The sequence below is a fragment of the Lynx canadensis genome, chromosome C2 (assembly GCF_007474595.2).
Source record: "Lynx canadensis isolate LIC74 chromosome C2, mLynCan4.pri.v2, whole genome shotgun sequence".
NCBI classification, from domain to species: Eukaryota; Metazoa; Chordata; class Mammalia; order Carnivora; family Felidae; genus Lynx; species Lynx canadensis.
The window spans coordinates 54,537,387-55,060,381 of record NC_044311.2 but is presented as its reverse complement, the minus strand read 5'-3'; the positions used below and the strand labels follow the sequence as shown (position 1 = coordinate 55,060,381).

Below are 522,995 nucleotides of genomic sequence, written 5' to 3'. Positions count from 1 at the left end.
TTACAAGATAAAATATTTGGCTTAGCTTCTCAAACTAAACATCTCCATTCTGGTAGCCTCAGTTTCCCTCAAGAATTATACTTTTGTGCGTCTAGATGTTAAGAGCACTACAAAACAATACACAAAAAAGCGAAGGAACTCTCCTCTTCCACTGAAGATTACTGTTGAAGATCTTGTAAAAGAACTTCTCCCATTCCTGGGCTACTGCAAGTTTTAAAGATTAGGGTACAATCTCAATACATTGTTTTGTGTGTGTGTGTGTGTGTGTGTGTGTGTGTGTGTACTATATTGTAATTAATAAATAATCTGTGGGGTGATACATGATAATATGTGAATAACCCATTCCCCAATATCCTCAAAACTCTTTCACCCAATAATTTTAGCATCCTTTGATGATCCTTGCCTGAATTATTTCAATAGTGGTTGCAAATGGTGATTTTTCGAATTCTATATTTTTTCTACATTTATTAGCTAGCAGTCTTTGGAAGAAGAAAGCTTACCTCCACCGCCACCTTTATTTTGAGTGTCACTATGGACTAATGGGTTCCTTTCTGACTCAAGATGATATAATACACTATCATCATTATTCTTTTTGATGTTTAATTTATCACAAATTTGCACAGCAGGAAAAACTTTAAGGTAATTCCTGTATCTTTTTGACATGTCCCCATTAATTTCCAGCACTTCTTCATTCTTGTGCACAAGATGTTTCCAACTTACTGTGTATTTCCTGTATCCCAGACTTAAAATCAGCCATTTCCCCAAAAAACCTGGGTTCCTTTCAGTGGAGAACAGTATTTAGAAATCAGCATCTGTGTACAAGTTATGCCCAATGCTACTGGACTGTTATTGCTTCTAGGCCTTTTTAGGAGACAGGGCTAGGAAATACATTTTTTTTTATTTTAGAGAGAAAGTGAGAGCAGGGGAGGAGAGCAGAGGAAAGAAAGGAGGGAGGGAGAGGGAGAGAGAGCAAGAGACAGAGAGAGAGAGAGAGAGAGAGAGAGAGAAAGAGAGAGAAGATCTCAAGCAGTCTCCACACTCAGCACAGAACCCAATATGGGGCTCCATCCCATGACCCTGGGATCATGACCTGAGCCGAAATGGAAATGGACACAACCAACTGAACCACCCAGGCACCCCAGAAATAAAAATTTTTAAAGAAGCATGAGTTAATACTGATACTTGCAATTCAAATCAAATCTAATTTCAAAAAAAAAAAAAAAAAAAGCCAGGATTCTTCCTAACCTCCAATTGGTATCTCCCTTCTCCCATAGTGAGGAAAAATCTTCTGATTTCCAACAGTTTTCTTAACACATACAAAATAACTTGAGAATTTCTTCACTGATAGCACTATAAAAAACAAACCTAAAAAGAAAATGTCATTATTTATTCACAATTCTTTCTGTACTTAAAATACATTCTGTTAAGAGAGTAACTGTGCTCAAAAGCAAGTTGAATGAACTTTTTTTCCTGAGTTACAGTACCTAGATGATAGTTTCATTTGGGAGCTTCGTTTGTAGCTGTGTTCAGTCTTAGGGTTTGCTTTTTAAATTTTTATTGATTTAATATGCAAAATATTTACAGTTTCAAAAGTCAAAACTACATAAAGAAGGAAGCTCAGAGAAGTTATACTCCTTTTCCAACATTTTCAGTAGTTTCTGGTTTATCCTTCTTACATTACTTTTTAAAATAATATGCAAATATATGTCATCTTATTCCCCCCATAAGTCCGTGAATACAGAGTATCTTTCCACTTCTTTATGTCTTCTTTGATTTCTTTGAGCAATGTTTTATAGTTTCCAGTGTATGAGTCTTTCACCTCCTTGGTTAATTCTAAGTGTTTTATTCTTCCTGATGCTATTGTAAATGGAATTGTTTTTAATTTCCTATTTAGATTGTTCATTGTTAAATATTTCCCTTATTATAGGAAGGTTGACCATCTTTTCATACATTTAGGGGCTATTTGTATTTCTTCTTTGGTGGAACTCTCTGTTTTCATCTTCTACTAATTTTTCTGTTGTGTTGTTGGTGTTTGCCTTCTCAGTTTTTAGGAGCTCTTTAAATATTACTAACATCATCCCTCTGGAGAGGGGCTTGAATTACACAGGTGTATGCATTTGTCAAAAATCAGCGAATGTACACTTAAGTTTTGTGCGTTCATTGTATTTAAATTTTATATCAGAAGAAAGTCAGACTTGGGTGACTGATAAATGGAGCTGCTTTTGACCAAATCAGGTATCTGGAGAATAAAAAGATTTTATGAGGTTAACTTGGACATGTTAAATTTGAGGTACTCTGGGACGTCTGCTCCCCAGTTTCCTCACCTGCCAAATGCAGACAGTGATAGTTTCCATCCCACTGATATATTAACAATCAACTCATACAGTATGTGTGAATACATTTTGTTAATGTTTAAGTGTCATATTCATGTCACATTATATCAGCCCTGCATGTATCCATAGCCTGATGAAAGGACACAGAGGAGAGACTGAAATATTGTCTGCGTTTGCACAAAAGCAGCACCATCCATCTAGTTCAGTAAGACAGGAGACGCTGGAGGAAGATGCTGAAGAGAATGAAAAATGTGGATAGTCAAGTAAGAAATATAAGATAACAAATCATCAATTAGAAATAGACCCCAGCTGCTTCTAAACATAATAAACTGTCAAAGCTTTCCATCAAGTAGAAGAAGACAGAGTTACAATGAGATTTGGGAGAAAACACATATTAAAAAATTCAACTGAGCAATTAGTAGCAGCATTTACTGTAGATTAGAAACCCTCTACAGAATCACTTCTGCCTTAGAACATACATAACTAACGTATATTACAAACTGTTGCTACTGTTCAATTTTCATCTGCAAATTTAAAGTTAAAATATAATATGTCTTTAAAGGTGATTGCTAGTTCAAACTTACCATTAAGGAGACTGCTTCCTAACTCTTGATTATGTTTGGAAAGCATCTGGGAAGTTTAAACATCTGATTGGTTAGACAGTATTTGGGTGTGAAATGCAATTCTTTGATGCATGCTGTTCTTCTAGAATTTATAGGTAGTGCTGCATTCTTAAATTTGTTTTGCTTTTGTGAAGTAAGCAAATTACTTGACTTTAAACCTAGTAAAACTATTCAATTAAATGCAAAACACAGCTATTGAAGATATATCACAGCCAGGTGGGGGCGGGGGGAGGGTGTCGTCACTTCCCTCAGGGAGCGGATAATCTGGAGGCTGAGACACCTCTAAACAAGTACTGAGGAAAGTGAGTGAGTGCCCACAGAATCAGAAACCAGCTGGCAAGTATAAAAGCATAGTATATATATATAAAAAAAAAAAAAAAAGTGTAAAAGTGTGAGATGTCAATCTAATGTCAAGGTCATCACTGCCCTTGATCTCCCTTGGTGGGGCACACAGTACAAGTCTGCCAATTAGTTCAGCTAGCTGTAGTCACAGGATCTGCAGCAACTCCCATAGAGAGCGAGAGACTATTTGCCCAACTCTTGAATCTGAGTTGGTCCCTGGGTTTCCTTTGATCAACAGAATATGGCATATGTGACCTTGCTTGACTCCCAAGGCTATGCCTTAACAAGGCTGCCAGCTTCCACCCCCACTATCTTAGTTGCTGCCCAAAGATGGACAATGTAGCCTGTGAAGGAGAGGCCACACCCTCCTCTCTATAAAAGAATCCTCCGGAAGAATTGTGGCCCTCAATGGATAGCATCACCAACAGGCACTTTGTACCTTCAGCTCAGCTTACTCTCTAGCTCAGGGTTTGGAAAACTACAGTTTTTATGTTGGGCCCTTGAGCTAAGACTAGCTTTTGCTTTTCAAAGGTGTGTAAAGAATGAAATAAATAAGTACCAATGAATAATATGCAACAGAGACAAAGCCTAAAATATGCGTTACTGGCCCTTTACAGAAAGTGTTGCTAATCCCTGCTACAGCTGAACATAACTGTATAAACCCAAACAAAACCACAAAGGAACCATTCAAGCAACTCTCAGAATTGTGAGAAATATTAAAGGGATATTTGTAATACATGGGATAGTTTGCTCTACTGCAATGGATAAATGAATCACAAGAAGCTAAATGCTACACAGTGAACAAGGAGACTGCCTCAAAGGAAATACTCTTAAAGGTTTTGGACTTTTTCTTCTCACTAATTTAGGATTTCTTGTCCCAATCTGCTGTCCATGGCTCTGTTTTGCATTCTAGAGAGGTTTTGGCAGTACACATACATACTATTCATGGGACATTCAAAACAGTTTTTTAATTTTTATTTTTTAGAGAGAGAGAGTGTGCATGACTTGGGGAGAGAGGAAGAGGGAGAGAGAGAATCTTAAGCATGCTCCACACTCACAATGGAGCGTGACAGGGGGGCTCAGTCCCACAACCCTGGGATCATGACCTGAACCCAAATCAAGAGTGCGACGCTCAGCCAACTAAGCCACCCAGGTGCCCCCAGAACATTTATTTTTAAAAAAATTTTTAAAGTTTATTTATTGGGGTGGGGGGGGAGGACAGAGAGAGAATCCCAAGCAGGCTCCATGATGTCAGCACAGAGCCCAACGCCGGGCTCAGTCTCACGAACCAGGAGATCATGACCTGAGCATCAAGAGTAGGATGCTTAACTGACTGAGCCACCCAGGCTCCCCCTGGTGCACCCCAAAACATTTTAAAAACAAGTATTGGACTACAACTTTTCTAAAATAAAAACATAGTTTTTGTAAGATGTAATATCCACGTCCTAATACATCCTTCCAGATACAAAGGTCTTTTTTTTTCCTCCATAGATTAACCTGTTTGCAATGGAGCCTGCCTAGTTGTGTTATCAATGGACCTCCTTTACTTAGTGAGGTAAATTGTCAGCCAAGGTGGGGTGAAGAATGGCTGTGATAAAGGCATCAGCAAGCAGCAATCACTTTACCCTTTGCAAAGGGCACGGTTACCTCCCAGAGCCGGAACCAGGAAAAGAATCACAACAATGATTTAGATCTGAATATGCATTAAGCCTAAATATTCATTCATTCCCCTACTACTATCTAAATACAATTTTATTGTGCACCCATTTTTTGTACACCCATTTTTGTCTCCTATATTCACCTATGTTATTTTCAGAGAACCTTCAAATTACCACAAATGATTTTTAAATGCATATTTCACTCCTCTATTCTTTCCCGTTAGCCCACAAAAGGCTAACAGCAGCAGTTGAACCAAGGAATCTGTAAACTAAAAGAAATGGTGGGCCATATTTATAGTCAGAGCAAATTGGGGATGGGGAGTTATGACTAGAGTCAAAGTAAAACAGATGACCCAGCCCTACCAGATTTTGAGCAAAGGACTAATATGATCAATACTACACATCTGAATTTGCATTTGGCTTAGATCAGTGTGGTAGCTCCTTTCCAAATATGTCCCTCCTCCCCGACACTGATCCTCATCTCCTGGTAATCGTGACCTGTCTGATCTCCTCCCCTCGAATCTTGAATAGTCCTATACTTGCTTTTGACCAACAGCATGTGGCAAAAATGATGCTACATAACTTACAAGGCTCATTTTTGCCTTCCAGCTTCTGTCTTGGGACTCTTAGTATGCTGATGAAATTCCGATCAACTGTCAGGGGTAAGAGCAGACACTAACTTGCTGATACAACTGAAAATCACTGACACAACTCACTGACTTAGACTAACTTACTAAAAATTGTCCTCTTTTGACAAGTGGGGATATAGGCCGTCTGTTTAAAACTCTCCGTTTGTCTGTGGAATAGATGATGCCCTTTGGGACTTCTCTTGTGGAAGCTGAAGTGGTCATTGTTATATAGCGCAAACTGGACATAGCTCTTGCCCAGCTCAGCTTATGAACTTAAAATGGATGAGCTCACACCCTCAGATATTTATATGAGCCGGAGACCAGAGCACAACAGGCAGAGATTACACAGTGCATTACATACCCTTGATCCATTTCTATTATTAGAACAGAGCTGGTAGGACAGATAAGGCATGCCCAGGTAAATATAGGAAATGCCTACCAGATTTTATAAAATCTTAAAACATACATCACAAGACCTGTAGGAAGCATCAGTGTTTTTACCAGAATTATCCACAGGAACTCTAAAGTGGCCCAAACTCTAAAGAGACCAGAATTTTACTATTCTTTGAATAAAGCTAGTATTTCATTCAATGAAGGTGATCTGAGGTAGCAAGAACCAGAATGAACCAGATGATTACTCTACCCACCCAGGCAATGGATTTCTAACCAGTGTTCTCCTTGCAGGAATCTAAGACTTTCTCCTACAAAGAGTTTCAAAGCCTCTACCCTCTCAGATTACCTATTAACCACAAAAGGGAAAGTAGACTTTGTAATGGACCATACAAAGAAATCTAAGGACAATTCAGATTTCAGTTATTGATACTGGAACAACCTATTATATATTTAAAAATTAATGTGTTTAATATTTAATACTATGTTCTTCTTGATAAGGAGCAGTATGAATAGCACCTCCTAAAGTCCGGATTCTTGACATCTAATCAAACCTCTTGATCCTCCTTCTAGGGAGTTAGAGAAAAGGTTAAAGGACATCAGAAGGGAAAAAAAAGGTCTAACAAATGGAGAACGTAGAACTCTCTACAAGGTAACTGGCCTAGACTCTCCAAAAAGTTAATGCCAAGAAAACAAAAAACGTGAGGGGGATTGTTCTGCACTAAAAGAGACACATATAACAAATGCAATGTATACATGTTCATTGTACTATCTTTCTACAAAACCAATATACAACACATCTTTTGACAACTGGAGAAATTTGTATACGGGCTAGATATTAGGTTATATTATCAAATTGTTAAGGTTTTTTAGATGTGATTAAATTTCTCATGTGGTTGCATGAAAGAAGGTCTGTCTTTATTCTTAGGAAATGCAGGCTGAAGTATTTAGGAGAGAAAAAAAGCAATTGTGGCAAAATGTTAACACTTACTCAACCTTGGAGTTAAGCACTTGGGGTGCTCACTGAACTGTTCTTTCAACTTTCCACGTGGGGATGCCGAAGCCACACTGTTCACAGTCCCACAGCCAAGCGGCCAGAATGGGGAACGGTTTTCAAATGGCACTATGCCAGGGGTGCCGGGAGGGTAGAGGAAATATTATTTCTGGATTAATTCAACCACCTCCACCCAAAGACCGGTATGACCAGAACCCATACAGCAACACCCAGGTACCACGCCTAAAAGCCTCGCCACTTCTTCCAGGGAGCACTAGTTAGTGACAAGTCTGGGTAAGACAGACTTTCTCTGAATTCTCCAGACCAAAAGACTTTCAAGATAAGATGCCCGAAAGCAATCGACTTCACGGGACTCGTATGCATACACCAGACCATTGTAACCCCGTGGTGTCCCCACCCTTCATTCTCCATCGATTCTAGAAGGAGAACACACTTTTCTTCTGAGATTAAAGAACTCCCCAAGGTTTCTTCTTTTCCTTAATAGCGCTGTGCGGACTTGAACAAGTAAATCCCTCCAGAACTGCTTGAGGCTGGGAATTTATGCCGCTCGTAAACAAGGCAAAATCCTTGCCAGAGATCCGCCGCGGCCCACCCCCTGCCCGCGTCCAATGTAAAAGGCATACCTAACAGCGGCGTGCTCGGAACGCAGCGTGATGGCTAGGTGCGACAGAGCCCACACCCAGGGAGTGCGTAGAGCTGCAGGCCGGGTGGGGCCCAGCTCGCTGGGGCTCAGGGCCCGCGCGTGCGTGCGAGCGAGCGAGCGAGCGAGTGAGCAACGGACTCCCGGGCCTCGGCGCGTGGTCTGCGCGCGCCCGGCCGTGCGTGCGGCTGCGGGAGGCTGCGTGTGCGCGCGGGGCGGCAGCATCGGCCGCCCGCCCGCCCGTGTCGGAGCAGGGTTAGCGCCGCGCGCGGGAGGTGAGTGCCTGGCCGGGTCCCGGGGGGCGATCGGAAGCCTTGCAGACCCCAGTGCTGGGTGGCGGGCTCGGTCCTGGGACTCGCTTCTCCTGGAACGGCAGTTGCGGGCCCCGCGAGGCCAGGAGACGGGCAGGGCGGTGCCGCCCACTCCGGCCCTCTCGCGGAGCGCGGCCGGGGTTGCGCGGGAGCAGCGGCGTCCTGGGGCTCCGGCCACTGCGAAGAGCGGCTGCCGGATCCCGTTCGCCTGGGGGAGAAGGGGCCTGGCGGGGCCGTGGGCGACACTGAGGGGCGGTGGGACGTGTAGCGGGCCCAGGCCGCGGCCGCAAGGAGCACTCTGCCCTGCCTGCTGTGCCCTAGGGCGCAGCCCCCGGATCTCCGTCGCTCTGGGCCTCTCTGGCGACCAAGTCGGGGAGCAGCCCGGGGAGCGTTGGCCGCGGCGGCGAGGGACAGGACGCGGAGGCGCCGACTGGTGTCTCAGTGTCGGTGGATTTCCCGGCAGGCCCGGGACGAACGCATTCCCAAGGCGCTGGGGAAGGGCCTGGGAATCGAATTCTGAAATGCGGGAGCGTTCTTCTTCATGGGGAGGGTTTGCGAGGAATCTGGACCTAAGGAGGAGAATGGGCGAATTGGGCAGAGAGAAAAGGAAATCCCGAGGAGCTAGGGCACGCGATTTATAGGAGGCGATCTTAACGGGCATACAGGCATTTTAAAAGAAATCTGAGAGATGCAATGGAGTCTCACTTTTCCAAGCAGTAAGGAATGATGCCAGCAGCAAGCACGCGTTGCATTCCTATTTCCTTCTCTTCCACTCCTCACTGCTGGACTAGGAGGGAGATTTGCAAGGCCGAGATGGTTTTCTTTTACTCTGTGTTTTGCAAATAGTACCAGCGTTTACAAGGTGGCTGCCTCGTTAGGGAAAGCTACATCCAAGGAATAAATTACCAAACCGTATCTTTTTTTTTTTTTTTTTTCCTGTTTTCAGAGGGAAGCAAGATTTGATTTGAGTTGGCAGTCTTCAAGTGGGGACAAGTTTGTATTTTAGCTTTCCCCAGGCGTCTTAGAAGGATGTAGGGAGCCGATTTTGTGCTCTCAGAATGTGTTGATGTCTGATAAAAGCACATCTGAATTTGTATCAATCTAGAGAAGGCAGCTGTTTATTAAGAGATAAGAGTCTAAGACGTTTTTTTCTCCTAGACTAGAAGGTTCATTCAAATGAATGGTCAGTGAGTAATTCCGGTCGTGAAAGTAAAGCCTGTTATCAAAACAGTGGCCAAATATTATTCCAGATTGGATGCATGAAGTGATTTGAGAGCAAGGAAGAAGAGAGGATCAAAGCTTTTCCAAAAAGGAAGAGAATGCCAAAACAGTATATGATAATTTGCTCCTGTAATAGTTTGCTAGGTATAGAACACTGATTTTAGATGTTGAATTGCCCAGTGTTGTTGAATTATGACTTAGATATATTCCTTTTCTGTTCTTTTGCTCAGTAGTTCACAGCAAATGTTTTAATTAAAGCATGGAATATGGAAATCAGCAGAAAAACTAAAAAAGCTAGTGCTTTAGTCTCATCTGAAATTCTGTGGGTAAGTTCATCTTACTTTAATTTAGAAATTATCCTAATTGGTTAAAATTGACTGTAATAGTCTCCTTTACAACATTTCAAGGGTCATTTACACAGCTACAAATTCTTTTGTATATTCCAGTGTATTTTTTCCCCTGAATGATTTGAGGAATTGTAAGAGTTAAACTTTACTAAACCATTTTGGATGATTCATATATTTCTAAAAAATTGGATTATTATTAAAATACTTGATATGTCAGGAAAATTTAACTATATAAACCTAAATTGGTGGCCATATTCAAGTTCAGACTCAACTCTTTATTCCTAAAAAAATACTCCAGTGGATACTTTTTCTTTTTATCTGTTAAAATGATTTGCCTTCTGTCTGTGCCCAGTCCGCAAGTCTGTTCTTTCCACTGTTGGGTGATATGAGTAGAATCCCATTTGAGGAAGTGCCTTTATCCCATTCACAGCTGTATAACGTCCAGGCCAAATATGCTTTCCTCTTGCAGTTCTAACAGTTATTGCTCATCCCTGCTCACTGTGTGGTAACCACACTATATACAGCTTCATATATGAGGTCAAATGTGGGGGGTCAAACAGCATGCTTTTAAATGGCCTTGCACAGCAGATGCATTCAAAAGTTGCAGTTCATTTAACAGCCTGTCTTTGGTAAATATCTCTTATGGGACTATGAACAATGGTTTTGTTTCAGTAAAAAGTTGGCCATTATAAATACTGATTTGCTTTTGGCACTAGAGCTTTTGGTACATTGTGAATTAGATGAGAGGGGAAGGTGAGGATATGCACAGGAGACCTGGTGATTGGTAGGAGGCTCCTCTAGGTGAGGGGGGAGATAAAGCCACAGAACATCTTAAGGATGAGGCCCTGAAAGGCTGCAGGATGGAAGATTTGGCTAGGGAGATAACTTGGACCCCTTGAAGCTCTGAGAAATTAAGGAATAAAACTCAGAAAGCTAGAATACATTATTAATTTTTCATTCTATGTGTTTCTGACCTGGAATTAGCCAGGAAACCAAGCCTTTTGGTGTCTCTGTATAGCATCCATAGCCTAGAGTAGTACTTCTCAGCCCTGCCTACCCCTCTGGGAATTGTGTCATGTGGGGAATATGTTACCAGCACTAGGACCCCTTTTAAGTTGCGAGACCCTTTGGGGTAATGAGGAAACATAGAGACGAAGGATCTTAGGAGACTGAGATTTTCTTGATGTTCTAAGGTATGCCAGTTCATGCCAAGAACACTTCCAGACCAACAGCCTGATTGGTAAATAAAGTTTTAATGAAGCACAGCCACACCTATTTGTTTAATATTGTCTGTGGCACCATTTTTGCTAGAAAGGCAGAGTCAAGTGTCTGGGATAGAGACCATATGGCCCATGAAGAAAATATTTGCTATCTGGCCTTTTATTAAAAAAAAAAAAAATTGCCCACTCTTGGGCTAGAACATAGATGTCTGCTAAACTCCCAGGCTGTGCATTTTGAACAGCTTTTTAAAGTTAGCATAAAGAAGCACTATATTTGGCTCCTATTTTGGTAACAGACTTTGTTTTCAAGGATGGAGATAGCCACTTTCTGAGAGGAAAAATTATATTATAATTTTTCTATATATTAGAATTCTCTCTCAATTCTTATCTCTAATGTTAAATAGTTCCTTTCTCTAAACTGATGTAGGGTCTATAATTTGTGCTCTTCTCGAGCATCTGCACATTCTGAGAGTGCAAATTCAGCTCTCTGCCCTGGACCCTGACCACACATTTGGAGACATTTCAGCTGGGAGGTCACCCTCCCATCTTCTCAAGGTGGGCTTTACTGATAATGTTCATTCTGAAACTTGGAGTCACAAACCTTCCTCCCTGCTCTGCATTGTGTCAGCAACCTGAAGGCAAGACAGGTGTCTTCCCCATTGCATCCCCAACCTTTAAAACAGATCTGGCATACCGACTGACTGACTGACTGAATGAATGAATGAATGCATGAAAGAAGAAACAAATGAACGAAGGACATTCAGATAACTAAGGGAAAGGTAATGAGTGACTTAGCCTGACAGACAAGAATGACAAAGGTATGTAATATTCTTAATCTGGGGCAACAATGAGAAGAAATATTAACTAGAGCAGCTTCCCCTATCCCCTTCCTCCAATGGGTAAAGCTGTTTATATCAAAACAGAGCCAGGAAGCCCAGCTTTCAAGTCAGCCTTCCTGCTGTTCTGCCTCACTTGTGTGATCTTTGTTCTGCTCCAGTTTTCCTAGGTTCTCTCCAGACCAAGTCATCTTGTTGCCTCTTTTCACGAGCTCTGTCACGTGGCTCTTTCAGACTGCCCACCCCTGGGTGCAGAGGTACGTCCATTTTTGCTCTGTTTGGCTCTTTGGGTCAGTACTGTATTCTCACTGCCCAGCATGAGCCAAAGAAGTATATGTTGAACAAATGACTGCCTGTGGAAAACACACTAGCCATGATGGATCAGCCAATTTTGAAACTGACTAGGCACTGTCATTGGGCTCACGTTTCCTTTTTTTTTTTCTTCCAGAAAGACCTTTCAGTGCCCTGCCCACTTGAGAGAAACTTCATTCTTGCATGCTATGTAAGGCTTCCCTTGATCTTCGAGTGGAGGAACCCTTTTGGGTTCCAGTGTTTACCAAAGCTAATGTTTACCAAAGCTCAGCAATTTATTCAGGGTTATTTGGAGTATAAACTTATTAACATTCTTGCCAGAAGTTCCTTCATTTCTGAAAAGTATAGTTGAAGAGAAGACTAGTTGGAAATTTATAAGTTCATGTGTTAGCTTTGACAGCTCTTTATCCGTGACAAAGATCAGAGATGCTGCACTACGTGGAAGAAAGTATGAAGATGCCAGGCCAGCGAGATGAAAATAAATTAGGAAGGATGCATTGTGGTGTAGTGGTTTCGGAGCCCACTTAGGGGATGAGGACACCCGCATTCCCAGCCCTGCTTGCTGGCTGTGAGACCCTGACTAACCATCAGGTCTCCAAATCACAGTCTCCTCAACTGGAAAAGAAGTGTTGCAGTAGTAGGGCCTACGTCCTAGATAGTTTTAATCAATAAACGGTGGAAATATGGAAAGTACTTAGTCCAGTACCAGGACCAAGCAGGGGGTGTTGCTAAAATTATGGAGAGAGGGCAATGTGAAGAAAATGGATAAAGTAGAAAGCAAGTTTTTTTTCTTTTTTTTTTAATATTTATTTATTTATTTATTGTTAATATATGAAATTTATTGTCAAATTGGTTTCCATACAACACCCAGTGCTCATCCTAAACGTTGCCCTCTTCAATACCCATCTCCCACCCCCCATCAACCGCCATCAGCAAATAAAATTTGACTCTCTACTATATGCCCAGCTGTGCTTTGGAGTGAGAGGGAGAAATGTAAGCTTTATCAAATATGCATAATCCTTAAAGTAGATCGATGCCACTTGAATATTTCACACCTCAGTTTGAAAACGTTAATGAGTTTTGTAGTTCTCCTCCAGCTGCCAGAAGTACCTGTTGTAGGACTTCTGACAGTTCCAATCATTCCCAGGTATAGGAAGATCAGGGGGCAAGAGGAAGGCCACGGGAGAGGGGAGCATGTGTGGAAGAGGAACCAAAAAAGTTTGCATTTGGCGTGTGGATCGCTACTGCTAGTTCCTGTGGGCTTATATGCTCATGGGAGCAAAACATTGGGAACTTTAAGATGTTAGAGGAAACCTCATCTTTGGACTCTAAAAGGAAGCTTACTGGGGCTCCTGGCTGGCTCAGTCGGTAGAGCATGTGACTCTTGATCTCAGGGTTGTGCATTCAAGCCCCACATTGGGTGTGGAGCCTACTAAAAAAGAAAAAAAAGAAAGCTTACTGATCTGAAGGGAGAATGTGGATAAACTAGGATTTATTTGCATGTTTACATGTGCTAGAGACCATGTGGTGTTACATAAGAGACACTGGGAGCTAGCTGCATGGTTTGTAAATGGAACAAATGTAAGTAAGCAAATAAGTTAGAGGAGCACATAGTGGACCTTAATGATAACAGTGGTACTCTCTACTTAGTTCTTACTGTGTCCCAGCCCGGTCCTAAATGTTCAACATGTATTATTTCAAGAAACGGAGTTTCTGATTCGCTGGAATCAGATGGGGTGGGGCCCGAGGCTAACAAGCTCCTAGGCAGTGCCCGGGCACTATAGTCTGAATAGTGAGGTCTAGAGCAGCAACATTGGAATCACCTGGAAAAGGTTTCAAAATACTGCCACCTAAACCTCACCACCCTTTGTAACTCTCATTTAGTTATTAGTTCGGGGTATATACCCTGGCTTCCAGAGCTTTTCAGGTTCTCCAAGAGATTATAATATGCAGCAAAGTTTAAGAATCACTGGATTCAGAAAGAAAAGGGAAGAGAGAGGTAATGGTCAGACAGCACCGCTTGTGTTTGTTTCTAATGATAATCAGAGGAGGTCAGAATGGTAGAGTTTTATATTGCTTTGTTTATGAATTAATATGTTCAGTTTGAGTGGGTACTAGAAGGGAAATTTTCCTCACGATGTGTATTGATGTGTGTGTCTCCCTCTTTATTTTTAATTTAAAAATTTTTTGTTTAAGTTTATTTATTTTGAGAGAGAGAGAAACAGAGCACATGAGCAGGGGAGGGACAGAGAGAGGGAGAGAGAGAGAGACTTCCAAGCAGGCTCCGTGCTGAACTTGAACTCATGAACTATTAAAATCATGACCTGATGGGGAGCCTGAGTGGCTCAGTCGGCTGGGCATTGGACTTGGGCTCAGGTTATGATCTCACAGTCTGTGAGTTCGAGCCCTGCATTGGGCTCTGTGTTGACAGCTCAGAGCCTAGAGCCTGCTTCAGATTCTGTCTTCCTGTCTCTCTATCCCTCCCCCACTTGCGCTCTGTTTCTCTCCAAAATAAATAAACATTAAAAAAAAAACAAAAAAAAAAACGTGACCTGAGCTGAAGTCAAGAGCTGAATGCTTAACTGACTGAGCCACCCAGGCGCCCCGTGGTTCTCTCTCTTTATAAGAAATAGGACATGAGTGATGTGTGTAATTATGATTTGTATTAAACTCAATGTGCACAGGACCTTGTTTAGGCTACCAGGATTTCCACCTTTTGTAGTACTGTTTTGTATGTGGAAAAAGAGTCATAATGTTGCCCGATTGGCAGTAATTGTAATTATCTTTAATGATAGCACATATTTTCTCCTTGGATGACCCTAAATCTAGTATGCATGGGCTTAGAATTTTATTGAAATGTGGTTTTTTGGTGATTTTGTTTGTTTTTGCATGTCTGGACCTGTTTTTTGTTTTTTGTTTTTAATGTTTATTCATTTTGAGAGTGAGAGATAGAGAGCAAGTGGGGGAGGGCAGAGAGAGAAGGAGACAGAATCCCAAGCAGGCTCTGCATCTATCAGCACAGAGCCTGATGCAGGGCTTGAACTCATAAACCGTGAGTGAGATCATGACCTGAGCCGAAACCAAGAGTCAGATGCTTAACCACTTAACCAATGCCCCTCATGTCTGTACCTTTAAAAAAAAAATTTTTTTTAACATTTATTCATTTCTGAGAGACAGAGACGGAGCATGAGTGGGAGTGGGGCAGAGAGAGAGGGAGACACAGAATCTGAAGCAGGCTCCAGGCTCTGAGCTGTCAGCACAGAGTCCAACACGAGGCTCGAACCCACCAACCGTGAGGTCATAACCTGAGCCGAAGTCGGGCACTTAACCAACCAAGCCACCCAGGCGCCCCATGTCTGTACCTTTTTAAATGAACATGATCAGAATCAGTGCAGCCTATTAGAAGAAGGCTTTGTTTCAGAAGAAAGCCAAAGAAAAGTAAGCATACTCTAACAGATTCAGGAGTTTACTTTTGGATTCAATTTATTCTTGGGGATATTTTGTTAATAAAGAAAGGGGTAAAAGCACATTATTAGACCATTTGCACAGCATTCAGATACCCGCCTAGTACCTACTGTGTGCTAAGCTCCAGGGATGTGGCAGTGAACAAGATGTGCAAGGCCTTTCCCCTCACAAACCTCAGATTCTTGAAGGGAAGACAATAAACAAATAATAGACAGAAAATCTCAGGTGGTTTGATTGCCTACAGGAGAATAATGAGGGGTGTGATAGAAAGTAGGGGCAGGGGAACCACTTGAGATAAGGGGTCAGGGAAGGACTCTCCTAAGTGACATTTTGCTAGGATCCAAAGCAGGAGAAGGAGCCAGACTTTTCAAGAACCAGCTTTTGTGTTAGAGAAACAGCAAGTGAAGACTCTCCGAGGGAGGGAAAATTTGAAAGTGTCAGGGCTCAGAACCGAAGCCACTTTGACTGAAATAGAGATAGGAGGAGGCATGGCCACAGACGAGATATATTCCTGAGAGACAGACTGGATAGATAGATCTTCTTCAAAAAATATGAACCTTGTTGTCCTTAAGCTCTCACTGTCTTTGTGCTTTGTTTTTGTATTGGCAGCTCTCTAATGAACATATACTTGCAATTAGAAATTTTTTTTTTTTTATTATTTTTTTTCAACGTTTATTTATTTTTGGGACAGAGAGAGACAGAGCATGAACGGGGGAGGGGCAGAGAGAGAGGGAGACACAGAATCGGAAACAGGCTCCAGGCTCCGAGCCATCAGCCCAGAGCCTGACGCGGGGCTCGAACTCACGGACCGCGAGATCGTGACCTGGCTGAAGTCGGACGCTTAACCGACTGCGCCACCCAGGCGCCCCTAGAAATGTTTTTTTAAAAAATTGAATTTGCTTTCCCTTTGTAGAATATAACCAACATTTTTGTACCCCAGGAAAGAATTTCAGGTTATTTTGGCTTAAATAATGGTACCATTGCAGTAATTCTTTGTTCTGTTTCTCTGGAGTCCTTGCATTTGGACTGATCCCTCCACCCACCCTGTCAGCCCCCCAGTTTATTTTCTAGTGCCCAGCATATTTGTGATGCCAAATAAGAATGTCCGTATCTGCATGAATTATTAGTTGCCATTTGTTACTATTGTTAATAACTCATATTTCAGGTTTTGAGGGTGAGAATCCTGAGTCTTTCTGTGTAAAGATGGTAAGGTTGTGATGCTGCTTTACTGTGTTTAATCAAGGTTTGGTGGTAGTGAGAAATTAAAACCATTCAGAGTGATTCCGGTCAATAGAGATGTAGCAGACTCCCTGGCATAGGAAGGGTGGTGCCAAGAACATGATATCTGGGGGCGCCTGGGTGGCTCAGTCAGTTGAGCGTCCGACTTCGGTTCAGGTTATGGCCTCACGGTTCATGAGTTCGAGCCCCACGTTGGGCTTTGTGCTGACAGCTCAAAGCCTGGAGCCTGCTTCGGATTCTGTGTCTCCCTGTCTCTCTGCCCCTCCCTTGCTTGCTCTCTCTCTCTCTCTCTCTCTCTCTCTCTCAAAAATAAATCTACACTAAAAATTAAAAATAAAAGAATGTGAGATTTGGAGTCCTGCTTGATTTTGTCCCTACCACCTACGAGCCTGTGACTTTGGGCAAGTTATTGACTCTCCCCGAGCCTCAGTTTCCTCACGTATTCAATGCAAACAGTAAAGGTTTCAGAGCACCTTTATTTGTGGACTGTCTTGAAGGTCCCGTGAGTTAGTGCCTGAGAACAGTTCCTGGTGCTCTCACCACGGCTGGGCACCTAGGGCCAGCATGTCTTGTAGACATGATTGCACACAGTCACTAAATAGACAGAATGATTGGATTGCCAAGCTGTTTTAACTTCTTTTTTTTTTTTTTAAGTATAACATGCAAAAAGAAAGTGTACTAATTAGGAGATGAATTATCACAGTGAACACACCTGTAAGCACCATCTAGGTCAAGAAATAGAACATGGCTGGAACCCCAGAAAGTCCCCCCAGGGCCCTACCAATTATACTTCCTTCCTGTCTCCAGAGGTTATCAGTGCCCTAATTCTGACACCTTAGATTGCTCTTGCCTGCTTTTCAGTTTTGTGTAAATGGAATCATAGTATCTATTCTTTATGTATCTGGCTTCTTTAACTCTACATTATATTTGAGAGACTCTAAAATGTCACATGAAGTTATAGTTTGTTCATTTCTGTTTTGTGGAAGGTGCTGTTACATAAATTTGTTTCTTCCACCATGGTTGTTTCCAGGTTGGAGTTATCATGGATGGTGTGCTGTTATGAATTTTCTGGAACATATTTTGGTGTCCCAATGTACTTGTTGTTGAGTGTTCTTCCTAGGACTGGAGTTGCTACATCATAGGATACATGTATATTCAGCTTCAGTGAATGACACTAAAAAGTTTTCCAAAAACACTCAACCATTTTGTAGAATTTTTTTAACTCCAAACTACTGCTCAATTCACCAAAATTAGTTTATTAATTCAGTGAATACAAAGATGGGCTAGGACAAGATTTTTCCAAAAGGTAGAGTTCAATCCTGCCAGAGACTGAAAATGAAAATAGGTTCTTCAGATAGATTTGAGAAACATTGCATGATATATCCTCTTCTCAGAGAATGTATATTAGCATATTAAAACCTGAGAAGCCCTCCATTAAAAAATACCAGTTTACATTCATTTGAATTATTTTGGCAGGGCGGGGAGGGGTGGATTTCCACAGAGCTCTTTTGAGGGCTCTGTAACACTTGGGGGTAAGACATAGATGCATCCATCTTTGGTGCCAGAAAGTTCTGGTATTAATAACTGAGGAGAAGAAATCTGCATCTCAGTTCTTCTGCTCTCTTCTAAAACATTGGATGCAACCAACCTCTTATTTATTTCTGGAAGTTTTCTGGGCTTTTCTATTATTTGCAATGTTTCTTCAGCTTTTATGTATCAACCACCAAATTGACCCGTAAATTATTTGTGGTCACTGGTGCAGCAGCATCGTGCTGGGCTTGTGGGATAGAGAAGATGGTTTGCTTGGGGTAAATTATTTAAAATCTAGTTGGTGAATGCATGTTTACTTAATATGATCACAAGTTTATCTTTTATCAAATGGAAATTATTTTAGAATTATAAATGTAAGTTCTTTACAGTGATATATGATATTATTTAAGAAGTCAGTAATAAAATAATAGTGTATTTCCTTGTTGGGCCTTTTTATATTTTTCTGCTCATCGGTGTTTTAGATTCTTTCTGCCCCTCTCCTGGGACATGGGATTTAGAACAGTGTCAGAGCTCACAAAACTCATTCCTGTGCTAGGAGAGCGGCTGCCCTGTGCTCCCACTGTCTGGTTATGAGCCAGACCTAAGTCTCAGACCAGGCCAGCTTGATTTCTGTGACATCATAGTGTGTCCACATTTATCCACATACCCGAGTGTCACTTTAACTTCAGAAACCACTGACTTTGCTGACTGAATAGTCCATATTGTCCACGTAAACCTCATAGTAACTGAATCGGTATTGTGGTGCTTGGTTTTAGCTGGAAAAAAAAAAAAAAAAAAAGACTTTTTTGAAAAGTTAAGTAACTTCCTTAAAGTCACACACAACCATTAAGTATTATAGCCAAGATTTAGGGTAAGCCATTTAAGTCCAGGCATTTTTGTTATGCTTTTTTCCTGTTTTGATAGGTTTAAAATACAAAGAAAACTAAAAATAGAAGAGAATACTTGTATTTCAATCATCCTGAATTAACAAATGCTAATTAATCCTTTACAGTATTTGTGGCAAGTCTTCTCTTTCCCCTTTTCACCACACACCCCTTTTATTCTTCCACAGTGACACCCACACTGCTGAGTGTGGAAGCTTTTCCTGCAGTTTCTTTAAAAAATAGTTTTAGGGGCACCTGGGCTGACAGTTTGTGGGATCGAGCCCCTGCATCGGGCCCCATGCTAACAGTGCAGAGCCTGCTTGGGATTCTCTCTTTTCATTTCTCTTTGCCCCGCCCCTGCTCGTTTTCTCACTCTTAAAATAAATAAACTTAAAAAAATAGTTTTGTGCGCATAGCTGCTTTTTAAAGCTCTCTTGCTCTTGTGCGGTTTAAAACTATATAAATTGTATTATCTATGCATTTAATTTTTCAACTTGTATATTTTACTCAACATTTTATTTTTTAATACTCTCAAAATTGATATTCTGTATATAAATCCGATTCACTTCTTTTTAACTGTCTTCTAGGATTCCATTGGAAGACAGTAGCAGGTTTTATTTACTTATTATCTTACGGATAGAGATTTAAGTTGCTTCAGATTATCTGTTTTCATAACCCCATAGTAAGCATGCTTGTACAGGTCTCCACGCATGTACACATATGAGAGTTTTTCAAGGATGTAGTCCCAGGAAAGGAAAGTCTGGTTTTCAGTTCTCTAGATGCAACCATGTTGCTTATCTACCACAGTGGGCTTGTACTTCAACCCTCAGTGTATGACAAATATCATTCACTCCAATACCTGATTAATAATAAACTTTTTTATGTTTTCAGATGGGTTAAAAACTTGGTATCTGACTTTAATTTGCCTTTCCCTGGTCACTAGTGAGACTGACCCCTCTTTTCATGTTTATCGGCATGTAATTGGAAGTTCTGAATTCCCCTTCTGTGAACTTATTCACACGTTACCCATTTTCCTTTTGATTTGTAAGCTTTATATAAACTTTATACAAGTGAAAATTAATAACAGATTATAAAAGTATATACTATCTAACAAATATAGTGCAAGGATTCTGGATACCAGCCCTTTGTTTTATTTGTTGTAAATATCTTCTCTGAGTCTGTGGCTCACATTTTAACTTGTCTTGTCCTATAAACTTTATATTCTAATGTTACCCAGTGTATTTCTCCTGTCTTTTATGGGATATGCTTTTTGTAACTTGTTCACAAAGGCCTTTGCCACACAGAGGTTCACAAATATATTCTGTATTTTTCTGTAATCATTTTAGTTTTGCTTTTTAAAATTCTTTTACCCACCTGGAACTTTATTTTGAAAATAAATATGAATAAATTTTTTTTTTCCCACATTTATTCTGAAACCATTTGTTGAATCTTTTCCCCACTGGTTTGTGAGGCAGCCTCTGCCATTTTTCAAGTCCCTGTGTATGGGTACGTCTGCTAAGTCCCTGCGTATGGATACATCAGCTTCTGGCCTTAGTGCTGCTCAGCTGTTTCATCTGTTGGTCTGCCATTCTGTTTTCATAACTATAACTCTGCGATAGGATTTAATAACAGCCAACCCACCACCATCCCACCTTCATTCTTTGTTTTCAAAATTGTATTGGTTATTCCAAATCAAGAAGTTTTCATCATAATGTTATGTATTTATTGATTAATTTGGAGAAGTGGAATCTTTTGAGTCTTTTGAATCTTCTTATCCTTGAACACATTATCTGTCTCATTTACTCACATCTTTTTGTGTTTTTTTTTGTATTCTTCAGAAAAGTATTTTACTTTTCTACATTAGGGTCCTGCAGATTTTTTGTTAGCTTTATTTGACACTGTAGTTTTTGTTGCTGTTGTGATTTTCCTTAGACTTTTTTTTAAATGATAGAAATCTTTTTTAAACTTTTTTTTATCTTATAGAGATAGCACCAGCAGGGAAGAGGGGCGGGGAGGGAGAGAGAGAGAGAGAGAGAGAGAGAGAGAGAGAGAATCTCAAGCAGGCTCCACACTAAGTGGGATATGGGCTGGATCCCACAAACCCAGGATCATGACCTGAGCTGAAATCAAGAGTCAGGTGCTTAACCAACTGAGCCACCCACGCGCCCCTAGATTTTTGTTTTTTTTCAGTGTTCTTGGTATATATGTGAGCTCATATCCAACATTTTGGTACACCTGTCAGTTCTTACAAGTTGTCTTTTTCCTCTTGAGTTTTCTTTGTAGATGATTACATAATAATGAAAATAATGGCAGGTTTCTTTTTTCTCTTAACAGTTTTTACATCTTCCTCTTGTTTTAGTGGACACTAACACACACTCAAAATACACTGTTTTCCTGACTTTGGTAGAAATATTTCTAAAGTTTATCCTTAAGTTTGCTACAGTTTCTCTAACAGGTTAGACTCTTCCCTTCTATTCCTAATTTTTTTTAATAATTGTTTTTTTTGGGTTTTTGTTTTTCATTGTTTTCTGCTTTATCTTTATTATCCCTTCTGTTTTCTTGTTTATGTAATAACATTGGAATTATTTTTTTTAACTTCTTGAGCTAAGTACTCAGCTTATTTATTTTTAATCTTTTTAAAAAAATATATTACCTATTATGCTTAAAAGTCTTCATACTGTATCTAGTTATGTGACATATTCTGGTAAGGCAAAGGTATTGGGATGAAAAACAGATCAGTGGTTGCCTGGGAGTTCAGGGAAGGCTTGATTAAGGGACACTAGTAGAATTTTGGTTATGATGGAATTGTTTCATATCTTGATTGTGCTGGTGGTTACGTGTACAGAAGAGTAAAATAAAAAGGGTAAATTTTACTGTATGTGAGTTATATATCAGTTAAAAAATCAAGTGGATACAAAACAATGTATATAAAGTAATTCTACTTTTAAAAATGTATATTATTTTAAAAGGTTGTTAGTTTTCTGTAAGGACTACTTTAGTTACATCCAGTGTGTTTTTATACGTAGCACTGTGTTTAAAAATTTTTTTTTAATTTTTTTTTTAATCTTTATTTATTTTTGAGAGAGAGACAGAGTATGAGCAGGGGAGGAGCAGAATTGGAAGCAGGCTCTAGGCCCCGAGCTGTCAGCACAGAACCCAACACAGGGCTTGAACTCCTGAACCGTGAGATCATGACCTGAGCCAAAGTCAGATATTCAACCGACTGAGCCACCCAGGCGCCCCTAAAAATTTTTCTTAATGTTTTATTCTATTTTTTGAGAGACAGAGAGAGACAGATTGTGAGCAGGGGAGGGGCAGAGAGAGAGGGAGACACAGAATCCAAAGCAGGCTCCAGGCTCTGAGCTGTCAACACAGAGCCTGACGTGAGGCCCAAACCCACAGATGTGGAATCATGACCTGAGCTGAAGTCGGATGCTCAACCAACTGAGCCACCCAGGTGCCCCTTATCTGTGGCACTTTAAAATGGGGAGGAAATTTTTTTTATTTTCATTTTTTTGAATTTTAATGTATTCATGTGTTTTAAAAATCAAAATAATATAAAAACTATGTAACTTACAAAGTAATTATACTGAGTAATATTTTTTAAGTAATACACCAAAGTAATATAAAAAAGGGATGCTCTCACTCCTTCTCTCATCCACCCCATTTCTCCCTGCCCACTGTGTCTTTTCATTGTTTTTCTCATACACATACAAATACATATTTTTTATTTCCTCTTCCTTTTGACACAAAAGTTGGCACATTGTAGACATTGTTCTATATCTTCTCCACTTAATATATTGTACAAATCTTTAACGTCAGTAACATCTGTATAGCATTCCGTTATGTGGATGTTTCATTGTTTATGTAAGTAATCCCTCATTAATGATCCCTTGGGTTATTTCCAAATATTTGCTATTATAATGTCGTAGCTAATAACAATAAAATGCCTTAACATTTTAGACATAGACAGCTGTGTGTAAAATAAATTCCAGGAACAAAATTACTGAGAAAAGAGTAAATGTATTTGTCATTTGTATAAGTATGTCCAAATTGCACTCCATTGAGATGTTATGGTTTTCTACTCCACCATACATGAATGAGAGAATGTGTTTTCCTCTCTTTAGTTTTTATTACTAAAATATTTTATTTCTTTATTTTTTTAGTATTATTATTTTTTAATTCTTTTTCAAGTTTATTTATTTTGAGAGAAAAAGAAAGAGGCAGAGAGAGGAAGAGAGAGAATCAGAGAGGCAGGCTCTGTGCCATCAGTGCAGAGCCCGATGAAGGGCTCAAACCCACGAACCATGAGATCACAACCCAAGCTGAAATCAAGACTTGGATGCTCAACCGACTCAGCCGCCCAGGAGCCCCATTATTGAAATATTTTAAAGTGAATACAGCTATCTTGGCTTTCTACTCCTAAATATATACTCTTAAAAATAGGAAAAGGTTTTTTAATTTTAAATTATTTTTAACAGCTTTATTGGGATATGACTTACATACCCATAAATTATTTAACTGTACAATTCAGTGATTTTTACTAAATTCACAGAGTTCTGCAACCATGACCCAATCAAATTTTAAAATATTTCCTTTACCCCAAAATGATTCTTTATCTCCATTTGCAACCAGTTGCTGGTGCCACCGCCGGGCAACCACTAACCTGTCTGTAGATGTGCCTTTCATGTTTCATATTAATGGAGTCATATATATATATGGTCTTTGTGTTGATCTTCTTTTACTTAAGACTCATGTTTTTCAGGTTCATCCACATCCTGAATTCTTTTTTTTTTTAATTTTTTTTTAAATGTTTTATTTATTTTTGGGACAGAGAGAGACAGAGCATGAACGGGGGAGGGTCAGAGAGAGAGGGAGACACAGAATCTGAAGCAGGCTCCAGGCTCTGAGCTGTCAGCACAGAGCCTGACGCGGGGCTTGAACTCACGGCCGTGAGATCATGACCTGAGCCGAAGTCGGCCGCTTAACCGACTGAGCCACCCAGGCGCCCCTACATCCTCAATTCTTAAAACTGGTATTTGTTACAGCCTGTATCAGTGCTTTGTTTCTTTTTGTAGCTGAGTAGCATCATTGTGTAGAAATACCACATTTGTTTATCCAGGAACATTTTCTTTTGTAGCCAGCTAACATTATCACACCTAAATAGATTAATAATCCTCCTGGCATCACCTGATATCTATGTTGTATTCAGATTTCTCCAGGATCCGGTCCAGGACCATACATTTGCAATTGGTGTGTCCTTAAGCCTCTTTTAACCTACAGCCATCCCCTTTTTCATGGTTCTGACTGGCTGAAGACACCATGCTGGTTGACAGTCCCAGTTCCTTGATTTCTTTGAGTGCTTCCTGTGGTGTTCCTTAGCTTGTTCTTCTATCCTGTATTTCATGTAAATTTTGATTAGATTCCAGTTAAACATTTTTGGTTAGGATTCATCGGAGACAATATTGTGACTTTACAGTGTAGCTCACAAGGAGATAAATAGCATGAAATTGTGCCATCATTCTGCTAAGATTGATGATTAGTACTCTGATTCCTCCAATGTAAATTTTATATTGTTTTAGTCCTTGTAAGTAAAAGGCAGTCTTTGGAGGGTTACTTGGGTGCCTTATTAATCTTTCATTTGATGATTAAAACGCTGATTGATCATCATTGCCCGAATCAATAGTTTCATGAGAGGTTGCAAAATGATAGCTTTCTTCTGTCATTCTACCTACAGTTATAACTGGCATTTTTCTATAAAGAGGACTTTTTCCTCTTCAGTTGTAACACTTGTCCCCCTGAACTATAGATCATTGTTTAAAGCAGAAAAAAATTGCTTGGCTTCTTCCCCCGTACCCCTGCAAACCAATAGATTTCAGTTAAGTGGTTGATGTAATAGTGCCTTTACAATTTCCAATATGATATTCTCTTTAAATTTATGGATTAAACAGAAACTGTATGTAAGGGTGTTGAGTTTCCAAACAGGTTTTTTTTGTTTATGTGTTTTTCAAGTTGTGTTTTTGTCATAATTATATTGTGGTTAGATAATGTGGCCTCCGTTAAGTTGAGGTTTGTTTTGTGTTGTTTATTTTTCCTCTGTAAGTAATCTCTACACCCAGTGTGGGGCCTGAACTCATGACCCTGAGATCAAGAGTCTCATGCTCGGGGCGCCTGGGTGGCGCAGTTGGCTAAGCGTCCGACTTCAGCCAGGTCACGATCTCGCGGTCCGTGAGTTCGAGCCCCGCGTCAGGCTCTGGGCTGATGGCTCGGAGCCTGGAGCCTGTTTCCGATTCTGTGTCTCCCTCTCTCTCTGCCCCTCCCCCGTTCATGCTCTGTCTCTCTCTGTCCCAAAAATAAAATAAACGTTGAAAAAAAAAATTAAAAAAAAAAAAAAAAAAAAAGTCTCATGCTCAACAACTGAGGCAGCCAGGCGCCCCTGTTGAATTGAGTTTTGAAAGTTCTTGAGATGACTTATATAACCTAACATGAACAGTTTCTTAATGAATATTTCACGTGTTCTTGAAACAAATATTCCATTCTCTTAGATAAAGATTATTAATATTATTTGAAACACTTATATCCTTATTTTTTGCCTGCTTGATTTAGACAGATTTGTTCAAAATCTCCCATTAGGATTATATATGGGTGCCTGGGTGGCTCAGCCAGTTAAGCGTCCAACTTTGGCCCAGGTCATGATCTCATGGTTTGTAGATTTGAGCCCATGTCAGGCTCTGTGCTGACAGCTCAGAGCCTGGAGCCTGCTTCAGATTTTGTCTCCCTCTCTCTGCCCCTCCCCCACTCATGGTCTGTCTCTGTCTCTCAAAAACAAACATTAAAAAAAATTTTTTTTTTAAATCTCCCATTAGGATTATAGATTTTTTCCATTTGTACTTATGCTTTTCCAAGTTTGCTTTATATATTTTTGAGGCTATGTTTTTATGTTGATATAGTTTCATAACTGTTACATTATCTTGTTGCATGGCTCCTTTTATCAGTAACAAAATCTTATCCCTTTTAAATGCTGTTCATTTAAAATATGTGACATGAGGGGGCCTGGAAGCTCAATTGGTTAATCGTCCAACTTCGGCTCAGGTTATGATCTCATGATTCATAAGTTCAAGCCCCACATCAGGCTCTCTGCTGTCAGTGCAGAGCCTGCTTCAGGTCTTCTGCCCCCTTGCTTTGCCCCTCCCCCCTCTCCAAAATGAATATTTAAAAATGAATAAATATAATATGTGACATTAATAATTAACTACAGCAGCCTTCTGATTGACATTGTCATGATACGGTTTTTATTTACTAATTTTAAAACTTTTATGTTGTTTTGTTTTAGGCATGCGTCTTATAAGCAGTATAATGGCAGAATTTTAAGCCACGTTGAGAATCTCTTTTAGGAGGTAGGTTTATATTTACTCTGACAGTACATTTATATTTACTTCTGATATCTTTTGTGTTTTCTATTTGCCTTGCATTTTCTCTGCTTTTTTCTTCTTCTCTATTGGTAGCTTGCTTTGTTTCTTTTATTTCTCAGTGTGGAAGATACATATTCCATATCTGTTCTTTCAGTAGTCACTCTCAAGGTTAATAATGTACATTCTTAAATGATTTTTTTTGTAAAATGTTAAAGTTTATCACTCCTTGTTCCTCTTGAATTAGGTAAGAATATTAACATATTTTAATTTTTCACATATTTTAAGTCTTTTTACAGCAACCATGTCATTTTTGTATAGTATTTCAGTTTCACTTTTGCTGACCACATTAAAAAAAATTGTATTCTTGTTCTTCTCTCATTTTGTTTTACAGTATCTGTACTTACTAGTTTTCACGGTCTTTTAATGGCCTCCTGGTTTACATCTGTTCCTTTCATGCCATTCCTTCCTCCTGAGTTCACTTTTCTCCATACTAAAACATATTCTGTTGATACTTCTCCCAGCTAGAGTTTGTGGACTTTGTAAGTCCTAGTCTGTTTGAAAGTGTCTTTATTTCACTTTCAGTTCACTTGAAATCTCTAAAATTCATCTATAAAATAGGTACAGTAAAACCAGCTGGCCCACTGTATAGAGTTACTGGGGGAATACTAATAATACTTGCAAACACTTCATCAACTGTTTAAATATGTGTGTGTATACATAACATGATTATATGTAAAGTGCTATTATTGTAAGCTAATGTAAGTCCTGGTAGATTTATATTTAGAATTACTATATACTTAATCTTTTAAAATAATTCCTCACTATGTTGAGATAATATTTACTGAAATAAGAGAGGATAATACCTAATAGACATATCATGAATTGTACGTGGCTACACTTTGGGAGAAGAACCTGGGGTAAGATGAAACTCAGAATCCTGCTTGCTCATTTAGGGTTACTACCATTCAGTTGAACTTTGAGATATGCAAGCATAAAACTAAAAAAAATGTTTGGCTTTGTTTTTATCTATGTACAAAGACTACACAAATGGCATGGAAAATCTAAATGATACAAAAAGAAAAACAAAAGAAAGAAGAAGTCTTCCAGAAATCCCGCAGAATAGAAGCCATTGACATACTGAGACATATCCTTCTAGAAAATCTTGCTTAGCATATGTGAATATATGGGTTTAAGGACTTATACCACATAAGCAGTTTTGCGATTTTCATTTGCTATATATCAAGGGAAGATATAGGTAAGCTTCATCGCATATAATAAATAAATATATGCTGTTGTATGAATAGATCATAATTTTGTTTAACCAGTTCCCAATTGTGAGGCATTTAAAATTAAATTTTTCCATATTATAAATTACACACAGTTGCCTGCTTACTTCTTTAGGATAAATTGCTAGCAGTGGTAATTGCTTGGTTAAAGAGTATACACATTTAAAATTTTGATACGTGTTTTCAAATTTTCCTCCAGAGTGCATGAGAATACCTTTTCCCCCACACATACTGACTATTGTCATGTGGGTTTTTTTTTTTCCTTTAATTTGCTGATTTGAGATTTTTGTCAATATTTCTGCTTCCTTGTAAGTTTGAACATCTGTTCTTATTGATCATTTGTAGTTCTCTTGAGAATTTCTCTTTCCGCCATTTATTCTCTTGTAGTGTTCATCTTGTACTTAATTTGTATGAACTCTTTTTTTTCTTTGGGTTTACAAATCTTTGTCATAAATCTCAGGTTGTTTTTTTTTTCTCTCCGGTTTGTTTTTTAATCTTTCATCCTTGTTTGTGTTTTTTATTGTTGTTTGTTTTTTTAGTTTTCTGTTTTTTATTTTGTTTTTGTTTTTGTTTTGCTTTTTAACCTTGTTCAAGAAATTTTTGAAATCTTTATTTGATCAAAATTTCCTTTATGGGTTCTAGATTGTTTCCCTATAGTTGAGTAATTGAAAAGTCTTCCCCATTTCAAAATTACTAAAATGTTCATCCATATTTTCTTTTAGTGTTTTTAAAGGCTCATTTTTCTTCCATTTGATCTTTAATTCATTGGAAAAAATTGTATATAAGGAAAAAATTTGTATATATATACAAAAAATTGTATACAATTGTATATAATTGTATATAAAAATTGTATAATTGTATATATAGATACAATTGTATAAAATTTGTATATATAATTGTATATGTCAGTGACTCCCTGTCTTTTATATCCTGCTCTCGTTTTCAAACTTGACTAGTAAAAGCCAGGATATGAGCCACTGAATCATGGCAGGAAGTGAGATGTGTCACACTATTTCTCTTCTCACTGTTTATTAATGTGCCTTGGGTTATTTGTCAGTAGAGATGGAGGTTCAGAGGGGAAAGATGAATTTGGGAAGGGTTGCCTCCTGTGAATGCATACATGGAACACAGAATTAAAGAGAGGATACCAGCAGAGTGTCTCTTAGAAGTTTTATGTTTCACCTATTTTAGTGACCCCTGAGTTCTTTATCCAGGGAAGTAAAACTGGTATGGTGACCTACGACACCAGCTGACCTGAGAATTTAGATTATGTTTTAAGCCTTGAATACCAAGTGCTGTTTTCCATGATAAAGCCATGAACTCTTGAGTTCTGTGGACTAATGGTAACTTTTTTAACTTTTTGTTTCAATATATGTTCCTAGTTCAGAAAGAAATTGAAGGAGGTGGGAGTGCTTCATTTACCGTCTTTGATTTCTAATTCCCTGACCCATAAGTAAATGCGGTTACATTTTTTATATGTCTTACAGAAATTTCAAGCATTATTTTTGACTACTACATACTACTGACTGTTCGGTTGGTGAAATTGAAGATCTTTCACTCAGAAGAAATAAATCAAGAAGGAGGTAAGAAATAGAAATATATTTATGGCTTCAAAACATATTTTTCTTTAAATAGTAAGAACTCATAGAGATTATTTTTCCAGGATAACCCATTTGACAATAAAAATCAATTTAGAGAACACAGGACGCAAAGGCTGCCAAGGGTGGAACACAGCTGGGGACCAGACTCTATTTATTGAACACTTAATGGCCAGTGAAATGCTTTGCACATGTTGTCCCCCTCCACTGTATTTGACATCTTTAGTGCAGAGATGTGGAAACTGAGGCTCCAAAAGGAAGAACATACCTGCTTGCCCTGTTTGTTAAAGGACAGAGCTGGGTTGTAGACTCTGGTCTCTCTGCCCTTAGAACCACCTGTGTTGTGGGTCCTTGAAAGACTTTTCCCTCTTTTTGGACTAGAGAATTCCTCTTCTCCTTGCTGCTGTTTTATTTTCTTTGTGGGCCCATAGCAGTAGACATCACAGCCACAGTCACATTGTCACATTTAAAAAACATGGCTTATAGGAGCGCCTGCATGGCTCCGTCAGTTAGGCGTCCGACTCTTGGTTTTGGCTCACAGTTCATTGGTTTGAGCCCCATGTCAGGCTCTGTGCTGACAGTATGGAGCCTGCTTGGGATTCTGTCTCTCTCCCTCTTTCTGCACCTCTGCTTCTTGTTCTCTCTCTCTCTCTCTCTCTCAGAATAATAAACATATTTTTTTAAAAATACAGGGGCGCCTGGGTGGCTTAGTCGGTTAAGCGTCCGACTTCAGCTCAGGTCATGATCTCGCGGTTCGTGAGTTCAAGCCCCGCATCAGGCTCTGTGCTGACGGCTCAGAGCCTGGAGCCTGTTTCAGATTCTGTGTCTTCCTCTCTCTCTGACCCTCCCCCGTTCATGCTCTGTCTCTCTCTGTCTCAAAAATAAATAAACGTTAAAAAAAAAAATTTTTTTTTAAATACGAAAAAAAAAAAGAAACATGGCCTATTGAATGCATGTGAGATAACTTTTGTAATAAGATTTGCTGCTTTGAGTTCTTCCCATTATTGAAGAGTAATGGAGCCTTCATTGCCTATATATGATTGTAAATGCTGATCCTTACGCAGTATACTTTCCTTTTGTTAGTCTGAAATTTATTCCAGTGTGCTGATTTGTTAGAATGAGATGTAAAACTGCCACCTGACAAGTGTTGTAATAAACGTAAAAGTTGTCATTGGCTGAGGTGTAAATCAAGACCCCTAGGGTTGTGCATGCAGTGTCTAGTCACAGATGAGGAGACAGTGTAGGAAGAAGTTCATTACTTCTATTATTCTTATTCTAGGTCTCTTCTGTTTCAGGTTTTTCCAGGAGCTGGCTGTGCAAGGCTAGTAAGGGGGAGAGAGGAAGACTGGGGTGGGATGGACAGACCTACCTTTTATCCTTTACACAAATGGAAATAGCATAACAAGTCCGTGTGCATTGCTCTCCTGCTGTAGGTCTGTGTCTGTCTTGCACTTTGACTATGGTGAGAAACACTTCGCCAACAAGGTCATAGACTACAAATGGAGGGGCAAGACACATATACATGAAACTGAACTGGAGAGTTTGTATTGTGTGACTTAAAATATAGAAAGCTCTAGAGAAAGGAGAGATTACTGACTGTGACCAGAACTAATCAGGGCAGATAGGATATGGCCAAATAGGACAAGGAGTCTTGAGGTCCTGTCATTTTCATAGTATTAAGAGGCAGAAGAGCTGTGCATCCAAAGACCTAAGACTGACCCAAGGTAGAACCCTTGGGGGGCCAGCCTTCCCATATAATGACATTAACATATGCCCTTCATAACAGATTCTGGGTTCCCAGGACCCCTCTTCCCAGAGGATGGGGGGTGAAAGGGCACCATTGGAACCTCCTCAGCCTGCCCCTCATGTTGTTCATCCATCCCTTACTCTGAAGTCCCTTAGCATTGATATAAACAGTCAGTGCCACCCTGTCCTTCCATGTTTACCTGTTGCCTAGGGATCCCCTTCTCCCATCTCCTTCCTTTGGTCTTGGTGCCTGGTGTTGTCTGTGGGTGTGGAATGTCTAGGAAACACTTAGCACATGTTTGTCTTGATATCATGGTGCCCAGAAAGCCCTGTGGGATCCTGAATTGTGAACCAACCTCATCCTTGGGGCCTAGCACAGAACTGAGGTGACACTGTCACTCCAGTCTGAATGCTGTAACATTACCGCTCTTCTCATCTCAGCTGGAGGGTCCATCCCATGATTCTGATCTGGCACAGGATTTCTGAATAGATTAGAATGGGAAACACATGAAAACTCAATTCTATGGACAGGCCTTTAATTTAAGCACTTGTTGTGCAGACTGAGCATGGAGTTCAGCCAGTGAGGTAAAAGGGGAGCTGGGATCTGTTTGGGGCAAGGAAAAATCTATTTCACAGTCTTGACCATTTAAAAACTCTGGAGATGCTTACCCTGTTTGTGTCTAGAGGACTTGCCTTTCAGGTGAAGAGTCTCTGCTCCCATCTCATTTCACATGAGTAATTGTTGCCACTGGGTTTTCCTTATTCCAGATTTGCTAGAATCCACATCTGGTCACACAGCTGAGAAAGACCCTTGGTTTATTTGGACATGTTGCTGGTAATATCTCCTTGCATTAAATCCTTCACTTCTCTTTCCATAGTGGTGAAGAAGAAATGCGGCTTTTTTTTTAAATTGCAGATTTATTTTTTAACCCCCCTATTACTCATCTTTTTCTGTCCCTCTGGACATCCGGGACAAAATCATATTTCAACAGTTATTTAAATCAAACAGGAAGTATTAATTTTCCCGAAGTAATGAAGGATATGTTTTTAATCTTGGTCTGGATGTAAAAAGCTAAAATGCCCTCTTGGTTTTTGGTGTCCATTTGCTTATAGTTAAATGAAATGAACTAGGTTGGGGTCAGGATTCTTGGTTTTGCTTGGGAGCTTTTGTTGTTCCAACTCTTTAAGTAGATAATCAGATATCATTTAATACTGTGTCTTGTGTGGTGGAGTACTAACCAGGTCTTTGATAAATCTTCCAGAACCTCAGGCTCGTGTGCTTCTGAGCTGCTGTGGATGGCCCTGGCTCTCTTGACCACTCTTCCGAGTAGGATGTCACTGAGATCCCTCAAATGGAGCCTCCTGCTGCTATCCCTCCTGAGTTTTCTTGTGATGTGGTACCTCAGCCTGCCCCACTACAATGTGATAGAACGTGTAAACTGGATGTACTTCTATGAGTATGAGCCAATTTACAGACAAGACTTTCGCTTCACACTTCGAGAGCATTCAAACTGCTCTCATCAAAACCCTTTTCTTGTCATCCTGGTGACCTCACACCCTTCAGATGTGAAAGCCAGACAGGCCATTAGAGTTACTTGGGGTGAAAAAAAATCTTGGTGGGGATATGAGGTTCTTACATTTTTCTTACTAGGCCAGCCGGCCGAAAAGGAAGACAAAGTGTTAGCATTGTCCTTAGAGGATGAGCACATTCTTTATGGTGACATAATACGACAAGATTTTTTAGACACATATAATAATCTGACCTTGAAAACAATTATGGCATTCAGGTGGGTAACAGAGTTTTGCCCCAATGCCAAGTACATCATGAAGACAGACACTGATGTTTTCATCAATACTGGCAACTTAGTGAAGTATCTTTTAAATGTAAACCATTCAGAGAAGTTTTTCACAGGTTATCCTCTAATCGATAATTATTCCTATAGAGGATTTTACCAAAAAGCCCATATTTCGTACCAAGAGTATCCCTTCAAGGTGTTTCCTCCCTACTGCAGTGGGTTGGGTTATATAATGTCCAGAGATTTGGTGCCAAGAATCTATGAAATGATGAGTCACGTAAAACCCATCAAGTTTGAAGATGTTTATGTTGGGATCTGTTTGAATTTATTAAACGTGGACATCCATATTCCAGAAGACACAAACCTTTTCTTTTTATATAGGATCCATTTGGATGTCTGTCAACTCAGACGTGTGATTGCAGCTCATGGCTTTTCTTCCAAGGAGATTATCACATTTTGGCAGGTTATGCTAAGGAATACCACATGCCATTATTAATTTGACAAAAGCCTAGAGAAAGGATACTCTGTGGAAAGTATTAATATTACTGTAAAATGTCCAATGGAAAACTCATGGGAAGGTCACTGTGTTGAGTTACACTGAACTGAGACTCATGAAGAACGCACAGACTGGGGACTGGAGGGTCACACTTTGGTTTACCTAGACCAAAACCAAGTCAGGCCCTTTAAAGGTGATTGTAAGAGGAATTAAACACCTTATAAAGGAATCGGGGATTTTTGTTAATAAAACGAATAGGACCAAACTATTTGAACGTGCCATTCTGTAGGCTAGAACTTGTTAAAAGGGTTTCATTGAATTATAAGCTCATTAGTCCATAACATCGAAGCAATGGGGAGCTCTACTCATTGAGCAGTCTAGTCCGTTAAGGGTTTTGTGTATATCTGACATGGATTACCAGTTTTTAAAAATACATAGTTCTGTGTAAAAAACTGAAGTTACACTGAACAAAATTTCATCCGTTTTGGTCATTCAGAAGGTACTTCAAGATGTTACAGCATTTCACAGTTATGAATTACTATTTAATATTACTTAGGACTTCCTGGTGTTTGAATGTTATGGTTGTTTCAGTACTGTATAAAGCAAATAGTGATGCACCCTTATCCATTTGAACTTTTTCCCAGTTACCTCACTGATGAGCTTATTATTTCATAGCTCCATTAATGTAAAGACATTGGTAATTATCACATATCAGTAATCTCTTGGACTTTGATAAATATTTTACTGTGGTAATACAGAGAAGAATAAAAGCAAGAAGATCTGAATTTTTGTCTTGTTTTTAAAACTACAATCCCCCGTGTTTTTATGTCATTCCATCTGTCTCATTTTTCCACCTGGAAATTGGGAATAATATAGAATGCCAGGGAGCATGTTTCCTTTTTGGAAAGGACTCTGAAGGCAAAAAAGAAAAGAAGGACCCTGATGGCCAGAATACTATGAATATTATTCTTATCTGCTCCACATGCGTTCTCATTAACAATCAATTTGAAAATAAAGAGGGAAAAAAGAAAAAAAAGTGCTGCTGCTTTTGTTACTAGTTTCACATCAAAAGGAAAGCCCCAAAATACGGCCTGAGATCCTATCTGATTTCCATGTCGTGTAGAAGCACATTTCTTCATAGGAGTGTTGATGTTGGTCACCTCTGACCTACCGGTAAGTCAAAGAGGAAGACTCCTTGGCCCCAGATTTTGGGGATTGTGCAATTTCCCATGGAGGCTGATATGGGACAAGTGATTCCTTTTTTCCAGATGACATGTTGGCAAAAGATAAAATCCCTTGGCATAAAATATAAACTTGAAAATATGTAGTCAGCTTAGTACTAATACTGAAATATTTACGATTCTCCAGAAAGAGAGGCTTAATTTCAATTAGAACTGTTATGTGATTCTCTATAAAACAGTTATTTCCATTTCCCTGATCTCAGACCTGATACCAGTCACAATAAAATCCATTAAATGAACTATTCTATGGAATCAATCTATGTCCTTGCTAATCCCCATTCATAAGGAGTCACTTTCTTTAAGACAGATGGTGGGTATTTTTGTAGTGTGATTAGATTGGTTTTGCAGAAGTCTACATTGATGTTGTAAGCCAAATCAAAAAATTTCTTAAGAGAGAACTTTTAAAACAAAATTAAAAAAAAATCACAAGTAAACTGTGAATAGTGGCCAAATTTCAGAAGATTGTTTCTTTTCAACTAGAGATTGGAGCCTAAAAGATCTCTAAAGAGTTAAATGGTTACAAAAAATAAGAAGTTGGGTCATTATTTTTAACTGTGTGTTTCTTAATAGTCTAAACTTTCAAGTAGTAAATATCAGCTGTGTTATTAAAACTTTGTCCTTTGATGTTTAACCAAATAGCATTTTTTATTTTGACTCATAGCAAAGTTTAGTGCTGGGCTGATTCTCTCCCATCTGCCATAGCCCCGCCATCCCCATGGCATTACACGCTCTGCCTCACTCATTTACTCTGCTTGCCCACAGCATTGAGTTTGTGACCCCTAGCACATTAGCTTTTGCCGATTAGGCTGCAAGAGCAACTCTCAAATCTCAGGTTAACAATAGACATTTTCTTCCCCCATCCACATTGCGTGTCACTGGTTGCACGCGGTGGCCACGACCTGCTGCCTGTACGTTCTCATCTCACAACATCCACTGCAGGTCACACTCTGTCTGGAACATGCCATTCTTATAGAGGGAAGGGAAAAAGGGCTGGCAAAACACATTGACATCCACTGGCCAAAGCAAATCCCATGCCAAGGCCAGTGTCAGCGGCAGGCGGTGTAGTGTATTCTGACAGGAAGTTGTGCAAGTCACGTGGTGGCAGGCAGGGATGTGTTGTTCTAGAGGATAGGGAGTGAATAGTTGGGTACAGTAATCTAATCCGCCATACCTAGTGTGTGAAGGGGAGGGGAGGCTCAGGATCTGCAGTTCTTAGGCTGGCCTGAGTGGATCAGAAGTTTTCTGGCTCACTGGCTGCTGGTGCTTTGATCCCTCTCCTGAGAAGGCTACCCTTTCACCCCTGTTAATCTTTCCCTAGCTCCACCCTAAATGTGCTGGGCATTATCGTGTTCCTAGCAACTCACCCCATGCAGGGCAGCCGGAGCTGAGCTATTTATAACAATATAACAATTTCTGATCACTAGGTTGGGGACAACCTTCTCTTAGAGTCTGGTAGGCACTTATTGCAGGCTGGAAGGGAGAGAGAGGAGTTGGAAAAGGGCCAGACTTCATGGGGAGGGTGACTATGTAGCAGGTCCATCCTGCCATCTTTGGTATTGTTCTATCCTTTAATCCACTGGGAATTAATCTTTATGTTAAGCCAACTTCTCTGGATTTGTGTGATCTGAAGACTAACTCTAATTGGGATCCCCCCCCACTCTCCATCAGCTCTTTGTTGCAATGTAGTTACTATGGGAGCAAACCTTCAAGGATCCCATCAAAATAGATGGCACATGTTGATCTGAAAGCCAAGGGGAGGAGATTTGAGTGGGCAGTCCCTTGACAGAATTTGTGCCCAAAGGAAGGGCTATCTCATGGGGCTTGTAAGGACAAAGGAGGGCCCAAGAAGGATAGATATCACTCTGTATTTAAAGTGGGTGATGGAGGCCCAAAACTTGGATTTAGTCTTTGAGTCCTGTGTATTGTCAACACAGCCAGGGGTTTTAGTTAATGGAGTCTGCACAATTTTCAGAATCCCCAAAACTGAGAGGATTCCATACATTTACCCAAGATAGGGTTGCCTAAGTTAAGGAAAAGGTTTCCACGGCTAGAATTTAATAAGCTAAGACAACAGCCATGATTAGCTTATAAACAGAAGCTTAATTGGGGGTTAATTTTTATTTGATTAATAACATGGAGAAACTGTTCTAATTTAGTATGTGCGGAGTCACTGATGATGGTTCACCGAGGGCAAAGGGATCTTTGCCAAGAAAAGACTTGGGAACTCTTGTTCTTTGATATGAAGGCATGTAACTTGTCCAAGCTCGTTTTCAAGCCAGGACTAGAATATTCCAGGACCAGCTACACTGCACTTCCCTTGGTAACCTCGAGTTTGGTTAGAGCACATTCTTCAATGGAAATGCAGAAATCTCCAGAAAGGATTAGCCTTGACTCGGGTGGGGGGAACTTTGAGGTGCCAGTGTATAGTCTCCAATGGATTTAAGGAAATGTGCAGCCACCAGGCATCTTGGGGAAGTTAGGTGGACAGAGTGTAGAGTAAGATGCCAGTGGGCAGTGGCAAATGGAGCACAGAGTAGCAACTCCCTAGCCGACAAGTGCTGTCCCCAGCAGTATGACAAGATCCTATAGCCAGCAAGAAGAGAAGACTAGGGTCCTGATGACATCACACAAAGTTTGCTGCACATGCATTTCAAAATAAATGTGTCCTCCATGCATATGGTCAGGGTGTTTGTGTGTGGAAATGCCTTGGGCTATGTAGGAGGCAAGAATGTCAATTTCAGGTTTCCAGAAGGGGATGAGGGTCAAGACCAGTGAGACAGTTCCAAATAGGATCTGGGTCTTTGTTACAGGATTGTAGGTTTTTTACAATTTCAGTGAAAAGGTGTCAGTTACCCAGGAGAAGACAATGCAGCAAAATGACTGTTGCAATCCTCAAGTCACCTCCAGTAGGGAATATATTTATTTGAAGTTTCAGACCCCAGGGCCGGAAACACTAAAATGGGTTCTCCTGTTCTTCTTCTTTTTTCTTTTAATGTTTATTTACTTTTGAGAGAGAGAGGGTGTGAGCAGGGGAGGGGCAGAGAGAGAGGGAGACATAGAATCGGAAGCAGGTTACAGGCTCAGAGCTGTCAGCACGGAGCCCGAACTCACAAACCACGAGATCAAGACCTGAGCTGAAGTCAGATACTTAACTGACTGAACCACCCAGGTGCCCTGGATTCTCCTGTTCTTTAGGAACCCTGAGCCAGTTTGCTTGGGTTTGAATTAAGGCTTCTCTGATTACTGGCTCTGTGCCCGCTGGCAAGTCACTTTGCCTTTTTTGTGCCTCAGTTTCTTTACCTACAAAAAGAGAGGAAATGACCTACCTCACGGGGCTTTTGGCACACAGTAAATGCTATATGATTATTAGGTATTTTTTGTGTTGTTGATGAGACACTGCATTTGGACTTCTAAAATAGTACTTCAGATTTGTCATGGAGTACCTACACTTTGTGCTGGTTAGAGAAGTAATTTTAGACCAACTGAACCTGACAGAAGAGATGCATGTCCTCCGAGACTAGGTCAAAAAAGGCCTTACAACGTTTGCCATGGTCTTTTGGAATGGACACTTCCGTTAGAAGTCCAACCACTCTGAGCCCAGCACACAGAGAAAAGCCAAGATAGCCATGTGCAAAGCCATGTGGAGAGAGAAGCGATATCTGGCCAGATCCCGTGCTCCCGCCAAGCCAGCCGAAGTACCAGACACGTGAGTAAAGAAATTGTTTTGGAGTTGAGCCTTCAGACAACTCCAGCCCCAGCTGTATAAGACCCCAAACGAGGACCTCCCAACCAGTCCCCATCAACCCACAGAACCATGAGAAATCCTAAATTTTGCTTTCAGCTATTGCAGTCGTCTGTCTTGCATAGATAATTAAAACATCTCTCCTCAAGGAAAATTCCCCCTCAACTTGGACTCTGTCGTGGACTGAATGTTTGTGTCCCTCCAAAATTCATATGTTGAACTCTAATCCCCGTTGTGATTGTATTAGGAAGTGGGGCCTTTGGGAGGTCAGGAGAGCAGTCTTCATGGATGCAGTTAGTGCCCTTAGAAGAAGTCAGAGAGTTGGTCTCCCTTTTTCCACCATATGAGGATGCAACAAATTTGTAGTCTGTAACCCTAAGGTGGCCTCACCAGAACCCGACCCCCTAATCTGGGACTTAGCAGCCTCCACAACTGTGACAAATACCTTTCCGTTGCTTATAAGCCACCCAGTCTGTGGTACTTTGCTACAGCATCCCTAACAGACCTGCCCCAGGCCCCAGGCCCCAGGCCTAGCCTTCTCTCCCCACCTCTGGCCCTTTTCCCACAGTTGCAAGCCCTCATGCCTGTTTGAGGTCACCAACAAATAATTTACAAAATGTCTTTTAATTCAGTCCTTGTTATGTTTTACTGTTGCCTTTCAGACTGTGTGGGAGACAGGGTGGAGGAAGCCCATTCGAGAGATTTCCCGGATAAAAAGAAATCAACTTCCCTCAAGATAAATTAGGGCATTCTCTTGAAGTCTGCAGCAGCTGCAGTGATGGTTTTATTTTTTTATTTATTTATTTATTTTTTTTTATTTTTTTTTTTTAATTTTTTTTTCAACGTTTATTTATTTTTGGGACAGAGAGAGACAGAGCATGAACGGGGGAGGGGCAGAGAGAGAGGGAGACACAGAATCGGAAACAGGCTCCAGGCTCTGAGCCATCAGCCCAGAGCCCGACGCGGGGCTTGAACTCACGGACCGCGAGATCGTGACCTGGCTGAAGTCGGACGCTTAACCGACTGCGCCACCCAGGCGCCCCTGCAGTGATGGTTTTAAATGCCACGTTTCCCCCTTGCTGCAGATGTAGAAACTCTAGAGAAACAGGCGGGATGAGCTCATACCAAAATGTTAACAGGAAGTGCCTCTCAGTGACTTTTTCTTGTTTAAAGTACCTTTTATTACTCGTTGTTATTTTCAACAACGAGGACAAATTACTTTTATAAATGTTTTAACAAATATATCAAGAAATTTGGGCAAAGGTAAAAAGCAGGGTCAGAAACTGTCATGGGGAAAGGCTACTGGGCTGGGGGTGGGGTGGGGGGAGATCAAATGCTATGCCTGCTGCTGGGCCACCAGCCCACCTTCCCGCCTTCTGGCCTTCTCCTGTGCAGGCAAAGGCTATCCCCACCACAGAGGCCACAGTGTGCAAACCAGTCCCAGTCAGTGGGACCCAAGGGGACGTCTGCTGGTGGGCTTCTGGGAGGCTTCCTCCCTAATTAAAAAAAAAAAAAAAAAAAAAAGCAAAGCAGACAAAGGAGAAAGGCTCTTTTTCTTTGATCAGATGTTCTGTCTACAGTGCCAGGATCCACAGCTTCCGTGTTGATCCCAAGAAGTGACAAGCCTAAAGATCAGGGCAGTGGGCTGAGGTGATAAGCCGGGTCCACCCTGAGACCGTTTACTTTTAGAACTTTTGTAGTGGTGAGGCCAGTAATCTGCTCCTCACAGCTGAGGGCATCCTGACTGTGGGGCCACAAGAACAGTGTCCCTGCCCAGGACAGGTTGTGCCCAGGGTGAGTGGGGAGATGTGAGGAAATCAGTCACACTCTCCTCTGGTTTATGGCCTGGAGCTCTGAGGGTGTGGGACAGATCTTGCTGGAGAATGGTGCCCTGCCTGTGAGCAGCCCACATTGCTCAGTGGAGAGTGGAGCAGATAGGAAATGCCTTCTCTCTGCCTGGCAGTGCCTGCCTTCCATTTAAGGCAGCGGTTGTCTGTGATTCCTCTGTTGGAAGGAGAGACAGAAGAGCAAGAGGCCAAGGGTTGTAGCCCCGAACAGTCTGTACATCTCTCACCAGGGGGACCACAGCTTCTTATCTGGATGAGAAGAAAGGCCAGGGCCACATTTGTTTGCCTTTTAAGGTCTACTCCCTGACTATCATCATATCAGAAATTTGTTTTATGAACTTGGCACCAAAGTAGTTTCAGGGCCTGCTGGTAACAACACTCACTATGTCCTCTTCATAAATGAGAAACTGGAAAATCTCAGCCTTTTGGTAAGTCCACAATGAAATGACCAGTGCCCGGGACACAGGTCTTAACCGTTCTTCCTGCCTCAAGGCCGCTGTCATTACTTTATTCCAAATGAAGTGTCTCAAGGTTTTAGGACAGTCTAATATCTATAAATAATGATTCATTTGAGATTCAAAGGTCAAGTGATAATTAACCCTATCTCTTAGCTCAATGACTAGTAGGAAACCTCACTTTTGTTATTGAAACTCATGTTACTGAAAATCATATTTAGTGCAATGTGACCCAAGCCATGAGGACTCCCCCATCTTAAGATCCCAGCACCCTGGAGACAGTCCATTGGTCTACTTGATACTATCAGGGCAACGACAGTCCCTCTCAAAAATTTGAGAATGAGGGCAAAGCAACTTAAGCTAAAATCTGAAGGTTATCTCCAACTAAGGAAATCTGGGAAATTTTGGTATGAGCTGGTTTTTTTCTTTCAAAATTAGATTTCATTTTTTAGAGCAGTTTTAAATTTACAGCAAAATTGAGAGGAAGGGACAATATGTGCTCCCTTGCCCCCCAACATGCACAGCCTGTACTACTAAAACACTGCTCACCAGAGTGGTGCATTTATTACAGTGGCTGACATATCATTATCACCCAAAGTCCATAGTTCACATTGGATTCTTGGTGGACTCTCAGTGAGACTGAGATTGTGATCTCTGGCCAGAGCTTCAAAGCTGGGGTCTAAGGCTTATCGACGGGCAGTAGCTTACAGAAACAGAGAAAATGCCCACATTCAAATAGACCCTTAGCTGGGGCCAGTGCCCTTTTTCCATGGCTGGTCTAGGGCCAGACTGGTAGGCCTGAGACTCTGTAGGCTTCTCCATTCAGAACTTGCAGGAGACAGCAACGATTCCCATGGAAGCCAACCCCAGACCGGCCTCCTTACCAGGCAGGCTGGATAGAGGCCAAGAGGGTAAAGGGTTGACATCTGGAGTCAAAAGGTTTTGATGGGGGACCCAGCACCTTCAGGAGGTTTATGGTTCCAGACCAGAAATGTGTCAGTATATTCTTATTGTTGAGAATTTTTCTGTTATATGAGTAAACAACAATTTGTTTATCCATTTGGGTTGTTTCCAGTTTGGGGCTATTATGAATAAGACTGCCATGAAGATCCTTGTAATGGCTTTTTTGTGTGTTATTTGTTTTCTTTTCTCTTGCGTAAATGCACACGAATGGAATTGCTGGGGCTTTGGGTAGATGTATATATAACTTTATTATAAAATGCCAAATAGTTCTCAAAAGTCTGTCATTGTACATTCCTACACATTTTTTCTTTTATGGCTCATGCTTTTGGTGCCCCAACCAAGAAATCTTTACCTAGACCAAGGTCAGGGAGAATTTTTTTCTTATATTTTCTCCTAGAAGTTTTATGAGTTTTAAGCTTTAGATTTAGGTCTATGATCCATCTCCAATTTAAATTTTTAATCAGAGTGAGAACGGGTTTGAAGTTCATTTTTTCCCATACAAATACCCAGTTGTCTCAGCAACGTTAAAAAAAAGAAAAAAAAGACTTGCCCTATTAGGGAGTGCTTAGTCTATTTATGTTTAACATAATTATTGAAATGATTGGGTTTGGGGCGCCTGGGTGGCGCAGTCGGTTAAGCGTCCGACTTCAGCCAGGTCACGATCTCGCGGTCCCTGAGTTCGAGCCCCGCGTCGGGCTCTGGGCTGATGGCTCAGAGCCTGGAGCCTGTTTCCGATTCTGTGTCTCCCTCTCTCTCTGCCCCTACCCCGTTCATGCTCTGTCTCTCTCTGTCCCAAAAATAAATAAACGTTGAAATGATTGGGTTTAAGTGTACCATTCTGTTATTTACTTTCCGTTTTGCACCTTTATGGCCCCTTCCTTCCCCTTTTGAGTTAACTAAGCACTAATATCCCACAACTTCCTCAAATGCCTTCTTAGCTACTTCTCTTTGCTTTTTAAAATTATTTTTCAGGGGTGCCTGGGTGGCTCAGTCGGTTCAGCGGCCGACTTCGGCTCAGGTCATGATCTCGCGGTCCCTGAGTTCGAGCCCCGCGTCAGGCTCTGTGCTGACAGCTCAGAGCCTGGAGCCTGTTTCAGATTCTGTGTCTCCCTCTCTCTCTGACCCTCCCCTATTAATGCTCTCTGTCTCAAAAATAAATAAACGTTAAAAAAATAATAAAAAAATTATTTTTCAAATCGATTGTTTTAGAGAACTTCTTTAAAAAAATTTTTTTTAATGTTTTGATTTATTTCTGAGACAGAGAGACAGAGCATGAGCAGGGGAGGGGCAGAGAGAGAGGGAGACAGAGAATCCGAAGCAGGCTCCAGGCTCAGAGCTCAAACTCATGGACTGTGAGATCATGACCTGAGCCAAAGTCAGATGCTTAACCGACTGAGCCACCCAGGCACCCCTTAGAGGAAGACTTCTTAACCGTGTTGCTATTGACACTTTGCATCAGGTAATTCTTTATGGAGTGTGCTTTCTTCATATTTAGCTTCCCTGTGGTTGATCTTCCTGGTTCTATATATTGACATTTTCCATAATATTTGAGAAATCTGTGGCCATTATTTCCTCAAATATTCTTCTGCCCCACTCTTCTTGTCTCTTTCTGGCATTTGACTAACTTGTACCTTATACTGTTTTATAGTGTCCTACATATCCCTGAAGTTCCATTAATTTTCCTTCAATTTTTTCTCACCTTTTCCTCAAACTGGGCAATCTGTATAATCAAGTTCACTGATTCCTTTTGCCATCTCTAAGTTCTGTTAAGCGAATCCAGTGAATTTTTCATTCCATTTATTTACTTTTCTGTTCTAGAATTTTTAGTTTCCATTTCTCTGTTGAGATGCCATATCTATTTTCTCTTTAAGACCATAGTTGCCTTTAATTCATTGAATATATTTATTATAGCTGCTGTAAAATATGCTAAGATCAATTATCTAGGCCTCTCAGAATTGGTTGCTATTGACTGCTGTTTCTTCTTGACTAGTGGTCACATCTTCCTGTTTCTTTGGGTGTCTGGTGACTTCTTGATTTTATATTGTACTAGACAATGGGAGCAATGTTATAAATATGTAAATATTCTGGATTCCATTATCTTCTTCTGAAGAGTTTTGGGTTTTTATTTTTGTTCTAGTAAGTGGTTCAGTTATTAGCTGATCATCTTGACCTTGTATTTTGGTGGGACTTGGGGAGGGATGGATGGAGGAAGGAGTACATATTATGGTTTGTTTCAGCCTGTCTATAAAAGGCTGAAGTGTCCTCAAGCCCCTCCAACTTGTTAGAATTCAACTTCTCACCTTAGGTTCTCTTGTGGATCTTATTAGCACTTGGTTTTAGGCTCAATTAGGCTAGGTCTGAAGTAGGCCTTAATTTAGATAATGGTCTTTACCCTTAAGGCACAGGTTGGATGTCTGGGTTGTTAACAGTATTAAGGAGGTCTCCCCACTCTGCTTGGGTCAGAACTTGATATTCCCCAGCAATGCTCAAGATGTAGTGTTTCTATTTCACTCTCAACACAGTAGCAGCCACTTTCTGTTAAGCCTCAATGTTTCACCCTGCACACACTCAGTAAAGCCCGTGGCTAAGAACTCATGGAGGGCCCACACATAGACTTCTTGAAACTCCCCCCTGTACAGCCCTCCACAGATTCTAGTCACATCACTTGCCCCAAACCCTGATTTCTGTAGATTTGGTTTGGTCCAGCTCTGCTTGGACTCCAGCATGCTGTGCCACAATCAGAAAACTGTCCCTTTACACACAGAGTTGATCATGGGATAATTTGTGATCCCTTCTCTCAGAGATTGCTATCTTACACTGGCTATTGTCTAATGCTTGAAAACAGCTGCTTAATATAGTTACGTCCAGTTTTATAGTTGTTTATGGTAGATGGGCTAGTTCAATACCAGTCAGTCTGTGAGAGCTAGAAGAGGAAGCCCTGTAGCATCCTTGATAGCTTTTGAGTCTTAGGTGTGCACTGTTCCCAAGACTGTATTTAAATACTTACTGACCTTGAATTCCATGAGGCACCACTTATATTAAAATCCTTAAATTCCCGGGGGGTGGGAGGGAGGGGAGGGTGGGTGATGGGTATTGAGGAGGGCACCTTTTGGGATGAGCACTGGGTGTTGTATGGAAACCAATTTGTCAATAAATTTCATAAAAAAAATAAAAAAAAAATCCTTAAATTCCCATTCTGCTTATGCTACCAGGATCTGCTGTTGTTACCGCAAAAAAAAAAACCACACACACAAAAAAAAACAAACTGATAAATTGCCACTACTATATTTCTAAAACAAAATAGAAGGAAGGAAACAGAGAGCAGATATATAACCCATTGCTGTAAGTGAAGATGGGGTGTTTGTGGATCTTCATTCCTATTTCTTTGGCTCTGTGGCTAGTATTGGAAAAGTCCATAGTTCTTACTCTAACTCAGATGGCAAACATCCATCCTGAAATCTTGAATCACATTTCTCATTCTATGTTAGAAATTTTCTACCTAGAAAAAGGGGTAGAAGACTAGAATTTGGGGGCTGCTTTTTCTACTCTGGCTATCAAATATTATTTGTAATGAAAAGGAGAAAACTAATCCAAGACCATATTTTTTTGCTTTGTCACACCCAATTTCAAATTTGGCAATCTGCTGATTAACTTTTATCGTTCTTCATCTAGGTTTTAGGTACTGGTCATGCTTGAGCATTTCACCTTTAGAATACCTAAAAGTAGTACTACATGTGCGTGTGTGTGTGTGTTTATTTCACTGTCTCCAGATTCCATGGTGTTTTCTCCTGCATCTGTGAGAACCTTTGTACATGGCTATTTTCTTCTGAACACTTTTCTGAGAGGTGTGCCATACCATGTTGCTAGAGTTTGCATGTATGTATAGCTACTCTAACTGTCATCACCTAATACTAGTTATATTATATAAACTTGGTTGATGAGGTATCAAGCTGGATAAAAGTTGTGTTAACAATAAAAAATTTTTGTTGCATCCATTTTTTAAAATTTACCTTGTTTTGAACCATAGCCAGGCTTATTCCTGTTCCAAATGATAGCACTCGAAGGTTCAGTATCTCCTATCTCTCGCTTCTGTTGTGCTTTGGTCTTGGCCCATGAATTGTTTTGCTGTTTCCTACATGGCATCTCCACTCAACAGCTACTTTAACTGAAAAGCACTGAGAAACTGTAAAACCCCAGAGCAGAGATTAGAATGGAAAACGAGTTGAACCAAAAGAACAGAACAGCAGCGATCCCATGTATAAAGTCCAATAACTTTAATGTGTTTATTTTTGCTTTAATCTTGTCATCAAGGGTGAACTTTTAGCTGTTCATTTTGTATACAACAACACAGAATCAGTGATTGCATGAACACATTAGTCTCCACAAGGCTAAATCTACCCCTAGCACACATCAAAGGGACCTGAACGACACACCATGCATCTTGAGTGACCGTGAACCGTCATCTACTCTGAGCTCTACACAAAACTAACATCTGACATTGTTTCAAATGTCTCTTAGAGACAAATATAGAATAGTAGGTATACAAACCTCTAAAGAGTACCAAGAGTAATGAGGTTTTGTGAAGATTTTGTTACATTTATCATGGATAATTTTCAGGGACTAACTTATCAGAAAGCCTGTTTGATTTGAGCAATCGTTTGGCCTGTGATTTAATGATTAAATATAATCTGAAGATTCCTAAAAAAAAAGCATTGTCTAATAATTTATGGATCCTGGTTATCTTTTTATAAACAACTTCTTATAATTTTTAAAATAGCAAGAAAGTACTAATGGAAAAATTTCATGATGTTGAAATTGGTTCAGTCAAACCTTATACAAAGTCACTGTTTTAAAATCCAGCAAGGAATGAGATCAGAGCTTTGGAGCTATACCATTCATAAAAAACATTACTCAATTATGTGGTTTTTTTTTCTCTTCCTCTCTCCAACTCTCCTTTACTTCCTTAATAATGGGGCTCCACCTCTGGTTTTAATCTTACCAAATCATAAATTGTTTTGCCTTAATTTGAATTTTCTTTTATATGTTCTCATGCTTAAAAACAAAACAGCAACAAAACTCCCCACTTCTGATCACTATGAGATATTCCCAATCTCTTATCATTCACCTTCTATTATTCTAATTCAGTAGGATTCTAATGTCATTTGGCAGTAGCTAACGTTCCTTGGATAAAGAAGCAATTGCCATAAACAGAAAAAGATATCTAGGTAAGACGACCAGGCAAAGACTTAGAAGTGGTGGCTTCTGTGGTTAAAAATAAAAGTCTGGTATTTAGTTTTGTTTTGCCATACAGAAAATAGATGTTGCTATTTTTGTTCAAAATATAAAACTTAAATTCCGTGCCAAAAGTTACTATGGATACCAAATTTATGATTAAAAAACAACCTGGCATTTAGTCTTCTCTTCATTTTTAAAACCAAGAAATTATTATATTCCTGAGACATGTCAATTTTCTATATAATGAGTTCACTTATTTATATATTTAGGAACACTGTTGATAAACACCCTCAGTTCTGGGTTCTCTTTTGGGGCATAAGATTGTTACACTATATAGCTTCTTGGGAACAAAAATTAAAATATGCCATGGAGAGATGTTGTCATTATTCCTTATTCTCCTTTTCTGTAATTCTTTCCTCCAGGAGAGGATCCTGGAGGGAGAGACACCTTGGCTTTGACTATACTACTGCTGAGCCCTTGTATGGCTGTTGTCTGACTTGGGTGGAGGCCTCAATGATGGCCTCCTCTGGGACAGCCTAACCCCTGCCCTGGTCTACAGGGGCTCTCTGTCTCACTTCCTCACTTCCTAAGAAAAGTGATCTAACATGGAATAATTATCTGATGCAATTTGCTTGGATGTGAGCAAGATATCCCTAATCTTTTATCATGCACTCTCTTATGTGTAGGAAAGAATTATTATAATTCTGCCCTGTCTTCACAAATCTAAGCCTATTGGAGGAAATCATGATAGATGCCAATTTTCAACCCATTCAGCCAAAAGTGAGCATTAGAATATCTACGAAACCTCCCGTGGGCTGTAAATGCCAAGAAGGCAGGGATGGTGCCTGAGTGCTCACCATTAGAGACATTCAGACTATCTCTGCTTGGCACATGTCAGGTAATCTGAAAAAAAAGAAAAATTAGTAAAGGAAAGAATAAAACATACAAGCAGATGTACTTACAGCAAAAATAGTGTCTTTTCTAATGAAATCTGTTCATAAGGTAGATCAATCTGTTATAAATGCAATAACGCTTATATTTAAAAATATACCTTGTACATTTGGCATATAGAAATTACGTACGTTCACACTGGAGCGTTTAACTTCATTACTATTTTCCAGGCTTGTCAGAATAACCATTCTCTGACCTTATTAAAATTTCTTCTTCTTCCTTTTATTTTCCTTTTCCTGGCTCACCATGGGAACACTGAGGCATTGCAAAGTAAATTTCAGCTGGACAACCTGCACTGAAATTGTGTACGTGCTATACCTCAAAGCCATTTGCTTTAGTAATTGAAGGGTAAACTGAAGACAATGTTGTAGGTGTTAATGTTTCAATATGAACAAGTATTTCAGACGAATTAACCAGGGCAAACACTGCTTTCTAATTTCTTTAAAGTAATCTCTGTGCCCAGTGTGAAGCTTGAACTCACGACCCCGAGATTAGGAGTTAAATGCTGTACCGACTGAGCCAGCTAGGCACCCCTGCATTCTAAAATAGAAGCAAAAGTTATTGGATTTTCTCCATTTTTGTATTTATTACTCTATTTTCTGAATATATGCCTGAGATAAAAGGGCAATCAAAATAACCAATACATGAAGCCTGTTTGGTTATAGTCTTAGAGCCTAAATGTGGAGAGTAGTCTTGCTTAATGTCCCATGTTTCTAGTTTTTTCCCAAATAGCAGGATTTGTACCTTTTCATTAGTACACTAAGCAGTCATTGTTTATTCTTACATATACTCAGACAGAAATTTAAAATTTGCACAAAAGACCTCATTCTCTTGGGCTAAAGATGTCTGAAACATCATTTCTACATGATTGGTGTTTTTTTTTTAATTATATGAGCAAATATGGCCCTTTGCATTATATGGATTAGAAAACCTCCCACAGGTGAGAACACGGAATTACCCTGTTGTTTGTTTTTGTAATTGTGTTTTATTTATTTATTTTTAAAATTGGTTTATTTAAATTCAAGTTAGTAAATATACAGTGTAGTCTTGGTTTCAGGAGTAAAACCCAGTTGAGTGATTCATAATTGTTTTGAATTGAATACTCACTGGTATTCATGTTGGCATTTGAAAAATTATGTCTTCTAAAATTCGCTCTCTGTTGTAGCTAAGATTTGGAAAGTAAACAGAACCTAGAACAGTGAAGGTGTTTAGAGCAGCAATAAATAAGACCACATGTATTCATTTTCATTGGGAAAGAATGGAACAGGGACTGTAATTTTACTAACTTTACAAATAACTCAATTTTCACTTTCTTATTTCAATGTTATCTCCTTAACTTCAGAAAAACCACAAGTATCAGAAAGCATGATTCATAATGTAATAAAATATGCCTTCTTTTCTTAAAATATTTCGTTTTATATTATTCTCCTTTAATTTTGTCTTTTATGTGTTCTTAAAAATGCTTTTCTTTTCATTCTGACTTTGACCATACTGGAAATTAATTTTACCTTTTTTTAAATTAAAAAAATTTCAAATTATTTTTCTTAGATGTCATTCTGCTTGTTCTAGCAGTCCTATAAAAGGAGCTCTAGAATTCTGTCTTTCTTAACCCATAAAAAAAGCATTAGCCAATACTCTAAGTAGGAAGCCACTTGTCTGAGTAGGTAAGATGTGGGAACAATTGCCTTCTACTGATCTGTGTGCACGTGTCAGCAATTGCTATTAAATATGACCCATGTATGGCAGAAGACTGATAATACAAATTTTGGAAAACCTACTTTTTACAGTTTTAGTGTCTGGGTACCCTTAAGATATTCTCCCCCAGTTCCTTGATTACTACTTCTACCATTGTTTCTGTGCAAACATAGGTTAAGTTATGCATTGTCAGATATATACAGAAGCAAGTGGAGATAATGCATGATATCATATTTAACCTCTGGAATTTCCTCATGACAGAAGGTGATGGGAGAGTGTGGCCGATAATCCCTCTCCTACAGAGGTAATGAGTGACTCATGCATGTGGTCCTGCCCTCAATGCTCACCCACCACAATCTGCTGCCAGACCCTTCACGGCAATCTGCTGGTGCTCAGAGCCAAGGACTCAGGTACTTGGAGGCTCTGAGCTTAATTCAAATTTGGCAAATGTCAGGGGGAATTTTGTAGTTAAATAATACCAGATTATAGGACTTCTAGAATAAATGGAACCACATCTCTAAATATAACCTACACCTTTGCTGCTTGCTTGCTGGCTGGCAGAGTTTTGAATTGTGAAAATGCCTATGATGATTTGTTAAAATGCACAGCTACTACATGCTCTCTACAAAGTCCTTAGTTTGGATTAATAAAGTGATTATACAGGTGCTGTTGTGGTCATTACTAAGCACATCAAAATTAGTATAAGCATCTCTTAGTTAAACAGTCTGCAGCTTAACAGTGGTAACAAAAAAGTAATGGACAAAGCATAAAAATCATGAATTAGCAAAAAATTTACATATTAGAAAACGTGTCTAGACGCACATATCTGACGGAAGCCATGTAGTGTTAACCATCACTTGCCCTCCACCATCTGCCACTTGGCCTGAATAATTTCACTTTCAGTTTTTTACTAGTTTGGATAATGTCCACAGGGTGGGTATAATTCCTGAACAGTGGAGGTAATTCTGAGTTAATGAAGTTACCCTAAATTCCCTGTGCACCACGTTTTGGACTAAATTTATTTCATCTGTTATTTTGGGATTGCCTCTCAGAGCTTCCCAGCACTGCCCAGGCTGAGTGAGGAGTATGGAGCTATATAGTCAAGCCCTACATCTGATGCAAGAGATGACTTACCAAACTATCTTATACATAAAATGTGAAAGGTGGGAAAATATGGGAAAGGGATTTTAGAATGAATGAGCTTTGATTGATTCAGATTATATCATTGAATCTAGAAAGAATGAGAGAGGAAAGAGAGTAAAGAAGTGTTATTAGTTTACATTTCCATTATTACACAATGGATACATAATTTTAAAAATTGAGTTAAAAATTTAAAATGAATTAAAACCAAGTCTTTTCCCCCTTTTCTATTATTTTAAATATGTATATTTAAACTCTCACGTTGTGATGAAATATAAATCTATTTGTTTTGATTCAATCTGGAAAGCCAAGAGGTAACTTCGAAACAGAACGGAAAGCTCTTGGAATGAATCTAAGAAATCCCTAGCTACGGCAAGGCTCCTACTTATTATTCACATAGAAGAAGAGAGAAGTTTAGAGCTTCAGGTAGGACTGCTGGGCTTCTGTTATCAACGGGAGGCTGCTGATGGGCTTATTAAGTCAGACTGCTTCTTAACACTGCTTTCACTGACAAATCAGCCTCCTATGTGAAAGGACTTGTTTCAAAATTGCGAACTGTACTGCTACTACTAAGAGTCACAGTGAATGAGAAAACAGTAATATTTCCATATACCAGAATTTCCAATGTGGGTCCTATGGAACACAAGCTCCTTGGAATGTTACTAGGTGTTACTCAAAAAAGTTTCTCTGTCCAAATTAATCTGAAAAACACTGAGCTAACTTAAATTACATTTGTGGTATATTCCCCCCCCATCCCCCGCCCCACCATAGGACATTTAAATTAAAACCTTCTGTGTGCTTATAAGCACACAGTATGATAAGATAGTATGTTTCCCAAACTCATTTGACCATGGAACCTTATATTTGGAAGAGCACCTCCATTTGGAACTTAGGTTCTATAGAACACACTCTGGGGAACACTGGATTCTATTACTCCTGCCATGTTCAGCTAAGTAGCTCAAAAGTCTAGATACCAACAATTTAATCTAGACGCAATTAAATAGACCCCAGTGTGGTATCTAACACTCATGTCATTTCTGCAGAGCTGGTTCAGGAATGCTGGTGTGACAAGCTAAGGCAATCTGGGGAGAATATTATGGGAGGATCAGTCTAATGATGATGAGTCAAAGGGAAAACAATTTTTTCTGAAATCATTAAAGAATAAAGCTTTATCCACAGCATGTATTCTTAGACTTTCAAATGCACTACAAAATGTTGCCCTTTCTAAACCTTCTTCATTGACACAGTTGTAAGAGCATTCGATCTGGCAATAACTCGGGGAGAAAAAAAATCCAGAAAATCAAGGTATACCGGGCAAAGGAAAAAAGTGATCACTCCCTTGTGTATCTCGCATGTACTGCCGGAAATCCCAGTGATCCAATTCAATAATGTAATCAATTTCCTAGAATTAGTTCAGTTGGATTGAAATGATGATGCTGTCACTCTAACGCAATCCCGTATGCACAAAATGTATGTGGGTTGAAATCATTACAGTTGCCTGAAATAAGCCCTGTGTTAAATTATCCAGATTGCCTGTGCTCCTTTACTCTACAAAAAAAATACTCTTCGTAATACCTTTATCACATAGACAAGATTCAAGAGGCCAATACCTTTTATCTACCGCAAGGAATAGAATGTAGCCATTGGTTACCAGTAATGTGTACATCTGTGCACAGTCATGTTGTATTACAATAGTGACTTCAGAGTTAAGTGCCTTGGACAAGTTGGTCACATAAAATGAATGCAGATCTTAGGAACTAGCTTTGGAGTTTTTAATGTAAGTATTGTTTATTCCTTTGATTAAAGAATTGCAAATACAATGAATTTTTTAAAAAGTTTTCCTATCTTGTCCTACCCTTGCCCCTAATCCCAACCCATGTTAAGAGTATAAATTGCCAGTGGAGCAGAAGCAGAGCAGTGCATTAATGAGGATCTGGGCCTGGCACCTTGCTGGGGGCTCATAAGCATGTGGTCATTCATTCCCAACTTCATTTTTAAAAGACCGCAAAATCATCCCAAAATTTGGCACCATGGGGCTATTGGCAATGCGAACTCGGGCTAGGGAGTCTGGGCGGCCTCGTGTGGTAATTCCAAAGCTTTGGCAGTGCTGTTTAGGGAAGTTTCACATGCAAACTCCTCAAATCAATTTCCCTAAAGGCTAGATTCAACTTCCCTTGTCCCTAGAAAATGAGCCACAGGGCACCCCAGGGGTGATGTCTGTAGACCCCAAACAGCTAGACGGAGGGTCAGAGAGAGCTCCAGGACAGGGGAAGGAAGCAAAATTCTCTAAGTTTAGACACAGCTATTAATAAAACTGCTACTATTTTGCCTAAAATGTCTATCTTTGAAAAATCTACAAGCCAAAGTGGGAGGAAAAGAGGCAGAAAGAAAGGGAGTAGGAAATACACACACACTATGTGGTTAAATTCAGAAAGGAGTTAATTCTACAAAGCAAAAGTTGGAAGCCACCTTGTGAACCTCAGCTGGGGGCTTCCCCAGGCATACAGTCCTGCCCTCGGTGCCGCCTAGGAAGACATCGCGCAGGGTAAACAAACAGGACTCCACTGTGGCTTTGCTTTTTTGTCTTCACCAAAACATTACTATTTTCATTTTAGACAATAACAATGATCATGGAATTTAATAATTTCTTTCTCTTGTTATGATGAATTTTAGGGTTAAGTTAAAAATAAAAAAGGAAAACGGACTGTGTAGCACAACATGCTGAAACTGCCTGTTCCTGGTGGGCTTTGGTAACTCTCTAGAGTCACAATGTCCTAGATCTCCAAGCAAACATGGGCCACCTGGCTTGACTGTCCCATCACTGAGCACAACCAGCATGACTCCTACATTCCTCTCCTGACCCCCACCCAGATACACACATCCAAATGCTCACTCTCAATATGCAAACACTTCAATCTAAAATGGTGGCAGATATTTTGTACTAGAACATTCTATAGCTGAAAAAAAATCAGGGTTCTGATTCTAATGTTGGAAATTCTAATGTTACAGTTTACCAAAGTGAGCCAAATCTCTTGGGAAACCATTATTAATTCTCACTGCAGTCAAAGAAAGGTAAGTGCTTGGAGGAATCAAGACAGGGTATGCAGTCCTTGGCAGCCGTAAGGGAATCTTTTCATCCTCCCAGGTCCTCCCTGGGAACCTGCTTCTGGAAAGCTGCATAGTTGAATAAGGGTGGGGCGGGGAGGCGAGGAGCACTGTGGACCAGAGGTGGCCAAGCAATGGGGCCTTTGAGAAGCTCTAACGACAAGTGCCCACTTGAGAAGGACAAAACCAGGCGGACACCTTGACATTTCAGACACAGAGGGGCGGAGACACAACAAAAATCTTGTTTGGTTGCTTGAGCCACGTCAGCCAGGCAAACAGGATGACCCAGCATTTTCCGTCAATTAATTTATACAATACTGATATTGGAAACATGACTTTGGATGGAGATAGGAAATGAAGAGCAGCAAGCTTTGCACAGAAATAACTCTGAGCCACTTAACAATACAGGTTTGAGCTTGAATTCCCAGCCAGCCGGGTTGCCTCAAAACACAGGGCGGGGCGGTGTGGGACGGATTGTATTTCTTTGGGGAAAGCTACCTAGTGTGGACGGTGATCTGCAACCAAATGTTACCGGCTGCTGCCTTTCCACTGTCAAGGAGAAGCACATGCCAGCATTTTATCACCAAATGCCAAACCGCACTGGGAACTGTGTACTGGGCTTCAGGGAACACACAAGCAGTTCGAGGCTGCTGCTTCTCTGAACACTGCTTGAAAGATACATGAAAGCTAATAGGATAGCTGAGGAAAAAAAACCCGCACAAAAACTGGCCGCTGGAGCTCAGTTCAGGGTGGTGACCTCACCAGGTTTCTCTCCTAATGCAAACAGTAGATTTCCCAAGAGGCACTGTGACTTATTTGGCCACTATTTTCCTCTACCCTTAAAGACTGAAGGAATTATGGTATTGTAATTTGCGTTACTCATTTCCCCGAACAGGTTTCTTGGTAAGACAAAAAATCGTGGTGTCTGGTGGTGAAGTTTCACAGCTGCCTATTACATAAGGTAAGGTAGAAGCAAAAGGTTAAGGTCATGCACAATTAGGATAAACGCACAAAGACTGGTCAGGTGGTACACAGAGTCTATTTAACTAATAAAGGAAGCCAGGGGAAAAGGTTATGTCTGCTGTGCAGGCAGCTCTCATCCTCCCCACTTCCCTCAGTCTCTAAGAGCGGCCACGGAATAATAAACCATCCCAAATCTGTGTCTGGGCTGCTGCTGGGCAGAAAAACCTGGGCTCAGAAGGACAAAGCACTCTCAGGATAGCTCTGCCTCTCAGCAACGGGCATTGACACATCAGCCCTGACTCACAGGGGACGCTGAAGCCTGTCTCCTGCAGCTCTGGAGGCCTGCTCTGTTCACGGCTCCGAAGAGAGGACAAAGTCTGATGCCTGGAGAACCCTGTAAGAGATCTTGAAAAGAATCTCAAATGGGAGAATATATGGCACATATGCCATTCACTTCATACGTGTGAATCTACAGCTATATATTTATATATTTTCAACATCGGATGAAAGACTTGGAAAAACATGAAGAAACCATTTTCCAGCTTCTTGGCTACATTGGCTGAGAGCACCCTCTGTTCATTACTGCATATAGACCTATGGCCACCAGGGAGGGGGAATCCCATGTCTAGGTAGATGATCCTAATTGTAACTCCCACGCCTTTCACTACATTAAAAGAGACCAGTGTGTTGAAAGTCCTTTAGTCTAAGGCAGACGAAACCCTGAGGGGTTCACTGCTCTTCTGTTTTGCTGCTATTCCTGAACTTCACCACCATGACTGTTATATTGTCAGGGCAGCCTCTGTAAAATGACTGTAAAACTATGCTCTTAGCCCCAAAATGAGGTTCATCCAAGCGCTCCTTGATGAATCGAACAGCTTCTTCATTGCTGAAAGCATCCCAGAGGCCATCTGATGCCAAGATCATGAACTCGGGCTGGAGCTTGTCCAGGTCAAAGGTCAGGATATCTGGGTCTGGGATGACCACATTGAGATTTTTCAGCGGATAATCCCCCAGGGATCGAGACATGGCCAGGATTCCCTGGACCCTCCAGGAGCCATTGAAACTGATAAAACCACCTGTAAAGACAGAAGGAGCCCATTAGCTTGACCAGCCATTATCTCACACACACGGCAGAGTCTGGGTGCATGTACAAAAGGCTCATCTATTGCATGTGCCCCCCTCAGCTCCCCTGGCACTGCCAGGAGAGTATTCCTGCCACATGACTTGAGGTTTCACACTCTACCAGTAGATCCTCACGTCCTCATCTTTAGCATCTTAAAGGCTCTGAAGACTATATCAATATAAATATTGAGGGTAGGAAGATACATATAGGTGAGGGCATTGGTTTTAACTCAACAACACCTTGATGGACAGTAGGGAGCACCAGGGTAGGGATCAATGACAATGGCAAAAGAGTGCTGAAAGGCATAAGAACGGGAACCAGAGACCCCCACTGGGCTACTTCATTTAGCTCAAGGCCACCCTTGGGTGCATCTAGATCTCAAAACAACTCCCCAGATAGGATCAGGATTAAAGAAAGGTGTATTTTAGCACAGTGGTTAAAAGCTTAGGCTCTCGGGTTGACTGCTTAGATTTGATTCTTGGCTCTGTCACTTGTAGCTATGTGTGACTTCAGACGAGAAGCTCTATCTCTCTGATTCTAGGTTTCCCTGACTACAAAGCGTGGGCAATAATACCACCTATTCTATTGACTTGTGAGAAATAAAGGAATTATTCCATATAAATCATTTAGCACAGTGCCTGAATATAACATGCACTCAATATTATCTATTATTATTTTTTCTTGAAGGAAGCTAGAACATTATTCATTCACATATTATTTGTCAGATATTTATTAAATGTATACTCCATGCAATGCAATTTACAGGCTATAAAGCTATATAAGATCCAGACCTTTCTCAAAAGAAGTAGAGTCTAGCAGAAAGGAAAAGCCACATGTATTGACAACTGTAAGCACAAAGCAAAGATTTCCTTGAAATCTTGCCATTTGCACAACGTGGATGGAACTAAAGTGTATTAAGTCAGTCAGAGAAAGATAAATATCACATAATTTCACTCATACATGGAATTTAAGAAACAAGACAGATGAACATAAGTGAAGAGAAGCAAAAATAAGATAAAAACAGAGAGGGAGACAAACCATAAGAGATTCTTAAATACAGAGAACAAACTGAGGGTTCCTGGCAGGGTGTTGGTTGGGGGTGGGGGGGATGGGCTAAATGGGTGATGGACATTAAGGAGGGCACTTGTTGGCATGAGCACAGAGTGTTATATATAAGTGATGAATCACTAAATTCTATTCCTGAAATCATTATTACACTATGTCAACTAACTTGGATTTAAATAAATTAAAAAAAAAAAAGAAGTATTCTTTTAGGGAGAAACTAGTACCTGCTAAATGCTATAATCAGATGGAGAAGGAGCAATGATATCTTTGTGATAGTCAGGGAGGAGTGAGCAGTAAAGCTGGGCTTTGAATGACAGGTAGGACTTCTATGGGCAGGAATATATGAGAACATTCCAGGAAGTGTGGTCTAGTGGGCAAGAGCATGGGCTCCAGAGTCCACGTCCTGGGTCTCAATTCTCATCTCACCATTCACTAGTTGTGTGTCCTTGGGCACACATGTCTCTATGAGGTCCCACTTCCTTGGTTGTAAAATGAGGATAACATCATCAATCTCATAAGGTAAGTAAAAAGAAAGCATATGTAAAGAACCAGTCTTGGCTCCCAGCACAGTGAGCAAACAATAATAAATGTCAGCTGATACCATTGCTGTTGTTGGAAACAACAAAAGGAATGAAGACAGACGGACCAACATGTATTTGGCCCAGACTGGTCGCAGTGTATTGTTATGCTAAGTAGGACAGGGAAAGATGTCTTGAAAGGAAGGCTGAGGTCAGAGAAAACACACATAAAGGTAATAAAACCAATCACTGTCCCTTAAGCCTTGGTATAAAATACACCCTTGACACAGCCGGTTCGATTAACTTCCTTGGAGACTGTGTCCAAATTGGCTTCTATAAAGCATCCCTGCAGGGTGGGGGTGCAGGTGGTGGGTCTGGCAGGGACGAGGAGGAAGGATAAAATGGGAATGCCATTTCAGGAGGGCACGCTGGATGCTATGATGACATTTCAAGGTATCGTGCATTGCACACACACCCTTGCCTGTGTTTACACGAGCACAGACTAACTGTGTCATAAGTCCAGGGTTGCAGTGGACTCACAGGGAAATGGTGTCTTTGTAAGTAAGGAAGCCAGCAATTTTGCTCATATTACTTGCAGCTGGACAGATGCTCCTAAAACATCATCTGTTCCATCCCACCAACAAAAAACCTGACCAAAGCTTTCATTAAAAATTATTCTGCATCTCAAGCAGTCACTGAAGCAGAAGGTTGTAATAAAATTCAACACTTTTTGACTCAACAGTACAGCTTCCTACTGTGAAAACTCAAATGTTGATTAGGTTCTGGGCAGAAGCTGACCTGTAGAGACTGAGAGTCAACTGCAATTACCCTGGGCAGCAGGGGCCCATTCTGGTTAGAGACCCAGGGTACGTGAGCTCCCCTTGGACAGCTGGGTCTGCCGCCTGGCATACTGCACAGAGCCTACATGCCTCACTTGTCAGTCTGCAGAGGGAGGGACTCCTCCTTTCCACAGCTAGAAAAGAATCCCTCCAAAGTGAATTATGAAAATATAATCATCAACTGATCTTCTTCCTTCAAGTCTCTGTCCTAATGTCACCTTGGTGAGGCCTATAGTGACCACCCCTGACACTCCCCATTCCCTTGCCTGCTTTGTGTCTCCTCATAATGTTTATCACTTTGTAATATACTAGACAATTTACCTATTTTTACTTATTTATTGTTAATGTCTGTCTACTCCATTCCCCACCCCATCCCAATTCCAGAATGTAAGTTTGTATCCCCAGCCTCTAGATATAGAAAGAAATTAATAAAAAAGGGACACCCCCAGCCCCACCCCAGAATATTTACTTGTGCCGAGCACTCACTGAGTTAGGTGCTGGGAGCAGAGAGAGGAACAAGACCAAATTCCTGCCCTCAGAGAGTTCACAATCAGGAAGACAGGACAGATAGGAGAGCCAAGTATGTCCATACATTGTGAAAGGTAACCCGATAGGTTACCCACATAGGATGCTGGGAAAGATGAAGGGGCACCTAATCCAGACTGGGGGAGCCTTTGGCGCAGTGACAGGGAAGACTTCCAAAAGGATGCCTTTAAACTGAATCTTAAAGGACAAGTAATCGTTATCCAATGGATGGTGGGGATGGCACGTGCAAAGGCACAGAGCTACCAGAGACATGGTTCATTTGGGGAATGGTTAGTAGTTTGGGGTGGCTGGAGGAAACAGAGTATGGCAAGCAGGTGCCCAAAGATCTCATTAGCCTTTAAACAGGTAAAGGGCTTTGGGGGGGCCCTTTTGGAATCTTTGGCCTTGCAGAAGGGCAAGTTCCGTGGTCATTTGACAAGAAATGTCCCAAAGTTAAGTCTTAGCTACCTCAGCACCAGCCTCTGAGTTCATCTACTAATCACTGGGTAACTGAACATCTCATCCCCCACAGGCAATCCAAGCAAGCCACCTTGTTCACCGAACAGGATGGCAGACAGTCCTTGGAGGTATTCACAAGCTCACCAGCTCTCTTTATCCTCTTTCTTTCTTTCAGTTGGTAAGGCTTATGATCATGAGACAAAGGAATGGCGTTCCCATCCTTGTCACACAGGACCCCTCTTGAGTCACCCACGTTGGCCACGGTGAGGTCCTTATCTGATAGCAGAGCAATCAAACACGTTGTACCTGAAAAACAGAAGAGACAGGGGCAACGTGAGAGGTCAGCAGTGCATTGAGATTCAGCTATTTCTCCATGTTACTGGATTCTTCAGTCATTAAAACTGCTCCTGCTGGGTGAGAATTTAACTCCAGACACTCTGAGAATGATGGCTGTTCACTTCAACAACACTGATCAAATCTGACAGTCCATTTTCTTAACCATGTTAGAATGTTACTGAAATAAGCTAGGATAACATTATCATTTTCCCAAATCATTTTTGTTTCTGCTCCTCTTAATTTAAACACGTATCACATTTAAAAGGATTAGGAGAGAGTCCAAATCAATTTGAAGCTTCAGACAATTGATACATATTTTTTGCTTCTCATTGGTGCCTAATCTCTGTGAAGTCCCAGAAGGTGGGGAGGATAGGGGTTGTGTGGGCTCCTCAGCTAGAGGGGCTGGAAGAGGCAATAAATGACAGATGCTAACAGCCTGATCTTATGGCGTCATGGGGAGCCATGAAGGAGCTGCCTATACAAACTTGCCTATACAAAGTCTGATGGCGAAGACTGGTAGCCAAAAACAGATCAGCTCCAGGGTGTGATGGGGACAGACTATAAAGGGAGAAGCAGAAAACACCTACAGTGATGATAGAGATGAGATCGAGGTAGATGGGAGGTGGGGGGTTGGGGTGGTCAGAGTCAGAAGGGAAGCAAGACTGATGACCTGCTTGCCTATACAAGACACAAAAGGACAAGCTCTTCTCAAACCATTCTTGAAATGAGAACGGGTAAGAGCAAATAAGAGTTGGACAGTCCTAGTCTACTTGGAGATTGCCCTTATTTCCCGCCTGGTGTCCTCTGCCCAGCTCTTTCCATTCTCCCTCCTCCCTTCTGACAATGTCACTGAGTATGCAAATACCCACTGAAATGCACAACCCATTAAGCTGTTGCTTCAAACTGTTAACGCCTTTCCTTGTTAAAATTATCCATCAATGTCTTCATTAATATTTCCCTCCTCGTTTAGAAGGTTATATTCTAGAACAGAATGTAAACTGCATCTAAACGGCTCTTTCGTCTTTACAGAAGAAGAAACAAGACTGAATTCTTAAATGGACGTAAAGAATAAATGCAGCTCAATATCAAGAGCAGGGAGAATAATTAGCATATTTAGCATATTCGGGTATTATAGTTCAGTTTGAAATTCCATTCTCAAGCCTATTTAACTCAAAACTGGGTTTTAATCAAAAATGGAAATACACGAAATATTGGTTAACTCAGGATTTCTGATATGAGAAGCTTTGTAAAAGAGAAAAAAAGATTAATCTTAGGGATTATCCAGGCAAATTGCAAATCTTCTACCTTTTTTTAAAAAAAATTTTTTTTTTTTAACGTTTATTTATTTTTGAGACAGAGAGAGACAGAGCATGAACAGGGGAGGGGCAGAGAGAGAGGGAGACACAGAATCTGAAACGGGCTCCAGGCTCTGAGCTGTCAGCACAGAGCCCGACGCGGGGCTCGAACTCACGGATCGTGAGATCGTGACCTGAGCGGAAGTCGGCCGCTTGACCGACTGAGCCACCCAGGCGCCCCACTTTTACCTTTAAAAAACACTATAAAAATGAAAATGTAAACACAAAAATAATTCATCAATTAGAAATTGTTATTCTCAGTTTTTGATATTAGTTGCCTTTTGGTCTTGAACAATCCTCACCTCACTTTCTCCTCAAGAATCTGATTGGGTTAACATGTCTAACACAATCAGAGAATATAAGGCACATTCTTAAAGTATGAAAGGTAAAGTAGAAACCTTACTTTAAAGGCGCCCAGTGGCTCAGTCAGTTAAGCATCTGACTCTTGACTTCGGTTTAGGTCTTGATCCCATAGTTCATGAGATTGAGCCCTGCATCGGGCTCTGTGCTGACAGTGCAGAGACTGCTTGGGAGTCTCTCTCTCACTCTCTGTCTCTCTCTGCCCCTCCCCACTCTCTCAAAATAAATAAATAAACTAAAAAAAAAAAAAGAAATATTACTTCATTGGATATTGCATGGCTTGAAGGCAGTGCATTCTCTTTGGCCCTCTTCCCTTCTCACTCTGCACACTCTGAGAGAGCATGTTTTTGACCTCGGCCTCCACTACCATCTAAGCCTGTGCCACTAGCATGGCTGACACTCCTGAGGTCCATACCAATTGGCCTGTAGGTGTTTCCACTTGCCTGTACTGCAGGGGGTCTAGGGAAGGGCTTTGGGCCTTCCTGTGAGGGAAGCAGGTGGATCCACCTGTCTATGGGCCCTTTCCCCACCCCATTTCAGCACAGCAGCTCTACACCCATCTGCTAGCTGTCCTGAGCTGCCAGGTAAGTCTTTTTTTTAATAAAAGAGGAAGGGAGAGGTCAATCCTCCAGCTAGAAAAAAAAAAATTGATATTTAATCGTATATGTGATTAAGAATCACAGAAGGATTTTAAGCAGGATAGTGTCATGATGAGATATGTGTTCTAAAAGATCATTTCAGTGGCGATATGGAAGATAAACTGGATCCAGGGAGAGAGAAAGAGATAATGAGCATCTGAATTAATGTAGATAGAGGGTAGGAAACAGATTATATAAAACCTAGAGAGGTCATAGAGAGTGAGGGAAATAAAGGAGAGGGGGAAACATCTAGGATAATGTCCTACTATCTGCATGGGGGGAGCTGGGTGCTCCATGGATAAGGATTTAAGGGGAGGTCTGCTTAGGGCTTCTGCGAAAGGCTTTCTCTCTCACTAATGGAGACACAACAAAGAAAATGACCCACTTCTTTGGTCCTGTGTTGGCTCATGTGTTTCCCAGAACTGTGGCAGCCATCTTGAGCCTCAGGGTCAAGGCACTCTGCTGAGGAGGGTAGAGCAGAGAGGTAAAGAGCCTGAGTCCCTAAGACATCACAGAACTGCTGAACCAGACTGAAATTGACTTGTCCTGTGAGACATTAAATATCTTTACTGCTCATGGCTTTTTAAGTTGGATTTTTCTGTTCCTTGTAGCATCCTAACTGATTCAGGGGTTTATAGTCCAAAAAAGGGGGTCTAGGGATAGATTTAGAGTGGTTGCTTTTCTTTATTCACTTGCTGTTGGATATACTTAAGATTCATGGCCTGCCAATTCCTTTGTCAAGAACACAATTCCACTGTTTCTATGGGTAAAAAAGATGTACCTCATGAGCTGGAGTTCAGCAATTTACTGCTTTGAGACAGTGGGGGCTGCTAATGTGAGCAATGGAATCTCAGACCTGGCCAAAATGGGCGGGCCCCAGATGGTGGAATTAGAGCTGCCGGCTGTTTTTCAGATCACTGAAATGACACCCCTCCCCTCTCTGTAGAAACCTGCCTGTATCTGGGTGGAGGCCCAAGCATAATCTAAAAACTCTGCTTCCCTGGGCCACCTGGGTGGCTCAATAGGTCCGATTTTGGCTCAGGTCAGGACCTAATGATTCGTGAGTTTGAGCCCTGCATTGGGCTCTGTGCTGACAGTGCAGAGCCTGGAGCCTGCTTCAGATTCTGTGTCTCCCCCTCTCCCTGTCCCTCCCCTGCTTGTGCTCTGTCTCTGTCTCTCTCTCTCTCTCAAAAATAAATAAATAAACGTTGACGAATAATATTAAAAAAACTGCTTCCCTGTAAGCAATTTATCGATTGGGCTTTGCAGTCTTAGTTTGGGATTACAACAGACAATTTATAATGTAATCTTCCTTTACAGTACAACCTACCTCGTTGCTGAAAGACTCCCAAAAAACACTGTGTCTAAGAGAAAATGGACAAATCATTGTTTCTTTTGTTTGTGTGAGAAAATAACACTTCTCAAATTTTGGCTACAAGTTTTGATATAAAAGATTTATTCCACCATAGCACTATATCAGATACCAGATTCTGGCAATATTACTAAATACCTCAGGATGTTTCTACCTCTGATGTTTCTCATCTAGATGAGAACTTAATTGCAAATCTGGAAGATATCTTGGAAATTTAACCTCACTTCACTCACTTCACAGATTAAAACAATGAAAAAAGTGAATTCACACAGACTAGACTTTAATGTCCTAATTGAATGAGGTCTGGCAAGGTATTTAACTTTTAAGCCTCAGAAAATGGCATCTAATGTAGTTACTTTAAGCTAGGTGTAATCCTTGTTTTTCTAGTCCTCATTCCTGACATTCAATCCATCATTAAGTTCTGTCACTCTTACCTCTAAGATACATCTTAAACCCTTCCAGCTCTCCTGTTCTCATTGTGTTGACTCTAGTCCAGGCCACCGTCATTTCTAAGTACTGCTATTTCAGCAGTCAGGTGAAAAACAATGATGGCCATATCCTGCATGGTCTGGCCCCCACCTAAACTATCCAATGTCATGTCATACTACTCTTGCCCTTGCTTTCCCTCCCTTCTGTTGCCCAAACATGCCAACCCTTTTGTTGTCCTTAGACCTTTGTACTCACTGTTCCCTCTGCCTCGTATATTTCCCCATCTTTGACACTGGCTGACTAATGCATACAGTGATGTCTTAGTTCAAGTGTGACATCATCCGAGAAGACTTCTCTGATGGGGTGATCTCCCCTTTATTTCCCTTATTGCCCTCACAACACACACTTATGTAAATATCTTGTATATTTATTTAAACTAATTAATACCAATCTTCCCCTGTACGATGTAAACTTCACAAGGGTAAAGACACTGTCCGCTTGTTTTCCCTACTATAATGCTGATGTCTAGCACAGCAGCCACTCAATATTTGCTGAATAAACGAATTAGTAGATGAATGAATAAATAATCACACGCTATCTCTTTGATCCTGAACTGATGTATGCTAAGCTTCTGCAGACTTGCTCTGAGCATGTCCACCTCATTCAATAATACAATTTACACCATCTTCTGGATACCACCACAGCAGGGAGACTTAGCGGTAGCAAAATATATATTACACATTGATCAAAACATGTGGGCCCTCCTATACATGTATAACCATGCACACAGGCACACTGCCAATAACTAGAGAGAGCTTCCAGCCCAGGACCGTCCCGAGCTCTTCCCTCCAGTCCAGGCTCCTGGTCCAATGTAAATGAAACATGGGTAGGGTTTCTATCCTCACCATGCCTTCCAGAGCCTTGGGAAGTGATAAAAGTGCCTCACGGTGGTCATTACATGAGCATTCTGTGTCTGCTTCTGACCTCAGTTTCTAGTTGAGCAGAACAGACATGTTTTCATGTTGTCCTGTGAATTTTCATTTTCTTTAGGGAAAACCCACAAATGCTAATTATTCATTAGTCTATTCTTCTAAACCAGCATTCTCTCCTTTGATTTAATTTCTGGTAGGCAAAGTAAAGGTACATGAGAAAACCTCTTCTGGACTTACCTAATTATTACAGTTGGATAATATTAGGGACTTACTTCACTTGGTGAGTTGAGCTTGAGAAAAATGTAAATCCTAACGAAGGTTAAGTAACGGGTTAGTTCAGGTACCTCTGAAGACCCTGGTCATCAATGTTTTTAAACTCAATTTAGTTAATAGCAAAGTAGTAATGACAATTTATTTAGCACTCTAAATGCCATTAAGTGGCTCACAAACACACGTGTAGTTGATTTCCTAACTCTTCAGTGGGGGTGAGACAGACTTTATTCCTCCCTTTGAGCAGATAGGAAAATGAGACACAGAGGCTTCAAGTGTCTTACCCATGGTTACACTGCTCGATGCATATGCACTGTGGGACTAAGTGCCTAAAAAACCTGAGAGTCCAGAATTACTACTCTAGTAATGATAACAATAATAGACCCCAATGATAACTTTTCATTATAATGCTAAACATTTACTTCCATTGTATAACTTAATCTGCCTGAGATAAGGCATAATTATCCCCATTTAACAGATGGGAAACTAGGTCTCAGGTAGGATAACCCCCTGTCCTGGTCACATGGTCACATACCAGGACCGACTCCACCAGGCCACACCTTTGAACAATCAGCACTTCTTCCTGTTCTAAGCTGGTCTCTTCCTACTCCCAGAAGTAAAGATTTCTGTGACCTGTTTCTACACTTCTGTGTCAACTTGTCCCCTTTCGCAGTATATGTTGGTACAAGTCACAAAAAAGTTTGTAGATCAGGAAAAAATTTAATCACGTGACACAAGCTTCATTTAATATAACTGTGACTGTATGAACTTAAACAAAGCTGGTACACTGAAAATGCTCAATAATGAGCAATCAGAAGGCAGCCTCACCTCTCTGAAATAAAAAACCAGCGGCTGGGATTAGTTGACCTATAGGCTCTTTTCAATTTTCATATTCTGCTGATCTTGATTTGGAACTGCAAATTCCAATGCCTTTAGAAAAGTAGGACAGGTAGAAGAAAAAGCCCGTGGCCCTCTTGGAGCAGCTTTATCCCCCTACTTTTGACAGGGCCATGGGTTCTGAAATATCTTCTGCTCTAAGGGCAGGCGTGAGGATAAGTAACAACTGAAATCAGATTTAAGTGTCAGGCCCACAACAGGGAATGTGGGTGGGGCTTTTGGCAAACTGGAGAACACACGCTAAGGGGCAGCAGATCCTTAGCAATTAAGGCCATTGCCATGTTGGAATGTAGGCCCCTTGTGAATAGTTCTACAAATTAAAAAAAAAAAAAATTTAATATTTGAGAGAGGGGGTGCAAGCAGGGTAGGGGCAGAGTGAGAGAGGATGAGAGAGACACAGAGAGAGAATCCCAAGCAGGCTCTGTGGCTGGCAGCGCAGATCCTGATTTGGGGTTCGATCCCACAAACCATGAGATGATGACCTGAGCTAAAATCAAGAGTCAGATGCTTAAGCGACTGAGCTACCCCGGTGCCCCTGAACTCTCCTGATTTTTAAATGTTGGCAACATTAAAAAAAAAAAAAACAAAACAAAACAAAAAAACCCATGCAAAGAAACAAAAGACACCGTGGGTCAAATGATTCTTTGACCCATTAGACTAATAGCCTCTTTTTGGGCCAGGGTGACCCTTTCTTATTCACTGCTCTTGTGTGTATATATTTTAATTATAAAGTCCTTTATCAAAAATTTTTAAAATGTTTATTTATTTTTGTGAGAGAGAGACAGAGACAGAGAAAAAGAGTGAGTGTGAGCGGGGGAGGGGCAGACAGAGAGGGAGACACAGAACCTGAAGCAGGCTCCAGGCTCTGAGCTGTCAGCACAGAGCCCGACGCGGGGCTCAAACTCATGAACTGAGAGATCATGACCTGAGCCGAAATCAGACACTTAACCGAATGAGCCACCCAGATGCCCCGATTATAAAGTCTTTTAAAAGAAAATGCTTCTTACAATACTCATCGCTCTATTCCATGATAGTGCTTTGTACACTGCACAGACTCCTAGCACTAGGAGCGGTGTTAAGTATTTAGGTAACATGAGGTGCTTTTATAACATGTACTAATGGTAGCATTTGTACAATTCACACTTTGTGCTTTGTAAATACATATATTCTAACCATGTAAATATTCACACTCTTATTTAAAAAATATATTAACAGAGTATCTAGGTGTTGAGATTTTAGACCACTTCATTTTCGTTATACCTTTCTGTATTAAGATGAATGTAATGTCATTTAAAACCCAAATGTATTCAAAACACTTCAGGAGCATATCCACTGCATAAAGCCAAGTACACAAGACATGAAGGAGGAAAAGCAGAACTGACAATCTCGTACAGGGGGAAACAAAGCCCAGGAGAACAGCAGTGACAACAGTGACAGCACTACTGCCAGCAGATAGTTCAAATTCAGATTCAGATTCTACCATCAGTGACACACAAGCTAGCCTCAGCTGCCTTTAGGCCTCCCCCTCCCCCACCCACTGCTGAATAGCCTCACCTCATCTCTGAGCAGAGCCACCTTCAACTTCTGCTCAGAGCAGAACTCCCTGCCCTGGTGCCAATCAAAGCACACTACCCTCAATCCCTGGCGCTCCCCACCCCTGCTTTCTATATGCACACAGCTATGATTTAAAAATCGGAGTCATGAGAATCCTTATTTTCTGAAAGTTCACCTTACCACATCATTTTTCTTATGCAAGTGACACTGCAGTTTGATTTTTTTCTGGCAGTGGGAGAGGGAGGCTGGGCAGAGATGGGAGAACTGGGTGGAATTAAGTTGGTTTAGGAGCCACATAGTGACTCCCCTCTGTGGCATCAAGTCTTTTGTAAGAGAATAAGGAAAAGTGCCAAAAGGGAGCAAAAAATTGGGGGTGGGGTGGAGAAGAGGTAGGGGAAGCGGATGGGGAGAAGGGGACATACACACGCATACATTTGTGGGTGAGGGAGAGGATTTCACTGAAGGTGTTAACAGTCTCAAGACCATTCAGTATATGCAGCATGGGAAGATCAACACATTTATAGGATGAGGAGAAATAGGTTTATCTTGTAAAGTTTTGACAATGAATGTTAGCTCAAGAACACAATTTCAGGGCCTAGACGACATCAGGGCCCGGTGACTGACAGAAATTATATTGGTGAGCAGCAACATATTGGAAAAAGAGCAGGTGAAGCCAGTCATTAATGAAAGTATCATGGGGAATGATAAGATCACTGTCAGCAGGGACTTCCAGTCTCCACCTCCCACAGCCAAAGCTGTGAGGAGCCTTGAAACACAGATAAAGTGCCAGGTAGTTTGTAGATAAGACTCCCCGGTCTCCAGCCCCTGTCTGCATAATCTTTAAGTCCGCCAAAGTTTGACCTGCTCAGAGTTTGTTCACTAGTCTTTCTTGTAATAATTAATGCCATGGCAGAGACAGACCTGTCGGGGACAACCTGTTGTCTGGAAAACTAAAGAGTGAGCTCTAATCTTTCCTTCTTCATTCCTTTTCTCTTAGACAAGAGACTAAGATTCTGACTAAGGACTGCCTGAGTCCTTGCACCCCCTGCTCTAAATTCTCTCAGGGGCAGGCCCTCGTCAGCATTATACTAATATGTGTCACTGTCCTGGGAGAATCACCACTCATTAGTCTACCTCAGTGCAGAGAATTACTGAATTAATACTAATTAATGATTCATACTAAAAATCAATAATTCTACTATAATGAGTCTTGTAGTAATGCGTCTGACAGTTATTTTATGCTCTGAGAGCCTTGAGTGGAAAGTGACTGGAAAGAGATCTGTGTGTGTAGAGAGGCTTGTGCTGACCAAGTGATGAGAACTATCACATACTGACCACCTACTATGTGTCAGGCCCTAAGCCCAGTCCTTGGCATATATAATTTCTTTCATTTTAACAGCCTATAAAGTCTATTATCCCCATTTTGCAGATGATAAGACTGGGATTCAGGGATTAGCCCAAGGCCACACAGCCAAGTGAGAAGCGGAACTCACCCACTGTTTGCCAGAGTGTTCCAACCTTGAGGCAGGCCGTTACTAGCTCATATTTAATGTTTTTGTGCAAACCAGAGAAAGGTATTTCTTCCTTAAGACAGTTTACCACCAACTCCATAAAATAGTTAAAGTACACATTCAAACTGATAATAACCACAGTGTGAACGGTGCCTTCTAGCACTCATGTAGTCAAACCTGCACAATGATACAGGGACCCTGCTTCTAGGCTGTATCCTGCCCTGCCCACCCAGGAAGAAACCTACCATGGAAGAAGGTCACTTGAGGAATTCCAGCAGAAGAGCATATCAGAGGGTTTCTACTTCACACAGAGTCTGATAGCAGCCCCAAAGCAACCTGAAGAGTGAAATATTGGTAGCAACATCTCTAAGGCCACATCTGAGTGTTACTGAGAACACATTAAGGCCTTCTTTACTCAAGAAGGCAGAGTATCTCTGTGGGCTTACAAAGAGAGAAAGCAGTGATGGGACATGCCCATACACACCTCCCACAGCTTCTGTGAGTCCCTGGGCTGGGCACAGATAGGAAGCTCTCCCAGATGGCACATTTTGGGTGCTCCCTTGCAACCCAAAGCTGCCTCAACTCCCCCTCATCACATTCCAGAGGACAGAGTGGCAGAAATAACATTTTGTGAGAAAAAGGTCTATTACAGATCACGAATTTTTATTTCCTAGGTGAGATTTTTGCATAAGCAAAAATTTCATCCATGGACTGTGACACTGGCTGAACGTGAGCCAGTCAACTTGATGACAAATTCTATTATTTTAAACCCTAGTGCTAATTCTAAAAAATTTCTTTTAATGTTTATTTATTTTTGAGAGAGAGAGAGAGAGAGAGAGAGAGAGAGAGAGAGAGAGAGAGAGAGAGAGAGAGAGAGAGAGAGAGAGAGAGAGAGAGAGAGAGTGTGAACGGTGGAGGGGCAAAGAGAGAGGGAGACACAGAATCCGAAGCAGGCTCTAGGCTCTGAGCTGTCAGCACAGAGCCCAATGCAGGGCTCAAACTCACACACCGTGAGATCATGACCTGAGCTGAAGTCAGACTCTCAACGGACTGAGCGACTCAGTCACCCCAAACCCTAGTGCTAATTCTAGATGTAGGTATACTTGGGCTTTTCCTTGGCAAACACATAGTAATTAATAAGATGACCAGTAGAAATAAGAAACAGTGTATGAGTGCCAGAAAGGTTTTTTCCACAAATGAGGTGTCCCACCCTAAATAGGAAAAATAATCTATTTAATGGGGCAGAGGAAGTCATAATTCAAACTTTTAGAGTCCGATGGAGTATTCATTTAATTTTCATACCTCCCCAGAGTTAAAATATAGATATGTCGTCTGATGCTCTTAAACCCTGTTTTGAAATTGAAATCTTCTTCAACTTTACTTTCAACTGCTATAATAGTAAAGTTTGTTTCACCCTTGAGTGTGGCCTGGACACCCTTCTCATCCTTCCTTTTCAGTTAAGTATGAACATGATAAAGTGAGTTGGTTCCCATTAAATGGATCACGTGCACTGGAGAGTCTTAGAAAAACCCAGAAGGTCCTCTTGCTATGGGAGTTTTCATCTATACTCTCTGAGCATGACTATTTTAAGGTATAAGTAAGCAGGCAAGCTTTTGTGATGCTCACTGATATACTTCTCATAACTACTGCTGACATTTAGTTCAGATGATAGTATGTTACTGAAATTAATTTAATTACATTATCACATACTGGATCCTAAGTCCAGTATCTTTTAATAATAAATAAAATTAATTTCATGGTTCTTTGATTCTTCTTACATAAGCCAGAGAAGCACTGGCTACATTTTTTCATGTCTTCATGTTATTTGAGGATTCTTCAGTGAGATATCTCACTTTTCTCTAGGGTTCCCAGCAAATTACAAGTAGTCTCTGCTTCTTTATGAATGTTGGAAGAGTGGGCATAATAGGAACTTTGGAAATTAAACTTTATAAAAGGGGCATTTGCTTTTTAATAAAAGGCAGAGAGGAGAATGGCAGAAAGAGAAGAGGGAAGAGGAAGGCTGGAAACTGAGAGGTGCAGCCTGATTCATCTGGTGCTTAACAAAGAATTACATTTTCTTTAGCTTTTTTTTCTGTTAGCATAGAATCAACCCCCTTCCCTTTGGTTTCAGTTCAAAACAAACCTGGTCTTGGGGCGCCTGGGTGGCTCAGTCAGGTAAATGTCTGATCCTTGACTTTGGCTCAGGTCATGACCTCAGGGTCATGAGATCCAGCCCGAGTCAGGCTCTGCACTGGGTATGCAGCTGGCTTAAGATTTTTCTCTCTCTCTCTCTCCCTGTCCCTCCCTCTCTCTCTCTCCCTCTGCCCCTCCCCTGCTCATTCTCTCTCTAAAAACAAACAAATCTGGCCTTTGAGTTTATTCAGTTATTTAAATTACTGTATAGCTATAAACCTATTTACATATTCATGTGCTGGAAGAATGACATTTGGAGATATCAACTGAAGTTCCTGCCCCTTCACATGTACATGAGTCTCCTTCCTTCAATGTGAGGCACTCATCGTCCCAGGGAAGATTAGGATTGCCGTGGCTGAAGTGTAAAGAGAAAAGAAACAAGCATGCTTAGTTTTTGAGCTTCAGATAGGCTATGGAAACTCACAAAAAAAACAGTATTCTCAGGAGAAAAATCTTTTTGAGCATCCATCAGCCCAGGTTCTGGACTGAACCCCAGGCATATGAAGATGGAGCAAATAGCGAGTTTTCCTGCCCACGAGTGCTCTCTTCCTGACCACTACAGCTGCCCAGGTGGGAGAGGCGGGGATGAAGGGGAGACACAAAGGAAAACCGGGAGGGAGTCTTTGATGTGTGGGTCTCCAAGAATCATGTGAAGCTTGAAGCAGAAAAGACTCAGACCTAGGTTTCCAGGGCAGAGCCCGATAAATCACAAACCTTTGTCCCAGTGCGGAGAGGTAAAGGTTGAATGAGCTCACTTACACAGCCCAGTGCACAGCAGACAGAATAACTGAGAACTGCCAGGCTGTCCCTGCAAGAGGAATGGCAACTCTCAGATGCTTCAGAGATGGGATGAGGAAGGCCCTGGGTCATCCTAGCAGGTACCAGGACATTAACAACAGCCAGATACTCAGATCACTCAGATCACTTCTGGGGAAGAGGGGGATGCAAACACGAACTTAACATAGGAACTTGAGAAAAATCAAGAAATAATGGGATATACCTGGAAATGAATAGAGTAGGATTTTAGTATCAGATCCAATATGGACTCAAAATCTAAGTTCCAGTCAGTTCTAGGGAGATAAATAGGTTACATTTTTACATGTTTATTTTGTAACTGCATAATGCGTGTGGACGGATGGATGGATAGACAGGTGATAAGATATCTCATGTCTGTTGCACATTACACATCTTAAATTTTATCGTGGCCTAGAAATTAGTAAATTAAATTTAAGGGGTGCCTGGGTGGCTCAGTTGGTTAAGTGGCTCTTGATCTTGGCTCAGGTCATGATATCACAGTTCTCACAGTTGGGATTCTGCCTCTCCTTCTCTTTGCCCCTCCCTTGCTTGTTCTCTCTCTCTCTCTCTCTCTCTCTGTCTCTGTCTCTCTCTCAAAATAAATAAACTTAAAAACATTTTTTTTTAAATAGCCAGTACCAACAATGTTCGATAACCAAACGTGACTTCCCTGGCTGCTGAGTCAGTTAGCACACATCTATTACTGAGAAATTCTAGCTCGTAGGAGAAACAGTCTCCAAAGCCAAGTTTGCCTTTGTGAAGCATGCCATTGGCAGGCTCTGCAGTTACATAAATTATTTCTAGATGACATTTTGCATCCAAACGAGCACAGTCAGTGATATCCCCATTTAAAGGGACAAAATAAAGGCTGTACAATTATGTTCATTTAGGACAAATAAATAAAGCCAAATCATATTTGGGGCCAATTTGATCTGATGATTATTAACTCTCTAGCTTGCTTTGGGTTCAGTGGACTATGAAACTGACCCTAAAGCTGTGTCCCCAGGCAAGCTGCTGTCCCAAAGATCCGGTAAAATCCTTATGTTAAATCCCATCTGGCCCATCTGGGCACACACCAAAAAGTGATATTCCCCCTATGCATCAACAACTGGGAAAATACAACCATATTAGTCCATGAAAATGATTCTCTTTTTTCTCTTTCTCATACCTCTATCTCCTGCATCTAATAATATAAGATTGTGTGTGTGCGCACATGCATATTAAATCGTTTTATGTTCTTTGTTCCCTCATTCAGTGCCTACTGCATGCAAATTACTAGTCTTGATTTTGGAACAATAAAGATGAACAAGATACAGTCCTCAATTCCAAGGCATTTACTGCCTAATGACAAGATGGAAGCAGACCCTAGACTCCAGAGTGGAAAATGCTATGACAGTGCCATGAGAGCCTGGGTGTGTGGACAGGAGTGATGGCAGAGAGGGAGCTTGGTTCAGTCTGGTTAGATGGTAGGTGGTGGGGAGAAATGGAAGATGATGGGGATGAAGTGAGACCTTAGCTCCCTCTTGAAGATGTAGCAGGGTAATGAATTCACATACATAGCCCAATATGGTTCTTAGCATAAAGAAAGAGGTTAAAAAAAAAAAAAGAATTTGTAGAATAAAAATGAATGAAAGGAACAGCTTTCTAATGGGGATTTCTTCACATTTCACTTTCAAAACAAAGAACAGTATAAACACTTATTTATACTCTTTGATTTAATAAGGTCAATTCTTGGGGCGCCTGGGTGGCGCAGTCGGTTAAGCGTCTGACTTCAGCCAGGTCACGATCTCGCGGTCCGTGAGTTCGAGCCCCGCGTCAGGCTCTGGGCTGATGGCTCAGAGCCTGGAGCCTGTTTCCAATTCTATGTCTCCCTCTCTCTCTGCCCCTCCCCCGTTCATGCTCTGTCTCTCTCTGTCCCAAAAATAAATAAACGTTGAAAAAAAAATTAAAAAAAAAAAATAAGGTCAATTCTTGAATTTTATTCTAAGAAAATAATCAGAGATGTGAACAGAGCCTCAAGTACAAGGACTGACCTCATAGAATTATTTAAAACAACAAGGCAATAGAAATAATGAAAATAAGTAGACATATGTTTATTATGAAATATCCAAATAATAAGGCATAGTATAAACATTAAATCTAATGTTTCTAAAGAACATGTACTGTCATGGGAAAGTACTCATAAGTGAAAAATGAAATAAAACTGTAAATAAAATTTCTTTTTTTTAATGTTTATTTATTTTTGAGAGAGAGAGAGAGAGAGAGAACGTGTGCAAGCACAAGCAGGGGAGGGGCAGAGAGAGAGAGAGGAAGACACAGAATCTGAAGCAGGCTCCAGTCTCTGAGCTGTCAGCATAGAGCCTGACATGGGGCTCGAACCCACAAGCTGTGAGATCATGACCTGAGCTGAAGTTGGACGCTTAACCAACTGAGCCATCCAGGCATCCCTAAAATTTCTTTTTTTTTTTTTTTTAATGTTTATTTTAGTTTTGAGACAGAGAGAGACAGAGAGCTGGGGAGGAGCAGAGAGAGAGAGAGAGACAGAATCCTAAGCAGGCTCCGGGCTCTGAGCTGTCAGCACAGAGCCTGATGCAGGGCTTGAACCTATGAACAGTGAGATCATGACCTGAGCCGAAGTCGGACACTCAACCAACTGAGCTACCTAGTTGCCCCACCCCTAAAATTTCTTTTTTTTTTTATTTCTTAAAAAATATACTACGTTAGCATTTTTACTTGAAAAAACCTGTACATAAATTATTCCAATTTTCATTTACCTCAATAAGTACATATATAAATAAACACAGAAGAATATTAGATGGAAACAAAAAGAAAATATTGGTTATTAAAGTTGGTTTAAAAGTTGTTTTGAAAAATTTTCTGAAATCTCTACATTTAATGTAACTCATTTACAGGAATTATCTCACTTTTACCAAATTCAGTGCTTTTTACTTTTGTGCTCTCAATGTTGGGCACTTCCCTCCCTTCCTACTACTGAGGGTCTTCTGCCATGGTCTACAATGATATGACTGGATTTTTTGTTTAGTTGTTCAATTTTCCTTGCTGAACTAACCAGCCATTTCAGTCAACAAGACTGAGCCTATCCAACTGAAATACTGATTAGTCTTCCTGCCTTCCCTCTATCCGTTTTGGTCAATGTAGTTCCAGGGAGAGAAGAAATAGCATCTGGAGGAATGCCAGGCCCAAGACTTATCACGGGTAGTATTTCAAAAGCTCTGGGTTTGCTGACACCACTCTGACACCACCACATGACACGATTAGATGCTGCTGCCCTGAAAGGGACAGGGATGACCACAGAGGGTGGAGGGCAGCAGGAAGAAGCCAATTGTGACACACCTGTACAGGAAGCCTTGACCAGTGACAGCTAGTTCCCCAAGGCAGCCAGGTGGTTCCTGCTACAGGCCCTTGCTGACTGGGTGTCATATTATAGGAGGTGAAGCTCAAGGAGGGTGAGGGGAGAGAGCGGGAGACAAAAGAGGAGTTCCAGGATGCCAGCATTTCAAGTCACAAAAGAAAATGAACTGTCATTAACTAAACAGGCTACAATGGGCCAGGCACTCTGCTTGCTGCTCACACATACCTGACCTCACTCAGTTTCACAAAAACCCTGCAAGGTATATATCCTCCTCCTCCTCCTCCTCCTCATCATCATCCCCTCCTTGTACAGATATGGAACAAGAATTCTTTAAAGTTTGTATGTGTTTCTACTAAAGAGTGATACAGGACAATATACAAACTAGATATTTAAAGAAAACTTTTTGGTCAAGTATACTAATGTTGTATAAAAAAGTTTTAAAAATTGTTCTTCAAAACACGGCTGAGCTGGAAAATAAGGATGTAGTTTTCTTGGGGGGCGGAAACAATTATAAAGTGAAAAGCCCAAGGAGTAAGTGAGGGTGAGGGGCTGATCAGTTTGGAAATGCCATCGGACACACACCGTCTCCCAGATCCCTGAGACTGTCATTCCGGAAGGGGCTCTGAGGTATTTAGAATGTCATGTTTTTTCCACTGCCTCAGATGGAGGGTTGGATAGTATTCAGGGTTTGTGAGGTGATAAGAAATACTTCTTCCAATGATCCTGAGCGATATATTATTCATTTCCATTTATTAAATGAGGCATCAGGCTCAGGAACTAAAATTGGTGACTGCTTTGCAAGGGCTCCAGAACTTAGGCCGCATTTCAGCTGCTCCGTCTAGTACTCTGGGCACCTCCCCAGACCTGGGGCATATTCCAGGCTGCTGGCATGAGCCTCTGCTGAGTAGAACCTACGATCTCATCTTTTCCAAGTATGAAAAGAAAGCCTCAGCAATTATGGGCCCAAAAGTTAAAACTGACAAGGCACGAGTCACAAGAGCATAACTGATAAAGGAGCTGGTCAGGTCAGGTAAGAAGGAGGAAATTCTTTAATTAAACACTAAATCTTAAACACTTAGGTCTAAATCCCCCTTTGACCCCCCAGCTTCTTACTATGTGAGCTGCAGGAGACATGTTTTTGAACTGACCACAAGAACACTTCAAGGTGCACAACATCCGTTTATCTAAACACGACTCTCGTGGTCCCTGGGAAGTCCTCCCTCTGCTCGACAGCCAGAAGTAAAACTTCTCACATTGCCATTGCCCCCTTGGATCCACCCTAAGTGGATGGTAGTTTCTTCACTTGTCACCAGTCTACTTTCCAGGCAAGTGTAATTAAGTCAACCTCTGACTCAAACCGAAAACAAGGTTTTTAAAACATTAAGTATGAGTCACATAATTGAATTTTGTCTACCCCCCCCCCCACCTCCCATCCCCAGCCAGGGAATGTTTCTCCCCACCTATTTCATTTCTTGGAGTTCCTGAATATGCAAAATGTTTGCAGGAGCCTCGCTCACACAGAGCTGGGCCTGGCCCACAGACAGTGCAAAACTGCCAGGCTGCAGGGATGTGGGGTAGGAGGGCACCCCAGCATGTGGTTTGTCATGTTAGTCTGGCCTCATACAGCCCCTGAAGGAGCTATAAACCCCAGGGTGGCATTGTCTCTGACTTGCTGAGTTTCTGCCACTCTGGCTGCAATAAGATTCTGGCTGAGCTTATAAATGATGCATATATAGCCTCTGAACTCATCTGCTAGCTAGCCTGGAGGCTAGAGTTATTCATTCATTTAGCAGCTTTTAACCAGACTTTCTGGTTATAAATAGCTTCAGATGAACTGTCACTCCATTCCAGGCATTCTGATAGGAACTGGGGACTCAGAAATAAAAGATGCAGTCTCTAGGTAAAGAAGTTACAGTTAAGTGGGGTGCCAGAGGAGAGAGAATAGAAAAACAATTCTGTTTCAGTCAAGAAAGGCAAACACAAAAACCTGCTTGCAGTGGTACGAGAAGAAGATATTTGAGCTGAGTTTTGACTCATGAATAGGATGTAGCTGAACAAATGTATGCGTATACGTATATGTATGTGCGTGTACGTGGGGGCGGTGGTTAAGGAAATGAATGAAAGGGGATCTTTCTTCCTCTTCCATACTTGAGAAAGATTTTTCAAATAGTCTTTTAACATGATGATGAGTAGGACATCTGATTTAACATGAGTCCAAATATATGTCAAATCTTAATATGGAAATTAGTCACATTAAGACGTGTCAAAGCTCTTAAACATCACCTAGTTGCAAATATGAATACAGACCTACATGCTGTTTAGGAAAGTTGTGTTTAGAAAGGAAACATGATAAAGAAGCAAATTCCCAGCCCAACTTCAGAATGTTCACAAATCATCCATATGGAATTTTCTGTGATTACTTAATTAATAGTAAAGGCTTTGACCATATGCTGTAGTGCCCAATTTCAGCACTGGAGACAGTAAATACCACACTTGATTTTCTCATGCTCTATTTTCAGATTACATGTTTAACCTTATAGAGAGGGAACATGTTCTTGCTTGCTTGCAAATTTGAACTAATGTACAGTGGAAAATTCCCAGCTTTCAGGATCTTAAATTAAGAACACATGTTACATCAGTCCTTTGTTATGATGGCTGACTGACATCCAGCTGGGGAGTTTTAACAAAGGAGAGGAGGAGTGTCTCAGCACTATTTAAGAATTAAATCTCTAAGGCTATAATTTAGAAATAATTATAAAACTATGTATTGTACTGAAAGTTTCTGATTACAAAACACTGAACTGTCACTCCACAAAAGAAATATCTTAATGGAAAGAAGAAAGTAAAGGATTATCTAGTGATAAAAGAATGTATTTCACAAAGCATCAAGCAATTGGCCAGCCAATAACTTTCAAAATATAATCATGAACTCTAGCAAATTCTTGTGGCCTTAGAGAGGGTACACAAATGGAATAATCCATCTTAGACCCAAACCTGGTAGATTTATACCTAGTTTCCAAAGGGAGTATATGTTGCCTGAGATCCAGGACCACCTTTCTAGAAGTCAATTTTTAAAGATCCAAAGGCTTACAGAAACCAGATTTTAGCATTTATATTGAAGAAGTTTATTTAATTCAGACTCCATTTGATCAGCAGATGGAAAGCAGTTTTATTCAATGCCTTCTACCTAAATTTGCCAAATGACAGAAGTTATGTATTATAGTTTAAAATATGATGAGATAAGGGGAGCCTGGGTGGCTTAGTCAGTTAAGGGTCCAGCTCTTGGTTTCAGCTTGGGTCATGGTTTCACGGTTCATAGGTTCGAGCCCCAAGTCAGGCTCTGCATTGACAATGCGAAGCCTGCTAGCAATTCCCTCTCTCTCTCTCTCTCTCTCTCTCTCTCTCTCTCTCTCTCTCAAAATAAACAAATAAACTTAAAAAAAAATAAAGCTGAACTATCATGAGATATGAGTTTCACAAAATTTCAAGAGAAACTGAGCCTAGGAAGTTCCAATACTAAGATAGCTTCAGATGAAAAAAATACATGCTTCCTCCTTACTGCTTCCCCATTCAGTTGCCCTGCTTTCCAACAGGGCAGAGCAGCAAGAACCTGGATCGTTTTTCCAGAGGGAGAGAGAGTCCTTGGGGCTGCCTCTTCCTTGCCTGGGAAGAGGCAGAACCATTGAAGAAAATGGAAGAATTTTCACATGATTGTCAAAGTAATAATTCATAAAGAGGAGAGACTGAATTATAATACACACCAAAAAGATGTGCTTATAATAAAAAATGAAAAGGTGTCAGGACAATTTTGCTTTTTTTTTTTTTTTTTTTTTTTTTAACGTTTATTTATTTGTGGGACAGAGAGAGACAGAGCATGAACGGGGGAGGGGCAGAGAGAGAGGGAGACACAGAATCCGAAACAGGCTCCAGGCTGTGAGCCATCAGCCCAGAGCCCGACGCGGGGCTCGAACTCACGGACCGCGAGATCGTGACCTGGCTGAAGTCGGACGCTTAACCGACTGCGCCACCCAGGCGCCCCCTTTTTTTTTTTTTTTAATAAAACTCTTGGGGTGCCTGGGTGGCTCAGTTGGTTAAATGTCCGACTTCAGCTCAGGTCGGGATCTCACGGTTTGTGGATTCAAGCCCCGCATCAGGCTCTGTGTGCAGAGCCTGGAGACACAGATTCTGTGTCTCCCTCTCTTTCTGCCCCTCTCCCACTATCACTCTGTCTCTCTCAAAAATAAATAAAACATTAAAAAAAAAAAAAACCTCTTGACCACACTTATTGTTAAATACAACCAGCCCTCTGCTATAAATTATGTGAGGCAATGTGAGTTAGCTTATTGCTGAAGAAATAGATATAAGACTTATCATAATTGCAGATTAAAACTTTTATCATTTCACATAGCTTTGGAAGGAATCCTGGAATGGTTTAGCTGGGTGGTTGTGACTCAGGGTCTCTCATGAAGTTGCAGTCTCAGGCTCAACTAGGGAAGGGTATGCTTAAGCTCATTCACATGGCTTTTGGCAGGCCTGTTCCTCACCTTGTGGGTCTCTCCACTGACTACCGAAGTATCCTTATGATATGGCAGCTGCCTTCCTACTTCTCAGGGCTGCCTCAGGATGACAGCTGACTTCCATCAGAGCAAGTGATTTAAGAAACAAAGGGAGAGCAAGAGAGCCAACCAATAGGGAAGCTGCAGTCTTTTTATAACCTACTATCAGACATGACGTCAGGTCGTTCCACCATCATCAGTCACTAGAAGGGACTTACTAAGTCCAGCCCACACTCAAGAGGAGACAAATCAAGCTCCACCTCTTGAGGGAAGTAGCAGCAAAGAATATGTGGGCATATCTTTTTTTTTTTTTTTACTTTTTTTTTTAACGTTTATTTATTTTTGAGACAGAGAGAGACAGAGCGTGAACAGGAGAGGGGCAGAGAGAGAGGGAGACACAGAATCTGAAACAGGCTGCAGGTTCTGAGTGGTCAGCACAGAGCCCGACGCGGGGCTCGAACTCACGAACCGTGAGATCATGACCTGAGCCGAAGTCGGACGCTTAACCGACCAAGCCACCCAGGCGCCCCTGTGGGCATATCTTTAAAACCATCATAGTAAATGTTTGCTAATGGTTACCATAATCAGAAAAAAAAAAATCTGAACTTCCAAAGCATAATTCAGAATATGAAGAATTTTTTAAAAGGATTTTTACTTTGAATACTGCCTTCTTTTAGGATTAAAAAAAATGAAGGGCTTCCTAGAGAACTAATCCTCCTCAGATCAAGAAATATAGTCAGATGGGATTTCATGCAAGCTACTTACATTCTTGGCAGGAAAAATGGACTTGTCACATCTCTGCTCTGAAAGCACCCTGGAATCTGCAGCATTAAACACAAGGAATGCCCTGAGTGGTGACCACAGGTTGACCCTGACTAGTGACCACAGGTTAACAGTGATGAGCAAAGAGACTGATGGTAACATTAATACCGAGGAAAAACAACAACAACAACAACAACAACAACAACCAGATTAACATGAAGGAATGTATACTGAGCAACAAGAACTCCCCCGCAGCTCTGTAATGTTTCGAATAGCACTTGGCTTGGCTTGACCAAACTCTACAACTATCTATGTCAAATTCACCATTTGCTGAAAGAGAATAACAACAGTTTATGTTTATTGAGCACCTATTCTGTACCAAGCATTGCTCTAAGTGATTTACACATATTGATTCACATAATTCTCATAGCAATTCTACTAATGATACTTTCGGAATTCCCTTTTTGCAGACGGAGGAACTAAGACACAAAGGTGTTAAGGGAGAAGATGGGACTTGAACCCACATACCCTGGAACCACTGTCTTCGATATATACGCTTATGATCAGCCATTTCCCAGGAGTGAACAAATTGTCAATGATGATATGTCAAATAAGTATATTGTATGAAGAATATGATTAGGGAAGATGTGCTATACTCACACACAAACTCAGATATTAATTAATGTTGCCCCAAAATGGTTCTGAATTTAAGACTGAAGAGGTCAAAGTAGATTCTGATCTCCTCTTTCTTAGGAAATCTGAGTCATAGCTTGATTCAGACTTCCTGGTATAGTGTTTCCCCTTTATTTCTGTGGTTTCTGGTGATAAAAATAAAAGAGGATATCACATGGACAGCCTATTAACTAGAGACAACAAAGAAATGTTCAAATCATCTGGCTGGGATACTGTGACCCTTTCTGAGTATGTTAGGCTATAAATTGAAAAATATTGCAAAAAAGACGTAATATGTTCAAACCTGAAGAAGGTCCTAAAGACAGCAAAATCATCGGTTAGGAATTTCCTGGAACTTGGAAGACTGGAACAATCTGTAGAGTCACTTTAGCCCTGGTGTTTGCAGCTTATACTCTCACGTGTCATGATTTTCTTTAGTTGGGAAATAAGCCAATCATTCTGACGTAGGGTTTTAACTCTGTATTTCTCCCATTTATATCATTTTAATCTTGTATCTCCTATTTTTATTCATTTATTTATATTTTTATTCATCTATTTATTCATTTATTCATTAGCAAGTATTTCTAATATCAACAAAAAAAAGGAACTGTAAGTATCTTCCCTGCAAACAATGAGACAAAGCCCTCAGCATTTCTGAAGACAAGTCAAAATCACTTTCTAGACACTCAAGAACAATGGCTACTTCTCTCAAAATTAGCTCTTTCCTCTTTTAACCAAGGGGCCCTGTACCACATAAACCATGAAAACTCTACATGTTTCACATCAGGTTTGAGAGCTTCCTGCATTGCCTTCCACTTCCTTTTGCTTAGGTTACTTACCTATTCAGTAAGCAGAACCAAACTCAAGCAAAACTGTGAGATGGTCTAATTTTATCTCAAAAGATCTCATACTTTATCTGCTCTCTGAGGGTGGTGGTGGGGCCCCAACCCCATCCCCTGGCACCTAGGGTCTATTGAGGCACTCTACTTGTGTCTGGTCTTCACAGGTAATGCTTCAAGCCTCCAAAATCTCCTACTTCTACCCATTCCCTCTCTACCTCTATTCCCTCCATTAGGATTCTTATGACTTTGGTTTGAGAATCCTAGGTGTTAGGTGAAGACCAAATAACAGCAACTTGATCTAGTAACATGAAGTCAGGAATCGGTAATGACAAGATTTCAGGGAATGTCATATGCTACAAGGAGATATATATTTGGGTAAGGAAGTTTTTCTTGTGCTTTTTTTTTTTAATTTTTTTTTTTTTAATGTTTATTTATTTTTGAGACAGAGAGAGACAGAGCATGAACAGGGGAGGGGCAGAGAGAGAGGGAGACACAGAATCTGAAACAGGCTCCAGGCTCTAATCTGTCAGCACACAGCCCGACACGGGGATTGAACTCACGGACCATGAGATCATGACCTGAGCCAAAGTCGGACGCTTAACCGACCAAGCCATCCAGGCGCCCCTTCTTGTGCTTTTCAAAGTATATCAGGTAGGTGATGCTCTGATACACTCTATATATGTGTAAGGATAGCCCTTGTAATAAATTTTTAAGTCACTTTGGATGTCCATAAGTTACTCAGGGGTGACCTATTAGGTGATGGAAAAATGAACCAAGGTGAGGGTAGGATCTCTCTTCGAAACACTGAAATGAACGCACAATCCTAACAGGATAGAATGGAGGCAATTTCATTACTTATAGGAAAAGGAACTCACTCCACTTAAGCCATTGAATTAAATCTATTGATATTATTAAAAGAAAGTACTTTTTTTAAAAGTTTATTTTGAGAGAGAGAGAGAGAGAGAGAAAGAGAGAGAGAATGTATGTGTAGGGGAGGGGCAGACAGATAGGGAGAGACAGAGAATCCCAAGCAGGCTCTGTGCTGTCAGCACAGAGCCTGACTTGGGGCTTGATCCCATGAACTGTGAGAATGTGACCTGAACCAAAATCAGACAATGCTTGATTGTGAATGCTCAACCGATTGAGCCACCCAGCTGCCCCTAAAAGGATATACTATTACATTTGGCCTCTTGTGTTCAAGCCCTGAAATAAAATGAGTTGGGGAAAAATGGGAGGTGAGGGGGAGACAAAAATGTAGAAAAGTCAGCTCTATTAGACTGTGATTTCTCTTCTGCTTTTTTTTCCCAGGCAGAGGAAGATGGCAATAATATACCTTTGTTGCCCTATTTCACACTCCTGTGGCCTCTACAGAAAAGCTGTTTGGGATTCAACAGGAAATGAAAGAATGTGAGCTTTAGGTCATACAACCTGGCTTCATGGTCTAGCTAGATGACCTCAGAAAAATGACCTAATGTCTCTTGGTTTCTGCAATGTATAACAAGACCCATGAAATTTTCTGGTACATAGTTGTTGCTCAATGATTGTTTGTTCTCTGTGGTTTTCTGTCCAGGTCACTATAAGGCCGCCACAATCCCTACTACCAGCTTGCATCTGTGGTGTCTTCCTGAACTTTCTGCCTTAACTGCACCTGACTTCTTGCCTGCTCAGACAGATAAAGGACATTTGATTCTCCTTTGTTCTTCTCAGAAATACAAACTTCTGACCTGTCTGGATTTCTGCTGGACATTAGCCATCATCTGGTCTTGGTGGCAGCTTGCAAAAGTAATGAAACAGAAGGAGGGTGAATCATTTCAAGTCCCTATTTCAGGAAGGAGGATGGGGAGTAGTCTTTAGGGTGAAGCTTACTTGACTAAGATTTCTTTCTCCTTGTGTTCTCTTACTTCGAAGTCTTGTCTGACACGCAATGCCTCTTCTAAGGTCTGGTGGATTATACCAAAGGAAGGACCTCTGTAAATTGTCCTTTTTGGCTCAGGGGTGGTTGTTTCTATAATCTGTGTTGTGATTAGAATATAGTAGGTACACTAGGGACCACCTCTCTCTTATTTCATGCAACTTAGGATTTTGAATTATGGATACTGTACACAGGGAAAACTTTGAAAATCACTTTTGGAAGCAAAAGTGTTGGAAGTTTAACCCCACATCTAGAAGCCTAGAAGTGGTTCTCTAAATACTCAAATTCCCCCTTCTGCCTCCCTTGATAATAGATGTGACTGTTGTGATGACAGGAGACTGCTGCCTGGGAAATGACAGACAGGTTACTATAAAACGGAAAACAGGAGAGAACCTGTAGGATTTTGTCTGAGCTCACGGTGTGCTCCCATGGTACGGGCAAGCATGGGGTCAAGAAAAATTCCCTGCATGCACCCGGCTGTGGAGTGTGGCATGTTAAGGAGCAGCCTTCCGTGGTCTCCTCTGCAAATGAGCCCCGTGGCCTAGCATCCCCGTCCCCACCAACTGTGATCGTGCACCCAGGTTTCCACCAGCCCACAAGCGACAGCCTGGAAGCTATCCCCTCCAGCGGCTCATTCGTGGCCACCCATGACTATGACCGGTGCGCCTGGGTTCAACTTCCAGTCATGCTCCTGAGGAAGTGCACAGTAACCTGGGGAAGCCATCCCTCACCACCCTGGTCTCCCCAAGGCCAACCCCGGTCACTGGTGGGCAAACTTCCTTTCCGGCAAGTCCACTCTCCCATTCATGGCTGGAATTGGAGTTGGACTGGAGTCCCCAGAACACTTAGGCTCTCCCCAGGCCTCCAGCGGCATCATCACCTGTGACTTGGCTGGCTACCTTCAAGGAAGCAGCCCAGTGGTCAGCCTGGCAAAGCCAACACCGGGCCCCAATCCTGAGTGGCCACCACCAGGCTTCAGTAAGTGCTAGGCTATCAGGGGTGGCCTGTCCCCTCCCTTCCCAGAGACTAAGCAGACTGCTGCAAACAGCAGATACCTATATATCAAAACAGCAAAAGGCCAAAAAGGAAGTTGAGAGAACACCGTTCTTTACTATCCAAGCAATGTGCCAGCCTTCCTAATACCCTGTAACCGTGTGCCTTGATCCAAGTGGAAAATAAACAACAAGCAGCCAGAGCCCTGAAAAAAAAGAAAAAAAAGAAAATGTCCCCAGCTTCCATGGGCTAGCCTTTTCTCTATGTTTTTTTCAGGATCTCAGGGAGACCATAGGGTACGTGGAAGTGAGGCCAGGGAAAAGATCCCGATATCAGGAATATAATCAAATTATATCTTTTATAAAACAGCCACCTACCAGAGAGATTAATGGCTTGCTCTCTTTAGTTCCTCCTGCCAGCACTGTTCTATGTCCTAGCAGAATCGCAAGGAAAGGAAGCATTTCCATGGGGTATGTGTATTAAGGATGAGGGGAGAGGAGAAGATGGCTACCACAAAGTGGTGTGTATAAAAGTGATCTCCTGGGGCGCCTGGGTGGCGCAGTCGGTTAAGCGTCCGACTTCAGCCAGGTCACGATCTCACCCTCGGTGAGTTCGAGCCCCGCGTCGGGCTCTGGGCTGACGGCTCGGAGCCTGGAGCCTGTTTCCGATTCTGTGTCTCCCTCTCTCTCTGCCCCTCCCCCGTTCATGCTCTGTCTCTCTCTGTCCCCAAAATAAATAAAACACGTTGAAAAAAAAATTTTTTTAAAAAAATAAAAGTGATCTCCTGGGGGCACCTGGGTAGCTCAGTCAGATAAGCATTGGACTTCAGCTCAGGTCATGATCCTGCTGTTAGTGAGTTTGAGCCCTGCGTCAGGCTCTGTGCTGACAGCTCAGAGCCTGGAGCCTGCTTCAGAATCTGTGACCCCCCCTCTCTCTCTGCCCCTCCCCTGCTCATGCTCTGTCTCTCTCTGTCTCGCAAAAAATAAATACATGTTAAAAAAAAAAAAAAGTTCCTAGAGCCGAGAGAAACAGCAAAGTTAAGAAAAAATGGTAATATATTAAAATTCTCTTTTGGGAGGGGGAGGACTAATAAGAATGTAGTTTTAGAGATTATTTAGAGGCATCTTTTATACCCTCAGATACTACTTCTAAGGTTAATCGTCAAAATTAAAAATATCCTGCCTGCGTATAGCTTTCTTCCCAAAGTTTACAAGTGCTTTCACATATAGCTTATTTAAGCTTTAGGACATGCTTATAAGGCATGTAGGTCAATTTAATAGGATTCCATTTTGACATCACTAATGGAAATACTATGAGCTCTGGCGTGAGATGGGCAAGGGTTTCAAGTCTTAGCTCCATACTTATTAGTTGTATGACTCAACTTCCTCATTTGTTCACTAATTGCGGCTCTTTCCCACAGGTACCTCAGAGGGGACTCGAGAGGGTAAAATGAGGCAACCTATGACATATTGGGCATAATGAGACTCGGTAAGTGCTATTTCCCTATGTGTGTGACTTCAAATCCACATCTGCCCTTTCACATACAAGCTGCCCTCGGACTACATAGTTAGGGTTTTTGTTTGTGTATGTGCCAGCTCTGACAAGAGAGTTGAGATGAGAAAACCAATAAGCATTATGATCACTGTAAGTGTTTAATAGCACCAAGAGTGTAATATAAAACCACATATCCACCAAGTGTGATGAATTAGACCTATTAGTACCTATGACCTCCCTGAACCCAAACTGAACAGAGTTCATCAAGATTACTGCCATTACATGGACTTGTGTGTTAAGGAGTACAGTCTCACCAATTAAAATTTTAAAGGCCTGCACACTGGCATTCTGTCAGCATCCTGGTAAATTTCTATTAATGACTGCCTCAGGGCTAGGGTATCCTCTCCTAACTGCCCTCTCCTCTCTGCCATCTGGAAGGACCTTTTTGTCTTTGATGTCATGTAGCCCTGTTTACTGATCTGGGAAGGATGGTAGGAAAAGGAATGGTTATCACATTCTGCTTTGCAGTGTGGCTGCAAACAGCAACAGATGATGCTAATCCAGCCCCTCTCTGAACTGACTTGGAGCTGAATTTCTCTTGGATTTCTGAGCCCCTCCTCTTCCCATTTCTCCTTTATCTCCGTTCAGTGCCTTTTTACAGACTACTTTGTAGAAATTTCTTCCTCCACTTGCTCCCCAGGGTTCTGTCCTTGGTGCCCTGTCTTCTGCTCTACTTGCTAGGATCCCCTTACCCACATCCACACCTTCTGTCTGCCAAATCTGTCCATACCACCCCATCTGTATACTTCTGTCTGACAAATCTGTACTGCTAGCCTGAGTGTCCAGCCTATCAGGACTTTGCATTCTGTTATCCCATAGGGACCTCAAACTCAATAAACATATAAAAACATTTCAGGGTGCCTAGGTGACTCAGTAGGTGAAGCGTCCGACTTTGGCTCAGGTCATGATCTCACACGGTTTGTGGGTTCGAGACCTGCATTGGGCTCTGTGCTAATAGCTTAGAGCCTGGAGCCTGCTTCAGATTCTGTGTTTCTCTTTCTCTCTGTCCCTACCCTGCTCATGCTCTGTCTCTTTTTCTCTCTCAAAAATGAATAAACATTTAAAAAATACACACACACACACACACACACACACACACACACACACACATTTCTTTGTTTTAACTTGCTTCTTTATTCATGTGGCCTAAATCAGAGAATGGCATCAACATTAATCCAAATCCAGAGACCTGGGAGTCAACATTGACACCTCCCTCTATGCCCACAGCCCTGAAGTTAATATAACACTGTATAGTAACTATACTGAAATTTTAAAAAAGAATTAAAGTATGAAAATGGTATCTCACTGATAAAGAATATCAATAAAGAGATAGAGGGGCACCTGGGTGGCTTGGTCGGTTAAGCGTCCGACTTCGGCTCAGGTCATGATCTCACGGTCCATGAGTTTGAACCCCACGTCGGGCTCTGTGCTGACAGCTCAGAGCCTGGAGCCTGTTTCAGATTCTGTGTCTCCCTCTCTCTCTGCCCCTCCCCTGTTCATACTCTGTCTCTCTCTGTCTCAAAAATAAATAAACGTTAAAAAAAAAATTTAAAGAGATAGAAATATGTGTATATATGTATATATGGAGACAGAGAGAGGCAGAGAGAATTTCTTGAGTGGTAAGTACAGTGAATGAACTGAAACTTGCGAATAGGTCAATTGGGATTATCCAGTCTAAAAAACAGAAAGAAAAAAGTTTGATGAAAAAGTTAATAGAGCCTCAGAGACCTGTGGAACATTACATGTAACAAAATATGCATAATATGAGTCCCTGAAGCAGAGAAAGGATAAAAAGACAGAAAGAATACTGGAAGAAATAATGGCCAAAAACTTATCAAATTTTATTTAAAACATTAACGTACACATCCTAAAAGCCCAACAAAATATAAACAGGATAAAATAAAAGTGATCACGACACATGATCAAATTGTGGAAAGCCAAAGAGCAAAGAAAATCTTGACAGCAGTAAGAGAAAAATGACTCATCCTGTACAAAAGGTTTTCAAAGAGACTAACAACTGATTTCTCATCTGAAACCATGGGGGTCAGAAGGCAGTGGGATGACATGCTCAAAATGCTGGAAGAAAAAGACTGTCACCAAGAATTCTACAATCATCAAAACCATCCTTCAAAATGAAGAAGGAATTAAGATATTCCCAGATAAAGAAAAACCGAGAAAATCTGTCATTTGAAACCCTTAACAAACAAGAAATACTAAAGGAAACCCTTTAGGCTGAAATGAAAGGATAGAAGATAGTAATTTGAATCCACACAAATAAATGGAAAACACTAAAAAAAGATAACTAAATAGGTAAATATAATACACTTGATCTTAGCCAAAAGGCCAAGAAACCTATATTTATAGGTAAATATAATGGACAATATAAATGTATTTCTGTTTGTAACTTTTTTCTCCTTTAATTTAAAAGACAGCTGCATAAAGCAATATTGATAAAACTGTGTTGATGGGGTTATAATGTATAAGCATGTAATTTGACAACAATAGCATAGAGAATAGGGGAGGGAATGGAGCTTTATTAAAGCAAAGTTTTTGTATAAAGTTGAAATTAAGTTGTAATTAAAATAGACTAGATACTTTTAAGATATTAATACTAATCTCCAAAGGAATTACTAACAAAGTAACTCAGAAAATTTAGTAAAAGAAACAAGAATGGAATTAAAAGAGCAAATATCCAATTAATGTGAAAGAACACAATAATGAAAAATATGGAGGGACAAAAGGACATGACACACAGAAGACAAATACCAAATGGCAAACATAAATTCTGCCTTATCAGAAATTACATTAAACATAATGACTCTAATCAAAAGGCATGGATTGGTAGAATGGATTTGAAAAATGATCCAACTATATGCTATACCATACAGAGAACCAAAAGAGAAGTGAAGTAGCAATACTAATATTAGACAAAATAGACTTCACACAAAAATTATTACTAGAGACATAAAGGATTATTTCAGTATAATAAAAGGGTGAATCCATCAGGGAGATACAATTATAAACATATATGCATGTAACAACAGAGCTCTTCAAAGCATAAAGCAAAACTGACACAACTGAAGGGAGAAATAGACAATAATAACAGATGGAGACTTCAAAACCTCACTTTCAATGATGAATAGACCAACTAGGCAGAAGATAAACAGGGAAACAGAAAGAATTGAACAACACTATAAATCACAAGATCTAACAGACATCTATAGAATAGGCCACCCAACAACAGCACAATGAACATTCTCATCAACTGTATATAGAACATTCTCCAGGATAGACCATATGTTAGATCATAAAACGAATGTCAATAAATTTAGGAGTGGGATCATACAAAGTATGTTCTTTGACCACAAAGGAATGAAATTAGATCTATAGCAGGTATAAATTTGGGAAATTCAACAATATATAAAAAGTAATGAACATAATGCTAAATAACCCATGGATCAAAGAAGAAATCTCAAGGGAAATTAGAACATACTTTGAGACAAATGAAAATGAAACACCTGTTTCTACTCTGAGAAACTGTAAAGAGAGGTACAGACTAAACGCAAAAGAAAGAAAATAATAAAGATTAGAGCAAAAATAGAGAATAAAAAACTAATAGAGAAAAATCAACAAAAACTAATGTTGATTCTTTGAAAAGATCACCAAAATTGATAGAACTTTAGCCAGATAAATGAAGAAAATAAAAGACTCAAATTACTATAACCAGGAATGAAAAAAGGGATAAATAACAACCTTACAGAAATAAAAAGAATTCTAAGGGAATACTATGAACAACTGTATGTCAAAAGTTACCCTGGTACCAGATACCCTGGATGGAATGAATATACTTCTATAAAAACACAAACTACCTAAACTAACTGGAGAAGAAATAGGACTTTGAGTAGACCTAGAGCAAATAAAGAGATGGAATTGGTAATCAAAAAATTCTCACAAAGAAACCCCAAGTTCAGATGGATTCACTGGTAAATTCTACCAAACACAAAAAGAAGAATTAATACCAATCCTTCACAAACTCTTCCAAAAAACAGAAGAAGAGGGAACACTTGCAATTCATTCTATGAGACTATTGTTACCCTGATAACAAAACCAGACAAAGACATCACAAGAAAACCACAGACCAGTATCTCGTATCTCTTATGAAAATAGTACAGAAACCCTTAAAAAATACTAGCAAACTGGGGCGCCTGGGTGGCTCAGTTGGTTAAGCGTCCGACTTCGGCTCAGGTCATGATCTCGCGGTCCGTGAGTTCAAGCCCCGCGTCGGGCTCTGTGCTGACTGCTCAGAGCCTGGAGCCTGCTTCAGATTCTGTGTCTCCCTCTCTCTCTGACCCTCCCCCATTCATGCTCTGTCTCTCTCTGTCTCAAAAATAAATAAACGTTAAAAAAAAATACTAGCAAACAAAATCCAGGAACATAGAAATAGTATTATACACCATGCTCAAGAGTAATTCATCCCAGGAATGCAAGATTGATTCATCATATGAAAATCAATGTAACACACCATCTTAAGAGAATAAAAGACAAAACCACATGATCATCTCAATAGACTCACAAAAAGTATTTGACAAAATCCAGTACCTATTCATATAAAAACACCCACAAACTATGAATACAAGAGAATTTGCTCAACCAGGTAAAGAACATCTACCAAAAATAGAGCTAACATCATATTTAATGTTCAGAGACTGAATGCTTCCTCTCTAATTAAAGAATCAGACAAAGATGTCCACTCCTGCTACTTCTATTCAGCATTGTACTGAAGCTTCTAGCCAGGGTAATTAGGCAAGAAAACAAAATAAAAGGCATCCAGAGAGGAAAGGCAACATAAATAAAATGATTTTGCATAAAGAAAATCCAAAAGAAACCACACACATACAACAGAACAACTATTAGAATAAATGAGCTGCACAGATTGCAAGAACATACTACTTTTAAACACTACAATGAACAACCTGAAAATTAAATTAAGAAAATAATTCCACATATAATATCATTAAAAAGGTAAAACACAGAGGTGCCTGTCGAGCATGTGACTCTTGATCTTGGGGTCATCAGTTCAAGCCCCACATTGGGCACAGAGCTTACTTAAATTTTTTTTTCAAAAAAGGTAAAATATGAAGCAATATATTGAACAAAAGAAGTATAAGCCTTGTGCACTGAAAGCTACAAAACTCTGTTAAAAGAAATTTTAAAACATCTTAAATAAATGCAAGGAATTCTGTGTTCATGGATTAGAAAACTTAACATTGTTAAGATGGCAATATTCCCCAAACTGATCTATAGATTCAACCCAATCCCTGTCAAAATCATAACTGTTTGGGGGGGGGGGGGGAAGAAATTAACAAGCTGCTCTTAAAATTCATATGGTAATGCAAAGTATTCAGAATAGCCAATGCCATCTTAAAAAATAGGTAAGGTGGAAAACTTGGACTTCCCAATTTCAAAACTTATTACAAAGCTTTGTATAAAAACAATGTGATATTGCCATAAAGATGGAACTACCAATGGAATATAAATTAGAATAAAAATCAAACCCTTACATCTATGGTCAATTAATTTTTGACAAGGGTGCCAAGATAATTTAATGGGGCAAGAACAGTCTGTTCAACAAATGATGGTGGGACAACTGGATAACCACAGGCAAAAGGGATGAATCCACATGGATCCTTACCTCACACAATATACAAAAATTAATTTAAAATGGATCATAGACCTAAATGTAAGAACTAAGGCTATGAAACTCTTAGAAGAAAACATAGAGCTAAAGCTTTGTGACCCTGTGTTATGCAATGGTTCTTAGATATAACACTGAGAGCAAAACCAATGAATAAATCAGACTTCGTTAAAATTACAAACTGTTGTGCTTCAAAGGACATCATCAAAAAAGGAAAAGACCACCCACAGAATGGGAGAAAAATATTTGCAAATTGTAGATCTGATAAGGATTTGTACCTTAAATACATAAAGCATACTTACAACTCAACAATAAAAAGATAAACCCAACTTCAAAAAAGGCAAAGGGTACAGACATTTCTCCAAGGATGTACAAGTGGTCAATAAACATAGAATGATGCCCAACATCATTAGTCATTTGGGAAATGCAGTGAGATACCACTTCACAGCTAGTATGATGGCTAAAATTAAATAGATAATAACACCTTTTGGCAAGGATGTGAAGAAACTGGAACCCTCATACATTGCTGGTGGAATATGAAATGATGAAGCCACTTTGGAAAACAACTTGGCAGTTCCTGAAAAAGCTATACACAGAGTTATAAGGCTCAGCAATTACACTCCTAGGTATATACCCAAGAGAAATGAACAACATATCTACACAAAAACTTGTACATACTATATATTTGTCACAATAGCCAAAAAATGGAAACAGTCTAAAGGTCCATCAATTGATGTATGGATAAACAAAATGTGGCATATCTGTATAATGGAATATTATTCAGCTATGAGAAGGAATGTAGTAGTGATAGATGCTATGACACGGATAAACCTTGAGAACATGCTGAATGAAAGAAACTGGCCACAAGAGATCACATATTGTATGATTCCATTTACATGAAATGTCCAGAATAAGCAAACCTATACTGATAGAAAGTAGTTTCGTGGTTACTTAGGGCTGGAGGGTATGGAGGTGGAGGAATAGGGAATGACTGTTAAAGGGTATGAGGTTTCTTCTGTGGGCGATGAAAATATTCTAAACGTAAGTAGTGGTGATGGTTACATAACTCTGAATAGAACACAAACCACTGAACTGCATTCTTCAAAGGCATAAATTTTATGGCCTGTGAATTATTTTATCAGTAAAGCTGTTTCAGAGATATATTGAAAAACAAGCAGGTATACTTCAAGGCATCTCCTGAGGCCCTGAATAATCCTGGCGAAGAAGCAAAAGTCAGACACTGTATTTGTTCCTTTAGAAAACGAAATCCAGTAGAAGCAATAATTGCATGAGAATCTAAGCACCCCTGCTGTGAGTCTGTGATGAGTTATCTTTCATTACTGCATCTTTCTGTGGCTGTTTACATTGACCACTTGGACTGTATGTCTTGTGCAGGGGCTACCTCTCTCTCTCTCCCCTCCATTCTAGTTTCTGCGTGTATGGTAGAACATGACCCCATTTACCCAATTTAAGTCAAACAGAGAAGAAGAATGCAGAGGATTGCAACATTAGTAACAGTGTCTATAATTAAAGCTTGGATAGCAGTATGATCACTGTGAAATGAAATGAAAGGCTCCACAGAAGTGGAACTTTCATATGAGATCTTACATAGCACGGTCAGGAAAACTAATTCCCAGATAATAGAATGCCTTTGGGGGCCTCTTCATCTTCTGAATGTTCACCCCACAGAGACATCAAGCAATTTATTTCTGAACATTGGTAAAAGGACAGCAATAAAAACCAGTCCTTGAGCCAAAAGCCCAAACTAAGCTCTCTTCTATAGCTGTTTTTATATATTTTTAAAAAGGCTCTTTAGAAATGCTACCTATAAGCAATTGAACATGGGTTTGGTATTTAGAAGAGTAGAAGAAATGTTTAAGTTTGCTTAGCTCCGGGCTTGCTGTTCCTCAACTGGGACCCAGGGATTTTGATAGCACCCTATTTTCTCTTAAAAAAACCTAAGCATGTTTTTGGTGGTAACGTATTTTCATCATATTCATCTAATTTTGTCTCTGGTTAAAATCGCCTAGGTACAGGGCAGACATCTAGAGAACCTGTTATAAAAGCTGATTATCAACATCCTGTTTAACACGGCCACTTCTAGGTAGAAGTAGTGCAAGTGTAAAACTCCGAAAGTGTCCGCCACAGAAGCTGCTACAAGCATTGCTGACAAATGGTTATTTTGTAGTCTTGCCACTTTTAATGTTTCAGGATGACATTTCTGAAATCATATTCAACTGACTATTAGGACAAACTCCACACTTTGACAAAGCACAGAAGATCTCCATGGCCCGGCTCAAACTTCTAGGGGAATGGAGGCCTAAAATCCAAATCCACTTCCTCTACTTCCTGCCTTCCTTCCATGTAATGGTTCACAAATCAGTTTAAAAGCACCTACCATTTCTGGACACGAATGTAGTGATTTAAACAGAGACTCAATCTCTACTGAGACCAAAGACTTTATTTATACAGGCTGCTAATAAGTGCGTATGAGAGGAAGGAGACAGTGGGCGTTGTGACAACAGGGAAAGAGGAGATTCCAGCATAATTACCTTCTTCTCCCTCCCACTCTTTGGCTGCTTGTCCAAGAGCAGAGAAAGCAGAGCAATCACCGTGGGCTCATTTGTCTCTACCATTAAATAGTGAACTCCTTAAAGAAAAAGATGATATTTTCTTTATTTCTGCAAGCATGGGAGGGAAACAGCACAGCTGATGCTCAAAAAATGTTTGTGAAGGGAAGGAAGGGAAAGAAAGGAAAGAAAGGGAGGGAGGGAGGATGGAAGGAGGGAAGGAAGGAAGGAAGGAAGGAAGGAAGGAAGGAAGGAAGGAAGGAGGAAGGAAGGAAGGAAGGAAGGAAGGAAGGAAAGGACGAGGAAGGAAGGAAGAAAGGAAGGAGGACGGAGAAGTGAGGGAAGGAGGCAGTGGAGGAAGAAGTGAGGCGAATGGGAGAGAAGATTGAAGGAAGGAACGGAATCCAGATTAAGAGGAGTAAGAAAGAGAGGATGAGGCATACAGTGAGGGAAGGGAAGACTTAGACCTTCCTTCACTTCCTCCTGCCTTCCCGGGTTTCCTTCCTTCCTTCCTTCTCTTCCTTCGCCCTTCCTTACTTCCCCCGTTCCATTCCTCTTCCTCCTTGTCCTAGGGAAGGAGGAAGGAGCCCTGGAAGGAAAGAAGGAAGGGGAAGGAGGAAGGGAGGAAGGGAGGAAGGAAGGAAGGAAGGAAGGAAGGAAGGAAGGGAGGGAGGAAGGAAGGGAGGGAGGGAGGGAGGGAGGAAGGAAGGAAGGAAGGAAGGAAGGAAGGAAGGAAGGAAGAAGAAGGAAGGAAGGAAGGAAGGAAGGAGGAAGGAAGGAAGGAAGGAAGGGAAGGAAGGAAGGGAAGGAGGAAGGAAGGAAGGAAGGAAGGAAGGAAGGAAGGAAGGAAGGAAGAAGGGAAGGAGGAAGAAAGGAAGAAGGGAAGGAGGAAGGAAAGGAGGGAAGGAGGAAGGAAGGAAGGAAGGAAGGAAGGAAGGAAGGAAGGAAGGAAGGAAGGAAGGAAGGAAGGGAGGGAAGGGAGGCCGGGGCGGGGGGGGGGGGTTGGGAGGAAGGAAGCTTGACTTGTGTTGTCTAGTGACAGTGTCACACTCTTGGCAGCCTGTTGCTGGCACGTGGTGAGGGTGTATCTTGGGAAGAAGTTGGAGGGAGGACTGTCTGGAATGCAGGCTTTAAACTGTGGCACTCTTCTTTCTTCTTCATGATGAAAGAGGAGGATATCGGCATTGGCCTGCCCCCAGAAATTGATAGCTTTATGAAAATGTGAGGGAAAGGAAAGAAAGGAGGGCCAGACCAGGTTGACAGCTCAGACTTTTTGGCAGTTAGAAACAAGAATAGGGAGTGTAGTCATTTTCTGTTGCTGTGTCACAACCTGTGCAAATTCGGCAGCTTAAAACAACACAAATCTATCATTGCATAATTTCTTTGGGTCCCAAGGGTCTGCGCACAGCTTTACTGGGTCCTCTGCCCAGTAAAGGGCAATCAAGAGTGCAATCAAGGTGTCAGCAGAGCTGCGGTTCTCATCTGGACCAAGCTCATTCAGGTTGGTGACAGAATTCAGTTCCTTGAGGTTGTAGGGCTGATGCCATTTTCTTGCTGTCTGTTGGCAGGAGGTCCCTCTCCTTATAACACAGCAGCTTTAAAGCCAGCAGGGGCAATAATCTCGTATAACAATATCATGGGATGACTGCCCCATCAACGTGATCATATAACAACCCAATCCAACCACAAGCCCAGCATATTCCCTGGTCCCTCCACACTTAACAAGAAAGGATCATGGGAGGGGCGCCTGGGTGGCGCAGTCGGTTAAGCGTCCGACTTCAGCCAGGTCACGATCTCGCGGTCCGTGAGTTCGAGCCCCGCGTCGGGCTCTGGGCTGATGGCTCAGAGCCTGGAGCCTGCTTCCGATTCTGTATCTCCCTCTCTCTCTGCGCCTCCCCCGTTCATGCTCTGTCTCTCTCTGTCCCAAAAATAAATAAACGTTGAAAAAAAAAATTAAAAAAAAAAAAAAAGAAAGGATCATGGGGTGCATTGGGGTCTCAGTCAGTTAAGCAGGTTAAGCATCAGACTCTTGATTTCAACTCAGGTCATGATCTCATGGTTTGTGAGTTTGAGTCCTGTATTGGGCTCTGTGCTGTCAGCACAGAGCCCACTCAGGATTCTGTCTCCTTCTCTCCCTGTCCCTCCCCCCGGCTCACGCACTCTCTCTCAAAAATAAATAAATAAACATTTTTTTTTTAAAGAGAAAGAAGAGTGAAGCAAAGAGGGTGTGTTTACCAAGAGGCTGGAATCTTGGGGGCCATCTTAGAGCTCTGACTGCCACAGGAGGCAAGTGTCAGAGGAGGGCTGACTCATTCATCACTTTGATAGGAAAAGGTACAGATTATCCCCCTGTGGTTGGTCCTGAATTTTATTATTAGTCATTAGAAGAGGTTTTCTCTGACTTCTGTGGGTGAGGAATCCACAAAGTTATTTATGAAAGAACTCCGGGTAAATGGGAAACTAGAGTCATGGGATTCTGGGCAGTTGTGGGGCTTGAAACTCCTCTCTCCACATCAACAAAAGAAAACCCCTTTTAATCTTATCAAGGATACCCAGATCTAATAAAAACACCAATTAAGCACCAAAATAGTGAAAGGCAACCTGAATACTATGCAAAACCAGTACAGTATGTGGATTACGGCTAAGGTGGCATGTCAGGATGAGTAGGAAGCCTTCAGTATTCTCTTTTCTGACCTTACCCTGCTCCTTTCCACCCCGAACAGACATTTATCAGTCCCTTGCTTTTCTTTATTGTTTAATCACATATGGATGGTTCTCTAAGCAGTGTATTGTTTCATTTTGTCATGTTTTAACTTTACAAAATTGTGTGTATTCTTCAACTTACTCTTTTCATCTAGTATATTCTTGATATGTATCTATGTTGACATATATGGCTGTAATTCATTCACCTTTCACTGATGTATAGTATTCCATTCTTTGTATATACCATGTTTTTTTATTTACCCATTTTCCTGGTGATCAATATTTTTATTTCCAATTTTTTTTGAATTATAAGCAAGTGATTATGAATATTGATGCACATGTTTTCTGATACAAATAAATATATACACTTCTCTAAGAAATATACTTAGGGATGAATCTGTTGAGTCATGGCATATGCAGTTTCAACTTTACTAGATTATGCCAAATTGTTTTCCAAAGTGATTCTGTCAGTCCACACCCTCAGCAATATTTACAATTGCTGACTTTTTAATTTTTGCTAATCTGATGTGGATAAGATGGTGTCTCATGGTGATTTTAATTTGCATTTGCCTGACTAGTAGTGAGGTTGAACATTTTTTTAAGGTATATTCCTATTTCCTCTTCTCTGAAATGCCAGCTCATGTTAAAGTCAGGTTCCTCAATCAGCTCTATCAAAATAAAGCTGTTATTTTGGCGCGCCCGTGCGACTCAGTCGGTTAAATGTTTGATTCTCAGTTTTGGCTCAGGTCATGATCTCACGGTTCTGGAGCTCAAGCCCTGTGTTGGTCTCCACGATGTCAGCAGAGCCTGCTTGGGATCGATCTCTCTCTCTCTCTCTCTCTCTCTCTCTCTCTCTCAACATAAATAAACTTTAAAGAAAAAATAAAGCTGTTATTTTGATTGCTACTTGACTATTTCCTATGTCTTATTTTTCAATTATGATTATTGAAATCATAATTGATTAAAATCATAATCATTGAAATCATTGAAGGCAGTATTATCTTAGATGTCCTCCTGAAGCAATAAATAAAGAGCAAATCTGACTACATGAGAGTTCAGGACTTAAGTACATGTTCAAATATTTTTAAGGGCTAGAATATATTAGAGTAAAAAACTGAGTCATGAAATGGCTTGTTTTTTGTTTGTTTGTTTCTTATGGTTAGTTTTTTTTAACATTTTAGAGGATAAGGTCAATGTACTCTCTGAGACATCATCTTGCTAACGTGTCACTGTGGTCCTAGTGGATGTATGTCACACAGCAGACACTCAGCAAGTATGAGCAGACTGATGATACAGCAATGGCAGAAAATACAAACCTATTCAAATTTACTTACTCATGAATTTGTTCTATATACAAATCTCTTACCACTAAATGGTGCTTTGATTCTGTTTTACTTCTAAATCAATTTCCATATGTTTGTAATATTTAAAAACTAGCTATTTACTTCACCAAAAAGTATCTAGAACTTAGTAGTTAAAAAAACAAACCAGAATTATCAAAAATGTTTGATTTTGGATTGAGATTTTCAGCATCATATATAGTATTATCTAAAACTGATACTCAATGACTGAGTTCATCAAATAATTGTATCTTCTACTTCAGAGTTTCCTAAAGTGGTTTCCATGGAGTACCGATTTAGCTGGGGTTACTCAGTAAAAGGGTTCATGCTTTAGTAAGTATGGGAAATACCAAGTTATCAAAGTTAAACCAGTTAAACTATTGGTCTTTATAGATCCTTTAACGTATTGTCAAATGGTAGATCCCAAGAAGAGCTATGGTGTGAAACATACCCCAAATGTTTTTTAGCCTAGAATACCTGGAATACCTGAGTCCCAAGAAACATACATTGGAGAATGTGCAGCTTTGCTTTGTCTTGTCACCAGCTTCTTACAATAATAAGAATCTTTGTTTTCTTAATTTTTTTCTATTGTTGTATATTTTGGAAATATTATTCTTGGATTTAAATTTTATATCAGTTTTATAATAGACAGTGTGTAATAAATATTTTCAATACTAGAAAAATATTCACACTCCTAAAACTCTACAAAATTCCTTTTTAAAAAGATACAATTCAAGTTCATTAAAATGCTAATTAAAACTACTCCTAAACTAATGAAACGTTGTCATCAAATGTAGCTTGACATCTTACATAATATGGTACCTTAAATCCAAATTTTTAAAAAAGCCCAGAGCAATAATATTTGAGTTTCATTTATAAAAATATCTATGCTACCTTTCATGTTAAAAGAAAAATAACACAAGATAGGCAAACCACTTGATATTATTACTATTGAATAAACAAAATATATTTGAAAATTTCTACTTGAAAAATTCTTGTTTAGAGCCAATTTACTTGTAAAATGAAAAGAGCACTCTTAAAAATTGACTCGTCATGGTCTTTTGTGTGTCACTGCAAATCCTGTATTTGTGATGTACCATGGAGCATTCTTCTATAAAGATGGCCCTTCCTGATGAACTGCTACAGAAAATGGGGTTGCCAGTACTTAATGTATATGAGGAGACAAACACATTGACACACAGTCTGCATGCAAATTTGATTTGGTTTATAATCTGCTCAGTTTCTTTTAAGATTGATAGCTGAATTAAATAATGCCAGGCTATATGCCCCATTTATTCTTAAAAAGACAGGCTGGCACCTTTGCTCCAAGGACAGAATGGAACATGGAAGAGGATTTAAATGAGCTAATTACCCTCTCTCTTTGACCACTGAAATGTTTTCAACCTCCCATGACAATTCTGGGCTTAGTAAAATTGTAATACAATAAGCATAATGGGCACTTACTTCTGAGATTGGCATTTACTTATGAAGATGGAATCCAATGGACCTTCAATAGAACACCAAAATGCAGGCAGGCCATTAAACAATGTGCTAGACCCCTGAAGGTCTTTGGAGAATAGGAAAATTGGCGAAGAAATGAAACTGCTAGTGAAGAGCCAATCAGCATAATCAGTTGACTCAAGATGCTCAGATTCCATAATTGGGCTAAAAAGAAAAATGCAGCACTGTTCTATATCTAATCTCCCTTAAAACTACTTATAGTTCCGACAACTTGCAGTTTATTGTATTCTGTGACATTCCCTTTCCTCTTCAGTTTTCACCATGACAATGATTCAAAAAATGTTCTTTAACTTGGGATCACTGAGGGAAGAATTTGACCCTGTTCCTTAAGATAACCCGACTCACACCCTCAACTCCCTCTTTCTAAGGAGTCACATGCAAAAACGAAGGCTGTGAATCACCTCCACTCACAGTTCTACTTTAAAAATAATGACACATTCTATAAATCTATTCATTTCTAGCTAGAAATTCCGGTTGAAATATCTCAAACAAGCTCTTTTATGATCTGGCAAGACCAGCATAAATAAAAAGAAAAAAAAGTGAATTGTGTTTGGTTCAGACAACATTCCAAATATCATCTTCTAAGAAATTAGAAAACAGAATCTTCCCCTCCAAATGAATACCCAATCCATGAGCATATGCTGTTCTCTTAAAGACTCATTGACTAGATAACCTCTCAGAAAGTTTCCAAATCATGGACATATTATAAATAGGGACCATTCTAAATAAAATTGAGAATTACTAAAGCTGCTCTTCACAAGCTTACTAGTGGCCTCGCATGTGTCCTCTACTCAACCTTTTATTTCTCTCTCCTATCACAAACTATTTGTACTATGCCTTACTTCTCTGACAGGGACATGATAAAGTAATAGTTTTCCTTCATGAAGCAGTTCCTCATCTGTTCTCAGGAACACGCAGGTCACATCTCTCCTTTCCACAGGATTCCCCAAAGACTGGAAGACTCTTTTCAAATGGGGATATACTTTCATAAGGGCATGCAATTACAATGCAAACACTGGGGTCAGATTGGCTGGGGGTAATTCACAATGCCCATCTGTTCTAATGAATAAAAATGGCACTCCAATTCTGTGCAGGGCAGTATTTGGCTTGGAGGCTGCCCGCACTCACACTGAGCAGGTTTTAATTAGTCAGTCTAAACAGCAGCTAGTCTGGTAAACTGATTCTTGCTGAAGAAATAAAGCAGACCAACCAGAAAATGCCTGAATCCAGTTGGACAAAAAGAATCAGAGCTAAAATATATATTCTGACATGGAACAGAAGGGTCCAGACCTGGCTCAGCTGTGTGCCACAAGAAAGCCTTTGTCTGGAGACTGGTCCCAGGTGGTTGGTGTCAGAGATAACTCAAGGGATTTAATTAGTGAAAGAAGCTAAAGGATATAAATAATGACCAGTTTTGAGATGCAGCTCGCATCTTATGATCAACTCGGTCAGCACCAGTATTAACAGAACACATCTGCTGGAAAATCCCCTTTAGGATTTCAGATCACACTTGACAAATTGTTTTTCTACAACTGCATTATCTCCAGGCTCCGGCAGTGATGTTTTATGAAGAACTTGCACATAACCGTGGCACAGCCATATTTCAGTCCACTGTTAATTTCACTGCGGTACCCTGTAAATAACTACATAGCTTTCCAGCTAGTCTGGAAGCACTGACATGAAAGCAGGATATCACCAGCATTATCTCACAAGTGAGACCAGGTCTGCAATGGGATTCTAGGGCCAAAATGCCAAACTATGGAAAATGGAACCCAATATAGTGCATGATTTCTTTTTTTCTTTTAAATTTAGAGAGAGAGCCTGCAAGCAAGCAGGGATGAACAAAGGGAGGGAGGGAGAGAAAGAGAGGGAGAAGAGAGTCTTAGGCAGTCCCCATGCTCAGTGTAGAGCCTGACATGGGGCTCAATCCCATGACTCTAGGATCGTGACCTGAGCTGAAATCCAGAGTCATTTGCTCAACCGACAGAGCCACCCAGGCACCCCATAGTGCATGATTAATTAAAAAATAGAATATATCCAAATAAAACACATATTATGATGCTCTTGTGTGTGTCAGGGTGGGGGAAGAGTTAGAGAATTTATTAACAATTTTCTCCATTTCTCCCTTACACCTCTCCTACCAACTACCCTCCTCCCACACGCACTTAGACTCAGTGCTCCTTGATTTACAACTGTGACCTTTTCCTGGATAGCAGCTCTCTTGTTTGCCAGCTCCTTAAATACGGAAGTGGAGATGCCAGCACAAAACTCAGGCATACTCATTTTGCTCCATGAGCAGAAGTCGGTGGCTTGGAGATTATATAATGTAACCCCCAAACATCCTCAACCAAAAGATGAAGGCAAGGAGGGAGACATCTAAAAAGTTACTGCTTATGCTACTTTCTACTACTGTACAATTAAAACTCTTGCCTTGGAAAAAGAAAGTGATATTGTTTGGCTTTATGAGCTGATAGTGTCAATTCCTTGTTCCTTAATTTAGACAACAGGGACATAAAAACAACATGAATATTTTACGTTTTGGAGTCAGTGTTAGAAACAGTTACTTCTGTTAAGTGACACACTGAATTTTAGTATCTTTTACAATGTACTTTGAGGAACAGGTAAATCATAGCAAGTATTGCTTCCTGTGTTTAACTAATTGGGTATAGCAGGCCACAGTGTTTGCTTTTAAAGTATAAAGGACTTCGAGTGACTGTAGGATACACAGCTTGCAGCTGGTTTTGAGCTTGGCTTTTGTCACCTTCTAGTTAAAAAAAAAAAGGTTTTGGAAAGAATAGAAAAGGACAGACTATATATAGCCTTTTTATCTCACCACCTTTTCTGACTCATACTAATTCGTGGCCAGAGGCAAGGGAGGGAGGTAGAATAGTAAGTGAAATCAATAGGTTCTTACACTGCATTTTAACAGGGTGCCCTGAAGGGTGGGGGATGAATGAGAACAGAGGTTAGGTTACAAATCTAGTTGGATTGGGATCTCAAAACATTATTTTCAGTGTGATGATGGAGGGAGTTGATTTGCATCCTATTACGAAAAAACAAAACGCCAAATACTGTATCTCTAAATAGTATGGGTAATATGTAGTCCTGTATTTTTTTTTTTAACTTCTGGATAAAGTTTTCTTAACTTTCCGTACACGTGCTTACACAATAGTAAATGTTCCATTCCAAAAGGAAAGAGAAACAAAAAAGGACCTATGGGGAAAACACTGGGCCATTGAAGACTAATCCAAGATCAACACCATCTATGTAACCGGAAGTACAGATCATGCTGGTAACTGATAAAGTACTGTAGTACTTTGTAGGTATTTATATTTTTAATAATATTTATAGGTATTATATATATGTGTGTGTGTGTGTGGGTATATATATATATATATATATATATATATATAGGTATTAATCAGAGTCCCTTGCAAAGGGATTTTTTTTTTTTTTTTGGAGATAGCAGCCTCCCGCCACCCTGGCTGCTCTTCATCCTCTGAAGCTTCTTCCTCATTTGTCCCACCCTGAGTAGGGCACCCTAGGGCTCAGTCCACAGAACTCTTCCTCAAATACATACTCCCTTAGTTGGTCTCATGCAGTCTAATGGCTTGAAATATCAACTCTCTGCTGGTTATTTCTAGACTTTTATTTTCAACCCTGATCTTTCCACTGAACTGTAGACTCAAGTATTCAATTACCTACTTGACCTAATTTAGCATCTCAGACTTCACATGTCCCAAACTAATATCCTGATATTATCCCAGCAGACATGTTCCTCTTGTAGTATTCCCTCAGAATACAGTAACTCCATCCTGATAGCAGCTTGGGCCAAAAAACTTGGAGTCGTCCTTGATTGTTCTTTCTCTCACACTTTACATGCAAACCATTAGAATTCCCACTGGCTCTACCTTCACAATATACCCAATATACTTCTCACACCTCTGCTACTACTGCTATTACTGTTTGGTCTCATTGGTCTCACCACCACCGTTTTTCTCCTGATTTGCCTCTCTGCTTCCCTCTTCTCCCTCCTACAGTCTTATCTACCCAGGTGTCAAAGAGACCATCTAACTAAGAGCATCCCTCCTCTGGTCAGCATCCTCCAATGGTTCCCATCTCACAGTAAAAATGAAGTCTATATAATGGCCCACAAAGTTAATGCCCTGTCCCCAACTTCTCTGATCTAATCTCTATTCCTCCCTCCTTGCTCACTCTCCTCAAGCTCCACTGGATTTCTTGCTCTTCCCCAAACTCAACAAGCTATTCCTGCCTCTGGGCCTTTGCCTTCAATGGTCCCTCTACATGGAACAGTCTTACCTCAGATATGTAACATTCATATTCCTTCATTTACTTCAGATATACTTGCTCAATTGTCACCTTCTATGTGAGGCTTCCCTTGATTACATTGTATGTAGTAGCATTCCTCTTATGCCCTGGCATTCCTTTCCAGCTCACTCTATTTTCTCTAAAGCCCTTAACACCATCTGACATACTATATATTTACTTGTTGTTTATTATCTGTCTCCCCCATTAGAAGTCTAGGGCTGTAAGGATTCTGTTTTCTTCACTGCTAAATCTCTACTACTGAAACAACACCTAGCACATCATATATGCTCAATAAATATTAAATGAATGAATAACTGGGATGGTAAGAGAAATTATTAGAAGGGGCACATTTTCCTAATGGCAAAAGCAAAGGAGTAACAGTGGAGATGGTGGGATTTCAGAACATGTTATATGGCATAAAAGCTTCAAAACCAGAGCGAAGGGGAAAAAAAATAGGATTTTGGAGAAAGCTGATCATTTAAAAAAAATGTTTTTTCCACTTTGTCTTCAGAATTACTCAAAGTTTACTTAAATTTTTAAAAAATTTTAATTGTGGTAAACATACACTCTAAAATTTACCATCTTAATCATTTTTAAGTGTACCTTTCAGTAGTGTTTACTATATTCAAATTGTTGTGTAACAGATCTCTAGAATGTTTCATTTGCAAAACTGAAACTCTATACCCATCAAACAACTGTCCATTTCCCCCATCCCTAGCCTCTTACAACCACCATTCTACTTTTTCTTCCCCCACAAATTTGACCATTATAGATAGATATCTCATGTAGTGGAATCATACTGTATTTTTCCTTTTGTGACTGGTTTATTTCACTCAGCATAATGTCTTCAAGGTTCATCCATATTACAGCATGTGATGGGAATTCCTTCTTTTTAAAGGCTGAATATTGTATGTTTATGCCATATTTTCTTTATACATTCATCTGCCGATGGACATCTGGGCTACTGCTACCTCCAGGTTACTGTAAATAATGCTGTAATGGACCTGGTTGTGCAAATACGTCCTTGAGAGGCTGCTTTCAGTTCTTTGGGATACAGATCCAGAAATGGGATTACTGGAGCCACTGGGTAACTGCATTTTTTAAAGTTTATTTTTTTGAGAGACAGAGAGAAAGTGCAAGCAGGGGAGGGGCAGAGAGAGAGAGAGAAAGGGAGAGAAAATCCCCAGCAGGCTCCATTCTGTCAGGGCAGAGCCCAACGTGGGTCTCAAACTCACAAACCAGGAGATCATGACCTGAGCAGAAACCAAGAGTCAGACACTTAACCAACTGAGCTACCCAGGTACCCCTGTATTTTTTGTTTTTTTGAGGAACTTCCATTCTGTTTTCCCTAATAGCTACACCATTTTACATTGCACAAGAGGTCCAACAATATACAAGAGTTCCAATTTTTCTACATCTTCACAAACACTTGTTATTTTCTGGGTTTTTGTTTATTTATTGTTGTTTATAGTGGCTATCCTAATGTATGTGAGATGATATTATTGCTTTGATTTGTACTTCCCTAATGACTAGTGATACTAAACATCTTTTCATTTGCTTTTTCACCACTTACATATCTTCTTTGGAGAAATGTCTATTTAGGTCTCTTGCACATTTTAAAATCAGGTGTTGTTGTTATTAGAATCGGTCTTTGTGGGGCGCCTGGGTGGCTCAGTCAGTTAAGCGTCCGACTTCAGCTCAGGTCATGATCTCACGTTCCGTGAGTTCGAGCCCCGCGTCGGGCTCTGGGCTGATGGCTCAGGGCCTGGAGCCTGATTCCGGTTCTGTGTCTCCCTCTCTCTCTGCCCCTCCCCCGTTCATGCTCTGTCTCTCTCTGTCTCAAAAATAAATAAACGTTAAAAAAAAAAATTAAAAAAAAAAAGAATCCGTCTTTGTATATTGGATATTAATTCCTTATTAGATATATGATTTGCAATTGTCTTCTCCCATTCTGTAGGTTGCCTTCTCTTTCTATTTGTTGTTCCCTTTGATGTGTGGAAGTTTTTAAGTTTGATGTAGTGCCATTTGTCTGTTTTTGCTTTTGCTGCCTATGCTTTTGGTGTCATATCCAAGAAATTATTTCCAAATCCATTGTCAAGAAGATTTCCCCTTATGTTTCCTTCTAGGAGATTTACAGTTTTTTGTTCAAAGTTTACTTTTTAAAAATAATCACATAAGCAGTTAGTTAATACTTAAGTTTATCTTTGTTGGTCAACTGTATTCGATTGTATAAAACACTGGTGTTATTTATGGTATTTTTTACGCAGTTTTTTATTTTAATGGTTAACCTATTAACTCTTTAATTTATAGCTTCTAGATCTGGAGTCATACCTAGGAAGGCCTTCCCTACCCTGAGATTATAAGTAAAAATTGTTCATATTTCTTTTAAGACTTCTTCTATGGTTTAATTTTTTACACTTTCATCTTTGCTCCTTCCAAAATTCATTTTATTCTGACTCATTTTTGCATGTCTAAATCCTATGTATCCTATCTTTCAAGGACCAGTTTAAAGAATCATAGCTAATAAATCCTTTGTTGAAGACTTATATTCTAAGTGCTTTACATGTTATCACTCAATGCTCAAAAGAGATCCATAGATAAATACTATAATTTACTATGATTTTCATTTCATAGATGAGGAAATGGAGTCATAGACAGCTAACTGAGTAACTTGCCGAAGGTCATTCCATAAGTGACAGGTAGGATCTAGAACAGGCAAGGCTGGTTCCAGATCCTGTTTTTAATCATTATCCTTTGTCAACCTGTCAACCACCACTCTTTTCATAACACTTTCTCACTCTGAGCATAAGATGGCCCTCTCTTTTCCCTAAACTCTAGATAATCTGTATTACTCACTATTTTTTATCTTAGATCATAGTTAATTGCACACATTTCATGCTATTTTAAAAGGTAGCTTTCATATCTAATTCACCTTTGATTTCTCACAGAAACTAGTATCACACAGAAAGCTCAATAAATATTTATTGGGTGAATAATACATAAATACATAAATTAGAAAAAATGCTTAAAATGTAAATACCTTGAAAGGGTTCATATTAACTTCATCATTATGAATGGTTGATAAAAAATCTTTTTCCAATTCCAAATTCTAATAGTAGGGAGAAGAAAGTGAGCTTGAGGGCACTGACACCTCATAATATTTGATGCGAAGGAAAAAAAAAGGCCTGGGGGTGTATAAGTAAGATTTTTTTACGGCTGGGCCTGATATATAAACATATAGTATAGAGTTTTATATATTTTCCTATCATTGGGAAAAGCTGATTTTATTTGCTTTAAAACTATAGCCTTTTAGTTCTTGGGTGTTTTCTTGCAGTCTAGTCTATAGAATGCTCTAGAATTGGTAAAATAATTGGTCTGTGATTCTTAGAAAGATGACAACTGAGGGGAACAAATAACTGTTGTTATGAGACTTAATGAGAAATTACAATTACTTATAGACAAACTTAAATCTTAATAGTTTGAAGTAGACTCAAGCCATGTTCCTAAAATTAAATTCCTAGAAAGAGTTTAAAATACACCTGATCCTTAGGAAGTAAAATTAATTCTTCAATAATCTTATCATGGTGGTATTATTGCCTGCAAGAACCCCCCAGCATAGCCTTTAACATCATCACTGATGGGTTAAAGAGGTTTTAATCAGATGTATCTGAGCTGTGCAAAGTGTTTGCAGAAAAAGAAAAATCCAGTGACCTATTAAAGAATAGACTCTTGTGGGTACCCAGTTGGCTCAATTGGTAGAGCATGCAACTCTTGATCTTGGAGTCATGAGTTTAAGCCCCGTGTGTGACGTAGAGTTTATTTAAAATTAAAAAAAAAAAAAAAAAAAAAAAGAATGTACTCTCTATATAGTGTTCATGGGGAAAAATTTCTAGAATTATTCCAGTGAACCTGATATCAACCCAAATGATTATTTCTAACTGATTTCTCCAGTATATCTTTAAAAAATCTTATGAAAATGACAAAAAAGGTTACATATTGAGAAATCACTTTTGTTAAAAATCGATGCAATCAATATAAATAAGTCAGAAATGTGAAAAAACAAACTATTCCACTGGAAATGTACTTTCAAAGAACTCTAATACCTTGTTTGTTGTTGCCAAATTCACTGGCCTTCTGTCCCTTGCTTTTTTCAACTTGCCTTATATATCTGACCCGGCTCACTGGTCATCTGTGTCATATGTTTGTTTTTACTGGTCACTTTTTGAAACTCACTTCTTTTTTAGTTTCTGAGGCGTGCACATTCTTGACTTGCTTCGAGCCCCTCTGAATAATACTTCTCTAGCTCCTTTGTTAGATCACATTCGCCCATACTTTACTTGTGTTCCTTCACGCTCACTCTTGCTTCCCCATCCTTCACTGCTTCTCTCTTTCAGACCCACCTTGAATTACAGCTTCACCTTTGAATTTTTTATTGGAAATCTGAGTGTCTGCATGTATAGCTCCCACCTATTTTCCAAGTTCTGGCCTCTAACCTCTAATTACTCAAAGCACATGTATATTTGAATGTTTCACTATCAATTTGCTGTACCAAAGAGCTGTTCCTCTCTATGGCCTATTTATTCAATCATCTGTTCACACAGCAAACATTTACTAAATGTCTATTATGTGCTAGATTCTGTGGATACAAAGGTGCTCTGGAGTACCTCAGAGTCTTGGGAAGGAAAAATACCTGCAAATAACTATATAAATACAAACACACAAAAGATCTTGAATCCATAAAACTCCAATTTTAAGGGCTGCAGTTAGAATTGGGCTGCACATCCCCTCTTGATTCTGGAAAGGACACTTCTAGGAAGTGAAAGATAAGAGACTTTGCTTTGTCCTTGGTGAAGTCCTGAACAAAGCAAAATGACCCAGATTATAGAAGCTTCAGACTGAGATAATGGCTTCGTGTACTGGGCATGTGAGCAGGACTTTGAAAATCACTGGGTGATTTCAACTGAACTCTGAGGAACTGATGAAAGCTGAGTCCTTCCTGAGGTCAGAGTTAGGGGATCACAACAGTTGCATCCACAAAATGATCATGCCTGGCATAGCAGCAATCTCCTAACAGTGTAGCAGAAGCATGGTAGCAAGGTGAGAGGCTGGAAAGAAAACACTGAGCACATGGGAAGGAGTACCCCAGGAAGCAGAGCTGGGGCTTGAGACATTATTTCCCTCAGGCCAGCCAGAGCCTATGGCACAATAATCTGGATTCAAAATGTATATTTTGAGTCATAGACTAGGATAGTGAAATATGGCTTAACTAAATGCAACACAGTATGGCATAAAGCTGTGTGTCTAGACTCTAGGCCCTGGAATGAGACTGTCCTCAGGAGGAGCCCTGCTTGGCCATTTATAAGTAATGTAGTCTTGAGCAAGTTACTTTACCTTTCTATGTGCCTCGGTCTCTTCATCAATAAAAATGGACATATTAATTATTCCTTCCTTCCTCATAGGATGGCGATCAGGATTAAATGAGTTACTGTATCTAGAATGCATAAATGAATGTAGGCACATAGAAGGTGCTAAAAAAAAAATCAAAGCTATTATTAGGTTTTTACCTTTTGCTCCATGTTCCACCAAAACTGCATGTGTTTTGCCATGAAATTAGCAAACATGTCATATTTTGAGTGGCTTTACTGAGAAAACATGGCTCCTTTCACAAGTGGCGCTTTTTCTTTTTTTTAATTTTTTTAATGGAGTCATAAAAACTGAAACCCATTCTCTTACCAGGTCAAGTTCTTTACTGAAAAGACCATGTACCTTTGTAACTCAGTATTAATAAATGCAATTATGAAATAACTTTCAGGTAGACCAGGCTTATAGGGATCATATCACTTTCCAGTCACAGTGCTTTACAAATGATCACCTTTCTAGTTATATAACTCAACGGTCACTATTTATTCTTGCTTTATAAAAATTTATACTAAAGAAAAGACTTCTCATACTCTTGCTAATACTTCCAGAACATTTATTCATTCTTGCTCAATTTCCTAAAATGTCATTCAGGGGTTCCAAGTCTCCCCAGACACCTCTTCAAAGATGCCTGTCAAAAATCTCCCTCAAGAAAGTGCTTTAGAATTCTGTGACTCTAATGAAGGTGACAACAAAGTCACCTCTATGATTTCCTTTTTTAAAAAAAGGGGGAGGGAAGGGGAGAAAAGCATAAGAATAACAGTAAGAGCCACATCAGATTAAACAATATTTACGATTTGTTCCTGTTTTATTAATTTGCATATACTTTTCGCTAGTTGGCACATAAATACATACTCTAGCAGGGGAGAAAACAAAAACATTAACAACCAGCAAGGCACAGATGCTAAACAATTAGAACAGATGCTGGTTGTAAACAACTGGAATAGTGAGTCCCAGGTGACAATCAATCCTGTTATGCCTAAGTATGGTGTTTGTGGTCATTTGAATACAATTTGGGGCACTTTCGTTAAGCTGTTTTAATGTAGAATGCGGAAATGTCTTCCAACAGAGAGAAATTTTTCCAGTAATGTTATTTGTCTTGAATGCAAAAGCTACTTGTATTTTCAAAGTAATTTGTATGATTGGAGCTCTTAGTTACATATCACTTTTCTTCTATTATATTTTCCAAATAGGTTCTGTGATAAACTCTTCTCAAGTTTCTCATCAAGATGGGAAGAATTAAGATGGCAGAGTAGTAGGGGGACCCTATGCTTGCCTCACCCTTTGAACACAGCTAGACAAATATCAAATCATTCTGAATACCCAAGAAATCAATCTGAGGACTGAGAGAAACTGTATAATCAGAGGGAGAAAAGAGGCCACATCGTGGCTGGTAGAGGTGCAGAGACATAATTTGGGAGAGAAAAGAATCACAGGTGCTGTGGAGGGGAGAGAGCTCTGACCATGGAGAGAGAACAGAGAGAGAAAGGGAGAGAGAGAGCAGCACACAAGGGACTGCCCAAGAAAAACACTTCCCCCAAACCATTGAAAACCACTGACTAAGAAAACGAGAGGGGCTGATTATCCCAAGCTATTACAAGCAGTGGAGCTGAAAGTGAAGTTTTGTCAGTCGGTGCCATTGACGGAGTGGAGACTTGTTGGTGCAGCAGTGCTTCTGTGGAGAAGGGTAGAGGCCTGGGCTGGACAAGCGTGCTCTGAGGATCTCCTCCGTTGCAATGGAAGTGAGTTTCCCTTCTTGGAGTTCATTTGGGAGTTGAGGCACTGCCTCTCAGGAGACAAAAGAGCCGGTGAGTGCCACTGCACTGCCCCATACATTAGCATATGACCAGGGAGGCCTGCTGAGGGTAGCTAATCTAGACACCTGCTTTTTGCTTTACTTTACCATGAACTCCAAGCCCCTGCTTGTTCCTGTGACTGCCCTTCTGGGACAAACTGGCACCAGCTACAAGACCCTCCCACAGAGGATCAGTGTGGGTCTGCGCCATACCGGGTCCCTAAAATTTGGAGTTCTGAAACCCAGCTGGGGGCCTGAAATAAAACACAGGAGCTCTGTATCTCTGGGTGGGCAGACAGCTTGGACACAGGATGAAGGCAGGGATCTGAGGGGTGCCTGGAACACACGAAGGGAGATTGTTCACTCTTCTGTGAGGGCTTTGTGAACAGCACCAGAGGTGAACCCCCCTCTGTGGGGACAAGAGAGCCAGCTGATGCCACTTTTACCCTCACTCATCAACACAGATGGACTTCAGTGGGCACAGTAAGGCTTCAGCTGCTTATACCAAGCCCCACCCCCTTGCACTATGCAGGCATTTTTTTTACTAGGGCAAGTGTGCCTGAGAGTCAGAGCAGCAGCAGGCCCCTCCCTCAGAAGACCGGCACAGCATCCCCCAACCCCACCCCCACCCCCCCACCTTCATGCACCAAGTCTACTGACGATAAAGTGTTTCAAAGCTTCAGGTCTAGTGGGTCTAGTGGAAATAGGATCAGGCCTCTTTTAACAAGCAGACCAGAGCACACTTAGTTAAAACTTGCCACACACTGGACAAGGTCCAAACACTCCCCACTGCAGGCAAGGAGAAACTCTGCAGAGGGCTGACCTAAGGGAAAGAGCAGCCAAAACACAACAGGGTGCACACAGCATACACCAGAAACACTTATTAAAGTGCCTGGCCCTGGACAGTATATGACTTTTTCTTAATATAGCCATTACTCTCAGGGGAAGGAAACATAATAACATGCTTTCCTAATACACAAAAGAAAACAGAGACCTAGACAAAATACCAAGACAGAGGAATTCATCCCAAAAGAAATCTAATCAACACAGATGTAAGAAATATGCCTGAACCAGAATTTATCTTATCTTATCTTATCTTATCCATTTTATTTTTTGGAGAGAGGGAGCACCAGCAGGGGTGAGGGGCAGAGGGAGAGAAAGAGAAAGAGAGAGAGTGAGAGAGAGAGAGAGAGAGAGAGGGAGAATCTTAAGCAGGCTCCATGCTCAGCACAAAACATGACACAGGGCTCAATCCCATGACCCTGGGATCATAACCTGAGTCAAAATCAAGAGTCAGATGCTCAACTGACTAAGCCACCCAGGTGCCCCTGCCTGAAGCAGAATTTAAAACAACAATCATAAGGACACTAGCTGGGCTTGAGAAAAGCAAAGAAGACACCAGGGAGTCCCTTCCCACAGAAATAAAAGACCTACAAACTAGTCAGGCTGAAATAAAAAATGCTATAACCAAGATGTGAAAGTGACTGGATGTAATGACCATAAGGATGGAAGAGGCAGTGGAATGAATTAATGATCCAGAAGATAAAATTATGGAAAATAATGAAGCTGAAAAGAAGAGGGAAAGAAAAATACTGGACCATAAATGTAAACTTAGGGAACTCAGTGACTCCATAAAGCATAACAACATTCATATCATAGCAGTCCCAGAGGCAGAAGAGAGGGAAAAAGGGGCAGAAGGTTTATTTGACCAAATGATAGCTTTAAACTTCCCTAATGGGGAAGGAAACAAACATCCAAATCTAGGAGGCACATAGAACTCCCATCAATATCAACGAAAGCAGGCCAACTCCAAGATATATCATAGTAAAATTTGCAAAATACAGAGATAAGGAACAAAATCTTGAAAGCAGTGAGGAAAAAGAAATCCCTAACCTAGAAGACAAAGAAGACAAATAAGATTAACAGTAGATCTATTCACAGAAACTTGGCAGGTCAGAAGAGAGTGCCATGATATATTCAATGCACTGATTGGGAAAAATATTCAGCCAAGAATACTTTATCCAGAAAGGCTGCATTTCAGAATAGAAGGAGAGATAAAGAGTTTCCCAGACAAACAAAAACTAAAAAAGTTCATAGCCACTAAACCAGCCCTGCAAGAAATATTAAAGGGTACTCTTTGAGAAAGAAGGAAAGACCAAAAGCAGTGAAGACTAGAAAGGAACAGAGAAAACAGAGTTTTCTATTCTCCAGAAACAGTGACTTTATAGGTAATAAAATGGAACTAAATCCATATCTATCAATAATCATTCTGAATATAAATGGACTAAATGCCCCAATCAAAAGACATAGTGTATCTGAATGGATAAAAAAAATAAGATTCATTTATACGCTTCCTACAAAAGACTCATTTTAAACCTAAAGACATCAGCAGATTCAAAGTGAGGGCCATTTATGATGCTATTGGATATCAAAAGAAAACCAGAGTAGCCATACTTATATCAGAAAACTAGATTTTAAATTTTTTTTTAACGTTTATTTATTTTTGAGACAGAGACAGAGCATGAACGGGGGAGGGTCAGAGAGAGGGAGACACAGAATCGGAAGCAGGCTCCAGGCTCTGAGCCATCAGCCCAGAGCCCGACGTGGGGCTCGAACTCACGGACCGTGAGATCGTGACCTGAGCCGAAGTCAGACGCTCAACCGACTGAGCCACCCAGGCGCCCCCAGAAAACTAGATTTTAAACCAAAGACTGTAATAAGAGATGAAGAAGGGAACTATATCATAACAAAGAGTTCTATCCAACAACATCTAACAATTGTAAATATTTATGCCCCCAACTTGAAACACCAAAATATACAAATCAGTTAATAATAAAGATAAAGAAACTCATTGATAATAATACAATAATAGTTGGAGACTTTAACATCCCAACATAGCAATGGATCATCTAAGCAGAAATCAACAAGGAAACAATGGCTTTGAATGACACATTGGACCAGATGGACTTAACAGATATATTCAGAACATTTCATCCTAAAGCAACAGAATACACATTCTCTTCAAGAGCACATGAAACATTCTCCAGAGTAGATCACATACTGGGTACAAATCAGGTCTCAACAACGACAAAAAGATTGAGATCACACCGTGCATATTTTCTGACCACAATGCTATGAAACTTGAAGTCAACCACAAGAAAAAATTTGGAAAGACCTCTAATACATGAAGGTTAAACACATCCTGCTAAAGAATGAATGGGTTAACCAGGAAATTAAAGAAAAAATAAAAAATACATGGAAGCAAATGAAAATGAAAACATGACAGTCCAAAACCTTAGGGATGCAGCAAAAGCTGTCATAGAAGGAAATATGTAGAAATACAGGCCTACTTCAAGAAGCAAGAAAAGTCTCAACTACACAAACTAACCTTACACCTAAAGGAGCTAGAAGAAATGGCAAATGAAGCCTAAAGCCAGCAGAAGGAGGAAAATAATAAAGATTAGAGCAGAAATAAATGATTTAGAAACAAACAAACAAAAACCAGTAGAATGGGTCAATGAAACTAGCAGTTGGTTCTTTGAAGGAATTAATAAAATTGATGTACCCTTAGCCAGATTTATCAAGAAGAAAAGAGAAAGAACATGAACAAATAAGATCACAAGTGAGAAAAAAGAAATATCAACCAACACCACAGAAATACAAACAATTATGAGAATTATGAAAATTAAATGCCAACAAACTGAACAATCTGGAAGAAATGGATAAATTCCTCGAAACATATAAACTGTCAAAACTGAAACAGGAAGAAATAGAAAATTTGAACAGACGCATAACCAGCAAAGAAATTGAATCAGTAATCAAAAATCTTCCAACAAACAAAAGTCCAGGGCCAGATGGCTTCACAGGGGAATTCTACCAAACATTTAAAGAAGAGTTATCACCTATTCTTCTCAACTGTTCCAAAAAAATATAAATGGAAGGAAAACTTCCAAACTCATTCTACAAGGCCAGCATTACCTTGATTTCAAAACCAGACAAAGATCCCAATAAAAAGGAGAATTATACACCAATATCCCTGATGAACATGGATGCAAAAGTTCTCAAGTAGATACTGGCAAATCAAATCCAACAGTACATTAAAAAAGAATTATTCACCACAATCAGGGGGATTTATTCCTGGACTGCAAGTGTGGTTCATTATTCACAAATCAATCAATGTGATACACCATATTAATAAAAGAAAGGATAAGAACCATATGATCCTCTCAATAGATGCAGAAAAAGCATCTGACAAAATACAGCAGCCATTCTTAATAAAAACCTTCAACAAAGGGATAGAAGAAACATACCTCAACATCATAAAGGCCATATATGAAAGACCCACAGCTTATATCATCCTCAGTGGGGAAAAGCCGAGAGCATTCCTCAATGGTCAGGAACAAGAAAGGGATGTCTGTTTTCACCATTCTTATTTAACATAGTATTGAAAGTGCTAGCCTCAGCAAGGAGACAAGAAAAAGAAATAAAAGGCATCCAAATAAGCAAGGAAGAAGTAAAATTTTCACTATTTGCAGACGACATGATACTCTAAAAAGCCTGAAAGACTCCACCAAAAAATTGCTAGAACTGATACAAGAATTCAGTAAAGTTGCAGGATACAAAATCAAGAGACAAAAATGTGTTGCATTTCTATACACTAATAATGATACAACAGAAAGAGAAATCAAGGAACTGATCCCATTTACAATTGCACCAAAAAACGTACAATACTTAGGAACAAACCTAACCAAAGAGGTAAAAGATTTGTGCTCTGAAAGCTACAGAACACTTATGAAAGAAATTGAAGAAGATACAAAGAAATGGAAAAATATTACATGCTCATGGATTGGAAGAAAAAATATTGCTAAAATGTCTATACTATCCAAAGAAATCTATACATTTAATGCAATCCCTATCAAAATACCGCCAGCATTTTTCACAGAGCTAGAACAAACAACCTTTTTTTTTTTAAGGCTTATTTATTTTTGAGAGAGAGAGAGAGTGAACAGGGAAGGGACAGAAAGAAAGGGGGACACAGAATCTGAAGCAGGCTCTACGTTCACAGGAGTGAGCTCAATGTAGGGCTTGAACTCATGAACCATGAGATCATGACCTGAACTGAAGTCAGATGCTCAACTGACTGAGGCAGTCAGGTGCCTGGTAGAACAAAGAATCTTAAAATTTGTATGGAACCAAAAAAGACCCTGAATAGCCAAAGAAACATTATTATTATTATTATTATTATTATTATTATTATTATTATCATTCATTTTGAGACAGAGAGGGGGTGAAAAAGAGAATCCCGAGCAGGTTCCTTGCTGCCAGCGCAGAAGCCTGATGTGGGGCTTGAACTCACAAAAGGTGAGATCATGATCTGAGTCGAAATCAAGAGTTGGATGCTTGACTACGTAGGTACCCTGCCAAAGCAATCTTGAAAAAGAAAAGAAAACCGGAGGTATCACTATTCTGGACTTCAACCTATATTACCCAGTTATAGTCATCAAGACAGTATGGTTCTGGCACAAAAGCAGGCACATAGATCAATAAAACAGAATACAAAACCCAGAAATGGACCCACAACTACATGGTCAACTAATCTTCAACAAAGCAGGAAAGCATATCCAATGGAAAAAACAGTCTCTTCAACAAATGGTTTTGGGAACACTGGATGGTGACATGCAGAAGAATTAAACTAGACTCCTTTCTTACATCATACACAAAAATAAATTCAAAATGGAAAAGACCTAAATGTGAGATAGGAAACCATCAAAATCCTAGAGGAGAACATAGGCAGCAACCTCTAACCTCAGCTACAGCAACTTCTTACTAGACACATCTCCAGAGGCAAGGGAAACAAAAGCAAAAATGAACTATTGGGACTTCATCAAGATAAAAGGCTTATGCACAGCAAAGGAAACAATCAACAAAACTAAAAGGCAACCTACAGAACAGAAGATATTCGCAAATGACGTATCTGATAAAGGGTTACTACCTAAAATCTGTAAAGAACTTGTCAAACTCAACTCACCCTAAAAACAAATAATCCAATTAAGAAATGGGCAGAAGACATGAATAGACATTTTTTCAAAGAAGACAGACAAATGAAAAGATGCTCAACATTACTCATAATCAGGGGAAATCAAAACCACAATGAGATATCACCTCACACCTTTCAGAGCAACTAATATTAACAACACAGGAAATAACAGATGTTGACGAGCATGTGGAGAAAGACGAACCTTCTTCCACTGTTGGTGGGAATACAAATTGGTGCAGCCAGTCTGAAAAACAGTATGGAGGTTCCTCAAAAAGTTAAAAACAGAACAACCTTACAATCCAGCAACTGCATTACAAGGTATTTACCCAAAATATAAAAAAGTACAGATTTGAAGGGGCACATGCACCCCAATGTTTATAGCAGCATTACCAACAATAGCTAACTTATGGAAAGACCCAAATGTCCATCCCATCGACTGATGAACAGATAAAGAAGATGTGGTGTATATATACAATGGAATATTAGTCATAAAAGAGGATGAAATCTTACCACTTGCAATGAAGTGGATGGAACTAGAGTGTATTATGCTATGTAAAATAAGTCAGTCAGAGAAAGACAAATACCATATGATTTTACTCATATGTGGAATTTAAAAAACAAAACAGATGAACATAGGGGAAAGGCAAACAAAAGGAGAGGGAAGCAATCCATAAGAGACTCTTAACCACAGAGATCAAACAGGGTTGTTGGAAGGGTGGGTGGGTGGGGGAATGGGCTAAATGGGTGATGGATATTAAGAAGGGCACCTGTGATGAGCACTGGCTGTTATATGTAAATGATGAATCAATGAGACCAATATTACACTATATGTTAACTAGAATTTAAGTAAAATCTTGAAATGAAAAAAAAAAGTGTCTCATCAAACCTATTTCCTTGTGTATGAGACTAGGATCCTGCTTTCTGTGTTCTTAGCTGTTCTAATTCCTGGTGAAGTCTTTAGGACATGCACAATTTTATTTGGAGATTGTTAGTAATAGGCTGTCCTTATTTAATCTGGAAGAGAAAAAGCAATCTATACTAGAAAAACAAAACTGCAAAATATATCAGCTTTTTTGCTTCCTGCCTGTCCATCTGACTTTTTAAAAATCCCATCAAGAGAATTTTAGATCTAGAATAAGACCAGCTATAAAGGCTTGGAGTTGGTCTTGTTCAAGCTTGACCTAATGTTGTCCTTCAGATGATGAGTTACTCATCAAACCAGCCCATTTGGCATCTGACAACATGACTGCTTAGAAGTGCCCAGATTTTCTATGATGTACCTAAACAGCCATAACCAACATGTATAAAAGAATACAACAAATAGTTTTTCCCAATCTGGTTTCTCCTGTTGGCATCCATATTTCTGCCAACAGCATTATCATTCTCCCTTTCAGTCAAGGTCAAAAATTCAGAAATCATCTCCAGTGGATATCTAACATATTTGGGAATATACTCATCTTTTGAATAAAAGGGAAGACAGAGTCCTATTCCTGTTACAGAAACTGAAAAGCCCAGACACTCACTCTTGCAGTCTCCCTTGCCAGCCAGGATGCTGCACACGAGCAAGGCTTAGCCGATCACGTCTCCTGGACTGGATTCTGAATCCAAAGCCAAGCATAAAAAATTGCAGGGATGGGCAAGAATTCTTTTAGGTAATGGTAGTATCAGTCAGTTTTCAGGAGAAACAATGGCAGTGATCGTGTCTAGCACGACACGATATAAACTGTGGATATATAAACTGTGGAAAATAGAGACCTTACTGGATTACTTCAGTGATGATATTTTAGCTGTTGTTCTGATACGCCACCTCCTTTATTCCTGCATATTTTTAAAGCCTGGTTCCCCAACCTGATCAAATTCTAAGTACAACAGAACTTAGAATTTAACTTCCTTCCAGCACCAGTTTGCCTGATACCCAAGTTCAGAATTATCTTTTTGCATAAACCACATCCATTAGGTATGATCTGGAACAGTTCTTCTCAAAATGTGGACTCTGGACCAGCAGCAGCAGCAGCAGCAGCAGCAGCAGCATTTGGGAACTTGACAGAAATACAGATTTTCAGAGCCTACTCCAGACTTATTGAATCAGAAATCCCAAGGAAGGGCCCAGACCTCTAGGGGATTCTGATGTGTGCTAAAGTTTGAGAACCACTGACCTCAGATATCCAATTTCAGGTTCTCTAAGCAGAACAAAATGTCATCCTTTTAAAGACAAGTACAAAAAAACCCTGCGAGCAGAACCTTCTTAATTTTTACATATTTCTCCTTATTTGTTCATTCAGTCAGTCATGCAATAAATGCCAAGCAGTTCTAAAGCACTTGGGATATACCATTAAATAAAACACATAAAACTTCTAGCCCTGGTGGAGCTGACATTCCAGCAAAGTATATGCTGGGGAGCAGCTGTCTTCCGTGATGGTTCGGCTTCCATGGGCGTCAGTCAGCATCCGTTTTACATGGGGACAGAAACTTGTCAGTTAATCTGACAAGTCAATTAAGTGGAGGTTGGTTAGGAGAAGCTCCTAAATAGACTTACAGTTTTTTGTATTGGTTTATTTATTGCTGTTCTCTCATTCCTAATTCATGTTTGACCAATTACACCTGCTGTTGCCAACAGTGAAAAGTTATAGCAGCCTAAATGTCTAACAATAAATGAGTAATTAGTCAGAACAAATTAAAGGCCCACAATAGATAGGGATTAGTTGGAATAACTGAAATATCCAAAATTAGTGCGTGGCTTGAATAGATTATGGTAAGTTACAAAACAGCATGTACAGAATGATTTCCATTTTACAGAAAATAATAACCTATAATTATGTATGTATAGAAAAGGGATTCTGGCAAAAAATACATACCATGGTGGAAGTAGGATTTGTCTCTTAAATAGCATTATGGATTTTTAATATATTTTTGGTTATCTGTATTTTCTGATTTCTCTACAATAAACATCCATTGCTTTTATAATAAATAAGACATTAAAAAGTAAAGCATGGGGTTTGTGGTATGTTTTCTATTTTAAATGGTTTTGTAATTCATTTTAAGGCAATTATGTTTGCTTACCCTTATTAATTAATTTATTATTATTATTATTAATATTATTATTTTAGAAGGAGAGAGAGGGGGGCAGAGAGAGAAGGAGAGAATTCTAAGTGGGGCTCTATCCCATGAATCTGAGATCATGACCTGAGCCGAAATCAAGAGTCAAATATTCAACCGACTGAGCCACCCAGGTGCCCCTACATTTTCAATTTTTATGTATAAGGCTGGAGTAAATTCAGGTCATTCTAATTATTAGACATTTCATTTTTCCATCTAATCCCCTATTTTGAAGCACCAGAGTTGTTCTAACTAATCCTCAATGGGTGGATATTACAGGTTATTTTGAACTTTAGCTTACTCCAATTATCCCAATTGTTGGGGATGTAGACTGTTTGACTTTATGCTATTGCAAATCGCCCAGCTCTCTGTTTCTCAGCCCCATTGACAGCTAGCAACTGGCACATATCCCAGGCCTGGCAATCAGGTACACCCGCCCTAGACTCTGAATCCAAGCCATCATGCAAAGTCCTACAAGGCCCCATTTGGCTACAAGGAAGGCTGGGGGAATACTGTTTTATTCTAGACAGCAATGTCCAAATAAAAATCGGAGGTTCTATGATATTAGGGTGGGCAGTCAGCAGTCTCTAGCCCAGACAGCAATCCCTAAAAGGAGGTTACCCTCATGTCCCTCTAAAAGATCATTACTCACCCTTTTGCATGTCCTGTTTATGCTGTCACCATGGAAAGTCCAAGCCTCATTACCAGTACTCATTCCAATTTACCTTTATACATTCGCTAAAGTGTCCCCCATTTCCTGTTTCTCCCTTTTGCTATTCCCCTCCAACTTTTCCAATATGTCTACCAGAACTGCTTATCAGAAAAATCTCCTGATGCTCAAAACTCTTTTTTGACCATTGCCTTCACCTCTTGCTTCACCTGAAGCCTGGTTCTAAGCCAAGGGCACTGCTTCTTGAGCATCCTTCTGAAGTGGTATCTGTCTTCTCTCACACCCCTAATACCAAAAGATCCAAGGCAGGGCAGATCTCTTTGTTCTTCAGTGCTGTGTCCACACCGCTTCCTGTCCCGTAAACATCCAGCACCTCTCAAGCATCTGCAGAGGAGATCTGCTCTACTGTTCTCCTGGTGGACGGAAGGACTAGCACCACTCTCTCTACCACTGCCATTGTCACCATCCACACAGACCAGCCACTGGAAGCCTTGCCACTTAGTTCCTTGAACTACTTCAGAGATCTTTACTTGAAGCATCTTTTTCTCCAATCACTACTTCCTAACTTTCCACAGCACTCTCACGAGCACTTGGACTCCAAGAATTCTTCAGCCCAAGAGAATGGATGACCCATTAGCTCTACCACTTTTTTACTGTCCCTCACCCCCCTTAAATCCTCGTATGATCTCTCTTACGCAGTACATCACTGAAATTCCTCCCTTGCTCTTCCTTCTGTTGCCTTGCATGGAAAATATCCAAATCTGGTTAAATCCTCTTTTGACTTCAGGTATGCACTCTATAAACACAATCTTCCTGATTATTCTCACCTTAAATTTCTGACCATCAATCTTGCAACATTCACCATTGCACTTTTTAATTCTTTTTTCCTAGTGAATTTCATCTCTCAGTGTCTGAGTTGACTGTTTTGTATATTTCTACATTTTCTCTAATCCCCCAAACCACTTCCCCTATCCTCGCTCTTCAACCTATGACCTCCACTATTTTCCTTAGAAAAGAGATGCAATCAGAGAAAACTGAGGTGTTTTCCCATGATCAATTTATTCACCCACAGAACCAAAAATGTCTTGCCTTCTTTCCTCCCTGTTCCTGGCTCCCTCACCTACTCAAGAGCTTTCCTCTTAGTCTTCTCTCTCCTACACCAGCTGTTTTCACCATTCTAGAGGATTATTCATTAGATTATCAGTATGTTGTTATTTCTCTCACCTTAAAAAATCTCGACCTAAATACCACAAACCTCCTGGCTCCAGGCACATTTCTTTGCTTATCTTCATAGCAAATTGCAAGCAAAATTTGTCTTTACTTGAAATTTCCACTTCTTCACCTTCCACAATTTTTGCTTACCTCACTTCAAAGAGGATTTTGTTCTCACAGTGCCAACAAAGCTGCTTTTGTGGAGGGCACCGACAATTATATTTTGCCAAATCCAATCGTCAACCTTTGTTGTTCATCTTATACCACCATTTAATAGCATTTGAAGTAAGTCTCATGAATCTCCTCATCTCTCTCATTTTATACCCTACCTCCATTGCCTTGTTCATTCTGTTATTCCTTGAATAGGCCAAACATTCCTGCCTCAGTGTCTCCTGGTTACTTGGCCTGAGGCTCTTCCTGAGATCTTAGAAGGGCTCACTTCACTTCATTCAGGCCTGTGTTCAGAAGCTTTGCTTGCTCACTCACTTCAGTCCCTCTTATGCCCCATCAATCAAGCTCTAGTTTCTTATTCTGTTTTATTTTTCTCCATAGCACTTATCACCATTTGGCATCCTATCAGTCAGTCACTTGTTCATCATTTTGTCTCTGTCACTACCCTATAATCTTCATGAGGGCAGGGAACTTGTCTGGCTTATTCACAGTTTAATTCCTACTACCCAGAACCATGCCTGGTACAAAGTAGGTACACGATAACTATTTTTTGAATAAATGAATATAATTTATTAACTGTATTTAAGGTTGTGATTATTCATGAATAAACAGAATAATATTTTCCTCCCAAAATAAATCTTGAGTAAGATTTGCAAAAGAGACCAGAAAATGTGTCAGAATGAATTTGCCTATATGCATGAGAAAGAAACTGTTCAAAGTGAAATTAACTGAGCAGTGAAAGAAAAAGGGGAAAATGGGAGGGTGGGGAAGACATGAATGGAGGAGGAAAGAACAGGTTTTGTGTATCAGTCCTTGATGGGAGAAAAATGAGGAGCTAAGCAGGACCTGTTAGCTGTGCTAAGAGTCCAGAATGGCTCTGTCATCAAAAAGAGGGGCAGATGTGAACACCTGTATGTTCACAGACACCACTTGAAGGTTCAGTTCTTGTAGCTTGGGTGTGCCCAAACTGTTGCTCTGTGTTCTTACTATAGCATATACTTCCCTATAAATTACAGGGGTTAATTATTGCAGTTCTCATGTTTAGCTGCCCACTAGACTTACTCTAGGAATCTGTGCCCCTCCCCACTTACCAAATCAGTCTTCAGGGTTAAGGCCTGTGGGCTATAGTTTTGCAAAGCTCCCCCAAGTTACCCAATGTGGGCAGAGTGATGCTAATGGTTTAGAATCAGGAGGACAATGTTTTCCGATTGGTGGACCTAGGGCAGGCAAGAGACAATTTTTTGCCACCTTGTGACCATTTCATTCTGACCCTCATAAAAAAAATTTTTTTAATGTTTATTTATTTTTGAGACAGAGAGAGACAGAGTGTGAGTGGGAGAGGGGCAGAGAAAGAAAGAGACACAGAATCTGAAACAGGCTCCAGGCTCCAAGCTGTCCGCACAGAGCCTGATGCTGGGCTCGAACTCAGAAACCATGAGATCGTGACATGAGTTGAAGTCAGACACTTAACTGACTGAGCCACCCAGGCACCCCTCCATTTTGACCCTCTTTAGCATGAAAGTTTTACTTCAGTTCCCATATTTTCTTATCTGACTTCCTTTTCCCCTCCTCAACTCTGTTGCAGAAGATTAAATAATTTATCAAACTCAAGAGCAATCTAGATTAGAAAGTCTTGCTCTATAATTCATGTAGTTGCTGATAAGCATCACCTGAGACCAGTATACATTATAATAAGCTTTTTTGTCAGACATTCATTATTGAGGCAATAGCAACAATATCATTTTTACTTATGAGCATATAACATCAGCTAGCAATTAGTGAACTATTACCCTCTGCCAGGTACTGTTTACAATTCTACATCTTCATATACAAAACAAAACAAAAAGCAAAACAAAGCAAAAACAAAAACAGTGTACATGGATCAACAACTTAGTTACAAGTTGGGAGATGCAACGGCCTGGCAATGCAGAAATAGTAGCAGTCAGTTTCTGGTTCTTTGGATCCTTGGGTCCTTGAAGCAGTGACCTGTCATTTTTAAATGTCCAGCATTGCTTTCCCCCGGGGAGCCACCTATCTTCCACGCTGTGAGGTCCCCAGTTCCTGCCCACCCTCCTGCTGAGGGATTAGGCAAATAAGCATATGGCTCAGGCTGGCCAATTAGAATTCTTCTTCCTTGGCCCAGTTCTTGGGTCAAAGATGAGCATGTGACCCACACTGGCCAATCAATATCTTCCCTGTGGATACCAGGAAAAGAGTCCCTCTCTTCCTCTGGAATTGCGAACAACAAACATCTTTTGTGGCTTCTAGGAGGAAACTATTTGCAGTGGACAAGAGTAAGGTTAACAGCAAAGAAAAGCAGAGCACAAGGAGTGAGAGTTATAGCTTTGATATCGTTTGAGACTTGGATCAAGCCATTTTTAAATTGAGTGTATATACTGGACTTTTCACTTACAGACCCAGTAAATTTCACATTCCATTTTGTTTTGTTTTGTTTTGTTTTGTTTTTGCTTAATAGAGTCAGAATTGAGCGTCTGTCTGTCAGTTGGAATGGAGAGTCCTGGGCCCAAATTTTAATGAACTGAGTGAAGGTTACACTAGTCGTTTCTGTTTTAGAGACACTGCTGTTCATGTGCTCTGGTTACACTGGAATACACACAGGGAGTTTCCTGTAGACACTTAGGGAATAAAGCTGTAACAGCACTACCAGTTTTTTCTAACCATCATCACCTCCAAACATTTAGCTTGATGAGGACTGGGAGCAGGATGTTATTTAAAGAAGTACCACTTTGTGTATTATGAATTGTCAACCTACATCCTTTATTAAAACGTGTAGCATAATGGCGAAGAGGATGGGTTCTAGAAACACAGACTGCCTGGGTTCAAATTCTGGCTTTGCTACTTACCAGTTATAGAACCTTAGGCGAGTCCCTTAACATCTTTGTACCTCAGTGTCCCCATGTGAAAAATAATATCTCCCATTTATGGCTCTTGAGACAATGGAACATATGAAATGCATGTAATAGCATCTAGCACATAGAAGTGCTCAATAATTATTAGTTGTCATTATTAGTTATTATTATATTACTTAGGGGAAACTGGAGATTAAGCTCTCTTCATAAATCTATTATAAAGGCACATGTGTATGTGTAACTACATATACAGAATGTGACGTAATGAGATAAGTGGTATAGACTTATAGATATTAGGCTGCTCATCAATTTCTAGTTAAGCACTTTGGATTCTCTTTATTACATGAGTGGTTCAGGCACTTCCTGTGGGTCTACACATTAGGCCCAGGTTTCCAGGACTCCTCAGAAAATGAGACAGTGTGACCTTCAGGAGATTCTAATTCACTTACCATAGATCTAGATTGGTCCTATAAAGAAGGACATTTTTAAAATTTCCTAAGACAGTTACACTATTGCTCAAAACATAACTGACCCTATTTCTAGGTTCCTCAAGATGTCACTTAGGCTTGAACCATTTCTGCAGTTGGAGTCTTCTTTCCCTGACCAAACCCTTCTTAGGGATTCAAATGAAGCTCTAATGGTTTTGTGAAAGCTATAAACTGAGCATGCCATCTTAACCATCACAACCCTTCTTTTTCCTGAGAAGATCCTAGGATCTTAAGGTTCTAATATTTGAAAATGAAACAGTGGCTCTCAGCATCCTAAACTCCCCCTAAATTAATCAAAGACATTACAAATGGACTCAGGAAGACTCACATCACTCACCTAAACTTAATTCTTCACCTCTGTTCCAGACTCTACAACATTGGTTCCAAATGGGGATATTGTGAATATTTGTGGGGGCATTTTTTGTTGTCATAGGGATAGTGGGTTCCACACACACACACACACACACACACACAAAGGTCAGTGACACTAGATGTTCTATAACACAATGGCCAGTCCTACAAAACAAAGACTTTCCAACACTGCACACAACTTTCAAATAACAGAAGTGAAAAACCTGTTAATGACCACACGAGCCGGGGTCTTCTGCTTTGCATGTTAACAAAAAATATTTTTGGAATGGCTTTGCTATACACTGAATTTTCTAGGAATGTAACTGCTGTGAAAACGAAGAGGAGCTTGCACTTTGTTCTGTTTAGAACTTTACAAAGAGTTAGTCCATCTTGGAAAAATCAGTTCACCACAACAGAACCACTTATTGTATTTGAGTTGTCCAAACAATCCAACCACAATCCAACCAATGCAGCTGTCTGTATTCACAGCTGTTGTACTTACGGAAGTGCCACAAGCATCTAAGTTTTGGCATCTGACCAGTATGACTTCTTGTGTATTAGTACCTGAGTATTTACAGATTGAAATACATATAATTTTATTATATATTACTTTCCCTTTGTCTCCCCCTTTATGTCATCAGGGCATCTCACTAAATTTTAACATTATGCATATGAATTTCTGAATTTCATTTCAAGATGATAGACTGAGTGTTACAAAATATTTGTTATAAAAAGAAAGTGTAGGTTCTGCAAGGATGAGAATTACTATTGTAGCATATTAACTAAGAGGAAAGAAATACTTAAATTGTTTTTCTCTAAGACTTCCCACTCTAGAGGAACTTATTACAGGGCAATCATCATGTTGGTCTACAGGAGTTGGTGCTATAAAAATTAAAGGGAAAAAAAGGAAAACTGAGTGGCAAACAGATAAGAATTAAATGGATTAAGAAATGTTGATAGGAAAAGCAGGACTTCAACATGAGGCCCTGAAGTCCTCATACTCTTCAGATGACAGACTTTCCTCAGCAATGGTTCAGTTTGTTTCAGTCTATCTCCTCCTTTCTTCTTCTTCACACAAGTAACAACATTCCCTTTAATCGACACATTGGGTTTTATATCAGCCAAGTCTGGTTTGCTCTTTTCTACAAAAGAACCATGCCTTCTTCATTTCCATAACAAATATTTTTTCTAGTAAAGGTTCTGATTATCCTTAAAATCTGCTGCTCATGAGAGCCACAGAGCTAATTTATGAAATCACAGATATTCCTTGCCCTCTTCTCAAGCATAAAGAATCATACGGACATCTTCAGCTAACTGCACTACCACTATAAACTCTATCTGAACAGAGGAAGCAGGTTGGTAGAGCATAAAATTGTGGCTCTCAGGAAAGCTTTGGTAGTTAAAGACTGGCTATTCTATTCTACTAAGTTGTTCTGAGACCCTGAGAAAGTCACTTAACTTCCCCATGAATTAGTTCTCCCGGGCTGAAAGGAAGATGAAAAAACATTTTAATTCTTTTCAGTGGCTGCTCTAGTAACACACACACCAAAACTGGAACCATATTTTCCCTTTGCTTACTACCCCAGGATGCTCAGCTAAGCTAGGCTGATCAGTTAAGCAGCTTGAGAATCTCAACAAAATGTTTCATTCAGTGTTGTTAATTACTGACTGGGACTGACACACTAAAAGCCAAGAAAATCTGATATTTAACGTCTGCTTCTAAAAGTCGGAAATCTGTAGCAGCTGTGAAGTGGTTCTATCATTCTTTGATTTTGCTCAAGGTCAAATCTGTTCTCCTTTCAAGAACAAGGTTTATTTTCTAGTATTATTCACTTCTGGCTTAGCCTGAATGCTTCCGGACCTCACTTTCTTATAGATGTCAATAAACACAAATAATTTAAGTGTCATGCTCTTGACAGAATCTGTGCCCCCATGAGCTTCAGTCACCTCATAAGCTTGCTCTTCTCTCTGGCCCAGGTTCCCTCTATTCCCCAAACCGCTTGTGGAAAGCAGTAAGATGGTTACCACTCCTGATAGCGTCCACGCTAGAGATCTCATTATTTCCTTCTCAATCACGAACTCTTCTTAGAGAGCCTTTTCAGAGGCAGGGAAGAAAAGTTCTACTAAATATATAAGCCTACCCTTTTTGCCAGAGCTGACAGGACCAGAGGAACTGATCCACAGAATGAGCTAAGCCAATCAGATTCCCTAGTTCAAGAATTTCACCAAGGAACAAAGTGAAGTTGGTAGCCCAGTGTAACAATTTAGAAAAAAATGGCCTTACCATGAAGAGGTAGAGTCTCTGTTCCCTCATTGAATCTGAGTGACCTTTGACTACTTGGCCAATAGCATTTGTCAGAAGTGACTTCCAGGCTAGGTAAAAAAAGGCATGTAGGGCACCTGGGTGGCTCATGGGTTTAAGCATCTGACTCTTGATTTCAGCTCGGTCACAATCTCACAGTTCGTGAGATCGAGCTACATGATGGACTCTGTGCTGATAGTGTGGAATCTGCTTGGGATATTCTCTCTCTCTCTCTCTCTCTCTCTCCTTCCCTCCCCTGCTTCCACGCATACATGTGCACACACTCTCTCTCAAAATAAACATTTAAAAAATTAAGTAAATAATAAGACAATAATAACAAATCTTTTCTTAAAAAAATAAGGCATGCAACTTCTACCTGGATATTCTGGAATGACCATTCTTTGGACATCCCCTCTTAGGATGCTTCCTCCCAAAACATTGCATTGTCATATAAAAAGTCTGATTATCTTTTGGCCTGGATGCTAATGAGCCCATGTGTAGGCACTCTGGCCAATAGTACCCATGAAGCCCATTCCTACATCAAGGTACTAGAAGTATGAATATGAAGAAGCTATCTTGAAAGTGGCTCCTCTAGCACCCAGCCATGCAAGTCTTTCCAGCTGAGGCCCCACACATGAAGAGTCAAGGACAAGTGACTCCCCTTATGCGTGGACTCCTAGAATCCATAAGCACAATAAAATGTTGTGGAGTTCCCACCCCTACACAGCTTGGGGTAGTTTGTTACACAGCAGTAGTAACCCAACCACATGAATGACAGTGCCACAGAATGAAGATCTACATACTTCTGTAAGAGTTTCCAGAGCTGCCCTTGTTACATCTTGCTCTAGTTCTGCCTATTCAGCTCTTCCTTAAGCCCCTCCCAAAGATTCTATTCTTCCAATAAACCTTCCTTTTTTCTTGAGATTATCTCGATAGGTTTCTTTCTTTTTTTTTTTTTTTTTAATTTTTTTTTTTCTTCAACGTTTTTATTTATTTTTGGGACAGACAGAGACAGAGCATGAACGGGGGAGGGGCAGAGAGAGAGGGAGACACAGAATCGGAAGCAGGCTCCAGGCTCCGAGCCATCAGCCCAGAGCCTGACGCGGGGCTCGAACTCACGGACCGCGAGATCGTGACCTGGCTGAAGTCGGACGCTTAACCGACTGCGCCACCCAGGCGCCCCTCGATAGGTTTCTTTCTTATAATACAATGTGCTGTAAGGGAATGCCCATCATGAGGCTGTCCATGACAAAGTTGCTATCTCCTGTTGCAACCAAAACTGCCAATTCTCAAGGAGCTTATGGTTTATCAGGACAGTCCCATGCAGTGGGGTAAAACTGGTCTTCTATTATAATGCACCTTGACCTCTTAGTCCTAAAGCAGCACTATGCCCAGAGTTTCCCACAAGAGAGAGACTTTAAATTCCTTGAAGTTTCTTTCCCAAATCTTTGTTCCCATTGGAGTTCAGATCCAGACTAGGAGTTAAGCAGAGAGCAGATGATACCTGTGATTTCAGGAGCAGCACTGTCCAAAAGCGATACTGAGGGCTCACTGATTGCCTGGATGAGCTACTTAGGACTAAGGATTCTCTCACCAGGAAGAGTTGACCCCAGCTCAGCTTCCCATGGTATCTGGAGTTTCCTCCTGCAGCCAGACGGGCTCCAACTTCCCATGGCCCAAGGTTTCTAGGCACTGGGAAGCTGGTATTCCCAGACAATAACTGTAAAAAACTGGCACCTAAATCTATATTGCTTGAGACATTTGTGTCCCATTACTGAGAAGGATCTCTCACATTTGCTTATAGAAAAAGGAAAATAAAGTGGGGTGTGAAGCTGTGGTTTTTCTTTGTAATATAGACACTAGGAAGTATCCAGTAGAGGGCCCTGGCCAGGGACACAACTTTCTGTGGGGTGCTGGAATATAGGGAACCTAGACCTTCTCTTGCTAATCTTGAGCTTATAATTTCTCTCTTTCCCTAATAAAGTCTACCTATTACTCTAAGCTTTGAGAAACTTCTCTTGAGTTCTAGGATGTGCCAGGTGGTGAATCAGAAGGCATTTTCTAGCATGACATTATCACAACCTCTCCATGTTCTCAGGTGCATGTCCATCCCATATATTAGGAATCAAATTTAAAAAGAAACTCACTCCTTCTCTTAAGCAAACAAACAAATAAATAAATCCCATGCATGTAACCCTTCCTTGCACACTGCTTTACATGTATCATGCCATTTAATCTTAACAGCAGTCCTATATTGAAGATACCATTCTTTATTAGTCCCATTTTACAGATGAGAAAACCATTAATTGGAAAAATTAAGTAATTATCCCAAAGTTATACAGCTGATAACTGGTTGGGCTGGGATTCAAAGCCAGTTTGGATCAAGTAGGAACCCTTATTCCAATAGTCGAACTAGACTTTGAATATTACCCAACAGATTATAATATGAGAGCCTAGTTACCACTATCAGTTTCTGCATAAATTTCTTCCCAAAGTGAGAAATGTATCAAAACATATTTATCTAGGTAGTCTCCCTCTAGATGTCTCTGACTCTGATGTTCAGGCAAGTAAAAAAATTATGGTTTTTTTTGTCTTTAATTTTACCTTTAGTAATACATAAAAACTTCCCAGAAGACATGTGTACACTGAGTTTTAATGAAATCAATTTTCAGATCCCATTCCCAGATCTTTCTTTCGTAACTTAGGTTGTCTTGACATGGTTCTCCTTTCCCATCTTTCCTTCATAATTACCCTCTTCCCACATTACAAAAGAGCACAGTATCTCCCACATTCATCAAAAATCTTACAACATAACATTGCCCGGAGTATGAAAACTTATTGGGGGTGAAAGGAAGAATCTGAAAGTGCATTCTTTCTCCTAGTCAACATACTTAGGGCAAGGTGTAACCTAGATAATGATCTGTCCATCCATCTTCCTCCCTGCCCCCAACCATCCTTTCTTTGCTTCTATGCATCCATCCATTCATCCATCATCTAGCTATCCATCTTAGAATGAGAACTCAGAAACAGGATGATTTTTATAGGGAACTGTTTTTATACCTTTGAGTTGAAAAAATGACAACAGGCATTTTCTGATAGCAAGTAAGTCTAATTTGGCCCTTTTGTTTGACAGTAAGGACTGAGTTTAACAACTAAGCTAAAAAGCAGCCATTTCCTCAAAATTTAATGATCTAAATTTGTAGCTCAAGATTTGGATTAAAATAGTTAAAGTTCATATGTAAAATGCCGGAAATTATATCCTTTGTTACTACTCAAACTTATGATGAAAGGTTTGATATGTCAACTTATAAATGTGCAAGAGGAGTCTGTAGTTTTCAAAAATTTTTTAGAAAATATGCAAGCGTTGTATTTTTTATTGAAGGCCACTGTTTTAAAATACTAATCAGTGCCTCTTCCTAGCTTCTGCTTCCCACAGCTAAACAGGCCTCTGGGGCAGGGGTCACACCTGTGTGATTCAGGACAAAATGTAACCGCCCAGAATCCTGGTTGCTATGGGCCTCCTATTGCTACAACTCTGTTTTTCTTCTAGATACCTTAAGATCAACTACTGCTTAAATTATGAGGCACTTGTTGCACCCTATAGACTTTTTCTTGTCATTAACTCTCACTTTTGGATGAAGGGGGTGGCTGACCATGTTTTGACTGGGGTTAGATCCTGCCCTGCCCTGAATAATCATCCCACCTTCTGTCTGAGTGTTGATATCAGACATTTATGTTCCTTTGCTTGGGTTTTATGATCTAGTCTAAAATGTAATCAGAGTATACCTTCCCTACATGACTGTCAAAAATGATAGTAACTGCCTAAATAATTGCATTAAAAATCATCTGTCTTGGGATGCCTGGGTGGTTCAGTAGGTTAAGTGTCCGACTCTTGATTTTGGCCCAGGTCATGATGTCATTGTTCATGGAATCGAGCCCCAAGTTGGGCTCTGTGCTGACAGCACAGAGACTGCTCGGGATTCTCTCTCTCCCTCTCTTTCTGCCCCTCCCTCTCATGTGCATGCTGGTGCGCACATACTCTCTCTCTCTCTCCTCTCTCTTTCTCAAAATAAATAAATAAACTTAAAAAATAATCTCTGATTCTGAAGCCATAGAGGAGGGAAAGAGTAAGTCCTGAGCAGAGAAGATTTACCTGAAGCTATTGCAGCTTAAATGTGAGGGCCCCTCCCTGCACAAGTTCTCTTTCTTGGCTCATGTTTTTGGAAAATTTGGAGAACATATGTGGAGAAGTAAGAAGTAATCAGGTAAAACCACCGTCTCTTTTTACTCTGACATCCCCTTGGTTATATTTTCCTTGTATAGAGTGAGCTTATATTGGCCTCCACTGGGGGTCTAACTAAGGGGCACTCGAGGATATATCAAGTTTAAGCATAGTGAAATATTTACGTTGCTTGCAGTTACTTTCACATATAGTTTTTGACAGCAAGGTCTCACAGGTCTGCCAGGGGAAGAGCTAGGATTCAAATCAGAATTTGGCAGGGTCTGAGGGTAATGGTACTACTATTACACCATGCTGTTTTCACATACTCAGTAGTCCACCAACGGCCCTAGACTTCTTAAATTAAAAGTACACCAGCTAGTCTATCTTGAGGCACCTGCCAAATTTTGACACTTTCCCACTTTCCTGGCTGCCTCCAGCACACCCTCCTACTCCTGTTGACCACTGCTGCCCTACTTGGACACAGCACTGTGCCCAAACTGGACAGCACGCTTTTGCCAGATCACACCATCGCTCTCCTTTGACCTGAAATGGCCTCGTCCATTACATCTTGACAGGTTCTTATTGATCATTTGACATTCAGTGAGGATAAACAAAACTCAAAATGAACCATTACAATAAGGACAATAATAATGAACTGGTTTACGAGTATTATAAATTCACGGAGTATTTATGATTAGCTACTGCATCAGAAAACTTCAAATGACCTAAAATCTTTCATCTCAGGTATGCAAGAAACTTTGATAGAGGTTTTCCCAGGTTTGGCAGCAATGCTCATAATTGACATGACATCACTAACAAGTCGAAAAGCTGAAAGAGACTTTCTACAGCATCAGTTAAAAAACAAAACGAAATAAAATCCCACAAATTTCATTCAACTATTCTAAAGGGGAGACTGAGTTGTCTTCCTAGTCCCTCTAGAGGAAATAATGTTACAAACTCATCACTACAGGAAAAGGCAAACAAAGAGTATGCTGCCAAAAACATGGGAAAAATTAAGCATGTGTCAGACTAAACAGCCTGTATCAGACAATTAATGAAAATACTGTTATTTTCTAGGTTCTGTAATATTTGGGTATTTGTTACCTCTCTGAATGTGCAATTCATTGTGATTTCTCATCCTAAATAAATCTGCATTTTGTACCTAATGTTTATTCTTTTTTTCCTAAAGAGGTTCTCCAAATTTGTAAACCTCAGGGCCCTGGAAACCTGGACCTCTCCCTGTCCTGCCTGAGAAACCTAACAAACCTACAGAACTGTGGGCAGCCGCTGGGCTTTGCGGCCACCACCACTTTCTTCCTTATTCCCATTCCCTGTGGTTACTGTCCAGCATCTACTGACAGGCTTGGGGGGTGCAGGGAGAAGAGCATGTTAATGACCCAAGTTTCAGATGGCTCTCCATAAGTTACACCACACTCTACTCCTTCAAGGGATCTGCAGATGGACAATCTGATCTCCGCTGAGGCTCTGGGGCAAATGTGGACAGGGACAGTTTTATTGTCCACTAGGCAAGTATGTCCCGATGTTTACAAATGGAAGTCTTTCTACCATGTAATACATCATTAAGAATTGTTCAATCTACCTGTCAAAAGGTTTGAGACACATTTGTGTTTTTTTGGGGAGAGGGTTGGGAGGGGGTCCCTGAGAAGCTGTGCCATCAACAGAGGCTTCTAAAATAAAATAAAAAGTTAAATGTTAACAATACTTAGAGAATACTTGTTTGTCTAGAGCTTAGAGTGACTGTCCACGCATTTTAAGATTTGGGGTTTTGTGAGAGAAAATGGTTAGGAAAGGGATGCAAAAGGGAAAATATTCAAATAAAATGTTTTTAGACAGGATACTTTAGCTCCTTTGCATAGCACATGGATTCAGATAGATACAAATGATGAGACTTGTTCATCAAGTCACAAAAATACATCAGAAACCTTCAAGGAAAAGAAATCTCCAATGCTCCAAATACCCCAAATGTTATCTGAGAGAAATTCACTGACTAAAGCTACCAGTAAATACTTGTTATCTCCACTCACCAGCAGGAAAAAAGAACATATTTTATTACATAGAACCAAGAGAAAATGAACTTCCAATATGGTAATGAGAATAGAAGTTCCTCAAGTTTTTAAGTGCTGGCTTTAGAGAATATAAAAAGTTATTAAAAACTCATTTGAACCTCACAGTAATACTATAATGGGACACTGCCCATATGTCAAGCCACATTTCAATGAGGCCCTTTCAGGTACTTTAGAAAGGAAACTATCTGGGATGATGCCTATGCTAGTCTTGCCCTCTAAAATTGTTTGCTCTAAAGTAGCAGCTCTCAACCCTGGCTGTGTACTGGAACCACCTGGGGAGATTTAAAAAATCATGGAGGCCTGGGTACTTTGTTCAGAGATCTGGTTTAATTGGTCCGGGTGCATTCAGGGTATAAGCTCCCCAAAATGATTCTAATATGCTACAAAGGTTGAGAATGATTGCTCTAAAGCAGTTCTCAACCTTATCACTATCCACATTTTGGACCAGATAATTCTTTGCTATGAGGGCTGCCCTGTGCCTTCCAGCATAGTTCACCAGCATCCTTGACTTCTACCCACCAGATACCACTACGCATCTCCCTCCCCTCCACCCCCCATTCCTCCTCCTCAGTTGTGACACTAAAAATGCCTCCAGACATTGCCAAATGTCAGGAGGTGGGGTAGATGGGTTAAAAATTGCCCCTGGTCGAGAACCACCTGCTGTAGAGTATTACAGTAAACCAATTTTTATTATTCAGGGCTGCTGGAAAAGAATTCCTGACAAATAAAAGCAGGGCAAAACAGAACCTCCTTTGAGACTCTGGTAAGTAGGACCCAATGGACACCAGTGAATAGTGTGCACTGATCACCGAAGCACAGAATACAGCCAGTACCCCCAAATGCTTAGAGATATAGAAAAATGCTGAGAATGTCATAAATCCAGCACAACTTCAAAATATCCATTTTAAAATTAACACAACTGCAGCTGGTCAGGGATTTACAGATTAGAAGTGGATTTGACCACATCTGTCACATTTGACCTCATTCCATTTGGCAAAGCTTTCATATTAAAAAAAAAAAAATCTGCTAAAATCTTGTCAACAGGCGACTATTTTTAGACAAGCTCATTTTCTTTGGTGGTTCTGGAATACTGATTTCCCCTACAGGGTAAGGTTACAAGGAAGTACAGTCAAGTGAAGAAGCTTGAAGTTCTGACATTGGAGCCAAAAGGGAAAATTAACACATCTAATTGTACTCTGAGCACTAGACCTTCCTGTATTTTTATTTGCAAATGCAATTACACTAGGCCTATAACACTTACAGGTATGATTTTAAAACACATGTAGGCCTGTAGACAAGTAGGCAAATTTGGCTGAGTTTATTTCCTTCTATTTATGTGGGCCAATACTTTCTACAAGCTGGGTCTAAGTGCAAAAATCAAATGCATCTCTCATTTCGTGAGGGCATTTCTATTTTTCCTAGCTCTTCAATGCTTAATCTCAGATTGAATTTCGTGTAGATCAGAAAGCAATTTTAAGAGTGGTAGATAAAAAAAATATATATGTGTTCTCTCAAAAGAGCTTTTCTCAAAACATTTTTTAAAAATGTAACCACAATGAAGCAGTCTCTAGGAAATGGGGGAAGTAACTTGTTAGTTCCATCTGCATTCTGCACTAAAGCTGACATGATGAGAGACTCACTTGTTTACTGTTGTTTTCTCTAGAAACAAAGAAACTGAGGTGGAATTTGGTAGGAAAGGAGAAGCCTACAAGCAAGAGAAATTATGGAATAATAAAAAGTAGAAAATACAAGATATTCAGTGACTTTTTCATTTGAAGAGGCAGCCAAGAAGCAATTTTTTTCCACTTAATGTTTATTTATTTTTGAGAGAGAAACCAAGAGAGACAATGCAGGTGAGAGGCAGAGAGAGGGAGATAGGGGATAGGAAGCAGACTGTACTGAGAGTGGAGAGCCCGATGTGAGGCTTGAACCCATGAACCGTGAGATCATGACCTGAGCTGAAGTCGGACACTTAACTGACAGAGCCACCCAGGCACCCGGACAGGAAACTCTTTTACTGCTGGATCAAATATAAAAATAATTTCTCTAGTTACTCTATTCATCTATTTTAAAAATTAAAAACAGAACAGGTCATCAAATTATTTAATAAATATAAAAAATTTAAATGCGATAAATTTTAGAACATAGCCAGCTAAAGGAAAAAACAAAGAAAGAAAAATAAAGTAAGGGGTGGGGAGTGAGGGAATGATGAGAGAAGAGACAGAGAGACGGGGAGACAGAGAGACAGAAAACTGTAACTATCCAGAGAGCAATGCTTTCATCTCAAAGCAGTTAGGATACCGTTGTGAAAAACTAAGCTGCAGTTTGGCAACTACAGAGAATACCTGAGAACTACTGTCCAGATGTTTGCCTCCCCCACAAAATTCTCATGTTGAAATCCTAACGCCTGATATGATGGTATTTGGAGGTGGGGCCTTGGGGAAGTGATTAGATCATGACGACAGTACCCTCTGGAATGGGATTAGTACCCTTATAAAAAAAAAGGCCAGAGAGAGCTCCCTAGCCCTTTCCACCGCAATGAGGAGTCAGAAGTCTGTGACCCGGAAGAAGGCCCTTACCAGATCATGCTGACATCCTAATCTCAGACTCTAGTCTGCAAAAGCGTGAGAAATATATTTCTGCTGTTTATAAGCCACCCAGTCTGTGGTATTTGTGACAGCAGCCTGAATGGACTAAGATACTGGGTATTGTGTTAGGAAGCTCTAGAAGGAAAGGTCTTCACAAATTAGAGGAGTCAGAAGTCAAATTCAAAATATTTAGCAACTGATACAGTGAGGGCATTGGCAATGGCCTAATGAAACACAATCTGCAGCTATGGGAAAGGACGCTAAGTCTAAAGAATCCTAAGGCCATCCCAGGGTTGGGGACAGGGCCAAACACTCTGGCTTTGGACGTAATGGAAGCAGGATGAAGGCACCTATGAGAAAATGAGTGAAAGGGTGATCATAATAGACAGCGGAGGTGAAGGAGTTGGCAGAGTTAAGAGCAGGTATTTTTACAACTCACACTGTGGTGGCTAGCCTTCAAGATGCCCCCAATGATCCCCACATCCTGGTATTCATACTTTCATGCAGTCCCCTCCCACATTGAGTTAGGGTTGGTCTATGGGACCAACAGCAAATGGCAGAAACCATGGTGTGTCCCTTTCAATATTACGTTATAAAAGACTGCCATTTCAATCTTGGGTACTCCCTTGCTCTCTCTTAGATCTCTGAGGGAAGCTGTGTAGCAAACAACCTTATGGAGAGGCCATGTGGAAAGAATTGAAGCCTCCTGCCAAGAGCCACATGAATAAGCCTGAAAGTAGTACTTCCAGCCCCAGTATTCAAAGACTGCTGCCCTGGTTGACAACTTGACTGCAACCTCACTAGAGAACCAACCAGGGTTCTGGACTTTCAGAAACTGTGTGAGATGATAAACAGTTATTGTCTAAAGCTGCTAAGTTTTGGGGTGATTTGTTATGCAGCAAGCGATAACAAAGACACAGCATTAGGAAAGAAAAACCAAAAACAGAGTACCAACGCAGTAGAGAAATTGCTTTTCCATTCAGGACAGCACAAAGAAGAAAGAGGAGGTTGACAGAGCCAGAATTTTGATGGTTTCTGTTGTGCTCGTGCAGGAAATCAGTCTATGCACAGTTTAAGATAGGAAATCTTCTCAACCATGAAGGGGTTGGGAAAATGCCCCTGTATAACAAACTAAAAATATGACAACCTAGGTAACAGCAAAGATAATAGCAGAAAGGCGAACACTGTTACCCTCATCGTCTACCCTATGTCTGTCATTTTCCATACGCTATCTTTAATCCTCATAAAAAGCTGTATAAGGCATGATAAGTAATAAATTTGAAGCCAGTTTGGCTTCAAAGCCTAGGCTCTTTCCAGTGTGCTAAACTTTCTTGCAAGAAAATTAGTAGAGGTTTGGCTATAGTTCAGGAAAGAGAATCAGACTAAAAGGCCAAGTAAAGCAGCAAGTCAGGTAACTTGTCAGACACAGGAAGATCAAGGTAGGGTAGACCAGAGGCAACCACCAGGAAGTAAGATCAGAAAATGCTGAATCCACATCAGCTCACTGGCCATGAGTCCTATTCTCTTTCAGAGGAACTTTTCTCTCTCTCCTTTTTTTTTTTTACCCCCCAATAAGGCTAGCCTTCCTGGGACTCTGGGACCAGTGCTGACATAGGGCATAAAGACCACCAAGAACCCTATGGCAGAAGCATCCCTGGAGTTCAGGTGTTCACTGGCACAGTAGTAAGCCTGTCTCACTACTGACCTTCTCTGACCTTGACATTGCAGTTCCATGATGGCTGACCCTGTTGCTGAGTTCTTTTCTTGACTTATTCCATGGATATACATGAAAAGCTTTACTGAAAACAAGGAGAATGGTTTTCAGTCTTATTATATTCTATTTCCAGCATTGAAGATAAGGGGAAATGTACTAACAAGGTTTATTTAGTTTTATTTATTTATTGAAAATTTTTAAAAAAATAGAAAATGTATGGACAAAGTTAAAAATTCAAATAATACAATAAGAGGATAAAAATGTACTCTCCTCTCCAGAGTAACCACTATTGTGACTTATCTATGGAAGGTAATTAATTTTTACACATATGAAAAGCTGGATTTCACTGTGCCACTCAGGTTGAAGAGCCTAGGTACTTGAATTCATTAGCCATAAAAATGAGGATTAGTCAATTATTTTGGTTTAAGCTGGAAAGCTGCCAATATTACACCAAACAAAAATACCCTTTCCTTTTGTCTCCTGTTATATGTAAGATATTTTTCTATAAATGCATTTAAACACTCTCTGCATTGAACAGAGCCACATGCTATACCAGAGCTTTGAAAAATATGAATAATGTATCTTTGGCTTTTATAGATGGCTGTTATGCAAGAAATGACAGTAAGACAAACTCACATGCAATTCTTATTAAGTTGTTATAAGGTTTCATTTGTTGTACTCGTATGGGACATCTCCTGTGTACCATTTTGCCCTCTCTTGGTCCCACCTCTTAACCCAGTTCAGTCCAGATATAGCCTTGCCTGAGCCATTGGTCATTTGCTTCCTTCCTGGGAGCTTCCCTGACGCTAAGGTATGGGACGCCCGCCAAACCCACTTGGCACTCAGGCAAATGTAAACCAGAAGTGTGAAGTTCATGTCTGTGGAGTGACCCTTGACAAGTGAGGAGTGGGACTAGTAGCTAAATGCTTCCCCTTTCACCTCCTGGTGGATGCTTCCAGCATGCTGTTCACAAGCTTCCTTTGTGGACCTAGGCAGCAGTCAGTCACCCTCAGGGGAGGCCAACCCCATAATGTGTCCTCATATTAGCTTCCCATGTTTCTCTTTTCCCTTGCTTCCTTTTCCACTCCCCATGCCCCTCACTCCTGTTCTTTGGGATTGCATTCCTAAATTAACTATCTGCACTCAAGGCTTTTGTTCTAGACTGTACTTTTATTTATTTATTTATTTAATTTTCTTTTAACGTTTATTTATTTTTGAGACAGAGAGAGACAGAGCATGAATGGGGGAGGGTCAGAGAGAGGGAGACACAGAATCTGAAACAGGCTCCAGGCTCTGAGCTGTCAGCACAGAGCCCAATGCAGGGCTTGAACTCACTGACCGCAAGATCGTGACCTGAGCCGAAGTCGGCCGCCTAACCGACTGAGCCACCCAGGCGCCCCTAGACTCTGCTTTTAGGGAACCCAAGCTGAGATAATGCTGTTCAATGGCCTGTTTACAAGGTGCCTTTTGAAAAAGTCCACAGACACTTTAGTACCAGAAGAGAAGCTGTCCCCATTGGAAAACGTTTTCATTTTGTCCATTTTTCATGGTTAGTACATTTGCTTCCTTCTCCTTTTTGGCCTTGCTTTCCTATTTTTATTGCACCATCATTCTTGTATGCGTGTAAATAGTGACTGTATGTAAATCAAACTTTGAGGAAGCAAGTAGAATAATAAACAACAAAAGGATAATGTGTTACCTCCTTGGATGAGAAGGGCTGAGGTCAGAGTAACGGAAAGCCCTGACTCAGGTAAGGAAGAAGCCAGTTAAGGTGTCATTTTGAGGCAGGTCTTAGAAGATGGATTTATAGAGACATTAGTCAGCATTAGCAATAAATTCAAAGGGAAAGACTTCTAAGTCCACTGTCCTTCCCCATTTCTTAGACTCTCAGCACCTAGCCAGAACCCGGTACACAACAAATGTTTGCGTTGAATGAACAGTGTACGTCCTAGTGATTTCTCCATAGTTGATTTACAGTTCCCTTGGACTGATGACAAAACTACAAGAGCACATTCAGGTGCTTCTTGAGGGCAGGCACTACAGAAATTCTTCATCAGACCAGCCTCACCAGAAAGGGCCTAAGCCACACAGCCTTGAGATGGGGACATTAACTAAAGAAAGAAACACAAAGAGAATTCCTCTGGGTGAGAGAGGGTGGCTTGAAAACAGTGCCTTTCAGAAGGCAATTTAGCAAATGAAACTTTGGAGTGTGTCTAGTAGCTCCCGAAGATTAAATTTAACATTCTTGCAAAATGACATTAAACAGTAGTCCAGCTGCCTATGATTACAGATCTTCCCAGTCTGAAAGTCAGCCAGAGGATGCATTTTGCTTACATCTCACTACTGCAAATGGACAGTCACGGTACATTAGAAATTCTGGCACTTTAAAAACTATCCTATTTTTCCCTACAGACTGAAGGTCTTACAATTAACTTGGATCTCATTAAAATTTATTACAAGCATTCCAACAAAGTCTATAGAATCTTGGTTAGAAAATTCCGATAGTGCTGAAAGGAAGAGATACTGAGAGCATCGGCATCCTGTCTCTGCCTGGCCAATGCAGTCTAAATTGTGACCACCTGGTACAATTATTTTCTTTGAAGTGTACACATTTTCTTCAGTACTTGTAATCAAATACTACTTTAGAACAGGTAATAACATTACTTCCCTTGTGGCAAACAATGACAACTTGATTAGAAAGATAAACACAGCCCCATTCAAATGTTTTAATCACTAGAGGTGGCACTTCCTGATTCTAAATCCCAGTGTTAGCTTGTGGTTTCCAATATTCTCAGCAAATTCTTCAAAATTTAAAATTTTATTCTGCACACCACAAAACTTGGAGCAATGTATTCTCAGAGTGGATATGAAGCTTTCTGTTAAAAATCAAGAGGAAGCTGGGGAATGTGACTTTTTAAAAAAATAATTCCCCATCATATCACTTTTACAAAATTCAGTCTGAATTATCTTTTTTTTTTTTTTTTAATTTTGGACATCTCATAAGAAAACAGGCAATGCTGATAACATATTGATGTAAACTAATTTTTTTAAGTTTATTAATTTTTTAGAGAGAGATAGAGCATGAGTAGGGGAGGGGCAGGGAGAGAGGGAGAGAGAAGATCCCAAGCGGGCTCAACACTGCCAGCACAGAGTTCAACGCAGGGCTTGAACTCTCGAATGTGAGAGCATGACCTGAGCCAAAATCAAGAGTCAGACGCCCAATCGACGGAGCTGCCCACGCGCCCCTGATGTAAACTAATTAATATACGCTAATTAATATTAGTTGGAGAACAACATTTAAACTGTGGAAGGTGATACTATGGCAGAGGGCAAGAACATGTCTGTATGAGGCTTTGGCACATCATCACAGGAAGCAAAGGAGAAATAAAGCATTAGTCACACTAAGCCTGCCTTTAAAAATGCAACTGACATTACATTTCCAGATTAACAGTTTCTAAGAGGCTTAGGGATTCTCTTATGATTTTCTGATTTACTTAAGAATACTTTTCATCCCAAATGTAATTCTTGCCTCTTCTACACATTTACTGTCCTCTGAACATACCCTCTAGAGCACTGATTCCACTCTACTCCAGTTATATGTTTCTACTTCTGTCCCTCTGGCCTCCTACCACTGGGCACACGTGTATACACACATTATGCATCCACACACACCTGCAGTGAAGGGCCACATGGTCATCTGGGCATTCCCAGTGGCAGGCACTATGCCCTCCTCACAGGTGCTCAATTTTTAGAGTGAATAAATGAATAAACCAATAAATGTTAAATGAACTAACGACAGAATCACACATTGGTAAAGCTGAAAAAACTTAACAAAATACCTAATGCAATGTCCTTTTTTAAAAATGGAAGAAACCAAGCAGAGAGGTGCTATGTTCTGCCATAGACATGGAAACCAGCCCCAGGGCTTGCGAATCCCATGTTTGGATACTTTCCAAAGGCTGTGGCACAGAGTTTTCTAGTTTATAATTGACAAAGTCACTTTGTTACTACTCCCTGAACGCTTATCTTTTGGCTTTTGAAATCCATGATAAAAAGGGGGAAATATAAGAATTATAACTGAAACTTAAATTAGCATGGTTAAAAAGACTGCTATTATTGGCCAGAAAGAAGTTCTCAGATTATAAGTGGATTTTGACTACCTATTTTCATCTTCTGCTTCCACTGTTGTATGACTAATAATTGGCTGTGTTACAAAAGTCCTCATTATGTTTTTGTTAATAATACTACCTATTTTCACCTTTTCACAGGTTAGAAGCAGACCTTCAAATTCAGGGATTCTATATGGTAATGAGAACGTGGATAAAAAAGGTAGGGACCATGCTGGAAATATTAAAAGGTTATGTGAATGGTAACTATGGCATATCCACTCAATAGGTTATTATGCAACCATGAACAATTACTTTTCTGAGTAGTTTAAAAGAACACAGAAAAATAGGACATTTCAGTCTTAAATGAAAAAACATATATAATTGGGTAAAAAGAACTAAAACCCAACAGAAAAATGAGAGGCAGTAATTATACCAAAGATGGTGGCTATGTGTAAGTGCTGGAATTAGAGATATCTTTTCATCTTCTATCTTGCCATTTAAAAAAAATGTGCTAAAATGTATTTATATTGCTCTTATAATGGAAAAATAAAACAGATTTAAATTTTTTACAGAAATTCAGAAGTTGGTGTCAGAGGTTACACACCAGGACTTAATTTCCCTTTTTAAGTTTCTTTTGGGTCCCTGTTTTTCCCTTCTTCCGAAAACCTGTCAGCAACGCTCTGGCAAGTGTATCTTTTCAGCCTGGAAACGAGGTCGTGATTGAAGATATACAGTAAGGAAACCTTAGTGTTACTTCTTCCCTCAGGACGTGTTTGAGAAACATACTGAGAAATTCACTCTATTTGTTAGAGTGAAGAACTTCCTGCAAATGCCTTTTACTGCATTTTTTATGTTCGTAGAAAACTTGAAAGGTCCCTAAATAATTCACAGTCTTTTTCCTGGGTTTGGTTTCCCGATGTGTGTTCAATTTTTACCCCATGACAGTAAATGGCTTTCTTTTTGAGATCACTGATTACGCTGACACTAATGGCTCAATTAAATCGTAGGTGTAACTTTTAGGTACCGTCTATTTTAAGAATAAAATAAGCTCGATAGGAAGTAACCCTCCGGCTACTTCCTAAACTGCTCAGAGCTCATTCGCCACCCTTTTAAAAAGCTATTTCTCCAAAACATCCATTATAGTACTTGGTGTGTCTTCACCACAGGTAGCTTTGCTTGGGCTCAGCTCTCGGAAATTTCTAATGCAGAGCAACATCAGGGAATCACAAATGAAAGGCTGAAAAATTAAAGCTGTTCTTTCTTTCTCACCTCCTTTGGGAAAGTTGTATGTGACTGCCTGACACTTGTAAGTGGATCTTCAGGTCCTCAGCTTTAAGTGATGCGTAAATGAACGCAATAAACAGCCAGCTGGGTTCTCCCCTTCCCTCATCGGCACTATCTGGTTCACTTTCTACTTGTAAGTGCTCTTTCTATGAGGTGGAAACCCGTGCTCGTTGGAAAGCTATATGGGTTTCTAGTGAACTGTAAGAATAAAAATAAAACTCTGACTGGTCTTTGGTTTAACTCTGAGAAGAAGCTCTAATCAGGCAACTGTCTCTGAAGCCTGCAGCAAGATGGCACCACTGGACAGACCTACACTTGGCTTTTCCCAAAAGGGGAGGTAGGGCAGCTCTTTACTCCCATTTCCCATGTCTTAGGGTTCCTGTATGTGAGGCAGAGAATATCGGCCTACTCTCCTCAGAATTCCCTCAAACACAAAGCATTACAAGCCATACTCCTTTATCCTTAACAAGAGAATATGTAGGCTATTTATTCATGCCCCAACTCAAAAAACAAAAACAAAAACCTTAGAAACAATTTGAGATTATATAAAGAAATATGAAGAATATACTAGCCTAAAAATAAACACTGCAAAGAAAGATTCCCTTTCCTGCTCTTTCAGCCCTTCAACTTTTGCCCACTATGACAAATTAAGAAAATTTACATAATGGTAGTCAGTGAGACAATGTAAAATGCTATTTTGATCTCTTCTCAAATCATGCCACTGCTTTCTTTGGAAATTTCTGTATTGCTAAACCCAACCTATTGAAATATGTATGAACTTGTACTTCAATTCAAGTAAAAACATTAATAGATCAAATGTAAAACTTCCTACTCTGAATTTTGCTTAGCATTAACAAATGCTAATAAAAATATCTAAGTTAAGGTGTCTTAATGAGGATCCATGAATGATGGCTCAGAAACTCTCCTTCCAAAATCTAATGTTGCTGGACTCTTATCGTCTCACTTCCCATCCCACGAACAAAAGTGTGCCTAGGCATTTTCATATGCAGATGCCAGGAAAGTTAAGTAATGTTTTTCTTTTAGTCATATATTACATACAAATTACATGGGATGTGTGAGGAGACAAGAGGGAGGCAATAGAGCAAGCAGAAGATTCAAGATGAAGCTACATGCAACCTTGCAGAAACTATGGCTACCTACATTTTCCAGTGTCAAGAGACCAGAATTACAGTTTTAGAAATGGAAGACATCTATGAGATCCTGTCCATGCCTTTGATTGATGGGAAAATGGGCTTTAGGAAGATTTGGTGACTCACTCAAGATCATAAACCTGGTTGGCAGTAGAGTTAGAATACAGTCTGGGTCTTTTAGTTCCAAAACCTCTTTCAATTATACCATAAAACATCTTCATTCCTGTCAAAACTTAAAAATAAATCACTTGGATGAAAATACTTCTAAACTGGTTTACACAATTACTATTTTTACATACAAAATATAATTAACATTCTCTGTGAATCAAGGTCACTACTGTGAAGATCAATGATGTCAACCCTATAATATAGAGTCTATGGATGCTGATTTCACAGAGTGTAGTGCAATGCTGGGAATACGAATAACTTTTTTATAGGTGTCTGTGGATTTACTCCTTACTCGTATTCCTCGCTGCCCTCAGGGTCTGTGCTCCAATTATCATCCCCTTCCCCACCTTCTAATCCTAATCTTAAACTCAGGTTTTCCAAAGTCTATTCTCTAAAGTAATATGAAATGCAGACAAATGCCCACCATATTCATTGCAGCATGATTCATTATAGCAGAAACAAAAACAAAAACCGTAAGTGTCAGCATAGGAGAATGTTTAGTTAGCTAGCAGTACTTTCAAAGAACAAGATATTGTGCAGCCATTAAAATTATCTTCACTTAAAGAGGTTTTAATGAAATGAGGAAGTACTTACGTACTAATGCTAAGTGAAGAAAGCGAATATAAAACTGCAGAATTATCAACCATATTTCAAAAATGCTTTGAGTGAGGGAAATGCACCAAAATGTTCACAATGGTAGGATTATTATAATTACTAGTCTCTTACACCATTCTACTTATTTCTATTTCTGCAATAAAAATGTAACACTCATGGTCAGAAAAAGAATTTTATAAAAGAAAACATCACATTGGAAAATATAACCTAACTGCTCAGAATAATATAAAATAAAAATATATAGATTCTAGGTGAGAATCTAAAGCCTCTGTTGTATGGGTTTGTCCACAAATTCTGTGACATGGTATGGTTGCATGTGGTGTTTCCTTACTTTCCATTTCTTTGCTAAATTTCAGGTATGTCAGATTGCCAGATACTTGAATTATAGGTGAGTAAAGCATTAAGGTATGTATATACTTAAAGGAAAAGAGAGGATGCTAAGAAGGAAAGACTAACAAAGAGGAGGGAGGGAGAAAAGGCTCTGAGCCACTGGTTTTAGACAAGCATCTAAGGAATTTTTTCATTAATTGGTATTTAGAAGTTTAGAGGCCACAGATGGTGGCAACTGTCATTAAGTCACTCAGGCTGATTTATCCGTGGATGAGCATTAAAAACAAATTAACCTCTCTAGAGACCAGGCTAGTGTCTAATTTACAACTACTTCTTAAAACTAGGAGAGCTGAATTAAAAATGTGAGAACATCAGGGGCGCCTGGGCGGCTCAGTCGGTTAAGCGTCTGACTCTTGATCTCAGCTCAGGTCATGATCTCACAGTTCATGGGATTGAGCTCTGCATGGGGCTCTGTGCTGACAGAGCAGAGTCTGCTTGGGATTCTCTCTCTGCCCCTCACCCGTGTTCTCGTTCTCTGTCTCTCTGTCTCTCTCTCAAAATAAATAAATAAACTTAAAAAAAAAAAAAAAGAACGTGAGGACATCAAACCTAGGATAGCATAAGAAGTTCAGTAGTTGGGGTACCTGGGTGGCTCAGTTGGTTAAGCATCCAACTTCGGCTCAGGTGATGATCTCACAGTTCGTGAGTTCGAGCCCCATGTCCGGCTCTGTGCTGACAGCTCAGAGCCTGGAGCCTGCTTCAGACTCTGTGTCTCCCTCTTTCTCTGCCCCTCCCCAGCTTGCACTCTGTCTCTCTCTCAAAAATAAATAAAAAATTAGAAAAAAAAAAGAAGTTCAATACTTGAAGCAAATGAGTATTTTAGTATAGGATGTTTATATCTGAAGGTATTGGCTATTTTTTTTTTTTTTTTTTTTACTGATTTTCTATCCTGATTCTTTTGTACTATGATGAAATATTTTTCTATTAAATAACAGTATTTTTGTATTTTCTCTTCTTTCTTTAAATGAAATATTAAATATATGGGTAGTGGAGGAGAAGGCAGTGAATGATCTTTTGATTTTATAACACACAGTGACATTCACCTATTCATATACATATACGCAGTCCCCACAAAATGTGTCACCTCATGCAGGAATGACCAAGGGCAAACTGATCCCAGAGTGGGGAATTTAACAGATAGATGTGGTTTGACTTTGAGAAGCATCTGAAGATCATTTTTAAAAATTTCCCTCTCCCTCCCCAAACTTTATATGCCAAGAAAACCCTCTTAAGAGTATTTTAAACTGGTCTGAGAGACAGACAAGATCCAAATCTGTTCTCATTCAACATTAGCAGCATTTGCAATATGATTTCTAAGGACTTCCCCAAACATGCTATCTTTTATTATAATAACCCTGTGAGATACTACTAGCCCAACTTTGTAGATGCAGAAAGAGGCTCTAAGAGATTAATTTGCTAAAGATCACACCACTGTTAAGCCAGAGGAAAGTCCCAGAATTCAGTTCTCCAGCAATCAATCCTGTCTTCATTCCACTGCTTCAAGTTGATAAATCCTTCATACTGATAAATTCCATGCCAGAGTATCTGCCCCTAACGTCCACATACAAGGGCACCTCTGCAGATGAGTAGTTACTCAACAAGAGTGCAGGTGAGTGGAAAATTTTTCCTGAAGAAGTTAAAACTGAGTGGTAGGAGGCTGAGGCTGATGTTCATTGCCAGCTTGGTGTCCACCTGGGCCCTTTCATGCATGCAGACTAAAACCATGTTCATAAAACCATGTTCTCTTCATAAAACCATGTTCATCATTTGTCCTTCAGGGTTTAAACTAATGCTGTCCCCAAAAGAGTCCCACTGAAAATCTGAGCCGCTTTCACTATTCCTTTACTCCCTTCAGCTTAACTTTGATAGCTTGTAGCTATTCCAGAGTGTGCCTATTCCCAAACTCCTCAGGAATTTTTCTCCAGAAGTCATACACAGATGTGTTAGTTCGCCAGCTAGATTTCAAGCAAGATCTGTGTTTTCTATATCTCAGATTCCTCCCTGCCTTTTTTGATACCTTTCCTCTTTCTTCCAATGGCCTAGAAATCTGCTATGCACTCAACAAATGCCTACTGAGGGGATGAGAACCTGCAGGAGTGTGGTGAAAGCCCAGCTTGATTAGTAATTAGGAGGTGTGTGATTTTAGGCAGGTCTGTGGGTCCTGGTTTTCTCACCATAAAATGGTTATGGGAACAGCAAGTGGGTGGACTACATGAGGTCTATAATCTCTAAGATTCTATAAATATTCATAGTATTTTCATTGGGCTAAATCATAGCTTTACTTTATTTCATTGGGGATGGGAGAGGAGATAAATGCGAATTCCAAAGAAAAGAATGTTAAAAACAAGATAAATATGGAGATCAAATAACTAACACTCACCAGGCAGAAGAAAGCCAATGTGTTTGGAAAATTAATAAAGCAAAGGAGACTGAGAGAGAGTAGTAATGTCTTGGGCAAATGTCTTGGGCAAGGGTAGAGATATGGATCCTTTCTGACAGGGGTGTAAAGGGATTAGAGGATGGAATGTAAATGGGAACAGATTGGTAACCAGAAAACTGCTTTAGTGGTTAGACATATGTAGTATATAATATATGCTTTTTAGATTTTTTTAAAAAAATTTATTTTAGAGAGAGAGAGCAAGCAGGGTAGAGGGGCAGAGAGAGAAAATATTAAGTAGGCTCCATGCTCTAACACAGGGCTTGATCTCATGACCTTGAGACTATGACCTGAGTTGAAATCAAGAACTGACTAAGCCACCCAGCTGCCCCTAATGTTTGCTTTTTAAATTTGCTCTTCTGTTTGCTATTCAAGCTTGAAATCAAATGTTAAGAATGTCAGCATTGAGACTGCTTAGATCATGAGAAAGAAAATAAGATGCAAACTAACAACTTCCTTGTGAAAATACAGACAGAAGTTCCTGGTATTAAAATGGGGATCAATATTACCAACATTTGTCCATTAGCAACCTATTTTCCTAAATCTGGGAGGGGAGAATAAGGGGTAAGTAATGACAATTTTATCCAAGATATTTCTCCCAAGTTTAATTTTATTAAAGATTTTAAAATTCCAAGTAATACTGTACTGGCTTTGTTAAAATTGAGTTCTAGCTGACAGACCTTGTAATATTTTAAAATGGTTTTATAAGGAGGCCTGTCCATGCCTTCATTAAGAAACTCCCTTAGATGGGTGAATTATGGCAGGCAGTGAACCCAAGTCTACAATGTGGTATTAGGGGTGAGAATTCATCTGAGGAGCTAAAGGAAAAGAAAGTTAAGTTCAGCTTGAAACTTGAAGGAAAAAAAAATGGTACCTCTTTAGAAAAGAAAGTCTCTGAAATTAAAAAGTAATGCTTGAAGCAAATAACAATCCTTGGATTGTCGGATGTAAAAGGTTTTAGCTGGTATCCAAAATTGAAGTGACACTTTAAATGATTAAATCAACAGGAGTGCATGGTGGATAAGAGGCCAGAAAAATTCCATTTAAAAAAAAAAAGCAAAAAATTTAAAGGGATTTGATATTTAAGAGCCATTTTTAGGAATCTCTTGATGAAATTTTTGATACTAAAACTGCAGAGCAGAAATTTATTGTTAATCCATGTTATGTAACTTTGAATCCAGTCTGCCCTTCATCTTCTACCTCAGAAAAGGGCCTAAATTTAACCAAAGTCTATAAAGACATTTCTGCAGGGAAAAAAATTGTGTGTGTGTGTGTGTGTGTGTGTGTGTGTGTGTGTGTGTGCGCGCGCGCGTGCGTGTTAAAGACAAACATACCTGCTTCATCGTAGGATACAGTCAATTTTTCTAGCATTTCTCTGTCAATTGACAGAATCTGCTGTTCAAGGATGGTCTGGTACGACAAAACACTATTTTCTTTGTCCTTCTCGTAGTCCTGAAGATGCTGTTTGAGGGCCTCTGGGAGTCGCGATTTTACATATTCTGCTGCAGTCTGCAGTTAAAACAGGTAGAGAACCCTATTAGTAGCCATCTTAGGCTGTTCCCTTCCCCTCAAGTGCTGTAGTGAAACCGAAAGCACTGTGACACAAACCCTTTAGACAAGCACATTCTTGTCATTGTCATTGTTAGACTCCACTCTACGAAGTACGGTGGGCCTTCAAATAGACTCACAGACCTCTAGGAATTTTCTACCAGGTTTAAAGGTACAAAAGATGATGGATTTGGTTTGGCATACAAAGAGTTATCACCCGGAGTTCCAACTATTCCGCTGAACTCTGAGGACCCAGTGATAGTAATTTTACTGGCTATAAATCTGACTTGCCCTTGTCTAGAATGCAGAAGCTAGTCACTCATCCCAGCAGTGAGCTCACCTATGCCACGGCATCCACTTCTCTGCTTTGATGTTCTCTGCTCATTAATGCTTACGCAGGAACTCCTGTGAAGTGAATAGAGAGTCCTCTGCTGGGGCTGATAATGGAATAATGGCATAAACAGAATGAAGAGACCTAAGGCAATGATGCCCTTAACCTGAAAAAAGAACTGTTTACCACTCAATGTCTTGGCCTATATATATACATATATATTTCTGATATATAGATACAGATATAGATATATAGACATAGAAATAGATCGTTCTTAGCTTATTTTCTTTTTCTCAGCTACACAATCTGCACGAAGCACTCCTAACTAGTAACACCTGAAATCGCATGCAGTGATTTTTCAACCAGGTAAGCAAGCTTCCATTTGAGGTAGGAAGGAAGGCATGCATACTTTGAAAAAAACCTCCCCAAAGATTCTGGTATGTTCTGCTGCTGGGCTGGAGATAGCATACTCTTCTCCCTCCCAGCTGAGAATCACAATTAAAGTTAAACAGAACTTTAAGGGAGAAATTAAGTGATACAGCAGCATGTATGAATCAGGGGAATTGTGAAATTCTTAAAACACATCGCTTAAGAAAATCAAGAGTTTGGGGGCGCCTGGGTGGCGCAGTCGGTTAAGCGTCCGACTTCAGCCAGGTCACGATCTCGCGGTCCGTGAGTTCGAGCCCCGCGTCAGGCTCTGGGCTGATGGCTCAGAGCCTGGAGCCTGTTTCCGATTCTGTGTCTCCCTCTCTCTCTGCCCTTCCCCCGTTCATGCTCTGTCTCTCTCTGTCCCAAAAATAAATAAACGTTGAAGAAAACCAAGAGTTTGGCATCTCCTGGCGGTCCAGTTCTGCCTCACATGCATGGGGACTGAAGGTGATAAAATAAACAAATGCAGGGGCGCCTGGGTGGCGCAGTCGGTTAAAGCGTCCGACTTCAGCCAGGTCACGATCTCGCGGTCCGTGAGTTCGAGCCCCGCGTCGGGCTCTGGGCTGATGGCTCAGAGCCTGGAGCCTGTTTCCGTTTCTGTGTCTCCCTCTCTCTCTGCCCCTCCCCTGTTCATGCTCTGTCTCTCTCTGTCCCAAAAATAAATAAAAAAAAACGTTGAAAAAAAAATTTAAAAATAAAAAAAAATAAACAAATGCATATATATACTGCTTAAAATTATACTCACAACCACTAATAAATTTAAATAAAAGAAACTGTTAAAAAGAATTGTCTCTGGGATATGTCCCTAAAAGACCCATCCACATAGTTTAATATATATATATTTTTTTAATTCTGATACAGCTATTCATTGCATAATTTAAGACAAGTGTGAGTTAAACACACACACAAACACATATATAGTACATGCTCATCAACAGGGTTTTGTTTTGTTTTTTCGTTTATAGAACAGTATGCTCTATAGCCTTTGGAAATAATGAGCTAGGTCTATATGACCTGACAAGGAAGAACATCATGATATTACCTTTAACATTAAAAAACAAAGTTACAGAATACCAGTGACAATATATCCTTTTTATGGAAAGCATACATATATGTATGTATATAATTAATCTGTAATATCATATGTGCCTGGGAGAAGGTAGGGAGGGCTATACTCCAATTGTAGAGAACATACTCACTTTTTACTCTCCACATTTCTGAATTGTTTCACTGTTCTTACTATTATAATTTTTATCTTTAAAATGTTTTTTTGTAACCTTCAGAGTTTTCCTTTTAAATGTTAGCACAGTTTAAGAGGAAGAGAAACTTGCCAGAACAATGACAATTAATTTCCCAGGAAAAGTCTACTGGGAAATGATGGGGAAAAGTTATAGATCAGTCCTCAGAATGGCAAAATATAGCACCCAACACTTTTTATTTCCACATTTACATTTAGAGTTCCTAGGTCAGTTGTTGATGAAATTACAATTTTAAAATATCACCAAACATTGCTCAATTTCTCTGCCAGCCATCTAGTGCAGAACAAATAAAATTATTCCATAAAATGTAAATGGACTCAGCATATTAGCACAACATATTTAATTCTAGAGTTTAATAACAATTTTCTCTTGACACTGGAAAACAAACATACTGCAGAATAACTATTTTTAGACTCATACTACCTTGCTATTCAGTGTAATATCTGTCTTTAATGTTTTTCCTTGGAGATAATCTATGAGGTACCAGCAGTAATTTAAAATGCACATTTTACAAATACTGGTGTACTCTCTATTATTGAAAGCATACACATTTCCTTCCAATTGTACTACTGATTTACTTTTCTAATTAAAATCATGATACAGGTCTTTGAACAGGGCCTATTTTTTTTTTTTTACTATGTTGTTGTTATACTTTGGCATTTCATTTCTAAAACAGTAGAACTGCATGTGCATGTATAGAGTTCTTCCCGTGGGAAAGATTCTTAAGAGGAACAGAAAGAAAGCAATTCTGGCAAAATACTAGATTCTGTCAAGATATTTCAAGAAATCACCTTCATACTGAGGCAATGCTCTAAATGTATTCAAATGGCAGTTAAAACCTTATGTTCAAGCGTGAATCTATGTTAAAAAAGAGGCTGTCATACAAATACCATATGATCTCACTTATATGTAGAATCTTAAACAAAACAAAAGAAAACTGAACTCGTAGATGCTGAGAACAGATTGGTGGGATGGGGGTGGTCAAAATGGGTGAAGGTGGTCAAAAGGTACAAACTTTCAGTTATAAAATAAATAGGTCTTGGGCGTATAATGTTTGGCATGATGGCTACAGTTGAAAATACTGTATTGTATATTTGAAAGTTGCTAAGAGAGTAGATCTTAAAGATTCTTATCACAAGAAAAAATTGTAACTATGTGTGGTGATAGATGTTAATTAGACTTAATGCGGTAATCGTTCCTAATATATACAAATACCAAATCATTATGTTGTACACCTGAAACAATTGTCAGTTATATCTCAATAAAAAAACAGGCTATTATCTTATTAACTGAGATTATAATTATTCCACAGGTAACAGATAATACAAAGAAAAATTTAAATTTAAAAATTTCATTGGAATTCTAAAAAAGTGAAAAACAAAATTAAAATTTAAGATTACTTATCTATTGTTTCATCAATGAGAAATGCTACTGGAAGTTTAAATCCTAAATTACATGCTCTTACAATCAACCATTCCAGAAACGATAATGTTAGTTAGCAATATCAGTATCTCGCATTCGTGTGGTACTTTACACTTTCCCCAGCAATTTATGCTGTTACCATTCTGTATGTTCACAATAACTTTGAATGAAAGTAGACAAATTACTGGTTTGGGCCAGTCCGTCACATCCTTCAAAGTTTGGCTAAAATGCTACAAATTCTTTTAGTGAACACACCTAATAGTAGCCAACAGTCTTTCAAGTGTTTGTGTAGGTATTTGTATAGGTGTAAGTATTTTCCTCAGTGTGGCTGAGGTAAGAATTGTATCTTACATACATACCCTTGGGTTCCCCCAGCAACCAGTTCAGTGCTTGGCACCAAGAAGTTTAACACCTTGGCTCTAGCCAAGAATTAGATAGCCTTTAGAGAAAACCTTCTGACAGTTCATAATTCTTTGCTTGCAATCTTAACTTGCTTTCACGATTCTAGATAGAGCCTAGGAGTCATTTTCCACTGGAAAATGCTACTACACTTAGTCTTTAATTATCACTGATGTCATTACTGTAGGAAAGTAAACAGCTTAAACCCAAAATAGCAAATTATGTACTTCACATACAAAGCTGTATAGGAAGCTTTATTTAATGTGTTCCTCTCTCCATAATTGTTCCATCTTCTCCATTCTTGCTTTTATTTCTTCATTTGGCAATGGGCTTGAATCTGCTAGGGACCCTCTGAAGAGTCATGTGGAATGCAGCTCAAAACTGGGCTTCTCAGTTAATGGTTGCCCTGTGGAGGTTAACTCTGCCTACATGTTCAAGTTTGTGCTTGTTCAGGTGGTAGCAGAGAAGCCTCAGGGCAGAAACTGGAAGACACACAGTTCACAGGTTCTCCAGATTACACCTGAGAAGATGGTCAACAGCTGGAAAGATGAGCTAAAAACTGGTGAGGCAGGGCACAAAAGGTGCCCTGCCAATGCACCCTCTTACAGAATTTGCATACATAGCAACTTTGGTCTGGAGGACAGTAAAGGGCTAGAGCAGACCTTGTAAAAAAATACTCAAAAGGATAAAAGAAAAGCAGCAGAATGACTAAGTGTCTAAATTCAGGAACCTACTAGGTAGAAGGCTGTTACTGGTCATTCGGCTAAAAAGCTCTTTACTATTACAGTGGTATATGTTCTTTAGGAAATAATATATATGAAAGAATGGGCGGGGGTGCAAAGTATTTTAAAAGCTGCTAACTGCTTCACAATTCATCTTAAAAACCTGTCAGCCAGCCAATTCCAACTTCTTGAATGCCTGCTGAGTAAAGTGCATTAGACCCAACACCACTTGGAGAACAAACGTCTGATATAAAGGAATCTGCAAGTTTAACGTCCAAACAACACGCACACATGAAATACTGGGAAAACACACTTCACAAAGAAATAAAAAACAGGCATGAATCTTGGGATAAATTAACATATTTATGTAATATATGAGCCATATTAAGTGCTGAATGGCCTCCAGGGAGAAAAATTAAGGAGTGGGAACAAGAAAAGAACCAGACAAATCACTGGAGTTTAAAGATCAGTTTTGAAGAAGCATTTACTGGAGGAAAGAAAAGCAATCTAGAAAGTAGTGAATGCGAGTTCATAAGAAGAAATATTAAGAAATGAAGAAGATGAAAACTAGAAGTAAGAAAGAGCTTGGCAGTTGGAGAAGTTTTAACTCCCCGTTAAACCACAGTCTTTGGATCTGTACCAGCAGTAACAGGAAATACTAACCATCTCAAGGAGAGAAATAAATAATCACATCTTGTTTTGAGAAAAAATGTGCTTGGAGCTGAGTTTCAGAAGCACTTGAATAAAATTAAAGCACGGAGACAAGTAAAAAGTCTGAAGGACAGGAAAACTGGCCTTCCATACTATGGTTGGAGTATAAATGGGACAATTTATTTGGACAGAATATGAAAAAATGTAACCACTTTAAAACAGTGTGTAGCTTTTACCTAGTAATGGCCTTTCTAGGAACTTATTTTAAGAAAAAGTTAAATATGAGGTTAAAGATTTGGGTGTAATGTTTTTGAATGTAAATCCTTCTCATTTACGTAGGTTCTCTAAGGCTGGGGCAGACTGTTATGGTGGTATGTTCAAGATGGAGTTTATTCTTCACACAGGAACTCCTGGGATTGTGGTTAGCGGTCTGGAAGAACTGCCATTTATTCTGTGACATCACTGCTTGAATAAAAGTTTACATTCTCTTCCAGGGGGGAAAAAGATTTGGGTGTAAACATGTTTACTGAAGTATTATTCATGGAAATTGGTTGATTCAATTATGCGGCATCCATGCAATGGAATACAATGTGGCTATTAAAAATCATATTATGAAAGAACACTAAATTATGTGGGGAAATGTTCAAAATGAAAAGCAGATTACAAAACAGTTTGTACACTACACGTGGGAGGAGAAAATTGGCTGAATTATATCAATATGGATCACAGTTATCTCAGAGTACCAAGAGTTCAGGTGATACTAATTTTTTTTCTCTATGCTGTTTTCTGCATTTTCCCAATTTTCTAAAATAAAAACAGTAGGAAATGATTGACCATTTTCTATATGCCAGGCACCATGCTGAATGCTTTATGTGTATTCACTTATTTAATCCTCACTGTGACCCTAAGAAGTTTCTACAGATGAGGACACTGACTCAGACAGGCTAAGTCATTTATCCCTGGCTACACAGTGAGTGCTGGAGCCGGAAACACCAACTGTTTGCAAGCCAAAAGAGAAAAAAAGTTTTTTTTTAAAAAAGAGGGAAGGGGCGCCTGGGTGGCGCAGTCGGTTAAGCCTCCGACTTCAGCCAGGTCATGATCTCGCGGTCCGTGAGTTCAAGCCCCGCGTCAGGCTCTGGGCTGATGGCTCAGAGCCTGGAGCCTGGTTCCGATTCTGTGTCTCCCTCTCTCTCTGCCCCTCCCCCGTTCATGCTCTGTCTCTCTCTGTCCCAAAAATAAATAAACGTTGAAAAAAAAATTTTTTAAAAAGAGGGCGATGCCTACTGTGGTCATTCCTTTACAAGGTAAAGCAGCCCTAGGCTGGGAAAAGGGCCCTGAGAAGAGGACAAAGGAGCACTTGATCCAAGTTTGGTGACAGATGGGGAAGAAAAATGTGTAAAATGGCTTCGATGTTGCAAAACTGGAAGCTAAACATGAGGTGGTGCTATTAAGAGTAAATGGGAAAACTGAGTAAAGTGAAGCATAATAAACTTACTTTTAAACATTTAACTGTAAGCCTGGAGAATATCCACCTCTCCATAACCTATGGAATATACACCACCTCCCCTCAAAAAGGAAAAACCTCCACAAGGAGAAAGTATTAGACTTATTTTATAGAACTTGAAAGAAGAATACCAGACAAATGACTTTGGTTACAAGTTCTAGGGAGGCGAAAGCTATTTCCAAGAAAAGATATTAAGTGATACTGCATTAACTTCTACTAGAGCCACCATTTGAGAAAGATCACAAGCAAATTAGACCTATGTTCAAATTACTTTTAGTATTTTTCTCTGAGAATTAGCAGAGGTCAAGTTAATATCCATTTTGACCTTTGACAGGCTTAAAATAAAAACAGGCTTTTGATGTCATTAATGAAAATATGCTTTACATTTTTTATTTAATACTGTATATTTCATGGCTGTGGGAGTTTTTAATATTTTGCCCCCTACTTTCTAATCAAATAGTCTATCTTATTACCAAGTCTAAGACTTAGTCTATCATATGCAATTTTATATTTACAAATTTTAGGTATGATATTCAAAAAAAAAAGAAAGAAACAAAGATCCTTCTAAACTCAATAAATTCTTACTTAGAAGATATTTTTAAAACCAAAGAATGATTTTTTTAAACATTTTATTTTTTAAGTAATCTCTATACCCAACATATGGAGACCAAACTCACAACCCTGAGATCAAGAGCCATGAGCTTCACAGCCTGAGCCAGGCAGGCAGCCCCCAAGGAATGGGTTTTAACACTAAGTTTGTAATGAGCTGTGTTATAAATGCTAGTCCTGCTGTAAAGACCCAATTTCAAAGCAACTTAGAAAAACTAACAAATGAGATTCTAAGATTACAAAATCTGAGAAAAGTACCTTAAAAACACACACTCACTTTTGCCTCAATGATGGTCTTGAGCCTTCTTTGCCAAGTAAAAAAAGAAGTTTCAGAATTTTAATAACTCTCAAATTTCAAATTATCTGATTTTATAAATTACCCCACCCCCCTTCATTTTACCTAATGTGTACACACACACACACACACACAACTGTAATTTGGCGAAAAGAAATGCTCCATTGACGTGAATGGGACAAATAATTGATGGCAGCCCCATTCAGTTTATATTTATACCATATATATGCCTGACTTGGAACACAGTGTGCTACTGCTTCAAATAAGTGTTGATTATAAATGAACACAGGTTTCTAAAACTGGTTCAAAAGAAGACTAATGGGCTGATCTTTGGATCCATATTACCCACAGCTAACAGCGATCTCATCACACACAATATGGTGCTGGATCTGGCCCTAAGGGCATCTGATCAGCGACCCTTCAGCTGAGAGGTAGACTTTGGTGCTGAAGATGACATACAAGAAAGCCCAGATGGGAAATCAATTCTGCAAATACTGAGTAGGAAGAAAAGCTGAATTTTGGGAAATGGTGACCCAGGAATGATAGCTAGGTACTCACAAGATAAAGGAGAGACCATAAAGGAGATCCTTCAAAATCTGTGCCACAGGAAGACAGAAGGGAGAAGGGAGTAATATTTTTATTGCAGACAAGGATTGCCTGCCCTTGAAGGGAAGTGAATGTGCATGGGCTGATTTGGCAGCAGCCAGCACACAGATCACACGTTAATTTACTTAGGTCCATCGTGGAATCCATCTTTCTTATGGTTACATATCATTAACTTTTGACAACTGCTCTATGGCCCCAGGCACTTTAAAACAAAGTCAGAGTGAGTGCCCTTGCCCACCAGAAAGAGGACATAAGGCAAGGGAGCTGTTCCTCTCTCACACCTGCCAAAAGCCTCATTTCTTGCCATTTTTAGTCTCTGCCACTTCTAACCTGGAGGGGGTTATTTAAATAAGAAAGACATCTCTGAGAGGACCATCTTGCACTCCTGAATTCATAATCCTGGCTCAAGAAGGCGAATGTGATTCCTCCAAGAGAGACAGCATCAGGAAAAAGTTCCTGGCTTAAACCTGAAGTATATAAATGAAATCCTACACTTATTATGGAGATTTGAGATTGCTCTGGAGAGCCAGAGCTGTGGATGTGCAAATGTTAGTCAGTCTGTGATGGAATGACCACCACAGAGGGCATAACACTCAGCAAGTGAGGGACCTGAAATCATATTACCTACTTAATATGGAGATTGAAGTTTTCATTTAGTTTAATCATAAAGGTGCTGACTGCTAAGTTATAGATTATTCAGGATAATTCACCTGGGATTCTTCAAGTGACAAATCTTTAATAATTTTATCAGTCATCTGATCCATATTTGATCTGAGGCCATTTTCACGTGGTAGCACCAAGCATGTCAGAGTGTGAAAATATAACTCAAATTCCACTCCCTAAGTGATAGCTTCCCAGACTGCAGATGGATATATATACATATATACCAAATTACTTTCCTTTTCTATTTTTTTTTTAAAGTTTATGTATTTATTTTGAGAGAGACAGAGACAGTGTGAGTTGGGGAGGGGCAGAGAGAAAGGGAGAGAGAGAGAATACCAAGCAGGCTCCACGAGGCCAGCGCAGAGCCCGACATGGGGTTCGAACTCATGAAGCAGCAAGATCATGAACTTAGCCGAAAACCAAGAATCAGACGCTTAATCAGCTGAGCCACCCAGGTGCCCTTACTTTCCTTTTCTAGATCCCCGTTCTCTAGTCCAGTAAGATATTATTAGCCAAGGAATCTAACACTGTCTAGCCATGTGATTTATTTTCCTAATCTTACTGCTTTGATAATAAAAATCTACACTCAAACTCTAAGGAATTAAAAAGGTTCATCTATTTACAGTCTGAAGAAAAGTTGAAGTTATCTTCTACTATCAAAGTGATGATTAATGAAGCCTTTGCCCCTCAGTTACCACACACATTCTAGAGAATCAGGGGAGAATAGACTATACAATTTCCATGGTCCTTTTAATTTTTTTCTTAAAGCACACATACACACATCTAAGTTCTCCTGAGAGATGGCAACATAAAAACAGTCTGCTGGTGAACTGTCTTGTAAATCTGTTGAGAAAACAAGCAGCACTCAGCCAAAGCAGTCTTGTTCAATTTTTTGAGAGGTGAGTTCCTATCATTTCAGCAGTTATGGAAAGAAGTAAGAAATCGTTTCACATTCTATACACTTGACATCTATAGAAGAAAAAAGCCAGGTAATGTTTGTTTACAGAGAGGAAAACATGGTATATTTCAAAGAAAATTATGGTTAATTACTGATAAAATTCCCTTCCATTTCTGAATCTTAGGCTTGGGTAAATACTAATTTCCCTAGATGCTCTCCAAATGTGTTCTAGAAAGTTCCATGCAGAATGCTAACTGAAAATGCCCTTGGTAATTCAGAAAGCCAATGGGACCAACTGTTATAAATGAATTATAAAACACTCATGAGTTAATTAATCAAAAAGAACTCTATAACAATAGAGCAGTCTCTCAGGGAGGCAGCCAGAACATAGTCAGACAAAATGTTCCTTGTCGGGCAATAGGGCCAGAGAACTCCTCTTGGGCCTCATTTGGCTTCTGCTCCACAGCTACCATCAGGCTCTTCAGGGAGCACCTCCAAAGAACAGATGTGGCCAGGTGGCAGAGAAGTTCAAGGCCAATGCCAATCGAGCTGATGTCCCCAGACTGATAGGACTTTAAAAAGTGCCTTCAAAATCAGTATTACATTTAGGCTCCTTGTATGTGCAGTGGTGGTGTGGAGAAGGGTCCATCCTTCTGTCCAGGAAGCTGGTAACTGTCTTATTCTGCCATTCCAATTTCTGCATGGAACTTTCAATCTCTGGTTTATGCTAGTTCTTCCCCTATCAAAAGGCAAATATTTTAAGGAGTAATACACTAAGAAATGTCCAGTCTTGGGGCGCCTGGGTGGCGCAGTCGGTTAAGCGTCCGACTTCAGCCAGGTCACGATCTCGCGGTCCGTGAGTTCGAGCCCCGCGTCAGGCTCTGGGCTGATGGCTCAGAGCCTGGAGCCTGTTTCCGATTCTGTGTCTCCCTCTCTCTCTGCCCCTCCCCCGTTCATGCTCTGTCTCTCTCTGTCCCAAAAATAAATAAACGTTGGAAAAAAAAATAAAAAAAAAAAAAGAAATGTTCAGTCTTAGTGTGGACAAGTTGAACAGGTTTTTATATATAGGGAGGTAAAATAAGAAGCAATAAAGCACTGAGAGAAATTCCTAGGAATGAGGCATAAAGTGGGAAAGTGAAGGTCAGGACAGACAGACATTGTGTACTCTGAGATTTAACTCTGCGTGGAGGAAAACACAAAACTCTGAACTACTTTAAGGTTTAATTTACTCTTCTCCATCTCTGGCTTCACCTGCAAGACCTACCATCAAAACTTTTTTGAGGACAACCTAACAAAAAAACCACCTTAATTTGTTCCATCTCACACATAGGGAAGGAAAGAATGCATTCAGTAGCATCTATTGCATGCCCATAGTTTTAAAACTTCTGTAGAGACAGGAGTCATTACTTAGGTTGCAAAAGGAGTGTTCCAGAACAAAAGCTATGGTTTCCCTCCCCTGTACTGCCACAGCACCGTCTTTTGTTTGGACCTCTCTACAGCTCTCAACCACTCACATGGTCTGCATCCAGCCACCTATTTGCCACCTCACTAATTTATGAGCAACTAACAGGTGGGACAAAAGTGTTTTCACACATAACACTGAACCCAGTGTAGGCATACCAGGAGAAAAGGGTGGAGAGGGGGGTACTTGAAAACTAAGCTTAATGCTCTATGAATGTTAATTTTTTTGATCACAAACATAAAAGGACAGGGCCCATTGTGTTTCTTTCTATTACTCCGACATTTGCCACTCTTCTGCCATTTACACAAATGTCATACTATTTTACACTTAAGCACCAAATCTTGTTTAATACCACAGGAAACAGGACTGTTAGTTTTGCTAGTTTGGACAGAGCCAGCCCTTGCTGTATCTCAAACTAAGAAACTGTTTCTTATTGCTTTTGTATCATTTTGAACCTAAATGAAAATCTGAGGAGAGCAATGGATCCCCTTGTGTGCATGTGTGTGTGGATACACACACACACACACACACACACACACACACACACACACACACACAATGTATATCTCGTGTCCCATTTTAGGAACCCAAGTATGAAGTTCATGAACGAGGTCTCAGAGAAGCCTTATTAGATCCACTCATGGAAAGGACACTTAGGACAGGGCTTTAGTTTTTTCTACAGATTTGGTGGTTGGACTTGATCAGTGTTTCTCAGGGATGTTACTGCTTCTGAATCACCTGGGACAGGGGTAGGGGATGTCTTCTTAAAAATGTAGACTATGGGTTCTATTCCCTACTTGATAAATCAAGATATTTCAGGTGGGACACTAGAATCTGCTTTTTAAACTTGTACTATATTTTAACGAGGTAGGGAGAAACCTACCAGTTTCTACCCCTTAGAGTTCTGTTTTTTATAAGGTGTAGGCACGTGTATTTTTGCAAAGCTATACAACAAATTCTGATGTATATCCAGAGCTATACCAGAGCCTCCACAATAAAGCCCTCCTGCATCCCCCAGGAGTCAGTTTGGTGCGTAAATATTTTTAATTCTTATAAAAACCTTACTGTATGCAGTGATATTCCCACATGGCCTGTCTACCCTCCGTGCCACAGGCTTTTTTTATTGTATAAAATTGCCAATCTGTTCGGCCTCTGAAAGGCTGAGCCCTCCCTAAAGCAAGCTAACTGACCTTGAGTACTTCTGATGCCAGGAGCACCTGGAACCCTTTCCCAACAGCTTGTGCGCAATCAAGCAAGTCTCAGCAAGCTGTGTGAAACAGGCCACAAAATGACCTGTGGCAAAGCACCTTGAAAACATAGTGATATCCTCTTGACCATGCCCAGGCATGGTCAGAACACTGGCTTGACCTCTGCCTGGAACTGCCAGTGGAATTTTGAAGCCTGAAGAGTGGCAGCAAAATGTAGCAGAAAGGAAAGCAAATCAGCATCACCAGCGGTGTTGCATAACTTTGCATACAGAGTTTGAAAGGGTATCTTATTTTAGCAAGAGGAAAATGGGATACCTAGTTGCATGGCACAGCTATAATTTAGTAGTGAATACACCTGCTTATGTAAATATAAAATGACACATTTTAAAATCTGAATGGGCAGGGGCACCTGGCTGGTTCAGTCAGAAGAGTGAGTGACTTTTGATCTCGAGGTCGTGAGTTTGAGCCCCACGTGGGGTGTAGAGATTACTTAAATTTTTTTTTTAAAAAACTAAAATAAATTTGAGTAGGCGAATAGTTCATGGACCCTACAGAGAAAAATATATCCTTTCCCAAGTCCTGCTTCAACTCCGAACAAGAGCTGGATGAGCAGGCATGCAGTCACAGGCTAGAATTATATCCTTTACATCCTTCCAATTACTACTTGTCTACTATGTGCCAGGCAGTGTGCTAGTTGCTAGGAATAATGGTGGGCAAAAGTAGACATGTCTCTGCTCTCATGGGGCTTAAGGTCTAGTGAGGAGACAAAAATTAACGAAATATGTAGTCTCTTAAGTAAGTGTATAAATATAAACAGAAGTGCTCTAAGGAAAGGAATAAGGTTCTTTGAGGGGATATAACAAACAAACCTAAACAACCTGGTGGGGGAAAAGGGATGCTTCCCTGAGAGAATGATGCTTGAGCCAAGATCTAAAAATTAGGAGGTTCACAGGTAAAGGAGTAAAGAGTAAGGAAATAAGAAGAGGTCAATACAGAGGTGCCTGGGTAGCTCAGCTGATTAAGTATCTGACTCTTGATTTCAGCTCAGGTCATAATCTCAAGGTTCATGAGATCGAGGCCAACACTGGGCTCTGTACTGACAGCATGGAGCCTGCCTGTGATTCTCTCTCTCTCTCTCTCTCTCTCTCTCTCTCTCTCTCTCTTTACCCCTTCCCTGCTGTCTCTCCCTCTCTTAAAATAAAAATAAAAAAAAAAATAATAATAAAGATAACAAAAAAAGAAGAGGTCAATACAGGCAGCAAAAAGAGCATATTTTATTGATATGGAATTTCTAAAATGTGCATCAATGAGAGCTATGAGTGAATAGAAGCTGCAATTTTATAGGAGGGAAGGCTTCACGATGGACCTGTACTCTGAGGTGTTAGATACAGGTCACTGAGTCTGTTGAGGAACATATGGAAGGGAGCAATACACACTACACTTGCCCAAATAAAACCAGTAATAATTTTCTGTGTTGGGGCAAGGGATGGGGAGGGGGGGTTAGTTTCTGAATTTCTTTTCATTAACATGACTTTCTCATAAAGAAGCTGAGTTAAGAATGACAATCAGGCCCCAACAAGCTCTTGACCTCCCAGTTAATAATGCCTCATGTATTTTTTTTAATGTTTATTTTTGAGAAAGAGACAGAGTGTGAGCACGGGGAGGGGACAGAGAGAGAGAGGGGGAGACACAGAATCTGAAGCAGGCTTCAGGCTCTGAGCTGTCAGCACAGAGGCCGACGCGGGGCTCAGACCCACGGACCTCAAGATCATGATCTGAGATGAAGTCAGACGCTTAACCAACTGAGCCACCCAGGTGCCCCAATATCTTGTGTATTTTTAATTTTTTCTTTCTCACCTAGTCCTCACACTGTTGCCTGTCTTTGTTTAGTACAGGCAACTGGTAGAGTCTTTGCTCTCCTTCCACATTAATCTCAAGTGTTAAATTTACACCAAGTTTTGACCTTTTTACAATAACACACAGAATCATAATACTTCTGGGTATCTTCTACTATTTTTTTTTCTTTAAGTCACAGAAAATATGTTTCCAAAAGGAACTGTGTGAGCTAAAACAGCATCAACTAATAAGCCTAAAGTACCTTAGAATCATTTGTCCTCAGTTGTAAAATTCTTGCCCAAAAAGTCAGAGGAATAAAACTAAAACAAAGTAAAATGAAATACATAAAATTAAACTTTTTTAAAGAAATGTATGCAAGTTGCCTCAGCAGGGTAAGAAAGAAGGCCAGTGGTCCCCCCATGTCATGTTCCCTCTATGTGGATACATGGTCCTATTTCATGTGGAAAGTTCCCCACAAACAAAAGAATAGAAAAAAAGACTTGAATGTATATTATAGCTTAGTATTTCTCACTGGCAGAGACTTAATTCAGAATGATACAATCTGAGTAATTAAGATTCACATCTTCAGAGTTTTTTCCACCTACCTGGGAAGATGGCTAGAGAATCGTAAGTAACATAATTTACCCATCTAGGTGGGCTGACCCAGCTCTTTAGTAGGCATATATTTGACGGCTACCATTTATTGAGTTCTTACTGTGTGCTAGGCACTATACTTGGTACTTTCTATAAATTACTTCATTTAATCCTCACAACAGCCCTGAAAGGTGGGTCTGACTGTCAGTGTTTTGCAGATGTGCCCTTGCACCTCTCATAGTCCTTTGTTCTTCAACAAAATCTATAGTTTCATAAATATTTCATGTGGGCAAGTTTTAGGAATTTGCGGCTAAGAAAAATAATATAGTAAAATTGAGATGAAGCCAGGGATAAAGCTGAGACATAAAATACATGCCTTAAGATTCCATCTTAAGATGTTAAGATGAATTAACATCTTTAACAATAATATTATTAAAGACTTTAACAATAATAATAATGTTTTATTATTCGGTCAAAGATTTGTCACTGAGCTTAGACCCACACTGAGAATCCCCCTCAATACTGTACTCCAGGCAGCCACCAATCAATCAAAGTTAGCACAAGAGATGAAACCTGTTCATGTGTCTTAGTCTAAATCCAGGGCGGCAAACTACAGCCCAAACACCTGCCTTTGTACATAAAGTTTTACTGGGACACAACCCCAAACAATTGTTTGTATACTGTCTATGGCTGCTTCTAACTTCATTGGCAGAGTTGAGCAGTTGAGACAGAGTACATATGATATACAAAGCCTAAAGTATTTATTATATGGCTCTTTACAGAAAAAGTTTGCCAAACCCTGGTATATATTAATGGCCAAGCTAAAGAAAATCAGCAGATATGTGTGTGTGTGTGTGTGTGTGTGTGTGTATACACATTACGTATATGTATATGTATATATATTACTGATTATGTATATGTATATATATTACTGATATTGTTTAACTCACATTTATTATTTGCCTTCATGTACTTAATCATGTGTTGGCTCTAGGTGTGTAAAAATAAGTTGTACAGAGTCATCACCTAGAAACAGGTCACAATCTAGCTACAGAATTGACTAAAGAGATAATCACAAAACAATCTGATCAGCTCTAAAATGTAAGTACATGCAAATTTACTATGTGAACCCAATAAAGTTGGTTGTAACACTCCAGAGAGATTTCTTAAACATTCTATAGCTTTCCACTTGACCACATAACCTAAAAAGTCAGAGGCAACTGCAGCTCAGTAGCAATCCTCAGAGGAAATGGGTAGATAAAAATGCAGCCAGGCATTATAAAGAGTAGCTGCTGTAACATGATGTAATGTTAAAAATGAAAAGGTCATTAGACATTCTAGAAACAATGGGCAACTGGCAATGCATCATAAAAAACTAACTTAAGCAACTATGGATTCTCAAAACTGTCATATGTCAGAACCACATTATCACAAGAAAATTAACAAGGTTCCAAAGAGACATGTAAAGTTTGAATTAGGATTCATCGTAGATTGGCAGGGACATAATAAATTCATAATTATAGTAATCCACAGCTGCTTCAACCTTAGAAAATAATGAATTGCTTAGTAAGGGCTGGTGTCTATGAAATGGCAAGCAAAAACCATTTACTATGGAGCAGGGTCCTATCTTTATGTCCTATATCCAGAGAGTCCATATCCAAGGGAAATTCACCTAAAGATTTATTGTTGCAACAAGCAATTTCCAAATGTCATAAATTAGTATGGAAGTAATCAGACTATAAAAAGTATAATCTTTGCCATCTACACCCTCCTTTTATTCTACAAGATAGTACCTATGAGTCTTCTTCAAAACATATTATGTTGATCTAAGTGCTCTAGGATGAAGAGGTCATTAAATAAGTCTACGTGGCTTACAAGATGCACTCAACAAACCAAGCTTTCTGTTCTAATACCAATCATGTGTCTTCATTTAGATAATTAAATAGAAGGTTAATAGAATTTTAGAAGACAGGTAGCTGGCCATTTTAGCTTTGAATAGCTATTTATAAGTGAGTTGCCAGTTTGGTTTGAAATGACCTGTACAAAACAAAATTTTATATATAACACATTTTAATGTAACATTTTAATGGTATCCTTCCCAAGAACTAGGTAAATTCTCAGGGTCCATTCCAGTTCTTTAAAGAGAAAATGAGATTTGGGTGTATGTGTGTCCTATGTAATTTTTCAAATGAAAGTTCTATAAATGATAGCTCAATTCTGTAATACCTCATTTAACAAGTGTCATCAGGGAATGAAGAGTTCCACATAAGTGAATGTCCCATTTAACTCTACTACTCTAAATGATGAAAAATTATTTTAACCTCCTTTGATGGATATATTTCTGAAGTGAAACACATACTTCCACAGTTTTTCAGCGAGAATACACAGAAGAAAATCTAGCATTTTTTGTTAAGACCATATTTAGAACACAAAAGGTGGAAACATTCATTTCTCCTATACATGAAGTTGGTTCCCACATCCAAGCACTCTGATTGCTGTGGGAAGCTCTTCATGGACTTTATGATTATCATTTTCTCCTTAGTCCTTTTTTGTTTACTGCCTGGTTCATTATAGTGCTCCAGATAGTTGAAACAGGGGGTGGGGGGATGAGAGTCTATCCTTCAGATAGGTAGAATGTAATTTTAAAATGTGAATATTGAATGCATATCTACTTTTTATTAAATATCATAAAGAACTTCCCTTTAGATTCATATACTCTAAGAAAATCCATCAAAATAGCAAGAATAAAACTGGTAACTTTATACCCATGATGCTTATGATTCACATAGATGGGTCAATAAATATAAGGAATTCATGAAAATCTAAATGGAGTTGGTATGATTTGTCTTATGAAAAGTTATTTAGCTTTACGCTTACCTAAATATTCATTATTTGGGCCAAAATTAGAACTATGACTTTCATCTCTGGTTCTTTAGTACTTTGTACAATATCAGGCATTAGGTACATGCTCACTGCTTGAGGAATGAATGAATCAAAAGACCTCATTATCACAGAAGCATTTTTAAAATTCACTATCTAAATTTTAGATAATCAGTTGACCTTAACTCACTTAAGTTCTTACACTAGATTTTTCTCAATTTTATTAAAAAAATTCATATGCAATATAGGAAGTTAGAGTTGTATACAATGGATGGCCCATTTACTCTAGGATCTCTGCCACTCTTTTTTGCTATTCTCTATATGAGCTAAAGCAATTAGAAATAGGGTCTGGGAAGTTCCTAAATTCATAGAGTTTAAATCTTTTTATAAACATGCATTATAAGACTTTCCAGTTTTGTTCTATCACATACTGGAACAGATGAACAATACTTAGTCATATAATCTTATTAGCCAAAGTAATGTTTTCAAACATTACTTGTAAATGAACAACTTCTTCAAATATTAAGAAAACAAATGCACAAGAATTAAAGAACAAACCAGGGAGTTATTCCTGACTAGGCTTCTAGTAACCACTGTAAAACTGTGGAAACTTCCATATTAATGAACAGTACTCATGTGCACTTCCACATGGTTTTGGTTACGCACACACCTGTAGTTACTCTTTCCTCCACCAGATGGCATCCATGAATCAAGCGAAATGCCCAACTTCCATGATCCTCAAGAGGGAAACTGAATAAATGTACTAAGGTGTGGTTGTCATCCTGTCTACTGGATGAACAACTGTCAAAATTCAGTTATGAAAGGCAGATGGCTGCCTGTACTGGGTTACAAAACAGGCCTAGTAATTCGTTCGAGTATGCATTCTTTCAACACTTATTGAGTGTTAACGATTCTCCTAGTATTATGCTGAACAGAGAGAGCAAAAAGAAGAATCCTTGCCCTCAAAAAGCTTATGATTTAAGGAAGCAGATGAGTGGTAAAGAAACAACTACAAAAGAGTACGATAAGCTCTCTAGGTGGGAAGTCTTGGAAACACCATGACACATGACATATGTGAGCTGAGCCTTGAGGGATGTAAGGTTAGAGCAGAACAATAAGCAGAGTAGCAACGCAGGCAAAGAACACAGGGCACACACAAAGGCATGAAAAACACGGTATGTTTGAGGTTAAATTGGGTTTAAGGGCTGGAGTGAAGAGTCTATATGTATGTTTCAAGGGAGAGGAAAACGTGGAACAAAAGGCAGAATCATGTATGTATACTTGGAACCATGTATGTATACTTACGAATTTAAATTCTATAATAATAGGGGCACTTGAGTGGCTGAGTCGGTTAAGCTTCCAATTCTGGATTTCAGATCAATTGGTGATATCAAGGTTGTGAGATTGAGCCCTGCATTGGGGTCTGCACTGGGCATGGAGCCTGCTTAGGATTCTCTCTCCCTCCCCCTCTACCCCTCCCCCTTTGAACATGCACGCATGCTCTCTCTCTCTCTCATAAATTAAATAAGTAAATAAATTCTATAATAATAATAAACAGCAATAGCTAATATTTATTGAAACGTTTGTATATGCTGAATGCTAAGCCAAGCATTCAAATTCATTATCTTATTTACTTTTCATTATGACTCTAAAAAATATGTACTATTTTTATACCCATTTTCACATAAGGTCCAAAAAAGTTAATTAACTTGCTTAGCTTAGTAAATGATAAAGTTGAGTTCTGAACCCAACTCACTATTTGGTTCTGAGATCAAATTATTAAATCTGTCATTTGTAATGGATTTTCTTGTAAAGTCTACAATATATACAATTCCTTGAAGTGTGTGAAACAAAAGAATGGACCACCAGGTTTGTGATTTAAAACACAAAGTGGGGCAGCAGTGTGAAAGATGAATTGATAAGGGGAAAGTCTGGCAGAAGAAAGACCTGAAATAGATATATAAGTTCATTAAATTAAATCACATGGAAACAGATAAATTATTTTCAAACACAATTACTTAACAGGGCCCTTAAACGGACTTTATCATATTGAGATTAAAAGTTTTTTTAGAGACAAATTCCAGGCTGCATAGTTAATTATGCTTTGGGGTTTTATAAACTAAATACTTCCCAGAGAAATTCCAAGGTATTATTGAATCAAATTTCAGTTCCTTTTTTCAGCTTTATTGAAGTATAGTTGACATATAAATTTGTAAGATATTTAAAGTAGCATATTTCATGGTGAATTGATATGTGAATACATTGTGAAAGGATTCCCCCCATCTAGTTCATTAACACATCCATCACTTCACATTTTTCTTCCTTCTTCTTTTTTTTTTTTTTTGTGGTAACAATTAAGTTCTACTCTCTTAGCAAATTTCAACCGTAGAATCCACTTGCTCTTTAAGTACAGAATAATCAAGGAAGAAATGACTTAAAACAACCTATATGATAACATTTTTCTAATATACTCAGTGGAAAAAGGAAGAAATATAACATTCTTGTTGAGCTATTTCATAGACTTGTGAATTAAATGGATCAAAGCTTGAGAGTATATAAAAAACGGAGTTATTATTCTCTAACTTTAAAAAAAGAGTTGAACCAATTTACAGATAGATGTTTTTTTAAGACATAAATTGCTCAGCTAATTCGCAGAACTCATCCTAAACAATACGGTGGAGCAGTGAGTGCTGTTGTCGGTCTTTGGGTTCTTTCCCAGTAGGGACCCATTCTAGCCATAGTCTCTCCCCACCACCCACCTACTTTAAAAACCTTTGAAAGTAGGCTAGGCATTCTTTCCTTGGGCAATTCATTCTATTCCACAGTAAAATGTGGGACAATGAAGTGTTCCATTTCCCAGCTTCTTCTGGAAGGAGTCCCCAACAAGATAGGAAAGCTAGGTTCGAGGTCACACTGCAATTGGCCCACTCTGCAGCTGTGTGCTCTTGAACATCTCTGGCCTTCAGTATCCTCATTGGTAAAACAGAGGAGTGGGCTGAAGGGAAAATGCTGAGTCGGAGGATCTTCAAAATCCTTTTGTGTCTTAAATTTTATTCTATGAATTCTGAAATTTTATCAATCATCTATTATTTCCTTTTATCATACCATCCTATTCTGGAGGTGCTAGTGAGTAATATAAGTCAGGATACAAAGAATGTGTAAGATCTATATAACATAGAAAGCCTGAGAGTTCATTATAATTTGGTAGAAAATAGCAGAAGAAAAATAATAGTTCATAGGTTCCTAATATCTGTTTTGCAAACTTTCTCTTTTGCAGGTATCATATTAAGTAGTAATCTCTCCAGGTTAAATTATATAAGCCTAACCAACAGAAGGTATATTGATCATCCAGATGGTTAAAAATATGCTCATATTTTCATGTATCATTGGAAGAGAAGTTTCTCACAAACCTCTGTGTTAGCTTTAGTGACTTAGAAGCCATCAATTGGCAGTATGAAGCCATTACTGAATTAACAGAACCAGCTAAGAAATCAGATGGCTTCAAATTCCTTCTGTCACATAAGCAGCAATGAACAAATCCATTTCTTAAAGAGCAGCAATTCTCTTGTCTTAACTAAGGCAGCAAAAATGAGACCTAGTGTGACTGGCTTTCAACAATACAAGAGTATGATGTTAATAAGCAGTCAGGATTTAAGAGTAGAGCAGAAGAAATACTTGTAAAAATTTAAAAAAACAACATTTAGGGTAAACACTCTTGATGCTAGCCTTTTTTTAAAAAATTGAAATCATCAAACTTAAAAACCACACACTTTCAATTTTTTTTAAAAAATTTTTTTTTTCAACGTTTATTTATTTTTGGGACAGAGAGAGACAGAGCATGAACGGGGGAGGGGCAGAGAGAGAGGGAGACACAGAATCGGAAACAGGCTCCAGGCTCTGAGCCATCAGCCCAGAGCCTGACGCGGGGCTCGAACTCACGGACCGCGAGATCGTGACCTGGCTGAAGTCAGACGCTTAACCGACTGCGCCACCCAGGCGCCCCCACACACTTTCAATTTTATGTAGATCTCTACCTGTAAGAAATGATATTCAACAATATTTTAAATATTGAATTACACACACTTAGAAGGATAACCTGAATGTGTGGCATAACAGTTTGTACCATTCAATGACTCATGCTAATTTATTGCACTTTTGGGCATAAAACATCTGGGAGCTAAATGAATATAGAATTTTTAAAATAGTACAAAGTGTTGAAATGTTTTAACGAGACAATAGACATTTTATTCCAGTTATGTCAAAGATTTCCCTTACGTGGTTTTGCATTCTTTTATCATCAAATGAAATGGATGATAAATGAGAAGAGTTATAATTCAGAGATGACTCTGAAATGAATTTAAATTATTTTGCTAGCTCCTGGGAAACATATTTTATTAAAATTTATTGAGAGTTTACTTTTCTTTTAATTCTGTGAGACTATGTAAATACTCAGAAATTTAATTATTTCAAACAAAAACACACGAGCTGCCACTAGAGGTAAAAAAATGAACTGAAATATTTTGGTGACTATAATGAAAATGCTCACAACTGCTAACATTTATTGAGCACTTACTATGGGCCAGGCACCGAGCTAAGAACCACACATGTATTATTGCAATGAAGGTAAACAAAAATTGGGAGGGAAAAATATCCACTTAGCACAAAAATTCCGCAAGTGAAATTCTCTCTACTTCAGAGTTATTCTGTCAAACATTGTATAATTATTAATACATATGGGGCTCCGGCTATGCAAAATGATAAAAAATATAAGAAAGTAATTTAAAAGGTCATGACCAATAAAATAATTATGGTGCAAATTAATTAAACTCTCCTAAAAAAGAAATATGCCATTATTAGGCAGGAATTATTAAGCCCATCTGGGAAACATAAATCTCACAACTATTTCTAGTGCTTCATATTTTAGATTGTTTTACATTATAATGTTTGTGCCATTAGCTATCTGGTATAATTACACAAAGTAAAATACCTAGTATGTTAAAAAACAATTGATACTGAAATCATTTTTCAAAACACGAAACCAAACACACCCTTGGGAATACTAAAAATCTCTTCAGACTCTGTTCACTTAAAGCTGTGTAGAGAAGATACTGCAAAAGTTCTTCATGTGTTATGAGACTGATATACCCAGGATTGAATGAATATGGGCCATTAAAGTAACGTCAAGAAATTCAGTTAAAAATTCTCCCCCAATTCCCTGCACAAGACAGTTGTAATAGAGGAGAGGAACAGACCGACAAAATGCCTAGATCAAGGATCCGCCTCAAATTTGACCAGGGTGAGTCTTAGGTTATTGCCAAATCTTCGAATTTCTTCTGCATGGCCTTGCAAGCCATTAGAGGCAGGCCTGGGAGAGCAATGGCGGCTCGGGACACAGCAGCTGGCACCTCCAGCTTTACCGGATTGTCAAAATGTTTTTCTGATCTTTCTACAGTACAATAAAACATGAACCATTCAAAGGGAGAACACATTCTTTAGGAGCTGATTTAGTACAAGGGCCTGATGACATTTTCCAGCAGTGGAGCAGCCAGTAATTAAATATCAAGGAGTTAATGACCTGGCTGACTCAATGAGCTTTGATTTGGTGCAATTAGGACTCCTTTACTGAGGCCCATTCTCCTCTTGGTTCCTGAGGTGCACAGCGCCAGGCCCCGGGACAAGGCAGCATCCGCTATTTATACAACGCTACTTCAGCACTGCCTGAGCACATGCTATCTTCACATTTTCCAGTGTCTCTGCTGCAGTGCAGCATTTCTGCACCGGCAAACTGTAACTGACGGATCACTATTCTTTTGACTACAAGAAACCAAATACAGGAAAGAGGCGTTGATATACACATATGGATGTACGCAGCCAGGCATTCCCTTAGCCTCCTCCCCACCAGAAGGGTTATCCTGGCTGTTGCAAAATTACCCAATCCTTTAAAGATAGAGCTGGAGCAGAGATTAGATTAATAGATTAGAATCTAAACTACATCCTGCAGAATGACAGAATTAAATGACTATCAGTAGCAGGTTCACAGGAGTCATTATTTATAATTAAAAGGAGTTGAACGGTCCCTGCAGAGTACACATTCTCAGGGCTTTAAGGCGGAAAAAAAATTGTATATAAATTATCTCGCTCACTCTAAGCAATGATACCTGAGAAACCCTCTCCCCAGGGTTTTTTCAGCCACTAAGGAAGTAAGGCACCAAGCATAAGAAAACAGGGATGGAACAATGCAGTCCCTTGTTAAAGTCCGATGACTCCTCTGGGCCGCCCCAGCAGCCCAGCCTTCAGCAACTCATGCACAGGTCCTCACTAGTGCCCAAATTAAATGGCTTGTGACTTACCTTCGGGGTTCAGGACAGGAAGGCTTTTGTCTTCAGATAGATATGTTTGGTCCATATTTAGATACATCGAAATGACAGAATACCATATAGCCGTCAAAAATGGTGATGGAGAAGAAGTTTCAACAACGTGAAATATTTACAGTATATTGCTAGTTGAAAAAGATAGTTTACCAAACTGCCCTATGGTGTGAACTCACAGACACATAAAACAAGGATGTATATACCACTACACAGAATCACGATCAATGGCAGTTCTCTCCGGGTGGAGGAATTACAAGTGATTTTTTTTTTCCTTCAAGTTTTCTGTACTTTTTAGGATCTCTGCACTGAGTACATATTACTTTTGTAATAAAAGAATCTCGGGTAAAAAGAAGAGAAGAAGAAAAAAAAGCCAGTAAGACCCATACTACCTCCTTCTCCCAAAGAGTGAGCAAAGGAACAGCGAATGTATAATCTCTTAAATGTACCCCTTAAATGTTAGCTTTCCCTCATTTACAGTCATTTGACTTTGGTCGCAGCAGGAAACCTACCAAAAAAGTATTCGGGGTGGGGAAGAGCAGAGCTGGCACAGAAGCAACCTACAGAAAATCAAAGTCTAAAAATAGAAGATGCAGCTAGAAGTTGTTTTACATTTACATTAATACCAGCACGGGGGAAGGGTGCTGTGAGGCATTCTTTGTAACACAGTTTAATGGTTTCCACTTTTTAAAAAACTGATCATCTTGACTTCTTGTTTTTCATATCCTCAACTTGTCAAATTACATTTAAAATGAATTATGTGCTAAAGTTGAAAATATTTGCTCTTGTTACCCTCTAGCTTTGGAAAAAAAAAAAAGGAGAAGACAAATTCCCTGTAGGAATAGGATTAATGACATATGGTAATTACACCATTAGGTTGAAATATCCATAAGAGCATAAACCTCCATTAAACACATGCCTCAAGAGGCACTTCTATAAAAGAGAAATTCAGTCATTTTAAGTTCATAAACAAAAAGCTATGTATCAAAGTCCTTTCTTTTTTTTTTGTAATCGGATTGTCTGAAGTCATCTGTTTCACCACTCTTGGCCCAGAAACATTTCAGATAAAGAAAGTTCGGTTATATCCCAGGCAAGAGACAATACACATGCAGATGCAATATGTGAAGCTCTCAATTCAGGAAAAAGTGTCAAGGCAACAAAAAGAATGTACACTTTTCTATTTGTGTGCTGCAAATTCTTGGTCAGCTCTGGCTCATTTCCCACCGACCTCAAGAGCTCCGGGCCCCCTTTCCCACAAATAGTGAAGAGGCAGGGCAGGGAAGGAGGTGGGGCACACTCCGAGGAGGACAATGCAAACTGCCCGCACAAGACACGCGAAAAACAAGGGCTCTCGTTGTCTTCTTCCCTTGGAGGTACTTTTTGTGGCTTGTCATCAGGCCTCTGAGGATAGCTAGCCACTTATCTTGTTTTTTTTCCAATTACATTTTTAATTGCTTTGTTTTCTGTTGGGCTTCATTTTGTAAACAATTTTCAAACTTTTCTGAAAAATGGTAAGAGATAAACCCAGTTAAAAAAAAATTAATTTACTCAAGTGGTAAAATTTCAAATTGTAGTAACATAAAAATAAATGGCCTCTTCTGATATTTCTATTAAAAAAACAGCTATTCTCAGTTCCATATTAATAATAAGTATATAATACTAAAATATTTTAAAATATGATTTTATCAGAAAGCTAGTACAGAAGTGCTTCGTTTTCTTGGCTACAGCACCATTTGAAAAGAAACTGAATTTGTATTCATCATAACCCCTCATGGATGGAACCTTTTATTTAAGAAAAACCTGTTTTGCAAATCCTGGGTTCCACACTGTTTGTTTTAAAGAAGAGAGCTAGCATTTCTGAAAAGCCTATCCTAACACCAGGCAGTGTGGTAAGTGTTTTCATAATTTGTACCATTTCATTCCTCACAGCCATTTCACAGATTGAGGAAACTGAAGCACAGAAAGAGTAATTCCCCCACCCCCAGGGTCACTTAGCAGTAAATAACGGGGCTGAGATTCAAACCCAGTTCTCTTGTGCTTCAAAAGGTATACTTTGTCATATACACCATGAGGGATCCCTGCATGAGTGGCAGCCATGTCAGAAAACTTTTACCCAGCCAGGTACACAGGTAAGATGTCAGAAATCTCAGCCTCAAGGTAAATGAACTTGGGGAGAATGGTTTTATAGGCTAAGATCAGTCATGAACAGAAAACTCAAAAACAGACAGATGGTATGGGGCACCTGGGTGGCTCAGTCAGTTGGGCGGCCGACTTCGGCTCAGGTCATGCTCTATCAGGTCATGGATTCAGGACCCACATAGGGCTCTGTGCTGGCAGCTCAGAGCCTGGAGCCTGCTTCTGATAATGTGTCTCCCCTCTCTCTCTGCCCCAACCCATTCGCATTCTGTCTCTGTCTCTCTCAAAAATAAATAAACATTAAAAAAAATCCTCTCCAGCCTGTGGAAAATCCTAAACACATAACACTTAGAAGTTATCTTTACTAAAGGGATAGTTTGCTTAATTTATGCAATAGTCTAAGTGATTAGAAGCCAAGCGACTTTTTGATTTGAAAAACAGCATAAAAGAAGTTAGAACAAATGATTAAATATTAGTTCTTCTTGGGAGATATGAAGTATTGTGGGTAAGCTGTGATTATCAGAATAGAGTAGTAAATTTCCACATTTACATACTCTAAATAATCTGTCTTGCTAATTAAAATCAACTAAGGATTTGTTTAACTGATTGTTTCCTGATGTTTTTATTTTGCATCTTTGTCATACATTTGACTTTGGTTTTGAGTATGTAGTACCTAGGCAAAAAGAGTAAGTATACAGGGATCAGAGGAAAAGACAGAAAGAAAACTGATATAGGTTGTCAATCCAGAGAGAAAGGGGTGTGTGTGTGTGTGTGTGTCTGTGTGTGTGTGTGTGTGTGTGTGTGTGTATCACAGATACTAAAATGAGCAGGTATGTGTGATTAAGGTAAAGATATAACATTTAATTAAGGCTTATGTACCAACCACTGGGCAAGACTTGTCACACTCATCATCTCGTTAATCTTCGCAGTTCTTTGAAAGGCAAAGAATCAGTATTTTTTAAATGAGGAAAAGGAGTGCCAGAAAAATTGACCCAGGTGATTGCCTAAAAAATTAAGCTGTCATTAGAACTTTTTTTTTAATGTTTGTTTATTTTTGAGAGAGACAGAGACAGAATGCAAGTGAGTTAGGGGCAGAGAGAGAGGGAGACATAGAATCCGAAGCAGGCTCCAGGCTCCAAGCTGTCAGCACAGAGCCCGACATGGGGCTCGAACTCACAAGCTGCAAGATCATGACCTGAGCCTAAGTCGGACGCTCAACCGACTGAGCCACCCAGGCGCCCCTGTCATTAGAACTTTCAGTTGTCTGCTGCTATTTTACTCCAGATTCCATATTGTGCCCCCCACTGTACCAGAGCAGTGAATAAACCCTGGATTAGAACTTCTGGGGCTCACCCTGATACTAGCGTCCCTCTTTTGTCACTGGGGATACAAGGAAACAAAGAAATGATAAAGTAAAAAAACAGAACAGGTTGTGTGTGAGAATGGAGGAAGATTATAGCACTATGAATAAAAAACAAGAAAATAAATTAAGTGCTGAGTAAATGAGAAATTAAAGAAATTGAGGGGCGCCTGGGTGGCGCAGTCGGTTAAGCGTCCGACTTCAGCCAGGTCACGATCTCACCGTCCGTGAGTTCGAGCCCCGCGTCAGGCTCTGGGCTGATGGCTCAGAGCCTGGAGCCTGTTTCCCATTCTGTGTCTCCCTCTCTCTCTGCCCCTCCCCCGTTCATGCTCTGTCTCTCTCTGTCCCAAAAATAAATAAACGTTGAAACAAAATTAAAAAAAAAAAAAAAAAAAGAAATTGAACAAAGAAGTGTCAACTTAAAATTGCATCCAATAGACAATAATAAATGAGTATAGGATAAAGAAGTAGAACAGGGGCGCCTGGGTGGCTCAGTTGGTTAAGTGTCAGACTCTCAATTTCAGCTCAGGTCATGATCTCAGGGTCGAGGGACTGAGCCCTGCATCAGGCTCTGTGCTGAGCGTGGAACCTGCTTGAGATTCTCTCCCCTTCTGCCCCTCCCCCACCCATGTATGCACACTCTGTCTTTAAAACAAAACAAAATAAAGTAGCACAATAAAGCAATGGAATGGAATAAAAACGCATATTAGTCAAAAGAAGAAATTAAAAAATAGAAAAAGTAAAGCAATAACTAGAAGCCACAGAATTATAAAACCAAGTGGTTCAACCAAGAAATGTTATTTCCAGCCCCTTAAACTTGACCTATTCCTATGGAAAGGACCCATTTTCCATTCTGTTGCTACTCATTATCATATGCCACTTTCTCCACCACCCTCTTTAAATGCAGTGACCAAAACTGAATTCTGTCTTCAAGTAAGGGTGATATCCACCCACTGAATAGAAACAGAATGTTAGCCAGGTCCCACGGCATTATTTCCACTGATCATTGACAACTTTAGAATTCATCAGTTTGTCGTTCTCTATGATCTTCAGGGCTTTTGCCAGACCTGCCAATATTTGTGTTGCTTTGGATTTGTTCTTATTTTTTTGATGTTTACTTATATTTGAGAAGGAGACAGAGCGCAAGCAGGGGAGGGGCAGAGAGAGAGGGAGACACAGAATCTGAAGCAGGCTCCCCAACTTTGGGTTTGTTCTTAATGATACTCTTCTGAATTTGAACAAGAAAAATCACGGAAGGCATCCTAGAAAGATCCCCTAGCCCAACATAAATGGCAGACAACTGCTCTAGCATCTTAACAACTAATATACATCAGAGCCAAAGTAATACCAACCATGGATCCTTATCTTCATGGACTCACATGTGGCTTTATAAATAAATATATTCTAAATTTTACTTGTGTCAAAAGAGAAAGGAAATAAGAAAACTAAGGCAAGGAAGGTTAGAAACTAAAAGGAGGACTTTGTGGAAGACTGATCACAACCAGTATAAGACTGAGTGCCCAGGGAGCACCTGTGTGACTCAGTCGGTTAAGCGTCCGACTTCAGTTCAGGTCATGATCTCGTGGTTTGTGGTTTTGAGCTCCTCATCAGGCTCTGTCCTGACAGCTCAGAGCCTGGAGCCTGCTTCGGATTCTGTGTCTCTCTCTCTGCCCCCACCCCCCCCCCCAACCTCACGCTCTGTCTCTCTCTCCTTCAAAAATAAACATTAAAAAAATTTAAAAACAGACAGATGGTAATGATAATGATTTATCCAGTGTGAAAGTATTTATTATCAAAAACATGTTAAGGTTACTGCACTTATTCTCCACAACAAACCTGAGAGGTAGTGTGGCAGGTATTACCACTACCCTCATCTTGTAGCTAAGGACGTGGAGATAGATACCACCAAGTGATGACCAAGGACAACCACTAGTCAGTGGCAAGACAGAAGTCATAAACCAAGTTTCTTTTTTTTTTTTAAGTTTAATTATTTATTTTGAGAGAGTCTCAGAGGGGCAGAGAGAGATGGGGACAGAGGATCCAAAGTGGGGTCTGTGTTGACAGCAGAAAGCCTAATGCAGGGCTTGAACCCACAAACCGTGAGATCATGACCTGAGCTGAAGTCAGATGCACAATTGACTGAGCCAGCCAGGCGCCCCTATAAACCAAGTTTCTTAATGTACTTCCCAGTGCTACTTCTCCCATGTCAGAGAGCATTCAAGAAATCATTTTATCAAATAATACTGATAATTGATAGCTTGGGCAGGTATCATCCACACATCAAGCAGACATCGTACCTCACATTTCTGTCTAGCCGAATTGCTCTGTGTTCACAATATGTTCGTAACCATATTCACTTTCTTGCTTTCTTGAAGAAAACGTTAAGTGATTTGTTTTTGGAGAAGACATTCTTATTAGTAAACCATTCATGGTCAAAATGGCTTTCCTCACTCTTCCTTCCGTCCCCTCCCCTTCCCTGAGTTCCCTGCTTTGAAATGGAATAAACAAGAGGGATTAACTACACAGAATGAGAAAGTGGAAAACAAAAGAATAACTCCTCTGGGACAGCTCTTCAGATTTCTGATAACAAGAAGCTCTGAGAGGGCAGATTTGACCACTTAGAGAAAATATTATACACAAACTTCTATTCCAATAAACAACAATCTCTCCCAGAGTAGTCTTTTTAAACAAATTCTAAGCTCTGTGTGGGAAAAGGGTAGAGCACCAACTGAAGAAAATAACATTTGGAAGAAAGGCCTGAGTGGTACCCTTAAAAAACACATGTCCTAATCAAATGTAATATTTCATTTAGAATTACTGGCTACTACTATTTAATTAGTAATACATGGGAACCACAGGCTTGGACAGATAGTGGGACCCACCCTTCATACTTCCTCTGCCAAGAATGCCTCCCCCACCTAAACCCCAAATGAAGGCAGGAGATCCCTGCCCTCCCCTGTCCTGGCATTATTCTTCTTGTCACTTAGCACAGTTTGCCACTGTACAGTTAAGTGTTTGTCTGTTTCCCCTATTAGACTGCAAGCCCTGCGGGTTTAACTGACCACTACAGATTGAGTGGCTAGCATAAACACCTGGGAAAAGCAGGTGTCCAGTAAATAACTACATGGATGAGCTAAATGGATGAATGAGGATTTGTGGATTCCGAGTGATCAGTGCAGTTTCCCACGGGCTCTCTACTTTTCTGACAATTTCTCCAACCCTTCAGTGAAGAAAGTGCTCCTTTGAGTGAAGTATTAGATGTTCAGTCTATACGCTTTTGCAAAGCACCATAACCACCAAAACACACTGAATGGGTGGACATGGTGTGTGTTTGTGCAAAGTGCAGTGCAAAGAGAGAAATGCTGGCTCCACGGGTGACTCTCATCTTTCATTCAAATGTTTGTCCCCTACCGTCTTGATTACTGCCATTCGCACATGAAGTCAGGAGAGCAGTGTGCGTATTATTAACAATTCTACCTTAACTAAGTAGTGAGGTATGTATTAACTAGACACAAAGTGAAGTCGCCCAGACCAACCTATATAAATCTCTTGGAGATGTTTGCTTCTTCAAGAAGTACAGCCACATTTTATTCTCTGTTCTATCTTATTGAGTACCTCCTCAAGGCAAAGGGAGTTAATTCCCTACATTTTTGTAGCACTTCACAGTTTACACAGTTTTTGTTTTTGTTTTTTGTTTTTGTTTAACATCTGTTAAATTGGAAGTTGCAACCGAGATACAAAGACATAGTGGTCAAGACATTCCAACTTGAAGTCCAGGCCCACATCCACATTTGTCAGAGCAGCATTTAACAACCCGCCCTGTGATTCTAAAAAGCCCTAACCCACATACAAAATGAGAGGGTCAAGAGAATGAAAATGAAGGGTTTCTGAGGGTGATTTCGTGGGAAAGTGCCGTGTTATGTGTCCGTTCTCACACATAACCCAGAAGGAAGGATGCATCTCCACTCGCTTCAGGTCAGGACAGAGGGGCTTTGAGAGGGCCACTGAGAAAGCCTAGCACGTGCCCCAGTTAGGAGTATATGGGGGAAGTAGGTCTGACTCCTGCCTGGAAAAGGGATGGGAGCAAGAGCTGAAGGTGGGTGACATGACCATGCCAGACAGGCCTATTCTATCAGTCTGTCCAGGAAACAGATGACCTCCTGGGACAGATGTGGGCCACATGGGGGAGAGAGCTAGTCTGAAGCCACTTAGGTCCTGCTCAAGAGGGCTGCCTCGAAGGGTAAAAGGACCCCACAGTGGCACCTGTATGGACCAGACCTGCTAAAAACCAGGAGGTAAGGAAAATGCACCACTTGCATTACAAATAAGTAAAACATAGGGGCATTTACTGCTGTGGCTGAAAAACTCACAAAGAAACCAGGGGAGAAAGCACTTATGAGACACTGAGAGCATAAAGCCATTTTGTGTCACTAACCCATCAAGAAGCACTTCCTTGCCCCTCTCTCCTTCTTTTCCTTCCTTTTCCAGCTTACACCCTAGTGAGATCAGAAACTTAAGGCAGGATTCCCAATTGTCAAAAGCCTTAGTGGGGGGACAGAAGCAAAGAGAAGATTTAATTTCAAATCAAGTTTGAAGTTTTGTTTACCTCATCAAACTGGCCTTTCTACTCTCTGATCTGAGCTTGTATTTATAACTTAAAAGTCACTGTAATCAAGTGCATTCCTTATAAATTATCAGAAAAGTCATGCGACTGCCCAAGTTTTCATCCACGGGCAGGGAAAGAACTTCCTCTATTGAACAGATTCTAATGGGCAGTGGGAAACAAAAGATGCTTTCTGACTAGATCCCATGAATCTTGTTTATTCAATTTATGGTTACCAGATTAACTGACACTCTTTCAGTAGGAAGTCATAGAAATCCAACAAAATGCCTGTTATGAGCTGAGTTGTATTCCCTAAAATTCATATGTTGTAGTCCTAACCCTCAGTACCCCAGAGTGTGACTGTATTCGGAGACGGGGCTTTTGAAGAGGTAATAAAGTTAAAATGAGGTTCTTAAGGCGGATTCTAATCCATTATGACTGGTGCCCTTATAAGAAGAGGTGATTAAGACATAGGCACCCACAGAGGGAAGACCCTGTGAACACACAGAGAAAAGTCAGACATCTACGAGCCAAAGAGAGAGGCCTCAGAAGAAACTGACCCTGCCAATACCTCGATTTTGGCCTCCAGCATCTGGAACTGTGAGAAAATAAATTTCTGCTCTTTAGCCGTCAGTCTGTGCTACTTTATTTTGGCAGTCTTAGTAAACTAACACCCTACACCTTACATCCTAAATAGGAATTTTGAGGTTAGCAAGGAGGGAAACTGCAGCAAAAACAAGAGGCTTCCTCAGGGCCAAGGAACTTAAGCCTCCCCTCCCCTTTATCTCTATTACTCTGTCCTCTTACTCTCTCCAACAGTGGGAGTAGGAAAGTTGGGGCTGACCACTAGCGGTTCCAAGCTCAAGTCCTTACTGCAACAGAGGACTAAAAGAATGGGCCTTGTCAGGTTTTGTTTGAAGAATCCCACAGAAAGACTAACTGGTGTTAAAAAGAAAACCACAGGTCCAAAATGGTGTCACTCTGGCAGTCTCCAAACTGGGGCTTAATACATAATCCAATTTGTTTCAACCTCCCCCAGAAATGTAGTCTTAACTGGTCAGTCAGGAATTTCTTGATCAGCACCAAAGAGTCTGCCTCCTGAGCCCTCTCCATCCCCCAAAAGAGATGAGGTAAGCTGTGTGATAAGATCCCTTGCTTTTTCCCCTAAGGGAAAGCTAGCTGCCCTTGCCTGGAACAATCCTTTTTCCGCTACTGACTTTCTTGACTCACCCTCCTTCTACGGAAAAGCTTACACTCTGAAGAACTCCTCAAGAGTTCCCAACCTACTTACTAGATGGGATGCTGCCCAATTCATGAATCGTTAACAAAGCCAACTCAACCTTCAAATATACTTGGTTGAATTTTGTTTTTTAACACTGGTCCTGCTTCAATCATGTTTCCAGCTCCTAGACCAATAGTTGTGTTCAGTTGAGGTGAGGTACCAGGCCCTGTGCCCAGTGTTCAGGATGGGTGTGTCATTTGTTGCTAAAAGTGCAAAAGGGTAGGAGGGAGATGAAATAGATGAACCCTACAATTTGCATCCATTGTCTCATTTTATCCTTAAGAGGGTAAACACTGAGTAGTATCTCCAGGGTCATGCAAAAAAGCAAGTGGTTAGCTGGCATGGCGCCTAGATCATCTAGCTGTCTGTAAACTTAGAATCCTTTCCAATACTCCAAATCTCTTTAAAAAGATTTTCTAGAGCAAGAGTGCCTGGGTAACTCAGTCGGTTAAGTGTCCAACTTTGGCTCAGGTCATGATCTCACGGCTTCTGAGCTTGAGCCTCACAGGGGCTCTGTGCTGACAGCTCAGAGCCTGTAGTCTGCTTCATATTCTGTGTCTCCCCCTCTCTCTCTGCCCCTCCCCCACTCATTCTCTCTCTCTCCCTCCCTCTATCTCTCAAAATTAAATTAATATTTAAAAAAAAAAAAGCTTTTCTACAGCAAACAGATCTAGTTCATTTGATATCTCCTAACAGGAAACTAGATTAAGTGACCTCTAATGTCACTTCCTGCTATAGCATTCTATGATTCTAAAATAGGTCATTAACTGATGTATTCCATATTTTGTGATTGGCTCTGGAGTTATTCATTCTGCAGTTTATTTAGTTCATTCAATGTACATTTACTGAGCACCTATTACCTGCTACATGCCAGGCACTCTTCTCTTGCTGTATTGCTCGTGTAGGAACCCCCAAATAGAACTAAACCATTGAACTGCCCAGTAGTGGCCTGACAAAAGAACAGAAAAATTAGTATAATAAACTCATATAGTTACCAATTAAAATGAGCCATGAGTGGCAAGATTCATTTGACCAGCCACAGGAGAAGACTGAAGCAAATAGATTTTCTTATAGACATGTTAATCACTAACACACTCACACACATACACACACGTGCAAAGGAAATGATAGATCTCATAAAAATGAGAAACTTCATGGTATAAAAATCACATAATGTGTAACAGTTTCACTACCAGCATGTATAAGTCTCTAATTTAAAAAGAAAATTCCCCAGCATCAGAATACAGACACAGCTGCAAAGTAAAGGAGGAAAATAAAATTTTATGTAGGTTACTTTTTAGGCCTCAGATGTAGTTGTTCAAACAGTTCCTCTATTTATCACCTTATAATTTCTCCCTATTTTAAAAATATCCACAGTAGGTATTAAAAACCCATGATAACACACCAGACAACTTCAAAGACACAACTGGAAATTATTTTGCTTTTCCAACTGTACTTTCCTGAGAGAGCTTCTGGTTAGAAGAGATAACACAGCCAGCTTTGATTCTGGGCCTTTGCTGATGTTGGTGTATTAAAGTGACACAGGTTAGGGTTTTCTATCTTCCCTTCAGGCATGGGATGTTCCTTGTATGCACATCTGGCAAAGGCAAAGATGCAGAGAAAGGCCTCCTGCCCCATCGTCCTTCAGAGTATCTATCTGCTTGCACAGCATCAACCCATTTGCCTTAGGTAGAAAACCTAACAACTCTCACTTTCTTGATTCATCTGCAAAACATAAACACTTGCTGTGAGGCATCCTGGAAGGATCAATGATTATTTATAGGGCTATAACAAGCTCCTTGGAATACACTTGAAATGGAACAAGCATGAGTGCCTTGCCTCTTAAAGAAGTCCCTCTATCAATCCATGCTCTACACACCCAGTACTACAAACAAGGAGGCTCAGGAGAATATTTTCATGATGACCATCTATTTAGGAAAGAGTGCAGTCCTGTGAAATTAGTACTTGACTTTGTATCCATCACCCACAGCCACCATTGCTATAGCACATTCACAGCAGAGCCAGAAAAGGACTTGTCAAACTGAGACAAATATCTCCCCCCTTCCCCCCCACAAGCACTTGGTTGGAGGGAGCCAGAGCCAGCACAACTAGCAGAATTCTTTTGCTCCGAAATCAATTCAGTATGCACTTCCATGACCTTGGGAATGTATTCAGCACTGTGGAATGGTCATGGGGAGATCTAAGAAGTCCCTGTCCTCCAAAAGCTTAAATTCTTGGTGTGGAGTCTGGCTTATCGAAATGAAACTACAGAGAACAATTCATGTGGTGGAAAGAGATAGGATAGAGGAGTTCTGGTTCCAGGCCTACTATTTATTAGCTGCTTCATTTCAAACACAGCAGCTTCTTCACTCCACTCATTTGAACAAAGGCCTTGGCTAGATGATCTAAGCTTTTGTTCCCCAATTCTAGAATTCTAATCAAGTACCAAAATGCATGGTGCAACCTGTTAAGGTTCAGAAAGCATAAAGGAGGGTGCTGCTGCAGCCCTCCAGCAAGAGAGGAATTCATTAGACTTAAAATTGGCAGAGAAGCAGACACAACCATCTACCCCCATCAACTCTGTCAAGACCGTCCTGTAAAGAATGCTAGCACCCTGTAAGAGCAGAAGGAGCAGGGTTTCTGGCTGGCTGGCTCTAGTCTTAACTAATTCTTCAAACCTGGACCAGTCATTTACTCTCTAGACTTCAATTCCCTCCTTCAAAATATCTGCTTTAGCTGTATCACCAATTTTATGTGAAGAAACTACATGATATAATAACGATGACTAGGGGTGCTGGGCTGGCTAAGTCACTGGAGCACGTGACTCTTGATATCAGGGTTGTGAGTTCAAGCCCCATGTTGGGTGTAAAAAAAAAAACAACACTAAGTATGACTAAATCTTAAGCTCTCTAAAAATATAAGGTAGTTCTTTTTATCCTTATTAATAATGATACAGATGTAAAAAATTATTGAGATAAAGAATGAAAAGAGTCTGGTATTTCACTTCCAGCAATAGTGGACTAGTTTACAACAAAACAGCTCCCTGAGGACCCAAGGACAACTGCTATAAAAATTCAAAACCACAAATTTTGTTAATAATAACAAAATCAGAATAATATGCCAAACTCAACTCAACCGTTGTTTTCATCACCAAATGGCTAGCTTAAAGTACAACTATATTGTATTTCCATCTATGTGCTCCATAACATATGGATACTAAATAAAATAAAAAGCCTCTCAAAAATCTCATGATTCCTCCTTCCAAAATTCACTGGCAGCATGAATTGGAATGAGCAGTTCAATTTTATGCATGCAAATGTGACACTTATAAATAGGGGTTTTAGTGAACTGGTATATCAGATTTGCAGAACAGCGGCTGTTGCAAACGGTCACGACTGCTTCTCATTTGATAATAACACGTAGTTTCCATATTTAAAATTCTAAGAGCTGATTTCAATGATTAGGAATAGCTTCCTGATTTTCTGATTTTTTACAAGTTGAATTTGTTTGGACAGATGCAGTTTATTCTTAAAGGGAATATAAAACAAACAGGAGAAAATAGTCATTTTATACATTGTTGCTGAGCTAGGTAAAAATGAACCTCTAGCATTTCTACAATGAGGTTTCATGTCAGTAAAGAGCTGACAGAAGGATAACATATCTGTGAGGAAATCTAAATGTGAATTATTTCCTATCATCAGACATAAGTCAGAATTTAGCTTGTAATTTTAGGTTCATTTTGCAAAAATATAACTGACCTATCTTGGTCCCATATGGAGAAGTCAGCCTTACTATTATATAACTGTTCCCTCTGCTCTAGAGATTTTTCTTTATGATATGCCATGAAGTGCTATATATTACATTTAGATTAAGGAGGACATATGTCAGTACCTCTGTCAAGCCTTGAAACAGCAAATGTTTTTCCAGGCATCAACTATATGGAGAATGCTGCATTTTTCTAACACTTAAGCTCTGTGACTTACTAAACTATTTTATATTGTCCTAGAGAACAATATAGGTAGGTAGGTGCGTGCTGAATTCCACCATCTGGAAGTTGCCCCATTCATTATCAGGCTAGACTTGGCTGGCTAGATTTGCTTCTCTCATTCACTATGATAGAACATGCCAAAACTACAGATGATTTCCTCTCTGGGCTATACCTTCCTTTGATTCTGGAAGATTCAGGATATAAAAAGACAGAGAAAAAACAAAAGTTTTAAATATCCCTCTCAAATACAATCTTTTGTTATTACCCACACTGCTTCTAACCTTCTGCAAAAGATTGGATTCTTCAATGTATCCAATCTTTCTAGGCTTCAAGCTGATGTGGCTGGGTTTTACTCATAGCCCATAGCCAAGCACTTCGGGAGCAACCGACTATTTCAAAGAGGATAATTATTTTCCTTGGGGCAGAAGTTGTGGCTCACTGACAACATCCAATCACATCCTCTTTCATCATTTGGGAGAGTAGGTAAATCTTATACTCTTTTTAAAAGAAACAGAAACAGTGATTATAATTTCTAAAGAGAGACTTTTAACTGCATTTGCAGAAAAATTTATACCTTTTTTTGCTAAAGTATCTCATCCTCTTGGGAAAGGGGAGCACAAATCGTGGTTTAGCTTGCCTAAGAATAGCAGATAATGGAGTCAGTTAATTCCATCTGCTTCCCCTGAGAAGAAAAAAAAACATCTTGTGAAGGTGTCAGGACTTCCAGAGTTCCAGGAAAAGATCATCCTGAGACCTTATTATTCTCCAAGGTTCAAATGCACCCTGACATGCTTTGTTGAAAAAGACTATTTTGCCTAGCAGAGAATCATTCTTGGGTCCTATCAAACACAGGTAGCATCTGATTCTCCTCAATATTCATTTAAAAATGATAATGACTGAAGAGGAAACTGATATTCCTAATGGCTAACCACTTTTCTGTTTAATCTTCTAGGACCTATTTCCATATCCTTTGATGCTATGTCACTTGAGAGCAGTAGTGAGAGAAGAATAAAGCTATTTCCCAAGTGTTGCCATGAGTTGAACCCACTTAGAAACCCATTTGCATATACTATTTAATGACCTAAAACTTGTGAAAATAAGGCCACATTTTTTAAGTCATCTTGACTGATTAGAATAACTTCTAAATTCTTAAATGCTAAATAAATTCTTGAGAATCAGGAAGTAAAACATGGAGTTTTCACATGAAGTTCTTTCAGAATGATAAATGTTCCATTCAAAAAATTTTCCAAGTAGAAATACGGCAGGAATTGGCCTAAATGGTTCTGTACTGTGTGACTTGTTCCAATATCCAATGAGCAAGCTTTATTGTGATATCTAATAGTAAGATCTTAAAAGGCAAAGTAGCATCATTTTAACATAAAGCTCATTAGTGAATAGGGAATAAACTGATTGCTTTCAGAAGTGAACTTTTTTCTTTGTTCCATGAGGTTACTCTTGATGTAACCAAACACAAATTCTAGTTGTTTGCTAGTAATTATCTCCAAGTTAATTTTATAGCAACTCCAACAGAACAGGCATTAGTTTCACTCCAGAGAAGGAGAAAATTAGTACCTTGAGGTAGTTTATTCATTGGCAGAAATCAGCCCCAATATATAAATACTTGCCCGATAGTCCCCAATTTTACTATTAGGATATGGTCAACCCAACTTTATCATATGCTTTAAGAAGAGAGAATCCATGTTTGCCTCAACAATGATTACATTCCTTTTGCCTAGCACAGTGCCTGGCACAGAGGTGGTTCGAAAGAAAAGAAAGAAAAGAAAAGAAAAGAAAAGAAAAGAAAAGAAAAGAAAAGAAAAGAAAAGAAAAGAAAAGAAAAGGAAAGAAAAGGAAAGAAAACTAAAGAAAAGGAAAGAAAAGCAAGCAAAGTGAGAAAGAGAGAAAGAGAAAAAAAAGAAAAGAAAAGAAAAGTTGATACATAAGTTTGCTTACTGGCAAATGCCAAAAATGCATAAATATTTTCAGTTTTTACTACTGTAGAAACTATGACTTCATGAGAGTTGACTTTAAGGTAGACACTGAAATATTCCAATTCAATATAGATCATTTTAAGTTAGAGTGTATGTGGTCCTAGGAACATGTGAAAAGATTATATCTAGGGGCACCTGGGTGGCTCATTAGTTAAACGTCTGACTCAGCTCAGGTCATGTTCTCTCAGTTCATGGGTTCGGGACCCACATAGGCTCTGTGCTGACAGCTCGGAGCCTGGAGCCTGCTTTGGATTCTGTCGTCTCCCTCTCTCTCTGCCCCTCTGCTCACGCTCTGTGTGTGTGTGTTTCTCTCTCTCAAAAGTAAACAAACATTAAAAAAAAATCACATCTAGCTCAAAAGTCTTCAGACTTAAATGGAAGTCTTTTATATAACTTAGGAACCAAAAGGATGCAAACAGTGGCCCTGGCATATGATAGAACTTGTGCCAGCAATCAGAACTTGGTAAGGTGTATGTAATCTAAACCATGGACATATGAATATGCAAGACTATGAAATCTATGAGAGAACAATTATAAAGTAATTTCTATGTGTGCCTTCTAGGCTGACTAGAATCTAATCAACGTCCAGATGGAAATCCGTGGTTATTAGTAATTTCAGTATACTGAGAAATAGCCCTGAATTGTTTGGCATTTGGTGGTTTTCCTAGCTGGTGATGAGAGGTGCTCTGGGTCTTTGCAAGTCTAGGACTTGTACTGACCGAAATCTCTGGTCATAAGTAACCTTAGCTAACTGAGATGTCACCTGCCTTCCTTAAAAGGGATTTTGTCTTTTATGCCCCAGAAGTTTCAAAAGTTAAATGTAAGCATAGAAGACGTTTTAAAATAAAAAAATTTCCTATCCAAAAATCTATTCTTTCTTGTAATATTATGTATTTAGAACATTTAAGAGAACTTGAAGACCAAAGTAGTATTTACCACCCACCAACATTTTGTTTAACTCAATTTAATTACCTAAAAAGAAAACAGTAAAGATCTTAAATTTATAAGCAGCTTAAATGTTTAATTAATCAATTTTGTAAATGGGACCAAACAAAGGCCCCTTAAAATTATTGCTAAATGTAGTCTGATTTATGCAAAAAAAAGAAGAAATCAGTTAGAAACTGAACTGAAATGCCTACAGAACTAGGCTTTTTGATTTTCAATTAAAAAAAATTCTTAAAACCAAAATGAAACCCTCTGTATAGTCCTTTTGGTCACACACACAAAATCCCCCTTGAGAATTTCAACCAACACATATCACCCACAACCTCTGTCTCCCTCGGCCTAATATTCAGCCTACTGATAGGCCAAGTACTAAAGCTAGGCTTCACAACGTTGATTTCAAAGGGTGACTGCAGGCTCTACAGTAATAATACAGAGGAGGGAAGATTAAATACAGGTATTTCTTAAGATACTGCTGATCCAGTTACAGACCACTGCAATAAAAGCAAATATCACAATAAAGCAGGTCAAAGAAAAATTTTTTTTTGTTTCTCAGTGCATATAAAATTGTGTGTATACTTTACTGTAGTCTATTAAGTGTGCAACAGCATTATGTCTAAAAAAATGTATATGCCTTAATTTAAAAATACTTTGTTGCTAAAAAGTGCTAATCATCATCTGAGCTTCCAGCTAGTCTTAATCTTTTTGCCGGTGGAGGGTCTTGCCTGGATGTTGACAGCTGCTGATTGACCAGGATGGTAGTTGCTGAAGGTTGGGGTGGTTGTGGCAACTTCTTTTTTTTTTTTTTAATTTTTTTTTTTCTTTCAACGTTTTTTATTTATTTTTGGGACAGAGAGAGACAGAGCATGAACGGGGGAGGGGCAGAGAGAGGGAGACACAGAATCAGAAACAGGCTCCAGGCTCCGAGCCATCAGCCCAGAGCCCGACGCGGGGCTCGAACTCACAGACCGCGAGATCGTGACCTGGCTGAAGTCGGACGCTTAACCGACTGCGCCACCCAGGCGCCCCATGTGGCAACTTCTTAAAATAAGACAGCAATGAAGTTTGCCTCATTGATTGGCTCTTTCTTTCATCAACAATTTCTCTGTAGAATGTGATGCTGTTTGATAGCATGTTACCCAGAGAAGAACTTCTTTCACAATTGGAGTCAATCCTTTCAAATCCTGCCACTGCTTCACCAACTAAATCTATGCAATATTCTAAAAACTCCTTTATTGTCATTTCAACAATCTTTACAGCATCTTCACCAGGAGTATATTCCAGCTCAAGAAACCACTTTCTTTGCTCATTCATAAGAAGTAACTCCTCATCTGTGTTAACATTTTATCATGAGATTGCAGTCATTCATTCACATCTTCAGCCTCCACTTCTAGTTTTCTAGCTATTTCCACCACATCTGCTGTTATTCCTTCCACTCATCTTGAACCTCTCAAAGTCATCCATGAGGGTTGGTATCAACTTCTTCCAAACTCCTGTTCATGTTGATACTTTGACCTCTTCCCATGGACCGTGAATGTTCTTTTTTATTTTACTTTTTTAAGAGAGAGAGAGAGAGGGAACGAGTGGGGTAGGGACAGAGAGAGGGGGAGAGAGAGAATCCCAAGCAGGCTCTGCACTGTTAGTACAGAGCTCAACACCAGGCTCGATGATTCCACAAACTGTTAGATCATGACCTGAGCCAAAATCAAGAGTTGGACGCTTAACTGACTGAGCCACACACATGCCTCTGAAGAGTGAATGTTCTGAATGGCATCTAGAATAGTGAATCCTTTCCAGAAAGTTTTCCATTTACTTTGCCTAGATCCATCAGAGGAATCATTATCTATGGCAGCTATAATCTTATGAAGTGTATTTTTCTTAAATAATAAAACTTAAAGTTTAAATTACTTCTTAATCCATGGTCTACATATTGTGTTAGCAGGCATGAAAACACCATTAACCTCTTTTTACACATCCATAAGAGTTCTTGGGTGGCCAGGTACATTGTCAATGAGCAGTTATATTTTGAAAAAAAAACTTTCATTCTGAGCAGTAGGTCTCAACAGTGAGCTTAAAATATTCAGGAAACCATGTTGCAACAGATGTGCTGTCATCCAGGCTTTGTTGTTCTATTTATAGAGCACAAATAGATTTATAACTGCTGAGGACCCTAGGATTTTCAAAATGATCAGTGAGCACTGGCTTTAACTTAAAATAACCAGCTGCATTAGCCCCTAATAAGAGAGTCAGCCTGTCCTCTGAAGCTTTGAAGCCAAGTATTGATTTCTCCTCTCTAGCTATGAAAGTCCTTAGATGGCATCTTCTTCCAATGCTGTTTAATCTATATTGAAAATTTGCTGTGTAGTGTGGCCACCTGCATTACTGATCTTAGCTGGATCTCCTGGATAACTTGCTGCAGCTTCTACATCAGCACTTGCTGCTTCACCTTGCACTTGTATGTTACCGAGATGGTTTCTTTCCTTAAATCGCATGATTCAAACTCTGCTAACATCAAACTTTTCTTCTGCAGCTTCCTCACCTCTCTTGGACTTCACAAAACTTAAGAGAGTTAGGATCTTGCTCTGGATTAGGCTCTGGCTTAAGGTAATGTTGTGGCTGGTTTGATTTTCTACCCAGACCACTCAAACTTTCTCCATGTCACTAGTAAGACTGTTTCACTTCCTTATCATCTGTGTGTTCCCTGGGGTAGCACTTTTAATTTCCTTTAAGAACTTTTCCCATGCATTCATAACTTGGCTATTTGGTATAAGAGGCCTAGCTTGCAGCCTGTCTTGGCTTTCAACATGCCTTCCTCACTAAGCTTAATCATTTCTAGATTTTAAATTTTTTTTTAATTTTTTTTAACGTTTATTTATTTTTGAGACAGAGAGAGACAGAGCATGAACGGGGGAGGGGCAGAGAGAGAGGGAGGCATAGAATCAGAAGCAGGCTCCAGGCTCTGAGCCATCAGCCCAGAGCCCAACGCGGGGCTCGAACTCGCGGACCGCGAGATCGTGACCTGAGCTGCAGTCGGACGCTTAACCGAGTGAGCCACCCAGGCGCCCCAATCATTTCTAGATTTTAATGTGAAGTGAGAGACATGTGACTTTTCCTTTCACTTGAACACTTAGAGGTCATTATAGGGTTATTAATTGGCTTAAGTTCAATATTGTTGTGTCTCTATTCTCTATAGGAAGGCCTCAGAAGAGGAAGAGAGACGGGGAATGGCCAGTCAGTGGAGCAGTCGGAACACACACAACATTTATCGATTAAGTGCACCATCTTATATGGGCATGGTTCATGGCAATCCAAAATAATTACAATAGTAACATCAAAGATCATTGATCACAGATCACCATAACAAATATAATAGTAAGAAAAAATTCTGAATGATTGCAAAAATTACCAAAATGTGACATAAGAGACACAAAGTGAGCAAATGCTGTTGGAAAAATGGTGCCCATAAACTTGTTGGATGCAGCTCCACAAACTTCCAATATGTAAAAATGTAAAATGTGCAGGTCACAATAAAGTGAAGTGCAACAGAATTAGGTATACTTATATTAATTTTTTGTTGTCTTTGTTTTCTATATCCTTTATAGGAACATACTACAGAGAAGAACAGGGATTGTCTAAACTAAATTTCAGGAGTTTAAATGGCTTTTGACTGGCAAAATCTGATCAGACTTGTATATCTTTGGCAAAATCAGGGTTTAAAAAGGGATTTATAAATTTCTGATTTAAGCTAAGCAAGATAGGCTAAATAAAAATAGGATTGCAAGGCTAAATAAAAATAGAAGGAGGGACACTTGGGTGGCTTAGTCGGTTAAGCATCCAACTTTGGCTCAGGTCATGGTCTCATGGTTCATGGGTTTGAGCCCTGCATCAGGCTCTGTGCTGACAGCTCAGAGCCTGGAGTCTGCTTTGGATTCCGTGTCTCCCTCTTGCTCTGCTCCTCCTCCACTCGCACTCTGTCTCTCTGTCTTAAATAAAAAAAAAATAAAAAAATAAAAAAAATGTTTTAATAGAAGGAAAGCCTGCCATAGTCACTTCTATGCACTGTCTCACACATGTGGCCATGTTATAAGGACTACCCAGTAACTATGCCTTCTTAGCTGCCAAGGGCACCTGGGTATGCTAAATTCCATACTACAATTGGATAATGTTATAGTAAGTTTCTAATATATGGAGAAAGTTTGGGGGATGAGTAAAATAATTACAATTTAGCATTACGAGACAAAAATTCCCTCGCCACCATTCTTTGATTGCTAAGAGATTTGTTTTGGAACAAAACAAATATTCTCAGATCTTTAACAGTATGTGTGTATGTGTGTGTGTGTGTGTGTGTGTGAGAGAGAGAGAGAAAGAGAGAGAGAGAGAGGGAGAGGGTGGGGAGAGGGGGGAGAGAGAGAGAGAGAGAGAGATAAAGAGAGAGAGAGAGAGAGAAAGGCAGAGACAAAAACAGAGAAAGATGAAAGAAAGAGAAATAGACCAGTCTTTAAGATTGTGATAGTCATACACTTGCAAGGAATATAAGATCCTAAATCCTTAACCTTTAGAACATGCCATGATTAAACTTGCAAAACCTGGGGTGGGGGAGGAATGTGGGTGATTGAGAATTCAATGCGGAAGGATATGAAAGCTAAATGTATAAATGCAACTGCTGGTTTCCACCTGCTAAAGTAAATAATAGAGTCTATCCTTGGGAGATGGCAGGCCATATTATTGCATTCCTAAAAATTAAAACCCTTTTATGTGCAGGAAAGGTAAATAGGCTTTTGTGGTCATAAAGTTTTGTCCGTTTAGGGCTTCCAGATGGGTCATTAAACCTCACTGTGAAAGAGGAGGCCAAGAAAAGCCCTTCCAGAGCTGAGGTACTAAGGGGCTGGGAAGGGAAGGGGCAGGCTGGGGGTGCAGTGAATCCAGTCTGGGGGCCTCAGCCCTTATTCCCATAGAGTACCCAGAGGTGGCAGATATCTGAGAAGGGCGCCCACAAATAGGTGGCTTTGGAGCATGCTGCCCTTGACTGGCACTTGTGGAGCCTGCCTGCAGGGACAAGGAGCATGGGTGGGCACTTCTGGGAGCTCACCATGCCCATTTCCCACTTGGCAAAGTGAATAGAAGGAGCCATGGTGACCATGACGATGGCTCAGGACCAGGCCTCTCCCAATGTACCCAGGACCAAATGAGCCCTGGGAGACCAAGGCCAGGACGATACAGTGTGTGCGTGTATGTGGCAGGGGTGGGGGTGAGGGGTGGGGTGGGGAAAGAACCCAAATAATGGCTGACATCAGATTCCTCACCAGCCCTGGCAAGAAACACTCAGAAAGTGATTTGAGTGATAAAAATAGACAAGTAATGTTTTCTTGAGCTCAAGTTTCATAGAGCAATTCACACCAGCTACTCTCTTATTAACTTTCTAACGCAAAACAGGAAAGGAAAAAGCAGACATTTTGATGCAGCTATTTCTGACAGGAGGCAATTTTTATGCCATCCAAAAACAAACTATTAAACTTTTAGCTTTTGTACAACAAATCATACAGTATGTTCAACAGACATCCTCTTCCTTTCCAAGAGCCTTACTCTATCCTGAGCCTATGGGGGTACCTACCACAGTGGCAGGAGGATGAGGTCTGTGCATACTTAGTATATTCAATGTTTTTGTTTTTGTTTTTTAGTGTGCCTTTTTATTTTTAAGGCAACACTGTTAAATGGCCACAGCCAAATATCTATTTTGGAAGAAAGCCCAGTTCTTATGGGGTCCAATTATGATCTCAGATAATGAAAAAGCAGAGTTGACACAGGCCAGATGAAGGGGGGAAAGGAAGGAAAGAAAAGACCTCAGAAAAGGCTCCTGGGGCAGTCAGCCTGCTAAGTCAGAGGGTTCACAGAAGCCCTAAAATATCCAGTCTAATCCTACTCTTCCTGTATTAGTGGGTTTCACCAATTTTATTCTAACACTAAGTAATACTAATAGCTATGATTCTCACTCAGACAAATAAAAGGAATTTCAAAGCCATTATCCTAGTATGAAAAAATTTCATAATCTTTTTCACCAACCATCCAGGGTTTAATAACCCTTCTCTTTAATCTCTGTTTTATTCCTGGCGCTGTACTTTAAACCCTGTGCCTTCTTCATTCATATGTATCATTGTACTTCCAAGTCTGATGACTTGAATGTGGCATTTTGAAATTTAATGCTATCACCTAATGTTTTTTACTGCCATCTAATTTTTGGTCATTAGTAAACTTGTCAGTAATAAGCTTTTCTTTTTTCTGAATTTAAATTATTCCATATAACAGCATTTTTTCTTAATTACTAGATCCATGAAATAACATGTTTCCTATTGTTCTCTTTCAGCCAAGTCAATGATGAACTATTAATGGTTCTTAAAGTAGTATTTTCCAAAATAATTCTTTAAATTATAGGAGTGCAGTCTATTCAATTGTGTGATTTGATGTGGATAATTTAATATCAAACAAGAACTCTTAAGGAACAATACATTTATTCCATAATGTCTCTATTATATTAGAATATTTATACATAGTACCCATTTTTAGATTCAATTTTGTTTCTTATTCACTGTGATGCTTTGTGACAGAAATTCCCAAACAGATTAGAAGACAAATTTTCAAAAGATTTGGGCAGGCTACTTTTCTAAACTACTATACAAACGAACGTTGGCTACCCAAAAGTTGTTTTGGATTCACTCACATTTATTCAGCCATCCATTTATTCAAGAAGTATCTATAAGCATCTATTATTTGCCAGGTGGTATTGTGCAAAGTAGTAAGCATACATATTAGTAAATAGACTTTGGTTTGCTAGGAAAGATGAACAAGTAAACAGGCAATTACCATACAGGGTTGTGAAAGTCATGAGAGTACAAGTAAAGGGCACCCAAAGGAGGGGCAGCTAAACCACTCTTTCCTAAGGGAAATGCCCTCAGCAGGTGAGTCTGGGATGAGGAGTTTGCGTGTATGTTGTACATGTGCAGAGGAGTGGAGGGAGAGCACAGAGGAATCAGGACAGGGAACAGGAAATAGTTTTCCCGATGGTCAAGACCTTAAATCTTGAGGCACAGCAACTTATATTTAATCATTTTGGTTTGAAATCAGTCTAGAATTTTATTACAAACAAAGGACAAAAAGAACACTGATGATAATTTAATATTTTGTTTGTAATACAGGGCCATCACATCATATAACACAGAAATGCCCTCAGGCTCCGCTGGGATTTGCTACAACCGTATTAAATAGCTCTACATTGCCTTGGCTTCAAATCATGCCCTTTATTTTATTTTATTTTATTTTTAATTCCAATATAGTTAATATACAGTGTTATATTAGTTTCAGGTGTACAATATAGAGATTCAACAATTCTACACATTACTCAGTGCTCATCATGTTAAGTGCACTCTTAATCCCCTCACCTATTTCACCCTTCCCTCCATCCACCTCCCCTCTAGTAAACATCAGTTTGTTAGCTCCATCCATGTCATTGCAAATGGCAAGACTTCATTCTTTTTTATGGCTGAGTAATATTCTATTATAGAGATAGATAGGTAGATAGATAGATAGATAGATAGATAGATAGATAAGGCGCATCTTCTTTAACCATTCATCTATCAATGGACACTTGGGTTGCTTCTATAACTTGGCTATTGTAAATAATGCTGCAATAAACACAGGGGTGCATGTACACTTTTCAATTGTGTTTTTGTATTTTTTGGGTAAATACCCAGTAATGCAGTTACTGAATGGTAGGGTAATTCTATTTTCAACTTTTTGAGGAATCCTCACACTGTTTTCCACAGTGGCTGCACCAGTTTGCATTCCCATCAAGAGTGCATCAGTGTTCCTTTTTCTCCACATTCTCACCAACACTTATTGGTCTTTTTGTGTTTTTTATTTTAGCCATTCTGACAGGTGTGAGGTGATATCTCATTGTAGTTTGATTTGCATACCCTGATGATGAGTGATGTTAAGCATCTTTTCATGTGTCTGTTATGTCCTGTTTTTTATATGGTGGTCTCTTCCTCTGATCTGCTATCAGTGTTTCTGCATATAAGAGTCCCTCTCCATTCCACCTGCCTTTTTGCTTTTAATAGCAGTGCGTGTGGAAACCAGATAACCAAGCTTATGAAAATCGTGTCTAATATAAGAATACATAAGCTATGCACAAGGCTGAAGGATTTCTGCTAGGCCTAAAGTATATGAGATAGGAAGGAAAGACCTTATGATATCTATTTTAGTCATCCAGAGATCACTTTGTTTACTGTCCATTGATTAGTTATATTTAAAATAATCGAGCCCATGGGGCGCCTGGGTGGCGCAGTCGGTTAAGCGTCCGACTTCAGCCAGGTCACGATCTCGCGGTCCGTGAGTTCGAGCCCCGCGTCGGGCTCTGGGCTGATGGCTCAGAGCCTGGAGCCTGTTTCCGGTTCTGTGTCTCCCTCTCTCTCTGCCCCTCCCCCATTCGTGCTCTGTCTCTCTCTGTCCCAAAAATAAATAAACGTTGAAAAAAAAAATTTTTTTAAATAATCGAGCCCAAAAATTCAAGTTCAAGAAAGGTCCACAATTTCTATAAGTAGAAACACTTTCACTGGCCCATCACTCTATAGTTTACATAACAATACAAGCTTAGATGAATCTAGCTAGAACAGACTATTTATAATGCCAGGGATTGGGAGATTTCTTTAATACTTTTAAGCATTAGTGGGATTGTGAGACCAAATTTGTCCCACTAGCATTTGCAGAATGTCTACTCAATGTCTCTGAACCAAATACTGTCATGTAAAGCCTCTAAGTCAATGAGAGCAGATGATAACATGCAGTTGTAGAGGAACAGAAATGAATGGCATTGGAAGCATCTGAGAATTCAAACTCCCTCTCTTGTCCTCAGCACCCGTTCTCTAAGCTCTTGAGAGCAGTGTCTGTCTGTGTTCTGTCCCATGAAGTTAAGCTTAGAACAATGCACAGAAATGGAGCAAGAAAGAGCTGACAAACAAGTGTTCCTATAGCTTAAAAATTAAAGTCACTGGCAGAAAAGGGCTTGGTATTATATGTTTCTGAAGTTTGGTCGTGGTCAGATTTTCTTTTCTCTCACATTTGGAAAGCCTGACTCCACCAGTAAGCTCCTTGATCTTAATCATGCACATATTCAACCCAAATGCCTTTCTGATACCTAGAAATGGAACAAGAAGCATATGGAGCAAAAAGCAGTAGCTGAAGTTGGAAGCATATGTTTCTTAAAGGTGCTGCCAGGAAAAAACTCAAATATAAAACTGGCACTCAACTGGCAGCTGTCTAAAAAAATATATTTTAAAAAAAGGTGGATTTAAGAGTGTACTGAAAAGAGAGATATGTAGGCAGGCATCTTGGTTGAAATCTGAGATCATTAAAGTTGAATATGACAAAGAGTATTTTTAATCTGTATTTTTCTATTATACACAAATGAATGACATTACAGCAGAAGTGTTACATTTTAGCTTACAGACCATTATTTTTCCTTCAATTACGCACTGAACCCACTACTATGGCAAGATTTTCAGTAATTTCTAGTGGCCAAAAATTAGTTTCAACATTCACAGCACATATATCTGACAAAAAATTTCTATCCAGAATACATAAAGAAATCTTACAATTCAATAATAAGAAGGCAAACAGAACAATTTTTTAAAAACTGACCAAAGACTTGGATAGACACTTCACGAAGAAGATATATACGACTTAGAAATTCCACTTCTAGTAATTGAAGAAGATTTAAAGAAATGGAAAGACATTCCCTGCTCATGGATTGGAAAAATAAATATTGTCAAAATGTCAATACTACCCAAAGCTATCTACACATTCAATGCAATCCCAATCAAAATTGCACCAGCATTCTTCTCGAAACTAGAACAAGCAATCCTAAAATTCATATGGAACCACAAAAGGCCCCGAATAGCCAAAGGAATTCTGAAGAAGAAGACCAAAGCAGGAGGCATCACAATCCCAGACTTCAGCCTCTACTACAAAGCTGTAATCATCAAGACAGCATGGTATTGGCACAAAAACAGACACACAGACCAATGGAATAGAATAGAAACCCCAGAACTAGACCCACAAACGTATGGCCAACTCATCTTTGACAAAGGAGGAAAGAACATCCAATGGAAAAAAGACAGCCTCTTTAACAAATGGTGCTGGGAGAACTGGACAGCAACATGCAGAAGGTTGAAACTAGACCACTTTCTCACACCATTTACAAAAATAAACTCAAAATGGATAAAGGACCTAAATGTGAGACAGGAAACCATCAAAACCTTAGAGGAGAAAGCAGGAAAAGACCTCTCTGACCTCAGCCGTAGCAATCTCTTACTCGACACATCCCCAAAGGCAAGGGAATTAAAAGCAAAAGTGAATTACTGGGACCTTATGAAGATAAAAAGCTTCTGCACAGCAAAGGAAACAACCAACAAAACTAAAAGGCAACCAACGGAATGGGAAAAGATATTTGCAAATGACATATCGGACAAAGGGCTAGTATCTAAAATCTATAAAGAGCTCACCAAACTCCACACTTGAAAAACAAATAACCCAGTGAAGAAATGGGCAGAAAACATGAATAGACACTTCTCTAAAGAAGACATCCAGATGGCCAACAGGCACATGAGAAGATGTTCAGTGTCGCTCCTTATCAGGGAAATACAAATCAAAACCACACTCAGGTATCACCTCACGCCAGTCAGAGTGGCCAAAATGAACAAATCAGGAGACTATAGATGCTGGAGAGGATGTGGAGAAACGGGAACCCTCTTGCACTGTTGGTGGGAATGCAAATTGGTGCAGCCGCTCTGGAAAGCAGTGTGGAGGTTCCTCAGAAAATTAAAAATAGACCTACCCTATGACCCAGCAATAGCACTGCTAGGAATTTATCCAAGGGATACAGGAGTACTGATGCATAGGGGCACTTGTACCCCAATGTTCATAGCAGCACTCTCAACAATAGCCAAATTATGGAAAGAGCCTAAATGTCCATCAACTGATGAATGGATAAAGAAATTGTGGTTTATATACACGATGGAATACTACGTGGCAATGAGAAAAAATGAAATATGGCCTTTTGTAGCAACGTGGATGGAACTGGAGAGTGTGATGCTAAGTGAAATAAGCCATACAGACAAAGACAGATACCATATGGTTTCACTCTTATGTGGATCCTGAGAAACTTAACAGGAACCCATGGGGGAGGGGAAGGAAAAAAAAAAAAAAGAGGTTAGAGTGGGAGAGAGCCAAAGCATAAGAGACTGTTAAAAACTGAGAACAAACTGAGGGTTGATGGGGGGTGGGAGGGAGGGGAGGGTGGGTGATGGGTATAGAGGAGGGCACCTTTTGGGATGAGCACTGGGTGTTGTATGGAAACCAATTTGTCAATAAATTTCATATATATATAAAAAAAATAAATAATATAAAAAAAAAAAAGAAATTCCACTTCTAGGTATTCACCCAAGAAAAATGAAAACATATTTCTTTTCAAAGATTTGTACATGAATATTCACAGCAATTTTATTGATGGTAGTCAAAAAGTAGAAAGAACCCAAATATCCATTAATAGCTGAATGGGTACGTATTACAAAGAAATGAAAAGAAAGGAACTATTGATATATACAACAACATAGATGAATCTCAGATACATGCTGAGCAAAAACAAGCCAGACACAAAAGAAGATGTATTGTACGAGTTCATTCAGATGAAACTCTAGAAAAGACAAATTTAAATCTATAGTGACAGAAAGCATACCAGTTGTTGCCTGGGACCAAAGGTCGAGGTAGACGGTAACTGAGAAGGGGCACAAGGGAACTTTCTGGAATGACGAAATGTTCTGTTATCTCGGCTATGGTGATCACAGCTATATACATTTATCAAAACTTGCTGAAATGTACCTAAAATGATTTGTTATAGATAAATTATACCTCAATAAGTTGATTTAGGAGTTAGTTGCATGCAGGGATGCCAGGGTGGCTCAGTCGGTTAAGCTTCCAACTCTTGATTTCAGCTCAGGTCTTGATCTCACAGTTGGTGAGTTTGAGCCCCACTTTGGGCTCTTTGCTGACAGGACAAAGCCTGCTTGGGATTCTCTCTATCCCTCTCTCTCTGTCCCTCTTCCTCCTCTCTCCCTTTCAAAATAAATAAATAAACTTAAAAAAAATTTTTTTTAAAGAATTAGTGGCATTTTGGGGCACCTGGGTGGCTCAGTTGGTTGAGCACTGACTCCTGATTTCGGCTCAGGTCATGATTTCAGGGTCATGAGTTCGATCCCCAAGTCAAGCTCCGTGCTAAGTGTGGAGCCTTCTTAGGTTTCTCTCTCTCCCTCTGCCTCTCTCCCATGCTTGCACTCTCCCTCTCAAAATAAACTAAAATAAGTAGTTTCATGTTAACAAAAGTCAAAAAATCAGATTTTCTTCAGCCTCTGACATCAGAGTCCACTGTCTACTCCTTGAGAGCCTAGGTTCCCCACACTTGTTCAAAATATAGCATTTACCTATTTTGCAACTTCATAATTTAATTTTTTCTACATTATCTCCTTCAAACTCATTAATCCAGCTATTGAGAGACCCAGGACTCTCTGTGCTGTTCTTTGAGTGTGCTCTCCTTCCTTTTAAATACAGCCCCAGGACAGCTCATTTATTTCAAAAATTCATATATCATCTGCATGGAACACTCATGTGTTATTCACAGAACATCTTAGTTATAGGACATCCCACTAAGCATCTCATCCACCCTCTTGGAACCTGCCTCATATTCAACTTACCCCATCACACTATATAATGCCACTAAATAAACCTCTTAAATTGGTCACCAAATCCAACTTTCACAAAAGGAAACAGGGTTATTTATATCACTATTCGTCACTTCCCACAGCTACTCTGTTTCCAAAATCTCCCCCGTTCCCACTGAAGGATCTCTTACTACATTGTAAAATCTTTGGGAAAGGGATCACTTATTATTCCACAGTTCAGTGCTCTGAACTTCACAATTTCTTAATAACTGTTTGCCACATGCATTTGTACATCAAACTACCAACCAATCTGCTATAATTACTACTTCTTCAACAATTTCAATGTGACACACTTCAATTTAAGCAAATAACTCTCTTGCATGGATAGTCACATTCTTACAGAAGGTTTAGAAGACTTAGGGAAGTAAATTGTTAGAATTGATGGAATTTAAGGTCTTAGTAGGGGAAAGGGAAAGCGTTCAGAATCTCTCAGACAACTGCCTCTTAGTATGCTTTTCCCTGTATTTAAGGGCTTGCTGTCCCAACACAGAATCCTATGAAAAGAAGGGAGCTCTGTGGCGTTTTAAAGACCATCAACCCTAGACAGAGGCTTTCCACTAAGAGTGCCTCAATTTCTTCTTCTGTGATTAATGCACTGGGTTAAATGTTAATATATGGAAAGCCCTTTGAAAATGCAATACTAAACAAATATGAAGGATCATTTCCTAACCTATAAGAGGTGGGGAGGCATGGATTTGCAAAGGGATGGCAAGTAGACCCCACCCTGCATAAGAATTTGCCTGAGACACTACTTTAGGAAAGGGTGAAAGGTCTGCCCTGGGCTCAGGAGGAGTTTTGAAAATTAAACATCCCAGGTATTCTCTAATTTCTGTTCAACTTTCAGGGTGTGTGATTCTAGCCTTGTCAAAACTATGCATCTTGTGGCTTTGCACACAACATTATTCAGGTCTTCCCAAACCTTTTAAAACTCAACTCTCTTCTGCCCCTGATTTAACACAGATTAATCTCATAAAGTGAAAACCCTTTTTACCATCTTCTATGTTTTCCATCTTAAATGCAGAAATACAAACTACCCTCAGGATTTCAAGACTCCCCTTCTGTCACTGTAAGAAACAGAAGAATTGAGGAGGGTGGGGGGTGCCTGGGTGGCTCAGTCTGTTAAGCATCTGACTTTTGATTTCAGCTCAGATCACGATATCACAGTCATGAGATCAAGCCCTGAGTCAGGCTCCATGCCAGGCAGGGAGCCTGCTTAGGATTCTCTGTCTCCCTCTTCCTCTGTCTCTTCCCCATGTGTGTGCTCTCTCTCTCTCTCTCTAAAAAAAAGAAAAAAGAAAAAAAAGAAACAGAAGAATTGGTATTGGTGTGAGATCAATGCCAAATGATCCACATTAGAAAGTGGGACAGTCCAAAGTTCTTGGGCATGCTCCTTTTGGGTTAGAGTCAATAGAGTCAATAGAGGTTATTAGAGTCAATAGAGGTTATTGACTCTATTAGATCAGAATCAATACAGGTTACTGTCCTTCCTTTGAATGCCTCTTTCCATGTGTAATAAGCTGCCTCGTGCTTGGTAGGCAGACTAGGAAGTAATGCTAGTGAACTCTTTTTTCTGCTCCTGGGGTTTATTTTTCCCATACCATCGGGATGACAGGAACCAAGGATAAAAAGAAGGTTGGACCTAGTGAAAGGAGTCTCCTTTCAGTCTAAGTCATAGATCAGAGGGATAAAATGAGTACCCGCTCATGAGTGGTTGAGGTCAGCCCACCAGAGCTAGGGCTTCCACAGAGGGCTTTGGGGTCAAAGCCCAGCAACAATGAGCAAGAGTGCATTTGCTAGGAGGGGCTGCACTACAGAGCTCTCTGCAGAACCTATGACAGTGTTAGATGGCTATGGCTGAGCTTTGGGGTCCTGCCTAGCCACCCCTCGAACTCACTCCATCAGAGACAATACAATACAATCTCACTCTAAATCTCCTCACTTCTGACAGTGATGTGCACTCCCACCAAGAACACTGAACATTAATCGTTATTGATATTTCTTACTTATATTCTGTCATAGCTAATACAGAGGTAAAGGATGAAGCTATTATTATCAGAACAGTACTGCTGTGATAGAAAAAATACCAATAAAAATCTTACTTGTCCACAAAGCTATAGATGCATATCCCTGATATGCAAACCATCACACATTAACAGCTAATTTTGCTGGTCCTAATTGAATGCTAATCTGTCTTGTTTGCTCTTGCTCTTTCATCTTCAAACTATGTATAAAAATGCTGTATTGCTGAAGTAGTTTATAGAGTACAGTATATTTAAATTTTAGTTCCTAAATCACTGAGTTCAAGAAATGTCTTTGAGTCCCAAAAGAAATGGCTTACCATGGTGTATATCATCTTGGTTACCTACTGCAGGCTCCAACCATGATAACATTTAAAAAGTTATTTCAGGGCACCTGGGTGGCTCAGTCAGTTAGGTGTCTGACTCTTGACATTGGCTCAGGTCATGATCTCACAGTTCGTGAGTTCAAGCCCCACGTTGGGCTCTGTGCTAACAGTGTGGAGTCTGCTTGGGATTCTCTCTCTCTCTGCCCCTCCCCTGCTCTCTCTTTCTCTCTCTCTGTCTCTCTCTCTCAAAATAAATAAACTTTAAAACATTTTTTTAAGTTATTTCAATTTCTTTGAAAAAACAGAAACACAAAAACCAAAAGAAATACTTAACCAGATCTCACTTAGCATATGTAATTGTTAAGAAAATTTTAAACATACACACATTAACAAAAGGTTTAGGAGGGGCACCTGGGTGGCTCAGTTGGTTAACCATCTGACTTCAGCTCAGGTCATGATCTCACAGTTCATGGGTTTAAGCCCCACATTGGGCTCTGTGCCGACAGCTCAGAACCTGGAGCCTGCTTCAGATTCTGTGTCTCCCTCTCTCTCTGTCCCTCCCCTGCTCGTGCTCTGTCTCTCTCTGTCTCTCAAAAATGAATACACATTAGAAATAAGTAAATAAGGGGCACCTGGGTGGCTCAGCCAGTTGAGCATCCAACTTCGGCTCAGGTCATGATCTCGCAGTCTGTGAGTTCGAGCCCTGCGTCAGGCTCTGTGCTGAGAGCTCGGAGCCTGGAGCCTGCTTCCAGTTCTATGTCTCCCTCTCTCTCTGCCCCTCCCCCGCTCATGCTCTGTCTCTCTCTCTCTCTGTCAAAAATAAACATTTAAAAAAATAAGTAAATAAATAAAAAACAAAAAAAAAAGGTTTAGGAAACAACTGATAAGAAAGAAGGAAAAAAGGGAAAGAAAGAAAGAAAGAAAGAAAGAAAGAAAGAAAGAAAGAAAGAAAGAAAGAAAGAAAGAAAGGAAAAGAAAAGAAAGAGCCATGAAGTTAACTGACAAAACCTTGAAATATTTCAAGTTCTGATTATATTTGAAGATTGAGAATCCATAATAGAAAGCATTATTGTTCTTCCTATGTGCTAAATGTTTTAACAGAATAGCCAGTTTCTTCTTTTACTTGTGGCTTGAAGGGAAAATGGTTAATATCCATGACCAGATTCAGACACAACAGAACCTAACATGACAAGAAATGGATTCTGTTGCCACACCCCATTCCTTTGCAGAACTAAAGGGTATGAACTAGGCCAAAGTACCACGTCAGCTTTAGGGACCACCTTAATTTTTTAGACATCCAAAGTTACTCTTGTAAATGCTTCAGACCCCTCAACTCACCATATGGGCAGAATTTAGAGTTCCTGGGGAAAAGGGGGGCAAATCTACAAGTTGCTATAAACACTCACTCTTAATGTCGCATTGTTAACTTCTAAAAACTCCTTCCCCTTAACTTCTACGATAACTGCAGTCCTCTGATTTTCCTCCTCTTTGATTTCTCCTTCTCAGTCTTTTTTATGGCCTTTTGTTCAACCTCTCCTTAAACAGTTCTCTCTTTGGCCCACTCTGAATTCTGAACTCTCTCCATGGGGGAGGGCTCATTTATTCTCAGGGCTTTAAAAATATCGCCAGGCTGATGTTCCCAGATTTCTATTCTGAGCCCAGGCGACTCCTGAGCTTCTGACTAAAATTTCCAATGGGTCTAGTGGACACCTATATTAGACCATTGTTCCAAAACCTCAAACTTAACCAGTCTAAAATTGAACCTGTTAACATGCTTCCTAGGCCAACTCTTTCTCTTCTATTGCCTGTCAGGTAACAGCATCACCTTCTGCCAATCATCCCAAATGAAAATCAAGAAACCCCCTCACACATCTATTATCAGCACCTAAGATGTCTTATGTCTGTGGTCTCCATTTTATCCCCATGTCATGGCCTTCATGCAAATTCATCCTCATCACTCTTGCACTATTGCCAGCAGCCTCTGTGTACCATTCTCTTACATCTCCAGATGACCCCTTCCTTTATCACTAGTTGTCTCCCTTTTTTCAAAAAAAATCCTTAGAGGCCAGATAGAAAATGTAAACTTCTTAGTAAAGCATTCAAGCATCTTGATGATCCAGCCCTGTTATCTCTTGCTGGCCTAATCTTCTACCAAATGCTTCTGAAAACCCTTCAGTATTTTCATTGCATGTACATATACGAGTTCACCCGCCTTCACATTTGTATTTTTTATTCAGCTGTGCCTTATTCATGCCATTCCCTGAGCCCAAAATGAATTCCCCCTCCTCTACTGTAATATTGTACTCACAATTCAATGCTCAGTCCAAATACTAATCCCTTTGTGATCACTCTGCATTCTTCTAAAGGAGTGGAGAGAGCCTATACCTCCAACAGAGTATACAGGACTCTGCCCATCATTACTGTCAGTTGTTTACACATTTTTTTTTTTAGTTGTTTACACATTTAATTGCTCTACTTGGTGGTGAACTGCTTGAGAGCAAAGACTATCTTGGTAACCACCATATTCCTATACCACTTATCTCCACGCATTCACACTAAGTAGACAGGCCTCTATAAATATTTAGTGAATAAATTTAATCGATCCTCTTTGCTTCTGTGTAATGATTACTGTTTCTAAATATAAAATAATGCTTTTAAAAATGGAGAATAGTGATAACTATATCACATCTAGTCTCAACTTATGTCAAACAGACTTTCTTCTTCAAGTTTATCGATATTTATAAAATAGTGCTACAGAAACTGATAAACAACTCTTCAACAAAAATTATTTATTTGCATAAACAACAGGGCATCCATTTCTTATTGTTCCAAATTTCACAAGGATCCATATTTCTTCCATACAAGTCATTTCAAGGTCAAACATCCACAGTAAAAGCAACTCTTAGGCCATGACTTGGATCATAAATAGAATCTAATATAAACATGATCTAATACTTAAAGCCTGAGACCAAGTGTCTTGAGTTTGTTGTAACCATTACAGGGTCATTCAAGTTTGAAGACTTGCAAAAACTCAAAACTTTTTAGAGTAGATAGTGGGTACACCCGAAGAAGCTCATATTTCAAACAAGGGCAATATAAAGAAATAGAAAGACTTTTCTTTATTTGCTAAGCATTCTCCTTTCACCCCTCCAGAATCATTCTCCATCTTCTACCATGCTCTGCCCTGAGAAACTGATCTATATAGCCAGCATCAATTGGACGCATCAGTTGGACTCCCTTGCCTCATGGCTTCTCACTGGGTCTGGCCAACGGAAAGCAGGAGATCAGAAGATGAGAAGAGAATGAAGTTAAGACATTCATCTCCTTGGATTCCTCCCTGCCAGACTATAGGCTGGCAGTAGCTCTGTCCCTGCTCCTGTTGAACAGTTCCTCTCTCATATTTTCATATCTCTTATCTTCAGCTTCAATGGTTTCCAATGACATGATACCCCTTGCTCTAAGGCTTAAGGATAATAACAGCTTCCCACTGTTGCTGGCCCAAGGGTGTTTTGATTTCCCATAACTCTAACTTTTGTAAATAGTCCTTTCATTAATATAGGGGCAAAACTTGGAAAGGAATTTGGCAAGATAGTTTATGATGAAAACTGATTTACTGATTGAATCTCAGCAATAAATAAAACAAACAAATAAAAAAACATAATATAAACCTAAGAGGGAAAACACTAAATTGTCAATCAAGAAAAATGAAGAAATGAAGAACAAATAAAAAATATAAACTTGAGAGAAAAAGAGAAAAGCATGTATAAGTTTTTTTTATTATTTTATGATAATTTACTAAACATAAATTTCTTAATGATTCTGTTTTTGATGTGATTTTTTTTCTAAGTAGACTGGAAATACTAATGATAAAAAAAGCTTTCTTTACTTTTTATCCTAAACTACTTCCTATTATCTATATTTTTACAAAGTCATGCCACTGTTACAGTGTTGTAACTCAGGGTATTTATCTCAACTTTGTATTTCTACTGCCCTCCATGTTCCATGGAAGTGGTGCTTTTGCTGCATCCAAGTATGTGTTACGTTTTGTTCTTTTTTTTTTTTTTTAAGTTTATTTATCTATTTTGAGAGAGACAGAGATAACACAAGAGAGGGAGGGGCAGAGACAGAAGGAGACAGAGAATCCCAAGCAGGCTCCACACTGTCAGCATGGAGCCCAACATGGGGCTCAAACTCAGGAAACCGTGAGGTCATGACCTGTGCCAAAACCAAGAGTTGGATGCTTAACCAACTGAGCCACCAAGACACTTCCATATTATGTTTTGTTCTTTTTTTTATTAAAAAAAAATTTTTTTAACGTTTATTTATTTTTGAGACAAAGAGAGACAGAGCATGAACGGGGGAGGGTCAGAGAGAGAGGGAGACACAGAATCTGAAACAGGCTCCAGGCTCTGAGCAGTCAGCACAGAGCCTGACACGGGGCTTGAACCTACGGACCGCGAGATCATGACCTGAGCCGAAGTCGGACGCTCAACCGACTGAGCCACCCAGGCGCCCCACATTATGTGTTGTTCTTAACACACATTCAGTGACATATGACTCCTAAGATGGCCTCCAATAATCACTGCTGTCTGGTATTTATGCCCTTCTGTAATCCCTCACCTTGAATGTGTGCTGGACCAAGGAACTTGTTTGAAATGAAAACAATAAGGCAATGATGATGATTCTGGAGTTAGAAAAAGCTTATGGTTTCCATCTTGGGTGCTCCATCTTGTGTTACATATCTGTGGCATTTTTAAAAGGTTTTTTTAAAATTTATTTGTTTTGAGAGACACAGAGAGAAGAAAGGAGGGCAGAGAGAGACAGAGACAGAGAGAGAGAGATAATATGAGTGGGGGAGGAGCAGAGATAGAGGGAGACAGAGAATCCCAAGCCGGCTCCACACTGGCAGCACAGAGCCAGATGCAGGGCTCGAACTCACTGACTGTGAGATCATGACCTGAGCCAAAACCAAGAGTTGGACACTTAACTGACTGAGTCACCCAGGCGCCCCCAAAAGGTTTAAGAAAAAAAAAATTTTTTTAATGTTTTAATTTATTTTTGAGAGAGAGTGTGCGAGCAAGCAGGGGAGGGGCAGAGAGAGAGGGAGACACAGAATCCAAAGCAGGCTCCAGGCTCCGAGCTGTCAGCACAGAGCCTGACGCGGGGCTGGAACCCATGAAACGTGGGATCATGACCCAAGCCGAAGTCGGTCGCTTAACCAACTGAACCACCCAGGCGCTCTAAAAGGTTTTAAAATATGTCTTCTCTAGTTCTACTTTTCCCATCAAAAAGAAAATGAGGAAACGGTTAACCGTTACTGGAGTTTCACCAATACTGGAGTTAACCAATACTGGAGTTTCAACAACAGAAAACTATTCTTAAAGGGAACAAGGCCCAAGGAAGGAAAAGAATGAGTGAAAGATGATATAAAAAGCTACACAGACTTGATTCTGCAGATGTGATGACTTTTGCTCTTAGATACTAAAAGAAATTGCTTAAGTCTCTTGATGATCACTTGTCCTAATTATCTAAGAGTATCTGTAATGTATAAAAATTATAAATACATTATGATTTTGATAAGGACTATTTAAAAGAAGACAGTCCTAGAAGTTACTGTTTTCTAAGCTTAACATCAATGATTGGGGGAGGGAGAGAAGAAACCAAAAAATGAGAAAAATAAAACCCAGTTCTCAGAACAACTAGATGGCCATTCAAGTGACTAGAAGGTCAATATTCCACACGTATCAATGAAACAGTTTCAACCACAGGATTCAGTTGGGATATAATGAGATTAAGAATGACCGACTGACAGAACATGCTCTTTATAATGGAGAGTGGTATCAAAGGAGGGCCACAATGGGAAGAGAACACTTATTCTGAAAGACAATATTATATATTAGAACTGGAGAGAAGATGCAAAAAGAAATTCAGGAGAGTAACTTTACATGAAGTTAGGTTAGCAAACCACACAGTCAGAATCACCCTTAAAGATCCCTTAGAAAGGGTCATGGGAATACAGATTGTAACATCTTTCAGCCAGTCCTTCCTCCAGCACTGAATCAGGCCTTTATTTCTCTGCTGTAAACCAGATGAAGTTGGAGAATGCTGTACAAAATCACATATCTGTCAACACCAAAATAGCACCAAGAATGGCAAGAGGTTCACAACGTGAGAGGCACAAAGCAGCCAAGATGACTGAGGCACAGCAGATTCACATCTCACACTGCACACTTGCTCCAGGAACAGCACAGGGAATCACTCATATCATGAAAGATGTTATATTCTCTCTCTCCCCCTCCCTCCTTTCCTTTGCCTTCTGCTTTCCCTTTCTACTCCCATAACATGATGTGCATATGACAATAAGCCACTATAGTGGAACAGGGTAGAAAATATCTAGTTATAAGGGCAACTGACAGCAATGTAGCACTGATACTTTTAAAAATCAAGGTCAATAAGATTTTTGGCCCATTGATTTGAGCTCAACTTTTAAACACAATAGGCCATAGCCATACCATTACCATTTGTTCCTTTTCTATACTGGGATTACACTAAGTACTCCCCTACCTCAGAAGGCAGACACATGGAGGAAGAGAGGTAGTGGGAAGAACACCACTCTAAAAGTCAAGAGACCTGGGCTCTACACTAGCTGTGTGAACATGAACTGTCCCGTGACTTTTCTAGACCTCAACTTTTCCCTTTTTAGAAACATAAGCATTATCGTAGACAGTAATTGCTCCAAGATCATTTCTGGCTTTACATTATGCCTCTATTTCCCACTATATCATTTTTTGAAATCTTTTTTTCTGATACTATAAAGAATCTCTTGTGAAGTATTACAGCCTAATGCTTACGAGCTGGGGCTCTGGAGTCCAATAAATCTGAGTTCATAGCCCAGTGCTGCCATTTTCTAACTGAGACAATGAGCAAGTTGCTAAACTCTGTGAGCTTCTCTTTTCCCATCTAAAATGGAGATAATAATATCCATTTTGCAATAGGACTGCTATGAAGATAAAGCAGATAGCATATATAAATACCCAGTATAGTGTTTAGCACATTGTAAACTTTAAATAAATGTTATCATTGATGAAGAAGAAGAAGAAGAAGAAGAAGAAGAAGAAGAAGAAGAAGAAGAAGAAGAAGAAGAAGAAGAAGATGTTGCTGCTGTTACTGGAATAAAATGTATTAAATATCTCGTTAGGGTGAAGCCCCAGGACTTACTTATAATGAACAGGAAGCAAATGACTCCCAGGATATCAAACCAACACCTTTCCCTCATTAGCTCCTTGTGCCAATCCACAAAACTTTTCAAATCAAATCCTGTCCAAAGTATCATATCTATTCTGGCTTCACAGTCTATGACAGGCTTTTGTCCACAAAGTATGGACAGTGGCCTTTGCCTACACAGAAACGGGAAACTGGTTTAAAGCTGAGATTATTTGCTTATATGAAGAAATCAAAGAAGTTTATCTGAGATTTTATTCTGCTATAAAAATCAAACACCCCCTTCTTATCAATTTTTTAAGTTTAAAAGGTAGATTTAAAAAGGAAGAGAGAGAAAAAGAGACAAAAATGCCTAGTTAAAATTCTACTAATAGAAAGGCTGAAGAACTTATATGCCATACAAGAGAGTTAATTAAAAACGAATTATTTGAATAGGCATTATGACAACAGAAAACATAATTAGCATGTTTATTTCAGTTAGCCTCTATCCATCAATGAGCAATTTAATCCCAAAACACAGAACCAATTCAAATCTAGAAAATACAACAGAGACAGTAAAATGAGTATTTCTTTTTTAAAAAGAGCCTGTTCTTCTAATGGATATTAACCTAAGAAAACCTTGCTCTTATATGGTATATACTATATATCCATTTTGTGCATGAAAATGGATTCATTTGGCTGATAACTTGCTTTAGCTGATGGGTTTTCCATTCATGCCAGCTCCTGGAACACTGAGTTTTGACTGTTCTATTTTACCTGTTTGCTCTAGGTGGCATGTATTTCAGTATATTTTATCCACACCGTGTACTGCTCTAAATATCAACTGATCTTTATCCTTAAATACTTGTTCTTCATTTTTTTTTTTTTTTTTGCTGATTTTCACTTCACCAAAGCTATTGGAAAATAAATATAATTCAAAAGAAAATAAATATGGAATCAAATAAACATCTTAAAGTACTGGTCTTTATTTGTCTTACCTTTGAAAATAAAACAGGGCTCAGTTGAAAAGTAACCACTAGAAAGCCTTGGTTCTCTAGTGTCACCCTAAGGGCCCAAAATGGTTTTCTTAGCCAGTACAAGATACCTAGAACTAATAAACAGCAAGGCGGTATGATAATACAGAGAGCAAAAAACAGCAACCAAATAATTTTTAACTAATAATTTTTAATTAAAATCAATTAATATTTGGATAATTAAAAGCAAAAGAAAACAAAACCATCAACAAAAAAGTCTTGTAACTGGGGTGTCTGGGTGGCTCATTTGGTTAAGCATCCGACCCTCGATTTCGGCTCAGGTCATGATCTCACAGTTGTGGGATCAAGCCCCACATTGGGCTCCATGCTGAGCACAGAGCCTGCTTAAGATTCTCTCTCCCTTTCTCTCTGCCCCTTTCCCCTGCTAGCACTCTCTCTCTCTCTCTCTCTCTCTCTCTCTCTCTCTCTCTCTCAAAATAAACAAATAGACATTTTTAAAAAAATCTTACAATTGGGGCACCTGGGTGGCTCAGTCGGTTGGTTAAGCATCTAACTTTGGCCCAGGTCATGATGGCAGTTCATGAGTTCGAGCCCCACATCAGGCTCTGTGCTAACAGCTCCGAACCTGAAGCCTGCTTCAGATTCTGTGTCTCCCTCTCTCTCTGCCCCTCCCCTACTCACACACTCTCTCTGTCTCTCTCAAAAATAAATAAAAACATTACAAAATTTTTTTAAATCTTATGATTAATTTTTACAATTTGTTAATCTGTCAATAGGAAAATCTGAGCATGTATGTTCCTGTGGACAGAGTTCCGAATCTGAAGACTTGAGTCTATTCCTAACACTGCCTCAATAGCCTTTGAATATTTATTTAAGTTCTATACCTCAGATTCCTTGCAACCTCATCCAGATGTTGCAAGGATCAATTACACAGAGTAAAAAGATATGAGATATCCCCTTCCTGTAATACATACATAGAAAAAAAATGTTCAAACAGAGCACAGGATAGAGAGGAATAGTGTAGATATTAAACTTCAAGTTAAGGACCCTTCCTACAGAACAACGGGTTCTCAAATTTCAGCACACATCAGAATCATCTGGAGGACTTCTTAAATGAAGAAGACTCTCCCCAAGTAGAATTTGCCTTTCTAACAAGTTGCCCAGTGATGCTGATATTGATGCTGATGTGGCTGGTCAGGGCCACACTTCATTTTTTATTTTTGTTTTTGTTTTGAGAGTGAGAGAGAGAGAGAGAGAGAGTATGTGTGTGCAAGAGAGAGAGAGAGAGTGAGCTCGCAGGGGAGGGGCAGAGGGAGAGGGAGACAGGGAATCTTAAGCAGGCTCCATGCCCAGCACAGAGCCAGATGCAGGGCTTGATCTCACAACCAACCATGAGATCATGATCTGAGCTGAAATCAAGAATCGGACACTTAACCAACTGAGCCACCCAGGCACCCGAGGACCACACTTTGAAAACATTGTCTTAGAATGCTGGATAGTATGCCACATCCACTATCCACGCCACCTCCATACCCAGAAGAGTTGGGGTAGGTAACCAGCAAACAAATTCTTGTCCATCCACACAATGCCCAGTTCTCTCTTTCCTTGGCATCCATTCATTCACTAGAAAACAATTTTATAATACCCTCAATATTATTTCATTATAAAGTGAAAAATGGATGCTTTCATTATCCAAAAAAGAGAGAAAGGGGCAGAGAGAACGCTTGAGAAAATAATGGCTGAAAACTTCTCAAATTTGATAAAAAACATGAATATAAACACCTAAGAAACCCAAGGAATCCCAAACAAAATGAACTCAAAGAGATGCATACTAAGACACAGTATAATCAAACTTTCAAAAGACAAAGAGAGAATTTTGAAAGCAGCAAAAGTGAATCATCACATACAAGGGATTTTACCACAATTTTAAAAAAGTAATAAAGATTTATATTAGAAAACTTAAGAAAAACAGAAACACATAAAGCATACAATCCAAACCAGCTATAATCCCTTTATCCCAAAACAGCTACTGTGAACTTTTTGGCATATTCTCTTCCAGTCATTTTTAATACATATAAATATTATACTAAGTAATATTTTATATGAATTTTCCCCTACCTAAAATTTTTTTTAATGTCAAATACTCTTTTAGAATGATGTAATAACTTCATACTATTTTATCATATAGGTGAATCATTATTTAACAGTACACATTATCTAGAGCAACATTACAAAACCTATAGGTGAGTAGAGCTTTAGCCTTGGTCCACACCGGAAAAGTATTTCATTCATGCACTCCTTCTGAAAAAGGTCTCTGCAACACCTTTTTAAACAACAGAGCTGCCTGACCCACTACAATCATCAACCAATGCTTATCCAGAGCAGGTTCATCCAAGACTTTTTTTTTTCCCTCCTCAATTCAGTGAAAAAATGGAAACAAGCCTCCACTGATTGGATGTATGGATGGATGGATGGATACAAAGAGAACTTGGTAAAGATAAATGTAAGTGTAGATATAAATATATACCAATAACATACATACATATTTTACAATGTTATTTATCCATAATTCCTAATATAATATCCCCCCATTAGAGTATAAACTCCTAGAGAATAAGTGGCTTATGTTACACATCTTTATCTTCTTCATAAACACACCTAACACATGCCCAATATATGGTATACCCTTAATAAATGTTTACTGGATAAATATGATAGTCAAATAGAAAATATCATCCTTAAAAATAATTGCTACCATTTATTAAATATCTTCTCCCCAAAAGATTCTTAAAAATTGGTCTGATCAGAGTTCTAAGAAAAAAGGATTAGGATGTAAAATTTTATGCCCAGTCTTGATTAAAACATTTTTCAACTATGCACAGACATCAACAAATGTTTATTGAGGAATTACAACATGTGAGGCACATTCCAAGCACTGGAGATAAGGGATAAGGCAGCCTATGAGCAGAGACCTGAAGGAAGTGAAGGAGAGGGCCCAGTTGAAATGTGAGGGAAAGCATTCACACTAAAGGAACAGCGAATGCAAAGGCCTTGAAATAAACACTTGTTATGAAGGAGGAACAACAAAGCGATAGATGTGGCTAGAGAAGAGTAGGTGAGGAGGAGAGTGTTAAGGGAAGATGAGCTCAGAGTGGGGGGTGGGTACAGATCTTATAGACCATCATATGGATATGGACTTTTACTCTTAGTGAAATAGATGCTGGCTGGCTGCTGTGTGGAGAATGGGCTGTAGGGAGCCAAAGGCAGAAGTAGAGAAACAAGCTAGGAAACTATGCAATAACAGAAATAAACACTAGTAGCTTGGACAAGGGTAGTAACCAGGATGATGGCAAGAAATGGTCCAATTCTGGAGATGCCTGGGTGGCTCAGTCAGTTAAGCGTCCGACTCTTGATTTCAGCTCAGGTCATGATCTCACGGTTCATGGGATAGAGCCCACATTGGGTTCTGCACTGACAGCACGGACCCAACTTGGGGCTCTCTCTCCCTCTCTCTCTGCTCCTTCCCCACTCATTCTGTCTCTCTGTCTCTCTAAAAAAATAAATAAATAAACTTATAAAAAGAAAGAAAGAAATGGTCCAATTCTGGATATATCTTGTAAGATACAGCTTACAAGATTTTTCAGTGAATTTGACAACCCAAAGTTTTATTTTGCTTGATGAACTGCAAGACTCCAATGTTTTTGGCTTAAGCAAGTAGAATGCTAGATTTGACACTTAATAAGAGGAGTAATACTTAGGAAAGTTCAGGTTTGGGTAGGGAAAATGAGAGTTCAGTTTGGGGCATGTTAATTTCAAGATATCAAGTATTCATTCACAGGAGATGTGAAAGCAAAAGATGTAACTTTGGCTATATATAGATGGCATTTAAAGCCACAGACCTGAATGAGATCACCTAGGGAATGAAAGAAAACAGAAGAAAATGGAGTTGAAAAACAAGCGCTAAGACATTTCAACATAAAGAGACTAGGGAGATAAAGAACCAGCCAAGAAATAGTGTCCAATGAGCTAAAAGGAGAATTAATTTTTTTTTTAATTCCAGTGTAGTTAACATAACAATGTTATATAGTTTCAGGTGTACAATATAGTGATTCAACAGTTCCATATATTACTCAGTGCTTATCAAGATAAGTGTACTCTTAACCCCCTTCACCTGTTTCACCCATCCCCCACCCCACCCCACCCATCTCCCCTCTGGTAACCATCTGATTGTTCTCTATAGTTAAGACAAAAGAATTTTTAAAAAGTGGCATCTTAAAAACCAAATGAAGACAAGAGAAAGTGATTGTCAGTTGCTATAGAAAGCTTAGGTAAGATGAGGGCAAAGAACTGATTAGTAGGTACAATGCTATGAAAGTCACTGATGGTACCAATAATATTGTCCACTCATTTACTCTTTCTGTAACAACTACTTGAGGGAGAAAACTTACGCCAGCCAAGTGACAAATGGTAATCCAATAAAAAACTCAAGAAATGGTGAGATAGCAGGCACAAAATGGGAGCAATGAACCCAGTAAAACAAAGTTAAATTACTTCACTGTGGCTGTAAATGTTCACATAATTATCAAGAAAATGTGAGGGGGGGGTTGGGTTTTTTTTAATGTTTATTTATTATTTTTGAGAGACAGAGTGTGAGTGGGGGTGGAACAGAGAGAGAGGGAGACACAGAATCCAAAGCAGGCTCCAGGCTCTGAGCTGTCAGCACAGAGCCCGACACGGGGCTCAAACCCATGAACCATGAGACCATGACCTGAGCCAAAGTCAGATGCTTAACCAACTGAGTCACCCAAGCACCCCTGAAAAATGTTTTTTTTTTTAAGACAAAACATATAGGTAAAATATACCTACATGGATGGTGATGTGAAAATAAATTTTCAGGTTATGTCTATAAAATATTTGAAGTATTAAGGAAGAGGTAAATGTAAGAAAGGATAAATTAAAGCATGCTAAATATGTCTTCTTATTTGTTTAGAGGTTATAGATATTTTTATTTTTTATATTGATTAAGTATATATGTATTGATTAAAGGACCATCACTAGTAGAAAAGAAAATGAATAATGATTTTCAAGAATTTTTAAAAGAAATCAGTGAAGTGAAAGAAAGAAAAAGCTAAAATAAAACACCCCCCAAAAGTATCAGAACATACAAAATTAAATGACAGGCATAGGACCATATGAGCAATCAAAATATATATTAATAGGCTACATTTTTTAAAGGAGTAAAAAACTGTGAATATAAAAAATCATCCTAAAATAATATGACACAAAAGGGTGGTGAGTACAATGCATCTCGTATATAAACAGATTAGCTATGACCACATTTGTTTGACAGTAAGTTTTTAATCTTTTGTTTTTTAATTTGAGTATAGTTGACACACAATGGTACATTAGTTTCAGGCATACTTGTCATAGTGATTTGACAAGTTATGCATTATGCTGTGTTTACCGCAAGTATAGCTACCACCTTCCCCCTTACATCACTATTACAATGATCACTGACTGTATTCCTTTGCTGCATCTTTTATTCCCATGACTTACTCATTCCATAACCAGAAGCCTGAATCTCCCAGGCTCCTGTTTTACAATAAATTTAGTTCACAAAAGTTAAATGAAACAAGATAGATACTTTAAAAAAATTTTTATGTTTATTTATTTTTGACAGAGAGAGAGAGACAGAGTACAAGCAGGAGAGGGGCAGAGAGAGACAGAGACACAAAATCTGAAGCAGGCTCCAGGCTCTGAGCTGTCAGCACAGAGCCTGACACGGGGTTTGAACTCACGAACCGCGAGATCATGACCTGAGCCAAAGTCAGATGCTTCACTGACTGGGCCATCCAGATGCCCTAAGATAGATATTTTATACTGATTAGCAAGTATAATCTAAGAAGACATAATAATCCCACATTTTTATACACCAAAACACATAGCATCTAATTACATGAATTAAAAACTGAGAAATATAGAATTTATTCAATCCAAAATACCAGTGAGAAACTCTCATCTCAGGATTTATTTCCTCAAAGAAAAAATATGTGAGGATTAGAATAATCCAATCCAATTAGAATAATTCAATCCAATCCTTTGACTCTTTAGAAAATGTATCTATATTTGCATATTCATTTCAAATATCCATGGAACATTTATAAAAGTTGATCATTTAATAGAGCACACAAAAAACCTCAATGAATTCCTAAACCAAGAAGAGTTCAGTAATTTTCTCTGACCCAAAACAATACAAATAAAACAACTTAATAAACAAAAAAATCTAACCAGTTATAGACTCTGACAATAGAAATTGAGTCATGAACCAGTGAGAAAATTAAAACTAAGTTACAAACTATTTGAAATTAATAACAAAAACACTACGCATTCAAATGTAGGAAATACGGCCAAAGTTGTACTCTAGGGGAAACTAGTTCCTTGGCCTGAAGTGTGTTTCCTTGCATTCTCTGTATTCTGCAATCTGATTCATTAAATGCCTCCATATTGGCAAAACCATTCTGTACCTTTTATCTGGCATTAATTTTCTTGCCTCTGTGCTTCCCCAGCACCTTTTAAACATCACTTCATTTCACATCTACATCATTCTGCTTGGTTTTATAGACACTTGAGTTTGTGTCCATCTGAACCCAGTGGACTTCTTGCTACTTACTAGAGTATAGAGAACTGGCTTTGTCACCTTTCTACCAACCCAGGACACAGCACTATTAGTCACAGCTCTCTAACAGTAAGAATGTAGGTTGGGAAGAGGTTAGAATCCTAGCCTCATTATTTTGGAGTTGTCTGAATTGGGGCAAGCTGCTTAACCCTCCAGCCCTCCTTCTTCACTCATAAGTGGGGCCAGTGTCATCTCTTCCAGAGGTTTACATAATAAAACACCAAGCACAATGTCTGAAACATACCTTTGCTAGATAAATGGAAGCTGTTATGAACTTTGAAACATTCCATGAGTAAAGGAAAAACCCAAGAAATAGGGGAGGAGTGAAAAACCATGGAATTTGAAAGCCAAACAGACTTCTCAAATCCTGTTTCTGCCAATCACTTAACAGTATGATCCTGGGCAAGCAAACTTAACATCTTTGAATCCTTATCTCCTCCTCTGTAATTCTGTGAAGTTACAGATTAGAAATTGGCCATATAAAACGCTTAGTAGGGCACCTGGAACACAATAAGTGTTTATAAACAGTAGCCCTTGCTGTCACTCCCACATTGCCTCAGTTAGAGGTCTTCATGAATGCCTGCTGAATTGAAGTAGAACTTTACTGTCAGAATCTCACTTGGATTGGCATGGTCCCCTAAGAACCCAAAAAGGGTCAGAAGTGACAGCAAGTTATCAATTTAGTGAGGCAAGAAGCCCCCATGTGTGACTGTGGTTCAGCAGGGGTCAGAGTAGCTGAGGCCTCACAATTAAAAAGTAATCTCATATGAGGTTGTCTTGCTGAATAATTTGGTAAAAATCCTTTTCATGAAGTTAGATCATTAAAATTGACACCAGAGCAATCTCTGAGACAGCCCTAGGCAGGTTTCACTCCTCATTAATATAAATTAAATTTCTCAGGAGATGCTGTGAATCTCCCCACCTGACAAACAGTGTTGACATTTACTGGATTTCCCTCTGACCTTTCTAGACTTAAGAAATACTTCCAAATATTGACTATGAATAAGCTATTATTTTTGGTTTTCACTTCACAACTATTCTTGAGAGTAAAGTGATTTTGTCTACTTTATTTTTCAGAAAGACCCTTCATTTAATGTGTCACCTTCCATTTTATGCTTAAGAACACATGAGGTTCTGCATGCCTAAAGAGGAGCAAGTGTGAAGTGAATGACAATTCTGGGGCATTATTCTTTATTGGAGATCTTTTTTCCTCCATTAAATAAAGACAGGCGATTTTTTTCTTCCTTAGAAGTGAAAGCTAAAAGTCTTTCAATTGGTTTCTCAAATACAAGGAATGATAATAAAGGTATATTAAAATATCACTGTTACTCCTTTTGTTGGTACTAATGAATTTCATTAAATTACATAGTTGTAAAATGTTAAGAGGGACAAAGCTTCTTGCTAAGTAAGTGATTGGGTAGAGGTGGGATGCCGAGAATACTGTTATTAAAATATGCAAACATGAATGTTCACCAGGGATAGTGTAGACTGAAGCTTCTGGCTCTGTCATTTCCCTGCATCCAGCTGTCAGTCTACCTAATTATTACAGTGCCATTCTGGCAGATGAATTTTGATGAATTACAGAATCTCAGAGCCAGAGGCATCTTTAAAATTACCTAATGCAACCTACATATTACTGATCAGAAATCATTTGCTCAAAGCTTTAAAGCTCATTAGTGGTCAGAGCCAATGCTAGCATTGAGCTTTCTGTTCTCTTTGCCCCATTCCACATTCCTTCACGTTAGGATTAGAGGTAAGGACCACCACCACTATAGAGATTCATGCAGGGGTGATGGTAGAAGGCTAAGAAAAGCAAAAAGTGACTACCTAGCTAGAGACTTCAGAAGCATTGTCATCAATTGATAATGAACCTTTATGAAAGTCAGTAATAACAGAAATGTCAGCTAGTCACAGTGACTAGACTAGTAATCATTGTAAGAGGTGTTAACAGTCAAAGGAAAGATACACACTAACACTACACTTGGTGGGAGCACCCAAAGGTTAAAACACAAAAGATAAAGCACTATTTCTACTTGGTCATAGAACCATCTTATTATCTAAAGTTTCCAAATGACCTTCTAATAAGGCTAGACAATATCATAATGGAAGCAATTCCCATTAATGTCAACTTGGTTTATGATTCTGTAAAATTTCCATCATAATTCCAAAGATTTAGAAACACAAGCCTCTCAGCCAATAAATACCTTTTCTTTTTGATCATAATATTGTAAACGATGATTTTTATCACGTCGGAACACTCTAGTAGTAGAAAATAAAATGTGATGCATCATTGTTCACATGGCACTTACACCTACTTTTGAAAGAAGGTAGGAATGCTCTGGTCACCAGCTTGAATATGTCATCAATCTTTAAGACAACACACTTTTCTTCTAAAAATTGATTTGCCATGAGTAAATTGAAATAAACTTCCTTTTAAAAAATAAATATAATTTTGGGGTGCCTGGGTGGTTCAGTTGGTTGAGTGTCCAACTTCATCTCAGGTCATGATCTCACAGTCCATGAGTTCAAGCCCCATGTCAGGCTCTGTGCTGATAGCTCAGAGCCTGGAGCCTGCTTTGGATTCTGTGTCTCCCTCTCTCTCTGCCCCTCCCTGTTCAGGCTCTGTCTCTGTCTCAAAAATAAATAAAAACATTAAAAAAAAATTTTTTTAAATAAATATAATTTTGGGGGCACCTGGGTGGCTCAGTTGGAAAAGCATCTGACTTCGGCTCAGGCCGTGATCTCATGGTTCATGGGTTCAAGCCCCACATTGGGCTCTATGCTGACAGCTCAGAGCCTGGATTCTGCTTCCGCTTCTGTGTATCCCTCTCTGTCTCTCTGTCCCTTTCCTGCTTGTACTCTGTCTCTCTCTGTCTCAAAAAAAAATACACATTAAAAAATATAAAAATAAATAAATATAATTTTTTGAGGAATCATTTGCCCAAAACTCAGTTCTTAACTTTGAATATTTAAATATGATCACTAGAAAAAATATGAATGGAAAATAAGATTTAAAAATCAAGATGTGCAGCTGAGCTGATTTATAAAATAAGCTACAACTTTTAAAATACCACTTTTTTTTCAACTGCTCTGATTCCAATTAATAAAAAATATATGTACTGAAAGACATTTGAAGTTAAAGACTTTTTTCCCCACACTATTGTTTCAACTCTAGGTAAATAACTCAAAGTAAAATTATAAGGAAGGAATTGAGAAACAATACTAAAAAAAAAAAAAATGCATTGCACCCAATATCAACTTAACAAATATTACTGAGCAACTACAATGTGCAAGGCCTTCTCCTAAAAGTTTCATCATGACAACCTCTGAAGAAGCTTTCATTCTAGTTATAGAATAAGCACAAAAAAACCACTATGATACCCAACCTAATGTGAGAGGGGAATCAGAAAAGCTTAAAGAAGCAGCAGCATTTGAGAGGGGACTTTTGGGAAGAGTAAGATTTTGCAAAATAGGACAGGACAGCAAATAGAAGAGTAGAGCAATTTCCTGGTCCTAAGGTATCAATTAAAAAACTTTTGAAGGAGGGGGAGTTGTTTCCTGCTAACAATATTAGAGCACTTTATACTGTCTTTAGACTGCATTTTTCAATTTATAAAACATTTTCTCCTTTCCCTTCCCCTCCTTCTTCTTCTTCAGGAACAGATATTAGGGGTTTGAGGTGCCTCCTTGATGTCCCTATTGAGAGAAAATACCCAAAGGATCAAGGGCTTCCAAACAAAATAAAGCACTCTTTTATAAATTTCTCAGAAATGGTATGAGCATCACATTCTAAGACACAGATGGACAAGTATTATTCCCATTGTATCCATCACAAAACAGGTTCAGAGGGGATAGTGATGACCCAAATGAAAACAGTGGGTGAAAAGGAGAGCTTGCAGGAATTCAGCCAGGTCTTCCAAAGTTAAGAGCTTTTCACAGTAGTTCACCAATGTGAGGATGAAATTCAGAGTCAGGCTATACCACCGTAAAGTCCCAAGTGACATCTAACCCCTATTTTAGGCAATAATGTGAACGTAACATCAAATACAAACTATGATAACTTCCTTTTCTTCCCCCAAGACACTGTGTGATAAAAGGCCCAGGAGAAAAAAAGTGGAAGACCTGTATTTTAGCAAAAATAAAAACAGATAACAATAAGTTAACAAGTTCCTATGAAGTGAATTAAAATATCATATAAAATCTAGAATTTCAAGATCGTTAGATCCACATTTATAAATTGATCATGATGCCTGATTATAGGTAAATCAAATCTGCTGAAAGCAAGTTTATTATTGAGTATGTTTTTTATGCAAAAAAAAAAACCAAAGTATGCTAAAAATATGGGCAAGGCCAACAAGCTTTGTGGTTGTTGATGTTGTTGGTAAACAAGATTCCATATCTACTGAGGTATGAATAATAAACTGGGGATCTGACTATAGAGCCAGACAGCTTCTAACTCAGAGCTGCTACTAACTGGCTTGGTCAAGGTACCTCATCTCTCTAGACCTTAGTTTCTAATCTGAAAAATGAAACAACTCAACTAGGTATTATTTATGAGTTCTTCTTTTCTAGAATTGAGTCTATTAATACCCAAACTTTTGGACATATGAGAGGCAATTGAAAAGACTACATGAGCCATTTTCCCCTAATGGAATATAATAAAACTTGCACATCTGAAAACCTAAAATGCACACAAAACAGATAAGTCAAGCTTCATGAAACCACTATAATACCCGTACTTACACAGCACTTTGGTGTTTCACAGTGCATTTTCGCTTCATGTTTCCTCCACACCTTGAAGCCACACTCATAAGTACTTGCAAGAGAAACAGAAACCAATAGTCTATCTCTTTCTTGCAATGCTGGAGATATTAAGTAGCAATAGAGTTTCAGTGTAGTATTTATAAAGGTCCTACAAGCATGTTTTACAATGATTATCCCAGGCTCATGATAATTTTACTCTGGCAGAATTTATAACAGCAGATTATACAACTCAGCTAAAATGGTCTCCAAGTATAGTATATTGTTTTAAACTACAATGAAGGTTAAAGATGGTTTAGAATTTCATAGGGTCATGGTGGCAGGAGATAATCCTGGTTTGATTTAGGTAAATAAAAACAATTTCACTCACTTTCACCTTTATATTTTGACATCTGGAGACTGGTTTGTGGAATCAGGAAAATGACAGATGAGACTGAACAGGAAATGCTATTCGGTTCATGTCCCAGGGATATTATTTAACAAAAGTGCTGAGTGAGCTATTTCAAAAGCTCAGCTGGAGGGAAGGCATTCACTATATGCTATTTATGATGCTCTTAGAAACATCTCAGGAGGTATAAATTTTGGCAACTTATACACATTCCTTTAGGCACTTTCCTATATTGGTTCCCTGCATTCTATATACAGAAAATTCTTATCCATCATAAAAAGGAGAGATATTATCATTTCCAATAGGAAGCATATGCATTTTGATGATGTAAGGAAAGCAAGTTCAGTATATTCTGAGGTACTTGATCAAGAAGTAAAGACATCTTGCTTCCGAGAATCACTGAGGACAGTCTTTATGGGTTTACTACATGATACTACATTATGTATACAATTTTGTACACACACACACACACACACACACTTCTACCTGAGAACTATTAAGAAAAAATTATCATGCAGATCTTTGTCAAAAAGCTAAACACATAGATTAAAAAAATAAATAGTTATGCAGCCAAAAGAATAATGACTTTTACTGAAATGACTGATCCCTACCATCAATGAATTACAGGAATCTAATAAGCAATTATAAACTCCCTCCAATTTCCACAAATGATAACATATAGCAAAAATCTGAATTTTAACTTTTTTCTGACCTCTTACAAAAGTGCTAAGAATCTAAGAATCAAAAGAAATGTGCTGCAGTGCCTGGGTGGCTCAGTCGGTTAAGCATCTGACTCTTGGCTCTGGCTCAGGTCATGATCTCGCAGTTCGTGAGCTGGAGCCCCACATCAGGCTCAGTGCAGCCAGCGCAGAGCCAACTTGGGATTCTCTCTCCCTCTCTCTCTGCCCTTCTCTGGCTCTCTCTCTCAAAATAAATAATGAACTTAAAAAAAAAAAAGAAAGAAATGTACAAAGAGAAGTAGTATCAGTTGCACAGCACATCCTTGATAATTCTGAGCCAAATTATGTGTTTGTTTTATTGAATTTTCAAAATATCAAACCTCAATCTTTAGCAGAAAGTTTCCTATATATTGTATTGTTTGAAGATATATTAATGTGGGTTTAAAATATTCATATAGGGGCGCCTGGGTGGCGCAGTCGGTTAAGCGTCCGACTTCAGCCAGGTCACGATCTCGCGGTCCGTGAGTTCGAGCCCCGCGTCGGGCTCTGGGCTGATGGCTCAGAGCCTGGAGCCTGTTTCCGATTCTGTGTCTCCCTCTCTCTCTGCCCCTCCCCGTTCATGCTCTGTCTCTCTCTGTCCCAAAAATAAATAAAACGTTAAAAAAAAAATTTTAAATATTCATATAAAAGTAAATTAGGCTTAGAAATAAACTTGTAAATTCTAAAATGTACTCCCTTTGCATGATAATAGTCCTGGTACATTATCTGCTGCTATTCTAGAGGTGATCTATAACCTATTTAGCCTTTGCTTACATGTTCATGTTCATATTTATACTTTTCTTCATGACTTTTTAATTAGGTTTCTCTTGCAAAAGTTTAGCAATTAGGGCTTGAGACTTAACTGTTCACGCCACTGACAGAATAATTTATACCTTAGGTCAAGACAAAGATGGGGTGGAGACAGGAAGTAGGAGGTTGGAAGAATGGACGTGAGATATCAGAATCATCAAGGAGCCCACATTGTTCCTAACCTTCTGAGCACCTGTCCCAGTCCTGCCCCACTGCAAATCTGTTACACTGGAAAAGGGCATGAGTAAGGAAAAGGATAAGTATGTTTGCCTTTGAAAAAGCTCAACAGGTGTAAGAATACTGACCCTGATGACTGAAAGACAACATCTTTGGGGAGATATTAATATTAAGTCAAGGAACAAAGGATTCGGAGGTCCAATAAGCTCGGGAAGTGACACACACTAAATCTCCCTTCATGGGGCTCACGCTGCACATTAGCACAATAAACTCTGAGAAGTTTAGGAATAAAGAAACCTGTTAAACCTTATTCAATGATATTAAAATCTTATTCATCTATGAAGCTTTCCCTCAACACTAACTTGGGAAAATAATTTAGAAATCCTGAAATATTTATGAAAATGTCCCTATTCCATTGTATGGGGGCTCTGTGTCAGAAGATGTGTGTACTGGCACTTTAGTACAGTGACCAGATTTTTAAGAACATCCAGTAAAAGCTAAATCTTATTCAAGTACAAGGTTATTTATTTGGTAATGGTGTCATAGTAGTTATTAAATGCATTAGTCTGCTCAAAAGCCACCATTAGCACTACTAAAACCATCTGTACCACTGGGTCCCTGACAGCACAGAGGGCACAAAGTTATGATGTCTGTTTAATCTCAACTGTCTCTAAAGAAATAAGACCACTTGTTATATTTCAAAGGCCTTTCCTTCCCCATCTCCACACTGTTGCTTTTGTTTTTGCTCTGCCTGGAATGCTCCCCCTACTAGGTCTTCAAATGTTAGTCTTACTAAACCAGGTACATCTACCTACCTAAACACCAGCTCCCCCATGAAGCCTTTTCTGGTTTTCCAACTGTCCGGCTTCTACCTCCTTTTAAACCCCCCAACCACTGTGAGTATCTCTTAAAGCAAGAATCAAATTCTTATTATATAACCACAGGTCTTCTAACCTCACCCTCCAATTAGATGGTAAATTCATTAGGGATGGGAACTGTGTTTTTCTCCCCATATACATGAAGAAATTTAGGCCTAGAAAAATGTAGCAACTTGCCAAAGGTCACTTAACTAGTAAGTAGCAGTAGTGAGATTTACACCAGATCTGTCTAACCCCCAAACCCAGGGTTTTGCTGTTATCCTCCATTCCCTCCAACTCTCAGACAGCAAGTCAATGGTTCCCATGGCAACAAAAAGACCATAAGTCACAATCTATTGGAGAGAGGACACATAAAAGTTCTACCTATCTGCCCTGCCTCATTGCTTGGCTTCTGACTCCATGTGTTAACTCTACCTTCTGCATGTAGACCTTCATTCCTCCAAATATATTCTTGGAAACAATAGTAATGAGAGATGTAAATCATGTTTTAGAAAGAGCTTTATGGGAAACTGTATGCTAAACAAAGTTAAAAATATTGGCTACTTACTGCACGACTTTGCACATCATTTAATATGCTACTATGCAGCATTATATACAGTTTTTGTATATATATTTCATATTTTTAGAGGCATAAGATATTGGCACTTATTTTAAGTATCAAAGAACAGAACTATCCTTCATAGGTTTCATCTAACTCAATAGAGCAGTGCCTCAAAGAGTTTTATTTTAATAACATCATTTTCACAATATAATATATACATAACAACAAATTCATTTCAAAACACTTAATAATATGCATCTAAATAAGAACTATCATAACCAAATACTATAGGATTTAATGTTACTAGGATTTAAAACTAGCAACAGTCTACTTTGTGCCAGCAAGTGAGTGATTAAGTGCTACCCACACAATGTCTGACATTTAATGAGGGAGTCACATGGATACAGAATATGTTTCACTCAATGATTAATATAGGTTCACTATATTTAGTTTCTACTTGAACATTTCACCTTTTTTCCCCATCCCTGAACTCAGCCAAGGACATGGGATAAATGTGATGACTAAAAATCACAAAGTTTTGATGAATGAAAAAGATGAGAATAAGACTGATTCTTCTAGGAGAAAATGAGACTTTCCTCCATTAAGTCATTTTTAGACTAGTTGCAGTTATTTAAAATAAACTCAAATAATATGTGCCTCTCAGGAGTGCAACTAGGTGACTTGGGGATACAGGTGAGAAATTTTTCATTTACACACTTTTATATCTGTAGTAGGTAGAACTGTGTCCCCAAGAAGAAATCTATTCAAGTTGCAACACCTCTCTCCCCATACTTATAAAATGTGACTTTATTTGGAAATTGGGTCTTTGCAAATATAACCAAGTAGAAAAGAGGTCATGGTAGGTTAGGGTGGGCCATATTCCAATAACTAATGTCCTTAAAAGAAGAGAGAAAATTGGATGCAGACATAGAGGGGCACACGGAGAACCCCAATGATGACAGAAGCAGACAGAGAGAGAAATGGAGTTGCAAACCAGAATTTCCCCTAACCAACAGAAGCTAGAAGAGGCAAGGAAGGATTCTTTCCTAGAGCCTTGAGAGAGACCATGGCCCTACCAACAACCTTGTTTGCAGACTTGTAGCGTCCAGGACTTAAGAGAATGAGTTCCTGTTGTTTAAAACCACCTACAGCGGTACTTTGTTATGGCAACCTTAGGAAACAAACACAACACTTTTAAAATTTTCTACATTGCAACTATATCCCATATTCAAAAATCAATCAGATTAAAATAAGTAAGTTCAAGGAAATGAAAACACAAGCCACAGACTGGAAGAAAATATTAGCAAAGATATATCTGATAAAGGAAACTGCCATTTAAAATACACACACACACACGCACACACACACACAAACTCTCACAGCTCAATAGTAAAATAGACGAGTAAATAAACAGAAAACAGAAACAACTCAATTGAAAATGGGCTAAAGCTCTAAAAGACACCTCACTAAAGAAGATATACAGATGGCAAGTAAGAATATAAAAACATGCTCTAATCATATCATATGTCATCAGGGAAATGCCAATGAAAACAACGAGATACCACTACCTACCTATTAAAATGGTCATAATCTAGAACGCTGACACCACCAAATAAATGCTGGCCAGCAGCAAGCAGGAACTCTCACTCATTGCTGGGAGGAATGCAAAATGGTACAGCCACTTTGAAAGACAATTTGACAGTTTCTTACCAAACTCAACATATTCTTACCACACAATCCAACAATCACACTCCTTGGTATTATACCCAAAGAAGTTGAAAACTATGTCCACACAAAAATCTGCATACAAATGCTTATAGCAGCTTATTTATAAATCCAAACTTGGAAAAACCAAGATGTCCTTCAGTAAGTGAATGAAGAAATAAACAGTGGTACATCCAGACAACGGAATATTATTCAGTGCTAACAAGAAATGAACTAAGACATGGAAGAAACTTCAATGTATATAACTATGTTCAGAAGCTAATCTGAAAAGATTACACGTTATACGATTCCAACCAAATGACATTCTGGAAAAGGTAAAACTATGAAGCCAATAAAAAGATTAGCAATTGCCAGGGGTTACGTTGGTGGGAGGGACGAATAGGCAGACCACAGAGGATTTTTAGGGCAGTGAGACTATTCTATATGAAATTATAATGGTGGATGCATGTCATTATATAGTTGTCCAAATGATCAAATGTACAACACCAAGTGAACTCTAATGTAAAATGCGGGCTTTGGGTGATAATGATGCATCAACACAGGTTCATCAACTGTGAGAAATGTACCACTCTGGTGCAGGATGTTGATAATTAAGGAGGTCATCCATGTGTGGGATAGGGGGTATACAGGAAATCTCTGTACTTTCCACTCAAGTTTGCTGTGAATTTAAAACTGCTCTCAAAAACAAAGTCTAGGGATACCTGGGTGGTTCAGTCGGTTAAATCTCTGACTGAACTTCAGCTCAGGTCATGATCTCTTGGTTCATGAGTGACATCAAGCCCTGTGTCCAGCTCTACGCTGACAGTATGGATCCTGCTTGGGATTCTCTTTCTCCCTCTCTCTCTCTTTGCTCCTCCCTTGCTTGCATGCACTCTCTCTCTCTCTCTCTCTCTCTCTCAAAATAAACAAACTTTTAAAAAAGTCTAATAAAAAATATTTTTAAATCACAAAGTAAGCCAAAAGTTGTTGTGTTTTTTGTTTTTGTTTTTGTTTTTGTTTTTTTCTACAGTAAACTCTACTCCCAATGTGGGGCTTGAATTCATGACCCTGAGATCAAGGTCACATGCTCTACTGAGTGAGCCAGGCAGGTACTCCAAATTCTGCTCTTTTTTATATTATAATTTATTAACCATCTTGAACCCATGACTAAAATATGCTACTTTTCCTCAAAGCTTTACACATTCCTTTGTTCATTTCATTCATTTATTCAAACTTCAGCTAAAGTCCTAATTCTGTGCTAGATGTGGTAGCCTGGGAAAGGTTCTAGAGAATCCAGAAACCAGATACTTCCTGGCCTTTAAGATGATGTCTACTCTAATAAGTAATTAGAGAGGAAATAGATTATATCAACTCATAGTAAAAGCATTATTCATGTATCTTGGAGAATTAAGATTAAGATCAAGTTTTTAAGTGCTAGTCAACCATGTACAAGAGACAGATGATCTTTCTCCTTCCCTCTATTCAAAGATTAATGATATCAAATATATATTAATTACTTAACTGTTTCAAGAAAGATCTTGGGAGATAAGATGCAAACTGCAAGAGAGTGAGGTCACTGGATATGTGCCATGGCATGAAAACCCTAATAAGAATTCTGAAAAGGAAGAATAAGTATAAAAATTTTAAAAACATACTTGAGGGGCAGCTGGGTGGCACGGTCAGATGAGCATCTGACTTCAGCTCAAGTCATGATCTCACAATTCATGAGTTTGAGCACCGCATCAGGCTTGCTGCTGTCAGTACAGAGCCCACTTTGGATCCTCTGTCCCCCTCTCTCTGCCCCTCCCCCTCTCATGCTCGCTCGCTCTCTCTCTCTCTCTCAAAAATGAATAAACATTTAAATAAATAAATAAATAAAAGAAACACATGAGAGAATAGTTGAAAATGGAAGCAGATTCTGAAATCATTAAAACTTTAGTGTTGAGAATGAAAATTAGAAACTAATTGTTGGAGGATTCTTTCATCTTGAAAAAGAAGGGGAAGAGTGTCTTGAATTTATTCTGAGAAGACACTGATCAAAAACAAAATTATGTACAAATCAGGCTCAACAAACTTCTTCACACTATTCTCTCTCCTAACCTTCTGTTTCTACGCTATTGCCAAATTAAGAAAAAATTGTTAACTCAGTTTCCAGAAATTGACAGCATAATTTCGTGTTTTATCAGCATGAAAAAAAAATTGGAAGAAAACATTTAAGAGAAATGGTGCCCTCTCTTGGAACCAGGTCCTCAATCTTCGTAGAAGTAAAAATACAGCAGAAGTATCAGACACCATGTTAACATGCATCTTCAATTCACATCCAAAGGATTGTTGTGTAAACCTATAGTTAAAATCTTTGCAAAAAAAAAATAATAATAATACAGTCCTCCTTAGTGCCTAATTATATGTATGCATTGGTATGCTTCAAAATAAAAGAACATTACTTTACAGAGTGGTGTTTTTAAAATGCTGCTGAAAAAGTAAGAAAAAATAACAAGCTGCTCTCTATATTAGGAATCACATGCAACCAAGCATTTAAAAAATTACCATAAAGTAAAACAAAGAACTACTATCCTATGAAATACACACTGAGTTTCACTATATCCCCAAATCCTAATACCACTGTATTTGGGGAGTTGAATGTATCCAATGGAAGAAAATGGAGTAAAGGGATAAAGCTGCAAAATCTGGGTTGGAGGGGAGAAGGACTTGTGGTAACTTGTTCTTGCTCAAAATGCCCCAAATCAACCTGATTAGATCAACCTTAAGTTCTTGACAGGTTAGGAGCTGGTTTCCCCAGAGGACTAGAGATACTTCAGCACAACTTTTTATTCTGCTTGTACTGGTATTTGGTAGCAACTTCAACGTTTATTTATTTTTGGGACAGAGAGAGACAGAGCATGAACAGGGGAGGGGCAGAGAGAGAGGGAGACACAGAATCGGAAACAGGCTCCAGGCTCTGAGCCATCAGCCCAGAGCCCGACGCGGGGCTCGAACCCACAGACCGCGAGATCGTGACCTGAGCTGATGTCGGACGCTTAACCGACTGCGCCACCCAGGCGCCCCGGTAGCAACTTCAAATGTAATAAAGCAAGGATTCAAATGCATTTAAAGTAAGGATTCCTTGCTTTAAAAAAAAAACTGCATAATGCTATTTCCTCAGTAATACGAAGTAATAGGAACACATATTTGAGAGTAGAATCATTTGGATTGCTACTAACTTAATAGCAATGAAATCTTCCACTTTACTGCAGTAAAACATTATGACAAACCCCCATCTAGAGGATGTGAAAATGTTATTGCATTTCTTTTCCAGAAATGTATATACTCAATCAGCGAGTGTTCTTCCCCAAGCACCAAATAACTCCTTCCAAGGAAGCTTGTTTTCTGAACTCTTCACCCTACATTCTTTCTAAATTTTACTCTTCTCCATTTACCCAATTTTAACTTAACTGATTGTGAATCCAAAGACACATGTTTCCTATTTTCATTTGGCTGCTGAAAAAAAAAAAAAAAAAACTTAATGTACATTAGGGAATGCATGGGTGAATGTGGGAGGTAGGAGAATGGTGAAAGAAAATAATAATGGTCAAAGCAAAAACAAGAATATTGTTTTCTTCCTATTGTTGCCCGGAAGATGACAGAAATTTCCTCTCCTTGTAAAGAATTACCTAATTATAGGAAAGAGTATGCTGTCTGCTTATATCCATCAAAAGTGGATATTTTAAAGAGTACTACAAGCTGTCCTCTTAAAATGGGGCCAGAAAAGCGAAGCGTGGGTAACTGCATCAAATGAGTGACAGCAAGAAGCACCATCTCAACACCTGTCAATCATACGTTTGCCATCATCTGTCTGTTCCCTGATCTCCTAGAGCAGCAGTTAGCAAATGGTTGTCTCCAGATCAGTGGCATCAGCACCAGCTGGGAAATTAAAAATCCAAATTACTGGACCCCACTCTAGACCTACAGCATCAGAAACTCTAGGGATAGGGCATATGAATTTGTTTCAACAAGCATTGGATGGGATTCTGACTTGATTAACCATGTCCTACAGCAACTTACGATCAGCCAATTCATTCTGGCTTTTAATCATATGCTACTGGAATTGTTACTAAACATTTTCATGTGTATATATTCTCCAACTAATTTATAAAATCCTTGGGGCAAAAATTCTCTCTTGTCCCCTTAGCTTTCTCTTACCCACCAGCACCTTTCCTAGAGCTAATAAGCAAAGGTAATATAATGAGCATTCCTAAGGACAGGAACCAGGGAGGAGAACCTTGGAAAGAGTTCTTTTTTGAACAGAATATTCTAGTCCACCTGAGATATCTATTTTCCTTAATTAAAATCTAGGAATAAAAGGCCTGAGTTCTCCAATTTACAATCTAGAGAGGACTCACTCATTCTTAAGATAGAACTGCTCAGCATCAGAATTTGGATAATCCAACTGAAAAACAAATTAAAAGTTATATAAAATATTTCCCTCAAAGGCTTGGCAACCTTGAATAGAGCAGAGAAGAAGAGGTAGCATTTCTTTCTCAAAAGCACACAGTAGGAGTCACATACAGGGGAACGTTCATTAGTTACCCCTCTGGCAAGATCTCGCCTTCCAACCTCTTTTAATATGAAAGTGCTGTTTTGTTTGCCTTCTCTTTCTTCGCTACATTCACAACATAAAAGGTAAATACCTCCCCTCACACACAGGGTGTCCTCTATATCCTTGGGCAAAGTGGAACTAGTTGCTCAGTTGCTAATGATTCAGGTTATGAGTTTAAAAAATGTTGGGAACTTAGTGGTGGTTCCTGGGGAGGACTTCTTCCATCTGGCACAAATAGATGAAATTTGTTCAGACGGGTTCTGTTAGCATTGAGTATGTATCCTGCTAAGCTGAATGTTTAGAGATGTTCCACATTATGATGGCAAGGATCACCTGTACCTCCCTTGTCCTAAACCCCGTATTTCTTAAGTGTCTGCACACTTGAGAGTAAGGCTTCTCTTGGGTTCCTCCACTCCTCCAGTGAATACATCCGGCAGGTTCTTCAACCAGATCTGAAAAGGGGCCTTCTTTGGGACTGAATGTTTATAAGCCCCCAAAATTTATGTTGAAACTCTAACTCCCATGGTATTTAGAGATGGAGCCTTTGGAAGGTAATTAGGTTTGGATGACGTCATGAAGGTGGGTCCTCATGATGGGATTAGTGCACTCCTAAGATATCAGAGAGTTCATGCATGAGCTTGCTCTCTCTCCCTGCCATGTGAGAACAAACCAAGAAGGCAGCTATCTATAAGCCTGGAAGAGAGCTCTCACCAGGAGTCAAATCTGTCATACCTTGATCTTGGACTTCCCAGAACTGTAAGAAATAAATGTTTATTGTTTAAGCCACCAGTCTATCATATTTTGTTACAGCAGCCTCAGCAGACTAATGTAGGCCCCAACCCTGAGCTTCTTTCTCTTCCATGGCTTCTCACTATACCTCTCTCCCCAAATTCTTAGTAAAGATAAGAAAACATTTTATCTGTATATGCCAATGCAGGTATGAGCTAAATTATCTGTATACAGTCCAACTGGGCCAATATAAGTGGTGCCCTATGGGGAGGAGATAGAAGGAACCAGCTGCCCAGCCTCCAAAAAAACAAAATGGTTTCTAGGAACCAGGCACAATCAGAAAGCAAGAGAGCTGTCAGACCTCAAGAGGAGATGAATACTAAGGCAAGAGGCATCTCAGTAGAAACAACTGCCATCCCCAGCTTGCCATGAACCAAGACTTGGGAAGAACTTTAAAGATGGCAAAGACCAAATTTCTCTCCAGCCTGGTGGGAATGCACAAAGTCCTCTGCTGAAAATTCAGCTATCCAGAAAGAATTTTAAAACTGAATATTTCTTACAAACCTCAATTCGAAGTCAGATATATACCTGTGACACACACAGCTCATAATAAATAGCACTTAGAGGAGAATTCAAGTTAAATCCAGGTCTCTGCAGTGAAACACCTGAGAAAATATCAGACTTTAAAAAAATGCAAACCTTTGTCCTAGGCTGGATTCTTGCAAACCTACATGCTCTAGAATGTGGCAATATCCGTTTCTCTTGGCTAATTAGCAAAACTGCCCTTTTCCTCCATAGTTAGGGGTCCACAGCCTATGATTGGTTACCTAGGTGCAGAAGTCATTCTCAAAGGATATAAAAAGACCAAAGGCTTTTTGTCACATGCTAGGCTCAGGTTGTTGTGTGCAAGACTCAAAAAGAACATGAAATCTTTTTTTACTCCCTCTGTGTCATTAGGGAAAATGGGACATGCCCATCTCCCAATAAGGCACTTCAACCATTGTAGTTGTGCCCTCACAGAGCCTCTGCATTAAAAAGATCTCTGGTAACCCAGTGCAGGGTATATGAGAGTTCTGAATTTCCAGGGCCCTGTTGTTCACTAGGAAATCAATTCCTCTAAATATAAAATTTAGTGGTGCTGTCATATGGAGTAGTACAGTATCTGCAGTAGCATACAGGAGCACATTCAGAGAAGAGATTTGAATTTTGGTTGGGAACACAGAGATGGATTTTTTCTAACATCCTGTTTGCAAATTTTCTCCTACAAGTCATCTCTGCTGAAGAAGCTAGGCATGATATACACATTTAAAAAAAAACAAACCGGAGCGCCTGGTGGCTCAGTCAGTTGGCTGTCCAACTCTTGGTTTTGGCTCAGGTCATGATCTCATGGTTTGTGGGTTTGAGCCCTGCGTTGGGCTCTGAGCTGCTGATGCAGAGCCTGTTTGCAATTCTCTCTCTCTCTCTGCTCGTCTCCTACTCTCTCTCTCTCTCTGTCAAAAATAAATAAACTTAAAAAAAAAAAAAAAAACTAAAGTAATCAGGATCTCATCCAACATCAGTATCATTTTCCTTGTTCTCCTTCAACTCGAGGTCTGCAGTTTGCCATAATCCCAGGCTAGCAATGTGGCAGCATGGTCTCCAAGTTCTTCCCTCAGAAGCCGTCAATCCCTTACATTACTGTCACAAGTGACTCAAATTTCAAGTATTAGAGATGAAAATCTTCTACTTTAAACACTTACCAATTAGTGTCATCATGAAGGATAGATTACTTTGCATCATTCGTATACAAGTTGTATACTTCCTACAAAAAGTAGATTTGCTTCAAAGAATTGGTCAAAACAGGTGCCACTGAGACCATCAAGATCCCCGTAAAGCTTCTGTTCTCATGCTTTTCCTAAAAGAGTAAGGGGAGCCTTTTTAAACATTTAAAGACTAGGGCTTAGAGCAAATGGGAGAAGGTGTGAAAAGTATCTCTTTGTCTGACTCTGAGAGTGAAATCTGCAAAAAACCTAGGGTTTGTGTGTGTTGTCACTGAACGTTAGGGGCCCCAAAGGCAATCCAGGGGCCTAAATGTTCAAGTATCATTCACAACCATTCTGGATGTACAGCATGGCATATATGGTCCTGAAGACACATAGAGTCTTGGGTTCAAATTCCAGCTGCTAGCTATGTGATCTGGACAAGTTTTATTTACCCTAAATGTGTTTCCTCACACATTTATCTTCCTATAAAATAGGGAGAGTAATAGAATCTACTTCATAAGATTGTTTAAATGATCATTGAATGAGAAGATATGCAAGCACTTAGCATAGTACCTGACACGTAGTTAAATCCTCAACAACTCTGAGCTATTTTTTCCTAATTTTTAAAACTCCCTCTAAATCTCCCTGTTAAGTGGGACATCCAACCCAGAAGAAAATTAGGATTTTCATTTTGCTTTTTGAAAGATGTGCTAGAGTCTTTTTTTTTTTTAATTTTTTTTCAACATTTATTTATTTTTGGGACAGAGAGAGACAGAGCATGAACGGGGGAGGGGCAGAGAGAGAGGGAGACACAGAATCGGAAGCAGGCTCCAGGCTCTGAGCCATCAGCCCAGAGCCTGACGCGGGGCTCGAACTCACGGACCGCGAGATCGTGACCTGGCTGAAGTCGGACGCTTAACCGACTGCGCCACCCAGGCGCCCCTGTGCTAGAGTCTTAATAGAGGGAATGAATTCACATTTAGAGACTTATTTACACAGGGGATGCCCAAGCAATATTTTATCCCGGCCACAATGGAATCAGATGCAAAGCTGCTGTAAATATCCAGAAAACTAGTATTTTTAACAGCTCAATATTGAAGATAGCCTTGATATTTTGTAATTCCAACATCAATAAAGCTCTTTAATATTATTCCAGCTAAGTAATTCTATAATAGACCAAATAAACTCTCTTAATCTATAAGATGCAAAAAGGGGGAAACTAGATCAGTGAGTTTATTTTATATCAATAATCCTGTCTTTTAAAAATCTAAAGACATGATTCTATACTACTAGTTACAACTAGGTGTTCTGGTTTAAATATGTATAATAGTCATAGTTCTGGACATATAATGCTGTATAATAAACCCAAAGTATCTTTTTTTTTTTTGAGAGAGAGAGAGAGAGAGAGAGCACAAGCAGGGGAGAGGGGCAGATGGAGAGGAAGAGAGAAAATCTCAAGCAGGCTGCATGTCTAGCACAGAGCCCCGACGCAGGGTTTGATCTCAGGACCATGAGATCATGACCCGAGCCAAAATCAAGAGTCTGATGCTTAACTGACTAAGCCAATGTCCCCAAAAGTATTTTAAAACAATAGCAATGCCTATTTTGTTCATGAATCTTCAATGCAAGCTCAATGGAGATAGTTTATTTCTGCTCCAATCAGCATCTGCTGGGCCAGCTCAAAGGCTGGGGGCTGAAATCATCTGAAAGCTTACTCACTCACATATCTGTATGTCATCTAAATGGGGAAAACTCATCAGTTGGGAACTGGAACAGCTGGGACTCCTCTGGCATCCCTTCTCACTCGATGTAATTGTCTTTCCACGTGATCTCTCTAGCATGGTAGATTCAGGGTACCTGGACTCAGGCTCATGGGAACAGGTCCCAAAAAAAGTGGGGTCGGGAGGGAGAACCAGGAAGAAACTGTACTGCCTTTTATGGCTTCACCTTGGAAGTCACCCATCATCAGCTCCACCACAATCTAGTGATCTGCCCAGGTTTAAGGAGTGGGAACGCACACCGCCTGTAGGTCTGTGAAACCGCACTGTAAAAAGGGCATCTAGGATAGGATATATGTTAGTGGGACCATTTTTTGGAAGATATACTCAGCAGCAGTTAGCTTTCACACAATAAATCAGTCAAGGTTCTTGGTTATAAACAACAGAAACCAACTTTGGCAGACTTAAAGAAGAAAAAAAAGGAGTTAATTCGAAGGTTATTGAAAATTCTAAGACTCAAAGATAAAGCTGGATGCCTGGCCTGGAAATGAGCCAGAGCTAAGGGAGGCTGGGAAACAGAAGTCTCAGCCTCAGAAGAATCCCATTAACATACCTTTCTCACCCTCACTGCCTTGACTGGACAGTGGTGGTGCCTGACTCTCAACACTACCACTGCCAACAATAAACTGCCCATGCTTCTTTGAGTCACGCTTTCAAGATTCAAAGATCTGAGTAATTCCGACTGGCTTAGCCTATCACATGTCTGAGACCTAACAACAGGGACAAGAAGAGGGGAGATCTGATCCCCTGCCCCCCCCAAAGGCCCATACAGCAAATAATTCACCCAAACAAGAATAGAAGTTCAGGTGCCAGGTAGCCAAAATCCCAGCAAATATCTGGTAAACAAAACGAACAGTCCTCTACAACTTTGAAATTAAAGATCATACCATTTTCTGGCAGCAAAGAGGAAGAATAGAGGCTAATTAATAATCAAGTTTTAGCATGGAATAAAGACCAAATCCTCAATCCATGATGCAATCCATAAGAATAAGAAAATTCCTCACAATGAAATGTATTAACTAAGATAATAATTCTACTGTAGCATAGTGAATTCTAACACTATGGACATCCCACAAATAGAAATGTGCTTGTTTTCTTCACAGAAGATGGCCTTGTATACCCAGTGCAAGGGTAGGTAATATTCCAACATCCACCTATAGGTCAGCTGTTCTGAATTTAAAACAAAATTTTCCAAACAACAATTAGGTTGCTAGGTTGACACATAAGCATCTAATTAATCTGAAAAAACTGTATGTGGTAGACTACAGACAATAAAATTGCCTATAGAACATAAGGAGTAGTACTTAAAGTTTATTTATTTGTTTTTGAGAGAGAGAGAGAGAGGGAGGGAGGGAGACAGAGAAAAAACGGGGGAGGGGCAGAGAAAAGGAGAGACAGAATCCCAAGCAGGCTCTGCACCATCAATGCAGAGCCCAGCGCAGGGTCTGAACTCACAAACAGATCATAACCTGAGCGGAGATCAAGAGCTGGACGCGTAACTGACTGCGCCACCCAGGTGCCCCCATAAGCAGTATTTAGAACATAGCTTTAATGAGGGAGAATACCCACATGCTCATCAGAACCTTGAACACTCTTGCCTTAGTCTTGGCAACAGACCCTCCTTGCCTCATCTTTAGTGGCGGCAAAGGAAGTGCACTGATACGGTGGGAAGAAAAGACTCCGTGGCAAGGGGATTCTCTGTATGGAAGGAAATTTTGCACCTTGACTTTTTAAAAATCATCTCAGACACCACCTAAATATTAGGACAAAGGATCTACCTCAATCTTTCACAAACTTTTGAACGCAAATTGTTGCCAGACAAGTAACTCTCCCCAAATCCTAAACAGTACATTTAATATCTTTATATAAGTTTTGAATGTAATAAAACTAGTAGTACGTTGTTTTTCCTATATTACTTTAACAATAAATTAAAATATAATTGAGATGTCTACTATGTGCTACATCTCAGACACTAATTCTAGTTCCTTATCATGTGAGCACAAAATAATGGAGTAAAATCTAAACTCCATGAGGCCAGGAACCTGCCCTGCCTTGTCTTGTTCAGTGCTATATCCCCAGTTCCTAGCATGGGGTATATGGCAGGTGCTTGACAAAAATTAATGGCTGTTGTTGAAGCTTCAAATGGATGGGAAAGAGAGAGGATTAAAAAAAAACAGTTTTGAAAAGAAAGTAATAATGAGTTATTTTAGAAAAAATATTTAGGCCAGTGATATCTTCTATAAGTGTGGTTCATTCATTTCTTCTGGACAGCTGGATGCTATTAATAACCTCTAAACCCTTCTCCTCCAAAATTCAGATGTTTCACCTCTTTGCCCCCATCCCCCGAATGACCAACATATATTTCTTAAACTGCTGAGTGACCGCCAGCCGTCAGCTTCAGTGCACACTAAAAGCCCAGATCACCTTTCAACACGATAGGAGTGTCTCACTTGGGGCAAAGATTTAGTTCTCTGGAATTACTGTTCCGAGTAAGATGGAGAAAAGATCTGTGTTGCATATAACATAGCTTCAGTGTTCAGGAACTGCTTTTAAAAATAAATAATATATTAAAAGGATGCTTTAATTGGAACACAAAAGTGGCCTTTTTCAGCTTAATAAAAATATTCAGATTATGCTGTCTGAATATACAATATGAACCACAGTCAAAGGGGAGACTTCAATATAAATATAAACCTTTTAAATGATACCTATGTAAACTAGTCTTCAATATTACACAAAATAAGAAAAAAAGGGAGGGGGAAGGAAGGAGAGGAGGGAGAGAAACATGCACATAATTTAGCTACAGAGCCTGCTGGAATAAATCACTAAATTTTAGGATTGGAAATAAACCGTGAGACATACCTAATCATCTCATGTCAGTTTAAAAGCTATCTAGGAGGGCACCTAGGTGGCTCAATCAGTTAAGTGTCTGACTAGATTTTGGCTCAGGTCATGACCTCACAGTTCGTAAGATCAAGCCAAACCCTGTGTCCATCTCTACGCAGGGCATGGAGCCTGCTTGAGATATTCTCTCTCTCTCTCTCTCTCTCTCTCTCTCTCTCTCTCTCTCTCTCTCTCTGCCCTTCCCTGCTCTCTCACTCTCTCTCTCTCAAAATAAATAAGCTTAAAAAAATAAATAAATAAAAGCTATCTAGGGAAGACTCAAGAGTCTACAACCTAATCAAACTAATAGGGTAGAATTATTGATACACTTAGTCTTGTTTAAGATGGTTCAGGTACTTAGTTCAACAAACAAGTATTTCTAAATGCTTCCTTGTTTCATGTTAGCCTCTTCATGTTTCAGTCTTAAAACCACTTCCTTTTATTTTGCCCTTAGCAGAGATGGAGAACAGCTAATCCCCAAAGTCTAAAATCAAACAGTTCATGTGCATTAAGGCCTTTATGATAATATACCACCTACCCACTCTTGCTCCTCTGGAATAAATCAGATCTGTCCCTTCAACCTCTTCTTGTTTTGGTTTTTAGATCCCACTATTATATACTTCTTGATTCTTCCAAACCATCTTCTCTTCCAACTCAAGTTTAAATCTTATTCTGAAAAGGATTGAACAGTGCCAATTATAAAAAAAATAGTTTAGAGGAAGTATAACAGCAGACTTTGAAGCCTTGACGTGTGCGTGTGTGTGTACACATATATATTTAAGGCTGGGGTGAAAAGGAAATAAAAATTTCTAAAGTATCCCAGAATAGATCCTTGGATTTCAAGCCAATTACTTTGAAGTCACCTATTTAAATTTCCAGCTTTGGATTCAATCAAAGGGTCATGCTATTTAATTTCTGAGAAATCACAAAGGTGTGCTCAATAGATAAGTGAGCAGGTCCCACTTGTCTACTGAGATTTAAAAATAACTATTCTTTTCCACGGCTGCTTTCACATTATTATTATTACTGTATTATTATTACTACTATTATTATTATTATTGTCAGGATTTGCCAAGAGCTAAAACCTTACTACAATATTTATTTAAATGAAATATTACAGAAGACAAATTTAAATAATTCTCTATCAATTATTCCATTTTCATAAATTGGGTGTAAACCCCTGTCTTATGTGGGAGGACCTCAGCAAGTCTAATATTGGCTACAGAACAACAAATTACAATTTTAAGGCTTTAGATTCGATAGCTTTAAAGCCACTGTTACCTGCCAAAACACAGGAATGACAAAGAACTGTTGCAGTTCGTGAATTGCCACGGAGACACAATAATGTTCTGCTGAATGTTCACCACCCTGTCTGCATTGTGGGTCTTGGGCCACTGTGACGTCATCAACTACTGATTCACAGATGATTACCATGCTCTGCACCAGAGCAAGTGGCTCTTAATTATTACAGTGTCATGATTTTTTTTTAATGGGCAATAAATGCAAAATCCTTTTTGAACTATTCCTGGTGTCTTGACTCCCAAATAAGCAATCTTCCATTATATTCTTAGATTCTTGTGTTACTTTAGGAGAACAGTTGCTTCTTGGCCTTAGACCAACCTTGACTCTTTTTTGGAGAAAAGGCCAGGATGACTTTCTTACAGCGATGAAGAGGTAGTTATAAGCACTCTGCCCTGAGAGCTTTTACCTGGTACTTTAGCCTTCTACTTTGTGGCCTGCTTTACAGGATTTGTCTTCCTCCTCCCCTCTTTCTTTCATAGTTAGGGTCCGGCAGGTGCAGGCAAGAAATACTAACCCAGGGCCAATTCTGCATTGTTGCCACCACAGATAGATATAAGGAGGGATCAAGTTACAGTGACAGCTGAACAGGAGCATCAGCCAGGGCAGCACATCATTCAGGTAATGGATAAGCCTATAGCAATACCTGAAGTACATACTAGGGTTTCTGAGCTCTGTCCAACTACATTCTTTCTAGAACTGTCTTAGCTGGTCATGTTCGCATTATCTCTGAGAACTGAAAATAAGCACAATTTACATGGAACCTTCCTCCACTTAATGATGAGGTCACGTCCTGATAAACCCATCGTAAGTTGAAAACATCATAAATCAAAAATGCATTTAATACACCTCATCCACTGAACATCAAAGCTTAGCCTAGCCTACCTTAAACATGCTCAGAACGCTTACATTAGCCTACAGCTGGGTAAAATCATTTAACACAAAGCCTATATTATAATAAAGTGTTAAATATCTCATGAAATTTATTGACTACTATACTGAAAGTGAAAAACAGAATGGCTGTATGGGTACAGAATGGTTGTCAGTATATCAGTTGTTTACCCTCATGACTGACTGGCTGACTGGGAGCTGTGGCTTGCTGCCACTTGATGCCCAGCATCACAAGAAAGGATCATACGGCATATTACTAGCCCAGGAAAGATCAAAATTGAAAATTCAAAGTATGGTTTCTACTGAGCATGTATCACTTTCACAGCATCCTAAAGTCAAAAAATCCTAGGTAATCATTGTAATTTAAGGACTGTCTGTACATGCAAACACTTGTACACACACACACACACACACACACATACACACACACACACTACCACCACCACCACCACCACCAAACACAAGAACTGTAACAGAAAAAATTGATATTCTATTTTAATGAAACTAAGACTTTCTTTTTTCACATTTTGACATCCATAAAATCAATATATGTCATATTATCAATGGTTCATATATTCAAAGAGAAACAATAGATCTCACGACATGAAAACAAAACTTTAAATTTCTACGTGGCAGAAAACACCACATATAGTATTAAAAGACAAAACAGTAAAAAACATTCACAACATGCCTAACATAAGATTTATATCTATAATAGCTAGGAGCTTTTACAAATCAAACCAAAGTTGAACAAACAATAGGGAAATGGGCAAAGTATGTGAATAGGAAATTCACAAAAGAACAGGCAGAAAATTTTTTACATAAATAGTTGTACTATTACTATTAGATAATGGTAGTTTTATAGCTCTACCTCCACCCTAATGTTCCTAAATGTCCAGTTATTAATGTAGGCTACGGAAAAGGGAAAGAAGAAGGAATATTTTTGTCCCCAGAACTGAACTACTAGATTTCACAAACATGAGCTCATTAAAACCTTATAGTAACCTAGAGAGCTAGATATCATTGTACAGTTGGAAGAATTAAGGTTTAGAGAAGCCGAGTGATTTAAGCAAATTCTCTGCACAGGTATGACAAAGACCAGATTTCCAGTTCAGAGCTCTGATACAGCTTCTGCGCACTGCACAGTCCTAGAAACTCTATTCAGATAAAAGATGTCCCCTGAGAACAAAGGCTAGACCTCAGAGTTTTAAATCCAAACAGCAACTGAAGGCCAGAAGCATCACATTTCATGAATCTGAAATGTTTGTATCTAGCTACATAGGAAATTTCTTCAAGTTCTGATTGTAATTTTCTCATTTTGGAAAAGGCAAAGTTAAGAGTCATATTAAATATTTTTAGATTCAAAGATTAAGTGTTTGATTTAAAATACAGATAACTTTGTACTCCTAGTGAAACCCTGACTTGAAAAAAAACTTAATTCTTAAGTGTCACTAAACTCTGTCTACCTCAGTAAAATAAAGCAGCTGCATCAAGAGTAATTAGATCTCTGTTCCTCAGATTGGGTTTTAGGTGGAAAACAACCAGTGAAAAATAAACCTCACACTTTTATTGAAACCCATCCAAGGAAAAGGGACCAGTTACAAGTAGGCCCTGCTCTGGTGGCCAGGAGGGAAGGAGTGCTATATAAATGGTCTGACACATCAGGGCTACTGGAGTTAATATTATGGCCATGTTGCACAGGTGAGGCCCTGAAACCTGACTCTAATCCTCCAGCTCCCCCCACATTGAAGTCTTGGCAGGACGCCTTGCAGACAAGTCACAGTCCAGGGAGTCACCAACGTTGCATATGCTGTCAGCTACCTACACTTTCAGGTGACAAATGGCAAGGCTCTCCTTCTCTCAGACCAGATATGGGAGAATAGGGAGGACAGGCAATAGACGCCACTTTCGAATTTGTCACTATACGTGGAAAAACAGGTCTCTTACCCTTTTAAAAAATATCAGGTATTAACAGCACTCAGTGTGACGCATGTGGCTGGGTTACAGGGGATTAAAACAGGATGCCTCCAATTCCTCAGTCTTAGAAGCCTAAGGCTTCTATAATACGTCTCAGTTTCATCAAAGACTGATATTTCTTCATAGCCTTTTTGCAGACCAGCCTGCTCTTTTAAAAAACTAACCTTATTTTCTTTATATAACTAAAATGTAATCCAGTAGGAAGTCAAGTGGTTGAGGTTATTAGGCTGAATTCTGATTATTTTTGAGAATATGTTAAATATGTTAAAGTGTCATAGACATTCTGTCCTGGAACTCAGCCTCCAAAACAGTTCCCAATTAAAAGGACTAAACCAAAACGACTTTTTCCAGCACAGCTGTTTAACCTTTAGAATGACAGCATGCCACCAACTGCGCTGTGCCAGCTGCATTTCACCAGCCATTCGTCAACACATTATCTCAAGTTTTTAACCAAAACAACAAAGGAGAAAATGAATCCTATTTTCATACACTTCATCTACAGAGATGAAGTTTACAATCATCCGTCTGCAATACTGACTAAAAAATATTTTTTTCAGGATAAAAATTTCTTCTAGATTTAAACATCTAAAGGAAAGAGTGGGAAGTGAAGAAGGCTAGAAAATGTGAAATATCAAGGGAAGTTACCTACAACTAACATAATTTTAATGACATATTAACAGTACAAGGTGTGTGTCAGGGGAAGGAGAGAAGAAGAGGGAGACGGGGAACCCAAAGTGACACTCAGGTATATGTACTTAAAATTGGAAATAAAAGGATAGAACTACAAACAGCAAGTCTGTTTGCCCTACTGCAAGAAATAGAATATGGAAATGACTTTAGGCCAAAATAATATAAAGAGGAGTCCGATTGTAAGATTCTTGCTCAATCAAGTAAAGCTTCAGGTGCTTTTAAGAATTCATTAAAAATTCAAAAACAGTCAAGTAATTTACAGTAACTCATATTATTTGCTCATCGTCTTTTCACTCAGTTCTTTTAAAAGTTATAAAATCAATTGATTCTAACTATAAAAAGACATTTTTAAAAAGTATAAAAAGGCAATGAAAAAAAGTTTTTGTTTAGTCTAACAATTAGTCTGAGAGATTATGAATTAGAAAAAAGAGAGGTAATCAGATGTCATATTAGATGCCAAAATACCTCAAGAATAAAGATAAAGCACATAAAATATAAAAGAGAATAAGTTCTTTATTTTGGGATAGATGGTTTACCATGATCACACCTTTGTGCAGTACCATGGATATCACAATCAACTTTTTTTTTAAGAGATCTATTAAAGTGATTTTGAGCTGAAAATCTTAAAATTCAAAGATATTCAATGCTTATATTATGTGGTGATACCTTTCATTATTTCAGTATCATTATTCTCATCATGAACACATCATCATCTAAAATAGTAAGAATTCGGGCGCCTGGGTGGCGCAGTCGGTTAAGCGTCCGACTTCAGCCAGGTCACGATCTCGCCGTCCGTGAGTTCGAGCCCCGCGTCAGGCTCTGGGCTGATGGCTCAGAGCCTGGAGCCTGTTTCCGATTCTGTGTCTCCCTCTCTCTCTGCCCCTCCCCCGTTCATGCTCTGTCTCTCTCTGTCCCAAAAATAAATAAATTTAAAAAAAAATAATAATAAAATAGTAAGAATTCAGCACTCAGTGTTCAATATTTCTAAAGAAAATGTGAGCAAGTCATAAAGTGTACATGGACATGGACCTTTCCAAAAAGCAAGATGAAATCGTAAAGGTGTGTCATGTTTCCATAGATAAAGGTCTCTCTCCCTTGGGCCTATGGTAAAATGTAGCAAACAGCTCTAATGGCCTTTATAATTTATAAAACTAATGAAGTAAAACCATCCCATTAACATTAAAATCCCAAAAGAGTGCCTGCATGACCATTCTGCATAGTACTAAATACAAAGCAGATATTTTGTAAGTAGAAGGCTTTACTCTCTTGATATTCAAAAAAGCTTGAGCCAATAGTACCTTTCTGGACATAGAGAGGAAAAAACTTCCTTGAGTATGTCTAACAGGTGTTGGGGGGGTGGGGGGGGGCAGGGAGGCAGTTAGGGGAGCCACAGCAGCTGTAATAGTTCTGGATAACACAAGAGATGCCTTACTAAATGACTAATTGTTGACTTGGTATTTGGTCTCTGACAGAAATATCAAAACACATTTTAAGAAAAAAATACATTTGCTCTCCATGACAACTTCTGATGCTAAGAGATACACATTTGACATTGTCTATTTCTTTAATAATCCACTATGAATCTACCATCCACTAATTAACAAGTATTAATTTAGTAAGTCTTTATCACTCAACTGAAATAATTTCTACTTACATCTGAAAATCTGCTAAAAGACCCATTTGCCTTATAAGTATAAAATAAAAAATAAAAAAAAGAACAATTTTGAAACTAATCCAAGGGAGGATAATTACTACAACAGCAAAAGATAGTCTTCTTAAAGTAGTTTCACATTAGGCAATCTTACAGCTTAGACCTTAAGGTCAACAATAAAATACAATTCCTGTGACCTTCCATCTACCCTAAAATTACTTTTTCAAAGCTTTAAAACATTTCTTGAATTGGATGAACAAGTTCATATTTGCCCTATTCACATACTTCATGATTTCAGAAAACCTGGATCATGTCTTCTCTGAGACTTTGTCTTTCTGAAAAGTCAGTCTGCCTGGTTAGTCATTATAGCGAAGCTCTTTAGAGCCTCAATTACTGACTTTCCCATAAACATCTCAGCTGTCTGCTTTCTGATATTTGACATCAAAACTGGATACATTAAAAACAAACTATAACTAGGACAGAGATACTAGAATTTTTAAAATTTGGTTTGCTTTTCAAAAAACCCTTTCTTGTTTGGCTGGTTTTTACTGACCTGCACAAACTGCTATGATGGGTTGTCTTCATCTCCAGACAACACTTGGTAGATTGAAGTAAATTGGTAGATTAAACACGTGGTAGATTAAACTTTCACCTGAAGCTTGGACACTTGATAGATTCAAATCCATCTGTTTAGAAATAGCATTGGATTTTTTAGTGTATAAATTTCTTTAAACTTGCAACTCTGAATTCGTTACCAATTTTTCTGCTCACGCATAAGATATAAACTCCTAGGCATGCCTGAGTGGCTAAGTAGTCTGAGTGTCTGACTTCAGCTCAGGTCATGATCTCACAGTTTGTGAGTTCGAGCCCCACATCAGGCTCACTACTGTCAGCCTGTCAGCCCAGAGCCCCTTCAGATCCTCTGTCCCCCTCTCTCTGCCCCTCCTCTGCTTGTGTTCTCAAAAAAAAAAAAAAAAAAAAAAAAAAAAAAAGACATAAACTCCTAGAAAAATCTTGGTTAATGCTTTATCCAGAAATTTCTGCAACCTTCATTTCCCACTGAGAAGAAAGCACTATCACTCCCCAAGGAACAAGGACATCAGGCTTTTTCCCTGGGGATAGGAAGGATCTCTTGTGGAAACAGCACCATGTCAGTGGTGGTGGTTATCCATAAGGACAAGACTCATGTCTTAATCATCCATTTAAGCCTAGCACCTGGCAAATAGTAGCTGCTCAAAAAAAATATTTGCTGGGGCACCTGAGTGGCCCAGTAGGTTAAGCGTCCAACTCTTGAGCTCACCTCAGGCATGATCTCACAGTTTGTGAGTTCGAGTCCCCTGTCGGACTCCGCACTGAAGGTGAGGAGCCTGCTTGGGATTCTGTTTTTCGTTCTCTCTGCCTTCCCCCACTTGTGCTCTCTCTCTCTCTCTCTCAAAATAAACAAATAAAACTTAAAAAAAAATATTTGCTGAAACAGTTGATTAAGATTTGAAAGCAACTACACAGAGATAAATGGATTACTCTGGAATTTTAATGTTCTAATTTCTAATTTTCATTTACGTATCCTTTCACATCTTCCTTCTGGAACAGCAGTAGATGGTGGTCAAGAAAGACAGGGAGAATGAGGTTCAAAGATCTCCTTGGGACATGATTTTTTAAAAATTTTTTTTTCAACGTTTATTTATTTTTGGGACAGAGAGAGACAGAGCATGAACGGGGGAGGGGCAGAGAGAGAGGGAGACACAGAATCGGAAACAGGCTCCAGGCTCTGAGCCATCAGCCCAGAGCCCGACGCGGGGCTCGAACTCACGGACCGCGAGATCGTGACCTGGCTGAAGTCGGACGCTTAACCGACTGCGCCACCCAGGCGCCCTGGGACATGATTTTTTAAAAAGAGTCAGAGGGACCTACAGTTCAATATAGGATGGTAGCAAATCTAATAGAATTCTGAGTGATCAAGGTAGAGATTCTGAGACGGTTTGTCAGAAGACTTTCAGGCACTGCTGAAATCAGCCTCTTTATCTACCCAGGCTTCCTTCATATAACTACACCCATTCAGCTGGTTTTTCTAGTCCAAATACTTCAATTATATTAGTTAACTTCCTCACAGAATGAACATTCTCACCCTGAGCTCTCCATGGGAGCTTTTAGGGGACTATCAAGTCCTTGGAATTGCACCTTTGACACTTGGAAGAAAAGACTGTTCAAGAGAAAAGTGGGGCATGAGGGTTGCAGATAGAAGGAACAGCTTACTTGAAGAATTAGAGGTATTTGTGCAACCCAGGGGCCAACTACTAATTATAAACTGTGAACGTTCAAACTGTAGCAACATACTTGAAAACTGCCCCATCTAGAAAGTGGCCTTCACTGTCTAATAACTTCAGAGTCACACTTTAGGCAGGTACTGGACACTTTTCACAACAGCATATGGATTAAACCAGGGCCACAATCAGGGGTTGGAGCTTTAATGAAAAATGACAACCTGTTTCATCACTGGGTGATGAGAGCCAAGCTTTTTCCAGATACCAATAATGATGGTATAAATGGTATAAATGATGGTATATACCAATAATGATGGTATAAATAAATTTCTGTAGGAAATAATAATTTAATACCAAAAGACAGTTAGTGGGGTGAAGGGAAACTGATAAGTGCCAAGCAGGAAAGAGTGACTTTAGCTGGCTGGTATATAGCATTGGGGACCCCAGGAGGTGGGAATGAGGCTAGAAAGCTATGGTCAGATGGGATAACTGAGGCCTCCGGTTCACTATAGATTGTTCTGAACGTGGTCTCCAGATCTGCATTTTTTACATTCTACAGACTTTAGTTTTTAAAATCACTATTTTAATCTGTAGCATTTTATTTGGGGAAAAAATATTCTAATTTATGCTTGTTATAAATTAACAAAAACACCCAATATGTGAAAATGTATTGCGGGAAATAATCTGGAAAAAATAAAAGCTACAGGGGTACTGTGTCTGAGAAAGGCTAGTACGTGAACACATTAAGTGGATGTCAAAATTAGTGGAATATCCTCATGCTGTGTAACAATTTGTCTGATTTGTTTTTAAAGGACGTGACAACCTGTTCTTTATTTTTCTCCTCAGCAGACCTATAACATAATAAATTAGAAGGAAAATTAAAGCAAGACTTTAATTAAAGCAAGACACTACTGATTTTAAAAAACTAATCATCATTTATTCTACTGCCACTTCACTCAAGCTTTTTTTTTTTTCTTTTACTACTTTCCGGAACATGGTGTCTGAAAACTAAGACTCATTTGGGAATTTGGTTTCAGAACTCTGAGTGTGTGCATGTGTGTGTGGTGGGGGAGGGGGGGGATCAGAGATGAGACTAAAACTTTCTGTGCGTCTTCTGTGTAAAGACTGTCCGTCCCCTCACCAAATTTCAGCCAAATTGTTCAATATTTCAAATATGAAAACCGACTTTCTGCTATGATCAATTCCTTTACCTCATTCTAAATCAAAACTCACCTGTCTTGTTTCACATCTCCTCAGTGCCTCACTTGACTTTCCTAATAGTCACTTGTGCTAGGCTGACAATTGGTTTCTCTCCAGAACACATAATTGTATTTTGCTAGCATTTCAATGCTTGAATCAAAAGGATGACTAATGTAAACATTCCAGGGGTTTCCAGGCAGCTCTGTGAAAGAAGCCATTTTTAACTGCAGTGTAAAGAAACGTTTATCAAATCAGCTCAATCCCTTTATTCGGCCAGCCTTGCTGTTCATATATGTTTTGGGATGAAAGAGTTTGTTTTCTCTGACAAAATTATTAGAAGTAATTTGGGGAGCAGGTGAAATATTAATAGTAGCTACTATTCCTCATTATCTTCATTAGTATAATCTTTACCATCAGTATGGTAGGCAAAACAATGATCCCCAAAGATGTCCACATCCTAATCCCTGACATGACAGAAATTATCTTACGTGGCAGATGGGACTTGGCAGATATGATGATGTTAAGAATCTTGAGATGAGAAGCTTATCCTGGATTATATAAGTGGGCCAAATGTCATCACAAAGATCCTTACAAGAAGGAAGCAGGACCATCACAGTCAGAGGAAACATGACATTGGAACCAGAAGTCACAGTGATGCCACTGCTGGAAGGGGGCTGTGAGCCAAGGAATGTGGCGGGTCTCTAACAGCGATAAGAGGCAAGGGGCAAATTTTCCCCAGAGCCTGTAAAAGAAACGCAGGGGGCACCTGGGTGGCTCAGCTGGTTAAACATCTTGACTTCGGCTCAGGTCATGATCTCATGGTTCATGAGTCCAAGCCCTGCATCAGGCTCTGTGCTGGACAGCTCAGAGCCTGAAGCCTGCTTTGGATTCTGTGTCCCCCTCTCACCATCTGCCTCTCTCTCTCTCTCTCTCTCTCAAAAATAAACATTAAAAAATACATTTTTTAAATAAAATAAAATAAAATATAAAATAAAATAAAAGGAACATGGCCTTGTTGGCACCTTGGCTAGCCCCATAAGACCCATTTTCAGAAGTCTGACCTCCAGACTGTAATAATAAACTCATGTGGTTTTAAGCCACTAAATAATGAGGTGCAGACATCAGTACACAGCTGATCCTCATTATATTCCTAACTCTATCATTATAGCTTCCATTGTAATCTCTGGGTGGATATCACAGGCAGGCTATATGGTGGAGAAGAAAGAACAGTGGCCTTGGAGTCAGCAAATAAAAATCTATTTCTAGCTATGTTACTAACAATATACACTATGTGACTTTTCACTTTGATTCAACCTCTTATCTGAAAAAAATCAAAGCCAAATGACACTGCAAGACCCTGCTGTGGACTGAATTCCTCCTCCCAACCCCCAATTTATATGCTGAAGCCATAATCCACAACGTGATAGTATCTGGAGGTAGAGTCTTGAGGAGATAATTAGGTCCTATGGGTGGAGCCCTCATGAATGGGATTAGGGCCCTCAAAAGAGTCACAAGAAAGCTTGCTTCCTTTCCCTCTCTTTCCACCATGCGAAGATACAGCAAGAAGGCAGCTGTCAGCAAACCAGGAAGAGGGCCTCAGCCAGACACTGAACCTGCCAGCACCTTGATCTTGGACGTCACAGCCTTCAGAACTGTGAGAAATAAATGTTTACTGCTTAAGCCACCCAGTCCGTTGTATTTTCTTATAACAGCCTCATCTAAGATAGGACCCTTTAAAATATAAAGTTCAATGACTTATAACTTCCAAATCTATACAGGGACTCCACTTCCTAACTGCTTGTCCCAAACCTGCAACTTCCTACACAATGATTCCAGTTGGATGTCTTATCACCTCATCATGGGCTTGTTACCAACCTGCCTCCTTCTGTTAATAATACCACGATTGTCCTATCTCTCAGATATATATTTACTCTATCCTCAATCCTATCTTCCAATCTCTATGTTCTATCAGTTACCACATCCAGCTGCCTACTTCATGTAATTAGAGTGTATTACTTTTGAGGAAGAGAAATGTGGCAACAGGATGTTGGATATGGAACAGACTGGCACCCACCAGGTGAGTCAGGAGTTTTTACTGGTTGTGGGAATGAAGAGACAAGAACAAAGGTTAAGATATGATCTGAAGGAAGGTACCTGGAAGTGGTAGCTAACATTCACTTCTTTAAACAAGTTAAAACTTCTCAGGCTGGATTTCAAAATCTGAAACTGTCTTCATATCTAATCTTATCTCCCAATGTTTCCCAATCTGTTGCTTCTGTCACAAATTCATCAATGAAACTCATTGAATAATAAGCTAGGCTCATTCGTTCCCAAATGATTTCAACCATCAACAAGTGGTATATGGAAACTGCTTTCACAAAATTTATACCACATCATCCTCACCACAACGCAAACATTAAAGTAGATGAAAGTAGTTTACAGACTTAGTCAAGGTTACAGCTAAATAAGGGGTGGATCCAGGACCCTTACCTGGGGCTTCTGCATCCACAATACTTCATTACCACATACCAGTTACCATGTTACTGCATCCGTTCTACTTTGCCATCTCATGGACACTCACAAACACATAGTTTTTCAGGCACTGCACAGTTGCTTTCTTTTTTCTCTACCTTCATGTACTATCCTTAAAAAGTCATCATCACAAAATACACATATTAACCCAGCAGTGGGGTGGCTCAGAAAGGGACCATTTGTCCCTGTGATTCAGAAAGGGACATTTCTGAATCATGTCCCTGTGATTCATTTCTAGTGTCGAGCAGAGTTGTGGGGTTTTTTTTTTTTCTTTTTTTGCTGTTGTTATATTTTGTGGGCTCTAGTGAATACAATTGGATCAAAGGTGTGTAAAAGTTACAGAAGATGAAGCATGCTATAAAATAAAGATAAATGAGCTCAAAATGTAAAACAGCTACTCTTGCTCCTTCCACTGCTATTTCTGAGATGAAGAAGTTACTCCTCCAGAAAATATCCAGTTACTATTTGTCTAACCTTGTTCGATCAGAGTAATCTAACTTGCATGTGATACAAGAAGGTAGAGAATCAGAGAATATGGAAAACGGAACGGTGTGGAGGTTAACTAACCCAAATGAATTAGCCTATACTTTGCCATTTTCATGAGACAGAAGAAAGGACAACTCAAACTGACTTAAGAAAAACAACAAATATTTTTGGGCAAATCTCTGAAAAGGTAGTTAGTCGATCTGCTTTCCTCTGTATAGGCCCCATCTCTAGCTCCCCATGTAGATCTTCCCTACAATTCCAGCTTTCCATCCTGCTTAACTTAGGAACCTTATGAAAAGTAACTTCTCAGTAGTTCCAGACAAAGGCCAGCAGTTGATTTCTGATTCATCCACCTGAGGTTGCCCACCAACCATAACCAACCACAAAGACCAGAGGAAGCAGCAATGAATGACCTGTGCTGGGTCACATGCACACCTCTGGATAAAAGGGACTGGACCGGGTTGGACCCACCTAAACAATGAAGACCAAATATGGGAAAGCAGCAACTCTTCCAAGAATAACAAGGAATGGAAGCTGAGCAGAAAAACAAATATCTTCCACATCAACCCCTTATTACAGATGGAAAACCCAAATTATCCGAGCTCAGAGAGTTAAGACTCTATCTCAAGCTTTCAGTAATTCATTCAGAATTTAAACAGATAAATTAATACCACCTATACCAATAATCTTGGATTTTACTTACCTGTGCTTCCTTGTTTAACAAACACTCTTAAGCCTCGTATTTTCACTCAAAATATTATAAAATAGAGAAATTTCCCTTTAAGGGTAATATATTCTCTTTCATTATAAAAACAAATAAGAAGATAAGTCTCTACTGTGATTCATCACATTTAAAGCTGCTTTGAAAGTTATTTGTCCTAAAATGTTCTAAAATGCTTTACTTACTGCATATATACGTATATGTATGTATGTATGTATGTATACACACACACACACACACATATGGTTCTATATTCTCTAACTAGGTCATATTATATAATATGGATAATTTTCCTTTTGGGACAATAGGCTCTGCCATTTTTCATATCAACTGCAACACCTTAAATGTTTCACAAATGAGACACATTATTTTTCTCTCTGTTGACATTTAAAGGGAATGCCAGAATATTGGAGAGGGCTACCAAAACATCCAGGAAAGCAAGCAGTCATAAGAAAAAGTTTTCACACCTAAAATGGGGAAAACTAAAAGTAGAAAAGAGTAAGTAAGCAATATATACATGTGTATATCTGAAAAAGAAATTGAGGGACAAAGACAAAAGACCCACAGAAGAAAATAATCAGTTGGGGAATATGGGTAAAGAGTTTAAGCCACAAGGAGGACTTTGTCTTACCACTATAATAGCATTTATTATTTTAGGCCATTATTATTTGTTTATATGCCTGCCTCTCTCACAGCCTGTAACTTCCTCAGCATAGGGATCCTGCCTTGCATTTCTGTATTCACAGGACTAGTATAGAATAGATACTCAATATGAAAGGATGAATCAATAAACAGTAGAATATAAATGAATGGAGTCCACAGGAAAAAAAAAAGAATATTATATATATGAAATTCAGAAAATGATACGGTCCCAAAAGACAAGAGATGACTGATTGGCTTTTGCATTATACTTTTAACACAACCATCTTAACCACACCACTTAGTCCCAGAGCTAACCTTGACGATCCAACCAGAAACACAACCAAAACAATTTTAGTTGTGTATCAAAACAGGAGTTCTGTTTTGTTTTTTAATTCTAAACTTCTAATTTTTATGAATAATGGTTAAAGTCCTAAGAACTGTAAGGGCTAAAAATGAAATGTGTTGAATGTTATGGAAAGTATATCTAAGAGTTATGGTAGTATAATTTGCAGGACCCACACTGTCAGAACTTTAAAGAATATAATTAGAAAAGAGGAGACCATGACCTTCTGGAAGCAAAATTTCCATATTTTCTCTGGAAACCAAAGACATTTTTTAAAGAGAAGTGTAACACAAATAATATTAACTTCTTTTTTTTAAGTGGAAAAACTTTAAAAATTCAAAATTCAGGTTTTTTGCTTTGGCGAAGTAAAGGATAGGAAATTTAGAATCAAACCTCAAAACGCTTTTGGAAAGGAGTTTCAGAAATTTGTTTAAAATTATTAGAAAGGTGGGGCGCCTGGGTGGCGCAGTCGGTTAAACGTCCAACTTCAGCTAGGTCACGATCTCGCGGTCCGTGAGTTCAAGCCCCGCGTCAGGCTCTGGGCTGATGGCTCGGAGCCTGGAGCCTGTTTCCGATTCTGTGTCTCCCTCTCTCTCTGCCCCTCCCCCGTTCATGCTGTAACTCTCTCTGTCCCAAAAATAAATAAAAAACGTTGAAAAAAATTTAAAAAAAAATAATAAAATTATTAGAAAGGAAAATATTACTGATCAACACACACACAAAATTTAAGCAGGTTCACTGCCATCTAGGATGAAATAAATGTGGAGAAGGAGATTAAATAAGAAGAAAAGGATCAAAGGAAGTAGAAAATCCAAATTTCTAAGCCTAGTATTCAAGGCCTTCTGTAATCAGGATTCAATGAATAGCTCTACTCTTATCTTTCACTGTTCCCTATTTACCCTCTGTGACACCCAGACAGGTATATTCTAAAAAGACCTCACCTTGTATGTTCCACCACTTTTACCACTGTATGGAAGGAGGAGGAAAATGCCATCCAGAGAAGAGTCTAAGGACAGTCCCCAGAGATAGACCAAGTGGCTCTGGCTCTTTCAAAATGAGTTCCCTGAATTTCAGGTACACATGAGCAAACAGGAGTAAATGTTTCCCAGACCCCAGTCTTCACTTTTAAACTAGCTGAACCACATAATGGTCAAGATATCTATCTGGTTTACACACAAAAGACACTTCTAAGGTCTGAAAGAAAGATCTCTCTAAATAACTTGGCATTGCCTGCTTAGCATTCCAAGACCACCTAAAAATCCAGTAACCTTACTAATTGGGTGCACGCTAACTTGACACTGCTATCAGTAACTGATGTATGTGGATTCATAATTATAAACATCTATTTCTGTAAGGAAAGTCCAGGTACAGGCAGAGAAAGTTTAATTAAAGTTTGACATTACATGTCTCTTTATTCTGAATACTATAAAAAGAAGAAACATTTTGTTATCATCTGTCAAAATGAATTAAATTGGAAACAAACCCAGTGCTAACTATCTTTAGTTTCACAAATACTTTATATCAAAATACTCTTGCTAATGCTCACAATGTATGCACCTTACAGGTTATTTCACTGACAAAATTTCAACCTCAAATAAATTATTTTCAATACCCATTCAGCATAACCCAAATGTATCTCTTATTGCTCAATACTTCCCAGCTGTACAAATGATGGTAAAAATGATTTTGAATATTTTAACGATTTTAATATTTTTCTACATTACAGTTGGCCAAGGTCAAATATAACTGATACTGGGATTATCTTTGCTTTCATATTTTCTATTATCTATTCCACTAGTGCAGTCTATAACATGAATAATTAAATCTAGGTTGATTATTGGGAAAGGCAAAAGTTCATATTTTCACCTCTATCTAGATCTATTCAGAATTTTAGAAAGATCATGATGATATATTCTTACTGCAGGCAGAATAGATAGAACATTCTAAATCTTATAGATGAAGAAGAAAGGACAAAGTGGGCTGGATGATGGCCTCCAAAAAGAGAGGTCCACACCCTAATACCTGGAATCTGTGAATACTGCCTCGTATGACAAAATATGTGATTGCATCAAAGATCTTGAGGAATTTAGTGGGTCCTAAATGTAGTTAGAAGGAGTTTTCAGACAAGAAGTTGATATGACCACAGAGGCAGAAATTGGGAGTTGATGCAGCCACAAGCCAAAAAAATGCCAGGAGCCACAGAAGCTGGAAGAGTCAAGGAACAGATGTTTTCCTAGAGCCTTGATAAGGAGCACAGCCTTGCCATCACCTTGATTTCAGACATCCAGGCTCCAGAACTGTGAGAGAATAAATTTCTACTGTTTAAAGCCACCAACTTTATAGTGATTTGTAACAGCAGCAACAAGAAATTTATACAGTATCATAAAGAGTATCTGTTTTCAGTTAATTGGGGAAAAGACGCTGCTTTGGGTGAACTCCAAAGAAAATAAAACACAGGTATCATTGTATTATAAACAGAAATTCTACAATAAACCTTTAGAGATGACTGTGCACGGAATACAGTTGGGAAACTACAACATTAAAAGCATAGTTGCTGACTGACAGTGAAAAATTGGGAACCTTCCCACCAGTTTGTTTAAAGAGGATGAATTGGTTTTTGCAGCATAAGGGTTTGACTTTTTACATTAGGGTCACATCCTTCTTTGGATGATCAAGATAAAATTACCAACCCAGTGTATCCTAAATCAATAGATTATCCAACTATAACGATTTTATCTGCAGGGAGGGAACAAAGACAAGAATGGGAGAAGATCTTTCTTGGTATCCTTTTTCACAAAACTCTGTCAGGAATTAACACACTCCATTAAAAGAGAGTTTTACTTTTAAAGAGTAAATATTTTCCTTAATTGCTCTGGAGGGAAGAGACTACATAAATATGTGATTTTTTTGTAAGACATAATACTACACAAGAAATCTCAGATGCCCCAGTTGCCCTGATTGTCCTGGATGCTCAGCTGCCCCAGCTTCTCTAGCTTCTGATGTTGACATAAATTCTACTACTCAAAATGGTTTCTTATCAACAATTTCCTTCTGACGAAGGATAATAGAGAGCATCTTCCTTTATGAAACACTTGTCATGAACATTAAACTCACAGAGTTTAATACATCCTAACTAATCTTCATTTGCTCTGAAGATTAAAGCTGAATTTCACTTGACGGTTCACAAAATGATTATCTATAAAACAGAGAGGACCTTTTCTTCATCAGAGAGTTCTAATTATCTATCCCACAGGGGGGAAATCGACACGACATCAAAAACAACAATGAACTCATTTTCTACCGAGAGCAAAACGAGGACTGACACTTGAAAGAGTGGAAGATCTTGGCTCACAGGAGACAGGCACCGGCAGGGGCCACTCTAAGGAAGAAGGGCAGTGTGTGTCTAGGTACCTTATCACAATCCTCTTTTCCTTTGCATTTCCTGGCTTGCCTCTCCCCATTCCCTGAATATCTGATCTCTCCCCCTAGCTAACCAATGTTCCTACAAGGCACTTTACCCAAGACATCCCCTTATAAAAAGTCTTGTTCTCAAAAATTTATCTCTTTTCTTCCTCCATCAAAGTTTCATGTTAGATGTTCCAACAAATCCTTTCAATATTTTGATAAGCTCTTCTTCTCAAAGATGAAGTGTTTACTTCTCCCAGGAAGATCTAACTTCCTAAAAGGAATAATTTACCTCAACTTAGAAAGCATTGTGCTGAACCAAATTACCCTTGCTAAGCAACCATGGAACCTACTAGCAGAGGTAAATTACTTCTAAGAAAAAAAAGGCATTTGAATTGCCCTTTTTCACATAGGTTGGTCTCAAGTTTGGATATAGTCCTCAGTTTTCCAAAGGAAAAAAATAAAGTCACTGTTTTAATGCTTTTTTAAAACCTTAGATGACAGACAATCAAAAACACACCTACTTTGGGGTGCATGGCAGGTTCAGTGGGTTAAGTGTCTGACTTTGGCTCAGGTCACGATCTCGTGGTTCATGGGTTCATGCCCTGTGTCAGGCTCTGTGCTGACAGCTCAGAGCCTGGAGCCTGCTTCAAATTCTGTATCTCCCTCTCTCTCTGACCTTCTCCCCTCTCAAAAATAATACGTAAACATTAAAAAAAATTTAATAAACAATACACCTGCTTAAGTAAATACAGATTAACAAGAGGCAGGTATTGTCTTTAATTTGTAACCATCTCTGATGGCAGAGGCTCTCCCTGTGGTTTTCTAAACAAGACCTCATCACACCACTCCCATATTTAAAATAAATCCTGCCTACAAGATGAGTGAAATTTAACATCTGTCAGCTCTTACAGCTGTATAATACTTCAAATCCTTTGTGACAGAAGGAAGAGAATAATAATAGATGTGTAGATTGACAATCTTTACAAGGATGGCTTTAGAAAGGGTTGGGCACTGGGAATGGAAGGGACATAGAAACCCTTGCAGGAATGACTATAGAAAGTAATTAGTCTCTGACAAGTGTAGGGAAGGACAGAGAGAGAATAAAGACAACTATGACAAAAAAGCAGACTTCCTTAAAGTGAAGTAAGCTCCCTCCTCCCATGAAATCAGCAGTGTAACCATGACATGGAGTGAGCTAAGCAGCCCAGAAAATATTAAAACTGCCCTTGATTCCAGCCCAAGCTCTGTGGCAAACAGGAGAACACAGGTCTCCTGGAAATAGCAGAAGCCTGTGTCTGCCACTCAAATATGGGGTATGCTGGATGTGAGAGAAGGTCTAAAGAACATTCCTTAATGGGCATGCCATGTGGCTCTGTTAAAGACCCAAGTCTTTCTAGGTCTCGGGCAGTCCAGAGAATTCTAAAGCAGTCCATACCAGCAGAGAAATAAAGAAATAGTACATGTGTAGGTCAGGAGGAAAAAGACAGATTTCTGGTCCAGAAATGTCAGGACCAGAAAACAACACAAATATTTAATGTTTGATATATACCCATATGCTAGTCTGATGTTCAAAATGAAATCACTGGGCTGGACAATGTCAATCTCTCTACCCTCCCACATGAACTCTCCACTCTGCAGCATTACCGGAGGGAGAAGGCAATAGCTTTGGAATATCAAAATTAATTTGCAAAATATCTGGGAATAAAACTGAGAGGTCTTCTTGGTTAATTTGAAAGGGATATGTGAGGAAGAAGGATTGTAGAGAACTGCTAGGTTGCTAGCTTCAGTAATTGAGTAGATGGTGGTTTCAGCAAATGAGAGACAGAAAATGAGAACACAGGAGAAGAATTAATTCAGCAGGAAAGAAGGGAAATTTCATTTTAGACATGTAGAGTTTGTGAGGCTTTGAACTATCCTGGCAGCAATGCCAAGGAGGCAACCACAGAGATGAGAAGGATGCTCACTCAAAAGGACTGAATTAAGGACCCCAATCTGGGGATTATGGTCAGAAAACAGAAATAGGGAGAGTGGCTGAGATGCTCCAGTGCGGTGTAGAGATGGATGGGAGCCAAAGACACAACCTGGGGACACCAACTTAAGATGCAGTCAGAGGAAGAGGAGCCTGTAAAAGTGTGATGGTTGACATGAGAAAATGTGAGAGGGCACTGTTCCAGAAATAAGAGCGTAAAGAGCTTCAAAAGTAGAGATGTATAACAGTGTCACATCAGCGGAGAGCTCCAAAAAGATAGCACTGGGGTTAAAAAAGTACATTGGATTTGGACCTAGGTCATTGTTGACTTGCCAAGAGCAATTTCAGTACTCTGATGGATGCTAGAAGCCTAACTGAAATGCATTGAAGAGGGAATAAGAAGTACCAAAAGCTCAATTTATCCTGATATTAAAAAAAAACTACAATGCTTCAAAAAACAAAATTATCTGCACTACTATAGTTCACAAATTTGTATCATCCAAAGTTCATTCATTAACTCAAGAAAACATTTATTAAATATCCACTATGTGTTACAATCCATATGATGTACCAGAATACAAAAATGAATAAAAGATGAGCCCTGCCTTTGAAGCATCTACAGTTACAAAGAGACGTACATCCATTACCACCTCGCTCTACCTAACCAGACCTCCTGTGATTCTATAATAATACACCATGGCAATTACAGCAACAGAGACGGGAAGAATGTACCTGGGCAGCATAATAATAGGGAACACATGGACAGAAATTATGTGAGCCAGGAATGGAGGAAGGGGAGGGAATCTGATAGTACAGGGCAGATCGGGTTGATAGTAGGGACATTCCAGGAAAAGAATATGAAAAGGGTTAGATATTGAACCAGATCTGTGAGACGTTTAGTACAGTGTGAAGCGACTTCATACCAATCTAAGGATTGAGGAGTAGGGCTCTGGAGTTTGTTGGGTTGTTTGGTTCTGTATTTGTTTGTTTGGGTATGCCAGAACTCCACAGTTAGTTTTTAGGCAGAATTGCTAGTGGCAAAAGAGAACATGTGTTAAGAAGGGTTCCTGGTATCATATCTCTTATCAACTGAGATCAAGCACAACATTTATTTGATGTCTAATGTATTTCATACAAATTTTGCATTCTACCCATTAGGTATTTTTTATATTAATCAATATCTTCAAGTTAATATAAAATATCGGTGCTTCTCTAAAATGTTTAGGTAGAACTGATGGTACAAAAAGATGTGCAAAGTTACCCACACACACAAACCCCTATCCACCCAGCAAGGTTATATTCATAACTTTGAATGAGTCTCATCCATTAACTTGAAAGATGACCTCTGGCTGTCGAAACCAAGAGGGCGTTTTAAAGAGGGAAGCAAAGTGATATCTGTTTTTAGGAATACAAGTTTGGATCCACGATAGAAGATGAAGCACTATCACACTGAAAGTTTTAGATTTACATGCTTTGCTTAAAAGTATATTACATTACCTTCAGTTAAAACTTTTGGTATATTTATTCCTCCCTTCCAACTAGTGTTTTTGAAATCTTAAATCATACTGTTATAATAAGTATCCTATTATAAACCACCTCTAATCTGTTTTTGACATGTAAAATTAGCAAAAATAAATCAAAAGGGATTGACAAATAATCAACACAACATTCTAGGATTAGTGGTGATCATTGCACAACTTTGTGAAATACTAAAAAACACTACTTGTCCACTTTAAAAAGGTAAATTTTATATGTGAATTATATAATTGCATGCCAATAAAAAATCTTTTAAAAAGAATAGCAAAAGCACTATACACATTGTCAAAATATACTTTATAACTAACCACTGATTTCGCTGATAACCCACCTCTAGTATATATAATTCTCAGTTATTCAGCTATTCTAAATAAAAGGAGATTGTTGTACTTTTAAAGCCTTATCTTATGTGCCAAAATCTTTTTTGAAATATGTCTTTCAAATTGAGCAACCTAATGATACAAATTGTTAAAGTAACACAATGAATTATACAGTATCTAATGCATGACTGCAAAACTTAAGAGAAGATGGGTAATTTAATGGGGCGCCTGGGTGGCTCAGTCGGTTAATTAAGCATCTGACCTCAGCTCAGGTCATGATCTCATGGTCTGTGAGTTCGAACCCCGTGTTGGGCTCTGTGATGACAGCTCAGAACCTGGAGCCTGCTTCAAATTCTATGTCTCCCTCTCTCTCTCTGCCCCTCCCCTGCTAATGTCCTCTCTCTCTCTCTTTCTCTCTCTCTCTCTCTCTCTCTCCTTTCTCTCTCTCAAAAATACATAAACATTAAAAAAAAATTTTTTTTAAGATGAGTAATTTCAAACAAACATAAAGTGTCTGCAGAGATTTCCTAAGACAGAAAGGCCAAACTTTCATGAAACAGAAATTTGTCTTAAAGCAAAATAACTGCAAAGAAAGAGGCAACAAAACCACATGGAAAATTTATTTTCTATTAATGAGGTGTAACTGTACCATATGTGCACCAACTATTCACAAACAACCTAATAAAAAGCCGTGGATGAACAAAGTTCCAGGCAAAAAGACCTGAAATGTGAAAAGCCAATTCTTTTCTTCTTTTTATTCTAGTTCATTATTTTAGCTTGAGGTCTTTAGAACTGTTAAAATAATACATATGTTTTCATCTTCAAGGAGAAACTTCCTTTCCATTTTCTTTATTGGGAGGTAACTTACCAAATGTTATTCCATTTGTAAGTCTTTTAAGTGACATTATCAAGTACCTTTATGACAAGAAATTGGTATTTCTGATTTTAATCCTTATATTTTTATTTTGGCAAGAAGTATTATCTTCCTTTTGCAGGTAGAAAACTGAGGTGGTACAGCCACTTATTAGATTCTTGATATCCCCACTTCATCTCAGATATACTTCTTTCTCAGAAGAAAAACCAGCTTGAAGTCTGACTGCATATGGGACAGTTAGATTTTAACCAAAAATTGTATTTGAGTTCAACAAATAGTACTGGCACAACTGGACATAACTTTTACAAAAATAACTGAAATGGATCACAGATTTACATGTAAAATATAAAGTTATAAAACTTTAAAGCATAAGATATATGATGAATAAGTTCTGGGATGTAATGTATAGCATGGTGACTATATTTAACAATACTGTATAATGTGAAATTTGCTAAGAGAGTAGATCTTAAACGTTATCACTCCAAAAATAAAGGTAATTATGTGAGCTGACAGAGGTGTTAACCCAACCTTACCATGGTAATCATTTCACAATACATTTGTGTAGCAAATCTTTGTCCTTGTACACCTTAAACTTACACAATGTTGTATGTCAATTATATTTCAATAAAGCTGAAAAAATTTAAAGCATAAGAAATATTTACACCATACATAAAAATTAATTCCAAATGGACCACCAGCCTAAATTATGAGTTAAGACTATAAAACTCTTAAAACATTGGGGTAATTTTGTGACTCTGGGTCAGGCAGTGGATTCCTACATACAACACCAAAAGCACACAAATGAACAAAAAAAAAAGATAAATTGGATTTCAGTGGAATTAAAAACCTTTGTGCTACAAATGACACCATTAAGAAAGTGAAAAGACAACCCAAAGAATGTCCAAAAATATTGGTAGATCATCTATCTGATAAGAGATTTATCTCCAGAGTATATAAAGAACTCTTACAACTCAACAATAAAAAAATAATTAACTCAATTTTGAAATGGGCAAAGGATCCAAATAGATATTACTCTGAAAAAAAATATATATGTATAAAATGTGCACATGTATATATATATATATATATATATATATATGTATATATATATATGTGTGTGTGTGTGTGTCTGTGTGCATGTGTATACGTGTGTGTGGGTGTACATATATTTTCCCATTAGAGAAATGCTAATTAAAATCACAATGAAATATCACTACATACTTATCAGATAAGCTAACGTAAAAACAAAAAAACAGTGATAATACTAATTCTGGCGAGGATCCAAGAATGCAGAGAAACTGGATCGCTCATACTTTGCTTATAGAAATGTAAAATTCTACAGCCATTGTAGGAAGGAGTATGGCTGCTTATAAAACAAAATGTGTCTCTTATAAGACCTAGCAATTGCACTCTTGAGCATTTATCTTGCATACAAGAAAACTGACATCCACACAAACAAAAAGCTGTACACAAATGTTTATAACAGCTTTAAAAGTATTAGCCAAAACCTGACAACAATCCAAATGTCCTTGCAGTGGGTGAGTGGTTAATCAAACCATAGTACATCCATACCAAAGAATAGTTCTCAACATTAAAAAGGAATGAACTGTTCGGGGCGCCTGGGTGGCGCAGTCGGTTAAGCGTCCGACTTCAGCCAGGTCACGATCTCGCGGTCCGTGAGTTCGAGCCCCGCGTCAGGCTCCGGGCTGATGGCTCGGAGCCTGGAGCCTGTTTCCGATTCTGTGTCTCCCTCTCACTCTGCCCCTCCCCCGTTCATGCTCTGTCTCTCTCTGTCCCAAAAATAAATAAACATTGAAAAAAAAAAAAAAATTTAAAAAGGAATGAACTGTTGATACATACAACTTGGATGGATCTCAAAGGAATCAGGTGGAGTGAAAAAAAAAAGCCAATTTCAAAAGCTCACATATGCAATTACCTCAGTTAATAAAAAAAAAAAAAAATCCTGCACATCAGATTTATGTATTTTCATAAACATCTCTGTGAAATAGGACAGGTACCTAGAGCCTGGGGGATTAGCTGTTCTTTGTCCTCCTCTGGTAAATGACTAAGACTTAGTCTAGGTGCAGAATGTTTGCCCAAAAAAAAAAGAAACATACTGCATGATTCCATTTATACAGTATTCCTGAAATGGCGAAGATGGAGAACAAATTAGTGATTGTCAGGAGTTAGGGAAGGAGAGTGGTGGTTAGGGCTAAAAGGGTAACACAAAGGAGTCTTGTGTTGATAAAGCTGTGCTGTATCTTGACTGTGATGTGATCACATGAATCTATACATGTGATAAAACTGCACAGGACCACACACACATACATATACACACTCACATGGGGACATGTGAAACCAGTGAAATCTAAATAAGCACTGTGAAAAGTGGTTGTATTGTTGTACTACAGTCATGCAAGATGCTACTCCTGGGGAAAAATGAGTGAAAAGTGTGTAGGATATCTCTATTATTTCTTACAACCGCATGTGAATCTATGATTATCTCAAAATTAAAAATAATAATAATAATAATCCAGTTTAAAGACCCAAATAGATAGATGATGAAAAACAGACAAAAGTTTTTACAATGGCAGATCTGAGTACACAAAAGGATATTTTCAGATACGTGACAATTGTTTTTATATGTTTGTTGTTATGTGATTATGGCATACATTTTAGTGAGCCTGACCCTCAGAATTCTAGCAGTGATGACCAGTATAGGTATCTGTGACTGCAAAGCAGAAACTGACACAAAGTGTATGTCAATGGAGGCTGTGAGGTGAGACTCTGTTGAGATCAAACCCCAAATTCCAAGACCTCATAACTACAAAAAAGAATAATAATGCTGGACTGAATAATTACAAACAAAATCTTAACCTTTTTAATTAGAAAGTCAAAGTGCTTTATAGTACATTAAAAACTGAGGATAAAATATTCTATCTTAAGAGTACTGGTCAAATGGTAACACATTTATGGAATATTTAAAATGTTTACATACCATCATAATTGGTTTTGTTTCCATGGGGACACTGGAAACACTCAGGTCATAAAAGCACACTGAATACCTTGGCAGAAACTGTTGGTTAGCCATCAAAATTTCATCTTCCCCTCTTCCATGTAAAGATCGCCCAGGGAAGACTACATTTCCCAGCCTCCACTCCAGCCAGGTATGGTGCTGTGACTAAGTTTTGGCCAATGGAATGAAAGTATAAGTATCACATGATAGTGTCTTAGCATGTTCCTTGAAAGACTCCTTTGATCACTAAGGATTTTTTCTTTCTCCTAGCTCAAGATCCTAGGCTCTGAACACATCCACATCTTCTAGGATGGTAGAAAAGGAAATAAAATACAGGGGAAAAAATGGTAGAGCTGAAAAAGAAGTCAAACCCACCCAAATCCCACCACCAACAATAATAATAGCTACTGTTTTACTGAGTGCCTAGTATTGCTCTAAGTTATCTATTTTTATCTTCATAACAACCCTGTAAGTATTATTCTCCATTTCAAAGATGAAGCAGCTAAGGCTCAGAGAGGATAAAGGCCTGGAATCTGAGGTGACACAACCATCAATTTCCCTTTATGCCCACAGACTCTCTCCACATCCTCTACTCTGTATCTCAGCAGGTCTCAGAAGGTCTCTAAGCTGAGATACCCTTAAAAGTCTATGTGTGTTTTTATCCATTTTCTGTCACTGTGAGTTTCCAAATAAATTCCACTTTATATATAGAGAGAAAAGAACCTGCTTTGAATTCTACCCAAGGAACTTAGAAAATGATGTGTAATCATAGTAATACACTCAGGTCACCCAGTTTGAATGGCAGAGGGGGGCACTGACACCAGGTTTCTCTGGCTCCAAAGCATGTATACTATGATCTGTTCCCCTGTATCACAATTGCTACCAATGTGGTCACTGTCATTTAGAACTTAATTTTAGGGGACACCTGGGTAGCCCATTTGGTTAAGTGTTGACTCTTGATTTCAGTTCAGGTCATCATTTCACGATACGTGAGATGGATTCCTGCATTGCGCTCTGCTCTGACAGCTCGAAGCCCACTTAGGATTCTCTCTCTCCTCTTCTCTCTGCCCCTCCCCCTCGCGAGTGCGTGCTCTCTCTCTCTCTCTCTCTCTCTCTCTCTCTCTCTCAAAATAAAAATAAGCAGGGGCACCTGGGTGGCTCAGTCGGTTGAGCGGTCGACTTTGGCTCAGGTCATGATCTCACAGCTCCTGGGTTTGAACCCTGCATCGGGCTCTGTGCTGATGGGTCGGAGCCTGGAGCCTGCATCAGATTCTGTGTCTCCCCTCTCTCTCTGCCCCTAACCCACTCACATTCTGTCTCTGTCTCTCTCAAAAATAAACATTAAAAAATGAATAAATAAATAAATAAAAATAAACATTACAAAAAGAACTTAATTTTAAATATTTAAAAGTCTAACTTCTACCAATGGCTCATATTTCAAAAAAATTTTTAATCCTGTTTCAATAATTTGTGAGGTATGAAATAGGAGGACTAGGAATAAAAAAAATTTTTAAGAATTATTACCCAATATTTGGAGAAATTCCTTTATAAGTATCACTTTTTATAGTGGAAGCCAAAAAATACTCTGGAAAAAAGGAAGGAAGAGGAATCTAAATATTCTTAGCTCTGAGTTATATGCCTTTTGAGTCTGAAAGAGCCAGACAAATATTTAAGCAGAGAAGAAAAAACACATATACTTTCAGTCAAATGCTGAGTTAGAAGTAGGCCACATCTCATTTTTCTATCCCAAAGTGCTTAATTTAGAATCAGATTTTAAAAACAATCCTCCACAGGCCAGGTTTGGCCCTTCCAGTTGGCACCTGGACATCAAACTCTTATGACAATCTGGAACAACTGAAAATAGCTTTGGGCATTCAAACTATCATGCAGTAAGGAAGGTCAAATTTGAATTAATGTATTTTAAGACTGAAAAAAAAAAAGGTTTTATACAGGCCTTAAAAGAGAACAGGAAAAATAAAGGGAAGAATGAAAATGAAACAGCTAACCCAACTTATATTCCCATCAGAAATGAAGACAGAAATGCTCACACTTCTCTTTACCACTGTCTTCCATCATAAGGCAGCTCAGTTCAGAGCTGTGCACTGTTTCTACTCTAACTACAAAGCCATGTCTTGCATTTTCTACTTCTTTTTATTCAGGAACCTTTACTATTTATCCATTTTCTACAGAATAAAGTCCTAATTCCTTTGCCTGGTGTTCAAAGCCCTTTCCGATTTGAATTCAACCTACCTCTCCAGTTTTATTTTCCATTATTCACCTTCATGAGTCCTCTATTAGAGCCAAATAGATCCACTCACTGCTGAAAAGGCAGACACATTCTGGCTTAGCTGCCTTTGGTACCGCCACCAGCATCCCGTCTAATCTCCTCCACCTGGCTGAATCCTTTCTGTCCCCAGGGACCAGCTCAAGGCCCAGCTCCTGCAGGAGTGCTCCCCAACTACCTCAGGAGGCAGAAAACATCTCTCTCCTGTGAAATACTATACCAGTTATGTAATATTCTAAACCACTCATTTGGGACTCATCATAAACTCTCTCATTCTAATATTTATTTATCTTAATTCTATGTCTTACCTCCTCAAGTAGATCTTAAGTTCCCTGAGGGAAAGAACTTCAGTCTTCTTTATCCCTATATTTTACGTAACACCTAATCAGGAATAAGTTAATGTTATGTGACCTTCAGCTAATAGGATTTTAAAGCACTCATGCAAGCATGCTAAGCAAATTGCTATTTATAAGTCAAAGGGAGGAATATATATCACCAGAAAACTTCAATACTTCATTGTTTGCACATTTCATAACATAGTACAATAGTTCCTATAATCTCTTTAATCAAAATAAAACTACAGAAGTCCTGATGTGTTATCAAGCCAGGAAAAGTGTAACTACTGAAGACAAAGTTATTTTTGCACCTGGTGAAAAAGCAGCAATAAGTTTAATCGCATCAAGTAGGTTTCTCTGCTTGACTCCACATAAAATATGACTGTGCTGCACCCTGCAGTCTATGGAAGAAAAGGATTGTAAGAAAGCCTATTCAAAGACTAATCAATGTTTGGGCAGGAAATAATTTTCCTGCTGTTTTAAAACTACTAATCAATTTTCCTCTCAATATTGTCATTACACACTAAGAATACACAATTGAGTTGTACCTGCAATCACCATTTCATATTTGGAAATAGAGTTCTGCAATCACTTTCCTCATTTGAGAATTAAAGAAAATAATGTATCTATAAAACTATATTACTCTATAAGCTGATCTCTGATTTTCTGAAAATAATCTTTATTTGGCTAACCATCATGTTCATTGAGTCCTAGCTGTGAGAATATGGCTGAGTTCTAAAATAGGTCTTAAGAAGCAAATTCCCAACCTCTTTTTTAAGATGTGAACTATCAGGAGAAGAAACATACTAATAAAGGAAGTCTTGGACTCCAGGAATTCCAGGTTGACTCATAATATGATCCAAATTCCAAAATCCAGATTGCCAAGTTCCATTTCTGCCCAGGTCAATGCTGGGACAATTCCAGGTTCAAATAGCTAGTAAGCAAACACTCCAGAACACTCAGGTAGATCTTATGGAACCCAATGTAAACTGTGATTCAACAAAAATTCTGAAAACTGATTAGATACATCTTTTCCCCCAGGAGAATTCCAGAAATACCTCAATTTCAGCGCAATCTTAAGGCCATGCTTTGCAAATATTTCATGATGTTTTCCAAAGGCACTGGTTGCCAAAGGAAACATTTTAAAGGAGCCATTAGCAAATGAAGTTGGGAAACACTACTTACAATGTATTTCTACTGGAGATCACTGGCTAGATAAAATGTTTTAGAAAAGTACTCTTAAAAAGAAATCAATTTTTTAAAAAAGAAATCAATTTACCTTCACTTGAGCCAGCATCTCTCAAACATCTGAAATCCTCGTAAGACTTCCATGGGGCTATCCCACTTTACCCCATGATTTTTATGTACTATATATCGTGTCTCTATCGCTAAAGAAATTCAAATAGGAAAGTTGCATACATTTAAGGTATATTTTAGGTGTCACTTAAGGAAAGGCCCCCCAGAGGGTCTCCCAAAGTGGCATTCATTATTTTGGCAAATTTGCCATAGTATAAGGTCTGGCCTTGAGCTGTGCAAGTTCAAAATTGAGTCTGTCAGCATATCAAAGAGATTCTACATTTCACTGGAAGATCCACAGTACCATAGTCATAACACACAACACATAACACAACACCAGAATGTCAATTGATTAGATTATAATTAACAATAAGTAGCTATAAAAACACCTATATTCTAAATTGTAGAACGCATTCATTCTCTCCCTCTGGTAGATTCACTTGGGAGGCAAATCATATTCAGAAGGTAAGCACAGAATCGGGGGGAAATGGTTAGATGAACTGCATTTTTAATGGCATCAGACTAATGGACACATTAGGCTAATGTGTCCATCTCATAATATCTTCTTTTAACAATAAACCATAACAGTAATGGACAAAAGATTGGTCTGGGGAGTTGAGAAGCTTGTATTCCTCCTTAATCGCTAGCAGCCCTAAAACTCCTCGGTCCATTCCTGAAAATGACCAGTTGCTGTCGTTTCAATCTTACCTGAAGTGTGGGAAAAAATGTACTAGAGAGCTAGCTGGCTTCTTATGATCTATGTCATATTATCTAAAACAATGAGTTTGTTATACAAACACAGCTAAAAATAGGTCCCCGTAAACCAATATCCCTTGTAACCCCTAAGCCCCTCCAATATAGAAAATCTGGGGGCACCTGGTGACTCAGCTCAATCTGACTCTTGATTTCTGCTCAGGTCATGACCTCATAGTCCATGGGATCAAGCTCTGAATCCTTGAGGGGCCTGCTTGGGATCCTCTCTCTCTCTCTCTCTCTCTCTCTCTCTCTGACCCTCCCTCACTCAGGCTCACACTTGCTCTCTCTCTCTCAAAATAAACAAAATAAACTTTAAAAAAAAAGAAAGAAAAGAGAAGGCAAAAGAAAAGAAAAGAAAAGAAAAGAAAAGAGAAAAGAAAAGAAAGAGAATCTAGAGCTTATTCTGTACCATAATCCTCAACATCCACTGGCAGCTCTCTCCCTAACCCCATCTCTGTATTAGGGATGTCTTCACCAAAGATATCAAAATTAGGTCCATTGTCCATTAGATTCATAGATCCCTCCCCTAAAATATTAATTTAGTCACTTTCCATGTTTACCTATAGAAAATAAGTTGTTTAAGAACGTCTGCTTAGGGGCACCTGGGTGGCTTACTCAGTTAAGCGTCTGACTTTGGCTCAGGTCATGATCTCATGGTTCATGGGTTCGAGCCCCACATCAGGCTCTGTGCTGACAGCTCAGAGTCTGAAGTCTGCTTTGTGGATTCTATCTCCCTCTCTCTCTGCCCCTGCCCAGCTCATACTTTGTCTCTCTCTCTCAAAAATAAATAAAACATTAAAATAAATAAATAAATATAAAAAAATAAAAATGTCTGCTTAAAGACTGAAATGAATTCAATTACACATGTTTTATTTAGTCCACACAGCACATTTTTTTTTTTAATTGGAAACCGTCACAGCTAAAAAATCCACATTTCTAGCTCCTAAAGAACCAGCAGGGTTCAGCCACTCTGGACAATGACATGGCTGAACATCAAGTGGCAAATACAGGCTGAAGCAGAATACAGACCATGTTCCCCTCATGCCCACGCCCCTGCCGACCACTCCCTGTTGTTTTAGAGCTGCTCTTGGTGGGCATTTCCATTTGCCAGCCCCCACTTGATCCACCATAACTTGACTCTGCAAGGTAATTCACAGAGAACAACTTACTGCACAATGTTTTCCAGTGCTTAAGGAGTTTAAGGCACAAGAAATCCTTGTTGGATCTCTTAACCTATGAGCCACGGTCAATCAGAAGAGACCCATCAGGTAAGACCTGAAACCTCCTTTTCACAACTCATTTCTAGTTTTCACTCTTCCATTTCTACCCCATGAACCTAAACCTTGAATAAAGCCTTCTATAAATATCTCCCTACCCTAACCCAAGAACTGGCTACATTTCTAGGGCCCAGTGCAAAATAAAAATGTAGGTCCCTTTTTCAAAAATTATTAAGACTTTTAAGATGATGACAGCAGAACATTAAATTCGAGTACAGGGCCTTTCTAAATGTGGAAACCTGTACAACCACAGAGGTCATATGCCTGTGAAGCCAGCCCTACCTACCCCCTTTCTTTTAAACTCACTCTCCAATCTGTTTTTCTGGATTCCAAGGGTCCTGCCCTAGGCTTGACAAGCTGAATCTGATCTCATTTGCTTCTGACTCTGTTTTACCTTGCCACAATAAGAACAAGAATTCCTTTCCCTGGCACAGACATTACCCTTCTTGACAAGATATACAGCATAGCATTTATATCTATATGGTCGCATGACCCTAGTGCTACTGAGTGAAACAAGAATCATAAAAAAGATGTGCAAATATTTAAGGCCCAAAAAGGAATGTCATTTTGTTCAACTTCCTTCTTTACATGCACAATTTACCTTGACAATAACAGGGGCTTGAAATCAAGCAAACTTACTTGTCTGTCTCCTATAAACTCTTGTTTCCATTTTTTTAAATCATTCATATAACGTATACACTTAAAATAGTATCATTTTTATTTATCTTTTTTATTCCTCCCTTCTTTCACCATTCAACCAATAAACCCAGATAGTCTTAAATTTTTCCAAAGCATAGTACATACACATGGTTTTACTATGTGTAGGAAGGTTTTAGATGGCACAAGGTGCTTTATTATATTAAAGTGAATAGAAAACAATATAATGAAACATAATAAACAATATAAAATATATAATAAACAAACATATATAGTAAACAAATATAATGAAGAATATAATAGGGCTGCCTGCGTTGCTCAGTCAGTTAAGCGTCTGACTCTTGATTTCAGCTCAGGTCATGATCTCGCTGTTCACGGGATCAAGCCCCATGTCAGGCTCTGTGCTGACAGCATGGAGCCTGCTTGGGATTCTCCCCCCCCCCCGCCCCCTGGTCCTCTCCTGCTCGAGCTGTCTCTCTCTCTCTCTCTCTCAAAAGAAATAAACATTTTTTAAAAAGAATATAATAATATCAACCTGTGAGTTCAAAGTTATTACATTTTTAAAATGTATTTAAATAAAATAAAGTGCATCATTTTAATGAAAAATATTAAAGAAATAACAACAGGGGTGGCACCTAGAAAGGAAAAATATCGAAGTGGAACTCAAATAATTTAATGCAGAAAATATGCTTTAGATTATAAGGCAAGAGAACTCTGATTCTTAAGATAAAATAAGCTTTTGTGTTTTTTTACCTCCACTGTAGTTAATATCTTTTTAGGAAGAGAGTGGAGGGGTTCCTGGGTGGCTCAGTTGGTGAAGTGTCAGACTTTGGCTCAGGTCATGCTCTCATGGTTCATGGGTTCAAGCCCACATCAGGTTCTATGCTAAAAGCTCAGAGCTCAGAGCCTGGAGTCTGTTTCGCATTCTGTGTCTCCCTCCCTCTCTGCCCCTCTCCTGCTCGCTCTCTCTCTCTCTCTCTCTCTCTCTCAAAAATAAATAAACATTAAAAAGAATTTAATAGAGAGAGAAGTAGAATATGAATTTGCATTAAGAGAACAATTTTTAGGGCTCCTACAGTCCTTATCAAATGAGAGTGATAAAGATCCACTGAGAGGCCAAAAGGATACCCACCAATCAAAGGAACCTAAAAATGTTTGGAATGTACATGGTAATAACCAAGACTGCTCAGCTGACTAAAGGAGTTCCTTTAGAAAGCATAGAAGCCTCCACCCTGCTAAATGACTATCCATGTACAAAGCAGATCCTACATGGACTGAGATGAGGGAGGAGAGCGAAATGTAACAGTGACATTGGAGTTCCAGTGTTGGCCCTCCCATGGGTGAATCATGTGACCCTCAGTGCTATGGACAGATATTTGTGTCTGCCCCAAAATTTGTATCTAAAGCCCCAGTCTCCAATGTGATGGTATTGGGCAGTGAAGTCTTTGGGAGGCAATTAGTGTTAGATGAGGTCATGAGGGTGAAGTCCCTATGATGGGATTAGTGCTGTTGTAAGACAAGGAGGAGACCAGAGCCTTCTCTCTCTCTCTCTCTCTCTCTCTCTCTCTCTCTCTCTGTCTCTCTCTCCCACCACCCCATATGAGGATACAGCAAGAAGACAGTCATTTGCAAACCAGGAAGAGAGCCCTCCCTCTCCAGACACCAAATCTGCTGGCACCTTGATCTAGGGCTTCCTATCTTCTAGAACTGTGAGAAATATTTGTTGCTTAGCCATCCAGTCTAAGGTGTCTTGTGGCAGCAGCCTAAACTGACTAAAACATTACATGACTCATTTAGCTTCTCTGCATCTCCTGATCACAGATACCAAATTTTAGAGTTAAAAAACCTCACTTGAGCCCCCATATTTTACAAATTAGGTTAAACGACTCTCTCAAAGGCACACATCTTCTTGCTAGAGAGCTACAAGATCAGAACTACAGGAGAAGGCTCCTGAGTCTCCTGGCCAGCATTCCATGCCTCTCTCAGGCTGTCTCCTCCTGCTGGAATGCCCTTCCACGTCACCCCTTCTGTGTCTCTCTGAACTCCATTATATCTCAAGACCCAGTTCAATGGCATATCTGGAAAGCACTGCCTGGTCTGAGCTCCCCCACCCAACAAGGCAGAGTTCAGATTGTTCTCCGCCATCCCCATAATCCACAGCAGTGCATCCATTCAGAGAGTAAAACACGTCCCCACATTGTACTCTGGTTAGTGAACTTTGCATTCCTTTTCCCCATATACTGTGAATTCTTTGAGTAAAAGGAAGTCTTACTCATCTTTATACTTCTAATGTTCCAAAATGCCTGCTGCATAAAAGGTATGTAATAAGTAAATATAAATTTACACATAATTTATAATGAAAACATGATATTCCAAACTGCAATCAGTGTAAGAACGAGTTATAGGACAATATAAAACTATCATTAGCTACATAAATATTGCTTGTAGAACAATCTGGGATATCTGCCCCAGCACCATTTCCCAGTTGGAAATCACTAGGAGTTGAAGAGACTGCCAGCACTGGTCTTAAACATGTCAGGCATTGTGCTGGGTGCTTTGGACTTAATCTTCATAACAACCTGTGAGTAAGTACCATTATATCCATTTTGCTGATAAGAAAACCAAATTTCAGAGAGCTCAAGCTTCATTAAGATAACATAGGTGGCATATAAGAAGGAGCTGGGACTCAAATCTAGATTTCTTATGCCTCTGCTCATTGCTTCACATGGATCCTGAGCTTCTCACACACAGCCTGTCTGACCCTAGAAGGTAGCCTAGGATTATTTAGCTGAAAAATCCAAAACACTGAATCAGTCCCATGAACTAGCAATGCAGAAGAGCCTAGCTACCTGCCTCTCATCCTCTCTATACCCGTCTTTGTATAACAGGGGTCATGCTAGCTGGCTGAGATTAACTCAGAAGAGTACTTAAAACATAATGTCTTAGTTATATAATTCTGAGCAGTTTAAGCTTAATTCCACTCAAATTACAGAATGATACTGAGCATCACAAAGGATTGCTGACTAAAAGAAAATATATATGAGCAAAGCCTCTGTTGCCATCAACTCATATTCAAACCATACCTAATACTCCCTCCTTACCCCCAACTCATCACTGATTTTTATTAAAAAGTTAACTCAGACCACACATAGGTTGATTTTTAATCATGTGGCCGGTAATGAAAAACTCGGGTTCTCCCTGGTAACATATGAAACATGTTTAAACAAGTGCATTCCAATGCATCCAACACTAAACCCTCTTGGGTGCTGTCCAAGGTAGGTGGAGGCTATAGCTGGTACTGTTCAACTGAATTCCATCCCCAACACCCAACATAGTTCCTGGCATAGAACAGGAATTTGGAAAATGTTGTGTTGATTTATAATCTGTGCTCAAGTGGGCAATTAGAAAGCTTCTTTAAATAGTTCTTAAATACTCTTAAATCTACTACTGCTGAAATCTTATGCACACTTACAAATAGCAGACTTAAGGATATTTTTAAACTATTTAAAGTTTTGAAATTGCATGAGAAAATACAATAACAAGATTCACCAGGAGAAAAAAAAAAAAGCTTTGAGTATAACTTTTAGGTCTTAATTTTCCCCCATTGCAGAATGTGCAATTGTAGACTAAGGATCGAATCTGACCTATCAATATCATGTAATCTTGAGACCAAAAAATTCAGCAATAAATGAAAATTTATTTTCAGAGCCACAAAGTGTAATTATGATTTGACTTGTCTCTCTTCCATGTAAATCTAAATTTCCCTAAACCATTTAGAAAACTAAATATTAAACTTTTAGGGTGGGGTAGGAATAATATAAAGTACTCTCATTCCCAGGAAAAAGTTTATAAATGACTTCCCTTCATGGCTTTACCCTACCTCAAACTAATGCCTCCAAAGGAAAATGTATGTGCTTCTTCCTTCTGATCTAGTACTAGATTATTATAGGTCAGGGTCAATTTTTCCTTGGGAAGGTTATTGGGAGATTAAACGAGTTAATCCATGTAAAGCATAAGGACCATGGCTGGTTCAGGGTTGACATTCAATAATAGCAGCTATGACGGGGGTGCCTGGGTGGCTCAGTTGGTTAAGGGTCCGACTTCAGCTCAGGTCATAATCTCGTGGTTTGTGAGTTCAAGCCCTAAGTCTGGCTCTGTGCTGACAGCTCAGAGCCTGGAGCCTGCTTTGGATTCTGTGTCTCCCTCTCTCTCTCTGCCCCTCCCCCACTTGTGCTCTGTCTCTCTCTGCCTATCAAAAATAAATAAATGTAAAAAAAATTTTTTTATGTAAAAAAAATTTTTTTATTTAAAAAAAATAATAATAGCAGCTATGACAATTACCAAAAGCATAATGAGGATGAGAATGATGATAACAAAAGAAAACTTCACATTTTGTTTTAAGTTAAGCTAAAAACCACTGTACTCAAAGAAATGCCCAAACAAAGAGCAAGGTCAGCTCATAAAGCCAAGATTCATCATCAGGTTTCTGAAATTCTTTCTTGTTTTCTCAACTACCCTAAGAATTTCAGTCCTGTTTATGTGATAGGCCAATCCACTTGAGTTTTCCAGGACTGAGAAGCAGCTGCCAGGCTACAGTTTTGTAGGCTGAGGTGCAGCATGTGTGAAGGACACCCTAATGTGTCGAGGAACAGGCCAGGAAAGGTAGGACATTGGGACCAAAGCTTGAGATTTTTGCCCTCTTTAATGAACTGGAAAGTATCTGTGTATTCATCCCACACCTCCCACCCCCCTGATAAACCAAGCTGCTGCTCCCTTAATAACCCTACCTCCCAGGACCCTCCTAATGCTCAACCGTATCTCTGCCAGTTGACAAGTAGAGCTGACAGGTTACAAATGAAACCCTGTTCCAGCCTGTCTACCTGCAGGATGTGAATGGACTTAGTGAGGCAAGAAGGGAACAGAAGGCCCCCAATAAGGGAAAATCAGCCATTTTTTTAAAGGTGGATGAAAAAACAGTAAAGTGTATCTGATGTATTTACAGATACAAAGCAGAAGAGCATCCCTCTCTGGTAGCTGAGTGAGTTGTCTGGCAGCCTCCTTAGCCAGTTTTGCTTTGTTTTAATGAGAAGAATGTGAAAGGAAGGAGAGTGTAAGACAAATCAGAGATGGGACATAGTCTTGAAAAGCTGCTTCTAACAACTATTTGTGGGCTGAGAAGTGAGGTAGGCAAATGCCAGCTGTGCTTCCCTCTTTCCTTCCGTTCACCTGTTCACATATTACACATTTATTGACCACTTGCTGGTGCCAGATACCACAGGGGCTGTTAAGGATACTGAGACAAAGGTTTGGGTCCCTTTCTTCCAGGAGATGGGTGGAGTTTTGATAAATAAAAACGAAGAGGGAGGGCATTCCAGGTCAAAGAAACCCACTTAACTGGTAGGGGAAACAACCTGTGCAGAGAGGCAAACAAGCACAGAGCATGTTCTGGAATACCGAGGAGACCAGAGTCTTCTACCACATGCTCTTCCTTGGGCCAGTAAATGACAACATGTATCATGTTCTCGCTGTGTGACTTCCCTGCCCTGGAATTACTGCTTCCTTCTAATAACTGGTCTCCTTAACTAAGCTAAGAATGACCGTGCTATTGGAGGTACACAGATTCAGACACAAATGCTTCAGTTAAGAGCAAGTGTTTTGTTTTGTTTTTTTTTTTTTAATTATGCATCTCTCTCAGGTTATCTGGGTATTTGTTACTAAGCCATTTTAGTTGATTTTGGTAATCTATTATAAATAAAAGGTGTTTGGGGTGCTGTGCTTTTGTTTAGTTTTTCTAAAGATACTTAAGCACCATATTTATATAGCATCAAGGAGCACTAACCCACTAATCCACATGGTTTCTACACACATTAACCTACACTAATAACATTACGCCATCACTCAATTGGATGGAGCAGAGAAGCCTGTGTGAAAACAGTCTAAGAGCTATCCCTTTGTTAGGCATTGTGATTTGGCCATTCTTTTATACTTTCTGTCCTACCTTTCCAAGGGTCTTCTTTAAAAGTAGAAGTCTTTCTGGATGATAGAGTATGCACACAATTTCCCCAGTTCTGCCAGTCCTACCCTTGGAATTTCCCCTCTAGAAGGGGGAAAAGGGAGAGAACAACAAAAAGGAATCTTATTTCTCTATCAAAGAAACCTCTTTAGACATAATGATTTTTTTTTAATCAGCTAGTAAAAATGTATCTCAGAGGATAACAAGATTTCTGCTGGAAGCGAACCCTTGCAGAGGCTGACCACATTTGCAAATGCAAAATGCCATTACTTCCCCCAACAACCTCAGCAACATTAGTCTCTGGTCAAAGGACCAGAGGAAGAGGGAGGGGGACTGTCCTCCTTCTAAATGGGGAGGGAATGCAGCCAAGCAAAAAGAGTTCGAGAAAGAACAATGGCCTCCCAGTGAGAAAGTGTGTTAAGTAGGTCGGTATTGGAACCGCATTTTGTTGCACACAAATCCACCATTGTTCCTTTATATTTTCTTTCCCTTTTCTTTCCTACTTCTTTTCTTTCTTCTGCCCTATTCACTATTACTGTCATCTCATGTGAGTTTTTTTTTTTAAACCATGATATATTTGTTCAATTAGCTGTAGACCTAGAGCTTCTTCATCAAATTAGCTGATCTCTATTTATAGCTGATAATACTGTACAGGGGATCTAATAAAAATTCCTGAGGGTGATAAAACTAAGTCAGATTGTGATTGCTGTTTTTGACCCAAGGATTGTTGCCATTACCCAATAAATTTGCTTCAATAAACGTTGTAAATATGTATTTTCTTTTAAAGGTATTACTTTTCAATAAGAAACACTAGGATGCATAGTATCAGGAGATAACATTTTCACAATTTGCTGCAAGCCCTACTCCAAGATCACATTATCTTAAAAAAAAAATGAGCTTTAAGAGACATAAAGATGAAATAAACCTAAATAGACTTTATATAATGATTCTATCAGGAACAGAATTCATCTGTACCTGGTAAGTATAATCACATAAAATATGCTGATACATTTTTTTTTAATTTTTTTTCCACGTTTTTATTTATTTTTGGGACAGAGAGAGACAGAGCATGAACGGGGGAGGGGCAGAGAGAGAGGGAGGCACAGAATCGGAAACAGGCTCCAGGCTCTGAGCCATCAGCCCAGAGCCTGACGCGGGGCTCGAACTCACGGACCGCGAGATCGTGACCTGGCTGAAGTCGGACGCTTAACCGACTGCGCCACCCAGGCGCCCCTATGCTGATACATTTTTAACAATTAATACGTAAAACTGCCAAAGAAACTCCGTAATACTCAATACTCAAGTGTGACTTTTGTTGTTGCTATGAATATATCTCCATATCTATTAATTTCACAAGACATTCTCTTTCATTTACTATGCTCAATTTACCAATTGTTCTAATGGCTTCTGATGATATTTAAAAGTATAATGAAGAAAAAAAACAAAAGCAAACGGCATCATTAAGCCAGGGTCTAACAAAGACCCCAAACCAGAGTCTGAGGCATGGATCAAAATCCATCTTAAAACCCAAGCTGCAGTTCATCATATCCTTTCAACAGTTAAGGCTGAAACACCTAAATGTCAATACATTTCTATGTCTATCATAAGACTAATCTCGGAGGCAAGACTATCTTTCACCTACAGTGAGGTTATGTCTAAAAACAATGAAATCCTGACAAGGTAACTGAAACCTCAGAAAGCAAAACCACAGATAAGGGGGGACTACTGCATATAATTTTTTTTTCCACTGAGGCTTTCAGTGACAGAACTTGGATTTGTGGCCATCGCCCTAGTGATGGAGGTGCACTGAGCTATCCACATCCTCACATCTGACACCCATATGCCCAAATGCCCACTTATAAAAAAAATTTTTTTTAACTTTATTCATTTACTTTGAGAGAGAGAGTATGAGCAGGGGAGGGGCAGGGAGAGAGAGAAAGAATCCCAAAAAGGCTCCGTGCAGCAAGTACAGAGCCCAATGAGGGTCCTGAACTCACAAACCAGGAGATCGTAAACTGAACCGAAACCAGGAGCCCGACACTTAACCGACTAAGCCACCCAGGCACCCCTCCTCCAAATGTCCACTTTTGTCAGATGGGCAGCTAGGGTTCAAAGGACAGACTTTGACCACACAGAATGAACGAGCTAACAGACACCCACAGGATTCCAGCCCATGACTTTTCCCTCATAAGAACTTCCTGCCCTAATCACACACTAACAGTGCTAAAACATGTATTCAAAATACCACCAAGTTCATGATTCAGTAGATTAACAAGCACTCATAAATAACCAGTTTTGAAATTCAGTAAGAACTTTATGTCTAGATATGAACTGCATAACAAAAGCAAGAGTTCTTTTGGTCGCTGGATATTATATCCAGAGTAATTCAAAGAAACCAACTTGAGATTAAATCAGACTTAGTCAATTAAAAAAAGGGGGTGGGGGGCATGCTTGGGTGGCTCAGTTGGTTGAACATCCAACTCTTGATTTTGGCTCAGGTCATGATCCCAGGGTAGTGGGATTGAGCCCTGCATCAGGCTCCACACTGAGAGTGGAGCCTGCTTAAGATTCTCTCTCCTTCCCTCTCTGCCCCCTACCCCACTCATGCTTGCTCTCTCTCTCTCTCTCTCTCTCTCTCTCAAATTAAAAAAAAAAAAAAAAAAAAAAAAAAACAGGCCTGGTCATCTATACTGAATAGCATAATTGTTGTCAACAGCTCCAATGTCAGACACCTGGATTTAAATCCCAGGTTTGGGAACTATAGGAACTTAAATTATTTAACACCTCTGTGCCTCACTTTCATCATCTGTAAATGAGGGGTACTAATATACCTACCTCATAGGGTTCTTGTGAGAATTAAATAAGTTAATATATAAAAAGTACTTAGCAGGGTACCTAGCACATAGTAAATACTGAAAAAACTGTAGCAGTTATGTAGTATTATTGTTATACTAACTACCTCTGGTCATATCTATACTAATACTGATTTTACAAATAGAGAAAATGAATGACAAACATTATAAAGATAAATCATTATATATGAAGATCAAAAGTATGATCACTTATACGTTTGCACAACAGATTGAGTCTTAACATTACTTCATATTAATATATGATACATCAACCATTTTTTAAAACTCCCTCACTACTCTAACCATCTGTAATCAAGAAGAGCATTAAGAAAAATCAAAGGCAGGAAACAACCAGATAAAGAACAGAGAACATTAACTGGTTCCTTGTAAATTAGAACTCCCCTGAACTTTGTCTCACCAAAGGCTATGCTGGCAATCTTCCAGGCATCCAGAGCTTGTACAAATGATGAATACTAATTTATGTAAATTGGACTTTTTTTTTCTCTTGAGATAACAGCAGACAGTTCCAATCTTATTGTTATGAGTAGTGACTTTTTTTTACTTTCTTTGTCTTCTAAGACTCACTTTTTATATTCTATTTGTCTCATAGTTTTTGTTCATATGTTTTCCCCTTTTGAACTCATGTGCTCTTTTTTTACCTCCAAATTTTTATTTAAATTCCTATTAGTTAACATACAGTGTAATACTAGTTTCAGGTGTAGAATTTACATACGACATCCAGTGCTTATCACAGTAAGTGCCCTCCTTAATACCCATCACCCATTTAGCCCATCCCCCTACCCACCTCCCCTCCAGCAACCCTCAGTTTATTCTCTATAGTTAAGAGTCTGTTTTATGGTTTTTCTCTCTCTCTCTCTTTTTCCTTTGCTTGTCTTTTTGTTTCTCACATTCCACATATGAGTGAAATCATATGGTATTTTTGTCTTTAACTTATTTAGCTTAACATAATACACTCTAGTTCCATCCACATCATCTCAACATGCAAAAAAATGAAACAACTACTTTCTTATACCATATACAAAAATAAATTAAAAATGGATGAAAGACCTAATGTGAGACAGGAAGCCATCAAAATCCTAGAGGAGAACACAGGCAGTAACCTTTTTGACCTTGGCCATAGCAACTTCTTACTAGATATGTCTCCTGATGCAAGGGACACAAAAGCAAAAAATAAACTATTGGGATGTCACTAAAATAAAAAGTTTTTGCACAAAAGGAAACAATCAACAAAACTAAAAGGCGACCTATGGAATGGGAGAAGATATTTGCAAATGACATATCTGATAAAGGGTTAGTATCCAAAATCTCTAAAACACTTATCAAACTGAACACCAAAAAACCATAAATAATCCAGGTAAAAATGGGCAGAAGACATCAATAGACATGTTTCCAAAGAAGACATATGCATGGCTAGCAGACACATGAAAAGATACTCAACATCACTCACCATCAAGGAAATAAAAATCAATTACAATGAGATATCACCTCATACCTGTCAAAATGGCTAAAATTAACACAGGAAACAACAGGTTTTGATGAAGATGTGGAGAAAGGGGAACAAACACTCTTATACTGTTGGTGGGAATGCAAACTGCTGTAGTCACTCTGGAAAATAGTATGGAGATTTCTCAAAAAGTTAAAAATAAAACTGCCCTATGATCCAGTAATTGTACTAGTAGGTATTTACCCAAAGGATACAAAAATACAGATTCAAAGGAGTACATGCACCCCAATGTTTATAGAGGCACTATCCCTATGATCCAGCAACTGCACTACTAGGTATTTACCCAAAGGATACAGAAGTACTGATTCAAAAGGGATACATGTGCCATGATGCTTATAGCAGCATTATCAACAATAGCCAAACTATGGAAAGAGTCCAAATACACATTGACTTATGAATGGATAAAAAAGAGATATATATATATATACACACACACACACACACACACACACACACAATGGAAAATTACTCAGCCATAAAAAACTAATGAAATCATGTTCTCTTTCTTAAACACAATCCTTTTTTGAAAATTGTTCCTTTTAGATATTCTAATTCAACTTTTCTTAATTTAACATTCAATTTTGTGCACTAGGGCCTGGGATGGTACCTTAAACATAATAGAAACTTCAACTATTTGTTCACTAATTGTAGTATAGTATCTGTGGATAGCTCAGCTATTTCAACATTCTTAGATCTGGTGCATGTTAGTTTTCATTACTACTAATACTTTTCACCATCGTGGAACTACATAAATTATCACTTACATTTGGGTAATTTCTTTTTTAATTTTTTTAATATTTATTTATTTTTGAGGGAGACAGAGACAGAGAGAGACAGAGGGTGAGCAGGGAAGAGGCAGAGAGAGAAGGAGACACAGAGTCCAAAGCAGGCTCCAGGCTCCGAGCTGTCAGCACAGAGCCTCACACAAGGCTCAAACCCACAAACTATGAGATCATGACCTAAGCCGAAGTTGGATGCTTAACTGACTGAGCCACCCAGACACCCCTTGGTAATTTCTATTTGACAACATTTCAAATTGAAATATGCCTTCCAATCTATATTGCTAATGAATAATTACTATCATGATGCTCAATAAAATTAGGAAAAAAGCTTACTTATAGAAAATAAGCAGGCAATTTTTATAAAAGAGACTTTTAAAGAATCTAAAGACAACAGTATTACATTAAATACCAAATGCACAAAAAATTTTGGACCCAGTAACACTTTTGTTATACATAAACATACCCATAAATTATATATGTATAAATGTGTGTATATGTATACACACACACACACACACACACACACACACACATATTCTAACAGATATAAAGTATCCCTAGGAACATTTTGCTTTGAGAGGACCTTAACCATGGCAGGTGTCCTGTAACAAATAACAATTACTATAGAAGAAAAGATGAGAAATGGTAAGAACTATTTTAGTTCATTTAAATGATAGAGTTCTGAGTCCTTTGGAACCAGAATCCTGGGATGACTTTATTATGTTCATTAAAAGAACACTAATTTCTTCATACAAGGAATAACCATTTGATGATCTGCCAAGAGGTCAACTTTTATAAAGAAAAGCTAAGGTGAAAATATTTTAGGGGCACCTGGGTGGCTCAGTTGGTTAAGCATCCAACTTCAGCTCAGGTCATGATCTCACGGTTTGTGGGTTTGAGCCCTGAGCCTGAAGCCTGCTTCAGATTCTGTGTGTGTGTCTCTCTCTCTGCCCCTCCCCTGCTCAAGCTCTCTCTCTCTCTCTCTCAAAAATAAGTAAACATTAAAAAAAAGAATATATTTTAAAAGAATGACAATTATGTTGGATGATCTTAAATAGCATAAAATTAACACTGTTACAAAAAAGTACAAAAAAGTACACACCATATTGTAAATGTTTTTCAAAGTATATTTTAAAAAAAGTCTCGGGGCTATGTGGCATGGTGGGAAGAACGCAGTCTTGGCCACCAAAAGACCTCAGTTCTGATTCACCTTTGCCTCTTTACTTCTAAAGCTATCAAGAAAGAGAATTAAAATAAAATTAGATAGGTAATATATTCAGTGCAGTGCCTAACACATAGTAAGAGCTCCATAAATAATAGTATCACTACCATTAAGAGAAGGCATATTGAATACATATTTAGTTTTGTACTCTTTCAAAATTCTACTAGAATGTAATGAGATTCAAAATAAAGAAATAAACAAATATAATGAAAAGAGAAGAGAAGACAATAACAACAAAATTTGGGGAGGTGGGAAACAGAGGGATGAATCATAACTAACCTAGCAGAGTTGACAAGGCTGAATCCTAGACCTCTTGCAGGGCTCTTAGCTGTACTGTTTTAAACTAAAACTTATCAAAGAAACCCAATTATCTATTATGGTTTTATTATACTAAAACATTCCTATCTAAGGGTTACTGCCTGGCTCAGTCAGTAAAGCATGCTACTCCTAATCTCAGGATTGTGAGTTCAGACCCCACATTCAGTGTAGAGCTTACTTTAAAAAAACAAAAACAGGGGCACCTGGTGACTCAGTTAAGCATCCAACTTCAGCTCAGGTCATGATCACACAGCTTGTGAGTCTGAGCCCCACGCTGAGCTCTGCACTAAAGGCTTGGATCCTACTTCAGATCCTCTGTCACTCTCTCTTTCTGCCCCTCCCTGGCTCTCTCTTTCTCTCCCTCAAAAATGAATAAACATTAAAGAAGAAGAAGAAGAAGAAGAAGCAGCAGCAGCAGCAGCAGCAGCAGCAACACTTGCCTACAAAATACAGGCTCACTTCCTAGCTGTCAAGTTCAAGAACACTCTCTGCAAGGCACTACTGATGAAAGTGTAAATTGGTGCAACCCATTTGGAGAAGAATTTAGTAATATCTAGTAAAGTATAAAGTGTGCATATCTTATCACCTAGCAATTGCACTCCTACAAATATATCCTAAAAATTCCTATATAAAAAGAAACATGTACAAAAATGTTCATAGCAGCATTGCTTATACTACCAAAACATGGAAATCATTGAAATGTTCATTAACAGAAAAAGACAAAAATGAATCACAATATGGCCACACAATGAACAGCAGTGAAAATAAGTGAACTAATATTACATGCACCTACCTGAATGAATCTCATAAACAACTCAGCTAAATAGAGCTGCAGAAAAATATATACAGCATAATACCATACATATAAAGTTTAAGATCACACAAAATGATACTATAAATTTCTTAGAGATACACACATAAGTAGTTCGGGGGGGGGGGTGGTTTAAAAGGGAATGATAAACAGCCAATTTAAATAGTGGAGTTATTACTAAGGCTCAAGAGAAAGAAATGAAATCAAGGAGCAGAATACAAGAAATAATATATTTAATTTCTTATACTAGGAATTGTGAATATGGGAGTCTAATGCATTAAATTTTAGGTCCTTTTGCGTATCTTTTTATCTCTTAAATATTTTATAATAAAAATTTAAATCTCATATAAAAATGCTGAGACTCTCTAGCTTTGTATCACCAAATGCTAAAAGTACAAAAGCAAACAAAAGCAGTGGTGATTTCATCATCATGCACCCTATCTAAACACATGTGAACACTTAGCAAATAACAACTCTGTGCCACAATGGCAATGCAATAATGCATTCTCTCTTAAATCCAACCTCAAGCAGTTCTTCATTCCACCATCACTGCTTAGGTTATGCCTCGCATCCCTCACCTTGAACTGGTCATCTCATTTCATTCTCCACCCACCTTCTGTCTGGACTCCATATTGTCCCCACTGCCTGCTTTAAAAAATCACACCAACATATAGAAGCCAACACACATGAAAAGATGCTCAACGTCAGTCACCATCAGGGAAATGCAATTCAAAACCACCTGTCAGAATGGTTAAAAGCAAAAACACAAGAAACAAGTGCTGGCGAGAATATGGGGAAAAAGGAACTCTGATGCACCACTGATGGGAATGCAAACTAGTACAACCACTGTGGAAAACACTATGGAGGTTCCTCAAAAAATTAAAAATATAATTACCATATGATCCAGTAATTCCACTACTGGGTATTTACCCAAAGAATACAAAAACACTAACTCAAAAAATATATGCACCCCTATGTTTACTACAGCATTATTCACAGTAGCAAAATTATGGAAGCAACCCAAGTGTCCATCAATTGATAAATGGATAAAGAAGATGTGGTGTATACATACAATGGAATATCACTCAGCCATAGAAAAGAATGACAGGAACCCGTGGGGGAGGGGAAGGAAAAAAAAAAAAAAAGAGGTTAGAGTGGGAGAGAGCCAAAGCATAAGAGACTGTTAAAAACTGAGAACAAACTGAGGGTTGATGGGGGGTGGGAGGGAGGAGAGGGTGGGTGATGGGTATTGAGGAGGGCACCTTTTGGGATGAGCACTGGGTGTTGTATGGAAACCAATTTGTCAATAAATTTCATATATATATATATAAAAAAAAAAAGAAAGAAAAGAATGAAATCTTGGGGTGCCTGGGTGGCTCCATTGGTTAAGCGTCCAACTTCGGCTCAGGTCATGATCTTGCGGTTTGTGAGTTCGAGCCCCGTGTCGGGCTCTGCGCTGACAGCTCAGAACCTGGAGCCTGCTTCAGGTTCTGTGTGTCTCCATCTCTCGGCCCCTCCCCTGTTCATGCTCTGTGTCTCTCTGTCTCTCAATAATAAACATTAAAAAAGATTTTTTTTAAAAGAAAAGAATGAAATCTTGCCATTTGCAGTAACATGGATGGATCTAGAGGGTATAATGCTAACTGAAATAAGTCAGTCAGAGAAAGACAAATACCATGTGATTTCACTCATATGTGGAATTTAAGAAAAACAAACAAACAAAGAAAAAAAGAGCAAACCAAGAAACAGACTCTTAATTTTAGAGAACAAACTGATGGTTAACAGAGAGGGGATGGGTGGGGGGATGGGTGAAAAAGCTGAAGAGGATTAAGAATACACTTATCATGATGACCACCAAGTAATGTATAGAATTGGATCAGCACATGGTACACCTGAAACTAATATACACTGTATGTTAACCATACTGGAATTAATTTTTTTAAGTAATAATAATGAGAGATAAAGTCCTTTAAAAATCACTTCAAAATAATATGGCCTTTTGTAGCAACGTGGATGGAACTGGAGAGTGTTATGCTAAGTGAAATAAGTCATACAGAGAAAGACAGATACCATATGTTTTCACTCTTATGTGGATCCTGAGAAACTTAACAGAAGACCATGTGGGAGGGGAAAAAAAAAATAAGAGGTTAGAGAGGGAGGGAGCCAAAACATAAGAGACTCTTAAAACTTGAGAACAAACAGAGGGTTGATGGTAGGTGGGAGGGAGGTGAGGGTGGGTGAGGGGTATTGAGGAGGGCACCCATTGGGATGAGCACTGGGTGTTGTATGGAAACCAATTTGACAATAAATTTCATATTAAAATAAAGAAAGAAAGAAAAGAAAAAATAAAAGAAAATTTTAAAAAATCACTTCAAAATAAAGCATGAACAGAACTTACTTAGTAGGTCAAAGTTCTTGTCGATGTTCTAGTTCTTGGCATTGGTGATGGGTGCCTAGGTATTCTTTATATTATTAGTACATTAAAAAAAAAACTAACAATAAAATGACCAATGCTCCAGTTTGTCATGAAGCAAAGATAATAATCGATCTAATTCTATATACCTGAGGTGCATTTTTAAAAAATAATAATAGCTCTCCTGGCTAATCTACGTTCCCTCATGGATCTTACATGCTAGTGGATAAAGAAAGACAACCAACAAGCAATACATAAAATTTACAGTATGTTAGGCAGTGAAATTTTATTTACTGATCAGTTAGTTACTTTTTCTACAGTATAAACTCTAAGAAGGCAAGAATTTTTTCATTACTATACCCCCAGTACTCAGAATACCACCTGACACATAGTAGGTAATCAATAAATACTTGTTGAAGGAATGATCAATACATGGCAAAATAAATGTTCAGCTAATGTTAACTGCTGCTGTCATTATTACTGTGTCTGTAGTATGGCCTTTCCTACTACATGTTCAACGATAATGGGAAGTAAATTTTGGAAAGACAAAACATCTTGCCTTCAACAATGCTGGAATCTGAATAAAAACTTACAGTTACAGTCTAGACCTCCACTAAGTGATTCTTATGACTGGAACTACTCCGTTTCTTAAGCTATATTAAATGAAACCATGTAATGTCATGAATCCACATATCTCAGCATACCTTACACTTTTTTTTTTAATTTCGAAAAAAGCTTTTGTTATAATGTAAAAGAAGAAATTTAGACCAACTGACATGAAGCAATTTGCCCAAAGTCAGACCTGTTACAGGCTGGTTTAGAATTCTTGGACTCACAATATCATTTAGACCCAGTGCTACCATCTACCATAATTATAGTGCTCAGTTTATACTCCTGAATTTCTTTTCATCTGCTGGCCAATCTTGTCACCAAGATAGTTAAACAGCAATATATCTATCACTTTTGATCAAACTATAAATATCAAGGCAAGACTTCTAGCAGCACACAAAAAGAGAGCAACAGAAGTTAGAAGTTACCATGCACAAGTAAAACAAAGGGAGGCTTGTTTTTGCTCGTCCCAAAACATATCAGAAGACACTCTAAAATGATGGCAGAAGACAAGCAGTCTGAAAAAACCAATGGCCATTGAAAGACAAGGAGAATCACATTTTTAAGAGTATAACTGCCACATTTTTCTGTGGGCTATATAATTTTTCAGAGTTCAAAACCTATCAATTGATTATTTTAGTCAATATTTTGATGTACTAGGAATGCTACTAAATGAGATAAGAAATTAAAAAAAAATGGAGGGCAGTGAGCTCAATAACTCAGTTGGATATCAGATCAAAGGCATTCCGGTTTACTTGAACTGTGTCGCAAATACTAGACAAAGGCTTTTAAATAAATACACTGTCCAAGCAATCTTGAGTAAGGCACTAATTTCATACAAAACATGTCCTATTCTTATTAAGGCTATACTAGTCTCAATTTCACCACCAACCTTTCTCAAGTTGCAGTTTTGTCTTTGTTCTATAACCTTTCTTTTGTGTTTGATACTGCTCTTAAAGATTTCCAAACTTTTTGACAAAGCCAGTGTGCTGAGTTCACTTTGATATCTTTGCAGCATCTGGCAATTTTAAACTTTTTCTTCAAACTCTCTCCTCCTTGAGCTTCCCTGACTTAGATGTTTCTGGTTTTCTCATACTATGATTCTACCTCTCTTTAAATTATGCTTTTTCCTCCATCTGCTAACTATCCCTTGATGAACAGAGTGCATTCCACAGTTTTAACCAATAGCTCCACATAATTGATTCTCAAATCTCTAGTTCCGGTCACTGTCCCCACTATCCATTCAGTCCAAAGCCAATAACAGATACTCATTTGGACAACAGTCTCCTGAATCTAAGTATGTCCAAAACTGGGGACACCCATGTGGCTCAGTCGGTTAAGCGTCTAACTCTTGATTTCAGCTCAGGTCATGATCTCGTGGTTTGTGAGATCCAGCCCCATGTCAGGTTCTGTGCTGACAGCACAGAACCTGCTTGGGATTCTCTCTCTCCTTCTCTCCCTGCCCGTCCCCTGCTCTCCCTCTCCCTCTCTCTCTCTCTCAAAAATAAATATATTTTTAATCATAAAAAAATTTTAAAATAATAAATACGTCCAAAGCTGAACACAGCCTCTTCCAAACCACTCCTTCCTAATCAAACCAGCTCCCATCCTCAACTTCTCTGTCTTCATCAATGACACCACAGCTCTCTCAATTGCTCAGATATAGACCTTCAGAGTCACCTTTGCCTCTCTGTCTCCTTCAGCCCACTAAGGTTCTGAAATATTTACTTATGGAGACAAAATCAGGAGATGATCTACAAAACTGAAAGAAAAAAAAAGTGCCACCACAAAAGCAAAGCAATTAAAGAAACAATAGTTTGAATATTGGGATTTGTCAAATATCACTACAGTTTGAGGACAGATATTTAAAAGTACGGGCTATGTAAAAATCCAGATGTGTGGCTATCATACACACCCAACTACTGTCACCCCCATCTTAGCATTTCTTGTCTTCACAGCTATCCCCCCACTCCTCTCTACTCACCAACACCATTGATCTAGTTCAGGCTTTCCACGCCCCACATCTTAACAGATCTGGCCCCTCTTCCCATCCACTTTGCCCATCAACCTTTGACATCAATTGGTACCTCAAAGTTTTTATACCATTCACTTAACCAAAGACCTTCAGTGACTCTTCAAACTCCTTAGTCTGATATATAATCTTATATTCTAGTCCTGGCTTTGTGACTGGAAGACCTTCTACTTCAGATACACCCTCACAGCTCACAGACTCGAAGTACACAAGCAGGTGTGAGATCAAGAAATTACTCATAGATCCAACTCACACTACAGCTTCCTTTTCATTCTTTTTCTCTCCTCCTAGTTTCCTCTTCATAACTTTTCTTCTTTTCTGCCACTTTCTTATACTTAATCTCTTTTTTACCTTCTTCTCTATGCCAATGGCACCAACAGGAATTTCTAATACGAAGTAACTCTAAGAACTAAAAACATTGATCACTGTTCTAGTCAGTAGTTACAACAAGAAAGACTCAGATATGGGGCACTTGGTTGGCTCCACTGAAGAGCATGTAACTCTTGACCTGAGGGCTGTGAATTCAAGCTCCATGTTGGGTGTAGACATTACTTAAATAAATAATTAAAAGATTGAAAGAAAAAAAAAAAAGGAAACAAAGACTCAGACATAACAGAATGGAAAATGGAAGGAAGGAGATCTTAGCTGTGTAATAACCATGTATCCAAGGTTCTCATTGCCATCCTAAGATAAAGTCAGGAGTGAAGCCATACAAGCTCCCATATCTGATAATGGAGGCCTCACTGAGGATGAAGAGTTTGCCTTGCTGCCCATTTATTCAGGAATACAGAAGTAGCATGAACATAGTATCTCTCAGTATAGTTTCCTAGACATGCCCCTATATCTCATCAGAAGCTAAACAGAGCCCTGGGTTTTCCTCCAGTATAGATAAATACCACATAGAAAAGAACTCAATATAAAACTAAGGAATTTGGGGACATTTTTAATATTATCTCCCACTCCCCCCAACAAACCAAGGATATTTTGTCTTTACAGAGCCTGTAATTTGTTGGGTTAAAAAACAAACAAACAAACAAACAAACAAACAAACACTTTGTCTTCCTTTCATAAATTTCACATTTCAACTGCATTTTCTTCTTAGGCCAGATTTACATCTTCAAAGGAAAATGATTTTTCTTTCCCATTTCATAAATATTCTGTTTTTCACAGAAATGAAATATAACCAACAATTCTCACTGTACTCACAGATATTTAAAGCCCCAATCTTAGGTCTGTGGGTTTCACCTAAAAATGAAATTGCTGTTGATAGCACACATATCATACACATACACACAATTCACTCCTTTCTCCTTAGCCCTGATACTTTTTACTCCTAAGAAGGAAGAATCAGGGGCGCCTGGGTGGCGCAGTCGGTTAAGCGTCCGACTTCAGCCAGGTCACGATCTCGCGGTCCGTGAGTTCGAGCCCCGCGTCAGGCTCTGGGCTGATGGCTCAGAGCCTGGAGCCTGTTTCTGATTCTGTGTCTCCCTCTCTCTGCCCCTCCCCCGTTCATGCTCTGTCTCTCTCTGTCCCAAAAATAAATAAACGTTGAAAAAAAAAAAATTAAAAAAAAAAAAAAAAAAAAGAAGGAAGAATCAGTTTAATTGATATCCAGGTATTTTCAACCTTCCAGATATTTTCTTCTGTCTCTTCCTTAGCTGAAGGAAAAATTGGGTGCTCTGTGCAAAAGGCAAGACCATATGTATTCTGACAGTGTATCTCTGAGAGAATGCAAAATGCAGAGGAGAGAAAGATGACTTCCAGGTAACTGAGGAGTGGCATTTACATTTAGGATTTCTCTTCCTTTCAACTTTTGGCATCTAAGTTAAACACACTAACCTTCTTAGAGAAAAAAGGACGTAGAACATTTATAACCTTTCATTGCTCCCATATCTGTCCACAGGATTGAATGTGAATCTACTTCAGATTCACATTCAGAGCCCTGTCCTCATTCAGAGCCCTGCCCTAGGCAATATGTAAAATGTTTGGTTTGTTTTAGCAAAAACTCTTTCTGCATTCTTTACCCTTCCCCTTCTCTTTGATTGTAACTGTATATCTCAGAAATCTGGTGCTCCCTGCACAGCCCCTGGGAATAATTTCTAACAGAATATCAAATGTTATACTATGAGGATATAAGGACACTCATTCATTGGAAGAACACTTATTACTAAGCATCAACTGTGGACCATTCGGGCCTTCCTCAAAATGTCAATCATTGTTCCTGGAAACGAAAAATTCTATAATCAAAAGTTTTTGTTTTCTTTTTCTTTTTAAGTACTGGATTAAACAGGTTTTTCGAACATTTAGCATGTTAATGAGCACTCAGGACTCTACAAGAAGCAGTTCTGGCATGCAGGGAATCCCAGACTTGTTTGACCAGTGCTATTTTCAGTGAGTATCTATTTGCTGCTCTGCCAAAGGAACTGGAAGAAGTTGTGCTTGGAGAATTCACAGAAAGCAGACAGCACCTATGCTGGAGTGAAAAAATCAGAAATAGCCTCACGGGAGAACATGTGAGCCAGGTCCTTAGAATGGATAAAACATGACTGTGCAGAAATGGGAAGAAAGGCACAGAGACACCGAGTGTGGGACAGTCCTGGGCAGCTCCTCTTAAATCTCTCTCTTTGCGCCATCTGCCCTTCCCTATGTTCTGGGGCAGATCTACTGCTCAGATCCCACCAGGCCCCAGACAGGTATGAAAACACAGCTCCAAAGAGGAGGGGGAGTAATGAGACACTAGGTGAGAGAGGAGAGGCAACTTCCTAGAGTTAGAAGGTTGTAAGCTAAATTCCCATCCCTAACACCCACTTCCTTCCAAATATTTCCTTATTTAACTCTCTTTGGTCCAAGCAAGTTAATATATCTTGCCAGTCCCTGTTTTTAAATGATAAAATCCTTGAGAATAAAAAAATCTCTACTTTTCTATGTATCTACAAAGTTTCTAAAATGTGTAAACTAGGCTACTGCCCCACTTTGTTTCAGATGTAGGCATCTGTATGTCAAGTTGTCAAAAATTATTGTTTTCTAGAACAAAGGACATGTACACTGTGTGCAGATAGTTCCAGTGAATCAAAATCTTTCCCTTCATTTCTGAATTTCTCAGGCAGGAGTTATTAAAAATATATATTTTTTTAATTTCAAAATAAAAATTTGTCCTAAATGCATGCATGAAGCTAAACCAATGAGCTAAATTTGGTATTAAAGTATGAGGTGATAGGGAGTACTTGTTAGAATTTATAGAACAGTGCTTAAAAAACAACAAAAACGTCAATGCACATTTATTGAAAACAACAACAACAACAAGAAACTTGGAAAATATAAAAAAGAGAAAGAAGAAAATTAAAACTACCAACAGATAACTGCTATTTATTAATTTCTTTAAAACCAAATTTTGATAACTTAAAATAGATTTTTAAAAATTGTGGTAAAATACACGTAACATGAAATTTGCTCTCAACTATTTTTGAGAATACAGCTCAGTGGCATTAAGTATATAAAATCAATTTGAGGGGCGCCTGGGTGGCTCAGTTGGTTAAGCGTCCGACTTCAGCTCTGGTCATGATCTCGCAGTCTGTGAGTTCAAGCCCCAAGTCAGGCTCTGTGCTGACAGCTTTGCTCAGAGCCTGGAGGCTGCTCCAGATTCTGTCTCCCTTTCTCTCTGCCCCTCTCTCACTCACACTCTGTCTCTGTCTCTCTCAAAAATAAATAAACATTAAAAAAAAACATCAAATCAATTTGACATCCAGAAAACTTGGGTTTCTCAAAACAGTTCAGAAGAGCCATTTGGCCCTTACACAACAACAAAAAACTATTGATAATACATAAAAGGACAAAAGAAATATCTTTCCAGAATATTTAAGTAACATTGTAATAAAGCCTTCTATCCTGGGGCACCTGGGTGCCTCAGTCAGTTAAGCGCCCAACTTCGGCTCAGGTCACGATTTTGGGGTTTGTGAGTTTGAGCCCAACATTGGGCTCTGTGCTGACAGGTCAGAGCCTGGAGCCTGGAGCCTGCTTTGGATTCTGTATCTCCTTCTCTCTCTGCCCCCCACCCCAATCACTCTCTGTCTCTGTCTCTCTCTCAAAAAAAAATAAACATTAAAAAAAAAAAAAAAGCCTTCTGTCCTTAAAAGGAAAATGCTACATAAATAAGAGGCATTATAAACATCATCTACTTTATTACAAGGTTCGCAGGGACTTTCTCACATTCAGGTTTCTTCGTTTCCTGCTAAATACAGCCACGTGCTAGACATGCAGAGCCCTAATCTAGCATCTGCTACCTGCAATGGGTGTTAGAAATCCTGGCAAGCAGCCCATCCCTGAGGTCACATACTAAGCACTGCTCTAAGGCCAAGCTGGCCCAGCAGCCTTACCCTTCCAGGAAAAGGAGAACAGCCTGATCTCTACAAACACCTCTCAGAATCTCATAGATTGAGCATGGAGCTCCATAGGAATAATCTATCAAACTTGTCCTTGGAAAATCAAGCAGTGTATAATTCCATAGCCAGAGAACTTCTCAGCCCTGATCGTTTCAAAACAGCAAGTATAAAGGAGACTTTTTCGAGAGCCACACCCACAACTTCAGCCCAGGTGCACTCATCACCAAATGTAATGCTTCTGAGTCCTCCTGGTGTAAAGCAGAGATGTTATTGTTTTGTTTTATTTTAAAAGAAAAAGAAACAACAGTTTCAATCCTTCGCCTGAAGTCACTTGGAAATCACAGTACAACTTAGGAAAGAGACAATTAAGAAGGATCAAATTCTTTTTGACTCTGTTAATACACACACTGTCTTTAAGGAAAAAGAAAAGAGGGGGGGGGAAGCATAGTTCTTGGCAGCAAATCAAAGGCCCAAGTGTTCACATAGATTTGGAAAAATGCCCAGCACTTACCCTCAAAGGGATGACCATCTTCAGGCATCTGAGGAGCACCGAAAGCACCACAACAGTGAGCTAGAGAAAAGTGCCCTCATCAAGGTCAGAAGCAAGGGCCAGCTTTGGAGGAGCAACAGCACTACCACGGCCCGGGGGAACCTGCTCAGGGACTGAAGTGATAAGATGATGCCTGCTTGGTGCCAACCAAGTGCCTGCCATGTCCTCTTTGCCCATTGGCAGGCAAGCCTGCTGCAAGCCTTTTACAGCCCTCTACAGGCTTTACAAATGATCAAGAATTATCATTTGCGCGGCACTTGGCTGGCTCAGTCAGTGGAGCTTGTGACCCTTGATCTCGGAGTTGTGAGTTCGAGCCTCACAATGGGCGTAGAGATCACTTAAAAATAAAATCTTTAAAAAAGAAGAATTATCATTTGCTATGATCCTATATGTGCAAGGCACAGAGTTACAACCCTGAGGAAGCTGAGGCTGAGAGGAGCAAAGTAACTCTCCTGAGGTTCTCAGGTACAAGCCACACAACCAGGATTTAGAACGAGGTCTATCTAGCTCTGCAGTCCACACCTTTTCCACTCTCACACTGTGCTGACATCCAGGAGGGCACAGTTTAAAAAGTCCAATTTAGGGGCACCTGGGTGGCGCAGTGGGTTAAGCATCCGACTTCAGCTCAGTTCATGATCTTGGTGTTTGTGACTTTGAGACCTGCATCGGGCTCTGTGCTGACACTCAGAGCCTGGAGCCTGCTTCGGATTCTGTGTCTCCCTCTCTCTGCCCCTTCCCAGCTCACTCTCTGTCTCTCTCACAAACAAAAATAGATAAACATTTTTTTTAAAAAAGTCCAATTTAAGCTCATAAAGAGAAAGATTTTATATTAAAACGAGAGTTGGCAAACTTTTCCTGTAAAGAGGCAGTGACTATTTTAGGCTTTGCAAGCCACATCGAATATCCATTTTTGTTTTCTCTTACAACCTTTTAAAAACATAAAAACCATTCTTAGCTCATGAGGCTATACAAAAACTGGCCATGGGCCAGTTTGCCGACCCCTGTGTTAGAACACATGGTCCAAGCAAAGCTCAATGATTCTGATGGATGTGAACTGTGGCATTGACTCAATGTCTTAATTTGCCAAGGCGCTTTTCATTTCGAGATGGGGACAAAAGAGGAAGCTAGAAGAGAATCAGTACCCAGTCTGGTCCCTTCATATACATTCCATTATTAAGTGTAAGGAATAGAGATGCCTTACCTAGACTCATTAGAGTAGTTTTAGAGGCTACCTTGCATTTATTTCATCTATTTCTTCATTCTATATCCATGCCTTTTCATATTCCAAGTTAGGCCTTAATATGTCACTGAAAATCAATTCTTTCTGCAGTCTAATTAAAACTGACTATTTCAGAGGGCCAAAACATAAATGAACAGAAACACAGGTAGATTTGAGCTGACCATGGGCTCTTTCAATATGATCAAAGGCCTCTGGGGTTCTGTTATTTGAAATTATAGAAAATATTTTCCATTTACTTTATGACACTTGTAAAACAGGCTTATGAACACTCCCTGCAACTTACAATAACAATCAAGTCAACCTAACAGATGTTGCAAACTGGATCCAGTTCATCAACACTACAGCACATAATGAAATGAATTTCAAATGACATTCAGATTTTGCTATGCAAGGTAAAATAATGTACAATTTATAACCTCCTTAATTGTCTTAGATACTGAACCTGGATCCAGGATTTGCTGTCAGGCCATCCATAAAGAACATACTAGCCATGTGCCCTGTCACTTGGATGGCTGACCTCTGCCTTGATCCAGGCAATACAACCTTATTGCCAGGTCCAAGTATTTCTGGTTTAAGTATTTTCAACTCTGCTGATTCATGCCCAGCTGCTTGGTAGCCACAGAGTGGAAACACAAGATGGCCACTAGGGACCAACTTAATAGCAACAAAGGTTATTTCACTGTTGAGCTAAACAAGTTGGAAGCCAGAAGACCACAGATTCCAAAGACTGGTGCCTTATTTCATAAGCCTGCGTGTAGAACAACATAGCCCATTCTACAGGTAAATACATACAGGCCAATTTTAATCACAGGAACAGCTAGCAAACTGGAACAAGAGTGAAGCAATTAAAGTGCTCCCTTCTTGGATTTTGCTCCCTTTGTTCAACTGCATAATCCCCTCTTGTGAAATCCAGGACAGTCAGAAAAAAGAGCTGGCCTAAGACCTACTAACACACATAAACAAAGACTGGCAAAAGTGACCAACTGAAAAAGCCAATAACATGGTGCAGTCAAGCAAAGGAAGTGCTTCTTTGTGTACAAAGGGCATGGCAATTACAGTCATGATGAAGACACCAAGCAGAGAAAGGAAAGAAACTCGATGGGAGTTCCCCCTAAGGACTTGTAAACGTGCTAGGCATGTTACATACAGTAAATGATATAATCACCATTAACTTGTAAGACAGGAATTAGCACCTCCATTTTGCAGATGGAAGAACTCAGCCTCAATCACACAAGTAGTAAATGCCAGGCCTGGCATTTGAATTGGGTATGTCTGGGATCAAACCTGCCCTTTTATTCCATCAGATTTTGTCATCCACAAGAAAATTACCAAAACAGAGTGTGGAGTAGACAACATTCAGGAGGAGTCAGACAGGCAGAGAGTATTGGTAAGCAGCAGGTCTCCAAGCTCAGGCCAGGAAACTACCATCCCATGAGAGAGATGGCAAGAACAAGTCAGGACACAAGTGCCACAGGACCAAACGACATCATACTTGGCACCAACAATCTTCCCAAAGTTAGTTGCCAAGGCCCAGCGCTGTCAACATGAGGCTAGAGACAAGGGCAGGGAGGAAACTGATACTTGGTTGGCACCATGGGAGTCCAGAGGGGTCACCTGTCATGAAAGGTAACCTGAACTCCACTGACTAAGAGGCTGAAGCTGTTTAAATACTGTCCATCTTGGCTCCAAATTGGTCCAGGAACTAAAGTTGAGTCTTCAGATGAGAAACTTGATGTGGTGACAAAGAGGGAGTAGAGGCAGGGGTTAGGCAATTTTTTACTTCAATAGAAGTAAAAGGCAATAGAACTGGCAATTTTTTACTTCAGGGCCATGGCAAATACAGTCAACTCTCCTTTCCATTTTATCACATTGATAACCTTCACAGAAGGCCAAATCTCCACAATCAATGGAACAGAAGGAATCAAGATAATAATGTAAGCTAATTCAAGAAAAAAAAGAAGCATTCTTGCCAGAATTAGATCAGAATTTTGTATTTCCAAACACAGCAGCCTCATGCTGGCAGAGCTGGGTCTCAGGAGCAGATTCGGGGAAGAACACTGGTGCCAGGCACAACGACATTAGCAGCTGGCATCCCTCCCCTGCCCTCGGTGCCAGCACTCTCACCCTTCTGTGGGCTACTGCCTACCATTTCTTTACCCAAGTCATCCAAGCAAATGTTCCAAAGCCAGTCCTGGATTGTGGCAGGCAGAAGGGAAGGCAGCTGGCAGCAGAAGCAGTCAGCAGAAGGACAGGTGTCCAGGAAGCAGAAAATGCCTCCAATGATGACCTTCCTCTCCTCTCCAGAAAGAAAGAACTGCTCTACAAATGTGGGGGTAGGGGGGTGGGGAGGTAGGAGTTCAAAATTCAACCCCTGATTCAGTAGGCTATGACTGAAGAGAGATCCAGCTAAGTGTGCCAGGCTGACTAGGTGATTAATCAGTCCCCTTCTCTGCTCTGTGATGGAAGACACTGTGTCAAGACATGAAATTACATCCCAGGTGTCCTCAGGTATCTGAAGGTGACACCCAGGCTGGGCAGAGCTTTGGGTCTGGGCTGGCTGCCTCTCTCTCCAGGTCAAGTAATGCTATTGTTCCGGGCCTCAGAATGAGCCAGCTGGGGTTAAGGGGTAGGGCTGGAAAATGATGCCAGAGCTCCTGGCCAGAGCTTGGCTGGTAGCCACTAACCTGACTCTAACAGGTTAGTAGATTCCTGCATCCCTCCAGAAGCCCAGCATCTCCCCACCCTCCTCCCATGAGGAGGAGAATCACTGTGAAGAGAGGTCAGAACAACCAGGCCCCTCCCCACTAGCCTCCGTTAGCCCAAAGGGAAAAACAGAGTTGAGCAAACAGAAAATTTTTAGAAAAGTTAAAATACTACAGCAAGAAGGTACTATTTATTGCTGGAGTCAATCTAGATAAATCAGCTTTCCCAGTGAGATAAATGGGAAGTTTCAGAAAGATATTTGCTTCAGATACAAAAGATTAATTGGAAGAGATTTTCTAATCATAGAGATGAAAAAAATCTCAAGAAGTTACCCAGTCAGATAGTAGTCAATCTTCATAAAGCTCTCCTAAAAGAGATCACACAGTTAATTCCACTAACAGTCTTTATAAACAAGAAATGATCCTTCAGACACAAATCCCTAAAACTTCCTTAATTTTAAGCCCAATGCCTACTACCTCATTCTCAGTGGAAACAAAAGTTACCATCCACAAAAAAAAAAAAAGAAGAAAAAAGAAAAATTGTTTTGCCTCAGTCTATTCTTCTCCAACCTAAGGACAACCCCACGTCACAAATGTCTCCTCAATTCTTCTACTATTTTCTTTCTTTTCTTTTCTTTCCTTCTTTTTCTGAACCCTCTCCAAACTAATCATGAGCTTAGGACTGATCATTTAATTACTAGATAATGCAGCTGGTGATAGCCTTCACTAAGTCAAAACGGCTTTCATCCCAAGTGTGTTTTCCACACGATACCAATAATGTTTTGGATTTTGTCTATTTTCCAACTAGCAGTCCCAATACAAAACAAAAAAGAATATGCAGAAGCAGTTGGTACTGGAAACTCAACAAATTCCTGAGTGAATTTATAGAGTGACTGAAAAATAATTCACTTGAATTTTAAATCAAAAAGCAGCAAGGTGGAAAATGGCACATGGTTACACAACATAAACTACCAAAATTATGAAAAGCTGTTAATGTACTGCACATGACATTGCTGATTAGCTATCTGTCACCACTATAGCTTGCAAAATTGTTTGACTGTTGCAAGAGAAACTGATTTCTTTTTTTTTTTTTTTTCAACGTTTATTTATTTTTGGGACAGAGAGAGACAGAGCATGAACGGGGGAGGGGCAGAGAGAGAGGGAGACACAGAATCGGAAACAGGCTCCAGGCTCTGAGCCATGAGCCCAGAGCCCGACGCGGGGCTCGAACTCACGGACCGCGAGATCGTGACCCGGCTGAAGTCGGACACTTAACCGACTGCGCCACCCAGGCGCCCCGAGAAACTGATTTCTTAAAGATAGGCCCCTACTTATTTAAATGCCCACGTACTGCCAAAGTAACTAGACTCTCAAAATCATAATAAAATATTCTAATCCCAAACTAAAATCATAGCAAATTTCTTTAGATTACCTTAGTCAAACATCTTAGATCAGTGGCTCCCAACTTTGGCTGTAGGATAGAATCACATAGGAACCGTTAAAAACCATGGGTTCCTGGGCACCTGAGTGGCTCAGTCGTTAATTGTCTGACTCCTGATTTGGGCTCTGGTCATGATCTCAGGTTCATGAGATCAAGCCCTGGGCTCTGTGCTGACAGCGAGAAGCCTGCTTGGGATTCTCTCTCTCTGTCCTTCCTCCACCCATTCTCTGTCTCTCTCCCCTTCTCTCTCTCTTTAATGTTTATAAGTAACCATTAAAAAAAAAAAAAAAAAAACCACTACTGATTCCTAGGCCCCACTCAGATTCTGATGTAATTGGTCTGGGGTGAAGCTTGGATCCTGGGATTTTTTTAGAGCTATCCAGGTGATTTTAACGTACAGCTAAGGTAGAGAAGCCTCACACAATGTTAAACCTATCAATTAATAATACTGTATTGTGAATTTATGATGAGCCAAGAATTGTGATTTACTGAGTAAAACGAAAGGTATAAAAGAGACCCTGCCCTCAAGGCCCTCAGTCTAAGGGAGAGAAAGACACATAAGTCAACAGTTACCATATGGTGTGCTAAGTGCTATGACTGAGGCACAGAGAACAGTAAAGGGAGCCTAGGGGTGGGGTATGTAACACAAACAAGCAGAGAGGGAGTGGCAGCTTCTCAAATACAGTGAGGAAGATGGGTTTTGAATGCTAAGTAAAGTCGATCAGGAGGAGATGGTAGGGAAAGGTGTCTCAATAAGAGAGACTAGAATGTGCAAAAGCCCAGAAGCTGGTGAGGATGACCCTCTCCTTAGAATTCTGCCAGTTGTTCTTTACAGGTAAAGCAGAAGGAGATGTGAATACAAAAGGGAAATGAGGCTGGAGGTGCCCTCCTTTCCAGGGTGCCTAGAGGGCCCAGATGGGTAATGTAAATGGACCAAGTAGTCACAGCATAAGGCAACAGTTGGTATGGCAGACTGCCCAACCCAATGGGGTGGGGGGGGGCTGTTTCTTCTTAGCTCCAGCCAATGTGAGAATAAAGGCTCAATATTGACACATCTTCCAGATTTTCAAGGGATGCTGAGAATCTGCTCCTTATGTGAAACTTACAGGTTTTTAAATGCTGAGCAAGACAATAAACAGTCTACAGGCCAACTACTGCCAATAGGCTGCAGGTATGGGCTATACTTTTTCATTACATTATGAACAATTACTGAAGGATTTTTTTTTCTTAAGATTTTATTTGCAAGCAATCACTATACCCAATGTGGAACTCGAACTTACAACTCTGAGATCACGAGTTGCATGCTCCACGCCAGCCAGGCACCCCTTACTGAAGGATCTTAAAGGGAAGAAGGGGGTAGTGTCCAATTTAGATTTCAATACGGTTTTAAATGTGAAATTGAACTGCAGTGTTGCAGATAGCAACAGACAAGTCCAACAGCACAAAGCTTTCCCCCCAGAGTAATGCTAGTCAAGATACCACTGTTCTGAAATTCAGCCCCTACTTTTTCATTTCTCAGACTTAATATAAGAGCTTCTTACTTTTAACTGTAGGGAGAAAAAACAATTTCGCAAATATTAAGACGCAGGTAAAGACTACACTTATTAGGCTTCCAGGTGATGTAAATTACAGTCAGATTTGAATTACACATGCCGCTGGAGTAAAGAGGTAGTAATAAAAAAAATCACAGATGATCTGCCAAGCTGGGCTAGGGCTCTCGGCCCTGGGTAGGGATCTTCTGTAGGCTGGGCACACAGCCAGCTGCCCAAGCAGGGCGGCTTGACAGGACAGGGTAGAAAAGCCAGATGCCAGAAGAAGGTCACCCAATCCCCAGAGAGGACTCTGCTTCTTCCATTTGGTCCCTTCCTCAATCTCCTCCCCAAGGTCAATTTTCCAAATGCAAGGGAAAAGCAGATTACTTACACATGATGATCAGCTGTCAAATAATGTAGGGGCCAACTGCAAATGAGAATTCTCTGCACTCTCTACTAGTATCTATTTAAAGTCACAAGGCAAAGCCCCATGCATGGCAAACAGAGCACGTCCAGAAGATTCTCCAAAATACCTATAACACTAGGCTTAAATCTGGCAAAGGTGCATTTCACAAATACAGTTGTCCCTAAACAAAATACGGTAGCAAGAACATTTGTGTGACCCTACAGATATGATTAAGAGAAAAAAAAAATCCTAAATCAATAACTGAGCAGTGGTAAGAAATAGATCATAGCTATACAGCTACAACTGATTCTCAAATCAAATAAATGGACAGAAAAGTACTGTCCAAAGAAAGATAGACTACTTATTTAGTAGAGAGCTACCTGGTTGATTTTTTCCTTCAGGTTTTAACAAAAAGAGAAAACATATCATTACTATGTCTGGTAAAACGCCTGAGTCTCTGCATGCCATTTCTAATTTTAGATATGAAAATGGGATTCTCTCAGGCATTCTGACTTTCAAAGAGGAGTTGTTGAACTCCAAGACATTAAAATCTCTGAAAGCTTGAAATTATACAATAACATTCATAATTCAGCAAAAACAATTGTCCTCTCTTTCATAAGGAAGAGGTTATTTAAATTACATTTAAAAATCCCTATGCTGAGTCTCTCAAATATTTTTAAAGATGAAATATTACATAAACTCAAAAAAGATCTCTAAAGGCAGAGAAGGGAAAATACCTTTGAATACAAAGGCTCAGAGCTTAATTTGAAAAACTGTTCTCCATCCATCAATTGTCATGTATAATTAAATCACTAAATAAAGAAATAATAGCAGCGAAATCATTAGAAGAGGTTTTTCTTTTCAGTGAGAAAATAGTCACCTTAGTGAACCCATAAAGCATGTATTACAAAGTATTGCAAATTAGAATGTATCTTATCTAAACTTGTCTACCTTACTATTTTAATTTTCTCTTGATGCAGAAATTAATATTTGTGCAAAAATTACCAGTGGTTTCTTTAAAGTATGGGACAAGTTTTTTATTTTCTGAGGTTTTTATTGAAAGACAATGTAACTCTGATTAAACAAACCACCAGATGCTGGAACAGGTTGGTCCTGCCAAGGAATGAGGCCTAGATTAATGACGCCACACAGGGAAGAAGGAAAAGAAGTATATGCCTGCCTGGTGAGGGGAAAAACAAACAAACAAACAAACAAAAAGCCCAACTGCTTGTACTATTCCTGGATTAGCTTTTGAGTAACACCCTAAATTTCCCCTATGCATATTTTACACTGAGTGTTGAGGTATCCCCAGGGTTTGCTTTAATGCTGCAGCCAGACCAGCTGGCCAGCCCTGTTTCTTCCCTTCACCTGTGTGGGCTTTCTGAAAAATCTAGGCATCGTGCAGTTAATCCATGGAGGGAATTTTGCCATTCTCTTTCTTAACAGAGTCCATGTCCTACCTCCAAGGAACCCGTACAACCATACCACTGCTATGAGTAGTAAGATATTTTTAATTTTTTTTTAAATGTTAAATTATACTTTTTTTTAACCAAAACTCTGTGTTTGTTTTCTTTTAAAAACTGGGTGGCTTTTCTTTTAAAAACTGGCGCCTGGGTGGCTCAGTCAGTTAAGTGTCTGACTTCAGCTCAGGTCACGATCTCGCAGTCCGTGAGTTTGAGCCCTGCGTCGGGCTCTGGGCTGATAGCTCAGAGCCTGGAGCCTGCTTCAGATTCTGTGCCTCCCTCTCTCTCTGCCCCTCCCCCATTCATGTTCTGTCTCTCTCTGTCTCAAAAATAAATAAACGTTAAAAAAAATTTTTTTAAATAAAAATAAAAAATAAAAAAATAAAAAATAAAAATTAACTTTTAAAAAGTACATTGCCCCAGGAGAACTACTGCTTTTGTTGGGATAAAAGTGAGATTTAAACTCAGGTCTCTGTGACTTTCCAAAACCATCCCATACCATGCTGTCTTCTAGCGTGACTTTATTAGGCACATTTGTAATTTACAGTAAAATAATGTGTGCACCTTCTTGTATCTATACGCATGTTTTTTTACATGCATCTGCCACCCACTTGCACCTCCACAGAAATGCTGTGAGGGCTCAACAAACATTAGTGCCTTTCCTATCTTTTAAGACCCAACTGCCCACCTTTTTAAAATGAAGGAATTCCAACAGAGTTGAATCTGCATAGGATCACAATGACATCTTTAAACTCTGATTCTGAACTCTGGTTTGCAGGCTTCTAGCCACTTGCTTATACGGCATACCACAGCCTAGCCACATGATGAATACAGCCTTTCACTTAATCACATGACCGAGCCCTGTCACAGATCCCAGAGAATGCCTGGAGTGGGCCTGGGGGACTCCGGGTAAGAGAAAGTAGAGGGGCACCTGGGTGGCTCAGTCGGTTAAGCATCCAACTTCTGCTCAGGTCATGATCTCACAGTTCATGACTTCAAGCACCGTGTTGGGCTCTGTGCTGACAGCTCAGAGCCTGGAGCCTGCTTTGGATTCTGTGTCTCCCTCTCTCTCTGCCCCTCCCCGACTTGCACTCTGTCTCTCTGTCTCTGTCTCTGTCTCTCTCTCAACAATAAATAAACATTTAAAACAAGAGAGAAAAAGTAGAGCAAAACCATGAGGGCAGACTTGCAAGAAAGCTACAGCTTTTGGAAACACTGTCGAATCAAAAAGACAAAGATGAGCCTTTCCAGTGTAAGCAATCATCAGATCAGGAAGGAAGAGTCTATAGAGTCAATTCCTAAGATAAAACATCTAAGTAGGGTCTTGCTGGGCAGGCCCCTGATTAGCCACCAAGATGCCTTCTGTGAAGTTACAAAAAAATATCTCTGAAGCTAACTGGGGCGGGGTGGAAGCTGGAGCTTGCTTTCCCAGTGACCAAGCCGATGGATAGAAATAGCTCTAGCCCAGATTAGACAGTGGCTGAAAGTAGGAGAAAGTGGAAGGGGAGCTAGGAATGGCTGTATAAACACAAACTCCGTGTGACACTGAGCTAACCAGGACTGAGCAATGGGACTCTATATAACATCCTACTCTGTAGGTAATATAAGTCCCCAAATTCCCATACACTACAGAGAGTTAAATTATCTCAGGATAAGACACTGAGAGAGGAAAAATACTAAAAGAAAAATGCACTGGAGGAAGTGGACACCGTTTGGGGAATAAAAACAAACAAACCTGCAGAAGTCCCCTGAGTACAGTAAAGAGAGTACAAGTTACCTTGGCACAGCCGGGTACTGCTCTGGTGGAGGGCTGTGCTGTGCCAAGCTGCATCACAACAACGCAAGAAGCCCTTGGCACACGGGAACAAACACAGTTTGAATTATTTGCTGATGTACATAAAACAGAAAATGTAGATAGTTCTGCTTTAAACACTCCTCACTGTGTGAATGGCCGTGGACTGGCAATCTTAAATCGGACAGTGTTATCCATCCCAGGGTGCCAGAAAGAAAATACTACTCCTTCTCTAGCCCCACAGGATACAAGATCCATTTACTTAACAAATTTTGCTTTGCTCCAAGTGTAAAATGTCCTTCAAAGCAAAGGCTTTATTTTCATATTCAGAAAAGACTGGCCCTAAACCGCCTGGATAGAAATCACAAATGTTTGGGATGGTCTCAGCAGGTACGGTAAAAAATGTGGTAAATACTTTTGCTTTTTCTCTTATCATTACTAAAAGGACCAAGAAAACCCCTCTGCCATATGAATATTAGTAAACATTTAATAAATCTCATCATTTCCACATTAAAAGGATTAATTTATAGGTCTATGTTTTCTCAAGTAAATTATAAAAACAAAGTATAACATTTTCTAAATAGGCAGTAATAAATAAACAATGAAATTCTTTATACAGTTTAAAAAAAAAAGGCCAGAACTCATGAACTAGCTCACAAAAAAAATCTCTTATCAAAGTTTGTTTAAAAATATATTTGAACTGTTTATCATTGTTCCCTCCCTGAAACAAAAAGACAGAAAATATGTGAAAGTCATAGAATTCATAAGGATACCAGATACTCCTGTTCTTAGAATGCTTTATTAATCCAAAGCCGTCTAGGTACAGAATCAGAGGTAAAGCTCAAATACAGCTGAACTGAAACAGCATCTTAGGTGAGAGTTTTAAAGATACATGGCAAATCATCTGGATGACAAGTATAATTATCATTAGAATTGCTAAAATTAAAATGACCACAACTCCAGTTGTTTAAATATTGCATGCTATTTAATATTTAATTTTTAATTTTCTTTTTAATTTTAATTTTCTTTTAACTTCAATTTTTAAAATTTAATTTAATTTTCAATATTTAATTTTTAAAGAGCAATTCCAATTTTTCCCCATAATAGCCAACTGGTTTTTGATCACAAAATACCTCTTGATGCTAATTTAGGTTATTAAGAAAATCTACCTCAAAATATCATGTGTTTTTCAACTTCTCCATAAAAAGAAAAAAGTACTGGGATTTTGACAATCAGCTGAAGGTCACAAAAAACTGATGTAAGTGGAACATGGGACTCTCCCTGTTTTCCCAATCCACCACACAACAGTGACCTACAGACAGGAATGTTAATGATACAATTAAAAGTTCTCTAAAATTAAAACTGTATAAAGGGAAAAAAGCCTCAGAAGAAATCGTATTTTAATACAAAACAGTGAAGGCTAAAAATGGTCACCTCTAAGTCGAATAATATTTGGAGGCAATAACAATAAGAGAAAATTCAAATATTTTAACTATTTTTAAAAATCAACCCACACGTTTTTCTTGAAAAACTCAAAAATGTAGCATGAATAAAAGATACGTATTTAGCCATGCATCTAACAAATATTGACTGAGTACCAAAAGCAGGCCAAATATTGTCCTAGGCACTGAGCATATAGCAATTAGCAAACAAGCCCCCCTGTCCTTATGAAGCTTATATTCTAGCAGGGAGAGACAGACAGTACAGAAAAATATGCCAACAGATGATGAGTGGCATGGAGAAAAAAATAAGCAGGACTAGGTAGATGGGAAGTACCAGGAAACTGAGAAGTCTTATTTCACAGAGAGTGATCAAAGAAGGTTGTTCTTATAAGTGATATGAATAGGGACCAGAAGGAAGTGAAGAAGCAAGTCCCATGGGTATCTGGGAAGCATGTTCCAAGCAAAGAGAAAGTAAATGCAAAGGCCCTGAGGCAGGAACACACTTGGGATGTCGAGGATTATAAAAGATAGGCAGAAGGGGCACCTGGGTGGCTCAGTCAGTTGGGCATCTGACTTCAGCTCAGGTGGTGATCCCATGTTTCATGAGTTCCAGCCCCACATCAGGCTCTCTGCTGTCAGTGCAAAGCCTGCTTCAGATCCTCTGTCCCCCTTTCTCAGCCCCTGCCCCACCTGCACTCTCTCAAAAATAAATTAAAAACATTAAAGAAACAAAATCAAAAGAAGAGGAAAGGAAAGGAAAGGAAAGGAAAGGAAAGGAAAGGAAAGGAAAGGAAAGGAAAGGAAAGGAAAGGAAAAGAAAAGAAAGGATAGGCAGAGTGAGCATGGTGTGGGGGGATGGTGGAAAAGGAAGTCCCTTTTCTTATTCTGGATTATCCAAAGTATATGGAATTAAATGGTGTCAGCAAGTGAAAGATAGGAAAAGAGAGTGAAAAGACAGGAAGCACATGTCACTGAGCTCCTGCTAAGAACCTGAGAAAAGACATTATCTCATTTAATCCACACTCCTATCCTATGAAACTAGTGTTGTTACACCTGTTTTACAGATAAGGCACAGAGAAGTTAGGAGACAGGGCTAGGAATGGGCACAACCAAGTTTAAATGCAGATCCTTCCATCTCCACAGTTGAAACCCTTAATCATTATGGTCCTCTGCTTCCCTGGGATGACCAAAGGTACCAGCTGTAAAAGGGAGAACATTCACATTAAATAAGGTCTGACAAAGGGAAAAATAAAGTTACACAGCTGATACCCATGCAATTCTTCTATGTGCACATTCTACTCAGGGTTTCTTATTTTTTCAAATAACCCAAAAGAAGACACTTAGTGTGCTAACTGATGTGAAAAATACTTCCAAACATTGAGAATGAAGGGTAGATCAGGAAGCAAAGTAGCAGAGATGCAGCCCAAAAATACCTTCCACAGAGTCTAGGCAGCTCATTCTACCCCCTTCACCCATCCCCACTCCTAACTCCAGCCCCTGGTCAGAAGCAACCTCTCAATACAATGTATACATATATCCAAACGGAAAAGATTATGGGGGCAAGAGATGCTTGCAGGTTTTTTCTGCTTTCCTCCATTTTTACATTAAGCGCAGCTAAGCAAATAGCATGTATCTTTATTTACGAGATGCACAAGATGTTCAAACAGAGTAGTAGACATTTATCCCTTTAGGTATTCCCAGGCCAGGGTTTTCCTAAGCTCTGGGCTTTGAATTAGGAGGAGGTTGAGAGAAGGAAATTTGCGGTGTCTAGTTGGTTCCCTGATTGAAAAGAAAGTATTCCCTTTCTCGGCATTAAGTTCAGATTTAAGGAAAAGTAGTAAAATAGGGAAGGGATGTCTGAGATCCACTCCATCAAGTATTTAGGGAAACAACTAGCTGAAATCACTAGCACTGAGCACTGGGTAGCAAAACCACTCTGAGATCAAAGACCTGCAGACAAAAACTGCTGGGGAGCCCTGGGAAGCTTTACGAAGAGGTAAATGAGGGAATATTTGCAGTTTTCCTAGAAGAAAAAGCTATGAATACAATTAAGCGGTGACGGAAGATAGTTTAAATTCACCTGGGGAAATGTACTTAACTTGTAAATATAATTTGGATTACTTTAAAACTGTTCAACACTATGTCAAGATAAATTTGCTATACAAAGTTATTCATTAGTGTTTTATCTTCTAAACCAAATCCTGAAACACCATAAACAGGCATAAATAATGGTCCTGATGTTACAGTTGGAGAAAAGGAGGCTGGTGGTGATGCATGACACTGCCTGGTTACACAGCACAGTCAAAACGGGGTCTGAAGGTCGCTTTGCTAATTTTAGAGCAGTGGTTCCCATGTAGGGATGATTTTTGCCTCCTGAAGTATATTTGGTAATGTCTGAAAACAGTTTTGTTTGTCACACTCTGAGATAGGGGTGGGGTTTGAGCAGGAGTCAAGGATGTAGCTAAACACCCTACAATGACCAGGACAGCCTCCACAAATGAAGAATTATCTGGCCTGAAATGCCAACAGTATCCAGGTTGACAAACCCTGGTCTAAAGTTAATGAGAGAAAGAGTATGTTTGTGATAGACGATAGATAGATCGATAGATAGATAGATAGATAGATAGATGATAGAAAAAAATTACTGGGGAAAACAATACTTATTGATGGATCAACATTTTGAAAATGAAAAGGTACAGCAATACATTATATCATCTGTCTGTGCGGTACTTTCCCATTTTCCAGTCATCAAGTAACGTTGTTTCCTAGAAGTGTTATTCCTTATACGATGGGGTGAAGTTCACCAGCTAACATAGAACAAGCAGTTTTTCTTTTCAGTTAGATATGGACCCAGTCAAAGCGACCAAAACTAATCTCCCAGGTTCAGCCACTGCCTCAAATCTGATCACTTCACCATCACCCCCTGGGTTTCTTCTTTCCATAAAGTGGAGATAACACTCTTGCTCTCAGAGGGTTTTGTTTGGATTAATCAGCCCATTAAGAAGAACTGCATGTTTTATAATGAGGACAAAAGGGGCTGAGTGTTTTTAGATGTTACAAATGATGCTCTCTGCTTGGAGCACTTGAAGGAATAATATTAAAAAGATGCAAATCAAACTACAAGGTGAACAACATTTCTCCCTCCTTCCCCCATCCCAGACCAAATGCTTTTCAATGAATATTCCAACTTAAAATTTCATATTATTTGCATATGGCTGGAAGCTAGAGTTTTATCCTGAGGAGAGCTATTTGCATGAAGACACCTGTCACAGTAGGGTTCTCAAATACTTCAGCCAACTCAGAATGTACTTTTCCCATTCACCAACTATCAGATTTAATATAGTGATCATCTTTTCTCCAAACAGTCCTATAAGTAATTTGACATCCCAGACCACAGAACCTGAACACATATAATACATTAAAACAATTGTCCCATAAGCCAGAGGTTGAAACTTTCCAAAGAGAAACAACAATAACAAAATCAAAATCCAACTTCCTTTTTTAAGTTTATTTATTTACTTTTATGAGAGACAGCACAAGTGGGGGAGGGGCAGAGAGGGGGTACAGAGGATCCAAAGCAGGCTCTGCGCTGACAGCAGAGAGACTGATGCAGGTCTCAAACTCACAAACTCTGAGACCATAACCATAACCTTAACTGACCAAGCCACCCAGGTGCCCCTCAAAATTCAATTTCTAAAAGTTAACCTATGGAAGAATTAAATTTCATGGAAAGTAACACATATACTACTTTAATGAGCTGAAATTAAGTAACGTGCACACCACCTTACACATGGAAAGAAGCATAAAATACATTTGAGAGGTAGAGGCAAGGGTTGGGAGGAGACCAGTGGCTTTTTATTCAACAGGGTTCCCTTCCCACAGGTCACCTCACATTCCACAGATAACAACTTGAGACAGAAATGTGTACATGCAGTATTTGGGTTATTATGGTCCCTCACTCCAGCAGAGGATTCTATTGGTCTCAAACTCAATGGCCCCTCAAGGTCCCATCCAGCTCTAAGATTTCACTTTTCTAATACTTGAAAAGGTTAACAGATTCTTAATGACCTACACATTTCAAATCTTTTCTCTGTCAAAAATCTCTTTATCTTACTCCATGCTCAAGGAGGAAGAGCTGAATTCCCCACTCCAAAGCATGGACTGAACACAGTAACCTCTCCAAAGAGCACAATATGAAGAGGGGGAAGTGGGGGAAGGGTAACTTTGCAGCGGAGAAACCTGATAAACATTATCACAGTCACATAATTAAGGTCAACATCAACTATCATAAGTCATGTTGATTATGTTCCCTTGACATGGTGTGGTAAGAATGGCACTTTACCCTTATGGTTGTCTTCCCCAAAAACCATAACCCCAATTTAATCATGAGAAAAACATCTGACAAACCTAAATTAAGAGACATTCTACAGTGAGCTTTCCTGGTTGGTGATCATGGATCAGTGTGCCTCAGGGTGATGCATTCTGAGGCCATGGAAGCTTCCCATTTGGGACCTCCCATGCCTTGCCCTATGCATCACTTCACTGGATAGTCCTGATTTGTATTCTTTATAAAAAGTGTAATCATAAATATAGCACTTTCCTAAGTTCTGAGTCATTCACCTGAGAAGTAGGTAGTGGAAATCCCTGAATTTATATAACTACTTGGTCAGAAACACAGGTGGTCTAGCAACCCGGAAGCCTCCCGCTGATGTCTGAAATGAGAAGCAGCTTGTGGAGAACTGTGACCCCAACCTGTGAGTGTGCACTACCTCCAGGTAGTTAGCATCAGAATCGCTTTGCAAGTAGGGGCGCCTGGATGGCTCAGTTGGTTAAGCACCCAACTTCAGCTCAGGTCATGATCTCGCAGTTTGTGAGTCTGAACCTCACATTGGGCTCTGTGCTGACAGCTCAGAGCCTGGAGCCTGCTTCAGATTCAGTCTCCCTCTCTCTCTACCCCTCCTCCATTCGTGTTCTGTCTCTCTCTCTCTTTCTCTCTCTCTCTCAGAAACAAACATTAAAAATTTTTTTAAAAAGGGATTTGCTTTGCAAGTAAAAATTTATGCATTTATCAATATCGGTTCCTTAATTTTGACTAATGTACCATACTAACGGAAGATGTTAATAAGAGCAGAACTGGATGTGCAATATATGGGAACCCTCTGTACTCTTTATAACTTTTCTGCAAGCCTAAACTATTCTAAAAAGTTTATTTTAAAATACATACTTTTAGGAGCACCTGGGTGGCTCAGTCGGTTAATGATCTGACTCTTCAACTTGGCTCAGGTCATGATCTCATGATTCATGGGATGGAGCCCTTTGTCAGTACAGAGCCTGCTTAGGATTCTCTCTCTCCCTCTCGCTTTGCCCCTCCCCCTGTTCTCTCTCTCTCTCAAAATAAATAAATAAACATTAAAAAAAAAAAATATATATATATATATATACACACACACACACCTAGGAGCCCCTGGGTGGCTCAGTTGGTTGAGCATCCACTTTTGGCTCAGGTCATGATCTCACAGTTTGTGAGTTCGAGCCCCACATATGCCTTGTCTGTCAGTGCAGAGCCCTTTTCTAATCCTCTGTTCCCCTCTCTCTGCCCCTCCTCCACTTGCGCTCTCTAAAAAAAATAAAACATTTAAAGTATATATATATATATACACATACCTGTATCTTAATTCTTTTTTTTAATGTTTATTTATGAGAGTGGGGGGGTGGGGGCAGGCAGAGATAGAGGTACACACAGAATCTGAAGCAGGGCTCGAATTCATGCACTATGAGATCATGACCTGAGCCAAAGTTGGACACTCAAAGATTAAGCCACCCAGGCGCCCCATAACTTTATCTTAATTCTAAGTTATCATTAAATGAGTGATGTTCATAACAAATTTGTTACCTCAGTGGTTGTGACTTTTCGTATTATGCCACAATTTCCCAAGAAGAATGATCATAAACTAAATGTCACTAGGAAAAATAATTAAAAGTTAATTATATGAGCATATTACTTTAATCATTTCTCATTAGCTAACATAAAAATTAGTTATGTGTATTAGGACTCACTTTGATTTTTAATCCACTTATTTCACCATATTAAGATAAGGCTCTCATTCTCATTTTCCCCAAAGGATAATATTATGTATATTATCTGGGTGCATGCTGAGATTAGACTATTACCACAACAGTTCAACCATGATAATTAACACACATCCATAGATCTTAGGTTTATGAGAAACTCCACAAACTCCCCTCACACGAAATTCCACACGCTGGCCTATGAGGTCCCTCAATACCTGGCCCTTGTCTGAACAGCTCCAGCCTTCTATTCCTGCAGTATAACAGGCTCACAACCACCTTTGCACTACCTGGTGCCACTGCCTGGAATGTTCTTCTTCCAGATCTTAACACTGCTGGCTCCTTCTTGTTATTCAGGTCTCGGTAAAATGTCACTTTATCCAACAGTCCTTATCCCTCTTTACCATTTACAGATGAAGGCTGGGAGAAGTCTAATAAGTAGTTCAATGGCAAAAGTAACATGATTGCACATCTGATTGACTCTAAGCCTGTGTGCTCTTTCCACTCATTCTTTAATGTATAAACTCAATTCTTCATTTTATGACCCTCTTTAAAAAATGGCCTCCTGACAACTGGCAGTCTAGTAAAATGCTGATGGCAGCGACTGTGTTATGACCCCAGCCTGATGAAACTAGTGAGTGAGACCAGAAAACAGAGTAGCACTTACAGAGCTGGGCACAATGAATGAAAATACTGTGAGCTGTGTGAGATGTTTACAAGTCGAAGACCTGCTAAATCTCTCTATTGGCCAAAACACCTAGTTCAAATTCAACTGAAAGATGACTTCAAGAAACCTTCTGGCACCTAGAATACTCTACGAACACTGTGCAACCTGAAAATAACCCTACCAGATCAACTTAACCCTTAACAATTTCCTTTCCCAAGTCAAACATACATACTTTGACTAGCATGAATGAGAAAATATGAAGTTGTTCCATATATAAATGTAAATGCCAAGCCTTCGATGGTCGTCCCATGGCAGGCCCTGCCATGATCCCCTGAAACTTGACTTTGTCACTCTGTCCTGTCTCCACAAAGAAGATCCAACAGCACAGAGCACTAACAAGTAACATAATCCTCTGCAAGACTTCATGACAGTGATAGATCTTACCCTCAGAGCATTTCCACTATATCACAGGCTCCCATTCATATCCCTCTGCCTTCCAGAGTCTATGTTCCCAAATGTGATCTTCCCCAATAGGCAGAACTCCCATTAAAAAAAAAAAAAAAAAAGTGTTCAGCGCCCTAGATTTCACTGCTTCTCTAGAAGGCCAATCTGCCTTCCTCCACTTAGTTTATCATGTTATATATTTACATACAACATATTTGCAAAGAAGTGTGCCACATTTTTACACTGAAAAATTCTTCTACACCTTGTTATTAAAGAAGCATGCCTGGGAGCTCCTGAGTGGCTCAGTCAGTTGAACATCCAACTCTTGATTTCAGTTCAGGTCATGATCCCAGGGTCATGGGATCCAGACCCATGCCAGGCTCCACACTAAGTGTGGAGCCTGCTTGGAACTCTTTCTCCCTCTCCCTCTGACTATCTGTACTGTTCATGGTCTCTGTCTCTCTGAAGAAGGAGAAGGAGAAGGAGGAGGGGGAAGAGGAGGGGGGAGGAGGAGGGGGAGGAGGAGAAGGAGGAGGAGGAGAAGAAGAATGTCTAATTTCTAAGGTATTATAGGAGAAGGAGAATATAGTAAAACTTTAAATGCTAAAAATGACACTCTAAAGTCTCACAAATAGTTAAGTGTCAAATATATAAACATGTCATTAATTAGCATTAGACTCCATCAAAACAGGTTAATAACTGTTTATGTAACTATGAAATGTATCAAAGCTCTACCTCACAAAGCACCAAACCCAATTCGTACACAGACAAATTCTACCAAATTTTCAAAGGAATGGATAATTCTAAATATATTTAAATGTGTGGGAGTAGGTAGAAAGATTCAAAATTCTTTGTATACTGCTAGAAAAACACTGATACAAACACCTTTTAAAAAAGATAAAAACCCATAGAGCCATCTCATTTATGATTCATAATGATAGTCATGTAAATATCAATATAGAAATCCTGATGAAAATATCAATAAACAAATCCATCAATCCTTTAAAAGAATAATACATGGATGATCATGTGAGTCTCTTACTAGTAAGACAAAGATGGTTCAATATTAGGAGATTACCAGATCTCATTAGCAGGTCAAAGGAGAAAAAAAATGATAACATTTATAAATTTTGAAATATGTTTGATAAAATTACCACAAATTCCTAATTTTAAAAATTCTTAATAGGGGCCACCTGGGTGGCTCAGTCTGTTAAGTGTCCAGCTCTTGATTTCGGCTCAGGTCATGATCTCACAGTTAGTGGGATCAAGCCCCGCATTGGGGCTGTCAGCTGTCAGTGCAGAGCCTGTTGGGATTCTCTCTCTCTGTCCCTCCCCCCACCCTCTCTCAAAATAAATGAACATTTTTAAAAAAGAATATATTTTTCATCTTACTTATAAATCACCAATTTTTCTTTTAAATAAATGCTTTTCTTTTTATATAAATAACCATTTACTATTTCTTTCACAAAGCTTAAAATTACATAGAACATTCACAATGTTCCAGGAAGTGAACTTTTAAAGTTCTTTCCTATAAAGAGCCCAAAGTCCATCAACTGATGAATGAACTAAGAAGATGTAGTGTATACACACACACACACACACACACACACACACACACACACACACAATGGAATACTACTTGGTGATGAAAAAGAACGAAATCTTGCCATTTGCAACAACATGAATGGAACTGGAGGGTATTATGCTAAGCAAAATAAGTCAGAGAAAGACAGATACCATATGATTTCACTCATGTGGAATTTGATGAACATAGGGAAAGGGAAGGAAAAATTACATAAAAACAGAGGGTCGATGGGGGTAGGAGGGTGGGCTAAGTGGGTGATGGGAATTAAGGAGGGCCCTTTTCTGGATGAGCACGGCTGTCACATGTAAGAGATGAATCACTGGGTTCTACTCCTGAAGCCAAAACTATGCTGTATGTTAACTAACTTGAGAATTAAAAAAATTTTATTTTATTTTATTTTTTTTTTTAATTTTTTTTTAACGTTTATTTATTTTTGAGGCAGAGACAGAGCATGAATGGGGGAAGGTCAGAGAGAGAGAGACACAGAATCTGAAACAGGCTCCAGGCTCTGAGCTGTCAGCACAGAGCCCGACGCGGGGCTTGAACTCATGGGCGAGATCATGACCTGAGCCGAAGTCGGACACTTAACAGACTGAGCCACCCAGGTGCCCCGAGAATTAAAAAAATTTTAAAGTAATAAAGCTCTTTTCTATAAAAATACAGATACTAAGACCCTTAAACTTAACCACTGGTTTTAAATACATAGCACGCTGGTTAACAAAAAGTAAGCAAATACTTTATAAATGCTTGTTGGATGAGATAAAAAATGAATTGGGTAAAACAAAACATACTCCCCAATACTAGTCTTCAAATATGAGAAATCACTTCCTTGTGTCAAAGGCTTACAAAGTGTTTAGTCACCCTCAGAACCACCACAGAGCCAGACATACTGGTTAGAGTGGTTTCTTGATAATAATCTTTCCCAAACAATCCCTACTTCTGTCTTCCTGATCCTAGCTTGTTGATCAAGATACCTGTTCCTCAATCTCCCAATTCTTCCTCTGGTAAGGTTTATCTGAGACAAGTAGAAGAACTACTCTCCTTTCAACTAACCCAACTGACCACTGATCTATCCAAAATTCAGTACTTATCCAAAATTCGGTGCTTACTACATAGTAGGAGATATTAAGGATTTGCTGAAATAAATTAATGCTTGACAGGAAAAGAATTTTTACCTTTGGATGAGAAAGCATGCAGGGAAAAAAACAAAAACAATCTTTTTAAGTACTATTTAATAAGTATAAAGCCAACCTTTTGTGGACTGTTGAACACACCAGGTAAACTTCAGAGCCTACAAATTCTTCTCTGTTTTATGAGGAAAACGGAGTATGTGTAACCTGACCTCATTTTACACTGTGTAGCATTTTTTTCTCCGTTTTCTCTTTCAACAGTAAGTGCTATATAATATCCATTAAAGCTCCAGCATTTTCTGCAAGATACTCTTATTGCTGATTAACTATTCATATAGTAGAAAATGGTTTGCTTGGCTCTTTACAACTTTTTCCATTCCATTATCAACATCAAGTCACAGTCCAACAGCCACATAACTCCAGTATATGATACTATGTATATGAATGAAACAGTGTGGCAGATGAGAACAGTATTAAACCATTTTAAAAATACAGTGCAGATACAGATATATATATATATATATATATATATATATATACCCTAAAATTAATTTGCTACAAGTTACCCTAATAGAATGAAAACATTACTGCACATTCAAAGATATTAAAGATGTTAGATCCATTATTAGGTAGTTGTTCAGGCAATAGCTGAATCCAACTTGTTTATTTTGAGTAGTAGTTCACATCCATTCTGCAGCCTTCCTAGATACTTGTGACCTAAAACAAATTTAGGATTCTCTTCCAAATTCCTCTTCAGTACTTCAAAAAGCTTACTGCTAGAGACACCTCTTCTATCTCTAACGCATTTCTTCAGTCCAATAACTGATTCCCAAGAATGCAGTTCTAATCAACCATCCCTACATAATTACAAAGAGTCTTTGGGAAACTCCAGAAGAAAATGCAAAATACCAGGATTTAAGAGTGAAAAAAAAGAGGCATTTAATGGACGGGGGGGGGGGGGGGGGGGGCTTTTTTTTGGTGAATCCAGTTAACCACAGACTTTTGATGCCTCCTATTTAATGTCTATACATAGTACATGATAAATGCCATTCTATTCCTGAGAATAACTGAAAAGTACACATGTTCAACTGTATCACCATGATGAAATATTTGTGCCTGTTAAGATTCACATGAGATAGAAGTCATTTGGTCCAAAAGTCTTTGGATAAAAGCTGCTCTGAGGGAGGAGGACTTTTTAAGAGTTTTGGACTCACAGCCTTCTTTGATGACAAACAGACCCAGCTTTGTAAGTATGTACATTTCCACAGTTGCTCAGAAGCTCCACTAGACCAGGAAAAGACAACAGTAATTTTTTTTATGCCTTTTCTTCATCATCATCATCATCATCATCATCATCATCATCATTTTTTTTAATTCCAGTATAGTTAACATACAAAGTTATATTAATTTCAGGTGTACAATATAGTGATTCAACAATTCCAAACACCACCCGATTCTCATCACAAGTGCCCTCCTTATTCCACATCACCTATTTCACCCGTCCTCCCCATGCCCCTCCCCTCTGGTAACCATCAGATTGTTCTCTATAATTAGGAATCTGTTTCTTGGTTTGTCTTTCTCTCTTTTTTTTCCCCTTTGCTATAAGTTACCCTAATAGAATTAGGTTTGTTCTTAAATTCCACAAACGAGTAAATTCATATGGTATTTGTCTTTCTCTGACTTATTTGCTTCACATTATACTCTCTAGCTCCATCCATGTCATTGCAAATGAAAAGATTTCATTCTTTTTATGACTAATATTCCTTTGTATATATAATACCACATCTTCTTTATCCATTCATCAGTCAATGGACACGTGGACTCTTCCCATGATTCGGCTATTATAGACAACGCTGCTATAAACATCAGGGTGTATATATCCCTTTGAATTGTTTTTCAACGTTTATTTTTTTTGGGACAGAGAGAGACAGAGAATGAACGGGGGAGGGGCAGAGAGAGAGGGAGACACAGAATCGGAAACAGGCTCCAGGCTCTGAGCCATCAGCCCAGAGCCTGACGCGGGGCTCGAACTCACGGACCGCGAGATCGTGACCTGGCTGAAGTCGGACGCTTAACCGACTGCGCCACCCAGGCGCCCCTATATCCCTTTGAATTGTATCCTTTGGGTAAATACCTAGTATTGCAATTGTTGGATCATACAGTAGTTCTATTTTTAACTTTTTGAGGAACCTCCATACTATTTTCCGGAATGGCTGCACCAGTTTGCATTCCCTCCAACAGTACAAGAGGGTTCCCCTTTCCCCACATCCTTGCCAACACCTGGTGTTTGTGTTGTTGATTTTAGCCATTCTGACAGGTATGAGGTGATACCTTATTGTAGTTTTGATTTGCATTTCCCTGATGAATAGTGATGTTGAGTATATTTTCATGTGTCTGTTGGCCATCTGTAGGTCTTCTTTGGAAAAATGTCTATACATGCTTTCTGCCCATTCTTTAATTGGATTATTCATTTTTTGGGTGTTTTTGTAAGTGACTGTAAGTAAACATACTGTCATTTTATGTCCTAAAACAATTTCAATCAACATGGGGTTGGTGGTAGTGCTGAAAATGCACCCCCAATTCAACTTTACAACGGATGTTAGATGGGGCACACCCCTATGTAAAAGGTCACACAACTGTCATGACATCCTATAGAGGAAACATTTCTATGAAATAAAGATAGCAATGACACTTACTTGGCAAAACTAAGTAAATAGGATGGAGAGAGTGACTGCTAATGGGCAGGGGTTTCTTCTCAGGGGAGAAGAAAATGTTCTGGAATGAGATAGTGATGATAAATATCCATACTAAAATCCATTGACCTGGATGCTTTAAAGGGGTAGATTTTATGGTATGTGAATTAGATCTCAATGTTTTTAAATTAACAAATAAATATTAAGAAATAAAGCAATAGGGGCGCCTGGGTGGCGCAGTCGGTTAAGCGTCCGACTTCAGCCAGGTCACGATCTCGCGGTCCGTGAGTTCGAGCCCCGCGTCGGGCTCTGGGCTGATGGCTCGGAGCCTGGAGCCTGTTTCTGATTCTGTGTCTCCCTCTCTCTCTGCCCCTCCCCCGTTCATGCTCTGTCTCTCTCTGTCCCAAAAATAAATAAACGTTGAAAAAAAAAAATTAAAAAAAAAAAAAAAAAAAGAAATAAAGCAATGGCCAAAATGACTAATAATATTCTGAAATGCATACACAATATTTTAGCAGAGTCATTAGCTGGGCCCACAAAGTTAAACAAGTCATGCAAAGCAAGGCTAATGCCCTGGTGATTCCAGAGTGAATGTTTCAGTACTGTGAAGAGCCTCAAACTCAACCCCCACAGTTTTATTCTTCCTCTGAGAAGCTGCCTTCTGAAAAATTCTCCATGGTTTTCTAACTATGCCCAGACAAAAGCACAGGAAACTAACTGAGGTCCATTACTTCCAAAAGTAGCCAGTCCTTCAGCCTTATCACCTTGTTCGATGGCAGAAGATGAGAGCCCCCAAAGTGCACCCAGCATTGTGTAGTCTTCCTCCACCATAGGATTTCTTTCATGTGCCTTGAGCTCTTTTCAATGTGGAATGCTTTTAGAGAAGACATCTAAGAGGTCTGTGCAGCTGAGTCAATTTCCTTTTCTTTTTGTACAATGGACAACTTTTGGGTTTTAATGGACTTCTATAATATGGACAAATAAAAGCAAAAAACACATCACCTATTTGCAGAGGATGATCTACGAGATCACTCAGCCTATTCATGTCCAAAGGTAACAGTCTACAGGACTAAAACCCTTTCCAGGAGAAGTGCTTTTTAAAGCGTAAGAAAATAAAAGGGTGTAATAAGGCCAGCTATAACTGTCAGCCATAGCTATTAAGAGTTTACATAAAGCCATGCATGAGTAGCTTTGAATGTCACTAAAGAGAAAAACAATTTTTTTCCTGAAAACTGAAGGATAATGGCAAGAAGGGACCATGAGTGGGACTTCTAGGACACTAGTGAGTATGTTCCTTGAGTGTTGAAGGCATGAGTGTGTTTAGTTTGTGAAAATTCATCAAGCTGTAAAATTATGACATGCACTCCTTTGAATGTGTGTATGCCCTAAGAAGTAAAAAATTAAAAGGGGGAAGTAGAATTGCTGAATAACTATTAAAGACTTCATTAGCGTCTTAACTAAACTAAAACATAAAGTTTAAGCGTAAGGACAGTGATGATGATGATGATGATGATGATGATGACAGCTAACTCTTAATAAAGCACAATGCCAGGCTAACCCCTTTACATACACTTTATCTTACCATGAGATAATATATTCTCATATTCTAAGAAAAGGCTGGCCCATGTGTGTGCTATAAATATGTCTACAACCCAATATCTAACAGGGACAGGTATAACTGGGTATTTGATTCCACTGTAAATTACCTTTGAGTGAGTCTAAATCCCCTATACCATCAAGAAGGATGGGACCTCTTCACCTGACACACACCCACACCCCAAGGATAAGCAGGGAGTTCAAAAACAAGCAAACTTTTCCTGCTATTTCTCTACTTCCTCTCTGCCCAGGGGGCTTTCATGAAACCCGGACTAGAGAAACAACTATTTCCAACCCAAACATCCCTCACCACTCCATGCACTCAGGCGGCTGTTCTAGTTGCCTCTTATAATTCCACAGAAGACTGGCTAGGCCTGCAATTCTTTAAGCACATTTTGAACATAGATCCAAAGGAGTCTTGGCCAGGAACAAGTAAGAAGCAAAAGAATGAGCAGTTTCCTTTTTGTATCCTGAAGACTTAAGACCAAATCCCCACTAATTTAACTTCAGGGGCTAATGATTTTCTTATAATGGCATTATATTTTAATAAACTGTCAGCTACTAAAATTTAAATTTTGAAAAACCAGTTATCAAGCACCTTCTTTTTCTAGACACTACAGTGTTCTTTACATCCTTTATCTCAAATTAATCTCCAAAATAGCTGACATTTCCTGTGCCTACTATTTGTCCAGCACCACTTTTTAAGTGTTTTACATTTATTAATTCATTTAATGTCCTAACAGCCCTATGAGGTAAATACTGATACAATTATTCTCATTTTTCAAATGAAGAAATGGAGGTCTAGAAAAGGTTGAGAAACTTACCAAAGGGCACAGAACTAGAAGTAGCTGAGTGAAGATCTGAAGCCAGGCAATTAGGTGTGAGAGTCCACAGCCTTACCCACTGTACTCTACTGCCCTTCACCACTCAGTGAAGCAGATATTACCCCCTGGCAGAGAAGTACTCTGTACTGAGTTCAGAGTACACAAGTAAATTATATACTTGCCCAAGGTCAGACAGCTAGTATAGAATGGGCCTGGATTCAAATCCAGGTCTACAGGATATCAAAGCCCATGCTACTTTCATTCTCCTCCTGGCTTACTGGACTTAGTGATAAAACAGAACTGACACCTCGCTTCTCTGCAGGGAACAGAGGATTGAAAGGAAGCCTTCTAAAGCACATTCTCCCAACACCTCTGCTGGCTTCCTCTAAGCTTCAGGATCTTTCGTATAATACTGTTTGCTTTTTTCAGAGTTTACATGGTTTTGGGGTTTTTTTTTGTTTGTTTGTTTGGGGTTTTTTTTGTTTTGTTTTGTTTTACAGCAGAAAGTGGCAAAAAAAAAAAAAAGAATGCAATAACAAGAATACGTTAGCTATAAGAAACTGCAATACAAAATAAAACCAGGGAAAGCATTTTTTGCCAGTTTACTGCAGAAAATTCATAGTAAGCAGAGAGCAACTAAGCCCTCTTATTATGGGTTATGCACCAAAAAAGAGAAGAAAATATTTTTTCATACCTTATTATCTTACCAGGCAGAGCCTTCACTGTGTTATTCAAGTGTTTTGGATGTGTTTGAGAGAATTTCCAGGCCCAAAGCCCTTAAAGTCCTCAAGACAGGTTTTCTGCAAAGTCTGCTTCCCCAGGATAGGGCATGGTTTCTCTGCCTTGGCACTACAGACATTTGGACTGGATAATTCTTTGCTGTATGGGGCTGTCCTGTGCATTGTAGGATGTTTAGCAGTAGCTTTGGTTTCTACACCAGTATTACAACTTCTCCCATGCCAGCTGCAGTTGTGACAATCAGTTTGTCTCCAAACATTACAAAAAGTCCTCTAGGAGAGAAAAATCATCCCATGTTGAGAAACATTGGGACAGGTCTCCAATTCTAATAACTCAAATTATTCTTACTTTTGGCCCCCTCTCACTTTTGTTCTTATTTGTATGATTCTCATCTGTACTGGTTGCTTTATAAACATCTTTATTTGTTTTACATATTCAAACAGGGACCATGTTTATACTTTTACATCTCCCACAGCTGCAACTAATTCATTCTGTTTAGAGGGCTCAACAAAGTGTCAAGAAATCCAGGTGTTCCTGAAAAAAAAAAACACAATAACTCTGAACAAAGGGTATATGGGAGTTTCTCGTACTAGTTTTGCAACTTTTCTGTAAGTCTGAAATTATATCAATATAAAAGTTACGAAAATATTTTTAGAAATGCAAGAAAATTATCTGCAAATCCTAACATCTGTTAAGGGGTTAATATCTAGAATATGAAGAACTGCCAAACCTCAACAACAGCAACAGAAACAAAAAACCTGGCTAAAAAAAATGGGCAAAAGACTTGAATAGACATCTCCATGAAGATGATACACAAATGGCCAACAAGTACATGAAAATATACTCAACTTCCTTAATCATTACAGAAATTCAAATCAGAATCACAAGATGTTACTTCACACCGATTAGGATGGCTACTATTTAAAAAACAGAAAATAATAAGTTTTGGCAAGTATGTAGAGAAAAAGGAACCCTTATGCACTGTTGCTGAGTGTAAAATAGGGCAACCACTAAGGAAAATAGCATGGTACTTCCTCAAAAAGTTAAAAATAGAACTATCATATGATCCAGCCATCTCACTTCTAGGTATGTATCCCAAAGAACTGAAAGCAAGATCACAAAGAGGTCTTTACACACCTGTGTTCATAGCAGCAGTATTCATGATAGCCAAGAGATGGAAGCCACCCAAACATCCACTGACAGATAACTGGATAAACAAAATGTGGTACATAACACACAACAGAATATTACTCAGCCTTAAAAGGGTAGGAAATCTGGGACATCTGGGTGGCTCAGTCAGTTGGGCATCCAACTTCGGCCAACTTAGGTCATGATCTCACGGTCGGTGGGTTCCAGACCTGCGTCAGGCTCTGTGCTGATGGCTCAGAGCCTGGAGCCTGTTTCAGATTCTGTGTCTCCCTCTCTCTCTGCCCCTCCCATGCTTGCACTCTGTCTCTCTCTCTCATAAACAAATAAACATTGGGGCGCCTGGGTGGCTCAGTCGGTTGAGTGTCTGACTTCAGCTCAGGCCATGATCTCGCGGTTCGTGAGTTCAAGCCCCACATCAGGCTCTGTGCTGACAGCATGGAGCCTGGGGCCTGCTTCGGATTCTGTGTCTCCCTCTCTCTCTGCCCTTACCCCCATTCATGGTCTGCCCCTCTCTCTCAAAAATAAACATTTAAAAAATTTTTAATAAAAATAAATTTTTTTTTAAAAAGGGAAGGAAATCTTATTGCATTCTACAACATGGATGAATCTTGAGAACATTTTTCTAAGTGAAATAAGCTAGTCACAAAAGACAAATAAATACTCAATGATTAATTTAAGAAACATTTATGGGGTACCCACTCTGGATAAAACACTGAGGTAATATAGTATATCTGAAAATAGGCATACAAGAACTGAAGAGTCAAGATAGGCATAATGCTAGCCTAAACATTCATAGCCATAACTTTTACCCAATTTCAAGAAAGTAAAAATGTTTTTCCACTCAGATTCAATACTGCCAGTGGGGAATTTAATCTAATGCTTGAGGAAATATGTTTTCATCCTGAGACCTCAACTTTCTCTGAAATGATGATTAGTGATAACTGCATGAGTGGGGGGGGGGGAACCCACAAAGCAGCTTCTGTTTCCCAAGGTTGGAGGAGCTGAGCCAGAGGTAGCTAATGGTGTTAACTGTTAAGAACTGAGTTACTATGGCTTTCAATATGATCCATAAAGCTCCCCAAAGTAGAAAATGTCCATTTTGTACATGAGAACTCTATAAACTCCACATGTTGTATATTTTCTAAATATGCCATTTAACTCAATAATTAGTATAATAGAGGAAACAAATATATTTTGATGACATTACAAAAAATAAAATAAGGTTGATGATTTCCTTTCGTTTCTAAAGTATTCACATACTACCAGTAAACTGTTTTCTGTTCATAAAACTTATTGATGCTGCTCTTCATTGAGTACAAACCAAGAATATTTGAGTTCTAAATCTTAAGTCTATGAATCACTGTTTCCACCCCCAGGCAGCTGAAATTGTTCATTTATATCTCCCCACTCTTTGATACTCACTAAATACTATGTACAATATTATTCTGCATGATGCTTTTGGGAGGGAAGCTATAGATGGAATTTTTTTTCAAGTGAGCTCTAGGAAGTGTTCTTTGGTACTTGCATTTGAAAACTGAGGCATGACTAAAATCCTATAATCCATAACACCACTAACCAAATAAGTGAACTACCTTCTGAAGGTCACACTGAGTTAAATCTGAAAATGTTGCCTACTTTCCTTGAGAGCAGCCTACTTTCCCAAAATTCCTGCCTTACAATCAGAAATAGAGTTGCCTGTCAAACAGATGAAAACCACTTGCCTAGGCTATCCTGCAGAATTCTATATACTTAATTTGTGTTTCCCTTGGTCTTTATTCAAAGGGCTTCTGGACAGACTCTATACCTCATAAGCCATGAAAGTTGATAAAAGAAACAAAGAGAGTAAATGCAAGTGAGTGGTATAAATAAATTACTTTATCTCCTCAACTTGATTCCATTCCCATGTACTTGAAACATTTATTACAGATAATCTAAAGTGTTAGATACCTCAGAGATGACCCCCATAGGAATGCCTTGCCAAACCAGCCCCACAAAAGGCAGTGTGCTACAGAGAAGAAGAGGGCTTTGGAATCAGGCAGACATGGGAAATATTTTAATCCCAGCTCTGCCACTTAGCAGTTGTGTAACCCTGGGCACACAATAGTCTGAGCTTCAGTTTCCCCAACTGTAAAATGGGATGACAACTGCCTCAAAAAATCATGAGGATTCAGTGACAGAGAATCAATGAAAGCATCTGACATGTTGCATGCACTCAAAAGCCAGAATGAGCAGAGCCCTTTGGTTTCCAACACACATAAGAGATCAAAAATGCAATCATACAACTTGATGTTTTAGGCATCATTCTTCACAGAAATACTGATAGGCATTGTTATTATTAAGATGCAAGCATCTGGGACAGTTCAAGCACACCACAGGAACTCATCAGAGGTATGAAACTCAAGGAAGCTGAACTCTGGTTGGAGAGAAGTACCTTGAAAATGAACAATAACACAAAATGTTCAATTGCCTGTCACAGACGATAAGTTCAAAGGAAGGAATGATTACTTAAAGTTGACACGACCAAGCAAGAATTCATGGAAGAGCTGGAAATTGAGGGGAGCCTTGAAATTAGGACAAGACAACAGGTATGGAAAGAAGAATGAGAAATCTCTCCGAGAATGGAATAGAGTGGACAATGTAGCAGCAGTGGGTATATGTATCCATTGGGTATTCAGGGAATAATAGACCATTTTTGCTGTATCTCAGAGTTTTGTGTACAGGAACCACAGAAAATAAGGATGAGTAAGATAAAGTAGTCAGGGATACCATTAGGGGAACCAAAACAACAAACAAACAAAGTTCAAAGAAATAAATCATGGTTGGTATAAATCACGGACTTTTTAAAAAAGAAACAATGTACAACCCAGTGAGTTGAGAAGATTCATCTATCAGAGACATCAGTGAGTAGGGTGGACAGAAGAGGGACTAGAGACTAAGTGATCAGTTCAGAAGCCACCGTCACAATCCCAGCAGGAAGTGATGAAAGGCTGAATTAACATGGTGGCCGTAAGACTATGAAGATGGAAACAGGATGACAGGTATTATATAAAGTCTCACAGACTTAATGAGGAGGGAAGAAGCAAAGATGATAAAGTAGTTTCAAGAGTGGGAGACTGGGAGAATGACAGCACCATGAGAGGAAGGTACAAATCTGGAGAGGAAATTAATCTAAGGACACAAAAGGCAAATATGGTTTCAGACAGGTTATTTATTGAGGTAACATCCTGAAAGAAAATATTAAGTCAGCCTGGAAAGACATGATCTCAACATGGGAAGGAAAGCCCTACGCTCAGGTTGGATGGCTGACTTCATGGAAGCTGCTGGTGCAAACAAAAAAAAACCAGCATGGAGCAAAAAATGCAAGTGTTGTCACCAAGGTCAAGAAGATGAGTCTTGACCTGGGTGGCTCAGTAGGTTGAGCATCCAACTTCAGCTCAGGTCATGATCTCACAGTTCGTGAGTTCAGGCCCCACGTCAGGCTCTGTGCTGGCAGCTCAGAGCCTGGAGCCTGCTTCAGATTCTGTGTCCCCCTCTCTGTCTGCCCCTCCCCTGCTTGTTCTCTGTCTCTCTCTCTCTCTCAAAAATAAACATTAAAAAATTTTTTTAATTAAAAAAAAAAAAACATGAGTCTCAAGAAGACAGAGGTGAAGAAAGCAAGAACCTACAGAAAACTCTAAGGGCTGAAAACAGGTCATCATACATGGTTATGAGAGCCCTGCAGACCTTAAAAAATAAAAACAAAAACACATTCAAAATAGGTGTCAGAAGTTAAAAGGAAATGAGTGAGTCAGAAGAAAGCAGAAGAAGGGTCTACAGTCCATGCTTTCAAATGCACTTTTCTTTTTTTTTTTTAATTTTTTTAACGTTTATTTATTTTTGAGACAGAGAGAGACAGAGCATGAACAGGGGAGGGTCAGAGAGAGAGGGAGACACAGAATGTGAAACAGGCTCCAGGCTCTGAGCAGTCAGCACAGAGCCTGACGCGGGGCTCGAACTCACGTACCGTGAGATCGTGACCTGAGCCGAAGTCAGACACTTAACTGACTGAGCCACCCAGGCGCCCCTCAAATGCACTTTTCTAAGAGAAGTCTCATTCAGATTTTTTTATCTGGAATACCAGAAAATTAAAGACTCTGATAATACAAACTGTCTTTAGTGGTGACAGGCCCTAACCCTTCTCTTCTGCTCTCCTTGTTTCACTTGATTTATTGGTTACTTTGCAACCTCTCAATACCTCTCATTTCTAGGCTGTACTTATGAGCCTCTCTCCTTTCAGTAAGAAAGTATCTCATCACTCCTATACCTCTTGCCTCTCTTTTTCGTTCGCTTACATCATACAGGGAAAGACAAAACTCAGATTTTACTGGAAAACCAAGATTTGACAGCCATTCTTCTTCAATATTTTTAAAAGAAGGCCGTCTTCCAAAAAGTACATAAAAAAGATATTCAGCGTCATTAGTCATTAGTAAAATGCAAACTAAAACCACAGAAAGAAACCACTTCACATCTACTAGAATGATTAAAATTAAAAAGACTGGCAAGGATATGGAGCAACTAGAACTCTCATACATCACTGATGGAAATGTAAAATAACACAACCACTTTGGAAAGTGGTTTAGCAGTTTTGGGTTTTGTTTTTTTTTTTTAAGTTAACACACACCTACCATACTATCCAGCATTTCTACTCCTAGGTTATTTACCCAAGACACATGAAAGCATATGTCCATACAAAGACTTGTACATGAATTTTCACAGTCAAAAACTGAAAGCAACTCAAATGTCCAACAATAAGTGAACAGATAAACAAGCTTTGGTATATACATACAATACAATATCAAGTGATAAAAATGAATGAACCATTGATAGATGCAACAACATAGATGGATTTCAAAATGATTATGCTGAGTGGGGAAAAAAGCCAGAAAACAAAAAAGGAGTACATGCTCTACATTTCCATTTATGTAAAATTTACAAAATGCAAACTAAGTCTATAGTGACAGAAAGCAGATTAATGGTTGCCTAGGGATGGAGGGAGAGACTAGAGAAAGACAGAAGGAAGGTATTACCAAAGGGCATAAAGAAACCTTGGACAGTGTTGGCTGTGTTCATTATCTTGATAGTGGTGATGGTTTCACAAATATATACAGAACTGATCAAATTATATGTATATTAAATACATGCAGCTTATTTTATGCCAATCAAAGCTCAGTTATTTTTAAAAACAGTTGAAACATCTGGCAAAATCTGAATATGGACTGTGTATCAGATAATAATATTGTAACAATGATCAATTTTTAACACTGAAGAAAGTAGATGTCCTAATCCCCATAACATAAAGTCACCATGAAGGCGGGGGATGAGGGCTTCTCTCTGGTAAAGTGGGTATATCATCTGGGCACATCTACTGTTATCCTATTTTTTACTAGATGTTCTCTTCATCACAGAATTCCCTCTTAAGCAGTATTTCCAAAGTACATGCCTGCCTGTATTCTTTCACGTCTAAAACTGTTTGCATTACATAATCCTTTGGGGATAAACAACTCCATCTGTATGTGGCTCTAATAGGAAGGTACAGAGAACTTCTCTGGCCACCGTCAGCTTCTCAGTTCTCTACCCATGTAATTTCTTCAGCAACAGCCACTTGGATCTCGTAGATAGTATTAAAAATACAAGCTTCCTTTCCAAGAATTCTTTGCTGCTCAAAGACTCTCACTCTTAGACAAACCTATGACCAGACATTTATCAAAAACAGTTTAGACCTACAGGCACCTTATCAGGTACACAGGAGGGATGCCAGGAAAATAGGAAACATCAGAATCCCCGATTGGTCTCTCTTCTGAAATCACTGGAATATAAAATCCCCCAGGGTCTCAAGCCACAGGCAAGAAAGAAACAGCAAGTGTAAACTTTTTGTATGTATTTATGAGCATAAATTACCGGGCTGAGTGCCCATCTCCATATTCCCATCTGGTGTCAAAGATATGGCTGGCACTTAGATTAAAAATAAAGCTCTCAATATGGCATTATAATTATCTTTCTAAAATTGACTTTAAAAATAATCACGATAAATTAATCTTACTCCTAACTCCAAAAGCCACGTTTATTCTGTTTTGTAGCTTTAAAACTTTAACAAACTAAATTTTTCAAAGTGATCACATACAGAAATATACAAAATGCTCTTTAAAAGAAATAAAAAGTTCCTGTCATCAGCTGAAAATGTCAAAATATTCTTCAATAGAATTCTATTATCTTTCAGAAGGTACAGTGAAACAGCACCATTCACAAATTTACACAAACTCAAGAAACTCTTTTCTTTTAATATTTATTTTTTTTGACATTTTTAATTTAAATGTTTTTTAATTTACATCCAAATTAGTTAGCATACAGTGCAACAATGATTTCAGGAGGAGATTCCTTAATGCCCCTTACCCATTTGGCCCATCCCCCCTCCCACAACCCCTCCAGTAACACTCTGTTTGTTCTCCATATTCATGAGTCTCTTATGCTTTGTCCCCCTCCTTGTTTTTATACTATTTTTATTTCCCTTCCCTTATGTTCATCTGTTTTGTCTCTTAAAGTCCTCATATGTGAAGTCATATGGTATTTATCTTTCTCTGACTAATTTCACTTAGCATAACACCCTCTAGTTCCATCCACGTAGTTGCAAATGACAAGATTTCATTCTTTTTGATTGCCGAGTAATACTCCATTGTATATATACACCACACCTTCTTTATCCATTCACCCATCGATGAACATTTGGGCTCTTTCCATACTTTGGCTATTGTTGATAGTGCTGCTATAAACACTGGGGTGCATGTGTCCCTTTGAAACAGCACACCTGTATCCCTTGGATAAATACCTGGTAGTGCAATTGCTGGGTTGTAGGGTAGTTGTATTTTTAGTTTTTTGAGGAATCTCCATACTGTTTTCCAGTATGCACCAGCTGACATTCCCAGAAACTCTTTTCTTATTTAAAACACTATAAGGGTGGCTGGGTGGCTCAGCTGGTTAAGCATCCAACTCCTGATTTTGTCTCAGGTCATGATCTCAAGGTTTGTGAGATCAAGCCCCATGTCAGGCTCTGCACTGACAGCATGGAGCCTGCTTGGGACTCTCTCTCTCCCTATCTCTCTGCCCCTCTCCCACTCATGCTCACTCTCTCTCTCTCAAAATAAATAAATAAATTTTTATAAATAAATAAATAAATAAAATAAAACACTATAAAACTATATTTCATATGCACACACTTTATTCTGTACTATACATTATTTGCGATATGTGGTTACATATTTATAACTATACATTCCTATATTTTACATGCACACACTTTTTCTGTACTATTAATTACTTTGGATATGTAGTTATACATTTATAATTACATATATCTCTACAGAATAAGAGGTAAAAATCACAAACACTCTTCTTTATGGGCAATTTGAGGGATCTTACATTAAGATTTTGTCTCTGTACACTAATACAACCTAACCCCACTCAGTATGAAAATCTGTAAGCAGCTGCAGTTTCCTTACAAGACAGATAATAGAAACAGGGCAAGGATTTTCTGCACAGGAAATCCCAGATAAAATAAGGACAACCTTCACCAAAACCAGCAGAATTACAAGGGCAAGATGCCTCCAGACTTCCCACTACTCTAGAACCAGGGGAAGAGATTCCTGTGTGTATCTTGCTAGGTCTTCACAACCTGCACAATCAGTATCTTGTACAATAGATATTGTGCTTATCGTTCAGACTAATGCTTTCTGGGACATTCCCATGAGATGGATCTAGTGATGATAATTTTTACCCAAAGAAGAAAAGACAGGGCTCTCCCCTGCATGTACTCAATGCACGTTAGTTTTCAGCAACACATCTATACCAAGTTCTAGTCCATCCTCGTGATCATGAATTCTCTTGATTACCATACCTTGAATATCCTTTCTTCTTTGGCTCTTACTTTACCTTTGGATTTCATCTTTCAGTAAAGAAACTTTAGCCCTATTATCCATAAACTGAAGCCATTTCACATTTCCCTGATCTCAAACTTTTTAAATAATCTCAAATATAGGAACATAAGAACACTCACTATCATGAGTATTACAGAACATTGTTCTGTTCTAGTTAATGCAATGAGGCAGGAAACAAACAAACAAAAAAAAGTATAACTATTTAGGAAGCAGGAGACAAAATTATATTATTTGTGGACAATATGATTGCATATCTTTTAAAAGAAAAAAAACAAAGTAGAGAGAATGAATCACCAGAAAAGCTACTAAAACTAAATAGGAAGTTTAGTCAGTCAGCATTTCTATAGACTGGTAATAAACAGTCAGGAAGACATAATGAAAAGATGGCCTCATCGTAATCAATTTATAGCAGCAGCAGCAGCAGGATGAGCACTTCATCCTCACACACAGAATTTACTCCAAATGCATTCATTTTGGCCTCCAGAAACATCAGAAGACTTTAACACCCTCCCCTCTCACTGGAGACCAGACCACTGCCAGGCTGTCCCCCTGCAAAATTTGTACACAAATTTCGGCCCTCCCAGGAATCTCTTCTCTCTGGCCTGGAGTAGATCAGAATATTTTTAAATATAATAACAAAACTTATGATTCCTAATAATTAAGAGACAAAAATCCTACTGCATTTGAAGAAATTCATTGTCTAAAACAGGAAGACAGTAGAAGAGAAATGGGTAGCCAACAAAAGAACTGCTGTGATATTTCCACACTCATCAGTAGCCTTACCTGTACTGAACACACAGTCATGTATCACAGCAAAAAGCACCTTGTTGTTCTCCAAACACTCAAGCCCTTCTTTGTTGCCAGTATATACAGAACAGACAGAAAATCTGAATTAAAAAAAACTACCTACTAATAGTTTCCTAAAACTTGTTGGGGCCCTAAAATACCAAATTTATACCTCAGCTCCCAGGTAAAGTCACCTCTAAGCCAATCCAAAAATAAGATGGCTTACCCTTTTATAAAGTCTTCTAAAGCTTTCTTTTTTCCCTCTTGTCAATGTTATATACTTTACAGCAACATTTTCCAATGAGTCTGCTAATGTGCAGACAAGAAATGTTCCAAGGCTGAACCCCCTCCCCAAGGCTACCCAACAACGATTCCCATTCCCCTTCTTCCTAGCTAACAAAATTTACTCCACCTATAGCCTAAGCCTCTGACAATGGACATAAAAAGACAAAACTAACCAATCTGTAAAAATAAAGGGAAAGGACATTTCCTTTATTGCCAAAACAGCTCCTTACAAAGAGGAGATATTATTGATCATTTGGAAACTATTCTGTCTTTGGTAGAAATTACCTTATGTCTCCTTTCTTTGTGATGAGTGTTTCTCCTATAATTTGATGTACTTATTTAACATGAGGGGAAGAAGATTTTTGATTATCATAATCTTATTGACTTACAAATGGCAACAACTGACTTCTACTATATCTCTGTTAAGGGCAGACTAAGAAGTAAGTTTAAACCAAAGGGAATTAGTTCATATAAAACGAATTTCCTCTGAGAAAGGACTATAGAAAAAAAAAAAAAAAATTCTCCAGGGACAGTATGGAATCTCCTTGATGAAAGTGTTTAAAAATAGATTATTCATGTAGCTGTGAAGCCTTAGGCACTATATTTGGATTATATGACAATTCAAGATCCCTGCCAGGCCTATCTAAAGAGAAAATGTATCTTCTTTCTAAACAGAATGTAGGAAACCTCTAAGTTTAAATAAAAGGGAAGCTGAAACTTCTTAATCCCAAATTCTGGGTCAGTCATATTTATCATATACCTATGCAAACCAGTTGTTACAGCAAATTCACCTTATTATTCTAGGCAGCAAAAAGGTAAATAGTATGACCAAAAATTCTACTATGTCTCAATTTCTAGAAAATACAAGGGTCAGTAAGAGACTTATTTGGCCAGAAAATGTCCAGTGACTAATTAAACTGAAAGTTAAGTTATTTAATTAAAAAGAAATTTGAAAGCACTTACTAGGTTAGAAAGAAATGGTATATACTTATCAGAATAAAACAGTTTTTGCCATATGGCAATTCTATAACTAAAAGAATATTTTTTTAAATGTTTTTAGATGAAAAACCTTATTGTCCAAGAGTAGTGCTGAATATAGACTGTTCTATTAAAAATACAATTTGAAATATTTAAGATGTATTGCTACAGGCCATTAAATCCCTACTCACATTTACAATGACTAAAGCCTGGAATATTCATCTTGAAAAGCAAATGCAAATAAGTGTGCACTTCTCCAGGGAAGTCATAAGGTTTGATGACATGATGTGAAATGGATAACTGGTCTTTGGTTTAGCAACTAAGACCAATAGATTATCTGTCAGCTGCTCAATACTGGAGCAGAACAAGGAGTGCAATAATGATGGATGGTATGGTAAAGAATGTGAGTCTCAGAAATACAGACTATTGCTATGGTAACTTTCACTTCTGTACAAATTAGAAAAAGGCACCCTTACCAAGTGATTGTGCCTAGCTTGGGAGCAGACAGTTCTTTTCTACATTAGAAATAGTGTGTCTCTATCTGGTATCATTGTACAATGAACATTTTATGTAATTATTTGCAGTAGCCCAGACTTACCTTCAGGGGCTCTGTGCCCAGTAGCAGACAAGAACTCCCTTGTCTTCTAGGAATGGAGGAAAGTAAGTAAGTCTCATTTTTAACAGACTCAACTACCAGAACCTTCCCTCATTCTAGACAAGCTGGAGGCAGCTAAGGTTCCATTAAATTGGGTCCTATTCTCATTAAACAGAGAAAGGGAAAAAAATATTCTCCAGAAAGACCAAGTGATCAAAATTTTCAGATTTGCTTCTCAGATGTAAATTATTATACCTTCACTTTTTAAGCACAGCTTTTCCTAGCACAGATTTCAAGTTTATTGAAAGTATATCAATGTATCAATATGCACAATTTTCTCTACACAAATATTTACTTAAAGTGCTTTGTAGAGAGGCCTATAATTATAAAAGAAAGCTACAAATGGTACTATAATGCCATCAACTATTTTTTTAAATGATGGCTTCCTTTGTTTTAAACTTTACCTTTGAAGATTCTTATTAAAAACAGATTATAACTAGCCATCACCAAAGCTTGGGCTTAACTTAACGTTGGCTAAAAGTTAACGTTGGCTAATGTATTAGGTAGCCTTCTAGAATGGAAACACATGACTATCATCTATTCAAACTAAACATACCAACACAATATTGTAAACAAATGAAAAAATAATATTTTGCTATTTAAAATTAAATAACTGTTAATTTAGCAGTTGTCAAATCTGGCTGGCTCAGTCGGTAAAGCATACAACTCTTGATCTCAGGGTTATGAGTTCAAGCCCCATGTCAGATGCAGAGATTACTTAAAAAATAAAATCCTGGGGCGCCTGGGTGGCTCAGTCGGTTAAGCGTCCGACTTCAGCTCAGATCATGATCTCGCAGTCTGTGAGTTCAAGCCCCGCATCGGGCTCTGGGCTGATGGCTCAGAGCCTGGAGCCTGCTTCCGAATCTGTATCTCCCTCTCTCTCTTCACTCCCCCGTTCATGCTCTGTCTCTCTGTCTCAAAAATAAATAAACGTTAAAAAAAAATTTTTTTTTAATAAAATCTTAACAAGAATTAAATTGGGGCACCTAGTAGCTCAGTCGGTTAAGCACCCAACTTCAGCTCAGGTCATGATTTCACTGTTCCTGAGTTCACACCCTTTATCGGGCTCTCTGCTGTCAGTGCAGAGACCGCTTCAGATCTTCTGTCCCCCTCTCTCTCTGCCCCTCCCCATTCCTGCTTTTTTTTTCCCTCTCTCTCTCAAAAATAAGTTTTAAAAACTTTTTAATTAAATTAACAATTGTTTACAAATTAGGAAATTATTTTAGTTATAAAAAAAAAAAAACACCACATTTATTCTAAAGTCAAGTCTTTAGTACTTTAAAGTAAAATAAAACCTAAACCATTTTTGCAAATGGCTATGTTGATGCCACCATAACTTCTACGCAAGCCTTTCATGAGCTAACAGGCAGAAGTGTTAGAGATTCTCTGCAGTGGGACAGAGATTCTGCCAGCAAAGAAGGGGAGTGGATGAGAATGGCTGCTTGAGAGTCAGCATCTGCTCTAACTTCTAAGCCCAATTCTTTTTTAACTGCAAGACTTCCTTAGGTAAATAGATCTACCTACTGAGATTTCCAGCATAGAGTTTCCAAGAACAATACCACATGTCACAGGGACACAACTGTCAGAATCAAATGAGAAACTCCAAGTCCTACTGAGCGACCTGAGAAGACCAGGCAATGTCCATCTAACAATGCTATCCTTGGGGCGCCTGGGTGGCGCAGTCGGTTGAGCGTCCGACTTCAGCCAGGTCACGATCTCACGGTCCGTGAGTTCGAGCCCCGCGTCAGGCTCTGGGCTGATGGCTCGGAGCCTGGAGCCTGTTTCCGATTCTGTGTCTCCCTCTCTCTCTGCCCCTCCCCCGTTCATGCTCTGTCTCTGTCTGTCCCAAAAATAAATAAAAACGTTGAAAAAAAATTAAAAAAAAAAAAACAAACAAAAAACAAAACAATGCTATCCACACTTCACTGTTGAAATTATGAGATTTGTGGAATTTAAAACAGAAGCTGAAAGCATAGGGTTTGGAGACAGATAGCTCCAAATCTGAATCCCACTTTCAAATTCTAGTTTCACCACCCATGAGCTACAAGAGACTGTGGGTAAATTACTTAACTTCTCAGTACCTTAATTTCTACATATATAAATGGAGATATATAGTACCTACCTCAAACACTGTTATGACAATTAAAATCAGATAATATATATAAAGTACCTTAAACACTGCCTGGCATATTAAACATATTCAATAAATGTCAGCCATTGTTATTATTATTATTATTATCATTATTATTACCAATAACGGTGGTTTCTTTATTTCTCCTCTGATCCAGAAACTCTACTTCTGGAAATCCACCTACAGTAGATTTCTACAGTAGAAACACCTGCACAAACTACAGTAGAAGCACAAAATTATTATAGTTATAAAAATATACAAAAATTATTATTATTATTATTATTATTATTATTATTATTATTACTACAATGTTATTTACAAAGGTGAAAAGTTAGAGGAACCTAAATGTATACCAGGAAGAAAGCTATTGAGTGATTTATCAAACAGCCAGCCATTCAGTATAATATTAATGTATTGCTAAGAAACACATTAGGAATATAATAAAGAATTATGGAGGGGTGCCTGGGTGGCTCAGTTGGTTAAGGATCCGACTTCGGCTCAGGTCATGATCTCATGGGTCATGAGTCTGAGCCTGCATCAGGCTCTGTGCTGACAGCTCAGAGCCTGGAGCCTGCTTGGGATTTTGTATCTCCCTCTCTCTCTGTCCCTTTCCCACTCACACTCTGTCTCTGTCTCTCTCAAAAATAAATAAACATTAAAAAAATTAAAAAAATAAAAAAGAAAGAAATAGGGGCACCTGGGTGGCTCAGTCGGTTAAACGTCCGACTTCAGCTCAGGTCATGATCTCACAGTCTGTGGGTTCAGGCCCCGCGTCAGGCTCTGTGCTGACAGCTCAGAGCCTGGAGCCTGCTTCGGATTCTGTGTCTCACTCTCTCTCTGCCCCTCCCCTGCTCATGCTCTGTCTCTCTCTCTGTCTCAAAAATAAATAAAAACATTTTAAAAATTTTAAAAAAAAAGAAATATGGAGGAAAATGACTTTGTGTTTATAGGCTTATAAAAAGTGGGGAAAAAAGCCAAGATTTAAAAACCAAATGTACATCATTATAACAATGTAAAATTATATTTAAAATGCATATAAAAAAAGATAAGCAAGTAATACACCAAAATCCTAATAGTGGATGTGACAAGAGAATGGGGTTTTGAATGACTTTTTTTCTTTTCCATACTATCTATCACGTAGTCACATTACTTTTATAATTTTAAAGTTAATTTATTTTTAAATATGTTTAACTTGCTAAGACATATCTACTAAATAGGATTATTCAAATGATAATAAAAGTTAAACCACAAAAATTCATTACTGAAGTGGTTAAAGTTCAAAACAGAAATTATGAACAATCAAATACTAGGGGCACCTGGTTGGCTCAGTTGGTTGAGTGTCCAACCTTTGATTTTGGCTCAGGTCATGGTCCCAGGGTTGTGGGATGCATCCCTATGTCAGGCTCCATGCTGGGCACTGGCATGGAGGCTACCTGAGATTCTCTTTCCTTCTCCCTCTACCCCTCCCCTGTGCATGCTCGCTCTAGCGCTCTCTCTCTCTCTCTCTCTCAAATAAAAGTTTTAAAAAATGTTGTTTTCATTTCAAATATTAGCACTCAAAATAAAAATATTACTTTTTTTAGTTTTTGCAAGTATTTTTGTTACTGAGGTACAGTTGACATACAACATTATGTTACTTTCAGGTATCCAACATAAGGACTCAAAATTTGTCTGTATTGAGAAATGATCACCACAATAAGCCTAGTTAACATCCATTACCACACATGGTTAAAGAATTTTTTTTCTTGTGATGAAAACTTTTAAGGCTTACTCTCTTAGCAACTTTCAAATATGCAACACAATAGCATTAACTCTAGTCACCATGCTGTACATTACATCGCCATCACTTATTTTTATTTTACAACTAGAATTTTATACTTTTGACTCTTTTCATCCATTTTGCCCATGCCTCACTCCTGCCTCTGGCAATCACCAATCTGTTCTCTGTGTCTTTGAGCTTGCTTTTGTGACCAATAATGACTCAAGTATCAAAACTTGTGAATTATTTACTTTTTAAACTAAACTAGAAAGGATTCAAATTTATTACTCTAATGTCTTCTCATTCACCTGCATCAGAAAGCGGGGTGGGATTTCTGCTACACCACTGGGAACTGACCATAAGTCTGGGTTCCCCATGAATGTATGTTACACATGAAATCTTATCTGTCACATAAGTCACAGTGGAAAGCAGTTCCAAACCAGAATTCTTTGAGGAGTGGCATCACTAGAGATACCTTCCACCTGGGAAGGGAGTAAGCAGCCTGCCTTTCTTCTTCCTATGGCTAACAATTAAATTTTAAAAGCCACCTTTCTGCTTATAAAAAGCAAGGAGAGGGGGATAGAGGGAATCTAGAGGCAACCAGAGACTAGGAGAAGAACCATCTAAAAATCATTCCACTTCATCACAATGGAGACAGCTTCTTAGCAGATTGGAGGCTAAGAACTTCATTTAATGATTTTCTACTCAACAGTGCTAATAGGAAGTTTATTTTTTAAATAAATTTACTTGACTAAAAAAAAAGTCAATCTAAAAAATAATATTGACTATATAAAAACACAGAAAGTACTCAAAAATGAAAAAAATAATGAATAGGCTTATAGAATGATAGCAGTTGGGGAAATCCTGCTCTAAACACATGGGCTACCTGCCTTTTTTCCAACTGTGCCTGCTTTTTACTTCCTCTGTGTCATTTTATTTTTTCTTCAACCTGTAAAGTCATCTTCTCATCCTCCCTCCTAATCTCTGTCTAATGAAATGCAAGGATATAATCAAATGTCAACTTCTCTTCAAAATTACCCAAGACTCCTCACGCTCCCTTAGTCAGGCCATCACCTCTTATAGGTAGCCCAACTGTACCTTGTAGCTCTGCTGCGAAGAAGCTCATCTCTCCAAGTAGATGGAATGTTCCCTGAGGGCAGAGAATGCACTGATTCATCTTTAGGCAACACAGAGAACATAACATTGTTTTCCACATATGTCAGACTATATAGAAAATGTCGGTTTAATTGAACTGAATTTCTAAACAATCTGTTCAGAAGATGTTCAGTCATGATCTTGCATGCACCTACACAGAGGCCCCTAGGCACAAGAGAGAGGCTGACTAAGAAGGAAACTACCCCTCCTTTTTTGGCAGAAATGGCAATGTGTCATTTTAAACCAAAGTAATCTGAATTTTCTCTTAAATCATAAGGCATTTGTCCACACTAAATCCACAGGCCTCCTGTACCTCACTAATGTGGGAACTCAACATTTACTAAGAGCAGTTATAATGTCTGAAAAGCAGATCATTCATCATGCCACTCCTAATTCAATAATTCAGAGCTATATCTTATTTCAGAAAGGATCCAATGAAACTTACATAAATATATATACCACAACAAGATAAAATGACATATCTGAGAGGAGAAAGAAAAAAATAAAACAAAGGAAAACTGAATGTAGGAAAGATAAGCTGTCCTGGGAGTGAGGTTCATATGCCAAATTAATGTCTTCTATAAAATTCTGTATATTTGTTAGAGGCAGGTCAAAGGTTCATATCTAACATTTCTAGTAGCCAACAAACACAGGGAGAGCCAGTCACATGACTCAATACCCTTAAGATAAAAACAAAAAGCTGTCAGAGAACTGTCTTTCCCTTGGTCCTCATAATGTACAAAGTCCTCAAGGACATATTTGCAGTTGATTTGTTGGAGAACTTTGGACAACCATTCCTCAAAACAACCCTCACAGGCAAATGACAGCACACAAGTCAATAAATGCAAATAATGGAAAAAACAACAATCAGGCCAAGGAAGGGGTCCAGGTATACAGCTCCCTGCAGGTCTAGATTTATTAGAAATAGATTTTATTCTATCTAGACTAACCTAAAATCCAGAGGCTTCATGCATTCGCTTATCTTTAAAATTATAAACAAAACCTGATGCACGTGTCCATTCTTCTTGGGGATATGTCTGTAGTTTTACAACATCCACAAAGCATAACTCAAGAAAAGTTAAGAACCATTGGTCTAAAGAACTAGACTATATATATCCTGCAGGCAACCTTCTATAAGCAGTTTCTCCTCCTCACTTCTGAGAAGTGAGGAGCCTGAAGACTACTGCCCCAGAAAAGCATCTCAAGTACAGCTTCTCTGATGTGAAGTGTGGTGCTCTAAGCTTAACCACTGGCCAAGCTGTGTGTCAACTGTATGATACAATGATATATCACCTTTAATACAGTAATGATGGAACACATAACAATCTGTTTTTCCAGAGAGGTTTCAGCCATGAACAGCTGCCTCAAAGGATTGGTGCTATTTCTTCTGCATAATGTAAAAAGTAAAACGAGTCAACAAAAAAAAACAAAAACAAAAACAAAAACAAAAACACCTTTTGCCTATAGATAAAAAATACAGATAAGCACACACATACACACACACACAAAAAAAAACATTTTTTCTTGATAAACATTATTTTTTTAATTTTAAAAACAACCTTTCCATATCAGGGCACCTGGGTGGTTCAGTTAGTTAAGTCTCCAACTCTTGGTTTTGGGTCAGGTCATGATCTCACAGTTCATGAGATCAAGCCCCGCATCTGGCTCTGAGCTGACAGCATGATGGAGCCTGCTTAGAATTCTCTCTCTCCTCTCTTTGCCCCTCCCCCCTTGTGCTCCCCCCAACCCTTAAAATAAACGAGCTTTAAAAAAATCTATAAAAATAACCTTTCCACATCAGTTGGTATAAGTTGAGCTATTTTTTTTACCTTTTCAATGTTTTAATCTTTGTAAATAGTTTGTTATACAGAAAAACAATCACTGCCATAGCTTTAGACACACACACACGCACACACATACACACACACACACACACACACACACTCAGAACCAACCATCCACCCACAGTATCATGGTTAGAATGTTTCAAGGGCACAATGGCATCAAGTGAGGAAGCTGGCCTGTATAACCACTGAGACAGGCTCTCTAAGATGTCATCCATGTAGAAGTCATAGCTCTCCAGAGTCTGGTCCTCAGCATAAGTCCAGAGATATATCTTTGTCAAAAATACACAATTGAGTAGACTCCAGAGAACCAACACATGCTAAGAGGCTGAAGTGTAAATCAGAATACCAACTTACTAATTAATCACAGGGAATATTCCTTTTCATTAATCAGAAAATTTGCCCTGGAAACCTGGATGCTGCTTTCCCAATGCTAAGATACCTGAACTTCTGAATTAATAACCAGTTTACCACAAGTTAGAACAAAGAGAGAGTTTGGGGGATACCTAATAAATTATCCATATCTAACATATGCCTTTCTAGTGATCAAAATTGTGACTTTCATAGGAAGACTCTCTCTTCTTAAAATATTGTTGCCCTAACAATGCAGACTTCTTGGTCTCTAAGCTTTCTTTTTCCACATCATTTTCTCCATTCAGTATTTCTCTAGACAGGGTATAATACAACTGATGGAGTTGTACCTTACATGTATTATTATCCCTATTTTTCAGATTAAAAACTCCCAGATAAAGTTGACTAAGCAACTTGTCCATGATCACAGCCGGTATAAGGCAGAGCAGAGATTCAAAGCAAGATCTCAAACAAAAGCCTGTGCTTTTAACTTACAGTAAATAATGCCTTCAAAGTGTCTTTCCCTGGGCCTCCCACCTCCCAGTCTGATTTAAATGCTTTTCCTCAGTGTTCCCATAATACCCTAAGCATGCTCCAGCTGTAATTTTTGGTTACAGATCTATCTCTCTACACTGAAACCTTGTGAGGATAGGAATCATGTGTCATTCACCTTTGTATCCCTAGTGTGCTATCTATCTAGGCAAATATGCAAACTAATTTGTCCAGCAGTTTAATATAAAAATCACCAAAATGAAGGCCTTGAACTTGCCTTACAAAGGTCACATCTTAAGCCCATCAACAAACATCTCATCTAAAAAATGGGATGAAATGTACATATACAAGGTGACTTAGGTCTTTTCTATGAAATTTAAAAAGCAGTATCATTACAGATGGGCCCTCATTTTTTATAGCCCATCTTATTAGTTTGAATTATTAGAAATAAAATTAAAGTCCTCATTTATCTTCTCACACACATATATAAATAATAGGGAGTTCAGAAAAATCTTCCTCTTTTCTGAAAGGAGACAACTATCATCTATACCAAAATCAAACAGTGGCACCCTCCTCTGGTGAATGTTAAAGGAGCTAAACAACACAAAAGATGACAATTAGATGGGACTTTCCTTGAATGAAAAAAAGCAAGAGAGAAATCACCTAATATTATTTGTTATTATCACATTCCAACAACTAAATAACTACCTTTTATATCACTTTTCTTATTTTGCCCTAAAAAGAAGTCAAAATGAATGAACTGGCTACATACTATAAGAGGTTATAGATAGAATGATTACCCTATTTTTTAAGGAGAGTACCTATACATGTAAAATACTTCTATTTAAATAAAAACATTTATCATGTCCCTTTTCTGGATGATGCGTTTACCGGAAGATAGTACTGGAAATTTTTCAACCTGAAATCTGTTTAGGTCTGCGATTTTCAGATTTTAGAATATCAACTTAACAGAAAATTTTAAATACTCATTCACTTGCACGTGCAGGATCAAAACATGCCAATACAGCACACTCAGGCAAGCACAACCCAAAGTTTCACAACACTAATATTACATCCAGAACTTTAAATTAAAAATAAAACTGTGCTTTTAAGACCAGAAGCAGATTATCAGCTGCCAATTTTAATTTAAAAATACATAATAAATATAAGCTTTATTAAATGATTTATAATGGTCTAGGCATATACAATAAAAACATAGGCATTCTGATCAAACCAAGAAAACAATTCAGTCATTATATTGGCAACATTATCATTCAGGTATGTCTTTCCAGGCACACAGCACCTGTTCCCTCAATTAATTTCATATTTTTCACCTATTATGTGACCAAGGGGAAAAGAACCCCACACTACACGAGAAGCTACAAAATTACAACCAGTAAGAATCCTTCATTTTGAAAGACAGAACACAGGGCTAGGGTGGATGGAAAATAGCAAAATCTGATCTCAGTTCTACCAAAGAAATTTTCCCACTAAGTTTGTCTTTCCTGGCAAAGTTGGTTTAAGGTAGATGGGTACACTATCTCGGAAAGATTAACAGAGTGTGGTGGGTGAAATGACTTTGTATCAAAGACAGAATGCAAATTAGATAACCAATTGAGCAAAACAAAGGCCAAAACACAAGCAATTCGTGAAACAGAATGACATCCAGACTTCCCCTACAGCTCACCAGAGACCAGAAGGACCAAGAAGAGAGTTGGAGGGAAAGTTGGATGCCAGCACAGAGCACGGGAGGTGGGGTGGGGTGTTAATGAAATAAGGGTGGCGATGGGGACTGGGGGAATGAATATGAGTAAGAAAGTATGCTGCAAAAAAATTAAAAACTACAGCATTGAAACTCTTACAAACTGCCAATTGAGAGAGATGGTGTGGCTGGCCTGGTGCGCTTGAGAGAACGGCGCTGGAGCCACATTTGCCACTCACTTCCCCTGAGCAGATGCCCCAGGACCAGAGCCAACCCTCGCCCGACCGACCTCCAGGAAATATGAGCCCCGGCGCGCAATCAAGGTGCCGCAGAAATGCGGCAGAGGGACCTGAACCGGCCTCCAACATCATCTCTTGCTCCCAGATGAACACCAAATAAAGGAGTTTAGAAGGAGGGAGACGTCTGCGCGCCCACGCTGACCAGGACTCAGGGGCGAGATCTGGGCACCCGCCGCCTCTGCAGGCATTGCCACCTCTGCAAAGGCCAGAGGCATCTCGGTCCCGCGCCACGATCCAGCTAAAAGCAGACGACCAGCGAGGCGCTGCTGTCAACTGGCCCGATTGCACGTGCAAAGTTAATGGAGTTGGGAAGAAGCGCAGAGGTGCCCCTCGGGTTCCTCCTCTAGGAGAATGCAATGGGAAGGAGTCAAGGCTTCCTTCATCTTCACTGAGCCCTCACTGACTCGGCTCTGCAGATTTGGTCTCTTTTCCCTAAGAGAATCAAAGATATTTTCTTCCTTCTTTATGCCTAAGCTTGGCCTCAAACCCTAGAACAGGGGCGCTGAGGCCCTGGGCCAAAGTTCCCTGTAGAAACCATAAATTCTCCCCCCCCAAAACTAGCACAGTCATTTGCTGGGTTCTGATCCTGGGAAACCTCATAAATTATGAGGCACAAAATAGGTTATGGGTGACCCTCCGTCCCCCAAATTGGCCACTGAATCCCAAGAGGTCTGGAGCCAGCACTATTTTTTAGCAACTTGAGCCACATTTGGATCTAATGTCTTTGTCCAGCCCGGCACCAGGTCATCACCACGCCCCTCGCACCCAGTTCTTACCCTGCTACGCACACATCCTGTTTACACACACCCACTCAAACAAAACCCCAGAGAACTCCTACCTCGCCCCCATGTCCGTCAAAGATCCCGAAGATGGACGGGTGCGTCTTGTTGGCTAGGTCCGTAAGAACTTCGAATCGGTCCTCCATGTGGTCTCTCCGGCCCTGGATGGAATACACGGCCACGTTGTGGCTCTTAAACTCCCAGGTCTTGGAAAACTCGGCCTCCAGCACGTCGAGCCCCCCGAGCCGATCATTCTGCATGATCTCCGCCACCTTGCCCTTCACCATCTTCACCGCGTCCCGGCTGGACTTGACGATGGTCTTCACCTCGTCCGTGTGGAAGAAGTAACTCCACAGTGCCAAGCTGATGCACAGCAGGAAGAGCGTCTCGGGTCTCAGCAAGAAGTAGCGCATGATGCGACCCAGCAGAGACAGCAAAGTCATTGTATCCTCTATCATTTATTATCGCTACAGCCCCAACCACCAGCAGCGACGCGCGCCCCGAAGGCTCGCCGGGTCCCGAAGCACTGCGGGGACAGCCCGCGGGGAGGGAGGCGGAGCAGCAGCCGGGGGTGGGGGGAGGAGGCTCGCGGAGCCGGGCAGGAGGCGGACGAGCTGGCTGCTCCCAGCCCGCACGGCGAACAGAGGCAGTTTCCCTTTTGTCTCCCGGCCTCGGCGGCACGGAGGCCCGCGCCTTGCGCACCGGCGCCTGTGCCCGCGGACCGCGCCGCCTCCCTTCCCGCGCCCCTTTGTGAGGCGGCGGCCGAGACGGCGGCGGTGGCAGCAAAGCAGCAGCAGCGGGTGCCCGGGCTGGGCTAGAGGAATCAAGTTAAAGTTGCGCCGGGCGAGTCCACCGCGGTGGGCGGGAGAATTCGGGGGCGCTGGCGCCCGCGCGGCCTCTCCGCGGGTGCCCCCTCGCCGCTCTGAGGAGCGGATCAGCAGCAGGTGAGGCGCGGGGCACGAGAGCCCAGCGGGCAAGGGATGCACGTCCCCTCAGTCGCCACGACAGGGGAGCGTAGAGCCGGCCGAGCGCTCCGATTCCTTCAGACACCCCGGGGAGCCCCAGAGAATAAAAGTTTTGCGGAAGCCTGGGCAGAGGCGGGGGTACGCTGAGCCGGGCGACGCAGCACAATCCGCGCTGAGCCGCAGGCGGCCGGCGGGCTCTGCCTGCCTCTCCCCAGAACCTCCCTTCTCCGCTCGGCACCACTCGGCTCCGCTCGCGCGCTCCCTCCTCTGGCCCCGACTCGCGCTCGCCCCGCCCCTCGCGCTCTCGCCCCGCCCCGTCCCGCCCCTGGAGCTGGGACTCCAGGCCCGTGGTGCTCGCGCGGAGCTGTCAAAGGCTGAGGAAGCTCCGCCGCGACTGGCGCGCTTGCAGCTCCAGGCGGTTCAGGCGAACCGAGGGGGAGAAGAGGGGCGCGTCCACTGCCCAACTCGAGTAGCTGTTCTTTCCGCCCTCCTGTGCGGGCTCCCAGGACAAAATAATACTGATTCGGGTAGTCTGAACGTTGGTTTTCTCGGGAGCTACTGTCACCGGCTAGAAAGCAGAGTGCCGCACGTGAGCGTTCCCCCCTCCGGCAGGCAGCACGGTAGTGTGGTCCCCGCCTCGCCAGGCATAAGGCAAGCGAGAAGGGACGCACTTCTCCAGGCTCGCAAAGCGGGGCGGAAAGGATCCGACCATTGGGTTCTGTGACAGAGGCCTGCCCGGATCTCACGACAGGCAGAGAGCGAGCCTGAGGCCTACAAGCCTCCTCAAGATGGGAAAAGACCCTCCCGAGAACAGCGGGATGTGAGGACTCAGAGACACATGGAAGTGCTCTCTGAGAGTAACCTCGGGAGGGGCGAGGATGGGCTGGCGTCCCTGAGGACTGCGGCCGCCCCTGGAGCAGAGGACGTAACCGCGAAGGCCTTCCGTGGTCGCAACCCTTCCACTGAGAGACACGAAGCCTACTAGTGGAGCCCCGGGGCGCTCCTGACCCCGCCGCGGGGCGAGGGCTGTGACTCGGCTGTTGGGAGTTTCAGGATCCCTTTGAAGCTCCAAACTTGAGACTTCCTACCACCTCTTCAACTATCGCGGGAGAAAGTGAAGTTAGGGCGGGAGTCTTTCGATGAGCAGAAGTGAAGGGTCGAACGGGCTTCCAGAAGCCGTCAAGGATAACTTTTTGAAATACGGGCAAGTGTCGATAGCTTTGAAGATTTGGGGGGAGGGGGGAATCTATGTACAAATACAGCTTAAAACACAGAAAGAAGTGAGCTTTAAAGGAAAATATTCACTCTCACTACCCCTGTCCAGGAAGAAAAGTGCTGATCTGCAGCTTCCAATCCGCTAAACTGGAGAGTAGAGGCTGCCTGATCCAAGCCCAGCCAGTGTTGGTCTCCCCAAGCATTCCTACCTTGGTACGATCTCAGCTACGGTTTTTATTTTTATTTTTTTTTTTAATTTTTTTTTTAAATTTTTTTTTTCAACGTTTATTTATTTTTGGGACAGAGAGAGACAGAGCATGAACGGGGGAGGGGCAGAGAGAGAGGGAGACACAGAATCGGAAACAGGCTCCAGGCTCTGAGCAGTCAGCACAGAGCCTGACGCGGGGCTCGAACTCACGAACCGCGAGATCGTGACCTGGCTGAAGTCGGACGCTTAACCGACTGCGCCACCCAGGCGCCCCTCAGCTACGGTTTTTAAAAAACAAAAAAATAAAAAGGAAAAAAAATACTGAGAGGAAATACACCAAATTTTTCATTGTGGTTAACTACAGTAGTAGGTTATATGAGATTTTCATGTTCTGCTTTGGACTTTTGTCTGCTTTCTACAACTTTTCCAAAATATTTACAAAAGTATAGATTGCCATCATAACCAGACAAAAAAAAACTTTGACATTTAAATGGCATATACAATATATTCTCAATTATATAAACATGCATAGAAAAGGAAGGAAATATGAAGAACTGTTAACTATGTTATTCTTGACAACTAAGATATGGTCCCCTGTTCTGCTTTGAGCTTTTTTGATATATTCCACCTGATAAACAATTTTGAAATAAATTAAGTCACTGTGTTCAAAAGTCATAAGTCATGAGGTTCCAAAATGAGATCATGAATTCAAAAGTCTTTAGGAACTATAAAGCAAAAGTAATACATTAGCGTTGTCATGAAGACATGAGTTTACAATATTTCTTACTGTAAATTAGCAAATGAGTTTTGGGTGTATTATCAGTTTCTCAGTACATGAATCTTTCTCTAATAGCAAAGGCAACTTCCAGATAAGCTGATTAAGGTTCTGGAACTACAAGTCGAACTAGTCCCTGGAGCAGAAGTAAAATTCCAAACCTACGGTCCCATCCAGCCTGTCCACAAAATTACTATATTGATGATAGCAGCAGATACTCATGAGAGGTATGACTTGTGTTTCCTCCATACCTAAATAAAAAAGAGAAAGGACCATTCTGGTTTCTCTGGAGATTAAATAGCAAAAGGAGGGCTTGATTTGATTAATAAATCTAGATATCCTATGGATTTTGTAGTGATATGCTTTGACATTTATATCTAAGTAGTTCATTTTTGCGAAAAATCAATAAAATGGTTTTTCAAGCAGACCCTGTAGGCATTTTCTTTTTTCTATTAAGCAATTCATATTGTTTACATAATAACTTTTAAAGGCCTAAAAAGGCATTTTGTTATAGTTGACTATGAATTTTAATATATTTGAGAAAAAGGCTTTCCTCTAGTGACTTTTACATATTCTTTGAAACTATAAAGATTTTTCACATATACCAATTTATTCCATTCTCATAATAATCCTATGAGGCAGATAAAGGAGCTATTATGTCTGTTTATAAATAGAAGGCAAATGAGGTACAAAGATGTTAAGGAATACCACAATTCATTGTAGGAAGTTGGAAAATCAAACTCAGTTCTTCTGACCACCAATTCAATACTCTAACATCCATTGATTGTCCAGTGATACTGCAATGATTAGTCTAATTTTTATGCTTCTCTAGTAACATTTCAGTGGTTCTTTGTTAGAGAGATCTCAAAAAGAATACACAGCTTCTTATTCCACGATTCTGACTTTAGCCTTTGATTTCAGCCTTGTCAGCACTGCACTGTAAGTATTCACCTCATTCACTAAGAATATGTGCTGGGCAGAGTACAAGTACAAGTAAACTGTCCTTCATTTCTATGTAAAAGTCTGAAAGATTTATTGCTAAGGTAAAATATCTGAAGAAAAGAGTACCATAGAATATGTCTTATGAAAATAATTTGCCATTACGCTTTACCATTTACCAAAATCCCTATATGCTTTTTTTTAGTTTTGCTTGGTTTTAAGCCTTTTATAAAAAGAGTTATCTTACTGTGTGTGATCCTCTGGTCATTTAATCTCTAAATGATTAACCATGATCGTGAACTATTAACCCATATTTAATGTTCAGTGCTTCTTATAAAACTTTCTTAGATGCAAAATTTAATCTTCAGTTTTAAATGCACTTTAAGAAGAAATGAATCTGTTTTAGTAGTATAGCTAAGAAAAAAAATTCATCCTTTTAAGTAAGCACAATATATCAATCTGGACTTGTAATTTTAATATCTCAATTGTTATGTCAAATGGAGAACTAATCTGACAGATACCAATCATGTTAGGATGTAATATGATTTTATTTCACTGGACTCCAAAAACACAAGGTCCTTTTCTATAACCCAAGTTTTTATATTCATTACAGAGATATATGAAGGATACTTATTTTCTGGGGCACCTGAGTAGCTCAGTTGTTGAGTGTCTGACTTCAGTTCAGGTCATAATCTCACAGTTCGTGTGTTCAAGCCCCGCATGGGCTCTGTGCTAATAGCTCAGAGCCTGGAGCCGGCTTTGGATTCTGTGTCTCCCTCTCTCTCTCTCTGCCCCTCCCCTAGTCATGCTCTGTGTCTCTCTCTCAAAAATAAATAAACACTGAAAAATTTTTAAAAAAAGATACCAGTTTTCTGAATAAGATGTTTCTATCATTACACCAAGTCTGTGCACATAAACCATACTACTCCTAAGAATCCTTCATCTAATTGTCCTAGGCTTCTCTACAATAATCTTCAAACAAGCTTCCTAAATTATAAAGTTAATCTGAAGCATTACCTAAAATTGTTATCCTAATTAACCCACATCAACATTCTAGCTAATTTATAATATGAAACATTATGAATAGTTGGATAATCTTGCCTAAAACCCCTAAATAACTTATCAGCACTCTTAGAATAAAGGCACAAGTCAGGGTGCCTGGGTGGCTCAATCAGTTTGGCATCCAACTCTTAGTTTTGGCTTGAGTCATGATCTCCTATTTCATGAAATGGAGCCACACATCAGGCTCTGTGTTGACAGCTCAGAATCTGCTTGGGATTCCCTCTCGTTCCAACCCTCTCCTGCTTGCTTTCTCTGTCTGTCTATCTCTCTAAAAGAAGGAAAGGGAAGGGAAGGGAAGGGAAGGGAAGGGAAGGGAAGGGAAGGGAAGGGAAGGGAAGGGAAGGGAAGGGAAGGGAGAAATAAATAAATTTAAAAAAAAACAACCCACAAATCTTAGCTATGGCCTTCCTGTCCTTATCGGTCTATGCCATGGCACCTACTCCCTCAGCCCATCCACTTCAGCCCCATTTGACTTCTTTCAGTTCCTGTAAAGTGTCAAGCTCCCTTTTGACTCAGGACCTTTGTTCAAGCAGTTCCATTTAGCTGGAATGCTCACCTTTCCCAAACTTGTTCTTCCATCCACACTTCCTGGTTAACTATAATCCCTCTAATCTCAGTTCATTTATCATTCTCTCAAGAGCCCTTTCTGACTCAACAGTCCAAGTGTGGTCCCTCTTGCTCTCTCTCATGGCAACCTGTACTTTTACTTCAGAGTGCTCATCAAAGTCGTACATATATATTTTGTGCGTTTTTTGTAAGTTCATGTCTGCTCCCCACCCCCACCCCCCACTCACTATAGTTTATATGTTCCTTTTTATTTTACTCTCCAGTATAACCCCAACACCTAACATAATGCCTGGCACATAGTTAGCATACTACAAATATTTGTTCATGAATGAATGAAGGTAATTACTCTAAAATAATTATTTCAGCCCCACTCAAATTCTCTCTACTATTGCTGGTAATAAGTGAAACTAATCAATGTGCCTCTGAATCCTGGGTAGCAATAGAAAAGTCAAAGAATAACTCACCCATGGATAGTTGAAAATTGATTTTACTAACAGACAAAACGTTAAAGACCATTCAGTTTTTTTACTTCCTTTTTTTTTTTTTTTTTACATTGTTGCTCATCTTAAGATCATATTTTCATTTATAGACACAGGGAAATTCTTTGCAAGAACAAACATTTTTACAAAATGAGTGTCCTTTGTCCATTTTTCTACTGGGGTATTTATCTTTTTTCTTTTGAAGTGTCAAAATTTTTCATATTTTAAGGCTGTTATTCAAGCTGTAAATATTTTTCCCATCTTATCTTTTACTTTTCCATTGTTTATGATGCTTTGAAATATAAGGATTTTTTTAAGGTGATTTATCTATTTTGAGAGAGAAAGAGCACAAGTGAGGAGAAACAGAGAGAAGGAGAGAGAGAGAATTCCAAGTAGGCTCTGCACTGTCAGCACAGAACCCAATTCAGGCTCTAACAAGAACAGTGAGATCATGACCTGAGCTGAAATCAAGAGTCCAATGCTCAACTGACTGAGCCACCCAGGGGCCCCAAGGGGCTTCATTTCTGGTTTTGTGGTTTATATTTTATTTTTATAAAATTAATTCTACTTTTTTCTTTATAATTTTTATCTTTTATATTATGCTTAGAGTGGGCAAGTAAGCTTTTTATTCCTCCATGGACAGCAGAATCTGCAACGCACTCAGGGTACATTTCTCCAGCTGTTTCTCCCACCATTCCCAATACGGTGCAGAGTATAACTCATTCATTTAGTCATTCATCTATTTATAAGTTTATCATTTATTCAGCACCTATTATGTATTAGGCACTGTACTAGGAACCAGGCAAAACTGACATGTTTCCTATCTTCATGGAGCTTATAGTGAGAAGGACAGTTCTTTAACATATAATCACTCATAAATATACTACAAATTGACAAATGTCCTTAACAAAAACATAAGCACGTGGTATATATTTCCTGTGGTGAACATGCTGATTGTAAAGTCAGGCAAAGGGGCTGGCAGCCCTTCTGTAATTGAATAAATTGCCATTCTTGGATTGGCGCTCTCACAACTACTACTCCCACCACTCTGATCTCTTGTCATTTCCACTCCAAAACCACAAGCCCATCTCGTCCACTCAAAACACACTATGTGGCTAGAGATGTTTAACCTGTTTGTACCTCCATTTTCTCATCAGCAAAATAATTATCATACCTATTCCATAGGTCATTTTAACCATTACAGAAACTAATATACATGAAGTGCTTAGAACATTGCCTGGTACATAGTGAACGCCCAATAGAAGCGAATAATTATTAATCGAAGGGGGTGAGTAGAGACAGTAAGTTTATGGGCAACTCATAAATACAGACCACAAATACATCTGCCACCAGACATTGTGGGGACTTTTAGGAGAAAGAAATCATATCTGACTGGAGGGATCAGGAAGGCTTCATGAAGAAGGGGATAGGAGGATTTGGACATGTAGGAAAAGTGGGGTTGGATACAGGGGATAAACTTCCAAAAAGACAAAATGGCACTATTCTGTTTGCTCACAGTGTTTCAAAAAGAGGAAAGCTTAGAGGAGTAGCAGGAGATAAATCAGGATTCATCACTTCACATGTATTTTGGAGAGTTTTGAATAATAAGTTTATATTATTTCATTAGTTATATATACGGAGAGGCTGGAAGTTTTTGAAAGAACAACAAAATCAGAAATATAGTTACTATAATGTGACTATATCCACTCAGATCCATCATCAGAGTAGGAAAATATGCTTCAAACCTTATACCTTGTATTTGTACACCCATGTTCATAGCAACACTATTCATGATAGCCAAGAAGTGGAAGCAACCAAAATGTCCATTGAGAAATGAATGGACAAATAAAATATGGTATGTACATGCAATGAAGTATTCAGCTTTAAAAAGGAAGAAAATCCTGTCACATGCTACAATGTGGATGAACTTCGAGGACATTATGCTAAATGAAATAAGTCAGTCACAGAAACACAAATATTTTATGATTCTACTTATATGAGGTATCTAGAATAATCAAATTCATAGGAACATAAAGTAGGGGTTGTTGGGTGGGGTTAGTGGGGAGCTGTTTTTTTAGTGGGTATGGAGTTTCACTTTTGCAAGATGAGAAAGTTTTGGAGATTTTTTTAAGCTTATTCATTTTGAGAGAGAGCACACAGGGGAGGGGCAGAGAGAGAGAATCCCAAGCAGGCTCTACACTGTCAGCACAGAGCCAGATGCAGGGCTGAAACTCACAAACCATGAGATCATGACCAGAGCTGAAGTCAGGAGCCAAATGCCCAACTGACTGAGTCACCCAGGTGTCCCAAAAGTTTTGGAGATTTTTTTTTGCACAATGATGTAACATACTTAACTTCCTGAACTGTATACTTAAAATGGTTAAGATGGTAGGTGGTAGGGGTGCCTGGGTGATTCAGTCAGTTAAGCATCCAACTCTTTGTTTGTTTGTTTGTTTGTTTTATTGTCCCAATTCACACTTCAATGTTTTTTTAATTGTCCAATTCACACTTTAATGGTGGTTGTTTGTTTTGTTTTTTTTTTTTTCAATTTATATCCAAGTTAGTTAGCATATAGTGCAACAATGGTTTCAGGAGTAGATTCCTTAGTGCCCCTTACCCATTTAGCCCATCCCCCCCTCCCACAACCCCTCCAGTAACACTCTGTTCTCCATATTTAAATGTCTGTTATGTTTTGTCCCCCTCCCTGTTTTCGTATTGTTTTTGCTTCCCTTCCCTTATGTTCATCTGTTCTGTGTCTTAAAGTCCTCATATGAGTGAAGTCATATGATATTTGTCTTTCTCTGACTGACTAATTTCATTTAGCATATTCTCTAGTTCCATCCACGTAGTTGCAAATGGCAAGATTTCATTCTTTTTGATTGCTGAGTAACACTCGATCGTGTATATATACCACATCTTTATCTATTCATCCATTGATGAACATTTGGACTCTTTCCATAATTTGGCTATTATTGATAGTGCTGCTATAAACATTGGGGTGCATGTGCCCCTTCAAAACAGCATACCTATATCCCTTGTATAAATACCTAGTAGTGCAATTTCTGTTTAAATGATCTGTCCATTGCTGTGAGAGGGGTGTTGAAGTTTCCTACTATTATGGTATTCTTATCAATGAGTTTCTTTATGTTTGTGATTAATTAATTTATATATTTGGGTGGTTTCACATTTGGAGCATGAATGTTTACAATTGTTAGGTCTTCTTGGTGGTAGACCCCTTAATTATAATATAATGCCCTTCTTCATCTCTTGTTACAGTCTTTATTTTAAAGTCTAGATTGTCTGATATAAGTATGGCTACTCTGGCTTTCTTTTGTCGACAATTAGCATGATACATGGTTCTCCATCTCCTTCCTTTCAGTGTGAAGGTGTCTTTAGGTCTAAAGTGGGTCTCTTTTAAACAGTATATAGATGGATCTTGTTTTCTTATCCATTCTGTTACCCTGTGTCTTTTGATTGGAACATTTAGTTCATTGACATTTAGAGTGAGTACTGAAAGATATGAATTTATTGCCATTATGATGCTTGTAGAGTTGGAGTTTCTTATGGAGTTATCTGGTCCTTTCTAGTCTTTGTTGCTTTTGGTATTTATTTATTTATTTAGTCATCTTTTCTCCCCTCAGAGAGTCCCCCTTAAAATTTCTTGCAGGACTGGTTTAGTGGTCACAAACTCCTTTAATTTTTGTTTGTTGGGAAACTTTTAATCTCTCCTTCTAATTTTGAATGACAGCCTTGCTGGATAAAGAATTCTTTGGCTGCATATTTTTCCAGTTCAGCACATTGAATATATCCTGCCACTCCTTCCTGGCCTGCCAAGTTTCTGTGGATAGGTCTGCTGCAAACCTGATCTGTCTTGCCTTGTAGGTTAAGGATTTTTTCCCCTTGCTGCTTTCATGATTCTTTCCTTGCCTGAGTATTTTGTGAATTTGACTATGATGTGCCTTGTTGATGGTCGGTTTTTTTGAATCTAATGGGAGTCCTCTGTGCTTCCTGGATTTTGATGTCTGTGTCTTTCCCCAGGTTAGGAAAGTTTTCCACTATGATTTGCTCACGTAACCCTTTTACCCCTTTTTCTCTCTCTTCATCTTCTGGGACCCCAATGATTCTGATGTTGTTCCTTTTTAGTGAGTCACTGATTTCTCTAATTCTTAAATTGTGCTCTTTTGCCTTGTCTCTCTCTTTTTTTCTTTTTCTTTTTTTTTTAATTTTTGTTAACGTTTATTTATTTTTTTATTTTATTTTAAATTTTTTTTCAACGTTTATTTATTTTTGGGACAGAGAGAGACAGAGCATGAATGAGGGAGGGGCAGAGAGAGAGAGAGACACAGAATCGGAAACAGGCTCCAGGCTCTGAGCCATCAGCCCAGAGCCCGACGTGGGGCTCGAACTCACAGACCGCGAGATCGTGACCTGGCTGAAGTCGGACGCTTAACCGACTGCGCCACCCAGGCGCCCCGACGTTTATTTATTTTTGAGACAGAGAGAGGCAGAGCATGAACGGGGGAGGGTCAGAGAGAGAGGGAGACACAGAATCGGAAGCAGCCTCCAGGCTCTGGGCCATCATCAGCCCAGAGCCCAACGCGGTGCTCGAACTCACGGACCGTGAGATCGTGACCTGAGCTGAAGTCAGACGCTTAACCGACTGAGCCACCCAGGCGCCCCACCCCCCTCTTTTTTTCTGTTTCATTATTCTCCTTAAGTTTGTCCTCTATATCACTGATTCTCTGCTCTATCTCATCCATGGCAGACATTCGAGATTGCAGCTCAGTTATAGCATTTTTTATTTCATCCTGACTAACTTTTACTTCCTTTATATCTGCAGAAAGGGATTCTAATATATTTTCTACTCCAGCTAGTATTCTTTTTACTGTGATTCTAAATTCTGGTTCACGGGGCGCCTGGGTGGCGCAGTCGGTTAAACGCCCGACTTCAGCCAGGTCACGATCTCGCGGTCCGTGAGTTCGAGCCCCGCGTCGGGCTCTGGGCTGATGGCTCAGAGGCTGGAGCCTGTTTCCGATTCTGTGTCTCCCTCTCTCTCTGCCCCTCCCCCGTTCATGCTCTGTCTCTCTCTGTCCCAAAATAAATAAACGTTGAAAGAAAAAAAAAAAAATTAAAAAAAAAAAATAAATTCTGGTTCAGACATCTTGCTTGTACCTGTGTTGGTTAAGTCCCTAGCTGTCGTTTCTTCCTGCTCTTTCTTTTGGGGTGAATTCCTTCATATCATCATTTTGAAGGGAGAAAAGGAACTAATGATGTAAAAAAAATTAAAATTTAAAAAATCAAAATTTAAAAATTTAAAACAACACACACACACACAAAAAGCAAATAAATGATGCTAGATCCTAAGTGTGTTTTGGTCTGGGTGTTGAAAGGGGCTTGACAGATTAGAGAAAAAGGGGAAAGAAAAAAAAAAGGAAATCATTTGAAAATTTGAAAAAAATGAATACACTGAGATAGAATAAAATAAAATGATGGAAATAAAGTTGAATTTGAAAAAATTTACACAAAAGTAAAAAATGTGGTAGAAAAAAATAAGGAAAAATATTTTTAATAAAAACTGAAAATTAAAATAAATTTTTTCTCTTTCTGTATTCAAGAAAAAGAAAAGAAAAAGGGGGGGGGAGGAAAATTGAATACATGGACCAGCAAACAGACTGAAATACGATTGAAATTATTTTGTTTTCCCCTAGAAATCAAACTATGAAGCGCTTTATAGTCCATAAACTAAGCAGGCAGAGAGATTTGTGTTCCTGAAGAGCAAGGTTGGCCCAGTTGGGCGGGACTTAGTGTAACAGCTCCATTTTCCACTAGATGGCGCTGCTTAGCTTACTGGGGTGGATTGTTGTGGTGCTTGTAGGTGTGTATGCGCAAGTGCGGGAGTGGTGAAAATGGCGTCACCTAGCTACCCAGTCTCTAGCATCAGAACTCTCTTCTCCCAGATCAGCAATTGCGCACCTGTCCTTTGTCTTCAGCTTCCGTCCACACCCTGCTTTTACACTGTCCATGACCAAGCCCCAGGCAGCACCTCCCTCCTGAGTTTTATCTCAGATGTGGCTGTTTTTCCTGACCCCTCACTTCTGAGGGACTGCGGCTTTGACCCGTTCTGCCCCTGCAGGAGGGTCTCACCAAGCAATGGCCAGGTGCCGGCCTCACCTAGGAATGTTCTCAGGACCATGCTTCTGCCGATGCCCAGAGACTGCAGCTAGGTGCCAGCCTGCCCCAGAAAGGGACATGATCATGTAGCAGCAGCATTTCAGGGATTATGGAAAATCACAACATACATCTGTCATCAGGCTTCCCCTTTAACAAACTTGTTCCAGCACCAATGAATGTAGTTGTTCTCCCAGGTCCACTGGGGCCTTTGTCATGGGGGACCCACACAGTCTTTACCAGATGTCCTCCCAGGGGGGGAACGACCTCTCCCCATCTGGCCACAATGAAGTCCCCCTGGACTTCACTCTGCTTCTAGGGATTCACTCTTCTCACCAGAGCACTGCCAGGTATCAAGGTGTGGAGTTTCAGACTCTGCACTCCCCCTGTTTATAGAGTCTTAATGGAATTTAAACCCTCTCCTTTCTCCTTTCTCCCTTTTTAGTTTAGTCCCTGAGGCTGTTTCCACTTTTCTCTTTCACTCTCTCTTTTCACTTTCTCTCCAGCTGTTTTTTGGGGGGTGCTTTTCCCGAACTCTCCCCTTTTCTCTCCCCCAGTTCACATCTCCGCACCATGTACCTGCTGAGTTCCGTGGCTCAGGTTGTGCAGATTGTTGTGTTAATCCTCAAACTAGTTTTCTAGGTGTGCATGATGGTTTAGTGTTAATCTGGCTGTATTTCATGGACTCGAGACAAAAAAACTTGCATGCTATTCCGCCATCCTGGCTCCTCCCCAAGCATCCGACTCTTGATCTTGGCTCACGTCATGATCTCATGGTTTGTGAGTTTGAGCCCACATTGGGCTCTGCCTGCTTGGGATTCTCTGTCCCTCTCTCCCTGCCCCTACCCCACTCACATTGTCTCTCTTTTCCAAAATAAATAAACTTAAAAAAAATGGTTGGGGTGCCTGGCTGACTCAGTCAATTAAGTGGCCAAATTCAGCTCAGGTCATGCTCTCACACTTTGTGAGTTCAAGCCCCACACCAGGCTTTGTGCTGACAGCTCAGAGCCTGGAGCCTGCTTTGGATTCTGTGTCCTCCTCTGTTTCTGTCCATCCCCCACTTGTGCTCTATCTCTATCTCTCTCTCAAAAAAAAAAACAAAAAAAAAACATTAAAAAAATTTTTTTAATGGTTAAGATGGTAAACTTATGTTATGTGTTTTTTGCCCACAATAATAATAGTAAGAATAATTTTAGACCATGATGCTGGCAACTTTAGTATTTACCACCAGTAAACTGATTTTAAATCCTTTTGGAAAGAAGACTTAGCCTGGTTAACATTTATTTATGTGCTAACAGTGTCAGGTCTATCTTTTATGCAAATTCTTCCTTTAAGCAGGCTGATCACATTTGGACTTAGTACCTCCACAGATACAACCCTCTGGACATCAAGCTCAAACCAATGCAACTTTAGTATCACAATATCTAGAAGCACATTAAGAAACAGTAAGTCTTAAATACTGTGCATTTAAGACAGATATTGAAATCATGGTTACACTTTTAGGAAGAGAAAGTTGTGAGTGGACATAAAGCATAAAATATCACTCCATTGTGATTGTAGACACTTATTATTCAATGAAAATATCTTTCAAAAAGAATCCATGCTTGCTGAATGAGATTTAGTCAGAAGTTGAAGAGGAGGCTTGACTGATGTCATTATATGTCTGAATCTCATTTTGAAATACCTATAACCTTACAACAGAAATAGCCTGTGATTTTAGAGCTTAAGAGGGGAGTCCATTTTTATTTGGGATTCATCCCAAAGATTAAGTTAGTGAACATTAAAGACTCATCATTCCCACAGGTAACTCTCATTAGGTATAAGGGGAGAAGAGGAGAGAAAAGAGTATACAGGAGAATTAGATGGGAAGAGGCATGAAGTATATTTTGACAAAGTATATTTTTAAAGCTTCCTTTAAAAAAAAATAAAGAGGGGTGGCTGGGTGGCTCAGTCGGTTAAGTGTCTGACTTCAGCTCAGGTCATGATCTCATGGTCCATGAGTTCAAGCCCCGCTTCAGGCTCTGTGCTGACAGCTCAGAGCCTGGAGCCTGCTTAGGATGCTGTGTCTCCCTCTCTCTCTGCCCTTCCCTGCTTGCACTCTGTGTGTGTATGTGTCTCTCTCTCTCTCTCAAAAATAAATAAAGATTTAAAAAAAAATTTTTAATAAAGAATTACAAACATAATGTTGAGTTTAAAATAAATCAGTTCTTGGAGCACCTGGGTGGCTCAGTCAGTTGAGCATCTGACTTTTGGCTTTGGCTCAGGTCATGATCTCACAGTTCATTTGTTCAAGCCCCACATCAGCCTCTGTGCTGACAGCTCAGAGGCTGCTTGAGATTCTCTCTCTCTCTCTCTCTCTCTCTCTCCCTCCCCCACTCATGCTTTTTCTCTCAAAATAAATAAACATTTGGAAAAAATAACTTAAAATAAATCCATTCTTTTTTATTAATTTTTAATTTTTTATGTTTTGTCCTTAAAGCGTTGGGAGAAAAAAAAAGAAGTAAGTTATTTCCCTCTTCCTCTCTGAGGAAGAACCTCCAGACCTTTAGCTCTAGATACCTGGGTTCCCTTAACCCAGGAGGGCACAAGCATTTTATTCACTGGTATTGAGGTTGTTCAGCAGCCCACTCACATTGGTTTGGAAGGTCTAAAACTGTGGTTGGGACAGAGTTTTTAAAGAAGAGGAGCACCAAAGGGTAGGGCCATAGCACCCTGGGGATGCTGAGTGACCTTATAGAACTGGTGCTCAGTCCAGAGTCAGAGATCCAAGCTTGGGACAGGAAAAATGGATGCCACCATCCATCAAATGGATGCTGCCTCAAGATGCAGCCAAGAGCAAGCTGACCTGGGCACAGAGCCAGGTAAGCAAAACCTGCTTCAGATGGGCAAGGCCGCTGGATGGGCTTGAAGAGAGGTTTCTTTTCCAGTCACAATTGCCTAAGACCCTGGTTGATGGGGCTGTTTTAAAGCTGCTGTAATCCCCAAGCACTTAATTTCAGAGACCCCACCTTATCTCATATGAACTATATTGAAATGCACCTATGTCCCACATTTAGTAAAATTTCTTTGGCAGAAAAAGCTTTCTGAGTTTCTGTAATTTTGCTTCTGAGATTATTTTTCTATGCCTAAGTTATTTAATTATGTTTGGCTCTAATTTTTGAGGAAAATATTGAGCATATTCTCAAAAAATTTTAACCACTTTCAAATGTGATGGTGTTTTTTATACTAAATTTAATTATTAATAAATATGATGCAATAATAGAACATTTTATAAAAATTTAACTAAGCATGCATTCATTTTTATTTGGCTAGCATTTTTTTAATGAGTTAACTTTTTAAATCTTCAGATCTTAAATATTATCATAAACCCTTGAAAAGCTCATGGGTCCTAGCACTCCGACTCTAAGGTCTCATGGATAAAATATCCCTGGATGTGTCCTAAGAAAAAGGAAGGCACTAGAAGGATGACCAATAATATTTGGAAATATATTACCAACCTTGTTGAGTAGGAAGCTCAAACCAGGTTTAATTTAGGAGATTAAAGAAATGCATTTCTTATCTTATCATGGAAATATTCATGACTGAGACAGACACTGAAGACAGTTAATGGAGTGGTTACAGGCTTCAAAAATTTGAGAAGCCCTGAGAAGATGTGAATAGTCACTTTTCCAAAGAAGACATCCAGGTAGCTAACAAACACATGAAAAGATACTCAACATCACTCACCATCAGGGAAATACAAATCAAAACCATGGTGAGATACCACCTCATACCTGTCAGAATGGCTAAAATTAACAACACAAGAAACAACAGGTGTTGGGGAGGATGAGAGACAGGGGAACCTTCTTGCACTTTTGGTGGGAATGCAAACTGGCACAGTCACTCTGAAGAACGATATTGAAGTTCCTCAAAAGTTAAAAATACAACTACCCTACAATCCAGCAATTGCATTATAAGGTATATGCCCAAAGGATACAAAAATACAGATTTGAAGGGGTACATGCACCACAATGTTTATAGCAGCATTATCAACAATAGTGAAGCTATGGAAAGAGCCCAAATGTCCGATTGATGAATGGATAAAGAAGATGTTGTGTATAGATAGATAGATAGATAGGTACACACACACACACACACACACACACACACACACACTGGAATACTACTCAGCCATCAAAAATGAAATCTTGCCATTTGCAATGACTTGGATGGAGCTAGAGTATATTATGCTAAGCGAAATAAGTCAGAGAAAGACAAATATCACATGATTTCAGTCATATGTGGAATTTAAGAAACAAAATAGATGAACATATGGGAGAGGGAGAGAAAGAGAGAGGGAAACAAACCATGAGAGACTCTTAAAGATAGAGAACAAACTGAAGGTTTGGTGGAGGGAGGTAGGGGGATGGGCTCAATTGGTGATGGGTATTAAGGAGGGCACTTGTTTTGATGAGCACTGAGTGTTGTATGTAATTGATGAAACACTGAATTCTACTCCTGAAACCAGTATTGCACTGTATGCTAACTAGAATTTAATAAAAATTTGGAAAACAAAATTTTTTTCTTTAAAATGTTTTAAAAAAATAAAAGTTTGAGAAGCCATGATCTACTCAGTTCTTGTTCCAAGGGTCTTTAGCACCAAACAAAGGTGCTTATCTAAAGGTGCTAATTAAGAAGGAAGGCTAAGGTGTCTGGCAGGCTCATTTGGAAGAGCATGCAACTCTGGATCATGGGATCATGAGTTCACGCCCCATGTTAGGTGTAGAAATTACTAAATAAATAAATAGGCAGGGTATATAGGATAGCTGATGTGGAGTGCCCATACACCAAATGTAGACTACTAGTTTCCAAACTTTTTAGAATAATTGCACAAATTTTGAAGCGACTCATCTCCAAAAGTAAATATTTTTAAGGGTAGTATGCCTCTTGATTTCAGTGATTTTCAGTATGTATACAAGGCTGTGCAACCATCACCACTATCTAATTCCAGAATGTCTTTATCACCCCCAAGAGAAAGCCTGAACACATTAGCAGTCACTCTCGTTTGCCCTTCCTCCAGCCCCTGTCAACTGCTAATCTATTTTCTGTCTCTTGATTTGCCTATTCAGGACATCCATTTAATTGGAGTCATACAATTAGTGGCCATTTGTACGTGGTTCCTTTCACTTAGCATATTTTCAATGTTTTAACATGTATCAGTACTTCATTCCTTTTCATGACTATATAATATTCTATTGTTTGTGTATACCCCATCTGATTTATCCAGTCATCAATCAATGGACATTTTAGGTTTTTCCACATTTTTATACTTCTTGATTTTTTTAAGTTTATTTATTTTGAGAGAGAGAGAGAAAGCACGTGCACATAAGTGAGGGAGGGGCAGGGAGAGAGGGGTAGAAAGAGAATCCCAAGCAGGCTTTGCACTGTCAGCACAGAGCCCATCACAGGGCTCAGTCCCACAAACTGAACCATGAGATCCTAACCTGAGGTGAAATCAAGAGTCGGACGCTTAACAGACTGAGTCACCCAGGCGTCCTGTACTTCTTTTTTTTAACACTCAAGTTCCATACAATGTCATATCCCTTGAAATGCTGTTTTACATCATATTTATATAGTAAAAATTGTATTTTCATCCTCAAAACTTAAAGACATTTTAAACAAAATTATGTAAGAGGAAAGTAATGGTTTATATTCTAAATAAAATTGATAGAATGTCAGAATCAGAGATATTTTGAAAAATGTGCAGACTGTCAATGAAAAGGATGTCCCTCTGGGATATTGCTGGAGTTAAGAAATAGATTGAAATATCATAGTCATCTCTAGTGCATAAAGTTTATGGTAAAAAGTCTTGGGTTAGGTCCCTCAAAAACAGAAACCTGAGACAAGTATTTGAGTGCAAATACCTATTTGGTTAATGATCTGGGAAACACCAGTAAGGAAGTCAGTATAGAATACACACCTCAGAGTTATTCCACTTGAGGGGTAAGGGAGCAACAGCCTTTATCCACCCATTCCCATCAGTTATTGGGGAAGAACTGCTCCAGGAGGGCATTAATTGGAAGACACTTTTTACCCAGTCACAAAGTCTATATCCAGTGGACTGTGAAAACCCTCAGGCAAAGAATCCCAGGTGTTGGCAGCTAGAAATCAGATTGCTGCAGAAAAGGCCAGGGTCACAGACAGTGTCTGCAACTGTATTAGTCCGGGTTCTCCACAGAAACAGAACCAGTAGAACCACTATATGAGGATATATAGGAGGAGATCTCTTGTAGAAATTGGCTCACGCAGTTATGGAGGCCAAGAAATCCTACAGTCTGCCATCTGCAAGCTGGAGAGCCAAGAGAGTCAGGAAAACTGCTGGTGTAAGTCAGTCTGAAGCCAAAGGCCTGAGAACCAGGAGCTTTGATGTCAAGGGCAGGAGAAAATGGCTGTCCTAGGGCAAGAAAAGACAAAGAGAATTCATCCTTTCTCTACCTTCTTCTTCTCTTCTGGCCCTCAACAGATTGGATAATGCCTACCCACACTGGTGAGGGCAATCTCTTTATGCAGTCTACTGAATCAAATGCTAATTTCTTCCAGAAACATCCTTGCAAACATACCCAAAATTAATGTTTTACCTGCTTCTGGGCATCCCTTAAGCCAGTCATATTGACACATAAAATCAACCATCACAGCTACATAGAACATGCAAACTGTGCACATTACCATATACAAAGCAATCATTAGTTAATAATTGCACTAATTTTTTTTTTTTTTTTTTGGTGATCAGAAAGTGATGATTTGCGCAATTTACATCCTAACGTGAGCATTTTATTTATTACTTTTAGACTTTTCGCTGTGTTATGTTGCATTTTAGGAAATGCTTAATGTTGACCAATAACCATTATGCTTTTTTCCATTTAAAATAATGACAAATAGGGGCGCCTGGGTGGCTCAGTCGGTTAAGCATCCAGCTTTGGATCAGGTCATGATCTCCCAGTTTGTGTATTCAAACCCCACATCGGACTCTGTGCTGATAGCTCAGAGCCTGGAGCCTGCTTCAGATTCTTTATATCCCTCTCTCTCTACCCCTCCCCTGTTCGTGCTCTGTCTCCCTCTGTCTCTCAAAAATAAATAAATGTTAAAAAAATTTTTTTTAATAATGACAAATAGGACCTAGTTCATGTCTGTTGCGCATAACACCTGATTTTCAGCACTGGACGAGTCATGTTCAGAGGGAGAGGCCTATTTATAAGCCAATGCTATCCTCTAGGTCAGATCCCAACGTAAAAAGAGACATGCTTAAGGGCTGTAGTAGGTAGGAAGCACTTCATTGAAACAGCCTGAGAAGAGAGTATTCAGTGAGGAGGAAGAGCAGAACACATGCACACAGCACATGCCTGAAGTGTGTGGGGGTCAGATGTATTGTTGAAACTCCCGCCCTGCAGCTAACCACACCATAATCTTCATTGAGCTACCCTTCACGAGTGGGTATTTCCACTTTGTTGAAATGTTCTTGAAACCACAGGAAGTGGGCTCTGTCCATCCGACCATGGAAACTGTTTCCTCAACAACTGTCCTCTGACTTTTTAGAACAAATCAGAGAAGCAGACATAGCAATGTGTCAGCTACTCCGTAACTTTGTAACTAATCCTTAGGAAGCCATTCATAAGAGATCCTTTCCAATAGTGCCTTTATAAAATAAACATCAAACAGAAGATATTTTTCTGTCTCCCATGGTCTCACCACTTTCACCACTTCAGAACGCATGAAGGACATGACACATCCCCACCGGTTTCTGGTGGTCTGACCAGTGCTTCTCTCCCAGGCAGCAGCTCCCATGGCTGCTAAAGACATCTTGAGTTGGGTGGAGGGGCCAGGACTGGAGGGGGTGGAAGCTGCAGAGAGACAACTCCCCAGGTGATTTCGATACTCTCTCTGTGGCCATGAGAATGCACGTCTCCGACATCAACTATAGCGTAATTGATCACCCTGCACTGAAATCCATTGCTGAGTTTGGGCCAAGGCTAGGCTTCCCACAAGCTATTCCCAGCTAATGACTGAATGCTGCAGAGACAGTAAGGACGAAGACAGGCCCAGTCCTGGGACACATGGGACTTCTCTAGCACATGACTTTGGCTCTAGGACTCCGTGACAGCCTTGCTAAACTTCCTTGGGCTGCAGGAGACCTAGGATACTTCCCCCTAACCTTCCTTCTCTATCTCCTTCATTCCATCAGATATGCATCGTAATGTGATAGCTCTCCCTGCTTATCTGCCTTTCCCCATTTTCTCTCACTCACATGTCTCTCTTAATCTAATCCCATTTTGGTGGCTGATTCTCAGAGGACCCAGAATAACACACTTTCTTAATTTATAACCACTGATTTAGATTCTCTTTAACCAGAATTTCTGGACTGCCTTAAAAATAGAAAACGTGTAATACTCAGTTGTGAATGTTCTTCAGAATATTCCTCTAGCCAGGTGGCTGCTTTTCTATGAAGTTGGCCGCTACTCTTTACAATTTGCCCTCAAAATAAGCTCTTCCAGACTTAACTTCTCAGCTTTAATCCAACAAATTAGTAATTATTTTCTAAATGATGCCATATCCACAAAACCTTTTTTTAAAAAAAGCAATTAATTTCCTTATACTCCCCTTTTTAACAACATAAGACAATCAAAAATATGTTTATTTTTCTGATACATTTTTGCTTATTTGAGATTTTTTTAAAACAAATCAAAAATATCTCTACTATTTCAAAAAACCCTGTTCACTGACCTGGTGATTTTCAGCCTTTATTGAGCTCAGAGACCTGTAGGGACCCAGCACTCACCCCAGAAAAAGACTTAAGCATGCAAAATTTTACACAAAAACGCTAGGCTGTAGATCTTTCTAAGCTAAGAAGCATTCCAGAAGGTCCTAGTTGCTGCTCTTAATTGAATATATTTTGCTGTCTAGTCTGAGCAGCTTTTGAAAAGGGAAAGTCAAATTTGTCATCCACACTGATTCTTTGGAATCTGTGAGTAGGTCAGCCTAACAAATGTAAATCTATATTACTTGTATTTCACTGCGGTGATCTATTTCTTTTTTCTCACATAATCTTCCTATCTGAAGCAGAGAGCTTGTGAAGAAGAAGAGTGAAGGAGATAATGTGGGAGTATAGAGGCAAGATGGAGACAGACTTCCTGGGTTTCAACTCCCCACTGCCCCTCCTTAAATGCCCTCTCCCGCTCCAGGGTCTTTGCACTTGCAGTACCCTCTTCCCAGGCAGCCTTTTCCTCAAATATTCATATGGCTCATCCCCTCACCTCTTCAGCTGATTTCTCAAGTGTAACCTTTTCAGAGAAGCCTTCTCTATAAAAGCCTACTCTCCATCATTCTCTATCCTGACTTTGCTTTATTTTTTCATAGAACTTATGACCATTTCACAAATCACCTGTTTATTTATTTACTGCCTGTGTCCTCCTGAAAGGCTATAAGTGCCATGTAAGCCACACACACACATATATGCCATCAACTCCATGTTAGAACAGTGCCTTACATATGGCAGGTGCTCCAGAAATATTTGTTAAATGCATCAGAGAACCTTCAAATAATATACATTTTGGAATGTTTGCATAGAATGAAGACTTCATCATTTAATTAATAGTGCTATTCATCTTTCATTGAGATAGTTAAATGACTTTTCAAGGCAAATGTCTGCAAAAATACAGTATGAAAGTACACAATGATTTAGTTATCTTGGGATTCCAATAAAGCTTCCTTTGGCAAATGTATCTGAAAGTTAAATGTATCAAATAATTACAGCTAATGCTTAAATAGTGCTTACTGCTTTAAATGGTCTTCATGTGTTAACTAATTACAATTTCTAGCAACCCTATGGCACAGGCAATTATTATCTCTATTTCATACATAAAGAAGCCTAGGCTCAGAAAGTTTGTAACCTATCCAAGATCACCCAGTTGACAAATGGCAGAGCCAGGATTCAGACAATCAGGTCTAGACCCAAGCTCTTAACCACTACCCTATACAGCCTTTTTAGTACATGAAAGAAGAAAGCTGGAGTTTATGGTCAGGAAAATATCGATGTTTTCTATTACTTGCACTTTCTACTTACAGTGTGAACATAGCACTGCTGTGGTTATTTAAAGTGCCCAAATTGTCTTTTCTAAAAATTGAAGAAAAAAAAAATAAAAGGTTAATTGCTTAAACCACAGACAATCTCAGAGCATTAGGAAAGAATTATCATTGGCTATCTGTTTCCTCCTTTTCCTAAGCAGCTTATTTATATACACATTGTATGACATTGAATTTTCAAAATCACCCTTCCAGTTCAGTCAGGGAATACATTTCCATAATAAAAGCAATTAACTTGTAAAATGGTTTTCTGAGAGAAGGTAGCAAATTCGTTACAGCTGCGGGGCGTGGAGTGCGGCACCTAACTAGGAATGTTCCTGAAGGGAGAATCCTGGGCAAGCCAATCCTGGGCTTCTCTGTTCCTAGTTTGTACCACTCTGGTCAAAATGATCAGGACCGCTGAGGGCATCAAGTTCCTTTCTCAAATACATACCACATTTTTTACTGATTCCAGATGTCCAATAAATTTGAGAACTGAATTTACTCTGATCTATAATTTTGTACAATATGCTGGAATTTTTGCCAAATCCATCTGGGAAAATAAGTTGGCAGTATTTCCAGGTTTCAAAAGCAGGTGTGAAATAGATTTAATGTTTACAGGGTGATGAGTACCTAATCCAGGCTCTCAGATGACCATGGTTTGCCACTGAGCACCGTGTGCCAAGAATCCATGCAAACATAGGCTGTGGATTTCAAGTGCCTCTGCAAATAGCTAGCTGTGTATTCTGCCAATTTTGCTTAATTTTCTGGTGCAAATGGCAGCTGTGGCAGTTAAGTGTCCGTGGATCTGACTAAATTGCATTGCATTCTTTTTTTTTAATGCTAGTGTTAAAAAAAGAGAGATAGACAACAAATCCAAATTGGACTTACTTGTGCTAAGCACCACATCAGCAAACCAAGACTGAACGCCTAATTTCAACCAGGAATGTAAACCTTAAACCAGTAAAGCTGGAATTTCCTGGTTGGCCCTAATATGGTAATCCACCTGATAGGCCGATTCTTCCCCCTAAAGAAAGATGAGGCAATCCACTCTTCTCTTGTTCCTGCCCCTTTCTGCCTATAAAAAAGTCTTCCATTTTGTATTGGTTCTTCAGACCTCATTTCTATTTGCTGGATGAGATGCTGCCCGATTCATGAATTGTTTAATAAAGCCAGCTTGATCTTTAAATTCACTCAGTTGAATTTTGTTTTTTAACACTAGTAATTTTGGATTTCAGAAAAGTGAAGGTGTTGAAAAGAGTTCACAGATTTTTAAATTTTCCATTAACATTTTTAAAGAGCAAAGAGTTTGACATTTCTCCCGAAGCAGCTGCTTTAAATCACTATTGATTGCCTTGACATCTAGTTCTAGAAATAAATGGAAATCTTGTCTCACAAATGTTCAAACTAGGACTTAGCAGAGGTTCACAGACAGTCAGATCTGTACTTAGTTCCCCAAGAGTTCACCAAATCTCATGCTTTATAGGTAACCCGTGGGCCTAAGTTCATTGGTTATCTCCATCTCACATTCTTTTGAGAGTGAGCATAAGTAAATTTCAAGCACATTTTTAAAAAGTTCATTTGCATTATAGTTCCAAGTCCATGGAGTGGACACTTCATGTTTGGGTCCCAGCATTTCATTTCTCCTATCCAACCTCGAATTTTGATTTGGAGACTTCTTGGAAATTTGATTCCAACCCCAGCTCCTAAAACTGAGCGTGTGACTTAAGCTAAGCAGGTGGCTCAACAGAGTTCGAGGGGTAGAATGAGGTCTGAAATAACTGTAAAGTTTTGCCACCATGAAGAAAGACAGCCTGAAGAAGAAGCCAAAACATAGGGAGGACAGAGTTGAGAACATTAGGCAGGAAAAAAGCCAGATTGCTGATGACCTCAAGAAATCCTAAATCGAACCCCCTGAAGCCTGCCCTACCTCTGAGCCAATGAATTCCTTTTATTGTTTATTCTGAGTTGTGGCTTCTGTTACATATATTTTAAAACTTTCCAGTAATAGTCTTTTGCAAGGTATAAACTGGCACACAGAGAAAGTTTCTTAATATTGGAACACCATCTGCCCCATTTTATGAAGTGGGATGCTTTTGGCTGCAACTGTAGAATATCTATCTAAAAGTGGCTTAAACAGTAAGATCCAGGACCGCTATGTTGTACAGTGTGAATGGCTCTCCATGGAGTTGCAGAATATAGTGGCTCTGATAAGGCTATTTATAACATCACATCATAAGTTCAGAGGTAGACCTGAAACAGGGTCAGTCGGTATGCAACTCAACAAGATCATTAAAAACCTAGATTCCTTCATGTTTCCACTTTGCATCCTCAGAGGTTTGGCTTCCTCCCTTGCAGTCCCAAGTTAGCTGGCGAGGAGAAAAACATTTCGCAGAAGTGTCCTGCAGACTTTGACTCACATCTCATTGACCAGACCTGGACCACCTCCCTACAAAAAAGCAAAAATGAATGGGATTGGGTAAATCATATGTGGGATCCAAGGAATTTAACAAAAATCCCCTCCCCCTGGACAAGCAGAGCAAGACTAACTCCACTTTGTGCTATACCCACCATCTCATGTATAACCCCCACATGACCTGCTTATTGCTTAAGACACTCCCCCACCCTAGTCAAGCCACTGAGCACACCCTTACTGGAAACCGGCTCAAATAAGAATGTGGAACCCCTAACCCCCAAAGAATGTAAACCCCGCCTTTCGCCCGCCAAACTTGTGCGCCAATTCTGACCAGAGTGATAGGCTAGTTCAAACAGTTACTATAGGGTAAATTGTAATTCAATTGGCCACCTGCGTGTGGACTGGCATGACTATGCAACTTTCTGTGTGTGTTATGATCTCATTGGCCACTGGCCCTATAAAACTGCTACACCTTTTAACATAGGGGTCCAAGTCTCTGCTCCACTGTGTCGGGTATACTTGGGCCTAAGCTCGAGCTTGCAAATAAACCCTCGTGCATTTGCATCAGTATCGGCTCCTTGGTGGTCTCTCGGATTCAAAATCGGGGGCATTACACATAATTTGTGTTTTGGGGCTCAGAAGGGATCCCGCCTTCCCTATGTACATTGCCACTTGATAATCTGAAAAAAATCAGGGCTCTTAACGAGGCTGCATTGGCAACTAAGTGTTGTCATATCCACCAAGGATATCATCAAAAAGATTTGTTACAAAGTTGTTTATGTTCTACCTTGAGGAGAAATATTTCTCTCCAAATACTCAAAGCACAATCATAAAGTGAAAAGAAAAAAGTAAAATTCAGATTCAAGTTTTTAATGTTCATTTTATGTGTCAATTATACCTCAATAAAGGTGTTAAAATAATCAAGTTATAATTAGTAGTGGTACCCTAACGGTCATACCTGATCCATGTTTTAATATTAAAACACAAAGTCCCTGGACCTCAGTGAATTCAAGATCAAAGATATTAAACAGAAGAGGATGCTCAACTACCCATTGTGCAAGCAAGGTGTGTCAGGTGAGAAAGTTAACACCCTCTCAATACCTTCCTTTGAGGAAAATAAGTTGGTAACCAGACAGTAACTGAAATATTTCTTCCAAATACTTGTGATTCAAGATGTATTATTGTAGAACCTAGCTATGCTTTTTAAATTAGAAACATAGTTTAACCAACAATAACTTAAGAAGTGAAAAATAGAAGAAACAGAAAAAATGAAATAGAAAAAAAAGGAAATTGAACCAAGGAAAAAGGGAAATAGAGAAGGAGAAGCAATAACAATGATTATTTTTTAAAAGTTGTATATGCCTGTTACCATTAAAAATACCCAAATATAAGTCATATCTATGTTGCCACAGATACTGCTATCCATTTGATACTATTTATTTTGAGTTAAAAAAATTTTTTTTAATGTTTATTTTTGAGAGAGAGAGAGACACACACAGAGTGTGAGGGGGGAAAGGGCAGAGAGAGAGAGGGAGACACAGAATCCAAAGCAGGCTCCAGCCTTTGAGCTGTCAGCACAGAGCCCGATGTGGGGCTGGAACCCACGAACCATGAGATCATGACTCAAGCCAAAGTCAGATGCTTAACTGCCTGAGCCACCCAGGTGCCCCTCTTTTGAGTTTTTCAATATCATCAGTCCCTCACTATAGAAATACATTTGCCATGCCTTACTATTTGTTTTGCATTAAATTGTTCTAGCAATAATCAATGACATACTGTGAGTTTCTATGAATGTTCTGATGCATGGCTTTCCTTTCATTCTAATATGTTTAGATTAGTATGGTACTTTTCTGCTACCCCAGAATGGATTCTAGTAATGCAGACTTTGGCTTGGCTTCATATTTAATACTTTCACTCTTCTAACAATATGCTCTTAGGCCCCACTCATTTCAACATATGTTTCCTATCTTTTTATTGTTTTGTTGTTTATGATGTCAGTTGCAAACTCTGTGGGGGAAAAATTAGTCTAGTATAGACAAATTCTGTCTAATCCTTCTGGTACATAGTAGTAACAATTGTATTATGGCTACTCTGATATACAGAGTTTACATTTGTTAATCAAAGTGCAAATTGTTGCTTCTGAGATGCATCATTTTCTAATGTCACATCCTCTACATTTATGTCTCTTTGATGGGAGTTAAATGGATACATGTATCTTTATGTCCTCATGGATTCCACATGGCTGTGATGGGCAGCTTCTTACACAGCTCCTGACAGTCTGCCCCCTCCTGGTAGTCATGAACTTGTGCTGTCTCATCCCTTGAGTGTGGGCTGGACCCAGTGACTCACTTCTAATGAACAGAATATGGCCAAAGTGATGGGATGTTACTTCTAAGATCAGGTTACAAAAAGACGGTGGCTGCCATCTGAGACTCTCCCTCTGAGGGAAGCTGGCTGCCATGTTTGAGTACCCAGTGGAGAGCCTAGATGGCAAAAAGCTGAGGGAAGCCTCCAACTCATAACCAGCAAGTAACAGGCACTTCAGTCCAACAACCTATAAGGAACTGAATACTGCGACAACACATGAGTGAGCTTAGAAGTGGATCCTCTCCTAGTTTTCAGATATCACCCAACTGCATCTTGAGCCAGAAACACCCTTCTAAGCTGTACCCAGATATCTGACCCAGAGAAACAATGAGATAATAAATGTTTTATGTTTCAGCCTCTAAATTCAGAGATAACTTGGTAAACAGGAATAAACAACTAGTATAGTGGCCAATTCAGTCCTTTTCTGCCCCAAAGACTGAATTGAGAACATTGTAAAATAGACTGTCAGCTCTGAAAAAAAGGAGAGTGGGTCCAAGGTTATCAACTCACTTTTCCAAGCAGCCCCACTCCCTTTATTTTAATGGTGAGGTGCAGGTGGAGGGAAAACCACAAGACAACTCTTAGATTTCTCTACCACCATACAGTATGTCCATGATTCGTATTTGTTAAGCATATTAGAGCCCATTTTCATTGCCTCTTTTTCAAAACAGGTTTGAGGAAGCTTATATTAAAAACCATAAATACAACGAAATTAATATTGAAATAAAAAATCAAGGCCATAAGAAAGAGACCACATTGCATTTATGGAGTGTGATAGTAGTAGGCAAAATAATGGCCCTAGTCCCTAGAACCTGTGAATGTGTTATACTACCTGGCTTCAGGGAGTTAACATTGTAAATAGAATTAGGTTTGTTGATCAGCTGACCTTAAAATAAAGAGATTATCCTGGATTATCTGGGTGAGCCCAACGTAATCACAAGAGTCCTTAAATGGGGAACAGAAAAACAAAAGAGTCAGAGTCCAAGATTTGGCATCAGGAGAAAGCATTGACTAGACACTGCTAGCTTTGATGGTGTGAGGGGGTCTGAACAAGGGAATTATCTTTTCAGAGTTTTCAGACCCTTCTCATTTTATCTGGTCCTCAGACAAGACAATTTTAGGAATAAGTGGGCACCAAGACAGGTTAATAATTTCACACATTACTTATATCCTCTGTTCTTTCAGTGCATGTTGTGTGCAGGAAAGGCCCAGAAGGTGAGAAGTGCAAAGCATGGCTTCCCTGCTCTGAGAGGCTCAGCTCAGGCTCCAAATCTGTATGCCCTACCCAATCATCAAAACAAAAGCCGCATCACAAAATAAACCACACAGACCTACATGTCTTTGAAGGAATTTAGTGATGATTTGTTGCTCCTTGAGCAAGTCTCCTTGGAGGTCTCATAATCTACATTCACTACCTGATAAAAGTGTTCTGGCACATCTTTTTCTCCTGTCTTCCTCCACTCCAGTGGCACTGGCCTCTTTTTTGTTCCTCAAGTGCCTCTGAAGCCTCTGCCTCCTGGCCTTTGATTTTCTGTTTCCTCTTTGTGGTTTGTTTTCTCCCATTGCTCCCTTACCCTCTAAGATCTCTGCTCAAAGTCACCTTAATAGAAAACTCTTTCCTCTCCACCCTGTGCAAAATGCTCCTCCCATCACTCTTCCCTTTTAATCCACTTTAACTTCTTCATAGCTCTTGTCACTCCCTGGAATTTTCTAGGGTTATTCTGTACTGTTTCTATCCCCCACTAGAATGTAGTCGCCACAAGAGCAGGAGCTCTGGCTTTTTGTTCGCTACTTACCCCCAGCATCCAAGACAATGCTAGGCATACAGAAAGCAAGTAGTGAATATTTAATGAATAACTGAACGAATGCTTTCCAACGACTTTTAGTCATCTCCCCCAGGGAAGTTTTCATAAATCCGCTTTTCTCCATCTTGCTACATTTCACTGACTTACATACAAACCAGCAATTTGGGGAGTTTTCCAGCACCTGGGAAGCTCCTTGTTAACTCTCCACTTACTGGACTTTGAGTAGCCACAAATTTGACTTGTGTATGCTAGCTAGAGTGTCAGTAACATCTGCTCTGTTCACCTAGAACTTACTTCTGCCAATTCAAATCTATTTCTCCAACAAATAATAGGTTTTAGGGGTTCCTGGGTGGCTCAGTTGGTTGAGCATCTGACTCTTGATTTCAGTTTAGGTCATGATCCCAGGATCATGGGATCGAGCCCCACCTGCTTAAGATTCTCTCTCTTTCCTGGCACAAAAACAAACACTCAGATCAATGGAACAGAATAGAGAACCCAGAAATTGACCCACAAATGTATGGCCAACTAATCTTTGACAAAGCAGGAAAGAATATCCAGTGGAATAAAGACAGTCGCTTCAGCAAGTGATGCTGGGAAAACTGGACAGCGACATGCATAAGAATGAACCTAGACCTCTTTATTACACCATACACACAAATAAACTCAAAATGGATGAAAGACCTAAATGTGAGACAGGAAGCCATCAAAATCCTCAAGGAGAAAGCAGGCAAAAATCTTTGATCTTGGCCTCAGGAACTTCTTACTCAACACGTCTCCGGAGGCAAGGGAAACAAAAGCCAAAATGAACTATTGGGACCTCATCAAAATAAAAAGCTTCTGCACAGCGAAGGAAACAATCAGCAAAACTAAAAGGCATCCAATGGAATGGGAGACGATATCTGCAAATGACATATTAGATAAAAGGTTAGTATCCAAAATCTATAAAGAACTTTTCAAACTCAACACCCAAAAAACAAATAATCCAGTGAAGAAATGGGCAAAAGACATTATAGACACTTCTCTAAAGAAGACATCCAGATGGCCAACCGACACATGAAAAAACGCTCAACATCACTCATCATCAGGGAAATACAAATTAAAACCACAATGAGATACCACCTCACACCAGTCAGAATGGCTAAAATAAACAACACAGGCAACAACAGATGTTGGCGAGGATGCAGAGAAAGAGGATCTCTTTTGCACTGCTGGTGGGAATGCAAACTGGTGCAGTCACTCGGGAAAACAGTGTGGAGGTTCCTCAAAAAATTAAAAATAGAACTACCCTACGACCTAGCAATTGCACGACTAGGTATTTATCCATGGGATACAGGTGTGCTGTTTCGAAGGGACACATACACCCCAATATTTATAGCAGCACTATCAACAATAGCCAAAGTATGGAAAGAGCCCAAATGTCCATCAATGGATGAATGGATAAAGAAGACGTGGTATATATATATACAATGGAGTATTACTCAACAATCAAAAAGAACGAAATCTTGTCATTTGCAACTACATGGATGGAATTAGAGGGTATTATGCTAAGTGCAATCAGTCAGAGAAAGACAAATATCACAGCACTTCACTCACATGAGGACTTTAAGACACAGAACAGGTGAACACAGGGAAGGGAAGCAAAAATAATATAGAAACAAGGAGGGGTACAAAACATAAGAAACTCTTATATATGGAAAAAAAACAGAGGGTTACTGGAGGGGTTGTGGGAGGGAGGGATGGGCTAAATGGGTAAGGGGCATTAAGGAATCTACTCCTGAAATCATTGTTGCACTATATGCTAACTAATTTGGATCTAAATTAAAAAAATAAAATTAATTAATGTATATATATCTATAAAACAAAAAAAGATAAGATTCTCTCTGTTGCTCTGCCCCTCTCCCTCATGCTCTCTCTCGCACTCTCTCTCTCTAAAAAAAATTAAAATTAAAAATTAAAATAAAACTAAAAAATCTTTTTAAAAAATAGGTTTTAATGTTGTTGTTTTCAAACTTATTTTAGTCCCAATCCCTTTGTTCAAAGGATGAAGAGTCCAACATGCAAAACTAAACAAAGCAGCTAAGCTCCATTCCTATTCTGAACACTCCTCTGCTGCCTTCAGCTCCCAAGGGGGATTCCACAGCTCCCTACTCTTCTGAGATCACACAGCATGAAGACATCTGTCTCCAGGCATATATTGTTCCTATTGATCCCTCAATTCAGGAGTCAATAACAATCAAGTCTCCTGAGCATCATATACTCTGAGCATTTATTGCCAATTTACTACTATCAGAGTCAGGGGAATATGTGTAAACGGTAAGAATTTATGGAGTTCCACAGTCTCTTTCTTTTGGCAGAAATGTCCCCTGGTTCTAGGTAAACTAGGGTCTGCTAATCCTTTCTCAAATTCCACAACATCTGTCAAAAGGCTTAAGATGTTTGAATCCAGGCAACTGTAAGTGAGACAATATCATTAATGAAATGGAAGGAAAGTCCTACACACTTTTTTTTTCTGTCACAAAAGTTGTACACAGTCATTATAAAAAATTTTTTTTAATGAAAAAAATATAGAAAAAATACAGAAAAAATGTAGAAATGAGTGCATTAGTTATAACCCATTTCACCAGGCTGAGATACAACCACAGTGGTATCTCTTTTATTTTCTCTTTAATTACTTTGGCCCCATATTTTCCTACATGCAGGAAGCCCCGTATCTCCAGTCTGAGGCTTCCTCTTCTTCTCTTCATTTGGCCAAGAACGCTAGGCTTACTCAGGCAGAAATATCAGGCTTATTGCTTCCAAACAGAATAGTGTCACCACCAGGGAATAGCTGACCTCTCTTTTGTCTGATTTGCTCATGTTGCTGCCATTCAGGATTGCTGTGAAAGTGGTGACCTGTTGTCCTTGCTGATCAACACTCTTGACAAAGTCACCATGGTTTCTGTATCTTTCTTTTCACAATGTGCACATTCACCTTATGCATGGGGCCAAATGTGGCTATTCAGGAAGGGAGGAAAGACTTAAACAGGAGTTATTCCATAGAGTAGTTCTTAATCTGGGGCCCACAGACCACTGATTTTTCATTATAATTCATTTTCTTTAAAATTATATGTATTTAGGGGCATGTGGGTGGCTCAGTCGGTTGAGTGCTTTACTTCAGCACAGGTCATGATCTCACGGTTCTTGGGTTAGAGCCCCTCATCGGGCTCTGTGCTGACAGCTCCGAGCCTGGAGACTGTTTCAGACTCTGTGTCTCCCTCTCTCTCTGCCCCTCCCCCAGTCGTGCTCTGTCTCCCTCTGTCTCAAAAATAAACATTAAAAAAAAATTTTTAAGTTATATTTACTTAATTTTATGCTTTTAAGAATGTTATTCTGAGGGGCACCTGTGTGGCTCAGTCAGTTAAGTGTCTGACTCTTGGTTTTGGCTCAGGTCATGATCTCACAGCTCGTGAGTTGGAGCCCCACATCAGGCTCTACGCTGGTAGTGTGGAGTCTGCTTGGAATTCTCTCTCTCCTTCTCTCTCTGACCCTCCCTGCTGGTTTTCCCTCTCTCTTTCTCTCTCTCTCTCTTTCCAAGAAATAAACTAAAAAAGCAAGTTATTCTGAGAGTGTCCATACGTTTTACCAGACTATCTAAAGAGTCCATAGCACAAAAAATGGTTAGGAGCCCCTTGGAGAGTGACAATTCTTATGCTTAAAAAAAAAAAAGGGGGCGCCTGGGTGGCACAGTCGGTTAAGCGTCCGACTTCAGCCAGGTCACGATCTCGCGGTCCGTGAGTTCGAGCCCCGCATCAGGCTCTGGGCTGATGGCTCAGAGCCTGGAGCCTGTTTCCGATTCTGTGTCTCCCTCTCTCTGCCCCTCCCCCGTTCATGCTCTGTCTCTCTCTGTCCCAAAAAAAAAAAAAAAAAAAAAAATTAAAGTTCTGTATCTCCAGACATCCATCACATGTAATACATAAAAAGTAAAAGTCTCTTGCAATTCTGTTTTTCATTGTCTCCCCAAAACCTGGTGCTCCTCCAGGAGTTCCCATTAAATTTTGGAATTCTTCCTTGACCCCTCCAATGCCAACTCCTGTGGATTATACCTCCTAAATACTTGTTGAATCCATTTGTTTCCCCTCCTCTCCACAGCTATCACCATAAGCCATCATTCATCCTTTCCCAGGAGTATGGCCATAGCCTCCCAGAAAATCCACTGCTCCCTACTAGTGCTCATTCTTGCCCCTGAACTCCTGCCATTTGAGCAGAGACCTGATGGAGATGAGGGAGCAAGTTAAGTAGATGGTGAGAAATCTGGAAGAGTAATTGCATCCAGGCAGAAGGAACAGCAGGTGCAAGGACACTGAGAAGGAGGAATGCACCGAGACTGGAGAAACAGCAGAGAAGCTAATATGAAAGGTCAGAAAGGAAGTGGAAAGGTGGGTGAGCAGTAAAAAGGTAGCGGATGGTGGACACATCATTGAGGACATGATAAGACACTGTATAAACTTTGGCTTTTACTCAGAATATGATGGAAGACATAGGAAGTCTCTGAGCAAGAGAATAATATGATTCTATCTCTGGTGTTTGTGTTGAGAATGGACTGCAGATGACCAAGGGTGAAATCAAGGAGACAAGTTAGGAAGTCTGGATAACAATAATCCAGGCTGGAAACAGAAATGGTCAGATTCTGCATGTATTTTGAAAATAGATCCCACAGGCTGTGCTCATGGATTAAATGTGAGGTGAGAGAGATAAAGTCAAGTATGATTCTTAGGTTTTTGGTCTGTGCAACTGGTAAAATGGAATTGTCGTTTACTGAGATATTAACAACTACTAACAATGATGTCTATCTTTCTAGATTTGTTTTTTCAATACACAGAAAAAAATATGTTTATTTTACAAAAATAAGATCATATTTGCTTTCAAAAGTTCCACTATAAAAGTAACACATCCCCCAGGTAGAAATTCAAGTAGGAAGGATAGGCATACATTGAAAAGTAAGAGTATGCCCCAACCTCACATTTCCACTTACTAAAGGCAATCGTTTTTTTTTTTTAAATATATATTTATTTTTGAGACAGAAACAGACAGAGCATGAACGGGGGAGGGTCAGAGAGAGAGGGAGACACAGAATCCGAAACAGGCTCCAGGCTCCAAGCTGTCAGCCCAGAGCCGACGCGGGGCTCGAACTCGTGGACCGCGAGATCATGACATGAGCCAAAGTCGGACGCTTAACTGACTGAGCCACCCAGGCGCCCCAAGGCAATTGTTTTTAAAATACCTTTGATATCATTTCAGAAAATGTTTTTGCATATATGAATGTTTATGTATATGTTCTTTTTGCATCAATAAGATCATAGTATTTGTAACTTACTTTTTATATTCACCTCAAATATCTTTTGAATATATCATATATTATCCTATACTACATACATATATTATCATATATTATCATATACTTCTTTACTCTTAATGTGGCATAGCACACCACTGCATGCATGTACCATTATCCGTACACAGAAATATTTTAGGTTAACTCTAGTGTTTTGCAACTTAAAAAAAAAATGCCTTTAATATCTCAGCCAGGTGATCAACGTCAACATCAACAATGATAAATCACTGTGTTGTCTTCCTCCAAAAATCCATAACTCCAGTCTAATCATAAAAAAAAAATCAGACAAACTCCAGGTATTCTGTGAAATACTTGACAAGTATTCCTCAAAAATGTTGAGATATTAAAAAACAAAACAAGTCTAGGCAACTGTCAGAGCCAAGAAGAGCCTAAGGAGAAATGACAAGTAAATGTAATGGGGTGCCTAGATAGGTTCCTAGAACAAAAAAGGACATTAGGTAGAAATTAAGAAAAAATATCAATATGAGAAGATGGATGTTAGCTGAACCTATTGTCATAATCATTTCACAATACATGTTAATCAGACCATCGTGTGGCTTTAAATTTATACATTTCTGTGTGTCAATTATTTCTCGGTAAAACTGGAAAAAACCTAAAGAATCTGAATACATTATAGAGTTTTGTTACTAATAGTGTATCAGTATCAGTTCATTAATTGTAGCAAATGTACCATACTCATGTAAGATGTTTATAACAGTGTTTACTCTCAATACTATATTCATAACTTACCTGTCTGTCTAAAACTGTTCTTTCTCTTTTTTTTTAATTTTTTTAATGTTTATTTATTTTTTAAGAGAGAGGGAAACAGAGTGCAAGCAAGAGAGAGGCAGAGAGAGGAGACACAGAATCCAAAGGAGGCTGTGCTGACAGCTCAGGGCCTGGAGCCTGCTTCAGATTCTGTGTCTCCATCTCTCTCTGCCCCTCTCCCGCTTGCACTCTGTCTCCATCTCTCAAAAATAAATAAACATTTTAAAAATATTTAAAAAACTATTCTAAAAAATGCCTCAAAGATCAGACAGGTATACATCTTTATACATATTTAGAAAAGTATAATGTTTCAGTTAGAGCATTTTTGCATTTAAATTTTTGATAGATGTTGCCAAACTACTTGCCAACTTACCCTCCCTGTAGCAAGGTATGAGTGCAACTTGCTCTTTTTTTTCTCTTAATGTGTAGTAGCCATGTTTTCATAGATCTATGTTGTTACTTTTAATGGCTGCTTATTCTTTTCTGTGGATATGGTTCTATGAATATGGATATGGATATGGTTCACTTAATCACTCCCCTATCATGAAATTTAGGCTGTTTCTGATTCTACAATATACACCTTTGTCCATCTTAACACATGATACTTAGGATTAACTTCCGCAAGTAGAATTGCTGAATTCAAGACCTTATACACTAAAAAATTTCCATATATGTTGTCTAACCTTCAAAAAAGCTGTACCAGTTTACATTGCCATCAACAAAGTCTGTTTCCTCACGCTCTCTCCAATGTGACTTTTTCATCTTTGCCAGTCAAACTGGAAATAAAAAGGTCACCTCACTTTAATTTGCATTCCTTTGATTTTTCCAGAGTCGCGATCTTTTCAAATGCTTATTGGTCACTTGTATTTCTTCTTTGAATGGCTTCTTCCTGTCTTTTGCTCATTTATCTATCAAGTGGGTTACCTTTTTCATAATTTACTTGCAAAATAAAGGGTATTCATGATTCATTAAGAATAATTTTTTCCTGCCACACATGCTTAAGTATTTTTCATATTACTTTAATGTTTTCATTTATATATATAAATATTTCCTATTTCTCCAAATTATTTTAATGGATGATATGAAACAGGAATATATATATATATATATACATATATATACACATATACATATATATATATGTATATATATATATATATATACACACCTTTTCTCACTGACTGGAAATACAGTGGCTTTATCATGTAGTAATTTATACATATATGTCTATGTGCGTGCATGTGTGTGCATATAAAATTTCTAGATATCACTTTATTTATTGATTCCTGGATCAGTACCACACTATTTAATAAATATAATTTACAAAATGCAATATGTTTTGATAGTGTGTAGGCCAAGTCCCCCACTACTAATCTTCATCTTCAAAATATTCATGGCGATTTTAATTAATTTATTCTCCCATAGAAATTTTAGCATGCATTTTTCATCCCTCTTCTCCACACTCCCCACCCCAGACTCTAAGGTTTGGATAAGGATTGTATTGAATTTATTGGGGAGGATTGTTATATGTAGGATATTGAATGTCATCATACAAGAATATGATATATTTCTCAAATTACTGAAGTCATTTTTTTGAATTCAATATATTTATGTCTTAGATATTCCTTGTTACATTTATTTCCTGGGTATTTCACTTGTTATTGTGAATAGAGTTTTTTTTGTTTTGTTTTCCTCTGGTTTCTCACCAACTATAGCTAGAGTAAATAAATAAATTGCATAAATAAAAATAAATAAAGTTGTGTGTGTGTGTGTGTGTGTGTGTGTGTGTGTATGTGTGTGGTTGGTATTACCATAAACTTTATCAAGTTTTGTGTTCATCAGCGCTAGATGCAACACATCTAACCTGCCTGTAATCTCTGCTTAGTGCAAATGGACATGCTGTATATCCTGATTCTTAAAAAATATATATTTATCTCATATCTGGATATCTGATCTTTCCATTGGTTAAATATGTTTTTAAGTCAACTATCCTAGGATTCCTAGGTATATATAGAGATTATATCATCTGCAAATATTTTTGCTTTTCCTTTCTGATAGTATGCTTTTTGCTTATTTTTCTTATGGCATTGACTAGAACATTCAGAAGAATGTTAAAAAATAGCAAAAAAGATACGCTAATTTCTTTTTCTTTAATGTTTATTCATTTGGGGAGAGTGAGGGGGAGAAAGAGAGAAAGAGAGTGGGAGAGGGTCAGAGAGAGAGAGAGAGAGAGAGAGAGAGAGAATCTCAAGAAGGCTCCATGCTCAGCATGGAGCCTGAGATAGGATTCAACCTCATGGCTGTGAGATCACCACCTGAGCCGATACCAAGAGTCGGTCACTTAACTGACTGGGCCACCCAGGCACCCCATAGATACCCCTAATTTCTAAACTTAACAGAAATAGGTCTAGTCTTGTATTTCACTCAAGTACAATGTGTGTTGTTGGTTCCTGGAACATAATCTTGATATCATTAAGGTAATTGTCTTCTTCTAGTTTACAAAGAGTCAGTTGTAAGAATCAGGAATTAATATTTGATTTTGTTAAATTTATTTTTTCATCTATGTGATTATTAGTATTTCACCCTTAATTTGTTGATATATAATAAATGATTTTGTAATAATTGAAACATTTTTACTTTCCCTTGAGCATTCTCAGTTTTGCTGGTACCAGTACCAGTACTGGCTGATCCAGTACCCTGCCCCTCAACTAGTGATGCATATATGCTGGGATAGTAGACAATACCTGATCAATGCACTTCAGTTCTGTAAGCTGAGCAGGATCTATTGCATTATATGCAACCTGAAATCAAGGGTAGCTATTCCACTGACTGAGCCAGCCAGGTGCTCCTGAAAAGATGGGTTCTTAAATCCAATTACCATATTTTTTCAACTCTAGAATTTCCATCTGCTTTGTGTGTGTGTGTGTGTGTGTGTGTGTGTGTGTGTATGTGCGCGTGTACGCACGCTTTTCAGTTCTCTGCTGAAATTTTTGGTCTTCTTTCATTTTCTTGAACATACTAACATAAAGTTTGTGAGTAACAACTTCAATATTTAGATCCTCCATAGATCCATTTGTATTTTGTGTTTCTTCCCTGAATTTTGAACATGTTGTCTTGTATCCTAAATGTCCTTGTTACTAACACCAGACAGTGTATATGAAAAATTGTTAGGGAGGATTTATGTTTACTTCTGGTTGGCAGCTGGAGACACAAGGAATTCCAGATTTTTAAAATTCTGATTGAGACTATTTACAGCTGGGCTTCAGTCTGTCTGTTTCTGGTTTATTCTAGGGTATAGCTCTTCCAGATCACAACCCAAAGACTGGATGATTTACCAAGGCCTCCTGGTTTGATGGGGCTTGAACACCATTTTTGTCTTCCTAACTTTAGCAGTCTCTCAGAAGCTCTATGCAGTTTTTGTCCTTTGACTCTTTTTCTAAAATTGGCAGACGTCACTAGGAAAAAGCAGTCCCAAATGGGCTCACATTTCTATCTATGCTTTCATCTTCTCCAAAGAAATAGGGAAAGAGAGAAAGAAGGAAGGAGAGGAAGAAGGGGAGAGAGTATGTGTGTGTATGAAAAAGGGGAGAGAGAGAGAGAGAATGTGTGTGTGTGTGTGTGTGTGTGTGTATTTTTTGAGATTGTTCTAGTCCTCAGTAGGAAGTTTATACCAAGGTTATACTGGGTTTATTATCTAGTTCATCATTACTGTTGACTCCCTGTTCTAAATAGGCACTCACATTCTCTTCCATTTTCCCTCTCTTCCTTTTAAAGTTTTTTTTTTTTCTTCTACCGGTTACTGTTATTGCAAAATGAAGCTTCAAGATAAAGCCATAATCTTTGTCAGTACCATTCATTTTTACCCTTCATTATAAGGATAAGGCTTTTACTCCATTTTTATTCTGACTGTGTTAACCTTTAAATGTTAGAAAGAAAAAAAAAGGCCAGAGTTAACATTTTATGCCTTTCTTCCAAAAAGATACAAAGTTTATAGTGCTTTTACTTGCCCCTTCTCTATTAAACTTTTCCCCACCTTTGTACTGTGCCAGTTTTCCATGTTTTCTTTCTAAAAATCTAGATCTAAGATTACAGGCTCTTATTTTTAACTTTTTACATTCTTCTTCTTCTATTTCAAACAACCTTTTAAATTACTACCTTAAACTCTACAACCACAATTCAAACAATTACTTAATTACTTACATTTAATTATAATTTTACTAGTTTTATTGCTCACTACTATTTCTTGCAGAGCAGACTACATTTTTTTTTCTCGAATTATTTTTTCTGGCTTACATTAATTTGACAAAAATAACTGCCTCAAGTACACTTTTCCTAAAGGAGATATAAGTTCTTGCATATTTAAAGTTGCTCTTTCTTTCCCATTATGTGAATGATAGTTTAGCTGGGTGTAGAATTCTAGGGATTCAACCATTCCCCCCAGAATCTTATAAAAATATTGCTTCATTGTCTTCCAGTACCTAATGTTACAGATTAGAAATCCAGTATGAATCAGATTCAATTTACTTTGCATGGAACTCTCTCCCTGATATTAACATAGCTCCTGCCCTCACCTCCTTCAAATCTTTGTCTAAATTCAACCTGCTGGGGCGCCTGGGTGGCGCAGTCGGTTAAGCGTCCGACTTCAGCCAGGTCACGATCTCGCGGTCCGTGAGTTTGAGCCCCGCGTCAGGCCCTGGGCTGATGGCTCAGAGCCTGGAGCCTGTTTCCGATTCTGTGTCTCCCTCTCTCTCTGCCCCTCCCCCGTTCATGCTCTGTCTCTCTCTGTCCCAAAAATAAATAAACGTTGAAAAAAAAAAATTTAAATTCAACCTGCTAAGTGAAGACTTCAATTACCAACTCATTAAACTACAATCTTCATACTTCCATCCCACTTCTTTATGTTCTTCTGTAACACTTAATCTTCTAACATGTCATATAACTTATTAATTTTTGTTCAGTCTCTCTCCTTCCACCAGAGTATAAGCTTCAAGAGGGTGGAGAGTATTTTCTTCCCTTTAGTTTTATCCTTCCCATGAGAACTGAAGCCTGGCTCTAAATGTCAACATCAGGAGGCTGGACTTTTTAGTTGTTAGGGATGCCTCTGATTAATCAATTACTGAAACTTTCCAAGGGATATATAAGCAGGGAAAATGTAAAGAGAATCAATTTCCAGATCCTTAACTTCCAGAGATACTCTTCCCAAAACTGGTATGCCAGAGAATGTGCCTGTGTTCACATCAGCTCTTCTCCCACTTTTAAAATAAAGACACACCTCTCACTCACCCCACCCCAAGTCTTACAGTGGAGCACTTCTTTCGGTGTAAAAACCTCCAGGGGACTAAACAAAGAGTAGACTGCTTTAATGATTAATCAAGTCATAATAAACCCTTAGAGCTTCTTGTCTTTCCTAGTCTTGTATATATTTCTGTTAAAAGGAAAGCATTGTGTTATAAACAGAGTATTTTAGACTACAGAGTCTGTTATGTGGTAGTAAGGTAATGGGAATAATGAAACTTCTCATGTAAGGATTTTGCCTCTTCCATTTCCTATCTACTGACAAAGAAGTAAAGATAAAAAAGCATTATTCTGGGGGCACCTGGATGGCTCAGTTGGTTGAGTGTCCAACTCTTGATTTTGGCTCAGGTCATGATCTCATGGCTCATGAGATCGAGCTTCACATCGGACTCTGCACTGACAATGTGGAGCCTCTTGGGATTCTCTCTCTCTCTCTCTCTCTCTCTCTCTTTCTCTCTCTCTGCCCCTCCCCTGCTCACATGTGCATGCACACACACACACATGCATGCTCTCTCTCTCAAAATAAATAAATAAACATTAATAAAATAAATAAATAAACATTAATAAAAGCATTATTCTGGAAGAGTTCCATGAAAATAAAGCAAAAAAAAAAAAAAAAAAAAAAAGAATCAGTGAGGGTTATAGGAAGGGGGATGGGCTAAATGCATAAGGAGCATTAAGGAATCTACTCCTGAAATCATTGTTGCACTATATGCTAACTAACTTGGATGTAAATTAAAAAATAAATTTAAAGAAAGAAAGAAAGAAACAAAGAAAGAAAGAAAGAAAGAAAGAAAGAAAGAAAGAAAGAGAAAAAAGAAAGAAAGAAAGAAAATCTGCAACAACAAAAACAGAAGAATCAGTGAGATATATTTGGTGCTTAAAAAAATGAACACCCCACCATATTTAAAGATAAATAATTCTTTTCTGATATTCTAATATTCTTTTCTAGAATTTGTAGTTATTTGTAAAGGAAAGCACCTTAAAAATGCCAAAGTTGAATATATTAGTATATTAGTTATCTATTGATGCATGACCAAATTACCACAAACTTAACAGCTTAAAACAACACACATTTATTATTTCACAGTTTCTGTGGGTTAGGAGTCTGGTTAGAGTTAGCTGAGTCTTCTGCTTCGGGTCTCACAGGTTGTAATCAGAGTGTTAGTTGGTCTGAATTCTCACCTGAAGGCTTGACTGGAGAAGGATCCACTTCCAATCTCACTCAGGTTATTGGTAGAATTCATTTCCTAGAGTTGTAGGACTAAGGGGCTTGGGTTCTTGCTGACTGTCAGCTTCTGGCAGTCTTTAACTTTTTTTTTTTTTTTTTTTTTTAGAGAAAGAGAGAGAAAGCACATGCATGCAAACAGTGAGGGGTAAGGCAGAGAGAGAGAGAATCCCAAGCAGGCTCCATGCTCAGCACAGGCCCAACATGGGATGTGGAGCTTGATCCCATGACCCTGGGATCATGACCTGAGCCAAACTCAAGAGTCAGATGCCTAACTGACTGAGCCACCCAGGTACCCCAGCAGTTTTTAGATTTTTGAGACCACAATCAGCTCCTAAAGGCAACCCATAGTCCCTTACCACACAAGTTTCCTCAATATGGCCAATTATTTCATCAAAACATTAAGGAGAGGTTCTAAAATGTTTCCTTGTAGGACAGAGTCTTATATAACATTACATGGCCACAGAATCACTTCCCATCACCTTTGCCATATTCTTTTGGTTAGAAGTGAAGGGAAGGGATTACACAAAGGTGTGAATTCCAGGTGGCAGGGATCATGGAGAATCACCTTAGATACTATTGACCACCGTAACTGATTTCATGTAACTAAAATGTTTTCTTGAATTACCAAGGTTATAAAAACTCAGTGAATAAAAATTACCCATAAAACTTTACAGTGTTTTAGAATTGGTGCAATATAGAGTTATAATCTATTTTTATCAAATTATACAATGAAATATTTCCTTCAATTACAATTAAACTTGATTTTATTTCATCTCAAAATATTTAATATTTTCAATTTTATTTTTTAAAAATAAATTTTAGCTGTTGGGTTGATTTTTTTTTTAACGTTTATTTATTTTTGAGACAGAGAGAGACAGAGCATGAACAGGGGAGGGGCAGAGAGAGAGGGAGACACAGAATCTGAAACAGGCTCCAGGCTCTGAGCTGTCAGCACAGAGCCCGACGTGGGGCTCAAACTCACGGACCGTGAGATCATGACCTGAGCCAAAGTCGGATGCTTAACCAACCAAGACACCCAGGCGCCCCTGATTATTTCTCATAGAACTATTTATATTTCTTTTTCTTTAAATATATAGGAAGCTTGGTCATGATGCCTAACAAAATTAATGGAGTTAATTCTAATTTTATATATGACTCTTATTTAGTTATTCCCAAAAGCTGAATACCTGCATCTCAGATACTTGTTTTTAAAATTTTTTTAATGTTTATTGATTTTTGAGAGAGAGAGAGAGAGAGAGACAAAATGTGAGTGGGGGAGGGGCAGAGAGAGAGGGAGACACAAACATGAAGCCGGCTCCAGGCTCTGAGGTGTCAGCACAAAGCCCAAACTCATGAACTGTGAGATCATGACCTGAGCCAAAGTCGAATGCTCAACTGACTGAGCCACACAGGCACCCCTCAGATAGTTTTTAATCATACTCTCTATCTCATAAATAAGTTATATTTTAAGCTACAAATTACTGTATCATTATAAATTAAGTAATGAGAACTAGCATTTTGATTTATTACCTATTTATAACTTGTTATAACATTGATGAATTAACCATGTTGGATCTACATCATTTAAAGCTTGACTGCTTTTAGTAATCTATCTTATAAAATATGTTCCATAACCTTTTCCCAGTTATTTCTATACTATTTTTTTAAATGCATAACACATATATTTAAAATGAAAACTGAGGTCAGACTTTTTCTGATAGACAGTAAGTCTGACCGGAGCTGATCAGACTAACAAAGATGACTAGTTTGCCTATTAGACCTTTCTACTATCCAAATAAAGAAAATTTTCGGCTCCAAGATTTAGATAAAAGCATAGTTAAATGATGTGATAAGACAATAGCATTTTATAAGACATATAGTATTAGCACAGGTATAGAAAATAAATGACATTTCAGTTTTCCCGCTTCTCCCTAGGTATACTGAATTACCCAAGGTATCTCAAAGTGAAAGAGTAATATGTATAATTAATAATCACTTTTTAAGTCTTGGTAAATCCTTTTCAATACATATCCTACAAATGTGGAAAACTGAATGCCTCTGATGACTGGGCAACAAATCATTTTGCAAGTCGTGTAGCTTCTAATTCATTTCTTTTGCCCACTTGAAAGATGATCTAGTTAAATTGTCAGGTAATAAATGAGTTAAAATAATTGTTATCATTATTTTTAGCACATAATTCAGAAGAAGCTCAAAAGATTGGCTAACATTGTTATTACCTAACTCCTTCCATTTTTGCTACCTGTTTATATAAATAATATTTCTTAGCACAGATATCTATAAAAATGAAAAAGTAATAGAATTAATTTAAACTCTGTCTGATTCCAGTAGTGAGTAATTATCATTCACAGGTTCATGAACTAATTGTAGGGGAAAACCTAGTTATTTCATTGGGAACTGGATTTCCAATAAAAATTTTGCATTTTTGTATTTATTAATGCCAAAATTTATGATATTTATGTTGCTTTAATGATTATGTACCAATAATGGTTATAATAACTCAACCCCCCCAAAAAATGTATTAACCCTCAGAACCTTATGGTTTTTGTCAAGAAGACAATTTTCATGAAAATTTTTTTATGAAAATTTTATTTATTTTGTTTTGTTTTGCTTTTACAGAAAAATAGGACAGTAAACAACAAAACACTTTCATTTTCATGCTTAAAAACGTATTGAGGGTTAAGTTCTGTGAAAGAATTAAAATGGAAATGTGAGTTCAAGGAAGAAAAAAAAAATGAGGGCAAATTCCAACCATATTAAAAGATATTGCTCATAAATATGCAAAGACATAGTAGTGGGATATCAAATCATTATAGCATTTAGGTTCCTCTGGAAGCTTTTATAAGAGTGATGAAACAGTCTTATTTTAAAATGTTAACATGTTACAAAATGCCAAAAAATACAATTTTTGCAATCATTTAAACTAATGGTGAAACATTTTAGATGCTAACTTAAAAAAATGTGTGCGGGGGGCGGGGGGGGGGATTCATAGTTTCTCAGAATGAATCTGCAAGGTTTTTAAGCTAAAACCTTGAAGACTACTGCTCTCTACAGCCACCAAAGGCTGAGAACAGCTATTGTGCCAACCCCCTACAGGCCCCTCTGGCACAGGCACCTTGATGGTATGCCACTGGCACCCACCTGGATTAAAAATCTGTTGACCACCCCTCGTGCAATTACCAGGCTGACTGCAAAAAGGAACAGGTCGTCTCCAGTCCCTTTTCTCTTTGCCAGTCAGAGTGGAACGTCTGTCTGCTCCTTCCTTGTTTAGTAACTCATGCTGCTCAGCTGGCATTTTTGGCACCTGGGTACTCTTGCAAGAGCAGGGCACGGACTAGGTCCCAGAAGAATCAGTCTCTTGGGCAGTTACCAAAACAGATATGGCAGGGTCAAGATAAGAATCCATCTGCTAGAACCTGGGTGAAAGGCAAGTACTTTACTGTGGGAAACATGAAAGGCATTTATTATTAGAACTAGAGATACAAGGTCAAGCTGACTTGATGTAAAATAGTCACGATAAGTGCCCGGGCCTTCCGAAATTGCACCTGGCTAAGAACAGAACTTTTCCCTAGCACCTGGGTTAGCAGAAAGCCTACAAACAACAGTGAGAGATACTCACTTGACTAAATGGTACAAAGGTATTTGATCCCAAGACCTCCTAAAGCCAAAACCTCCTGCACGTTACAGATTGTGTCCCCCATAAAGATCTGTTCAAGTCCTAATGTGGGGTACTGTGAATGTTGTATTTGGAAATAGAGTCTTTGCAGATTTAATTAAGATATAAATTAAGATGAGATCAGACTGGATTAGGGTGTGCTGTAATCCAATCACTGGTGTCCTCATGATACAGACACACATAGAGGGGAGATAACCATGTGGAGACAGGCAGAAATTGGAGTGATGCAGCTAAAAACTAAAAAACACCAAAGATTGGTGGCAACCACCAGAAGCTAGGAAGAGGCAAGGAAGGATCATGGCCCAGGTAACACCTTGATTTCAGACTTCTAGCCACCAGAACAGTGAGTGAATAAATTTCTGTTGTTTTAAGGTGCCCAGTTTGTGATAATTTGTTTCAATAGTCCTAGGAAATGAATACACCTCCCTATTGAGAGGTTAGAAGAAATCTCAGGAAATCTGCCACTCATCTAATATTAGGTTTTATCCAAGTTTAGCCTTTCTAAAACTCAACCCAGTTCAGCTAAACAAACATTTATTCACTGCCTACTTACACTTGTCACTGCACATTATGTGTTTGCATGTTTTTTATGGTGGTGAAAAAGACAAGACACAGCCAGCTCCTGACCCCAGGGAGCTTTCAGTCTAGAAAGAAAAAGCCTGGAGGTTAAACAAGAAACTATAGAAAACAAAGGATGATATCATGTTCTTTCAATTGATGATAACATGCTCAGTCATTGTTTATCAGATCTGCCCAAGGGTTGTTTGATTCCCTAGAAGAATTTACCTTGTTTGACTTTCCTATTTGCTATGTGATTAGAGCTCAGAATGATAAGTTACATATTAATTTGTAGATTTCTGTTCAGTAGAAAAAAAATAATACGAAAGGTTATAACTTTATTGTCTGTAGGGCATTAACAATCTTTTTTTCCCCAATAACAGATTTTTTTAAATTGAGATATAATTCACATATAACACTATGTTAAGTTTAAGGTGTACAGTATACTAATTTGATGTATTAATATTGCAATATGATTGCCATTGTAATGTTAGCTAACACCTCTGTCACCTCACATCATTATTTCTTCCAGTGATGGAAACAATTAACATCTAGCATCAAGTTTAATGTTTATATAATACAGTTTTGCTGTGTATGATCGCTATGCTATGTATTAGCTCTCTGAGACTTATTTCTACTAGTTGAAAATATATACTCTTAAACATTCTTCCCATTCCCCCTCCCCCAAGCTCCTTATAGCCATCATTTCACTGTTTTATTTTTGTTTTGTTTTGTTTTGAGTTCAGTTCTTTTTAGATTCCACATAAAAGAGGTATCATTTGGTATTGGTCTTTTTCTGCCTGACTTACTCATTTCAAAAAAAAAAAAATCTTTCTTTGGGGAGCTTAGGTGGCTCAGTTGGTTAAGCATCCAACTTTGGTCCAGGTCATGATCTCGCAGTTCATGAATTTGAGCCCCGTGTTGGTCTCTGCTGACAGCTCAGGGTCTGGAGCCTCCTTCAGATTCTATGTCTCCCTTTCTCTCTGCCCCTCCTCCACTCACTGTCTATCTCTCTCTCTCTCTCAAAAATGAATAAACATCAAAAAAAAAAAATTTAAATCTTGCTTTATGTACTACACAAACCCCTCTTCCTCAAATGTTCCTAGAAACCAACTTTGCCATCTTGGGGACACCTAGGTGGCTCAGTGGGTTGAATATCTGACTTGATTTTGGCTCAGGTCATGATCCCAGAGTTGTGGGACCAAGTCCCAAGTTGGCATCCGTGTTCCATGCTGAGTGTGGAGCCTACTTGAGATTCTCTCTCTGTCCCTCTGGCCCTCTTCCTGCTCATGCTCTCTCGCTCTCTGAAATAAATAAATAAATAAATAAATAAATAAATAAATAAATAAATAAATAAAAAACTTTGCCATCTTACTAGTTTATTTGTTAATGAGTTGAATATATTTGACATGTGTTGACTTTACTTTTGTATGAAACTCATGTTTTTAACTTTGAAATTTGTACTTTGACATAGAGCTGTTGCAAAGCTTAAATGATAAAAAGGATTAATATGGTTCCTGGAATGTGGTAGGTATTGAATAAGTGTGAGCTCTCCCTTAGCAACCGAGAAAAGCCTGGGAGATTCAAGAGAAGCAATATCTCAGGGACTCTCTTCATTGCCAAGGGAGCAGGATACACCAAAGCAGTTGTGTTATACACTAATTCTTTCCTTTATTCTCTTCCTACCGCCTCATCTTTCTTGTTCTTGTCTGTTACTAAGGCAGCCATCTTAACAGAATTTTGAAAACATCTTGAATTCCTGTGTTGTTGAGAAGTCGAAACCTTTAAGCATATCACCCCTGTGTTCCACTACAGAGTTCTAGCTTGCTTTTGCCGTCTTCCCTACCTCAGGAATTCAATCCTGGTCTAGCTAGCCAACCCACACCTAAGTCTTCTTACTGGTCTTCTGCAGTGATCCCTTGGTTACAAAAAGTCTCCTTTTATTTAGCATCTTTTTCTTAATCTCTTGGATATAGCTTTGTTTAAAGTTACAGGGCAAAATTTATGCCAGAATGTTGGTAAATTTGAAGACAAGTCTTGGAAATCTTTGCTCCAGTGCCAAAGTGGCAAAATCCAAGCAAGATCTCCAGGGTGAGGGGAGGGGATTAACTGAATGTTCCTGATTTCTAAGATACTCAGACTTTCAAGAAAATTAAATTACCCTTGACTTCACTTGGATACCATCACTCCTGAACTTGTAAAGAACATTTACTCAGTAACGATTTTCTAATAATAGTGCCATTTTCTAGATGGGTAATGGGTATTAGGAGGCCACTTGTTATGATGAGCCCTAGATGTTGTATGTAAGTGATGAATCACTGAATTCTACTCCTAAAACCAATATTGCATCTGTATGTACTAACTAGAATTTAAATTAAAATTGAAAATAGAGGTGCCTGGGTGGCTCAGTTGGTTGAGTGTCCAACTTCGCTTCAAGTCATGAGCTCATAGTTCGTGGGTTCCAGCCCTGCATTGGGTTCTGTGCTGATAGCTCAGAGCCTGGAGCCTGCTTAGGATTCTCTCTCTCTCTCTCTCTCTCTCTCTCTCTCTCTCTCCTCTCCTCTCCCTCCCCTGCTTGTATACTCTCTCTCTCAAAAATAAACGCTAAAAAACAAACAAATAAATAAATAAAATTTGAAAGTAAATAAATAAATGTAAATAAAAATGGTGCTATTTTTCAGAAGTTAATATGACCTGAAACAGCAATGAATTCAAGCACTGACAGGCCGGTATAAGAAGCATAATGTGCAGTTTCTGCACAGATTAAAGTGGTTGGAAAGAAGAGGGAAAGAATTAAGCCACCTAAGAAACCTATGGAACTTCTTACCTTTGAGAATAAGAAACAGGCCCAGGTGTTTGGGAGGACTCTGGTGATTTGGGGTGAACGGATAACAGAGCTAGGCACCACATGAAGCAGAGATTCATTTGTTTATCCACCATTTGCACAGCAGGCAAATTTTATTTTTGCAGAAATCTAGTAACACAAGTTTTCCAAATTCCTTTTAAAGTAAAATGTACCGTGCCATATCTAATACTTAGTGACAGTAAAAATTAAGTTTTATTTTTTTCTCTTATCTTCAGTGTATTATTCTGTCCTTGATACAATGATTTTTAAAATAGACTAATTCTATTCATAAGATATTGCAAGAAGGTATGTACCTGAATTCCACAATAAGAAAATTGGACCACGGTAATTGCTGCCACCCTGTGGGAGATTGAAAGAAATTCAAGATGCCGTTACCTCCCTCAACTCCTTAACACGCTCTGATTTAAACATTCATGTGTCATTCATCCTTTCATTCAACATCCTTTCATTCAACATTTACACTGCGCCACACCCTGGCTGGCCTCTGGGGATGCGAGACAAGTAAGAGGCAGTCTGTGCCCTCATAGTATGTGGGATGCAATTGTCCAGATACAATGTGCTGTTAAAGTATTGCCCCAGGAGAAAGCACTCTTCTTTTGAAGGGGTAGTAGAGAGGCCCAAAGACTTTTCCAAAGAGGTATAATCCACAGATTCAGGGATAGCCAGGCTGACTCTTTTCAATGTGACTCTCTGTTATGAAAATAATTTCCTAAGCAGGATTTTTTCTGCCCATCCCAGCTGGTTCTTTCCATTAGAGGAAAAGGAGATGAAGGAAGATGGAATGTCTCAGACTCTTAGAGAGTATGTGGAATATCTTTCCTTTGCCTCTCTGGAAACATTCTCCACCCACCTTCATCCGGCTTTATTCCTAGAAGGCTGACCTGTGTGGACCGCCTCCACCCCCTCTCTTGTACACTGACTTCTAGTTCCATTCAGAGCACATTGGTGGTGAGAAAGCATTGGCAGGAGATCTGCAAAAGGCAGAAGAATTAGATCTTGGTATTTATGTCCAGTTTCCCTCTCATCCAAGGAAGGATCCCTGAATGAGAGGTCTCAATTTATTGGTCTCTTTCAGACCCAGAAAATTTAACAGTACCCAGCTGTTACTAACACAAGTGTGCTGCCCTAGTTCTTCTGGTTTTCCTATATTCTGCTCACACCTTTGTAAATAATCCCTTCAAACCATCCTAATTTGAATGTCCTTGGTTTCCCACTTCCTTGACTGATAGAGAAAAAAATTAATAAATATATGATTGAATATATGAATTTTATGTAAACAAATGATTGAATTCAATAATTGAATGAGTGAAGGCATGAGTGAAGGCATTAATGAATGAATGAGTGCTAGAATGAATGTGTGAGAACTGAATACAGTCATTTGGAGTATATAAATATTTCATGCATGAATAAGTTCATAATGACTAAGCAAATGAATGATACCCATGTGAAAGTATGAATGGAAGCATAAATGAAGAATAAATTCATAAAAACATGAATTAAGATAATTTTTAAATAATCTGAATATTGACTTCACCATCTCCTCAGGCTCCCATCTACTAAAACATATGCAAAGAAAAGAAATGATGAACTTCTTTCCAAAACAGGCTATTATATGGAAACGTAGTTTAGAGAGAGGCATTCAGAGACTAGGTTAGGAAAACAAGATTCAAGAAAGTTAACCTCTAAGGAAAAAGGAAGACAGTAAAGGCAGAGATTTCCCCAGAGGGATAGAAAAAAAAGAACAGAGTAGAAGGAATAAGCTCTCTTTCACTAGAGGAAGTCAACATTGGTTCACAGACTCAGAGACAAAAGCTATGGGATAGGAACCCAGCTAGCAAATATTGCCATGAGGATCAATTAAGCCACATATGGGAGAGACAGGGAAGCATTTAATTGCCACATTTGGATGCCAAGGTAGGATGATTAATTAAACATTTTTCTTAAGACTCAGATATCATCCGTTAAACTACCGGTTCATGTTGCAAAAATCTCTTACCAAAGGATCATGGTCATTAGTATAAGGTCACTAATCTAACTCACTTGTTCTGAACATGAGAACCTGGTCAAGGTTCAGAGTTGCTGTATTCATGCTAAAACATTCAGGGAATGGAATTAGAAGCAATTTAAAAGTCATAAAACACCAAATGGTAATCTAAGCCGATGTTTCTTAACTTTCTTTTTCCCCAAGCTTAAATTTTTATTTAATAATTTAAAAAAGAGATAATAGAACACATTCATATTTATAAGTGAAGTTCAAGAAGGATACAATTTTCATGCTAGAAAGCTTAAGTAAATTCTGAAAAATATAAAAGCTATCATTCAAGAAAATGGTCATGACTTTTGCTCTGGAAATCTCATTTCTAGGAATTTTCTTTTTTTTTTTTAATTTTTTTTTTCAACGTTTATTTATTTTTGGGACAGAGAGAGACAGAGCATGAACGGGGGAGGGGCAGAGAGAGAGGGAGACACAGAATCGGAAACAGGCTCCAGGCTCTGAGCCATCAGCCCAGAGCCCGACGCCGGGCTCGAACTCATGGACCGCGAGATCGTGACCTGGCTGAAGTCGGACGCTCAACCGACTGCGCCACCCAGGCGCCCCTCTAGGAATTTTCTTAAGAAAAGAATCACATAAATATAAAAAGATGCAGGGACAAGAATGTTCACTGTAGCACTGTTTATATAAATTTTAAAGAACTTAAATGTTCATTAATAGGAGACTGTAAAGCAATAGCTAATAATAGGTAACAGTTGACAAGCATTGATCTAAGAATATACTAACTCATTTAGTCCTCACATGAATCTTAAGAAATAAGCATCATGATTATAACCATTTTAGAGATGAAGAAACTGAGGCACCGAGAGTTTAATTTACTTTCATAAAGCTAGAAATTGATAGAATGAACAGTTGAACTCAGGCAATCTGGTGCAATGTGAAAGCTCATAAAACCATGAAGTACTGCCTTTATATCATCAAAATTCTCATATACATTTACCTTCATTGTTAAGGAAAGATGCCTACAGAGCACTGATCTAAAAATATAGGTTCCAGAACAGCACATGCAGCCAGATCCCAGGCATGTACAATTATAAACACAAGCACAAAGAGTTATCTGGATGAATGGTCACCAAAATGGTAATTTTTTATAATTAGTATGTGTCATTTTCACAAAAATGATAAAGTTAACAGCACAAAATGAAGCAACATCTTAGTTGGATGTTCATCTACCTTACACCTAGGAACGCCATGCTCTTTCAGCCATTGTCATTGATACTGGAGGTTGAGGCTCCTGACTGCCATTCTGACTCCTGACTCCTGACTCCTGATTTGCCTTGTTGCAGTAACTATACCATTTTGCCTGTGACACTTAAGTGCTGTCTACTAGCTCCTGTTATTCCAGAATCTCAACATCCCCTTTGACATTAAGAAGTTTCTGATCCAAAATATCAATTCTCCAACCTGCAGAGAGCAAATATCAACTCTCCAACCTGCAGAGAGCAGCAATTACCAAGTTTTTTGCTTAAAGGCCATTACCAAGTTTTTTGCTTCAAGGCCAGTGGCCTGTCTCTAGTGCATTTCTTATTATCTTAGTAAAGGGAGTGTCTAGTCTTCCTGGGGAACACAGTTAGGTTATGAGTTCTTAGACCTTGCATAGTAAATCCATTCTAACATTCCTAACCGAGAACCAATTCAATACCATGCCAAGGAAGTTCTGGAAACTCCAATTCCTGTAGGCTTGCATCATGTTCAGGGTTTGAATCATTGAAGAAAACTCTTAGAACCAATTGCAGTGTCTTTGCTGGACATTAAGTTCTAAGTCACCACTGAGTTCTCCTGTGTCAGTGAGTCCTCCTTTTTGAGCCTATTATACACTCTTTCCACTGTAATAACACCTTCAAGATCCACTCACATATCTTTTTCTCACCTCCTTCCTGATTATATTACCAAAGTTCTACAATCCCTTTGATGTATAAACTATATATTCCTAGATTAGAGCTCACTTTTTAGTTTTAAAGCCAGGTTTAGAGCTGGCTCTGGTTATAAGCCTGAAGGTAATAAGGAGTAGTGGAGGAAGACCTTGAAGAAAGCCAGTATCATCTTATGAGGTACATGCTTCATGTAAGTTCTCTTATGCATACTCTTCAGGCAAGAGGAGACTTTTCTTCAGAGGAAAGATCTCTTTCTGACAGCTACTAAGGCTAGGGAAAATCTGAGGTTTAAGATTCTCAGACTCATGCACCAAAATATCCTTATCCCAGATCTCAAGGGCCCTTTCTATCCCTTTTGGAGCCCTGATTTTGATGTAGGAGACCTGTTGAAGCTGTGCAATAGTCTTCCTTGCAGTTCTGCCATTCTTGTAACCAGATCCGAGCCTGATTTTCAAGACAGTCTGCATATAGATCTACTTTTAAACTACCATAAAGGCCCTCTGGCTTTCAGAGAATTCTTTAGGTTGGCAATTAACTAACATAAGCCTATTGTTTTCCTGTTCTAAGGCCTCCCATATGGTTATAAAGAAGTATCCCATGAGCACTGAGTGTTATATGTAAGTGATAAATCACCAAATTCTACTCCTGAAACCATTATTACACTATATGTTAACTAACTTGGATTTAAATAAAAATTTTTAAAAAAGGAGTATCCTATTCTACAATCAACAAATTATCAATGACTCCATATTGATTTCTAAATCAATCCCAAGCAGGGATTGGGCCTCACAGTACCTTGCCCTCCATCTGTACCCAATCTCAATTAATCATAGAAGAAAGCCTTAGAAATATGCTAATATATATCAAGGGTGATTACCATTCCATTTACCACCAGTGATAAGGGTCTTTACCTACAGGTAGACAGCAATCCAACTTTTAAATCCCAACCTATAGGTCTTTCCTCTTCCCCAACTTGGATTTGTTGGCTGAAGTCCACTCTTGACAGCCATGTGGAGTATTCCCAAGCCAAACCTCCCAGCTTTTGGAAACATGAGTGGGTAGATATCAGGGAGATGATCCTGGACAATTTACATATACTCTTCTTCAAATTCTCAGTTCCACAGGCTACAAGAGGATAGGGGTATCTGCCTCCTGAGGGCACACACAGGTAATTCATGTATGTTAAAAGGTGAATGATGGTCAGGAAGCTTTACAAAAGATGCTCACCTTCACTAGTAGTTAAGAAAACAAAAAATATAACAACAATGAAATGTAAATTTTTCACCCTTAAAAGTGAAAAAACTAGGGGCGCCTGGGTGGCGCAGTCGGTTAAGCGTCCGACTTCAGCCAGGTCACGATCTCGCGGTCCGGGAGTTCGAGCCCCGCGTCGGGCTCTGGGCTGATGGCTCGGAGCCTGGAGCCTGTTTCCGATTCTGTGTCTCCCTCTCTCTCTGCCCCTCCCCCGTTCATGCTCTGTCTCTCTCTGTCCCAAAAATAAATAAATGTTGGAAAAAAAAAAGTGAAAAAACTAGAAAATATTGTTGATATTCAGTATTGGTAAAAATGCAGATAAGGTGCTGTCAAATACAATTGATGGGCACATCAATCATCTCTATCATCGATCATGACTTATCAGTTATGATACATGATTTGGGGAGATATAAACATTTTTGGAAACCAATTTGGTAGTGTCTGTCAAAATTTTATATACCCACGTCTTTTGATCCAATGATGTTACTTCTAGAGATATATTCTACAGAAATATAAGCAAATATAAGATATGCACACATACTCACCAAATAATGCTTATTCCAGCATTGTCCTAAGAACAAAATATCAGAAGCACTCTGACAACCCATCAGTAAGAGAATGATTAAATAATTTGTAGAATATCCATACTATGCAACAGGCAGGCAGAGTTACATATACTGAAGTGGAAAGGTGATAATGAAACGTCAAATAATGAAAAATATGCAGATTATAGTTCTATTTATGCAAAGTCACTATGCATATTTGTAACATCATAAAAAAGCTTAAAGGATACGTACTCAGTCATTAATAGTACTTATCTCTGAGGAAACAAGTGGGATTGGGAAGGGTGGCATTGAAGGAGACTCTTACTTTTCCTACATACACTTCTATGTTGTTTGATTTTTTATTATGTGCATATATTATCATATATATTTTTAAATGTAACGTGTGCTCACTTCCCTTGCAAAATTGTATGACTGTACTAAGGAATCTAATTATATGTATCTGATTCTGGTGTAGAAAATAGATAATTCATTATATTGGCCAATAATAACAGTCTGCTATTGAATTTTCAACTTGTTCCCTCATTAATAACCCAATACTTATTTCTGCTAAAAGAGCATTGTATGCTTTTGTTTTCTAGTGTGAACAGGGGCGCCTGGGTGGCTCAGTCGGTTAAGCGTCCGACTTCGGCTCAGGTCACGATCTCGCAGTCCGTGAGTTCGAGCCCCGCGTCAGGCTCTGGGCTGATGGCTCAGAGCCTGGAGCCTGCTTCTGATTCTGTGTTTCCCTCTCTCTCTGCCCCTCCCCCGTTCATGCTGTGTCTCTCTCTGTCTCAAAAATAAATAAACGTTAAAAAAAAATTGTTTTCTAGTGTGAACAAAACAAAAGATTGTGTGTGATATGCTCATTTCCCCCAACCAATATTTACCAAATGCCTTCTATGTGCTAGGCACTGTGCTAGGTTTTGGGTACACATGGTACTTGCCTTAAACTAGTGAGACTAAAGATTGTTTTGAATAAACAAGGAAAAAGTAAATAAAACAAAATACATTTTGATATATGGAAAATGTTGTAAAAGAAAAAAAGAGTATTGTAAAGAGTGAATTTGAAAGGACAGAATTGGAGGTAGGATTAGAAACACTGAATGACTCTAAAGTTTGTGTTCTCTCTCATTATAGGGGAGGGAAAATATTTTTCCTTTACCCTTTTAAGTTCTTGGCCAAGACAGCCTGTAATAAAAGACAGATTAACAGGAGGAAAAAACCAAAATTTTAATTAAGTACATAAGTAAGTACGGAAACTTCACAAAGACATGAGACTCATATTAAATATATATATTATATAATATATATATGACGCATATATATGACTCATATATATATTATACACACACACACACACACACACACACACACATGGTTAAGCATGTAAACAGGTCTGGGGCTGAAATGTAAAAATGAAGAGCTTTGTCTCAACATCATGGAAGGGGCACCCCCATCTGGGCCCAGGGGGAGGGAAGGAGGATATGGAAGTGGTCACCCTCATCTTCAGACATGAAGAGTCAGCTCTGGCTGGCAGCCTCTTTTCCTCTTTTGACCTTCTTCTCACAGAGAAGTGATGGCAACACCTGAAACCCTGTGGCTGTTCAAGACGCACGCTGTGGCTTATCACAGAAGTGGTGCCTGACAGTGCAAGAACCTTGTGCCGCCCTGAGGATCATTTGCAGACCTGGGGCAGATGCTTGATCACGAGATATGGAACTCAGAGTTAAAAGACCTCTTCGTGGTTTGGGCTGCACATGGATTACCGTCAGGTCTGGGTGGACGAGTGCTCATGGAAGGACATTAAGAGACAATTGGTCTTTCTTGGAGACTTTCTTTCAGACAAAGAAATTATGGAAAAGAGGCCTTATATCCTCTACAGGTCTGCTTGCTTTGTCCACAGCCAGAAATCTGGATGATGCAAGGAAATGTAACGCCCCCCTCTGAAACAAATTATGCCTGGCCATGCCATGTCTGCTCAGGGAACCTGTTTCTCTCCTTGACAGGAAACAGGGAGGCCAACTGGATGTCAGTTTGTCTTCACTCATGGTTCATCAGCATCACAATTTCTCTTTAGAGGAATTGTTGGTACTGGGCCATCAACCTCACTTTTAAAAAAAAAATTTTTTTTAATGTTTTTATTTATTTTTGAAGGAGAGAGAGAAAGAGCATAAGCGGGGGAGGAGCAGAGAGAGAGGGAGACAGAATCCGAACCAGGCTCCAGGCTCCAAGCTGTCAGCACAAAGCCCGATGCGGGGCTCAAACTCAGGAACTGTGAGATTATGACATGAGCTGAAGCCGGACACTCAACCGGCTGAGCCACCCAGGTGCCCCCCCTCACTTTTTTCTTTTTGCTAACACAGCCCTGCAGGTACTACACTTGTTACTACATAATGTGGCTCTCAATGTGCACAAAGTTGGAGCCATGGTCTGGGACACCTGGGCCTTTGGAATATGGATTTTTTTTAATGTTTATTTTTGTTTGAGAGAGAGAGAGAGAGAGAGAGAGAAAGAACAAGCAGGGGAGTGCAGAGGAGAGAGGGAGATACAGGATCTGAAGCAGGCTCCAGGCTCTGAGCTGTCGGCATAGAGCCTGACGTGGGGCTTGAACCCATGAACCATGAGATCATGATCTGAGCTGAAGTCAGATGCTTAATCGATTGAGCCACCCAGGTGCCCCTGGGATATGGACTTCGAGGACTTGATATTGGATATCCAGTGTGAGTCCTGGAATGCAGATGGCAGGGCGACTGTTACAGAGAACTTTACCACCACCTTCTTTTCTTTGTGACTCAGGGCAAAATTCACAGAGCTGCCAATCCAAAGGGAGAGATTTAAGCCACATAATAATAAAAAATCATAATTAATGATTAAAATAATTAAATAATAAATATAGTTGATGTCACTAATAATATAATATTTACTAGTAGTATTTAATCAGTGATACCATTAACAGAGTGGTTATTGTTCTAAGTAGCTCAGGTAAGACTGACACAAAATGGTGTGTGAAGAGGGCTCCTTTAAAAGAGCAGACCGTATGTTCTCAGAGGAGGTTGGAGTGGAAGAGATTATTTGGGTCTGGAACACCTGTAGCAGTTCCTTCCAGTCACGGGGATTCCACTTGGACCTTAAAGGATGGACACAGTTTGGAAACTACCTGCAACAGGAGCCTCTCTTTCCCGATACACCAGAAACTTTCCAAGGACAAGGCCTGTATCTCTTGCTTCCCTCTTCCCTGCTACTTTGCACTCTAAACTGTGTGTTTCTTGAATGCACAAAATGTTTTGATACTTCCTTGGTGCCTCACCAGTGCCCAGAAAATGGGTGTTGAACTAACCCTGCTGCTCACTAGGGCCCCTTGATTTGGTTAGTAACTATTACTAGTTCAGGTTAAAACCAGACGAGCTATGACCACATTCGTCAGGGCTGTGGTTTAATATTTGCCTGGCACCAGTCTGGGATTTTGCCTTCTCGCAGGCCAGTATTCAAGAAGGACATGTACATGTGGAGGGTGAAGGCAGTATCCCTTCCCGTGGAAGCCTCTGCTGGAGATCGGAGCAAGATACATTCACACAGTACAGTGAGGGGTAGGGGGAAGACCCAGGGCTTTGCAGAAGACGCTACTGTGGCTCCTTATGCTCTGTAGGATCCAGCCATCCTCACATTTGGCCAGGCTCTTAATTGTCTGCTTATACTTTCCAAGCCCCAGTTTTGTTTTGTTCTGTTTTTTAAATTTACCACTTTCTTTTTTTTTTAACGTTTATTTATTTATTTTACGAGAAAGTGCATGCATGCGTGAGCGAGTAGAGGAGGGGCAGAGAGAGTGGGAGAGAGAGAATCTCAAGTAGGCTCCACACTGTCAGCTCAGAACCTGATGCGGAGCTTGATCCCACAAACCGTGAGATCATGGCTTGAGCCGAAATCAAGAGCTCACTGACTGAGCCACCCAGGTGCCCCCATGCCCCAGTTTTTAATAATAGCTGCCCTGCAGAGTATTTGGAAAATTGAAGATTATGGCTATAGATATATTGCAATATATAATAAAGAATTAAGAAGTAGGAGTTACTACAGTTATTTGTGTCTGGGATAGAAAAAGTAGTTATGACTGTTGGAAGCACAATGCTCTCCCCTAGAATTAACACAACAACAACAAAGGATCATTTAGGGCCAGAGGTGCTTCTGGTACCCACGCTTTCATTAGGGATTGAAGGGATAGCAGCTAGGGCCTTTCAGAGTTCTGGGAGCTATGAGGATGGCCCCGGTAATAGGGAATGCCACTGCCTTCACCAAATTCACGATGTCAGTGTGAGGAGCCTGCTGTTGTCAGATCATATACCTGTGCTCACACACCTCCTCCCCGCCCGCCCCTCAACACTCTGTCCAAATTGGGGCTCAGGCCATTTGTATACATTTGCTGTCCATCCCTGGGACTGCTGTGAGAAGTCTCCTGCTATGACAGCTAGAGGCCGGGGAGAAAGTGTGCAGCCGTAAAGGGCCCTCATTGGAGAGCTTGCTAAAGTTTTGCTCAGTACTCACAGAGATTCACACACCTACCTTATCAGATGCCTCCATGGTTGTTTCTCTTCTTCCAGCTCTTCACTTCCTGTAGGATGCAGCCCAGAACTGCCCACCATCCAAATCACTACTCCCCACCTGTGCATTTCTTGAAATACTTCCTTGTATTACCTCTCTGTATAGTCCCCACACACAATTAAGGCATTGATGGGGTTCAGGACATACTACCCTCAAATATAGCACCTTGGTATGTTAAACACCTTCAAGTAAAAGAATTAAAAAACAGTAGATGCAGGAGGGTTACTCTGACCTCCCATCTCCCCTCTTCTTCCCTAAAACAGGTCATAAAATTCCCATGTGAGAGGTACCCTCCCTGTACCAGGAGAAGGAAAGACATTCTTATTACCAGAGTCGGGTATTTGGAGCCAAGAAATCTGTACAACAAACCTTGTTCAACTCTTCCTTATCTTCCTAGTTACTTGTACACTATTTACTACCCCTAGCCCAAACCTCTTTATCTTGGCAATTCTTCACAAGTTTATTGTTTCTGTGCCTGAAAGATATAAAAGCTTTCTGCTCTGGTCACTTATTCTGATCTTCATTCTCTTGTGAAGGCGCCCATGCACACGTACATGTAAAAATTCAATAAGTGTGTATGCTTTTCTCTGGTTAATCTGGCTTTGCCAGTTTAATTTTCAGACCCAGCCAGGGACCCCAAGAGGCCTGGGGAAAACTTCCCCCCCTTATAGCATCAGAGAGACAGGACTAATAGGAGAGAGATGTTTTAAAGAGGAAACATCTGGAAGGGGTAAAACAGAACAGAAATGGTATGCTGGCATCTAGGGGAAGGGGTAGGAGGCTTTTCTTCCCCATTTCTTTTCTTTCCTTCCTTCTTCCCCAAATATTGGTCCTCATCCTGGGTAGGAATTACCTAAAATTAAAACTGTGAATTGGACCAGGGTGCTAAACGTCTTGTCCATCTATCTCCAAGAATTTGAGGCGAAAGTTATATTTTATTCTACTGAAACAAGAATCCATCATCATTGTCTTTCTCTTGTTCTAACCCTCACCCTTTTTTTCTAATTATTTTGCTAGGTTTCCCTATGGCAAACAATGCCTCAAATTTTACCTTGTTAGTCATTATACTTATTTGCCTTTAGCAAGAAATAATACCAAAAGTATATGTAAAGAAATACTGCTAAAGGATATATATTTTTAAAGGTAAAAATCATAATTCTTATAGGAATGTAAAATGAATATGTGTCAAAAGTTTTATCTAATTATTTCATTAATGGATGGAGAAATTAGTAAGGTGTTATAGTTGGCTTAAAGGAGAATTCAAAGAGATAGCTAGATAGATGTGTATGGATTGCTGAAATGAATTGACGTGTAGATGCAAAACTGGCTTTTTACATCAGGGAGGGGAGAGAAACCAGTTGCTCCCCCAGTGAACAGAATTAGTTTGCATATTTATGGCCAAAAGTCATTGCCCATTGCTCTCAATTATTTCCCATTTACAGAGTTATAAAGAGCTCAAGGAAAATCAAAGGAAGGAGATAACTTGGAAGGTTGCTCAGTAACCTTTTTTTTTTTTTTCCTTTTCAAAGTCTTGCACAAAATATCCTGAATGTTAAGTCAGGATACTTAATTCTGTGTCGGTAGTGTATAGTTTATATTTGCTAAAAAATAATCTGATACTTCTGGTATGGCTTTTTATTACTTATTATTCAAAATAATGCAGAGAGGAGTTCTAGCTTAGTATTGGAGTATCTAGCTTAGTATTGGTAATTCATTACCTATAAAATTCATGTTTGTCAGAGAAAAAATGATCACTGTAAAAAATTTTTTGCTAATCTGAATCTGTTTACATAATTATATGCTACTGAAGAATATGACTGTTGGATATATTAATGTTTGAGTGGCCAAATAAAAGCACAGGATTTCCATTTAAATTTGAGTTTCAGATAATGATTTTTTTTAGTATAAGTAAATGTCAAACACTCTAAGAAAAAGAGGAAAAATGGCTGTTGGGTAAGCAACTCTATTTCCACCTCACTAAACTAGGTTTTACTCTGATTTTTCTAACTCCAAGAGATGGTAGTTTCAGAATATGGAATATGTGGAAGTTTTGGGGGGTGCTTAAGCATTACTTTTATTACTCATTATAGGCAAAGAAAAAGTTTTCATTGACCCACTTAGGGTTCCTAGCTGGATCTGCAAATGAAAACTACAAAGACAGATCAACAGGAAAAGAGCATTCCAATGTATTTAAGATAAATTTTACAGGACATGGGAGCCTTCATAAGGAAATGAAGATCCAAAGAAAGGGTTGATTCTGAGTATTTGAGTATTTTTATGCCAGGCTGATGAAGAGTGGGTAGTCGTGAAGGAATATGATAGGTCAGACTATGAGGTAAATACCTTGTAAACTATGGGAAGCTTAGCAAGGCCTGTTCCGTCAGATTCTTCTCTTTGTCCCTTTGTCTTCAGAGATAAGGATGCTCCTTTCTGGGTATAAGGAGGGACATCTCTCATGAGGGTTTTATGACCTGTTTCAGGAAAGAAGAGGTGGGTGGGGTGTCAAAGTGACTTTCCTGCTTCTGCTGTTTTCTCAAACTCCTTCAATTTAAAATATTCAATATGCTAGTGGCGCCTGGGGGCTCAGTCGGTTAAGCATCCAACTCTTGATTTTGGCTCAGGTCATGATCTCCCCATTCATGACATTGAGCCCTGCATGGGGCTCTGTGCTGACAGCACAGAATCTCTGCTCGGGACTCTCTCCCTCTCTCTCTGCCCCTCCCCCACCTCAAAATAAAATAAATAAAATCTTCAGTACGCCAGGGTGCCATATTTTAGCGTAGTGTGTCCTGAACCCCATCACTATCCAAGACAATGTTAAGCAATAGTTATTACTCGCATGTCTGTATGAACACCACCAGGCCCAACTGCCCAGGAGGGAAGTGATCTGACCACATTATAACTTTTTTTGAGGCAGGAATAGTGAAGCTGTGGTGACATCCCATCACACCTGCTTATATCACTTTAGGCAGGTTCAATTATGATAACTAATTACAACTTACTTTCAGGACACTGAAAGCCACATTCCTCTCTCTTTTCTCTAAAAAACTAAATAGCTGAGCAAGTATAACTCTTGGATATAGAAGGACACCCTATAGGAATTGGACAAATATGACATGTTTTCTTCTGTATTGCAGTATCATAATTTATATTTTTGGACAGGGTCACCTAGACCTTGGCTTGCTCAACAGTCCATTTACAGTTAATTCTACTTATTCTGAAAAACAAAGGAAAAAGCCATAATGTAGTAAAGGAGTGTGTTTCCTATAACACCAAGCAAGGCCATAATTGTGTGAATAAAGAAGAGGGTAAAACTCTGGAAGAGTTTCAGAGGTAGAGTCAACAGTTGATATGTGATTAAATAAGAGATATAAATTGAGGAAAGCATTGAGAATGATGCCAGGCTTCTGGGGGTTGTAGGCAAATGAATGGTAGGGCCATCACTGAGCCCGAAAACAGGCGAGGAGAAGCAGGTTTGGCTTCTATGTAAAAGAGACTGTGTAAAGGTGGCATCTGAATTTTGTTACTTTTCTCTGCTGCGTATTCCCCTTCCCTTCATAGGGTTTTCCACATTCTAAGACTTTTATTGAACAAACTACTTTAAATTTTAGTTTATTTTGTCTTTTAAGAAAACAGATATCTATATTATCCCATCAGAGCTTTTGATCCACCTAAGATTATCAGTGTTCTCATAATGAATTCTTATAAATTCCAAACCAAAGCAAATAAACATGAAATTTTAATCACCCTGTTGAAAACTGACCTGTGTTTTGGAGCCAAAATATAACGAAAGCAAAGATGGAGTTTGGGATAAAGAGGATCAATAGCTTACTGCTTTGCAGGGTGAAGGAGGCTGCTGCAGGCTAAGGCCCTCTAAACTGCAAGCCCACCAGGAGAGGGGGCGGGGGGGGGGAGGGCGGGGGGGTGGTGGTTATAGGGAACCCAAGGAGGGTTATACAGGAACTGTATGGTTTTGACAGGAATTGTGTACTGCTGCCAGCCTCATCTGTCATGTCTTCAGGGTGGTACTGGGTTCCTGAAACAAAAGCCTAAGAAGGGAGAAAGGGAGGTTTGCAGAAGAGAGGAAAAACATTACTTAGTTTAAAATAGAGCTTCGCTGAAGCAGCCATTTTGATTTTTTGTTCAACTTTATGCATTTAAGCAGTTTCAACCCTACTCAGCCTTGTTGGAGTGAATTGCACACTAACCTGTTAGGATCTCTGGACATACTGAAAATAGCTTGGACACCCCCATCCCCACCATGTGCCTGAGTCATGATTAGTGTCCCATAAATGATTGCTGAGAAGTAAGTACATCTTTTAAAATATCTCATTTAGCTTTAATGTACAATTCTAAGATTTACTAGAAACTTCTTTTGTTCTTAATCATCTACTAGTACCAAAATTGATTTTGATTAAGAACATAAGGTTTATTTTGGTTTCTTACATAACTAATGTTGCCCAATTCGTCAAAATGTTATCTATTATAACAACACTACCAACAGAGGACCATGTCACAGATGAGTTTAAAATCTGTTGGCTTGCTGAATGGAATAAGATTCAAACTGAACTTTACAACCCTTGATGGTTTGGCTCCTATCTACCCTTCCAGTTAATTTCATTTATATTCTGTTCTCCAAAACATGTCCTGAATATACACCTCTGCCTAAAATGCCCGTTTCTCTCCTTTTCATCTACTCATATTCTCACTTTACTCATATTGAAAGACCAAACTCAAATGTCACCTCCACTAGGTTCTATTTGGAATCATCCAGCATCCAACATAGAGCCTGATCAAAAACAGAAGCAAATAACTAAATAAGTGAGTTTTATGTTTCATGCCAAGAAATTTAGATTCTAATATCAACCCAGAATTCTTCTAGATTACAATTGACTTAGGCAATTAAAAAAAGAAGACTTCTAGAATTTGAAAAGAAAATCTTTGATAATATCCTTTGGAAATTAAGCTCAGACATATTCATTTACTCTTTTTTCATGTACAATAACCAGGTATATTTTGTAAACAAATCTCCCCAAACACTTGTTTTAAATTATTATACCTTTTGTTATGACAATTAACCACTCAAGTTAAGTGATAAAGCTGCAACCAGGGAATGAATAATGTGCTGAACTCATTAAGTGTTCTACCAGCTGAGAATACAGTGGTAAACAGTGTAGATCAGGACTTTTCTTCTTGAATTTACATACTTTCATTTTAATTGGGGGTGGTGAAATGGTTGATAAACAAATGGGTAACTCATATATCAAAGTAATCATGTTCTACAGGGATTTAAAATTTCAAATAGGATGATGGAAAATGGAAGATCTGGGGAGCCTCTCCGAGTAGGCCATAAGTCAAGATGAGATCTAAAGATGATGACAATGCAAAATTCAGGGAAAAGAGCATTCCAAGCACAGGGCTCTGAGGCACAGCAATGAGACAGAAAATGGCAGGTGTGGTAGGTAAAGTCACACATAGATCAAGTAGTTCTTTGTAAGCAAGCATAAGGAGTGTGGACTTAAATCTGGTAGACTTCAAGAAAGGGAGCAACACAATCTGGGTTATAATTTTTTGTCGTTTGTTTTATAAAATCACTTTGGAAGCTGTGTGGAGAATGGATTTTGGGGGGTGAGGTCAACTGAAAGGCAGCAGTAGTAGAATCCACAGATGACTTCAGCTCTGACTATGATTGAAAATGGAGAGATTTATCCAATTTTGCAAGTTGAGTCAATAGAATTTGATGACCCATTGTATAGAAGGGAAGTAAGAGAGATGTAAATTCATTTAAAAATATCTTTCATCCCATTTATGTGGTTCTTGGGAGTTTCTGTAACATCACACAGGTTCCTCACTAATTAAGGAGTTAAACTCTTTGTGACACGTATCGATTTTATATTTGTATGTTTGCACACAAATATATTTATGTGATTTTACCTTTTAAAAACAAGCAATTTTTAACAGATAAAATGGGTTGAAGAGTGAATAGAAAAAGAGTACAGGCAACACGTGTGTACAACACGTTAAAGAAGTTTGGATTAGGGACCATGTTCTTTTATTACCCTTCCTACACTGCTCTGGGGAACTACTCAAACCCTACTGCATGCGGTCTCAGTGCAATAATTAACCAATGCATCCCCTCGGTCCAGATAAGCCCCTTTAAGGAGGCCAAAGCCGTTATCAGTCACTACAGGCTGACGGCACACCGACACCACGCAAGCCCAACCATTCTCAACATCCGCTTGCTGCTCCCGCCCATCAGCTTCCGACATCCTTGCGGAGAGAAGGCGCGAGTGCTGGTGTCAGCGCGCAGCGGAAGTTGGGAATGGAGTGACGTCAGGTGCGAGCCCCGAACCTCGACTAGTTTTCCCTCTTTGCTCCCGCCGCCGCACCAGGTGCATGGAGGGGCTTTGGCGCGATGTCATCTCACCCTGGGGGCCTCACCCTTACTTGGGTTCATGGGCTTCCAGCAGGTGTGAGGGGAGGTCTGTTGCATGCATTCGTGGTACGTGCGCTGTCTTCGTTTGGTCTTCTCACAACTCTCGGGCCCTTCCACCACCCCTGAATCCTCACAACCCTCGGAGTAGGTAGTATTCACCTTTCGAAGTGACTTTTCAAAGTCAAAGGACCAAAGGCTCAGAGAGGAACTTGCACAAGGTTACACAGCAGAGCTGTATTCTAGATAGTCTAACTATTCTCTTCACTACAAAAGGAGCATAATCATATTTTACTCATGAAATGTTTTGAGGCACTGCACGTAGAGTACCTGACAACTTCCTCACCTATGGTGAGTCTGCCCATCCACCCCAGAGCAGGAACCAATTCTGCTTTCCCAGCGCCTCCACCCAGAGGAGAAACAGTACTGAGCAAAAAGGCTGAAGCCAAGAATTGCAGATCTTACCCAGGTAAAGTTGAGGTCAAAATGTAAAAGTCTCAGCTGCAGTCTACCAGTCACACACGCAGGTCCTCATCTGAATGTGCGCTTTCTCACCCAGTTTTTAACGTAGTCCACAGTTCCAATAGGTGTTGGCAAGGGCAGTATTCCTTTATGGGGGGCTACCCGGGAGAATCTGTTTCCTTACTTTTTCCAGCCACTGGAGGCTGCCCGTATTTTTGGCTTGTGGTTTCCTTATTCCATCTTCAAAGCCAGTAATGTTGCATCTCTTTGAGTATTCTTCCATAGTCACATCTCCCCCTAACTCTGAACTCAGCTGGGGACTCAACTGGGGAGCTTTCTCCGATTTTAAGGATCCATGCAATTAGATTGGGCTCATCTGGATAATCCAGAATATTCTTCCCATCTCAGCATACTTAATCATTTCTCCTTGTAAACTAACATTCACAGTTCCAGGAACTAGACACGGACATCTTTGGAGGACCGTTATACTGCTTACCACATTCTGGAGTCTTTTCTTGCTCTTCCTTCTAGCTTGGCATTTAGCCTTCAGCATCAGCCAAATGAAGTCTTTCCTTGGAAGCATCAGGGGTCTCCTAGAAGTAGGGCAACCATATATGGTCCAAACTCAGACACTTCCGAGAATGAAAGGGAGTGCTACTAACATTTACACCATGCCAACAGGTGCACACTGAACTGACAAGACATGGCAGGATGAAATGGGTGTGTGAACTGTGGAGACCGTATCCTGAGTTGGGGCAGATTTATTTTGGACTTCTACCCTCTAGACTGGTCTCTTCGAGATCAAGGAGTGTTGGGAGGCTTTACTTTCCTCAGAAAATCTATCCTTTAGGCTGGAGTTGGGACACTTTCTCTGGCTCAACAGACTAAACAGATTTTTTTTTTTTTCTCTGCTGCTTTAACAATATATAAATAATAATATACAAACAGTATAATGTTTATGTTAAGGACATTAGACTTCTATCTATGATATATATTATAAATACTAACTCCCAGTTTGACATTTGTGTTTTGATTTTATGATGAAGCCTTCTTTAGTGGGTAATTCCAATATACCTTGTAGCTCCATGACAAAAGATAAAAATAATTCAGGGTTAGGAAACGGGGGATCTGCTCCTATTCGACTAGTCAATGCTGATTTTCAGCTTTGCTGAGAAAGGAAAAAAAAAAAAACATACTAAAATAAGGATCCTGTAGCTTTCCCTTTATCTGACTGACGATTTCCATTTCAAAGTCTGTTAATACTAGATCAAAGATAGAGCCAGAAGATATTTCAGGAAATCACCTTGTGATCTTAATATACAAATAGGTTAAGTGTTATACCCAAGGTGAGTTTGCAACTTTGCAGTTGTAAAATAGTGGCTTTCCAATTCTAGCATGTCCTCTACATTTTTCTGTGTAAAAGAGCTTTCCTTTCCTCTACCCTACACTGTTTCCTTTTCATCTTGTATTTTCCATGAATATCATAATGAACTTACAGCTTTTGTTTTTATTTACTCAATGTGTTATAATTCATTACCATCTTTATTCTTTTTCTGATGCTCAAATTGTCTCAGATTTGGCCAGTGGGAGTCTCTGTAAGCCATTCCTGTAACCTTTGACTTATTTCCATCAGCCTTTGAGTTCTTTCTTGTTCCCTTGCACAAGATATTTCAGGCTTACCTTGTACTTTACCTGCCCTAGATCTGAACTGTCATTTCTCTAAGGAGCTCTGGTTCCTTTCAGTGAGATATAATATTTAGAAACCAAGATCTGGGCTTTAGGTGTACACATTGCTGCTGGGTGTCATTGCCACTTGATCCTTAGAGTTTTCTGTTGATCTGTCCCTCTTTTCCATTCTTTAGTTTGGTTGAGTAGTATTTCACTAATATATATATATATATATATATATATATATATATATATATATTAGTCTCCTATGGAAGAACATTTAGGTTATTTCCAATATTTTGCTATTACAAATAATGTCACAATGAATAACCTTGTACATCTGTTGTTTCAGATTTGTGGTTTTGTATCTTCAGGGAAAATTCCAACCAGTGAGATCCCTACATTGAAAGGTAAGTGTAAATGTAGCTTTGTTAGATATTGCCAAATTCTCTACAGAAGTTGTATCATTTTGCATTTCCACCAGCACTAGATGAGATTATCCTTTATTCCACAGTCTCACCAACAGAATTACAGAATATGTTATCAAACTTATATACATTTTTGCAAACAGAATAGGTGAGAAATGGTATCTAAATGTAGTATTAATTTTCATTTCTGTAGTAGTGAAGCTGATGATTTTTTCATTTGTTTAGGAATAATTTGAATATCATTTATTGTTAACCTTATGTCTTGTGTACATTTTTCTAGAGAGTTTTTGGGTTTTTAAAAAATTTTAAGTGTTATTTTACATTGGGAACATAAGACCCTTATCTATGATATACTTTGCAGATATAAACTCCCAGTTTGATATTGGTCTTTTGATTTTGTTTATGTTTAACAAAATTTCCATTTTATGTGGTTGAATATCAATATTTTCTTTTATTATGTCTGTATTTTGAGTCATAGGCAAAAACTACCATAAGTTTTGGCATTAATTTTTTCCTGTCATTAATGATTTGAAATCTACAAACTTATTTATTTTGATGTCTTCAACACATAATACTGTAGTCATCAGTCATCTAGTGACTCAAAGTTTTGCACCACTTTTTTCCTTCTTTTTATTTATTTATTTATTTTTTTAACGTTTATTTATTTTTGGGACAGAGAGAGACTGAGCATGAACGGGGGAGGGGCAGAGAGAGAGAGGGAGACACAGAATCGGAAACAGGCTCCAGGCTCCGAGCCATCAGCCCAGAGCCTGACGCGGGGCTCGAACTCACGGACCGCGAGATCGTGACCTGGCTGAAGTCAGACGCTTAACCGACTGCGCCATCCAGGCGCCCCTTTAAAGAATTCATTTAGAATAACCTGATTCTGACATTAAAAAAAATTTTTTAATGTTTATTTAATTTGGGAGGAGAGAGAGACAGAGACAGAGCATGAGCAGAGAAGGGGCAGAGAGAGAGGGAGGCACAGAATCCGAAACAAGATCCAGGCTCTGAGCTCTCAACACAAAGCCCAATGTGGGGCTCAAACTTGTGAACCACAAGATTAAAACCTGAGGTGAAGTTGGACACTTAACCAACTGAGCTACCCAGGCACCCCTGATTCTGACATTTTAGAAAGCCATTTGCCAGTATGTATTGAGGCATAAAACTACCCATCCTTGAAATATTGTTGTGGGGAAAAAAATCCTAAACCCAGTACCTAATGCAGCATCTGGTACTTATTAGGTATTCAGGCAATATTTGCTGAATGAAAGAATAAATGTAGGGAAGGGTATCAGTAGACACATGGAAGTGTTTGTTGCTGAATTAGTTACATGTGAAATTGGCTGCAACCTAAAAAAACAATAGTAGAGAAATGATTAAGCAATAGTATATCTACTTCACTGAAAATGATGTAACAGTGGGGCACCTGGGTGGCTCAGTTGGTTAAGCATCTGACTTTGGCTCAGGTCACAATCTCACAGTTCATGGGTTTGAGCCCTGCGTTGGGCTTTGTGATGGCAGCTCAGAGCCTTGAGCCTGCTTCAGATTCTGTGTCTCCACCTCTCTCTGCCCCTCCCATACTCATGCTCTGTCTCTCTCTGTCTCTCAATAATAAATAAACATTAAAAAAATTTTTTTAAAAAGTGATGGTTCTGAAAAATATATAATAATATATAATAATAATATATAATAATATGATAAAGATATATATAACATGTTAATGTGATGAGGAATGAAAAAAGCAAATTACCAAATTATCAAAAAAGATATATTGAATATATGCACACACTGAAGAAAAAGAAAGACCGTAAGGAAATGCTAATAAGGAGTTGTATTTTCCTATTTTCCAAACTTTCTATTTCTGATGAAAAACTAAAATTTCTTAAATAACCATTCTCTGCTCCATAGCTGTTCTTAGACTCTGAGTAGAGTGATGGAAGATCATTTGAGAATGAGAAGTAGGCCATGGCTAAGAGAGAATTAAACTTTTACACAGAGGTACAGGGTGGAATTCTCACCAAACAACGGACAGTAGGAGCTTGATTGTATACAAAAGACCACTGTAAATGCTTTCCATGATTTTAGGTGGCTGGATGACTTTGAGTCTCAGATCTCTTCTCTGTAAATGAGGATAATGATGGTACTACCCCATAAAGTTAATGTAAAGATTAAACGTGGAAATACACATGATATGCTTAGAACAGAAGCTGGCCTACTGTGAGTGCTCAACACATGTTAGCTGTTTTGTTTTTTGGTTTCTGAGTTTTTTTCTTAAATGATGAAAACTTGGTTACAATACCCTCATGTGTTTGTACATTGCAATATTTCTGGTCTTTAAAAGGGTTTCTTATTACTTTAGATCAGTGCATTTGAAATGACAGTTTTAGAGCCATGCATTATCCACTCATGTCATATATAGGCTATGATGATTATATAGCTCTTTTGAAAATAATGTTTTTTCCATGAATATAAAAATGACACACACTCACTTGGCAAAATTTGGAAAATAATGAGAGTTATAAGAAATTCTAGCTATCTAGAATGCAACCACCCAAACATTTTGATGCCTGTTATATTTTCTATCTAAGTTTATTTATGAGTATTGATATGTGGGTTTTATTTTTACAAATTAGGGTCAGTGTATTCTTACACAAGATTAAAATTTAAGATTAGTGTAAAATGTATCTTTTATTTTAAAAAGAAAAGAAAAGTCACTGTAGATAATAAAGCTTATCCCATGGTAAATAATGGATGGTATTTTGTTACTACAATCTCTTATGATCCCCTTTAATAAGCAACTACAGCAGATACATTGAACTTGAGTGGAAAAATACTCTCAAAATGCTTTGAAGTGATAGAAAATCCAACCTGATTTAGAAATACAGTAGCACCTTCATATAACTTGAGGGATGTATGAGAATCAGTTTATTGTACTAAGGCTTTCTTCTTTAACATAATAATGAGTATGGACTACCTTTTTATATAGCTTTTTACTTTTGAGGTATGCAGATTTTCTGTTAATTAAAAAATTAAGTCAGAAAGGTAAAGAAGTCAAATCTTAAAATTGAACACAAGTAGCAAAAATCAGCTGACAGTCGGAACACATGCACCCTGATGTTTATAGCACCACTATCAACGATAGCCAAAGTATGGAAAGAGCCCAAATGTCCATCGACAGATGAATGCATAAAGAAGATGTGGTGTATATACACAATGGAGTATTATTCAGCAATCAAAAAGAATAAAATCTTGCCATTTGCAACTATGTGGATGGAACTGGAGGGTATTATGCTAAGTAAAATAAGTCAGTCAAAGAAAGACAAGGATCATATAACTTCACTCATATGATGAATTTAAGATACAAAACAGATGAATATAAGGGAAGCAAAAAGAATATAAGAACAGGGAGGGGGGCAAAACATAAGAGACTCTTAAATACGGAAAACAAACAGAGTTGCTGGAGGGGCTGTGGCGGGGGGATGGACTAAATGGGTAAGAGGCATTAAAGAAGACACTTGTTGGGATGAGCATGGGGTGTTATACATAGGGGATGAATCACTGGAATCTACTCCTGAAAACGTTACTGCACTATATGCTAACTAACTTGGATATAAAATTAAAAAAAAATTTTTTTTTAATTTTTTTTTTCAACGTTTATTTATTTTTGGGACAGAGAGAGACAGAGCATGAACGGGGGAGGGGCAGAGAGAGAGAGAGGGGACACAGAATCGGAAACAAGCTCCTGGCTCTGAGCCATCAGCCCAGAGCCCGACGCGGGGCTCGAACTCCCAGACCGCAAGACCGTGACCTGGCTGAAGTCGGACGCTTAACCGACTGCGCCACCCAGGCGCCCCAATTTTTTAAAATATTTTAAAACTCAGCCTAAAATCAACAAGATATTTACCGTATGACTGCACAAATAATCAATTCAAATAACTTTTGAACATAACACTCTCAATTAGGACAGAAAGAAGTAAAAGGAAGTCTTGAACTTTCCTGAGTGGGTTTATTAGACACAGTGATCCTGAAAATATTTTGTGTTGTAGCATAGAACAAATGAGTAAATATATTGGTGCATTTTGAACCAGAGTTTTTTTTGTAGGATAAGGGATACAAACAGGAATGAGGAAGATAAGGAAAAATCCTATGGTATGCATTCAATTTGGAGGTATCAGTGTTCTTTTAAAATATATATATTTCCTTTTTCTACTGAATGGGCTTATAAACAGTGATACCCAGTAACAACAAGCACAGCTAACTTCATTATTCAATTTCTAAATACCATTACCCAGTGAAAAGAACCAGGGCACCTGAGAAATGGTTAATTCCAGGTCTGAGGCAGCTAAGTAGGGGAAGTACAAGGTGACTCAGTGCTCTTCCAAACGAGGAAGTGCTCAAAGACTATAGGGACATATCAACAGAACAGAGTGGCTAGCTTGCTGGGGCTTCTTCTGGGCAAATTTGAGCATCAAAAAGAATAATAAACAGAAGTGATTTATAACAGTGTAAATAATAACACAAATTCCAGGAACTTCCTCTACCCTACCCCCTGCCCTGGATAGTCTGATTAATAGGTGTAGGTGGGGTTTGAGAGTTTACATTTCTAGGCAACTTGCAGGTGCTGCTGAGGCTGCTGATCCAGGGACCTTAGTCTGAGTAGCACTGGATTATAAAACTTTGAATTTAAAAAGTATCTATGAAGAGAGTGAGCGAGAGTGAGTGTGATTGATTGGTTATGGAGGAGTATGAAAGAAAAAGGTTTTCTTTACAGAAGAATGCCAGCTAATAAATATACAAGGAAAGACAGATTTAGAAAATCACCATTTTGCACTTCCCAGTTTAATAACTGAGTCAGGAAGGGATCGTCGGTGGATGCTAAAAGCATTAAGAGAAAGGCTTTGGGGAATAGAATACTCACACAGTCTCAAAATAAACTTCTCATATCAAATTACTTATTAAGAACAGAGGGGAAAGTTATATTTTTACCACTCCCCTGAGATCTTCCTGAAATCAGAAGATCCTTTTGCCAGTCCTTTAGCATCCTTCTTATATCTCTGTTATTGCACTTAATTTATTCTGCCTGGCTTGTTTTTTAAAGAACCTTCTTAATATAAAAGTATCATATGTTGGCTTGCATTTATTTTTGCCCCAGCTTTATTGAAGTATAATTGATAAATAAAATTTATATGTTATATATATAATATGTTATATGTTATATTATATATTATGTTATAATACATTATGTTATATGTAATATATAATAGGTTACCTATATAATAATATCTTAAAGTGTACAGTGATGATTTGATATATATGTGTGTGTGTGTGTGTATATATATATATATATATATACACACACATTATAAAAGGATTCCCACAATTGAGTTAACACATCCACCATCACCTTACATAGTTACTTTTTTTTAATAAAGTTTATTTATTTTGAGAGAGAGAGAGAGTGCGTGCGCACACAGGCGCACAAGTGGGGGAGGGGCAGAGAGAGAATAAGAGAGAGAATCCCAAGAAGGCTCCGTGCTGTCAGCCCAGACCCTGACTTGGGACTCAGTCTCATGAACCGTGAGATCATGACCTGAGCTGACATCAAGAATTGGACACTTAACCAGCTGGGCCACCCAGGTGCCCTATAGTTACTTTCTTTTTTTAAATGAGAATGCTTAAAATTTACTCTCTTAGCCAATTTCAAGTGTGCAATACGGTATTATTAACTATAGTCACCATGCTGTACATTAGATCCTCAGAACATATTTATCTTATAATTGAAAGTTTGTACCCCATTACCAACCTCCCCCCATATCCCCTTTCCCCCACCCCCAATCTCTGGCAACCACCAATCTACTTCCTGTTTCTATGTTTGGCTTTTTTAGATTCCACATTTAAGTGAAATAATGTAGCATTTGTCTTTCTCTGTCTGACTTATTTCACTTAACATGATGCCCTCCGGTTTCATCCACGTTGTCACAGATGTCAGGATTTCCTGTTTTTATGGCGTAAAAGATTTCATTGTATATACATACCACATTTTCTTTATGCATTCATCCATTGATGGATGCTTAGGTTGTTTCCATGTTTTGACCATTGTGAATAATGTTGCAATTAAACATGGAAGTGCAGATATCTCTTCAAGGTAGTGATTTCATTTCCATTAGATATATGCCCAGTAGTAGGATTGCTGGATCATATGGTAGTTTTTTTTTTTTTTTCAACGTTTATTTTTATTTTTGGGACAGAGAGAGACAGAGCATGAACGGGCGAGGGGCAGAGAGAGAGGGAGACACAGAATCGGAAACAGGCTCCAGGCTCTGAGCCATCAGCCCAGAGCCCGACGCGGGGCTCGAACTCACGGACCGGGAGATCGTGACCTGGCTGAAGTCGGACGCTTAACCGACTGCGCCACCCAGGCGCCCCTCATATGGTAGTTTTAACCTAGCCTGGATTTATTTTTTTAAGATTTTATTTATTTATTTTTTTAAGTAGTCTCTGCACCCATCATAGGGTTCAAACTTACAACCCAGAGATCAAGAGTCACATGCTGCAGGGACTGAGCCAGCCAGGTGCCCTTAGCTTGGATCTGTTCTTAATTGTGCACTGTAAGTTCATTGAAGACAGACACCATATGTTATTTACAAAACAATATGACAAGTAACACTACTGGCATTGAAGTTAAACAGATGAGTTTGAATCTTGGCTCTGCCACTCCTCAGTTAAAATACCGAGTAGTTTTTTTTTTGTGGTTGTTACTGTTGTTACCTTGTTTAGTCTCAGTAATGTCACCTGTGAAATTGATATAATAATGCTGACTTCTCTCCAGGCAGTTGTGAACATTAAATGAGGAGATGTATGAAAGTAATTACACAATACCTGGCACAGACAAGTATTCAACCAACAGTAACTATTATCATGTGTATGTCTTCTTTATTATTTGAATCCCTACCTTGCAGCACTCCAGTCTTTGCTATAAAGATCATGGCTAAGGTGAAAAGGAAACCATGAGAGTAATTTAGGGTCTAGCACCCTTGGTTTACTGGCCTTTATATTTTCCTCTGTGACCTTAATATTTGAAACACCAGGGACTGCTGTTGGGGATTGAGGCTTTCTTCTAGCCCAAATGAACTTTTTAGAGGTGGGGCAGGAAGAAAAGTGTCATCTCTTAGGACCAGGACTTCCCTGGATGTTCTGAACCTCTCAGGGGAATTCCAATTCAATCTCTAGTGCCTTCTCCCCTCCCCCACAGTGGCTCTGCAGGGTGTCCCAGTGATGGGAACTTCCACTGACTAACCTCCACCTTCATGGGTCCCCAGGAGTTGGGGACCTTCTTAAACACTGCCTCCTACATGAAGCAGGTCAGAAAGAGTCTCTCCTGTTATAGTACTTATTGACCTATTCTAGCTACTAGCTTTATGTTGTTTCCTCTTGTGTATTGCAAAGTCTCTGAGATTAAAGTCTGGCTCTGTTTCCTGTTTGATCAGTACAGTGAGCTGTACACATACTCCCAAGTAATAACTGTTACACTGAATTGTACGGAAGCCAGTCTTGGGGCTATAGGCTCGAGCTGAGCGATAAACCCAGGCCTTGTCCTAAACTCTAAGGTGCTAGCTTCCCTGATCCCCAGAGCTTTAAGATATAAACTTCTCCCTGTGCTAGTGGGCAATTACCAGCCTGGAGTTCATTGTTTAACTCACTGTAGGAAGATCCCGGCAATAGATTTCAAAAGGTTGGTAGGAATGCAGGAAAACAAAACAAAACAAAACTTTATTTAGGGCATAGAGATTTACAAAGTGTTAACATCAAACTTTTTCCTCTCCATAATTTAAAGTTCATTTTTTTACTCGCTATTCCATAGGAGCATGGTGGAAATTCAAGACTGTAACAACTGGAAACCATCTGAAAGAATTCTGAACCTATCAGAATTTTACTTAAACTTTGTTCTAGTAGTCATATAAAAATAATAAAACAATAATTTATTTGGTCCCAAACATGATTATTATGATTCATCCAACATGCACAAAATTATCAAATTTTCATTCTCAATTTATCATTAACCACAAAGTTTACTAACGTGCCTGGCCAAAAATAATATTTGCTAAGTTGGTTAGCTGAATTTTAGGTGAAATAACATATCTTAGGAAAAGTTTGCTAACTCAGCAACTTGCTTTTTTCACTTGGCATTGAAAAAGAAAATTACCCTCTCAACTTCACCACTAACTCTTTCGTTGTTTGGACCTCAGTTCTGCTTGAAGAATGCCAAGGTGTCTCCTCTTGATTTCATGTGGCTTTTCACAAATCCGGTCAGTTTCCTGAACCCCTCCATCAGCCCGTCCCCACTGATGGCACAGCAGGGCTGCACATACCAGCTCCTGTCACTGCACAGCTTCTTCACTCTGAACATTCTAGTGATGTCCTCAGCAGACAGAGCTCCAGGCACATCTTGTTTGTTGGCTAATAGGACAATAGGCACATTTTTAATGTGCTCATTCTTCAAAATGTGCTTCAGCTCTCTCCTGGAGTCTTCCAGCCGCTGTTTGTCTGTACTATCCACAACATACATAAGCCCATCGGTGTTCTCACAGTAGTGCTCCCACACGGTTCTCATTTTCTCCTGTCCTCCAATATCCCAGACCGTGAGTGAAAGACTCTTTTCCAACTCGATCATCTCCACGTTGAAACCTATTGTTGGGATGGTCGTGATATCCTTAGCAAGCTTCAATTTGTAAAGGAGGGTAGACTTCCCAGCTGAGTCAAGTCCCAGAAGAAGAATCTGGGCTTGCTTGGTTTGTGGGTTTTTAGAACTCAGTAGACCCATCTTAGAGTTTTTTTCTCTCTTCAAAGACCTTTTTCTTTTGGCCAAGGACAGTGTTTATTCTTCAGGTCTCGCATAAAAATAATAGGAGGAAAGAAGATAGCAAATGCTTCATGTTATATTTTAAGACTGGGAATTTGTGTGCATTTATGTTGCAGCTTATCAACTTGACTATAGGCAAACAGAGTTTATTTGCAGTCCCAGCCAATCCTGAGGAATCTGGTGTGAGTAAGCAGCCAATGTTCTAGTCACTTAAAGGAGAAATTCTTTGGGAGTGAGTAGGACATAGGAGGGGGTAGCATGGTGTGATGCCACAGCTTGTTCTCTTCCAGATGTGGGAAGTTTAGAGGTAACCGAATGTTTATGGGAACATGGTTCAGTAGTAGAATAAAAACTTCCCAAGTGGTTTACAAGTGGTTTATAGAACTTCTCTAGTTACTTGAACATTTATCTTATCCTGGTTGTAAATGAGTAACCAGACTTATGAAGTCATGAAGAAAGAGTTTATCTCATACTGCCCTAAGAATCTTTAGTACTTTCCCCTTGTCCAGATTACTCAGTAGGATACTTTAACCCACCCAAGATTATCTGAACCTTACTCCCATAATATACAGAAACACTTCTTTAATTGTCTAAAAAATTTACACTATTCACAAGACCAGATTTAGAGGGATGGGAGGGGGAGTTTGTAACACAAACACTTTTGAAATTAAGCAGTCTGATTAAAGGTGGTAAATTGAATACATGTATTTATCTCCTTTCCTCAAGATTTCACCAAAATTATGGTGAAGGAATGAAAAGAACATATAAACCCATAACAAGGGTAGGAGAGTCCATCAGAGGGCAAGAGATTTCAACAAAATCCTGCAAGGTGGAATATAGATGGAAGATGAGTGAAGTTAACAAACAAAATTCAACTGAGTAAATTTAAGGATCTGATTGGCTTTATGAAGTGATTCATGAATTGGGCAGCAGCCGCTCTACTAAGTAAAGGGGAGTTTCAAGGAGTTGTACGAAATGGAAGCTTTCTATGAAAAGGAGGATGGGGCAGAGGATGGGCAAAATGGGTTGAAAGGAGTAGGAGATACAGGCTTCCAGTTATAGGATGAAGACGTCACAGGAATAAAAGACACAGCATAAGGAATACAGTCAATGATGTTATAATAGCACTGTGTGGTGACAGATGGTAGCCACACTTGTGAACATAGCATAACATATAGAGAAGTTGAATCACTACGTTGTACACCTGAAACTAATGTAATGTTGTGTATTAAATATATTTCGATTTAAAAAAATAAATTAAAAAAAGAAAGGAAGACAGGGCGAGAAAGTTATTAGCAAAAGAAAAGAAAGGATTGTTTCAGGCAGTCATCTTCACTTAGGGAGAAGGGCAGGGGACATTTGTATGTTTATTAAAAAAAACTTTTTTTTTAGTTAACATATAGTGTCATAATGATTTCTGGAATAGTATTTAGTGATTCATCACTTAGATATGACATCCAGTGCTCATCCCAACAAGTGCCCTCCTTAATGTCCCTTGCCCATTTAGCCCATCCTCCCACCCAACACCCCATCAGCAACCCTGTTTGTTCTCTGTATTTAAGGGTCTCTTATGGTTTGCCTCCCTCTGTTTTTATCTTTTTTTTTTGCTTCCTTGCCCCTATGTTCATCTGTTTTATTTCTTAAATTCCACATATGAGTGAAATAATATGATATCTGTCTTTCTCTGACTGACTTATTTCGCTTAGCATAATACTAGTGCCATCCACATTGTTGCAGATGGCAAGATTACATTCTTTTTGATCACTGAGTAATATTCCATTGTATATATCTACCACATCTTCTTTATCCATTCATCAGTTAATGGACATTTGGGCCCTTTCCATACTTTGGCTATTGTCAATAGTGCTGCTATAAACACTGGGATGCATGTGGCCCTTTGAATCAGCATTTTTGTATCCTTTGGATAAATACATAGTAGTGCAATTGCTGGGTCATATAATAGTTCTAGTTTTAATTTTTTGAGGAACCTCCGTACTGTTTTCCAGAATGACTGCATCAGTTTGCATTCCCACCAACAGTGCAAAAGGGTGGCAAGGAATCTTTTTAGACAGATTACCTCATTTTCCTTTGGGGGATGGAGAGAGCCCATGTGACAGATTATCTCATTGGTGCTGTTCAGAAAATTTCTGATTGGCAGGTGAAGACCTATTTCTGGGGGGAGGTTGAAATTGCAGTTAGGTTAGGAATTAAGCCCCAGTTTGGTGACTTAGCCTGTCCCAAATGATTCCATTTTGAGCCTGTGGTTTTCTTTCTAACAGTGGTAATTGATACAGCAGGATAAAGGTGAAGCTCGGAGTGCTCATACACAAGATACAGAGGGAACAGATGAAATGAGGGACTAAAAACATAGGGGGTGGGTAAATAAAAATCTGAATAAAGACCAGGGAAAAAAAAACACATGTACATGCACCTCTGCTGGCTGACCATTCAGCAATAAGATGTCATTCTAGACCAAAAACAAAAAAATTTTTTAAAGAAATTGAATGGTGTTGGGGGGCCTGGGTGACTCCAGTTAAGCATCCAACTCTTGGTTTTGGCTCAGGTCATGATCTCATGTTTCAAGACTCCAAGCCCTGCATCAGGCTCCATGCTAACAGTGCAGAGCCTACTTGGGATTCTCTCCCTCTCTCTCTGCCCTCCCTTGTTCGTGATCTCTCTCTCCCTCTCGAAATAAATAAACTTTAAATTAAAAAAAATATTTTGAAGAAATTGAATGGTGTCAGAAAAAAGACCTCCAAGTTTTCACAGTTGGGAGTTTCCACATCATAATGCCTAACTCAATATTTAATTAACCTATAGCCAACCTGACAGTTGGCAAACATTGTTCATGTACACAAAATCCCCAATCAGCTTTTCAGTGCACAGAGGTTCTCATACTTAATAAATGGCATGCCTGGTTTCATTGATCTGTTCTACTGGGGGTTTTTTTTTTTTTTTTTGGTTTTGATAGCATTAATTTCTGCTCTAATCTTTATTATTTCCTGTCTTCTGCCGGTTTGGGGTTTTATTTGCTGTTCATTTTCCAGCTCTTCAAGGTGTAAGGTTAGGTTGTGTATCTGAGACCTTTTTTCCTTCTTTAGAAAGGCCTGAATTGCTATATACATCCCTCTTATGACCACCTTTGCTGTGTCTCAGAGGTTTTGGGCTGTGGTGTTATCATTTTCATTGGCTTCCATGTACTTTTTACTGTCCTATTTGACTTCTTGGTTAGCCCATTCATTCGTTAGTAGGATGGTCTTAGGTCTCCAAGTATTTGTTACCTTTCCAAATTTTTTCTTGTGGTTGATTTCTAGTTTCATAACGTTGTGGTCTGAAAATATGCATGGTATGATCTCGATCTTTTTGTACTTGTTGAGGGCTGATTTGTGCCCCAGTATGTGGTCTATTCTGGAGAATGTTCCATGTGCACTTGAGAAGAATGTGTATGCTGCTGCTTTAGGATGAAATGTTCTGAATATATCTGTTAAGTCCATCTGGTCCAGTGTGTCATTCAAAGCCGTTGTTTCTTTGTTGATTTTCTGTTTAGATGATCTGTCCATTGCTGTGAGTGGGGTGTTAAAGTCCCCCACCATTATGGTATTATTATCAAGGAGTTTCTTTATGTTTGCGATTAACTGATTTATATATTTGGGTGCTTTCACATTTGGAGCATGAATGTTTACAATTGTTAGGTCTTCTTGGTGGATAGACCCCATGATTATGATATAATGCCCTTTTCATCTCTTGATACAGTCTTTATTTTAAAGTCTAGATTGTCTGATATAAGTATGGCTACTCTGGCTTTCTTTTGGTGACCATTAGCATGATAGATGGTTCTCCATCCCCTTCCTTTCAATCTGAAGGTGCCTTTAGGTCTAAAGTGGGTCTCTTGTAAACAGTATATAGATGGATCTTGTTTTCTTATCCATTCTGTTACCCTGGGTCTTTTGATTGGAGCATTTAGTTCATTGACATTTAGAGTGAGTACTGAAAGATATGAATTTATTGCCATTATGTTGCCTGTTGGAGTTTCTGGTGAAGTTCTCTGGTCCTTTCTGGTCTTTGTTGCTTTTGGTCTTTTTTTTTTTTCCCTCTTTTCTCCCCTCAGAGAGTCCCGCTTAAAATTTCTTGCAGGGCTGGCTTAGTGATCATGAACTCCTTTACTTTTTGTTTGTCTGGGAAACTTTTAATCTCTCCTATTTTGAATTACAGCCTAGCTGGATAAAGAATTCTGGTCTGTGGGGCACCTGGGTGGCTCAGTCAGTTAAGCATCCGACTTTGGCTCAGGTCATGATCTTGTGTTTTGTGGGTTCGAGTCCCATGTCGGGCTCTGTGCTGACAGCTTGGAGACTGGAACCTGCTTTGGATTCTGTGTCTCCTTCTCTCTCTGCCCCTCCCCCACTTGTGTTCTGTCTCTCTTTGTCTATCAAAAATAAATAAATGTAAAACAATTTTTTTTAATTAAAAAAAAAAGAATTCTTGGCTGCATATTTTTCCGATTCAGCACATTGAATATATCCTGCCACTCCTTTCTGGACTGCCAAGTTTCTGTGGATAGGTCTGCTGCAAACCTGATCTGTCTTGCCTTGTAGGTTAAGGACCTTTTTCCCCTTGCTGCTTTCTTTTTTTTTTTTTTTTTTTTTTAATGTTTATTTTATTTTTGAGACCGGGAGAGACAGAGCATGAACGGGGGAGGGTCAGAAAGAGAGGGAGACACAGAATCCGAAACAGGCTCCAGGCTCTGAGCTGTTAGCACAGAGCCTGATGTGGGGCTCAAACTCACAGACCGCGAGATCATAACCTGAGCCGAAGTCGGATGCTTAACCGACTGAGCCACCCAGGCGCCCCTCCCCTTGCTGCTTTCATGATTCTTTCCTTGACTGAGTATTTTGCGAATTTGACTATGATGTGCCTTGTTGATGGTCGTTTTTTTTTAATCTAATGGGAGTCCTCTGTGCTTCTTGGATTTTGATGTCTGTGTCTTTCCCCAGGTTAGGAAAGTTTTCCGCTATGATTTGCTCACGTAACCCTTCTACCCCTTTTTCTCTCTCTCTTCATCTTCTGGGACCCCTATGATTCTGATGTTGTTCCTTTTTAGTCAGTCACTGATTTCTCTAATTCTTAAATTGTGCTTTTTTGCCTTGTTTCCCTCTTTTTTTCTGCTTCATTATTCTCCATAAGTTTGTCCTCTATATCGCTGATTTGCTGTTCTGCTTCATACATGGAATCCATTCGAGATTGCCGTGGCATCCATTTGAGATTGCAGCTCAGTTTTAGCATTTTTTATTTCATCCTGATTAGATTTTACTTCTTTTATCTCCACAGAAAGGGATTCTAATCCATTTTCAACCCCAGCTAGTATTCTTATTATCGTGATTCTAAATTCTGGCTTAAACATCTTGCTTGTATCTGTGTTGATTAAGTCCCTGGTTGTCATTTCTTCCCATTCTTTTTTGGGGTGATTTCTTTCATTTGGTCATTTTGAAGGAAGAAAAGGAATTAATAAGGTAAAAAAATTAAAATTAAAAAATTAAAAACAACACACACACACACACACACACACACACACACACACACAAATCAAGCAAATGATGCTAGATCCTAAGTGTGTTTTGGTCTGATTGTTGAAAGGAGCTTGACAGATTAGAGGAAAAAGGGAAAGATACTAAATGAAAAAAAAAAAAAAAAGGAAAACATTTGAAAATTTGAAAAAATGAATACAGTGAAATAGAATAAAATGAAATGATGGAAGTAAAATAGAATTTGAAAAAATCACAAGAAAATAAAAAATATAGTAGAAAAAAATTAAAGAGAAACATTTTTAATAAAAATGGAAAATGAAAATAAATTTTTTCTCTTTCTGTATTCAAGGATAAGAAAAGAAAAAGAAAAAATTTGAATAGATGGATCAGTGAACAGACTGAAATACGATTGAAGTTACATAGGTTTCCCCTAGGAGTCAAACTATGAAGGACTTTATAGTCTGTAAACTAAGCAGGCGGAGAGACTTGTGTTTGTCAAGAGCGCTGTTGGCCCACTTGGGCAGGGTTTAGTGTAGCAGCTGTGTTCTCCACTAGATGGTGCTGTTTAGCTTACTGGGGTGGATTGTTGTGGAGCATGCAGGTGTGTATGCACATGCGTGGGAGGGGTGAAAATGGTGTCACCCAACTACCCAGCCTCTAGTATCGGAACTCTGTTCTCCCTGATCAGCAATGGCACACCCCTCCTTTGTCTCTGGCTTCCATCTACTTCCTGCTTTTACACTGTCTGTGACCAAGCCGTCAGGTTGCCAGGCAGCACCTCCCTCCTGAGTTTTATCTCAGACGCAGCTGTGTTTCCCAACCCCTCAGTTCTGAGGGACTGCTGCTTTGACCTGTTCTGACTGTCTGGGGGAGGGTTTCACTGAGCAATGGCCAGATGCCTGCCTGCTCCCAGGAATGTTCACAGGACCGCGCTGCTGCTGATGCCTGGAGACTGTGGCTGGGTGCCAGCCCGCCCCAGAAAAAGTTATGCAATCGTGTAGCAGCAGCAGGTTTCAGGGATTATGGTAAATCACAACACACATCTGGCACCAGGCTTCCCCCTTAACAGCCTTGTTCCACACGAGCAAATGTGGTTGTTCTTCAGGATCTGCTGGGACCTTTGCCTGTGGGGTGGCCACACAGCCTCTACCAAATGTCCTCCCAGCAGAGGAAACTTCTCCCCGCCATGTGGCCCGAGGACCTTTTTTTCTGCTCCTGGGGATTCACCCTTCCCACCAGAGCGCCGCCACATATCAAGCTGTGGAGTTTCTGACTCTGCACTCCCCCTGTTTGTAGGGTCTTAATGGAATTTAAACCCTCTCCTTTCTCCCTTTTTTTGTTTAGTCTCTTGCGTACTCTTTCTTTTCTCTCCAGCTGCATTTGGGTGTGTATGGGGGGGTGCTTTCCCTGAACTCCCCCCCCATCTCCATCCTCTCTCCACAAGCAAAAACAGCTCCCTGCCCTCTGTGGCTTCTCTCTTCCCCAGTTCACCTCTCTGCACTGCATACCTGCTGAGGTCTGTGGTTCAGGTTGTGCAGATTGTTGTGTTAATTCTGAAATCAGTTTTCTAGGTGTGCAGAATGGTTTAGCATTGATCTTTCTGTATTTCAGGGACAAGAGATGCAAAAAAACCTTTCATACTGTTCTGCCATCTTGGCCCCTCCTCCTCAAGTTGATTTTTAAAAGAGCTTAAAAAGGCATATGATATACAGGTTTTATTTTTATTAAACTAATATTTTGTTTATTTTTTTTAAATATATTTATTTTTGAGAGAGAGCTTACAAAAACAGGGAAAGGGCAGAGAGAGGGAGACACAGAATCTGAAGCAGGCTCCAGATTCTAAACTGTCAGCACAGAGCCCAATGCAGGGCTTGAACTCACAAACTCACAAAGAGATCATGACCTGAGCTGAGGTTATACGCTTAACCAACTGAGCCACTGAGGCACCCCTAAAATTTTATTTTTTAGAAAAATTAAGTAGACTCTTCTGGATGTAGAAAGAACATTTGTGAAGAAATTATCTTTTTTCTTTTCAATTTTTTATTCAAATTCCAGTTAGCATACAGTGCAATATTGGTTTCAGAAGTAGAATTCAGTGATTCATCACTTACACACACCATCCAGTGCTCAAGTGGTCATCACAAGTGCCCTCCTTAATATCTATCATCCATATAGCTCATCCCCCTATTCATCTCCTTCTATCAGCCCTCAGTTTGTTCTCTATCTTTAGGAGTCTCTTATGGTTCGTTTCCCTGTCTCTTCACGCACCCCCCCCCAATATGGTCTTCTGTTTTGTTTCTTAAATTCCACATATGAGTGAAATCTTATGGTATTTGTCTTTCTCTAACTTATTTCACATAGTATTATACACTCTAGCTCCATCCATGTCCTAGCAAATGGCAAGATTTCTTTCTTTTTGGTGGCCAAATAGTATTCCATTGTATATATATACTACATCTTCTTTATGTATTCATCAGCCTATGGACACTTGGGCTCTTTTTACAGTTTGGCTATTGTTGACAATTCTGCAATAAACATCAGGGTGCATGTACCCCTTCTATCTGTATTTTTTATCCTTTGATAGTGCAATTGCTGGATTGTAGGTTAGTTCTATTTTTAGTTTCTTGAGGAACTTCCATACTGTTCTCCGGATTGGCTGCACCAGTTTGCATTTGCACCAACAGTGTAAGAGTATTCCCCTTTCTCCATATCCTCACTAACAGCAGTTGTTTCTTGTGTTGTTAATTTTAGCCATTCTGACAGGTATGAGGTGGTATCTCATTGTAAATTTGATTTTTATTTCCCTGATGGTGAGTGATGTTGAACAACTTTGCATGTGCCTGTTTCCATGTGTATGTCTTCTTTGGAAAAATGTCTATTCATGTCTGTACCCATTTTTAAAAAATGTTTATTCTTTTTTTTCTTTTTCTTTTTTTTTTTTTTTTTTTTTGAGAGAGAGAGAGGTCCCAGGCTCTGAGCTGTCAGCACAGAGCCTGATGTGGGGCTTGAGCCCATGAACCATTAGATCATGACCTGAGCCGAAGTTGAAAACAACCAATGCTTAACCGACTGAGCCACCTAGGCATCCCTACCCATTTTTTAACTGGATTATTTGTTTTTGGGGTGTTCAGTTTTATAAGGTCTTTCTATATTTTGGATACTAACCCTTTATCAGCTATGTCATTTGCAAATATCTTCACCCATTCTGTAGGTTGCTTTTTAGTTTTATTGACTGTTTCCTTCACTGTGCAGAAGATTTTTATTTTGATGAGGTCCCACTAGTTTATTTTTGCTTTTATTTACCTTGCCTCAAGAGACATACGTAGTAAGAAGTTGCTACAGCCAAGGTCAAAGAGGTTACTGCTGGTGTTCTCCTCTAGGATTTTGATGTTTCCTGTCTCACATTTAGGTCTTTCATTCATTTTGAATTTATTTTTGTGTATGGTGTAAGAAAGTGGTCCAGTTTCATTCTTCTGCCTGTTGCTGTCCAGTTTTCCCAGCACCATTTATTAAAGAGGCTTTTTTCCATTGGATATTCTTTTCTGCTTTGCCAAAGATTAGTTGACCATATATTTCTGGGTCTATTTATGGGTTTTCTATTCTGTTCCATTCATCTATGTGTCTGTTTTTGTACCGGTACCATACTCTCTTGGTGACTACAGCTTTGTAATATAGCTTGAAATCTGGAATCATGATGCCTCCAGCTTTGCTTTGCTTTTTCAAGACTGCTTTGGCCATTTGGGGTCTTTGGTGGTTCCATACAAATTTTAGAATTGTTTGTTGTAGCTCTGTGAAAACTTCTGGTGTTATTTTGATAGGGATTGCATTAAATGTGTAGATTGCTTTGCATAGTATAGACATTTTAACAGCATTTCTTCTTCCAATCCATGAGCATGAAATGTTTTTCCATTTCTTTTTGTCCTCTTCAATTTCTTTCATTAGTATTCTATAGTTTTCAGAGTACACATCTTTTACCTCTTTGAATAGGTTTGTTCCTAGGTATCTTAGGGTTTTTGTGCAGTTATAAATAGGATTGATTCCTTGATTTCTCTTTCTGCTGCTTCATTATTTGTGTATAGAAATGCAGCAGATTTTTGCATGTTGATTTCATATCCTGTGACTTTGCTGAATTCATGTATTAGTTATAGCAATTTTTGTTGGAGTCTTTTGGATTTTCTACATAGAGTATCATGTCACCTGTAAATAGTGAAAGTTTGACTTCTTCCTTGCCCATTTGGATGCCTTTGATATCTTTTTGTTGTCTGATTGCTAAAGCTAGAACTTCCAGTACTATATTAAATAACAGTGATGAGAGCAGACATCCCTGTCATGTTCCTGACCATAGAGGAAAACCTCTGTTTTTTCCCAATGAGGACGATATTATCTGTGGGTCTTTGGTATATGGCCTTTATGATGTTGAGGTATGTTCCATCTATACTTAATCTGTTGAGAGTTTTTATCAAGTAACACACTGATTGATTCATGAGTATTAAACCACCTCTGCAGCCCAGGAATAAATCCCACCTGATCGTGGTGAATGATTCTTTTAATGTACTGTTGGATTCGATTTGATAGTATCTTGTTGAGAACTTTTGCATCCATCTTCGTGAGGGATGTTGGCCAGTAATTCTCCTTTTTAGTGGGGTCTTTGTCTGGTTTTGAAATCAAAGTAATGCTGGCCTCATAGAATTAATTTGGGAGTTTTCCTTCCATCTCTATTTTTTGGAACAATTTGAGAAGAATAGATATTAACTCTTCTTAAATGTCTGGTAGAATTCCCCTGAGAAGCCATCTGGCCCTGGACTTTTGTTTGTTGGGGGATTTTTTTTTTTACATCTATTTATTTATTCGGGGGATGGGGAGAGAATGAACAGGTGAGGGGCAGAGAGAGAGGGAGAGAGAAAATCCCAAGCAAGCTCCACACTGTCAGCGCAGAGCCCAACATGGGGCTCAATCTCATTAACCATGATATTATGACCTGAGCCAAAATTGAGAGTCGGAGGCTTAACCAGCTGAGCCAGCAGGTGCCCCAACTTGCCAGATTCTTTTATTACTGATTCAGTTTCTTTGCTAGTCATGGGTATGTTCAAATTTTCTATTTCTTCCTGTTTCAGTTTTTGTAGTTTGTGTGTTTCTATAAATTTGTCCATTTAGTACAGATTGCCCAGTTTGTTGGCATGTAATTGTTCATAGAAATTTCTGTGGTGTTAGTTGTGATCTCTTCTCTTTCATTTGTGATTAGATTTATTTGGGTCCTTTCTCTTTTCTTTTTAAATTTTTTTTCAACGTTTTTTATTTATTTTTGGGACAGAGAGAGACAGAGCATGAACGGGGGAGGGGCAGAGAGAGAGGGAGACACAGAATCGGAAACAGGCTCCAGGCTCCGAGCCATCAGCCCAGAGCCCGACGCGGGGCTGGAACTCACGGACCGCGAGATCGTGACCTGGCTGATGTCGGACGCTTAACCGACTGCGCCACCCAGGCGCCCCTCTCTTTTCTTTTTGATAAGTCTGGCTAAGGCTTTATCAATTTTATTAATTCTTTCAAAGAACCAGCTCTTAATTTTGTTGTTCCGTTCTACTGGTTTTTTGTTGTTGTTGTTTCTATATAATTTATTTTTGCTCTAATCTTTATTATTTCCCTTCTGCTGACTTTAGCCTTTATTTGCTGATCCTTTTCTAGCTCCTTTAGACGAAAAGGTAGGTTGTGTATTTGAGACTTTTCTTGCTTCTTTTTTTTTTTTTTAATGTTTATTTATTTTTGAAGGAAAGAGAGAGCATGAGCAGGGCTGTGGCGGGGGGGGGGGGTGTGGAGGGGGAGGGTGGCAGAGAGAGAGGGAGACACAGAATCCGAAGCAGACTCCAGGCTCTGAGCTGTCAGCGCAGAGCTTAATGTGGGGCTCGAACTCATAAACCTCGAGACCATGACCTGAGCCAAAGTTGGTTGCCTAACCAACTGAGCCACCCAGGCACCCCAGAGACTTTTCTTGCTTCTTGATGTAGACCTGTATAGCAATACACTTCCCTCTTAGGACTGCTTTTTGCTGCATTCCTAAGGTTTTGGACTGTCGTGTTTTCATTTTCATTTGCTTCCAAGTACATTTTTGTTTCTTCTTTTATTTCCTGGCTAACCAATTCATTCTTTAGTAGAATGTTCTGTAACCTCCATGGATTTGTGGTGTTTCCAAAATTTTTTCTTGTGCTTGACTTCAAGTTTCATAGTCCTGTGGTTAGAAAAGATGCATGGTATGATCTCAGTCTTTTTGTACTTGTTGAGGGCTGATTTGTGACCCAGTATGTGATCTATTCTGGAGAATGTTCCATGTGCACCCAAAAAGAACGTGTATTCTGCTGCTTTAGGATGAAATGTTCTGAATATATCTGTTAAGTCCATTCAGTTCAGGTGTCACTCAAAACCATTGTTTCCTTGTTGATTTTTCTGCTTAGATGCTCTGTACATTGCTGCAAGCGGAGTGTTACAGTTCCTACTATTATTACATTATTATCAATGAGTTTGCTTATGTTTGTTATTAATTGATTTATATATGTGGGTACCCCCAAGTTGGGGGAATAAATATTTACAATAGTTAGATCTTCTTCATGGATAGATCCCTTAATTATGATGTAATGCCCTTCTTCATCTTTTGCTATAGGCTTTGGTTTAAAATCTAGTTTGTCTGATGTAACTATGGCTACTCCAGCTTTCTTCTGATGCCCATCAGCATGATAGATGGTTGTCCATTCCTTCACTTTCTTTTTTTTTTTTTTTTTTAATTTTTTTTCAACGTTTATTTATTTTTGGGACAGAGAGAGACAGAGCATGAACGGGGGAGGGGCAGAGAGAGAGGGAGACACAGAATCGGAAACAGGCTCCAGGCTCTGAGCCATCAGCCCAGAGCCTGACGCGGGGCTCGAACTCACGGACCGCGAGATCGTGACCTGGCTGAAGTCGGACGCTTAACCGACTGCGCCACCCAGGCGCCCCCATTCCTTCACTTTCAACCTGCAGGTGTCCATTTACATTGCTCATTTACATTGAGAGTGATATTGATAGACATGAACCTAGTGCCTTTGCGTTACCTGTGAAGTTGGTATTTCTGGTGCTATTCTCTGTTCTTTTCTAGTCTTTCTTGCTTCTGGTATTTCTTTCCCACTCAAAGAGTCACCTTTAATATTTCTTGTGGGGCTGGTTTAGTGGTCCTTTAGGTTTTGTTTGTCTGGGAAACTGTTTATGTCTCCTATTCTGAATGACAGCCTTGCTAGATAAAGTATTCTTGGCCGCAGATTTTTCCCATCCAACACGTTGAATATATCATGCCACTGTCTTCTGGCCTGCCAAGTTTCTGTGGACAGATCTGCTATGAACCTGCTCTGTCTTCCCTTGTAGGTGAAGGCCTTTTTTTTCCCCCTTGCTACTTTCAGGATTCTTTCCTTGTCTATGTATTTTATAAATTTGACTATGATATGTCTTGGTGATGGCTGGCTTTTGTTGAATTCAATGGGAGTACTCTGTGCTTCTTGGATTTTGAGGTCTGTTTCCTTCCCCAGATTTGAGCAGTTTTAAGCTATAATTTGCTCAAATAAACCTTCTGCCCTTTCACTCTGTCTTCATCTTTTGGGACGCCTGTGATATGAATGTTATTACGCTTTAAGGAGTTGCTGAGTTCTCTAAGTCTACATTTGTGATTGAATACCTTTCCTTCCCTCTTCTTTTCAGCTTCATTATTTTCCATAATTTTATCTTCTATACCACTGATTCATTCCTCTGCTTTGTCCATCCTCATTGTCATGACAACCATTTGGGTTTGCATCTTGGTTATAGCATTTTTAATTTCAGCATTAGATTTTAGTTCTTTATCTCTGCAGTAAATGATTCTCTAGTATCTTCTGTGCTTTTCTCAACCCCAGTTAATAAACTTATAATTATTTTAAATTCTAGTTCAGATACCTTACTTATATCTGTATTGATTAAATCTCTGGCCATTATTTTTTCTTTGTGTTCTTTTTTTTGGGGTGAATTCCTCCTTGTCATTTTGTCCAAAAAAAAGTTAGATCCTAGGTGTGTCTTGGTCTGCCTGTTAAAAGAAGCCAGATCCAAAAAATAAAAATAAATATATATGAATAAAAATAAATCAAATTAAATTAAAACTTAAAAAATTAGAAATAAAAATAAAAAGGAAGCTAGATCCTGTTTCCCCTAGAGCTGAAGGTTTGTAGCACTCAATGATCAGCACACTTGGTGTGTGCAAGGGGTTTGTAATAGTCTTCTGTGAGAGGGGCCTGTTGTGCTGACTCTTAGGTGGACTTTCCCTAGTAGAGATGCACCTGTAGGGTGCAGCAGGGTGGGATTTTGTGTAAGCACCTCCAGTTCCACTTGTTGGTGCTGTTTAATTCGCTGGAGTAGATCAGTGCTGATAGGTGCATAGCAAAATGGTGTTGCCCTGGTCTCTCGTTCCCAGAATGGAGAGCTCATGCCTGCCACTCTTCAGCAAGCCCTCATGGAAGAGCAAACAATCACCCCTCTTATGTTCCTGCCTTCACCTTCTCTGTGTCTAAGCAGTCACCCTGCCAGGCAGCACAGTACTGCTGTGTTTTATCTCAGACACATGCCTGGGTTTCTAAACTGCAAATTTTAGGGACTCCTGCGGTGTGAATGCATACTAATTCTCTGGGGGAGGGTCTCACTGTGCTTTTGCCCTTTGCTGGCCCACCCCAGAAAAGCATTCACCGGACTGTGCAGCAGTTCAGAGTTTATGGCAAAACACAACAGATAGCTGGCACCAAGGCTTACTTTCCTCAGCCAGCATCTCCACTCCTACACCTGGGAACAGTGGAGTACGTTGGTGCCACCAGTTCTGTCCCTGGAGAGGTCTTACCACCACTCCAAAATACATTCCAAGCCGCGTAACCATTTCTCCTGGTGCGACTCAGGGGACCCACAGACCATGCTACCTACTCCCGGGTCTCCATCCTCCTTCTCTATAGGAGCACTGTAAGCTGGCCAGGCACAACTCCAGTGATGGCAGACTCCTAAAACTTCAGATTTTGCACTCTGTTACTTATAATAAGTTGAGGTGTTATTATTAAGTTGAGGCCCTCTGTAAGCAGGGCTCCCTCCCCTCCACAGCAGTTCTTATCTACCCCAAATCAACTCTGTGCAGCTACTACCTTCCCTGAGGTGGTCGGATTTCTACTTGTAGACTTGCAGCTTTGTTCTCTCAGTCCTCAGATCAATTTCTTGGGTGTTCAGAATGATTGATTGATTGATGAAAATGATTGATATTTATGTAGCTGTGTTCAAGGCACAAGGCAAGCTTAGGATCCCCCTACTCCTCCACATCTTAACTCCTCCCGTGAAGAAATTATTTAAACTTTTTTAAAGTTTTAATTTTAACTTCAGTTAGTTAACATACAGTGTTATATTAGTTTCAGGTGTACAATATAGTGATTCAGAAATCCCATACATCAGCTGGTGCTCATCAAAACAAATGCACTCCTTAATCCCCATCACCTATTTAACCCCCACTCCCACCCCCACTCCCCTTACTCCAGTAACCATCAGTTCTCTATAATCAGAGTCTGTTTCTCAATTTGTCTCTCTCTCTTTTTTCCCCCTTGGCTCTTTTGTTGTGTTTCTTAAATCCCACATAGGAGTGAAATCACATGGTATTTGTCTTTCTCTGACTGACTTATTTCCCTTACCATTATACTCTCTAGCCTTTATCTATGTATAATAGTCCATTATATAATTGAATCTTCTTTATCCATTCATCAGTCAATAGACACTGGGGCTGCTTCCCTGTCTTGGCTATTATAAATAATGCTGCTATAAATATAGGGGTTAATGTATCCCTTTGAATTAGTGTTTTTGTATTCTTTGGGTAAATACCCAGTAGTATGATTGCTGGATCACAGGATAGATCTATTTTTAACTTTTTGAGGAACCTCCATACTGCTTTCCAGAGTGGTTGCACCTTTTTGCATTCCCACCAATAGTGCACAAAGTGTTCCTTTTTCTCTGCATCCTCTCCAAACGTCTCGTTTCTTGTGTTGTGTTGTGTCTTGTGTTCTGACAGGTATGAGGTGCTATCTCATTGTGATTTTAATTTGTATTTCCCTGATGATGAGTGATTTTGAGCATCTTTTCATGTGTCTGTTGGCCATCTGTAAGTTGTCTTTGGAGAAATGTCTGTTCATGTCTTCTGCCCATTTTTAACTGGATTTTTTGTTTTGGGGGTGTTTAGTTTTATAAGTTCTTTATATATTTTGGGATACTAACCCTTTATTGGGTATGTTTACCTTTTAGTTTTGTTGACTGTTTCCTTCACTGTGTAGAAGAGTTTTTTTATTTAATTTTTTTATGTTTATTTATTTTTGAGAGAGAGACAGAGTGAGTGGGGGAGGGGCAGAGAGAGGGGGAGACACAGAATCTGAAGCAAGCTCCAGGCTCTGAGCTGTCAGCACAGCTCAGACGTGGGGCTTGAACTCATGAGCCATGAGATCATAACCTGAGCCAAAGTTGGCCGCTAAACCAACTGAGCCACCCAGGCGCTCTGTTTTGTTTCTGTTTTTGTTCTTGTTTTTAAAGAGAGAGCATGAGCAGGGGAGAGGGGCAGAGAGAGAGAGAGAGAGAGAGAGAGAGAGAGAGAGAGAATCTTAAGCAGGCTCCATGCTCAGCACAGAGCCCAATGCAGGGTTTGATCCCATGACCCTGGGATCATGACCTGAGCTGAAATCAAGAGTCAGATGCTCAACCAACTGAGCCACCCAAGCACCCTTGCAGAAGGTTTTTATTTTGATGTAGTTCCAAAAGTTTATTTTTGATTTTGTTTCTTTTGCCTCAGGAGACATACCTAGAAAAAAAGTTACTGTGGCTGATGTCAGAGAAATTACTACCTCTGTTCTCTTCCAATATTTTTATGGTTTCAGGTCTCACATTTATATCTTTCATCCATTTTGTATTTATTTTTGTGTATGGTGTAAGAAAGTGGTCCAATTTCATTCTGCATGTTACTGTCCAGTTTTCCCAACACTATGTGTTGAAGAGGCTGTCTTTTTCCCATTGTATATCCATTCCTCTTTTATCAAAGATTCATTGACCACATAATTGTAGGTTTATTTCTGGGTTTTCTATTCTGTTCTGTTGATCTATGTGTCCATTTTTGTGCCAGTACCATACTGTTCTGATTACCACACCTTTGTAATATAACTTGAAATCTGGAATTATGATGCCTCCAGTTTTGTTTTTCTTTTTCAAGATTGCTTTGGCCTTTCAGGGTCTTTTGTGGTTCCATACAAATTTTAGGATTTTTTGCCCTAGTTCTGTGAAAAAAATGCTGTTGGTATTGTGATAGGGATTGCACTAAATCTGTAGATTGCTTTGGGTCATATAGAAAGTTTAACAATATTTGTGCTTCCAATTCATAAGCATGGAATGTCTTTTCATTTCTTGTGTCATCTTGAATTTCTTTCAACAATGTTTTATAGTTTTCAGAGTATAGGTCTTTCACCTCTTTAGTTAAGTTTATTCCTAGGTATTTATTATTTTTGGTGAAATTATACATGGGATTGTTTTCTTTCTTTTAAATCTTTTTTAATGTTTATTTATTTTTGACAGAGAGAGAGAGACAGAGCATGAGTGGGGGAGGGTCAGAGAGAGAGGGAGACACAGAATCTGAAGCAGGCTCCAGGCTCGGAGCTGTTAGCACAGAGCCCGATGTGGGGCTCGAACTCATGAACCATGAGATCATGACCTAAGCTGAAGGCAGAGGCTTAACCAACTGAGCCACCCAGGCACCCTAGGATTGTTTTCTTAATTTCACTTTCTGCTGCTTCATTATTAGTGTATAGAAATGCAACAGATTTTTGTACATTGATTTTGTATCCTGAGACTTTACTGAATTCATTTATCACTTCTAGTAGTTTTTTCTTAGGGTCTAGATGACAGTTTTTGATAAAAAATTCCAAAGGGAATTTTTGAGTAAATAGGTGAAAGGAATGTTAGGATAAGAAAGGGAAATGTTAACACATTTAAAGTGACAAGTGATATAAAAAGGCCACCAAGAGTTAGGGCAGCCCCTCAAGGTTCCCTAGGCCCAGTCCCATTGCTGCAGGTTTGGCTTTCCAGGAATGCCACCAAGGGTCAGATGAGAAGAAATTATTTTCATTAGACTTTGCTCTTGCCCTTCATTGATAGCCTTCTTTCCTCAAATAATGCAGCGTGAGGTGCACAACTGGTTTAAGGACACAGCTAAAATTAACTCCAGAATGAGAAATGTCAGGGTATAGATTAAATACTCTAGAAGCAAATCAGAGTATTTGGTTGGGTACAGGCTCAAAGTATTAAACTGTGCAGATTTAATTAGCTTAGCACAGACTCTGAAATCAGACATACCTGACTTCCAGTCACAACTATACCGCTTTTATTTTATTTTATTTTTTTCTGTATAAACCTGAGCAACTTACTTCTCACCTTAATTTCTTCATCTGTAAATTGGGAAATAATATTATCTACCTCTCAGGGTTATTGTAAGTAATAAATGATGTATAAGGCAGTCTTGTATGTGACACATGGTACACACTAAGTAAATGGTAGCTGTTATTATTTTATTATTGGTCATAGGATAGCAGATAGCTTTATATTTGTTGACCAAATGAGTTTTATTGTTAGCAGCTTTTTGAAAGGGAGTATAAAATTTTATCTTGACTCTGTGGGAAAGAGTACTGTTCTCCATTACAAATGTCTGTGGAATGGTTAATCTTATGTGTCAACTTGACCAGGCTAATGGATGCCCAGAAAGCTAGCAAAACATTGGTGTGTTTGTGAAAGTATTTCTGGAAGAGATTGGCATTTGAATCTGTAAACTGAAAAGAAGGTCATCCTCAACAATGCATTTGGGCATCATCCAATCCTTTGAGTACCTGATAGAAGAAAAATGCAAGAGAAAAGTGAATTTGCTCTCTCTTTGATCGGGGACATCCATCTTCTCCAGCCCTCAGACATCAATACTCCTGGTCTTCGGATCTTCTGATTCAGAGTGAGACTTATACCATTGACTCCCATACTTTTCAGCCCTTTGGGTTTGCACTGGAATTATAACCCCTGCTTCCCTGGCCTCCAGCCTGCAGACCACTGATCATGGGACTTAGCCTCCATCACATGAACAATACCTCATAATAAATCTCTTTCTATATATTCACATCTGTATGTGTTCTTTTCTGTGGAGAACTCAAATACAGTCTATTATGAGTGTAGGAGTGGCATGGCGTCCTATTTGCCATTCTTAGTTGCTGCTATCAGACACAATATGGTTCCCAAGCCTGCAATCCCTCATACCCATAGATGAGGCCACTTGATTCTCTTTTAGAATCTAATTGTAGCCTCAATCCTGATCTGAGACATCAAGTACTTAAGCAGCTCCAATCCTCCTTTCTAAGACCAGCATGGAGTTATCCTAACCACTAACCTAGTCATAACATGCTACCCTAATTTTAACAACTACACAATTGCCTTTTTAATTTAATTTTTATTTTTTTGCATTTTTAAATAAGTCTTAGTCCCAGCTGTTAAACTCAGGTCTGGTAATTAGGTTTCTTGTATTCCAGTCCCTTTCTAAAACAGGTACCCTGACTCACATTTGCCATACTCTTTCTCAAGCTAGCATCCCTAACCCTTGAAATCTAACTTTCTGGATAAAGCTCTTTTTAACCATTGAAAACGTGTTTATTGTTGAGCATGGACTTCTCATTATTGCCCACTCTGTACGCTCCATTAGTTTTTTATCCAACTATGTGTTGGGACATCTTGCTGCACCAGCTCTTTACTGAGTACTTGCCAAGTCAAAAAGATGCACATAAGTTTGCATGAAAATATTTATAGAAATCTTAGTATAAAATGTAAATACTCAGGGCACCTGGGTGGCTCAGTCGGTTAAGCATCCAACTTCTGCTCAGGTCATGATCTCACAGTTCATAAGTTCGAGGCCCACATTGGGCTCTGTGCTGACAGCTCAGAGCCCGGAGCCTGCTGCGGATTCTGTGTCTCCCTCTCTTTGTTCCTCCCCCGCTCATACTCTGTCTGTCTGTCTATCTCTCTCTCAAAGATAAAATAAACATTAAAATAAAAATAAAATAGAATGTAAATACTCAAATGAAAGAAGACTTTTTAAGTTCACAGAAAGATTATATGATGTGGCTTTCTCTTGAATTCGGTATGGGAAATTTTTATTTTTTAATTTCATGGATTTACAGAAATGAAATGTATTTATTCAGAGGATATCTTTTTGCCAGCAATTAGACAAATATTTATTAATTGTCATATGCCAAGCACTGTGCCAGGTATGAAGGATAGTGGGCACACAGGCTACTAAGAAGCTTTAGTGAAACAATCTGTGACTCAGTCTTAGGTCCAGGGAGCTGCCTCCCCAGGACAGCTGTGTGGTTCTGACTCTGAGGCCCAGTGGGTCATGCTAGTTAGTGGCAAAGGGTAACCCATGATCTTCCCGGAAGATTTGGGCCTTTTTGGGAGAGTCCAGATTATGAGGGCCCTTCACGGAAGCTACAGCTTTTTCTTCCATCAAAATATTCCTTCTGAGACGCCTGGTTGGCTCAGTCAGTGGAGCATCTGACTCTTGATTTCAGCTCAAGTCATGATCCCAGTGTTGTGTAACTGAGCCCCACATTGGGCTACACACTCAAAGTAAAGATTCTCTTTCCCTCTGCCCTACTCCCCAGCTCACACTCTCTCTCTAAAATTGAAGAAAGAAAGAAAGAAAGAAAGAAAGAAAGAAAGAAAGAAAGAAAGAAAGAAAGAAAGAAAGAAGAAAGAAAGAAAGAAAGAAAGAAATCCTTCTGTGGAGTCTGCTTTCCTAAGGGTTTGGGCAAATGGACTTCTCATTATTGGGATAGAATCTTCATACTTTCTCTGTTTCAGCTACACATGATGAAGAGGCTTTCAGTCAACTCAGAGTGGACAGGTATCATGAGCATGAAATTAAACTGTTCTTGAGCCCTCCAGAGTCTAAATTTGCTTGTTACTGTTGCACAGCTTGCTGTGCACAACTAGCTTGCTGGTTGATACAAGGAGATAGGGTAATGAACGTCCCCAAACCATGTAATACTGTATAACATCAAAAAATAATGAGGTAAGTGTCAATATATTCAGGAAAAGCTTGCTAAGAGATGTTAAGGGGAAAAATAAATTCTAAGATAGTAAAGTTGGTATAATATCACTTATGTTAACCCCACCCCCCAAAAAACAAACTACATATTTATTTCTGAGATATGTGTGTTAATGCATAGAAAAAAATTAGAAAGCTACACATAAAACTAATGAGTTTATCCTCCTCTGGAGGAGGCTTGGTTAAAAGATTTTTGCTTTATCTATGTTGTCAAAATTTTTTAACTTTAAAAAATGTGAAACACCACAATATGAGAGATTATATAACATACGTACATTTTAAAGAAGAAGAGAAGTAAAAATTTGAAGTGTCACCAATGTCTCTTCCACTCAGCTAAGGACATAGAACACCACCAATACCATTGAAGACCTCTACATGCCCTTAAATGATTGCATCCCTCTCCTTCCCCAGAAAAATAACCATTAACCTGAAGTAATGTTACTCATTCCTTGCTTTTGTTTTTAGCCTTTCATTTCTATAGAAAAAATACTATATAATATATAATAAGTGACACTTATTATGTACTTCTAAGTAATATTACTTAAGCAATATTTACCAAGTAAGATCTAAATAATGTATTACTAATATATGAAAATAACATGTAACTAAGTAGTATATTATTTTTTCTCTACTTCATTAATTTCTGTTTTTATCTTTATCATTTCCCACATTATATTTTCTCTGCTTTGTCTCCTGTTGCTTTTGTTGTTTGTTTATAATAGCTTATGGTGAATTCTCTTTTATTCTCAGTCTCATTTATTATCAATTTTTTTCTTTTCCATATAAGCATTGAAGTCTATAAATTTTCCCCAAAGTATCATTTTATCTACGTGCCACACATTTTTTTACTCATTACTTGTATTAGTTACTTTAAATACTTCCTAATTTCCATTACACATTTTTTAATCCATTAATTGTTTAGAAGTATTTTTCTAACTTTACACATATATAGAAGTTTTAAATTATTTTTAAAATTTATTTCTAACTTAATTTCACTGTGACCAAAAATACTGATTCTTGGACATTTATTGAGATGCTTTATATTCTACTATGTGGTCACTTTTTATAAACCACATATGTTTGAAAAAAATGTGTATTCTTTAATACTTATGTACAATATTCTGTATCTACTAGGCCAAGTTTGATCATTGTTTATTCAGATCTTGTCTGCCTGATTTATTAACCAAAGAGGGAGGAATGTTAACATCTTGCCAACTAGTAGTGATAGGATCATTTCTTCTTGTACCCTTGACAATTTTTGCATCCTGTATGTTGAAGCAATTTTATTAAGTGCTGACAAGTTTAGAATTGTCATATCTTGCTGGTAGATTGAGGTTTTTTTCTATAGCAATGACCCATTTGATCTCTGGTAGTATTTTTTTTTCTTGACCTTGAGTTTGCCTATTTCTAATATAGCCACCTCAATTTGGTTAGTGTTTGCTTCTCTTACCTTTCAACCTTTCTATGCTCTTATGATGAAATGTATTTCTTGTTAATAATACAGAGATAAACTTATTTTCAAATTCCATTTGACAAATCTTTGTCTACATCTGGAGAATAGAGTTTCTTGACATTGACTGTGATTTATTTATCATTTTATTTTATATTTTCTTTATCCCACTTTTCAATGTTTTCGCCCTTATCTTTGTTTCAATTGACTATAATTTTTTCTTCCCTTATCCTTTTTTCACCTCTAGTGATTTGGAAATTATAGAATCTAATTCGATTTTTTAATGGTTACTGAAGTAGGTCAAATTCAGATAGCCTCCAAAATTCTCATCTTGTGGGTTGTAATTCCCTTTCTATGAGTGCAGATGTGACTGTGAATGTGATGGATGTTACTCTCCTCATTAAATTTTATGACAAAGGTAAAGAAACTTTTAAGATATTAAGGTCCCATATTAGTTGACTTTGAGTTGATCAAAAGGGATATTATCCTGGGTAGGCCTGGTCTAATCAGGAGAACCTTAAAAAGGATTGGACCCTTCTTGAAAACGGAAATTTGAAGTATCAGATTTTGTCCTGCTGGCCTGAAAGGTAGCAGTCATGTTGTTAATTGCCTATCAAGGGGTAGCCCTAGTAGCTGAGCCCTCAGGCCTGCAACCACAAGAAACTGAATTCTGCTAATAACCTGAATGAGCTTGGGAGAAGACACTGAGCTCCAGATGAGAATCCAGGCCTGGTCAGCACGAGATAATAGCCTTGTGAGACCCTGAGCAGATTCAGCTATGCCTGGACTCCTGACCCATAGAAACTGTGAAATAGAATTATATATTACTTTAAGGTGCTAAATTTGTGGGGATTTGCTGTGTAGCAATAGAAAATTAATACACTTACTTTAGAAATCTTACTATTCATATTTAACTTCATGTCTGAAGATAATAAATATCATTAGCCATGTTTAGGAAAATAAAAGAACCTCAAAATGTTTTAACTCCCTTTTACCACTCTTTTATTATACATACTAATGTTGTGTGAGAATGTCTAGCTTGACTTATTTAACCCTCAAAGTAAACCTTATTATCATTGGTTTATTCAGTAAATGCTTGCTTAGATTTATCCACATGTTTACCATGTTCTTTGCTCACCATTTCTTCTTATACTCAGACTTCCTCCTATATTTATTTACCCTCATCCTGAAGTACACTCTCTTAGAAAATCTTTAAAAAAAAAGTTTGCTATAAAAGAAAAGTGCTCATTTTTTTTAGTCAGAAAATAACTTTATTCTAACGTCACGTTTGAAAGATTATTTTGCTGGATATAATAGTACAGTTTGACATTTATCTTCTCTCAGCACATTAAATGTACCATTCCACTGTCTTCTGACTTCCTTTGTTGCTGTGGGAAAATAACCTGTCAGTTTAAATATAGTTCTTTAATAGATACACTGTCTTCTTTCTCTAGGTGCTCCTAATATAGTCTCCTTACTTTGGGTATTCAAAAATTAAATTTGGGTATTCAAAAAAATCAGCTAGGCGATTTCTTTCTATTTATTCTTTTTGTAGTTCTGTTTTCTGAATCTGTGTTTCTCATCACTAGAGGCAAAGAAGAAATTCTGTCTACAGATTTCAAGAAATTTTCAGCCATTATCTCTTTAAGTAGTAGTATTCCTCCCTTCATCTATGTTATCTCTTCCTGGAACTCCAGTTAAATATTTGTTGGAGTTTTACCTCAGTGTTCTCCATATCTTTTAATATTTCTTTTGTAGTTTCATTCTCTTTGTCTTCTTTTCTGAGTTTAATTCTTTATTATTCATCACGAATTGTCTCTTGAACTGTGCTTAATCTATACCTGCCATTGAATTTCTCTATAGTATATTAGTTCTACTATTTCTTCATATATCCGAAGTCATAATCCTTGAAAATGTATATGTGGAGTTGAATTTCTTTTATTATTTATTTATTTATTTATTTATTATTTAGCAATATAATTTATTGTCGAATTGGTTTCCATACAACACGCAGTGCTCATCCCAACAAGTGCCCTCCTCAATTCTAATGACTGTTCTTTTGAAGAGGATTTGGATATGTTTCCTTTAGCTATTGAGGAATGCTACCAACTACATTTCTGACTTGAGGCTTTGAGGAATGTACAGTTAATATGAATTTGAGTTCTAAACATATTGTAAGGTAGCCTTATAATTAAGTCTTTTTCTTCTTTGTTCTGCTCTTCCCAGAGCCCAGATAAGATTGGCAAATATTACCATTAATGCTTTCTGCTGGGTGGGGTTTTTCTAGTTCAGCCATGGAGTCATCTTTGAAGCTCTAGCTCATTCTAATTCCCACCTTGGTTAGGACCCAGTCTTTATTCATCTGCCCTGGTACAATGAACTCATTAAAACCTAGGCTGGTGGCCACTAGGGATCACATAAATACTCAGGGCTTTGCCTAACTTTACAGATTGTTGCTTTCTTTTTTCCCTGGCCTCTGAAAAATTCTCTTAATTTCTCACCAGCTCAGGCTCAGACAAACATATAAAAAATGTTTACTGGATTTTTGTTTGAGGCTTTAATATTTTATACTGTATTTTTACATGTGCTATTCTGAGAAAGGTTTTACTTAACATGTACTTTATCGTATTACCAGAAATTAAATTTTCAGTTAAATTTTATTTTAGAATTTTAATTAAAAATACATTTAAAATATAATAAAATGTTAGAAGAAAATATTGAAGAATGTGTTAATAACTTTGATTATAGTTGGCCTTCTTAAGCTCAAATTGCAAAATTGTAAAGTCTATAAAGAATTAATGTTGATTAATACATTTAATTATATAAGAATTTAAAATTCTTGTATGGGGGCACCTGGGTGGCTCAGCTGGTTAAGTGTCAGACTCTTGATTTTAGCTCAGGTCATGAGATCAAGCCCCCTGTGTCAATCTCTTTGCTTTCTCTCTCTCCTCTCTCTACCCCTGCCTTGCTCTTTTTCTCTCTCTCAGGATAAATAAAACCTTTAAAAAATAAAAATAAATAAAAATAAAATAAAATAAAAATTTTGTATGAAAACAATACCTTAAACAAAATCAAAAGACCAAAAGAAGCTAAAAGAAAATATTAACAGTGTATGATGATAGATTTATATACATAATATATAATTGACTCATACAAATCAATAAAGAAGACATACAGAATCAATTAGAAAATAAGCAATGGGGGCGCCTGGGTGGCTCAGTCAGTTAAGCATCCACTTCAGCTCAGATCACGATCTCGCCATTCGTGACTTCGAGCCCCCCGTTAAGCTCTATGCTGACAACTCAGAGCTTGGAGCCTGCTTCGGATTCTGTGTCTCCCTCTCTCTCTCTCTCCCCCTCCTCCACTCGCACTCTGTCTCTCTCTCTCAAAAAAAGTAAACATTAAAAAAATTAAAAAAAAAAAAAGAAAAGAAGCAGTGGATAGGAACAGATAATTCAGAGAAGAGGATACATGGATGGTCAAAAATTATGTAAAATTATGCTGAATGTCATTGGTCATCAGAGAAATGCATATTACACTAGTAAGATACCATTTTTCACCCACCAGATGATAATTTAAAAGATTGATAGTATGTTAGACACATTCAATATTAGTGGGAGTACAAATTGATACAGGCTTGTTGGAGGGTAGTTTGGCAATATATCTATTAAAATTTAAAATACAATATCTCAGGGAATTTTGAATTAATATACTCATCCTCCTGCCAAAACCTCAGTAATTAATAGTTTTTTAAATATAAGTCAGTGAGTAAAAAAGTTCTGAATTTCAGAAGACAGACACCAGAAAAGTTTTTTAGGAAAGTCACTTTATTTTTTTCTCAAAATAACATTACATGTTCAGATAGTACACACTCTGGTTTCTCACCACTGAGATGGTAAGGTTTTCCTCTTTGACCATGGAGCAGATAGATGCAAGTCTTGAGGTTTATCACCTTGGCTATGACTTGGTGACTCATTCTCTTGATCTGACTCACTCCCCTCCTTTTGAACAAGATGATAGACAGGAATGGAATCCAGTAACAGCTTTTCTTTCCTCATTTGGAGTACTGAAGGCAGCTTCCTCTATTCGTTAGCAGAGGTATTACAAAGTAGCAGGCATGCAAAGATCCTTAAGACAGGAAGTAAATGTATGGGAAAGGATTTAGAAGGGCACTTCCCATACTGCTATGCAGTGGAGGAAGATTGCCGTGGTATGTCAAAGGGATGTTAGAGGATATCATATAATGTCTATGGTCATGTAATTTACATAATTATCTCTTTGGACTGGAACAGACTAAGTCTTGCTGTGCCATCTGCCCTAGTACAGTTTAGTAAGTACATTTGGTGTTTAAGTAAGGAAACACTGTGGTAAATGGCCAAGAAAGGCTCTTCCCCAGGAATGTCCCTCGCACCTGCATGTATCTTTAACTCAGCAAGTCGTCCTCTAAGAATTTATCAGAAAAAACATTTGCACATGTGTCCAAAGAAGCAGCTATACAGGTCAATGTTCATTGCTTCATTGTTTCTGGCAGTGAAAAATAAAAAATAAAAATAAAAAAATAAATTTTAAATGCATTTTGGCTTGCACTATAGAATATTTTACAGCAACTAAAAAAAGAATGAGGAGGATGAATGTACACTCACATGAAAGGATATCAACTTATTAAGTGGGGATGAAAAAGTAAGTTGCAAAATAGTATACAATCATTTAGGCTAAACATATATTAATATTTAATATACATTAGCATTCACATATTAATATACTCACACATATATATCTATTTTAGTAGATAATACATTGCATATATAAAAATGCATGGGAAAAGTTTTAGAAGGCTGTTCCCACAGTACTAAACAATAGACGGTAGAATTGCTATGGAGTGGTGATGGGCATTTAAATTTTCTTTGTATTAAAAATAAATAAGGGGTACCTGGGTGGCTCAATCAGTTAAGCATCCAACTCTTTATTTTGGCTCAGGTCATGATCTCATGTTTCATGAAATTGAGCCCTGCATTGGGCTCTGTGCCAACAACATGGAGTCTGCTTGGGATTCTCTCTCTTCCTCTCTCTCTTCCCCTACCTGCTCGTGATCTGTGATCTCTCTCTCTCTCTCTCTCTCAAAATAAAAAAAATAAACTTTAAAATAAATAAATAATTTTATTTGTATTATTTTATTATTTTATACTGAGAATATCGTCATATAGTTCTTGGGTAATGAAACAAGTTTTTAAAAGAATTTACTTTTATAAAGAAGAGGAGAGGTTGGTTAAGGTGAAAGGAGCTGGAGGAGAATGCCTGACCTGTGTCCAGGCCAGCAGAGAAAAGAGGTAGGAGATGGCCTGAAGTGAGGATCTGTGGGCAGAACTTGTAGGATTCATGCATTCATTTTGTTTCATTTCCAAAACTTTTATTATACACCTATCATATGGTAGGCATTGGGTAAGGAATATTCAGAAATGAAACCTATGATTTCCTGCTTTCTGAAGGTTCACAGAGAAGCAAGCAGACATTTATAGTGCAGTGAGATGAGCAGTAAGGCCTACTTAAGCCTGGTGAATCAGAAAAGTACAAAGGATGGAAGAAGCCAGCCATGTCCATCCAAGTGCAAGACTTGGCTTTCTGATTCCCCCAGGGACCACCACAGCCCTGTGTGTGTTGTATGTGTTATGTCAGGAATCATTGGACTTCAGGATCTGTTCTGGGGATGGGTAACAAGGTCTCCTCCATAGCTAACAAAATGAGCTCTAATGAGATGGACAGCAGGATTTTAGTCCTTTAACCACCTCTCTCCACCACTACCATGCAGCTTCTATGATACTTTCAATTCCTTTAACAGAAAATATCTTTCATTATTGAAGATTTGAAATTTTTAATGCAAATGCTATCTGAAAGCTATTCATACTAAAAAATACATAAACTGTAGGCAATAAGTACAGAGCAAATTAATGAGAGACCAAATAAATGAAATCAGATCCTCCCGAGTTGTGATTGAAAGGAAAAAAAAGTAACTGCTATAGCAGATTGATATTTTGATATTAACCAATGTATATTTCATTTTCTATATTTCCCTTTTGCTATGTGACCTTTTCCTCAACTTCAGGCAGCAGAGATTAGCTGTTTCTATGGCCTTGGGGGAAGAAAGGTCACAAACAGACAACACAGAACTAAAGAGTCCATTTCTCTCAGCTTTTGAGTTTCAAACTAGATTTTAAAAATTCTTGGCATAACCAATTGGCTGTGAGAAAGGGTTTTGAGGATCTAAAGCTAAAATTAATGCTGTAACCATTTAATTTTGGAAGGATACATGATATCGGAATGAGTTTTTCTCGCTGTATTAGTCTGCTGAGGCTGACTAATAGAATACCATGGATTGGGTGGCTTAAACAACATAACAGAATTCCATGGATTGGGTGGCTTAAACAACAGAAATCTATTTACCCATGGTTCTGGAAGCTGGACATTCGAAATCAAGGTGCCTGGCAGGGTTGGTTTCTGATGAGTTCTCTCTTCCTGGTTTACAGACTGATGCCTTCTCAGTGTGTCCTCACATGGTCTTTTTTCTATTTGTGCTTTCCTGGTGCCTCTTCCTGTTCTAATACGGGCACCAATCCTACTGGATTAGGGCCCCACCATCATGACCTCATTAAACATTAATTACCTCCCTTAAGGTTCTATCTCCAGATACAGTCACATCGGGGATTAGGACTTCAACAGATAAACTGGGGAGAGGGGAAAGGCAGCATACAATTTAGTCCATAACACTTCCTCAAACTTTTTACATGAGCTCTGTTCAAAACAAATATCATGTAATTAAAAATTTCTAGTAGCCACATTTTTTCAAAAAGTAAACAGAAACAAGTAATATTAATTATAACACTGTCTCTTGTCTATTTCAGCATATCCAAAATATCATTTCAATGTATAAACTATAATGAGATATTTTATGATCTTTTCTTCATACTAAGTATTTGAAATTCGCTTCAGTACATCTCATTTTGGACTAGCCACATTTCAAGAGCTTAGCAACCACATGTGACTAGTGGCTATCATATTGGACAATGTAGTGTCAGGTAATTCTCTAAGCTGAAGAGAGAAGTCAAATAAGAGAGCAAGAGAGAGTGGTCCCAAGAGATGGCTGATGTCCCAAGAGAAGGGGTTGAGAAGGAGTCATGATGACTGATAGAATTCCCAGGCCAATGTTGGGAATCTGAGAGCAGAGGGACCTGTGCTCACTTCTCAGGTGTTGACATGGTAAACAGAAAAAGGTAGAAGTGGCATCCAGATGTGTCTAATACAGCCCCTCCTCCCCCCTGACAAGTCTTCCACGGTGCCCATAGTCTCCAGAATGGCACATCCAACAATTTTCCAATCCCTAAGAAGGATGAAGACATGGCTCTGGGAGAGTCATCACAGTCAGGGAGCTACAGGTTTCCAGGACCAAAGATGATAGTAATGTCATAGACATAGCCATGAATGGCAGCCTGGAGGGCCATTAGCGTCCAAGAACCCAACATTTCACCCTATGTCCCTAGAACTTAGATGCCACTTTGGGGAGAGAGAAGGGAAAGGACAAAATTCTAAATTCATGGAGTCTACCAGAAATGATGAAAGAAACCAGAAATACGCTTATCTGCAGTCTACTGAACTATATTTCTGCTATCAAACAGAATGGATTCTTGAAATAGAAATTTAAGTTGAGTTACAAGTTAAGTTCAGTTTTGTGAAATAAAAACATAGGTCTAGCTACCCTGGACTCTGTGCAAAAGAGAACAGTAACTACCAAGAGAGTGAAAGCATCCCTCAAAGCACAACCAGCAGCTTTAAAGCCACCTGGCAAGATGCCTCCATCAAAGACCCATGTCTAGCTCAGCAGAGGGATTGTTGGCCTAGGAGGAACACCATGACTAAGTCTTTGCATGCATAATTCATTTTGACCTGGCCTTTTTTTCCCCCCTCCGTTTCACACCTATTTCTTTTCTGCAGTCTCCATTCTGACTCCTGGAATTGTCCCTTCCTCTTTGTGGGTGCTCCTGGGAGAACAAGGAATTAGCAGGGAGAGATTTTACAATTCCTGTGAAACTCCTGGATTTTTGTACCTGAGATTAGAGATAGGACACAATAGAATACAGAGAATTTCTCTGTCTAGCTCTCCTTTTGATTAGATTGGCTTCTCCAACTTACACTCCCGGCTTCAAGATTCCCAGGTTTGTGGCTGGTTTTCTGCTTGACACAGACCTTGTTAAGACCTTTTTCCAGGGCCAGATTCCTTGGGTACCAAATTCAAGGAGGCATTCACTCTCTGGCTGCCCCTGAGAGCAGGCACCTTCTTAAATTTTGCATCCCACGTACTCACTGCCTCACCCTCACCTAGGCTCTGTCACTTTCTATTACCTAGAAATAAAACAGCTTCTGGCACCTGGCCTCTCCTGTAGTCTGTCTTTGTGGACAGCCTTGTTCCCACCTCTCTCCCAAGCAACCACATCCCCCTGGAACAATGAAGAAATTGCAACACAGTCGCAGGTCAACTCCGGGTAACATCCACTGGGTGGAATAAGTAGAAATTGCTGGGAGAGCTTTTTTCCCCCCCTTTAAATTGTAGAATTTGGACAAGAAGAGGCTTTAATAATCATGTAATTTTATGTGTCTGCTAATATTCTGGATTTTGAGACTTTTTGTTTGTTTTACTTTGGAGATTCTCAGAAGTACTTTTAATGAAGGTATTTCTGTAATGGGTGATTTAGGAAGGAAAAGTCATTCCCAGGACCGTTACCAGTTGGGAAGACCGTCAAATTCATACAACCAAGTCAGTCCCAAACTGGAGCCCCCAGTAGTCAGTGACACAATAATCAGAGCATTGGTAATAAAAGAGTCATAGACCAATATGTAGTGGACCCATTTATGTTTCTCTGATTGGATTCAAGCAAATATCTCCCTGACCACAAGGATTGGATGGGACCAAAAGAAATATGAAAATAAATAATTCAAAGTTAAAATTATGAAATCTCCAGGGGACCAGTTTGAAAGAACCAAAATAAGTCAAGTAGAGCATGTAATTCTATATCCATGCTACATTAGAGACTGACATATTATTGCTCAGGGAGTCTAGTATAGCAGTTTTCCTCCAAACACTAGCAACTGGGCTCTATATTTAGCTAAGTAAGTTTCTCAATCCTAGGAAATCCATTCAAACATGACAGTAATGAGTGAGCAGTTTTTTAACATCTATCTACTCTATATATTATGATCTAATAACGTTCAGGACTTGCAACCTTCAAAGTATTTTGTAGTTACTTGATAAAATATCCTTTACCAGCCACCTAAGTCTATAAATTACAACATTAGCTTGGTGAGGATCTGATACACCCAGTAATTCTGGATCCCAATCCAATGACTACTGCATATGGACTGCCTCACTCCCTGTGCCAAGAAATGAGTCAATTAGATAATCTGGTGACAGAAACAACATTTTATTAATTCAATTTTTTCCTTGCTCTATAAAGACTAAAGTGCATCACACTAGAGCCATCAAACAGAAATGTTTGAATTTGTGTTTACACTTTAGATATACATGTTAAGTTTCTCAGCTGCATAAATTTATTTTCACTGATTCCAGATTTCCCAAAAAATCTGACCTTCCATAAATATTTTCAAAGACGTAATTTAATTCAAAAGATTAAATAAAACTAGTTGTAAAATAGCATCATAATTAAGAAAACATTCTTAGCAGACAGTTCAGAGAAAAATCATCTGCAAGGAAGACTGCCAATATTTGTCAAGTAATGAAATTCTCTGTCTTCCAAATTATACTTCAGAGAAATTAGCAAATATCTCATCTGTAAAATTACCAATAAATCAACCTAAAGATTATTGCTCAGATTCTACCTAATAAAACAAACTAGTGCTTCTGTTCCTAGAGTTTTATTTTTCTGCTCCTAAATGAACAGGATGACACAGCTTCTTAAATAAACTCTGTTGGTGCTCATTTCTTTTGTAGCTATCAAAATTATTGTCAAATTGTCATATGACCTAATATGAAATTTTAAATAAAGTTGGCATTTCATTTATAATATGCTGGAGAGTCTGCTTCTTAACTACAAATTCAAAGCCTCATGAAATCAAATATAAAATGCCATGGTCTTATTTATTAGCCACACAGCAAAGATTCACTACCTTCTCTTAACTGTATTATTTTTCATCCAAATCAAAGACATTTTCAGCTTAGTCATCAGAAAGGTTAAAAGATGGAAGCTCCTCTGGCCAAGAGTGAGCAATAAAGTGAATTTTAAAATATTGATTTAAAAACAGGGGCCATGTTCAGGTGGGTCTGGCTAGAAGTCAAATACAGGAGGACTTCTGTTTCTGGGGCCAGCAGCAACTTTTCTCTCACATTTATTTAGCATCAAGTCTTATGTTAACACAAGAATTTGAGAGAGCAAACCAAAATAGTAGCTAGGAAGTCTATTGTACATAAAATAGCATTGTGTCTCTTATTTTAAAATCAGTGCACAAATTATGGGGCGCCTGGGTGGCTCAGTCTGTTAAGTGTCCGACTTCGGCTCGGGTCCTGATCTCCTGGTCTGTGAGTTCGAGCCCCTGGTCTGTGAGTTTGAGCCCCTCGTCGGGCTCTGTGCTGACAACTCAGAGCCTGGAGCCTGCTTTGGATTCTGTGTCTCCCTTTCTCTCTGCTCCTCCCCCACTCACACTCTGTCTCTCTCTCCCAAATAAATAAACATTAAAAAAATTTTTTTAAATCAGTGCACAAATTAAAGATAAGGATGAAGATCTAAGGCAGCTTTTTATCAATTAACTCAAGGACAAATACTTGAAGAGTAACTGGAAAATAAGGTGAGTCGATTCTGGGTAATAAATTGGAACTCTAGGGTGTTTTTGTTTTTGTTTTTGTTTTTTTTTAAGGCACTTCTATCACTGATTTGTTTGTGAAGTGGGTTTTCTGCAATCATGGGATGAGTGCAACTGTTAAATGTTATCATCCAAGGAGCAGAGTTTCTGTCCTAAAATCGAAGACTGCTTCAGCTCTCCCTTGGCTGTGTCTGCAGAAAGTCACTGTGTCACTCTGGCCAAGGTAATTAATGTATCTACATCTTATTTTGCGTTTCTGTAAAATGTTGGTCTCCCAGACTAGAAAAATGTATTTGACAATAATTATAAAAGGCCTTGCAAGTCTGATGTGCTAGTTGCATGCTAATAATAATGATTACAAATGAGGATCCTTCCAAAGAAGCATAGAGAAAAAAGGAAACTACTTTGGGGTTCACTTGAGAATGATTGAGACCCAGAAAGAAAGTGATTCAAATGTTCATAAGCCGCTAGGGATTCAGGGGGGAGCAAACTCTTCTTTACCTCATTTCAAAAAGCTACATGGGAAAAACAGAATATAAAGAGAATTATTTATGCCCTAAATATTGATGCCTTCCACTAATGCCAGTGTATATGCATGTGTGTGTGTGTGTGTGTGTGTGTGTAAGTGTAAGTGTAAAATGACTACATTTTAGTTAATATTATATTTTAAACTTTATTTGGAAAATCACCTCTATTCTCTAAGTGACTTTGCTCTTTTTGACCACATCATTATTAGTTTTGATAACTTCACAAGAACTGTTATAACAGGAATATCAATATTAATTAATTCCAGTTAGAGAGCTATGCAAAAATAGGTTGGGATTGAAGGAGTGTGGACTTTGGAGTCAGACAGACCCAAGTTAGGAAACTGGCTCTGCTGCTTGCTTGCTGGCTTCATGGCTTTGGACAAAATACTTAACCTCCTGAGGCTCAATTTCCATGCCTGTAAAACAATCAACAATACCTCCGGCATTGGGCTGTTGTTGAGGATTACATAAGATTACGTTTGAAAAGTAACCTATTCAGAGCCTGGCTGTCCATTAGTCAGTTAAAAATAGTAACTGTTCTCTTTTAACTGCATGCTGTACCTACATGAGCCTAAATGATCCCATTTGAGACAATCTTGCCCAGCAGTTGATTGGCATTTAGAAGCAGATCAAGACTTCTATCACTGCAAGTGCTATCAAGAACTCTTAGGCACAGTTGTTCTTCTCATGATAGATTCTAGATTAGTACTTCGTGAATTTTACATGGGATCCCCATTTTGTCAGTTTTCTCAACGCAGTATCATTTTTGTGTGTGTGTCTGTATGTGTGTGTATAAACATACACACATATAGTAAGTACATATATGTTTATTATTATTTTTTTGATAGAGAACCACTGACAGCCTGTGGAATATTTCATTATTTTCAGGATCTTACAGATAGGAAATCTGAGCTTAACAACTTTTCTTCACAGATGAGGAAACCAAGGCCCAGAGAGTTTGGGCATGTTCAAAGTCACACAGTGCTAGACTTGTGAAAACTCTACCAATCTAATGTTCTTTTAGTGCCTTTAAATAAAACTTAAAAAACATATTGCTGCTTAAAAAAAAAAGTTTTCTGGGGCGCCTGGGTGGCGCAGTCGGTTAAGCGTCCGACTTCAGCCAGGTCACGATCTCGCGGTCCGGGAGTTCGAGCCCCGCGTCGGGCTCTGGGCTGATGGCTCAGAGCCTGGAGCCTGTTTCCGATTCTGTGTCTCCCTCTCTCTCTGCCCCTCCCCCGTTCATGCTCTGTCTCTCTCTGTCCCAAAAATAAATAAACGTTGAAAAAAAAAAAAATTAAAAAAAAAAAAAAGTTTTCTGATCAGAGACTTTACATGTCCCCTTGGCAGAAATCATATGTTATCGTTTTGTTCACACAGGAGTTAGCAGAATTCTTTGGAATAGTGAGTGCACAATACATATATTTCAAATGAATTAATGGATTTTTCTTATGGCTATAGTGTGTGTGTGACTTTTTCTTTCGGGAAGTATAGTTCAACAAAATTGGATTTTGTTGTATATAATGGTGACAAATTATACTAAGTTTATGATGACATAAGCAAATGAATAATGGAACAGTTATCTGGAATTTTAAAAAATTATCTGGCATTTTATAAAGGAAGACTGGCTGCCAGCATGGATGATACATACTAAAAGCACCTTATTCTAAAGAGTGAACGTTATGTTTCTGTACTTAAATGAAACAGTTGCCTGAAAAATTTTACATTTCTTTTCCTATCTACACTGAGTCTTGAACTATATCTCTGTGAGGTCACACATCTTGATGAAAACAGGAAAATAAGAAACCATCAAGATGTTGATATAATCACAGCATAAATGAAAAACTAAGCATACAACTGCAATCAGAAAAGTTATACCTACTGACTTGTGTCACAATATTATATTTACATAGTAAATTCACATAGTGGAGCCATTCCAACTGTTGCAATACTGAGCAGCCTCTAACATTCATGATTTTGAAGATAATGTGGCAACATGAGGAGAAATGTTTGTGTTTTAATATTTCACTAGGAAATCAGTATTCACTGTGACGCAATTTTATAGAAGAGAATTCTGCAATGAAAAGGGACAAAAAGGAAATATACCAAAATAACAACAGTAGATGTGTTAGGGTGGTGGCAATATGAGTACTTCTTTCTTATTCCTAGTTATATTACCTCTATAACAAAAAAAGAAATTTACAAGTGCACAGAAAAGGAGTTCTATAAAAGAAAGTATAGTAAACATCTGGTACTTGTAGCAGTCCTAAATTTTTTGAAACCACCCCACATTTTGATAGCTTCCCACATGTGACTTCTGTCTTCCCAAAGTAAATTCTAAAATTAAACATTTCCTGGGGCACCTGGGTGATTCAGTTGGTTAAGCTTCCGACTCTTGATCTCTGCTCACATCGTGATCTCAGGTTCATGGGATTGAGCCCGCATAGGGCTCTGTGCTTGACAGCACGATCCTACTTGGGAATCTACCTTACTCTCTCTGCTCCTTTCCCACTCGCATGTGCGTGTGCGTGCACGGTTCCTCTGTCTCCCTCTCCCCCCATTCTCTCTCTCTCAAAATAAATAAATAAACTTTAAAAAATTAAATTAAACACTTCCTAATCTCCCTTGCCTCTGAGTCTAGGGTGAATTTCTAGAACTTAGTTTTCTGGCTCTCCATTGCACATATCAGAACTACCTGAAGAACAGATAGTGTCCAGATAACCATTCTGCCAGCACAGGCGACTTCAATGTCATTGTTCGGGGTGCAACAGTGGGAGCAGTAGCTTCCCCATTGCAACAAAGACAGTTAGATTCTAGGTGGTAGCTCGGCCTGGCACCTGTTCCTCCAGTCTTTCCAATGATTACTTGGATTTTCGGATTTCCCTTAATAAGTCCCTTCTCATTTAAATGATCTAGAGTTGATTCTTTTGTCTATACCTAAGAATGCTAACAGATAGAAAAGTGGGACTGGAATCACCTGGGAAACTAGAATTCACCTGAGAAAAGGTGAATGAGGGGTAACGCAATTAATGAGAAGATCATTCTGAACTTGAAAAGAACACTGTGATCAAATAAAAGATCTTTAACATTTAAAGACTGTGTAGAAGAGAGCTCCCCACTGATCCAAATAGGAGTTGGATGTAATGTGAGCAAGAAATAAACCTCTGTTACGTTAGGCCACTGAGATTTGTGAGTTAATTTGTTACCATGCATAGCATGATAAATACACAATGGAATCTAAAATGGGATGTGTTTAATGATCAAAATAAATAAGTATATAAATTCAAAAGTTTTGTATGGCTAGGAAACATTTTATCTAATAAAGCTACATCAAATAAAGAACGGATTCAGGATTTGTCATCGTTTTGCATCAAGTAAAGATATCTGGGCTTACCTGAAAGCAACAACAAAAATGTAACACGTTATAAAAAAAAATGTAATACATTATAAGAAACTTCAAATATTAAATGATCTTAAAAACAACAGATAGTTTATGCTTTCCAATTCTTACACTACAAAAGGTAGAATTTGTGATGCATATTTCCTTAAAATAATCCTCCAAAAGCCATATACAATAGTAAAAAAGCAAACCATATTTACTTATTGTGAGATTCTTGATTGTCTGAAGAAAGAAGTGTGAGAAAATTGCTAACAGGATTTGTTGAAATTGCTTCCAGCAAAACTAAAGGAGACGTGAATGCTACTCTCACTTGAACACATTCATCAATGTCTACTTGCTTTTGCAGCCCTTTTCCTTTTCAAATGTCTATCTGGACTGTACCACAATAGTTTTTTCTACTCAGTAGTAAATGACCTTTATTTCATAAAATGTGTGGTGTTCTTTCACCTGAAATAGCCACTGACAAGGTTATTTTTTTATTTGTCCATTATACCCTGCACCACCCTGACTGCACTAAGTGATCTGGGCCACTGAGCCAACACTGGCAGAAGGAATCATCATCACAGTTCTGTAGTTTGAATATTCTCAACGTTCAAATGCCCTAATAAATGATCCTTTACTATGTCTTAAAGAGTGTAAAGGGTTTTTGGTTTGTCTATGGCACAGAAGATCAAATAAGAGAAAATGGGATTAAAGTAGGAGAGATTTCTATTAGACATAAAGAAGAATTTCCAGACTGCCAGAGTGAAAAAAAGACTGGAATGGATTATTGAGGAGGAATGCCTGGTCTTTTGTCACATACCTCATTAAGAAAGACTAACTTTTCTTAAAGGCAGAAGACTAGGTCAGATACTCTCCCACAGTCCTTTCTAGTTCTGTGGTTTTATCATCATAAAATCAGTATGATCATAATAGCACAGCAGAATTATCTTGGTTTCTCTGGCTTTCATTTATATCATTCGTTGTCTCTCCAATTTGCCATTGACTGGTATTGCTGGGGGATGATCTATGCCCCTTCCCTGCCAAGTGAACACACACATGCACACCACAGAAGGAGGGTCAGATAATTCTGAACTCGAGTATTTCCATAGACAGATTCCAAACTGTATGACTGTGGTAGAGGAAAGAAGTACACCACTGCCCTCCTTATCAAACTGATTCATCCCTGAGCATGGTCCATGAGCATAGGCCTCACTGACCATCCTTTGAGGTTGTTCCCCCATGGATGTCCCCATGGGGATGGAAAGCATCCCCATAGATGCCTTATCTGTCATCATACCACCCTCTTCTCCCCCACCCCTATGATGCTCTCACTTTGTTTCTCCCTCTGTGTGGTCCCCACCTTCCCTCTTCAGCAGTGGCCCTTCGCCAACACCATCAAGCTTTTGCCCTCTTCCTGTGACCTGGAAGTCCTTTCAGTCCCTGCCATAAGCAGGAGTCACCACCTTTCTTTGTTCGACTTGTTCCTGCTGCTGGATGGGAAAAGAGGGAAGGTCTACGGCCTGAAGGTAGACATGTGGTCAGAAGGACATGGGCTGCCAAGATTTCTTTTCTATTTCTAACCCCTCACCCTCACCGCTTCTCTGCTTTGGCCATTTCATTTAAAAATTCAGACATCTTGCATCAGATTATTAATCTTCTTCCAGTACTTCTCAACACATCCATATATGGGAGTCATATTCCCCTTGCTACTATAACGTAGGATCTTATCAGTCAAAAGAAAACCATTTTTCTCCCAACTTTGTATAACATTGCATGACCCTCTTTTATTAACTAGTCTTGGGACTAGCCATTGCCCTCTTCAAAGAGTCGAAGGTAAAGCAACCATGCCACATGTGTAAGGTATTATGTAAGCTGCAGAAGTCAGCAAACTGTGGCTTGTGGCCTGTGAGCCACATCCAGCCCACTGCCCATTTTATAAGTAAAGTTTTATTGGACACATCCATGCCCATTAATTTACCTGTTGTCTATGATTGCTTTTGCTCTACAACAGCAAAGTTGGGTAGTTACAGCAGTGACCATATGGTCTGCAAAGACTAAAATATTTACTCTATGGCTCCTTATAGAAAATTTTGCCAACCCCTGATAGAGTGTATCACATTTACAAGGACGGTCACCTCAACCTAAAAGATTGCTCTGAGCTGCTGATTTAAGGGGTTTGGATTGTTTCTTCTTCTTTTTTCTTTGAATAGGAGATTTATCCTTTTGAGAAGTTCATCTTTCATTTTTCTTTCCCTATATCCTGCTTGCCTTTATTGTAGCTAAAAGAGTTATCATATTTAAAATGACAGACTCTATCAAATCAACATTTGTCATTACCAAATGTTTAACTTAGATGGCCAAGTTCACATACTTAAAACCTTGGAGTGTCTCGGGACCCCCTTCCCTCATCTCTCTATCCATATCCAGCTAGTCACTAAGTTCTATTGAGTCTACTTTCTAAATGTCTCCAGCATTAATCCCCCTTTCTATACCCTACTTAAAGACTTTATCTCTTACAGAACTCTATCCGTGGCCTCCTCCTCACTCTCCCAGCCTCCAAGCCATCCAACCCCCACCAAGTCATTCTCATTTTATGCATGGTACTCACTCACCCTCCCCAAACCCTCACCACAGGTACAGCTCTTTCCACCCACACTAGTCATTCTCACCACATGCCTACCACTATTCTCAGAATTAGGGCTTCTAGATTATTAAATGGCACCACTGTTTACCTAGTCATGCAAGCCAGGAACCTAGGAACCATCTTTGATCTGTCATTTTCCTTCATATTCCACACCTAATTAGTCACCAAGGCCTGTCAGCTCTATCCCCTAAAATTTACAGTCATTCTAACAGAGATAAAGAGTTAAAATGACACATTCCCGGCCCAAGTTAAGTATCAACTGAAAAGTAAACACAGAAGTCACACAAACATCAATCAAAAGATGGCCTTTAAAAATTTTTTTTAATAAAAAAAATTTTTAATGTTTATTTTTGAGAGCGAACAAGAGACAAAGCACAAGTGAGGGAGGGGCAGAGAGAGAGGGAGACAAAATCCAAAGCAGGCTCCAGGCTCTAAGCTGTCAGCTCAGAGCCCGACACAGGGCTTGAACTCACAAACCGTGAGATCATGACCTGAGCCGAAGTCGGACGCTTAACTGACTGAGCCACCCAGGCACCCCAATATGACCTTTTTTAAAATATTTTTTTACGTTTATTTTATTTTGAGAGACAGAGCACACACAAGCAGGGGAGGGGCAGAGAGAGGGAGAGAGAGAGAATCCCAAGCAGGCTCATTCTGTCAGTGCAGAATCCGACATGGCTCAATTCCATGACCTGTAAGATCATGACCTAAGTGGATATCAAGAGTTGCATCCTGAGCCACCCAGGCACTCTAAAAAGATGACCTTTATCTTTATCAGTAAAAGAGCTGTTATTGATGACTCATGCTATCTGCAGGTTGAATGCATCCTAAAATTGTGAACCTGCAGCTAGACAGCCTTCCTACCCAGTCACAAGCTGTGTGGGCCACCTTAGACCCCCTGTGCAGGGCAGAGAGCTGCTCTTGGAATACTCACAGAATGCAAAAACAGGGTGGAACACATGTATGCAGCAGGCAGGCAGATCTCCAGGAGCCGGGAGGAGGGAGACGGTGGAGGAGCCTGCTGGCTGGGCCAGCACTGATCATGCAGGCAGTGGCAATAAGTCTGACAAGTTCTGGGAGGAGTGAGTGATGATGAGAAAAGACCAGAAAGTCATAGGAAAGAAGATTCCCCTCCTCCAACGTTCTCCACATTTTTCTTCTCTTACTCCATTTAGTTTAACCATTAACCAGTGGTGTGGCTGCCCTCTGGAGACAAAGTTAACAATCTACCTGGGCAGTCCTCGTCCCGGACTTTCAAAAGACTATTCCCCCAACACCAGCTGCAGCTCTTCCGGGATACTGGTGGGCAGTGTTTTATTTTTAACTCCGGAAGGCTCTAAAATGGGTCAGAATAACACATTAATTAAATTAATTCTAAAACCTGCATCCAAGGCTAAAAAATTCTTTCTATATTCTATTTCCCTTCCCAAATTATCCCAGCCACATTGTCCAATGTAGTTTATCAAAGGTTTGGCAAAGAAACAAAATAACAACATAAACACACTTCATAAAAATGTCATCAATATACAAAGTCCTAAATTTAATCTTAACTGCCTTTTTTAATGGATTTTCCTGGGAGGAAACTGAAGTTAAAAATTAAATTCCATGCAAATTAGTCCAAAGATTTCAGAGGTCAAAAGAATTAAAATGCAAAGTCACATTCTCTTGCACTTGTAAGTTAAAGATCCAAAGAAATTGAAGTCCAGACTTCATCCTCTCTGATTTCTTATTTCTGTCTACTCTCAGCTAGAAGGGTCTTTGCTGCCAAGTAGAGCTGGGGTGTCTTTGGCAGCTACAAGCTGGGCTATGTTCTGTGGAATGGATATAGATCCTCTAGGGTGCATACTGACTGCGTCTCCAGGATGTCCTGTATTTAAAGGCTCCAAGACTTAACAACACAAAAGACTATCACAGCAACCCCCAAAACCACCAAATCTAGAAAAACAACTCAATCGCGTTATCACAAGTAGGATGATGTTTCCAGAGCCCTGAGTTAGTGTCACTAAAGACCCTAGCAGAGGGATGCCTGGATGGCTCATCAGTTAAGCGTGCAACTTCACCTCAGGTCATGATCTCACAGTTCATGAGTTGGAGCCCGGTGTTGGGCTCTGTGCTGACAGCTCAGAGCCTGGAGCCTGCTTTGGATTCTGTGTGTGTATCTCTCTCTGCCCCTGCCCCTCTCATGCTCTCTCTCCCTCTCTCTCTCTCATAAATAAATAAACATTAAAAAAATTTTTTTTTTAGATCCTGGCAGAGATTCAGTAGTAGTGGACAAAAGGAAGTGACATCAAGAAAATATCTTAGTTTAACCTCTTCATGATGCCAGTGAGTCCAGGCTAGTTATCTGAAGTATCTGGTATCTGAATTTACACGGAATCAGGGTCAAACTCCCATCTGGGAGTTCATTTTGACGCTATGTAGTGTCATATAGGAGGGGTGCTGAGGCTCTGCTGAAAGTCTTCTTTTTAAGATAGTAGCATTTGGGACATTACAATCTTGCAAGGTTAGAAATTTGCGTTGATGGCAGCCGGAATCACCAGACTTTGTTTGACATGCCCCTGCCTTTCTACATGTTCATAATCTCTGATTTCCTGTTCTCCCTTAGCTCATGTTTCTGGCATCCCTATGCCGAACTAAGTGCAGGCCTCATCAACAACTCATGAGCAGGACTTTTTTGGTCCTACACCACAGCAAGTGCTTCTATAGCTTCTTGCTATTAAATTGCTTAGGATTATAAAATCTCTCTAGGAAGAAGATTTTTGCTTAGTTGTCATATTTGATTCAGCTGAAGAATTACTCTTAGATTCCTGAACCAGATTATCGTTGATGCTTCAGAGCTTATGTTTCTCGTGGTCTGTAGGAATCAATTCTTCCCTCAATGGGTTCCTTGATGTGCTGGTTCCTCAACTTTGGTATATTCCAGGTCTTGAACAGCATTTGCATCTGGGACATCTTTAACTGATGCACTAGTATATGCCTGTACTGCTTCATTCCCCTCTGCCATTACCCTGCTGCTGCCACAGAGGCTGTAGAATCTCTAAAAGTTTAACCTACTTCTTAAATTGAATCCTCTCCTTTTCTAACACACACAGGGCTAAAACTGAGGGCCTTCCTTTCTTTATTTTCTCTTTGCCTTCTGGCCCAGAAAATAGTTTTTCTAGCATATTCCTCTGGCATTTGATGTATAGATGATCCCTTAGTGAGGGATATGAAATCCATAATTTCTAAGGCAACTGGAAGCTTGACCGTGTAAACAAATCTTGGTCACCTTCTCCTGCCCATGTTGAATAGTTGCACTTGGAAGATATTTTCCCATCAAATCAACATCTAATCTGGGCCTGGGGGCACCTGGGTGGCTCAGTTGGTTGAGCACCCAACTCTTGATCTCAGCTCAGGTCTTGATCCCAGGGTTATGGGATCGAGCCCCACATCGGGCCCTGTGCTGACAGCATGGATCCTGCTTGGAATTCTCTCTCTCCCTCTCTCTCTCTGCTCCTCCTCCCCCCCCCCATAAATAAATAAACTTTAAAAAATTTATAATCTGGGCCTGGATTCTATCGATTATTTTTCTGTTTGACTTCCATTTTTATGTTTCATCTCTGACGAGCCTTCCCTTAGAATGCCAATTCCATAAGTTTCTCTGACATGTGCCCTCAAGGTATAGGCAGGACCTACTTGCCACTTGTATTAACTGTCTGTCTCTTAATCAAACTCATGTAACAGTGACTTGAATATATTATGCTTATCTTCCTGGTCTTCCCCTCTCAAATCTGTCCCCATTCTTTGTGACTACTTGGTAGAACCACCCCAGTCTTCAAAAGGTTATTCTTCAATGCTTTTAGTGTGGATTCTTCATCTGTTCTTTTCAGAGGAGCCTCTCAGTTCATTCTTGAATTTGGTTTCTTAGGAACAGGGACTCAGAGATTTTACCTCTTTTTTTTTTTTTTTTTAATGGGCCTAGTCATGACTCCTAAACTAATAATAATTAAAAACATCTTTACCTTTTCTAATACCCTTGTTACGAACAATCAGCCCCCCCCCCCCAGTATACCTCCTATTCCTTTGGCATATATCCATTCTTGTTGCCAAGAGCTTATGTTGATCTTCCTATATGTCCAGTCTCTCCACTGAACTCTCATTCTGTTTCTACTGTGGATTGTTTGTGTCCTCCCCAAATTCATTTTAGATCCTAATGGCCAATAAGATGGTGTTTGGAAGTGGTCATCTTTGGGAGGTGACTAAGTTGTGAGGAAGGAACTCTTCTAAGTGAGCGTAGTGCCCTGTCAAAAAAGGCCCCAGAGAGCTCCCTTCCACCATGTGAGATCATAGTGAGAAGATGGCAGTCTATGGACCAAGAAGCAAGCTCTCACCAGACACCAAATTTGCCAGTGCCCTTATCTTGGACTTCCCAGCAATCAGAACTATAAATTTCTGTTTTTATAAGCCACCCAGTCTATGGCATTTTGTCATAGCAGTCTGAACAAAGAGAGTTTCCTTTAAAAGTTTTTGCTCTTATAGTCCGACTAAACAATAAGTTTCAAATTTCCCCTTTATTGTCTGAAGAGACTTCATTACTGGGGATGGAGGGCCCAGGCACAGGCCTTTGAGTTGTTTTTGTACCTCAATTCCCAAAATAGCACACTCTCTTTACTTTAAGAGTTCCCATTCCTGTATATGAGCTTATTAATAAAATTTAGCATCTTTTTATCGGTGAGATTCGCAGTTTGGATCTCCAAAATCTGTAGCCATGGTCAGGACTGGTGTAGTAAATCCAGAGCCACTTGAAGCTACATGATAAAGCTTATTTTTAAGTCTATGGATGAGCCACATGAATATTAGTTGTGCCACAATTTTCTCTCTTGGGCTCAAAACAATATAAAGTATAATATTTCAGACAGTTGACCTAGCACTGCATACTTAGAGCTGCCAATGATGATGTAAAGCCAGAACCTTTTCTACCATCCAAGTTATTGTCATCTCTTGCCTGGAGACAAGAGATAGTCTTGTCTGCAATAGTTCCCAACTCATCTCCCTGCCACCATTTTTGCTCCCTAATAGTCTATCTTCCACATAGCTGCCAGAATAGCCTTATATAAGGTCACTAAAAACTTATATGAGGTCAAAAAAAAATATCAAGAAATGAAAAGATAAGCCATAGAATGGGAGAAAGTTTTTGCAGATCATATGTCTGAGAAGGGCCAAGTATCTTGAATATAAAAAGAGCTCTTACAGCTCAACAATAAAAAGACAAATAACCCAAGATAAAAATGGACAAAGGACTTAGGTAGACATTTCTCCAAAGAAATATACAAACAACTAAAAAGCACATGAAATGACTCTCAACATCATTAGTCATTAGAGAATTGACAAATCAAAAGCACAAGGAGATGTGACTTTATACCTACTAGGATGGCTCTAATCACAAAAACATAAAATAACAAGTGTTGGCAAGGATGTGGAGAAATTAGAATCCTCATACATTGCTGTTTGGAATATAAAATGGCTCTTTCTCAGAGCAGCCACTTTGGAAAGGAATTTGGTAGTTCCTCAAGAAGTTACACACAGAATTACACACAAAATGATCTAGCAATTCTACTCGTAGGTATATACCCAAGACAAATGAAAGCACATATTCATAAAAAACTTGTACACAAATGTTCATAGCAGCATTATTCATAAAAGCGAAGAACTGAACCAGCCCAACTGTCCATTAACAGATGAATGGATAAAATGTGGTCTATACATAAAATGGAATATTATTCTGTCATAAAAAGGAATGAAATACTATTACATGCTACAACATGAATGACTTGAAATATTATGCTAAGTGAAAGAAGGTTGGCACAATAGGCTCTATGATTCCATTTATGTAAAAATGTCCAGAATAGGCAAATCCATAGCTTTGAAAAGCAAATTACTGTTTTCCCAGGGCTGGGGAAAGGGGAGTAACTGCTAACAGGTACGATGTTTCTTTTTGGAGTGGCAGGAATGCTCTGGAATTAGTGATAATGGTTGCACTCATTATGACATGCTAAAAACAATGAATTGTACACTTTAAAATGATGAAGTTTGTGTTATATGAATTATATCCTTTTTAAATGTTTATTTATTTTGGGACAGAGAGAGAGAGAGAGAGAGCACGTGCAGGTGGGGGAGGGGAAGAGAGAGAGGGAGAGAGAGAATCCCAGGCAGGCTCTGCACTATCAGCACAGAGCCCGACCTGTGGCTTGATCCCCTGAACTGTGAGATCATGACCTGAGCCAAAATCAAGGTTGGACACTCAACTGACTAAGCCACCCTGTGAATTATATCTAATTTAAAAAAAATACTAGTTAGGAAAAAAAACTTAGATCATGATTTTCTACTGGTTAAACTCTTCAATGACTTCCTATGGCACTTAAGTAAAATTGAACCTTCTTACCTAGCCCTACAAGGCCCTATATGGTATGACCCCTGCCTGCCTTTCTTATCTCACCCCCCATCACTTCCCTCACACCCATCCTCCATTTATATTACAGTGCAGGCTAACTGGCCTTCCACTTCTGGCTCAGGTCTTTACACTTAATCTTCCTCCTGTGTAGAATATTCTTTGCCCAGGGCTTCTCATGGCTGCCTCTCATCATAGAGGTCTCAGATTGTCACCTCTTCAGCAAGGCTTCCCTTACCATCCCCATCACTGCCTTATTTTCATCACAGCACTTATCACGATCTGAAATTATTTGTTTAACATAAATTCTGAGAGCAGAGATTTTGCCTGCCTAGTTCACTACTATCACCCAAGTTCTAAGAATGATGCTTGACATAGAGTAGATGTTTATAATATATTTTGAATGAATGAACAGGACCTAATTTGTGTACATCAGATATTTAGACATTTTGGTGGTATTTGGGGGCTGTCAGAGCTGCACCTGATTTGAATGAGAACCTCAGGGGGCACCATTGAGGCCAGGTGTACAGTATCTAGGGAGGGGAGAAAGAAACAGGAGGAGTGGAGAAATGTGCCTCATCATCACTTCCAAATACCCAAAGACAAAATTTTGTAGAAACCATGATAAAACTGCCCTAAGTTCATGAAATGAGTTATAGAAATCTTGCAGTGTAATTCACGGTTCTGTTTATTCCCTGAGAGGAGATTTGGGGCATACATGCTTGATATGAATTCACTGGAGGACATCAAAGGGAGGATGACTTATGAGATAGCACCATGACTGTTCCTGTGATTGCAGCTCAGCCTAGCTTCTGGCTTGGGCTTTGATCCTGGAAGGAGCAGTAATAAAGACCACTGCTTCTGAGCACAAAGCACATCTGTTTTGGGGCCCTGGAAGAGGGTAGGCCAGGAAAGAAGGGTGGGATGACAGCCATTAAGAATGGAATTAAGGTGGGGTGCCTGGGTGGCTCAGTGGGTTAAGCATCCAATTTCGGCTCAGGTCATGGTCTCATGGTTCATGGGTTCGAGTCCTGAGTCAAGCTCTATGCTGACAGCTCAGAGCCTAGAACCTGCTTCGGATTCTGTATCTCCCTCTCTCTCTGCCCCACCCCCCTCGTGCTCTGTCTCTCTCTCTCAGATACAAATAAACATTAAAAAAAAAGAATGGAATTAAGGAGTAAGCATGAATATGCCTATGTTGAGGAGGTGTCAAGGTAGTGGGAACCACAGGGCTGACCTTAGGAGCACAAATGAGGATGACGAGAGCCAGGAAAACACCCTCTGAAGCAGACACCCTAAAGTTTCTATGAAGGATCTGAGGACTGGGATCTCTGCATTTTGCTAGTACAGACTGAGCCACACGCTGCTATGTCATCAGTATGACCTAGGGAAATGTGGTTACACGTATATCATAGGGGAAAATACTCATATTCCCTCATTCAAATGAGGAACATATTCTGCTTTTATCCTGAGATCATCAGTGAATCATATATGACATAAACTAAATGGAAGCAACATTGAGAGGAAAATCCATCTGTCACTGTATCTTTTTGTGAGTCTAATCATTAGGCAAAAGGAAATGCTTACCTCTAAACTAGGCCAGGTGGAAAAAGGATATACAGATAATTTAGATTTAGACAATGAAATGAGGAGAGAACTTACTGAGGCAGGAAAGAAAAGGCTTGGAGGGATGAGAAGGTGAGGTGATGCGAGGAAATAAAAGGCTAGTTCCAACCCTGTAAAATGGAAAGAATAGACGTGTAAGCTTGAAAATACTTTATTTAAAATCACTTTGAACAATTACATATAAAGTATTGAAAATAAAAGTGATTTTTAGATGGCTTCAATATAAGAAAGTCAGAACATGATGTGGCCCAGCTTGCCCAGACTCACTGAGGTAATATCTAAGGATGTCTTAGATTATGAATTAAATGCATTTCAGGCTGTAAGAAGGAACCCAGTACTGGCTTGTGCAGATTTGAATTTCCAGAACAGCCTGCTGGGTGGCCTCCACTGTCAAGCCATCTCGCACACTCCATTGCCTAACTAATCTGCCTGAAACAAGCCTGTAATCACTATAAAGCCTTCAGCACCTTCCCATGTCTTACTAAATCCACTCTGAGCTCTGCCTGGCCCTCTAGTCCGACCTTACCTGTTCCGTCTTCCTTCTTCCTTTCTCTCCAGCACACACCCCTCTCTCAGACCTGTCTCTCCACTTGTCCTGCTTCTGGACCTTTGCCCAAGAGGCTGTTTGGTCAGAAACATATGCTGTCTCTTATCTGCCTGGCCAGATGACATCCTTCTGTCCAGGCTGAGCTTCCTTTTCAATTCTTCCATGGATCTTTCTTGATTGTCCCTTTCTTTGAACTCCTAAAACACAACTGTTCAATTATATACTGCTATATATTAGTCATTATTCTTTCTTTTTTGAGAGACAGAGAGAGAGAGGGAGAGAGAGAGAGACAGAGAGAGAGAGAGACAGAGAATGAGTGGGGGAGGGGCAGAGAGAGAGGGGGACAGAGGATCTGAAATGGGCCCTGCACTGACAGCAGAGAGCTGATGCAGAGCTCAGACTCATGAACTGAGAGATAGTGACCTGAGCCAAAGTCGGATGCTCACCTAAATGAGCCACCCAGGTGCCCCAGATTAGCCATTATTCTTTTACATGTTAGCACCAGGAAATGGAGGAAAGAGAAGAGAGAAATTAATAACAGAGAAGTGTGAAATCCCCATTTTAGATTCCAATTTGGAGGTGGGACTTTGGCAGAGGATCGAGGAAGTACAGCAGAGTGGTCCCAGAAGCCTTTGCTGCAGGAAAGGAAGCAGAGACAGTTGTAATGAGCATCCTGCTTTCCATATCACTTGGCAGTAATATCTTAAGTTTTAAGTTCAGCATCACGAGGAATAAGAAATTTAACCTGTGAATGTTGTAGATAACGGAAGCTTATCATGCAAATTATTGTGCCCCATTCCAGACCTACTGAATCAAAATCTCTGAGGTTGGGGCCCAGAAATCTGGGTTTTAATAAATAGCACTCTAGGCAATTGTGATGCACAATAATGTTTAGAGAACCAGTGCTTTAGAGCATAAAACCTTAAACATTACTCACTATATAAAACTATTTTTTTAATGTTTATTTATTTTTGAGAGAGAGAGAGAGAGTGAGACACAGTATGAGCAGGGGAGGGGCCCAGAGAAAGGAAGACACAGAATCTGAAGCAGGCTCGAGACTCCGAGCTGTCAGCACAGAGCCCGACATGGGGCTTGAACTCATGAACCATGAGATCATGACCTGAGCCGAAGTCGAACGCTTAATCAACTGAGCCACCCAGGTGCCCCGCATATAAAACTATTTCTATAATATATGACAAACATTACTCACTATATAAAACAATTTCTTTAGCATATGACATACTTCCTTGCCTTCTGGAACAGAACAGGCTAAACACAAAGTGTTTGTTTCTTGTGGGGCCAGAGTCACTATGACGAACATTACTTCTTGCCCAGTGTCCTTGTAACAGGCAGCACACCAGACAGAAAACTCAGGCACCATGCTGTTAGGGCCCCAGCCAACCAGGTCACCTCATTGGAGCAACTCACAGCAACTGTCATCTGAGTCCACCATCTAGGCCATTATCTACAGCTTGGGGCTCTATGAAAATAATATAGACTAATAGAAACTGACTGAATCACAGTATAAAAGAAAATGCACGTGGTTCACTAATTATGCCCACACCAAGTAGTACAATGAATATGGCGCAGAAGTGTTTTGTGTGCCATATTCCAGTGTCTCTACACCAAACGAGTGGTGGAAGTTCTTAGTCAACTCTTGGGAGATGTTTCTGTTCTCAACTGTATTTCACTTACTCACTTACGATCTAGGCTTTACTGATCTTCCTCCAAGGAACACCATTCTTGCTACACACCAAGTTTGCCTAGGAAAACTCCTTCCTTACAAGTCATTAAAAGTTCTCAAAATCATGGGGCTCCTGGGTGGCTCAGCCCGTTGAGTGTCTGATTCTTGATTTTGGCTCAGGTCATGATCTCACAGTTGGTGGGATCAAGCCCCAAGTCAGGCTCTGCCCTGACAGCACAGAGCCTGTTTGGGATTCTCTCCCTCCCTTCTTTCCGCCTCTCTCAAATAAATAGACTTAAAAGAATTCTCAAAATCTGCATCTGCACTTGCTCAAAGTTCAGATTTTACTAAGGTATCTCCCTGGATGATGGCTATGGGGGGTTAGCTTTCCTTGAACACATTGTGCTGACCTGCTACCAGCTTCTTACTTCCAGGGAGCGGCAGCTTTTCCACACTCACACCTTAGTGGGTACCTCCGACCAGCATCTTCATGCTCTGCCCCTACTGAGGGCTTCAGCGAGATTTACATCCAGTTCAGTTCCTTTTGGAAAGAAACAACTTCCAGTTGAGTCCAAACTAAGCAAGATTTCCTTGGATTTGAAGGTAGATGCATATGGAAATTTGACAGATACTGCCAAAATGCCTCTCAGAGGAGTTCCCCAGAAATGTAGTTTGCCTGTTTGCCCACAGCCTTACCAGCAGAGACAGAAATTTCTTTTTCCTGTGGATGTCATGATGCCCTGTGACATCTTCACACAGTAATCGCCATTAGAAGAACTTCAGTCATCTCTCTTCAGATGCTGACTCTTCCTCTCATTTTCTTTTTCTATTTAATTCAAAGAATTGAATTGAAAACTTACTTTGAAACTAGTTCTCACAAGTATAAAATCACAGAACTTGCAACTTGGCTATGATATTTCTCATGACCTCTGTTCTTTTTCTCCTTGAAGATGAGTCAAGAGTTTTAAAATCAGAAGGAAAAGAAATTTTTAAGTGATCTAGCATCTATTTGTATAATAGACTTTGGAGTTTTGTTGTTAATCTATCTCCATATTCCAAAACATCTCTTTATTTCCATTCATAGAAAAGCATTGTCATTTATTGGGAGTCAAAAGGCTCCCTTACCACCCAGTACTGTCCTATTATTCATTTCTAGGACAGCTGAAGTTCAAAAGTTAATCACTAATGCAGATGTTAATCATAGGGGACACTGGGTTGGGGGTCAGGAAGAGTATATAGGATCTTTCTGTACTTCCTGCTCACATTTTCTGTAAATCTAAAACTGCTCTAAAAAAGAGTCTAAAATTTTGTAAAGTAAAAAACAGAATAGGTTATGTAACAAAATGCTGTTTTTGTAAATGAGAAATGCATGCATAGAAAACAACAAAACACATTTTACAAAAGTAGATACAAAGTGAAGACACTCATTCAATACATTAGAGTGGTGGTCTTTGTGGGCAGCGATAATGGAAGTGCAGTATGGTGAAAAAAATGAAATTAACAAACTCAGAGAGGGACATTGCATGGACCAATGATGATAGTATGCCATGAACTGAGTATGATCAAATGTGTCCTATGAACTTGAAATCTAAATTAAAAAAAAAAAAAGGTAGTGGTTCTCAACTTGAGCAGGGAGGTAGAGTTTAGAGAGATTTTATTTTTTTATTTTGGGAGGGGGTGCGAGCAGGAAAGAGGAGGAGAGGGAGAGAGAGAGACACAGCAGGCTCCACACTCAGCGTGGAGCCCAATCTGGGGCTCAATCCCACGACCTGGGATCATGACCTGAGCCTAAATCAAGATGTGGAGACTCAATCAACTTAGCCACCCAGGCGCCCCTAGAGAAATTTTAAAAGAACACACATGCCTCAGTCCCATTTCAGACCCAACTGCATCAGAAGCTCCAGACTTGGAGCCCAAGTATGTGCATTTTGCAAAAGTTCCTATATTAGCCAGGACACTTTTAGTTACAAAACCCCAACTCAAATATGTATAATGAATATAGGGGCTGTATTGGCTCATGTGGCTTGGAAGTCTGGGGAGTAGTGTAGCTTCAGGCACAGATGAATCCAGGAGCTCAAGCTATCCAATCACGCTCTCTCCCACTGCTGTCTGTTTCCAGCTCGATCTCCCCTATTGTGACAGGTTCTCTTTCCCTGTGGTAGGGAAGGTTTTTACTGACATTTATAGTCATGTGGAGGGAGGAAGGGGACGGAGTAAAATGGAACACTGTAACTGACAATGCCTCAAGGGCCACAGGAAGTGAAGTAGGAGTTCCCCAATAGAAGGGATAGGTGATTATCATATCTCCCCAGGAATATAATTCAGAATAACTCAAACATTCCCTTGTAGGATGACATGGATCTTCCTGACTAAAAAAAAAAAAAAAAAAAAAAAAAAAAAAAAAAAAAGAAATATTTTCCAGGTTCCCCATCCTGGTCTCTTGCTCACTTGGGCTCGGCTGCCATGTTCAGTCTAGTTTTGAACATGCCATCATGTTCAGTCACACCTTCCCCTGTCCCAGAAATACAAAAGCATTTAGTCAAATTTGCTATGTGTCTGGCTTACAGCTCTCCTGGATAAGCTTAGAATAAAAAATGAAGATATTTAGTGCAACTATGTGTTCAGCAATATAGATGATGAGTCTAAGCAGGAAAAAAGACTGGATAAGTTATCATATCCAAGGTCACAGCAAGCAAAAGTGACAGTTTGAATTTAAGCTCAGATTTTATATCTCCAAACCTCATGCTCTGTCCAAAGTGCAACACTGAACAGGTAGTATTAATAATAAAAATGGGGAACACGGCTGGCTCAGTTGGAAGAGCATGTGACTCTTGATCTTGGTGTCATGAGTTCAAGCCCCACATTGGGTGTAGATATTACTTAAATAAATAAATAAATAAATGTTAAATAATAATTATTCTTATTACAATAAAAATTGCTACTATTTATTGAGTTTTTGCTATGTTCCAGGCAGTGTTTTATAAACATTATCTCACTAACTCTCATAACAGGCTATGAAGAAGGTATCATCCCCATTTTATAGATGGAATTGTATAGCTCAGAGAAGAACTGAGCTCAGAGAAGTAATAATCCTGATTACATAGCTATTAAGTGTAGAGCCAGGACCCAAAACCAAATACATTCAAAAAAAGGTTTATTTCAGAAGAACAAAAACTTAATAAATTAGCCAATAAATAACATCAAGCCTACTTCCAGGGGAAAAATAAAGTATCTAATTTTTGAAGATCATAACTAATTAGTTAAAGTTGACTTACTCGTTTGAAAACATAGACCTTAAAATACAATCATTCAAACATAATAGAAGCTTTATTTCTCTCTAACGACATGGTTCAGAGGGGTGTTCCAGCTTGGAAGGGTTCAGCTCCATGAACTCCAGGTCATTCAGGGACTTGGCAGAACAGAGTTTCTGCCATCCTAAACATGTGGCTTCTAAGGTCACTCTGCTTGTCACCATCCTGGCCCATAAGAAGCAGGAAAGGCGCACAATGTCTAGTCCCTTGAAAGCATAGTCCAGAAGGGCACAAATAGCTTCTGATGCATTCCAGTATCAAGAGCTCAGTCACATGAAACACTCCGCAGCAAAGGAGGCTGCACAATGTGGCTTGTGGTTGGACAGGCATGACCTACAGCCATGATAGTTAAGGCTGCTGTGGAAGAAAAAAGAACAAATTTTGGTGGTGGAGCTGTTGGTAGCTGTCTCTGCCACAACAATCTAGTAGACTTAGCCATTAACATAGACAGAGACCTATTTATCATAAAACTTATGAAACTTGGGGCACCGGGGTGGCCCAGTTGGTTGAGCGTCCAACTTCGGCACAGGTCATGACCTCACAGTTCGTGAGTTTCAGCCCCGTATCGGGCTCTGTGCTGACAACTCACAGCCTGGAGCCTGCTTCGGATTCGGTGTCTCCCTCTCTCTCTGCCACTCCCCCACTCACACTCGCTCGCTCTCTCTCTCTCTCTCAAAAATAAATAAACGTTAAAGTTAAAAAAAAAAAAAACCTATGAAACTCAAACTTCTAGGCCTCTCACTAGCATGGCCTCTTCCAAGGCCCTTTTAGGGGCCTGTGTTACTTAGCAATTTTTGGATAACAAATTACTCCAAAACTTATCGGCTTAAAACAATAACCTTATTATCTCACACAATTCCTGAGAGTCTGAAATCTGGGAGCTGCTTCTCTGAGTGGCTCTGGCTCAGAATATTAAGCTGTCAGCCAAAAATGCAGTTATTTAAAGGCTTGACCAGGGCTGGAGGATCCACTTCTGAAATGGTAATCACATAGCTGTGGGCTGGAGGCTTCAGTTTGTCACTGCATGGTCTAATCCACAGGGTTGTCTGATGGTTCTCAAGACATGGAAGCTGAGTTCCCCCAGAGTGAATGATCTGGGAGAGAGGGGTAAAAGTCATAATGCCCTTTATAACCTAGCCTCCAAACTGACATCAATGCTACCTAATTCTGTTGGTCTCACAAACCAACCTCAATGCAATATGAGAGAGGAGGTACACCAGGGCGTGAATACCAGAAGAGGGGGATAAGAAGGGGGAAATCTTCATATATGAGGCTGTGTATCAATAGGCTCTAGCAATACGTTCACATGTTTTTTGTAGTATTGGGAAAAGATTTTTTTATGCTCTTTTTTTTTAATGTTTATTTATTTTTGAGAGATAGGGAGAGAGAGAAAGAGAGCAAGCAGGGGAGGGGCAGAGAAGGAGGAGGACAGAGGATTCAGTGTGCCCCGCACTGACAGGAGAGAGCCCAATGTAGGGCTTGAACTCATGAACCATGAGATCATGACCTGAGCTGAAGTCGGATGCTTAACTGACTGAGCCACCCAGGCACCCCTGTTATTTTTCTTAATGAGTTCTCCCTAGTTGTATATGCTTATGGCACCACAAAACATGAATCCTTTTTTTATACGACCTTTCTTGACAATTATTTAAAATTGTTAAAATTATTTTAGAACATGGTGAATTTATTCCACAAACCAAAACTGTAATAACTAAATTCTGAAGGAATGAAGTACTTTTTCAAGAGTGTTTGTTTTCATTGTTGTTAATATTATGTAGTTTGTACACTGCTCATTTGTTATCAATGCCACACAAGAAGTTAGGATATCTGGATGTCAATCCAGATTCTACCTCTAACAAACTGAGTGATCTTCCTTCATATGATGCAGCCTGCTCTCTGAACTGGCTTTGTCTCTACAATAAGCAGTTGCATTAACTAGTCTGTACAGGTGCTTCTAGCCAGGTCTTTAAAAGTATGTCTCTCTATGCTACAAATTTCTCATCCATAAAATGGGAATAACAGTATCTACTTCACAGAGGTATAGTGATGATCAAATGAGGTAGCCTACATAAACTATTCCAAATATGCCTAGCAAGCAGTGCATATTCAGTATATATTAGCCATTCTTATTATTTTATGCCTGAAAACTAACCAACCTCAGGAAGCCTATTTTGAATAATTTTATAGTATCGCAGTAATTCATAATGTCAGTTTTCATCTCAGATGATTGTGTAAATTTTTATAAGTGAGTGAAAGTTAATAGGAAGTAATATCAAGGTTGCAGAACAATGGGGAACTCTCATACATTTATTGATGAGAGTATAAGCTGGTATAATGACTTTGGTAAAACATTTAATAATATATCCACTTAAGCTAAACTTATACATATCTTATGGCCCAGCAAATCCTCTCCTGTCTAAACTCAACATATATTAGTGCCATGTCCACCAAAATTTATACATGAGAATATGCATCATAGCTTTATTGATAATATTCAAACTTGAAACAACCCAAATGTCTTTCAGCAATAGAATGGAAAAGTAAAGCATATTCATACAATGGAATGAAAATAACAATGAAAAGAACAAATCTCACCAATATGATATTGAGCAAAAGAAACCAAATATGTGAAAATCCATCTTCATGATCCCATTATATGGAGTACAAAATCAGGCAAGCAAAACTGTGGTAATGGAGGTCAAAAGAATGATTATCTTTGAAAAAATATTGATTGGAAGAGAGGGTAAGGGAGCCTTCTGGGGTGCTGGAAATGTTCTACATATTTATCTGAGCAGTGGTTTCACAAGGTGTGTACGTGTGTAAAAAACCAGTCAAGCTTTAGATTTAAGATTTGTACATCTCATTGTAAGTTGTACCTCAATGAAATATTTTTTAAGTTGGTAATGGTATAAAGAAATCCATTGCTGATATCATTGTAGGAGAAGATATAGGCTTATGCAATTTGGTTTCATTTTAGCTAAATTTTTGACAATTATGGTTCTAGGTAATAATTAATGAATAATTAATTATTACTCTCCTATCATATACTACCTTATTAATTGTGTCCATTTTTCACTCATTTCACAAATATTTAAGTGCCAGATGCTCTGCTAGGTGATGGGATCATTAACAATGAACAAAATAGACACAGCTCTTGCATCCACAGAACTGGTGTATCAGCAAGACAGAGAAATAAATCAGAAGTTACAACTGTGGAGTGAGAACGGAGTGCACAGGGATACAAACAAGGAGAACATTTCCCCAAAGCCATGCTGGGAAAATGAGAGGGGCTGATTTTCTTGAGTTTTGGAAACCAGCAGTGCTCAAAGACAGGAGTCTTAGAGGTCAGTGGCTGTACTGGGATAGAGACCTGAGGGTGCTGCTCTACTCCTAGAGAGAAGGCAGGCAAGCACCCCAGGGCGATCTACGGATTGCCTAAGGTGCATGGAAAGAGACCGTTCGCTCTTCTTAAAGTATATCTGCGAGAAGTGGTGTTCACAGAGATGCCTCTCTGGGGAAAAAGAGCCAGTGGGTGCCATTTCCTTCCCCTGCCTTTCAGCATAGGTGCAAAGACACCTGCTGAAGGCAGCTAACCTGGATACTGGCTGTTTAGCCCACTTACTCCAAATGCCACACCCCTGCACTCTGGCTTGACTGCCATTCTCCATCAAACCTGCATCCATCCCGGTGTGTAAGACCACGCCCTAGAAGACCAGCACAGGCCCTGCCACAGCAGGTCCCTAAAGTTTGGAGTTTTAAAAGTCAGCAGGCCTGGCTGGGTTAGAGCCCAAAGTGCACTGTGCTGCTCCAGACAGGCAAGTAACCCAGAGACAGACAGTGTGAAATCAGCAATCTGAAACCTCCTGGAACACACGAGGAGAAATTATTTGCTCTTTTGGAAGGGATTCCCTGAAAGTAGCAAGCACAGAGACCCCTCTTCGGGGACAAAGAAATTCTGGTACCATTTCTCTCTCCCACCCCTCAGCATAAACTAGCTTCGGTAAACAGCACAGTGCCAACACTGGCTGTCTAACCTGCTTACACCAAGTCCTACCCCCTGCCCCCAAGCTCTGCTGGTACTGCTTTTCTCAGGCAAGTGTTCCTAAGACCCAGAACAGTGGGCCTCTCCCACAGAATACCAGCACAAACCCCTGCACACACCACATCTATCCACCAGAGATTTCTGCAAGGCTTCAGTTCTAGTGGAAGTAGCATCAAGTCTTTCATTTAACTAGGTATGCACACCTCGGACAAAATGCCAGGATGGAGGAATTCAGCCCAAAAGAAAGAACAAGAAAAGCTCATGGCCAGAGATCTAATCAAAACAGATATAAGTAATATGCCTGGTGAAGAATTTATGGCAACAATCGTAAGGATACTCGCTGGGATTGAGAAAAGCATGGAAAACATCAGAAAGACCCTTACCACAGAGAAAAAAGTTAAAAAAAAACAAGCCGTCAGAAATGAAAAATACAATAACTGAGATTCAAAACTGACCAGATGTAATGACCACAAGGATGGAAGAAGCAGAGGAATGAATAAATTATATAGAAGAAAGAATAATGGAAAACGATGAAGCTGAACAAAAGAGAGAAAGAAGAATTATGGATCACAAGAATAAACTTAGGGAACTCAGTGACTTCATCAAACATAATAACATTCATATCATAGGAGTCTCAGAAGAAGAGAGAGGAAAGGGGGCAGGTTTATTTGAGGAAATAATAGGTGAAAACTTCTGGGGAAGGAAACAGACATCCAAATCTAGGAGGCACAGAGAACTCCCATCAAAATCAACAAAAGCAAGCCAACACCAACTCATATTATAGTTAAATTTGCAAAACATAGTGATAAAGAAAAAAGTCCTAAAAGCAGCAAGACAAAAGAAGTCCCTAACTTACAAGGGAATACCCATAAAGCTAGCTGCAGATCTCTCCACAGAAACTTGGCAAGCCAGAAGGGAGTGGCATGATATATTCAATGTGCTGAATGGGAAAAATCTGCAGCCAAGAATACTCTATCCAGCAAAGCTATCTTTCTGAATAGACGGAGAGATAAAGAGTTTTCCAGACAAACAAAAGCTAAAGGAGTTCATGACCACTAAACCAGGCCTGCAAAAAACATTAAAGGGGACAGACTGAGTGGGAAAGAAAGACCAAAAGTGACAAAGACTAGAAAAGAACAGAGAAAATCTCCAGAAAAAAACAACAAAACAAGTCATAAAATGGCACTAAAAACATACCTATCATTAGTTACTCTGAATGTGAGTAGACTAAATGCTCCAATCAAAAGACATAGGGTGTCAGAATGGGTTAAAAAAAAAAAAAGACACATCTAATCTGTTGCCCACAAGAGACTGATTTTAGACCTAAAGACACCTACAGATTGAAAGTGAGGGGATGGAGAAACATCTGTCATGCAAATGGATGTGAAAAGAAAGCCAGAGCAGCAATACGTGTACCAGACAAAATAGACTTTAAAACAAAGACCATAACGGGGCACCTGGGTAGTTCAGTCAGGTGAGCATCCGACTTGATTTCAGCTCAGGTCATGATCCCAAGGTCATGGGATCAAGCTCTGGACTGAGCATGGAGACTGTTTGAGATTCTCATTCTCTCTCTCTCTCACCTGTCTGCCCCTTTCCTCCACTTGCACTCTTTCTCTCTAAAATAAACAAATAACTAAATAAATAAATTAAATTAAATAAAGACTACAAATAAGAGACAAAGAAAGACACTATATAATAATAAAGGAGACAATCCAACAAGAAGATCTAACAGTTGTAAATATTTATGCACCCAACATAGAAGCATCAAAATACATCAAACATAAAGTTACTAACTGATAATATTACAATAATAGTAGGGGGTTTTAACATCCCACTTACAATAATAGATAACATCTGAGCAGAAAATCAACAAGGAAACAATGGCTTTGAGTGACACACTGGGCCAGATGGACTTAACAGATATATTCAGAACATTTCATCCTAAAGCAGCAGAATACACATTCTTTTCAAGTGCACATGGAACATTCTCCAGAATAGATCACATAATGGTCACAAATCAGGCCTCAAGAAGTACAGAAAGATTGAGATCATACCATACATCTTTTCTAACCACAAGACTATGAAACTTGAAGTCAACCACAAGAAAAAAATTGGAAACACCACAAATACATGGAGGTTAAACAACATGCTGCTAAAGAATGAATGGGGAAGGGCACCTGGGTGGCAGAGTTGGTTAAGTGTCTGACTCTTGATTTCAGGTCAGGTCATGATCTCATGGTTCATGGGTTTGAGTGCCACATTGGCTTCCATGCCAATAACGTGGAGCCTCCCTCTCTTTCTCTGCCCTTTCCCTGCTCATGAGGGTGTGCTCTCTCTCTGTCTCTCTCTTTCAAAATATATAAACTTAAAAAAAAAAGAATGAATGGGTCAACCAAGAAATTAAAGAAGAAATTTAAAAAATATATGGAATCAAATGAAAATGAAAACAAAGGTCCAAAATCTTTGGGATGCAGCAAAAGCAATCATAAAAGGAAAGTCTATGGCAAGACAGGTCTACTGCAAGAAGCAAGAAAAATCTCGAATAAACAACCTAACCTGATACCTAAAAGAGTTAGAAAAATGACAATGAAGCCTAAAGTCAGCAGAAGGGAAATAATAAAAATTAGAGCAGAAATAAATGATATGGAAACTAAACTAAGCTAAACTAAACTAAATTTAGTTAAAAAAAAAAAAAAAACACAGTAGAACAGATCAAAGAAACCAGGACCTGATTCTTCAAAAACAAAATTGATAAAACTTATAAACTCCTAGCCAGACTTATCAAAAAGAAAAAAGAAAAGACCCAACTAAAATCACAAATGGGAGAGGAGAAATAACAACCAACACCACAGAAATACAAACAATTACAAGAGGATATTATGAAAAATGATATGCCAACAAATTGGACAATCTGGAAGAAATAGATAAATTCCTAGAAACATATGAACTACCAAAACTGAAATAGGAAGAAACAGAAAATTTGAACTGACTGGTAACCAGCCAAAAAATTGAATCAGTAATCAAAAATCTCCCAACAAACAAGGCTAGGGCCATATGGCTTCAGAGGGAAATCCTACCAAACATTTAAAGAAGTTAATACCTATTCTTCTCAAACTGTTCCAAAAAATATACATGGAAGGAAAACTTCCAGATTCATTCTATGAGACCAGCATTATCCTGATTTCAAAACAAGACAGAGACTCCACTAAAAAAGAGAACAGCAGGCCAATATCCCTGATGAACATAGATGCAAAAATTCTCAACAAAATACTAGCAAATCAAATCTAACAGTGCATTAAAAGAATCATTCACTATGGTCAAGTGAGATTTATTCCTGGGCTGCAAGGGTGGCTCAATATTTGCAAATCAATGTGATATAAATTAATAAAAGAAAGGATAAGAACCATACGATCCTCTCAATCGATGCAGAGAAAGCTTTTGACAAAATACAACATCCATTCATGATAAAAAAAAAAAAAAAGTAAGGAGAAAGGGAACATACCTCAACATCATAAAGGCCATATATGAAAAACCCACAGCTAATATCATCCTCAATGGGAAAAAAATGAGAGCTTTTCCTATGGTGAGGAACAAGACAGGGCTATCCATTCTTACCAGTTATTTAAAATAGCACTAGAAGTCCTAGCCTCAGCAATCAGACAACAAAAAGAAACAAAAGGCATCCAAATTGGCAAGAAAGAAGTCAAACCTTCACTATTTGCAAAAACATGACAATCTATATAGAAAACCCAAAGACTCCACCAAAAAATTGCTACAACTGATACACAAATTCGGGAAAGTCACAGCATACACAATCAACATATAGAAATCTGTTGCATTTCTATACATCAGTAATGAAGCAGCAGAAAGAGAAATCAAGAAATCAGTCCCATTTACAATTGTACCAAAAACCATAAGATATCTAGGGATATAAACCTAACCAAAGAGATAAAATATCTGATTCTGAAAACTATAAAACACTGATGAGAGAAATTGAAGAGGACACAAAGAAATGGAAAAATATTCCATACTCATGAATTAGAAGGACAAATATTGTTAAAATGTCTATACTAACCAAAGTAATCTACACATTTAATGCAATCCCTATCAAAATACCCCCAGTATTTTTCACAGAGCATAACAAACAATCTTAAAATTTACATGGAACCACAAAAGATCCCTACTAGCCAAAGCAACCTTGAAAAAGAAAAGCAAAGTTGGAGGCATCACAATCCTGGACTTCAAGTTATATTACAAAGTTGTAGTGGGGGTGCCTGGCTGGCATGCAACTCTTGATCTTGGGATTGTGAGTTCGAGTCCCATGTTGGGTAAACAGATTACTTAATAAAATCTTTAAAATGAAAAAAGCAAAGCTATAGTGATTAGGACAGTATGATACTTATACAAAAACAGACACATAGATCAGTGGAACAGAATAGAAAACCCAGAATGAACCCACAGCTGTATGGTCAACTAATCTTCGACAAAGCAGGAAAGAATATCCAGTGGAAAAAAGACAGCCTCTTCAACAAATGGTGTTGGGAAAACTGGACAGCAACATGCAGAAGAATGAAACTGGACCACTTCCTTACACTATACACAAAAATAAATTACAAATGGATGAAAGACCTAAACATAAGACAGGAAACCATCAAAATCCTAAAGGAAAACACAGGCAGTAACCTCCTTGCCATCTGTTGTAGCAACTTCTTACTAGATATGTCTCCAGAGGCAAAGGAAACAAAAGCCGAAATAAACTATTGGGACTTCATCAAAATAAAAAGCTTCTGCACAGGGAAGGAAACAATCAACAAAACTAAAAGGCAGCCTACAGAATGGGAGAAGATATTTGTAAATAAATGATGTATCTGATAAAGGGTTAGTATCCAAAATATATAAAGATCTTATAAACCTGAATACCCCCCAAAAAACAAATAATCCAGTTAAAAAAAATAGGCAGAAGACATGAATAAACATTTTTTCAAAGAAGACATACACATGGCTAAAGACACATGAAAAGATGCTCAACATCAGGGAAATACAAATCAAAAGTACAATGAGATATCACCTCACACCGGTCAGAATGGCTAAAATTAACAACACAGGAAACAACAGGTGTTAGCAAGGATGCAGAGAAAGGGGAACCCTCTTACACTGTTGTTGGGAATGCAAACTGGTGTAGGCACTCTAGAAAACAGTATGGAGGTTCCTCAAAAATTTTAAAATAGAACCAACATATGATCCAGTCATTGCACTACTGGGCATTTCCCCAAAGGACACATAAATATATATTCAAAGGGGTACATGCACTTCAATGTTTAAAGCAGTATTATCTGCAACAGCCAAATTATGGAAAGAGCCCAAATGTCCATCAACTAATGAATGGATAAACAAGATGTGATATTTACACACACACACACACACACACACACACACACACAATATATATGATGTATATATAGGATATATGTATCATATGTATATATATAAATGGAATTTAAGAAACAAAACATGGGGCGCCTGGGTGGCGCAGTCAGTTAAGCGTCCGACTTCAGCCAGGTCACGATCTCGCGGTCCGTGAGTTCGAGCCCCGCGTCAGGCTCTGGGCTGATGGCTCAGAGCCTGGAGCCTGTTTCCGATTCTGTGTCTCCCTCTCTCTCTGCCCCTCCCCCGTTCATGCTCTGTCTCTCTCTGTCCCAAAAATAAATAAACGTTGAAAAAAAAAAAAGAAACAAAACAGATGAACATAGGGAGAAAAAAAGAAAGGCAAACCAGGAAACAAACTCCTAACCATAGAGAACAAACTGAGGGTTTCTGGAGGGGAGGTGGGTGTGGATTAAATTGGTGATGCTTATTAAGGAGGGCACTTAATACCCTCCTTGTGTTGTAATGAGCACTGGGTGTTGTATGTAAGTGTTGAATCACTAAATTCCACATCTGAAACTAATATTTCACTGTATGTTAACTAACTAGAGTTTAAATAAAAACTTGGAAAAAAAATCCTAGGCATGTGCTGGGGTATGAATACATGTCAGCCATCTACTGAACTGAGGCCAGGAGGGGATTTGGGGCTCTAAATACATTTAAATAGACATTCAATTGTTTCTTCTGTTTTTATCTCTACCTTCACATCCATTTTCAGAAATACTAATTCTTTTTTTTTTAATGTTTATTTATTTTGAGAGAGAGCACACATGAGCAGGGGAGGGGCAGAGAGAGAGGGAGAGAGAATCCCAAGCAGGATCCATGGTGTCAGTGCAGAGCTGGACACAGGGCTTGAGCTCACAAACCATGAGACCATGACCCGAGTTGAAATCAAGAGTCTGATGCTCAAGCAATTAAGCCATCGAGGTGCTCCCAGAAATATTACAAATTCTTAAAGGTTTGGGATCTTCTCTAGAAAAAGTTAGCTGCTTCTCAGCTTTTCTTTTCATACATTCAGAAACCATTCATGGTTAGATGTAGGGTTGAGGGTTAGGGTGAGGGTGCCTGGTATCCTGCAGTTCAGAGACCTCTCCTGAGAAGTCTCCTTAGACTTCTGCTGGGTGAAAATAGACATGGCTATATACTTTTTTAAAAAGTTACAATTGCATGTCACAAATGTATTATGGGAAAGTAGAATGCACCACCCTGCTATTGGAGAACAAAGCAGAGGCAACAACAACCCAGAAGGGAAAGACTTGCTAAAGAAACTAGTATCTAAGCTGAAATTAGTTCCTTTAGAGCAGGGATAGCATGCTGTTCCACAGGCCAAAGAGGGCATGGAATATCTACCTGAGAGAAGTTGAATATGTATGGACATAAAGTATGCTGGAGAGGGAGCAAGGAATGCAATAAATGATACTAAAAAAGCCAACCCATGGAGGACCCTGTGAACCCTGTGAAAGGGGGAAAGATTTTATTATGTGCATAAGAAAAAGACATAACTTGACATATATTCTAGATGCATTAGAATGAACATTGTGAAGAATGAACTAGAGGGAGGCAAGATTGGAGGAAGAGAGACAGGTTGGGAGGCCATTGCAGTAAATTAGCTGGAGATAATGGTATTTAAAACTAAGGCAGTAGAGATTAATTGAGAGATATTTGGGGAAGTAGAAATAGTGGGACTTGAAGATTGTTTGGCTAAGCAATGAAGAGTGAAAAATGAAGGTTGACACCCGGTTGCTGGCTTAAGTCACCCTGTTGACAATGATGCCATTCACCAGGATAGGGAATATAATAAGGAGTATTATTTTTCTAGTTTTCTAGTTGGAGAGATTTTGAGGAGGAAGCTAATGAGTACTGTTTTGTCTATCCTGTGTTCAAAGTGCTTGAAGACAGTGAAGTAGAGATATTCAGAGTGCAGTTGGTGCTTAAGAGACATAACTGTCCTGGAGGCATAAACTTGGAAGTCAGCATTGTACAGATATTAACTAAAGCCATGAAGTAGAGAAAATCTAAAATCACCCCTAAATAATATGTAGAGTTAAAAGATTGACAGATTCAGTATACAACACAGGGGAATACTCACCTTTAAATGAAAAGCAGAAGAGAAAGAAGGTCCCTCAAAGAATACTGAGGAGGAACAAAGAAAAAGGAAGAAAACCAGAAGATTGTGTGTACAGAAGCTAAAGGAAGGGAGATTTTTCCAAGAGTGTTAGGTGGGCAACAGGGTCAAATACTGCGAAGAGATTATATCAGGGAAGTCTTGGTGATCTTAACAAGATGAGTAGCAGAGGAGGTAGCTGCCAAATTGCAGTGGTTGAGGACTGAATGGGAGGTGAGGTGGTTACTGTGTCTGATTCTCAAACACCCACTCCCTCTCCAAAATTGGAGAATCCTAATCTTCTGGCTACTGACTAGTGTAGACACATAATAATTACAGTACAGTTAAACCTTGAATTGAGAGTAACTTGTTCTGTGAGTGTTCTGCAAGATGAGCAAACGTTTCTAATAAATTTTAACTTGATAAACAAGCAATGTCTTGCAATATGAGTAGTGCATGATGCAGGATGCCACATGATCACAATTGAGCCAATGATTCTTCTCTCTCTCTGTCTCTCTCTCTCTCTTTCTCACTGGAGATTGTGGGTAACTGTCGCCCATGCTCAGATGCTCGGTCTCAGGTTGTGATGTTTAGCAGAAATCGGTGATTTTTCAGAACGTTGGGAGGTGTCCACAACTGGCACTCATGTATTTTCTGTCACTTCAAAGCGTCTGTGGACAGTCCTTTGCTTTTCCATACAAGAGTAAGCTTAGGGATGCTTTGCTTCATTCTAGGTCAGGCTGCCTGCTGATTTAGACCTTTTCCTCTGCTGCCTTATTGCCAATTACTTTAAATACAGTATATGAAAAGAGTTTATTAATACTATACTGTAGTCAATATCCGTGTAAGTGTATACAATGGCCCCCCCATGCAGGAAAAGATTCCATTGAGTCAATAGATAGCAGTGATTCCATTAGTGATAGTGAAAGTCATCCTACACAGTAACCATCCTCTCTCTTGTCTCCCTCACACCAGCCACAAAGGTTTTCAAAGGTAAGTGCAGGTTAATTTTTTTCTTTATATTTTGTATTTTATTATTTTGTATTATATTACAGTATTGTAATCATTTTTATATGAATATTTTGGGGTTGTGGAATCATCTGAGTTTCCATAATTTCTTATGGGGAAATTCACTTTGATATACAAGTGCTTTGGATTGCAAGCATGTTTCAGAAATGAATTATACTCGCAAACCAAGGTTTTACTGTACTAGTTTTACACAGCACAGTACACACTCACTAGTTTAAGTAGAAAGAGATTTATTCAAGGGTATTGGTTAATTTACAGTATATCTGGGAAGGCCAAGAAACCAAGCTCGGTTGTTGTACGCTCATTGATAACATAGCCATGAGAAAAGCCCAACCACACCATGAAAACTTTCCAACAGAAAAGTTCTTGCTGTCACCACCTGATGCTTGATACCCATGAATCAGGATCTGGTCACTAGAATCTCTACAACAGCTGCAGTAGAAAAAACAAAAGCCTCTACATCTATGCTTGCCAGAACTACGTGGCCTCTGCCTCGTGATGCTCACTTCTGCCTGCCAAGTCTGGCAGGGGTGCATCTGCCTGGCAGAAAGCATGAGTAACCCTCGCTATACTTCATGGGAGCCCAAAAAGGCATGCTGCAATGGATAGAAAAGGTGTAGAATGAGACAGTTGGTAATGTTTGCCACTGTCCATCCCTTTGGTTATTCGGCTTCTGTTCATCTTTCTCCCCTTAAAATTGCACACCACAAACATAGATCCCTGAGGTTTTTCCACTGGGCACAGTTGCCTTCCTTGTGTGGTAGAAGCCCTATCTCCCCTTTAAAATCTACATCAAGCACTCCAGCCAATACATGTAATCCACCTTGCCTTGTTCATGAAGCATGAGGAATCCAAAAAGACCAGGTGTCAGTCTCAACCTCCAGTTCACTGTAACCACTTTTGTGTTTTCCAATGAACTAATTCCTCCCTTGGATAGTAAGACTATTAGACCAGCAAAGTTGAAAGTTGCAGGGATAGAGAGAAAAATTTTGAGAGTGGGTCATTAAGCTTATTAGTGGGAGGTGTCACTCTTACTTCACATCCATTGGTTTCTGACCCTATGTATTGTGGCCATGAAAGATATATATGGAGTGCATCCTGACTGACAGCAATACAGCCTCATGGCTGGTATCTTAATTGGGTCTCCCAAAGGACTGTCTACCTTTCTAAAAGCCCACCTACTTTTGGGTGATGGGATACATGGTAGGACCAGTGAATCTCAAAAGCATTAGCCCAATGCTTTATTTCATTCACCAATAAATAGATTCCCTGGTCAGAAACAATGGTTAATAAGATACCATGACAAAAAAAAAAAAAAGATACCATGACACTGAATTAGGTACTTAATAGGACTATAGATAAGGATGCAGGTAAAATTTTGGCATGCAGGGAAAGTAAACCTGTATTTATAGTTAATATGTGTTTGCACTGAGAAAAATTGCTGCCCTATCCATGATGGAAAGAGGCCTATGTAGTCAAACTGGCAGTAGGTGGTTGTTTGATATTCCAGGACTGAGGGCTAGATCAGGACCCAGCTGTTGGTCACTGTGGCAGGTATGTTAGGCACCCAGGAATTGTAGTAGCCAAGTCAGGCCCAGGGAGGGGGGGTGGTGTTAATATTGAACCTAGGAATAATCTCCTTCCTTGCCATTATCAAGACTTTAAAAGCTTATTGAACAAACACTTAGATGCCTGGGAAAAGGCCAGTTTGGGAACATTGAGAGTATCCTCCGTAGTAGTCCTTGACAAGCATCCATGGGACACAGTTATTCTCGTAGTCTGGACACAATCTAAAGATGTCCATCTGTGCATTTCTTTCCCCATATCTCCTTGTTACAGCCTTTCAATCTGTTTTTTTTTCTATGACCTGACTTAGTTTTTCCCATGAACCAGTATAGATCCACACCTCAGGGTGTCTCCTTCCGGACAAAATAGACCGTGATACATTCCTTCCAAAACTTGCATGAGTGCATCTGAAAACCTTGATGATGATTTCTTTTCCCCCATGAAGAAGAGGCAAAGTCACCTGCTAAAAGTGAGGGAAGATGGGCATCTGGGTGGCTCAGTCAGGTTAAGCATCCAACTTCAGCTCAGTTCATGATCTCATGGTTCGTGGGTTCGAGCCCTGAGTCAGGTTTTGTGCTGACAAGTCAGAGCCTGGAGCCTGCTTAGGAGTCTGTGTGTGTGTCTCTCTTTGCCCCTACCCTGCTCACACTCTCTTTCTCTCAAAAATAAAAAAACATTTAAAAAAATTTTTAAGAGTTTCAGTTTAAAAAAAAAGTAAGGGAAGAATGTGACAGAGTCAAAGATGTGAGAAATTCAAAAGTTTTAAAATACCCACACATGAGAGAGAGATGATTTGGAAAAATGATTTGGGGACAGTTTTGAAGATGTCAAATTACATGGTTATGCGATTTTTCTCCAGGAGCAAAGTCACTGCAATGGATAAAATATAGCATGTTACTGCAGCCTCAAGACTATTCTTTCCCCTATGTTTAAAAATAATCGCTAGTTCACAAAATTAATTTACTGGTAATTCTAGCTAAAGTGGGGTTATTATTTAGATATTTTATTTGTTAATAGCATCTTTTGTCCAAGATATAAGAGTAATATATAAAAAATAAGTATTATTTGGAATAATCAACTTTTACAATCTGTAAAATCAACTGATAACAATCGTTGCCTTTGGAAAGGGGAATTAGGTGGCTGAAAGATAAGAGTAGAGGGAGATTTACTTTCCTTTCACTCTATATCTCTTGTAGATTTTGAATTTTATATCTATTCATAAAAAATACCTATACAATCTCTTGATGTGTCCAGCCTCACTTGATAAAAGTATGTTTCTCTGAGAGTTCAGGTCCGTGCATCTGTGGCCTTCTGTCTGTTAGGTCTACTCTATACCAAAGGGCACGTGGAGATGATTTTCTAAGCTATTTCTCAACATCAGCTACCCAGAAGGACATTTTCCAAAATCTGTGTGATGAGTATGTGAATTATTTATTTTTCCCTGTATTTTGTAAACTTTCTATAATGCACATAGTCAGGGAAAGAACTCATAAATATTTGTCATGTATCCACTCATTCACTTGTCCATGTATTCAACCAATTCTTAGCAAGGTGTGTGTGTGTGTTCTTAAAACCCTTATGTGATGTGTTCTAGGAAATATAGAGCTACAAAGAGAAAGCCTCTAGTTACTCACCTCAATCTTTTTTAATGGGGCATAGTATAAATAAGGAGTATAAATACCTTCCAGGTATTTACAGACAGATATGTAGGAAAGTCCTCAATAGAACAGGATGATCTAAAAGCTCTGTGTAACAAACATTGTGTTACGGAAGTGTAGAAGAAACAATTCATCCTGGGCATATCAGGAAAAGTTTCACAGGGAAAGAAAAAAACAAAACCCAACACATATTTGAGCTATGTTTTGAACAATGATTAGAATTTTGGAGAAGAAAAAGAGATGGAAAATGCATTTCCGGTTGAGGAAACAGCTTGAGCAAAGGCATAAAAACACGAATATGTGTGGCAAATTTGCAAAAATGGTCACCATCTAGTGAGATAAGAATGCAATGTGCATGGAAATACTTATGGGAGCAGGATGTCAAAAGGAACAGACAAGTCATGCTGCCTGAGACATGTCATACAAGATGCTGAAAATTTGTGAAAAGGAAGGAACAAGTCTCACTCATGTTTTAGGAGGAATTATATTTAGGCAGTGTGATAACATAAAAATCATAGGCTTTAAAAGTTAAGCAGATGTAAATTTGAATCTTATCTTGTACTCACTAGCAGTGTCATCTGGGACAAGTCACCTAACTTCTTTGTTCTCAATTTCATCCTGTCAGATGAAAGCTGACAAATGAAAAGCCCTCATCACTTGCATGGCACACAGGAGAGGTTAAATAAATTATAGGTATTTATTTTTATGGCAATGTGGATGGTCTATCAGCAAGGTAGGATATTGAATATATGGGCTAGTTTAGGGACTGAAATGGAATCTAGGGAAGGTGATGAGGGCCCTAAGTTAACAACGACTATAGGAACAGAAATGGCAGAACATAAGACATCAACATCTAGTGGACAGAGGCCAATGATCCTACAATGTATAAGACAGCCATCAAAAACAATTATCTGGCCCAAAGATCAGTAGTGCCAATGATGAAGAAACCCTATATTAATGGAAAGAAATCTAAAAAGTTGAATGAACTTTTGTCAAAAAATTAAAAAAAAATTTTTTTTATTACATTTATTTATTTTTGAGAGACAGAGCACAAGTTGGGGAGGGGCAGAGAGAGAAGGAGACACCGAATCTGAAGCAGTCTCCAGGCTCCAAGCCATCAGCCCAGAACCTCATGTGGGGCTCCAACCCACAAACTGTGAGATCATGACCTGAGCTGAAGTCAGATGCTCAACTGACTGAGCCACCCAGGCGCCCCTTTCATCAACATTTTTAAAAATTAGGGCACTTGGGGGCTTAGTCGGTTAAGCATCTGACTCCAGCTCAGGTCATGATCTCATGGTTTATGAGTTGAAGCCCCACATTGGGCTCACTGCTGTCAGTACAGAGCCCACTTTGGATCCTCTGTCCCCCTTGCTCTCTTCCCTTCCCCTGTGCTCTCTTTCTCTCTCAAAAATAAATATTTAAAAAAATTTTTTTTAATTATACACTATTTAAACATATTTAAAATATAATAAATATCCACATACTTACTACTAAAATTTAAGACATATTCATAACATGGTTTATCCACATCAAGGAGAAAGAGACAAAGCCATGAGTCTAGATCATTCTTGAGAAACACTCTAGCCCTCTATAACTGAGAACGAGTTGTATCTGATGAAAGAGTACTTAATAATCTTCAGGTAAAGGTCCTTTGTTCCTCCTTCACAGAGCTTTAAAATGGAAAGTTTCTGAAAGGAATAATTTATTACGTTAAGAGTAACAGTTTTCTCTTTGGCTCATTAAGCAATTTAACGAATATCATTAAGATAGCATAATATCTAGAAAAGAAAGAAAAATTGGCAGTATGCTACGAAGAAAACTTTCAACAAATGAAGCATGACATTTCATGGGGACTTTGCTTAAATGGGATCCGACAGAAGAACACAATCTAGTCTTACAAGACCCTCATAGCTCCATCAAAATGTGACATTGGGGAAGGATTCAGTCTTAGCACAAGCATGCCCCCAAGTCTGTATATTCACTACACATGTGATCTCTTCCTTAAAGTGCCACAAACATAAATGATAAAAATTAAGTGACTCCTTCAGGCTTTTAGTGAACATTAACACTTGTGAGATAAGTACAGTAATACAGACAAGGGAGGTCAGACAGGCTTAAATATCAGCAAAGGAACTGGTGCCATAGTCAGGCCAATTCAAATTCACACCACAGCAAATTTATAAGAACTACAGCAAATTCACAAGAGTCACTCTTGGGCAGGTAATACTACAAATATAAAATCTGCACATGCCAAGGACCCATTGCGCAACTATTAGAGTACTTACCCTTCTATAGGTAGGCTCCCTTCTTTGATCCATGCCTACCTACCCACTCAGATCTTATATTTACATGTATATATAGGATATGCATTTTTAATCCAAAAGAATCCAGCTGCCTGAAGCAGAATTTGTGTGGATTATTGTATGTCTGTGGTTTAACATGCTCATGTAAAGCTCTAAAGCTATACTGTTCAATACATGCTGCATGTGTTTACGGAGCACATAAACCAAGATTAGTCTAAATTGAGATATGCTATGAATGTAAAAAACACATGGAACTTTGAAGACTCACTGAAAAAAAAGGAAAAGATCTCATAAATTTTATTACATTATTACACATTAAAATTACACTATTTTGGATATCTTGGGCTGAATAAATTATATTATTAAAATCAATCTTACCTTTTTCTTTTTACTTTTTAAATGTAGCTCCTAGAAAACTTAAAATTCATATGTGGCTTGCATTATATTTCCATTAGACAATGCTAACCTACAACTTACACTATGCATCTAGCCATTTTTAGCATCAGATAGATTCTAATTCAGACACACTGCTAATATAATATACATGGCATGGAACCAAACATTCAGATATCAGTTTTCAAAGAAATATCTTTTTTTAAATGTTTATTTATTTCTGAGAGACAGAGAGAGACAGAGTGCAAGTAAGGGAGGGGCAGAGAGAGAGGGAGACACAGAATCCGAAGCAGTCTCCAGGCTCTGAACTGTCAGCACAGAGCCCGATGTGGGGCTCGAACTCACGGACTGCAAGATCATGACCTGAGCTGAAGTCGGATGCTTTAACTGACTGAGCCACCCAGGTGCCCCTCCAGAGAAATATCTTTAGACTGTACACTCAACAAGTGGCATTGTGTTAGATTACACTGTGCTAGAATAGGAGTTGTCCTACTCATGATGGAGGTTTTATCCAGGAAGGAGTAGCTGTAGTCTTATTTTCTTGAAATGGAAACTGATGGAATCAATTATAAAAGGTATTATTTCTGGGGTGCCTGGGTGGCTCAGTTGGTTAGGCGTCCAACTCATAATTTCGGCTCAGGTCATGATCTCACAGTTGGTGGGATGGAGCACCCCCCCCCCCACTGGCACCCACCCCTCCCCCACTTGTGTTCTCTCTCTCCCTCTCTCTCTGTCTCTCAAAATCAACAAATAAACATTTAAAAATTAAATAAATAAAAGGTATTACTTCTGAATATGTCCATATACGTGATCCCGGGGAACAGAAGGAATGATTCTAAGAATTCTTAAGGCAAAAGTCATACTTGATTAGACATTTTTTGTAGGTAAATAATTAAGTGTAGAAAAAGGACTCTATAATATCTATTTTCTCAAAATTCATTGTGACCAAATTCCATGTTGAGAGATATTAGTAAATGGATGGGAAAATAGTATGTCAGAAAAGCATTTCAGTCAAGGATGGACATATTCATTAGTTATCACTACATAACAATATTATTGTAAGTTTAGTGGCTTAAAACAGCATACATTTATTATCTTTGTTTTTTGAGTTAAGTTTTGGAGTACCACTGAACTGGATTCTCTGTAAGATGCAATTAAGGTGGTGGCTAGGCCTGGATTTTCACCTGAGATTCAACTGGGAAGGGATCTGTTTCTATACCCATGGTTGTTGGCAGCATCTAATTTCTTCAGGATGCCAGGCAGAGATCCTCAATTTCTTGCTGGCTGTTGGCTGGAGGCTGCCATCAGTTCCTTGCTTTATGGTCCTCTCATTAGGGAAGCTCACAACATGGCAGCTTGCAAAAAAGCCTTCCAGCAAGACCGATGTTACAACCTCAGTAGGTGATCACATCCATGGGGCACCTGGGTGTCTCAGTCAGTTAAGTGACCAACTCTTGATTTCAGCTCAGGTCACAATCTCATGGTTTGTGGGATGAAGCCCCATGTAGGGCTGTATGCTGACAGCAAGGAGCCTGCTTGGGATTCTCTCTCTCCTTCTCTCTCTGCCCCTCCCCTGGGCACGTGCCCCTCCCCTGCCCCTCATGTGAACACATGCGCATGCTCTCTTTCAAAAACAAATAAAATAAAAACTTAAAAACAAATGAAGTAATCACATCCATGTGACCAAGTACACCCCGTCACCTTTACTGTGTTCTACTCATTAGAAGCAAGTCATAGATCCACCCACACTCAAGGGAAGGGGATTTCACAGGACATGAATACCAGGAGGTAGAGATCATGGGGCCTCCTTAGAGTCTGCCCTATGTAATAGGGAACTGGCTTAGGGATAAAAACTAGGGAGAGGTACCACAGTGGTGCCCAAAGGAACTATAAGCACCATTTTAGTTATATGTTTCAAATGATCTGGAAGAGAAGAAAAATAAAAGAATTTCCTAGTCTTCCAAAGAAAATAATTTTCTAGAGATGTCATGACATTGGGAACAAGTAAAGAAAGACTGGTAAATGGAAATCACAAGCAGCAACAGTAGCAACGTCATTGGCAAGCTGTATGTGGACTTACATCTGAGAACAAAGACACAGAAGCAACAACTAAAACAGTCTTGGGGCGCCTGGGTGGCTCAGTCAGTTACGTGTCCGACTTCAGCTAAGATCATAATCTCAGAGCTCATGGTTTTGAGCCCCACAATGGCTTTGGGCTGACAGCTCAGAGCCTGGAGTCTGCTTTGGATTCTGTGTCTCCCTCTCTCTCTGCTCCTCCCTTGCTTGTGCTCTATCTCTCTCTTTCAAAAATAAAAATATATTAAAAAAAAAAATAACTAGAACAGTGTTGGTGGAATCTAAGAGTAAGACAAGGTACTTCCCTTCAGGAAGTTCTGGTAATGTTGCCCCGAGAGGTTAGCAACAGTGGAGGAAAACATTCTGGTCAGCACCACAGCAAGAGAGATGTGGGTGCATGGTGAAGTTTCTCAGAGATTCAAAAAAACTTTCCAGTAAAAGGCCAGACAAGATAGACAGACTCTGTGACTGCTTTGAAAGGGACAGGGGCGTGCCTGGGTGGCTCAGTTGGTTAACCGTCTGACTTTGGCTCAGGTCATGATCTCATGGTTCGTGAGTTTGGGCCCCGCATCAGGCTCTGTGCTGATAGCTCAGAGCCTGGAGCCTGCTTCAGATTCTGTCTCCATGTATCTCTGCCCCTCCTTTGCTCGCTTTCTGTCTCTCTGTCTCTCTCTCTCAAAAAAAAAATAAATAAATAAACATTAAAAAAAATCCTTTTAAGAGACAGAAAGATAAAAAGACAATCTGTATTCAACTCAACAATACAGGGGTATTTGACTTGTACAAAACTGACTAGGCCATAGTATATGGCTATCAAAGCTCAGAAAAGATAACTAATTGATTAATTTCTTTACTGATTCAGTTGATTATAGATGCACTTTAAACAAAACTCTCATAAATTAAACTCTGTTGTGTTTTGATATCTACCCTCATTTGTTTCCAACAAATATTTATTGAGCAGTTATCATGCTAGGAAATGCTATAGGTACTTTGAATAAAATGTGACAAAAAACAGGTGAGGTCTCTGCTCTCATGGAGTTTATAATAGTGGAAAAGATGGACACTGAATGAATAATTACACAAATAACCATATAGTTGTTACTGGTGACTGTTATAAAGAACAGGGATAGAGTGCTTTGAGAAAAATACAACAGGGGAACCCAATCTAGCCTGCCAGATCAGGAAAAGTGACATTCAAGCTGAGACTTGAAGGAGGGTTTCTCCACCATGAGGATAAGGCAACAGAGGAAACAACACATAAGAAGGCCCTGAGATGGGAAGGAATTTGAGGGATATGGAAGGAGGAAGGAGGTCTATATGGCTGGGGCATAGTGAGTGAGCAAGAGCTCAGAATGACAGTAACAATTACGTAGGACCTGGGAGGTCATGTTAAGGATTTTTAAATTTTATCTTAAGGGCAATGAGAAACCACTTAAAGATTTTAAGCAGAGAAATGACTGGTATGGTCACCCCTCCCCCCAATTCATGTATAGAATCCTAACTCCCAAAGATGATGGTATTAGGATGTAGGGACTTTGGGGGCGATTAGATCATGAACCCCCCTCCTGAATGGCATTAGTGCCTGTAGAAAAGAGACTCCAGAGAGATCTCTAGCCCTTCAAACATGTAATGGCATTGTGAGAAGTTGTCAGCTATGAACTGGAAGAAGTCTTTCACCAGAAGCATCTTGATCTTGGACTTTCAGGCCTCCAGAGCTGTGAGCAATAAATTTCTGTTGTTTATAAGCTAACTGGTCTGTGGTATTTTGTTACAGTAGCCACAACAGACCAAGACCAATGGCATAACGTGATCTCTCTTTAAACTGTCACTCTCATAGCTGTTGAGAATTGGATTGGAGAAGGGGCAAGTATGGACATGGAATGGCCAGTGAGAAGGTTTTCACCATCAGCCAGAGAGATACATTCGTGGCTTGGACTAGGGCAATGACAATGAGATGGAGAGAGGTGGACAAATTCAACAAGTATTTTGAAAGTAGAAAAGTCACTGATTGGATGTGAAGTACACTTCACAAAAAGATGGAATTTTCAAGCATGACAACCACATTTCTACCACAAGCAACTGGATGGACAGAGCTACCATTTACTGATAAAAGGAACAACTAACTGGGAATAGATTTGAGGACAAATTCTAGAGGCTTCAGTTGAAAGATGCAGGATGCTCCTTTCTATTGCCTGTGGTGGTGGTAATAATAATTTTAAAAGATTGTAGTGATTAGGTAACAATTGAACCACATGATTTTTGCTTTTCAATACAATATAGGACTTAAAAGTTAGGAGATAGAGTGTATCTACTACAGAAGCAGACCATGATGTTACAGAGGAACCTGAGACTTTTTCTACAATTTATTCCTGAATGGAAGTGCGAATGACACTGTCTTAGTTTGGCAATGTTCTCCATAATCAACTCTAGCAAGTTAGTACTAAACAAACCAAGCACCCCCAGTTCCCCATACTGGGAGTAGCTACCAGAAAGTAAAACTTTTTGAACTAGGATGAAACAATTCTTTCAGAGTTTGTATGACACAAATTAAAATCGTGAATGACCAAACATTGCTATTCTGAATATAACAGAATAACATTTCTGAGCTCTTGTCCAATTATCTGAGGATAGCAAGTGACTATTTCTCTAAGGGTAAAGTGTATTCTGCCAACATTATTATTATGTTTCACCATGGTGTCCTGATTGTAAGTGTATCTTCTGTATTAACACTTTCTAAAATTGATTCGTTCAAGTGTGTTTTACTGTTCCATGTTGGTTGGCTTCTCAAGCCAAACACTGTGAGACAGTTAAAAATGGCACTATGTCTTATCCAACTTTGAGCCAGAGTGCATATTCAATGAATGTTTACTGGATAAAGAAATGAATGTTTATTGTGTGGCTTGTAAAATGTAGTGACGATCAATAATGGCTGTAAAAATGCAGAAATACGACAACTGAATTCAGTGTGGACAAGTGTTAAGAGAAATATATTGGAAGAAAATAACTCAGATCACACTAATGAAATATTGGGTTCTGGGCTATCAAAATACAACCAAAGAAATAATCTAGAACATAAATAACTTTTTTATAGAAAATATCTATTCTATATTCTCTCTAGGATTGTAGCTTAATGCAGTGAACTGTAAAGGGAGACTATATTCACCATAATGTAGAAATGTAGTTTTCAGATATCAAAGATAAGCAGGTATTGACCATGAAAAGACAAGGAATTTCTTATGTGAAAAAAATATATATCAAAGAGCGGTGAATGGGGGCCCCTGGGTGGCTCAGTTGGTTAAGCATCCGACTTCAACTCAGGTCATGATCTCACGGTTTGTGAGTTTGAGCCCCATATGGGGCTCTCTGCTGCTAGCGCAGAACCCACTTCATATCCTTGGTCTCCCTCTCTTTCTTCCCTTCCCTCACTTGCTCTCTCTCAAAAATAAATAAACTTTAAAAAAAAAGAAAAAGTGGTGAATGAAAAGATAAATATTTATAATTTGGCTTATAAAAATGGATTTATCTTTAGCACATCTATCTCTTTGAAAACTATCAAGGTAACAATTACTTTAATGTTTATTTATTTTTGAGAGAGAGTGAGAAAGAGACAGAGTGCAAGCATGGGAGGGGCAGAGAGAGAGAGAGAGAGAGAGAGAGAGAGATGGAGACACAGAACCTGAAGCAGGCTCCAGGCTCTGAGCTGTCAGCACAGAGCCCAACATGGGGCTTGAACTCACAAACCATGAGATCAGGACCTGAGCCGAAGTCAGACACTCAACCAACTGAGCCACCCAGGTGCCCCTGGTAACAATTACCTTAAACAGTCATTCAGAGTCTGTAACACTGAGGGAGGGGGAATATTCCAAACCATAAATTGAAATGAAATTGTTTTAAATCTCTGATGCATGTTTCACTTATTACCATTTATTTCCATAGTTTGATTTCTTTAGGATGGTTAAACTGTAACCTGAACAGTATCTATTCAATGATCCACAACAGGGCATTCTAATTTTTATTGTGCGATCATTTGTAAACTGTGGATGGTATCCACTTTACGTGTAAGCAACACCAGTGATAACTCTCAGGAAACCAATGCTGTGTGGCTTTTTCCAACAGTGCAAAGTTTCATAGCCCAACCTGGTTTTTTAAGTCTTTAAAAGACTAAGATTGAGTTGCAAAGGGATTAATGCACCACCTGCTCATCAATCTTAGCTTCAGAAACTGTTACAGTCTTTTTTAGAGGGAACGTTGAAGACTGGGGAGCAGATGTGGGAGGAAGATTTGTTTTTTTACTTGATAACTCCCTACTGTTTGATTTTCTTTAAGTATTTTTACCACATGCATTATTGATTACCTTACAATAACCACAAACCACAACTTAAAAAAAAAAAAAAACAGCTACATTTTTTTAAACTACAGAAGTAGTTTTTTGTATCTGCTTTGGAAATGGTGCTTTCCCCGAAGTTCCACAGAATTTACTAATATTGTTACTATAAAATTCTCTATTGTATTTTTTTAATATTACCTATTTATTTTGAGAGAGAAAGTAGATGCACGCATGCGAATGGGGAAGGGGCAGAGAGAAAGGGAGACAAAGAATCCCAAGCAGGCTCCCCATTGTCAGCTCAGATCCTGATGCGGGACTTGATCCCACGAACTGTGAGATCATGACCTGAACTGAAATCAAGAGTCAGACACTCAACCAAATAAGCCACCCAGAAGCCCCAAAATTCTTTATTGTATTATGTAAAAACAAAGCTGAATGTCTATATAGCCAATAAGAACAAATTAATTATCGTATTCCCAGGGTCATGGTATCAACAATAAACTGGACTCTTCAAAATTCAAGTCTCACTTTAATCAAATATTTTGATCATACTGCAACAAACTTTATGTTAAAAGCTGCTAACAAAAAATAAAACGGACTGAGTCAAATTGAGTTAAATATTCTCATCTCTTAACCTCCAAGCTCCAATGAATGTGCCATGAGCAGTGAAAATGCTTTTTTTTTTTTTTTTTTTTTTTTTTTTTAGAAAAAGGGCAGAGAATTGGACAAGTCATGAAAGGATTCAGTCACTGGGCAAGAAAGAAAGAATTGGCTGTGTTAGGCTCTGAGGTTAAGGTGCTAGGAAACAACACAGGCACAAGTCACCTGGAGTCCAGGGTCCAAATTCACACTGGAAATGAGCCCCAGATAAAGTGGTTAATGTTACCTGTGCTCATCTGTGGCTCAGTTGTACTAGTAAATTAACTTATTATGAACAGTGGGCAAAAAAAGGTCCAGTTCGCCTTCATTTCCCTTCTTGGTAAGGAAGGCCCACTTGGAGATCCAAAGACTGGATTTGAAATTGTCTTCGAGAAGTCCTAGGACCTCTATGTTCATCAAAATCCAGTTAAAACATTTTTTTTCCTTCAGCTCTATGTTGGCTCAAAGAAATGAAACCAGTTATGAAGAACTTAAAAACAACTTGCTGACAAAGCCATCCCTTTTCTTTAAGATTTTTCAACATGCATTTAACTTGATGTTTTATGTAACCAAATTTAGAGGTTGGAAAAATTTCCATGATTATCTATGCTAGAATACACAACCTCTGCACATAGTCCAAATATCTCTCCAATTCACCTTAGTAATTCATATTTGTGGTTTTCAGTTAGGGCAGGATGGGCTTTGCCGGGGTACTCTTAGTTTGGAAAATCTACCACAGTGATTTGAATATATTCAGTCTGTATACACCTCCAGTGTACTCTTTACACACATGCACACACATCAGGGTCTATATCACTATCTGTTAGACTTATTCTATTCCATTATAGTGCCTTCTCATGGTTGAACAACTCATCCACCAGCAGAACAGATTTTATCAAGCTCAATTTTCTTGGGTTGTATTAGGAGAGCAATAGTCATATTTAATTCATTTCTTAAAATTGCACATGGTCTCCCACCCTGAGAATGATTGTTCTAAGTTTACCATTCAGTTCTGCTAACAGCATCCTTTTCCTGAACATATTCCTCACACCTTTATGATGGTAAAATTCCAATTCATAATAACGCATTACAAAGGATTGCTCAAATAAATTTTGAGTGAGTTTTTACATAAGTATAATGTCTCCATAATATATTGTGACATTTGCTGCCATTTATTAACTGACATTGCTGCCACTTTTATGGTTCTGGCTTCCAAAAAAAATGTATTCACTTTTCACAAAATTGCATTTAGTATAGTAAGGCACCACAATCTTTGGATTGAAACCACAGGGTCTAAGATTGGAATTCTCATTCTCTAGTGATGCACCCATGATACGATAAAACAAAAGGTTCATATTTTATTTAAAATAATAATTTTTACTAGAATTACTCAACATTTATTATTTAAAAATATTTTAAGGCGACTTTTGAAAGTAAAGAGATTTAGCAGCTTTATTAATAAACCTGGAGGCAGCTGCCCCAGGAGCCAGGCTCCAGAGTAGGAATTTCAGCTCTGCTACTTTAATTTTGAATTCTTTCTTGAGGTTTTGTCACTTCCTTTTTGAATTCCCATTTATTTTGCTCTTTCATTTCTTATATAATTTTATTCATGTGGTTTAACTTCATTTTGAACTAAAACAGTGCTTTGGACCTGCTTTTTGGGCCTGTCTTTCTGGTATGCTTTTATTGTCTATATGGCTGTTATTTAACTCCTTATTCTTTTTTCTTATAACTTCATCTGGCATCAGATCGTGATTTTTTTTATTGCTCATTTTTATGTGAATTTCGTTTTCCTGAACCTTAAGCAGGAAGACAGGTTCAGATAGACATTTATAACTTTGATAAAAAATAGGGCAGTTTGCTTTCCGGGGCTTTCTGAGTGTTTCCCTTTCCCACATTAGTCTGGATCTTCTCTTTGCTCCTTCACTGTTCCATCCACCTGAATTTTGACTGTGCTCGCAGCCATTTATCCTCAGCATGAGACCCTAGCCTCCAGGTAAAACAAACGGGTCAGTCTTGAGAGTTCTTGGGTCTAAACCACCCTGGGTCCTATAGGTGTTCCCTTGAGATTCTCAGCTTCCCAGTCACCCGCTAGCTGCGTGACCTTAGACAAATTGCTCTTACCTCTCTGTGCCTCCTCTTCCCCATTGGTAAAATGGGAAAAATAATAGCCTAATGAGGTTTCATTCAAAGTAGTTAAAACACGATTTGACAGGCTGTGATGACTTTTTGAAAGTTGGTTTAGTAAGTAAAACACCCATCTGCACCTTCTTTATGAACTTACTTTAAGTTGTAGAAGCTCTCGGGTCAATTGATGGCAACTATCAAAAATCCTGAGTGCCTCAGGGTATCGACTCATGTGATAACCATAGTTAAAGCTTTGGTTTACCTGGTTAACATACCTCACACTATTTTGGTTTTAATAAAAACTATCAAGAGAAAACAAAACTGCTTAGGATTCTCCTACTAGGAATGCAATTGCCCCTGTCTCCAGAATTTACTCATTTCTCATTATATCTACTTCATTTTTTTCCCTCCTTTGACTCTCTAGGAACTAAGAGGTCACTTTATTTGTTTATAATCAAATAGGACTTCTTAATACCTGGTACCATTAGCAAATGTGGCAATCTTTTTAGAAAGGCCCTGAGAAGACTTTTCTTAAAAGTCCAGAGCATTATTAAAAGGGTTTTGAGGGGCGCCTGGGTGGCGCAGTCGGTTAAGCGTCCGACTTCAGCCAGGTCACGATCTCGCCGCCCGTGAGTTCGAGCCCCGCGTCGGGCTCTGGGCTGATGGCTCGGAGCCTGGAGCCTGTTTCCGATTCTGTGTCTCCCTCTCTCTCTGCCCCTCCCCCGTTCATGCTCTGTCTCTCTCTGTCCCAAAAATAAATAAACGTTGAAAAAAAAAAAAAGGGTTTTGATATTTTCATTTTTTACAGCTTATGATTTACTGCTTCAAATTTCTATTATTTATAGTCAGTGTGTCACTTCTTTAACCTGTTGGATCTTATTTTTTTTCCTTTTTAAGCAACTTTGCTTTAAAAAAAATACAAATACCAAAAAAAAGGTAACCAACCAGGTTTTTGAAATTCAGGTTGCCAAAAGGTTGTTTTTTGTTTTTTGTTTTTTTTTTAGTATCAGCTTAGAATATATCTAGGAAAATATGACCAACAAAAAAAGTGTGTGTGGTTGGGGGGAACTTACGACAACTAAATATAATGTGTAACCCTAGTTTGAATCCTGAACTGGAAATTTTTTTCTTCATTTTCTATAAAGAAAATTATTGGGAAAATTAATGAAATTTTAAAAATGTGTAAAAATAATTTTATATCAATTTTCCTGACTTAGATAAATACACTGTGATTCTATAAGAGAATGAACCCAAAACATTTGGGGTAAAGAGGCATCATGCATATAACTTATTTTCAGAGTTCAGAGAAAGAGCAAGGATGTTAAAGCGAATGTGGTAAAATGCGAACATTTGGGGAATCTGGGGGAAGGTATATGAAAATTTTGTGTACTAGTCTCTTACAACTTTAGTGAAAGTCTGAAATTATTTTAAAATAAAAAAGGGGGGGGGCGCCTGGGTGGTTGTCGGTTAAGAGGCTGACTTTGGCTCAGGTCATGATCTCGTGGTCCGTGAGTTCGAGCCCCATGTCAGGCTCTGTGCTGACAGCTCAGGGCCTGGAGCCTGTTTCAGATTCTGTGTCTCCCTCTCTCTGACCCTCCCCCGTTCATACTCTGTCTCTCTCTGTCTCAAAAATAAATAAACGTTATTCAAAGTTATCAAAAATATATCAAAGTTATCAAATATCAAATATCAAAGTTATCAAAAATCTCCCAACAAATAAGAGTCCAGGACCAGATGGCTTCCCAGGGGAGTTCTACCAGACGTTTAAAGCAGAGATAATACCTATCCTTCTCAAGCTATTCCAAAAAAATAGAAAGGGAAAGAAAACTTCCAGACTCATTCTATGAAGCCAGTATTACTTTGATTCCTAAACCAGACAGAGACCCAGTAAAAAAAGAGAACTACAGGCCAATATCCCTGATGAATATGGATGCAAAAATTCTCAATAAGATACTAGCAAATCGAATTCAACAGCATATAAAAAGAATTATTCACCATGATCAAGTGGGATTCATTCCTGGGATGCAGGGCTGGTTCAACATTTGCAAATCAATAAACGTGATACATCACATTAAGAAAAGAAAAGATAAGAACCATATGATCCTGTCAATCGATGCAGAAAAGGCCTTTGACAAAATCCAGCACCCTTTCTTAATAAAAACCCTTGAGAAAGTCGGGATAGAAGGAACATACTTAAACATCATAAAAGCCATTTTTAAAAAGCCCACAGCTAACATCATCCTCAATGGGGGAAAACTGAGAGCTTTTTCCCTGAGATCAGGAACACGACAGGGATGTCCACTCTCACCGCTGTTGTTTAACATAGTGTTGGAAGTGCTAGCATCAGCAATCAGAAAACAAAAGGAAATCAAAGGCATCAAAATTGGCAAAGATGAAGTCAAGCTTTCACTTTTTGCAGATGACATGATATTATACATGGAAAATCCGACAGACTCCACCAAAAGTCTGCTAGAACTGATACATGAATTCAGCAAAGTTGCAGGATACAAAATCAATGTCCAGAAATCAGTTGCATTCTTATACACTAATAATGAAGCAACAGAAAGACAAATAAAGAAACTGATCCCATTCACAATTGCACCAAGAAGCATAAAATACCTAGGGATAAATCTAACCAAAGATGTAAAAGATCTGTATGCTGAAAACTATAGAAAGCTAATGAAGGAAATTGAAGAAGATATAAAGAAATGGAAAAACATTCCATGCTCATGGATTGGAAGAATAAATATTGTCAAAATGTCAATACTACCCAAAGCTATTTACACATTCAATGCAATCCCAATCAAAATTGCACCAGCATTCTTCTCAAAACTAGAACAAGCAATCCTAAAATTCATATGGAACCACAAAAGGCCCCGAATAGCCAAAGTAATTTTGAAGAAGAAGACCAAAGCAGGAGGCATCACAATCCCAGACTTTAGCCTCTACTACAAAGCTGTCATCATCAAGACAGCATGGTATTGGCACAAAAACAGACACATAGCCAATGGAATAGAATAGAAACCCCAGAACTAGACCCACAAACATATGGCCAACTAATCTTTGACAAAGCAGGAAAGAACATCCAATGGAAAAAGGACAGTCTCTTTAACAAATGGTGCTGGGAGAACTGGACAGCAACATGCAGAAGATTGAAATTAGACCACTTTCTCACACCATTCACAAAAATAAACTCAAAATGGATAAAGGACCTGAATGTGAGACAGGAAACCATCAAAACCCTAGAGGAGAAAGCAGGAAAAGACCTCTCTGACCTCAGTCGTAGCAATTTCTTACTCCACACATCCCCAAAGGCAAGGGAATTAAAAGCAAAAATGAACTACTGGGACCTTATGAAGATAAAAAGCTTCTGCACAGCAAAGGAAACAACCAACAAAACGAAAAGGCAACCAACGGAATGGGAAAAGATATTTGCAAATGACATATCAGACAAAGGGCTAGTATCCAAAATCTATAAAGAGCTCACCAAACTCCACACCTGAAAAACAAATAATCCAGTGAAGAAATGGGCAGAAAACACGAATAGACACTTCTCTAAAGAAGACATCCGGATGGCCAATAGGCACATGAAAAGATGCTCAACGTCCCTCCTCATCAGGGAAATACATATCAAAACCACACTCAGATATCACATCACGCCAGTCAGAGTGGCCAAAATGAACAAGTCAGGAGACTATAGATGCTGGAGAGGATGTGGAGAAACGGGAACCCTCTTGCACTGTTGGTGGGAATGTAAATTGATGCAGCCACTCTGGAAAACAGTGTGGAGGTTCCTCAAAAAATTAAAAATAGGCCTACCCTATGACCCAGCAATAGCACTGCTAGGAATTTACCCAAGGGATACAGGAGTGCTGATGCATAGGGGCACTTGTACCCCAATGTTTATAGCAGCACTCTCAACAATAGCCAAATTATGGAAAGAGCCTAATTGTCCATCAACTGAGAAATGGATAAAGAAATTGTGGTTTATATACACAATGGAGTACTACGTGGCAATGAGAAAGAATGAAATATGGCCCTTTGTAGCAACGTGGATGGAACTGGAGAGTGTGATGCTAAGTGAAATAAGCCATACAGAGAAAGACAGATACCATATGTTTTCACTCTTATGTGGATCCTGAGAAACTTAACAGAAACCCATGGGGGAGGGGAAGGAAAAAAACAAAAAAGAGGTTAGAGTGGGAGAGAGCCAAAGCATAAGAGACTCTTAAAAACTGAGAACAAACTGAGGGTTGATGGGGGGTGGGAGGGAGGGGAGGGTGGGTGATGGGTATAGAGGAGGGCACCTTTTGGGATGAGCACTGGGTGTTGTATGGAAACCAATTTGACAATAAATTTCATATATTGAAAAAAAATTTTAAAAAATTAAAAAAAAGATGCTTAAAAATAATAAAATAAAATAAAATAAAATAAAATAAAATAAAATAAAATAAAATAAAATAAAATAAATAAAATAAAAAGGGTTTTAAAAGTTGGGGAGATTAAGAGCAGAAAGATAGCAAGGTCAACGTCCTAAGGGTTTATTTGAGCACTTACAACATCCTTGAATGTTACACTCGGAACACAAAATCCTTATTTTGAAAGAAAAGGTGGGAGCTTAGAGTGCCTCAAATATTTGGCTAGGAGACCTCTACAAAATCTCTCCCTACCTAAAGGTACTCACTTTGATAGGTAAACTTCCATCCCATATTAGCAGAATCAATGAAATCCTAGTGAGCTAATCATTCAGGTTAATGCCATTAGAAATACCAGCACTATCAGATTGGCAGAGGTGAATCTAAATTATTATGCTAGCATGTGGGGCAATCATGAGCATCTGCTTGTAATCTGTGGGTGGGATTTAGATTGATATAAACTAGTGCAATCTTTTGAGGAACAATCAGGTAGTATGTATCACATTTTAAATGTTCCTACCCCTTGGCGGTGGGGGTGGGGTGGGGCGCCACTCAGATGGTTAAGTGTTCAACTTGGGCTCAGGTCATGATCTCAGGTTTGTGAGTTCGAGCCCCACATCGGGCTCTGTGCTGACAGCTCAGAGCCTAGAGCTTGCTTGGTATTCTCTGTCTCCCTCTCTCTCTGCCCTTCTCCCACTCTCTCCTCAAAAGGAAAAAAAGCCTTTACCCTTTAACTCAGCAGTTCTACTTTTAGAAGTCTATCCTAGGTAACTAGTGGGCAAGTGAGCAAAGATGTATACTCAAGGATGTTCACTCTGTCATTGCAAAGAACAGGAGATATATGTGTCCATCAGTAGGAAGTTAAATAAATTATGATTGATACATACAAAACAGTATTCTTCAGTACATCCATAATATATTAAATGAAAAACAAAACTAGTATGTATTTTCCTATGTATATTTACATTACTTATTTACATTTGAAATAGAAATATTTTATAGGTCTTTTTATTTTTTAGATTGAAGGAATACATGCTAAAATGAATTGTCGGTAGGTAGGTATTTAGAAGAATATACACTTCATTATCCATGGCAGACTACATAATTTGCAAGACCCAGAGCAAAATGAAAATGTGGAGCCTCTTGTTAAAAAATAAAAAATTTCAAGATGGTGACAGCTGAGCATTCAACCAGGTATGGGGCCCTTCTAAGTGCAGGGCCCTGTGAGACTCTATAAGCGGTGTGCCCTTGAAGCTGACCCTGGCTATATGCTATGCTTTCCACTTAGATATATGCTACACTGTTCTATCCATTACACTATATGATATACACTAAGACATACACTACAGTAGTGGTAATATATGGATAGGTGGTTAGAGATACACACATTGTCTATCTCTGCCCCACCCCCCTCCTGTTGTTATTTTGGGTATTGTAATAAGAGCAGCACTTTGTGATAAGAGCAATCCAAGGTGTGTGTACATTATTCCTAAAAAGAGCTAACACATTAAGGGTGCTGAGATTAACAATGTGCCGGTGTACCCCTTGGATCACTTCGCATGCCACAAGAGTGCCTTCCAGAGGACTAGCAGAAATTCAAGAGATGTGCAGCCCTCCAAAGAGAATTCTGTGGCACGTTTTAATTACTTTTAATGAGGTTCTATGATAATGACTATCAGGACAGATAAGTGATAAATGATAGGTAATTTCTTTCCTTTTTTCATGTGTGAAGTAGAAGTATAAGAAAAAAATGGGAATAAAAATATAACAGAAATTTCTGATTTCTAGGAATTAAATAGCTCTCCTGGGCCACCCATGCATGGATATTTTTCTACAGCTCTAAATGGTTCTGTGATCTCCTTGAATTAACCAAATAATATTACTAGTTATTAGTTGACTTCATATGTCCACAAGTTAAATGCTTCCTCTGATGCTTCTATTTATAAGTAGAACTAAAAACCAAGAGATCTAATTTGGGATCAGCGTGGCAGCTTATGTTCTGCCATGTAGAATATCAAGGTTTGATTAGGCAGATCTTAGGGTTAAAGCCAAAATACAAGAGAACAAGACATTCTAATATCTAATGGGCTCTAAATAAGATGGTTTAATCTTACCAGACTCTGATTTTCACTAAAGACAAAAACTTTTAACAGGGCCTCTGATGATGCTGGGATAAGTACATATAGGTGAGAGGACAAAGGTTTCCAGGATTCAACCAAATAGGGAAAAGGTGAGAAAAACATTAAAAGATTTGTTGTTAAATATTTTTCTGCAGTCCATCATACGGTAATCAGAGGTCAAAGTCTAAATAACACACCAGGAGCTACAGACCTTTGACTTCATAGGCATCTGGAGAATGTGTTGAAGCTATTTGAGTTCTCCAAGACTTCAGGGTGTTGTATAAGATAATGACAGAACTGTAAGTAGAAAGCTGATAAATCCTATGAGTTGTGAATTTCAAGACTAATTTCTGTACTTCAAAGTCTTCAATCTTTTTTTTTTTTTTTTCAACGTTTATTTATTTTTGGGACAGAGAGAGACAGAGCATGAACGGGGGAGGGGCAAAAGTCTTCAATCTTATATTATTTTTTAATTCATCTTCCTGAATTATATGTGTATATATGGTACCATACGTCACATATAATCTATGCTCGGTAATGGATAAAAACCACTAATATATACATGAGAGTCCTCCTTATGTGTAATTATCCATGGTGGTCATCTGTTTTAGGGTATCAGTTCTGTCTCTATTGAAACTACTAAAAATCACTCATATTCTTGAGAATTTTCATCAGGCTGCCTAGCACTACTATTCTCAAAATTCAAAACAGGACCCATAATACAGGTATAAGCTATTACAGTTGATAGAAATCTATCATTTTCACAAATGCAAAAAATAGCTCTATTTAATGCACTTTTGCTTTGTTTTCTGTATACTTAACTGCTTCTACCTTAAATATTACAATGACTTTCTTTTAAGTGATATTATATACACATGTGTTTGACATAAAGAACTTTGTAATGATATCCTATGAAGACTGAATGGGCTATGATTCAAGAAATATTGAGTTCCCCATTGATAAATGTGTTGCACACGATGAAACTGTTGAAGCGAGAATTCAAGCACAAAATAGGTGGTTGGACAAGATAATATTTGTGTTCTCTTCTAACTCTGAGACATCATGAACACAAAACAATTCTTACCGGTCTTGAACAAGACAGAGGATGAGCAAAGAATGGAAAGGAGGCAAATGAGAGAGACACCATAAAGATATTATATTTATTCAATACAAGTTGCCACTGTTTGAACATGAAACCCAGGAGAAAAGAATAAAATATCAAAAACACTTAATATTTTCAAGGGCGCCTGGTCACTCAGTTGGTTGAGTGTCCGACTCTTGATTTTGGCTCAGGTCATGATCCCAGGGTCATGGGATTGAGTCCCGCATTGGACTCTGTGCTGAACACAGAAACTGCTTGGGATTCTTTCTCTCTCCTTCTGCCCCTCTCCCCCACTCTCACATGCACATGCTCTCTCTCTTGCTAAAAAAATTTTTTTTAGCAATTTAAAAAAAACACCAATATTTTCAGCTTCAGAAACTACTTGTACATTAGCACCATTAGGTTTTTCTTTTTTCGTTGTTTTGAAAGAATCCACTCTGAATAGGGTGCCTAAACATGGAGAACACTGAACTTCTTTGTTGGTATCAGAGATGGTTCCAGGAGATCAACCCGGATGTGGCAGGAGACTGCACTCCTGACTGTAACTGTGAGGGCATGGCCCTGAGGCAGAGGTTTGTAGACGTAAACCAGAACGTCTGGCAAATGGGCTGGAATTGAGCAAAGGAAGAACCGTTAGGAGACACATTCTGCCTCTTGGAATTCACTCAAGAACTGAGACAGGCCTGAGCCTTCAAGGAACTAGGGAAGGCACTGGCAGAGGATATAAAGTTTAAGCTAAAAACAAGGAACTCAGACTAGATGTCAGAGGCTCAATGGAGTCAGTCTTTTTGAAGAATGCCATCAAGAAAATGGCATTTGAGAGGTACCCAGGTGGCTCAGTTGGTTAAGTAGCTGACTCTTGATTTTTGGCTCAGGTCATGATCTCACCATTCATGGGATTGAACCCCACGTGTTTGGGATTCTCCCTTTCCTTCTCTCTGCCCTTACCACCCCCTCTCATAAATAAGTATTTGTAAAAAAGAAAATGGCATTTGAGAAAACTCAAGAGAAAAACTAGAGGCACAAAGGGACCTGGGAAAATATTACATAAATCTATTTAAAAAGTGAAATGGAGGGGCGTCTGGGTGGCTCAGTCGGTTACGTGTCTGTTCGGCTCTGATCATGGTCTCAAAGTTCATGAGTTCAAGCCCCGCATTGGGCTCACTGCTGTCAGCGAGGAGACCACTTTAGATCCTCTGTCCCCCTCTCTGCCCCTCCCCTGCTCGCACTCTCTCTCTCCAACATTTTTTTTTTAATAATAAAAAAATAAAATAAGATAAAAAGTGAAATGGGGATACTGACTCTCAATCTTGGCTCAGGTCATGATCTCACAGTTTATGAGATTGAGCCCCATATCAGGCTCCGAGCTATCAGCACTAATCTCACTTGGGATTCTCTGTCTCCCTCTCTCTCTGCCCCTCCCCTGCTCTCTCTCTCTCTCTCTCTCTCAAAATAAACAAACATATATATTTTTCAAAGTGAAATGGGAGGCACCTGGGTGGCTCAGTCAGTTGAGCATCTGACTTTGGCTTGGGATATGATCTCAGTTTGTGGGTTGAAGCTCTGCATGGGGCTTCTTGCTATCAGCACAGACCCCACTTTAGATCTTCTGTTCCCCCCTCTCTCTGTCCCTCCCCTGCTCATGCTCTGTCTCTCTCTCTCTAAAATAAACATTTTTAAAAAGTAAAATGGAATTGGCTATTACTAGCCTGTAAATTTCTGTCCTTGAAACATTATTTTGTACATTTTTTTAGTGAGAGCTATATAACCATTATTTCACATGTGCAATACTTTGAAATATTGTATAACACATCACATCTATTACTGTGAAGGCTGTTTATCCTTATTTTAATTCTGTCCTTACCTTAGACTGAAACCACTTCATACATGAGATATAAGTCTGGATCTAGTAGTTCTCAAATTATGTTCCAGGAAAGAGTGCCATCAGCATTGAGTGTGCACTTGTTAAAAATTCAAATCTTCACATGCTATCCTAGACCTACTGAGTTAGAAACTGGGGATGGAATCCACCAATCCGGGTTTTCAGTCTTCTTGCTGGTTCTAAAGCACTCTATAGTTTGAGAACCATGGCCTCAGGCATTTCAGAACTAGATGTCTTTAGAGTCTGTTTAGGAAAAAAATACTGTTCTGTTTTCTGTCTATTCACAGTCCTATTCTCATTTCTGATTACCAATGTGTGGTAGTTTTTTTCCTATACCAAACAATTGTGTGACACCAGCTGAGTGAGAACAATTTAACTCAGTTCTTATACTACCTGGAAATAGTTTAGATCCCACAGGTTAAGAGCTCAGCCCCACAAGACTAAGCACTGCAGACACTAAGCAACTTAAGACACCAATCACAAGTCCAAGTTGTCACCTGTACATTTGACCGACCAGCTATATGTCAGAGATTCATATAACCCCCTCCTGGGATTTGGGGAATTTGCTAGAGCAGCTCATAGACCTGAGGAAAACAGTTTACCTACTAGACTACCAGTTTATTATAAGAGGATATAACTTGGGAACAGCCAGATGGAAGAGATGCATACATAGGGCAAAGTATGGGGAAAGGGGCACAGAGCTTCCATGATCTCTCTGGCTTGACACCCACTCAGCACCTCCACATGTCTACCAACCTGGAAGCTCTCCAAATCCATCCTTTTTGGGTTTTTATGCAGGCTTCATTAAGAATGCATGTTTGATTAAATCATTGGCCATTGAGTCAACCTGTAGTTCCTCTCCCCTCACCAGAGGTCAGAGTGGGGTGGGACTGAAAGTTCCAACCCACTAATCACACAGTTGGTTCCCCTGGCAACCAGCCCCCAGTATCCTTAGGGACTTTCCAAAAGTCATTGTATTAATATAAATTCAGATGTGGCTGAAAGGGGCTTGTTATGAATAACAAAAGACATCCATTTCATTCTGGAGCTATTTCAGAAGCTGAGAAAGAGAGATGCCCCTATAACTCTTATCACTTAAGAAATTACAAAGGTTTTAGGAGTTATTTGCCAGGAACCAGGGAGGAGGACCAAATATATATTTCTTAATATAAACCACAATATCACAGAGCTCCAGGAGAGAGCTGTATTATAGGCCAGGGAGGCAGCATGGTGGTTTTGTCTGTTCAGGCTGCTATAACAAAATACCACAGAGCAGTGCTTCTAAAAAACAGAAATTTCTTCTTTCTTTTTTTCCTTCTTTCCTCCCTTCCTCCCTCCCTCCCTCCCTTCCTTCCTTCTTTCCTTCCTATTTAAGTAATTTCTACACCCAAAGCAGGGCTGGAACTCATAACCCTGAGGATCAAGAGTCCCATATTCTTCCAACTGAGTCAGCCAGGTGCCCCCAGAAATTTATTTCTCACAGTTCTGCAGGCTGGAAAGTCCAAGATCAAGGCAGTGGCCAATCTGGTGTCTGGTGAGAACACATTTCTTCATAGACCCCACCTTCTCACTAATCTCACTTGGCAGAAGGGATGATGGATCTCTCAGGAGCCTCTTTTCTAAGAGTACTAATCCCATTGAGAGTTCCATTCTCATGACCTAATTACTTCCCAAAGGCCCCACCTCCAAACATCATCACACTGGGGATGAGGATTCAACACATAAATTTTAGGAGGACACAATCATGCAGTCCAGTAATGGTCAACCAGAAACAGTGGGGGTTTTACAGCTAGTCAGACGTGGAATCAAACTGCGGCTCCAGCACTCGTCAGCTGGGTAGGGTTTTGAGTGAGTTGCTCAATCTCTCTGAACTTCAGGTTCCTTATTTTAAAAATGGAAAGAATAATGCCTACCTTGAAAGGTTACTATGAACACTATGAAGATTATGTGCCTACATGGTAATCAGGAATGCTGGCTCTGGCATCAGGCCCAGTTTAAATGCCAGCTTTTCTCCTTACAGTGTGTTCTTGGACAAATTACTAATCCTCTCTGTGCTTCAATTTTCTTATCTGTAAAGTGAGTTATGCTATACTTGCCTTACAGGGTTGTTGTGAGGGTTTAATGAGTTAATATGTATCAATTGCTTAGAAGACTACCTGCCACATAATTGCTCAATAATTACCTGTTTGTAAGACTAGAAATACAAATGAAAACAATGATAATGATAAAATATTACATGTACATAAAACACCTAGGCCTAGAGTTTGCTGAGTATTCAATATAATTATTACTGTCATTACAACATTCTTTCTTATAAAGCATAGCGTTATAAGAGGTTCCAGTACATGGGCAGCCCTTGACACTTTCATACATTCTTTATATTCTAATGTCTTTCCTCCTGTCTGAATAAGCTCTGTGTATTATATTAATATCGATCTCCTAGTTTTGATAGTGTATAATAGTTATACAAGATGCTACCAATAGACGGGGGGCTGAGTGAAGGGTATATAGGACCTCCTTGTACATTTTTTTTAACTCCTGTGAATCTGTAATTATTTAGAAATAAAAAAGTGGAAAAAAAAATAGGGGTAGGGAGTTTACCTGAAGTGAGAAGTGTTGGGGCAAGAGGTTGGGCACCTCATCCACCCCCAGTTCCTTATTTATCAGTCCCTAGAATCCTAACCTTCCTCTTTACCAATGTGGGCTACTGGAAGCCAGGGGAGTCTGGTGAGAGCTAGGCCAGGCTCCCATAATATCAGGTAAGGTATGAACTTGGAGAATGTCTGATGCATGGAATTCTAGTGTAAGGAACACTGTAATCCCTGTAACTTCATTACCTAACACAGTTCCTTGTGCACAAAGGCAAAGACAAAAAGATGTGCTCTTCTGGATCAAAATTGTAAATCCAAATATTTTCCTCATAGAAATATTGCCACATAATGTGATTAGGTTCTGTGATGTTCACATAAGTACTTTATAGATTAAATAAATAGGCCTTTGTGGGGGCTCCTGGGTGGCCCAGTCGGTTGGGTGTCAGACTCTTGATTTCAGCTCAGGTCATGATCTCACAGTCATGAAATTGAGCCCCACACTGGGCTCTGCTGACAGTGCAGAGCCTGCTTGGGATTCTCTCTCCTCCTCCTCCTCCTTCTCCTCCTTCTGCCCTTCTCTGCCTCTCTAGATAAATAAATAAACTTAAAAAAAAAAAAAAAAAAAGCCTTTGTGGACTAACCTGGACACCTACCCACTAATTGTGACTATGTTCTATGGACATATTTCAAAGAACTAATCTTCAAGCAAACTTCTGAAACACTACCAATTTGTACGTTATTATACTTAGTTGATGCTATTAACACAAAATTTTTAAATTGAGTGATAATGATCATTCTAGGCTCACTGATTTCAAGTTTCCAAATAGTGTTCTGCTTAACACTAATGTCTTAAAGTTCCCACTGCCACCCACTCTCTAAGTTCCTAAAATTGTTAGACCAAGAAACTTTTTTTAAACAAACATTTACTAAGTTTGGGGAGTTCCAAAAACTCTGTTTGAGAAACACTTCTATATCACATGATCTTCCTGACTATTTGGCTTCTTAAATGGCTGTAGTAGTTATTTTTTAAAAATTAAAAACATATTTTAGGCCCAAATAAAAAAGCAAGTAAAAAAAAGCTTTAGGTAATCTAACCATGTTTGCTTAGTAGCAATACAAATAGATATCCACTAGTCATCAATGACTTATACACATATTAATTATAAGTTTCCTCCAATTAATTAGTAAAAAATAAACTTAAAAACTAAGTTAAAGAAAAACTATGTGGTTCATTTCTCTCAATCAAATTAACACCAACAGCTAGCTTTTTAATTCATCATCTCTTACCATTCAGGAACTTCAGTCCAAGTAAAGAGGTAGTTTTTTGTTTATTTGCTTGTTTTTTCCTAAGCTCCTTAAGTTGTAAGTCAGAAAAGTCTTGGCAATAAAGAGGAATGAATGAAGTCTCCCAATTCTTGATGAACTATGTTTTCCTAAGAAAATTAAGGTATATTACCAAAGGTCCAGTGTTTGTCTTTCAAAAAAAGAACGAGTCTAACTATAAAAAACACAAATTACATTTTAGTTAAGATTTAGCAACAGGGGCATCTGGGTGGCTCAGTCAGTTGAGTGTGAGACTCTTGATTTTGGCTCAGATCATGATCCCAGGGTCGTGGGATGGAGCCCTGTGTTGCACTCTGTGCTGAGCGTGGAGCCTGCTTAAGATTCTTTCTCTCTCTCCCTCTCTCTTTCTCTCTCGCTCCCTCTCTCTCTCCCCAGCTCACACACTCTCTCTCAAATCTAAAAAAAACCTGATTAAAAAAATTTAGCAATATATATAATTGCTTCCTGTTTCAGCAAATACTACCCAGTACATAATTGTATGTACCCAGTACATAACCCAGTATATAATTCCACAAACAGAAACCATAAGATCCATATTATAAAGAAACACTCTGCTAATTTCAATTTAATGTATGTATCATGAGAATACTCCAAACTTCTTAAATGAAAGAATTATCAATTATAATTCTTTTTAAAATTACATTTGATCAACTAAAACTTGTGTAAAGCTTCACAAATCCTTTCACAAATCTCTGCTGCAGAACAAAGAAAGTTTTTTTATTCTGAAAGTGACTAAGGAGAATTTCATGATACATTCATGCTCTATTTTAGACTTTTTTACACTAAAGTAGTAACAAGTCAAGATATGAAGTTAGCAGACATTAAATATCCTATTTAAAAACAGGTGTTATATATTATATATAAGTTTTGTAGTTTGATTATGACTATATTTCATATACACAAAAACATTTGTGAAACAGTCTGTTGAAACTGTATTAATGGCTGCATATACTTCCTTAATTCAGCAAATTAAATTTCTGAAATCTCCTAACTACAGTTAGAGCTACCATATCTTGCCAATTAGGTTGCCAATCTGCATTTAAGAGCTATTACCAACTCTTGGAGGAACTTCTTTACCCGTCTGATAAATTGTGTATATTCTATTTAGGAAGGACTGGAAGTACAGAACAGGTAGTTATAATTTCAAATGAAAAATTTAGGCCATCAAACAGACTACCTAAGCATTATAATTAAGGATAATTGTTCTTCTTACCAAAGTGTGTCACAACTATTTTTAAACATGTTGGGGGGTCTGTTCTGAAACCTATGTCTGATCTACTCCCTAAGCTTTATCCCTGGAAGAAGCAGATACCAAATTAAGAATTCTTAGGAGGGACCCAGTATAAATTAAAAGCAATAACAACTCAATCCACATTCTTTTTTTAAAAAATATTTCATTTATTTGAGAGAGAGAAAAAGAGAGAGAGGGCACGGGCCAGTGGGGGATGGAGAGAGAGAGAGAATCCCAAGCCAGCTAGGTGCTCTCAGCCTGACACAGGGCTCAATCTCACAAACTGTGAGATCATGACCTGAAGCAAAATCAAGAGTGGGATGCTTAACCAACTTAGCCACCCAGGCACCTCTCAATCCACATTTTTTTTTTAAGTTTCTTTATTTATTTTGAAATAGAGTGAGTGGGGGAGGGGCAGAGAGAGAGAGAGAGAGAGAGAGAGAGAGAGAGAGAGATACTGATAGTGCAGAGCCTGATGCAGGGCTCAAAGAACCAGGAGATCATGACCTGAGATCAAATTGAGCACTTAACCAACAGAGCCACCCAGACGACCCTCAATCCATTTCTTAATCAAGAAGTGTTAGCTTGTTTTTTAACTTATGGAATATACATTCAAAGAAACTTAGATTCGGGGCGCCTGGGTGGCGCAGTCGGTTAAGCGTCGGACTTCAGCCAGGTCACGATCTCGCGGTCCGGGAGTTCGAGCCCCGCGTCAGGCTCTGGGCTGATGGCTCGGAGCCTGGAGCCTGTTTCCGATTCTGTGTCTCCCTCTCTCTCTGCCCCTCCCCCGTTCATGCTCTGTCTCTCTCTGTCCCAAAAATAAATAAACGTTGAAAAAAAAATTAAAAAAAAAAAAAA

General features: G+C 39.2%; 3 protein-coding genes across 13 annotated transcripts; 1 reads left to right on the top strand and 2 right to left on the bottom strand.

The window, feature by feature from the left end:
- Positions 1–7,270: 7,270 nt before the first annotated feature.
- Positions 7,271–34,365, top strand: B3GALNT1 (beta-1,3-N-acetylgalactosaminyltransferase 1 (globoside blood group)). Of its 11 annotated transcripts, none has more exons than XM_032594685.1 (8): positions 7,813–7,905; positions 9,396–9,488; positions 11,727–11,822; positions 12,014–12,067; positions 26,329–26,392; positions 29,181–29,276; positions 30,587–31,872; positions 32,300–34,365. In XM_032594685.1, the coding sequence occupies exon 8, from the start codon at positions 32,334–32,336 to the stop codon at positions 33,327–33,329; it is 996 nt and encodes a 331-aa protein (XP_032450576.1). In that variant the 5' UTR covers positions 7,813–7,905; positions 9,396–9,488; positions 11,727–11,822; positions 12,014–12,067; positions 26,329–26,392; positions 29,181–29,276; positions 30,587–31,872; positions 32,300–32,333; the 3' UTR covers positions 33,330–34,365. The 11 variants fall into 11 exon arrangements, with proteins under 11 accessions (XP_032450585.1, XP_032450576.1, XP_032450575.1 ...); XM_032594684.1 differs by having other exon boundaries at positions 7,820–7,905; positions 9,393–9,488; XM_032594690.1 differs by lacking the exon at positions 7,813–7,905 and adding an exon at positions 27,446–27,662 and having other exon boundaries at positions 8,353–9,488.
- Positions 34,366–53,941: 19,576 nt separating this feature from the next.
- On the bottom strand, positions 53,942–350,547 carry PPM1L (protein phosphatase, Mg2+/Mn2+ dependent 1L). Its single transcript, XM_030329386.1, has 4 exons — positions 349,649–350,547; positions 151,169–151,343; positions 59,340–59,501; positions 53,942–55,742 (listed from the first exon to the last, which is right to left on the bottom strand). The coding sequence occupies exons 1-4, from the start codon at positions 350,045–350,047 to the stop codon at positions 55,396–55,398; spliced, it is 1,083 nt and encodes a 360-aa protein (XP_030185246.1). The 5' UTR covers positions 350,048–350,547; the 3' UTR covers positions 53,942–55,395.
- A 74,949-nt stretch (positions 350,548–425,496) lies between these two features.
- ARL14 (ADP ribosylation factor like GTPase 14) lies at positions 425,497–426,668 on the bottom strand. The gene has a single exon (XM_030330119.1). The coding sequence runs from the start codon at positions 426,562–426,564 to the stop codon at positions 425,986–425,988; it is 579 nt and encodes a 192-aa protein (XP_030185979.1). The 5' UTR covers positions 426,565–426,668; the 3' UTR covers positions 425,497–425,985.
- Positions 426,669–522,995: the final 96,327 nt, after the last annotated feature.

What these genes read in the sequence shown, in the direction of transcription:
- B3GALNT1 (XM_032594685.1), top strand. Translation starts at nt 32,334, where the DNA reads ATGGCCCTGGCTCTCTTGACCACTCTTCCGAGTAGGATGTCACTGAGA.
- PPM1L (XM_030329386.1), bottom strand. Translation starts at nt 350,047, where the DNA reads ATGATAGAGGATACAATGACTTTGCTGTCTCTGCTGGGTCGCATCATG. An exon ending in TGTATCCTACGATGAAGCAG is followed by an intron (nt 59,502 to 151,168) that starts GTATGTTTGTCT and finishes TCTGTTTTTCAG; the next exon opens with GTACAACGTGTTTGATTGCT. An exon ending in AAAGAGGATAAAGAGAGCTG is followed by an intron (nt 55,743 to 59,339) that starts GTGAGCTTGTGA and finishes CTGTCTTTACAG; the next exon opens with GTGGTTTTATCAGTTTCAAT.
- ARL14 (XM_030330119.1), bottom strand. Translation starts at nt 426,564, where the DNA reads ATGGGTCTACTGAGTTCTAAAAACCCACAAACCAAGCAAGCCCAGATT.